This window comes from Bufo bufo, chromosome 2, assembly GCF_905171765.1.
Source record: "Bufo bufo chromosome 2, aBufBuf1.1, whole genome shotgun sequence".
Taxonomy (NCBI): Eukaryota; Metazoa; Chordata; class Amphibia; order Anura; family Bufonidae; genus Bufo; species Bufo bufo.
The window spans coordinates 219,165,639-219,742,354 of record NC_053390.1 but is presented as its reverse complement, the minus strand read 5'-3'; the positions used below and the strand labels follow the sequence as shown (position 1 = coordinate 219,742,354).

The window sequence follows — 576,716 nt, the reverse complement described above, 5'->3', positions numbered from 1 at the left end:
GAGTGACCCTCGTTTTTGTCTTTGGCAGAGTTTGCCATAAATAATCGTAGACAGGAGTCCATTGGTAAGGCGCGTTACTATGGGCTTATGGGTTTCACCCGCAGTTTGGCACTTTTTCTGGTTCAGATACTTCTGGTATTCCTGAGGAGGAACGTTTTTCGTCATCATTATCATCTATATGGCGGAAAATTCAAAATAACTTGATGAATATGGGCAACAAGTATAAACGTGTGGCTGACAGGAAACGTATGAAGAGTCCGGACCTAAGAGTAGGTGATTTGCTGTGGCTGTCCACAATAAACAATAAGTTGAAGGTACCTTCTTGGAAGTTGGGTCCAAGGTTTATTGGTCCATATAAGATCACGGCCATTATTAATCCTGTAGCTTTTCGTCTTGAACTTCCTGAGGTTCTGAAAATACATAATGTGTTTCATAAATATTTGTTGAAGAGATATCTTGAACCTTTAGAGCCGTATTCCTTGCCACCCGCTCCTGTCATGGTGGACAGTAGTTCGGAATTCTGGATCGCCAAAATAATTGACTCTCGAGCTCTCTGTAGATCTCTTCAGTATCTGGAAGGGTTATGGACCTGAGGAGAGGAGGTTGGTACCAGCATCTGACATGAATGCCAGTCGTTTGGTGAAAGCTTTTCACAGGTCTCACCCGGATAAGGTCGGACCTGGGTGCCCGGAGGTCACTTGTAGAAGGGGGGGTACTGTCACGGACGTACCGAGACATACAGACGTCCCCTCGACAGTGAGTGGCAGGAGATCTTTAAAACTGGCAACACATGGTTTGGTGTGACATGTTTACCTTGTGGATCAATAGGCGTCTGTGTTGTTTCTGGTACTGGCCACACCCTTAACAAGATGTATTGTAATGCATTGTAGAGGGGATCAGTTTCTCAAAAGTTGAAGTCCTACAGTGGGACAAAAAAAAAAAGAAAAAAGAGTTTAAAAGTGTTTTTCATGATACAAAAAATTAAGTTTCAAGTAAAAAAAACTAAACAAAGCGCTCATTTACCCTAATAAACACATATAAAGTTGTAAAAAATAGATACATAAGAGAAAAACAGACATATTAGGTATTGCCACGTCCATAACGGCCTGCTCTATAAAAATATCACATAATCCACCCCATCAAGTAAACGCTGTAAAAAAGCAAAACTGTGCTACAAAAGCCATTGTTTGTCACCGTAGATCACAAAAAGTAATACCAAGCGATCAAAAAGTCTTATGTACCCCAAAATAGTACCACTGAGGAAGAGGTCAGCAAGACCTCGAAACGCGTCTGGTGCTGTATACCGATGCTCTGAAAGATTCTACAATTAATCGAAGCATGGCCATGCGATTTTAAACTCTACGACCGAATCTAGTGAGACGATCCTTCAGCAATACGAGAAGTTAAGGCAAGAAGTGATCTGAACCTCGCATTCAAATTCCCGCGAGAACTGTGCACAGAGCGGGACACAGAGGCAGTCCAGGCAACTGCATGAAAGTCTGACCTCGATACAGGTATCGATCCGCCCGGAATGCATATACCTGAGCACACACCAGCCAGTGTGAAGATCGCATACTTATCAATAAGGACATTTATTGGTATATTTCTTTCGACAGGAACTTACCTTGCACCTTATTCCTTATTTTATTGTTTTATTCATTGTCTGAGTGCTTGCCTATTGAGTCCATTGTACCCAAAATAGTACCAATCAGTCACCTCATCCTGCAAAAAATGAGCTTCTACATAAGACAATCACCCAAAAAACATAGACATATTTTATATTGTCGCTTCCTTAACAACTTGCTCTACAAAAATAGCACATGATATAACCTGTCTGGTGAACATTGTAAAAAGCAAAAAATAAAAACGGTGCCAGAACAGCCATTTTTTGGTTACCTTGCCTCACAAAACACGTAATATAAAGCGATCAAAAATCATATGTACCCCAAAATAGTACCAACAAAACTGTCACCTTATCCTGTAGTTTCCAGAATGGGGTCACCTTTTGGGAGTTTCTCCTGTAGTGCTGCATCAGGGAGTCTTCAAATGTGACATGGTGTCTAAAAACCAGTCTACCAAAACCTGCCCTCCAAAAACCATATGGCGCTCCTTTCCTTCTGCGCCCTGCCGTGTGCCCGTACAGAAGTTTACGACCACATATGGCTGTTAACTCTTGCTGTGTTACAGAAAAAATGGATTAAAATGGAATATCTGCCCAAAAAAGTGAATTTTTGAAATTTCATCTCCATTTTACTTTAATTCTTGTGGAGTACCTAAAGGGTTAACAAAGTTTGTAAAATCAGTTCAGAGGTGTCGTTTCTAAAATGGGGTCATTTATGGGTGATTTCTACTATTTAAGCCCCACAAAGTGACTTTATAACTGAACTGGTCCTTAAAAAGTGGGTTTTGGAAATATTCTTTAAAAATCTAAGACTTGCTTCTAAAATTGTAAGCCTTCTAATGTCCTAAAAAAATAAAATGACATTTATAAAATGATGCAAACATAAAGTAGACATATGGGAAATGTAAAGTAAGAACTATTTTATGAGGTATCATTATCTATTTTAAAAGCAGAGAAATTGAAATTTTGAAAATTGCGAATTTTTCAAAATTTTGGGTAAATTTTGGATTTTTTAATAAAGGTGAAATATATCGACTCAAATTTACCACTGTCATTAAGTATAATGTGTCACAAGAAAGTACAAACATTCCAAAGGTATTACCACATAAAGTGACACGTCAGATTTGCAAAAAATGGCCTGGGCATGAAGGTGGAAAATGGCTCTGTCTTGAAAGGGTTAAAGTATAATGAAAAATGATAGACTTTTCTAATATACATTGTTTAGGAGTAGCTCTGGCATTGGAAATAGGTGCCAGAACTAAACAGCTGGGGGGTTGCCGTTGATGTGGAGCAAGACGCAGCAGCAGAAGAGGACTCAGCCGAGGAGGTTATGGAAGAGGATGGAGTAGGAGGAGTAGAGGAGGTGGCAGCAGGCCTGCCTGCAAGTCGTGGCGGTGTCACCAACTCCTCTGCAGAGCCACGCATTCCATGCTTGGCAGCCGTCAGCAGGTTTACCCAATGCACAGTGTAGGTGATATACCTGCCCTGACCGTGCTTTGCAGACCAGGTATCAGTGGTCAGATGGACCCTTGCCCCAACACTGTGTGCCAGACATGCCATTACTTCCTTCTGCACAATCGAGTACAGGTTGGGGATTGCCTTTTGTGCAAAGAAATTTCGGCCAGGTACCTTCCACTGCGGTGTCCCAATAGCTACAAATTTTTTGAAGGCCTCAGACTCCACCAGCTTGTATGGTAAAAGCTGGTGGGCTAAGAGTTCAGACAAGCCAACTGTCAGACACCGGGCAAGGGGGTGACTTTGTGACATTGGCTTCTTACGCTCAAACATGTCCTTGACATAGAAACATAGAAACATAGAATGTGTCGGCAGATAAGAACCATTTGGCCCATCTAGTCTGCCCAATATACTAAATACTATGGATAGCCCCTGGCTTTATCTTATATGAAGGATGGCCTTATGCCTATCCCATGCATGCTTAAACTCCTCCACTGTATTTGCAGCTGCCACTTCTGCAGGAAGGCTATTCCATGCATCCACTACTCTCTCAGTAAAGTAATACTTCCTGATATTACTTTTAAACCTTTGCCCCTCTAATTTAAAACTATGTCCTCTTGTAGCAGTTTTTCTTCTTTTAAATATTCTTTCCTCTTTTACCTTGTTGATTCCCTTTATGTATTTAAAAGTTTCTATCATATCCCCTCTGTCTCGTCTTTCTTCCAAGCTATACATGTTAAGGTCCTTTAATCTTTCCTGGTAAGTTTTATCCTGCAATCCATGTACCAGTTTAGTAGCTCTTCTCTGGACTATCTCCAAAGTATCATTATCCTTCTGGAGATATGGTCTCCAGTACTGAGCACAATACTCCAAATGAGGTCTCACTAGTGCTCTGTAGAGCGGCATGAGCACCTCCCTCTTTCTACTGGTAATTCCTCTTGCTATACACCCAAGCATTCTGCTAGCATTTCCTGCTGCTCTGTGACATTGTCTGCCTACCTTTAAGTCTTCTGAAATAATGATCCCTAAATCCCTTTCCTCAGATACTGAGGTTAGGACTGTATCACTGATTTTATATTCTGCTCTTGGGTTTTTACGTCCCAGGTGCATTATCTTGCACTTATCAACATTAAATTTTAGTTGCCAGATTTTTGACCATTCCTCTAGTTTTCCTAAGTCCTTTTCCATTTGGTGTATTCCTCCAGGAACATCAACCCTGTTACAAATCTTGTGTCATCAGCAAAAAGACACACCTTACCATTGAGGCCTTCTGCAATTTCGCTGACAAAGATATTAAACAATATGGGTCCCAGAACAGATCCCTGAGGTACCCCACTGGTAACAAGACCTTGGTCTGAATATACTCCATTGACTACAACCCTCTGTTGCCTGTCCCTCAGCCACTGCCTAATCCATTCAACAATATGGGAGTCCAAGCCCAATGACTGCACTTTATTGATAAGCCTTCTATGTGGGACAGTATCAAAAGCCTTACTAAAGTCTAGATAAGCGATGTCTACTGCACCTCCTCCATCTATTATTTTAGTCACCCAATCAAAAAAATCAATAAGATTAGTTTGACATGATCTCCCTGAAGTAAACCCATGCTGTTTTTCATCTTTCAATCCATGGGACAGACACCTGACTGTGGGCAGATGAGCAGGAACTGCTCAAGGCGAGAGACGGAGTGGCGGATGGTTGAGAGGGGGCAAGGAGGACAGCAGTGGTTGACGTGGCTGAAGATGCTGGACCAGGAGGAGGATGGCGGCTTTGAGTTTGCGTGCTGCTTGCACTCATGTGTTGATCCCATAGGCGTTTGTGATGTGCGATCATGTGCCTTCGCAAAGCAGTTGTACCTAGGTGGGTGTTGGACTTCCCACGACTCAGTTTCTTTTGGCACAGGTTGCAAATGGCATCGTTGTTGTCAGAGGCAGACACACAAAAGAAATGCCACACCGCTGAGCTCTGCAATGACGGCATTCAGGTGGTGGCAACAGCATGCGTTGATTGGCGTGCTGTCTGGCTGACCCCGGGTGCCGATGCATGCTGTCTGACTATGCTGTGCCACTAGCTCCTTGCGACGATCTCCCCCTGCTTCCAACTCGTCTCCTCCTCCTCCTCTCTGTCTCCCCATCTGAACTTTCCCCCTGTTCTTCTTCTCTTCGAGCGGGCACCAACGTGACATCCACGGACACATCGTCATCATCAACCGCTTCACTTGTATCTGACAACTCGGCAAAGGAAGCAGCAGCGGGTACAACATCATCATCATACCGTACGTCCATGTGTGTAATGCTGCCTGACTGAGACATATCCCTGTTATCTACATCCTCTGGCAATAATGGTTGCGCATCACTCATTTCTTCCAACTGATGTGTAAATAACTCCTCTGACAGATCAAGTGAAGCGGCTGTGGTGCTAGTGTTGGTGGTGGCGGCAGGCGGGAGAGTGGTAACTTGAGAGGTGCCCGAAGCTGAGCTGGAGGAGGATGGTGCGTCAAGGTTCCGAGCGGAAGCTGTAGAAGATTGGGTGTCCTGTGTTAGCCAGTCAACTATGTCCTCAGAACTTTTCGAGTTCAGGGTACGTGGCCTCTGAACACTGGGCATTATTCTAGGGCCAAAGGGTATCACAGCACCACGACCACGACGGCCCCTGCGGGGTGGCCTGCCTCTGCCTGTCATTTATTTTAGATTAGTTTAGTTGTACTATGCGTGCAAGCTACTATGACAACAGATATGAGTTGCGCTGGTGACACTATGCACTTGTAGCAGGGCCTTAAACACACAAACACGTGCAGGCAACTGACTGCTATTTATTTACAGTCAAAATTGTTGTTTATCTTTAAATGTAATCTACTGTTACACCAGATATGAGTTGCACTGGTGACACTGACACTATGCACTTGCAGCAGTGCCTTAAACACACAAACACGTGCAGGCAACTGACTGCTATTTATTCACAGTCAAAATTGTTGTTTATCTTCAAATGTAATCTACTGTGACACCAGATATGAGTTGCGCTGGTGACACTATGCACTTGCAGCAGGGCCTTAAACACACAAACACGTGCAGGCAACTGACTGCTATTTATTCACAGTCAAAATTGTTGTTTATCTTCAAATGTAATCTACTGTGACACCAGATATGAGTTGCGCTGGTGACACTATGCACTTGCAGCAGGGCCTTAAACACAAACACGTGCAGGCAACTGACTGCTATTTATTCACAGTCAAAATTGTTGTTTTTCTTTAAATGTAATCTACTGTGACACCAGATATGAGTTGCACTGGTGACACTGTGCACTTGCAGGGCATGAAACACACGCGCGTGCAGGCAACTGACTGCTATTATATTACAGTCAAAAACGTCTTTGTTTTTTTTAAATGCAAGCTACTGTGACACCAGATATGAGTGGTGGCACTGGGCAAGTGGGCACAGTATACGCTGTGAGCCTGACACACACGCTGGCAGGAAACTGCAATTAGATTACACAGGAAAAAAAAAAGCAGACTGATGTTCTAGCCCTAAAAAGGGCTTTTTGGAGTGCTGTCCTTACAGCAGAGATCAGATGAGTCTTTCAGGACTGTAGTGGACACTGAATACACTAGCCTAGCTATCGATTTCCCTATTAAATCAGCAGCAGCTATACTGTCCCTCCTCTCACTAAGAATGCAGCTTCCGAATAAATCTAAAATGGATGCTGTCCAGGAGGTGGGAGGGTCTGGGAAGGAGGGTATGATGCTGATTGGCTGGAATGTGTCTGCTGACTGTTAGGTACAGGGTCAAAGTTTACACAATGATGACTAATATGGGGCGGACCAAACATCGCATATGTTCTCCCGCCGCGGCGAACGCGAACAAGTTCGGGACATCTCTAAACAGCATGTTGTCACGGCTGTATGTGAGCAACAATAGTAATTCACAGTACAGAGCAACTGACTGGACCCAGAACTAGGGAGGATAAAGGGTGACCCCTGTCCGACCCTCAACGCTTTCCCTATTCTGCTAAAGCACATGCCCGGATCCAAATGGCGGAACGAGGCATGCCCACGTGCCTAAGACTAATGACCACTGTAACCCCTACAATAGTGGAAGGGGCACGGCCACCAGTGCCCTACTCAGTATATGGAGGGAACCGTGGCCACCTCAGATCCAGTCAGAAAACAAACAGGAAAACAACAATGTCTGCAGACTTAGCTGAAGGTGTTATAGCCGCAGAGAAGATGGATCCAAGGACAGGCTGGCAATATCCGGAGTGCTAGCTGCAGCAGAACACATGTCCAGTGAACTGATTAGCTACAAGTGAAGAAACTAAAGCAAGAGCTACAACTGAAGTGAGAACTATAATCCACATCCTATCATAGGAGGAGGGGTGATATAAGGAGAGGGAAATCAAACACATGAAGAACAGCTGTGGTGAAAGAAACCAAAAGTAAACAGAGTAGTGAGAACTCCTCCCAGCTCTAGTAGTGACATCATCACAGGGGTGGAGAAACAGAGCTGTGAGAACGTCCCAAAGCTCTGGTAGTGACAGTACCCCCCCCTCTACGGGTGGACTCCGGACACCCAGGACCCACCTTCTCAGGATGAGCCCTATGAAATGCCCTGATGAGGCGAGTGGCTTTAATGTCCGACACCGGAACCCACATCCTCTCCTCAGGACCATAACCCTTCCAATGAACGAGGTACTGAAGAGAACCGCGGACAATGCGAGAGTCCACAATTCTGGAAACCTCAAACTCCAGATTGCCATCAACCAAAATCGGAGGAGGAGGCAAAGAGGAGGGTACCGTGGGCTGGACATATGGTTTTAAGAGAGATCTGTGAAATACATTATGTATCTTCCAAACCCGTGGAAGATCAAGACGGAAGGCAACAGGATTGATGACTGACAAGATTTTATAAGGCCCAATAAACTTGGGACCCAATTTCCAGGAGGGAACCTTCAGTTTAATATTTCTTGTAGACAACCACACCAGATCACCCACATTCAGGTCCGGACCAGGCACACGTCTCTTATCAGCCACACGCTTATACTTCTCACTCATTTTTTTAAGATTACTCTGAATCTTTTGCCAAATGGTAGACAAAGACGAGGAAAATCTCTCCTCCTCAGGTAAACCAGAAAGAGCCCCTCCCGAGAATGTCCCAAACTGCGGATGGAACCCATATGCACCAAAGAATGGTGACTTATCAGAAGATTCCTGACGACGGTTGTTCAGAGCAAACTCAGCAAGAGGGAGAAATGAACACCAATCCTCCTGGTTCTCTGCCACAAAACAGCGTAAATATGTCTCCAGATTCTGATTGAGGCGCTCAGTCTGACCATTCGACTGCGGATGAAAAGCAGAAGAGAAGGACAGCCGAACCCCCAGGCGAGAACAGAAAGCCTTCCAGAACCTGGACACAAACTGCGTGCCTCTATCGGAAACAATATCAGAGGGAATGCCGTGCAATTTAACAATATGGTCGACAAAAGCTTGCGCCAACGTTTTAGCATTGGGTAAACCAGGGAAAGGTACGAAATGAGCCATCTTGCTAAAACGGTCCACCACCACCAGGATCACCGACTTCCCCGAGGAACGAGGAAGATCCGTGATAAAGTCCATGGACAGGTGTGTCCAAGGACGGGAAGGAATGGGTAACGGGAGAAGGGAACCTGAAGGCCGTGAACGAGGGACCTTAGCTCGAGCGCACGTCTCACAAGCAGCCACAAAACCCTCCACCGACTTACGAAGAGCCGGCCACCAAAATCTCCGAGCAATGAGATCTACCGTGGCTCTACTCCCGGGGTGACCAGCAAGAACCGTATCATGATGCTCCTTAAAGAGTTTGTGACGTAGCTCAGGAGGCACGAACAACTTCCCAGAAGGACAACGGGCAGGTGTCTCAGTCTGGGCAGCCTGGACCTCGGCCTCCAAATCGGAATATAGAGCAGAAACAACTACCCCCTCCGCCAAAATGGGACCCGGGTCCTCGGAGTTTCCTCCTCCCGGAAAACAGCGAGAGAGAGCATCAGCCTTCACATTTTTTATCCCAGGTCGGAATGTAACAACAAAATTGAATCTGGAGAAGAACAGAGACCATCTGGCCTGTCTCGGATTCATACGCTTGGCCGACTCCAAGTATGCCAGATTCTTATGGTCGGTAAAAACGGTGATAGGGTGCCTGGCCCCCTCCAACCAATGGCGCCATTCCTCGAAAGCCAACTTGATGGCCAACAACTCCCTATCTCCCACATCATAGTTTCTCTCTGCCGGGGAGAGTTTTTTAGAGAAAAAGGCACAGGGTCGCCACTTGGCAGGGGAAGGGCCCTGGGACAAAACCGCACCCACACCCACCTCGGAAGCATCCACCTCAACAATAAAAGGTAAGGAAACATCGGGATGCACCAAGACGGGAGCAGACGCAAAATTCTCTTTAATCTTAGAAAAGGCTGTAAGCGCCTCCTCCGACCAAGAGGAAAAATCCGCCCCCTTTTTTGTCATGTCAGTGAGGGGTTTGACAACAGAGGAATAATTCAAAATGAACTTTCTGTAATAGTTCGCAAAACCCAGAAAGCGCATCAATGCCTTCTGATTCTCAGGAAGCTCCCACTCAAGTACAGCACGGACTTTCTCGGGATCCATGCGAAAACCAGAAGCAGAGAGGAGAAAACCCAGAAATTGAATCTCCGATACCATAAAAAGACATTTCTCCAGCTTGGCGTACAATTTATTTTCCCGCAGAATCTGCAGAACCTGAAAAAGATGATCCTGATGGGTCTGAACATCAGGGGAAAAAATCAAAATATCATCAAGATACACCAATACAAATTTCCCCATTAAATGATAGAAAATACTATTAACAAAATGCTGAAAGACGGCCGGAGCATTCATCAGGCCAAAAGGCATAACGAGATTCTCGAAATGCCCGTCAGGGGTATTAAAGGCCGTTTTCCATTCATCCCCCTCTCTGACCCTGACCAGGTTGTACGCGCCTCTCAAATCCAATTTGGAAAACACCTTGGCCCCAACAATTTGATTGAAGAGGTCCGGGATCAGAGGAAGGGGATAGGGATCGCGAATCGTGATACGGTTCAGCTCCCTAAAATCTAGGCAAGGTCTCAGAGAGCCATCTTTCTTTTTAACAAAAAAAAAACCCGCGGCCACAGGTGACTTTGAGGGACGAATATGCCCCTTTTCGAGACTCTCGGAGATGTAAGTTCGCATAGCGATTCTTTCCGGTTGTGAGAGATTGTAGAGGCGTGCTTTTGGCAGCTTGGCGCCGGGAATGAGGTTAATGGGACAGTCAAACTCCCGGTGAGGAGGTAGCTCCTGAACACCGCTCTCGGAAAACACGTCCGAGAAATCAGAGAGAAATGATGGCACCGTTTTAGTAGACACCTCTGCAAAAGTCGCTGTGAGACAATTCTCTCTACAAAAATCACTCCACTCATTTATTTGCCTTCCTTGCCAATCAATAGTGGGGTTATGTCTAGTGAGCCAGGGTAACCCCAAAACTAGAGGAGACGGCAATCCGTTAAGGACAAAACAAGATATATCCTCCACATGAGTGTCACCTACAGCTAGCCGGATATTGTGAACAATGCCCTTCAGAGATCTCTGTGAGAGTGGAGCAGAGTCAATAGCAAAAACAGGTATATCTTTATCTAATGTGCAAACCTGAAAACCATGCATGGCTACAAATTGAGTGTCAATAAGATTGACGGCCGCTCCACTATCGACAAAAATCTCACAAGAAATGACTTTGCTCTCTAGCGCCACCCTGGCAGACAGGAGAAAACGGGAACTGCAGGTCAGAGGAAAAGCATCAAATCCTACATCAACTTTGCCCAAAGTAGCAGATGAAGCAGAACCTGATGATTTACCTTTTGAGATTTTTCTCTTATTATCGCTCTTAGTACGGTTCAAGAATCTCCTAGACGGACAAACATTTGCCAAATGACCTATTCCCCCACAACAAAAACACACCATACTCTGAGGACTAAATCCTCTTTTATCAGGGGCAAGTCGAGCTAGCTGCATGGGCTCCTCCTCAGAGGGGAGCGAGACAGGATGAGGCCCCTGCACACTGAATGAGTCCGCACCACTGCCCCTAGACTGACAATGGTTGGTCAGAGAGGTCTCGTTTCTTTCTCTTAGACGCCTGTCAAGGCGTACCGCCAATGACATGGCAGACTCTAAGGACGTTGGTCTCTCATGGAAAGCAAACGCATCTTTTAATCTCTCCGAGAGACCATGACAGAACTGACTCCGGAGTGCAGCATCATTCCAACCCGAATCAGCTGCCCATCTCCGAAATTCAGAACAATAAAGCTCCGCAGACCGTTTGTTCTGGCATAAAACACGTAGGTTAGATTCGGCCAGAGCAACACGATCCGGGTCATCATAAATCTGCCTCAGGACCACAAAAAATCCCTCCACGGATCGAAGGGAGGGATCCCCTGATGGCAGCGAAAAAGCCCAAGTCTGAGCATTACCCCTGAGCAGGGAAATGACAATCCTCACCCTCTGCTCCTGATTACCAGAAGAGTGAGAACACAAGCAAAAATGGAGTTTGCATGCCTCTCTGAAACGAACAAAATTCTCACTGCCCCCGGAGAACGTCTCCGGAAGTGAGACCTTTGGCTCGCAACAGACTCCATGAGCCGGAGCAGGGCCCAATGCTTGAAGCTGGGTCATAGATTGACGGAGATCCGCTACTTCCAAAGAAAGACCCTGCATGCGGTCAACCAGGTCAGAAAGCGGATCCATGTCAAAAAAGGACGGTTTTGGTGGATTACAATGTCACGACTGTATGTGAGCAACAATAGTAATTCACAGTACAGAGCAACTGACTGGACCCAGAACTAGGGAGGATAAAGGGTGACCCCTGTCCGACCCTCAACGCTTTCCCTATTCTGCTAAAGCACATGCCCGGATCCAAATGGCGGAACGAGGCATGCCCACGTGCCTAAGACTAATGACCACTGTAACCCCTACAATAGTGGAAGGGGCACGGCCACCAGTGCCCTACTCAGTATATGGAGGGAACCGTGGCCACCTCAGATCCAGTCAGAAAACAAACAGGAAAACAACAATGTCTGCAGACTTAGCTGAAGGTGTTATAGCCGCAGAGAAGATGGATCCAAGGACAGGCTGGCAATATCCGGAGTGCTAGCTGCAGCAGAACACAGGTCCAGTGAACTGATTAGCTACAAGTGAAGAAACTAAAGCAAGAGCTACAACTGAAGTGAGAACTATAATCCACATCCTATCATAGGAGGAGGGGTGATATAAGGAGAGGGAAATCAAACACATGAAGAACAGCTGTGGTGAAAGAAACCAAAAGTAAACAGAGTAGTGAGAACTCCTCCCAGCTCTAGTAGTGACATCATCACAGGGGTGGAGAAACAGAGCTGTGAGAACGTCCCAAAGCTCTGGTAGTGACACATGTGCAATGGGCCGCCTCCGCCCAGGGACCTCTATATCGCGTCCCAGGTTTAGTAGGATTGCTGAGTGGTATAGTGCGGCCTAAAATGTCTCTTTATGTGTGTCACGGTGCTCCTACCTGGATATCGCTGGACCCCAGACTTTGGCTCCGAAGCAATAAATAGGGGGAATAATTGAGGGATACATGAATAACTTGAGATGAAGTTCAATGGCAGCTTTACTTTGCATAAACGTTCTCCAAAACGGTTTACAGGCTTTGTCTTGATCTAGCAGGCTTTAGCATGAAACTGGCAGGCAAACTCCACTCTGCTATATCTGTTTTGGACATTGTGGTAAAAATGGATCTATCAGAGTGATGAGGCTACCACAAGGAATAAACAGTTCACGTGATCGCCGCTCTGAGGAGCCGTTCGGGCCTTGAGGAGCGCAGCCTCAAATGCCAAGATTACAACTGACCATGGCATCTGTTGGGTTAAATGAAGGGGATCCCAGTGACCCCGAAACGCGTTGAGCCCACTCCTACCCCTACCCTGTGCTAAAACAATAAAAAGAAAATAACCAGAAGTTCCAAGTGTGACTGCCGTTATTTCCGGACGATCTTACAGGCGATCCAGGCGCAGGAGGAAGCAGAGTGGGTGTTATGTGCTTTATCCCACCCTGCCCCTCCTGGGTGAAGTGAGTCTTTACTACAAAATGCCTTTTTTATTCTCATTGTGATTTTAACCAACTACCATTACTGTTTTAATTAAGGTTATTTTGCACGTTTTACAAACGTTGTGTTTTTAAACAACTATATCAAAGTTACCACTCAATTGACCATTTTTATCGCAAGTAGGCTATTACCTTTGAGGCTATTGGCGCCCGATACAGGTCTATTTTTCTTACGTTTTTTTCCCTATCCTCACAATATGTCCATTTCAGGCTTACCCCTGTCTGGATACTAGACCTGTGGCTGCCTACCACCTCTCCAGTAATCAAACACACCCGTATTACACCCGAATTTTAAACCATCCACTAACGGTCCTTCCCTTTGGCGCCCTGCCTGGATATCCCAGACTCTTTTTACCGTAAGGAGTCTGTGACTAATCCCCTCTTTTTTTCCCCTCGTATCTCTGGCATAAATCCAGCAGCTATGATTCCCTCTACACTCAGGACCAGACACCATCTTTAAAGACCCGACAGTCAGCAGTTGGGAAGGAGGTAAGTGTCACGGTCATTTTGTTGTTTGACTGTGACGTGGTTGCCGTGCAAACTGGTTGCCGGGGAAAACGTGTAGTTTTCGGTTTGCATGTGCACTTCCCTTTTAAGGTGTGTCTCTCTGCTGTTTGGTGAGCGAGGGGTTAAGCCTCTAGCTAGTGGGGATTTAGGTGTGTCCTGGGTGTGGTCACTAGCTTGACTTTTTCTGTGGCTTCCTGGCTGGGGGGCAGTGGTACTCCAGCCTTGTTTGGTGTTGGAGCTTTGCTCCTTTCCTAGGTGATTCTGCCCAGTCCTTGAGGGCCACCTTGTTGGACATAAATTGTCTTCCTTTTGTATGCTCCTTATACCCTACCTCACTTGTTGTATGTTAGGTGTGGGTTTATGTTCAGGGTGTGTTGTACATCTTGATTGTTGTTACATGTCTGGGCTATTGTTGGTGTTTGTCCCTGCATGTATGTAAGATGTTTTCCCTGTGTATTGTGTCCTCCAGAAGGTGGTTGGTTTCCCGGAGGGGTGAACCACAAGCCTGCATGCAGCGCTGCCTGGGACTGCCATGCACCTGGCGGCATGGGGGTCCTGGTGGAGTCTGATGTGCTGGATACCTGTGTTAGTTGCTGGTACGACATCCTGTTTGGTAATATGGCTCCTGTACGTATGGACTGGTTCCAGTTGCGGAGACTTCAGCAGTTAAGTGTGTTGTCTTGTGTTCTTACCTGCCGATCCTCTTGCTGTGTATGGTCTCTCCTTTTCCCTGCTACTAGGTCTTTTGAGACTCCTGTTCTTCCTTGTCCTGGAAGAACAGGGCGCCTCCCCTCAGCTGCTTTGTGAGGGATTCTCAGGGCAACTCAGGGCCTCCGGTATCCAGGGTATGAGCCGTCCTACCATCCAGGTCCGCTCATACGGTGAGGATTTAGGGAGATGATTAGGGACGCTTATAGGAGGTGACCTGCTTCCCTTTTCCTGGCTTCTTGGCCTAGAAGTTATCCTTTATCCCTTTACATTGTATAGTGGGGTTTCCCCCACTACCCACCGTGACAGTAAGGCACCTTGAGAGAAGTGCCTGCGCAATAGGTCTTTCTAGATCCTGCAACTGTACTATAAACCATTTGCCTGCCTGTTTACCGACTTCTGCCTGATTCCTGGATTCTAACCCTGTGCCACCTGCCCTGACCTTTGTAGTATTTCACGAATTTGCACAAACATTGTCCGTCCTGACTTTGTCCTGGTATTAACTACAAGTGTAGCCTGTCTCCTCTGTGCTCCGCACCGGTATCTCTGTCCCTCGTGGTTCAGCAGCCAATCACAGAGAGACTAGTCCAAGAAGTAGTAGCCTGTTGTGTTCCCTGCAGCAAAGACCAGATCCCTGAATAGGGTTTAAAGGGTGACTAGCAGGGAGCAGACAGGATAATGTCCTTAGGTGTAGCCCATAGCCAAATTCTTTAGTTGGCACAGTGGTTCTACAACTACTGTCTGTAACAGTATCAACAGACACAAATAACATAAAATACATGTATAAAGAATGTAAAAAAGATAAAAATAAAAAAAACTGAAAACTTAAATCTGTGAAGATGTTATTCTGTTTGCATTGGTCATATCTTTGGTCACAGTACTCAAATAGCATGTAGTAAATATCATCTGAAAAATGGCCACTATGATTGAGATGTTTGCGATATCACATTTCATAATTTATTCCACAGCAGTAGAACTATTAGTATCCCCTTCAGTTATTTTAAGATGTAATGTCTGTTTACAGGATACTTAATTTATAGATATCCTGGTGCTTTTGTCAAATAGCGTTATTATTATAATGGTAAGTAGTTCACAGTAGTTCATTTTTTTTAATGTGTATTAAATTTTGTAGTGTACTATTTATGAAATCCTCATTATTTAACAACTTTTAAATACTATCTGAATTGTTTTTGATAATATTGAGGACTGCCACACTATAGCTGAATAAAAACTTTTATGCTACAAGCTACAATTTTGTTACAATGATAATAATTGGCAGACATACAATTTAGTCCACAAAAGTTACTTCCCTCTCAGGGTAGGTCCACACATTCAGGTCTCTGCATACAGTTTTGGAAACCAAAATCAGCAGCGGATCATAAAAGAAACGTATAAAGGACAGATACCACTTATCTTCTATTTTAATTCACTCCTGGTTTGGGCTTGACTGCGTGGCTGTACCTTAGACTTTTTTGGGGTCACTTATTAAGATCTGCGTTTTAGACGCCAGTCTTAATAACCTTGTTCTGGCACTTGATACGCCTTAGTTATGTAGAGGCACTGGCCTCTACATAAGTTGGGCGCTGGCTGTGCGACTTGCTGAAATCTCCAGCTCCCTTGCTGGCGTGGGTTTAAATGGACTCTGTCACCACTTTCTAACCCCCCCTTTTAAAAGTATTGTTCTCTCCATGGCGCCCTTGTGATTACAAAGGTGTTGTTATAACATAAATTCGCCGTCTCGTTTTGATAAAAATACCTTTTATCTAACCTGTCAATCTTGTGGATAAGGTGCCCAGGGCGTTTCTGAAGCTGCCGCCCGCCGCCGTTGGTGCCCAGCTCCTCCCCTGATCCTTTCAGCGCCGCCTGAATGTAAAGAAATCCGCCTCCGGCTCTCGCTCAGTGCCCCCTCCTCCTTTTCAAAGATCCCGCGCGTGCGCACAGGCCTGTGCCTGATGCGCCCGTGCGGACATTTAGAATCAGCCTCATTGAGCGAAGTGCGCATGCGCGCACTTCGCTCAACCTCCTCATAAGACGAGCACTGCAGCCAGCCACTCAGGCCTGTGCGCACGCGCGGGATCTTTGAAAAGGAGGAGGGGACACTGAGCCAGAGCCGGAGGCGGATTTCTTTACATTCAGGCGCCGCTGAAAGGATCAGGGGAGGAGCTGGGCACCAACGGCGGCGGCGGGCGGCAGCTTCAGACCTTCAGAAACGCCCTGGGCACCTTATCCACAAGATTGACAGGTTAGATAAAAGGTATTTTTATCAAAACGAGACAGCGAATTTATGTTATAACAACACCCTTGTAATCACAAGGGCGCCATGGAGAGAACAATACTTTTAAAAGGGGGGGTTAGAAAGTGGTGACAGAGTCCCTTTAAGTCATTTTCTATGCCAAAAACAGGTGTATAAAATGATAAATGAGAAGGGCCATCTGGCCTGCCCCATTCCCCGCCCATGCAATGCAATCCACCTTAGAAAAGTGGCGTGAGTGGGGAAAAGTTGCAGATTCGCCTGCAAATCTCCTTTGAGACCGAATCTGCTACAAAAGTACGCCAAAAACTGGCATACTTCACCCCCTTTGTTTTTAACTACAGCTGCCCTGTAAAGCCTGAGTCACATGTTCGTGTCTGTGCTCAGATCTGTAAGCAGGTGGTCAGTGATGCATCCGTGAAGGATCCGTGTTGGGTCGGTCCGTGTGTCCGTTTTTTGCTGTCTGTGTTGCATCTGTGTTTTACTGACACTGAAAAACAGCTGAAAAATAATTTTCAAAGAATCTTTTCTTAATGACCCATGAAACACGGAAGCAACACGGATGGCATCCGTGGTTTTCACGGACCCATAGACTATAATGGGCGTAATGGATCCGTGAACACGGACAAAATAGAGCATGCATCCGTGCTAAAAAAAAATTGACCCACAGACCATGCTAAAACACTAATATGTGAATACACACATTAAAATGAATAGGGACGTGTGCTGTCTATGGAGAACACAATTGGTCTTTATTACAAATATTGTGTCATTCTGTCACTGTTTTTCTGGCTGTGTGAATCCTACTTTCACTTTAACTTTGTGCCGGTCATCTAATAACCCTTATCTATAAACTACTAAGAGGTCATAAACACTTATTTAAGCCACATTCATATCAGTAAGATAAGGATTGAGCTTTAATGAGTTTTTATAAGGTCTGAGAGCAGAGATAAGGATCCCGTCAGCTCCCTGCCTGATGGAAGAGAGAGAAAATTAAGATACTGTTAATAGAGCATCTTAGATCTGTACAGAGATAAGGACTCCATTTTTTTTTTAAATAAAGACCAACTGAAAAAAAGATTTTCACCTTATAATGAGTACAATGCAATAATAAATATGAAAATGCCCCCAAAGGTGTACATAGCCTTTAAACTACTCAATTGGCTACAAAAGGTTTCTACATAGCAAAGCTCCAACGTGATGTTCACACAGCGGATTTTCTGTGTAATTTTTTTTTCCAGCACCAAAATCCACACATCTAACAATCTGTACCCCATGGTTTTCAATGAGAAATCAACACTTTTGTTCATACGGAGCTATTCCCTGCATGTTAATTGATATTTTGAGTTGTAGAAAAATGTTCATTTTTGGTGCAGATTCCACGTAGAAATTCCCACTGAAATGGAAAATGGCTTAAATTGTGATGTGGATTCCGTGGTAAAGTGAATATACCCTTATGGTATGAAAATTTGACTGCAGTATCTGCAGCAAAATTTTACTCATTTTCCTTGCATTTTCATATGGTTTTCAGTTTGAAATGGTTTTCGGTGCATTTTTTTGTTTTTAGGGCTCCCATTGATTTCAATGAGAATTTCCAAGCAGAATTCATACCAACAATGCACATGCTGCTTTTTCCCCATGAAATAGATTTTCAAACCACATGCAGAAAAAGAAGGCTCTGATGATTATTTTTTTCTGTTTCCTATGGAATAGGGTTTTCAGCACTGGTTCAGGGCAAGACATATTTTCATCTTGTTGAAATCAATGGAAGGAAGTTTTGAGTTTTTGAAGTAGAAAAAGATCCAAAATTTGTGTAAAAAACACGGTGTGTGTACAAGCCCTAAGAGTAGCTAATTTGTCCATAGGGGAAAATTTATGGACATGTATATGCGAAAATGCTGCAGAGGTGCAATGTTCAGAGCTTATTAGGTATATGTTGTTACTTATGTATATTGACTTGCAGCACATCACAGAAGTGGATCAGTTCACCCGAGGGATAACATTTGAGTTGTAATCTGCAATAAATATAGGGTTGCCTTCAGAAGTGTGTTAGAATATGAAATTGCTTTCCAGAATGTGTGGAAGATTTCTCCTTATCGACAGCAATAAAAAGGTGTGTGTAGCTAGGTTGGACTTTGAAGTTTGTGAACTGTCACTTTTGAATGTTTAATAGATGCATAGATAAATCTGTAGGTTTCGGAACTGAATAACTTCAGTAATATCGTTAACAATCCCATTAAGCTTTACAGCACCTTTGGCCATTACAAGTGTTACACGACCAAAGAATACTGTGTAGCACTGCCTGCACTGCAAGTAATGTAGGTGAACGGGGTGGTGTTGTAACCTGCAGGTTGCTGTGACTGCAATCCAGGTTGAGGTTACATACAGTGATGTGCCCGGGGTGGGTCCTTTCTCTGCCCCCCCCCCCCCCCAATACTTTAAAAAAAATGGTACCCCCTCACAGTAGTATTGCCCTTATTGTACAACCTTTACAGTAGTTTTGTCCAGATATGTGCCCCCTCACGGTAGCTATGCCCATATTGTGCGCCCTCACGGTAGTTATGCCCACACTATGCTACCTGTCAGGCAGTGACTGGCCTCATGGCTGCTAGGAGAGATTCATGGCAGGAGTTTCCATGTCTTCCCCTTCAGTCATCAGTTCTGAGGAAGCACCAGGTGCCACAATCAGTCTGGGATAAGAGCCCAGCCCAGACTGTCAGTTAAGGAGAGAGAGTCTTGGTGAAACAGAGGCCTGCTGGAGGCTCTGGAAGGGTGGTCTCAGCCGGGCTGGCTGAGGGGCCACATGGCTAGGTGTTAGCCTGAGCTTTGGGGGACTCCGTGAGGTCTGGGAATCGACGGTTGCTAGGCAAGGTCAGGCAGACTTCTGGGCCACAATCCCCCAAAGGTACTGGACTTTGTTACAGCCTGGAAGTGCTGGAGTATTGGCTAAGAAAGCCGCATGTTGGTACTGTGTATGAACTGCGCTTTACGTGAGGAAGGAATATTTCCTGTTTAGTTAGAGCCCAGACGGGCAAGGTGTTATTTTATGTTTTGTTGTTATGAAAATAAACCCCACGTTTGGACCTGCAATCCGGCTGTTGTGCGATAATTGTGAGAATGACCCCCGAAAAAAAGCTAATCCCTCACACCCCTCACAGTATAACTGTCATAGTAGTTATACCCATATTGCTCCCCCTCACAGTAGTAATGCCTTATCGGTGCCCCCTTAACAGTTGTAATGCCCTCTTTGTGCCTCCCTCACAGTAGTCAGGCCCTCTATGTGCCCCTTTCACAGTAGTAATGCCCTATCTGTGCCCCCTTAACAATTGTAATGCCCTCTCTGTGCCCCATCAGAGTAGTTATGCCCTCACTGTGCCCCCATAACAGTAATAATGCCCTCTGTGCCCCTTCACAGTAGTAATGCCCATTGTGCCCCCTTCACAGTAATAATGCCCACTCAGTTCCCCATAACAGTTATGCCCACCCCTTCACAGTAGTAATGCTCTCTGTTCCCCCTTTATAGTAGCAATGCCCATTGTGCCCCCTTCATAGTAGTAATGCCCTCTGTGCCCCCTTCATAGTAATAATGCCTATTGTATCCCATTTATAGTATTAATGTCCATTGTGCCCCCTCCATAGTAGTAATGCTCATTGTGCCCCTTCATAGTAATAATGATCATTGTGCCACCTTAATAGTAGTAATGCCCTCTGTGCCCCTTTGTAGTAGTATTGCCCTCTGTGCCCCCTTTGTAGTAGTATTGCTCTCTGTGCCACTTTTGTAGTAGTATTGCTCTCTGTGCCACCTTTGTAGTTGTATTGCCCTCTGTGCCCTCTTTGTAGAAGTATTGCCCTCTGTGGCCCCTTTGTAGTAGAAATGCCCATTGTGCCCAGTTCACAGTAGTAAAGCCCTCTGTGCCCCCTTTGTAGTAGTATTGCTCTATGTGCCCCCTCTGTAGTAATATTGCCCTCTGTACCCCCTTTGTAGTAGTATTGCCCACTGTGCCCCCTTTGTAGTAATATTGCCCACTGTGCCCCATCAATGGTAAAAATGCCCCTTGTGCCCCCTCCATAGTAGAAATGCCCCTTGTGCCCCCTCCATAGTAGAAATGCCCTTTGTGCCCCCTCCATAGTAGAAATGCCCTCTGTGCCCCCTCCATGGTAGAAATGCCATCTGTGCCCCCTCTGTTAAAAAAACTAACAGTATAAGGGTCCATTAACACGTCCGCAATTTCGTTCCGCATTTTGCGGTACGGAATTGCGAACCCATTAATTTCTATAGGGCAGCATGATGTGCTGCCTGGATACGGAATTGCGGACCCGCACTTCCGGGTCCGCAATTCTGTTCCCGAAAAAAATAGAACATGCCCTTTTCTTGTCCGCAATTGCCGTCAATTGCCGCTGTCAGTGTTTTGTGGATCCGTGGACACAGATCACTCTGCAGCAATGTGTGGGCGAAGCTTATGCAGATTCCTGGGCTGCAGGCTCCTCCCACACAGGCCAGCAGCACGATCTGTGCCTGCAGATTGAATGGTGGAGCAGGGAGAAGTCTTCTTGCTTCATCATTCAGTACGGGAGAGACGGAGCGTGGGGAGCTGAATAACAGGACCGCAGCTCCCGGTGCTCCAACAATGAGCGTTTCTATCTGTATTGATGGAAGCACTCATTGCTTCTAGGCTCTGGCACCCCCCTGACAGCAGGCACCCGGTGCAGACTTCCCCCTTGCCCCCCCCTTCCCACTTAGCATGCCACTGGTTACATGTAGTGGATATGTCCACATCCGTCTGTCCATTCTGTTTCACCCGCAAAAATATAGAACATGTCCTATTCTTGGCCGTATTATGGACAAAGATAGGATAGTTTTATTATAGACTGAAGGGTCCGTTCCGCAAAATCTGGAATTCACACGGCAGGTTGTGTGCATGAGCCCTTAAAGGGTTTGTGTCATCTCAGACAATGGGGCATATCCCTATGCTCAGCTCACAGGATAATGGCGAAGACCGCGCAGGATGAAGGTTTTATAGGGCTGTGACATCACAGGGGATGGCTATCTGCGGATTGGCTGGCTGCACAGTATTATTGGTAATATTACGTTCCCGGGTTTGTCTCCTCTACACTTAGTTTCGCTTTGTAACTAGTGCAGCCGCCATTTTAGGAAAACCTGATTTGTTACTACGAAGTACAAGAAAATTTGTTGTGAATAAAAGTTTTCCTAAACTTCAGACCAAATTCCACTTTGAATGCTTCGCTCAACACTAGTGGTTACCTTGACTTAAATAAATTGCACAGAGTTTCAGTCTGCCATCGTCATTGCTTCGCTATTTTTCATACCCCATGAAAATTTGTTTTGCCGCCTGCTCCTAGTTTCAGACTTTTCTCATTTTCTTGCTGAATGTGAGATCTTTGTGTTCAGGATGCTGCTGCCTTCACAAATACTAATATTCAAGAACAGCTTCATTCCTGGGCTGATTTTTTCCTTCTACAGACAATGAGTGATCATTTCTTCCTTGTGCTGACAGATACTGATGCATAGTAGTATGTGATCTCCCTACCCCCAAACAGCCTTTTGTGAGTGCTTTCCCTTCCCCATACACTGATACAGAGCCTGTATCACTAAGGCCCCTTTCACACGGGCGAGTATTCCACGCGGATGCGATGAGGGAGGTGAACGCATTGCACCCGCACCGAATACCGACCCATTCATTTTTATGGGGCTGTTCACGTGAGCGGTGATTTTCACGCATCACTTGTGCGTTGCGTGAAAATCGCAGCATGCTCTATATTCTGCGTTTTTCACGCAACGCAGGCACCATAGAAGTGAATGGGGTTGCGTGAAAATCGCAAGCATCCGCAAGCAAGTGCAGATGCGGTGCGATTTTCACGCACGGTTGCTAGGAGACGATCGGGATGGAGACCCGATCATTATTATTTTCCCCTATAACCATGTTATAATAGCATTCTGAATACAGAATGCATAGTAAAACAGCGCTGGAGGGGTTAAAAAAAAATAAAAAATTATTTAACTCACCTTAGTCCACTTGATCGCGGCCCGGCATCTCCTTCTGTCTCCTTTGTTGAATAGGACCGGTGGTGAGCATTAATTACAGGACCTTTGATGACATCACTCCGGTCATCATATGGTACGTCACTTGATCTTTTACCATGGTGACGTACCATGTGATGACCGGAGTGACGTCATCAAAGGTCCTTTACCCAGGTCCTGAAGAAAGAATACAGAAGGAGATGCCGGGCTGTGCTATCAAGTGGACTAAGGTGAGTTAAATTATTATTTATTTATTTTTTAACCCCTCCAGCGCTATTTTACTTGAACTGTATTTTACTGAACTGTATTCAGAATGCTATTATTTTCCCTTATAACTATGTTATAAGGGGAAATAATACAATCTACAGAACACCGATCCCAAGCCCGAACATTACAATGTTTTGCACTCGCGCGGAAAAATCGCGGGTGTTCCTGTAACGCACCTGCACATTTTCCCGCAACGCCCGTGTGAAAGAGGCCTAAGGCTGAGTTCACACTTCAGTTATTTGGTTTAGTTATTTCCATCAGTTATTGTGAGCCAAAACTAGATGTGCGTCAAAAACACAGAACAGTTGCAGATCTTTCCATTATACCTTTAATTGCTGTTATTGTGGAAACCAGCTAAAACATTTTCATGGTACAGAGATCGTCAGGCATTTTGCATTGGTAGATAGGGAGAGTCGTTTTTATAATAATATCCCAAAAGCAATTGCCAGTAAGTGTTTGTTGAGTATCAGTACCATTCGATCATTATGACTTCTAATTAGAACCAATGAAAATAATTAATAATTCTACACTTTCATGTATGTAAACTATTCAAAGTTTTATGTTTATTAAAATGCATCATTTATTATTGATTCATTGCAACTAATGCTTACAAGGTACAGTACAGACCAAAAGTTTGGACACACCTTCTCATTCAAAGAGTTTTCTTTATTTTCATGACTATGAAGGCATCAAAACTATGAATTAACACATGTGGAATTATATACATAACAAACAAGTGTGAAACAACTGAAAATATGTCATTCTAGGTTCTTCAAAATAGCCACCTTTTGCTTTGATTACTGCTTTGCACACTCTTGGCATTCTCTTGATGAGCTGCAAGAGGTAGTCCCCTGAAATGGTCTTCCAACAGTCTTGAAGGAGTTCCCAGAGATGCTTAGCACTTGTTGGCCCTTTTGCCTTCACTCTGCGGTCCAGCTCACCCCAAACCATCTCGATTGGGTTTCAGGTCCGGTGAATGTGGAGGCCAGGTCATCTGGCGCAGCACCCCATCACTCTCCTTCATGGTCAAATAGCCCTTACTTTCAAAGTTTTCCCAATTTTTCGGCTGACTGACTGACCTTCATTTCTTAAAGTAACGATGGCCACTCGTTTTTCTTTACTTAGCTGCTTTTTTCTTGCCATAATACAAATTCTAACAGTCTATTCAGTAGGACTATCAGCTGTGTATCCACCTGACTTCTCCTCAACGCCACTGATGGTCCCAACCCCATTTATAAGGCAAGAAATCCCACTTATTAAACCTGACAGGGCACACCTGTGAAGTGAAAACCATTTCAGGGGACTACCTCTTGAAGCTCATCAAGAGAATGCCAAGAGTGTGCAAAGCAGTAATCAGAGCAAAAGGTGGCTACTTTGAAGAACCTAGAATATGACATATTTTCAGTTGTTTCACACTTGTTTGTTATGTATATAATTCCACATGTGTTAATTCATAGTTTTGATGCCTTCATAGTCATGAAAATAAAGAAAACTCTTTGAATGAGAAGGTGTGTCCAAACTTTTGGTCTGTACTGTATATGGGTGAGCTTTTGTTAGCGGGAAAGTGGAATTTATCAGTTCTCTGTCCAGGATATACCTGTATATTGATTCAATGAATTTTGAAGAAAGAAGAATTTGCACCTTTTCTTTAAATTCACACCAACTGAGCTAAAATGTACTGTATATCTAATGATGTCATTAGGGTACAGAAATTCAGTAAGAGATTAAATTATGTGCTAACATTATGAGACATCTCTTGTTAAATTACTAAAAAGAAAAGTGAATTTATTACCAAGCAATTATATGATGAGTAAGTAACAACTCGGAATGTGTAAGCAACAACCACTGATTAGTAAGACTTGACTTTGACCCTCTAAGTACGATCTCTGAGTGAAATACATTGCAGCTCTGTCTATTTAAAAAATATGTGAGAAGTCTCATGACTCATCAGAGGTGACTAAAGTGAAGTAGAACCAGCTAGGTAATAGGTTATCAGTTGTGCTGGTAAGATAACATAACTGTTTCCACATCTGCTTCCTTCTCTTTGGCTTATCAACCTTGCAGGCACATGGAGACTAATCTATAACCTGGGGCTTTGAACTGCTGGTAGGGTTCAGCAAAGTTGCAAACTGAGAGAGAGGAACAGCAAAAATCAGCTGTCTGGAAGTCTTACTTAAAATTTGTTTTCACAGTGGGAGTTTACAGGCTGCAGTGGTGAGGTAACTGTATGCTAAAAGTAACTGCTGCAGGAAATCGCTGGCTTCAGAGGTATACGGCATGAGACCACTTAGGCCAGTGAGCAGATGCGTTTTATGGGTACTTTACCGCTGCAACCTGTAAACAGAGACTATAAGTGAGGACTAGAGTTGAAGCGCTGTACACATTTAGGTACACTTAGGAGTTTTTCAAATAAGTAGGACAACCCCTTTAATCTCCACTGTTTATCATCATGTCATGTTAGGTCTAAAGTTCTTTGCCAAGTAATTTCAAAATATAATTATAGTCAGGGGCGGATTAAGTGCATGATAGGCCCGGGGCTGTCTACCCAACTTGGGCCCCTCCCTCCATTCTAGTTTAGTTTTTTTTTTTATAAAGAGGCTGCGGTGCTTCATGAGCGCCACAGTCTCTTCCTAGGCCATATGGCATTTTCAGACAAAAAAAAATACCCCAAATTGGGTCCTAAACTGAAAAATGTGGTCACCAAATTTAAAATACATATAATTATAATAAAAAAGACATAAAGGAGAATACAGCACCACATACCTCTTACATCCAGTGACATCTCCTGTCATGTAGACCTTCTCTTTCCTCTTCTCCTCCATTTGACCCAGACCACCATGGCAAATTCTTTCAGCCACATCTCGTCTCTACAGTTTGTAACACAGACACGTTAGATTTCTAAATTTTTCCATCAACCTCCCCATCCTTGTGTCGCCACAGTGTCATCCTGCTGCCACTCCCAATACTGTGCCCGTTGTGCCCCCCAATGCCCCAGGTATTATACTGCTGAAAAAATAGTGACCCTAATAGACATAATTGGAGTAATTTATCAAACTGGTGTAAAGTAGAACTGGATTTCCAAAAGAGCTGTCAAAAATGAATGGTGGAACCTGATTGGCTGCTATGGGCAACTAAGCCAGTTCTGCTTTACACCAGTTTGATAAATTACCCCAAATGTCCCTATAGTGTCCACAGCAGCTATAATGTCCCCTAGAGACCCCAGTAATAATAACGCCCTCTATTGCGCTCTAGGCAATAATCCCTGTATAGTGTCCCCAAAAATAATAGAATTGCCTCTACAGTGCCTCCCCAATAGCAACACCCCATATAGTAATTTCCACCACACTGCCCCCACATAGTAATCCCCCCATAATAATTTGCCCCCACACCAAACTGTATTTCCACATATAGTAATTTCCACCAAACTGCCCCCATATAGTAGTTTTCTCCACACAGTAATTTCCCCTACATAGTAATTTGCCCCACACTGCCCCATATAGTCATTTCCACCACACTGCCCCCACATAGTAATTTCCCCCACACTGCCCAATATAGTAATTTGCCCCCACATAGCAATTTCCCCACACTGTCCCCACATAGCAATTTCCCCACACTGTCCCCACATAGCAATTTCTCCACACTGTCCCCACATAGCAATTTTTCCCACACTGCCCCCACACAATAGTTTCCCCCACATAGTAATTTGCCCCCACATAGTAATTTGCCCCCACACTGCCCCCACATAGCAATTTCCCCACACTGTGCCAACATAGCAATTTCTCCAAACTGTCCCCACATAGCAATTTCCCCACACTGTCCCCACATAGCAATTTCTCCACACTGTCCCCACATAGCAATTTCTCCACACTGTCCCCACATAGCAATTTCCCCACACTGTCCCTACATAGCAATTTCCCCACACTGTCCCTACATAGCAATTTCCCCACACTGCCCCCACACAATAGTTTTCCCCACACTGCCCCCACACAATAGTTTTCCCCCCACTGCCCCACATAGCAATTGCCCCCACACTGCCCCCACATAGTAAATTGCCCCCACACTGCCCCCACATAGTAAATTGCCCCCACACTGCCCCATATAGTAATTTGCCCCCACACTGCCCCATATAGTAATTTGCCCCAACATAGTAGTCCCTCCCATAGTAATTTGCCCCCACACTGTCCCATATAGTCATTTGCCCCCACATAGTAGTCCCTCCCATAATAATTTGCCCCCACATAGTAATCCCTCCCATAATAATTTGGCCCCACACAGCCCCCACATTTCCCCCCCCGATGTACTCGATGTCTCTTCACTAATATGTCCTCCTGTGAGTCCCCCCCCCCCACATGTCCCCCAAAGAAGGCACATGAAATAGAAAAAAAATAAAAAATTAAAAGCTAAAAGCTAAATACTCACCTATGTCCAGGGCCAGGCGCTTGCTCGCAGAGGAAGGCGGGATGAGGCAGGCGTGCACACGTCACAGTGCTGTGTCCCGGCACAGGCGCGCGATGATGTCATCACGCCCGCCTGCGCCGGGATTTCACTACCGCATAGGCCTCAGGCCTACTAGGCCTGAAGTCTATGGCGGCGATCGGCGACGGGACAGGGAGCTATGCGCTCCCGTGCCCCGCCACAGTATGTGGGCGTTCGGGCCGATGTTGGGCCCCCAGTGGTGCTGGGCCCAGGGCTGCCGACCCGAATGTCCCTATTGTAATCCGCCACTGATTATAGTGGGCTGAGATTTATTTTTCTAATGCAGAGTTCCAAATTCCTTGCATGAATTGAAACGGGATGCAGCACACTGCTTTATTATTGTTTTAAAAGGTATAATTATATGCAGGTAACTATTGAGCTCCGTTTACTGCTGACTACAGGGAGACAGTATGTTTTAAATGTATATCTATGCAGGGGATTTGGAGCTCAGTATTAGAGAGACAAGCTCAAAACTCTGGAAAGATATTTTAAGAAACAGCCAGTGGCGTACCACCAATATAGGCAGACCACGCCGTTGCTATGGGGCCCGCAGCGCAGGGGGGCCCGGAGCGCACGGAAGGCCCCGCCCCCTCCATTTATTTTAGCCAGTACTAGTACAAACAAACACTGTGGGCGGCGCAGGCGCAGCACGGGCCCGCGGCACTTGCCTTTGATCACCCCCCCCCCCCCCTCGTATTAACCTGCTGCCTCACTGAAGTAGGCTGCGCAACGTGCACACTGCATAGATCCCAGCCCCAGACTGAAGGATTGCCTGCCCGCTCCTGACCGGAAACGGTTGGTGCTGGTTGTTTGTTATATTGGGAATGGGAAGGGTCCAGGGATAGATAGATAGATAGATAGATAGATAGATAGATAGATTAATACAGGCTGCAGCATTGCCAGGCAGCAAGAGAACTCATAGGGAGGGAGGAAGGGGGGGCCATAGAGGACAGTCTGCTTTCCTCCTACTCTGTCCTGTATGAGCCTCCCCCCCTGAATCCTCTATGAGCCCCCCTAATGCCCCCATTACTCCAAAATGCCCAGGGGGGAGTAGGAGGAAAGCACACTGTCCTCTATGAGCCCCCCCCCCCCCCCCCCCCCCCCTGAGTCCTCTATGAGCCTCCCAACCCCTGATGCCCCCATTACTCCAAAATGTCCAGGGGGGGAGGAGTAGGAGGAAAGCACACTGTCCTCTATGAGCTTCCCTTCCCCCCCCCCGGGTCCTCTATGAGCCCCCCAACCCCTAATGCCCCCCAAAATGCCAGGAGGGAGAGGAGTAGAAGGAAAGCACACTGACCTGAGCATTTTGGGGGGCATTAAGGGTTTGGGGGGGCTCATAGTGGACAGTGTGCTCTCCTACTGCTCCCCCCCGGGCATTTTGGGGGGGAATTAGGGGGTCGCTACCAGCGCCATTTTGTCATCACTTCTCTTACCCCACTAAATGGTTGCAGTACGCCACTGCCCAAACCGCTTTAACTCCTTGCTGCTGATGTTGACAGTGCACATAGCCACCAATCATATTCTCCCCACCCCCCAACACATCAGTCACCTGTGGGGGGGGGGGGATATGATTGGTGGCTATGTGCACACTCAGCATCAGCAGCAAGGAGTTAAAGCGGTTTGGGCAGTGGCGTACTGCAACCATTTGGTGGGGTAAGAGAAGTGATGACAAAATGGTGGCAGTAATGTGTGATGTGATCATATTTATTGTATGTATGTATGTGTGTCCTTGTGTGTCTCTCCCTGTGTCTGTCACCATTACCATACCCACAATGTCCCTATGTCTTGACGCAGCTGCATCAGGACATTCTGTGCGGGGCAAGAGAAAGAAGAAGGAAGAGGAGGCAGATACGCCAGCATGGAGTCCGTGGGAGAGGCACAGGGAGGGACACTAAGGACACAGGTAACACTACTACATGATCTACACTAGTGTTATCTGTGGTTTTACATAGGACTGCAAGTAACACTACCACATTATCAGCACTAGTGCTATCTGTGGTTTTTACATAGGACTGCAGGTAACACTACCACATTATCAGCACTAGTGTTATCTGTGGTTTTACATAGGACTGCAGGTAACACTACTACATTTTCGGTAATCAGAGAGCAATCACTGTGTTATCTGTATTCAGAGAGCTATCACTGTGTTATTTGTGGTGTTACATAGGACTACAAGTGACCTCTACTACCTTATCTGTACTCAGAGAGTTAACACTGTGTTATTTGCAATGTTACATAGGACTGCAGATAAAACTTTTATGGAATATCCACATTAGTCCCATAGATTCAGATACCACAGGGTTTTGTTCCTACGGCATTCCCTTTGCCGCAAAACTGACCTGTGCCCTTCATTCTCTGGGTCAGTATGAATACGTACGAACGTATGTATACATTTCTTTATTGGCAAATGGGGGTGTGGCAGGGGAGGAGCCAGGACAGGAGGTGGGATGTGCCAGGGGTGGGTAGTGGGCGGGGTTAAGGGCCCAATTCAGATTCTTGCTATGGGGCCCAGTAATTTCTATGTACGCCCCTGGAAACAGCACATAATTTGTATAACATTTAAATTTAAAAAACAAACCGCAAGGAGTGCTAATGAAAAACTTTCACCAAGAGATATTTTTAATATTGTATATCCTCAGTATATCAACATGTTGCTCTTACTCTTGGTCAGTTAACCATGGGCCCTGTTGTTTCACCAAACTTAGCATAAGTCAGTATTGCAAGCGGAGAAACTTTGTAATATATCTTGTTAGAGAAAAATGCCTCTTTCTCTACTTATCAGCCACTTCCCCTTTCCCCCTCCCATGCCCCTTGCACTGATCACTCACTCACTGAGGGATCAGATTATAGCTGCTGCACATAGATGTCTATGGTGTTATGGATAGAGTTAAGCGAACACCTGGATGTTCGGGTTCGAGAAGTTCGGCCGAACTTCCCAGAAATGTTCGGGTTCGGGATCCGAACCCGACCCGAACTTCGTCCCGAACCCGAACCCCATTGAAGTCAATGGGGACCTGAGCTTTTCGGCACTAAAAAGGCTGTAAAACAGCCCAGGAAAGAGTTAGAGGGCTGCAAAAGGCAGCAACATGTAGGTAAATCCCCTGCAAACAAATGTGGATAGGGAAATGAATTAAAAAAATAAAATAAAAAAATTAACCAATATCAATTGGACAGAGGTCCCATAGCAGAGAATCGGGCTTCACGTCAGCAGAGAATCAGTCTCTTCATGCCATAGCAGAGAATCTGGCTTCATGTCAGCAGAGAATCAGTCTCTTCATGCCATAGCAGAGAATCTGGCTTCATGTCAGCAAAGAATCAGTCTTCATGTCATAGCAGAGAATCAGGCTTCACGTCACCCACCACTGGAACAGGCCACTGTCACATATTTATGCCCCCGGCACCCAGACAGAGGAGAGAGGTCCCGTAACAGAGAATCTGGCTTCATGTCAGCACAGAATCAGTCTTCATGTCATAGCAGAGAATCAGCCTTCACGTCACCCACCACTGGAAGAGGCCACTGTCACACATTTAGGCCCTGGCACCCAGACAGAGGAGAGAGGTCCCGTAACAGAGAATCTGGCTTCATGTCAGCACAGAATCAGTCTTCATGTCATAGCAGAGAATCAGGCTTCACGTCACCCACCACTGGAAGAGGCCACTGTCACACATTTAGGCCCTGGCACCCAGACAAAGGAGAGAGGTCCCGTAACAGAGAATCTGGCTTCATGTCAGCACAGAATCAGTCTTCATGTCATAGCAGAGAATTAGGCTTTACGTCACCCACCACTGGAACAGGCCACTGTCACACATTTAGGCCCTGGCACCCAGACAGAGGAGAGAGGTCCCGTATCAGAGAATCTGGCTTCATGTCAGAACAGAATCAGTCTTCATGTCATAGTAGAGAATCAGGCTTCACGTCACCCACCACTGGAACAGGCCACTGTCACATATTTAGGCCCCGGCACCCAGACAGAGGAGAGAGGTCCCGTAACAGAGAATCTGGCTTCATGTCAGCACAGAATCAGTCTTCATGTCATAGTAGAGAATCAGGCTTCACGTCACCCACCACTGGAACAGGCCACTGTCACATATTTAGGCCCCGGCACCCAGACAGAGGAGAGAGGTCCCGTAACAGAGAATCTGGCTTCATGTCAGCACAGAATCAGTCTTCATGTTATAGCAGAGAATCAGGCTTCACGTCACCCACCACTGGAACAGGCCACTGTCACATATTTAGGCCCCGGCACCCAGACAGAGGAGAGAGGTCCCGTAACAGAGAATCTGGCTTCATGTCAGCACAGAATCAGTCTTCATGTTATAGCAGAGAATCAGGCTTCACGTCACCCACCACTGGAACAGGCCACTGTCACATATTTAGGCCCCGGCACCCAGACAGAGGAGAGGTTCATTCAACTTTGGGTTGCCCCGCAATATAATGGTAAAATGAAAATAAAAATAGGATTGAATGAGGAAGTGCCCTGGAGTAGAATAATATATGGTTAAGGGGAGGTAGTTAATGTCTAATCTGCACAAGGGATGGACAGGTCCTGTGGGATCCATGCCTGGTTAATTTTTATGAACGTCAGCTTGTCCACATTGGCTGTAGACAGGCGGCTGCGTTTGTCTGTAATGACGCCCCCTGCCGTGCTGAATACACGTTCAGACAAAACGCTGGCCGCCGGGCAGGCCAGCACCTCCAAGACATAAAAGGCTAGCTCTGGCCACGTGGACAATTTGGAGACCCAGAAGTTGAATGGGGCCGGACCATCAGTCAGTACGTGGAGGGGTGTGCACAGGTACTGTTCCACCATGTTAGTGAAATGTTGCCTCCTGCTAACACGTTCCGTATCAGGTGGTGGTGCAGTTAGCTGTGGCGTGGTGACAAAACTTTTCCACATCTCTGCCATGCTAACCCTGCCCTCAGAGGAGCTGGCAGTGACACAGCTGCATTGGCGACCTCTTGCTCCTCCTCTGCCTTCGCCTTGGGCTTCCACTGGTTCCCCTGTGACATTTGGGAATGCTCTCAGTAGCGCGTCTACCAACGTGCGCTTGTACTCACGCATCTTCCTATCACGCTCCAGTGTAGGAAGTAAGGTGGGCACATTGTCTTTGTACCGGGGATCCAGCAGGGTGGCAACCCAGTAGTCCGCACACGTTAAAATGTGGGCAACTCTGCTGTCGTTGCGCAGGCACTGCAGCATGTAGTCGCTCATGTGTGCCAGGCTGCCCAGAGGTAAGGACAAGCTGTCCTCTGTGGGAGGCGTATCGTCATTGTCCTGTGTTTCCCCCCAGTCACGCACCAGTGATGGGCCCGAGCTGCTTTGGGTGCCACCCCGCTGTGAACATGCTTCATCATCATCCTCCTCCACCTCCTCCTCATCCTCGTCCTCCTCGTCCTCCAGTAGTGGGCCCTGTCTGGCCACATTTGTACCTGGCCTCTGCTGTTGCAAAAAAACTCCCTCTGAGTCACTTCGAAGAGACTGGCCTGAAAGTGCTAAAAATGACCCCTCTTCCTCCTCTTCCTCCTGGGCCACCTCCTCTTCCATCATCGCCCTAAGTGTTTTCTCAAGGAGACATAGAAGTGGTATTGTAACGCTGATAACGGCGTCATCGCCACTGGCCATGTTGGTGGAGTACTCGAAACAGCGCAACAGGGCACACAGGTCTCGCATGGAGGCCCAGTCATTGGTGGTGAAGTGGTGCTGTTCCGCAGTGCGACTGACCCGTGCGTGCTGCAGATGAAACTCCACTATGGCCTGCTGCTGCTCGCACAGTCTGTCCAGCATGTGCAAGGTGGAGTTCCACCTGGTGGGCACGTCGCATATGAGGCGGTGACCGGGAAGGCCGAAGTTACGCTGTAGCGCAGACAGGCGAGCAGCGGCAGGGTGTGAACGCCGGAAGCGCGAACAGACGGCCCGCACTTTATGCAGCAGCTCTGACATGTCGGGGTAGTTGCGAATGAACTTCTGCACCACCAAATTCAGCACATGCGCCAGGCAAGGGATGTGCGTCAAACCGGCTAGTCCCAGAGCTGCAACGAGATTTCGCCCATTATCGCACACCACCAGGCCGGGCTTGAGGCTCACCGGCAGCAACCACTCGTCGGTCTGTTGTTCTATACCCCGCCACAACTCCTGTGCAGTGTGGGGCCTGTCCACCAAACATATGAGTTTCAGAACGGCCTGCTGACGTTTACCCCGGGCTGTGCTGAAGTTGGTGGTGAAGGTGTGTGGCTGACTGGATGAGCAGGTGGAAGAAGAGGAGGAGGAAGCTGAGTAGGAGGAGGAGGAGACAGGAGGCAAAGAATGTTGCCCTGCGATCCTTGGCGGCGGAAGGACGTGCGCCAAACAGCTCTCCGCCTGGGGCCCAGCCGCCACTACATTTACCCAGTGTGCAGTTAGGGAGATATAGCGTCCCTGGCCGTGCTTACTGGTCCACGTATCTGTGGTTAGGTGGACCTTGCCACAGATGGCGTTGCGCAGTGCACACTTGATTTTATCGGACACTTGGTTGTGCAGGGAAGGCACGGCTCTCTTGGAGAAGTAGTGGCGGCTGGGAACAACATACTGTGGGACAGCAAGCGACATGAGCTGTTTGAAGCTGTCTGTGTCCACCAGCCTAAATGACAGCATTTCATAGGCCAGTAGTTTAGAAATGCTGGCATTCAGGGCCAGGGATCGAGGGTGGCTAGGTGGGAATTTACGCTTTCTCTCAAATGTTTGTGAGATGGAGAGCTGAACGCTGCCGTGTGACATGGTGGAGATGCTTGGTGACGCAGGTGGTGGTGTTGGTGGTACATCCCATATTTGCTGGGCGGCAGGTGCCAACGTTCCTCCAGAGGCGGAGGAAGAGGCCGAGGCGGCAGCAGCAGAAGAGGTAGCAGGGGGAGCCTGAGTGACTTCCTTGTTTTTAAGGTGTTTACTCCACTGCAGTTCATGCTTTGCATGCAGGTGCCTGGTCATGCAGGTTGTGCTAAGGTTCAGAACGTTAATGCCTCGCTTCAGGCTCTGATGGCACAGCGTGCAAACCACTCGGGTCTTGTCGTCAGCACATTGTTTGAAGAAGTGCCATGCCAGGGAACTCCTTGAAGCTGCCTTTTGGGTGCTCGGTCCCAGATGGCGGCGGTCAGTAGCAGCTCAGCCCCATTAAAGTGTATGGGGCTGAGCTGAGATACAATGTACAGTGAGCTGTGAGAAGGCTGTGGCGCTACTGCGAGCTGATCGTATAATGTGAGTTCCCAGATACTGTACCCGCTCCGATCAGTTACTCAGAAAACCCTTTAAGAAAAAGAAAAAAAAAGCAGCACTTAATTACTGGCCATAGCCATGACCCGCTTCAGCCAGTGATTGGCATTTCTGCTGTGTTGAGACAGGACAGGGGGTGAACAGCAGAGGGGCCCAGAGCAGCATCAGAATGGCAGTGATGAGGATCGGTGAGTAATGCTGCGCTTTTATTTTAAACATTTTAAGGCTTGTTTAAAAGAAAAACAAAATTATGTTGCCTGAAAAACCTCTTTAAGACTTGACTTTTATTTATTAATTTTTATTAATTATTTCTATGGCCAGAGAATATATGCAATGCTACTAACAAAGTACTGTAATCATCTAAACTGTACAGGGTTAATGCTATCCTGCCAAGTATAACCTGCATATTTGAAATTCTTCGTAGGATGAGTTCCTGTCTAGCATTTTTTATCTGGCACAGCTTTCCCTGTAACTGTGATATTACGCCCACATACAGTGCTAGAAAAGATAAATATTCTGCAGTATGTGTTAAAATAATCTTTAGTTATGTATCACTTAGTATAAGTTCAGGTTTAGGCTTCTGAGCATTATATAGTCACCTTTGAGAAACGTATGGCATTCCTGGGTTTCGCCCATGACCTCACTACGAGGGAAAAAGTTGCAACCTGCGGCAATTGATGACCATGGAATTCTGACCATGTCTGACCATTTTTGCAACCCACATATGCCAGATTGATTCCTTTACATTAAAAGAAATGTTTATTTTAGTTATTCAAGTGAGTATGCAAAATCATTTACAGCTTCTATAAAAATTATATACAAAAGGTTACATGAGATATATGTATTTACTACTATGCCCACGGTACAATAACCCACCACAAGTGAAGTGGACTTCAGGCTTACGGGCTTACTGTATGAAATGCTGCATTTACATTCAGTAATGAGCACACAATTGTTGGGAAGGAAGTGATTCTTCCCAACAATTTCCTGTTCATTAGTGGAGGTGAAGTGATGCATTTACATCACCTCCACAGTGTGAGGACAAGGTATGGCTACTACTATCGCTGGTCCTAATACAGCTGCATTGTTTCTTGGCAGAAGATTGCTGTTTAGACGGCACGATCTGCTGCCCAGAAATCCTAATTTAGGTGTCTGCATGAACGACAATTTCATGCGATCAATGAGCGTTTTGTTTGTTCATCAGGTGACTTGTGGCACATTCAGATGGGCAGATTATCAGGAATGAGCGTTTGTAGGGACGTTTGTCCCTGATAATCTGCCAACAATCGGGCAGTGTAAACCTACCTCAATTCACTACCTAATCATAGACTCTCAGTGAATCAGCATTGCTTTAAGCCTTTCTCTGTGGTGCTGATTCCTAGAGAGCCTGCAGATAGAAAGTGACAGCTTCATAGTGGAGTCACTTGTTAATATACTGTTTCCACTGCCAGTGATGGGCTTTATTAAGACCGGCGTCTAAAACACCAGTCTTAATAAATGTGCCCCTATATTTTTACTATCTGCTTTCCTTATAATCAGACCAGAGGTGTGATGAAGCGCAGAAGCGTGAGAGTGGGTGAAGTTCCAGTCCTGATTTATGAGATTCCACATGATCAGGACATTCTCCTTAACTTGGCCAGTTTAGGCTACTTTCACACTTGCGGCAGAGTGATCCGGCAAGCAGTTCCGTCACTGGAATTGCCTGCCGGATCCGGCAAAATGTATGCCAACTGATGGCATTAGTAAGACTGATCAGGATCCTGATCAGTCTTAAAAATGCCTGATCAGTCAGAAAAATGCATTGAAATGCCGGATCCGTCTTTCCGGTGTCATCCGGCAAAACGGATACGCCATTTATTTTTTTCACCTTTTTTTCGGTTTGCGCACGCATTTTGAATGCCGGATCCGGCACTAATACATTCCTATGGAATAAAATGCCGGATCCGGCATTCAGGCAAGTCTTCAGTTTAAAACCGTAGCATGCTGCGGTTTTATCTTTTGCCCGATCAGTCAAAATGACTGAACTGTAGACATCCTGATGCATCCTGAACGGATTACTCTCCATTCAGAATGCATGGGGATATGCCTGATCAATTCTTTTCCGGTATAGAACCACTAGGACGGAACTCTATGCCAGAAAAGAAAAACGCTAGTGTGAAAGTACCCTTAGGCCTCTTTCACACTTGCGTTGTCCGGATCCGGCGTGTACTCCACTTGCCGGAATTACACTCCGGATCCGGAAAAACGCAAGTGTACTGAAAGCATTTGAAGACGGAACCGTCTTCCAAATGCTTTCAGTGTTACTATGGCACCCAGGACGCTATTAAAGTCCTGGTTGCCATAGTAGGAGCGGGGAGCGGGGGAGCGGTATACTTACAGTCCGTGCGGCTCCCGGGGCGCTCCAGAATGACGTCAGAGCGCCCCATGCGCATGGATGACGTGATCCATGCGATCACGTGATCCATGCGCTTGGGGCGCCCTGACGTCACTCTGGAGCGCCCGGGGAGCCGCACGGACGGTAAGTACACTGCTCCCCCGCTACCCGCTACACTTACCATGGCTGTCAGGACTTTAGCGTCCCGGCAGCCATGGTAACCACTCTGAAAAAGCTAAATGTCGGCTCCGGCAATGCGCCGAAACGACGTTTAGCTTAAGGCCGGATCCGGATCAATGCCTTCCAATGGGCATTAATTCCGGATCCGGCCTTGCGGCAAGTGTTCCGGATTTTTGGCCGGAGCAAAAAGCGCAGCATGCTGCGGTATTTTCTCCGGCCAACAAACGTTCCGTACCGGAACTGAAGACATCCTGATGCATCCTGAACGGATTACTCTCCATTCAGAATGCATTAGGATAATCCTGATCAGGATTCTTCCGGCATAGAGCCCCGACGACGGAACTCTATGCCGGAAGACAATAACGCAGGTGTGAAAGAGCCCTTAGTCCTATTAACCACTGCACTTTAGCCTAGGGATTGCAAAGTTACTTTGTATTCCTACAGATTGTATGCACACAATTCTAAGATAGATAGGGTGAACATCAAAAGAGGGCTGACATAAAATAATGTGGAGTTCAGCATAATGGCCATTGCATGGCCACATGGTCTGCTAATAAGTGGCTTCTTGAGAACCTCATAAAACACACATCAGCTGCTGCAGAACATCCTAACACATACCTATAATACAGAGACCTCAATCGCTGCAAAACATCAAACCACATGCCTCAGCTGCTATGGAACCGTATAACACCTCAGCTGTGCCGCTGCAAAGCATCATGATGCATAGCTTCTGTAGAACATCATAAACCACACTTTAACTGCTGTAGAATATCATAGTATACATCTCAGCTCTGGTAGTACCTCCTTATACACGCCTCAGCTGCTGCAAAACCTCATAACATACAACCCAGCTGCTTTAGAACATCAAATTATACTGCTTGCACTTCTTTTATTTTACACCAATCCACCATGAAAGCAGGGCTTATACATTTACATTACATGGTGATTTGCTGTGGAAATAAAATAAATCTGAGCAATTTAATCTTAATCCTTACATTGCTCTCATCACTTTTATTCCCACAGATGACTGATTAAAGAGATCTGCTGTTTAGACACGACCATTGCACCTTCCTCCAAAGGGTTATTGGCATCAATGTGTAACAGTATGTGGTTATATCAGTAGTGAAGTAAGTAGGGATATCCTAGATTTTATATCTCACGCACCATTGGGGTCATATTATTAATAACCCCTGAGTTGGGGGTGGATGCGGCAAAGTTATGTAGAGGCGCCGGCCTCTACATAACTTAGCTGCATCCACAGCCTGTCTAAATCTACGCTAGCTCCCTTGCTGGTATAGTTTTAGATCATTTTCCTAAAGGCTCATTCACACGAACGTTTTTTGCGTTCCGTATACGGGCCGTTTATTGAATTCCGTATACGGTCCTTATACGGAACCATTCATTTCAATGGTTGCGCAAAAAAAAAACGGAATGTACTCCGTATGCATTCCGTTTTAGTATTTCCGTTTTTCCGTTCAAAGATAGAACATGTCCTATTATTGCCTGCAAATCATGTTCCGTGGCTCCATTCAAGTCAATGGGTCCGCAAAAATGTACTCCGTATGTCTTCAGTATCCGTTTTTGCGGAACCATCTATAGAAAATGTTATGTCCAGCCCAATTTTTTCTATGTAATTAGTGTATACTGTATATGCCATACAGAAAAACGGAATGGAACCGGAAACACTACTGAAACAAAAAACGGAAAAACTGATCCGTTAAAAACGGCCTGAAAAACACTGAAAAAGCCATACAGTCGTGTGAACAAGCCCTAAAACAGACGTAAAAAATTATAAATTAGATGGACCGGCCTACCCGTCCCCTTCCCCCTTTTTGTAGACCTGGAGTGAGTGGGGAAAAATCGCAGATTTGTCCGCAAATCCCCTTTGCAACAGAATCTGCGACAGATATAAACCAAAAAATTGCATGTCTGGTAATAAATGACTCCTCAGGTTTTTGTTGCCACTGAGATGTACACAAGGTAATACATTTTATTCTTTCTTATATACGGTACCATGTGAAAGTATTAAACATCACTTTCAACATTACTAATTTTAATTTAGATTTTGGAGCCCTTCAAATAAAAGTGGTTTAGTTATAAAATGTAGCGGGCAATGTAAACAATGGGTATTTTTTATATTATATAAACTGCTTTTTTCATTAACCCCTTAAGGACCGGGCTCATTTTCACCTTCAGGACCAGGCCAGTAAATCTTTAAATTTCTCTGAAATTTTCAAAAACCAACTTTTTAAGGACCAGTTCAGGTCTGAAGTCACTTTGTGAAGCTTACATAATAGAAACCACCCAAAAATGACCCCATTCTAGAAACTACACCCCTCAAGGTATTCAAAACTGATTTTACAAATGTCGTTAACCCTTTAGGTGTTCCACAAGAATTAATGGAAAATAGAGATGCAATTTAAAAATTTCACTTTTTTGGCAGATTTTCCATTTTAATATTTTTTTTCCAGTTACAAAGCAAGGGTTAACAGGCAAACAAAAACTCAATATTTATGGCCCTGATTCTGTAGTTTACAGAAACACCCCATATGTGGTCGAAAACTGCTGTCCGGGCACACGGCAGGGCGCAGAAGGAAAGGAATGCCATACGGTTTTTAGAAGGCAGATTTTGCTGGACTGTTTTTTTTTGACACCATGTCCCATTTGAAGCCCCCCTGATGCACCCCTAGAGTAGAAACTCCAAAAAAGTTACCCCATTTTAGAAACTACGGGATAGGGTGGAAGTTTTGTTGGTACTAGTTTAGGGTACATATAATTGTTTATTTAGCACAGTTTTTATTTTTTATTTTTTACGGTGTTCATCTGAGGGGTTAGGTCATGTGATATGTTTATAGAGCTGGTCGATACGGACGCGACGATACCCAATATGTCTATATGTCTTTTCCCAATTTTTCCCAATTTTTTTTACTTTATTTTTGGAAAAGGACGCTTTTTTTTTTTTTTTTTACTTGAAACTTTAATTTTTATTTTTTTTAAACTTTAATTTTATTAACTTTTTTTAAACTTTATTATTTTTCCCACTCTGGGACTTCAACATTACAGGGTCTGATGCCTGTTTCAATGCAGCACGATACATCTGTATTGTGCTGTATTGAACTGTTAGTGTCTTACACTGTAAGAAGCTAACAGTTGCCTAGGAGACCCAGCCTGGGGGCTGGGCCTCTTAAGCCTCTGTACATGCCAGGCCCCAAGCCTTGGAATGGCTTGGGGCTGCAATGGCAACCATCGATTTCCCGCCACAGTAGCGCGGGGACCGATGGATGAGGTGAGGGAGCGCAAAAACCTCCCATATGCCGCGATCAGCACTGACCGCGGCATATGGGGGGTTAATCCACCGACATCGGCATCATCACCGATGCTGGTGGATGCAGCAGGGATCCGGCTGTCAGTAACAGCCGGATCTCTGCCGCTGATCGCTGCACCGCACGTGGGGGGGAGGAAGGACAGCAGGACGAGAATGCTCGTCCTCTAGCGCTAAGTGCCGGTGATTTAGGACGAGCATTCTCGTCCTGGGTCGTTAAGCTGTTAAAGGGGATTCGTCAAAACAATTTTCACTGTATATTTTCATCAATTACTCTAGCATCCATTCCTCCTTGGATTGTTTTCTTTTTTTCCAGATTTAATTTTATATTTGCAGTTATCTTTTATCCTCCTACTTCCTGGTTTAATAATAATCTTTATTTATATAGCACCAACATATTCCGCAGCGCTTTACAATTCAGGGGTTCATGTACAGTCATAAATTACATAGCAACAGACAAGTCAATAATTAGAAGACATGTCTGCTGTCCCATCATGACTCAAGGCAGATTGATGTGTCAGCAGATCATTTGACATTAACCACTCCTCTTGTTGTTACCAATGATGCTTGTGCGTTCTACTGTACATTACAAGTAGTGTTGAGCGAATCGGGCTTCGGATCATCGATCCATAGTCGATTTGGTCAAACATTTTGATTTTATTGCTGTCTCCATGCAGCATTAAAATGTATTGGCTCAGTCTTCGGTGAATTAATTTGGTATTTATTTCTGCATCTTTAAAAACTTTTAAAATTAGGAATTCGAAGTCTGGTTTGCTACCAGATGGTACCTTGGTACCAAACCCAACTTTGGATTCCTAATTTTAAATGTTTTTAAAGATGCAGAAATGAATACCGAATTAATTCATCGAAGTCGCGAGCAACTTCGGGTGAATCAAAGTTTGCCTACACGTAGGCAATACATTTTAATGCTGTACAGAGACAGGTCTCGCACAGCATTAAAATTTAAGTATTTGAATGAATCGACTTCGGATCTCTAATCGGAAGCTCAATTCGCTCAAGCCTAATTACAAGGTTCCAATGTAGGACATAACCTGCAGTAACTGAATATCAAAACTGATTTTCCAGAGGGTACAATGGCAGGCTAAAAACTTTAGGATAAGACAGTTCAGATATATGGTGCTTTTTGCGGAAAGTGATATAACAGTGATATCTGTTGGGCAGGACACATTGATATTAGTGGCACAATCCCTTTAAAGGTTTAGTCACGCTTCATATGTTTCACAGTATTGGCAATAATCCTCAATGCCAAGAAAACATGTTCTGAAATTAAAAGAACATCCCGTGGGCATCCATGGAAAATACATGTGAAAATTTATAGCTACCTAACAAGGTCAGGTTATCTTTTATTTTTATTTGCAGTGTTCCATTTACAGAACTTACTGTATCTGACTAATGTGTAAAAAAGGTTAAGATAACCATATGCTGTGTTTGCAAAGCTTATTTTAAGCATAAGTATAAATGCATATCTATTAATGTACATATAAATGTATCAATATGACTGAGACATATCATATCATTGCAGATTTATTACACAATTATGATCCAGTTTATTGTTTATATTTTTTATTGAAATTTTGTATGAGAACAAACAACACAACATGTGAAGAACGTTTCTGGACAACATAGTTGAACCCATAAATCCGTATTACCAGAATTGGCGACAGAGTCCTTGAGTCTCAGGTGTTCCTGATATGATAGTCCATTCTTGTCACCCCAGGAATGGCAATTTGTTGCATATTATTATTCAGTCAGCATGATGCAGTTTATTGTAAATGTACTCAAAATGTCCATATACAGAACTTCTGTAGTTTAAGGAATGGCTATCCTTATGGAAACATTAGTCATCCTGCTAATGGTATAATTCCTATAGCAATAAATTATGTTCTATTGATTCAAGGAAATTATTCGACTGTGGGTTCAGGAAGAATTTATATTCTCCGCAGTTCTCCAGGTAGGTTACTTTGTTTTGCCCTTCTCTGGTTAAAAGATCTAGGCCCAAGGAGTAAGTTTGACTTAGATATCATTATTCCTGGGTTCTTTGCCATTTTTGTTTTGTCTTATATCTGTATGGAACAAAATTTCGAACATCCGTCTGGTGTTGGTCTTAATGCAAGAAGATTGTCAGTATTTACCATGTATGTATTATGGAAGGTCAAATGTGAGATTTACAAAACTAGTGGTATTTTACCTTACTCACAATTCATCACGGCACATTATGTCTATGCAGACATTTCTTTTTTCTCAAGGATATCATTGAAGAATGTTGATGCCAGCATGAGGAGGAAGTATTCAGAGCCAGCCATAAGCCATCTCATGTCCATTGAAGGGCCCCCTGACATGGCTGCCATAAAGGTGGGCAAAATAAACACAAGTGAGGCAGTTCAACGTTGTCACAGTGCTTCTGTGTCTAGCACAGTAATGGACTTGGTGGACAGGCATGAAATATTCTGCAGATTGTGGTCCTATGTTGCACTGCCACTTTCATTGGGGTAAGGTATAAGTACTGTACACTTATGGCAAATAACTTTAAGCAAGCACTAAATTTGACAGGAAAATTCATAGGGTTTCTGAATGTGACTGGTTTTTGTCACCAGAAAATCAAGGCAAAATGTTTCATGTTTCATTTTACCAATGACATTGCAAAACCATGTCTTAAACCTGTAAGAATACAGTGCCTTAAGAAAGTATTTAGCCACTTGGTGTTTTCCTGTTTTTTTCTATTACAACCTGGAATTAAAATAGATTTTTTGCTTTTTGTTTTTGAGGGGGGTTGTACAATTTGATTTATACAAGATGCCTACCACTTTAAAGGTGCAAATAATTTTTACTATGACACAATTTATTAATTTAATAATAACAAAAAGAAGAGAAATTTGAGGTATATAAGTATTTACCCCTGAAAGTCAGAACTTTGTGGAGGTATATTCTGCTGCGGTTACAGACAGGGGCGGACAGGAAACTTAAAGTGGCCCTGGACAAAAATACTAAAAGTGTAGTTGGGTCCAAATTGATGGAAGGCAGAGCCAGCAATACTATATTATACCATACCAACAGAGCCAAATACCACAGTCCATCACAAAATACCGTCAGCAGCACAAAATACATTCCCAAAAACTTCAAGTGGCCGGCCGTGAGGAGGGCCCAGGCGGCCCCCTGGGCATTAGCCTACCAGAAAATGTCCCTGTACGGTCTATGACCAATACGCCCCTGGTTACAGATGCAGTTCTCTTGGGAGTACGTCTCTATTAGCATAGCACATCTGGACACTGGGATTTTTGCCCATTCTTCCAAGTAAAATTGCTCCAACAGTCCAACTCCTTCAAGTAAAATGGATTGAGTTGGTGTACAGCAGTGTTCAAGTCATACCACAGATTCTCCTATGTGCTCTGGTGCTCCCAGCAGTGTGGACCCACAGGCATCTCTCTCCCACTCTTCCAGCGGGCCCGGCCACCAGAGTAGCTCTGTCTCTCCATGTGGGCTGCAGCCTTCTTCTTGCCAGATAGGCCTCTCTCTGACCTGTAATCAACAGATTAAAAAAAAAAAAAAAAATATCAGTTGGACAGATTCTAGTAAACTGTAATTGTGACTCAGAACAATACGTCAGGCACACTAGTCTGTGATCAGTTGAATATCTTAAATACAAAAGGAAATCCCAGCAGTCGTCAATTGTAAATAAGGATATTCTTTTTATTCAGTCATAATAGTATGTCTTATGTCTTATGACATCCTTTTGAATTAGACGTGGAATTTTGCTCCTTCCCGCTGCAGCGCATACACAAGGTCGAGTGCCGGCTGATTCATAAAAATATTGATTTTGGAGTTCGAGCACCGGCCCGTACAGATGACGACTACACCATCGATTTTGAGTTTCGATGACGAAGAGGCAACAAGGATTTTATCGCAGGTAACGACCCTAACGGGTTTCCTAGATATTCCCTCCAGCGAATATAAGAAGAGGAGCTGGAAAAGGGAACTACGGAGGTTAACAAGTTACGAATTGCATGTCAGTACGCTGGCAGAATATTGCATATTGAATAGGATTCCCAGGGGCTTAGTGTGCATCTACGCCCAAGAACATTGTTTGCAGAGGATACCGATTACCGCAAGGATTTTGAAAGGATCATTAATAAATGTTCAAGAGACCTTATGCTGTTAACCATTGAAAGAATACAGAGATCGATAACGGAAATTAAAGAATAACTTAATACGACTGAAATACAATTAAAAGATTCGCTGACAACTGAAGATTTCGATAAATTAAAGGAATCGGTTGACGCCCATATTGCTACTTACAAAAAAGAGACTGAAGAAAAGAAAAGGAAGAAGTTTTTACGGGAAGATACTTCATCACAAGATACTGCATCACAAGTCCGTTATGGATTCAGGAGTTCCTACAGACCGGGTTTCTATTCCTCCAGTTCTGGGAGCGAATCTGCCGATTTACAAGAATCGCGTGTGCCTTTTTTTCGGAGAGGCGGACGACGCCCAAGAGGAGGAGGAGGCGCAGGGCGGGCCGCAAGTATAGACGCAACATCGACAACGAGGGTTACTCAGCCGATACAGACACGCTCCCAGGTAGGACAAGTTCCCTTATTATAAATTTGTCATCGAAAAACTTAAACCCCGAACAGATGAAAACACTACAGAAAGGCCTGACATTTAGTGCGACCTCTGTTTTCGATACTTTTCAACTTGATATAGATTTGCAACAGTTTTTTCAAAGGATCAGACTGAAAGCCCATTTCGCAGAACCTGAAGTGAGGGATACGACATCCAAAAGATTACATGTTGCGATTGAAGGGCGTCTGAACCTTGCCGATTTAGGCCTCCATTTAAAGAGCACATTCATGTCACCGAAGTTATATCATCCAATAGAGACATATGTACAAATTGTTTCAAGAGAGGCTGACACGTTGTTGCATTCTACTAAACGGGGAGAGTTGCGGATGACACATAACATAATTGTTCAGGAGAGATCAGCAATTAAATCACTTATGGAGGATAAAACCCTGATCCTAAAACCTGCCAATAAAGGGGGCTCCATAGTCATTATGGATAGAAAGGATTACATCGATGAAGTGATGTGACAATTGTCTGATACAAATACCTATGAGGTATTACAAAGAGATCCTGTCTTCTCCATTAAGGAGAAGATTATTGCTTTGGTGGATCGATATAGAGACATTGGCATATTAGTTTGCAAAGCTTTCTTATCAATCAATCACCTGTGACTCCGGTCCTATATATATTACCGAAAGTACACAAAACTTTGATTAACCCACCTGGACGCCCCATAGTCTCTTCGATGGATTCAATTTTATCCCCATTATCGATTTTTGTTGGAGAAAATCCTAACCCCATTGATTAGGAACACACCATCGTTCCTTTTAGACACGTCCGATTTTTTTTTTTAGGACAATCGCAGATTTGGGCCCCATCCCTTCAGATAGCTGGTTAGTTACTATTGATGTTGTAAGTCTGTACACATCAATAGACCATGAACTAGGGATAACAGCAGTGACTGATTTATTGCGAACCAGCGATTATTCTGATGTTCAGCAAGATTTTTTCATTCAGTTGTTACGTTTGGTATTATTTGAAAATTATTTTATGTTTGAAGATACTTATTATTTGCAGCGCCGTGGGACCGCGATGGGGTCGAATGTGGCCCCGCCTTACGCTAACGCATTTATGTCGTCCTTTGAAGAAGCACATATTTACAAAACAGAATACTATTTGAAAAATGTTTTAACATGGAAAAGATTCATTGACGACATTTTTTGCATGTGGGCGGGGCCACGTGAGACCCTATTCGCGTACTTTGAATATCTCAATGAGGCTTGTGAAGGCTTAAAATTCACTATTACGGTTGATGAGTCTAAAGTAAGCTTTTTGGATACAACTGTTATGAGAAACACAAATGGCCACCTCACCACAGATCTGTATAAGGAAAGATACAGACAGGAACAGCATATTGCACTACACTAGTGCTCATCCTCCCTCATTAAAAAAGGCGATACCTAAGTCTCCGTTTCAGCGTATTAAGCGTATTGTCACTAATTCTGAGAAACTGACTGCAAGGATGGATGAAATGACTGATAGATTCATTGAGAGGGGATACCCCAGATCAGTTCTTGACAAAGTAAAATCAGATCTACAGTCCCCTGCCATAGCAGGGGTTAAACAACAAAAAAGAATTCCATTTGTGCGGAAATTTCATCCATTCAATTCAGGTTTTGACAGAATAGTGAGGAAGCACTGGCATATATTGTCTGAAGCATACCCGGGATTGGAGGAATTTAGAAATCCTCCCCTGATTTGCAACAAAAAAAAAACAGTTTTCGCGACAAATTGGTACGTGCAGACTTGGGTAGCCCTAGAACTATCATCAGACAGAGCAGATTGGGAACAATGAAGAGGGGTACATTTCCCTGTCTCCACTGTTTCCAATGTTCCAATATTATCAAGGGCACTGAGTTTTTTCATCCACACACGGGACAAGCATTTAAAGCCAGGGGCTTTTTTACATGTGAATCAACCAATGTTATCTACATGATAAAATGCTCTTGTGGTTTAGCCTATATAGGTGAAACCATACAGGCGGTTAGGGATAGGATAGGGAAACATAAGTCCACAATTAGAACGAAGAATCTATTGTTACCATTACCTTATCATTTTCATAAATGTGGACACACAATATCACAATTGAGGTTTCAGGTTCTAGAACAGATTAAAAGACCTAGAAGAGGTGGTGACATTAAAAAACTCCTTTTACGGAGAGAAGCTTACTGGATTCACACTTTAGACACCTTACAACCTAACATAGTAACATAGTACATAAGGCCGAAAAAATACATCTGTCCATCCAGTTCGGCCTGTTATCCTGCAAGTTGATCCAGAGGGGAAAAAAAACTGTGAGGTAGAAGCCAATTTTCCCCACTTTAGGGGAATAAAAAATTCCTTCCCGACTCCAATCAGGCAATCAGAATAACTCCCTGGATCAACAACCCCTCTCTAGTAGCTATAGCCTGTAATATTATTACGCTCCAGAAATACATCCAGGCCCCTCTTGAATTCCTTTATTGTACTCACCATCACCACCTCCTCAGGCAGAGAGTTCCATAGTCTCACTACTCTTACCGTAAAGAATCCTCTTCTATGTTTGTGTACAAACCTTCTTACCTCCAGACGCAGAGGATGTCCCCTCGTCACAGTCACAGTCCTGGGGATAAATAGATGATGGGAAAGATCTCTGTACTGACCCCTGATATATTTATACATATTAATTAGATCTCCCCTCATTCGTCTTTTTTCTAAAGTAAATAACCCTAATTTTGATAATCTTTCAGGGTACTGTAGTTGCCCCATTCCAGTTATTACTTTAGTTGCCCTCCTCTGAACCCTCTCCAACTCTGCTATGTCTGCCTTGTTTACAGGAGCCCAGAACTGTACACAGTACTCCATGTGTGGTCTGACTAGCGATTTGTAAAGTGGTAGGACTATGTTCTTATCACTGGCATCTATGCCCCTTCTGATGCAACCCAGTGTCAGCTGCCTGACACTGGTTTCTACAGCTTAGTTTGCTGTTTATTAAAATTCCTAGAACCTTTTCCATGTCAGTGTTACCGAGTGTTTTATCATTTAGTATGTGCGGGTGACTTGCATTATTCCTTCCCATGTGCATAACTTTACATTTGTCAGTGTTAAACCTCATCTGCCACTTATTTGCCCAAGTCTCCAATCTATCCAGATCCCTCTGTAGTAGTATACTGTCCTCTTCAGTGTAAATTACTTTACACAGTTTAGTGTCATCTGCGAAAATTGATACTTTACTATGCAAGCCTTCTACAAGATCATTAATAAATATATTGGAGAATAGGGCCCAATACTGACCCCTGAGGTACCCCACTAGTGACAGTGACCCAATCTGAGTGTGTACCGTTAATAACCACCCTCTGTTTTCTATCACTCAGCCAGTTACTTACCCACATACAGATGTTTTCTCCCAGTCCGAGCATTCTCATTTTATATACTAACCTTTTATGTGGTACAGTGTCAAATGCTTTGGAGAAGTCCAGATATACGACATCCATTGATTCGCCGCTGTCAAGTCTAGAACTTACCTCCTCATAGAAACTGATTAAATTAGTTTGGCATGACCGATCCCTCACGAAGCCATGCTGATATGGCGTTATTTGCTTATTTCCGTTGAGGACACTTTTTTTTTTTTTTTTTTTCAAATATAGATTTTTATTGATCAATTATATTCAGCAGTACATAGGCATACAATGGATTTCGGTACATACATAATGCATCTATTGATGTTACTCAGTTTCAAAGATTCACATATATAATAAATAGCATGACATGCAAATATATGAGATTTGCACATAATATCTTTACCGTCCATTATCAATAAAATCTGTCATATGAAAAGAGTCGACCTACTGTTACCTCACATAAGTCATCTTAATTTTTCAACTTTTACCCCCTCCCCCCCCCTAAACAGTGCAGTGTCCCTCCTTCAACACAAGTAAAATAATCGTCCTAATCGACCAGTAACCTCCCCAATGATCCTGCTATCTTACTCTTTAGATACCATTCTGAGCACAAGAAGGGTTTCATAAGGGTTTTCAATTCTGCATCCGAGTATACTGTTAGGACACTTTTAATGGGGAATTTATTTTTACATTCTGCATGTCATCTGACAGTTTATTTTCCTCAGTGAATACATTGGAGAAAAAAATATTTATTTTCTACATGTTCTATTTTTTTCCTTATAGTTTTTCAGTGCTTCTGTGCTACCCTCTTGTTTTAGTGATGTTCATGTCCCTCACTTATATCTTCACGGAGTGTGGGCTTTAGACAAGACTTTACATAAAGGAAAATCCCTCCCCCTCTCCGGTTTTGATGATCCTTTCTAAACAGACTGTAACCTTGTACATTAACTGCCCAGTCATAGCTATCATCCAGCCATGTCTCAGTTATTCCCACTATGTCAATATCCTCCTCACACATCACTAATTCCAGGTCCCCTAGTTTTATTAGTCAGGCTTCTAGCATTAGTATACATACATTTGAGAGGTTTATGTATATTTTTTACCCTACACCTTTCCTTCTGAACTGTTCTAGTCCCTCCTTCCATTCCTCCCCCAGTCCCACTACCTTGCCCCCGGTCTCTATCTGCACTATCTTCCCCTCCCCCCCAGTCCCTAGTTTAAACACTCCTCCAACCTTCTAGCCATCTTCTCCCCCACCACAGCTCCCCCTTCCCCATTGAGGTGCAGCCCGTCCCTACGATAGAGCCTGTAGCCGACAGAGAAGTCGGCCCAGTTCTCCAGGAACCCAAACCCCTCCATCCTACACCAGTTCTTGAGCCACTTGTTAACCTCCCGCTGCCTTTCTCGTGTGGCTCGTGGTACAGGCAGTATTTTGGAAAATACTATCTTTGAGGTCCTTGCCCTAAGCTTTTGACCTAAATCCCTGAAATCATTTTTAAGGACTCTCCACCTACCTCTAACTTTGTCATTGGTTCCGATATGGACCATGACCGCTGGATCTTCTCCAGCCCCTCCCAGTAATCTGTCAACCCGATCCGCGATGTGTCGAACTCTAGCGCCAGGAAGACAGCACACTGTTCGGCGATCACGGTCTTTGTGACAGATTTCCCTATCTGTTCCCCTAATAATGGAGTCTCCCACTACCAGCACCTGTCTGGCCTGCCCTGCTCTCCTGGTCCCTTGCTTACTGGAGCTGACATTCCCCTGACTGACTGGCAGAGGAAGTGTCCGGCTGCAGCAGTGCCATCCCTGGACTGACATCCCCCTCATCTGCCAAACGTACAAACTTGTTGGGGTGTATCAGATCAGGGCTAGCCTCCCTGGCACCCTCTACCCCGCTTTCTAACTGTTACCCAGCTAGCTACCTCACTTTCCTCAGCTTCCTCTCTGTCACCCTCCCCCTCATCTACCCCAAAGAGTGCTTGCTCGGTGAGAAGCAAACTGTTTTGCAAATTGTCAATGCCTCTCAGTGTTGCAACTTGCCCGTTTAGAGACTCGATTTGCGATTCCAAACGGGTAATTTGCTCACATCTTGAACAAAGATATACACCGTTGAACGGCTGTTCCAGGACTGCATACATCATGCAAGATGTGCACTGGACACTAGAGGTTTGAATCGTGATTATGAAGTCATGCGCTTATGATTTTTTGTTCCGATCACTGATTCTTATCACTGTATTATATTATATTATTTTATAGAGATCTTCTCGTTGATGCTGCGGATGGATACTGTATCCTCATCTATTTGAAAAAGTTTCTGTTCACCTGTTTGAATTATTCATTGAATTGTCAGGGTTTGTGTTTCTTGATTTGCATATTGTGAAACTAAGCTGATTGGTGCAATCTCAGCTGCTTTTGATTTGGGCGTTTGACGTCACCAGTGAATCACCTGTATACTTGCTATATAAGATGGTATTGAACACTTGAATGTATCCTTTGTTGATGAATGCTGCAATAGCCGAAACGCGTCATAAGACATACTATTATGACTGAATAAAAAGAATATCCTTATTTACAATTGACGACTGCTGGGATTTCCTTTTGAATTAGACGTGGAGTTTCGCTCCTTCCCGCTGCAGCGCATACACAAGGTCGAGTGCCGGCTGATTCATAAGAATATCTTAAATAAACCTTAAAATACTGTATTTTTGTTACTGAGACACAAACCAATACGGTGACACGTTAATCTGGATCAAGTGAATTTTTAAATAAACTTTGATTTCTTTTTTTAAAGGTGGGTTACTGTGTATGGTCGGTAAGTGTGACACACCAATATGTGAGCACCAGAGTTAATATTCTAAAAGATTTGTTGTGATTGTGAATTATGTGATGACGATTGGGGTGACTCACATTAATAATAAATTAAGTTGTATAGCTTTATGCAACACTGACTAACATCATGGTTGCAACGGAATCCCTAAGGCAGTCTGACTGTCTGTAGTTGTGAATTATGTGATGAAGATTGGAGTGTTGGGGTGATTCACACTAATAATAAATTGAGTAATGTCTCTTTAAATACTGCAGCTCTCAATAAAATGGCTCCCAGGTTGTCCGAAACAGCCTAAGGTAACTTTCACACTCACGTTTTGTGCGGATCAGTCATGGACGTATCTGATCAGATAATACAACTGACTGCATCTGTTCAGAACGGATCTGTTTGTATTATCTTTAACATAGCCAAGAAGGATCACTTGAATACCATTGAAAGTCAATGGGAGACGGATCTGTTTTCTATTGTGCCAGATTGTATCAGAGAAAACGGATCCATCCCCATTGACTTACATTGTGTGTCAGGACGGATCCGTTTGGCTCCGTTTCATCAGACGAACACCAAAAGGCTGCAAGCAGCGTTTTGGTGTCCGTCTCCAAAGCGAAATGGAGATGGAAAGGAGGCAAACTGATGCATTCTGAGCGGATCCTTTTCCATTCAGAATGCATTAGGGCAATACTGATCCGTTTTGGACCGCTTGTGAGAGCCCTGAACGGATCTCAGAAACGGAAAGCCAAAACGCGAGTATGAAAGTAGACTTAGCTACACAAACACACATTGACTCCTTTCCAGTTTCTAAAACTTCTCTCTGTCAATTAATTATAAAATCTGACTAGCTATTGTATTCTCCTCACTGTGAAAGAACCTCTCTGACCCAATCTGTATTCTGTGTTTTAAGAGTTCTTTCCCCTAAGAGATGTGCTATTCCTCCAATGTGTAAGCCCAGAAAAACATGCAAGACCCTGGCTGGGATCTTATATAGTGCCTATAAAGTAGCGGGTCCAGCACTAGGGCCTTGGATAACACCATAGATATTTTATTTCAAATATCTTTAAAAAAAAAAGTCCAAAATGGCAAATAGCAGGACATCTCCACACACCAGTCAACTCGTTTCGGACAGTACTCAGTCCTTATTCATGACTTGTGATGTCCTGCTGTTTACCATTTTAGACTTTTTTTTTAAAGATATTTGAAATAAAAAATCTATGGTTTTATCCAAGACCCGAGTGCTGGAGCCACTACTTTTTTCAGCGTGGATTGCTTCTCCTAAGGATCCATGCACTGAGGACTGGCAAAGGCAGTGAGCTAATTGCATTTATTTTTTGTGTGTTATATAGTGCCGGATATCACTGCTATAGTCCCTCATAATTGGCTGAGGCTGACTGCAAGGCATTAAAATGGAAACCCTCATTTGATCCTCCTTCTTCATCTTATTATTCTCCCTGTATTCTGATATGTAGACTCTCAGGCACCATTTTGATCGATTTGTGCAGGACAATTCCCAAAAACTTGGGTTCAAAGGAAACCTAAATTTTGGCAAAATTCATAATGAATTTAGTTGGTTTAAAATCAATTTACTCATCTCTAATACCTAACTATCTAAATTCAACACTAATAATAAATCTCCCCCATTTACTTAAAGGGAACCTGTCACCGGGTATTTGTGTATGGAGCTGAGGACATGGGTTGCTAGATCACCGCTAGCACATCCGCAATACCCAGTCCCCATAGCTCTGTGTGCTTTTATTGTGTAAAAAAAAAAGATTTGATACATATGCAAATTACCCTGAGATGAGTCCTGTCCCTGACTCATCTCACGTACAGGACTCATCTCAGGTTAATTTGCATATGTATCAAATAGTTGTTTTTTTTACACAATAAAAGCACACAGAGCTATAGGGACTGGGTATTGCGGATGTGCTAGCGGCCATCTAGCAACCCATGTCCTAAGCTCTATACACAAAATCCCGGTGACAGGTTCCCTTTAAAAAATGTGTGCATTGTCATTCATTGTGGAACTATTGTACATTTTAGTTATTTTGTTACATATAGAAAGCCATACTAAAACCAGCAGTATAACCTAACCAGAAGAAAACAAGATTACAGTGGGCTGAAGAGAAGCAATCATGGAATGAGAATAATTAAATTAAAGTGATATTCAGTGATGAATCTGCATTGGCCAAGGTGATGATGCTGGAACCTTTGTCTTGTGCCAAAGAATCAGAAGCACAGTAATATTTGGCATTGTTTTTTAATAACTTTTTAAAAAAAATTTGAAAGGGAAGGATGGGAAAAAGCAATCTAGTTGCTCTCTTTCACATTTTTTTAAATGTTGTTCACCATGCGATTTAATCTACGGGGTGGGCCATTTATATGGATACACCTTAATAAAATGGGAATGGTTGGTGATATTAACTTCCTGTTTGTGGCACATTAGTATATGTGAGGGGGGAAACTTTTCAAGATGGGTGGTGACCATGGCGGCCATTTTGAAGTCGGCCATTTTGAATCCAACTTTAGTTTTTTCAATAGGAAGAGGGTCATGGGACACATCAAACTTATTGGGAATTTCACACGAAAAACAATGGTGTGCTTGGTTTTAACGTAACTTTATTCTTTCATGAGTTATTTACAAGTTTCTCTTTGTTTACAGCCATTGACATGTCGCCGAGGTTAACACGTGAGGAGCGGATAGAAATTGTGTTGATGTCTGGTGAACGCAGTAACCGGGTCATTGCAGCAGATTTCAATGCAAGACACCCTACGAGACCACCCATCTCCCATGCTACAGTTAGCAAACTGCTTGCTAAGTTTCGTGAAACTGGTTCAGTGTTGGATTTGCCAAAATGTGGACGCATGAAATCTGTCTCTAATGAAGAAACATCAGTGGCTGTCCTAGCTTCATTCAGCAAGACCCCACAGCGTAGCACTCGCCGCATGTCACTGGAGAGTGGCATTAGTCGAACATCCCTTCGGCGGATATTAGCTACTCACAAATGGCACCCTTACAAACTCCAGCTACTGCAGCATCTCAACGAGGATGACCCAGATCGGCGCACTGAATTTGCAGAATGGGCAAAACAAAAATTGGAACAGGACCCTCAGTTTACGCAGAAGATTTTGTTCAGTGATGAGGCAAACTTTTATGTGAATGGTGAAGTTAACAAACAAAACCACCGCTATTGGTCTGACATTAACCCACATTGGATAGATCCCTCCAAGACTGTTGGAACAAAAAAATTGATGGTATGGTGTGGTATATGGGGTACAAAGATAGTGGGGCCATTCTTCATCAATGGAAACCTCAAGGCCACTGGATATGCGAAATTGCTACATGATGATGTGTTTCCCTCTTTATGCACTGAAGCTGGCACGTTCCCTGAGTTTTTTCAGCAAGATGGTGCACCACCACATTATGGGTGTCAGGTCTGAGCATTCCTAGATGAACAGTTTCCTGGAAAGTTGAATGGCCCCCAAGGTCTCCCGATCTGACACCCCTTAGACTTTTATCTTTGGGGTCATCTGAAGGCAATTGTCTATGCTGTGAAGATACGAGATGTGCAGCACCTGAAACTACGGATACTGGAAGCCTGTGCTAGCATTTCTCCTGCGGTGTTGCTATCAGTGTGTGAAGAGTGGGAGAAGAGGGTTGCATTGACAATCCAACACAATGTGCAGCACATTGAACACATTTTATAAGTGGTCAGAAACTTGTAAATAACTCATGAAAGAATAAAGTTATGTTATGTTAACACCATTGTTTTTCTTGTGAAATTCCCTATAAGTTTGATGTGTCACATGACCCTCTACCTATTGAAAAAACAAAAGTTGGATTCAAAATGGCCGACTTCAAAATGTCCGCCATGGTCACCACCCATCTTGAAAAGTTTCCCCCCTCACATATACTAATGTGCCACAAACAGGAAGTTAATATCACCAACCATTCCCATTTTATTAAGGTGTATCCATATAAATGGCCCACCCTGTATTATACAGGTCATTACTATTGTGTAAATACTACTGCCATTTTATATTATTGCCTAATATACACACTGTCCTGACAAGTCCCTGAGTATGATCATGGGGCTTGCAGGGAAATAGGAAACAGAGGAGGTTCAAAGCAGTACAAATGGTGTGATAATTATGACTTGTCAGCCCTAGTGTAATATATTAAGAGATATTGCCTACTGTTACTAGTTAGACTACATTTTAAAAGTCATGTATATATATGTTATGTATATGTAATGAGTCTGAATAGCTTGGACTTATCACATTTTCCTCTGTGTAATGCCTGTGTGCTTTATGGAGATGGAATCATAAATGGAGAGAATAAAAAGCACTGAAGCTTCATACACATAAAAATAGACAACACAGGAATGTACATTATAGAAGGGAAAAGAAATTTTTTTTTGAACGTGCTACATTTTTAATTTGAAGGCCCTTTACACTGTCCGATATTGAGGCAGATTATCGCTAACAAGCATTCGTGTCAATGCTCATTAGCATAACTGGACGCCAATTACCCGTTAAACAAGCAAAACGTTCATTCATTGGGCAATAGCTAGTTGGTGCGGTCACCTAAATCATCATTTGCTGGCAGCAGATCGTACTGTCTAAACAACACATGGTCAGGAATTTAAAGGGGTTTTATGAGTTTTTAATACTGATGACCTTTCCTCTGGACAGGTCACACATATGGGACCCCCGTCGATCAGCTGTTTGAGAAGGCAACAGCATTCCTGTGAGCACCACGACTTTCTCTCTGCTTTTCCTAGGCCAGTGACGACACATTCATTGATCACGTGGCCTAGGAGCAGCTCAGCCCCATTCAAGTGACCTCTACCAATCAGATACTGATGACCTATCCAGAGGATACGTCATCAGAATTAAAATCCTGAAAAACCATATTAAAGATAATGTCCGCTCAAGAGCGCAGGAGGTGCAATATCCGCCAAGTGCCTACTGTTTTAAACAGCAGGCCCTCGGACTAATGTATGTGATCGATGATAACGTCAATTGCACACATTTAACCCTAAAGGGGTTATGCCATGACTAATGTAAAATATGAAAATCAGACATCATATAGTATATGAACATCTAGAACCAGCCCTGTACCTCATATGGATCCAGAGATCTCCCCATGTATTGCTCTGCTAGATTTATATCAAGCTGACAGCTCAAGGGGAGTGTCTTTTCTGCTGCAGCTAAGGGGGCATGTCCATGCTCTCTTCCTATCACAGCTCAGGAGGCAGTTGAAGAATGAAACTGAGCATGTGCGGCCATCTCAGTGAGCTGGACAATGAAATTAGAAAAAAACAAACAGCAGGTGGCGCTATACAGATACATTTTATTGAATAACTTAGTGGCTATGCTAAATTTTTTATTACATGCAATTAGAAAAGTATTCAGATCCAGGTGCTGGTTTGAAAACTGTAGAATATTTTTTGTGAGACAACCCCTTTAAGATGCCTCTGGGAGCTCAAAAACCAGGAATCTTGGTCCGGAAAGCAGTAAAATTCTCATAGACTCAAATGCTAATGATTGCTTCATGTTCAAGCTCCCCAGGGGAACTATTAAAACATGTAAAAAAAAAAAAAAAATATATATATATATATATATATATATATATATATATATATATATATATATAATTCTTATCACCCCCCTTTCCCCAAAATTTCAATAAAAATACATAAACAATTAAAAAAATATCATGGGCATGTGAAAATGGTGAAACGGAAAACAGTAAAAATGGCTGATTCGTCGTTTTTGGTCACTTCAACTCCCACAAAAACTAAGTGATCAAAAAGTTGAACATAGTCCAAAATTGTATAAAAACTACAGATTGTCCCGCAAAAAATGAGCCCTCACACAGCTCCGAACACATAAAAATAAAAAGTTGTGGGGGTCTAAATATGGCGATGAAAAGAGGTTTTTTTCAAAGGTATTTTTCAGCCTTAAAAGGCAAGAAAAACTATACATATGTGGTATTGTTGTAATTGTACTGACCCAGAGAATGAAAGTAACATGTCAGTTTTTCTGCATTGGAAACGCTGTAAAAACAAAACCCATAAAACTGTGGAGGATTTTTTTATTTTTTATTATGCAACTGTAAATGGTGCCAATAGAAAGTACTACTTGTCCCACAAAAAACAACCCCTCATACGGCTATGTGAATAGAAAAATAAAATAAATTACGGCTCTGGGAAGGCAGAGAGGAAAAAACGGAAAATGCTCATGCTCCTCATGCTGCCATTCACCCAGCACTTGCACCCGTCGCCCCATCATATTTCATCTGATGCGTACAGCATCATGAAAGGACCAAGTGGGCACCAGCAACAGGATCAGAGGCAGAGGAGAGAGAGCTCAGTAGTGTTACTCCGCTCCTCAATAGAGCAGTGCGCAATGACTGACACAGCAAGCACATATCAGTACTGTGCCACCTCAGGTCGCCTCATTAAAGGTGTGCCCCTGGTGTTAGCCACCTGTGGTCTCTGGTAGGCATAAGTTTTTACGTAATCTAAATTCCATCTTGAAAGAACATAATTTGGCCCTTCCAGTCAGTGTGGACATTTAAGTGAGGCCTCATGCATACTACCATATCTGTATTTTGGTCTGCAAACCAGAAATCTGCAAAATACAGATACCTTCCATGTGCATTCTGCATTTTCCTCACTTCTACCAATAGACATGACTATTTTCGTCCTCAATACGGATCAGAAAAGAACATGTTCTATAATTTAAACACAAACCTCCATATAGAGATAATAAAATGTCTTTATTCAATATGACAAAAATACATAGAACGATGGTCAGTAAAATTAGCAGCAAATAGAACCCCCCCAAAAGAGAGGACAAAGAGGAATGAGCATATCAAGGTAAAAAAGACCTTTGAAAGTTAATCACTGGAAAGGCAGGAGCAAAAGATAAGAAACAGAAAATTCGCTGTACTACCATGTATGGCACTTCGACCCTGCAGCTGTCATGGGTAGAGTCACGGGAATCAAGATAGAGCGGAGGTGCACCCCCTGAGCTGCCACCCGGTCCCCTGTCCCTGCCTACTTGCACCACCCCCCCCCCCCTAGGTGACGGAGCGCAACTGGGCGACAGTCCCTAACCTACTAAGTGCAAGCAGAGAGAAAGAGACAGCAGGAAAGAGGACAGCCACTGAGAAGTTACAATAAGCGGACAAGAGGTAGAACAAAAGCGGAAGGCGAAGCGGGTCAACTAGCCGAGGTCAGTCCGGGAGGTCACGTCAGAACAAGGGAAGAGGCAAAGAAAAATCCGTAAACAAGCCGAGGTCAAAATCCGAGAGGTAGCGTCAAGGTACAGGGAGCAGGCAGAAGAGGTGTCAAGAGGCGGATCGAGGTTCAATTACAGAGATAGCTTAATAACAATAAAGTAGACAGCCTATAGAACGAAAATCACAGGCAACCTGTAGCCAGCAAGCCGCCTGTATTTATAGTGGGGAGTGAGGGTCATGTGACATGGCCAGCATCACATGACCGACAGACAGACAAGTTGAACACTGAGTGATCAGCTCGGCCCTCAAGGCAGACCTAGGAGCAGGGAGCCTCCCAGCTAGCAAAGCCGCCTGGGAATGAGGCCAAACACAGATCCTCGCTCCCGAAGCTAAGCAGCAGGTCTGCGGCTGATGGGAGACCGAGTGCGCCTTCGGCGGCCCGTTAAAGCAGCCTCCTCCACCGAACGCTGTTTCGCCTAACAGGCTTCTTCCAGGGATGCATGATGTCAGTAGTACCTCCTCTTTTATTGCCACACTAATGAGGACAATTAAAAACATGGCCCTGTGTTAGTAATCAATCCAATCGGGATAGGCCGGACTGAACACATGATGTTGATGACACATCGTCATGTGATTTGTACTGGGGACATGTAAGCAACAGCAACGCGGATAGCAAACAGGTGGGAAAAAAAATGATTGTGTGCATGGAGCTTGAATGGAAGAAGAAGCTGCAAATTCTACAATCTAGACGGCATGCAGGTAAACTTTGAAGAGGATGTAGCACTCACACGAGCACTGTGCCGCCTCTTTAAAAGAAACCTGTCACCATGAAAATGCAGTGTAAAATTGCAAAACAGATGTGGACCCATTTTGCGCACGTGTGAATGGACCCTTACATGGTGTAAGGGTCCATTCACACGTGCGCAAAATGGGTCCACATCTGTTTTTGCAATTTTGCAGAACGGGTGCGGACCCATTCATTTTCAATGCGGCCGCAAAAGATGCGGACAGCACACAGTGTGTTGTCCGCATCCACACTGCCGTTCCGCGGCCCCGCAAAAAAATAGAACATGTCCTATTCTTGTCCGCAGACACGGACAAGAAAAGGCATTTCTATTATAGTGCTGGCCATGTGCGGTCCGCAAAATGCTGAACGCACATGACCAGTGTCCGTGTTTTGCGGATCCGCAATTTGCGGACCGCAAAACAGTTGCGGACGTGTAAATGGACCCTTATAGAGCAGGATGAGCTGAGCAGATTGATAGTTTTGGGAAAATATTCAGTATAGGTTGTATTGTCAATCACTGATAGGACCGCCTCCTTGACTTCAAAGCCCAGAATGAGCAGAGATTTAAATAAATGAAATACAAGTTATACTGAATCTTTCCCCATAAAATTATATATCAATCAGCTCCGATCCTCCTGTTCTATAACATGCTGCCTTCAGCTCAGACACTATTTTCAGTATTTTCATTATTACTATGTGACAGGTTCCCTTTAAACAGCTGATTGGTGAGGATGCTTTGTGTCAGAGGATAGGTCAAATATCATTATATTGCACAGCCCCTTTAAAGGGAACCTGTCGTGATCTAGCAAAACTTGTAATTTATTGATTTAAATATCTGCCCTTTCTGAGCTCAGTAGCCATGTGGACTGCTTTATCAGTGATTAACAGCATTCTCTATAAAAGGGTATATACATAGATAGCTGTCAATCACTGATAAGAATGCCTACATTGCTAGTGAGCTCAGAAAGAGCAGAGATTTTAATTAATAAATTAAGTTTATAAATTATAAGTTAATAAATTAAAGGGATTTTCCAAGACTTTATAACTGATTACTTATCCTCTGGATAGATCCTCAGTATCTAATCGTGGGGGTCCAACACCCGGGACCCCCGCCGGTCAGCTGTTTGGTGCTTCCAGTAGCTTTCCCTAGGCCAGTGATGACACGTTCCTCAGTCATGTGGCCTAGGAACAGCTCAGCCTCATAGAAGATAGCTAGCATAGCCGCTATACAATGTTGGCGGCAGTCCCAGGTGTTGGGATCCAGAGAATAGGTCATCAGTAATAAAATCTTGGAAAACCCTTTTAAGTTTTACTGAATCTTTCCCCACAAAACTATATGTCAATCTGCTCAGTTCCTCCTGCTCTATAGCACGCTGCCCTCAGATTGCACTGCATTTTCTGGTGACAGGTTCCCTTTAAAACATATATTTTAATGTCAGCACCTTTAAGTGCCTACCAAACTAGGTCTGATGTAACAGTGGTGTATAAAACTGCAGAGTAATTGGAGCAATGGTATAACCGTTCCACGGCGTTCATTAGCATTATAATGAATGTTCTCACTTGAAGCTTATAATTATGTTTTCCCCTTCTCTCTCCCTTGAAGTCTAATTAATTATGAATAGAACTGGATGGAGTAGCACAGACATTGTATTTCTATTTATGGCTGAGAAACGCTAGATAAACTCTAATGGACCTACATAGAAATTGTGTTGTGAACTCTTACAAAGTGACAGCGTCTCGTTCTTCCTATGGTGCCCCCCTGGGGGATCACATGTTTGGCAGGGTGAAATGACTTTTTATTGAATTGATTAGAAAGATAGATGACATAAATGACTTGATTTGGCTGTAATACCATTGCAAATTGCATATTCATTAGTATTTTACTAACACAGTTTTTACTCATTTCATGTATAATGTTTGACAAACATAAGAAATGAGTCTTACTACTAATTAACTACATAAAGAAGTACTTTAGGGAGTTTGAGATTTATTAACAATTAGAGTTAATGATGTAGCATTAAGTTACATTTCATTGCAGAGGCAAATTGGTAAACTTTGAATAAAAAGTACCACGTATTTAACTGTAGTATAAGATCCACAAATAGCCACAGAAATATTTGATCTAGCCAGTACTCTTTAAATATGATGGGCAGCATCATGGCTCAGTGGTTAGCACTGGTGCCTTGCAGCTCTGGACTCCTATGTTCAAATCAGACAAAGAACAACATCTGCATGGAGTTTGTATGTTCTCCCTGTTTTTTGTGTGGATTACCTTCTGTTTCCTCCCATACTCCAAAGACATACTGATAGGAAATTTGGGGACAGCAAGTGATGATATCTGTAAATCACTATGCAATATGCTAGTGCTATAATAGGGGAATAAAATAATGATAATAATAATATAGTACATACATCCTACTGTCAGTGGCGTACATACAGGGGTCGCACTTGCGACCGGGCCCGGCACTCCAGGGGGCCCGGCCGCCTGTGGACCCGCCCTGCAGTAGTGCTGTGCCTGTATATACCGGGCGGCCGGCCCGGGGCCCGCCCCCCAGTGTTGAGTTTCCTTGCTGCCAGCCCTACCCTCCCTTGAGTCTCCTCCCCTGAGTCTCCTCCCCCTGAGTCTCCCTTCCCCGGCCAGCGGTGCGGCGTGCTGGACATGACGTTGAGATGCAGGGACAGGGAGAAGGCGCCGGAAAAGAAAGGGAGTGGGAGAGCGCTGCGCAAAGAAGCCGGTCCGGCTTTCAGAGTGAGTGAGGTCTGATGGAGGCTGAGAGTTGGGCAATGTATGTAAAGTTATGACTGGTGACTTGTGCTATGAAGTAATGTTTTTTTTTCTGTTGTCTTGGGGTGCAGCTCTTTTGTGTAGGCACTTCTATTGAGCTTCTAGTATATGCTTGGATGTAGTAGAGGTGGTTTTGTCATGCATTTCTTTTGCCTTCATATGGTAAAATACTTCATTGGCCTATCAATGGCTTTATAACTAACTCTGCTATATTTTTGTAGCCTACAACCTCTGACTGCCCAGTTGGGCTGAAACTACTACACCCAACATGTTCTGGCAGTAATAGTAAATGGATATTGGTGCAATTCTGAGCTACTAGTCTATATAATACATATGTAGGCTATAATACATATGTAGGCTACGTGGGTTATACCGAATATCATCCTCTTATATACAGTATAATATATATATATATATATATATATATATATATATCACATACGCACACACACACACACACGCGCGGCGGCGGGTTGGGGGGGGCGTCGACGGGGAGGGGGCCCCATGGATCAGTTTCGCACCGGGGCCCCATGGATTGTGTGTACGCCACTGCCTACTGTACTTAAAATTAGGCAAAACCACATAAAAGCAGAATAGAACTATGTTTAATACAAAACAATTGTAAGAAAAAATATGGCGAACCAGTTTGGAAAAGATGTATAAGATACCAAAGAATCAAACATCATAAGAGAACCATAAATTATGAAAGAAGAAAACAGTGCAAGCATAAAAGTAAGAACTTCATCTAATAGATACCACTTGAGGTCTGAGCATTCATGTAGAAATGAAATGTTGCATTAGCTACCTCTTGTAATGCAATGAGTTTAGGACCCATTTACATTGGGCCAATTATCTGGAATAATCATTTCTACTCACTTTCCTGATAATTCGCCAAAAATCATCATTTATAAACAGAGGATGTGGTGTAGAAAATACGCAAACAGAATGGTATGATAATAATGATCGTTCATTTCATAATTAACATTTTGCATCAAGCCATGAGAAAGGACCTTTAACTTTCTTCTGCAGGGCCAGGACGACAGGTAGGCGAGGGTACACATCCACCTAGGGCGCCCCCCTCACTACGCCTAAAGGGGGGTGCACATTTACCTTAAGAAAATATAATAACTATCTAATTTAACTAATGTGGAGGAGATCGCAGCATGCTCCCCTCCCGACAATCGCCTAGCTGATTAACTAATGTAATACAGGCTTACAGGTCACTTGAAGTTATTCGGGGGGGGGGTCACAATTTTCTTAAGGCACCAAAATACCTTGTCCTGGCCCTGCTTGCTTGCATATCATCAGTTGGGACTGTATACGAACAGGACCCTAACACAGTAGGCAAGCATTAAAGACCAGCATTGGGGTACACTACATTAGATAGTGGGGACACAGAATACATAGGTAAGTAAGCCAACAAACAAGCAAATGATTATTTATCATTGATCACATCTTTTTCATATGTCTACATTTTTCTGTGTTATCAGGATGCATTGACAATAAACAATACTACCCTTCTAGAGGAGGTTTTTGAATGAATGATCGCAAAGAATGATCATTCATTGAAGTCCTTCTCATAACTGCAAAAAGTAGACAATTGATTGACCTTCCTTTATCATCACCTACTGCTTGTATGGGCAATTCTGCACATATAAAAAGATCTTTAGACCATCACCAGTGCCATGTTTTTCAGTAGCACCATAGACTCAGTAGTGACATAACGGGAAATCAATCACAATCATGGATTCAAGTGGAATATTCAAGCCATGGTAGCTTTCCCACTAAGATAGCTTATGATCTATGAGTAGTCTGGTGGATAATATGCAGTTTATAGACCCATGCTTTGCAGTTTATAGACCTATTTCTTGAGAAGTAGGGTGGAATTATCGGCCTGAAACCTGTCTTTTACAGAAAGTGACTTGGTAGCCATTGTGTATCTAGCTGCCTATTGGGCTCTCAGAATAACAAGCAACAGTCCTAAACACTCCTAAGTAAAATTGAATAAAAAAGTGCACAAGCAACTGCAAAGTGATAGGTGGTAAATATGGAAAACTAACTGTTTTATATGAATATACTAAGACACACGGTATATTCTGGTATCGAGAGAAGTGCCCAAGTGTTGCAAAATTCACAAAGGAATACACTACGGACTCTACGGGAAATTCATACAACAGATGCATAGCAGATGCTCATTTGAAATATTATACAAAACCATAGTATTATGCTGAATGTAGAAACACAGATGAGAACAGGATTGCCATGCTGCATAGTGTCCATGAACTGATTTATTCATTTCCTGTGGGCAATAACCATACCCCCAAAAAAGGGCAGAAGTTCTCTGCAAAGCCTCATTTACATCATGCACTTCTAGCATACCGTCTAGTAAAAGAAAAAAAAAAAGCCATGTGTAATACCTCTGCAGATGAATTGAAAAGGTCACCAGCAAAATGTGTCATCTTGAAGCAAAAGGCCACAAACAGCGCATTGATTTATTCCAGCAGCCAGCTTTGAAATAAAGAAGTGATGCTAGGCAGTTACTGCGTCTGAAGTAACCTCATCATTGCTAAAAGACCTGTAATTATTAGTATTGAACCACTGAAGAGCAAGCTAAAATTTGTGTGGGCGGTGAAAGCATACAAAGTGTCATAGATATATTTTTCATAATTTTTTTTATATTGTTCAATCTGTACGGGGAAAAAAATCTCCTCGTATCATATAATGTCTCCTCATATCATATAATGAATTTTAACATTTTAACCACCTCAGCCCCCAGTGCTTAAACACCCTGAAAGACCAGGCTACTTTTTACACTTCTGACCTACACTACTTCCACCGTTTATTGCTCGGTCATGCAACTTACCACCCAAATGAATTTTACCTCCTTTTCTTCTCACTAATAGAGCTTTCATTTGGTGGTATTTCATTGCTGCTGACATTTTTTGTTATTAATCGAAATTTAACGATTTTTTTGCAAAAAAAAAGACATTTTTCACTTTCAGTTGTAAAATTTTGCAAAAAAAACGAGATCCATATATAAATTTTGCTCTAAATTTATTGTTCTACATGTCTTTGATAAAAAAAAAATGTTTGGGTAAAAAAAAAATGCTTTGGGTAAAAGTTATAGCGTTTACAAACTATGGTACAAAAATGTGAATTTCCGCTTTTTGAAGCAGCTCTGACTTTCTGAGCACCTGTCATGTTTCCTGAGGTTCTACAATGCCCAGACAGTACAAACACCCCACAAATGACCCCATTTCGGAAAGTAGGCACCCTAAGGTATTCGCTGATGGGCATAGTGAGTTCATAGAACTTTTTATTTTTTGTCACAAGTTAGCGGAAAATGATAATTTTTTTTTTTCTTACAAAGTCTCATATTCCACTAACTTGTGACAAAAAATAAAAACTTCCATGAACTCACTATGCCCATCAGCGAATACCTTGGGGTGTCTTCTTTCCAAAATGGGGTCACTTGTGGGGTAGTTATACTGCCCTGGCATTCTAGGGGCCCAAATGTGTGGTAAGGAGTTTGAAATCAAATTCTGTAAAAAATGACCAGTGAAATCCGAAAGGTGCTCTTTGGAATATGGGCCCCTTTGCCCACCTAGGCTGCAAAAAAGTGTCACACATGTGGTATCTCCGTATTCAGGAGAAGTTGGGGAATGTGTTTTGGGGTGTCATTTTACATATACCCATGCTGGGTGAGAGAAATATCTTGGCAAAAGACAACTTTTCCCATTTTTTTTATACAAAGTTGGCATTTGACCAAGATATTTATCTCACCCAGCATGGGTATATGTAAAATGACACCCCAAAACACATTCCCCAACTTCTCCTGAATACGGAGATACCACATGTGTGACACTTTTTTGCAGCCTAGGTGGGCAAAGGGGCCCAAATTCCTTTTAGGAGGGCATTTTTAGACATTTGGATACCAGACTTCTTCTCACGCTTTGGGGCCCCTAAAATGCCAGGGCAGTATAAATACCCCACAAGTGACCCCATTTTGGAAAGAAGACACCCCAAGGTATTCAATGAGGGGCATGGCGAGTTCATAGAAAAAAAAAAATTTTGGCGCAAGTTAGCGGAAATTGATTTTTTATTTTTTTTTCTCACAAAGTCTCCCTTTCCGCTAACTTGGGACAAAAATTTCAATCTTTCATGGACTCAATAAGCCCCTCAGCAAATACCTTGGGGTGTCTTCTTTCTAAATTGGGGTCATTTGTGGGGTGTTTGTACTGCCCTGGCATTTGAGGGTCTCCGCAATCATTACATGTATGCCCAGCATTAGGAGTTTCTGCTATTCTCCTTATATTGAGCATACGGGTAATGAGATTTTTTTTTCCGTTCAGCCTCTGGGCTGAAAGAAAAAAATGAACGGCACAGATTTCTTCATTCGCATCGATCAATGTGGATGAAAAAATCTCTGCCAAAAAAAGAAAAAGGAGGGGAAAGGCGTCTGCCAGGACATAGGAGCTCCGCCCAACATCCATACCCACTTAGCTCGTATGCCCTGGCAAACCAGATTTCTCCATTCACATCAATCGATGTGGATGAATAAATCCTTGCCGGGATTTTTTTTTTTTATATATATACAAAGTGTTTGCCAAAGTATATGAACACCGCCACCTCCTCAGCTCATATGCCTCGGCAAACGTATCTTTTACTGCAGAGGAGAAATCTCGTCTTGCAGCGCCGCATACACCGACTGCGCAATGCTTCTGTCAGAATGCACATCAGTGCTGCAGCTAGTCGATCGGTTGGTCCACCTGGAAGGTAAAAAAAACTAAACAAAAAAGAAAAAACCAGGCCGCAACGCAATAAATTTATTAACTTCAGAACAGAACATATTAACTTTTTTAAACTTTTTTAACTTTTTTACTTACCGGTAATTTATTTTTTGTTTAGTTTTTTTTACCTTTATAGAACAAACCTCTCCTTCCCCATGGGACAATGTGCAAAGCGCAAATCGCCCAAAGATGTGGCGAAGTACGTTATGCACTTTATCCCAGGTGAAAGGAGAGGTTTGCAGCAGCTGTGAGTAAAAGGGCCCTAATAGCCCTGTGTGCCTGTCCTGTGAGATGCAATCCCTATGCTAGGTGTACCTGTGTGTGGTACTTCCGGAAACACTCTCCTAAGCATAGGGCAGGGTGGTCAGGACAGTCAGGACAGAAATAGCGGGTGTCACGCCTTATTCCACTCCTGCTACAGACACAACATTTTTTTCGGGGTGGCGGTTGGGTAGAGGTACCAGCAACGACACTGGGGAAATGTCGCTCGTGTAGACGGCTAACTACACTGGTGGATGGGGCCACGGAACCTTCTGGATACAGGAGGTTCTCGATGATCTCTTCCTGGAATTTGAGGAAGGATCGTGTTCTCCCAGCCTTACTGTAGAGAACAAAACTATTATACAGAGCCAATTGAATTAAATATACAGACACCTTCTTATACCAGCGTCTGGTTCTGCGGGAAACTAAATAGGGAGCCAACATCTGGTCATTGAAGTCCACCCCTCCCATGAGCGCATTATAGTCGTGGACTGAGAGGGGCTTTTCAATGACACGGGTTGCCCTTTCAATTTGGATTGTCGTGTCTGCGTGAATGGAGGAGAGCATGTAAACGTCACGCTTGTCTCTCCATTTCACCGCGAGCAGTTCTTCATTACACAAGGCAGCCCTCTCCCCCCTTGCAAGACGGGTGGTAACGAGCCGTTGGGGGAAGCCCACGCGACTAGTTCGCGCGGTGCCACAGGCGCAAATCCGTTCTAGAAACAAATGCCTAAAGAGGGCCACACTTGTGTAAAAATTGTCCACATAAAGATGGTACCCCTTGCCGAATAAGGGTGACACCAAGTCCCAGACTGTCTTCCCACTGCTCCCCAGGTAGTCAGGGCAACCGACCGGCTCCAGGGTCTGATCTTTTCCCTCATAGATCCGAAATTTGTGGGTATAGCCTGTGGCCCTTTCACAGAGCTTATACAATTTGACCCCATACCGGGCACGCTTGCTTGGGATGTATTGTTTGAAGCCAAGGCGCCCGGTAAAATGTATTAGGGACTCGTCTACGCAGATGTTTTGCTCAGGGGTATACAAATCTGCAAATTTCTGGTTGAAATGGTCTATGAGGGGCCGAATTTTGTGGAGCCGGTCAAAAGCTGGGTGGCCTCTGGGACAGGAGGTGGTGTTGTCGCTAAAATGCAGAAAACGCAGGATGGTCTCAAATCGTGTCCTGGACATAGCAGCAGAGAACATAGGCATGTGATGAATTGGGTTCGTGGACCAATATGACTGCAATTCATGCTTTTTAGTTAGACCCATGTTGAGGAGAAGGCCCAGAAAAATTTTAAGTTCGGAAACTTGGACTGGTTTCCACCGGAAAGGCTGGGCATAATAGCTTCCCGGGTTTGCGGTTATAAATTGTGTGGCATACCGGTTTGTCTCTGCCACGACTAAGTCCAAGAGCTCCGCAGTCAAGAACAGCTCAAAAAATACCAGGGCCGAACCGATTTGAGTCGTCTCAACCCGAACTCCAGACTGGGCGGTGAAAGGGGGAACTAATGGTGCGGCTGAAGTTGGTGACTGCCAATCAGGGTTTGCCAGCACCTCAGGGATTCTAGGGGCTCTACGGGCCTGTCTTTGCGGTGGCTGCGACGGGGTAACTACTGCACGTGCCACCGTACCAGCTTCAACTGCCCTTCTGGTGCTCGCTACTTCACCAGGTTGTACGGCAGTTCTGGTACTAGGTCCAGGAAGGGCTGCGCTGCTGGTGTATGCCTCACCACGTGATCCGGCAGCGACAGCCCCACTCTGCTGCTCTTGAAGCGGATCCTGCGTAACCTGTGGTCTAGCGACACGGGGCCGGGTACGCCTGGTTCTATCAGGGACCTCCACCTCCTCGTCCGAACTTTGGGTCAGAGAGCCACTGCTTTCCACAGGTTCATATTCTGACCCGCTAGATTCGTCAGATGAGGGTTCCCATTCCTCATCCAACTGGGTCAGAATCCTGTAGGCCTCTTCAGAAGAATACCCCCTGTTTGACATTTTGGACTACTAAATTTAGGGGTATTCCCTGAGACTACCCAAGAAAAAAAGCAAACCTGTCTTACAAAGGGGAGGCTAGCGAAGTACCGGAGGCCGCTGCGGTTGATAAAAAATATCAAAACTGATTTTTTTATCGCCGCAGTGCGTGTAAAGTGAATGTGCAGTGATCAAAAAAAAAAAATTTTTTGTCACTGCGGTGGGGCGGGCGTGGGTGAACGCACGTGTGGGCGACCGATCAGGCCTGATCGGGCAAACACTGCGTTTTGGGTGGAGGGCGAGCTAAGGTGACACTAATACAATTATAGATCTGACCGTGATCAGTTTTGATCACTTACAGATACTATAAAAGTACAAATGCTGATTAGCGATACGCTAATCAGCGAATGAAAAGGGACTGCGGTGCGGTGGGCTGGGCGCTAACTGACGCTAACTACCTAACCAAGGGGCCTGAACTATCCCTAAAACCTAACAGCCAATACTAGTGGGAAAAAAAAGTGACAGTTTACACTGATCACTTTTTGTCTTTCACTAGTGATTGACAGGGGCGATCAAAGGGGTGATCAAAGGGTTAATTGGGGTGCAGGGGGGTGATCTGGGGCTAAGGTGTAGTGTTGGTGCTACTCACTGTGAAGTCTGCTCCTCTGCTGGATCCAACCGACGAAAAGGACCAGCAGAGGAGCAGAGAAGCCATATAACAGATCATATTTACTAATATGATCTGTTATATGGCTTGTGATTCGTTTTTTTAAAAATCAGCAACCTGCCAGCGACGATCATTGGCTGGCAGGTTGCTGATGCAATTGTCCTCGAACTTTTGCCGGCCCGCGAAGCGCATGCGCGGGCCGGCTGTGACCGAAATCTCGCGTCTCGCGAGAGGACGCGCCGGCGCGTCCAAGCGGAATGAAACAACCACCTCCAGGACGCGTCGCTGCGTTCGGCGGTCCGGAGGTGGTTAAAGAGTTTTCCAAGACTTAAAAATTTATGACCTATCCTTAGTACTAGTATCCTTGTACTGAATATTTGCTCTGAGTTTCCAATGGAAGGAATTCTATATACCTATCAGCTATGAACATGATTTGCTGCTTTTGTGAGATACCATATGGCCATTACTATTTTTATATTTTTGTATCTTAAGAAGATGGTAATTTTACAGAAGATACTTTTAATCCTAAATGGAATCCTTTCATATACATCCTCCATCTGCAGGTGAAACAAATGAACTATTCATTCAATATATTTCTGCAATTTTATGCCTGGTGATAGACAAGGTAATTAAGCTGTTCCTGTTGGAACTATGCCGACACAGAAGTAAATTAATATATGACATACTTATACATAAAGGGTTGTTCTGTGCTTAGTGGAACTGTGCATTCATATTCAAAAGGAATATAAAGAAATCTAATGAAATATAATGGATCTAAAAACGTATTCTATCCCTAACCAATTAAAAAGGCATTTTGTACAGAACCAGTTGTTATTTTATAAATCACTTCAGTGTCTATATAAAGCTTTCTTACAATATAGAACTGTAAAAGGAAGTGAAAGATTTATTATGTTAGCATCTGAATATAATTCTCTCCCACTCCATATTCATTTGTATTGACTGCAGATGAACCAAAGGTAGATGTCAAAGGGGTTTTCCTATCAGAGAAAGTAATGGTATATTGCTAGGATCCATGATGCCCCAGGAACGGGGTAGAGCTCCCCTAAATTTTAAGGGGTACAGGGCACAGGGTACTGACATGCTGTGCCAGAATTAAAGGGGTTCTACAGTTTGTTTAAACTGATGATCTATCCTCTGGATATATCATAAGCATCTGATCGACAGGGGTCCAACACCCGGGACCCCCACCGATCAGCTATTTGAGTAGGCAGCGGCGCTCCAGGTGTGCCACGGCCTTCTAACTGTTTACCGTAGGCCCAGTGACATCACGACTAGTATCAACTGGCCTGGGCGCAGCTAAGCTCTGTTCATTTCAATGGAGCTTAGCCGCGCCCAGGCCAGTTGATACTAGTCGTGCCGTCAATGGTCCTGCGGTAAACAATGAGAAGGCCACGGCGCTGCTGATTTATATCAATGTACTTTTTCTGTCCATTTGTATTTTAGTTATTGACATATTTTATTAATATAACCTCAGAGATACTAATGGATGAATGACAGCAGAAATTGACTATTCAGTCTGGAGTTGCAGTCAGGGGTGCACCTAGCCTTTCTGCTGCCTGAGGCGAAAACTGATACAGCCTCCCCAATGCCAATTTCTTAGCCTAAACCCTTCCTTTCAGCCCATGGCCCTTCAGCTGCCCCCGTCTTGCCCCTACCTGGTGCTGCCTGAAGCTATCGCCTCACCTGGCCTCATTGGTGGTGCACCCCTAGTTGCAATACTCAGAGGGAAACCATATGGTGACTCAATGGTTAGCAATTGGGTTAGGCAATGGATCAGATTTGTTAAAGGGGTTGTCCAATCTTTGTCTAATCAGGATAGGCCATCACTAGCTGACTGAATGGGTCTGGAATTCCGCACCCCCGCTGATCAGCTGTTCTGTGTCTCTCAGTCGGGAGAAGTCGGCACCAGAACTACACTGCACTGTCAACATTGTGGACAATGCTAGTCAGTGTAATATGCAAATAAGACATTAGTGCAGAGAGGGCATAGTGGACAATGCTCGTCACTGCAGCGCTGCTCTCAATGAAGTCAAGACTCCCGTTAACCTGTATTTGTGTCATCAATAAGAATGGATTTAAAGGATCTATGGAATATTGCATAGTGTCCCCCAATATTTGCTATATTTGCTGTTATGCCAAAATTTCCCCACTGAAGGACAATAAAGGGATTTTCTTCTTCTTCTTCTTCTTAATATTCACACCACACAGCATAAGATAGAGTAAAATGAGTGAAACAAGAAGGAAACGCTTACTGTAAGACATGACTTGAAGAGATTCATGCAATCAATGTGATAAATGGACAGGGGTAGACTGAGACTGAGAGTGCATATTTACACAAATTTCCAAAGTAAAAGAAAAGTTTATCTGAGCCGCATGGATCAAAGTAGGCTCCCTCATTCCTTCAACTGTTGCATTAATTAGTTCACTGATCCAGAGTACCAGCTATAATATATAAGTGAATTAATACAATGCAGTGTCTACATCCCATTGTTGTTAACTACCATTATATGATGGAGAATGTGGTATTCCTTGACTACCCAAGCCTTGATCATATTGATTTATATTTTAGGAGCCTATCCTAACGCACTGTGGTTCCCAGCAATATCAACCCTCTATGTAAATGCTATACTGACATACTGATAGTCAACTTCTTATAAAAAAACTATTCACATTATTTATTACTTGAGAAAAAAAACCCATCTATGAACATCTTTGCAGAGTGTTAAAGGAGATTTAGAGTATGGACACACGGTCAGGTTTCCAGATTCAGTTTTGGAAGGCAAAACCTGGAGTGAATTCAAAAAACATAGAAGTGATATCGGTCCTTTATACAAGGTGACCCACGAAAAAGTAGCCTTCCTCCAGCGATAAAATGAAAAGATGAACGAGCAAGTGGATTGTTTTATTTAATTACCCACAAGTCACAAAAGATGCTGAAAGTGGTCCCCGTTCATGTCTATGCATCTTTGGGCACGTTGGATTATGTTGGTCGATACTGCTTGTGATGCTGCGGATAGTGTTTGTGATGTTTTCCTTGAGTTCATCCAGGGGATGTGGATTGTTAGTGGACACTTTCTGTTTTAAATTTCCCCACAGATAAAAATTGTACGTGGAAGAGTCTGGGGAACGTGGTGGCCATAACCCCTTTGCTCACAGTTCGCTCCTCTGTAAACAGTTCATGAACCCGTGCCAGTGAGTTCCGTGAGAAGTGTCATGTTGCCCCATATTGTTGGAAAAAGCAGGACATTTTTTCTTCTGGTGTTAGTTGGTTGTAAAACTGTTCAAAGTTTGATTTGAAGAAAATTGGGCCGACTATTCATGTTCTTGACACTCCGCATAAAATGCCAATTTTCTGGTTGTGAAGTGCTGTTTCGTGAGTCAAATGCGGATTTTCAGCAGACCAGTACATCATATTCTGGGAATTTACGTGACCTGATAAATTAAACCAAGCTTCATCTGTCATGAATTACAGCAATGGGCACAAATGTCTGTCAGCAATCATAGTCAGCAACCAAGTCCAGTAATTTACGCGTTTAGCTTTGTCAGACTCTTTTGGTTCCTGCACACACGTTATTCGGTACGGTTTCAGCGATTTCAGCACTCGCTGACACATCATTCACCAACTTGCTGAGACAGTCTTCGAGTTGATTTTTGGGGGCTACTTGCAATCCGCTGCTGAATTTCATGCACAACTTCAGCCGTCCTGATCAATGGAGGCCTCGGTTTCTTCATGTCTGCAACAGAGCCAGTTTGATGCCATTTCCGAACCAGACTCTGAATACAACGTTTAGCTGGTGGTCTTGTTCCTGGGTACTTCTTGGTAAAGGTCTCTTGTATTTCCTTAAAGGGGTTATCCAAGTTCTATAATGACCCCCTCCCCCCCCCCCCCATATGCCCTGGCCCCTCACAGAGGTTGTACTTACCTCGCTCCCTGGCACCTGCGTCGCTTCTCACATCGGCAGAGACGGGTGACAGTAGGGAGGCTCGTTCCTGTTGCAGCCTTCTATTGGCTGCCGCCTTCCCCGACGTAGCCATATCCTAGGGTGCTGCCACCCAGTGCAGTTATGATCCAGTTAGTGCATCAACAAAAATGCATTCACAACGCTGTTTCTGAATGTAGCCAGCTACAATTAAGGGTCCATTCACACATCTGTTTTTTCTTTCCTGATCTGTTCCGTTTTTTGCGGAACAGATCTAGACCAGATCTGGACCCATTCATTTTCAAAGGGTCCTAGAAAAAATCGGACAGCACAATGTGTGCTGTCCGTTTCCGTTGTTCCGTTCCGCATGTCCGTTTAAATATAAAACATGTCCTATTCTTTTCCGCAAAATTCGGATCCTGTTACAATACAAAGTCAATGGATCCGCAAAAAACGGAAGACATTCGGATGTCATTACGTATGTCATCCGTTTTATGCGGATTCCAAAGAAATCCAAACAACTTTATTTGCTTATTGAAATTTATACATGTTTCCGTTTTTTGCGGATCCGCAAAAAAAGGATGACATACGGATGACATACGGAAACATTTTCAGGAACAACGGATCTGCAAAAAACGGACCGAAATTCGGATTATAGAAAAATACTGACGTGTGAATGTAGCCTAAAGGGGTTCTGCAGTTTGTTTAAACTGATGATCTATCCTCTGAATATATCATCAGCATCTGATCGGTGAGGGTCCAACACCCGGGAACCCCCGCCAATCAGCTGTTTGAGAAGGCAGCGGCGTTGACAGTAGCGCCGCGGCCTTCTCGCTGTTTACTGCAGGCCCAGTGACGTCACAACTAGTATCAATGGCCTGGGCGGGGCTAAGCTCCATTCAAGTGAACAGAGCTTAGCCGCTCCCAGGCCAGTTGATACTAGTCATGAAGTCACTGGGCCTGCGGTAAACAGCGAGAAGGCCGTGCGTGGCACTACTGCCAGCGCTGCTGCCTTCTCAAAAAACAGCTGATCGGCGGGAGTCCCGGGTGTCGGACCCCCGCCAATCATCAGTTTAAACAAACTGCAGAAACCCTTTAATTAAATCATTTAGATAATTTCTGCTATGCAGAACACCAGTGTTTGTAATTGTGCTGCTAAACTGGCAAAATTGTAGAACTGCTCATGCAGTAACAACAGGCAGTCTACTGCATAAAATATACACTGCTCAAAAAAATAAAGGGAACACTTAAACAACACAATGTAACTCCAAGTCAATCACACTTCTGTGAAATCAAACTGTCCACTTAGGAAGCAACACTGAGTGACAATCAATTTCACATGCTGTTGTGCAAATGGGATAGACAACAGGTGGAAATTATAGGCAATTAGCAAGACACCCCCAATAAAGGAGTGGTTCTGCAGGTGGTAACCACAGACCACTTCTCAGTTCCTATGCTTCCTGGCTGATGTTTTGGTCACTTTTGAATGCTGGCGGTGATTTCACTCTAGTGGTAGCATGAGACGGAGTCTACAACCCACACAAGTGGCTCAGGTAGTGCAGCTTATCCAGGATGGCACATCAATGCGAGCTGTGGCAAGAAGGTTTGCTGTGTCTGTCAGCGTAGTGTCCAGAGCATGGAGGCGCTACCAGGAGACAGGCCAGTACATCAGGAGACGTGGAGGAGGCCGTAGGAGGGCAACAACCCAGCAGCAGGACCGCTACCTCCGCCTTTGTGCAAGGAGGAACAGAAGGAGCACTGCCAGAGCCCTGCAAAATGACCTCCAGCAAACCACAAATGTGCATGTGTCTGCTCAAACGGTCAAAAACAGACTCCATGAGGGTGATATGAGGGCCCGACGTCCACAGGTGGGGGTTGTGCTTACAGCCCAACACCATGAAGGACGTTTGGCATTTGCCAGAGAACACCAAGATTGGCAAATTCGCCACTGGCGCCCTGTGCTCTTCACAGATGAAAGCAGGTTCACACTGAGCACATGTGACAGACGTGACAGAGTCTGGAGATGCCATGGAGAACGTTCTGCTGCCTGCAACATCCTCCAGCATGACCGGTTTGGCATTGGGTCAGTAATGGTGTGGAGTGGCATTTCTTTGGAGGGCCGCACAGCCCTCCATGTGCTTGCCAGAGGTAGCCTGACTGCCATTAGGTACCGAGATGAGATCCTCAGACCCTTTGTGAGACCATATGCTGGTGCGGTTGGCCCTGGGTTCCTCCTAATGCAAGACAATGCTAGACCTCATGTGGCTGGAGTGTGTCAGCAGTTCCTGCAAGACGAAGGCATTGATGCTATGGACTGGCCCGCCCGTTCCCCAGACCTGAATCCAATTGAGCACATCTGGGACATCATGTCTCGCTCTATCCACCAACGTCACGTTGCACCACAGACTGTCCAGGAGTTGGCAGATGCTTTAGTCCAGGTCTGGGAGGAGATCCCTCAGGAGACCGTCCGCCACCTCATCAGGAGCATGCACAGGCGTTGTAGGGAGGTCATACAGGCATGTGGAGGCCACACACACACTACTGAGCCTCATTTTGACTTGTTTTAAGGACATTACAACAAAGTTGGATCAGCCTGTAGTGTGTTTTTCCACTTTAATTTTGAGTGTGACTGCAAATCCAGACCTCCATGGGTTGAAAAATTTGATTTCCATTTTTTAATTTTTGTGTGATTTTGTTGTCAGCACATTCAACTATGTAAAGAACAAAGTATTTCAGAAGAATATTTAATTAATTCAGATCTAGGATGTGTTATTTTTGTGTTCCCTTTATTTTTTTGAGCAGTGTATATTAAGAAATTAATGTGCATAGACTTTTGTTTAAAATGTTGTTCATGGATGGACTTAGACATTAAAGGGGTTCTGTAGCTTTTTGTCACTCATGATCTGTCCTCTGGATAGACCATCAGCATCTGATTGGCGGGGGTCCCGATCAGATGCCAATCAGAAGCCCCGTTCACTTCAATGGGGCTTAGCCGTGCCCAGGCCAGTGATACTAGTCGTGATATCACTGGGAACAGTGAGAAGGCCGAGGCACTACTGCTAGCGCCGCTGCCTTCTCAAAGAGCTGATTGGTGGAGGTCCTGAATGTCTAACTCCCGCTGATCAGATGCTGATGATCTATGCAGAGGCAACGGCGTGCCAAGGGGGGGCAGGGGCTCCCTATCATTCACTGACCGCTCAGCTCCCTATACTCCTTCTCTCGCACACTGAAAGGTGAAGTAGGGAGCCTTCTGCTCTCTGCTTCACCATTCAGCCCTGCAGACACAGATTGCGCCTCTGGCCTGTGTGGGAGGAGCCTGTAGCCCAGGAATATGCCTGTGCTCCTCCCACACACTGCTGCAGCACGATATGTGTCTGGCTGCCTGCATTGGAGAGCTGGATCTGAGCAACAGGAACAGGACAGGGTGAGTAATTACATTTATTTTTTATTTTTTTATTAACATTGATGGGGCACGGAGAGCTTTACTACTATGAAGGGGGCACTGAGGGCTTTACTACTGTGAAGGGGGCACAGAGGGCATTACTACTGTGAAGGGGCACAGAGGACATTACTACTATGAAGGGGACACAATGGGCATTATTACTGTCAAGGGGCACAGAGTGCATTACTACTGTGAAGGGGCATAACTGTTGTGGAGACACAGAGAGGACATTACTACTGTAAGGGGCAGAGAGGGCATTACTACTGTGAAGGGGTCACAGAGGACATTACTCCTGTGAAGGGGCATAACTGTTATAGGGGCACCGAGAGGACATTACTACTGTAAGGGGGCTCAAAGGGCATTACTACTGTGAAGGGGCATAACTGTTATCGGTGCACAGTGAGGGCATAACTACTGTGAAGGGGCACAGAGAGGGCATAACTACTGTGAAGGGGGGGGGCAGAGGGCTTTACTACTGTGAAGGGGCATAACTGTTATCAGGGCATATTGAGGGCATAACTACTGTGAAGGGGCACAGAGAGGGCATAACTAGTCTGAAGGGGCACAGAGAGGGCATAACTACTGTGAAGGGGACACAAAGAGGGCATTACTATTGTGAAGGGGGCACACATAAATCATTATTACTGCGAAAAGGGCACAGAGAGGGCATAACTACTGTAAAGGGGCACAATGGAAGGATACGTACTTTGAGGGGGGCACAATGTAGGTGTGGGGAATATGAATTAATATTTACTGTCAGCCATGTTCCCACACCAACCATCTGCTGAAAGGTAGCAGAGGTAGTGAGCTCCACAGGGGGGCCCTACTTCAAAGCCAGCCAGATGGCAGAGATCCTCTAGCAGTCCACCTTTGTTTACAATTTCTCACCTCCATTCAGCCAGCCAGGAATCCAGCTAATGGAACAGGAAAAACCTTTCTGCAGGGGTCTAGTCCATTCCCCAGTTCAATCAAATTTATCAGACATCACGGAACCGGCAATTTATAAGGAATTATGCATTGCCCGTCCATCACAGACATAAACCAGATACACGTTTGTGTCCCTGTGGCCACGATGAACGGGCCTGTGGTCATAGATTGGTGGTGTGTCACGAGGGTGTCAAGAACCACGCCTGACTCCGTTATACCCGGGGTCAGGAAGTCGCAGCGGTTGGCTGAGCGCTCTATGTAAGATAGGGCTGTTTCCTTATGGTAGCTTTCTGGGTTTGCTTTGCAAACCTTTTTGGCTCACTCAGGGATCCGTAGCTCCTTCTCCTCAGCTGTTCCTTGTCCAGCACTCCCAACCTCCTTATATTCCCCTCTCACACTTCTCTGGTTGCCAGATATAGAGCTTCCTGCCTGGACATCTATTCTGACCCTCTGGAGCTGTGTTGCTGCGTTCTCTGGTTGTTGGTCCAGAACGCTACCCTCCGGATCCCTGTTGGACCTTTGTGGTCTGCTGTGGTCGCCCACCTGGGTGTATGTGTTTGTCTGTATTGTCTGTCCTCTCCCTGGTGTTTCCCTCTTAGTGTCAGTGGTGCGGACTAGCGATCCCACCAGCCCGTTCACTATCTAGGGCTCATTTTAGGGAAAGCCAGGGTTTAGGCATGTGATCACCGCACGGGTGAGGAACCCGTCTAGGGACGTCAGGGCAGTCAGGTGCCAGCCGCAAGGTGAATCAGGGGTCACCACCTTTCCCTCTCCCTTGGGCAGGGCTTTCCCTTTTCCCTCCCTGTGCGTGACGCCGGTCATTACATTATATCTGGGCCTTATTTTGTGTAGGTAAAAAAAAATTTTTTTTTACCTACTTAGAATCCAGTATGGATCAAATTGCTGCTCTGTCCAAACAATTTCATGGCCTGTCTTTGGAGGTGGCAGGATTGAAGGCGTCGGTCCTCCAGCAACAGCAGCAATTACAACTGACCGCAAGCCCAGCGGTTGCTACTGGTAACCAGGTTGTTGCGGAACCCAAGGTCCCTCTCCCTGACAGATTTTCTGGGGGAAGGGACAAGTTTTTGACATTCCGTGAGGCCTGTAAATCATATTTTAAACTGCGCCCTTACTCCTCTGGTAATGAAGAACAGCGGGTGGGGGTTGTTATTTCCCTGCTGCAGGGGGACCCGCAGTCCTGGGCGTTCTCTTTACCTACTGATTCCCAGGCTCTTCGGTCAGTGGATGAGTTTTTCGGGGCCTTGGGTCTCATATATGACGACCCTGACCGAGTCGCACTGGCTGAATCAAGATTACGGAGACTCCTACAAGGAGAGCGGCCGGTAGAGGAGTATTGCTCTGACTTCCGTAGGTGGGCTACGGATACCCAATGGAACGACCCGGCTCTCAGGAGTCAGTTCTGCTCTGGGTTATCCGAAAGGGTTAAGGATGCGCTTGCATTATATGAGACCCCCTTTTCCCTTGATGCGGTTATGTCCCTTTCTATCCGAATACATAGACGCCTTAGGGACAGGTTGAAAAAACCGGAGCCATTGGTAACCCCTCCCAAGCAGCAGTTAGTCTGTACGGACTTAGACGAGCCTATGCAGCTAGGAGGAACTACTCGTCAGGTCCGTCCTCCTGAGGCTCGCCGTAGGCGTGGGTTTTTTTTTTTTTCTGTGGAGAGAGGGGTCATTTCATTAATGTCTGTCCTTCTTTCCTCAGAAACAAAAGACCGTCGGAAAACTACTAACCCCAGGCTGTGTGGAGGATGTCAGCCGGGGGGTATACGTTTCCTCCATACGTACATCGCAATTTGTGTTGCCAGCGGTTGTTGTTTTTGGTGATAAGACTGAGACTATTTCTTTCTTTCTAGACAGAGCAGCAGGGGTAAATTTGATAGATGCCCATTTTGCCCGCACTATGGGTTTGTCTCTCTGTACGCTACAGAGACCTATTCCCATATTCGCTATTGATTCTGCTCCTCTGTCTCAGAGAAACCTCACCCACATTGTTCATAATTTACACCTTCGGGTAGGGGACCACCATAACGAGATGCTTTCATGTTATGTTCTGGAGGGGCTTCCCACTCCGGTAGTGCTGGGTCTTTCCTGGTTGGTAGCGCACAATCCAGTGGTGGATTGGCAGGCCAGGGAGATATTGGAGTGGAGTGAGCAGTGCAGAGAAAATTGCTTAAATAGCAATTGCTTAGTCGCCTCCATAACTACCCTACCTACATTTATTTTGGATTTTGAGGACGTTTTTTCTGAAAAGGGTTGTCAGAAGTTACCACTTCATCGTCCTTATGATTGCCCGGTTAACCTTATTCCCGGCGCAAAATTACCCAAGACCAGGTTATATAATCTTTCAGGTCCAGAGAGAGAAGCCATAAAAGATTATATCTCCGAGAGCTTGGCTAAGGGACACATCAGACCCTCTTCTTCACCCGTGGCTGCAGGGTTTTTCTTCGTTAAAAAGAAAGATGGGGGCCTGCGTCCTTGCCTAGATTTTTGCGAATTAAATTGGATAACCATCCGAGACCCATACCCTCTTCCTCTCATTCCTGACCTGTTTAACCAGATTGCGGGTGCTAGGTGGTTCTCCAAACTTGATCTTAGGGGGGCCTACAATCTGATTCGTATTAAGGAGGGGGATGAGTGGAAGACAGCTTTTAACACCCCTGAGGGGCATTATGAAAATCTAGTTATGCCTTTCGGTCTGACCAATGCTCCTGCCGTCTTTCAACATTTCGTTAATGACATTTTTAGTCATCTAATCGGCAGGTTTGTGGTAATATACCTAGATGATATTTTAATTTATTCGTCTGATCTGAGAACACATGAGGTGCATGTCAGACAAGTACTGCAGGTCCTACGGACGAATAAATTATATGCTAAAATTGAAAAATGTGTCTTCGCCGTTCAGGAGATACAATTCCTAGGTTATTTTTTATCTGCTTCAGGTTTCCGTATGGATCCTAGGAAGGTCCAGGCAATTTTAGATTGGGATCTTCCTGATAACCTCAAAGCACTGCAACGGTTCTTGGGCTTCGCGAATTTCTATAGGAAATTCATTAAAAATTATTCACTTATTGTAAAACCCCTTACTGACATGACTAGGAAGGGGACTGATTTTTCTAAATGGTCTGATGCCGCTAAAGTTGCTTTTTCCTCTCTAAAAGAGAGGTTTACCTCAGCACCTGTACTAGTCCAACCTGATGTCTCTCAGCCTTTTATTGTTGAAGTCGATGCGTCAGAGGTGGGAGTGGGGGCGGTGCTGTATCAGGGTCCGTCTCCTGGCAAATGGCGTCCTTGTGCCTTCTTTTCTAAAAAACTGTCTGCAACAGAAAAGAACTACGATATTGGCAATAGGGAACTATTAGCTATTAAACTAGCGTTTGAAGAATGGAGTCACTTTTTAGAGGGGGTAGTCCACCCCGTCACTGTGATTACGGACCACAAAAATCTTCTGTACCTCGAATCAGCTAAGCGTCTCACCCCTAGACAAGCTAGGTGGTCGCTATTTTTTACCAGGTTTAACTTTGTGATTACCTATCGTCCTGGGGCAAAGAATACCAAGGCTGATGCACTATCTCGTTGTTTCCCTGGAGGGGGTAATGTGAGTGATCCGGTGCCCATTCTTCAAAGAGGAGTGGTTGTTTCTGCGGTACACTCTGTTCTGGAGGGGAAGGTGTTAGAGGCCCAGGGGGACGCCCAGGGGGACGCCCCGGTCTCTTGCCCCTCAGAGAAATTGTTTGTACCGTTAAACCTGCGTTTAGAATTATTAAAGGAACATCATAATTCGGCACTTGCTGGGCACCCGGGTAGTAAAGCAACCTTGGAGCTATTGTCTCGTCGTTTTTGGTGGCCAAGGTTGCGTCAGGATGTATTGGATTTTGTGTCTTCTTGTTCTACCTGTGCGCGCGCAAAAGTTTCACATACACGTCCTGCAGGGTCTCTATTACCACTCGTCATTCCCAATAGACCATGGACACATCTGTCAATGGATTTTATCACTGACTTACCTTTGTCTGCGGGTAAAACAGTTATTTTGGTAGTAGTGGACAGGTTTAGCAAAATGGTACACTTCATTGCGTTACCCGCACTACCTAATGCTAAGACTCTTGCTCAGGTATTCGTCAGTGAAATCGTGAAGCTTCACGGGGTCCCCTCCGATGTTGTTTCGGATCGGGGTACCCAGTTTATTTCTAAATTTTGGAAAGCTTTTTGTTCCCGTTTGGGGGTACAATTGTCCTTTTCCTCAGCTTTCCATCCTCAGTCGAATGGACAGACTGAGCGTACCAACCAAAACCTGGAGACATATCTAAGATGTTTTGTGTCTGAAAACCAAGAGTTGTGGTCATTATATTTACCGTTAGCTGAGTTTGCCATAAATAATCGTCGTCAGGAATCCACTGGCAAGTCACCATTTCTTGGTGCATATGGTTTTCATCCCCAATTCTGTACTTTCAAAGAGGGGGGGGTCTTCTGGGGTTCCCGAAGAGGAACGATTTTCGTCATCTCTTTCATCGGTATGGTAAAAGGTGCAAGCTAACTTGAAAAATATGGGAGGTAAATACAAATGCATGGCTGATAAGAGACGGTCGCCAGGTCCGGACCTAGGAGTGAATGACTATGTGTGGTTGTCTACTAGGAATATTAAATTGAAGGTTCCCTCTTGGAAACTGGGTCCTAGGTTTATTGGTCCTTACAAAATTGTAGCCATCATCAACCCCGTGGCTTTTCGCCTGGAATTACCTCAGACTTTTAAAATCCATAATGTCTTTCATAAGTCGTTACTCAAAAAATATGTTCCACCTCTAGAACAGTCACCGCTGCCACCCCCTCCTGTTGTTGTGGATGGTAATCTAGAATTTCAGATATCCAAAATTGTTAATTCTCGTCGGGTCCGCTGCTCTCTTCAATATCTGGTGCATTGGAGAGGTTACGGTCCCGAGGAAAGAATGTGGGTTCCTGCGTCTGAGGTAAACGCAACAGGCTAGTTCGGGTTTTTCATGCCTCTCATCCTGAGAGACCTGGTCCTGAGTGTCCGGAGGCCCCTCGTAGAGAGGGGGGTACTGTCACGAGGGTGTCAAGAACCACGCCTGACTCCGTTATACCCGGGGTCAGGAAGTCGCAGCGGTTGGCTGAGCGCTCTATGTAAGATAGGGCTGTTTCCTTATGGTAGCTTTCTGGGTTTGCTTTGCAAACCCTTTTGGCTCACTCAGGGATCCGTAGCTCCTTCTCCTCAGCTGTTCCTTGTCCAGCACTCCCAACCTCCTTATATTCCCCTCTCACACTTCTCTGGTTGCCAGATATAGAGCTTCCTGCCTGGACATCTATTCTGACCCTCTGGAGCTGTGTTGCTGCGTTCTCTGGTTGTTGGTCCAGAACGCTACCCTCCGGATCCCTGTTGGACCTTTGTGGTCTGCTGTGGTCGCCCACCTGGGTGTATGTGTTTGTCTGTATTGTCTGTCCTCTCCCTGGTGTTTCCCTCTTAGTGTCAGTGGTGCGGACTAGCGATCCCACCGCCCCGTTCACTATCTAGGGCTCATTTTAGGGAAAGCCAGGGTTTAGGCACGTGATCGCCGCACGGGTGAGGAACCCGTCTAGGGACGTCAGGGGTCACCACCTTTCCCTCTCCCTTGGGCAGGGCTTTCCCTTTTCCCTCCCTGTGCGTGACGCCGGTCATTACATGGTGGGATGCCACAGAAACCAAATAACAGTACCATGCTTGGACTCTACAGGTAGCCGGGACCCAGGAGGATCCATTGGTCCCAGAACCACCTCCCTGCAACATTCTGGTCTGGAGCCATGAGCCCTAATCGGTTTTGTGGCTCATATGCTGCCAGCCCAGCAGAGGGGGGATGGACCCCTCCCAGAGGCCGGGAGAGGAGGGGTCGGCTGCAGGTTAAAAGGCGTGTGCCAGCAAGTGGGCGTGTCTTTTCTCTGAAAGAGGGTCACATCGTGCCATGTGTTTAGAGGGACCTGCAACCTGCTGACATGACTGCCCTCCATGTGACTACAGAAAAGGACTCATCACAACCCAAAAGGACTCATCCATCCGGTAAACTGACTTTTGCTCTGTTTAATCCTGTTTGTACCATACTACCTGTATTTGTAACCTCAGACCACTGTATATATCCTTGTGTGTATAGTGTATTGTCTAGTGAGCCCTTAAGGCGATTAAATATATAATATAATTTAATCTTGTGCTGTCTTGTATCTCGATCACAAATCCCCCCGTTAGTGGACCGGGCTTATATCAAGCAAGGAACTGGTGGCAGTCTTTCCAGGCTGAGAACACGCTGTTTCACTGGGGCAGTGAAAAGGCTCTCTCAGCTTGTTGCCTCTCTGTGCCCATGTGGACAGGAGGAATCTCTGAAAACTGTACCAAGACTGACCTTACCCGCTCCTCCAGGAGGGTGTAACGTCATGACTTGGTAACCAGTGAACATACCGTATCTCGTGAGCTCGACGTAGTTGACTTGACGTCAAGCGGGCATGAGGGGTGGTATGCGTCACAGTGGGCATAACTACTGTGAAGATTGTACAATGAAGGCATAAATACTGTGTGTGGGCACAGTGTGGGCATAACTACCGAGGGGGCACAATGTGGATATTATTATGTGTATTCGGAAAAAAATCTGATAATAAAGAAAGTAAAAAATTTACAGAAAGTTCTAAAGTGCTTAGATCATAAAGTGTAGTTTCATCTTTATAATTTTAAACCGAACTTGGCTTCGGTTCTGACTAGTACCTCGGAACTGAAGCTGAGTTCAGTTTCAAGTTTTAAAGTGGTTTTCCACTTTAAAAATCAATTACGAAGTTATTCAAAGAAGTCACACACGACTTTGCGGATAACTTACTTCGGCTCATCGGAGCCCATACATTCTAATACTGTACGGAGATGAGTCTCCGTACGGTATTATTCAGAGGTTTTGAACGAAGAAAATTTGGATGAAACATCCGAAGCTCGCTTTGCTCAACACTACTTGTAACATTGCGGCCTTAACGGAAGCATTTCACTCAATGATTTGACACATTTTGTTTTTCTGTATATTCTGTGTGTATGAAACTCATATAATCTCTCATTAAAGAGTATTGGAGCTGTACATTTTGAGGATGCATTTCAAACAAGCAAGTCTTTCAGAAAGCAGGTAAAGCAGGAAATATATAATCTATCATCAGTATGGGCTACACATCCCTGGCTATTTCCGCAGCACACCCAGCTGCGGGTTTTGAGTAACCGCAATAGGCACCCTGCTGTTCCAAGAGTTTGTTCCTTGGTATGTTTGTGGCTCAGTGGATATGATCTTCAGTTATTTATGGACAGTATTCTCTAACAAAATAGTTGTTGCTTGCAGTCCAAAGTACAGGCCAAGTGAAGATACAGCCCCACAGAGGTGGCTAAGTGAAAAACAAGGTAATTTGTGAGGAGGTAAATATGATCACAAGAGATGAGCGAAGTTTTGATAAATTCGATTTGGCCGATTCGCAGAACTTCGACAAGAAATTTGATTCATTATGAATTAATTTGTCACGAACCGTTATAAATCAGGTATACCTTGGCCACTCTACATAACCATATTCATTCCACTTGGTGGCCCAATCTCAGTGTAAAGTCTTAGAACTTAAACTGCATGAAAAGTGTAGGGAGAGTGTATCGCCGTGTGCATTACGTTCTAGTGCACCCACATTCATCGTTAATCCGTTCTGTAGGTACTGTGCCATCAGTATTACAGGCAGGTGTCATTTATCGCCAACTACATCACTGTGCAATGCACCATGATTCATAGCTAATCCCTCCTGGTAAACAAAAAGAAAAGAATACAGCACCCTTCAGTAAAGCAAAAAATGGTGAGCGACCCTGCAGGAGCTGTGTCCAAAAGGCTCCTTAGTGGAACAAAATAAAGAAATGGAGGCAGCGTCAATAAAGTAGCGGAGAAAAACATTATCTTTTAATTCATGTTGTGGCATTTCAAAAACATGATTTTTAATCCCTTCTGTTAGCTGTAGATTTAGTGTGCGTCAGTATTACAGGTCAATATTAGCGTCTAATTTATCACTGTGGACTTAACCGTACCCAAGATTCAAATAGTAGCCCCATGGCAGAGTGGGAAGGGTGGCAGCAATGGCAGTAACGGTGAGAGTAGTGGCCCCATGACAGAGTGGGGAGGGTAGCAGCAGTACCAGTGACAGTAGTGGCCTCATGACAGAGTGGGAAGGGTGGCAGCAGTGGCAGTACCAGTGACAGTAGTGGCCCCATGACAGAGTGGGGAGGGTGGCAGCAGCAGCAGTAACAGAGACATTTGTGGCCCCACGATAAAGTGGGGAAGAGAGGCAGCAGCAGTAATAGTGACAATAGAGGGCAGGGCACAGTGGCGGATCCAGAGCCTGGTTTAAGGAGGGGCACTTCCAGATTATTTTCTGTCCGCCGCCACAAAACAATGGTCCTTATAGAACAGACTCCACAGTGTAGCGGTATACTGTATATTGTGTGGCACAGTGTATCCTATATGTGTATAACAAACATATTTCACATGAAAACTTACAATTACTTGGCTTGGACCTTAGGGATCTCGGACGCCACTTCAACACTTTGGCTGGGGGGCTCGGCAGAGCTGATGTGTTTTATCCTAATGAGAAAGATTTCATAATAAGGATTTGGAGAAGGGGCAGAGGGATATCAGAGCCCCTTCTCTGAGAGGCTGGTGCTGCTACTAGGGGGTCATACCATGGGGGAGTAATAAACCCACCATAATGCCCCCCCAGTAGAAATAATTCTCCTTATAATGTGACAGTGCAAAAAATACCCCCTTGTAATGCCCCCAGGTGATCTAATGTCCCCATAGTGCCCCATAATGTGCCAGTATAAAATACCTCTATATAGTGCCCCCAGTAAATGCCCCCATAGTGCTCCACTCTCCCCTTCCTCCTAGTGCCCCCATAATGTACCAGTATAAAATGCTCCAGTAGATGCCCTCAGTGTCCCCCATAATTTGCAAGTATAAAATACCCCTTCTTAGTGCCCCCCATAGATGACCCCATAGTACTCCTCTCCCCCCTTCCCCATAGTACCCAACATAATGTGTCCCAGTATAAAATTCTACTGTACAGAGCCCCCCATATAAAATACCCCTTCTTTGTGGCCTAAGTAGATGCCCCTATAGTGCCCCCAATAATGTGTCAGTAATAACGCCCCCCCATGTTCTAGTAATAACAGCCCCCCCATGTTCTAGTAATAACAGCCCCCCCCCCCATGTGCCAGTAATAACAGCCCCCCATGTGCCAGTAAAAGTATTGTATAGATTAAAAAAAAAAAAAAACACTTATACTTACCTCCATGTCAGCGATGCGATCAGGGCCGGCGCCACCTGTAAGGCGACCTAGGCGGCCGCCTAGGGCGCAATTTAGCAGGGGGCGCCGGCCCCGTGCGGTTTAAAAAAAAAAGCATTGCCGCAAGTTTTTTTTTTTAAGTACGGCGGCAGGCCCTCCCCCGCACCGGGCGGCTGCCGCACTGCCCGGGCTGGTGCGGCTATGATTGTGCACCGCTCGGGCGCAGCCTGAAGAGAGGGACTTACAGGAGGGAAGCGCCTCTAATGTAGCGTGGCCGAGCTCTGTTCCGTACGCGGTACAGGAGCTTTTGTTTCCTGTACCCGGCCGGACTTACAGGAAGTGCTCACTTAGTGTGCACTTCCTGTCAGTCCGGCAGGGGACAGGAAACAAATGCTCCTGTACCGCGGACCAAACAGAGCTCGGCCACGCTACATAGTTCTGCCAACTGACAAATAAGGTGGCCTCCTCATAGGACCTGAGGAAACAGCATGTGTCACACATGAGCTGCCACTGGCTAGCGTGGAAGTTACACTGGGGAGTAGACCTGTCCGTCTGCTGCATTAAGAAATCGTTGGCTGCCTTCCTCTGCTCATACAGGCGGTCTAACATATGAAGCATGGAGTTCAAACGGGCAGAAAGGTCGCATATCAGGCGATGTTGGGTAAGAGCATTTTGCCTTTGCAGCTCAAGCAGCAGGGTGTGTTTTACATGGTAAGTGTGGCTGAAGTGCATGCACAGTTTCCTGAACATTTTTAACAGCTCTTGCAATTCAGTGGAAGACTTGGGGAACCGGGTGACAACAAGATTGAAGACGTGCACTTCAGTGATCGATTGCTGTCGAAATAAGTGATGAGAAAAGTGGAACAGAGCTGGTGTCATACATTACTTGGCTAGCAGAAGGAGCAGCAAAAGAAAGAGGCAAGTTATCGGCCAAGCGTCTGAACCCGAGACAGGCTTCCACTGATCTACTGTCACGGCCTCGGTGTTGTGCGCCATGACACTTTAGCCGTGTATGCTGGTTTCCAGGGGCAACGCTTTGTTGTCGCAGAATGTATGTGCTTTTCTCTCCTTCTCTTGGTTCTTCTCCTGTTTGGTGTCTTTGGGGTTAACTATCTGGCTGGGTGTGGCCACTGGGTTCATATTGCCTGTGGCTTCCAGGCTGGAGTTAGTTGTCCTCCAGCCTTGGTGTGTGCTGGAGTTGCTCCTGTCCTGGATATGTCATCTTTCCAGTTTGAGGGCCACCTAGTTGAACATACACTGTGGGGAAAAACCCCCATCGTACAAATAGGTAGGAAAGCAACTAGGCCTGGATGCCGGGATCAGGTCACCTCCTATAGCGTTGTGCAGCTCTGCCGGGGCCGCCATGCATCCTGTCCGCATGGGGGTCCGGTTGCCGTTGTTGTCGCGGCAGGTAAGTGCGTGTTGTCTGTTGGCTCTTGCCTGCCGCTTTAGTAGCGGCGCACTGTCTGTCCCTTCTCTGGCAGCTAGGCCAGTGAGACTCCTGTTCATCCGTGTCTGGGATGAACAGGTTGTCTCAGCCCCTTTCTCTATTTGAGGGATTATCGGGGCGACTCAGGGTCCTAGGTTTCCTGGGTATGAGCCATCCTACCATCCAGGTCCGCTCATACAGTGAGGAGTTAGGGAGAGGATTAGGGACGCTATAGGCAGGGGCGGACATATCGCAAAAAATACCCCCTATGAACCAGCTGCATAGGGGCCTAGCAAGGGTGGGGGCCCATCCCAGTGCCAGCAGAGGCGTTTATTTTTTTTTTATCTTATCACATTTTTCATTCCCTACATCGGCCAACAGGGTAACCTGGGCACCTTGGAGTGGGGTGGGGGGCCTGATTAGCACTTACTGCGAATCTGCTGCTCGTTTGTGTCTACAGTCCTTAGCTGAAGGACCTTCGATGACATCATAGTCATGTGATCATTTCAGCAGTGGAAGTAGAGGTAGGACCTGTGATGAGGTCACTGTCATGTGACCAGTGCAGTAAGAGGTAGTGCTCAGCAGTGGAGACCTGTGATGCCATGGAATGAATGTAAGTGCCAGAGAAATGCTGGCAGATGTGGTTCTCCCCATTATACCTCCTCCCTGCTTAGTGGGAGGGAAATATGTTATTTAACTGGGACTGTATGTTAGAGGGCTGAAGGGAGGGGGGGGGGGGGGGTCAGTTACATAGGACTGTATGTTATAGAAGACTATAAGAAAGATGTTTTTTTACATGGGACTGTATGCTATAGAAGATTGGAGGGAGAGGACTGTTGTTATTTACATGGGACTGGATATTTTAGAAGACTGGAGGGTAATGAGTGGGGTGTTACCATCTCAGGGACAGGACTCATCTCAGGTTAATTTGCATATGTATCAAATTGTTTTTTTTACACAATAAAAGCACACAGAGCTATGGGGACTGGGTATTGCGGATGTGCTAGCGGCCATCTAGCAACCCATGTCCTCAGCTCTATACACAAAATCCCGGTGACAGGTTCCCTTTAAAGTGCAGAGGGTGTGGCAGTTACAGAGAGAGCGGAGCCTCTAGGTGTAATGGTAACGTCCCCGTTTGTATATAATAAAACATCATTTTTCGCAGCAATGCAGGCACATAAGAATATGGTACCAACACAGATGCCTTCAGCTGCCAATTGCACACGTAACAGGTCAGTCCTTTAATTGTCCAAGTGTATGAGGGAGTCCTGAGGGATAGTTGAAGGCCTAGGGAGCATTTTACCATCAGCTATGGACTTCATTGGGGGGAGAAAGCTGGCACTAAAGTGCCTAGGGCAGCATCAAATCTAAATATGGACCTGGCTCCACAGCAGTAGCAGGATGTAGTGTCACACATTGCTCTGCTGGTCTGTGTATGAGGAGGAGCGGTGCGGCCGGGAATCTGCTGTGCTCCTCCTCCTACACAGACCAGCAGAGCAATGTGTGACACTACATCCTGTTACTGCTGTGGAGCGCCAGTGGCTGAACTGTGATCATGAGGAACTAGGTGAGTATATTTATTTTTTACTTCCTGTGAAGGGGGCACATATCTGACCATTACTACTGTGAGGGGGCACATATCTGACCATTACTACTGTGAGGGGGCACATATCTGGACATAAGTACTATGTACTGGCACAAAGGGGAAATAATTACTATGTGGGGGCATTAAGGGGACCGGAAGCCACAGGCAATATGAACCCAGAGGCCTCCCCTAGCCAGATAGTTAACCCCAAAGACACCAAACAGGGGAGGTATTCAGTATATTGGGCAGACTAGATGGGCTAAATGGTTGTTATCTGCCGACACATTCTATGTTTGTATTCCTTATGTCCTCACATTCGAGCCATTCACTATCTAACCCAGTCCACTATCGGACCCCTCACCACTCCTTTGCACCTCGCATTCACCCATTCTGTATGACCCTATTGAATCCCAAAGACAGGATTCCAGATCAACAACCAGACCTTTCTCCAAGCCCATGGAAACTATAATAATGTTGTAATACTGTGGGACACACTCAAAGCTTACCTCAGGGGCTGCCTACAATCCTCTATCACATTTATCAAAAAACAATCCTGCAGAAAAGAAACAGAGTCTATATTTCTGAGTCTAATTGGTGCATATTTGGTGTTCCTCACCACTTTTAGAAGAGGAGTTAGGCCTCCTGCACATGACCGTATGGTTTTGCGGTCCGTTTTAAACTGATCCGTTTTTTTGTTTCAGCAGTGTTTCTGTTCTTCCATTTGTGATTCGTTTTTTGCGGATCGGAAACGGAAGTATACAATGTTTAAACAGTAAGTACATAAAAAAATTGGCTGGGCATATCATTTTCAATAGATGGTTCCGCAAAAAAGGAATGGATACGGAAGACATACGGATGTATTCCGTATGCATTCTGTTTTTTGTGCGGACCCATTGATTTGAATGGAGCCACGGAACGTGATTTGTGGGCAATAATAGGCCATGTTCTATGTTTGAACGGAACGGAAATACAGAAATACGGAAACAGAAGGCATACGGAGTACCTTCCGTTTTTTTTCCGGATCCATTGAAATGAATGGTTCCGTATACGGTCCGTATACAGAACGTAAACTGAAAAAAAAAAAAACGTTTGTGTGCAGGAGGCCTTAAAAGTAGGTCAGGATTTCAGTTTAGAACACCTTTAAAGGCATTGTCTCACTTTAGCAAATGACATTTATCAACACAAGGCACTTACTAATGTATTGTGATTGTCCATGTTGCTTCCTTTGCTGGCTGGATTCATTTTTCCATCCCATTATACACTGCTTGTTTCCAGGGGTCATGGCCACAGCTGCAGCGCAGATACATTGGATTAGGTGCAGTACTATCACCTCTGTACTCACTGCCCAGATGTTTCTGGACATGCAAACTGTGACTACCCCCTACCTTCACACTGATAAACAGTGATCATCCAGGATCTCCTAACACAGGGATGCCCAACCTGCGGCTCTCCAGCTGTTGCAAAACTACAACTCCCAACATGCTCGGACAACCTACAGCTATCAGCTTACAACAGGGCACGGTGGGAGTTGTAGTTTTACAACAGCTGGAGGGCCACAGATTGGGCATCACTGTCCTAACACATTAATAATGATCTACAAGTGTGACAAATACGCAAAAAATAGAAGAATCTGCAAAGGGGACATATACTTTTTTCACAGCAATGTATTTGTACAATACATATTAGGCTACTTTCACACTAGCGTTCGGGGTTCCGCTTGTGAGTCCCGTTTGAAGGGGCTCACAAGCGGCCCCGAACGGATCCGTACGGCCCCAATGCATTCTGAGTGGATGCGGATCCGCTCAGAATGCATCAGTCTGGCACCGTTTGACCTCCGTTCCGCTCAGCAGGCGGACACCCAAACGCAGCTTGCAGCGTTCGGGTGTCCGCCTGGCCGTGCGGAGGCAAACGGATCCGTCCAGACTTACAATGTAAGCCAATGGGGACGGATCCGTTTGAAGTTGACACAATATGGTGTAATTTCAAACGGATCCGTCCCCCATTGACTTTCAATGCAAAGTCTGGACGGATCCGTCTGACTAACTTTCAGACTTAGAATGTTTTCTGAAAGATAATGCAGACGGATCCGTTCTGAACGGATCCCATCGTTTGCATTATAGGAGCGGATCCGTCTGTGCAGACACCAGACGGATCCGCTCCGAACGCAAGTGTGATAGTAGCCTTAATTGAGTTGTTTAATTGGTCAAATACTATTTGTATGTATTAGTCTGTATCTGTATATAGGTATGCTTCATAGGCGTTGCACACGTCCCTTCATGCATGCGCAATTTCTTCTTATGGGGCTTTTCCACCTATGCTTACCTCAGGCAAACAAGCGGCATGTGAGCGATAGCTATACGACCGCCTATAGAGGAGGACAGCACTGCTCAAATGTGGGAGATTAGCATTGTACCGGCTGACACCCCAGGCAGTTTGGGAGATATGCATTATGCTGGCTCTGTAAACATTTTGATTGCACTGTATGTGGGGCCTGTGGGGCTGACACTGCACTGGGGCATCAGCAGCTAACATTTTATGAGACCAGTTGCTGGCACTGTAGGGAGCATCTATAGCTGGTACTGTATAAGAGGCATTGTGGTTGGCATTGTATTACTGGAATTGGAATTGTGACTGTTGCTGTATGGGGACATATCTAGCTGACACTGTACGAGGGCATCTCTATCTGGGATTGGAACGGGGCATTTATCTGTTTAACCTACTACGTTTTTGATTGTCAGCTGATCATTTTGCTTTCTTGCCAAGTTGTTTTTCTACCATGTAAATCTTTTATTTTTTTTGCTGTTACATCATCCTTACTCCATTTTTCCATCTGTACATAATACTGACCTAGTTATCCATCCATATTTACCTACAGTGCATTCTATTTCATCAGCTTTCACTACCCGTCCTACATTTCTCCAGACCTCACCTTGCAGCTGTTTCTCCTAATGCTTTAACCCACATAAAGCAATCTATTCTTGCAAAGCTCCATGCGGATGTAGGGCTGTCATGTAACTGAGCATGTATTACTGGAACCCTTGGAGTCCCTGAGCTTATTGCCTTACATGCACAGCCTATGATGCATCAGAACTGAATATGCAAACAGATAAGCAAGAATGGTGTGGGAGGAGGATCATATGTTTACATATGCAATCTCCTATCTGTGGCACTAAGTGTGGATACATGGATAGAAATTGCATCCATACAACATATAAACAAATTTACCCCTCCCCATATTTATATTCAGATAACTGGCAATTAGACCAACAAAAGGAATACAATGTATTCAATGTATAGTGTTTTATTAAAAAAAAGTGCAAAATTATTGAAATTATATATTTTCTAAAAGTACAGAAGAAATCTAGTCTTGAATCGACCTTTGCCTTTTACCTGAAATACAGTGGTGCTTGAAAGGTTGCAAACTCTTCATCATTTCCTAAATGCCTACATCAAAGAACAATGATCTATTAAAGTCTGATCTTAAAGGGATTCTGTCATCTGAGGTAGGCGGATCGAATGAAAGGCAGGGCAGCGATTTCAGCTCAGAAGGCGGCGCTGGGCACCTAAACGAGATGGCTGCAGCCGGGCACCTTTCACCATGAGACGTCCCCTTGGACACATTTTGAAGTGATTGATAGGTGATATAAATCTCTTTTTTTATGAATACAGAGCCACAGGGGCATTTGATAAACTCACTTTAGGATTCAGTGTTTTACAAGGGACATCGCCATATGTTTAGCTTACAGGGCTCATTTCTGATGACAGAATCCCTTTAACAACACATGTTTGTGGAAGTGGTGTATTATAGCACGCATAAAAGAGATTTCTGACAACCTCAGAAGAAGAGTCGTTGATGCTCATTGGGCTGGGAAGAGTACAAAACCACTCTAAAGAGTTTGGACTCCACCAATCCAGTCAGACAGACTGTGTACCAAATGGAAGAAATTCAAGACCATTATTACCCTCCACAAGAGTGGTCCACTAACAAAGATCACGCCAAGGGCAAGGCATGTAATAGTCCACAAGGTCACAAAGGCGTTTCTCACATTAGTTAATGTTTTTTTTTAAATATATTAAATATTTTATTTTCATTTTCAACATGTAAAAATACAAAAAGAAAACAGAAAGGATAGACAATAAGAATGCAAAAATATGCACAAACATATGTTACATAGTTATAATTAATAACATCGAAATTCTAGCCTTATCTTGTTTCCTTTCACATAAAAAAAATAATATATATAAAAAAGATATATAACCCCCCCCCCCCTTGTCTTGGGGGTTTCCATAAAAAAAATTGATTTCATGATCTCATGTCGGGGATTACAGTCGTCCTTCGTTCGTTTATTTATTAGTTCTGCATTTTAAACTCTTCCTTCCTTACTCCTTTTTCCCCCCTCTTTCCTCCTGTCCATTTACATTCCCTGTTTCATTTTCTCTTGCAGGCATATTCATATCTCTGCACCCTCTCACATAGGTTCTTCCACTCTTCAATATTTGGTGGTCTATCCGCTCCCCACCCTCTAGCCACTACAACCCGCGCCATCATTAAGCCTTTTTCCCATTTGATTTCACTTTTTCTGTCCATGCCAATTTCTCTAATATATCCAAGCACCGCTATCAAGATCTCCAGTGGTGCAGTGCACCCAGTTGCTCTAGTGAGCTCCTGAAATACCTGGGTCCAGTAGACCTGCATAGGAGGACAATACCAGATCAAATGGATAAAATCAGCGTTGTCCGTTCTGCACTTCCAGCATCTGGAGTCCTTTGTTTTGTACATCCTACTCAACATCCAAGGAGTTATATAGGTTCGATGGAGAATACAAAACTGTATCAACCGGAAATTACTCGATATAGTGCTCCTTTTTATACTTTTATAAATACATCCCCAATCTAGATTATTCGACTCCACTTCTAGTGCCCATTTACTTTCGCTTTTAAATTTGGTCACACCCCCTAGCCCCCTCTTAATTTTTTTATATTTCTGTGAAATTGATATTTTAGTCCGGCTACTATAATAACAAAATTCAGCAAATTCTGAGTGTTTAGTGGTTAAATATTCTTTATTCTCAGTTGAATCAAAAGCGTGCTTTAATCGATAATATCTAAACCGTGTAAGGGTGTCTAGCTCTATACTAAGCCCCATTTCCTCTAGTGTCTTGAGCTTTCCTTTCACCTCAATCTGTGAAATAAACTTAATACCATTTTTTCCCCAAAATACATAATCGTCTAACCTCTGAAACTCACCTAGATTTATATTTCCCCAAATAGGGGTAAATCCTTAGTGAATAATTTATGCCCAGTAATTTTTTTACATTAACCCATATTAAGTGTATCATATTACTAATTGGGCACTTCCTGCCCTTTATTTTTATAATCCCAGTTTCTAGGACACTAACAATGTTATATTGGAGACCTTCAAACTCGCCCACCAGAAAGCGACGCAATCTGTCGTCCTCCATCATTAGCCACTGAAGCTGGGATGCATGATAGTAGCCTCGAAAGCAGGGAACGGACAAACCACCATCTTCTTCATCTAGCCACAAATATTTTTGTTTCAACCTTACCCTTTTTCTCCCCCATATGAGATCATTTATCAATCCTTCCAATGCATTAAAGGGATTCTGTCATGAGATTTGAGCCCTATAAGCTAAACATATGGCCAGGTCCGTACTAATAACATGAATCCTAAACTGCCCTTCTTAAACCTGCTTGTGGCTCTATTAGCCCAAAAAAACTGTTTTTTTTATAAGCTGTCACTCACCTACCTAAGGTGCCCAAGGGGTTTTACGTTAACCCAGGGTGCCCACCCGCACGCCTCGCCGTCTGGTGCCCAGCGCCGCCTTCCTCACCTCAGCCCCGCCTCCGCAATCCTCCCGTCCCTCTGCTGGATCCGGCGCCTGCGCACTATGCTCAGCCTGGCAGCGGCTTCGTTGAGCAAAGTGCGCATGCGCATCAGGCCGGGGCATGCGCACTTCGCTCAACGAAGCCGCTGCCAGGAGTCCGCGGCGCATCAGGCTGAGCCTAGTGCGCAGGAGCCGGATCTAGCAGAGGGACGGGAGGCGGGGCTGAGGTGAGGAAGGCGGCGCTGGGCACCAGACGGCGAGGGGTGCGGGCGGGCACCCTGGGTTAACGTAAAACCCCTTGGGCACCTTAGGTAGGTGAGTGACAGCTTATAAAAACCAGTTTTTTGGGCTAATAGAGCCACAAGCAGGTTTAATAAGGGCAGTTTAGGATTCATGTTATTAGTACTGACCTGGCCATATGTTTAGCTTATAGGGCTCAAATCTCATGACAGAATCCCTTTAAAAAAAATGGTCCCCTATCCACACAGGGCAAGAAGAGATAACATATAAAATCTGTGGTAACAGGACCATCTTAATAATGGCAATTCGATCAGCCTGTCGAATCGGTAATTTTTGCCAGGTGCCTATTTTATTTTGGACCCTTTTAAGCAGAGGGGAAATATTAAGTTCTTTATACTCCTGGATCCTGGAGCTAATTTTTATTCCGAAATATTCAAATGATTCTGTGGATTTCAATATTTTGACATTTATGTCCTTTCGCGTTATTTCATGTCCGATTGGGAGCAACACTGATTTTGTCCAATTCACCCTGAAGCCTGAGATTTTTCCAAACTGGTTTACTATCCCCATCAGATATAACACCATTGACACCCCCCCTTCTAAAAAAAACAGGATGTCATCCGCGTATAGACATATTTTATCTGATGCACCCCTTCCCCCAAACCCCCTGATTTTATCATCTGCTCGCACCTTGCAAGCCAACGGTTCGACAAATATGGCAAACAATAATGGGGAGAGTGGGCACCCCTGCCTGGTTCCCCTTTGCAATGTTACCGACTCTGATATCTCGCCATTAATTTTTATCCTCACTTTCGAGTAACGGTAAAGCAATTGTACCCATCTGATGAATTTTTCCCCCAAATTCAATTCATCCATTATTTTCCAGAGGTATGCCCACTCCACCCTGTCAAACGCTTTTTCGGCGTCCAACGACAGGATGGAGTGGACACCCTCTCCGCTCATCTGGATATTCAACAGGGTCCGTCGAATATTTGTTTGAACCTGACATTTTGGCACAAACCCTAATTGGTCTGGGTGTATTATTTTTCCTATAACTCTTTTAAGGCGATTTGCCAATAGTTTGGCGCATATTTTAAAATCGGTGTTGAGAAGAGAGATGGGGTGATACGAATCCACCTTACTCTCATCCTTCCCCTTCTTCCCTATCAGAGTTATTACAGCCTCCGATAGAGAGGCTGGGAGTTCACCCCTATCCATTGATTCGTTGAGGACCTGCAAGAAGACTGGCAGAATAACCTCTCCGTATCTTCTATAAATCTCGAAGGGGAAACCATCCAACCCGGGACTAGAGTTGCCCTGTATAGATTTCAAAGTGTCTCGTATTTCCTCCAGTTTAATAGGGCCATTCAGCAATTCCCTATCCTCCTCGGAAAGTCTAGGGAGCGGTACACCCTCCAGCAGAACACTCTTAATTCTGCTGCCCCCCTTTTGATTCTGTATAAGTGTGGACAACAGTCTCCCTGGTTTCCCAGACACCCTGAAATACCGTGCCCACTCAAAAAACACTTTTTGTTGTGCCTTATCCGCCAGGTAATCTTTTAATGCGATTTTTGCATCTTCTAACTGACCCGTCGTTTCAGGGAGGTTATTTACCAGGAGTTCCTCTTCTATTTCCTTTATTTTGTCTCCCAGTTCTTGCTCCTTTTTGGCAAATTCACGCTTTAGCCCCTTAATTTTGCTAACAAGGATACCACGTAGGTATGCTTTAAATGCATCCCATACGTACCCTATTTGCGTGGATCCTAAATTAATTTGCCAATACTCCTCTATATCAGCACTAATGCCTTCCTCCTTCTTAATTAAAGGGTTTCTATCACTTCATATGACATAATTAGCTGGCAGACACTAGCGATCTGCTAGTGTCTGCTCTGGCCAACCATCCTACTATAATCACTTGTGGGGCAGCGGTTTTGCTAAAAAACTAACTTTTATAAATATGCTAATGAGCCTCTAGGTGCTATGTGGGCGTCATTAGCACCTAGAGGCTCCGTCTACCTTCATACACAGCGGCCGCCCAGCACGTCCCTCCAGCCCGCCCATGTCCTCCTCCGTGTGACGCAGCGGCCGAATTCTCGCGCATGCGCCGTCCGCGGCTGTATTCGGCGCATTAGAGATGTCTGAGCTCGGAGCGGTCAGACATTCAATGCGCATGCGCCGAATACAGCCGCGCATGCGCATTGAATGTCTGACCGCTCCGAGCTCAGACATCTCTAATGCGCCGAATACAGCCGCGCACGGCGCATGCGCGAGAATTCGGCCGCTGCGTCACACGGAGGAGGACATGGGCGGGCTGGAGGGACGTGCTGGGCGGCCGCTGTGTATGAAGGTAGACGGAGCCTCTAGGTGCTAATGACGCCCACATAGCACCTAGAGGCTCATTAGCATATTTATAAAAGTTAGTTTTTTAGCAAAACCGCTGCCCCACAAGTGATTATAGTAGGATGGTTGGCCAGAGCAGACACTAGCAGATCGCTAGTGTCTGCCAGCTAATTATGTCATATGAAGTGATAGAAACCCTTTAAGTTCAGCCAGTGCGGGTTCAGGCGAAACTCCCGGCTTTTTAGTTAATGTTAATGAATCCACTATCAGGAGGACACTGAACAACGATGTGTATGGCAGGATTGCAAGAGAGTTGCTGATCTCAACAAAAACTTTGCTGCCCATCTGCAGTTTGCTAAAGATCACCTGGAAAAGCCAGGAGGCTGTTGGAACAAAGTTTTGTGGACAGATGAGACCAAATTAGTACTTTTTGGTTTAAATTTGAAGCCTTATGTTTGGAGAAAGGAAAACACTGCATGTCAGTATAAAATCCTTATTCCTTCTGTGAAACATGGTGGTATTGGTAACATGGTTTGGGTCCGTTTTGCTGCATCTGGGCCAGGACAGCTTTCTATCACTGATGGAACAATGAATTCTGAACTATCCCAGCAAATTCTAAAGAAAAATGCCATGACATTTGTCTGTGAGCTGACTATCAAGAGAATGTGAGTCAAAAGGCAATACAACAACCCTAAACACACAAGTCGTTCTACCAAAGAATGGTTACGGAAGAATAAAGCTAAAGGGGTTGTGCAGCAATTTATATTAATGACCTATCCTCAGGACACGCAGAACCCTCGCCGATCAGCTGTTTGAAGAGGAGGCGAGGCTCCATGCGAGCGCCGCTTCCTGTTCATTACCCTGCACTTCATCTTGGAAGTGCAGTGTAATGACGAGGATTGAATTGAATGGAGCGAGTGCTTTACACTACAAGTCGGCGTAGTGTAGTGACAGGACCAGGAAGCGGCGCCGATCAGATATTGATGACCTATCCTGAGGATAGGTCATAAATATAAAACGCTGCACCCATGGAAAGTACGGCATGTGTTCGCATGTGGATGAGCCCCACTGAAGGGTCACAGATTCCACAGCAAATACATAGTAACATAGTTTATAAGGCTGAAAAAATACATTTGTCCGTTCAGTTTGGCCTGTTATCCTGCAAGTTGATCCAGAGAAAGGCAAAAATAAAAACTGTGAGGTAGAAGCCAATCTTCCCCACTTAAGGGGGGAAAAATTCCTTACCAACTCCAATCAGAATAACTCCCTGGATCAACGACCCCTCTCTAGTAGCTATAGCCTGTAATATTATTACGCTCCAGAAATACATCCAGGCCCCTCTTGAATTCCTTTATTGTACTCACCATCACCACCTCCTCAGGCAGAGAGTTCCATAGTCTCACTGCTCTTACCGTAAAGAATCCTCTTCTATGTTTGTGTACAAACCTTCTTTCCTCCAGACGCAGAGGATGTCCCCTCGTCATAGTCACAGTCCTGGTGATAAATAGATGATGGGATAGATCTCTGTACTGACCCCTGATATATTTATACATAGTAACTGTTCTGTCCCCACATGAAGGCGAATGAAGGTGTAACTGATAATGACTTTGTGACTGCCCTACCTTTGTATCCAAGCAGTGGAGCAGACCGGACCGGCAGATGCTCAGGTTAGATGGATCCAGACGTAGACATGAGGATGCAATCAAACGTGGGTTTATTTGATCCAGAGCAGTGACATACGGTGATACAATACAGGAATGCAGTAGATGCTGTGATGTGGATGTCTTTTCTGAGGCAACTGCTGGTCAAAAACTGATGCCTTCACAAGCCGAGGTGTGTGTCTCCAGTCACAAAGAATGCAGCACTGAAAAAGGCTACAGGAAGTGACAAGGCCCAAGGCTGCTAAAACCACGCCCAGAGAAAAAACTTTATAGACAACGAACAAGGCATGCAGCATACGAATTCCGGCCAGCAGATAACAATATATTGAAACAACATAGTAAAGAGAGATAATAATGCAGTGCAGGAATTCAATTTGAACGGAACAGCACAGTAATTAGATCTCCCCTCAGTTGTCTTTTTTCTAAAGTGAATAACCCTAATTTTGATAATCTTTCAGGGTACTGTAGTTGCCCCATTCCAGTTATTACTTTAGTTGCCGTCCTCTGAAACCTCTCCAGCTCTGCTATGTCCGCCTTGTTCACAGGAGCCCAGAACTGTACACAGTACTCCATGTAGAAACATAGAATGTGTCGGCAGATAAGAACCATTTGGCCCATCTAGTCTGCCCAATATACTGAGTACTATGGATAGCCCCTGGCCCTATCTTATATGAAGGATGGCCTTATGCCTATCCCATGCATGCTTAAACTCCTTCACTGTATTTGCAGCTACCACTTCTGCAGGAAGGCTATTCCATGCATCCACTACTCTCTCAGTAAAGTAATACTTCCTGATATTACTTTTAAACCTTTGCCCCTCTAATTTAAAACTATGTCCTCTTGTAGCAGTTTTTCTTCTTTTAAATATTCTCTCCTCTTTTACCTTGTTGATTCCCTTTATGTATTTAAAAGTTTCTATCATATCCCCTCTGTCTCGTCTTTCTTCCAAGCTATACATGTTAAGGTCCTTTAATCTTTCCTGGTAAGTTTTATCCTGCAATCCATGTACCAGTTTAGTAGCTCTTCTCTGAATGTGTGGTCTAACTAGTGATTTGTAAAGTGGTAGGACTATGTTCTCATCACGATGCAACCCATTATCTTATTGGCCTTGGCAGCAGCTGCCTGACACTGGTTTCTACAGCTTAGTTTGCTGTTCACTAAAATTCCTAGGTCCTTTTCCATGTCGGTGTCACCCAGTGTTTTACCATTTAGTATGTACGGGTGACTTGCATTATTCCTTCCCATGTGCATAACCTTACATTTGTCAGTGTTAAACCTCATCTGCCACTTATCTGCCCAAGCCTGCAATCTATCCAGAGCCCTCTTTAGCTGTATACTGTCCTCTTCCGTGTTCATTACTTTACACAGTTTAGTGTCATCTGCAAAAAATTTTATTTTACTGTGCAAGCCTTCTACAAGATCATTAATAAATATATTGAAGAGAATAGGGCCCAATACTGACCCCTGAGGTACCCCACTAGTGACGGTGACCCAATCTGAGTATGTACCGTTAATAAACACCCTCTGTTTTCTATCCCTCAGCCAGTTACTTACCCACTTACAGACGTTTTCTCCCAGTCGGAGCATTCTCATTTTATATACTAACCTTTTATGTGGTACAGTGTCAAATGCTTTGGAGAAGTCCAGATACACGACATCCATTGATTCGCCGCTGTCAAGTCTAGAACTTACCTCCTCATAGAAACCGATTAAATTAGTTTGAATTCATGAAGCCATGCTGATATGGCGTTATTTGCTTATTTTCATTGAGGTACTCCAAGATAGCATCTCTTAGAAAACCTTCAAACATTTATCCACGACAGATGTTAAACTTACCGGCCTAAACTGATATATACTGTGGAGTTTTAGAGGATGTGAAACATAAAATTAGGAACTTTCTTTGATTCACAAAGAAGAAAATTTTGTTCTGGGCTGACCTCCTGGAGGGCTTCTACCCTTACGAGTGCTTTCAATTAGCAATAATCCAGAATATTTGGTAATTCTGCATTTATTAACCCCACATACACAGGAATAAAGGAATGTTCTATCTACACAATACATCTTTAGATTCTGTGATATACAACTCAAAGGTGAACCTGTGCTTTCATGGATTCCTTTCAGTATACAGATATTGGAGTTAAACGTAAGGTAGTTCTGAGAAGCAAGACTACCATAAAGAATGTGTCATGGTGAATGGATCGCCTGCTGTGCTGTGTCTACTAGTGAGACTCTGACAAAGGTAAATTATCAGTAATAATATTGACTTTGCTTTGTGGTTATCAGCAGCCTGTGTGACATGAATTTAGGGTTGGACTTCCGAGAAGTCACATGGGGAACTACAGACGTATAATTTGGATTGTCACCAAAATCTCTCCCCTTCACTACCATTGGAACCTAGCTTGCTTAGAACTTCTATTAACCCTTAGTGGGTCCATTTCTTCAGAGGTGTTCAATTCTATAATTTTAATAGGTGTAATCTCCTATTTATACTGAAGTCAATATGACTAGGAGTATGAAGAAGTGAAAAGAGGCAAGAAAGCGATGAGAAATTGTAAACATATATTTACATTGTATTGTGTTTCTCAGTATCTACTTTTATTTATTATACTCTCTTATATAGCGCTACTATATTCCGCAGCGCTTTACAGACATTAGCATCACGCTGTCCCCAATGGCGTCACAATCTAATGTCCCTATCAGTATGTCTTTGGAGTGTGGGAGAAAACCGGAGTACCGAGAGGAAACCCACGCAAACACGAGGAGAACATACAAACTCCTAGGTCGGATTCAAACCCAGGACCCCACTGCTGAGCCACCGGGCTGCCCTATATTTTATCCAAGTATACAGGGTATGGCTACATGGTGAAATTTCATATAATGTATTTCAATGGTGTCGCAATGTGACATGCTGTGACTGTGATGCGAAAAATAACACAATTTGGATGGATTTTTTGGGACTGTCGTGTTGCAGTGGAAGCATGTCGCATTGCAACACCATTGAAATACATTATATGAAATGTCGCATGACAAAAAATTCCCTGTGTACCTGTACCCTAAGGCCCTTTTCACACGAGTGAGTTTTCAGCGCGGGTGCAATGCGTGACGTGAATTCAATGCACCCGCACTGAATCCTGACCCATTCATTTCAATTGGTCTGTGTACATGAGCGTTTTTTTTCACGCGTTTTGTGAAAATCGCAGCATGTTCTATATTCTGCGTTCACCTCACGCATTGCACCCGCGCGGAAATCTCGCCGGTGTGAAAGGGGCCTAACAGCTGCAGGTAAATCATAGCTGAGCTGGTTCGTAAAAAAAGGCGTTGGGAAAGAAGTGAGATTGTGGGTGCTGACCATACACAGTAATAAAGATGGATGAAGGCATACAAATGTCAGCCAACAGATCTTTGCAGATGTCCTATGTAGACAAATGTCTGCATAATTTGTCGGTGAACCTGCCCAGAAATATCTGACACGCTGCTTTAGGCCTCATGCACACAGTAAAGCATTTGTGGCATCGCCTCCCCTCATTCCACTCAATGCAGTATGGTGCCTCCACATGGCACTGTATTCTCCCCTAGAAGAGGGCGAGTACATGGGTAACACGGCATGGAACAGGCCGTAATTATTCTCAAACGTTTGTGTACCTTCATATAACATCGGAGGTATAAGCCATACGTCTGCTCCACCTGAATGTAAATTTAGGGGAATAGTTCCACCTACAGTATCAAATCCAAATACTGTATATAACAATCTAGATATGAAAAGCTCCAATTGGCAAGGAAGTGCTGGGAATTTCTAATTTCAGGCTATCACCCTACAGGACTCTCAGCGGGCACACTGGTTTTCAGGAGGTCTTCCAGGTAGGTGTATGAAATCTGATAGTCTCCTTTTTATTTTAGGATTGATCTTTCAGAGTGTTTTCTATAGTAACATTAGATTCAGAAGCTACATTAAAGCAATGGCCCGATTATTTCAGGGATGGCCGACCTGCGGCTCTCCAGCTGTTGTAAAACTACAACTCCCACCATGTCCTGCTGTAGGCTGATAGCTGTAGGCAGTCTGGGCACGTTGGGAGTGGCAGTTTTGCAACAGCTGGAGGGCCGCAGGTTGGCCATCCTTGGATTATTTAACGAAGCTCAACACCATTTTACTACACAGACAGATTTCCCTCAGGACATTATGACTAGATGCACATCTGACAACATTGCTGGGACTCATCTGCTCAAGTCAAAGGCCAACATCCCTAGAAAAACCAACCTACATACCTATTATATTCTAGGAGGTGAACTCAAACATCTTTCTGGTTCCTTTATGCCCCAGGGCAAACTATAATTCATAGGACCCCATAGCAAAATAAGATAGGGCCCCCACCAAATGGTGTAAGAAAATTAAAACAGCGGCATAAGTAGAAATAATTAAAGGCACGGATGATAGCACCATGTATCAGAAAACCTACATTATAGCAAAAAGCACATTCATCAAGCGCGCCTGTTTTTAGATGTAAAAATCAGACTGGCGTATTTGCTTCGCCTGTCTCTCTTTTGCCTACTATTTATAAAAAGTCTACCAGCACTTCACGAAGGTGCATTGCTATTAGTCTGACCTCTGGTGGTTGTTTGTCAGTATGACAGGTTCATATTCACGAAGACTGGTCTAATTAGTATGCGCAAGAAAATGTTGCACAAGTGAGCTGGAAGTAGGCGCTCGTCTCCAAGAAAGGGCCACCTTTTAGGCAAAATGTGGCGCAACTCACTACTCAAAACAGACGTAGAAAAGTATGTCAGGCCTGGAGTGGAGTAGAAATTAGACTGTTCTGCGACTAGCGTTTTTTGTGGATCCATCATGGATCTGCAAAAACACTTCCGTTAGAATAATACAACCACATGCATCTGTCATGAACGGATCCGGTTGTATTTTGTATTATATAGCCAAGACAGATCCGTCTATTGTCAGTGAAAACTGATCCATCCCCATTGACTTACATTGTGTGTCAGGACGGATCCGTCTTGTTCCGCACCACATCGCAGACAGAAAAACGCTGCTTGCAGCGTTATGCTGTCCGTGATGGGGACTCAACCACATGGAACGGAATGCACTCTGGTGCACTCCGTTTCGTTCAGTTTTGTCCCCATTGACAATGAACGGGGACAAAACGGAAGCGTTTTCTTCCTCTATTGAGATTCTATGATGGATCTCAATAGCGGAATTAAAAACGCTAGTATGAAAGTAGCCTAAATCAGGTGCAAAATAAGGCTACTTTCACACTTGCATTAGCTTTGCAGAACAGCCTTCCGGATCCGTGCTACCGCTAGACCACCGTGCCGCCAGAAGTCCGCTCTAGCCCCATTCACTATAATGGGGGAGGGCCGGACGTCCAGCCCCAGCACGGCAAACATGCCGAGAGGCGGCCAGACAAAAACTACAACATGCTGCGGTTGCCGGAAAAGGCTACTGGAAGTGTGAAAGTAGCCTTAGGCGCACCTACATAAATAAGTCAGAAAATAGGCGCAAGAGTTAGAAAACTTCTGAATTAGTCTGAAGGGTGAATGAGGGGCAAAAGCCTCTAAAATTGGCGCATTTTCAGTAGTAACTGACACAAAAAACAAGACAGCATTTTTACGCCTAGGCGCAGACACTATAGTGAATGTGTCCCACAATGTTTTGCACCTGATAGGGCCCCCCCCCCAACCTCTAGGCCCCATAGCAAGTGCCATGGCTATCGTTCCGCCCATGGCCTAGTGCCCTTTCATAAATCGACCGTACATTAATGAATTCCAGGGTCACGCAAATGTCAAGTGCATTAGTGTCATGGTTGAAAGGTCACGGTGATAATGTGACACCATCTTCTCGGAATCCCAGGCAGATGTCGAGGGAATGTCAGATGCCTTCATCCTCTGAATCACTGTGTAGAGTGTAAGCTCTGTGGGGGCAGGGCTTTTATGAGAATATATACTGCATTGCAGAGCTACCCGACAGCAAGTCTTATTAGTGTCTTCCTGCAGAACAGGAGATAAGCCGTCAGAGGGCTACAATAACCGTAAAAAAAAATCTAGATAAATGGAGAATTTTATTATCTATGACACGTTCTTTCTATAGCGCCATCCTATTCTGCAGCTCTGTACAAATCTTCCCCCATCCCCGCTAGGCTTAGGGCTGAACTCAGGCACACAAACGGTTAAAGGAAGCAGATAGGGAAAGTTCTTGGTCCAATACACACACAACAACATGTATCTTCAGAAAAATGAATTGGATTCAGTGTGTAAAGAAGTCAGCTGGGGGAATGATGAAATAGAAAGAGGGAGAGGAGAAAAGGAGGCTGTCCCTTTAAGAAGAGCCCAGGGAGAAATGTGAAAGCTATTTGTTTGGTGTAAGCCTGGCTTGGATCCGTGCCATCAATCTCTTGCAGAATCACAGACACAGAAGGAGCCAAGCAAAGCATGATCACAAACTTGCTGCTCTACAGACGACGAGCGCAGGGAGGCAGCTCCAGCCAGACATCAGCGCCGGGGAATCGGTGGATTTAATAACCCGGCGAGAGGAGCGAGGGGCCGGCCACCATCCGCCTGGAGCACCGCGCTCGGCCGGGCTGCTGCAGCTGCAGGGCGTGTGGACGAGTCTGCGGGGACCAGAGCCATTATGGATGCGGAGGTAAGGGGGGAAATGAGAGATTTCCTGCAGGAAGGACGAGGCTTCTGATTACTGCCGTATGTGTAGACGGTGCGGTACCGTATGGTGTCAGTGTGTGGACAGGCTTGGACTAGTTGCTGAGGGACGGCAGGTCAGTGACAGGCATTCTTCTCCTGCTGCACGGAGTTTGTGCTCCGCTCGGATCCTGCTTCTCCCGGGAAAGTGTTGGCCGCCGCGCACCTCACAACTTTACCGCGGAGTGGCCTTCAGGCAGGGCTGAGGAGGGAGGACATGGCGGGGCTGAGGAGGGAGGACATGGCGGGGCTCGGGGCTGAGAAGGGAGGACATGGCGGGGCTGAGGCGGTCGGTGTGCGCGGGGCTGAGGAGGGAGGACATGGCGGGGCTGAGGCGGTCGGTGTGCGCGGCGCCAGGCACTGGAGTTTGGCTGAAGTGTGTGTTGCAGTGAGGCCTAGTGCTCCTCTACACTGCCACAGAGCAAGTTCGTGAGGCGGCTGCTCCCCTCAGCCATATGCACAGCCCTTCCTCATACTGAGAAGATGGGGCTTGTGTGCGCCGTAGGAAGGAGCCGCTGACCGAAACGTTATAGGGCTCTGTTCACATGCCGCGTTTCTGTCAAGGTCTCCATCGCTATTGGTTGAGGTATAGTGCAGCATATAGAGCTATTCATGAAGCCTTGTGAGAGCCTGACAGACCCCATGTTACCCCATTAATGGGACCTGAGCTGGGCATCATACTGGCATGCAGTGGTCTCCATGTCAGAGGGGCTGTGTGGCACACCAGGATTGATAAACTAGGCATCCTCAAACTGCGGCCCTCCAGCTGTTGTAAAACGACAACTCCCACAATGCCCTGCTGTAGGCTGATACCTGTAGACTGTTCGGGCATGCTGGGAGTTGTAGTTTGGCAACAGCTGGAGAGCTGCAGTTTGAGGATGCCTGGACTAGAGCATAAGTTCCCAACCTGCGGCCCTCCAGCTGTTGTAAAACTACAACTCCTAGCATGCCCCAATAGCAGTAGGATGTCAGGGCATCATGGAAGTTGTAGTTTTACACCAGCTGGGGAGCGGCAGGTTGGGCATCCCTGGTGTAGAGATATTACGCCAGTGTTTGAACTTCGCCCCCTATTGGAGTTAGGATCACCTCACAGTGATAAATCTGGTGTGCGCCTATTTAACATACCAAACCGTGGCCATTTGTGCACCCGCTTTTCAAAAGTGGTGTAATATCACAAAAGTCACGGGGGGAGATTTATTAAAACTGGTGTAAAGTAGAACTGGCTTAGTTGCCCATAGCAACCAATCAGATTCCACCTCTCATTTTTCACAGCTCCTTTGGGAAATGTACAGAAGAATCTGATTGGTTGCTATGGGCAACTAAGCCAGTTCTACTTTCCACCAGTTTTGACAACTCTCCCCCTGTGTTTTTCTTGTGGTGTAACGATGGATGGCATGTGCCAAAATGTATGACCTTTTTATGGCAGAATTCAGAGGTGAGGGAATGGTAAATTCCCCCGCTGGTATTTTATTACCAGTTGCGTATATAGCGGCAGCATATTCCATAGCGCTACTCATTGTTATTCAGGTTAAGACTACGCTTTTTCCAGTGCTTTGTATCTCCCTGTGGGTCACCGTCTACCAGTCAATGCGGAGAGGTTGTTTAAGCCTCATGCACATGACTGTTATGGGTCCGCAATACACGGGGCACCAGCCGTGTGCACCAAGCATCACGGATGCGGAGCCATTCACTTGAATGGGTCCGCAAAACCAGAGAGGCGGTGCGGAAGCACGGATCGGAACCCCACGGAAGCACTACGGTGTGCTTCCGTGGTGGTTCTGGCCGTGCCTCCGCACTGCAAAAAACTACTGCATGCACTACTTCTTTGCGATGCAGACCGTCGGATGTGGATCGCGGCCCCCATTCAAGAGAATGGGTCCGTGATCCGCATGCAGCTGCCCCGCGGTCGGTGCATTGCAGACCGCAGCATGGGCACGGAGCCCTTACGTTCGTGGGCATGAGTAAAGAGTGGCTATCTTTACATTGATGGCTTCATGCGATCGTAGATGAGCTGTTCTTCACCTGAGGGGCTTGTTGGTGCCTCCCCTGGGCACACGTCCCGCCAGTTCCCTCACCCCACCAGCAATGCTCTTGACCAAATAGCATGGCTGATAGCAGGAGTCTTCCTGGCAGACCCCTATTGATCAGCTTATCAGATATAGCGATCCTCCCAATAAAAATGGGTGGCCTGGCGGCTGCCATACTGTGATGTATGTTCTCCACAAGAGAAGTGTACACGTGGACAAGCGGATGCTGCAAAGAGGCAAGCATAGACATGTAGTGGTCATTGTGTGACACACAGATGTCAATAGGGGCTGTCTCTCAGACATTGGTGGCATATCACTAGGGCATGCCACTAATGTCAGATAGGTGCCGGTCCCACCTCTGGGACCCACTGCTATCTCCAGAATGGGTCCCCCAAAGTGAAGGAGAGCACGCAACTAAAGGGCAGCACTGCTATGGGAAATCCAAAATTAGCTGAGCGCTTGTCTAATTTTGGAACTCCAATTGAAGTGAATGGAGTGCACACTGCGCTTGCGCTCTCTTCTTCGCTGTGGGGCTCTTTCCTGGACCCACACCGATCTGACATTGGTGGCCTATCCTAGTGATATGTCACCAGCATCTGAGATGGGTATAACCCTTTAAGAGCAGTTTTTTTTTTTTATTGGCTTGTTTTTTTCCCCAGATGTATTTGACGTTCGATTGACTTTATATATAGATATTTTTATATTTAACTGTAGATTCCCATCAAACGCCTGAAGACTACATTTCAGTACAAAAAAGCCAAAAGGAAACTGAAGAACTCCCACAAAAATTCAACTAGACACTATGGGGGGAATTAATCAATTCCTGTTGTGCAAGACGTTTTGACTTTTTGTGATTTTACACCCCCTCACCCTCAAGTGGGTGAGAAAGCGGACATGTTTATCTGCTGTAAGTAGGTGTATTCCAGATTAAACGACATTGCAATCTCGCTCTTGTAGGAAAGTACAGTAGCTGGAGTGAGGGCCCTTGGACACGTAAATTTGATTTTTTTTCTTTTCTTACACTGTTTGACGTGGTAAATTAGGCGCCTCTTCCGCCAGTCCATGGGAGTTCAAAAAGTCTCAACTTTTTTTTCTGCCAGACCCCAGTGTCTCTTACCACTAGTGTTTTCTTCATGGTGAACAGAAGGTGTTGTCAAAATGCCTGAAAACTGCCAAAAGCTCGAACATGCTGGGTTTTTGAAAAGAAGCCAGAACGATTAAAAAAAAAAACACCAAATTAACACTAGGAAAGGAAAAGGATCCGCTCAGGATGCATCAGTTTGCCTCCGTTCTGCCTCCATTCCGCTTTGGAGACGGACAACAAAAAGCTGCTTGACGAAACTGAGCCAAACGGATCCGTCCTGACACACAATGTAAGTCAATGGGGACGGATCTGTCTTCACTGCCACAATCTGGCACAATAGAAAACGGACCCGTCCTCCATTGACTTTCAATGGTGTTCAAGACGGATCCGTCTTGGCTATGTTACAGATAATACAAACTGATCCGTTCTGAACGGATGCAGACGGCTGTATTATCTGAACGGATGCGTTTGTGCAGATCCATGACGGATCCGCACCAAACGTGAGTGTGAAAGTAGCCTCAGGCTACTTTCACACTAGCGTTCGGAGCGGATCCGTCTGATGTTTCATCAGACGGATCCACTCCTATAATGCAGACGTTTGTATCCGTTCAGAACGGATCCGTCTGCATTAAAACTTAGAAAATTTTCTAAGTGTGAAAGTAGCCTGAGCGGATCCGTTCAGACTTTACATTGAAAGTCAATGGGGAACGGATCCGCTTGAAGATTGAGCCACATTGTGTCATCTTCAAGCGGATCCGTCCCCATTGACTTACATTGTAAGTGTGGACGGATCCGCTCGCCTCCGCACGGCCAGGCGGACACCCGAACGCTGCAAGCAGCGTTCAGCTGTCCGCCTGGCCGTGCGGAGGCGAGCGGAGCGGAGGCTGAACGCCGCCAGACTGATGCAGTCTGAGCGGATCCGCATCCATTCAGACTGCATCAGGGCTGGACGGAAGCGTTCTGCTCCGCTCGTGAGCCCCTTCAAACGGAGCTCACGAGCGGACAGCAGAACGCTAGTGTGAAAGTAGCCTTAGGCTACTTTGACACTATCGTCGGGGCTCCGCTTGTGAGCTCCGTTTGAAGGGGCTCACAAGCGGCCCCGAACGCATCTGTACTGCCCTAATGCATTCTGAGTGGATGCGGATCCGCTCAGACTGCATCAGTCTGGCGGCGTTCAGCCTCCGCTCAGCAGGCGGACACCTGAACACTGCTTGCAGCGTTCGGGTGTCCGCCTGGCCGTGCGGAGGCAAACGGATCCGTCCAGACTTACAATGTAAGTCAATGGGGACGGATCCGTTTGAAGTTGACACAATATGGTGCAATTTTCAAACGGATCCGTCCCCCATTGACTTTCAATGTAAAGTCTGGATGGATCCGTCTGAAGCTACTTTCACACTTAGAATTTTTTCTTAAATATAATGCAAACGGATCCGTTCTGAACGGATCCCAAGTCTGCATTATATGAGCGGATTCGTTTGGGCAGACCCTAGACGGATCCGCTCTGAACGCAAGTGTGAAAGTAGCCTTAGCCCTACGGCTAATATCTGGAGCTGGAATTTTTACTGCAAAAAAAAAACAAAACACGAGTGCCGAAAACCCCCTGGAAAACCTAATAAGAGAAGTCCTATACAGCTTATTGTGGCTTTTTTTTGGGTTGGAATGAGAAACCTAAAGGAAGGACTTGTTACTTCTCCTTTCTGCTGGATCCACTCTCAGATTTAGCTAAAAATACAGCATGAAAAACGGTCACAAAAAGTTGTGTGTGACCTCACCCTAGCATTGCTAGACGTGTCTAAAGTTGTAACAGATTTAGCCGTAGGGCTCTATCACACTGTCAGTATTTGTAAGCCAAAAACAGGAGTTGGTCCAAAACAGAGTTAGGCCTCATGCACACGGCCGTTGTACGGCCATTCCGTGCGTTGTCCCCAATGCACAGGCAACATCCGTGCGGCTGCTGGGACGGATCGAGACTCGTTCAACTTGAACATGTTTTTTGCGGTGCGTAGGTGAATTTGTGACACCCAAGTGTCATGTAAGACCATTCTAAACCATTTAAATCAGCGTGGTCTGCGTTCTAGACGACCTGCAAGGGTACTTGACCACAGGCGTCACCGTCTTGCATGGGCCAGGGAGCATCTACACTGTACTAGGGACCAGTGGGCCACAGTGCTGTTCACTGATGAAAGTCTGTTCATGGGGAGCAGAAATGATGGCCACTAACGATGTTAGAGCTCTCCTTGATGTCTCCATCAGCCACTGTTGTCCCCAGACGAGCTGGTGGTGGTGTTAGTGTGGGCAGGTGTGTCTAGTCAATACAGAACTGCCCTACACTTTGTGAATGGTACAATGACAAGTCCATACTACTTGAATAACATCATTAATCCAGTCATTGTGCCCCTGCATGAACACCACAGGCCTAATTTCATCTTCATGGACGACAATGCGCCAGTTCATCGAGATCGCATCATTAGGGAAAGGCTGCTGGAGACTGGGGTACCTGCACTTTCTCCAGACCTGAATCACATTGAAACCTTATAGGATCAGCTGAGTCGCCTCATAGAAGCTCTTAACTCTGTACCCCAGAACCTCAGTAACCTGTGGGCTGCCCTTTAAGAAGAGTGGGATTGCCATGCCTCGGCAGACAATAAGTCGACTTGTGAACAGAATGAGATGTCGTTGTCAAGCTGTAACTGATGCTCAAGGACACATGACAAGTTACTGAGACATTGACATTTTTGTGCCGACATACCCACCACTGGTGTTGGCTTTTGTTTCAATAAATAGTTTGAAATGTGGAAATCGCCATTGCATTCTTCTACTTCAATGCCCTTCTTTCATGATATAATATCACTGTAGCGTGAACTTTTTATGTTTTCTATAAATTTCACCCGAAAACCAAATATCCCTAACTTTTTTTGTGAGTAGTGTATGTAGTTCTGTGTAAGGCCCCATGCACCTGTCCGCATTTTGCAGACAAGCATAGGACTTGTACTATCTGTTGCAGAACAGACAGTCCTATACTCCTCTGTAAAATGTGGACCACGGACCCATTGAAGTCGATGGCTCCATAACCAAATGCACGTGGACTGCATCCGTATTTTGCAGACCCGCGGCTTGCAGTGCACAAAATGGACATGTCAGTGTGCATTAGGCCTAATAATGTTTTTCTGCCTTTGACTTCATCACGTGGCCATAGGACAAGATTGAAAACACAAACACCTTTACTATCTACAATAGTTTTTCTGGCTCTTATGGGATGCAGCCCAGATTTTCATAGGGCATTAGGGGCAACAGCTGTACAAGTCTCAGCAGTATCATATTTCGTGTTTCCCCAAAAATAAGCCCTAGCACTATTTTGCAGGGTTTTGGAGTAGGCTTAAAATATAAGCCCTACTCCAAAATAAGCCCTAGATGCAGCCGTATTTATTTATTTTTTTATATAAAGGGAAGGTGGGGGCAATGTGCGGGCTGCAGCAGCTCAGGAGCGCTCACTAATGGCTCCTGAGCTGCCATGAAACTGTGGGCGGGCGGGCAGCGCAGGCTTCAGTGAATTAGCCTTCAGTGAAGCTGCCAGCCCGCGCATACATCGCGGCACTAAGCTTCACTAAAGGCTAAGTTATGCCGGCAGCCCACGCTTCCCACGTCTTATTTTCGGAGAAACCTAGTAATTAGAACCGGATAGTTTATTCAGGGTTTGGCGTTAATGGCCTTGCGGTTTTGCAGGTTTACTGTGCATCCGTTTAAGGGCTCATGCACACGACCGTATGGCTTTTTCAGTGTTTTGCGGTCCAGTTTTTACAGATCCGTTGTTCCGTTTTTTGTTTCCTTTCCGTTTTTCCGTATGCCATATACATTATACAGTAATTACATAGAAAAAATTGGGCTGGGCATAACATTTTCAATAGATGGTTCAGCAAAAAACGGAACAGATACGGAAGACATACGGATGCCTTTCCGTATGTGTTCCGTTTTTTTTTGCGGATCCATTGACTTGAATGAAGCCAAGCACCGTGATTTGCGGACAAGAATAGGACATGTTCTATCTTTTCACGGTACGGAAATACTGAAACGGAATGCACACGGAGACACTTCAGTATTTTTTGCTGAACCATTGAAATGAATAGTTCAGTATATGTTCCGCATACTGAACTACAAAAACGGCCAGTATACTGAACGCAAAATACTGTCGTGTGCATGAGCCCTAACAATGAACAAATTGCGGATGTAATTGGTTAATATGATGCTGCTGTGGCCTGATTGGGCACAAGGCGGCCGTACCCTTAGGGTATCGCAGTAACCATGTGTACAGTGACATGAATGATGGATTTTCTCAGGCCTTTTCACACAAGAAGCGATACGGAGTGTGGCAGTCTCTGTGAAATGGATGATTATGCATCTAAGTTAAATCAACTTTGTCTGTGATTGCGTTCAGAGTTTCTATTTTTCCATCAGAATTGCATCTGTTTGTCATTTTTTTCACGTGTGTTCATGCACACGACTGTTTTGCATCTGCAAAACACAGATACCATCCGTGTGCAGGTCCCTAATAGAACAGTCCTATTTTTGTCCGTAATGCAGACAATAATAGGACATCCTTTTTTTTTCCCGGGACAGCCATGCGGATATACGGACATGGAATGCACAGGGGGTCATTTTACTTTTTTTTATGGCCCTATTGAAGTGAATGGTTCAAGCATATGGGCCACAAAAAAAACCAGAACGGACACCTAAACAAAAATATGTTCGTGTACATGAGCCCTAACTCACGGTGTCTCCTAGCAACCATCAGTGAAAAATGGACCGCACACATGTGCATATGCTGTCAGTTTTTTTTTTCACTGACCCATTGACTTAGGCCTCATGCACACGACCGTTTAGTGTTTTGCGGTCCGCAAAACACAGATGGCGTCCGTGTGCGTTCCGCAAATTGCGGAATGGCACAGACAGCCATTGATATAACTGCCTATTCTTGTCTGCAAAATGGACAAGAATAGGACAGATTATATATATTTTTTTTTCGGAGCAACCGATGCGGACAGCACACACAGTACTGTCCGCATCTTTTGCGGCCCCATTGAAGTGAATGGGTCCGCATCCAAGCCGCAAAAACTACGGCTCGGATGCGGATCAAAACAACGGTCGTGTGCATGAGGCCTTAAATAAGATCTAAGTGAAACGAGGATGACGCTGCAATATTTCTGGTCGGAGGAAAACGGCGCTCGTACGCACAGGGCCTCTGATATGAGTGAGTGAATGGAAGCATCACACACTTTGGCTACAAGTCTGTTGTAAGAAAAATGGTAGCAGATCATGTCTTATTTAGTCTGTTTTCACGGACTGACAGCCCCCATACAATTGAAGGTGACCGTTGTGTGAATGTAGTCTTATGAAGACAACCTACGTATGGCTGGCTGCAGCTTCCACTGCCAGTAACGCTAGGGCTACACGGCGACATCGCAAGAAATCCATCCAATGTCTCAGTGCGACACCATTGACTGTCATTATAAAAGTGTCACGTGACATTGGTGTAGCCCTAGCCTAACAGCTCGTGGTCAGCCGATTTCAGAAGCCGAACTCCTGGCAATCAGCTGATGGGAACTAAACCGTTTGCACGTGTCTGGGCGTTCTCTTGTCTATGTGGGTTATGGTAACCGCCACGTAATCTGCGGTTGCTGCAGTTTTCTAACTTGTTCCTTAGGGTCTTTTTACGCTGGCAGATTTTTTTGCCCGTAATGAGCTTCGATCAACGATATGCGCTGATTGGTTCTCGCTATCGCCTTCATTTTCATAACTGAGTGATTATGAGGGGTGAAGCCACCGCTTGTACTCCCCCCTTCTGTGGTCAGCAGTTCTTCCCTCCATGTAACCGGGGAAATGCTGCTGACCTCACAGAAGTGCCACATCAAATGTACGATCAGCTGAGATTTCTCGTCCGTTGGCTGATCGGTGGCAATGATTAAAAAGGAACGTGTTGCCCAATCATATGACCATTAGAGAGACTACAGGTTGCCACATTGTCATGATGGTTCTGGTTGTGTTATATGCTGCTTATATACATTTTATGCACTATATTATTATAGATCATTGTGGTTTTTTTTGTCCTCCTGTTGGGTTGTTGCACATTCCTCTGTGACTCTAGGTCCACAGAGGCATCGATTCGTGACTGACATCCATTTTAGCTCTGCTACACTATTCTCTCTGTCCATAAAAGCAACTTATAAACCTGATGAAAAGGAAGTAAAGTGTGAACAAAGCCTTAGCTATACTTGGAAGACAACTAATAAGACTGCTCCAGGGAATACCCTGTCTTCCCGTCCTCTGAGTAGGCTGATCCTCCTAATTATAATAGAGTTGGGCATAAAATTATGTAATGGTGGTTGTGTAATTGTACAGCAGCGACTCGGTCTGACACGCTGGAAGGAACTTGTGACGCTCAAACATTCCTCCGGGGTGAACACATGAAGACGTTTATGAAAAATGCATTTTAGAAACTGGAGCAAGAAGCGGAGATATTTTACAGTTCTCTTATTGTGGTTATGTAATTGTTAAATAACTCCTGCTCCTCCATTTAGCGTTTACACTGCAGTAACGCATCCTCTGGCAGCGTAGAAGGACGGTCTTTGATATGTTACTTAGCGCAGTGTATTCTACCTAAAACTGGTCTTTAGACTTGTTCTAAATCACTGAGGGGAACTTATCATTCCCCCATAACAGTTTTCTGGTGTAAAATGTCGCAAACTTCGTGTTTGTGACTTTTTAAATACCATTGTGCCTAAAACTAGGTGTAAGTGGAGGTCTACGCAGTCCTCATCTCATTCCCAAAAAGAGGGTGTGATGAGAGAGGGGGCAGGACATTTATCTACAGCAACTCAGGGGTTTTGGTCTGGTTGCACCTACTGCCAGAGGATCATCATAAGGCTTATTGCACACGAACGTGTGTGCCCGTGGCCGTATTGCGGATCCGCAATACACGGGCACCGTTCCGAGTGCATTCCACATCACGGATGCAGACCCATTCACTTCAATGGGTCCACAAATCCAGAGATGCGGAATGGTACAGAACGGAACCCTACGGAAGCACTACAGAGTGCTTCCGTGGTGTTTCGTCCCGTACTTCCGTTCCGCAAAAAGATAGGACATGTTCTATCTTTTTGCGGCACGGCTGGATTGCGGACCCATTAAAGTGAATGGGTCCGCGATCTGCTGCGGCTGCCCCACGGACTGTGTTCGTGCATTGCGGCCCACATTTTGCGTTCGTGTGCAGGAGGCCTAAATGAGGTGCATCCTCTGGCAGCGCAGGGGAAATCTTAGACTAGCATAAATTCCCCCTACTATCTACATGTCAAATTTCTAATGGAACAGAAACCACAAAACAATTAGGCCCCTTTCACACAAGTGAGTTTTCCGCGCGGGTGCAATGCGGGAAGTGAACGCATAGCACCCGCACTGAATCCTGACCCATTCATTTCAATGGGTCTGTGTATATGAGCGTTGTTTTTCATGCATCAGTTCTGCGTTGCATGAAAATCGCAGCATGTTCTATATTCTGCGTAGAAGTGAATGGGGCTGCGTGAAAAACGCATTGCATCCGCAAGCAAGTGCGGGGGCGATGCGTTTTTCACTGATGGTTGCTAAGGCCTCTTTCACACGGGCGATTATTCCGCGCGGATGCGATGCGTGAGGTGAACGCATTGCACCCGCACTGAATACAGACCCATTCATTTCTATGGGGCTGTTCACATGAGTGGTGATTTTCACGCATCACTTGTGCGTTGCATGAAAATCACAGCATGCTCTATATTCTGCGTTTTTCACGCAACGCAGGCCCCATAGAAGTGAATAGAGTTGCGTGAAAATCGCAAGCATCCGCAAGCAAGTGCGGATGCGGTGCGATTTTCACGCATGGTTGCTAGGTGACAGTCTATTCACTGTATTATTTTCCCTTATAACAGGGTTATAAGGGAAAATAATAGCATTCTGAATACAGAATGCATAGTACAATAGCGCTGGAGGGTTAAAAAAATAAAAATTAACTCGCCTTCTCCTCTTGTTCGCGTAGTTCCCGGTCTCTTCTTTACTACTTTAATGATTTAACTACAGGCTAGGACCTGTGGTGACGTCGGATCACATGCTCCAATCACATGGTCCATCACCACGGTGATGGACCATGTGATTGGAGCATGTGATCCGACGTCGCCACAGGTCCTAGCCTGTAGTTCATCATTAAAGTAGTAAAGAAGAGACCGGGAACTACGCGAACAAGAGGAGAAGGTGAGTTAATTAGTTTTTTTTTAACCCTCAATTGATCACCTACTAAGCATTCTGTATTCAGAATGCTATTATTTTCCCTTATAACCATGTTATAAGGGAAAATAATAACATCTACACAACACCTAACCCAAACCCGAACTTCTGTGAAGAAGTTCGGGTTTGGGTACCAAACATGCGTTTTGCACTCGCGTAAGAAAAATCACGCATTACAATGTTTTGCACTCGCGCGGAAAAAACGCTGGTGTTCCCGCAACGCACCCGCACATTTTTTCCGCAACGCTCGTGTGAAAGAGGCCTAAGGCCTCTTTCACACGGGCATTGCGGAAAAATGTCCGGGTGCGTTGCGGGAACACCCGCGATTTTTCCGCGCGAGTGCAAAACATTGTAATGCGTTTTGCACTCGCGTGAGAAAAATCGCGCGTGTTTGGTACCCAAACCCGAACTTCTTCACAGAAGTTCGGGCTTGGGATCGGTGTTCTGTAAATAGTATTATTTTCCCTTTATAACATGGTTATAAGGGAAAATAATAGCATTCTGAATACAGAATGCTAAGTAAAACAGGGCTGGAGGGGGTTAAAAAAAATAAAAAATCATTTAACTCACCTTAATCCACTTGCTCGCGATGCCGGGCATCTCGGTCTGACTCTTTTACTGTATAGGACCTGTGGAGAGCATTAACTATAGTTTAAGGACCTGGGATGACGTCACTCTGGTGAATCACCATGGTAAAAGATCATGTGACGTACCATGTGATGACCGGAGTGACGTCATCCCAGGTCCTTAAACTATAGTTAATGCTCTCCACAGGTCCTAGACAGTAAAAGAGTCAGACGGAGATGCCGGGCATCGCGAGCAAGTGGATTAAGGTGAGTTAAATGATTTTTATTTTTTTTAACCCCTCCAGCCCTGTTTTACTTAGCATTCTGTATTCAGAATGCTATTATTTTCCCTTATAACCATGTTATAAGGGAAAATAATAAGGTTCGGGTCTCCATCCCGATCGTCTCCTAGCAACCGTGCGTGAAAATCGCACCGCATCCGCACTTGCTTGCGGATGCTTGCGATTTTCACGCAACCCCATTCATTTCTATGGGGCCTGCGTTACGTGAAAAACGCACAAAGAGGAGCATGCTGCGATTTTCACGCAACGCAAAAGTGATGCGTGAAAATCACCGCTCGTGTGCACAACCCCATAGAAATGAATGGGTCAGTATTCAGTGCGGGTGCAATGCGTTCACCTCCCGCATCGCATCCGCGCGGAATACTCGCTCGTGTGAAAGGGGCCTAAGAGATGTCTTTTGTAAACTTTCAGTTTTTTTTTATCACGCGCGTGAAAAACGCATCAAAATGCATTGCACCCGCTCGGAAAAAACTGAACAACTAAACACAACTGCAGACAACACTGACTGAACTTGCTTGCAAAATAGTGCGAGGTTTCACTGAACGCATCCGGACCTAATCTGTCACGCTCGTGTAAAAGAGGCCTTATAGGTTTCCGCATAGTTCTGCAAAAGTGTAAGGCCTCTTTCACACGGGCGTTGCGGGAAAATGTGCGGATGCGTTACGGGAACACCCGCAATTTTTCCGCGCGAGTGCAAAACATTGTAATGCGTTTTGCACTCGCGTGAGAAAAATTGCGCAAGTTTGGTACCCGAACTTCTTCACAGAAGTTTGGGCTTGGGATCGGTGTTCTGTAGATTGTATTATTTTCCCTTATAACATGGTTATAAGGGAAAATAATAGCATTCTGAATACAGAATGCATAGTACAATAGCGCTGGAGGAGTTAAAATTTATTTATTTTTTAATAATTGAACACCTTAATCCACTTGCTGGCGCTGCCGGCATCTCATCTGTCTCCTTCTTTGCTGAACAGGACCTGTGGTGACGTCACTCCGGGCATCACATGACCCATCACATGACCCATCACATGACCCATCACATGACCCATCACATGACCCATCACATGACCCATCACATGACCCATCACATGACCCATCACATGACCCATCACATGACCCATCACATGACCCATCACATGACCCATCACATGACCCATCACATGACCCATCACATGACCCATCACCATGGTAAAAGATAATGTGATGACCGGCATGATGTCGCCACAGGTCCTGGAATGAATGCTCACCACAGGTCCTGTTCAGCAAAGAACGAGACAGAATGCTATTATTTTCCCTTATAACCATGTTATAAGGGAAAATAATAATGATCGGGTCTCCATCCCGATCGTCTCCTAGCAACCGTGCGTGAAAATCGCACCGCATCCGCACTTGCTTGCGGATGCTTGCGATTTTCACGCAACCCCATTCACTTCTATGGGGCATGCGTTGCGTGAAAAACGCAGAATATAAAGCATGCTGCGATTTTCACGCAACGCACAAGTGATGCGTGAAAATCACCGCTCATGTGAACAGCTCCATAGAAATGAATGGGTCGGTATTCAGTGCGGGTGCAATGCGTTCAACTCACGCATCGCATCCACGCGGAATACTCGCCCGTGTGAAAGGGGCCTAAGGTTGAGTTCACACTTCAGTTATTCGGTCAGTTATTTCCATCAGTTATTGTGAACAAAAACTCATAGAGAAGCCTACTCAGAGATGAGGTATAAAGGAAAGATCTGCACCTGTTCTGTGTTTGTGACCCGCACCTGGTTTTGGCTCACAATAAGGCCCCATTCACACGTCCGCAATTTCGTTCCGCATTTTGTGGAACGGAATTGTGGACCCATTCATTTCTATTGGGCCGCACGATATGCGGACCCGCATTTCCGTTCCCGAAAAAAATAGAAGATGTCCATGACGGATCCTCACCAAACGCGAGTGTGAAAGTAGCCTAAGATGTATGTAAAGCATATATTTCGAACTGTAATTTCTGCTTGGCAGTTAGTAGCCAAGGAGGACTGGTTTCAACTTCTTTCTGTTAGGGTCCATTCACACGTCCGCAATTTTTTTTCCGGATTTTGCAGACCCATTTACTTTCAATGGGGCTGGAACGGATGCTATGTGCTGTCTGTATCCGCATTTATGGTTCCGCACTTGCGGATCCCCAATTCCGTTCCCGAAAAGAAAAAAAAAATAGAACATGTCCTATTCTTGTCCGCAACTCCGGACCAGAAAAGGCATTTTTCTATTATAGTGCTGGCGATGTGCGGTCTGTGAAATGGGGAATACACATTGCCAGTGTCCGTGTTTTGCGGATCCGCAAAACGCCTACGGACGTGTGAATGGACCCTTAATGGGGTTTTCCAGGAGTAGAATTGGTCTCCTATTGGTGCCCTGGTGATCAATATCTGATCGGCCGATTAGGTGTTTAATGAAGCTACGTCCATCAGTCACATGACCTAGACCTGGGCTGCAATACCAAGCACATCCACTATACAGTGGATGGCGCTGTGCTTGGTAAGCTGTGAGGAGGCTGCACCGCTCATCAGATATTGATGACGAATCCCAAACATAGGTCATCAATATTCTACTCTCAGAAAACCCCTTTTATCTTTAGGGCTGTATTCACTCTGCTGTCAGAGGATTCATCAACATTCCTGACAAAGTTGTCAGAAAAAATTGGGTTACATGCAGTGATATTCCTTTTATGAAATCATGACTGAACCTGACGTTTAATTAGAAATTAAATTCACAAAGCTAATGTGAGCATAGCCTAAAGACTGAGAAGAGGCATCTGACGGGCTGAGGGGCAGGAGCAAACACCCCCGTGGACGAGCATGCAAGGAAAAGTAATGGCTGTGCTATCTTGTCTGCTATTTTTGATGGGAACTGCAATGGATCCTAACGAAGCCTCCAGCACCAGTGTGAACACCGGCTTTGGCTGATGGTAGACGCTACGGCTTGTGTATATTACAGTTCCATTGAAGTAACTGCTTTGTAGCTTGGACATCTTCAGTAGACATTGCTGATGTATTCTGTCTTCTGATGCATCAAAGCAAGGGAGAAGATACATGGCAGAGAAGGATCCCTTTAAAAGTGATGGCTGCTTTGTCTTTTCCATACTTTACCTGTTTTTGTCTCTCGCTGCCTCTTGCATGTTTGGAAAGGGTTTTCACGCTCTTCCATGTCCTATTCGGTGTATCGTCGCATGCTCACAGTAGGCAGCCATTAGGTGTTGCTTCATTTAGAGCCAGTGCCATGGCTCCTTCATAAAGCAATGTGAATTATTCCTTCCGAGTTTCGAGGTCTCGGCGCGGTGAAATGTCTGCACTTTACAGATGTGTCCATACTGTATTGCTGACAGCTACACCCGGCTACTTTCACACTGAAGTTTTGGCTTTCCGTTTGTGAGATCCGTTCAGGGCTCTCACAAGCGGTCCAAAACGGATCCGTTTTGCTCTAAGGCATTCAGAATGGATAAGGATCCGCTCAGAATGCATCAGTTTGCCTCCAATCAGTCTCCATTCTGCTTGCAGCGTTTTGCTGTCTGCCTGACAAAGCGGAGCCCAACGGATCCGTCCTGGCACACAATGTAAGTCAATGGGGACGGATCCGTTTTCTCTGACACAATCTGGCACAAAAGAAAACTGATCCGTCCTTCATTGACTTTCAATGGTGTTTAAGACTGATCCGTTTTGGCAATGTTACAGATAATACAAACGGATCTGTTCTGAACGGATGCAAAAGGTTGTATTATCTGAACGGATCCGTCTGTGCGGATCCATGACGGATCCGCACCAAACGCGAGTGTGAAAGTAGCCTAACTGAAACTCTACACTATTACAGCAGTTTTGAAATGTGAATATCTACTATTTCAAAGTACTACCGCTATAAAAAGCCTCATGCACACAACTGTATTTTTCTTCACTGCGCTATGTTTTTAAAACCACTTTAACCTATACAATTCAATGGGGCCGTGCACACATCCGTTTTTTTCACAGATGCATGGATCTGAGGCGCACAGCAACCCGATGGGTACTTGAGGCTGCCTCGATGTCTCACCAGACAGAGTCCGGTAGGAGGGTATCAAGGGAAATGAAGAAAAAGGAGACTTCTCGTGCTTGCTGAAGAAACTTTCAACTGCGTAGTCTTGGTATATCCGTTTATTTGTGTAAAATAGGAAAGCATTTCGCGCTGACCAGCTCTTTCCTTACGCATCACATAATTTATTGGTCAAGTTTATTTTACACAAGTAAACGGATAAAGCAAGACTACACAGTTGAAAGTTTCTTCAGCAAGCAGCGCCTATGAGAAGTAAACTTTTTTTATTCATTTCCCTTGAAGCCTTTATGATTTGACAGGTCATTGAAAGTGGTCTATAAGCTGGGACCTCCACAATTGCTGGAATGAAGAGACTGTGGTATTGTAGAGCACCCTGTTCCTATAGGATGGTTATAGTACACGTCCCATTCATTTTAATGCGATCACCCTGATTGCCATTTGGAGTGCGTCTCCAGTCAGTGCTGACCACTTCAGAGTATGTAGGCACGCACACCTTTGGTAATGCCCAGTTGTCAGGAATAACAGAGGAATGCCACAAAGGAAAGAAGCTAAGAAAAGTATTTACTTAAATAGGATAGCTCGTCAATATTAGGTTGGTGTAGGTCGAGCTCAAAGGGCCATGATGCTTGGGCAGGCATGGATTGTTTATACTGGTCTGCACTACTCCTAACGCTGAGACCCCCCACCCGTTATGAGAAGGGGGAACCCGTACCCCCTCAGGGTGCCAAGGAATAAAATGGAATAGCAAGTCGGCATGTGCACTGCAGCTCCATTCATCTGTATGGAAGTTCTGGAAATAGCCAGGGGCTGTATTCTGTGGTCTCTGGAACTCCCATAGAGATGAATGAGAGGCAGTGCGCACGCTCGACCTGCTGCTCCATTCGTTTTGGGGGCCCTGAGGGATAGAGTCCCTGTTCGCCTGATAGCCAGTGGTAGGACTCTCCCTGATCAAATAGTTATCCCCCTATCAATAGGAATACATTTAACAGCGGGAATACCCCCCTTTAATGAAAAGGCCACAATGCTCACCTAAGCGCCATGATTAGTGCTAGCATTGCTAAATATTGCTATGAAGCACAAATATGTTTGGTGTGAACGAGACTATGATGAGATTGCAATCTGTGTGAATGCAGATGGGTCCATTTTCGTACCTGCTTTAACCTGCTGCATAATATGGGCTGCTGTCCCCTCTGCAGGAACACAAGGGCTTTGTTAATGAAGAGGTCAGATGTTTGATTAGTCTGGAGACATTCTGTACCACTTTCTGTCTAATAGAATAAAGGACTACCTTGCTGGGCATTCATCCAATGCAGAGACAAATTCTGACTCTAAAACCAGCAGGGATAACAGCAAGACGTTCTGGATTTCATAGATGTGTGGTCAGCAGGAGTCATGCTTTTACTTGTATTACGTTTAGAAAGTCCTGGTATGACCACCTTTTGCTGTTGCAGTCTGACAGCGGAGAAAACGTTCAGTTTTACTCCTAGGGTCTTGTGGGCAGCATCCAGATTCAGCGGGACATCGGTTTTCTGTAGACTCTACTTTGAAGTAGGAGACAAGCCTCCAGTGTTGACCCACACAAAGCCCTGTTGTGTGGTGGTCCAGCTGTCATTCTGGAACTCCTGTCACCATTGCTCGCTCTTTGTAGTGGACAAGTGCCCAGTACCCAGCTTCACAGTAAACTGTTAACTCGCTGTAGCGGTAGGATATGAATCTAAGACTGGTAAGACACTGTGCAGCAGCATGGTTCCAGAAGAACGTAGGGAGAAAAGTGCTAGAGAAGCTTTCTTCTGAACTAGTACTCTTCTCTCTTGACCTCATATCAGTCGCCCTGCTCTGAGATTACCTCTTGTGACTTCTGAAAAATACATCTTCCTATATTGCAGTCTTAAAGAGGACCTTTCACCAGGATACATGTATTGAAATAGTTATATTACCTTACAGTGCAGCCCCCAGTGATGTCTTTCTGCTTTTAATTTGTGTATTTTTTTTCAAAGGACCCATCCTTTGTCCGCTGTGGTCCCCGTTTGTTTTGGCGCCTCATATGCTAATGAGGCGATTCAGTTCAACTAGGTGGGGACTTGAACTTGTCCTGGGTGCGGTTATCTTCTCCCTGGCTGAAAGCGCATCCAATCAGAGCGCCCCGCTCTTAGCCAGGGAAAAGGAGCTCAAGTTCTCGCGAGATTCGCGAGAACTTGAGCTTTTACACATCCCGAGCTGTGCGCCATCTTGGAGTCCCTGGCGGATGCTGCTGCTGCCGCCGCGATGGTCTCCGTCGGGGACTCCAAGATGGCGCACAGCTCGGGATGTGTAAAAGCTCAAGTTCTCGTGAGAACTTGAGCTCCTCTTCTCGCAGGGCGCTCTGATTGGATGCGCTCACAGCCAGGGAGAAGATAACCGCACCCAGGACAAATTCAAGTCCCTGCCTAGTTGAACCGAATCACCTCATTAGCATATGAGGCACCAAAACAAACTGGGAACACAGCGTACGAAAGGGGGGGTCCTTTGAAGAAGAAAAAAAGCGGTAAGACATCACTGGGGGCCGCACTGTAAGGTAATATAACTTTTTCAATACATGTATCCTGGTGAAAGGTCCTCTTTAAAGAATAATGGAATTTTAATTCTTCAATTTAGACTAAAGGCTCATGCACAGGACTGGGATCAGCCAGGGAAACGCAATGGGGAAGATTCATCAGACCTGGTGTAAAGGAAAATTGGGTTAGTTGTCCATAGCAACCAATCAGATTCCACCTTTTTATTTTTCGGAGGTGCTTTTTGGAAAATGAAAAGTGGAATCTGGTTGTTATGGACAGCTAAGCCAGTTGTCTCTTTACACCAGTTTTGTGTAATGTCCCCACAACTTCTCCACTGTCTAGAGATATAAAGCTATATATTTCTAATAATTTAGAAGTAGGGATGAATGAGTGAAAGGTGTCTGGGTCGTGTCACTATGAGATCACTACACCAGCACTGAGAGCAGGGAAGCTACTGAGCATGTTAGTCCACCATTGAATGCAGAAGAAGGTGGACCAGAAGGAAAGACAGCAGGGGCCGCTACCAGAGAGGAAAATTTATATAAAAAACAATATATATTTTTTTATAAAGTGTGTATTGTAATAATGCTTAATGCCCTATTCATTGGATAGTAACATTTCTCGTAGGATAAGCATTTTAATCGATCCATCTTGCTAGAGGAAGTTCACAAAAAAATTGAAACTGTAGAAGGTAAAGCACCTGGTGGGCCTACAGTTTTGTGTTCTAGACAGTTTGCCAACACTCCAGCCATTATCCAATCTTTATGTTCTTGATGGAGATAAACTTCCTGATTTAATTTCTACAAGCTGAAAAAACAGTAGTGCCTAAACCACATAAATACCTACAGAACTACAGGCTGATCTCTCTTCTTAACATGGACTATAAATGACTCACTTCTTTCTTCCCCTGGTTGGTCCATAAAACCAGCTTGGATCCATTTCTTCCCATTTGGCATCTTTCAATATGATTGCATAATGGTATTCACTAAGCAAACTGACATGGTGTGCCCTGGACAGTCTTGGCTTGTTATAGGGAAATTGTGTAAAACCAGTATACCGTAATTAACACTGAGTCCCCTCTTGCCATGGAAACCACACAGAAACAGTAGTGGGTGTCTGCACGTGGCTTGACCATTGAATGACCCTAATTAGTGATCAGATCCACGACATTCAAATTACAAAACCGCTGCTGAAAGTTGAGGGTTGAATTTTGCATCAATACATGTTGGATTTTTTGTACATCTATTTTCTGCCATGTGAATATAACCTAAAATCTCTCGCATCATCCACCAGTGATTATTTGAAGGGGGGGGGGGGGCTATACAGGGATGACCCCTCTACACAGCACTTTTTACTCTAGCCATGAAGCCTCTGGCCCAATTAGATCTAACCTATATCTGACATCAGTTATAGGAGAGATTGAATAGAAGTTGAGTCTTGTTTGCTGGTGGTTTCCTTACCAAACTAACCAACCTCTGCCCTCCCTAATTTACCTTCAGTACTATGTGAATTTTCCATAGTCTCGAGGTGTAAATTACATTTAGATAAAACTGAGGCTTCAGATGAGGGAGAAGGCACTCCTTTGATTCCTGCCATAGGGAACTTCATTTTAATGGTATCCAAGAGATACCTCCTCCAAAACTGGCTTCGTCCAACAGTTCTGGGAGTGAGTCAAGTGGTGACTCAGATGACCATGGTACTTTTCTTGGAAAGATTGGAGGTTCTTAAAGGAAACCAGATAGTAGCACATCTCCTTTTTTCTTGTATGTTTTAATTTCCAGATTTGCAGATTTATTTATTTTTAATCTGTTTCCTGAACATTATTATGGGGGCCGCCATCTTGCCTGAGCTGTTCTTAACAGCATTTAGAGAGCATTAAAAAAATTGCTTTATGGCAGTCCCGTGGTCTATAGATACAGTGGTGAGGAGGGGACCTTATTGACTTTTGTGGATGAGTTTTCTAGGCCTTCTCTGTGACCTATGCTGAGTTTAGGAGGGAGCTGATAAGTTGTGATATCACCTTTTGTGAATGGTAGACACTATGGTGTCTGTACACAGAGCTGATATAATGACACTGTAATGTTAACCAGATAACTGTAGTAAAGTGATCTGTACAGACTGTGAAGTGGCGCCAATTATTAGGCTTAGTGGCCAGTGCTAAAACTGCAGGCTTTTATGGTTTTTGTTTAAATATAGATTGTGACATGGACAATTAAGGGTACTTTCACACTAGCGTTATTCTTTTCCGGGATTGAGTTCTGTCCTAGGGGCTCAATACTGGAAAAAAACTGATCAGTTTTATCCTAATGCATTCTGAATGGAGAGCAATCCGTTCAGGATGTCTTCAGTTCAGTCCTACTTGCCTGAACACTTGCCGGAATGCCGGATGCGGCATTAATTTCTTTTGAAATGTATTAGTGCTGCATTAGGGCATTAAAATTGCCGTTCTTCCGGTCCGCGCATGTGCACACCTTTAAATTTGTGGAAAAAAAAAAAACTCATTAGTTTTTCCGGATGACACCGGAGAGACGGATCTGATATTTCAATGCACTTGTCTGACGGATCCGCATCCATTTGCGTCTGGAGTTCCGGATCGTCGCCGGAACTGCCTGCTGGAATCCTCTGACGCAAGTGTGAAAGTACCCTAAACATAACATCACCAGCAATTCTTTAAAAATGTGTTTAAAATAAAAATGTGATTTTTAATAGGTCATTTTCTGATGACACTTTTCCCGTAAGTTTTGGGATGTTCGGGAAAATTTAGCAAAGAGTTTTTTTTCCAAAAATAGAGATGGTTTATTTGTACATTTCAATTTTTCATGGGAAATAATTTTGAATGCTATACTGTATTTGTGAAGAGGATCGAGGGGGAAGTGAAATCACCGGTTTTCAAAATATTCTGAAATATTAAGAAACAATGGCAACAATATATTCTGGTTATATAAAGTTATCCCCTAGCCACAGGATAGGGGATAACTCTTAGACTGATGGTAGTCCTAACGAGAATGGGGGCCCCGTACACCGTGGAGCCCCACAAAATGAATAGAGTGGACGGTCAGTGAATCTTAATTATTTCTGTGGGAGTTCTGGAGAACAGTGCTCCACCATATCCAGAACTCCCATAGAGTGTATATGTTTGTGACACTTGGTTAGCCTTGCCATTTTTAGAAGTGGAGTGAAAAGTAGATCAGAATTTCAGATTAGAAAACCTTTAAAGGCCATGTACACCTTTTGGGGCATTTATTCATTGCATTGTACTTATTTTGAGCAAAAAAATACTGTTTTCAATTACTCTTTATTAAAAAATATGGAATCTTTTTTTTCTGTACATAGTTGAGATGCTGTAGTAGTAGCCTGTGGGGGAGCTGACGGACTCCTTATCGCTGCTCTCTGACATTATATACACTCATTATAGCTCAGTTCATATCTTGCTGATAAGAATGTGGCTTCAATAAGTGTTTATCACCTGGTTTAGAGAGAAGGTTTATTAGATGACTGGCAGAAAGTAAAAGTACCAGTCACACAGCTAGAAAAACAGTTAACCCTTTATTAAAAATATTGTGCCATTCTGTCATAAAGGCCAATAGAAAATCTGAGTAAAATGCAATCCTAAAAAAAAAAATTGCCTCCGGAGGTGGCAGGCAACCCTCTTACGTACTTGTACAGGTACAGGCGTACGCCACATTGCACTTGCGACAAATATATTATTACTGTGCAACATTACATAAGTTTGGCACAAACTCTCATAGCAAAGATAGGCCTAAAGCTAACACGAAAACCACCTCAAATGATACATTCACCCCATAGTCTTGAACAGCGTTTGTAAAATACACGGATTGCACTGTTCAATAGAAGCAGAAATGGTTGGCAATGTCAAGCTCATGCAGATAATAATGGTAGGAAAAGGGCTGTTCACCTGTTACACCTGCTATTCAGGGAACAGGACATGAGTGGGACACGAGCCAGAAAAACACACAAGTGCTCCTTCATAAAAGCCACCACGTGCCTTTTGCACAGATTTCGTAAATGGTGTTCATAAAATGATGTCATTATTTGTTCGCTGTGCTGAGCTCCCGATTCCTCTTTGTTAGCATTTAATGTATGTTGCAGTCGCTGTCAGCATTGTTCGGCTCGGCAGGGTACTTCACTGTCTCAAATTATATACTATTTGATCTCAACAGTTGCTTTGTTGTGTTTGCCTGGGTTCCTGTGAAATGTGGCAATGTGATACCATGAGATGCTGGGTCCTATTAATGTAGGTGTTTTGCAAACTGAATTTTAATTAGGTTATCATTCGGTATTTCTAGCACCTATGTATTCCGTCTGCGCTGTCAAAAAGCCACACATCAACTCTTTGCAGAATGTACATTTCGTGTGTGTGTGGTTTTTATTTTTATTATCCCCCCCTCTTGTAAGGATCTTCTTACTGGAAGATCATGACTGTGGTGCACCTTGATGAATGAAATCCACACATGACATGCGGTGTGGACTTTAAAGGGGTTATCCAAGAGTATAGAGTGTCGCCGCCATGTGCCGGACCCCCACATGGAATATACTTACCCTGCTCCTTGCGCCACTCCAGGTCCCCACACCGCCCCTGCTGCTTCTCCCCGTGTATGGGGGGGGAGGGGGAAGCCTCCCTAGTGTCACCCACGATGCTAGGGAGGCTTGTCCCTGCCTGCCATTGGCTTCTCCCCCCCGACATCGGATGTTTTCATCCGTGTATGGCGAGAAGCAGCAGTGGCAGTGCTAGGACCAGGAGCGCCGGGGGGAGTGGGGTAAGTATATTCCATGTGGGGGGACACTTTATACTCTTGGAAAACCCCTTTTAAGGCCGAGACGAGCGTGTCTGGATGCGTTGCGGGAAAAATGCGATTTTTATTTTTTTTTCCGCGCAAGTGCAAAACATTGTAATGCGTTTTGCACGTGCGTGAGAAAAATCAGCATGTTTAATACCCAAACCCGAACTTCTTCACAGAAGTTCGGGTTTGGGTTCGGTGTTGTGTAGACTGTATTATTTTCCCTTATAACATGGTTATAAGGGAAAATAATAGCATTCTTAATACCGAATGCATAGTACAATAGGGCTGAAGGGGTTAAAAAAATTTAACTCTCCTTAATCCGGATTAAGGTGAGTTAAATTATTTGTAATTTTTTTTAACCCCTCCAGCCCTATTGTACTATACATTCTGTATTAAGAATGCTATTATTTTCCCTTATAACCATGTTATAAGGGAAAATAATAATGATCGGGTCTCCATCCCGATCGTCTCCTAGCAACCGTGCCTGAAAATCGCACCGCTTCCGCACTTGCTTGCGGATGCTTGCGATTTTCACGCAGCCCCATTCACTTCTATGGGGCCTGCGTTGTGTGAAAAACGCTGAATATAGAACATGCTGCGATTTTCACGCAACGCACAAGTGATGTGTGAAAATCACCGCTCATGTGCACAGCCCCATAGAATTGAATGGGTGCGGGTGCAATGCATTCCCCTCACGCGTTGCACCCGTGCGGAAATCTCGCCCGTGTGAAAGGGGCCTAAATCCGCAATATTATAATTTGTTATGGATTTCTGACAGAGTTCACTATTTGCAATGTATTTCCACAACAAAATCTGCAGCAAAATCCACACCGGGGGTTTTTGGTTTGGTTGCTTCCCAGATTTTGTCCAGATACATTGTGGAACATCTACATGTGGCTGTACCCTAAAAACACATGAGACACCAACCGATTTAGAGGTCTGTGTCAAAGTGGAATTAACATACATGAAACATGTGGAAGATTACCTGTTGCTATCCGTTTTATCATAAGAAGGGGGATACTGGGAAATAACATTGGCCTATTCTGTGACTATCAAAGTCTGAGTGTCATTAGAAAATGATTTGTTTAAATTGCCTTTTTATGTGAAGCATATTTTAAATAATTTTTTGGTGGTTATTTTTTTGATTTTCCACACCTCCTATCTATATTAACCCAACAAAATCCTATAATTTTCGCAGTTTTGCACTGACTGCAGCAGAGGCTGATGATAGACTGACACTTCCTGTTCTGTACAGCTCACTTTTCAGTAGTCATCTCATTATCACAGGCAGGATTACAATGACAAGTATGATCCACCATTTACAATCTTAAAGGGACACTGACAGGCCCTATAAACATATTTAGTTATTCCTATGCAGTCATAGGTCTATTAAAGTGTATTCCAACGATATAAGAGTACCCCCTGTCCGCATTGTAAACCATGTAAAAAACAACTTTATATTGATCTGTCAATCACATTTCTTTATGCCCAAGAGGCGTTTTTTCTCCTACCTTCGTGCCCAGCCACGCCTCAACTGTCTATTCCTAGCGCCGCCCAGCTCATTATTATTCACTGCGCTGGGCGGCTCTTACATTCCCCGATCCTGTCAGTTGCCGCGCATGCCCGATAGATACTTATGGGCATCGGCCTCAATCGGACCATCTGCGCATGCGCCGGCACCCTCCCAAGCCTGTAATTGAATCCAGCGCTCTTCTCTCGGGCGCTGGATTCAATTACAGGCTTGGGAGGGTGCATAAAGAAATGTGAAAAAACACCACTTGGGCATAAAGAAATGTGATTGACAGATCAATATAAAGTTGTTTTTTACATGGTTTACAATGCGGACAGGGGGTACTCTTATATCGTTGGAATACACTTTAATAGATCTATGACTGCATAGGAATAACTAAATATGTTTATAGGGCCTGTCAGTGTCCCTATAAGGACTTGGCTCATCCAACCCTCCCCCTCTCCTGCACAATGACCCCTAAACAGGTCACAGAACATGTATTGAATGCACATTCCTATAGAACTAAATGAGGGAGATTTACTGAGCTAAATGTGGCTGAATTTATGCCCAAAAACCAGTGTAGATGCATTACATCAAATGTATTATGTCTTTTGGACACACAATTTACAGTGCTGATGTCACGTTGACAATATGTAATTGGCTGCAGTGGTCCTTTGTGGTCTCACTGGTTTTGTGATACGTGGGGGTGAGTCAGGGATAGCATGCAATATGTAATCCCCATGTAAATGGATTTTTGCACGTTGTGGTTATATACACTCACCTAAAGAATTATTAGGAACACCATACTAATACGGTGTTGGACCCCCTTTTGCCTTCAGAACTGCCTTAATTCTACGTGGCATTGATTCCACAAGGTGCTTATAGCATTCTTTAGAAATGTTGGCCCATATTGATAGGATAGCATCTTGAAGTTGATGGAGATTTGAGGGATGCACATCCAGGGCACGAAGCTCCCGTTCCACCACATCCCAAAGATGCTCTATTGGGTTGAGATCTGGTGACTGTGGCGGCCATTTTAGTACAGTGAACTCATTGTCATGTTCAAGAAACCAATTTGAAATGATTCGAGCTTTGTGACATGGTGCATTATCCTGCTGGAAGTAGCCATCAGAGGATGGGTACATGGTGGTCATGAAGGGATGGACATGGTCAGAAACAATGCTCAGGTAGCCCGTGGCATTTAAACGATGCCCAATTGGCACTTAGGGGCCTAAAGTGTGCCCAGAAAACGTCCCCCACACCATTACACCACCACCACCAGCCTGCACAGTGGTAACAAGGCATGATGGATACATGTTCTCATTCTGTTTACGCCAAATTCGGACTCTACCATTTGAATGTCTCAACAGAAAGCGAGACTCATCAGACCAGGCAACATTTTTCCAGTCTTCAACTGTCCAATTTTGGTGAGCTCGTGCAAATTGTAGCCTCTTTTTCCTATTTCTAGTGGAGATGAGTGGTGCCCGGTGGGGTCTTCTGCTGTTGTAGCCCATCCGCCTCAAGGTTGTGCATGTTGTGGCTTCACAAATGCTTTGCTGCATACCTCGGTTGTAACAAGTGGTTATTTCAGTCAACGTTGCTCTTCTATCAGCTTGTATCAGTCGGCCCATTCTCCTCTGACCTCTAGCATCCACAAGGCATTTTTGCCCACAGGACTGCCGCATACTGGATGTTTTTCCCTTTTCACACCATTCTTTGTAAACCCTAGAAATGGTTGTGCGTGAAAATCCCAGTAACTGAGCAGATTGTGAAATACTCAGACCGGCCCGTCTGGCACCAACAACCATGCAACGCTCAAAATTGCTTAAATCACCTTTCTTTCCCATTCTGACATTCAGTTTGGAGTTCAGGAGATTGTCTTGACCAGGACCACCCCCTAAATGCATTTAAGCAACTGCCATGTGATTGGTTGACTAGATAATTGCATTAATGAGAAATAGAACAGGTGTTCCTAATAATTCTTTAGGTGAGTGTATATAAGTCTGTACTGTCAATAAAGGTATTTTTGAAGTATTGCCATTATACATGCTAGGTTTGTTTGGGATCTGTAAAGTTTTGGGGGTGTGTGGCCTACTGTAACACCATACTGTTAGCTGTGCAGTGTTATCGACATGTCGGCACTGCAGCCCAGGAAACAGGCTGGTGGGGAAGGCTGGAATGGTGGCACAGGAGCGGCGGGTGATTCAGCAGGTAAGTAATGCTTATTTAGATATTTTTCACTAACCCCCGCCGTGGCCTCACTCTTTCTCTCACCAGCTGTTTAACAGAATATACGTATTTCCGGTTACTAACTTTACATGGCTGCACTATAGAATTTTTGTATAGCATAATTTTAACATAATTTCCATTTCCTTACCAATGCAAAGGATAAGTTTGCACATAATTTGGTGATCAAAAGTGCAAAATTTATTTGTGTATAGGATTAGATCATGTGCTATCAGCCTGGAAATATGAAGCGCGGTCCAGCACAACACACGGCTACGTTATTTCAGTAGATATGCCTGAACAGCTGTGTGGGCTTTATTGCTCAATGGTTACTTGTATAAGTGATGTGAAACCTTTGCCCCATTTATCGCCTGAGGGTCTTGCATTTAGTTTCTCGCCTCTTGCACAATTCACATAACTTTACCTTCCCTCCTGCAAAGTTTCACTTTACCGCAGCTGAGCGCAGTCAGAGGAAGATGTTAAGGGAAGGCACAGTGTTGCGTTCTTTCACAGATTGGTGGATTTATTTTGCTGAATATTCATTATCATTTGCTCTGGTAGGCTTAATCTAACTTTGAAGACACATTGAACTAAGCAGCCATTCTATCAGTGGGTTCTAAATAATTTATCAGTGCACATCAATGCCTGCCATGGATTTCCAGAAAACTAGCAGTGAGGCAGCACAGGCAGTGTCCTTGCTATCACTACTTGCTCCCCAATGCTCAGTTCCAACTCAGTGGGTCCTCTGCTGTCTTCACTGTGCTTCAGTCTCTGCATGGACGGGTAAAGAGGCACTAGGGGATGGGGCGTATAGGGCAAGACGCTAGTTAATTTGTTCCAGAGCTAAGTGTGCTTCTCTTAACAGGACCCATTGGGTAGAGGGGTAGTTGTAAAAAGATAAATAAAAAAAAAATAAAAAAAAAAATATATATATATATATATATATATATATATATATATATATATATATATATTTTAGGCGTTTTTCAGGATTAGGCAAACAGCGGGTCCACAATATGCAGGCACCGACCGTGTGCACAATCCGGAACGTTCGGTGTGGAACAAAGGCACGGAAGCACTACCGAGTGCTTCTGTGGGGTTTCTCTGTGTCACCGCACCAAAAAAAAAAATTAGAACATGTTCTATATTTTTGCAGTGCGAACGGATCACTGTCCCATTCAAGTTGAATGGGTCTGCATCCATCTGCGGAATCCTCACTGATGTTGCCCGTGCATTTGAGGACCACAAATTGATCGGTCTGAGAAACTGTCTGTGTCGAATGCGTCTCCTGGACTGACCGTGGCTCCCCTGACCTGAATTGACTGCATCATAGGGATTTATGGTGAAGTCATTTCCTATGTACAGTACTCGCATCATCAGTCAGTTGGAGTCAGGGGAGATGCGGCAGACACATGGACAGTGTTTCCCAGACCAATCATGGTTGCATGAATCGGCTTTAAATTCAAGTCACAAACTTCAGGGATATCAATTTTTCCAGTTGGGAAGCATAAGAGATTGTGACTCAATTTCTCTTGGTTTGGTGCAATGAAATAAACAGCAAGAACATCCCCAAAAAGGCAGTGGTTTTGCAGAGGGTGGCCACAGGCAATTACTCTCTACTTATATTCCTGATGGATTCTTTTCTAGTGTTTGGGGTTTTGCTAGTGTCCTTGACACTACTGGTAGCATGAGAGGCACTTAGAGCCCAATCAGGTTGCATAAGTACCGTATTTTTCTCCCTATAAGACGCACCGGCCAATAAGACGCACCTAGGTTTTTGAGGAGGAAAAATAAGAAAAATTTATATTTTGAACCAAAAGGTGTGCTTTTGGTGGGTTTTAAACTAATGGTGATCTGTGGATGGCACTGTTATGGGGGGCATCTTATGCTATGTGTCATCCACCGATTTCCCCCCCCCCCCCCCCCTCCCCCCCATAACAGTGTCCCTGTGTAGTGTGAATGATCCCACCAATACAGAGGATGGGGGCCGGCATCTAGTTTTGTAATGGCAGCGGGGCCCGGTGCAGTCACTGTATTCTATTGCATCGGGCCCCGCTCACTGTAGTAATCCTGTCTATAACTGTAGGCATTGTTTAACAATAATCTTCAATACATGCAATAATCTTCACTTACTAACGTCCGTATCGGGCAGGAGGCCGGGCGCCGCCTGCTTCATTCATAAAGTGGGTGGAGCAGGTGCGTGCCCGGCCTCCTGCCTGATACGGACATTAGTAAGTGAAGATTATTGCATGTATTGAAGATTATTGTTAAACAATGCCTACAGTGAGAGGGGCCCGGTGCAATAGAATACAGTGACTGCACTGGGCCCCGCTGCCATTCAAAACTAAATGCCGCCCCCATCCCCTCCTCCCTCCCCACTGATACACCCGCCGACCGCGCTGTGCAGCATGCGGTCTGCGGTGTATCATTGTAAGCTGCAGCATTCGCCCCATAAGACGCACTGCAATTTCCCCCCCACGTTTGGTGGTGGGGGGGGGAGAAGTGCGTCTTATAGGGCAAAAAATACGGTAGTTCACTCCGATCACATATAACAGACTTGAAAGAGTGTTGAGACACCTTGATGAACGTTATACTCCTGTTGCATCGTCTAGCATACCGGTTTGGCAGTGGGTCAGTGATGGCCTGGGGTTGCATATCCTGGTAGGGATCACCCAATTCTCCTCATGGTGGCCAACTGTACCCTGACTGCTGTTGGTCAATGCGATGAAATCCTCATAGCCATTGTCGGACCATACGCTGGTGCTATGGGACCTAGGTTCCTTCTGTTGCAGGACAATGCCTGGCCTCATGTGGCTAGAATGTGTAGCCAGTTCCTGGATGGCATTGGCATTGATGCTGTTGAGTGACCCTCATGTTCCTCAGACCTGAATCCAATTGAGAACCTCTGGGATATTCTGTAGCAGTGGATACAACACTGCCAAGTAGCAGCACAGACTGTCCAGGTATGGAGGTAGGTCCCCCAGGACATCATGTGTCGCCTCATCGCCCAAACATTGTTAGGAGTGCATATAGACACATTGGGACCATACACACAATCGAGCCGCATTATTAGTTGCCCTGATAAAATCCACAAAGTTTGGATCTGCCCATGTTTTTGATTATTTTACTTTGTTTTTGGGGTGATTTAAAATCCAGCCCAGATTATTCATCTTCCTTTGACTGTTGATGATTCATTTTGTTCTGAACAAATTGCATAATTTATATCATTAAAGGTTTTCAACTTGAATCTTTTTGTTCATTGAGATCTGATGTGTGATTAATTTTTTTTATTTTTGAGCAGTGTATTTTTGGTTGCTGTGGTTTCAAATAAGTCTTGCAGGCAATGCTAAATATGTGCTGACAGCGCAGTAGATGGCTTACCTTTTCCCTCAGCAATTTGAGTAATCTAGTTTTGCACAGTGAAAAGGTAACCATAAAAAAAGGAACACCTCGGAAGTGAATAATAAATCAGGAGATACGTTTGCAAAATCTGTGTAAGCCTGTAAAATTTTCTCTCGAAATCTTAGAACATAGGAGTTACTTTTCTAATTGCTTCCATTTTGGGCTGGGTAAAAATGTGCAGACTGCATAGTTACATAGTTTGTTTAGGGTACTTTCACACTAGCATTATTCTTTTCCGCTATTGAAATCCGTAAAGGGTCTCAATACCGGAAAAAAAAACATCAGTTTTGTCCCAATGCATCCTGAATGGAAAGAAATCCATTCAGTATGCATCAGGATGTCTTCCGTTCCGTCCCTTGTACGGTATTTGACCGGAGAAAATACCGCAGCATGCTGCAGTATTTTTTCCGTCCAAAATCCCGGAACACTACTGCACTTGACGGATCTCGCATTAATTTCCATTGAAATGTATTAATGCCGGATCCGGTAACAAGTGTTCTTGAAATTGACGCATTGCTGGATCTGGTTTTCTAGTCTGCGCATGCGCAGTTCTTTCTAGATGTGGAAAAATTAAATACCTGATCCGTTATTCCGGATGATACCGGAAAGACGGATCCGGTATTTCAATGCAAATGTCTAATAGATCCGGAAAAAAAGATATCAGTTTGCATACGGATTTCCGGATCCGGCAGGCAGTTTTGGCAATGGAACTGCCTGCTGGGTTCTTCTAACTCTCTAGTTGAAAGTACACTCAGGCCCCTTTCACACGGGCGAGATTTCCGCACGGGTGCAATGTGTGAGGTGAACACATTGCACCCGCACTGAATCCGGACCCATTCATTTCTATGGGGCTGTGCACATGAGCGATGATTTTCACGCATCACTTGTGTGTTGCATGAAAATCGCAGCATGCTCCTCTTTGTGCGTTGTTCACGTAACGCAGGCCCTATAGAAATGAATGGGGCTGCGTTTAAAATCGCAAGCATCCGCAAGCAAGTGCGGATGCAGTGCGATTTTCACGCACTGTTGCTAGGTGACGATCAGGATGGGGACCCGATCATTATTATTTTCCCTTATAACATGGTTATAAGGGAAAATAATACATTCTGAATACAGAATGCATAGTACAATAGGGCTGGAGGGGTTAATTTTTTTTTATTTTTTTAACTCTCCTTTAATCCACTTGTTCGCGCAGCCGGCATCTCTTCTGTCTTCTTTTGTGAAGAATAGGACATGTGATGAGCGCAGTGACGTCATCAAAGGTCCTATTCCTCACAGAACAAGACAGAAGAGATGCCGGCTGCGCGAACAAGTGGATTAAAGTGAGTTAAATTTATTTTTTTTATTTCTATTTTTATTTATTGTTTTCCCCCCTCCAGCCCTATTGTACTATGCATTCTGTATTCAGAATGTATTATTTCCCCTTATAACATGGTTATAAGGGAAAATAATAGCGATCTACACTAAAACTAACCCACACAAAAACACATTGCACCCGCGCGATAAAAACTGAACATCGGAACGCAATCGCAGTCAAAACTGACTGCAATTGCGTTCCTACTTGTGCGGGTTTGCTGCAATGCACCGGGACGCATCCGGACACGCTCGTCTGCAAGGGGCCTTAGTTGAAAAAAGACATATGTGCATCAAGTTCAGTCAGGGCTTGGAATATCATGTGGATGGAGAGAAGGGGTGGGGGTAAAGGTAAGGGATAGTCTGCCCTATAAAATAAACATTTCCCTCCTTAGCCCAAGTGGGGATCCGAATTGGGGGCCATTTACATGGGCTGATGCACAAAGCAATGATTGGTAACCAACTGTTTGTTCCTGATCATTGTCTGCTCAACAGATGAGGTGAGAGCTGAATTTACATGCAGCAATCATCTCTGTATGTGGATGAACGATCGCTACTGTGATCATTCTTCCCAATACAGACTCATTGGAGCACATTTATTAAGGGCCTTACGACTATTTTTGGTGTAACACAGTTGCAAGTCCCCTTTTTAAACTGGCTGTGTGACAATATTTAGTTGCACAGGCGGTTTTACTCCGTGTCCACCAGTTGGGTGTGACAGGGCGGGAACTCTAGCTCCTGCAAATTTACGTAAATGTTAGCGAAAAACTACGTCAGCCAAGGGCTCATGTAGTTTTATGCCAGATGCGAGGTCTGCCACAGAAGCACCTAATTTATGACGAGGCGCACGCCTTGTCATAACTTAGATTTGTCTAAGGGCAGTGCAAGGGGCAAACTAAGACGAGCGTAAAAAGGCAGTCTTAGTAAATGTGCTCCATTGTTCGCCAGCAGCGCATCGTTATTTACACAGGGCAATCTGCTGCCGAAAAGAGACCTTTAGGTCCGCATGAAAGATGTGATCACCTGACGAATGAGTGTGTGCTTACCTGTCTGGTCATCTGACTCCTTTACATTGGGCAATTATCAGCAACAAGTGTTCGTACGACAGTTGATCATCACTTTCTATGAGATTGGTTATTCCTTAGTCTTTGGACACGCCATTGATAAGATATCTATAGAATATCCTGTCTTAAAATTTATGTTCAGTTTACATTGTTCATTGACAATGAGTGTTTGTTTATTTATTTTTATTTGCAACCTTTTAATATCAGAAGAGTGGTCCCTAAAATAGTTGATTAGCACAAACCTATGTAGAGATGTTTATCTGAATTCTCATGTTGTAGCAATTTAGCAGTGCAAATGAGTACTGTATGTATATAGCTATAATCTAGCCGAATTTCAAATGAGTCCTCGGAACATGCTGAGAGAGTTACAGATCAGATGCTTGGCATTAAGGAAAAAAAAAAATGAAGGAGCAGAGGTCGTCTCCCCAAAGGAGGGGGGGGAGGGAGGGGGTGTTAGGACTTTTGAAAGGCAGATGTTGGGGCTGTCACTTCTGGTACCCATTCTACAGATTACTGAAGCAGAAATTGACACTGACCATAGAGGAGACTATAAAAATGATCTGGCTAAAAGCAAGGATTTCCCTAGTGACTGAGCAAGGACATTTCATTCTGAAGATGTTTCATTTTAACCTTTTCATTGCCTGGAGTATGTCCTTACTAGTCTAAAGTTAGATTTTCTTATTCTTCAGCCTCTTCCGTTGTATTATGAATTTGTTTCCAGCCTATTTAACTGGTGTGCAGAATACATCAAGCTATTGCTATCGCTGGACCCCCAGACGAAGGCTCGCTGAAACGCGCGTTGGGGTAGCACCATCCTGGGTAACTTAGCATACAGTCTTTTTTAGGTGAGTCTGCTCTTCCCTCACCTGCGCGGCATTTTGACTTTGGTGTTTCACCACACCTGGTCTCCATTGTGGTTTGTTGTGCGTTTTCCTATTGCACTTGCTACTGCCGTGCGGGTCTGTCTGTGGACCATTGACTCGCCTGTATACTCAGGTTTTTACTATGTTGCCGGGTCATAGGTTGGTCACTGTACCCAGCATTTTCCTGTGATCCATACATTCATGTTTCAGAACTGACCTATGTGCTATCCCAGGGTGGCGCTTTTTTCTCTGCTCCTACTTACTTTTTTAATGGCATTCTATTTACTTATTTCTTTATTCATGTATATCTTCTAATCATGTTTCAATAAAACATATTTTTACTTTTGGTACTATGAGCTCATTTTCTTGTCCTTTCTCTATCGTTTAGTTATGTGGTTGCAGTGCTGCTTAAGGATCCTCCTAGTATATTTAGTTATCTCTTAGAGGGACCTTTTAAGATCTGTTATTCTGTCCTTTCGGACAGTAGCATCAAGTAGTGACAGATGCGCTGACTTCAGGGGTCTGCCACGTATGTGTTAAATGCAGCTGGAAATGCATTTCCAGAACTTGAATGTTAATTTTTGCAGCTCAAATTCTGCTGTCAGAGAGGAGTCCTATATTATTCATGTTATGCAGGTTCTGTCCTCCAGCTGCTGACAGTTCTTTCCTATTACTGACCGACAAATTTTGTATAGTGACTGGAGGAAGGAGTGAGATGGGGTGAGAGGGACCATTGCTCACATATTAGGCTACTTTCACACTCGCGTTTGGTGCGGATCCGTTTGTCTTATCTTTAACATGGCCAAAACAGATCCGTCTTGAACACCATTAAAAGTCAATGGGGGACGGATCCCTTTTTTATTGTGTCAATGAAAACGGATCCGTCCCCATTGACTTGCATTGTGTGTCAGGACGGATCCGTTTGGCTCAGTTTCGTCAGACGGACACCAAAACGCTGCAAGCTGAATGGAGACTGATCGGAGGCAAACTGATGCATTCTGAGCGGATCCTTATCCATTCAGAATGCATTAGAGCAAAACTGATCCGTTTTGGACCGCTTGTGAGAGCCCTGAACGGAGCTCACAAACGGAAAGCCAAAACTCCACTGTGAAAGTAGCCTTATGAATATCCTCAGACTCTTTGCTGGTTGTACACTGCAAGTTCTGAAAATCTTCTGTATTTTAAATAGCATCTGTCAGCAGATTTGTACCTATGACACTGGCTGACCTGTTACATGTGCACTTGGCAGCTGAAGGCCTCTGTGTTGGTCCCATGTTCATATGTGCCCACATTGCTGAGAAACATAATGTTTTAATATATGCAAATGAGCCTCTAGGAGCAATAAGGGCGTTGCTATTACACCTAGAGGCTCAGCTCTCTCTGCAACTGCATGTCATTGGTTGCTATGACGCCGTGCACCCGCTGCTATACAGTAATACACTAGTATAGATAATATGGTGATGGACCATGTGATGAGCGCATTGACGTCACCAAAGGTCCTTTTCCTCAAAGAAGAAAAGAGAAGCCGGGCTGCGCAAACAAGTGGATGAGGTAAGTTAAATTATTATTATTTTTTTTTTAACCCCTCCAGCGCTATTTTACTATGCATTTTGTATTCAGAATGCTATTATTTTCCCTTATAACCATGTTATAAGGGAAAATAATTAAAATCTACACAACACCGATCCCAAACCCGAATTTCTGTGAAGAAGTTCGGGTCTGGGTACCAAACACGCAGATTTTTCTCACGCTCGTGCAAAACACATTAAAATGCTTTGCACTCGCGTGAAAAAATCACGCATTTTCCCGCGACGTACCCGCATCCTATCCAGCCCAAATCCGTGACGCCCGTGTGAAAGAGGCCTTAGTCTCCACATACACACAGTTTTACTCCAGGTTTCCATAACAACCCAGCCATTTTTCTTCACTGCTGTAGGTCAGCTTTTGGCTAGGGCTACACGACAATAAGTCGCACGACACATAGGGCACAACTACACTGCTACATGCATCCATCTTGGATTGATTTTTTGCGATTGTCGTGTCGCATGTCGGAGTGCGACACCCTAGCCTATCATTACAACTTAGAATTGCCAAATGGCGACAAGACTTTGTAGTCTTGTCGCCATTTGCGCCTAGACCTTCCGCTGCCCTTTCATCAAACATTGCGCTTCACACATCGAATCTCCATCGCCAGCCCGGCCAGAATAGCAACAAACCTGATCCTCCAATCAGGTGTCCGGTCACATGCAGGTGAAAGACTTTGGATTCAGCTCACTGATTGGCTAATCTGGCACTCCTGCATTGTGATAGGCTGTCGCCGATGGGTGGGCGGGGCTTAGGATGGCGGGCGTTTTGATGGACAGCGCAAATAGGCTGCAGTATCCAGTCACTATCAGGGCGCCTGTGTGAAGGTGAGGGAGCTGGGGCGATCACAGTTCCTGGGCTCTGTGCCTGGAGTGGGCGGGTTTGGACAGAGCACAGTGCTTGATCGCATGCTGAATGGCAGCCAGTGGCTGGTGCAGGTACAGGTAGTGTTCTCCTGGGCAATGCCCTGTGCAGGGGGTGGGCAGCAGGCCTGTAGTGGCAGCACATGTCTGCCCAGTCACCATGGCAGGGGTCACCAAGGCATTCACCTGGCACTTTCATGGCATGCTGGGGGAAGGATCTTTAATTCTATTATATCTGTGTGACCAGGCTCTGAGGCTGCTGCAGTGGGCAGTCCTCTGCCTCAGTGTGACTTGTGGAGGAAGAGTACTGGACAAGCAGGCGGGAAGGAAAGCTCAGTGACATCATCTGCAATATCTCAGGGAGCAAGTCACATTGCCCTGGCCTTGTGTGGAGAGCCTCCACTCCGAAGTATGTCATTGCCCTTCTTGTCCATCACACGCCCAGCTCCATGTCTGTACAGATGTGCTTTTACTAACTATACCTTATTATAGAGAAGCCATGGGGTTAATGTGCCTAGTAGAGGTGCTCCTGCCAGACCGCCTGGCACTGTCCCCCCCCCCCCCCCCCCCCCCCCCCACTTGTGCCGTTCCTTTCACCATAGTTATGCCCCAGGTCATTAAAGGAGTGGTGAAGATAGCTTCATGTATAGACTGCTAGGTGTCTGGGAACCCCTCCAATAATGAAAAAGTGGCCCCATACCCTATGGCAAGGAAGCCCAGCCTGCGGCCCTCCAGCTATAGTAAAACTACAATTCCCACCATGCCCTGCTGTAGGCTGATAGCTGTAGACTGTCTGGGCATGCTGGGAGTTGTAGTTTTGCAACAGCTGGAGAGCCTCAGGTTGGCCATCCCTGCCCTATGGAGCTCCCTGAAATAAATGCAGCAGCAGGTAGTGTATGCACCTGCCACCCCATTTATTCTCTATTGGACTGCTGGGGATAGCTGAGGACAGTGCTTGGCTATTTCTGGCGGTCGCATAGAGAATAAATGTAGCGCCAAGGCGCACGCTTCACCAGCCTCTCCATTCATTTCGTGGTATGGGGCAGTCCTTGTGGTCAGAAATATAAAACTATCATGTGGATTATCAGATTAACAGAATACCCTTTTAAAAGGGTTGGCCCATCTCGCACTTTGGTGGCATAGGATAGGTACGGCCCCCAAAGTGAACGAGGGCGCACCATGTATTGACTTTTATGGGAGTGCCGAAACTTCCATAGAGGTGATCATGCTTGCGTAGTTCACTGTCCATTCACTTCTATGGGAGTTCTGGAAATAGCCGAGGGCGCCTGCCGCACATTCAGGGGGGTGTCTTCTTAATTTTGGGGGCCCTGTTCTACTTGGTAAACTGAGTGGGCTGTAGCAGCCTTAGAAAACCCCATGCTCCTTAGCATCCCAGCTATATTATATGTATTTTAAATTTGGCGACTAAAAATTTCATTTGGCTCCTAAATTTTTCAGGTTAGGAGCCAAAGGCTCCTTGAGATTTTTTTTTAGTCTGGAGCCCTGCATTATATAAATTGTTGAGACAAAATGTTGCGTGACACATGTCATTGTGTAGCCCTAGCATTAAAGGGGCGCAAGCCGCTATGGAGGTCACTCTTAAGGGGGCAGGGGCCACTATTAATGGGGCCACTGCTGTGGAGGTCACTGTTAAGGCAGTGGGTTACTTTGGAGGTCACTGTTATGGAGGCGGGACCCTGAGGAGGTCACTGTCAAGGGAGTAGGGTGCTGTGAAACTCACTGTTAAAGGGGCGGGCTGCTGTAAAGTCAAAGTTAAGGGGATAGGCTGCTGTGGAGGTCCCATTTTAAAGTGGCGCGGCACTGTGGGGGGCTCAGTGTTAAGGGGCAGGGTACTGTAAAGGTCACTGTTATGGGGGATACTGTTGATATCTTTTAAAGAAACACACAAACATTAAATGAAATAGATGAAATATACCCGTGCGAAGCCGGGTCCTTCTGCTAGTACTAGATAAACGAGTTTCACCTGTGTGTGTGTGTATGTGTGTATATATATATATATATATATAATATATAATATATATATATAATTTCTCCTCTTTCACACTTGCGTTGTCCGGATCCGTCGTGTACTCCATTTGCCGGAAGTGCCCGCCGGAGCTATTAAAGTCCTGGTTGCCATAGTAGTAGTGGGGAGCAGTATACTTACCGTCCGTGCGGCTCCCCACTACACTTTACCATGGCAAACAGGACTTTAGTGTCCTGGCAGCCATGGTAACCATTCAGAAAAAGCTAAACGTCGGATCCGGTAATGCGCCGAAACAACGTTTAGCTTAAGGCCGGATCCGGATTAATGCCTTTCAATGGGCATTAATTCCGGATCCGGCCTTGCGGCAAGTGTTCAGGATTTTTGACCGGAGCAAAAAGCGCAGCATGTTGCGGTATTTTCTCCGGCCAAAAAACGTTCCGTTCTGGGACTGAAGACATCCTGATGCATCCTGAACGGATTTCTCTCCATTCAGAATGCATGGGGATAATCCTGATAAGGATTCTTCCGGCATAGAGCCCCGACGACGGAACTCTATGCTGGAACAGAACAACGCAAGTGTGAAAGAGCCCTAATACATATATTATACAGTGCTGCCCATAATTATTTCTACCCCTGGCAAATTTTGACTTCAAGTTACTTTTATTCAACCAACAACTAATTTTTTGACGGGAAATGACATGGGTGTCTCCCAAAAGATAATAAAACAATGTACAAGAGGCATTATTGTGGAAAAAATACAAGATGTTCCGCACTGTGGAAAATCTCAGAGGACGTGGTCGGAAGCCAAAAGTGACACCTGTGCTGGCCAGGAGGATAGTTAGAGAGGTGAAAAAGAATCCAAGGATCACCACCAAGGCCATCCTGGTGAATCGGGGCTCTGCTTGTGGCAATGTCTCAAGGCAGACAATCCAACGGACACTGCTGGGTTCCACGGATGCCACTTCTCCAGATGAGGCACACAAAAGCTCGCTTGGCCTTTGCAAAAGCTCATCTCTACAAAGAAGAAGACTTCTGGTCTTCTGTGTTATGGTCAGATGAAACAAAAATTGAATTGTTTGGTCACAATGATGTTTCCTTTATTTGGCGTAAAAAAGGAGAAGCCTTCAACCCAAACACCACCATCCCCACTGTCAAACATGGTGGTGGGAACCTAATTCTTTGGGGGTGTTTTTCAGCCATTGGACCAGGGAACCTAATCACAGTAAACGGCACCATGAAAAAAGAGCAATACATAAGGATTCTCAACGACAACATCAGGCAGTCTGCAGAGAAACTTGGCCTTGGGCACCAGTGGACATTTCAGCATTAAAATGACCCAAAACACACAGCAAAAGTGGTGAAGGAATGGTTAGCAGACAACAACATTAACGTTTTGGAGTGGCCCAGCCAGAGTCCAGACTTGAATCCAATTGAGAATCTGTGGAGGGAGCTAAAGATCAGGGTGATGGCAAGAAGACCCTCCAACCTGAAAGATTTGGAGCTCATTGCTAAAGATGAATGGGCAAAAATACCTGTGGAGACATGCAAAAAGCTGGTCTGCAATTATAGGAAGCGTTTGATTGCTGTAATAGCCAATAAAGGCTTTTCTATTGATTATTGAGAAGGGTATGAATCATTTTGGACTGGACACTTTTTTTGCTCAAATGTAAATAAAAGCTGAGAAATGTTTTTTTTCCCCACAATAATGCCTCTTGTACATCGTCTTATTATCTTTTGGGAGACACCTATGTCATTTCCAGTCAAAAAATTACTTGCTGGTTGAATAAAAGTAACTTTAGGTCAAAATTTGCCAGGGGTATGAATAATTATGGGCAGCACTGTGTGTGTGCATGTATATATGTGTGTGTATGTATGTGTGTGTGTATGTGTGTGTGTATATATATATATATATATATATATATATATATATATATATATATATATATATATATATACCTATATACCTATATACCTATATACCAGAGCTGGGCGTGTGTTTTAATGGCCAGGAATTAGGAAATTGTTAAATGCAGAATATTAATGTTTATCACATAATTTCCTACCAAAAATCACTGTTCACTGCTGCCAAAAGTGAACCGTCCTAAATCTGCTCAGTGTCATGAACGGTCGTGGGTAAAACATCATATTTTATTTAATCTTTCCCTTTCCTGTGGAAACCCAGTCCTGTATTATGTATTTATGTTGTATGCGTCTTATCTTCTGTGCCTGGTATGCTAATGACATTTTCAGAGCTGCATGACTTCCATATTGGAGGTAAAAGACCAAAAATCAGATGGGTGCCAGCGTTTTCCAGCTCTTATCTCTAATGTCCTTCCATGTACAGATGGGAAGTGGCATTGTGATCGTGAATTCATAGAGCCACATATAATTCCACCTACTTGGCCAATTATCTCTGTGTGCTTATTGGCACCACTGCCATTCTAACAGGGGCTCAACCTGTTGTATGACAGAGCGTGAACCTGAGAGAAGAATTGCTGAGAGCACTGTACTATTCATTGACAGCTGATCTGCACTGGATGAGTCACAGCGCAGCCCACGGCTTGGCTAACACATGGAAAGTCTATTGCCAGGATCATCCAACGCATATTTGTACAACTTGTTCAAAACATCTTATTTGCATTTCCAGAATCATTTTATATTTACCGTACCTGATTGTAGATTTTCCATCCTGCCAGAGTCACTGGAACTTCAATGACCCCTCAGGTGTGGCACCTGAGGGGTTAATTGCTGCGGATCGCAGCACCTTGTCATAGAGGTCAGGTGCCGGGTATGAGATACCGCCGGTACTCGCAGCTTACATTTGTATTAAAAGGTTAGTTATCTTCATTGGTGGCGCAGTGACCACATCCCGTCCCCTCCTTTTCCCCTCATTATTATCATTGGTGGCACAGTGGGGAGGGAGGTCACTGTGCTGCTGGGAGCAGTGCGCCCCATGTTCTCGGATACTAGGCTGTGCAGTAGCGCATCCTAGTATCGGTAAGGACTCTTTCACACTTGCGTTCTTTTCTTCCGGCATAGAGTTCCGTCGTCGGGGCTCTATGCCGGAAGAATCCTGATCAGTTTTATCCTAATGCATTCTGAATAGAGAGAAATCCGTTCAGGATGTCTTCAGTTCCGGACCGGAACGTTTTTTGGCCGGAGAAAATACCGCAGCATGCTGCGCTTTTTGCTCCGGCCGGATCCGGAATTAATGCCCATTGAAAGGCATTAATCCGGATCCGGCCTTAAGTTAAACGTCGTTTCGGCGCATTGCCGGATCCGACGTTTAGCTTTATCTGAATGGTTACCATGGCTGCCAAGACGCTAAAGTCCTGGCAGCCATGGTAAAGTGTAGTGGGGAGCGGGGGAGCAGTATACTTACCGTCCGTGCGGCTCCCCGGGCGCTCCAGAGTGATGTCAGGGCGCCCCACGCGCATGGATGACGTGATCGCATGGACACTTCATCCATGCGCATGGGGCGCTCTGACGTCATTCTGGAGCGCCCGGGGAGCCGCACGGACTGTAAGTATACTGCTCCCCCGCTCCCCACTACTACTATGGCAACCAGGACTTTAATAGCGTCCTGGCTGCCATAGTAACACTGAACGCATTTTGAAGACGGATCCATCTTCAAATGCTTTCAGTTCACTTGCGTTTTTCCGGATCCCGCGTGTAATTCCGGCAAATGGAGTACACGCCGGATCCAGACAACGCAAGTGTGAAAGGGCCCTAAATGGCAAATCCCGGTATCGTATCAATACCGGTACAAAAAGTATCAATTGGTTATTCGATACCCGGTGCAACCCTAGGTTGGAAACAAAATATTTTCTATGGAGCGTTTTAATTAAAGATTCTGCTAGGGCAGTGATGGGCAAACTGCGGCTCTCCAGCTGTTGCAGAACTACAACTCCCAGCATGCAAAGACTGCCTACAGCTTTCAGCCTACAGCAGGGCATGGTGGGATTTGTAGTTTTGCAACAGCTGGAGAGCCGCAGTTTGCCTATCACTGTGCTAGGGCACCCTGTGGCTACATTTTACAATCATAGTACAGCAATGTTGCTGTTGTGGTAAAGAGAGCTGAATCCTGAGAACTTGTTTCCATTTAATTACAAAACGGGAGCTTAGTATTTTTGGAAGCTGATTCGTTCTACAATAAAAGATATGTAACGTGAGCCTGAAGGAGAAGATTGGCACAAATGTAGTCGGGAAGTTTATAGTGTTAAGTACCTAGTTCCCCTCTGCAGACTCCATCTCTAATTGGCAGTTTTCCTTGAATTCTACTCCAGACTAGATGAAGACTGGTGCGGAGGCTAGTTGCTCTGATGGCTCACACATACTGCACACATAGAGAAGAGATTCTTCCGTCTGTCTTTCATATACGCAGGAGCAGCAGCAGGTTGGAGGACATTATGAAGCAGTAATGACAAGTGTTGCTGGGAATTCAGCACAGGGGTGAGGTAGCAGAACACTTACTACTAGCAGCTGTGGGCCACTCCTTCTGTCTTGCCTCCAGTTATTTCTCACTTGCTGCTCCATTCTTCCCCTTTTGTCCATAGACTTCTATGAGCAACTGCAGTAACCTGATATATCAGTGACGCTGATAATCCATCTTCATTCCTGCCTCTCTGAAGACAGATTTTACCAGTGAATTCATTGGTGCAGGATCTAGGAGATGTCTGATAAGTGGAGAAAATACATTTTGTAATATTCCTATCTTTGCTTGCACTATTGATTTATAGATTTAAAAAAGCTAGTTATCTGGCAGGGTTACTAACCCTTTCCCTGACCCCGTTTTATGTTGTTTGGTGGTACACCATGATTTTATGTTCATAGTACCGAATTGCAGGTGCTGTGTGGCAATTAACAATGCAGACTAACTAACGTGCTGCCCTCATTAGCGTGCCACGTGGTCATACCTTTGCAGTACTTAGTCCTTCTAAAATATAAACTTGGAAACAATGCAGGAAAGGTGGTTTTGGTGGCCTTTTGTGGTCACCTTTATAGATGCTTCTATTTGATTTTCCTGTCTTATTTTGGCATGAGTTGTATGTGCAACGTATTCCTTGAGTACCCATCTTCTCCACTGCTGACATAAAGTGTTTTATTGGTGGATTAAATGGGGTTTTTTTTTCTTTGAGATTTTGATATTGATGATCCATCCTCATGAAAGATTATTAATATCTGATTGGCGGGGGTCCGACACCACGGCCCCCTGCCGACCAGCTATTTACAGAGGCCATGGCACTCCCATGAGTTCTGCAGCCTCCTCAAAGCTTATCAAGGACACGCCATCTATTTGATAGAGGTTGTGCTTGGTATTCGAGTTCATGGCCCTGTGCCTAGGGCAAGTGACCAATGAACCTCACATCATTGGCCTAGGATGAGGCCATGGCTTCTTCAGACATCTGACGGGCAGGGGTGCTGGGAGTCCGACCACCACTGATTATGATATTGATGGCCTACTTTTAGGATAGGTCATCAATCTCCAACTCTTGGAAAAACCTTATAAATTGGTCATAAATCTGTAATGGGGCTTCCGGATAAAATATATAGAACACTTTGCCTACTGTATTAGCTGGTCAGTTGGCTTTTTGGAATGATTTTGCTTTCAGTTCAGTTTGTAATTTTTTTTCTGCTGGCACAGATAGAAGATGCAACATCACCACATCATGAGTATAGTTTATTGATTGTTTAGCAGTACAGCTTCTGCAGATCACAGGCATTATACGGAGATAATTCATCCCTTTATTTATGTGTTGCTTTCTTCATGAATATTTAGCACTACTTCACTTGGGACTATATTGTCTGTTCTTTCACATCTATGAGAAGGTGGCCTGGAAACTGGATTCTAGTCAAGTAGAACAGAGTTGATTGTATTGGTCTTGACTTGTAAGTTCACATTGCTTGGAGGTGGCAAGGCATTGATTATATGAAATCCCTCGAGCAGCTTGCATCTCACAGCTGCCGCGGTTTCCTCCTCTCAGTCTCTGTGATTTGGTGGAATTCATGCACTTGAATATTAGTACGTAGCTATATTGAAATAATTGCTTTGTTAGATAGTGTACCTTATTTATGTGTGATATCATTTTGTGAGACTAACCACTGGTAAAATTGTGTGCTAAAAATGTTGCTTTCATGTTGGTAAAATCAACCAAAACCTTCTCGGAATGAGTTGGCTACTCTGGAACAATTGATCGGTGGGGGTACAAGGTGTCAGACACCCACTGATCTGATTTTGATGGCCTATCCTGAGGAGAATAATATTACCGGAAAACCCTTGATGTGATCTGGACCTAATACAGTCACCAATGGAATTTCATATAGTCCTGTTCTCAGAGATTGCATATTTGTTGTGACAATGTAATATAGGCCTAGAAGGCCCAGTGTCCATTCTCGTGTCTCATAACTATGCAGCTTCACACTGTGCTGTATTTATACCAGTGTAGTAGTAGGACCTGCCTGGAAGCCTTGGTTTTGCCACTTTTATGGGACACTTATTTTATTTTTTTCTTCTTCTTTGAAAGAACCAAGTACTGCAAATTGGCTTACTGGACAAAGTGCAGTGATTGCACTATTAACAATATGTCACCACATGTCTGTCCTTATTGAGATATAAATGGGGTGAAAAGTGAGACATCTGTGTACGTGAGATGTAGGAGTAGAGAGCCCAGCACAAGTTCTGAGTCTGGAGCCCTGCCAGGAGGGTAAGTGAGTTCATCCAGTGCCTTTGTTTCCTTTCTATTCTCTGTTTGCTTAGGATTTAGCATAGATATGAAGGATGATACAAGGTCCTCCTGCTCAATGCAACCCTCTTTTTCCTTGTTCTCCCTTGTCAGCAGCAAGCTAAAGGTGAAGTGATATGTAGCTGAGCTCACAGAGAATCCCTTTCTTCTCATTTCCTGCAACTCAACCCTTGATCTGAATGACTTTGAAATTGAAATACTGATACACATTTATATGGTCCTGGAACAAGCCTCTGCTGTAGTATGACACTGGAAAAGGCAGTGGACCATGTGAAGGTTTCATTCTGTACGTTCTAGACTGTCTCCACCTACATTGAAGAAGGAATGACAATAATAAAACATACCTCTAAACGGTTCTAATAGTTCTAACTAGCAAATATAGTGATCCCTCAAGATACAATGGCCTCAGGATACAATATTTTCAACATGCAATGATCTTTTCTGATCCATCGTAAGTTGAAACTAGACTCAACATACAATGTCTCAGACTCGGAACCATCCAATAAAGGTCTCATCTCAACTCATTGGTGGGGTAACTACAAATGACTGGCCCCCACAGCAAATTTTTAAATGGAGCCCATCTTGCAATTTCTTCGCAACCCCCACTTCTGTGGCTAGTCAAGATCGCTCTCTCAGACAATGCCTGGCAGACTCTCAGTCCCTTTCCTATAGTGTCTCTGTATATAATGTCATTTTTTAATTTTTTATTTTTTTTAATACTGTTGATAGGGCCCTGACAGTAAAATCTTCTCAGTCCTCCTTCTGGGTGAGCACTTTTTAAGTTTGGGCCCCAAAGCAGCCGCTTCCCATATAGCTATGCCCCTTGAATTCATAGATGCTTGAATTATATAAAAATAATTTCATGGGTGATATAAAGATAAAATAACACAAGCAGAAATGTGCTGTTGTGATTGCATCTTGCTATATGTGGGGTGTCCTGACTTTCCTGTGACAGGTAAGAGTCAGTGGCGGCGGCGGATGTTGTAACCGTTCTGAGCCCATCTGGTAGTGACCGGTGGAAGGTGGCTGAACATGGGCATACTAGGGGGAAAACATCAGCTCCATGGCTCGTCATGTCCCGGGGAAGATGAAACGCAGGTCACCGCCACCGACTCTTCTACAGGCTGCAGCAGACATGATCCTGAAGAATGAACCAGACTTCCCTCCTAACCCGGCGGACTGCAGAGCTTGATGGGCATCAAGCAGGAGAAGGTGAGGGAGCACAAGCACTTCCACCAGTACTATAGGGAGAGACTGGCTGAGATCCTGGAGGAAGGTGACAGTGGGAAACCCGAGGCTCATTACAGACCTGGGCCTCAGTAGAGGGGTGAGCTCTATTAGCGGTGTGATAAACATGTGTAACAGCATTGTAGAGCCCACCTTGGCATAGCACATTGGTACAGGGTACCGATGTGCTGTGCCAGAATTAGCTTGAGGGGAGTACAGGCAGGAGCCGCGATCTGTGCTTCATCCTCTTTAGCGTTCTCCACGGCAGCCAGAAATCCGTACAACCAGTACCAAGCCAGCGCTTTACCAGAATGATTATTTTAAGAAGCAGTACAATCCAGGGCTTTGGGTCCTTTTTATGATGGAAAGCGACATAATTAATAAAGTATATTACAAAAAATTATTTGGGGGGGTATTTAGAACAGTTTAAGAGAAACTTATTAAAAAAGTTTAGTTACTCTTGAAGCTTCTCTGCACTGGATGCTTCTCAGCCCGTCCCTTCTGCTCTAGCGTTTTCCTGATGAGGCTCTGGAGCAGTCACCCAGCAAAGGGCATGGGTCTTAACGTGTTCAGTGCAGACAGCCCAGGTCCGGGCACTGAACATGAACGGATGGCCTCCTTGGCACTTGTGATCATAAAGGTGGGGTGGTTGCATGTGTGAAAAAATTTATCAATCGGTCATGAAGCCTGCATTACTGTTACTCTACGTATGACTGCACCACTCTACCCATTACTTAAACGGTGCTGTCAGCAGTTTTCCAGGCCTATAACTGGTAATGATGTATTTTTATGGTTAGATTGTGAAAAAAAATAAAACTCTGGTATATTCGCTGTATTTTCTCCGTCCAAAATTCCGGAACACTTGAAATGCATTAATCCCCAAATGTTCCGGAAAAACTAATCTGGTTTTGCAGTCTGCCCATTCGCAGACCTTTTAAAAATGTGAAAAAGATAAATACCGGATCAGTTTTTCCAGATGACAACAGTATAGCAATGCATTTGAGAGACGGATCCGCATCCGGATCAGTCTACAAATGGTATCCGTTTGCATACAGATTGCCGGATGCGGCAGGCTGTTCCGGCGAAGGAACTGCCTGCCGGAATCCAACAACACAAGTGTGAAAGTAGCCTTATTTTTGCTCCCATTCGCATTTTGCAGCTTCTCATGAGCAGTGTGCAGTAGAAAAGATGGGTTTGGTATTACCTAGGCTGACCTTGTTAAGTAGGTTTTTACCAGCTCATGTTATTATAGAGGAGGGTTATGCTGTTAATCTACAGATACAGCGAGAGATGAAATAATGCGGCTTATCTGCCGAGGTATAAACAGCTGAGTGTTTGCACGGTGTGACTATCCATTGTCTATTGTTCTAAGTCTTCAGACAATTTGTTATTCTGTCAGTCACGCTCTTCCGTTTCGTAATCTGTTCTTGTCTGCTTCAGAAATGATCTGCAGTAGAGACTTTAAAGAGTAACTAAACTTTTATTCGACTGGTTTTAAAAATGTCCCAAATGCCCTAAAAATCTTTTTCTAAAATACTTTAACAGATTTTGCCTTTTTACTAAAGAAATTTGCACATAAAGTCCTGATTTCAACCACACTTTAAATCTACTATATTTGCCAGGATTAGCTGAGTAGCGCAGGCTCCTGCCTCTACCCACTTCGCTCAGCTAAAAGTTCACATCCATTCTGCTCAGCTAAACCTGGCATAGCACATTGGCTGTACCTGCTCAGCTAAACCTGGCATAGCACATTGGCTGTACCTGCTCAGCTAAACCTGGCATAGCACATTGGCTGTACCTGCTCAGCTAAACCTGGCATAGCACATTGGCTGTACCTGCTCAGCTAAACCTGGCATAGCACATTGGCTGTACCTGCTCAGCTAAACCTGGCATAGCACATTGGCTGTACCTGCTCAGCTAAACCTGGCATAGCACATTGGCTGTACCTGCTCAGCTAAACCTGGCATAGCACATTGGCTGTACCTGCTCAGCTAAACCTGGCATAGCACATTGGCTGTACCTGCTCAGCTAAACCTGGCATAGCACATTGGCTGTGCCTGCTCAGCTAAACCTGGCATAGCACATTGGCTGTACCTGCTCAGCTAAACCTGGCATAGCATATTGGCTGTACCTGCTCAGCTAAACCTGGCATAGCACATTGGCTGTACCTGCTTAGCTAAACCTGGCATAGCACATTGGCTGTACCTGCTCAGCTAAACCTGGCATAGCACATTGGCTGTACCTGCTCAGCTAAACCTGGCATAGCACATTGGCTGTGCCTGCTCAGCTAAACCTGGCATAGCACATTGGCTGTACCTGCTCAGCTAAACCTGGCATAGCACATTGGCTGTACCTGCTCAGCTAAACCTGGCATAGCACATTGGCTGTACCTGCTCAGCTAAACCTGGCATAGCACATTGGCTGTACCTGCTCAGCTAAACCTGGCATAGCACATTGGCTGTACCTGCTCTGCTCAGCTAAACCTGGCATAGCACATTGGCTGTACCTGCTCTGCTCAGCTAAACCTGGCATAGCGCATTGGCTATACCCGCTCTGCTCAGCTAAACCTGGCATAGCGCATTGGCTATACCCACTCCACTAAACCTTGGATAGAAAGGTGTAGCACAGTGTAACAAAGGGTACATATCCATTGCTCCAATGAAGCTGAGAACAGTACACCTTGTCCTTGCCACTTGACATGAGTCCAGAGCTCGTCTCCCAGCAAGTTAGATCTTTATATACTGTATTTTGCATGCATGGTCAGGTTTGATACGGCTCCCTAGCTGAATAATGGATTGCTGGTGGTTTAGTGCTTCTGAACCACGTGACTGGTTCCCTTTAAGCAGCCCTTATCGGGTTGGGGGGAGGCTGACTATAGTATTCATCTATGGGATTACTGACAGTAAGTCCAAAACATGGCTGCCCATATGATCACTACTTTATCCCCCCCCGCCCCTGCTGCTTGATTGACCGGGCTGGAGATCTTGGCCCGCCTTGCCAATCTCTGCCATTACTCCGAGTGGTGGCATAGGCACAGACACTTTTCTTCCGCTACTGAGGCAGCAACTACTCATGCACCACTACACTTCCTGAGATGTCCAGCCCTGTTGATCAAGAAGCAAGGGGAGCGTCCTCATCTTCAGGGACACCGCGTACCAGGTACAGAACTCTGCTTGAGACGAAACGGCTCACTCCTCTCTACTTATGGCCCCATTCACATGACCGTATTATTGGTCTGCATCCGTACCACATTTCTTGCAAATTGAATGTGGACCCATTCAGTTCAATGGGTCCTTTAAAAAAAAAAATCCTGACCGCACTCTGTGTGCTGTTTGCATCCGTATGTCTGTTCCGCAGATTGCAAAATACATACGGTCGTGTGAGTGCACCCTATGGGTGTAAATTACATTATCAGCTCTTGTTAGAAGTTGCCAGTTTTACATATAAATCTAAATGGAGGCGTACTGATCCCTGTTTTTCCTATTTACTAACTATTTGCCCACTGATAATCCTTATCCATTATTCAACAGTAATGTGCTTCTCGTTAAAATTGACAGGACATTGTAACTAAGGGGTCATTTACATGGGCAGATGTGTGGCCTTAACAAGTCAGCCAGCGCTTATTTAAAGTTTTTTTTGCAATGCCAAATGCAAACTGTATGGGGATGAATAAGATGACCTATCCCCTTATAGTCTGGAGCTGTGCTGCTATCAATGGTTAGTTTTTGGCCTGTATAGCGCCAGCGAGTTTACAGGGAGACTTTTCAGTGGGATGGGGTGGCAGAGTGCTGTCATACTGTCAGCTCTGCTGTTTGTCCACTCACTTGCTGATAGATTTCCTAATCTACTAATATTGGAATTAAAGTTAATCTGTCAGCAGTTTTGACTGTTAGGCTAGGTGCACACTAGCGCCTTTAGTTTCAGGATCTCTCTGCATTCCGGCATCGCAGGAAGCTACCACATTGCCGCGCAGCAGTTTTCATCTGGCCAATTCTCTGCATATTTGGGGATTTTACAGCCAGATCTCCACTGGTCCCCAGTTATACAGGTAGTTATTGGGGCTGGCGGGTATTGGGCAGCTTGCCGGAGATGTCTAGCGCTAGTGTGTGAAACTAGCCTTAAAAGGACCTTTCATGGGTTTGTAGTAAGTGAGATAAATATCTGTACCTGCGGGGTACCCCCCTGCTGATGCTGCCACCGTGCCTGTTTTTTTTTTTAAAATGGTGCTCCTGCGCCATGTTATTGCCCCCAAAATTTTGCGCTCAGTATGCCAATATTGAGCATCGGAGCAAAGGGGAGGAGACGCAGTCTTTCTCTGTGTGCGTCTCCATCTCCCCTGGCTGTACCGCTGTCCAGTCGCAGCGCAGAGCGTCACAGCCAGGGAGAAAAAACCTGCGTCTCCTCCCCTTTGCTCCGATGCTCAGTATTAGCATACTGAGCGCAAAATTTGTGGGGGGCCATAATAGGGGTCAGGAGCGCTATTTTAAAAAACCAGGCAGGGTGGCAGCATCAGCGGGGGGTTCCCCGCAGGTACAGCTATTTATCTCACTTAACCCATGAAAGGTCCTCTCTACTTAGCATCAGGGCTAGGGAGAGCAGTAGAAACATACCTTTTGTGGAGTTTTTATCATCAGGATTAGTAAGAATGTTTTTTTTTTTTGCCAGCCACTGCCCCTGCAAGTGCCCAGGGTTGAGCTTCACTGTGAATTGTCCTCTTCATTGAGCTGATCCACACACACACACCAGCTGTATTGGTCTCCTGGTTGGATGGTGTAACTGTCATGCAGAGAAGGGGACTGAAGCAGCTCGATGTACTTCACGGTGAAGCTTTGGCTCCAGCATTGAGCTTCCTTCTCCACTGGATTGGAAGTGTGATCGTCCATCCACAAGCACATAAAATCCACAATAGGTATGTCTGTCCTGTTCTCCCCATCCCCTACCTGCAAACAGTTTAGCATGGCCAAAACTGCTGAGACATTCCCTTCAACCCTCTGCTTTCACATTAACGTTATGTTCACTCCGGCTGGACATATCGGTTTTTCTCTGGCCGAATCCTGGCATATTTACTACATAGCGGCCGGATCCCATTATAGTTTTGGTAACATCCAGCAGTGCTGGGTCTGGATTGCTCCTTTTTTTCAGAAGTAATTTAAAAATAAAAGCAAAGAACCTACATCAAATCCGGCAGGCTATTTCGGTAGATTAACAGATTCTGGCATAGCTGGATATTACCGGGAACCACCGGATCCCCATTGATTACAGGGGGATCTGACAGGCATCTGGACACTTTCTGGCACAACTTTTTTTTCCGGTGGAAGCCGGCATTCATGCCGGAAAGCAGCTGGATCACATTGTAGTCAGTTGGGGTTCTGGCTTTTCCTGGCGTTATCTGGCTATGACGGATATAGTGAACTCCGGCAGGCTGTTCCTTTGCCAGATTTTGAAATGCTGATGTGAACATAGCCTTACGTATCTCAACCTGTAAAGCTTCATTCATTTCCAAGCAGGCTCAGAAACAATTGGCCTGTGTAAAAGCACAAAACTATAGTGGAACACATAAAAGTAGGCTTTATGGTTTTCTACGGTTCTCGTAGTCTTCCTCTGTCCAGTAAAATACTCTGCCACTGCAGCTGGTCTTGTGCTCGTGAGTGGTGGAGTACATACGATAATTTTTATGCCGTGACAATTTTGGGAACATTTTGAAGGCTGAGTCCATGGGCTCACACTGGAATTATCCACTGTCTGCTGGCTGGGTTTCTTGAAATTGCCCTGTTTATCCTCCTGATGGGGGTTACACTGAGAGCTTGATACTGTCCCTGCAGGAGAGCGATTTCTAAACATTACAGTGCACTCATCCATGAGAAATCTCCATTACAGAAAGATTTAGGTCGGCGCGTGCCTATCATCAAAGGAGCACAGAGGTTTCTTGAATTTTTATAAAAAAATTTTTATATTGACATGGAAAGCGGACTTTTTTTTTTCTGCAGAAATTGTGCTTACAGTTTGTAATTGCAATTTTTTTTTTTAGAGGTTATCCCATGGCTAATGCAAAAAATGAAAATCAGTTCATGACCATTTGTTTCTAAAAACTAGAACCAACCCACATGGATCCAGAGCCTCCCAGCATTCAATGCTCCAACTGTTCTGCTAGACTTATTCGGGAGGGCTTGTTGTGCTGGCTTCAGCTCGGGAGCCATGTCCTGTCGGCAGCTCAGGGGTGATGCTAGGGAGGCTCAACCCCCCCCTCCCCTCCCTTTCGCTGTCTGCTGTTGGCTGATTTTCTCCACGCGACAGGGAGATGCAGAGGCGGGCATCAGAAGCGGCTGCCTGGGCATTTTGAGGGGCATTATATGGGTTGGATGACCCCTTTAATTTGATCTGACAGAAATGCTCAACAGCTCTTTATTACAGTGAACCTAGGGCAACAATTAGCTGATCAGTGTGCAGCCAAATTCTGACATCCCAACCTCAAGCAGTTATTTCCAGGGGAAGGTGTAGTACTATATGCTGGACATTCAGATGAAGAATAATAAGTGGCCAGGCAGAGTCTCTCCTCTCTGGCTAATATCCCCAAGCAAGGGACCTCTCTTTATGACATCTTGTACCATAATAGGACATATGGAAAGCTGTCTTCTCGCTGAGTCCATTTCCTGTGACAATTTTGTGTTTCTGCCCTTCTTGTTCAGTGATTGTCAGTGTTTAGAAGTCAGTCTTGTTGATGGACACATAATGTCGCTAGATCATTGCAAGTGGGACTGAATACCGTTCTTTGTAAGACACGCTATAATATCCGTTTTGCGATCTGCAATTCGCAAATCTGAAAAATACAGATGCGGTCCGTGTGCCGTATGCAATTTATTTTCGGACCCATGGATGGTATGTTTTGGACATTGTCTTCTGGCGGATGATCCGTGGCCTTTCCGCATCCATATGTCTGTTCCACAAAACGATAGAACTTGTCCGCAAGATGTGAACCACTAAATCATTGTAGTCAATGCGTATGGAAAAATGCGGATGCAAAACTGATTGAGCACCACAACAAAATGGATACCATTGTGTGCATGAGATCTCTGACAATATTCCATCATATTTGATGGGTATGCATGCATCGCTGTCTGTCCCAATAAAATATGGACCTCATGCTCAGCGGTGGACTGGTCATAGACCTTACAGGGAAATTTCCCAGGGGGGCCTTCTAAGCCCTCCTCATGACAGCTAGCCAGGTACATAATGATCTGCCTTAATTAATAGTACCAGCATCAGGTACTTTTGCACCTGGCAGGCTCCACAGGTACCCTTCTGAATTTAACTGTATTGCCATCGACAGGACAATGATACAGTTGAATACCGTGATGCAGGTGGAAGTATTTTGTGCTACATTGTGGTATTTGGTTCTGGTGGGGCAGTATTTGGTTCTACTTCATTTGTCCCTTCCTACATGTGTCGTCCCGTCTTCTGTCAATTTGGACAAATCTACAACATGGGGCCACTTTTAGATTTTTTTTCCCGGGCCACTTGGGTTTAACGCACAGCACATTAAGTTCTCAATCTGCTCCTGCTGAAACCCAAGAGGTTTTCATAGAGAGCCCAACGTCCGGTCCGCACAGAAGACGCTGTATGGGAGCGACCACTGGCTTTACATGTGGAAAATTTGCAGTGTATGTAATGGCAAAAAAGTGCAGAATCTCATCCACATGTTGGAATATTCTGCTGCAGTAGCTGCACTTGAGGTGCGGATCTTCACTCTGCAGTATGTCAGTTTGTGTGGCAGAGATCTGCCAAGGATCTCGCACTTTGCAGGGAGAAATCTGCAGCCAATCCACAGCACAATTTGCATGATTTGGTGCAGATTTTGCCACTCTGGATTTCAGCCAGATACAGTGTGAAAATCCGCAGCTGATCTCCTACATGTGGCTGAAGCCTTTGATTCGGAGAGTCGGCGTCTGAGTCATGTGGTGTAACCAGAGGAACATTGCTGATAATTTAAGAAGGAAGTCGCTGGTAAGAAAATTATTAGCAAATCTGTTTACAGGGCGTCCATCACAAACGGCAGCTTTATTGAAGTTTCTGTATGCGAAGTATGGCTTTGTGCTATTTTTAGAGAACAGGGGTGCGCTTTTATGGATATACTGTTGGATTCATTAACTCATTATCACCTTAGAACCCCCTGCAGTCTGGCACATTAACACATGAATACTCAGGGCATCCATAAATACCCGCTACAGCCTGGCTCATTAAATCAGGAATACCCATAGTATACTAGAGACCCATTATAAACAGTAGTTATGGGCCCTTTACACTGGCCGGGCATCGTGCAGATGGTCACTAACAAGCGTTAGTAAAGGTGCCGCTAATTGCCCAATTCACGAGTAAAATGCACGCTCATCGGGTGATAATCATTGTATGCTGGCAGAAGATCATGGCATCTAAACCGCCTCTGCTGCTGACAAACAATGATTCTGTATGGGGATGAGCGATGGCATTAGTGATCCTTCCTCCCCATACTGTGGAGGAGATCGCTGCATGTAAATGCAGCGGTCTCCTTCACTGACGAGCAGGCGATTACCGGAAAAGGAGTGCTTCTTTCCTGACCATCATCTGCTCAATTGAGCAGTGTAGAGGGGCCTTTATTCTGCTTGCTGATGGACTTTTTCCAGTCAGAAAATGATTTCCCATTTTTTTGCAAATCAACTGGCAATTAGTTAAAAATTGCAATAAGGGTATATTGCAAAGATACTAGAAATTGTATAGGGATTGTCTGACAAATTATCCACAGGATAGGGGATGAGTATCTGGTCAGCGGGGGCTCCTGCTTCCCCATTTGAATGGAGCTGTGGACACGCATGTGCGCAGCCACTCCATTGAACTCTATGGGGCTGCTGGAGGTAATTGTGAGCTTGTACTCTCATCTCTGGCAGTTCTATAGACCTGAATGGAGCAGTGGATGTGTATGCCCGTTTGCCATACCATTCAAACAGAAAGCACAGGCCTTGTTCTCTATATTGGCGGGTGCCCCAGCGGTCAGACACTTATCCCGTATCCTGTGCAACATTTTCAGCAGGCCCTTCTGGCAGAGAACAGGCTTCCAGCGTTCACCGGATCCGGCATTGCTAGCTTCATCAGATCAGCACCGATCCCTATTGACTATAATTGGATCTGGCTGCTTTCCGGCATGCAGCCATTTGGCACGTAAGTTTTACAGTCCCCTGTCTAGACAGACTACATTAAAATACATAACTTGCTGATAAAGCAGTGAACCAGTTGGCAGAGACTGCGCCAAGGACATAGGTGATATGTGATAACCATACACTATTAAGTGACCCACTTCCTTTTTAGTAATCTGCTGAGTATACCAGTTTTACTGCAAGCTTTGCCGCAAGACATTGTGATGTGCAGCCTCTTCAGTATGTGTTGCACATGGTTTCTTGTGTGCTAGAGCTTTTGTCCTTGAAAGCTACAAAGTTTACTCAGGTTTTCCTGCCCTACCTCTCGCACACTGGTTGTCCAGCTTTTGTGGCTTTACCCGTTTGGCTACTTTCGCACTCGTGGCAGAGTGATCCGGCAAGCAGTTCCGTCGCCACAACTGCCTGCTGGATCCGGCACATGGGTGTGCTGTCCGCATCTTTTGTAGCCCCATTGAAGTGAATGTGTCCTCATCCAACACGCAAAAAAATGCAGACCAAAAATACTTTCATGTGCATGAGCCCTAAATCAGATCTGTCAGCTGAATATACTGCCATATGTAAGGTATATTATAGGGGACAGTCTATACACATGTTAGCTAAAGTAATAAACCGTAATATATTTTTCAGCTAGGAGTCCGCTGTATTTATGGGGGAACACTGCCGACATCCCTTTCGGCAATGATTAACAGACTGCTATTTATGCCATGTATACAGTATATTGTACATCCTACCACACGGGTGCTTCCTTTATCAGTACAACAGCTTCATAACTCTGCATAATTTCATCACTTCTGCAACCAAATGGCATCATTCATATTTACCATATCACCATGCAAAGACCACAACTGAGCACTGCTACATTTATGACTCTGCACTTGTAAATATGCACTCAGCCTACAGTGTGTCAGTACAGACGGACGATGGGAGTTTGCTCAAATTGTAATTACTGTTGTCAGTACTGTAGCTGTTATTTTACCCCACATTCTGTACACAATGATTATATCTAGAGTTGAGCGGACACCTGGATGTTCGGGTTCGGCCGAACTTGGAAAAAAAAAGTTCGGGTTCGAGACCCGAACTTTACCCCGAACCCCATTGAAGTCAATGGGGACCCGATCTTTTGGCCACTAAAATGGCTCAAAAATAGTCCTGGAAAGAGCTAGAGGGCTGCAAAAGGCATCAAAATGTGCTTAAGAGCATGGCAATTGTTCTGCAAACAAATGTGGATAGGGAAATGACTTAAAATAACATAAAATACTGAAAATTTTTAAATAAAAATCTGGATCTAGGAGTAGGAGGTTAAGGAGGCGGTGGATGTGGCGGTGTAGGTTGATGTGGCGGTGTAGGTGGAATCGGCGGTGAAGGAGGAATAGGTAGCCAACACTGATTTGTTATTTTTTTTATTTTTAAATTGGGGTATCCCCCAAAATATTGGGACACATAACAAAATAAAACAAAGAATAAGTGCACTTGAGTACAAGAATGGATGGTTGAGGCTGGTATAAATGTCTATTCTGCACAAGGTACGGACAAGTCCTGTGGGATCCATGCCTGGTTCATTTTAATAAATGTAAGCTTGTCCACATTGGCTGTGGCCTGTGATAATGCTCTCTGCCATACTAAACACACGTTCACACTATACACTGGCTGCAGGGCAGGTCAGCACCTACAAGGCTGACAAAGCTTTTCCACATTTTGGCCATGCTAACCCTGCCTTCTCAGGTGCTGGCGGTGCCCCAGCTGCGTTGGCGACCTCTTCCTTCTCCTCTGCCTTCGCCTTGTGCTTCCACTGTGCCCCCGCTGTCAGGTGGGAATGCCATCATCAGCGTGCGCTTGTAGTCGCGCATCTTCCGATCCGTAACAGATGTTTTCACTAAATTTAGTTCCCTGTCAGCAATGCAGAGCAGGGGTTCATTCACGGCAAAAGGGGGTTCATGTCACCCAGCAATAGAACAGACGATTTTGAGAGATTTAGGCCCCTGTCACCCAGGCACAGCAGGGGTTTGTATACGCCAAAAATTTTAAAATGTCACCCGACAATTGAAAAAAAATATTTTTTTCAATTTAGGGCACTATAATGTGCTTAAGAGCATGGCAACTGGTCTGCAAACAAATGTGGATAGGGAAATAACTTAAAATAAAATAACTAAAAATTACAAATTATTAACCTGCAACTCAGAGAAGGAGGTGGATATGGAGTCGGAGGTTGAGGAGGCGGTGAATGTGGGGTTGTAGGTGGAGGCAGCAATAAAGGAGGAGGAGGTAGCCAACTTTTTTTATTTATTTTTTATTGGGGTAGGTAGCCCCCAAAATATTGGGACAAATAAAAAAAAATTAAAAAAGAAAACAAAGAATCATTGCACTTGACTTGAGTACAAGAATGTATGTTTGATGGTGGTATAAATGTCTATTCTGCACAAGGTACAGACAAGTCTTGTGGGATCCAAGCCTGGTTCATTTTAGCGTCTGTCTGTAATGACGCAGGGCAGGCCAGCACCTCCAAAGCATACAGGACAAGCTCTGGCAATGTGGACAATTTGGAGACCCAGAAGTTGAATGGGGCAGAACCATCAGTCAGTACGTGTAGTTGTGTGCACAGGTACTGTTCCACCATGTTGTTCAAATGCTGCCTCCTGCTAACACGCTCCATATCAGCTTTTCCACATGTCGGCCATGCTAACCCTGCCTTCTGAGGTGCTGGCGCTGACACAGCTGTGTTGGCGACCTCTTCCTCCTCCCCTGCCTTCGCCTTGTGCTTCCACTTGTCCCCCGGCGTCAGTTGGGAATGCTCTCAGAACCGCGTCTACCAGCGTGCGCCTGTAGTCGCGCATCTTCCGATCACGCTCCAGTGAGGGAATTAAGGACGGCACATTGTCTTTGTAACGGGGATCCAGCAGGGTGGCCACCCAGTAGTCAGCACACGTTAAAATGTGGGCAACTCTGCTGTCGTTGCGCAGGCACTGCAGCATGTAGTCACTCGTGTGCCAGGCTGCCCAGAGGTAAGGACAAGCTGTCCTCTGTGGGAGGCGTATCGTCTACGTCCTCCGTATCCCCCCAGCCATGCACCAGTGATGCGCCTGAGCTGCGTTGGATGCCACCCCGCTGTGAACATGCTTCATCCCCATCCTCCTCGTCCTCCAGTAGTGGGCCCTGGCTGGCCAAATTTGTACCTGGCCTCTGCTGTTGCAAAAATCCTCTTTCTGAGCCACTTCTAAAAGACTGGCCTGAAAGTGTTGGAGATGACCCCTCTTCCTCCTCCTCGTCCTGGGCCACATCCTCTTCCATCATCGCCCTAAGTGTTTTCTCAAGGAGACATAGAAGTGGTATTGTAACGCTGATAACGGCGTCATCGCCACTGGCCATGTTGGTGGAGTACTCGAAACAGCGCAACAGGGCACACAGGTCTCGCATGGAGGCCCAGTCATTGGTGAAGTGGTGCTGTTCCGCAGTGCGACTCACCCGTGCGTGCTGCAGCTGAAACTCCACTATGGCCTGCTGCTGCTCGCACAGTCTCTCCAGCATGTGCAAGGTGGAGTTCCACCTGGTGGGCACGTCGCATATGAGGCGGCGAGCGGGAAGGCCGAAGTTACGCTGTAGAGCAGACAGCCAAGCGGCGGCAGGATGAGAACGCCGGAAGCGCGCACAGACGGCCCGCACTTTACGCAGCAGCTCTGACATGTCGGGGTAGTTGTGAATGAATTTCTGCACCACCAAATTCAGCACATCTTCATCAAACCGGCTAGTCCCAGAGCTGCAACGAGATTTCGCCCATTATCGCACACCACCAGGCCAGGCTTGAGGCTCACTGGCAGCAACCACTCGTCGGTCTGTTGTTCTATACCCCGCCACAACTCCTGCGCGGTGTGGGGCCTGTCCCCCAAACACATTAGTTTCAGAACGGACTGCTGACGTTTACCCCTGGCTGTGCTGAAGTTGGTGGTGAAGGTCTGTCGCTGACCGGATGAAGAGGTGGTAGAAGAGAAGGAGGAAGCAGAGTAGGAAGAGGAGGCAACAGGAGGCAAAGAATGATGCCCTGCGATCCTTGGCGGCAGAAGGACGTGCGCCAACCAGCTCTCCGCCTGGGGCCCAGCCGCCACTACTTCCCTAAGTGTGCAGTTAGGGAGATATAGCGTCCCTGGCCGTGCTTACTGGTCCACGTATCTGTGGTTAGGTGGACCTTGCCACAGATGGCGTTCCGCAGTGCACACTTGATTTTATCGGATACTTGGTTGTGCAGGGAAGGCACGGCTCTCCTGGAGAAGTAGTGGCGGCTGGGAACAACGTACTGTGGGACAGCAAGCGACAGGAGCTGTTTGAAGCTGTGTGTGTCCACCAGCCTGAATGACAGCATTTCAAAGGCCAGTAGTTTAGAAATGCTGGCATTCAGGGCCAGGGATGGAGGGTGGCTAGGTGGGAATTTACGCTTTCTCTCAAAGGTTTGAGAGATGGAGAGCTGAACGCTTCCGTGTGACATGGTGGAGATGCTTGGTGACGGAGGTGGTGTTGTTGGTGGCACATCCTCTGTTTGCTGGGCGGCAGGTGCCAACGTTCCTCCAGAGGCGGAGGAAGAGGCCGAGGCAGCAGCAGAAGAGGTAGCAGGGGGAGCCTGAGTGAGTTCCTTGTTTTTAAGGTGTTTACTCCACTGCAGCCCATGTCTCGCATGTAGATGCCTGGTTATGCAGGTTGTGCTAAGGTTCAGATGTCTCTCTTCAGGCTCTGATGGCACAGCGTGCAAACCACTCGGGTCTTGTCGTCAGCACATTGTGTGAAGAAGTGCCATGCCAGGGAACTCCTTGAAGCTGCCTTTGGTGTGCTCGGTCCCTGGTGACGGTGGCCAGTAGCAGGTGAACTGTTTTGGCGACGGCTGCTCTGCTTTTGCACCCTGCTCCCACTTTTGCTATGCAGTTGGCTCGGTCTCACCACTGCCTCTTCCTCCGAACTCTGAAAGTCAGTGGCACGACCTTCATTCCATGTGCGGTCTAGGACCTCATCGTCCCCTGCATCGTCTTCCTCCCTGACCTCCTTTTCGGTCTGCACACTGCAGAAAGACGCAGCAGTTGGCACCTGTGTTTCGTCATCATCAGAGACGTGCTGAAGTGGTATTCCCATGTCCTCATCAGGAAACATAAGTGGTGGTGCGTCAGTGCATTCTAGGTCTTCCACTCCTGGGGAAGGGCTAGGTGGATGCCCTTGGGAAACCCTGCCAGCAGAGTCTTCAAACAGCATAAGAGACTGCTGCATGACTTGAGGCTCAGACAGGTTCCCCGGGGGTGATGTGACAGACTGATGGGCATGGGTTTCAGGCGCCACCTGTGCACTTTCTGCAGAAGACTGGGTGGGAGATTATGTGAACGTGCTGGATCCACTGTCGGCCACCCTATTGACTAGCGCCTGTACTTGCTCAGGCCTTACCATCCTTAGAACGGCATTAGGCCCGACCAAATATCGCTGTAGATTCTGGCGGCTACTGGGACCTGAGGTAGTAGGTTCAGTAGGACGTGTAGCTGTGGCAGAACGGCCACGTTCTCTCCCTGCACCAGAGGCTCCACCAACACCACGACCATGACCGCGTCCCTTATTAGATGTTTGCCTCATAGTTAGCGTTCGCAAAGCAAAGTAAAAAGTGGTTAAGTATGTTAAAAATAATTAACCGCCAATATAAACCCTGATGTAGGGTATTGCGCTCTATTATTATTATTATTATTATTATTTTTTTTTTTTACTCTATATGACAGCGGTTCTTGTGGCCTAAATGTGACAGTCACCTATGCACGTGTAATCACAGATGTGCACTATATCAGAGGGTTTTTCCACCACAGTGTCCTAAAAGCCGTATTTGTGGCCTAAATGTGACAGTCACCTATGCAAGTGTAATCACAGATGTGCAATATATGAAAGTTTTTTTAAGCACAGTAAGCAAAACGCTGTATTTCTGGACATGCAGATAGCCTGTGCTGGTGCACTATCGTTGCATAAAATGGCTGCCGATCATGTATTGATATTGACAAACTGAAGTAAAAAAAAGTTTATTTTCATCGGTAGTTGGCTCAGTGCAGGCTTAAAAAAAATTGTGCACTGCACCCACAAAACACTTTTGCTGTAGATCGCTGAGTAAAAAAAGCAGTTCTTGATAAGATTTCTCCCTGATCTCTCCCTGACAGCAGCTGCAGCCTCTCCCTACACTAATCCGAGCAGAGTGACGTGCGGCGCTACGTGACTCCAGCTTAAATAGAGGCTGGGTCACATTCTGCAGTTGGCCAATCACAGCCATGCCAATAGTAGGCATGGCTGTGATGGCCTTTTGGGGCAAGTAGTATGACGCTTGTTGATTGGCTGCTGTGCAGCCTTTCAAAAAGCGCCAAGAAAGCGCCGAACACCGAACCTGAACCCAAAGTTTTTACGGAAATGTCCGGGTGCCGAAAAACCTAAAGTTCGGTACGAACCCAAACTTTACAGTTCGGGTTCGCTCAACTGTAATTATATCATGTTGTAAAATTAAAGGGGTATCTCACTTCAGCGCCAGGCACCTACTATTATATTGTGATTGTCCATATTGCCTTCTTTGCTGGCTTGATTAAATTTTTCATCACATTATACTCTGCTCGTTTCCATGGTTATGACCACCATGCAATCCATCAATGGTGGTCGTGCTTGCACTCTATAGGAAAAAGTGCTGGTCTATGCACTTTCCCACGGTCCTGGCCACTAGAGGAGTCTGCGCTTTTTCCAACCCTGTGACAGCATATGTACACACAGAGTATCTTGATGCGGATTCCACGCCAAAAACCCGGGCAGAATCCACATGTTAAACCATTCCGTGCTTTTTTTCTTACGCTTGTTTTAATAAAAAAAAAAAATAGAACACATGCAAAAAACAAAAAAAATGATGCGGATTCTGCATCAATTTATTTTAATTTTGTTTTCGGCACAGAAAAACCTCTGTGAACGTACCCTTACAGGGAAAGAGCTACAGCAGGAAGGACATTCCCCCGCTAACAAAGGATATTCCGCCAGAGCTGCAGCAGAAGTAACACTGGCCCCGAGAAAGGATATGCTCCCAGAGCTGCAGCAGAAGTAACACTGGCCCCGAGAAAGGATATGCTCCCAGAGCTGCAGCAGAAGTAACACTGGCCCCGAGAAAGGATATGCTCCCAGAGCTGCTGCTTGAAATGACTTTAGCAGAGCAATGAAAGCCTCTGACATATCTCTATGACATCCGCATTTTAATAAAACCAGAGGTACAAACTAAAGTCCTCTATCCAAAGCCCTGAAGTCCAGGGGTCAGCCTTGTGCGAGACTTGTGCCTGTCAGTATTCTTTATGATACAGACACATAAATGGGTACAATGTGTGGAAAAGCTTCTTTATATGCAGACACTGTCGCAGATTGTGAATCACACCAGGGGACACGGAGAAGCTTTGCCAGGTGAGAGCTGGAAATAATTCATTGGATTTCAGCAGTGGAATAGAAGGCTTTGCCGCTCACGACAGAGCACCCAGGGGACATTTCAAAGCGACTGCCGGTGCAAACACTCTGTACTCGTTTACAGACACAAAATACTCAGCTTTTTTTATGATATAAAATCTTAGGTAGAGACAGTTGCTGCAGGTCTACACACTTAGATATTGTATCCAAAGAATTGCCTGCTGTGCACTGACTGACAGCCGTGATGGTTCAGTGAACGTGCTGACTAAGCAGGTTCCTCACATGTCTCTCAAAAGGAGTTGTCTGCTAGGTGGTGGCCTTGGCTGCGAGTGAAATGACGTCTTGTGTGTGCTTCAGCATCTGCGTGATTGTGGTACATTGTGGCGTTAAGATGTTAAAGGGGTTTTCCAGGAGTAAAATATTGATGACGTGTTCTCAGGATGGGCAATCAATTTTAGAACGGTGGGGTTCCGACTCCTGGCACCATGGGCAATCCGCTGTTTTGAGTGCTGCGGTCTCTTCCTAAGGACAGTGACGTCACCTTCATCGGCCACGTGACTTGGGCGCTGCGCAGTTACTTATCTGGTGCTGAGTCTGGGCGATTAATCAAACTAATTTGAATAGTTCACCCTTTTAGTGTCTCATTTTTTAATTTTTTTAAATGGTCATAGTGAATTTTTTCTTCAGGAGCACTGTATCGGCACAGGCTCTGTAGTCTCTTCAGTCCCTGCACCATTAAGGCCTCTTGCACACGACCGTATGTATTTTGTGGTCCGTTTTTCACAGATCCGTTATTCGGTTTTTGTTTCCGTCCCATATTTACACAAAAACATTTCCATATGCGATCCGTTTTTTCGCGGATATATACAGGATACCCGCTCTGTATACAGGACATCCACTCTATACAGCACACCCCGCTGTACACAGAACACCCATTCTATACAGTGCACCCCTATATACAGGATACTCCCTGAACATACAGGACATCCACTCTATACAGCACACCCCTCTGTACACAGGACACCCATTCTATACAGTGCACCCCCTATATACAGGATACCCCCTCTATATACAGGACATCCACTCTATGCATTACACCCCTCTGTACACAGGACACCCATTCTATACAGTGAACCCTCCTATATACAGGATACTCTCTGAATATGCAGTGCACCCTCCTATCGACAGAAAAATAAAGTAATTACTATAAAAAAGAATGAGAAAAATCTATTATACCAGCAGCATGCTTTCCATGAATTTCTATGGCAGTCTATGAAATAGCTGAGCGAATGCACTCATTCGTTTTAGGGGCTCCATTCTAGATATGAGTGTGGGCCCCAGTTCTGGCCACCAACGTCTCAGATGAGACATGCCCTTTGCTTATGCCCTGAGTCTCAGTGATGTAAAAGATATACAGTACAGACCAAAAGTTTGGACACACCTTCTCATTCAAAGAGTTTTCTTTATTTTCATGACTATGAAAATTGTAGATTCACACTGAAGGCATCAAAACTATGAATTAACACATGTGGAATTATATACATAACAAACAAGTGTGAAACAACTGAAAATATGTCATATTCTAGGTTCTTCAAAGTAGCCACCTTTTGCTTTGATTTACTGCTTTGCACACTCTTGGCATTCTCTTGATGAGCTTCAAGAGGTAGTCCCCTGAAATGGTTTTCACTTCACAGGTGTGCCCTGTCAGGTTTAATAAGTGGGATTTCTTGCCTTATAAATGGGGTTGGGACCATCAGTTGCGTTGAGGAGAAGTCAGGTGGATACACAGCTGATAGTCCTACTGAATAGACTGTTAGCTGATTTTTTCTTGCCATAATACAAATTCTAACAGTCTATTCAGTAGGACTATCAGCTGTGTATCCACCTGACTTCTCCATATACTAATTGGCCGTAGGATTGGCTTTTTTGGCTGAACGTTTTTAGGCTGTTAAGGAAAATATGACTTAAAGTTTAGAAACCAAACCTGCAAAGAAAAAGGAAATGAAACGATTAGAGGGTAAAAACCTAGTTTTTGAAGGAAAAGACCTGAGCCATTTAGTTACTAATAAATTAAAGACGTTCTTTGAATTGTTTGAGATCCACAACGTGACCGAATACTGCAGTGATTCTCTAAGAAGCCATGTGAACGCTCTTAAGGTGGTCAATGATACCGCAGAAAGAGGAATTGCTCTGATAAAGTTTAACGAATCGGACAGGAATGAATAACAAAAACAATTCTTGTTGAGGGCAGTCGAGCATCACAGAAAAGTTGTCAACAAGCTAACAAAAGAATGGATTGCATCGTTCAAAGTTGATTAATATAACACGTTTTGCCCATCATACTACGTATTAATCTTAGGCTACTTTCACACTAGTGGCACGGACTTCCGGCAGGCTGTTCCGTCGTGTGAACAGCCTGTCGGATCCGTCTGCCGCTAGTGACAGTGTGCCTCCGGACTGCTGCTCCGTCCCCACTGACTATAATGGGGGCGGGGGTGGAGTTCCCGCGAGGCACGTCAGCGCACGGCAAAAGGCTGCCGGAATAAAACTACGACATGTCTCGACATTTATTCCGGCAGCCTTTTGCCGTGCCTCGCCGGAACTCCGCCCCCAGCCCTATTATAGTCAATGGGGACGGAGCGGCAGTCCGGAGGCACACAGTCACGAGCTGCAGGACGGATCCGACAGGCTGTTCACCCGACGGAACAGCCTGCCGGAGGTCTGTGCCGCTAGTGTGAAAGTAGCCTTAGTGTCTAGTTTTAGTATTATTTTAAGTTTGTGATTTCTAGTTTTCCCAATAAAAGTAATTAACATTGAAAAATCTTATTTTTTGCTTACTTTGACAAAACTGATCAAAGTGTGCAACCTCTAAATATTATCCTATCTTTTTGAAATTTGGCATGTATATCCTTTACATCACGGCGTAAGACTCGCGGCATAAGCAAAGTCTGCAAAAATCTTACATTTTATTTTTTTCCCATTACAAAATGAAACTCCCTAGCAGCGCTGCAGTAAAAAGTAAAAGCAGTGGTCACTGCACAGACGCTCTGCTAAGCACAAATTCTCTCCCTGATGAGCCATTAATCATGGCGAAACGCGTTTGATGGTGCTTTTAGACAGTAGGGAAGATAGGGATTTCAAGACCAGGCCCGAGGTTCCAGCAGCTGGGGGTCGCTCTTTTCAGGGAGCGTGCTCCGACTACAGCCTGTTGGTCTTTCCCCATTATAGACCAGTTGGTAGGGGTCAGTAAGCTGATTGACTTAAGCTGAGTCCTGAAAAGCATTCTAGCAAAGAGAATCCTGCTAGGCGATCTCCCCACAATCCAATGAGAGGAAAATGGGGCCAACTGCAAATAAGTTTCCTCCCCCCCCCCCCCCCTCCTTCTAACAAAGGAAGTGTATACAAAAGATTTTAACTCCTACTGTCTCACTTATTTTAATAGGAAAAAAATAAGTTACATATTATTTTTCATTAAGGTACACGCAGTTTAGTATAGTTCATTATTTAGACCACTGAGCAATTAGAGGGGTGGTCAGGAACGACCATCTACCTCACATCGTGTTCTCCTGTTTTAGGCCCCGTGCACACGACTGTATTCTTGGTCTGCAGCAGATCAGATACCGACCCATTAATTTCAATGGATGCTGTTTAATGTGTCCCCGGTATGCTGTCCCACAAAAAATAGAACCTGCCCTATTCTTGTCCAGAATAGGCATCTTTAACACAGGATAAATTGTGTGGAACGCTCTCGGTCGGTATCTGAGTTTTGCGTATCCGTGTGAATGAGGCGTAAGGCACATAATATGCTTGGAATAGTTGACAGCTCCTCTCTGCTACATAGAAAAATTTACAATGGACTTCTCAAAACCTGGAAAATAGACCTCCAGGTCTTGTCTCTCATGATGTGGGTGTCTTAGCATGAAATAATTCTGGAGCCTTTGTTAGAGCTCTGTGTTGTGCTGTTCCTCTTTTACTGCTCCTACAAAGTTATGAATAAATTGATAATGGTGTGTCCCTGGAATATTCTGTTGTCCAGGTTCAGAGCTGAACCCGGATATATCCCCTTCTTCCTCCACTCCGCCCCTCTGACATTTCATGCTATGATGCTCTCCTTTGCACTGCACCGAATTATGCAGGAAAGGGCTTTTTCTGGAGATCCGGTGATGTACCAGGCTTTGCCAGGCAGAGGCTTCTGCCCAGCAGTGAGCCCGGTGAGGTCACCGACACTAATGGGTAGGATTTAGCGCTGCCCTAGCCTGTAAAACTGCTAGGGCAGCGCTAAAGCTCGCCCATCAGTGCTGGTGACGTCACCGGGAACACTGCTAGACAGAAGCCTCTGCCTAGTAGTGTTAAAAATATAAACTGCTATACAGAGCAGGGCAAGGGAGAGTATGAAATGTCATGTCATAGGGGCTAAGTGGAGAAAAAAAGGGCATATGTCTGGGTTCAGCTCTGAACCCGGACAATTCTTTTTGTGCTGGCAGTGCCAGACGCATCCTTTTAACAAGGGGAATGGTAACACCCCAATTGGGAATGTATTCATAAATTCTCAGGAGGAGTAAAAGAGGAACAGCACTACACAGAATTCTGAGAAAAGTTGCTCCAGAATTTGTCATATCATAGGCAATACAGGGGTTTACTACACTGGGTATGTCTGGCGTGGTGACAGGTCCTAAACCATAAAACCGTCAGTTCAGAGCAGCAGAACTATATGAAATAAGTAGCTGAGCTGTATAAAGATCTCCTGTTAAAAGGAAGTTACAATGATGATTCTTTGGTACATAAGTGGGAAGTGGAACTTGTTGTAACGTGGGTTTACTTCCTTATTTAATAGCTATTGAGCAGAGAAAATGTCTGAGCCGGTGACAGAATGAGGCCTGCCTCGTGAGCACACAGATGTCGGGAGTCTGTGCCTCTGAGGGTGGCTGCACACACTGCAGACTTGGGGCTCATGCACATGACCTGGTTTGTTTGTTTTCCCCTACATCTGATCCGCATTTTTTTTCAGATCTGATGGCGGGCCAATTCACTTCAAAAGATGCGGACAACACACCGGGTGCTGTCCTCATCTTTGTCCATTTTGCGGCCCCGCAACAAAATAGAACATGTCCTATTCTTGTCCATTTTACTAATAACCTAGAGACCTGCTAGACCCACAGTAAGGGTAGGTTCACATCACGTTTAAGGGCTCTTTCACACTTGCGTTATTGTCTTCCGGCATAGAGTTCCGTCGTCGGGACTCTATGCCGGAAGAATACTGATCAGGATTATCCTAATGCATTCTGAATGGAGAGTAATCCGTTCAGGATGCATCAGGATGTCTTCAGTTCCGGTACGGAACGTTTTTTGGCCGGAGAAAATACCGCAGCATGCTGCGCTTTTTGCTCCGGCCAAAAATCCTGAAGACTTGCCGCAAGGCCGGATCCGGGATCAATGCCCATTGAAAGGCATTGATCCGGATCCGGCCTTAAGCTAAACGTCGTTTCGGCGCATTGCCGGACCCGACGTTTAGCTTTTTCTGAATAGTTTCCATGGCTACCGGGACGCTAAAGTCCTGACAGCCATGGTAAGTGTAGCGGGGAGCGGGGGAGCAGTATACTTACCGTCCGTGCGGCTCCCCGGGCGCTCCAGAGTGACGTCAGGGCGCCCCAAGCGCATGGATCACGTGATCACATGGATCACGTCATCCATGCGCATGGGGCGCTCTGACGTCATTCTGGAGCGCCCGGGGAGCCGCACGGACTGTAAGTATACCGCTCCCCCGCTCCCCACTACTACTATGGCAACCAGGACTTTAATAGCGTCCTGGGTGCCATAGTAACACTGAAAGCATTTGGAAGACGGTTCCGTCTTCAAATGCTTTCAGTACACTTGCGTTGTTACGGATCCGGCAGGCACCTCCGGCAACGGAAGTGCATGCCGGATCCCAACAACGCAAGTGTGAAAGAGGCCTTATCGTATACTTTGGGGAAAAAAATAAAAATACAGAAGTGCAGCACACAAAAAAACGAATGCATTAATGTATACTTTTTTTTTTTTTATTACAATGGAACTTTATAGTGAATGGATACCACTGTACGGCATCTGTCTGAGGCATCCGTTTTGTGGAGTCTCTGTGGATTTACTGCTAAGCCTTTTGGATCATGAACAAATTTAGAAACTGATGCTAGTGTGAATGGGGCCAAAGCCTTTAACTGCCTTTTTCATGCATTCTGGTACTATATAAAGGGGTTGTCAGAGTTATGGAAAAAAAAAACATATAGCACTGAAAGTCTGATGGGCAGCAATATATAACTAAGCTAAGCAAGTTTTATGCAAAAAAATATATATATATTTCCTAATTTCCCTGGCTCTTTTCTGGCCCTTGTTTACATGCAATAAAAACCATCTCTGCCCCTCCCCCTGCTCTGCTAAGGGAGTGGCTACAAGAGCTGCGCTGAGTGACATGTCTGCCTGCTGGGAGACTCTGCAGCATGTTGTATGTGTAGGACTACAAGTCCCAGCTGTATAATGACACTGCTAAGGGAGTGGCTACAAGAGCTGCCCTGAGTGACATATCTGCCTGCTGGGAGACTCTGCAGCATGTTGTATGTGTAGGACTACAAGTCCCAGCTGTATAATGACACTGCTAATACACACAGGATCTTCCCCCTATCACCTTGTGCAATGCTCTCTCTAGTCTGTCAGCTCCAGTGCCCAGCATTGTCTCCTCACTGCCTGCAGCTTCCCAGTCTGTGCAGCTGAAGGGGTTAAGAATCCTAGGAGAGAGCAGACAGAAGGCAGTGGAGGGGGGCGTGGCCAGCACAGTGAAGTCTTGTTTACAGGCTTGTAAACGACCTTTATCAGAGCAGGGAGAGAAGCTGACATCACAGGTCGTGTGACCCTCAGTGAAATCTGAGAAACCAGCCACTGGAGATAAAGTGAGTTAATTGGAAAGTTGTTACATTTGCCTAGTTAGGAACATAGAAAGAACAAAAAAAAACTCGGACAACCCCTTTAATGAATACACTGAGGGAGATTTATCAAAACTGGTGTAAAGGAAAATGGCCTAGTTGTCCATATCAACCAATCAGATTCCAGCTTTCATTTTTCAAAGGAGCTCTGAAAAATGCAAGGTGGAATCTGATTGGTTGCTATGGGCAAGTCAGTCTTCCTTTTATACCACTTTTGATAAATCTCGCCCATATGTTAATCACAAGATTTACTTTGCAAAAAGAATATCATGGTGAGCATGGCGCTCATGTCTCGGTCCTCCAGTAAGTTGGGGTTTCTTTCCCCGCAGCTGCTTCTGATGTGAAGCCTACCACTACTGCACCTGTATCTTCTTCATAACGCCGAAGATGTTTTGGGATAATTTCCCTTTCAGAATGAGTGCTCTTGTAATCTGAGTGAGAATTGAAATTTAGTGGGTGGAGTGGAGACAGACATGAGCTTACTGCTGACTCATCTGGGGTGAGAGCAGCTGAGAAGCAGAAAGAAGCTCTTTCATCAGGGCAGAGATGTGTGGGAGCAGGTTTATTGGGCTGAGGCCGACATTTCATCTGCTCCCCTGCTCATCTCTACCCTTTTAACGTGATCCTGCCTGCGATAACATTCTTACCAGTAACTAGGATGACGTCAGAGCCTCCAAGATCGCATTTGTTAAGATACAGAACATTCATATTATAATTTTATGATTTTCAGCCCCCTCACCTATCTATATTCAGTATATGGAAATTATTGCATGGCCAGAATACACCGACTTTTATTTACTCTCTGTAACCATGGAGACACATAGGTCGGCATATGTCTTGGAGACCCAAATGGAAGGATAGTTTAAAGGGGCTTTATCACCTATCCAGAAAAAAATGTACTTTCGCTGAAGGTCCAACTGCTGGGACCCCCACTGATCACAAGAATGGGTGACCTACAGTCCCTAACGAAGTGGTGATTTGCATGTGTTACCAGTGCTCCATTCTCCTCCATGAGCCTGCCTGCTACAGTGCACTGGAGCTTCAGCATCCCATGAGCACCATTTTCACAGGACTTGTTGACCCCTTTTCTCATCATTAATGGGGTCCTAGGAGTAGGACCCCCAGCTTTCATGCAATTATCACCAATCCTGTGAATGTTTATTGTAAAACCCTTTAAAGGGTTTGTCCAAGTTCTGAAAAAATAAAATATATATAGCACTATAAATCTGACAAGCAAAAATATATAACTGAGCTAAGCAATTTTTAGGTCCCTTTCACACGAGCGAGTATTCTGTGCTGGTGCAATGTGTTATGCGAACGCATTGTGCCCGCACAGAATCCAGACCCATGAATTTCAATGGGGATGTGTGTTGCGTGAAAATCGCATCATGTTCTATATTCTGAAATTTTCACGCAACGCTGGCCCCGTTGTTTGTGAATGCAATGCGTTTTTCACGGATGGTTGCTAAGAGATGTTTGTATACATTCAGCTTTTTACCACGCACGTGCAAAACGCATCAAAACGTATTGCACACGCTCGATAAAAACTGAACGTGATCACAGGCAAAACTGAATGACTTTGCCTGCGAAATTGAGCATTTTTCACTGAACGCATTCGCAATGCACCCGGTCCTAATCCGGACATGCTTGTCTGCAAGGGGCCTTAGGCAGAAAAAAAAAACCCCCCTTATATTTCCTCATTTAGCTGGTTCTTTTCTGGCCCTTTGTTTTCCTGCAATAACAACAATTTTTCCTCATGAATATTTGCTATGCAAAGGGAGTGAATACAAGTGCTGCCCTGTGACATGTCTGCCTGCTAGGATACTCAGCAGCATGTTGTATGTGTAGGACTACAAGACCCAGCTGTACAATGACGCCGTTGATGCACACAGGATCTTCCCCCTACCTATCCTTGTGCAATGCTCTGCAGAACTGCTCCAGTCTGTCAGCTCCTGTGCCCAGCATTTGTCTCTTCACTGCCTACAGCTACTCAGTAAAGCCTTCAGCCCTGAGTCTGTGCTGCTGAGGGGGTTAAAGTTTTTTCCTGAAAAATCCAGGGCAGTGCAAGGGGGCGTGGCCAGCACAGTGACAGACACAGATCAGCTCTCTCAGGCTTCTGCACCAAACATCATCAGAGCAGGGAGAGAAGCTGACATCACAGGTCATGTGACACTTAGTGAAATCTGAGAAAGAAACCACTGTAGATGCAGTAAGTGCATGGTAAAGCCTTTTATATTTGATTAGTTAGAAACATACAAAGAACAAAAAAAATAACTCTGACAACCGCTTTAACCACTTACCGTCACACTAACGCTGAAAGGCGTCATCTCTGCGGCGCTCCCAGGTCACACTAACGCCGATTGGCGTCATCTCGCGTGAGCCGAGATTTCCTGTGAACGCGCGCACACAGGCGCGCGCGTTCACAGGAACGGAAGGTAAGCGAGTGGATCTCCAGCCTGCCAGCGGTGATCGTTCGCTGGCAGGCTGGAGATGCGATTTTTTTTTTTTAACCCCTAACAGGTATATTAGACGCTGTTTTGATAACAGCGTCTAATATACCTGCTACCTGGTCCTCTGGTGGTCCCTTTTGTTTGGATCGACCACCAGAGGACACAGGTAGCTCAGTAATGTGTAGCACCAAACACCAACTACACTACACCCCCCCCTGTCACTTATTAACCCCTTATTCACCCCTGATCACCCCATATATACTCCCTGATCACCCCCCTGTCATTGATCACCCCCTTGTAAGGCTCCATTCAGACGTCCGTATGATTTTTACGGATCCACTGATACATGGATCGGATCTGTAAAACACATACGGACGTCTGAATGGAGCCTTACAGGGGGGTGATCAATTACGGGGGTGATCACCCCATATAGACTCCCTGATCACCCGCCTGTCATTGATCACCCCCCCTGTAAGGCTGCATTCAGATGTCCGTATGTTTTTTACGGATCCACGGATACATGGATCGGATCCGCAAAACACATACGGACATCTGAATGGAGCCTTATAGGGGGGTGATCAATGACAGGGGGGTGATCACCCCATATAGACTCTCTGATCACCCCCCCCCTGTCATTGATCACCCCCCTGTCAGGCTCCATTCACACATTTTTTTGGCCCAAGTTAGCGGAAATTTTTTTTGTTTTTCCTTACAAAGTCTCATATTCCACTAACTTGTGTCAAAAAATAAAATCTCACATGAACTCACCATACCCCTCACGGAATCCAAATGCGTAAAATTTTTTAGACATTTATATTCCAGACTTCTTCTCACGCTTTAGGGCCCCTAGAATGCCAGGGCAGTATAAATACCCCACATGTGACCCCATTTTGGAAAGAAGACACCCCAAGGTATTCCGTGAGGGGCATATTGAGTCCATGAAAGATTGAAATTTTTGTCCCAAGTTAGCGGAAAGGGAGACTTTGTGAGAAAAAATAAATAAATATCAATTTCCGCTAACTTGTGCCAAAAAAAAAAAAATTCTATGAACTCGCCATGCCCCTCATTGAATACCTTGGGGTGTCTTCTTTCCAAAATGGGGTCACATGTGGGGTATTTATACTGCCCTGGCATTTTAGGGGCCCTAAAGCGTGAGAAGAAGTCTGGGATCCAAATGTCTAAAAATGCCCTTATAAAAGGAATGTGGGCCCCTTTGCGCATCTAGGCTGCAAAAAAGTGTCACACATCTGGTATCGCCGTACTCGGGAGAAGTTGGGCAATGTGTTTTGGGGTGTCATTTTACATATACCCATGCTGGGTGAGATAAATATCTTGGTCAAATGCCAACTTTGTATAAAAAATGGGAAAAGTTGTCTTTTGCCGAGATATTTCTCTCACCCAGCATGAGTATATGTAAAAAGACACCCCAAAACACATTGCCCAACTTCTCCTGAATACGGCGATACCACATGTGTGACACTTTTTTGCAGCCTAGGTGGGCAAAGGGGCCCACATTCCAAAGAGCACCTTTAGGATTTCACAGGTCATTTACCTACTTACCACCCATTTGGGCCCCTAGAATGCCAGGGCAGTATAACTACCCCACAAGTGACCCCATTTTGGAAAGAAGACACCCCAAGGTATTCCGTGAGGGGCATGGCGAGTTCCTAGAATTTTTTTATTTTTTGTCACAAGTTAGCGGAAAATCCGTTTTTTTTTTTTTTTTCTTACAAAGTCTCATATTCCACTAATTTTGTGACAAAAAATAAAAACTTCCATGAACTCACTATGCCCATCACGAAATACCTTGGGGTGTCTTCTTTCCAAAATGGGGTCACTTGTGGGGTAGTTATACTGCCCTGGCATTTTAGGGGCCCGAATGCGTGAGAAGTGGTTTGAAATCAAAATCTGTAAAAAATGGCCGGTGAAATCCGAAAGGTGCTCTTTGGAATGTAGGCCCCTTTGCCCACCTAGGCTGCAAAAAAGTGTCACACATCTGTTATCACCGTACTCAGGAGAAGTTGGGCAATGTGTTTTGGGGTGTCATTTTACATATACCCATGCTGGGTGAGATAAATATCTTGGTCAAATGCCAACTTTGTATAAAAAAAAATGGGAAAAGTTGTCTTTTGCCAAGATATTTCTCTCACCCAGCATGGGTATATGTAAAATGACACCCCAAAACACATTGCCCAACTTCTCCTGAGTACGGCAATACCACATGTGTGACACTTTTTTGCAGCCTAGGTGGGCAAAGGGGCCCACATTCCAAAGAGCACCTTTCGGATTTCACCGGCCATTTTTTACAGATTTTGATTTCAAACTACTTTGCACGCATTTGGGCCCCTAAAATGCCAGGGCAGTATAACTATCCCATAAGTGACCCCATTTTGGAAAGAAGACACCCCAAGGTATTTTGTGATGGGCATAGTGAGTTCATGGAAGTTTTTTTTTTTTTTCACAAGTTAGTGGAATATGAGAGTTTGTAAGAAAAAAAAAATCAAAAAAAAAAAATCATAATTTTCCGCTAACTTGTGACAAAAAATAAAAAGTTCTATGAACTCACTTTGCCCATCAGCGAATACCTTAGGGTGTCTACTTTCCGAAATGGGGTCATTTGTGTGGTGTTTGTACTGTCTGGCCATTGTAGAACCTCAGGAAACATGACAGGTGCTCAGATAGTCAGAGCTGCTTCAAAAAGCGGAAATTCACATTTTTGTACCATAGTTTGTAAACGCTATAACTTTTACCCAAACCATTTTTTTTTTTTTCCCCAAATTTTTTTTTTTATCAAAGACATGTAGAACAATAAATTTAGAGAAAAATTTATATATGGATCTCGTTCTTTTTGAAAAATTTTACAACTGAAATTGAAAAACGTCATTTTTTTGCAAAAAAATAGTTAAATTTCGATTAATAACAAAAAAAGTAAAAATGTCAGCAGCAATGAAATACCACCAAATGAAAGCTCTATTAGTGAGAAGAAAAGGAGGTAAAATTCATTTGGGTGGTAAGTTGCATGACCGAGCAATAAACCGCTAAAATTGTGGAGTGCCGATTTGGAAAAAAGGGCCTGGTCACTAGGGGGGTATAAACCTGTGGTCCTTAAGTGGTTAATCAAGACTTTAGTTTAGATGCATTGGGGCACTAATATATTTGCAAACGTATGTCACTCAGTGTGGACTATGGCAAGCATTTAGCTTATCAGCAGTACTGTGTGTGCCGTATTTTCATCTTACACTTGGCATAGAGGTCAGGGTTGTACTGCAACTCATGCTGACGTAGGCCAATTTACCCTAGTGAATGGTTATGATTGTATTGTTTCTGAACAATCATAATGATATTTAACCAATATTGGTGAGAGGCGGTCAGTGATAAAAGTATTGGTGGTGAATACAAGCCACACTGGGCTGTGTACTAGAATCTGGAATCTATATTTGTAGACCAGTCCTTCCCCCATATAATGCTAAAAACAATACCACTGTATAGCGCGTGAATAATAACCTTATACTGTAATAAAAAAATGCCATCATACTGGCACTAAATGATAAAATAAAATAATTGAATAATACCGCCATACAGTGTCTGAAATAATATTAGGGTCTATTCAGACGTCCGTAGAATGGGTCCGCATATTTGCGTAACTGGTGCGAACCCATTCATTTTCAATGGGGATGGAAAAGATGAGGACAGCACACAGTGTGCTATCCGCATTTCTGGTCCGCGGCTCTGGAAAAAAATAGAGCATGTCCTATTCTTGTCTGCAGCTGCGGACAAGAATAGGAATCCTCTATTAAGTGCCGGCGATGTGCGGCGTCAGTGTTTTGCAGACCACCAAACACTACGGACGTCTGAATGGACCCTTAAACTGTAACTAAGTAATGCCAATATACCATCACTGAATAATACCATCATACTGTTACTAAATAATTGAACCAATTTCGTTTGTGTATAATACCACCATATTGTCATTAAAGGGGTTGTCTCACTTCAGTAAGTGGCATGCATCATGTAGAGATAATACAAGTTAATACAAGGCACTTACTAATGTATAGTGATTGTCCATATTGCTTCCTTCACTGGCTGGATTCATTTTTCCATCACATTTTGCACTGCTTGTTTCCATGGTTACAACCACCCTGCAATGCATCAGTATTAGCTGTACTTGCACATTATAGAAAAAAGGCGCTGGCCTCTCTGGTGGCCTGGACCGTAGGAGCTTGGATAGGCCGGTGCTTTTTTCTAAAATGTGCAAGCACGGCCACCACTGATGGATTGCAGGGTGATCGTAACCATAGAAACAAGCAGTGTATAATGTGATGGCAAAATAAATCTCGCCAGCAAAGTCGGCAATATGGATAATAACAATATATTAGTAAGTGCCTTGTATTACATTTCTGTACACAATAAATGGTATTTGTTGAAGTGAGACAACCCCTGTAAATACCTCCATGAGACACAAAAGCAGAATAAACAAATATAATATACTCAGTGATATCTCTGGAGTAATTCACTTTCCCAGTCCTCTCCATCTGGCCCAGACCACCATGGCAAATTCTTCTAGCTATGACTCTCCTCTGCAGATTCTGCAGTGCAGACCTCCTTTGGCTCCATGCTTTCCCAGCAAAGGACTTCCCTTTATATAATCCACCAATACTACTGTCCCTTCAATAGTGCCACCCTGTTGCTCATTGCTCCCATTAAGACAATTTCTCACAGTAAGGGCTCATGCACACAACCGTATGCCCTCCGAGACATACGGTCCGTGAGCGTGCCATATGTACCGGCGCAGCATACATCGTGCGCACGGGAGTGCACAGCATCATAGGTTACTAGGATGCTGTGCGCATCGGGCTGCCCGCGGGGCTATTATCCCGCACTCATAATATCATATTAATATCATAGTAATCTATAATGCTGTGCGCACGATGTATGCCACTCCGGGACATATGGCTCGCTCACGGACCGTATGTCTCGGAAGGCATATGGTTGTATGCATGAGCACTAAATGGCGCCATACAGAGAGTGCTCCACAATAAAGCATCATACACATCATGCTCCATAACTGTTATGCACATCATGCTTCATAATTGTGTTCTATCCATAGACCCTCCATAATTAAAAGGGCTTTCAAGGATTTTTATACTGAGTGAAGACCTAGGTCATCAGGATCTGATCGGTGTGGGTCCAACACCCAGGGCCCCCCACTGATTAGTTGTTCTGAGAGGGCATCAGCGCTGTTGTGAGTGCCGATGCCGTCTCACAGTTTGCCAAGCACAGCGCTGTGCATTGTATAGCGGGTGTGCTTGGTATCGCTCTCAGTCCCGCATTCACTTCTTTGGAGCTGGGCTGCTCCTAGGCCACATGACATATGAATGTGTTGTCACTGGCCTCGGGAAAGCTGAGGGAAGGCCATGGCAGGAGCGCTGCTGCCCTCTCAAACAGCTGATGGACAGGGGTTCCGGGTGCCGGACAGATATTGGTGACCTATCCAGAGGAAAGGTCATCAGTATAAAAATCTTGGCGAATACCTTTTAAAGGGGTTGGGCCTCTATTAAATATTATTTTATGTAGCTACTTTCATGATTTACTTTGTCACTAAAATGCTCCACTTCTGAGAGATTCCCCTCATTCCATGCCATAATGGCACCCCCTGGTGTTTAATCTGTATAACATGCATGTCTACCTACTGTGGTGGTCGCACTTCCATCCATCAACTGCCACCAGCTCTATCTATTGTTTTTAGTTGCACGGAGAAAGCTGCAGCAGAAAGAACACAGCCCCGAGCCGCCAGCCTGAAAGTAATCTAGCAGAGCGAGAGTTCTGGATCTATGGGAGTAATAGGGCTGCCCCACAGTTGATAGTCTTTTTGGGCACTGCCTCACACTAAATTTCTACATACAGATAGTGCCCCATAGTAAACGTCGTGCCACTAAAGTAAGGTTACTTTCACACTAGCGTTTTTTGCAGATCCGTCATGGATCTGCAAAAAACGCTTCTGTTACAATAATACAACCGCGTGAATCCGTCATGAATGGATCCGGTTGTATTATGTCTTATATAGCCAAGACGGATCCATTTTGAACACCATTGAAAGTCAATGGGTGACGGATCAGTTTTCTTTTGTGCCAGCTTGTGTCCGAGAAAACAGATCCGTGCCCATTGACTTACATTGTGTTCCAGGACGGATCCGTTGGGCTCCGCTTTGTCAAGTGGACAGCAAAACGCTGCAAGCAGACTGGAGACTGATTGGAGGCAAACTGAGGCATTCTGAGGGATCCTTTTCCATTCAGAATGTATTAGGGCAAAACTGATCCGTTTTGGACCGCTTGTGAGAGCCCTGAACGGATCTCACAAACGGAAAGCCAAAACGCCAGTGTGAAAGTAGCCTAAATTAAACCATATAGTGCCCCATGTACAGGTGAAACTCGAAAAATTCGACTATCGTGCAAAAGTCCATTTATTTTAGTAATGCAACTTAAAAGGAATTGCATTAATGCAACTTAAAATTAGAATATTGTGAAAAGGTTCAATATTCTAGGCTCAAAGTGTCACGCTCTAGTCAGCTAATTAATTTATACCCCCTGAGCAAAGGGGACCTCAAAATAGTGACTTTGGGGTTTCATAAGCTGTAATCATCCAAATTATACCAAATAAAGGCTTAAAATATCTCGCTTTGCATGTAATGAGTCTATCTCATGTGTTAGTTTCACCTTTTAAGTTGCATTACTGAAATAAATGAACTTTGCACGATATTCTAATTTTTCGAGTTTCACCTGTATATCTGTGGAATAGAGATATTGCCCTCCAAAGATTTCCCATATTCTTTTTGCTCATTCACACAAGGATTCCAGCACCTCTTCTGCATGTTCTGGGCATTCTGCAGCCTCACACTGGCTGGCATGATGGTATCACATAGACTGAGGACCTGAAGAAGCCAGCATGTAGTGAATGGAGTTCTTTGTACCTCTTATTATTGGGCTCCAGCCCTTGCCAAAGACGTAAGCCAGCGTGAAGGACAACTTTGGGTGGGGGAGGACTTTTTATATATTTTTTTACTTGTGCCTCCCCAGGACTAGAGCCCCAGTGCCTAGGGCAAAAGGCAACCCTGACTGAGATTTTAGGGTCATGAAACCTGCTTTCCTTTTGTAATTCATGGCTGTCACTTGAAGTAAAAAAAAAAAAAAGTTCTTTGCCAGGGTTTGTTTTGTAACAGTACTTCCCTGAAGTAGTTCCTTCGAGTGCAGAAGCGCTGAGTTGTATAGATGCTCACCCGTCTATTGTCATGCAAGGTGCTCAGAGTCTAACTGTCTCACCCAGTCTATTTTGTTAATAGACTGGCACACTGTATCTGGTAGCAAGTAGAGGACAGACAAGTAATATAAGTCAGTAATGATTCATTCTCCATATTATAGTTAAAAATAGATATAAAATATAAACTACTAAATAAATATGAATATCCGTGAGTAAGGAGTCAGGTTAGACCCTAAAACGTGTCTGGTGAACTTACGATACCCCCATGTCCAGATAGTAAAAGGACATTATGTAATTATTTTAGCTCTCAGATCCACTGATCCCGGTATACACAATCGGCGAACGCTAACCACGTGGAACGCCGAGTCTGCCTCACGCACTGGGAGAAGACAGCAGGCAGCGATCTCCAACCAGATGGCTCAGTGGAAAGGAGTGAGTGAACCTACAAGAAGACGTCAGAAAGGTAATGGCAGGCAGTGTAGTATCTCCGTGTGGGACGCCACAGGAGTAACACAAACAATACCTGACTACTATAAGACTTGGATGATTGGTTATGACAGCCGCAATATCTAATACAACAGGAGTTATAAAAAAATCGGACATTCTGGTACTACTCCTCTTTTGCGGTTATTACTGTTATTGGGATTGGCTCCCAATTGTATTGAAAAACTATTGTTGCCTTATGTATTCTACATTCACCAATAAGGATCTTGTATTCACTCTGTAACCTTGTCAATACTTTTTCTGGAAAACAATAAACGTTTTGAATGAGAAAAAAATCGGACATTCATTGGTTGGACTAGCTGGAAACAGCAACTTCTTAATGCCACAAAGCTGGTATACAACGTCTATATCACCATAACTATCGACCACCAGGGACATCTGATCACTATATTATTGACACACCGTGGATATACGACCTTTGTGGTGACAGCTTAGGCTTTGTTCACATCACCGTTCAGCCTTTCCGTTCTCCTGCTCAGTTTAGGGGCAGGAGAACGGAAAGGACGGAGAAGGCACATAACGGAGCCAAACGGAGCCCTTAGGACCCTATAGACTATAATGGGGTCCGCTATCTTTCCGCTCAGAAGAGGATTTTGGAGCGGAGACCAAAGTTGTGCATGCAGGACTTTTGTCTCCGCTTCAAAATCATCATCTGAGCGGAAACATAACGGACCCCATTATAGTCTATGGGGTCCTAAGGGCTCCGTTTGGCTCAGTTATGTGCCTTCTCCGTGCTTTCCGTTCTCCTGCTCCTAAACGGAGCAGGAGAACGGAAAGGCTGAACGGTGATGTGAACGAAGCCTTACTTTTTATATTCCATTTCATTTTTATACTAGATTCATATTTTTTTGGTATTTTTATATTTTTTGATCTATTTTTTAACTATAATAGGGAGAATAAATGATTACTGACTTGTATTACTTGTATGTCCTCTACTTGCTACCAGATATAGTGTGCCAGTCTATTAACAAAACCTATACATAGTTCCTTAGAGTACTGTTCTTGAGAATTGTAAGTAATACAGGGATGGGTAATTAGGGAGGGAGGAGGATGTTTTAAGCGAGAAGTTGTATCTTCTATTTTCCGGGATGCTTGGTAACAATCTCTTGTTCCGATTCAGACACTGTTATAATGTCCACGGCTGTTTCTCTATAACTGCATTTCTCAGCTCCAGTAATTGCTGTCTTTGCACCTTTCTTGGGAGCCTCGGAATTTAGGTAGCCAGACATAGAGATAATTTGACAAGAGAAGTCATTAGGGATAGGTCCTGGCTAACTTGGGATGGTATGAGTTGCGTTTATACTCTGTATGATACTGTCTAGAATCAAGCATGGATGACTTTTTTTTCCGCCTTCTATATGTCTTCTCAATCCATTTTGCAGACAGTGACGTTTAAGAACATTTTATTTACCGCTCGCTATGGTTTAGAGCAGGGATGCTCAACCTGCAGCCCTCCAGTTTTTGTAAAACTACAACTCCCTTCATGCCCTGCTTTAGGCTGATAGCTGTAGGCTGTCTTGGCATGCGGGGAGTTGTAGTTTTTCAACAGCTGGAGGGCCGTAGGTTGGGCATCCCTGGTTTAGAGGCCTAGAACATATAATGTTCAAGACAGATTCCCATGTTGCAGGTAGATGCGTGTTGGGCTGATGACTTCTTGCCTCTGTCTCCTAGTCTTTTGTGTTGTAAGGTCCCAGGCAGGATGCAGTGCCATGCAGGTGATTACTACCTTCACTGTGGCATTAGGTTTTTAGCTTGTATTTTTGGGCAGATTATTCTTTTGCTGCAATTTTAATTTTATTATCAATACCATAAAAAAGTATTGCGATACTCAATATCATTTAATACCACACGAAAAAGATAAAACACAAAAAAAAGCCACATGCAATTGAACAGTCCTATCCTATTTTTTTGGTGGGACAAGGTGGCAAAAAAAAAGGCAAATCGCACAGTTTTTTTTTGTTTTTTTTTCTGTCACTGTGTTCACTGCATAGGAGATTTTTTTAATATTTTAATAGTTTGGACTTTTTGAACGTGGCGTTATGAGATTTATTTATTTATTGTTTATATATTTTATGTAAAATTGGGAAAGGGGGTGATTTATACTTAATATCTAGGTGTTTAAAAATTTATTTATTTTTACTTTTTATTTTAGAACTATTTCCCCCCCGTATCTGTATTAATGGGGAAGTTATCTTCATTGGTGGCACAGTAGCCCCCCACAGTAGCCCCTCCTCCTCTCATTGGTAGCAGCGGCACAGGGGGGGAGGGACTGCTTTCTACTCCCCGTGCTGCTGAGGGAACATGGTGCATTCTGGGAGCAGCGCACTCCATGTTCTCTGATACTAGGCTGTGCAGTAGCGCTGCCTTGTATAGGTAAAAGGCAAATCCCGGTATCGTATCATTACCGGTACAAAATTATTGATAATTCAATACCTGGTGCAACCCTATTTCTGACTAAGTAATTAGTCACAAAGTGAGTTTCTTTGTGAAATTCGCCTAAGCAGCCAAATGAAATTTTTGAGTACTTCGCTCATCTCTAATCATAACCTCATTCTGACAAAGCTAGAACCAGCCCTGTACCTCACATGGAACCAGAGATCTCGCCATTCATTGCTGCAAATGCTCTTCTAGATTTATTTCAAGTTTGCAGCTTTAGGGGCCATGTCCTTTCTGGTAGGGAGGTGGGGGGGTGGGGGGCTTGTCCACTGCAGCTGGTGGCAGTTGGATGGAACGGAGCATGTGCATCCACGTCTTTCAGATGGACAGAGACATAAGAAAAGGAACAAACAGCAGGTGGTGCTATACAGATCATTTTCAATTTTATTACATGCAATTACAAACGTATTCAGATCCAGGTGCTGGTTTGAAAACTGTAGAATATTTTTTGTTGGACAAGCCCTTTAAATGCTTTGCTTGAGTGCACGCTCACTGTGAACACACTCTGTTCTATATTTCTTTTAGATCACACTTGTCTTCATCAAAATAATCCAGCAAAGTCGTGTGTAGTGTGGCAGGGCTCAAAGGTAGGTACCAATATATAACAACAAGCTTGGGGTACTTTTACACTAGCGTTATTCTTTTGCGGTATTGAAAAGGCTACTTTCCCACTTGCGTTCAGAGCGGATCCGTCTGGTGTCTGCACAGACGGATCCGCTCCTATAATGCAAACGATGGTATCCGTTCAGAACGGATCAGTCTGCATTAGATTTTTTTCTAAAATAGAAGTCTAAAAGTTAGTCAGACAGATCCGTCCTGACGTTGCATTGAAATTGCACCATATTGTGTCAACGTCAAACGGATCCGTCCCCATTGACTTACATTGTAAGTCTGGACGGATCCGTTTGGCTCCACACGGCCAGGTGGACACCCGAACACTGCAAGCTGCGTTCGGGTGTCCGCCTGCTGAGCGGAACGGAGGCGAAACTGAGCCATACTGATGCATTCTGAGCGGATCCTTATCCACTCAGAATGCATTGGGGCTGTACGGATCCGTTCGGGGCCGTTTGTGAGAGCCTTCAAACTGAACTCACAAGCGGAACCCCGAACGCAAGTGTGAAAGTAGCCTAACATGGGTATAAGGGAAAATAATAGCATTCTTAATACAAAATGCTAAGTAAATTAGAAATGGAGGGGTTAAAAATAAATAAATAATTAAACTCACCTCATCCACTTGTTCGCGAAGCCCGGCTTGTCTTCATTCTTCTTCTTTGAGGACCTGGGAGAAAGGACCTTTTGTTGACGTCACTGTGCTCAGCGACCATGTGATAAGCGTGGAGCCATCACATGGCCCATCACCATGGTAATGGACCATGTGATGAGCGCAGTGACATCGCCAAAGGTCCTTTTCTCCCAGGTCCTCAAAGACTAAGAATGAATACGAGCCGGGCTTCGCGAACAAGTGGATGAGGTGAGTTTTATTATTAGTTTTTTAACCCCTCCATCCCTAATTTACTTAGCATTCTGTATTAAGAATGCTATTATTGTCCCTTATAACAATGTTGTAAGGGAAAATAATAACATTTACACAACACCGATCCCAAACCCAAACTTATGTGAAGAAGTCTGGGTTCGGGTCTGGGTACGAAACATGCCGATTTTTCTCACGCGTGCGCAAAATGCATTAAAACGCTCTGCACTCGCGTGGAAAAATCGTGCATTTTCCCACAACGCACCCGCATCCTATCCGGCCCTCATACGCTACGCCTGTGTGAAAGAGGCCTTATACTTGATATTTTGCAAGGAAGCCTACAGCTCATTGAGCAGGCTCCCTCTTCACTGCACAGTATGAGAGCTGCAACTCCTAGAACAGGTACAATGCTCAGATCGGGGTGTGGCACAGAAGGCATCATAAAGGTGGTGACAAATCTTGGGGTAAAGGCGGAGTTCTCATGTCATTTTACTGTACGTCAGGTGGATACGTTTAGACATGCCTATCCTTTATCTATTACCCCCCCCCCCCCCCCCCCCCTAACATAAACATTTGATGGATGTGCATACATTTCAATGTGTTTGTTTTTGGGGGGTTTTGTAACAAAAAAAGTATATGTATTTGTGAAACCTTTCTTTTTTTTAAATGCAAAGATTTGAAGGCATTATCTGAAAAAAATGGATGTTTACCAGATGGAAACGTTTCCATCCGTCTTTCATTCACTGAAAAAAAATATATATATTTTTTTATCCACCAGAAAAGCGTGGTATTTTGTCCTGCAAAAAAAATATACATGAACGTAAATGGTGACAAAAGTATGCACTTCTGAGTTATATTTGCCCAATCATAGCATGTGGGTACGTCAAGCAATACGTTTCTATATGTTTTTTCTGTTTACAAACGTATCCGCTTGACGTACAACAAAAGCAAGATGTGAACAGCCCCTTAGACTTGTCCTTGCTACTAATCAGTTAGTGTCTGTATGAATCCTCCCAGCTACAAACGCTGGTTTTGAGCACTGCAGGCTTGTGTTCCTCCTTGTGTGGCAGCGTACATGCATACTTTGGTGATGACATGATGGAGAAATGGTGGCAGATAATACCGGACAGATGTGGTGATCTGTCTGAGCAGGCGGGTTGCTGTAGACACCACGGCCTCTTCTCAGGGTTGCACGCTGCTTCTTCACCTCCTCTCAATGCTGTTATTTATAAATCTAATAGCAAGTCCATGCAGCGCACGTCGAGAAAGTAGGTTACACATAGGAGGACTGATAATTAGAGGTGATTGAAGAGACAGAGCTATTAAAAGTCCTAAGTAGTTTTTCAACTCCTGGAGGCATCTGGAAAGCTGCCACTGTTACCATGGTAACGGAGGAATAATTAGTTGCTGCCAAAGCAGGGAAAAAACACTCATACTTCTGGCTATAGTGCAAGACGAGAAGTCTTATGTAATGCATAGAGTGTGTGCCTGAGACAGTCCGGAAGCTCTCATATAAAATTACAAAGCTTTGGACTGAATTCCTGGGTAACAGCTTATAAAGCACTTTTGAGAATATGGTCTCAATCTGTGCCCATTCACAATATTGGAACGTAACTGTGTATATAAGCAGAGGGAACAAATACTTACAGGGTTTTCGAAGACTCTCTGGATTGGTCATCAGTATCAGTGGGGGGCCGACACCGGGGGGCCGACACCTTGGACCCCTGCGGCTCAGCTGTTTGAGAAGGCAGTGGCGCTCCCAGTAGCACCACGGCCTTATTCAGCTTCACCTAGGCCATGTGATGTCACCTTCATCAGCCTCATTGCCTAGGAGCAACTCAGCCCCATGGAAGTGAATGGGACAGTGGAGTTGGAATAACACCGCTGGCCGCTGCTATGTGGATGGTGAGCAGGTAAACGGAGAAGAGCACTGTATTCTCCTGAAACAGCTGGACGGTGGGGCGTGTTGGCAGATGGCCGCTTTTTTATATTGCTGGTCCAACCCCTTTTACAACCCTCCTAGACAGTGAAGCTGTGTGGTGTACTTTGTTTCATTTACGAAAACATGCTGCTTCGTTAGCTTGAATGTCATTCGAAAGTCTTGTTTACTGTCCCGTACCTACCAGTCTGCGCTCCCGTGGAGAGTCTGCCCACATTATGGTGGCGTTGCTGTGGCAACCAGCCCCGCTAACAGTGGGGCTGGTCAGCCTATGGGGGAGCTATCTCTGGCTAATCTGGCTCGGCGTGGGGTGACATGTTTCCTGAGGCCGGGCAATTTAAACAGGTGAGTGCTGGCCACAGTAGCCTGTGATTGGTATTCCTGCTTCACTAGCTAGTTAGTTTTGTGTTTGTTACTCTAGATCGCTAACGTTTTGCTTGTTTAACTTTGCTTCTGTAGTCTGATTTTGTGTCTGATGTGACCTCTTGGTATTGGACTCTGCTTGTTGTTTGACCTTACTTGATATTGGACACTGTTTGGTATTAGACTCTGCTAACTGTTGGTTTCACTCTGCTGTGTATTTGTCTAAGTTTTTAGATTCTGATCTTGTCCTGGTTTGGTTTTGACCTCTTTCTGTCTGACTTCTCTTTTAACCCATTAGGTTTAAAGGGGTTGTCTCATCATGGACAATGGGGGCATATCTCTATGGTATGCCCCCATTGTCTTATAGGTGTGGGTCCTACCTCTGGGACCCGCACCTATATCGAGAACAGAGCCTCACAAGTGAAGGAGGGCGCACTGGCCCTCGATTCATTTTCTATGGGGCCCACGAAAATAGCCGAGCGCTGGCTTGGCTATTTCCTTCTGCCCAATAGAAATGAATAGGAGCAGGGGCCATGCATGCGGGGTATGCTCCCATTCACTTCTATGGGGAGCCGGCTTGCTGATGGCTGGATCGGAGTCCTCCAGCCACCACCTTGCGGGGCTCCGTTCTCGATATAGGTGCGGGTCCTAGCGATGGAACCCGTACCTATAAGACAATGGTGGCATATCCTAGCGATATGCCCCCATTGTCTATGATGAGAGAAACCCTTTAAGCCTCTGTACTTAGTCTTGGACCGTCACCAACTTGTGGGCCGTCATTAATGGCAGACTGTGCAAGTATATGGGGACATTGGTGTGGGTGGAGTTCAGGCTGTATTGTTCCCGATTTGTCATTGCATATAGTAGTCAGCCTGACATATATCGTAGGAGCCTCATATGTGCCTCCAGAAGGTCTGCACATCACATTTAGCCAGGGCTGGATTAGGGGGTAGACAGACTAGTTTCGAACTACGCAGATGAAAGATCCTACGCACAGATACTTATACATGGACACAATGTCAACACAGCTTTGAGAAAGATACCACAATTCAGCCCCTACTTTGGAGCCCCTGAGGGCTGCCGTGCCCGGCATCTTTCTCCCTGACCAGGCTCTCTTGGTCCCACTGCTGCTTATATATGCATGCAAACTTTTCATCAAAAAGGGCCAGTGCTGCCAATACATCTCCACCCTGCTGTCAGAGGCCTTCCCCCCCATTCTCCTGTGACTAAGCAATAAGGTCATTTTGGTGTAGCAACTAAGGTGTTGTTCTGTCCTAATCTCATGTGGTTGACCTGGCCTTGATTCTGACATTGTCTTTTACCTGCCCAGCCTGTGTATCGTATCTAGCCGGCCCTGACCTCTGCTCAATGGACTACAATTTCAGTTACACTTCTGGGGCCAAATGACCTGCAGTGTAGGCTCCACTCCCTAGTTTATCCTTCAGCTAAATCTTTTGAAACCCATTGGGTCCATATATGCTTAACCCTTATTACACTTTATGATTGGGCAGAGCAGCCTGTGTACAGGAGCAATCATGCCTGATGATTCTCCTGGAAAAGCTAACTATGACGAATATGATCTTCAGAGTTTTGAGGACTAAGTGTGATCCTCAGCCTTTAGTTTGGCCTCACTGGTTTTAGGCTTATAATTTACACTGCTTGCTCATCATAGATGTTCCAAGACTGTTGTTTACACAGTACTTGAGAAGGCCATTTAGGGTCCATTCACACGTCCGTAAGTGTTCTGCGGATCTGCAAAACACGGACACTGGCAATGTGCGTTCTGCATTTTGCGGACCGCACATCGCCGGCACTTAATAGAATTTTATATAAGAAATAGAAGGGGTGGAAAATAAATCCAAGCACTGGCCTCTGTCACTGTTCTTTGTAACTAATCTGATTACTTATGACCTACTGTAACTTCATTTTCTACATTTCCAGAACTTTGTGTAGTTCTCCTACAAGCCTGTGACACATTGCTATAAATATACATTTGTTTCCATGTGTTTTTTTTTTTTTGTCCTTTCCTTTGGGGAGACTTGTAATTGGATAGCCATTTGGAAGAGATGCTTCTAATGGAAAGCATACTTGACCCAGGGAATGTACAATGTGTCTGCTCAGAACAAAAATAAAAAGCGATCAATAACTGTAAAATAAAGAGGAAAGAAAGCACTTCTCATACATCCCATCCTGCAAGGTTTTACGTTGTGCTGCTTCCATTATTGCAACAAAAACACTTACTTATACAGTAAGTAGGCAGTCATTTTAATGGATAGGAACATTCAGGCTGGTGGTACTGGGAACATGACCAGAGTCGCCATAGTTACCAAATACTTTATCTCTATTTTATTAAAATTGCAGCGGAACTTACGTCTGTACTATTTTGCCCATTATTAACCATTTGTTGGGGTAGGGGTGTATAAGGATGTCTTGTGTGTAGTCTAATGTGCCATCATATGTCAGGGTTCTGTTCTGCAGGCAGATTTCTGCAGTTGTATCTGACAGCTTGATTGTAGATGGAACGATCTGCCTGTACCCAAACATTTTGCAGCCATAACCACAACATCATCACAGACATGAATGTCTTGATAGTAAAAGAGAATTGCAAATCTAAAGAGGACTGGAAAGTCTAGGAGTACGAGCTCATGACAACCTTTGACACTCAGATCAGGAATTGGATTTATGTCCTCCCTCTTAAAGGGGCATCTGTCAGCAGACTTGTACCTATGAAACTGGGTGACCTGTTGCAGGTGTGCTTGGCAGCTGAAGGCATCAGTTTTGGTCCCAACAACCTGCTAAAGGACAAAACCAAAAAACATTACTCTGTCCTCCTTGACCTGTCCTCGGCCTTTGACCAGTCCCTTCTCTTACTCTCATCTTTTGGCATCACGGATCTGGCCGTCTCCTGGATCACATCATACCTCACAGACTGGACATTTAGTGTCTTCCACTCACACCACCTCCTCATCTTATTCCCTCTCTGTTGGTGTCCTGCAATGCTCTGTCCTAGGACCCCTGCTCTTCTTAATCTACACCTTCAGCCTGGGACAGCTCATGGAGTCCCATGGCTTTCAGTATCACTTTTATGCTGACGACACACAAATTTGCCTCTTCGGTCCAGACATCACCACCTTACTATACATAATCCCACAATACTTATCTTCTATTTCCTCCTTCTCATCTCGTTTCCTAAAACTTAACATGGATAAAACAGAATTTATCATCTTTCCTCCATCTTACTAACCCCCCAACTGACCTATCTATCGCAATCAATGGCTGCACACTCTTCCTGGTCAACCAAGTCCGCTGCCTTGGAGTAAACTTGGATTGTGCCCTGTCCTTCAAACCACACATCCAAGCCCTTTCCACCGCCTCCCAACTCAAAAATATCTCCTGTATCCACTCAGTCCTCAACCAGGAGTCTGCAAAAATGATTATACATGCCCTCATCATCTCTTGCCTAGACTACTGCAACATTCTCCTCTGTGGCCTTCCATCTAGCACTCTCGCACCCCTCCAATCTATCCTTGACTTTGCTGCACGACTAATTCACCTCTCACCCTGTTACTCCTCTGTCAATCCCTTCACTGGCTCCCCATTGCCCAGCGAATTCAGTTAAAAATACTAACAAATACATATAAGGCCATCCACAACCTATGCCCTCCGTACATCTCCGAAATACTGTACTTTCCGGATACATCCCAACACGTAATCTCTGATCCTCACAAGACTCTCATCTTATCTCCTCTTCCCATTTCACCCGTGCATCCCCCATACTCTGGAATTCTCTACTCCAACATATCAGACTCTCACCTAACAACAGTGGAAACCTGCAAAAGAAATCTGAAAACCCACCTCTTCAGACAAGCCTACAATCAGTGACCCTGCTTCTGCTATACCACCATGACCAGCTTTACCCTCACCTACTGTGTCCTTCTCCCATACCTTGTAGATTGTAATGCTTAGTAAAATGGAGCTGGAGAGGTTACATTTTTTTTTTTTTTAATTTAACTCTCCTTAATCCACTTGTTCGCACAGCCCGGCTTCTCTTCTGTCTCCATCTGTGAGGAAAAAGACCTGTGGTGACGTCACTGCGCTCATCACATGGTCCATCACCATGGTGATGGATCATGTAATGAGCGCAGTGACGTCACCACAGGTCCTTTTCCTCACAGATGAAGACAGAAGAGAAGCCGGGCTGCGCGAACAAGTGGATTAAGATGAGAGAAATTATTTTTTTTTTATACCCTCCAGCCCTATTTTACTAAGCATTCTGTATTAAGAATGTATTATTTTCCCTTATAACATGGTTATAAGGGAAAATAATAGCAATCTACACAACACCTTAACCCAAACCTGAACTTCAGTAAAGATGTTCAGGTCTGGGTACCACATTCAGTTTTTTTTTTATCACGCGTGTGCAAAACTCATTGCACCCGCGCGATAAAAACAACAACGGAACACAATCGCAGTCAAAACTGACTGAAATTGCCTACCTACTCGCGCAGGTTTTCCGCAATGTACCCTGAACGCACCCTAAGCCAAAACGTGACGCCCGTGTGAAAGAGGCCTTACTCCTAGAGGCTCTGCTTTCTCTACAACTGCCCTCTCCACTTTGCCAGGCAGGCGTGATAACATTTACACTGCCTGGCCCTGTCAATCAAAGTGGAGAGGGCGCAGCAGTTGCAGAGAGCTTTCTAGGAGTAACAGCAGCAACCCCGTTTCTCCTGGAGGCTCATATGCATATCTTAAAAGTTTATTTCTCAGCAATGTGGGCACATATGAACATGGGACAAACGCAGATGCCCTCAGCTGCCAAGTGCACATGTAACAGGTCACCCAGTGTCATAGGTACCAATCTGCTGACAGATGTCCTTTAAGGAATTCACCCCTCAGACCACTTGTGTTCATCACATTTGAAAATGTGTTTTAACCTTTGATTGCAATGGATACAGAAGTCAAGAACCGCACTGGGCACAGTCCTTGGCCCTAACTTATTCTACATACACATGACCATATTTTGGATCTATGTCCGATTCTCATTTTTTGGGGATCATGCACAGACCTGTTCATTTTATTGGATCTGCAAAAAAATAAAATAAAAAAACTGACAGCATATAGGTGTCATCCATGTGGCTGTTCCACAAAATATAGAACATGTTCTATTGTCCATTTTTCCAACAGGAATAGCCAGTTCTAGTGAAGGGAGTGAGAAAATGGCGGCGTGCACACAGACAGTATCTGTATTTTGCAGAACCATGTTTTGCAGCCTGCAAAACTGATACGGTTGTGTGCATCTAGCCTAATACAGGAAAGTCCTAGCATCAGGACATTTCTCAAAGTTCAGAAAAAACCTATAGAAAGTGTTTGCAAAAATATATATTTTTAATTCCTTTTTTTTTTTTTTTTTCTGCTTGAAAAACTGCTGATTGACGACTGAAGACTACCAGCAGTAGGAACCCCTCCATGATCATTTAGACTGTGGGAGACCCACACATTGAGATTTGTGATGAAAAATGTTGGGTTTGTGAGACTAGCGCACCTGTTCTAGTTGAGTTTTTCAACATATTTTCCCAATGGAATATATGTGTTCTGCTTTCTGGCAACCTTTTATTCTTTTCTACCTTTTACTTTGATAACTTACTCCAGTCTTAATTTTCTTCAGATTTAGATGAGTGATTCTTATTGCCCTTCTTCTAAAGATTTTACATTATTTACAATCCCCCAGCCTTTCACAGAATCAATAGCAGCCAAGTGAGCTTCCCAGAAAAATGCTCTGCATGTCCCCATCTGGGCTGACGTCACTGACCTTGTTACAAGCAGACAGCATGTAATTAGATGCAAGGGGTAAAAGTACTCCGATGACAGACCTGTACCACACATTGATTTATTATTTTGTTTAGATGCCACATTCTATCTCTTTGCTTTCATACAAGTGTTTGGACTGGGCCTGAGCCATGCACAACCGTCTGCAAAGCTATTCATCATGGCGATTAAATAAAGTGAAACAATATTGACAGACTCTCCGAATACTCACTCAAGTGCGCTGTGATATAGGTTATTTCCCCTCGGGGCTATTGCATCATTTTAAACAATATTGGTATAAATACTGGGTTCAGTCTGATGGGATAGCTAGTAAATTCACAATGTAGGAAGCCATAGTAAGTAAGAACAATATTAGGCTGGATTCAGATAGCCCTGGTGAGCTGTGACAGTGCCCCAGACAAAAAAAAACATCAAGAAGCTATCGGCTCCTAATCTGAAAAATTTAGGAGCCAAATGAAATTTTTTAGTCGCCAAATTTTTGTTGTAACATAAGGGTCTGAAACAGGGTTTTCTTTAGCCTCTTGGCTATTAGTTTTTCCATTCATAAACCTCCACAATGAGCTCCCAGCAGCAGATAGAAGCCTGCAGGGCACGCTGGCACTTCTGGTGTGACATCACCTGGGCACATGGTCTTTACTCAGTAGAGGCTCCGTTCCCGCCATGCTATCCCTGTCACTTCATGAGCAGTCGGCAGTGGCGCGTGCTCCCTCTGTTCCATGAATGGCAGTTAAATTATCGTGCGTATTCATACGCATTAGACAGTTTTTCTCCCTAAAAGATGTCTGTACAGGTGTCCGTGACGCTTGCACAGTCGTTATTGCAACTAGGGATGAGCGTATAGACTTTGGATGAAACATCCGAAGTCTATTCGCATAAAACTTCGTTCCCTAATTGCGACCTCTCCTGTTCACCATGTCTGTGATACTGCATGTCCTAACCCTGCTGTTCTGTTGAGACTCCACATGAAGCCTGGCAGGTAACGGCCATATTTTAATGAGGAGTGCCGTTGGACCTCTCCTGCACATCAGCCGTACTGTGCATACAAAAAGGATGGACTAAGTGGGAAAAAAAAAAGAGGGGTGTAAAGTGGTTGTCCCAAATGGCCATTTATTACATAACCACAGGTTAGATAAGCCTTGGACTACATGGTGACTTTGGCCCCTTGCAGACTAGCTTTACTCCCACAGCGAGTCCGCAACACAGCACCCGGCCTGACCTCCCAGCACTGACTGGAATCACATAGCATTATATTGATTTTATGATGCTATGTAACACTTACAGTTCTGGAATGTATTTGATAACACGGACAGCATTATGTCAGTGTTATCCAATACATTCCAAAACTGTAAGGCCTTTTTCACACGGGCGTCACGTTTTGGCTCAGGGTGCGTCCCGGGTGCATTGCGGCAAACCCGCGTGCAAACCCATGGTGATGGATTATGTGATGAGCGCAGTGACGTCGCCACAGGTCCTTTTACTCAGATGAAGGCAGAAGAGAAGCCGGGCTGCGCGAACAAGTGGATTAAGGTGAGTTAAATTATATTTATTTTATTTTTTTAACCCCTCCAGCCTGATTTTACTAAGCATTCTGTTTTAAGAATGCTATTATTTTCCCTTATAACCTTGTTATAAGGGAAAATAATAATTATCGGGTCCCCATCCCGATTGTCTCCTAGCAACCGTGCGTTAAAATCGCACCGCGTCCGCGGATGCTTGCGATTTTCACGCAGCCCCATTCACTTCTATGGGGCCTGCGTTGCGTGAAAAACACACAAAATAGAGCAACGCACAAGTGATGCGTGAAAATCACCGCTCATGTGCACAGCCCCATAGAAATGAATGGGTCCGGATTTAGTGCGGGTGCAATGCGTTCAACTCGCGCATTGCACCCGCGCGGAAAACTCGCCCGTGTGAAAGGGGCCTTAAGGTTTGTTTTGCTGTTAACCCTTGCTGTGTTACAGGAAAAATGAATTAAAATGGAATATCTGCACCAAAAAATTGAAAATGTTACATTTCACCTCCAATTTTCTTTAATTTCTGTGTTTGCAAAATCTGTTTTAAATAAATTGAGGGGTGTAGTTTATAAAAGGGGGTCATTTTGGGTGGTTTCTATTATGTAAGTTCCTTTAAAGTCACTTCAGAACTGAATTGGTCCTTTAAAAAAGGTTTTGAAAATTCTCTTCTAGACATATGGGAATGTTAATTAATAACGATTTTGCGAGGAATCACTATTTGTCTTAAAAGCAGAGAAATTAAAATTTAAAAAATTGCAAATGTTTCCAAATTTTATGTCAATTTTGAAGTGTTTTTTTTTTATATACATAATGGTAAAACATATCAACTCAAATTCACCACCAACATGAAGTACATCATGTCATGAAAAAAACATCTTAGAATGCCTTGGATAAGTAAAAAGTTATTGCCAGATAAAGCGACACATGTCCGATTTGAAAAATGGGGCTTCAGCATTTAGTCTAAATTGGCTTTTATTGGAATAGGTTAAAAAAAAAATTTTTATTGGTCTATAATCATCAACATTAAAGGGGTTGTGTTACTTCAGCAAGTGGCATTTATCATGTAGAACTGGGGTGCACAACCTGCAGCTCGGGGGCCACTTGCGACCATTGATGCTATTCTGTGCGGCCCGGAACCATCTGGTAACAGACATGTAGATCTATATCTTGTGGCTGCTCACATGTATCTTTCAGGTATTCGTCCATTAGATGGGAGTACTGGAAGTGTGGTATATACTGTATGTTCAATATGTCATAAATAAAGGTATTACCAACTGAAATGCTATAAGTTTTATTTTCGGCCCTTGGAATTGGTTCAGGCTGACGATGTGGCCCCCGACCAGAAAAGTTTGTGCACCCCTGATGTAGACAAAGTTATTACAATATGCTTGCTAATGTAGTGTTGTTATTATTATGGCTTCCTCTGCTGGCTTAAATCATTTTTCAATCCCATTATACACTGCTTGTTTCCATGGTTACGACCACCATGCACTCCATCAGTGGTGGTCATGCTTGCACACTATAGGAAAAAGTGCCGATCTCTCTGGGGACCAGAACCTATGGAACTCGCATAAGCTGGTGCTTTTTTTTTTCTATAGTGTGCAAGTATGACCATTGCTGATGGATTGCAGGGTGGTCATAACCATGGAAACAAGCAGAGGATAATGTGATGGAAAAATGAATCCAGCCAGCAAAGGAGGCAACATGGACAATCACACTACATTAGTAAGTGCCTTGTAATAACTTTCTCTACATGATAAATGTTAAATGCCATTTGCTGAAGTGAGACAACCCCTTTTAAAAGAGATAAACACATGTGTGTAATGAATCTATATGATATCTATTTCACTTTTTAATTGAATTACTGAAATAAATGAACTTTTTGATGATATTTTATTAAGAGACACCTGTAGGTACGGTACATGTATTGCCCACTCTCTTGTTTTGTGCAGCTGTCCATACTTTGCCAAGTACAGAGATGTTCTAGTGGAGCACTTTCATTCTTTGCAGAGTTTTTGGAAGCAAGGAGTTAAATCTGTTGGAATGTATTGTAATCTAGTGCTTCCAGATGCCTATCTGAGGGTGAAGAAGCATATGGTAGCCTGGTGTCATGAACAGAACAAGTGGCACATTTATTCAGATAGGATGCCAAAGATAGGAGACAGTTATTGGAGGGACCTGGAAATGGTTCCTTTCCAGGTGGATCATTTTGCCCTAAAACACCTCCATGACCTGATGAAAAGAATGAAAAACACTATTGTATTGTCTGTGGGAAAATGCAAAAAATAAAAGCCCATGAGCTCATGTTCTTATCTAGCGGAGTCCATTCACCTAGGGGTTGGTTATGGTTTCTGGTGTTAAAGATCTTAATTGCATATAAAGTGTCAGAGCTCCCAATAGTTGTGCAGAGTTAATTAATATTGATGACTAAGAATGAGTGTTATAATTTTCAGGGCAATTACACAGCACAGCAGTGCCCCAGGGTGTCAAACCAACCATATAAATGTGACCCTTTAATATAACGCAAAACTCTAAGACCAGTTTCTGCAAACTCTAAGACCAGTTGTTATAAAATTATCCTGCAAATGTCAAATTTATTTCAGTGATTTTTGTTTGTATTTCAACTGTAAAAATCTATAGGGATGTATCCCTGAAGTGCATGGGGCATGCATATGCCATAGTGCCTGTTTTGCTCATGTGTTCTTGACCAGTATAGCAGAGATTTTTCTTTTTAACAGGGTGAATAATTCTTGGTTGCATGCTATTCTTTATGCTAAAACTATACACAATACACAAGGGCAGTTTGTCTATATTAGGGATGCCCAACCTGCGGGCCTCTAGCTTGTTGCAAAACTACAACTCTCAGCATGCCTGGACTCCCTACAGCTATTAGGGCATGCTGGGAGTTGTAGTTTTGCAACAGCTGGAGGGCCGCAGGTTGAGCATCCGTAGTCTATGTGAAGAGCCAGTGTATACAGTTCTGTATAACAAAAGTCAATGGGGTTACATATCAAACATGGTTTCCCATTTGATGTGCTCTGTTGTGATAATTGGCTCATAGATGAGGCACATATATGGGAAGCAGTTTTCCAGCCCTTTTATTTAAAGGGGTTGTCCGCTTTCTTATATTGATGACCTATCAGATCGGAGGGGGGCCGACTCCCGACATCCCTGCTGATCAGCTGTATGTAAAATGTGCAGAAAATATAAGTTATTGCTCATTCATGTGCAGACAAAGGGTTTTAAAGGTGTGGTCGTACTCTGAGATGACTTAAAAGGAATATCTCTGCTCCAAAACACCCCCCCCCCCTCCCCCAAACTAGTGTAAGGGGTGTGTAGTGTAAGTGACACTGTCTGATTATGTAATCGTCATACTCATTTGCATTCTAATGCTGTGCTCCCTCGCCCTCCTTTCCCCTAAATCAAAATAAAAATACATAAACAATAAAAAAAATACACATCATGCGTGAGAAAACACCCATACTATTAAAATATAACAATATTTATCCCATACGGTGAATGGCATGACTGAAAAAAGATTCTAAAATGGCCCAAAAAATTTAATTAAAAATGATCAAAAAGTCACACACACTTCATAATGGTCTTGCTGAAAAGTACAGATCAACTCCCCAAAAATGAGCCCTCGCACAGCTCCGTACACTTAAAGGGATTCTGTCATGAGATTTGAGCCCTATAAGCTAAACATATGGCCAGGTCCGTAGTAATAACATGTATCCTAAACTGCCCTTATTAAACCTGCTTGTGGCTCTATTAGCCCAAAAAACTGGTTTTTAATAGGCTGTCACTCACCTACCTAAGGTGCCCAAGGGGTTTTACGTTAACCCAGGGTGCCCGCCCGCACCACTCGCCGTCTGGTGCCCAGCGCCGCCTTCCTCACCTCAGCCCCGCCTCCGCAATCCTCCCGTCCCTCTGCTAGATCCGGCGCCTGCGCACTAGGCTCAGCCTGATGCGCCGCGGACTCCTGGCAGCGGCTTCGTTGAGCGAAGGGGTAGAGCCACAAGGAGGTTTAATAAGGGCAGTTTAGGATTCATGTTATTAGTACGGACCTGGCCATATGTTTAGCTTATAGGGCTCAAATCTCATGACCGAATCCCTTTAACTACAAAAAAAATGTTATAGGGGTCAGAATATAACGATGAGAGGTAGCGCTGTATATACAGCTGAAGAAGCGATATACCGCTTCCTGTTCCGGCCCCAGCGAACACGTGACCACCAGGGCGGGTGACTGCAGGAGCTTCCTAGTTGTATAGCGCAGTACAGCCTCTCTGGGGGCTGCATTCCCCTATAACTAGGGCTACTATTTGAGCTTCAATTACAGGAGAAATCAGCAGTAAAAAAAAAATGTTATGTTAAATGGCCTCCAGAGGTCTTGGATGACCTTTTGGGGGATACAAAGTATAAAATATAAAAAAAGACTCCCTAATCAAGTAATTTAACAATTGTAAAAAAAATGGTGAAAAACCCCCAAAAATAGACATATTTGGTATTGCCTCCTCCCTTCTTTATAAGAATATCACAAGATCTACCCCATTGTGAATGCTGTAAAATAAATAAATAAAAATTATGACAAAACAACTATTTTTTGTCCTCTCCTCTCCCAAAAAAACATATCAAATGATCAAAAAGTCGTTATATACCCCAAAATGGTACCAATCAAAACGTTATCGCATGCAAACAACGAGCCCTCTTATTGTGTAAACTGAAAAGACATTTGTTATTGCCGCATCTGTAATGTCGAGCGCTATACAAAATATCACCTAACGAAGGTGAACCTCGTAAAAAAATAAATAACTATAAAAACTATGCCACACCTCTCCTCCCAAAAACATATCAGCTGATCAAAAAGTCTTGTATACCCCAGAATTGGTCCAGATAAAAAGTAGTCTGTCTTTCATAAGGCAACCCTCACATCTATGCTGGTAGAAAAATAAAAATATGGATGTTAATATATGGCGATGCCAAATATAACAGATTTTTGATTTAAAAAAAGTTTTTTTATTATGTAAAAGTAGTAAAACGTGAAAAAAAAGGGATATAAATTTGGTATAGCTATAATTGTCTCAGGTAATATTCTCCTTTTATCCCATGTGAAAAAGAAAGTTTGGGCCTAAAGCGCCATTTTCTTGTAATAAATAAATAATGTGTGCAGTGGTATTTCTCTTGACACATTTGCTGGGTTGCAGACTGATCTCTGCCGTTCCCCACTTGTAGTTAAAGGGAATCTGTCGCCAGTGGTATGGTGTCCTAAGGGCAACATGAACTTGTGACGGGTCTCCTCAGCAAATTGCTGGGTCACTTTCTTTAATTGACCGAGCCATTTTGCCAAACTCTTGTATTGAACAGCTCCCAAATTCACAAGCTCCTGGCTTTCCCCGCCCACCTGCTGCTGATTCATATGGAAATAAACTGTCAATCAGAGGCAGGAGGGCAGGGAGAGCCGGGAGCTCATGAATATGAGGACTCATCGGCATACTCTGGAGCTGGTAGGGTTTAAAAGTGAGGGCAGCAGAAAACTGCTGACAGATTCCCATTCATGGAGCCGGACGGCATTCATATAGCTTCCAGCAATGCCCGATCCAGAGAGATGAGGCAGGCTGTTCCCTGCCCGTTCTCCCAAATGCTAGTGTGAAACTAGCCTAGCTTCATAAACCTAACTAAAAGGTGGACAGAAGCTGCTCATGTCCACCTTCTAGTTTAAAGCCAGTAAATGTCTAGGATGTTTCCTTTTTCATGCATCTGAAAAATAAATGTGTGTGAAATAGAGTGCATCAGAATTTTGATGAAAACACTGCCAAGAAAGTGGAGCGATTGCTGTAGTATACGTGGGCCCTAATGTCAAACTTGGCCCATGAGATATAAAAAAAAAAGTCTGTGAACCTCCCAATCCAAACCAACTCTGCAAAGTTGTTATGAACAGGAATAATAGAAGTGTGCTGAAGATATTTATTTGATGAGAAGACCAAGGGTTCATCCAAGTTTGTTCTCTGAAGGGCAGCCAATTACATAAACTCCCAACTATTTTTTTGTTCGTTATCTGGCTTGCTTAGCTAGATGCATCAGTAGAGATGGTCTCTAGGGTATTTTCATGTCTGGTTAGCTACAGCCTGCCATTAGAGTGGAGATAGATTACAGAAATAATCCTAATTTCCAAATGATAAATGTCCATATGTTTTAGTCTGGTTCCTTTTTCTGCATTTTCTTCCAGTTATATTATTATTATTATTATTATTATTATTATTATTATTATATTTTTTTTTGGTTTTTTTATATTTTTTTATAGCTCTGAGCAGAAAAACATTAATTCAGGTAAACAGTTGTACATGTTACAATTATGCAAACGTGTTGTTTATGCAGATTACGGAAAGAGAATAATTTAAAGTTAGGCTACTTTCACACTTGCGTTTGGTGTGGATCCGTAATGGATCCGCACCGATAATACAACCGCATGCATCCGTTCAGAACGGATCCGTTTGTATTATCTTTAACATAGCCAAAACAGATCTGTCTTGAACACAATGGTGGCCGGATCCGTTTTCTATTGTGTCAGGGAAAACGGATCCTTCCCCATTGACTTACATTGTGTGTCAGGATCCGTTTGCCTCCGTATCGTCAGGCGGCGTTTTGGTGTCCGCCTCCAGAGCGGAATGGAGGCGGAACAGAGGCAAACTGATGCATTCTGAGGGGGATTCTTTTCCATTCAGAATGCATTACCCCAAAACAGATTTTTTATTTTTGACCGCTTGTGAGAACCCTGAAACGGATCTCACAAACGGAAACCAAACAGCAGTTTGAAAGTAGCCTTACTGTTACATAAGACTTGCCGTAATGGCCTCACATATAATATCAAAGTTAGTAAATGTACAATAGAGTTTACAGTTTTGCAGATGGGAATGTCATTCCCCTCCTGTACTTTGGGTCTCTGTAGGGTACCTATACTGAGTTTGGGCTAGAATTTTCCCAGGTAAGGCTTCGTTCAAATCACCGTTCAGCCTTTCTAAACGGAGCATGAGAACGGAAAGGACGGAGAAGGTATGTAACTGAGCCAAACTGAGCCCTTAGGACCCCATAGGCTATCATGGGGTCCGTTTTGTCTCCGCTTCAAAACCATCTTCTGAGCGGAAACATAAGTCCTGCATGCACAACTTTGGTCTCCGCTCCAAAATCATCTTCTGAGCGGAAACCTAACGGACCCCATTATAGTCTATGGGGTCCTTGGGCTCCGTTTGGCTCTGTTATGTGCCTTCTCTGTCCTTTCCGTTCTTCTGCTCCTAAACTGAGCAGGAGAACAGAAAGGCTGAACGGTGATGTGAACAAAGCCTAAGTTAGGTTTGTGCTTAGTGAAGATTAATGAAGAGTGATTTATGAATCAGCCCCTTAAGCAGAAGAATCCTTTTGTTGAAGCGGTTGTCCAGTTTCTAGAGGAAAGCGGACATCTAAAGGGCATTAAAACTGTAATAAAGAATAGATTAATACTTTCCTGACAGGTCCCATGCAGCCACTTCTGTACTACCAGCAGGGCTCGGAAAGTGGGGAAACCACTGCAGAAGTGATGTCACACTGACAGCACATAATTGCTGCAGCCAATCACGGTCTTCAGCAGTGCACTCAGGAGGCCAGTGATTGGTTGCAATGGTCACCTGTTGATGTGACGTCAAAGCTGCAACCGGGAATATAGAGCCCTGCCGGGAGAGCCAGTGTGAAAGAGCAGGATCTGTCAGGTGGTCATGTAAGTAAGGCTACTTTCACACTTGTGTTTTTGCTTGATCCGGCAGGGATCAGCAAAAAATGTGTCCTTTACTGATGATACAACCACATGCATTTGTTGCGAACGAATCCGGTTGTATTATCTTTAGCATAGCAATGACGGATCCGTTATGAACTCCATTGAAAGTAAATGGGGAACTGATCCGTTTTCTATTATGTCTAAGAAAACTGATCCGGATGCCTGATCTCAATACTGGAAAATGTAAATGCTAGTGTGAAAGTAGCCTTAGTAATCAGGTACTGACAATAGCAGTGTACTCCAGATTAGATGCAGTGTTTTCCAAGAAAGGTTCAAAGTGATTTTGTTGGGGTCTTTCAATAATATAGAATTCTTGTTTTCTTTCAGTCACAATAAGACCCTACTAATCTAACATCTGTTGCCTATCCTTTGGCTAGGTGATAAATATTTTAAGTTGCAATACCCCTTTAAAAGCAGATATTTCACGTGGGATTTAGGTTTCACTTTATTTTGATATGTTTATGTTTCAAATTGGTTTTAGTGTTGCCAAGACTCAGAGAAAGATCTGCCCCCTATACTCTTCTGAGTGGCATCTATCCCTTCATGCAAACATAGTATTTTGTAATGGATCCAGCGCTACTGTTTAAGTTTTTCTGCTCCTATATTGGACAGAAAATGAAATAATGGTACAGAACCTTGACTTATTGGCGCAGATTTGCGAATACTGTCTAACGGTTAGTCTGAAAATGTGCCAGTGATATAACAGTGGCTGATTCTCTATGATAAATCCTGGCATATCTTTGAACTGTCTAATAGTTTATACTACCTATTAGTTGGTTTACTTTACACCTGGGTTTTTTGTTAAAATTTTGGCACATATTTTTGGGACCTATTTGGCACCTACACCCTCGCCAATCGGCTGTATGAGGAGATGGCGCGTGCAGTGCCCACATGCCATCTCCCATCTCTCTTCCTGATTCTTGTTGCGGTTTATGGTCCTTGTCTTCCTGTTCACCGCTGCAGTCTATGGCAGACGGGAGATGGCACGTGCGCACTGTGCGCCATCTTCTCATACAGTTGATTCGGGGGAGGGGGGGTGCTGGTCATCAATAGTAAATGCCCAGACAACCCCTTTTAATTTTTATATTTATGCAAATAAATTTGATTTGTTGGAGCACCAAGGGGCTGACTGTATAGCTAGGGGCACCATTAATACAACGCCCCTATGCTCTGGTCACTCCCTTATCCCCTTTTATTGACCAGGCTAGACATCTCCTCTAGTCCTGTATTCCATTGCCTGTGCTGTGGCTTTTGTTGGTGACCTAGTAGTATGAGTATTATAATGTAATAGTCATTGATGTCATTCCCAGTGGAATGCCTGATTTTGCTAATGTTCTGATATAATTATGTGGGTTCTGGCACTCATTGGTACAAAGGATAGAGGGCTGTAGGGGGAGAGACCATATACACCTCACAATCCCAAATGGGGATGGGAGGAGGCCTTGGTAAAAGAGTTGACCAAAAACCAAATGGCCACGCTGGCTGAGCGTCAAAGATCCTGTGTGCAGATAGGAGAGACTTTCAGAAGTTCAACCATTAATGCAACATTCTTCCATTCTGGGTTCTATGGCAGAGTGGCCAGAAAGAATCCTCTCCTCAGTAAAAGACACATGAAAGTTTGCAAAAAAGCTTGTAAAGGTCTCTCAGACTGTGAGATCCTCCAGTCTGATGAAACCAGGATAATTGAGACCAAAACACCGATAAGTGTTTTGTGTGGAGGTAGCAAGGCACTGCTCATCACCTGACCAGTACCATCCCTGCAGTGATGCATGGTGGCACCATCATGCTTTTGGGTGTTTTTCAGCAGCTGGGACAGGGAGACTGGTCAGAGTTGAGGAAAAGCTAAAAGGTGCAAAATACAGAGATATTGTTAACGGAAACTTGAACCAAGAGTGCTCTGGAACTCAGAATGGGTTGAAGGTTCACCTTCCAACAAGACTAAGACCCCAAGTATACAGCCAAGACAACACAGGAGTGACCTAAGGACAACCCTGGGAATGTCCTTGAGTGGCAAAGCCAGAGCTTTGACTTGAATCAAACATCTCTGGAGAGACAATAAAAAAATGACCGTCCACTGGTGGTCACCATCCAACCTGACAGAGCTTAAGTGGATCCACAGAGAAGAATGGCAGAAAATCTTAAATCCAGGTGTGCAAACATAGAAACATAGAATGTGTCGGCAGATAAGAACCATTTGGCCCATCTAGTCTGCCCAATATACTGAATACTATGGATAGCCCCCGGCCCTATCTTATATGAAGGATGGCCTTATGCCTATCCCATGCATGCTTAAACCCCTTCACTGTATTTGCAGCTACCACTTCTGCAGGAAGGCTATTCCATGCATCCACTACTCTCTCAGTAAAGTAATACTTCCTTATATTACTTTTAAACCTTTGCCCCTCTAATTTAAAACTGTGTCCTCTTGTGGTAGTTTTTCTTCTTTTAAATATTGTCTCTTCCTTTACCGAGTTGATTCCCTTTATGTATTTAAAAGTTTCTATCATATCCCCTCTGTCTCTTCTTTCTTCCAAGCTATACATATTAAGGTCCTTTAACCTTTCCTGGTAAGTTTTATCCTGCAATCCATGTACTAGTTTAGTAGCTCTTCTCTGAACTCTCTCTAGAGTATCTATATCCTTGTGGCATCACACCCAAGAAGACTGGGGGCTGTATTCGCTGTCAAAGTTCCTTCAACGGAGTACTGAATTTGGTCTGAATACTTATATCAATGTAAGATTTTAGTTTTTTCTTTTCAACAAATTAACAAAGATGTTGAACATTCTGTTTTCACTTTGTAATTATGGGGTATTCCGTGTGGAATGATGGGGAAAGATGTGAACTTTTTATTTTATTTTATTTTATTTTATTTTATTTTAGCACACGGCCGCAACATAAAATGTGAAAAAGTGATTATATATTTAGAAGTATAGATGTGTAAATATACAGTATTTGCCTTGCAAGGCACTTTGGGCAGACAGATTATTGAGAACGCAGTGGGAATGAAGTGGTTGGCAGAGTATCTTACACAGGGGCGTGCAGCCTTGTTATGCCAGCTGTTCCAGAACAGCATCTTTAATGAGGCTCAGGAAGTCATTACACCTCATGGGCATTTAGTTCATCTAGACATGGACTGCTTACATGTATGGTAAGTGAGTCAGTGTTTACATGGGTATTTTTAAAGTGGTGATTTCTCTTTATTGCCTGTTTCCACCTGGGATTAAGGTTTTTTCCTCTCCAATAGTTTTCATTTTGCTAACATATGATCTAAAGTCTCAGCTGAATTTATCCCTGGGGAGACAATGTCTCTTCTGTTATTGGATTGCAAGTATGTGCTGTGTTTGCCTTGTGGCATATGGACTTATCTGAACAAACTCTTTTTGAAACGTTTGCCTTAAAGACCCTGTATTACTATGTGGGTATTTGTGGGGCAATTCTGTACATTTCACAGTTCTGAGTACAGTGGTGGTCATCCCTGACCAGGTTTGCATATTTTTTTTCTGAGCCATTTGGTATAAAATACAAGCAGACCTTAATAGAAGCTGAACCTTCACTAAACAGTTGCTTTAAGTTTAACCCCTTACAGCAAATGGCCGTAACTGCAGATCTATTTTTGCGGTGATTTTCAACAAATGGGTGTACAGTTACGTCCATTGGATGGCATGGGCACGGGTGCTGGGCCTGCGACATTCACAGCAAGAGTTGACTGTAATACACAGCTTGATTACCGGTACACAGGCTAAGATCGGAGATATCTGATTATAGCTGTTTAACCTCTTAGAGGCCATGTTTCATAGTGAGGGTGACATCTAAGGGTTTTGGCAGGGTAACGGAGGCCCTAATCACCCCCTACCCCTGGGTGCCGATGGGTTGCAGTAGTAGCTGGAGGCTTAACAGCCCTTTGGCTGCTGTCTTACTACTTCTATTAGGCCCTGCCTATGGCCCAGTCCTTAAGAGGTTAAATACACCATTTCTAGAAAGCATATTTTCAAGTGCACTGTGTTCTGAAAAGCTTGCTTAGGGCCACAGGGTGACATTCAGAAGATGCCTACTTAGAGTGAAATATGACCGTGCTGTGTAATGTTCCTTTGTCATACTGCTTTAGGCTCAGTGCAGGAGTCTTAGATTTGTTGTCAAGGCTGGAATTGGATTCCATCTATTGAGTAAGGCTTTGGAAAGCCTTCACTGATGTCAGGATCCAGTCTCATCCTTGATAACCTATAGTCAGCTCCTGCATTGTGCTATAAAACAGCCTGGAAACTTGTGCTGTATAATCCTGAAACTTGTCACGCTTTATTATCTAATATCTTATGACAAAACGATATTTACTTGTATAACAGATGACCTGTCACCAAGATTTCCTCTACAATGCTAGGTTCACATCTGTGCTTGTGGTTCTGATTTAATGTTCCATTGACTATAATGGGGTTGGTCTGGTTTCTATCGTGGTGTCCCTCGTTTTACAGGAAAATATATATTTTCAGAAGTGAGCCTAGTTAAAACCACCTTGGTTGATCTGAAAACCTCCTTAAAATTGTAAAATTTGACCAATTGCAGCACCTAAGACCTTCTAAAATGTAACGAAAGTCGCACTGTAAGCAGATGACCACTCGTGTCCTATAGAATATTTGCTGAGCACCCCCCCTGGTCTTTTGACTGACATGGATGACATCGGTGGATTAGGATCCCACTCAGTACATGGACCGTACAGTATTACAGTGGCCCGGCAGATGTTTGAAGGTGGTGGAACACAATCTCTTTCACTACTGACTGTGGTGGTCTATGCAGGGCTTTCCCTCCACACGCATCACACAATGATGGCAATCAAAGGAGGGGAACTAGATTGAAGTCTTTTTTGGGTCTCCTGTATGAGATGACAAAGCATATAATCTAAACTCCACAAATTATGTAATATTAGACGTGGAATTGACTATAGCAGAAGATTAATCTACAAAATATATGTGGACAGATACTTTTTCACTAAAGGGGGACCATAGGCATAAGATAAATGTCGACCCTCTATAAACATGCATGCTCAGATTGGTTAGATGCCTATGTTTATTTCACCAGCACCAATTTTCTCTACCATCTTAATTGTTGGATGCTAGGTTTGCTTCTAAATAAGCTTCAGTTAATGTGTCTTCCTCTTGAGATTTGCAAGCATGTAGTAATCTAAAAAGAGGAAGGAGGGGAGGATGGTAAAGAATAAGAATAGCCTGGCCTCCTGGCACCATGCCACTAAACTCGGGTAAGAAAACAAATGTCAGATATAAGCTGAGGACAAAGCCACCAGAAATATGTTAACTTCACAAAATCTAGACAAGAGGGGAAGTCTGAGAGAATGAAGAGCTCTTGATGATAACTGCACGTTTGAAGGCACCTTCTTGATGCAGAATGAGATTTTACAGAAAAATGTGTCATTTGCAGTATGTGCAGTACAATGCATTATTTATTTAGTCCCAACAGACCACTGTGGCTTCATATATCCGATAGACTATCAACTAAAAAAAGTTCGTACCAAGGTTCAGCTATACCGATCTTTGGTGGTGCTCAATGCAAAAACAAGCCAATAGTGTCCATCCGCACTCGCCATACAGTAAAGAGATTTTATTGCATATGCAGGTACATCGGGTGTGGATGACAAGGCGATGACTGTTTTGTGCGTTCCCGCACTCCATCTTGGCTACACAGTCACACCTAATCTGCCCCTTTATATCGATGTCGGTGAAAAGATTTACATATAATTACAAACGGCACATAAATACATATAAGAGGCTGACATTGTGCATTGTCGCATGAAATCCAACATTCATTCATCACTACTCAGCGATCCTGGCCGCGACAGGTGTCGTGTGCCCAGTGTCTCCATGTAGCCCTTGCCTGACTCAAGAATTAAGATACGACTACATTATTACTTATTAATTCATTCCGAACAAACCCTTAAATCATTTCTATCATTTAAGCCGAGCATACCTAGAATCAGAGTTTTCATTATTATCTTGGCCTTATTACGTCTATCTACTCATGCTTTTGGCTGGTGAACCCTTACTAAGCCAATAGACTGCATATATCCCCATTATGAACCAACTTTTGTTTGTAGTGAGCGCACATGCTCCCCAAATCTATCACCGAAGTAACCATGTACACATCAATAATTACCTCCTGGCAGAATGCCCTGAAGCCAGTTCTTCCTATTATTATGGTCTTTTACATGGCTAAAGGATATTACTGGTTGATGACTTGGCTTCAAGGGAACCCGAAATCAATTTTATGCTGAACTCACCGAGGACAGCATAAAGTAGTGTCTGACGAGCCGATTTCAGCGATGTGTCACTCATGAGTTAAAAGTCAGTGGTTGCTGAGAATCAGCATTATAATCATTGCAGCAGAGGCTGTGAAAAGAGTCCAATCTACCTGAGAAGAGTCAGTTATTCATAATCTCCTGCTCTCCCCACCGATCTGCTGATTGACCGTCTTTTCCTTAGGGAGCCTTCACACGTGGCAGATTTTGTGGCAGAAAATTCAGCGACTGAAAATCGGTTTCATTCATTTGAATGGGGCAGCAAGCACATGGATTTCTGCAAGCCCCATTAAGGTGAATGGAACTGATTTTCTGCCACATGTGAAGGCACCCTAAGGAGAAGACTGCCAATCATCAGCAGATGGGCAGGAGATTATCAATAGCTTTGACTCTTCTCAGGTAGATTGGACTCTTTTCCAGGCCTAGGCTGCAATGATTATAATGCTGGTTCTCGGCAACCACTTACTTTTAACTCATGAGTGACACAACGCTGAAATCAGCGGATCTGACACTACTTTATGCTGTCCCCTGAGTTCAGCATAAAATTGATGACCGTTTCCCTTTCAGGGCATTCTGCCAGGAGGTAATTATCAATATGGACAATGTCACATCTGTGATAGTGTGACATTGCTGATATGTGAAGTTGGGAGATTTTGAATTTGGAGTGACGGAGGTAATTATCTGTAAGACACTGTATGTGATATACACAATAATATGCACATATGGCCTATATTATATAGGCAAACCCATAAGACCTATGCAGGTGAGATTTGGGGAGCATGTGCGCTCACTACAAATGAAAGTTGTTTTCCGGAGATTATTTTACTGTGGATGTTTCATAATGGGGATGCCGGCTAAATGCAGCTCACCAGTGAAAGCATGAGGAGATAGACATGGAGAACTGCTACGTAAGGAGATACTTGGTTTAAATGATAGAAATGATTTGACCGTAGTTTTTGAATTAATTAAAAAGTTATACTGTACACGTATCTTCATTCTTTTGTTAATTAATGCACAATTTTAGCCTTTTAAATATATGTATTTATGTGCTGTTTGTAATTATATGTAAGTGTTTTCACTGCTGCGGCTACAAGGGGCTGTGAACCAGATGGAGTGCATCTTATCCACATCTGATGTATCTTCACATGCAATAAAGAGAAGTTTTTACCGTATGGTGAGTGCCATGCATTTCATTTTGTCTTTTTGGGCATTATTTATTCAGTTAGTGTGATACTGAGCAGGGTTTTAGATCATCCAAGTATGTAGAGGGTATAGAAAGGACAAGTGCATTCCTTCCTGGCCGATAGGGCTGTAGAGTGGAAAAGACCAGACAAACCAGTATGCTTCAATGTTTCCTTTTGTACTCCGTGCCAAGCTCACTGGCCTATGGAGTCCTGTTATAAATAGGGATGGAAAGGCACAGCCGGGGTGACTCTTATTTCACGGGTCAATACAGCATACTCTGCAAATGGTTGCACAAGAGCATTTGATCATATGAGGCCTACTGTTTAAAAGCTGGGCTTACACATGCCTATTTCTGACCAGTTTCAGTATGTGTTAGTCTACTTTTACACTCACGTTTTGGCTTTCCGGATCAGTTTGCATTCTGAATGGAAAAGGATCCCCCTCAGAATGCATCAGTTCAGTCTCCATTCCGCTTTAGTCCTGGCGCACAATGTAAGTCAATGGGGACGGATCCGTTTTCACTGACACAATCTGGAACAATAGAAAACAGATCCGTCCTCCATTGACTTTCAATGGTGTTCAAGACGAATCCGCACAAAACGCGAGTGTTAAAGTAGCCTTAGACTGTTACACACTGAGATCTTTTGCTAGAATTACCATAATTCTTGTCGCCTCATCTGCTTGGATCTTGGTAAAATGAAACTTTTTCTATTCCCTGTAATAGTTATCTTGAGATGCTGTTTATGCTCTAGGAGTCTAGGGCATGAAGGATATCCTCCGCCACTCCAGCTGTGCTGAGACTACAACTCCTAGCATGCTCCAGTCATGTTTATGGAGTTCTGAGAACAGACAAGCAAGTGTTCATCTTGGGAGTTGTAGTTTTACCATAGCTGGAGAGCCAGAGGTTAGCCATCACAGCTCTAGAGTCATAGTGATCTTAGGGGCTTTTTTTTTTTATTGTCAGACCATTTTTCTAGTAGATGAGAGATTTAAATCTGATCAACTGGTCGTATACAGACCATAGAGTAACGTTAGTCTGGGAAAACATGTAAAGAAAATGGAGCATGTTCTACATTTAACAACGGTGGCTCGTGGTTATCCCTGGGGTCCTAGGTTAAATCCAACCAGGGACATCTGCATGGAGTTTGTATGTTCTCCCCTAGCCATGCATCAAGTTTATAAACGTGGTGCAGGTCTAGACGGCCTACGTTTATGCCATCTACAGGATTCGTAACTGCTCCATTTTCAATAATGGTAACAGACATTTGGACCATTCTGCCTGTTTGTGGCTTCTTCAAGAACTTTTATAAATTGCGAAATGAGGCTCTCAACACATTTTATGATCTTGCAAAAGAGGGGCCACAGCATTCCAATAACCATCCTAGTGTCTGCCACAGAGACTTAATGGGGTTGTCCGGTATTTTTTTTATTTATTGATGGCCTATCCCTAGAATCTGCCTTCAATATCTGATCGGCGGGGGTCCGACATCCGCGTCTTTCATCTGTTTGTGAGTAGCTCTGGTACTGGAAGTACACAGCTCCGTCCATTGTGTAGTGGATGGAGCTGATTACCCCATCACAGCTCCTATTCACTTCAATAGGAGAGTTGTAACCATCTCTGCCCTCTATACAATGGACAGAGCAGTGTAGCTCCAGTTAATGTGAACATGGTCAATTTAAATAGATATTAAATTGCAAAAAAATATGTAACTAGCTAAATCTACCTTTTTTTTTAAACTTTTTTTACCCCTTCTATAATCAGTTTTTTACAAGATAATTCCTAAGTGAGAAATAAATATTTGACTTGGTTATGGAGGCACAGGTCCCTGGCTGGGAGGCAGTTGGCGGTAAGCTACTTTCACACTCGCGTTTGGTGCGGATCCATCATGGATCTGGACTACCGCATCCATTCAGATAATACAACCGCATGCATCCGTTCAGAACGGATCCGTTTGTATTATCTGTAACATTGCCGAAACGGATGTGTCTTGAACACCATTGAAAGTCAATGGGGGACGGATCCGTTTTCTGTTGTGCCATATTGTGTCAGAGAAAACGGATCCGTTTGGCTCAGTTTCATCAGATGGACACCAAAACGCTGCAAGGAGAGTTTTGGTGTCCGTCTCCAAAGTGGAATGGAGACAGAACGGAGCCAAACTGATGCATTCTGAGGGCAAAACTGATGCGTTTTGGACCGCTTGTGAGAGCCCTGAACGGATCTCTCAAACAGAAACTAAAACGCCAGTGTGACAGCAGCCTTAGTACCAGCTGCAGTGAATAGTTGTTGTTTGGAGAGGTGCAGACTTCTGATTTCTGAAGAAAATTGCTGAAAGTTTTTGCTTGGCTGATAAATAGATGAGGTTTAGTTTTGCATTCATTATTCGGTCTAGTGTCTCTTAAAATCTGCCTGAATCAGAGGGGGATACGATGCGAGGCTAGGGGGAAACACAGTGATTAAGAGCTCCAGCTATTGCTTGTTCAAGTTGTATCTGTTAGCAGTAGGTAAAAGAGCGGTATATCAGCATCTTCTGATCTGCGGTTCAAGGAAAGAACTTTCCCCTCCCCCATTTTGGTTTCACACCCCAGCTACCGATTCTGACACCAGCATTCAGGGCACATGTAAACTGCAGAAAGGAAGCTGTGACAAGTGCACATTGCTGCAGTTTGACCAGAGACACACGAGTGTGCGGAGCACTGAGGTGCAGGTTCCTTGACATAGGAGGAAGTCTACCGGCTGCACCTGAATGGTTAACTCTGGGGGAATGGCTTAACACCTAGAGACGACATGGGTATGTGTGATGGGCGGTATGTATGTTTCCAGTGCTTGAGCGTGGCCGGTGCTGAACTCTACATTGAGTGTGTGTTTCCTGTTCCCTGTCTTTACAGGTCTACAAATATTCTATATGATCGAACCAGGAAAATACCTTTCTCAGCAAATGGCATTTTCAAAATGGAGGTTGGAATCTGTAGTTCTCCAGCTGTCATGTGTTCAGAAGCAATAGGGCTATTTACTAAGTAATGGAACTTGTGACCTCATGTGTCTTGTTGGTTGGATGCTGTTGGTAGATACTTCTTTAACCATTTCACCTGTTTTCTTTTTTTTTTTTTCAGAGATGCGGTGATACAATCAAAATCATCCCATGATCCTCTCTGGCCTCTCATCCCTTTATTAAGAACATAGAGTTCAAGTCTGTTGGCTCACCATGTCTGGCTCTACCCAGCCAGCTACACAAAGCAGGAGGGCTGCGGAAGCCCGATACACTCCACATGCTATGTCGTACCCAATACAGTTATCGCGTGCACATACGGTAAGACATTTGTGTTATACGTTTACTTAAAGAGGATTGAACCAATTGGGGAATTCTGCATAGAGGTGATACTCGTTCAGAGTGGAGATCAGCCCCCCAAAATTCCCTCTCTTTGGCTCTGAGGTACCTGGCACATCCTTGTTTTATATGAATGGCCCATTGATATCTGTGTGTGCCATGTACTGCTCCATTGCCCCAGTGGTGGCCCTGCAGGAGAATTGAACACACACTGCCAGGTTCCTAAACAGGCTGTCCCAGCCATAGGACACCCAGAGACCAGCTTGTCATCAAGGGACCCTCCTAATAAAGCAAGGAATGTCCACCATGAATAACCTCAAATAACATTGTCCGCTTAGGCTACTTTCACACTCTCGTCCACAAGCGGTCCAAAACGGATCAGTTTTGCCCTAATGCATTCTGAATGGAAAAGGATCCGCTCAGAATGCATCAGTTTGTCTCCGTTCCGCTCTGGAGGCGGACACCAAAACGCTGCCTGCTGCATCTTGTTGTCCGTCTGTTGAAACCGAGCCAAACGGATCCATCCTGACACACAATGTAAATGGGGACGGATCCGTTTTCTCTGGCGCAATAGAAAACAGATCCGTCCTCCATTGACTCTTAATGGTGTTCATGACGGATCCGTCTTGGCTATGTTAAAGATAATACAAACGGATCCGTTCTGAACGGATGCATGCGGTTGTAGTATCCAAACGGATCCGTCCATGGCGGATCCACACAAAACGCGAGTGTGAAAGTAGCCTAAGTGGGACACCTCTGAAGATTACCTGATGTTGCTCCTGGTTTCTAGATAGATTTTAGGCATCTTTATAACGTCATATTGTTATCTGTAATACTGATTTATCATAGGGACTTGAGACAACACATTTTTTGTCTTTTGGTTGAATTTGTCCTAATGTTTATTTTAAACATTGATCAATATAAAGACTTTTATGAAAAAAGCGACCACTTTGAAGTTGTTATTGCTCAATACCTCCTGCCTGTTGGACACAATGCACCTGGGTCTTATCTCATCCAGCCCATTTTACGTTTACTTGTTTACTTGAGGTCTAGTCAGTTTCTTTTGTATGTTTCAGAAAACGTCTGTTTGATGTTGTTTGTTCAAGATAAAGCGTGTTTCCTATGGAAGGAGATAAGGACACTGCTTTCAGAAGTGTCTGTATTTCCTTGGTCACAACTGATCTTCTTGTAAAGAGACGACACATTCAGCTATTCAGCTGCTCGCTCAGTTTTTTTGATGACAGCTTTTGGTACCTATGTCAATCGGGTCTTATTGGACGTATTCTTTTCTTATATATTACTTTAGGTGTAATGGGTCATTCATTGGGCTGGCTCCTTTTTTATCTTCAAGGGGTTTTCCATAATAATGCTCCTTCTAATTATGCCCCATAGCCTGCATCACCTGTTGAAAGATTCAATCTTACCTGCTCCCTGACGCTGTTGTCCTGCCACTACAGTGCTGTGTCCTGGCTTCCACTCGCCCATCTTCTGCGCACCCTCTTGTATTCTTCCAGCCGGGGATGGACATGGTCACATATGCGGCTGCAGCCAATGTCTTGCTTCAGCGGTGACATGTCCCCAAGTGCCACGTGACTGCAAAAGTGAGTTATTGGCTGTAATGGTGCCCATGACCATGTCCATACCCGGCTGGAAGAAAACAAGCAGTAGTCCAGCAATGGATGAGTGGAAGCCAGCACCCAGCAGCTAATCCAGAGACAACAGGTCATCTTCACCCATGTTCAGAGCAGGAGCGCACGGCGTCATAGCAACCAATGACGCCGTGCGCTCCTGCTCTGAACAGGAATCCAGCCCGGCATACCACGGACCGCTCTCAGCCGCGGAACATGGCCGTGTGCATTCGGCCTAAGAGCAGTGAATCTGTGGAATAGTCCTCAGGAGGTGGTCACAAAAGGGAAAAAAAAAGGCTTAATGATGAAATATTGGAACAGAACTTGTTTTAAATGTTGATCCGGTGTGGTCACCACTTGCTTTTTATGGCAGTTTGCTTCATGCATTTCCTATGTTCTTTTGGGTTAGTAGGGATGCAACAATACTCTAATGTTTAGCCATACCCCTTCCCTGCATCCACATCATCTCCTATGCCTTAGGCTACTTTCACACTAGCGTTTTTGCTGGATCCGGCAGGGCTCAGCAAAAACGCTTCCGTTACTGATAATACAACCATCTGCATCCGTTATGAACGGATCCTGTTGTATTATCTGTAACATAGCCAAGACGGACCCGTTATATGAACTCCATTAAAAGTCAATGGGGGACTGATCCATTTTCTATTGTGTCAGAGATAAATGGATCCGTCCCGTCTTGCTCTGCATCCCAGGACTGAAAGAAAGCCGCACCTTGCTGCAGTTTGCCCTCCGCAATGCATTTTGGAGCATTCCATTCTATTCAGTTACGTTTTGTTCCCATTGACAATGAATGGGGACAAAACGGAAGCGTTTTTCTCCGGTATTGAGATCCTATGATGGATAATAGAAACTCTAGTGTAAAAGTAGCCTTACTTGAATTTGATGGACCTGTTGTTGTTGTTGTTGTTGTTTCAGCTTTATAATGTAACAGCGCAGCTTTCATATTTCAAGAGCACTATGAGAAATGGAAGTCGTGCTCTGATTAATTGATAGGGACAACAAAGGCAGTTTTGCTTTTAGGTACTTTCATAAATGTACCCCATAAATCCTCTGTCAGGTCCTCATGTGTGATTTACATATTGATGACCTATCCTCATGATAGGTCATCAGTATGAAAATGGCGGGGAGGTCGCGGCCTCCTTACAGTTTACCAAGCTGTGCCTAAGCCATGTGACCGATGAACGTGATGTCAGATGGCCTAGAAAGTGGCCCAATTGCCCATTGAGCTCCATAGCCTCTTCGTATAACTGATTGGCAGGGGCCTGTATGTGCAAGTAGAGTCCAACATGCCTTTTTGTACTGATCATATATCGAAAGTTAACGGCCCATAAATATTAAATGTATGTTGGTCGAATCCATCAATTTCAGTGGGAACAGCCTACTATCTACTGAGTATGAAGCCATTTCAACCCGCGTTCCACTACAGATATCGGGATGGGGGGAAGAAGGATTGAATATGTTGGCATGTGTCGGGGTATCATTCTGATTTTGCTTAAAATGAAGAACATATAAGGAAGGGAAAATGGGTATAATGAAAAGGATTGCTGGTTTCAGGGTGGATATATAGCATTGTGTAGGTGAGTTGCTGTATTCTTTTAGTATAGACCTGTTCTCAGATATGAGCTTACAAAAAATACATAGAACCAACATGAGTCGGCACCATCCGATTGGAGACATAGATAAATGTGATATGAGTTGAATGCATTCCACAAGGCGGTGTTCAATGCATAGTAAAGGTCCAATGTATAAGTGCTACCCAAAAAAATCTCATGCCACTCACCATAGAGTGCAACTTATTTCATAAAGTGCACTTACAGGACAAGAGGTTAAATACACGGAAGAGCAGGGGCCTATTGTCATTTCGCATACTCCCAATGCTTTCTCTTCAGAGAAGAGCATCTGGAGGAGACGAAATGGCTGTAGACCGCTTGCTCTTCTGTGTTTTTACCCTCCCGTCCTGTAAGTGCACTTTATGAAATAAATTAAGTTCCACTTTCTGGTGAGTGCCATGCGATTCTTTTTTGGTCAGATGTGAGCTTACTCTGCGGGCTGACACCTAATGACACCCTTTTAGCAAGTGCACGTGGTGTGGGTAGACAAGCAGGTCTACCTCTCACAAATGAATACACGCCAATGATCTGTTGCTTAGATATAGCCTCAGGGAGGGGAAGTGTTGCTTTTTCTCATTTGCACTTTGTGTTTTTTTTTTTTTAGATTTGGGTTTCCTGTTCTTGGCAACCCGCAGTAGACAGTTTAGAAAAGACCACATCTATGAACTGGGTGATGGGATTTAAGAAAAAAATAGCCTTTGTTGTAACGGAAAGCCTTCTGAGATGATTGTTTCATAGTGTACAGTGTGCATGTACCGTAGCTGCTCACTACAATTCCCTGCCAAGATCTCCCAAGGTTAGGTCTTGTGACCTTTATTTAAAATATCAAAGGAATTGAAGATTTAGGGGCATTAGTATAGAAACCATGGGGGAAATTTACTGGAATTTCATAGACCAGTCTTAGTATTAAGTTTACTGGCTTGAGAGTTGCCTGCCTCTTAATAATTTTGGCATATCACAGGTGGTCTGTGCATCAGAAGCGGACATTTAGGCTGGGTTCACACTTGAGCGTTTTACAGCGCGTTCAAACGCGCTGTAAAACGCTCAACACATGAAAACCAATGCTTCCCTATGGCCCTGGTTCTCACTTGAGCGTTTTACAGCGCGTTTGAACGCGCTGAAAAACGCCCTACGCTCAAACAAGTTCTTGAGCTTCTTTGGGGCGTTTTGACGCGCGTTTGTGGCTATAGGACACTGCAGTCAATCACACAAACGCGCGTCAAACGCGCGTTTACTATTGCAAAAAACGCGCGACAAAAACGCGCGTTAAACGCGCATATCAAATACGCTCAGGTCTGAACCCAGCCTTAGATCTGCTAGGAGCTGGCATAGACTTCATCTTTAAAGGGATTGTGTCACTTCAGCAAATAGCATTTATCATGTCGAGAAAGTTAATACAAGCCACTTACTAATGTATTGTGATTGTCCATATTGCTTCCTTTGCTGGCTGGATTCATTTTTCCATCACATTATGCACTGCTCGTTTCCATGGTTATGTCCACCCTGTAATCCATCAGCGGTGGCCGTGCTAGCACACTATAGGAAAAAGCACTATCCTATGTGCGGTCCTGCAGTCCCGGCCACCAGAGAGGCCAGCGCTTTTTCCTATAGTGTGCAAGCACGGCCACCGCAGATGGATTACAGGATGGTCGTAACCATGGAAACTAGCAGTACATAATGTGATGGAAAAATGAATCCAGCCAGCAATATGGACAGTCGCCATACATTAGTAAGTGAATTGTATTACCTTCCTCTACATAACTGCTATTTGCTGAAGTTAGACAACCCCTTTAAGCTTGCGTCAGTTTTGTGTAAACTGTCTGAAATCTGTCGGCCCTGTCTGCTCACTTCACACTCCCTTTTTAAAAAAAAGTAGAGGGCATGGCCTGATGTAGAATCATTCAAGGGATTCTCTGAGACAGGAAACCCCTTTTCAGATGGCAAGGCAGGGTGCAAATGTAAAAAAAAAAAAATCCAGCTCTGCTCCCTTCACCTCCGCTTCTGGTCTCCCCTGGGCCCTGCCTGCACACGTCACTGCTGAGGCCTCTTGTTGAACCTTTTATATGAATGTCTTGAGTGCTGTGCTACAATGCCCCTTCCCCTGCCTCTTGGTTCCGGTGGTTGCGTAACTAGTCACATGATCGTTGGGAGGGTGTCACACGCTAACTGGACACAGTGGCTGGAATGGAATTTAAAAGGTTTGGTCCAGTTTAAAAAACCCAGTTTCATATACACTATTGGGGTTGAATCCTGAGTTAATAGAGAGGTCCTCCTCTTGGATCTTTGTTTCTTTCCAAGAATAAAGAACAGTTACAAGGAGCATTTCTCACTCTGGAGGATCTGTCCTCCATTGAGCTGGCCATACATATTACATGTATATTGACCGAACCTGCTGATTTTGGTGGGACACGTAGGGCCATCTCATGTGCATGGGGGCCTCCCAACTGTCCCCAATGGCAGAGGTTGTTGAAAATAAGGATTGGGCTCAGATAAGATAAGCTGTTGCCAACCATCTACTGTGCATGGGACTATCATGCATTCCCACCAACTAAAGATGCTTAAATCCAATATGCCTGAACATTTGCTCTTGACCCTTTCATGACCAGGCCCCAAAAAAGCCTGAATGTCCAGGCGACTTTTGGGGATTTTGTGCATGTGGTGGTTTAGTGACTGTAGCTTTTATTTATTTATTTTTTACTTGACACGTAGGACTTTTTATTTGAATTTTTTTTTGTAAATTTTTAGGTTTAATTTGGAGGAAAACCGCTAATTATTAAAAAGTAAAAAAAAAATGTATTATAGCTTTCTATTTTTTAAATATTAAACTGACAAAATTAATTATTCCAATGGGTTTCCTATTTTGTGACGATCGTTTTTATATATAACATGTATAGGTTTGAGAGAACGGGGTGACTATGGTGACGGTTTCTGTTAGCATTTTTTATTTTATATATAATAGGAGCCCCAGTTACAGGGGAAAACAGCCCCCTGTCGGGGCATGACACACAGGCAGAGCTGATCAGGGTCTCCTTATTCCCTGCAGGTCTGCTCCTGCCCCTACCCCAGACACCCCCGGTGGGACTAACAGAGGAAGCGGCTCTGACGCTTCCTGCTCTCTCCACCACGCGCTTGTACACCGCTCTCCTGCCGGCACAGGAGAAGGCAGTAGCGGTGATAAATCGCTCCTGTCTTCTCCTCAGGGTCCCTGCTGTGTCTGTCAGCCAGGACCTCACCTGACCTGCTCCTGCTGATCAGCGCTGCCTGCATGTGTATATACGTGCTATCTGCACGGGGCATGTGCAGATAGGACGTGTATATACACAGTGGGTAGTCGGGAAGGGGTAATGGACACAAACCGCCAGAGGTGTCTGGCAGGGATGTACTCCTATCTCTACTAAGAGCATATGCGTTTTCTGCCAGCTCGACTGTTCATGTGTAAGGGAGTTCAAGGAGAATACATGTCTGCTGAACAAACATTCAGCCGACAGCCATCTAAAGTGTATGGCCAGCTCAAAGGGGTTTTCCTTTTTTTAAAAAATATTGATGACCTTTCCCCCAGAAAGGTCACCAATATCAGATTGGTGGGGGTGTGATACCCAGCATACTGCAGCTTGCCTCATATTCTCAGTATGCCAGTACAGCCACTAAACAGTGTTAAACCCCTTTAAATTGATAGGGGTGTCGGCCCCTAAGGCCCCCTACTGATCGCCCACACAGTTGAGTGCTCTACTCGCCTATCTCTGTATGAGTTTTAAAATGGTATAAAAATGTATGGACAAAATGTATGTTGTTTAATGTATAGTGTGTGTACATTTAGTATACTCTTGAAGGTTCTGAACATGAGCTTTTCCTGCATATCCAAGTCTACGTCCACGTCTCCGGCACCTGACTCTGGTAGTCTGTTCTGTTACCGTATGCAGCATGGCTACACACCATTGGATTCACATTAAGTGTAATAGGATTTAGAGTTGGGCGATATACTGGTGTCTAGAATTATACCGTAGTATTATGGTGATATCACGGTTTCTTAATTACCATGGTATTTTAGTAACGTCATAGGGGCTGTCGCACTTGACAGTGCTGATTACTTCTAACCGCATAGGTTCATATTGACATGTTATGTGCATTGACGCACAACATGTCCCGCCGCAGCGTCTGGTGCACATTACACGTCGGTACACTGAGCAAGTAAGTCAGTACATGTCGCAGCACATGTTGCACAACAGGACCTGGGAGTTCAGACTAAGAGCGTTCACTCCCCAGGCCTTATTACATAGTGTGGGACAGTGGGGCCCCAAAAAGACGTTACAGTATAACTGCTATAATGTATCTTTATTGTACTGTATGGGAGCTACAAGCTGTAGTATCTCCTTGTAGCCCCCGTACTAAATGGGTATTTATCGCTATATATATTATGGCAATACATTTCTTAATATTGTTATCTTGGGAATATTTTTGATATCGCCCAACCCTAGAGATCTGACTGGGATCTAGCAGCTTTTCAGCATAAATGCCGGCTTTCAGCCAGACCGGTATCGCTGCGTCATGTGCGCCATAGCTAAATTTCTAACCCAGGCTAAACTGTAAAAGCAACGTTTCACAACCTGCCTCATCTCCCTAGATCTGGCATTGCTGGATGCTACATGAATGCCGGTCAGCTCCCTTACCTATAATAGGGACCTGCAGAGATCCGGCCACAACCCGGCAAATATGCTGAGAATCAGCCGGACAAATACCACTAAATGCCCTGGCTTGGTTTGATGATCTTTCAGTCCTTGGCTTCTTTACTTCTCGCTGTGATTCGGACAGGATTCGCGTGCGGACCTGCAACCAATAACTCTCATCAGTGGTGATGTGTCCCGAAGATACAAGTCACCTGTGGGTCATGTGCCACTTGGCTGACACGTCGCAGAGTAGAATTCCTTTATTAGGTGCCGCACGCTACTGAGGGTAATTAAAAAAGGACATAATCTTGGAAAAGCCCTTTAAGCAGCTCACTATCCTTAAAGTGACTCGCACTGCATTTGCAGTGCATGTTTTATGTATACACTGGGAAATTGTCCTTTTGATCCTCCTCTGCCAAGTCCTGCAGTACAAGACTACATTTGTCAGAAAAGTTTGGTTCCATCTTTATCATATGCATATACAGCCACTGGGCTATCTAGGGTGCCTGAAAAATGGCCTCCATGTCAAAAACACCTTGTATATGCGTATGGAAACGAAGGCATTTGCTCATCCACTGCTGCTTACAACATATAGATACAAAAAGTGGTAGTGACATGTTCCATCTGTATCGAGCGCTTCGTTGGACTAATTTTTTTTGTATACTTATGATTGGTGTTGAGCGAATCGGTTCGGACTGCTCTATCTGGACCCGATTAGTTTTAAGTTATGATGTATACGTTTGATCTATTGTGTAGCATTGACACAAAAATATGGAGAAATCCAGATTCCATAAAAATCCGTATGACATGAGTTAGGGTCTGTATGCAATGACCCGAAACGCGTAGATGCTGTTGTCTGTGTGTATGGCTTTTTATCTTTTTGTATCAATAAACTACGGATTTTTATGGAAGCTGGATTTCTCCATATTTTTGTGCCGAAATTGGTACACCTGATCCAGGTGTTATCTGTGTTTTTAGTATTTACCCACAGGTGAGCTCGACTTGTGTTTTATAATTGTGAAGCATTGTTATGATTTTATACTGTACTATTAAACATTTTGGACAGTGATAGTTTGGGTTACAAATGGTTAACAGGACGTAATAGCTGTCTTTTTAAAAAGGACCTGTCACCTCTCCAGTTTGATAGCTTGTGTCACGCGCTCCTGGCAGGTAAGACCCATCTGGACCTTTTTATTGTAGCCTGCTGGCAATTCATTCATAAACTTTTGGCAGGAATAATAGAAGAATGACGTAGCATAGAGTCATAAGAATAGATGCTTTAGAGTTGTTGATGCATGGGAAATGCATGTAGTTACTGAGGTGGAGGTTACCGATCCTCTTTAACGAGACGTAGACATATTATGTTTGGAGTTTTCCCTCAATTCTCTTTGGAGTAACTCTTTGATTATTCATCTCTTATAAAAGCTATAATGAAGTATTGATCAGTCTGGCTCCTAGGAGTCCTGTGGACATTTATAGTAATTAGGAGGTGTATGCTTTATATAGCAGGGGGTACGCAGGATTCTCTTGAGGGGCAGTTAAGGAGGACCTGTCACCTCTCCTGACATGCCTGTTTAATAGCTTCATGCATTCCCCATGTAATAATTCTGGAGCATCTATTCTTATGTCTGTATGTTGTGTCATTCCTTTATTATTTCTACTAGAAGTTATGAATGAATGTAACAGTCTGTAGTAAGGGTACAGAGGGGAGGTAACCAGTTGGGGGGGGGGGGGGGGGGTGTACCTGCACAGTCTAACAATGGCAGCACTGATTGGATAGAGAGTCTGTGCAGGGACACCCCCCCAACTGGTTACCACCCTCTGTACCCTTACTGCAGACTGCTAGCAATTCATTCATAACTCCTAGAAGAAATAATAAAGGAATGGCACAACATAGAGCCATAAGGCCTCTTGCACACGATCGTATGTATTTTGCGGTCCGCAAAAAATACGTATGGCCCTTTATAGAACAGTACTATCCTTGTCCGTAATGCGGACAATAATAGGACAAGTTCTATCATCTAGCGGAACGGATATACGGAAACTGAATGCACACGGAGTACATTCCGTTTTTTTGCGGAACCATTGAAATGAATGGTTACGCAAACGGACCACAAAAAAACCCCGGAATGGACATGGAAAGAAAATATGTTCGTGTGAAAGAGGCCTGAGAATAGATGCTCCAGAATTATTACATGGGGAATGCATGAAGCTATTAAACAGGCATGTCAGGAGCAGTGACAGGTCCTCTTTAAATGAAATTCATTATGAAATGACGAAGTCAGTGCACTGTGTCACTCGTAGTCTGCCTTCCAGAATGGGGTTCAAGCTGCCCTCCGTACAGGTGGCAATGTGCAGAGTGACTGACGGCTTGCCCCCATCCACTCTGTGTTGGGAGCGTGAAGCCGTGTCTCCCAGTCCTGGTACATCCACACTAACAAGACAGCAAGGGAGGCAAGCTAATTCAGCCTGTACACCTACCCCAATGCCCGGCAATGCCCAGAGGCTCAGACCACTGAAAGGTTTTTCTCTAAGTGTGGGTTCCCATCGTGTTTTATGCCTCTGTGTGGCATATACGTTAGAAAAAAGGATACAAAAACACAGCACACCACATTCTTGTATCCTGCCAATGGAACTCTATGGTGAACAGATGCCACTGTATGTCATCACTCTGAGGCATAGATTTAACATATACAGTTTTTGTATACGTTAAACGGATGGGAAAAACGCCATGTGAAGCCAGCCTCAGTCTTCCTAGCTAGTAAGCAGGGCAGTTAGGGACCTCTGCAGTACTGCATCCCAAAAATATTAATATACAGAACCCTATTAACTTGCTGTAAAGTAGCCAGATATACCGGATTATTGTATACCATCCAGGCAAGTAATATTAAAGGGGTCCTGTCGCTCGGCAAGACTTCAGGACTAGCCGTGAGTACACCTTCACTGCCTGGCCCTGTCAGTAAATGGTGGGGGCACAGTGAGTGTAGCTTCTGGGAGGCAGCTTCGGCAGGGTACTGGTTCTCCTTTAGCGTCCAGCCCTGTAGGGACACTTATTGGCAATGCTCCAAGGTATGGAGACTTAGTGGCACTGCACTGTGGGAAAATAATATGCAAAGAGGTATGTGCCAGAGAAAGAGAACCATCGTGCTAGCACCACCTTTTGGAAGTGGCTCCCTAGGAGTCAAAGTCCAACTTCATTCTGGTGGCGCTAGCAAGATGGTTCTGATCTTCTTTTCCCATGGAGCATTGCCACTAAGTCTTCATACACAGCTGGTCTGTTTGAGGAGAGCCAACATCCTGCCTAAACATCCAAGGCATCACACTGAGCCAGCCAGAATCCTACCCTGTCTATGCGTGGACATTTGGCTATTTTCCCTGGTAATGTCCCAAGGCTTGATAAAAAGTTGGACTTTTGGAGCCACTTCCAAAAGGTGGCGCTACTGAGATTTTTTTCTTTTCAAAGGAGATACTTCTTTGCATGTTAATTTTCATGGAGCATTACCACTCTCTTTAACCTCTTAAGGACATAGGGCGTACAGGTACGCCCTTGTGCCCTGGTACTTAAGGACACAGGGCGTACAGGTACGTCCTATGTATTTCCGATCACTGCCGTGCGGCTGGCAGTGATCGGAACCCGGTGCCTGCTCAAATCATTGAGCAGGCACCTAGGCTAAATGCGCGGGGGGGTCCCGTGACCCCCCCATGTCGGCGATCGCGGCAAACCGCAGGTCAATTCAGACCTGCGGTTTGCTGCGATTTCTGCAGTTTCTGGACCGCGGGGATCAGAAACTTTATATGCCTAAAATAACGTTTTATTAACCCCCCCCTGCACCCCCGAATGATTTTATGGTGGCGGGAGGTGCAGGGGGAGGGTTGTGGGCGGTGCGGCAGGCGGGATCGCGATCCCCCGCCCGCCTCCCCTTGTATAATCGTTGGTTTCTAGTGGGTATACCAGGGTGCCAGCACATTGCTGGCACCCTGGTATAAACGGCTGACATCTGCGATGCGATGTCAGCCGTTTAACCCTTTCCATACAGCGGTCAGTACGGACCGCTGTATGGAAAAGGTTAACAGCGCAGGGAGCTCCCTCCCTCTCCCATCGGGGGGCTGCTGTGCCTTTGCAGCCCCCCGATGGGAGAGGGAGAGAGCTCCCAGACAGCCCCCCGACAGATCCCCTCCTTAGCCTTCCCCGTCTGCGAAGTTCTGACCAGTACTGAGCAGACGGGGAAGGTTCCCATGGCAACAGGACGCCTATCAGGCATCCTGCTGTCCATGGTGCTGAACAGATCTGTGCTAAAAGGCATAGATCTGTTCAGACAAGTGTAAAATACAGTGCAGTACAATATATATTGTACTGTACTGTATTATACAGACATCAGACCCACTGGATCTTCAAGAACCAAGTTGGTCTGGGTCAAAATAAAAGTGAATAAAAGTGAAAAAAAAAGTAAAAATCAAAAAACACATTTATCACTGATTAAAAATGAAAGAAATAAAATTCTCTACACATGTTTGGTATCGCCGCGTCCGTAACTACCTGATCTATAAAGCGGTTATGTTACTTTACCCAAACGGTGAATGCCATAAAAATGAAAAATAAAAAACTATGATGAAATTGAAATTTTGCCCACCTTACTTCTCAAAAAAGGTAATAAAAGTGATCAAAAAAGTCGCATGTACGCCAAAATTGTAACAATCAAACCGTCATCTCATCCCGCAAAAATCATACCCTACCCAAGATAATCGCCCAAAAACTGAAAAAACTATGGCTCTTAGACTATGGAAACACTAAAACATGATTTTTTTTGTTTCAAAAATGAAATCATTGTGTCAAACTTACATAAATAAAAAAAAAGTATACATATTAGGTATCGCCGCGTCCGTATCGACCGGCTCTATAAAAATATCACATGATCTAACCCCTCAGATGACCACCGTAAAAAAATAAAAATAAAAACGGTGTAAAAAAAGCCATGTTTTGTCATCTTACGTCACAAAAAGTGTAATAGCAAGCAATCAAAAAGTCATATGCACCCCAAAATAGATGCCAATCAAACCGTCATCCCGCAAAAAAATGAGACCCTACTTAAGATAATCGCCCAAAAACTGAAAAAACTATGGCTCTTAGACTATGGAGACACTAAAACATTTTTTTTGTTTTAAAAATGAAATCATTGTGTAAAACTTACATAAATAAAAAAAATTGTATACATATTAGGTATCGCCGCGTCCGTGACAACCTGCTCTATAAAATTACCACATGATCTAACCTGTCAGATGAATGTTGTAAATAACAAAAAAAAAAACGGTGCCAAAAAAGCTATTTCTTGTTACCTTGCCGCAAAAAAAGTGTAATATAGAGCAACCAAAAATCATATGTACCCTAAACTAGTACCAACAAAACTGCCAACCTATCCCGTAGTTTCTAAAATGGGGTCACTTTTTTGGAGTTTCCACTCTAGGGGTGCATCAGGGGGGCTTCAAATGGGACATGGTGTAAAAAAAAAAACAGTCCAGCAAAACCTGCCTTCCAAAAACCGTATGGCATTCCTTTCCTTCTGCGCCCTGCCGTGTGCCCGTACAGCTGTTTACGACCACATATGGGGTGTTTCTGTAGACTACAGAATTAGGGCCATAAATAATGAGTTTTGTTTGGCTGTTAACCCTTGCTTTGTAACTGGAAAAAAAATATTAAAATGGAAAATCTGCCAAAAAAGTGAAATTTTGAGATTGTATCTCTATTTTCCATTAAATCTTGTGCAACACCTAAAGGGTTAACAAAGTTTGTAAAATCAGTTTTGAATACCTTGAGGGGTGTAGTTTCTTAGATGGGGTCACTTTTATGCAGTTTATAATCTAGGGGTGCATCAGGGGGGCTTCAAATGGGACATGGTGCCAAAAAAACAGTCCAGCAAAATCAGCCTTCCAAAAACCAAACGGCGCACCTTTCACTCTACGCCCCGCTGTGTGGCCGTACAGTAGTTTACGGCCACATATTGGGTGTTTCTGTAAACAGCAGAGTCAGGGCAATAAAGATACAGTCTTGTTTGGCTGTTAACCCTTGCTTTGTTAGTGGGAAAAAATGGGTTAAAATGAAAAATTAGACAAAAAAATGAAATTCTCAAATTTCCTCCCCATTTGCCAATAACACTTGTGCAACACCTAAAGGGTTAACAACGTATGCAAAATCAGTTTTGAATACCTTGAGGGGTGTAGTTTCTTAGATGGGGTCACTTTTAGGGAGTTTCTCCTCTAGGGGTGCATCAGGGGGGCTTCAAATGGGACATGGTGTAAATAAACCAGTCCATAAAAATCAGCCTTCCAAAAACCAAACGGCGCACCTTTCACTCTACGCCCCGCTGTGTGGCCGTACAGTAGTTTACGGCCACATATTGGGTGTTTCTGTAAACGGCAGAGTCAGGTCAATAAAGATACGGTCTTGTTTGGCTGTTAACCCTTGGTTTGTTAGTGGAAAAAATGGGTTAAAATGAAAAATTAGACAAAAAAATGAAATTCTCAAATTTCATCCCCATTTGCCAATAACTCTTGTGCAACACCTAAAGGGTTAACAACGTATGCAAAATCAGTTTTGAATACCTTGAGGGGTGTAGTTTCTTAGATGGGGTCATTTTTGGGTGGTTTCTATTATGTAAGCCTCGCAAAGTGACTTGAGACCTGAACTGGTCCCTAAAAATTGAGTTTTTGTAAATTTCTGAAAAATTTCAAGATTTGCTTCTAAACTTCTAAGCCTTGTAACATCCCCATAAAATATCATTCCCAAAACAATTCAAACATGAAGTAGACATATGGGGAATGTAAAGTCATCACAATTTTTGGGGGTATTACTATGTATTACAGAAGTAGAGAAACTGAAACTTTGAAATTTGCAAATTTTTCCAAATTTTTGTTAAATTAGGTATTTTTTGGTGCAAAAAAAATAATTTTTTTGACTTCATTTTACCAGTGTCATGAAGTACAATATGTGACGAAAAAACTATCTCAGAACGGCCTGGATAAGTCAAAGCGTTTTAAAGTTATCAGCACTTAAAGGGACTCTGGTCAGATTTGCAAAAAATGGCCTGGTCCTAAGGTGTAAAAAGGCTGTGTCCTTAAGGGGTTAAGGAGCGCAGTACCCTGCCTAAGGTATCTCCAGCATCTAGTAAAGCGACTCAGAGGGCAGCTCAGGGAGTCTGCACAGGTTACAACTGTCCCTCGATCATGCTGTACTGTTATTTGACAATTTTTTAGAATGTGTGTTAAATCCCCAGTGACATAACTGCTTATCTGAGGACATGGGAATCCTTTTTGATGTACGGTATTCCAGCCCCAGAATGCATTAAAACCACAAATCATCCTCTCACTACAGGTGCAAGGCCCTGGTAGCAGAGCCAATCCATTTGTAGTGATTAATGGTGGTGACTGCCGATCCCGGGCTCCCGGACACAGCTGTAATGCATCACTGATGTATCTCCGACTACTGCTGTGTGAACATTACCCGAGTATGGTTTAAAGCTACTTATACCATTTCTAGAGGGTTTGTCTTTTTTCAGGAGTGGGGGTTAGAAAAGGAATAGATCTTGTGTAGGCGATGCAGCCTCTGGTTAAATACCTCTCAGTAGATGAGAATGGAGTTCTTTCAATTACCTAAGGCACTTAGACGGTGACTGCATCAGTAGGGTAGAAGGTAATCTCATCAAGGACGGGTCCACAGGAGACTTTGTGCGACATTGAAAATTATATTTGAGTGGGATGAGACCTCATGATCTGGATGATGAGAATGGTGTACGTGATTGTTTAATGTCTTCTGCCGGGCGATGAAGAGTCTAGTGAAATGAAAAACGTATAACGATGGCCTGTGGCTTTTAATGCCTGAGCAGGAGCTGGTGTGTGATCCCGCCAGTGTGTCAACCAGCGTGATTATGCTATCTAGATGGGGCTGACGCGCTCGGGTTATTCTGGGTCACTAAATTCAGGAAGGGAAGAAAGAAGAATGGTCTTACTTAACTCGTTTCTCACAATAGGCTGAATCGGCGAATGTCACATGCTTGTCATTAGCACCTGAGCAATTATTGTGCAAAGGTTACATGCTAATCACTGTCATGCCGAGCTGGCGGTAATGCATGGCTCTCTATTGTTCATGTATTACATCAGGCCGGGTTGCTAATAGCAATAACTTGATTATACAGTCTGCTGTGCTTTATTACAGTGATACCGTATATATAATAGTGCAAAGCTATATCATTATAGCTTTCTGCTGCTGAGAAAACAAAAGACTGTATTAGTGAAAAGCATAATAAGGGATTTTAGAGCTAGCCTGTAATAGGCCCATCAGGCGACCACAGGAATGCCGTCTAAGGGTACTTTCACACTAGCGTTTTTCTTTTCCGGCGCTGAGTTCAGTCCTAGGGGCTCAAATCCGGAAAAGAACTGATCAGTTTTATCCCCATGCATTATGAATGGAGAGTAAGGGCTCTTTCACACTTGCGTTGTTCTGTTCCGGCATAGAGTTTCGTCGTCGGGGCTCTATGCCGGAAGAATCCTGATCAGGATTATCCCCATGCATTCTGAATGGAGAGAAATCCATTAAGGATGCATCAGGATCTCTTCAGTTCCGGACCGGAACGTTTTTTGGCCGGAGAAAATACTGCAGCATGCTGCGCTTTTTGCTCCGGTCAAAAATCCTGAACACTTGCCGCAAGGCCGGATCCGGAATTAATGCCCATTGAAAGGCATTAATCCGGATACGGCCTTAAGCTAAACGTTGTTTCGGTGCATTACCGGATCCGACTTTTTCTGAATGGTTACCATGGCTGCCAGGACGCTAAAGTCCTGGTTGCCATGGTAAAGTGTAGTGGGGAGCGGGGGAGCAGTAAACTTACCGTCCGTGCGGCTCCCGGGGCGCTTCAGAGTGACGTCAGGGCGCCCTACGCGCATGGATGACATGTCGCATGGATCACGTCATCCATGCGCATGGGGCGCTCTGACGTCATTCTGGAGCGCCCCGGGAGCCGCACGGACTGTAAGTATACTGCTCCCCACTACTACTATGGCAACCAGGACTTTAATAGCGTCCTGCCTGCCATAGTAACACTGAACGCATTTTGAAGACGGATCAGTCTTCAAATGCTTTCAGTTCACTTGCGGTGTTACGGATCCGGCGGGCACCTCCGGCAAATGGAGTACACGACTGATCCGGACAACGCAAGTGTGAAAGAGGCCTAATCCGTTCAGGATGTTTTCAGTTCAGTGTTTTTGACTGATCAGGCTTTTCAGAAAACCGTAGCATGTTGTATTTTTACCTCCGGCCAAAAATCCTGAACTCTTTGACTGAACCCCGGATCCGGTCTTTTTCCCATTGACTTGCATTAACGCCGGATCCGGCGCCGTGTGTTCAGTCACACCGGATCCGGCTTTTGCATGTTAAACCCGATAAATGTGAAAAAAAAAAGTTAAAGTCCATAAATGGCGGATCCGTTTTCTCCAATGCATTTTTTTCATTGTGATCAAAATCCTGATCAGGATTCAAATGTAATCCGTTTTCACACGTTTTTCCGGATCCGGCTGGCAGTTCCGGTGTCTGAATTGAACGCCGGATTTAAACAACGCTAGTGTGAAAGTAGCCTAAACAAGGCAGCCATATGGATTGAGGCAATGTTTGAAAAGTAAAGTGAAAATTCCTGCATAGCTGCATGTCAACTCAGGACGATAGGAAGCAAAGGTTTGTCCGGTTCAACCTGTTGGTAACTATTGGTGTGAAGGGTGAGCTGCTGCTACCTGCACATGCTGTAGACTGTAATGAATTAGTATAGAGAGAGGCCAGACAGCACCCAGGTTGTTAACCTTCACTGCACTATGAAGCTTGCACATAAATAAAAGGATGAGCCAGAGCACTAAATTACATGTGAACGTCTTGGTTTACACATCATTAATCCATGTCGTATAGAACACAGTTATAGTGCATAAATGGTAGCTCCACTCTGTGCCCAGTTAAAGATCAGAGCTCCGATACAGCAATAAAAATGGCACGGGCTCCTATTTACAGTAATAACAAGCAAATGCAGTGTGGTGGCTCAGTGGGTAGCACTGGGGTCCTGAGTTTGAATCTGACCAAGAAAGAAATGTGCTTGAAGTTTGTATGTTTTTTCCATGTTTGAGTGGGTTTCCATCGGGTATGCCCGAATTAAAAAAATATATAGGTTAAAGGGACACTAAACCCTGAAAAAACATAAATAACACAAATACAGTTAATGCACACATAGCTATGTCTACAAGATGCTCTCCAAACTTCTGCCATAAAAGTTTTAGACCTCTTGCACACGAACGTATTTTCTTTCCGTGTCCATTTCTTTTTTTTTTTGCGGACTGTATACGGAACCATTCACTTCAATGGGTCCGCAAAAAAACTGAAGTTACTCTGTGCGCATTCCATTTCCGTATATGTCCGTATGTCGGTATTTCCGTTCCGCAAAAAAATAGAACATGTCCTATTATTGTCCGCATCACGGAGAAGGATAGTACTGTTCTATTAGGGGCTAGCTGTTCCGTTACGCAAAATACGGAATGCGGATCAGTTTTTTTTACGGACTGCAAAATACATACGGTCGTGTGCAAGAGGCCTTACGAGAGATCATGCAAATAAAGGGATTTCTCCTTCTCTGTCCTCTCCATCTTCGTCTACAGAAGAGCCAGTTGCATGAGATCATACACGCTAAACAGGAGGTTTAGGATAGAAATAGGGAATTTTTAAAAATTATTGCATTGTACTCATTTTGAGGCCAAAATTTTTTTTGGTCTTTATTAAAAATTCGGAGCCCTTTTCTCTGTACAGGCCTGAGATTCTTTACTAGCAGGATCTGGATTTTCTCTTTTGTCAGACAGCTTATGGGCTTCTTATTAGGGATCGACAGATATTAATTTTTTAGGGCCGATACCGATAATTTGTGAACTTTCAGGCCGATAGCCGATAATTTATACCGATACTATGAAATCTGCTGAAAATGAATATTTTTATTGTTAATGTGTAGTTTTTTTTTTGTAAATCTTTTTTTCATTTATACTTAATATTTTGGAGTTTTTTTTTTTTTTTTACTAACTTTTAGCCCCCTTAGGGACTAGAACCCTTGTCCTATTCACCCTGATAGAGCTCTATCAGGGTGAATAGGATCTCACACTGTCCCTGCTGCTCTGTGCTTTGTGCACACAGCAGCATGGAGCTTACCATGGCAGCCAGGGCTTCAATAGCGTCTTGGCTGCCATGGTAACCGATTGGAGCCCCAGGCTTACACTGCTGGGGCTCTGATTGGAGGAGGAGGGGACCCTGTGGCCACTGCCACCAATGATTAAAACTGGGGGGGCTTGGGCGGGGGGGGCTCAGTGCGCCACCAATGTTTTTAATACTGGGGTGGGGGTGGGGGGCGCACTGCGCCACCAATGATTAATACTGGGGGGCTTGGGGGGGGCACACTGCGCCACCAATGAACATAAATCTCATTTATTCATATACAGGAGGCGGGAGCTTGCTGCAGAATCACATACCCGGCTCCCGAGCTCTATGAGCGGTACCTGCGATCTGCGGCACCTGAGGGGTTAACTACCGCGGATCGCAGCTACTGCTCATAGAGGTCGGGAGCCGGCTATGTGATTCTGCAGCCAGCTCCCGCCTCCTGTTCAATTTGAATGAATGAGTGAGTTAACATCATTGGTGGCGCAGTGGCCACAGCCTCTCCCCTCCTCTTGTCTTCTCTCCTCTCATTGGCGGCAGCAGCATCACAGGGGGAGGGAGACACTATTTCCTTCTCCCAGTGCTGCTGAGGGAGCGCTGAGAGCAGCGCGATCTGTGTTCCCCATACTTTATCGGAATATCGGCAAAATAGATGCCGATACCGATAATGGTCAAAATCCTGAATATCGATCCCTACTTCTTATCTCTGACCTTATATACACTCCTTATAGCTCAGTTCTTATCTTATTGATAAGAATGTGGCCTAAATAATTTTATGACCTCTTAAGGTGGATTTAGACTGCCCGATTTTCGTGGAGATTGTCGGGAGCGACTGTTCCTGCGAATGTTCATTCCCAACAATCTAAATGTGCCGCCGATGAAATCATTTATCGGGTGATCCTGTCATTCGTGCAGGCACAGCAATAATCGTTCCTTAGCAGCAGATCCTTCTGTCTAAACAGCAATCTGCTGCCCAGAAACCATGAATCTATATGGGGGACGAGGGATCGCAATAGCAATCCCTCATACTGTGAACTAGATTGCTGCATGTAAATACAGCGGTCACCTTCACTGAACGAGCAGCCGACTGTCGGGAAGGAAGCGGCTGTAACATTGTCCAGTGTAAACCCGTCTTTAGTAATTTAGAGAGAAGGTTTATTAGATGCCACAAAGTGAAAGTATCATTCACACAGCTAGAAAAACGGTTAACCATTTGATAGAATGGCTCAATATTTTTAACCACTTCAGCCCCCATAGCTTAAACACCCTTAATGACAGGCCACTTTTTACACTTCTGACCTACACTACTTTCACCGTTTATTGTTCGGTCATGCAACTTACCACCCAAATGAATTTTACCTCCTTTTCTTCTCACTAATAGAGCTTTCATTTGGTGGTATTTCATTGCTGCTGACCTTTTTTACTTTTTTTTGTTAATTGAAATTTTAAAGATTTTTTTGCAAAAAAATGACATTTTTCACTTTCAGTTGTAAAATTTTGCAAAAAAAACGACATCCATATATAAATGTTCTACATGTTTTTGTTCTACATGTCTTTGATACAGGGATACCACATGTGTGACACTTTTTTGCAGCCTAGGTGGGCAAAGGGGCCCACATTCCAAAGAGCACCTTTCAGATTTCACCGGCCATTTTTTACAGATTTTGATTTCAAACCACTTCTCACGCATTCGGCCCCTAAAATGCCAGGGCAGTATAACTACCCCACAAGTGACCCCATTTTGGAAAGAAGACACCCCCAGGTATTTTGTGATGGGCATAGTGAGTTCTTGGAAGTTTTTTTTTTTTTGTCACAAGTTAGTGGAATATGAGACTTTGTAAGAAAAAAATAAATAAATAAATCATCATTTTCCGCTAACTTGTGACAAAAAAAATAAAAATTCTAGGAACTCGCCATGCCCCTCACGGAATACCTTGGGGTGTCTTCTTTCCAAAATGGGGTCACTTGTGGGGTAGTTATACTGCCCTGGCATTCTAGGGGCCCTAATGTGTGGTAAGTAGGTAAATGACCTGTGAAATCCGAAAGGTGCTCTTTGGAATGTGGGCCCCTTTGCCCACCTAGGCTGCAAAAAAGTGTCACACGTGGTATCGCCGTATTCAGGAAAAGTTGGGCAATGTGTTTTGGGGTGTCTTTTTACATATAACCATGCTGGGTGAGAAATATCTCGGCAAAAGACAACTTTTCCCATTTTTTATACAAAGTTGGCATTTGACCAAGATATTTATCTCACCCAGCATGGGTATATGTAAAATGACACCCCAAAACACATTGCCCAACTTCTCCTGAGTACGGTGATACCAGATGTGTGACACTTTTTTGCAGCCTAGATGCGCAAAGGGGCCCACATTCCTTTTAGGAGGGCATTTTTAGACATTTGGATCCCAGACTTCTTCTCACGCTTTAGGGCCCCTAAAATGCCAGGGCAGTATAAATACCCCACATGTGACCCCATTTTGGAAAGAAGACACCCCAAGGTATACAATGAGGGGCATGGCGAGTTCATATAAAAAAAATTTTTTTGGGCACAAGTTAGCGGAAATTGATATTTTTTTTTTTCTCACAAAGTCTCCCTTTCCGCTAACTTGGGACAAAAATTTCAATCTTTCATGGACTCAATATGCCCCTCAGCGAATACCTTGGGGTGTCTTCTTTCTGAAATGGGGTCACATGTGGGGTATTTATACTGCCCTGGCATGCTAGGGGCCCTAAAGCGTGAGAAGAAGTCTGGAATATAAATGTCTAAAAATGTTTACGCATTTGGATTCCGTGGTGAGTTCATGTGAGATTTTTTTTTTTTTTACACAAGTTAGTGGAATATGAGACTTTGTAAGAAAAAAAAAAAAAATTTCCACTAACTTGGGCCAAAAAAATGTCTGAATGGAGCCTTACAGGGGGGTTATCAATGACAGGGGGGGTGATCAATGACAGGGGGGTGATCACGGAGTCTATATGGGGTGATCACCCCCCTGTCATTAATCACCCCCCTGTCAGGCTCCATTCAGATGTCCGTATGTGTTTTGCGGATCCGATCCATGGATCCGTAAAAATCATGCGGATCCGATCCATGTATCCGTGGATCTGTAAAAAACATACGGACATCTGAATGCAGCCTTACAGGGGGGTGATCAATGACAGAGGGGTGATAAATGACAGGGGGGTGATCAGGGAGTCTATATGGGGTGATGATTGATCACCCCCCTGTAAGGCTCCATTCAGACGTCCGTATGTGTTTTGCGGATCCGATCCATGTATCAGTGGATCCGTAAAAATCATACGGACGTCTGAATGTAGCCTTACAAGGGGGTGATAAATGACAGGGGGGTGATCAGGGAGTCTATATGGGGTGATCACCCCCCTGTCATTGATCACCCTCCTGCAAGGCTCCATTCAGATGTCCGTATGTGTTTTGCGGATCCGATCCATGTATCCGTGGATCCGTAAAAAACATACAGACATCTGAATGCAGCCTGACAGAGGGGTGATCAATGACAGGGGGGTGAGCAGGGAGTCTATATGGGGTCATCACCCCCTGTCATTGATCACCCCCCTGTAAGGCTCCATTCAGACGTCCGTATGTGTTTTGCGGATCCGATCCATGTATCAGTGGATCCGTAAAAATCATACGGACATCTGAATGGACCCTTACAGGGGGGTGATCAATGACAGGGGGGTGATCAGGGAGTTTATATGGGGTGATCAGGGGTGAATAAGGGGTTAATAAGTGACTGGGGGGGGGGGGGGGGGTAGTGTAGTGTGGTGCTTGGTGCTACATATTACAGAGCTACCTGTGTCCTCTGGTGGTCGATCCAAGCAAAGGGGACCACCAGAGGACCAGGTAGCAGGTATATTAGACGCTGTTATCAAAACAGCGTCTAATATACCTGTTAGGGGTTAAAAAAAAAAAATCACATCTCCAGCCTGCCAGCAAACGATCGCCGCTGGCAGGCTGGAGATCCACTCGCTTACCTTCCGTTCCTGTGAGCGCGCGCGCCTGTGTGCGCGCGTTCACAGGAAATCTCGCGTCCCGCGAGATGACGCGTAGATGCGTGACTCTGCGCAGCGCTGCCACCTCCGGAACGCGAATCTGCGTTAGGCGGTCCGGAGGTGGTTAATAAAGACCAATTGAAAAAATATTTAGCCCAAAATGAGTAAAATACAATCATGCAAATTACCCCCGAAGGTATGCATAGCCTTTAAAGGGGATGTCCGGGTTCAGAGCTGAACCCGGACATACCCTTATTTTCACCCAGGCAACCCCCCTGATGTCGGCATCGGAGCATCTCATGCTCCCTTGCCCTGCGCTAGATCGCTCAGGGCATGGGCTCTTTTGCTTATTATAACACACTGCCGGGTGGAAACTTCCGCCCGGCAGTGTGTTCGGTGACGTCACCGGCTCTGATGGTCGGGCTTTAGCGCTACCCTCGCCGTTTTACTGGCAGCCCCATGGAGAGCCCCGGGACGTCACCGGATCTCCAAAAAATGCCTTTTTCCTGCGCGATTTAGCGCAGGGCAAAGGAGAGCATCGGAGCATGAACTGCTCTGATGCTCAAGTCAGGGGGGCTGCCTGGGTGAAAATGGTGGAATGTCCTGGTTCAGCTCTGAACCCAGACAACCCCTTTAAGCCTCCAACACGCTGTTTCTACTTTTTAAATTGTCTGTCACAATTGAAACCAGAACCTTCTGTATTATAGATAAATGCTCTAACCCAGGGATCCGCAACCTTCTGCACTCCAGGTGTGGTGAAACTACAACTTCCAGCATGCACACTTGCTTGCCTGTTTTCAGAACTTCCATAGAAGTAAATAGAGCATACTGGGAGTTTCACAACAGCTGGAGTGCCGGAGGTGGCTGACCCCTGCTCTAACCAGTCGGCTGCAGAGGTTTTGTTGATGGGAAGATTTTATCTAACTAAAAACCTCAAATGCTCATCTGGATGAAAAATTCCCAGACACGCTCTAAAATCTTGGAAGGCCCCTTTCACACGAGCGAGTATTCTGTGCGGGTGCAATGCGTGATGCGAACGCATTGCGCCCGCACGGAATCCGGACCCATTCATTTTAACGGGGCTGTGTGCATGAGCGTTGGTTTTCATGCATCACTTGTGCGTTGCGTGAAAATCGCAGCATGTTCTATATTCTGTAATTTTCACGCAACGCTGGCCGCATAAAAGTGAATGGGGCTGCGTGAAAACTTGCTTGTGGATGCGATGTGGTGTTTGTATACCTTCAGTTTTTCATCACGCGCGTGCAAAACGCATTAAATCGCATTGCACCCGCGTGTTGAAAACTGATCGCGATCGCATACAAAACTGAATGACTTTGCAAAATCACGCATTTTTCACTGAACGCATCCGTAACTCATCCGAACCTAATCCGCACACGCTAGTCTGCAAGGGGCCTAAAAGTCTTTCCAGAAGGTTAGAAACTCCATATTAATGCCTATGTCATAAAAGCTCCTGTAGGTGTAATATGTACATGTCCCAATGCTTTTGTCCGTATACATTCCTCAGCATTGCAATTGCAACACCAAGAAGAAAACATCATGGAATTGTGGAAATCACAGGATTGATAGACTTGTTAATGATATGCAGATGATAAAAAATGCATATTCAGAACATCTTGATTTATTCAGAATGGAGTATAAGCGCCACCTGCAGAGATACTTACACGCCTTGGCTTGCTATAAATGAGGTTATTAAAAGGCTGAACCTGGACATACCCACATTTTCACCCCTAATATGAGCATCGGAGCAATTCATTTTACAGATTAGGACCGTGCTAATGCCCGCCCATTAGTGCCAGTGATGTCATCGGACTCACTGCTGAGCGGAAGCCTCCACCTAGCAGTCCTTATGGAGAGCCCGGTACATCACCGGATCTCCTAAAAAATGCGACTTGGCGCAAGGCAAAGGAGAGCATCGGAGCCTGAAATGCTGCCTGGGTTAAAATGTGGGTAGGTCTGGGTTCAGCTCTTAACCCGGACAACCCCTTTAATAGTTGTGTATGTAATGGTCTGCCACTTTGAATGCACTTAGGCACACAAATCATCAAGATCCACTGCTGGCAGCTCCCTTTGCAATTGCTGACCAATGATGTCCTAGATGTGCTCGATGGCAGATGGATAGATCATCAGCATCTGATCGGCGGGGGTCTGACACCCGGGCCTTCTCACTGTTTACCACAGGCCCAGTGACGTCACGACTAGGATCAACTTGCCTGGGCGGGGCTAAGCTCTGTTCACTTGAATGGAGCTTAGCCCCGCCCAGGCCAGTTGATACTAGTCGTGACGTCACTGGGCCTGCGGTAAACAGTGAGAAGGCCGCGGCGCTGCTGCCTTCTCAAACAGCTGATCATCAGTTTAAACAAAGTGCAGAACCCCTTTAACATGTCTCTCGATCCTGTGATTTTCCATGATTCCACGACTTTTCCTTGTTGATGTTGCAATTTGACTGTTGGGGGTATTTTAGGCCTGCATCTTACATTGTTATTTTATATGAAGCGAGTGGTAACTTTCATAAACATTTTTAAATGTTACTGAAACTGACAATGTTATTTTGAAAGACTTGGCTGGAAGCCGTTTTCCTACGCGTAGCGGCCTTCCTGTATGATATCGCTACTGAAGGATGCTGCAGTCAGTCTTTCCACTGTTTGCAGAGTGACCTTAAAATGCAGGGTCATGTAAAATATGCGGGTAAACAGCAGCAGTGCCCACAGAAGTGTGGATTACAGCGTACAAGAGAGGGATGTAGATTCTGCAGTCACAGCTCTAGTTATCATTTTATCTCAAACCATTTCAAAGTATACTTGAAGGTTGTAATGTTATTATATAATGCATAGTAACAAAATTTTTTTCTAGATATTGAAGGGAAAACCTGTCACATTGAACATGGTGTCTAGGCTGCAGGCAGCATGTTGGAGGAGCTGAGCAGAATAATGTATAGTTTTGTAGGAAAAGATTCAGTTTTTCATTCATTAAATCTCTGCTCATTCTGGCTTCTAAAGTGAAACCTTTGATTGACAGCATACAGAAAGAGACGTCAGTCACTTCCTTGACGTCAAAGCCCAGAATTAGCAGGAATCTCACTGAATGAAATACATACTGAATCCTTTCCCTTAAAGTCTATGCACACCTTCAGGGGCAATTTTTTTTCGTGATTTGCATTTTTCTCTTTTTGGGCTAAAAATCTTTTTTTCAATTTGACTTCATAAAAAATATTCAGACGTTCTGTCACAAAGAGTTAGGGTACTTTCAAACTTGCGTTTTTCTTTTCTGGCACTGAGTTCCGTCAAAAGGGCTCAATGCCGGAAAAGAACTGATCAGTTTTATCCCCATGCATTCTGAATGGAAAGTAATCCGTTCAGGAAGCATCAGGATGTCTTCAGTTCAGTCTTTTTGACTGATTAGGCAAAAGAGAAAACCGTAGCATGCTGCGGTATTATCTCCGGCCAAAAAAACTTGCCTGAATTTTTTTCCATAGGAATGTATTGGTGCCGGATCCGGCATTCAAAATACTGGAAAAAAAATAATTGCCGGATCCGTTTCGCCGGATGACACCAGAAAGATGGATACGACATTTCAATGCATTTTTCTGACTGATCAGGCATTTTTCAGACTAATCAGGATCCTGATCAGTCTTACAAATGCCATCAGTTGGCCGGAACGGAACTGCTTGCCGGATCACTCTGTCGCAAGTGTGAAAGTAGCCTTAACGGTTTAGCTGTGTGAATGGTACTTTCACTTTGTGTTAGTCATATAATAACCCAGGGGTCGAGTCGAGGGGGAACGCGTGGGAACGGCGTTCCTGCACTTTTTTCATGGCAGGAACGCCGTTCCCTTTCAGGGCAAAAGGACCAGGAGGGGAAGCGGTGAAATCAGATTCACAGGGGGCGGAGCGGAGGCGAGGCCCTGCGTGACTCGCACTGTGCAGGGCAGGCTAAGTGAGGAGGGAAGGGGAGCGGCTTCAGTTGAGGACGGAAGACTCGCTGACTGACTCCCCCCCCCCCCCCCCTTCCTCCTGGCTGAGAGCTCCCCTCCTCCTATCCTGAGCCTGCGACTGCCTGAAGCAGTGGCGTACCTACCATATAGGCAATCCACGCAGCTGCTATGGGCCCGTGAGGAAGGGGGGGCCCTGCAGTGGAGGAGAGTCCCCGCCCCTGTCTATCTTCCGAACTGTCTCCCGTCTGCTAGCCCCGCCTCCTAGCTCCGCCTCCTGCCTGTTAGCTCCGCCCCCGCCTGATTCCTCTGGATTGCCACAACCAGTAATGAAGTAAGTGAGGACTTGTAGGTGAGGACAGTGCAGAGGTGTGTGTGTGTGTGTGTGTGTGTGTGTGTGGGGAAGGGGGGGGGGGGGGGCACTCAGCTTTCCCAGGCTATTCCTCTGCACATATGCCATTCAGAACAGGAGGGAAGCTGGGTGCTATTATGTAATGTGACTCAGCTTTCCTGATGTCCTGCATGGCACAACTGCAGAGGCATGAGAAGATATGAGGGTTGTGTTACTCAGCTTTCTCATGTCTCTCCATTACATCATGTAATGTCACTCAGATTTCCTGCTATCCTGCAAGGCATAAAAGCTATGGGGCCCAATGATTTCTGTGTACGCCCCTGCCTGACTGTCTGCTGAGGTGAGCGTGGCTGGACCATCCGACCGGACCGGGGTCCTGGTGGTCCGGTCCAGACCAGTCTAAGTGTCTGTGACTGTCCCTGAGTGAGTCCTGGGGGCCCTAACCCGCCTGGTGGGAGCGCCGGTGGCCAGCAGCCCCAGACCAGACCAGACCAGTCAATACCCCCTCTTTTATCTCAGTCAGTACTCTCATCAGATGTGACTGCAGGCAGCACAGCAGCAGGCCAGAAGAGATCGATCAGCCAGGATTAATGTGCACAGCCTGAGTGGGAGGCCCCCCTTACCCTGGCCTTAGGCAAGTGACAAACTGTCCCCCCCTCCTCAATCTTAGGCAAGTGACAAACCCAGCTCTGCTACATCTACAATGAGCAACTACAACAAATGTAATGCCAAACTGCAGTTCCTCTATGTGATTGTGATGCCTCAGATAGCTTCCACTGGACCCACAGCCTGTGGGTCCAGTGGAAGCTATCCAAGGCATCACATAGAGGAACTGCAGTTTGGCATTACATTTGTTGTAGTTGCTCATTGTAGATGTAGCAGAGCTGAGTTTGTCACTTGCCTAAGAATGAGGGGGGCAGTTTGTCACTTGCCTAAGCGAGGCCTCCCACTGTGCACATTAATCCTGGCTGATCGATCGCTGCTGCTCTCACATCTGATGAGAGATTTCCTAAGGGGGTATTGACTGGCATTAGGGACGGGCTGGTGGATGAGGGCAGCCACCCGGTCCTGCCTATGGATCACCCAATTTGCACTTAGCTATGCCCAGGCCCCATGCCAGGGGGTCCCTGATGTATTAACTGACCAATAACATGGAGATCCCAGTGCCAGCTGCCTTGCTGGTGGACGATTGGCATATACTTATGCTGTGGGCCACAGCAGAAGTATATGCCAATCGTCCACCAGCAAGGCAGCTGGCACTGGGATCTCCATGTTTATTTCTTGTTAATTTTGCAGTTGTTTGTGTAAACTGGCACTTTACAATAAATTTTGCACTGAATTTTCAGCGATTTTTTTTTTTTTTTTTTTTTTTTTTTTTTTTTTTTTTTTTTTTTTTTTTTTTGGGGGGGGGGGGGGGGTTGCAGTGGATCTTGGGTAAGTTCCCACACTTTTTTCCCCAGGACTTGACCCCTGTAATAACCTTTATCTCTAAATTACTAAAAGGTCATAAACACTTATTTAGACCAGAGCTTGACAAATTTCCTTGGAATCTAGATGCCAGCTAAAAAAGTTAGGAGCCAGGCGGAGTCGCGTCATAAAGCCCCCAGTAGATGCCCCCATAGTGCTCCCCCCCCCACTTCTCCATAGAGCCCCCCAATAATGTATGCCAGTACATAGGGTCCCCATAAATTGCCAGTATATAGGGCCACCATAGTGCTTCCCCTCTTCTCCATAGTGCCCCCCATATTGTGCCAGTATATAGGGCCCCCATAGTGCTTCCCCTCTTCTCCATAGTGCCCCCCATATTGTGCCCGTATATAGGGCCCCCATAGTGCTTCCCCTCTTCTCCATAGTGCCCCCCATATTGTGCCCGTATATAGGGCCACCATAGTGCTTCCCCTCTTCTCCATAGTGCCCCCCATATTGTGCCAGTATATAGGGCCCCATAGTGCTTCCCCTCTTCTCCATAGTGCCCGCCCCATATTGTGCCAGTATATAGGGCCCCCACCCCCCTTCTTGCCACAGTATACTATAAATAATAAAAACAATAAACTCATATACTTACCTTATGCTATTGGCAGCGATGCGATGCAGGTCTCTTCCGGCCTGTTTCCTGCACTGTACGGCTCAGGCGGCACGATGACGTCATCGCGTCGCCTGCAACGGCCTCTGATTGATGAATATGGAGATGAGCGCTTCCAAAATGGAGGCGCACATCTCCACTCCTGCTGCCTCCGGACAGAACGGGCCCCCCTCCGGCGCACCCGTCGCCTGTGCACCTTTGAAAGCGGGCTGACAAATACCCGAGCGCCAGGACCAAATTCCTGATCGCCATGGCGACCTGGCACCTGGGATTTGTCGAGCCCTGATTTAGACTACTTTCACACCAGCATTTTTACTGGTTCCGGCAGGGTTCAGCGAAAACGCTTCTGTTACTGATAATACGTTCATAACGTCTTCATCCGTTATGAACGGATCCGGTTGTATTATCTTTAACATAGCCAAGACGGATCCGTCATGAACTCCATTGAAAGTCAATGGGGGATGGATCCATTTTCGATTGTGGCAGATTGGGCCAGAGAAAACTGATCCGTCCCCATTGACTTGCATTGGGGGTCATGCCGGATCCGTCTTGCTCCGCATCCCAAGACGGAAAGCAAACCGCAGCATGTTGCGGTTTGCTCTCCGGTATGGGAACGCAACTAAACGAAACGGAATGCATTTTGGAGCATTCCGTTCTGTTCAGTTCAGTTTTGTCCCCATTGACCATGAATGGGGACAAACCTGAAGTGTTTTTTTTTCTGGTATTGAGCCCCTATGATGGATCTCAATACCAGAAAGCTAAAACGCTAGTGTGAAAATAGCCTTAAAGGGGTTGTCCAAGTTATTATTTTTTATTTTTTTGGAATGTTTTTAACTAACCAAAATGTAAGGGATTTTCAATTCATTTCATGTACAGTGGCCCTGTTCTCTTATTTAGCTGAGTATCACATGACCTGTGATGTCAGCTTCTTTCCCTGCTCTGATGACTATCGGTGCACAAGCCCGAGGGAGAAGGAGGAGCAGGTATGCCTCTATGCACTGAACGTCAATGTGAAGGCTGTGCTGTTTGGGGCAACAAGCCTCTCCCCCTGCACTGCTGGTTGCGCTGTTTGCCCTGTGTCTCCCCTCCCACTGGATTCTTCAGCAAAGTTTAACTCCTTCTACCATCAGAAGCACAGACTGGGTTGGAGGCTCTGCCTCGGGTATTGAGCAGCTGCAGGGTTTCCTCTTCTCCAGGCAATGAGGAGATAAATGCTGTGCACAGGATCCTCCCTCCCTGTTCAAACAGCAAACACAGAGCTGATAAAGACTGTAAGAGTTCTCTGCTCTGTACTCTTCTGCTGGCTATGAGGAAGTGTCTGCAGAGCATTGTACAAGAACAGGTAGGGGGAAGATCCTGTGTATCAGCATTGTCATGTATTGTGCAGCCTGAAATTGTTGTCCCACACATGCAGCATGAGCAACCCAGCCAGTCAGACTGCTGGCAGGGCAGCAATTTTATTCACTCCCTTTGCAGAGGAGGAGAAAGGCTGTCTTTGACACCCACAAATTTTCATGAGGAAAACTTCAGAGCTTGTTGTTGCACGCCCCCCAGCTCTGCAACTGCATGTCGGCAAAGGGCCAGAAGGGAAATTAGTAAATATAATTTTTTGCACTAAAACTTGCTTAGCTTATGTATATATTGCTGACCATCAGATTTACAGTGCTTTATTTTTATTTTTTATATTTTTTTAAATAATGGAAAACCCCTTTATGCCACATTTATTATCCGTAAGATAAGAATTCAGCTATAATGAGTGTTTAGGAGGTCAGAGATCAGAGGTAAGGAGCCCTCAACTGAGCTTCCTGACAGAACACAGTAAAAACACAGATCCTACTGCTAGAGAATCTTAAGGTTCTACAGAGAAAAGGGCTCAACATTTTTAATAAAGACTAATTGAAAATTAGATTTTTAGCTGAAAATAAGTACAAAGCAATAATAATAAAACAAATAGCTCCAAAGATGTACATAGCCTTTAAGGCCTAATGCACACAACCGTATCAGTTTTGCGATCTGCAAAATATACATAGAGTCTGTGTGGATGCTGCAATTTCAAACATGTTCGGAGTGACATCTTTATCATACCATATGGAAGGAAAATTAATTTTGATTTACTGGAATATCTGAAGATAGCAGGCTGTTTTCTTTCAAGAACAGTGCCACATCTGTCCACAGGTTGTGTGTGGCATTGCAGCGAGCCCCATTGACTGCATCGAGCTGCAGTACTGGATACAGAGCGTGAACAGAAATGATGCTGTTTCTGAAAGAAAACAACCGTATTGTAGTGAACTTGTACAACCCTTTAATTCAGGCACATAACGGGAAAAGTGCTGATATTTAACAAGCAGAATAATAAAGCCACAGTGTTTTGGGACTAAGGCTACTTTCACACTAGCGTTCGGGGCTCCGCTTGTGAGCTCCGTTTGAAGGCTCTCACAAGCGGCCCCGAACGGATCCGTCCAGTCCTAATGCATTCTGAGTGGAGGCGGATCCGCTCAGAATGCATCAGTCTGGCACCGTTTGTCCTCCGCTCCGCTCAGCAGGCGGACACCTGAACGCGGAGGCAAACGGATCCGTCCAGACTTACAATGTAAGTCAATGGGGACGTTCCCGCTGAAGTCTATGGGTGGGAACAATACGCCCCAAAGAAGCTCCTGTACTTCTTGAGGCGTAGGGCGTTTTACAGCGCGTTCGTACGCGCTGTAAAACGCTCAGGTGAGAACCATGCCCATAGGTAAACATTGGTTTTTGCCTGTTGAGCGTTTTACAGCGCGTAGGAACGCGCTGTAAAACGCTCAGGTCTGAACCCAGCCTAAAGCTCTTCAGGGTTGGAACACATTTACTGGGTCCGGGAGGGATGTATAAACCCAGATAGAGGATCCGTGCCGTTGCTTGTACCTGGTCACTACATAGACGATAAAGCATAGCAAGGAACCTTGGAGAACTGTGAACAGACACCTAGGTTTTCAGTGCATTAGTAATAGTATTTTATTCGAGCTTCATGTTGCGAGTGGCAACATGTTGATAACCTGGAATTTTGGCAAGTGATGTTTTTGTTGTGTTTTTATTTTTATTTTTTTTATTTTATTTTGTATTTTTTTGTATTTTTTATTTATCTTATTGCCATTGTATAATTATTACATAGTTTACACTTTGCACTTTTTTCTTTGCATTTTTGTGCTTTTTTCAGCTCTGAACCCGGACATATCTCTATTTTCAACCAGGCAGCCCCAACTGAAATGAGAATCGGAGCATCTCGTGCTCCGATGCTGTCCCTTGCCCTGCATCGAGGCAAGGGTTGTTTGTTTATTTTTATTACACTGCTAGTCGGAGGCTTCTGCCTATTAATGTTGCTAGTGACACGTCACCAGATCTCAAAAAAAAAAAAAAAGCCTTTGACCTGTGTGATTCTGTGCAGGGCAAAGGAGAGCATCGAAATGCTCCGATGCTCATATCAGGGGGGCTGCCGGTTTGAAAATGAGGTTCAGCTCTGAACCCAGACAACCCCTTTAAGAGTATCATTGTTCTATATGCATTAGATTTTTTTTTTTTACTGACGTGTGCATAAATGTTAAAAAAAAAAAAAAAAAAAAAAAAAAGGTTTATATACAAAAATAATTCCACTGTGATGTTTGTGTGTTGCAGGATGCCAGTCTTCTAGAGTATCAGCACCATCCACGAGATTATGGTTCACCTCTAGCCCACAGTTCAGTTCTTCTACCACAGAGGAGACGGCCATCACTGCTAACAAAATTTCAGCCTGGAAATGAAAGGTAGGATCATTGATGACATTTGTCAGTCTGACTTATCACTGATTCTGAGAATCCAGGGGCAACAGCAGTGATGTAGCATTTTCTCTGGGTAGTGGTGCTCCCAGCCACTTGCTAAATCAGCGCTGCTTGCCTTTTATTCTCAGCAATATGGTATCACTTTATCAAATTTGAATCCCCCTTTAAGGCCCCTGGCAGACGAGAGTGTGTCACGCTGCGAGTCTGCAGTGCAGCTCCCGGCCTGAACTCCCAGCACTGGCGGGTCACATAGCATTATATTGATTTATGGTGCTATGTAACACTTAGGCCCCTTTTACACGGGCAAGAATTCCGTGCAGGTGCAATGCGTGAGGTGAACACATTGCACCCGCACTGAATCCGGACCCATTCACTTTAATGAGGCTGTGTACCTGAGCGGTGATTTTCGCGCATCACTGGTGTGTTGCGTGAAAATCGCAGCATGCTCTATATTGTGCGTTTTTTCGCGCAACGCTGGCCCCATAGAAGTGAATGGGGCTGTTTGAAAATCGCAAGCATCCGCAAACAAGTGCGGATGCGGTGCGATTGTCACGCATGGTTGCTAGGAGTCTATCGGGATGGGGACCGGATCTTTATTATTTTCCCTTTCCCTTATAACATGGTTATAAAGGAAAATAATAGCATTCCTAATACAGAATGCTTAGTAAAATGTCCATTGAGGGGTTAAAAATAATAAACAAATTTAACTCGCCCCATCCACTTGATCGTGTAGTGGATCTCCTCTTCTTTCTACTTTCTTCAGGACCTGGCTAAAGGTGATGGACCATGTAATGGACCATGTGATGAGTGCAGTGATGTCATCGATGGTCCTTTAGCCAGGTCCTGAAGAAAGTAGAAAGAAGAGGAGATCCGCTACGCGACCAAGTGGATGGGGTAAGTTAAATTTGTTTATTATTTTTAACCCCTCAATGGACATTTTACTAAGCATTCTGTATTAAGAATGCTATTATTTTCCCTTATAACCATGTTATAAGAGAAAATAATCAAATTTACACAACACCAATCCCAAACCCGAACTTCTGTGAAGAAGTCCGGGTTCGGGTCTGGGTACCAAACATGCAGATTTTTCTCACGCGCGTGCAAAATGCATTAAAACGCTTTGCACTCGTGCGGAAAAATCACGCATTTTCCCGCAACGCACCCGCATCTTGTCCGGCCCTCACACACGACGCCCGTGTGAAAGAGGCCTTACAGTTCTGGAATGTATTGGATAACATTGACAGCATTATGTCAGTGTCATCTAATGCATTCCAGAACTGTAAGGGTTACATGGCATCATAAATCAATATAATGCTATGTGACCCGCCAGTGCTGGGAGTTCAGGCCGGGAGCTGCGCTGCGGACTCGCATTGTGACACTTGCTCGTCTGCAAGGGGCCTAAAAGAGATCTGAAGAATGCAGAAAAAGGGGAGAGGGCGTAATTGTGAAAAACATGGGGTGAAAAAAGTGGGTGAAAAAGGCGAAGGATGAAAAGGTGTTGAACCTTAAATTGTAGGGCAAGTATAATTCATGGGTGATTCTGTTCTAAGGAGAGGGATCCCCGAGAGGAACGGTATGGACATAATTCACAGTCTGGGTAGATTTGTTTCCCTAGTAGGAGTTTACAGGAATTTAGGTATATATGGTAGATTTTATGGCCTGTGATTTTGGGATGCTCTTTAGATGGGACCACAATACTTTATGTGCGTAATGATCCCAGGAACAGGGAACCTGTTACCATGAAAATACAATGTAAGTTACAGGCAGCATGTTATGGAGCTGAGCAGACTGAGCAGTTTTGTGGGAAAAGATTCAGTAGAATTTATACATTTAGGGTCCATTCACACGTCCGTGGAATGGGTCTGCATCCATTCAGCAAATTGTGGAACGGGTGCGGAACCATTCATTCTCTATCGGGATGGAATGGATGCGGAGAGCACACTGTGCTCTCCGCATCTGCATTTCCGGAGCACCCCCCCCCCCGATCCTCCGGTCCACGGCTCCAGAAAAGAATAGAACATGTCCTATTCTTGTCCGCAATTGACAAGAATAGGCAGTTCTTTGGGGGTGTCGGCCGGGTTTATTGCTGATCTGCAATGTACTTCGGACGTCTGAATGGAGCCTTAAAGGGGTTTTCCAGGCTTTTACTATCGATGACCTATCCTCAGGAGATTAAATGAGTTTACCGGTATTTTGCTCTCCCATTCACAATTTCTCTCTCAGGTATTAGGCTACTTTCACACTGGCGTTTTGGCTTTCCATTTCTGAGATCCGTTCAGGGCTCTCACAATTGGTCCAAAACGGATCAGTTTTGCCCTGATGCATTCTGAATGGAAAAGGATCCGCTCAGAATGCATCAGTTTGGCTCCGTTCCGTCTCCATTCCGCTCTGGAGGCGGACACCAAAACGCTGCTTGCAGCATTTTGGTGTCTGTCTGACGAAACTGAGCCAAACTGATCCGTCCTGACACACAATGTAAGTCAATGGGGACGGATCTGTTTCCTCTGGCACAATAGAAAACTGATCTGTCCTCTATTGACTTTCAATTGTGTTCAAGACGGATCCGTTTTGGCTATGTTAAAGATGATACAAACGGATCCGTTCTGAACGGATGCAGACGGCTGTATTATCTGAACGGATGTGTTTGTGCAGATCCATGACAGATCCGCACCAAACGCGAGTGTGAAAGTAGCCTAACTGCTACTGATGGGCAATATTTTAGAGAACATTTATCTAATCAGATATGTCAGTTTTGTGGTCTAAAAAATTTGCAAGTCATGGCAACTGTGACATTTGGTTAAATTTGCGACATTTTTGTTCCTTGCCACTGTTCACAGTGGAGATTAAATTGAGATTAGACCTGGATTATTGCTCATTTACCATGTGCGACTTTTGCAAAAGGTGCAGAGAAGTCGCAACCAATGCCCGGCAACCCCCTGGTGTACTTTTACACCTAACGATATAAACCCAATGACACTCACGCCAGATATATTATTAAAGGGCTTCCGTCACCCCCAAAACACATTATTTTTTTTTGGGCTTGTTATAATCCTTATTTAACGACTATTCCCTATATAGGGCTCTTACCTTTGGCTGTGGCTTCTTTTCCTTAAAAATCGATCTTTTAAAATATGCAAATCACTTCACTACCAGCAAGTAGGGCGTCTACTTGCTAGTAGCCGCTGCAAAAAACCGCCCCCTCCTCCTGTTGATTGACAGGGCCAGCGAGCGCTCTCCTCCTCCGGCTGGCCCTGTCAGCATTTCAAATCCCGCGCCTGTCTTCATTCTGCGCAGGCGCTCTGAGAGAAGGAGAAGTAGACGCCCTACTTGCAGGTAGTGAAGTGATTTGCATATTTTAAAAGATCTATTTTTAAGGAAAAGAAGCCACAGCAAAAGGTAAGAGCCCTATATAGGGAATAGTCGTTAAATAAGGATTTTAACAAGCCCAAAAAAAAATGTGTTTTGGGGGTGACAGAAGCCCTTTAAGGCGCACCTGTTCATAAATTTAGTCACAGTTAAAACTGACACAAAAACAACCTCAAATGATAAATGACTCTCTTTGGGGCACATTTATTAAAGAGGACCTGTCACCGCTCCTGACATGCCTGTTTAATAGCTTCATGCATTTCCTCATGTAATAACAATTCTGGAGCATCTATTCTTATGGCTCTATGTTGTGTCATTCCTTTATTATTCCTGCTAGAAGTTATGAATAAATTGCTAGCAGTCTGTAGTAAGGGTACAGAGGGTGGTAGCCGGTAGGGGGTGTGTACCTACACTTTCCAAAAAAGAATATGTTGATTATGATCGCTTTTTGTTCCCCTATTGAGTGGCAGATAAGCCACAACCTGCATCTTTTGCAATGTTTTTTTAATTTTATTTTTTACTGTGTTCCCTGTGTTGTATAGTTAGCATGATAACCTTATTCTCTGGGTCAGTAAGATTATGGCGATGACAAATATGTCTAGTTTTTTTGTTTAAACTTGCAGGACCAAAAATTAACTTGTATGGCAGGCGCTGTTAAAAAAGGAGTATAAAAAATGTTTTCTCTTTATTATAAATAGAATATCAAATAAAGGCAACAGGTTTCAATGTGGAGATCACACCATCAGGCCAGGCACATGGCAGGGGTGAAGATATGATGTCTACATCAAAACGCGTTGCCTTTATCTGATGTTTTCTCTTTATTATAAATTAAATATTTTTTATAATCCTTCCATGGCAGCCATTTTTTTTTTTTTTTTTTTTTTGTACCTGCATTTTAACATGAAATGTCCTTCGTCACCTGCATTGTGCTGTGCTGTAGTTAAGGACTATTACTATGCCCGAACAGTGTTGTGCCTGATTTGCACAACAGCAAAAGGTGAACAGGGTGCCACATGGCCTCTCTACCTTCTGGTGCTTTATCTGGTGATGTGCTATGTAGGCACTTTGTTTTTTTATTTATAGATTCATAGCTTTTTATTTTATTTTTTGAGTTTTGTTAGGCCCCTTGCAGACGAGCGTTCCTCACGCAGCTCCCAGCCGGACCTCCCAGCGCTGTCGGGGGTCACATAGCATTATATTGATTTATGATGCTATGTAACCCTTAGGCCTCTTTCCCACGGGCATCCTGGATTTGCTCCGGATGCGTTGCGTGTTCATTGCGGGAAACCCGCGCGAGTAGGCACGCAATTGCAGTCAGTTTTGACTGCGATTGCGTTCCGATGTTCAGTTTTTTCCGCGCGAGTGCAATGCGTTTTGCACGTGAGAAAAAACTAAATGTGGTACCCAGACCCGAACCCGGACTTCTTCACCTAACCCAAACCCGAACTTTAGTGTTCTATTAATTTTATTATTTTCTCTTATAACATGGTTATAAGGGAAAATAGCATTCTTAATACAGAATGCTTACTAAAATGTGGCTTGAGGGGGTTAAAAAATAAATAAAAAATTAACTCCCTTCATCCTCTTGTTCGCACAGGTGGCATAGTCTTCTTTCTTCTTCTTTCAGGACCTGCAAAAGGACCTTTTGACTTAATCACGCTCACCACGTGGTGAGCGCGATGACATCAGCGCAGGTCCTGCTGAATGAAGATAGAAGGTGGTGAGCGGCCAGTGTTATCCAATACATTGCAGAACTGTAAGGGTTACTTAGTATTATATTGATTTATTATGCTATGTGATTCCGGTCAGGCCGGGGGCTGCAATGCGGACTCGCTGCGGGAGGAACGCTCGTCTGCAAGGGGCCTTACTTTTGCACAATAAAAACTTTTTAAACATTTTCCATCAACGCATCCCAAGATTAATAACTTTTAAAATATTTTTTTCTTTCAACTAAACTATGTATTTTTTTTTTTTGCAGGATAACTTGTATTTTTTTGGGTTGCATAAGTATATATTTGTATATTGATAGCTTTTTTTTTTTCAGTTCTTTTGGCATATAAGCAAAACCAGCAATTCTGTTTTTCCATTTGAAAACTTTTTCAGGGGAAAAAAGTGGATATTTCATTTTTTCACTTGGGGATTTTTGCAGTCCCCAATGTATGGGCAACATCTGTGCGTCTGCCGTGACGGATCCGGACCCATTTAACTTGAATGGGTCCGTGATCCGTCCACACCGCAAAAAAATAGAACAAGTTCCGGATTGCGGACCCATTCGCGTGATGTGGGGAGCACACGGCCGCAGCCCACATATTGCGGACTCGCTGTTTGCGGGCTGCAATATGGACCACGGCCGGAAACTGCCGTGTACATGAGCCCTAAAAGGGTTTTGCCAGAAAGGATGAAGAGCCCCTCAGTTGAAGGCTATGTAATTTCAGCAGCTGCTGCCGCATGGGCCGTTCATGCATGGATGTAGCATTCACTGGCAATAATGGCTGATCCCTGGGGTCGCCTGCTCCTCTCATCTCAGGCTCCATTTTATACTTTTGTTGCAAGAAACTGCAATTATCTGAATTCACATGTTGCATGAAAACTTGTGAGTGTATTTTAAGAACAGAAAGGCCATGCTGGCCTTGGATTAGCTGTAGTAACATGATGACTTTATTTTTTCTTTCTTTCCAATAAACTTTGTAAATGGCTTGCAATTTTTGTAAATTTAATATTTTTGGTTTAAGCCTTGGTTACATCTCAAAAGGTGCATCCATAGGAATGCATTGAGTTTTACTCTCAGTAACATGGGAAGATATGACCGCTCTATTCTTCTAGAATAACGGAGGCATTGTTGTGCTCCACTAGAAATGAATGAAGTCCAGGTCCGTCTCATGACTGCTACATTACTTCCATTAGAGTGCTGCTTGAATTGCCCAACACCATGCACGTCATAGTCTAGCCCTGACCTCTTCATCTATGTATTCCAGTCCAGGTTATTAAACTGGAAATACACTCATACTTCTGTTGTTGAACAGATTCATTGCTCACAGTTACATGACTTGCAAGTGGCTTCCTGCCAAATGTCTTTCTTATTGACATACAATTGCTGTTGGCTCAGTTCCTTTGGACTGCAACAGTTGCAATCCTGATGTGAATTAAAGGGAATATATAATCATAAAATAATATAATCACATTTAAATCCGTTTATATAATATGTAATAATGATATTATCCATAAGAGCAACCGTCTGTTAGGGTTGATCCTGCTAACTAAAGTGATACCTGAAAATAGGTTGTAGTGTTCAAGAGAAAAAAATACTTTTATTCTTTATTCGCATAAGGATTCAGTACACCAAGGGACGTGGTCAGCGCTGGAAAGCTGAGGAGCGGAGAGGCACAGAGGAGCTAGAAAATTTATTGCCATAAAAATCCTTTTTTGTCTCACAACCAATTTTTACAAGACCGGTGTTGTTTTAATCAGCAGAATCTAACCCATTATGTAGTATGCCAGATTAGTTAGAGTTGATCCTGCTGGCAGGTGCTCTTTAATTTATATATATATATATTTTTTATGTGACTTTGCATATAAAGAAATTTAATGAGAGATTGCAGTTGGCACACTGGCCACTTGTGCACACACAATAGACAGACCCTTTGTTTTCTACAGTTTACTTGTCCCACTCTACACAACAGAGGGCAAAAACTTTAACCCTCCCCCTTCGAAGGACATATCCCATATGTTTTTGCAGGGTGACAGTTCAGTAGCCAAGAACATACTTGTCCTTGCTGCTGATGGGGGATCTCAGGCTATGTAACAGCTACAGATTCAAACCAGGTCTTATTTTAAAGCGGAGATAGTTTTAAAACAAACTCAAAGTTAGAGCCCTTAGAACGGGATCTCCGTAAAAGCTGCCTGTACAGAACCTGCAGCTTTCATTCCTGACCCAATTTTTGAAGTGCTTTAACCTGTGATTTATCATGGTTAGCACCATGATTTTGGTCTTATATTAAAGCTGAGATTGGCTTGAAACTGTAGTTGTATCCTTTTCCCTATCCTGTCCATACCTGATCTATAGAGTAAAATATACAGACCTAGTGATACCCATTACACGCTTCAGTCATGCAGTAACTATTTTCACTAGAAGGAAATATCTAAGATATTTCTGACAGATGGAAGAAATTTTTATCAGTTAGAAAATAAATTTTTGCTTACTGATTGTTATTTTAATTTTTTTATAATATTGGGGCACTTTTTAGACTGGTGTAATACAGTTTTTTTTTTTATGCTCATATTGTAGATGCAGCACCCAAACCTCCCGTAGTTGATCAGAACCAGTCCTACTCCTATCTGCCAATCCAACTAAAATCCAGCCCAGACTACGCCAACAAGAACCTTGTCTCAGCAACCTACATGCTGCTGAAACTATTACCGTACCTCCAGTATTTTAGCTATCCCACCGAGCGGAGGTATCCGAGTGGAATATACACCTCTTCCTGCACTGTCCACCTTATCACACTTATCACAGTACCCATATTATTTTGCCTGGCCTTATATTACATTTAGGAATTTATATTTGTTAATTAGGATTATAGTTTTTGTCGGATGGTGTACTCCCTTTGTACTTCTTGAGCATGTTGATGTGAAATGTGCTCTTCACATCCTCGTTCTCACAGCTGGCAACAGTGTACGTAGTGTCACATATCTTCCCAATAATCTGGTATGGTCCCTGCCAGGCAGCCTGTAGTTTGTCTTTCCGGACCGGTTTGAGTACCTTAACCTTTTGTCCCATTTGAAAACTACGGTGTCGGGCCTTCCGGTCATACCATACCCGCTGGCGCCGCTGGGCCACCTGAAGGTTCTGTGTCAATACCTCCATTCGGTCCCTCAATTCCAGCACATACAGTACCACCGGTGTCCCTGTCGATTCTGGGCCCCCCTCCCAACGCTCCTTAATTAGATCTAGGGGTCCCTTACTTGCCTCCCGTATACCAGCTCGAAGGGCGAGAATCCTGTCGATTTCTGCGGCACCTCCCTATAAGCAGTCTCTGTGTGGCCGTGAACATCTTCAGCATTTGATTCAGAGTTCCATTAAATCGCTCACAGAGACCGTTAGTCTGTGGGTGATACGGGGAGCTCATCAGGGGTTTTATCCCACAGATCTTCCATAGCTGATGTGTTACAGATGCTGTGAATTGGGTACCCTGGTCAGCTCTTGAGAATTCCTTGACCAGGGCATCTGCTACTGTTTCAGCCTCAATATTGGGCACCGCTATTGCTTTGGGGTACCTAGTGGCGTAATCCACTATGGTCAGGATGTAACGTTTACCGGAGTGGCTAGGTTGAGCCAGGGGCCCTATTAAATCCACCGCTACCCGACTAAAGGGTTCTTAAATTATGGGCATGGGGATCATTTTGGCCCCAGGGTGGTCACCTCTCTTGCCCACCCGTTGGCATACTTCACAAGTTTGACAATACTGTCGGACATCATTGGAGATTCCTGGCCAGAAAAAATGTTGGGTCACCCGGTATGATGTCCGCCGGATGCCCAAATGCCCAGCTAAGGGGATGTCATGCCCAATTTGTCCTAGAATCGGTTAGCCTATATAATCTGCTACCTTTCCATAAATACTGCTCCCCATCGAGTCCTCCTTGATCAGTTACAGCTTTTTCCCGGTACTTTAGTAAGGTGGGGTCTCCCGCTACCTCTTTCCCAAAATCCTCAGGGGTGTCCCAGGATAGGGGCTCCACTGTCGCTGTTGGGAAAGTGGATTTTACTTGTGTCCCCGGAGTTTGTGAGGGGCCTTCTGCAACACGACTCTGGGCTCTGGTAATTACAGTGGGCACCTCCTGGTTGGGTGTAGGTATAATGGCAGACGTAAGAGGACCCAAATAATTGCAGAGTATCACATCGGCAGGCAAATCCTTCATGACCCCCACTTTTACTGTTTCAGACTCCACACCCCAATCCAAATGAACCTGGGCAGTGGGGAATCTATAGACTGCTCCCCCTGCCACTCGAACAGCAATAGATTTGCCTGTCAGCTCCTTGTTGTTGTTTGCATCTGGCGGGAGCAACGTGAAGAATTGTTCCAGTAGTACCAGTTGTAACAATTCCTCCAGGGTGGTGGCCTGACAGCCATTCACCCAGTGGGTGGCTGCCCTATGCAACTGGCATTCTGTGTATGAGTCCAACTCTGCTTTCCTGGAGTCTCTAAATTTCCTCTGGTACTCCTCTGGGGTCACTGCGTACCTGGCTAGGAGCTCCTCTTTTACTCACTCATAGCTGCTCAGGTCCTGATCAGGGATGGCTCTGAAAGCATCAGCTGCCTTGCCAGATAGCTTTCCAGCTAAAATTGGAACCCATTCCCCCTCTGCTACCTTGTGCAGGGCACATTGTCTCTCGAAATCAGCCAAATATCCATCAATTTCATTGGTGCGCTCCTCAAATGCTTTGAATGCGCTGAAAGGAATTTCCCGCGGTTCGGGGTTAGCGCGGGAACAGTTCAGTATAGCCGCTGTAGTTCTCTGGGCCTCCACTAGACGGATCTGTAATTCCCTCCGTTTGTTCGCACTATCAATGACGTGAAAAATAATCTCCGGCGAAGGATTTGGCCCAGACGGGGCTAGCCGTTCCCTTATTTCTCTGTCCACTTCACTTTCCTCTGTAAGCACAGCCGGGTTAGCCGCGGCCATGTGCTCCTTATCCAGCTCCATTAGCTCGCTGATAATAGGATGCTTGGCTTTATTGCTGCCACTACCTGCACGTACTTCCAGTAGTTCTTTCAACGTGTTGCGCTTGAGCTGTTTGTAGCAGCCTTCCATGCAAGCTGCTCCGGTTCCCGCCTCAGATTATGAAGCCATGGAAAAGGGACGAGCCCACCGCTGCGAGCCAAATGTGACTCTCTGGTCAACTCCCACCGTCACGGGTCCCCCTTTTCCTGCCTGGATCGTAAATAATCCTGTCAGGTGTACTCCCTCAGGCATGAAATCATCCCACACATCAGCTGAGGCCTATTGCTGGGTAAACCATGAACTGAACTTTATTGACACACACACACACACACACATCAAGTTTATACAGTGGACATAACTCCTCCCCCAGTATCCTGGGAGATAATTGAGTGACAACATAAGCCAACCCCCCTCCCCAGGTGTCACATCCTTAGTTGGCTGTGGTAAAACTGTGAACAAGAGTCAAACAGCGTTCATGATGGAGGGCATAATAAAGGGCTTCACAGATGGAAATTAGTACATAATTCCCAATACTTGTATACATTCCTGCAGTTTTTGGATTTCATTAACATACTGCATTGAATGTGCATATCTTTTACTGTAATTGCTGACTGTATTTTTTTTCTATAAGAACTGCGCATTCTAGTTACACATTTGCATTATTAGGCCTTGTTCACATCAGAGTTCAGCCTTTCCGTTCTCCTGCTCCGTTATAGGAGCAGGAAAACGGAAAAGACGGATTTGGCTCATAACTTAGGACTTTTGTCTCCGCTCCAAAATCATCTTCTGAGCGGAAACCTAACGGACCCCATTATAGTCTATGGGGGTCTATGAGGTCCGTAGGCTCCGTTCGGCTCAGTTATGAGCCGAATCCGTCCTTTCCGTTTTCCTGCTCCTATAACGGAGCAGGAGAACGGAAAGGCTGAACGTTGATGTGAACATAGCCTTATCCAACTTTTGCTAATCCATTGTTTGCTGCAAAGTTGCATGAAGGTGGTTTTGTGTATTAGGTTGTATGTTTATACATGGTATGTTTTCAGCTATTAGAAAACGTAGATTTTGGTAATCTAGAAGCAGTTTGCCGTGCACAGTATTCATACCATATATATTGTATAACCACCGTTCCAGTGTTTTTATAAAGAAGAATAAGCTTTTGTTAATGTGTGTGGTTTTGGTATATATGAGATTTACACACCTTAATATATTAAATTTACATTGTGTTTGTGTAAATCTTTGCTTGGATGTGCATTTTATGTGCAAATGCCTGTTTTGATGCATTTTTTTTTTTAATTCCTCTGTCATAAACTTACCTGAAAGTGGACATGGTTGTCATGCCCATAGGGCAACTGCAGTCTTTAGGTTGTGTGCTTTCAGGAAATATATGGGTTTTGGGGTGCACTTACTTTTTAAGTTCCTTTATTTTATAGGTTCTTACTTTTTAAAATTTGTAGCTTAAAACTTCATTTTTGGTCTTTGCAGTTCTGGTGATTTTATGACGATGTGTTCATGTAAATTTAGGCCTAAGTGGTATTATGAATTCTGCATATGTTGGCCGTTTATTTTTAAGACAGGTAGGCCATTTAACTTTCTGCTATGGTTACACTTTTATCCACGTTTATGCATTTTTTTAATGAAAATGTGTGGGTATGTGGAGTTAGTATGTTTAGGTTTTGAGTCAAGATTGCAAAACTACGAAAATTGTCCTAACTACCAGAGGTGCAACATATCCAAACAACCCTGGTGATGAGAAGGTTGATAGCATTTCTGTTGGAGACGGAAATAAGGCAATGTAGCAGCATTGTATACCATACAATCAAATACGGCTCTGTATGTATCTCCTTTGACATGATCTCTAACTTCTTCGACCCTGGTCCTATGGCGTATCTGTGGGATGTGCTGGAAAGACTAGTCTGATCCATGGAGGTCCCCACCCAGCAACTTACAGGACGGCTGGTGTATACAGGCAATACAGGAAGATGTCTCCAATATGGCTACCCCAGGAAAGATTTCTTAATCTAAAAGAAACACGTGCTGTACTTACATCTGTGTTCTGCTTTTATTCATTCCCTCCAGCTCCAGACACTGTTTATGGTATTTCTTATCTGTCTAGAGCACTTGTGGACACATTGTAGAATACATGCATGCATTATGGTAGACAGAGTGCTATGGTCCGAGGTATTTCACTCAGTACAAAGGTAAATAAGACAGGGGCCACACAAGGATAAGTTTGTTTTTGCAGAAATTCTTCCTATCAAATTGAATTTGAAGTGTACGTCTCGTACCAAGAATCAGTTGGATTAAATTGCATTCCAGGCCTTGCTTGGTCTTCTTTGGCAAGACTGAGCTTGAAATGGGTGTGAATTCCTGAGCGCAGAGCTGCCTCCAGCTATGCATATGTGGTACTTAGAAACTCTAATTACTGGGCCTAAACTTGTATTTCTTCTATTTTTATTGTTTGTTCTTTCTGGGAATCTACATTACGTACCCCACTGTGCTACAGGGCTTTACAGCAGAAATGAGTTGCATCCATAACTTCTGACCCAGTTCCATGTCACCAGAGTAAGTGAATATGGTATTACATTAGCATGGGTTTATAAGAAGATCTGTGAGCCATCATTCCTCCTGGTAACAGAGGTAACCCGATTCCAGTGAAGATGCTGTATAACGTTAGTGATCTTTACCTTTGGTCAGATTTCTGCCATGGATAGTTGAGAGCAATTATCCATATACTTTCTGCACTGGTAGTCAGAGAGATCTGAACACCGTCCGTGCATATCTGCATGCTTCAAAATCATGAGTTTTATGTCACAGGTTCAGCCCTAAAGCCTTAAATATATGTTCCCAAATGCATTTAATTCATTATAATGGCTCGTTTATATCCATTAGGAGCAATAAAATGGTTGCCGTCCTATTAGTACACACAAAACCTGTCCTAATCACAAGGATGACCGTTTACTTCACAGCACTTATTCTCCTCTCTGCTCTACATATCACAGATTATGATCCTGAATACAGATAATAAGAACGTTAGCTGAATCTCTGTAGGAATGACGTTCATGAAAAGTCATCCTCTCTGTACTTTGTCTCTTCATGAACTCCATTCCTACAGAGATTTAGCTGAAGATCAGGTTAAACTGTATTCAGGATCATAATACGTGACCAAGCAGAGAGGAGGATGAGGCAGCTCAGTGTTGTGAAGTAACTTGTCCTCGTGTGTTCAGTATGTACTAATAGGACGGCAGCCATTTTATTTCTCCTAATGATTGCTCTCCAGACAAAACAAGCCATTTTAACTAATGAAAGGTATTTTGGGAATATGTTTATAATAAAAGTATTTTCGTTTTCTTAATTCCCAGAGAACCCCTTTAAAGTATAACTGTCATTTTTGTTTTATTTGTGTAATATGTAGGAGCAGTGATATCGAGCATTTTTGTAATAGACTTTAATTTATGAAATCATAAATTTCTATTAGAAAAATAGCTCTAAAGTGGCCCATTTTGAGCCTTAGCAATGCTCCTCTGTCTTCTGTTAACACTGACTGGTATGTAGAGAAAGTCTCCACAGTTATGTAAATTGAAGACAGAGGAGCGTTGCTAAGGCTCAAAACGGCCCACTTTAGTGCTATTTTTCTAATAGAAATATGCGATTTCAGTAATTAAAGTATATTACAAAAATGGCCAGTATCGCTGTCCCTATACATTACATTTAAAAAAAATGACAGTTACACTTTAACTACTTTGCTTTACTGTTTATTACTGGTTTAAAATAATTTCATATACTTCCTAATCGTATAGTTTGGGGAAAGGGGTGGTTCTCATTGAAGAGATCCAGTCTATGAATGTTTACTTAGTAACTCACTTGTCATTGCTCCATGCTCAAAAAATGCAAATTGTCTCTCTTCCAAAAGGAAGAAAATTACTTCATACCTACCAAACCAGAGACTCTTTTAAGGTTTTTGTTCCTAGTCAGTAAAGATCTGGGTATTAGTTGGTTGGATATGCCTTTGACAAAGCTTTGGGGATATTGGTTCTCATTGAAGTGATCAAGTGATGTATGGGAGAAAGTATGTAGGTTAGCTCTCTTCCTAAAACAAGAAGATACCTCACGTCTGGTAATGTAAAAAAAAAATATTTAAAAATTGCTATTTGCCCTTGGACACAGCAGTCAGTTTGGTTCCACTGCTAGTCATGTTTCCTGAAAGCATAAGGTGCCGATGGACCTTTTTAATAGTTTGGTCCGTCAACAGCTAGCACTCTTTTCAATGCAGTTACAGGAGAAAGATGATGCCAGACAGATCTGAAAGCAGCTTATGCCCCCAGGGGGAAGAAAGAATGGGGCCTGGAAATACAATGTGCTCAATCCTTCTCTCCTCGACAGATGATGACAGAGTGGGGAGCTCCCCATACATTACGAGTGTTGGCCAGCAAGTTTAATGTGCATGGGGGCCTTTAGTTCTAGCAGTCTAGTACATTATGGAAGCCCACATAAAATGGGGTAACAGGAAATTTGTCGAATTCCAAATATATGGATAAATGATAGAAAAACTGTAATGTTGAGGTAATGCTGGTATTTACTGCAACCCAGATTATGTTGTGTCTAACCTTATGTAATTGTAGATTTTGTAGTGTATATTTGGATTATAGATATCCGTTTTTTGGTTGTATGTAGATCTACAGATCAAAAAGATCATATAGACTCTACAGAAGATTGTAGAACAAAGCCTTGTATCTGAGGGAGGACTGAATATCTACAAACCTTTTTATGTAGGTTTTAGCTGTGAAATGTTAAGAAGTGTGTTTCCCTTTAATATATTGTGCTTTAAAGGTTTTTTTTTTTACCCTTCAATCATAAACATTAAAGGGACTCTGTCACCAGTGACCTCCCCATCCAACTGTTTGAATAGACTCATAGCAGTGAAAACACTGCTCTTGTTCCCGAGTTATGATACTTCTATGCAAATTTAGTGCAATAAGGGCGTCACCTTTGCTCTTGTTGCACCTAAGCGCCACTTCTCTCTGTGACCTGCCCCTTCCTGGCCCTGTCAATCAAAGCAGCCAGAAAGGAGTGGAGTGTGGATGCAACAAGAGCAATGGTGATGCCCCAATTGCATCAAAGGCCTCATTAGCATATTAAGAACAAGTATCATAACTCAGGAACAAAGCCTTGGGTTAAAAGAAAGCAAAACCACTTTTTTTTTTATTTTTTATAAATCTTAGTCAACGGTTATAAGCTGAATGTAACTGCACTCGCAAAACTGCATTTCAATCAGGTGAACTACAGCTATGTGTCAAACAGTTGGATAGGGAGGTCACTGTTGATGGATTCCCTTTAAATGCAGACGTATAGGAAAAATGTAGTCATTTGTGAGCCAGCATGCCTTTTATATGCCTGGTAAATGATAGCTTTACGTTAGTCAGTATATGCAGTACATGAATGGCTTTAATGCATTTTCCTAAAGGTTCAGATCTCTCATTTCCCTCTTCATACTCCCTGCAGAATTTCTGGCTATGAATAAATCATGCACCCACCTCCTTTAGCTCTCTTAAAATATTTAGGCCTGTACATGAGCACATGCTTTTTGCTTAAATGGGATCTGACTTAGCAGGAAGACTCAGAGGTTTGCTGTGGGATATCAGGCATGTGTCCTCCTTGAGAACTTCCCTGTGGTAACATTATGGAGAGGTCACTGGTCAGATGAGATCTGCCTGGAACAAATAACACTTACTGTTAAATGGTTTTGTTGTTGCCATTGTTACATCATCTTAACATACTGTGTATTTCCTCTCTTCTAATATATCTAGCTTGTCTACAACTTGGAAAAAGGCAGCTTAGTGGTTTTAAAATTAAATGTATATGAGCATACATTGTTCGTACCATGAGTAAGAGTTACATTAAGAGGGTTTTCCAGTACTGATCGGTGGGTGTCCGACACCCAGTACCCCCGCCGATCAGCTGTTTGAGAAGCCACCAGCGCTCCTAGGAGTGCCGCGGCCTTCTCGCCACTCACCAAACACAGCACCGTACATAGTATAGTGGCTGTGCTTTGTATCGCAGCTCAGCCCCGTTCACTTCAATGGGGCTAAGCTGCTCCTAGACCACGTGACCGATGAACGTGTTGTCACTGGCCTAGGAAAAGCTGAGAGAAGGCCGTGGCGCCACTGCGAGCTCCACTGCCTTGTCAAATAGCTGATCAGCAGTGGTCTCCGGTGTAGGACCCCCACCAATCAGATGCTGATGACCTATCCTGAGGATAGGTCAACAATATTAAAGTCTCAGTCAACCCCTTTATCATCTAAGGCGATAAGCTTTTAAAAGCGCTAGAGTTTTACTTGGGGTGTAGCCTCATTACTGTGGAGCTTCTTCCATGTCATCCATCGCCGTGCTTAGGATGGATGAAATAGCTAAAGATAAATCTAAACAGGGAGGTGTCACCTACACATCTGAGGAGGCACTGATACTGTGTTGACGCAATGTTAACAAAGCATGCTGCATTTACTCAAAGTTGCCTTTCTTTCCACAGGTCACCAGAACTGCTTGGAAGAGGAGACCCACATAGTTATGTGTCTGATCTGAGCAAGCAAGCAGATCTAGACATTGCAGAATCAAAGCGGCCCAGGCTGGAACTGCTACAAGAGCCACTTCTCAGACACTCCCCACATATCAACCAGAGCCAACATGGAGCTGGGGACGAGCTGGGCAAGGTAAGACAGCCATAGTAATTCTCTTAGGCTACTTTCACACTAGCGTTAATATTTTCCGGTATTGAATTCCGTCATAGGGTCTCAATACCGGAAAAAAAAGCTTCAGTTTTGTCCCCATTCTTTGTCAATAGGAACAAAACGTAACTGAACAGAACAGAATGCTCCAAAATGTATTCCGTTACGTTCTACTGGAGAGAAAACTGCTGCACGCTGTGGTTTGCTTTCTGTCCTGGGATGCAAGACAATGGGAACGGATCTGTTTTCTGGCACAATCTGACTCTATAGAAAACTCATCCGTCCCCCATTGACTTTCAATTGTGTTCATGACTGACCCGTCTTGGCTATGTTAAAGATAATACAACCGTATACGTTCATAACGGATGCAGACGGTTGTATTATCAGTAACAGAAGCGTTTTTACAGAACCCTGCAGGATCCAGCAAAAACGCTAGAGTAAAAGTAGCCTTATAGGTGCCAAGTGTGTTAACCACTTTGATCAGGTTTCAACACTTTCTTTTGTAATTTATGTGTGTGACTCATTTACTGTATGTTTAACACTTAAGGAGCTGGTGTGAATTGTAACTTTTGAGGCAGGTTGATTTAAGGGGTTGTGCAGCCAGTACATATTGATGACCTATCCTCAGGATAGCTCATCAATATCTGATCAGTGGGGCTCCGACTCCCACCACCCCCACCGATCAGCTGTTCGAAGAGGAAGCGGTGCTCGTACAAGCGCTACTTCATCTTCAAGATTGCGCTGCGTGTTGTCTCTGAACTCTTGGCGGCGCAGTGTAATTACAAGTGCTTTTTCCATGCACTTAAATGGGACAAGCACTTGTAGTTACACTGCATCTGTGCTGCAAGCGAGACAACGTGCAGTGTAATCTTGAATAGGAAGCAGTGTTTGTACGAGCACTGCCTCCTCTTCAAACAGCTGATCTTGGGGGTGCCATGAGTCGGGCCCTCATCGATCTGATATTGATGACCTATCCTGAGGCTAGGTCATTTATGTTACTGGCTGCACAACCCCTTTAAGGACATAGGGCTCTAGTTTTGTTCCGTTAATCGATGCTTTATGATGTTGGGGTATGAGATTGGTGGTTTGGCAGTGGGTTAACTGAATTTCACTGTGATGAGATTCAGAATTCTGATAATATTGTATTCTGGGAAACAAATCTGTTTCCATTTAAATCCTGTTTTTCTTCCCTTCATAGAGGATGGTACTGAGATGGTTGGAGTGCTGCGCATTTTTTGTGTGTGGGATAAAGATTGAGTTAGACCAGCAGGCTTGTTTTCTGTGTTTCGCTTGGATACAAGCCATGAAGGAGGGTACTTGGTTCTGTTACATATCAGTAGGGGCTCATTCAGACGGCCGTATGCTGTGCACAACCTTTTTTTTGCGGATTAGATGCTGACCTATTCAGTTCTATGGGGCCCTTTTCTTCCATTGCACGGCTCAGCAAAAAAATGAAACATCCTATACTTGTCAGTGAAAATCAGGACATGGCCATTTTTATAGTCTATGGATAAGCACAAAAAACGGAATGCAATCATTTTTTTTTTTTTGCAGACATGCTGAATTGTCCGTAAAAAAAACGGATCCGCATTTTTACTGACAGCATACGGCCGTCTGAATGAGCCCTAACTCTAAAGCTGCCATAGATGTTTTCAGCTGTGCACTCCTGGCTTTTTTTAAAATTTATTTGACGATCAAAAGGATGTACAGTGCATTCGGAAAGTCTTAAGACCCACATTTAATGTTGCAGCCTTGTGCTAAAATAAAAAAAAATCAAGTTTTCCACCATCCATCTGCACTCAATAACCTAAAACAGAGTTTTTGAAATTTTTGCTAATTTATTAAAAAGGAAAAGCTAAAATAAGTATTCAGACCCTTTTCTATCAGACTTGAAATTTAATTCTCTTGATCATCTTTGAGATGTTTCTACACCTTGATAGGAGTCCATCTGTGGTAAATCCAGCTGATTGGACATGATTTGGAAAGACACTTCCCTGTCTATATAAGCTCTGACAGTTGACCGTGCATCAGAGCAAATACCAAGCCATAAGGAGAAAAGAAAGGCTTGTAGAGCTCAGAGACAGGATTATGGGGAGGAGGGTAAACAAACTTTTGCTGCACGGAAAGTTCCCAAGAGCAGAGTGGCCTCCATAATTCTTAAGTGGAAGAAGTCTGCAACAACCAGATTGTAGTCAATGGGTTGGCAAAAAAATGTGGATGGCATCTAGATGATATCCGTATTTAGTAAAATACATACGGCCGTGGGGCCTTAAACTTCTTCTCAGCAATACTTAGTGAAATCTCTGTAAGAGTCATTGTTGTGGTGGCACAGCTAGTAACTAGATTGGTGTCCTGTGATCTACTTGGAGTTTATCCAGCATTGTCCCTGAGCACTGCATCTCCGCAAAGCTCTGTTATGGGAACACTAATCTGTTACTAGGATTAACATCTCACAGTTTCCAGTGGGCTGGGCCTCCCCTTTATTCATGAATCTGGCTGTGACTTGTATTGACCTTGGCAGAGATCCCAGTTGGCCAGGAGGTAAACTTGCTGTTGCATACCGTGCGAGGGAAAGGCTGAGCAGGCACAGTTTCATGAAGCTAGATGTGTAGTAGTTGACTTCACTTTAAACCAGTCGATCAACAAAACCTGGAAGTAACGCCTAGCAGGCGGAAATGGAGTCTGGTGTATGTTAGGTCACGTTCTGGATAATATGAAGAAGTTTCTTTCAGCAGCCAGTTTAGGTTTATTACCATGTCTTAGTGGTAGATGACTGGACTAACAGGAACCAGAACTTTAATCTGTATCATTGTTTTCATTCAGGGCCACGTTTAATGTTGCAGTGAAATAATACTTATTGTGGGCACTGCAAACTATGCAGATGGTACAGAGTGGATGGGAATCCATAGTTCCTGTGCATGGCAGAATATCCTGGCATTTACGGTAGTTTGAGAACAGATGCAGAACCATAGCCGTCCTGTTTTAGTGGTATCTCCTGTAGTTCACAGTGACTCATGGCTGGTAAATGTGGTCTGCTAGTATGTTCTGTACTTAGTCTGCAGATTCAAAGGCCTCCACTTTCATGGTTATTTCTTTATATCACTCATAAAAGGAACATAAAGGTTTTTTTCCCCCAGCCATTTTATTCTGACTCTCTTGATTGTTGTGTGCTTTATGCCATATTTCTATTTTTATGTAGTATCGTTTACATAGCTGGCACCATGCCACCTGGTCTAATGAGGAGATGAGGTATGGCATAGCACTATCAGAACCAGTTTTAATGGATGTTGTTGACTTTGACATTTAGGTAAATTTTTCAGTTCATCATGGTCTCTTGCTTAACCCCTCAATGAGCAGCTATTTTTTTCAACTTTTGCCACTTCCTGTTTAAGTGGCCATTACTTTGTATTCTTCATTGACATGGCTGTTTAAGGCCTAGTTTTATGCAAGAGAATTTTTTAATTTTATTTATGCTGTTTGAGGGTACATATAAATTACTTTGTAATTTATATACATTTTTCTGCTTACAGAAAGAGATGTTTTTGACACTAAATAGCCTATTAAATGAGTAGTTCATGTTATTTTGGTCATGTGGATAACCATTCCATTAAGGATTCACGGGTTTACAAAATACATTTATACTTAAATGTATTAACATACTCCTGTATGCTAATACATTATACATGGTGTTTCTATGATACAGATCATGGTTAGGGTAACACTAGAGTGCCCTAACACCAGGTTTACTGAATTTAGGCCTCTTTCACGCGAGCGTGACGGATTAGGTCCGGATGGGTTCAGGGTGCGTTCAGTGAAACTCGCTCCATTTTGCAAGCAAGTTTAGTCAGATTTGTCTGCGATTGCGTTCAGTTTTTTCCGCGCGAGTGCAATGTGTTTTGATGCGTTTTTCACGTGCGTGATAAAAAACTGAAGGTTTACAAACAACATCTCCTAGCAACCATCAGTAAAAAACGCAATGCATCCGCACTTGCTTCCGTTTTTCACTGAAGCCCCATTCACTTCTATGGGACAAGGGCTGCGTGAAAAAACGCAAAATATAGAACATGCTGTGTTTTTCACGCATACAAACAATGGGGTTGTCATAGAAAATATAACCTAAAATATACAGACATATACATAAAGTACAAAATAACAGTTTGGAAAATAAAAGGGATAAACACGGAACTTAATACGTTACGTGGCGTTTATGTCCGGTTGCCTGGGGAAGCAGAAATATCGATCAGTCCATCAAGCTAGTGATCCCCAAAGAAATGACAGTTTGCTTTTCTCCATGCATGTGTTTAAAAGGGCCGGTATCATCCACCCAACCCCCCCACTTGTGATGTCAGAGAAAACAAGGCAGTATGGTAATGAACTTTTTACGACCACTTGCTGGAAACCAAGTCTACCTCAAACTCTTTGCATTGAAATATATTTTCGGGTATTCACCTTAGCAATTTCATATTACCCCCATCCACTCGGCCCTAATGTCCCACACTCTTGCGTACCACACATGGCTGAGGTAATGGCAGGATGGCTGGGGTCATCTAATTGCTCTCTGTTACTGAGCTGGGATCTATTTAATTTTGATACCACGGAAGCATATACAAGGCCTGAGTTGACAGGAGGAAGCACGTGGCTCAAATATGGATTTGTCCACGTATTTCTTTGATTGTAAGATAGGGGTTTCATGTGTGACCTCGGTGAAAAGGACACTAGCCTTTTCCTGACCCCTCTAACGGTTCTGGTCTGTATAATGTTGGTACATGACATCTTCACATTTTATGATGGGGGTCTCTGGTTTCTGTGAAGCTGTTCCATCTTACTAGTTTTTATTGCTGCAATCTCCTGACCTTTCTCTGGAAAGGAAATGGAAGAGGTGATGACCCCCTAATTTTAATATCTGGATCCCTCTATCACCACAATTGAGGATTGGACTTAGCCCATGACTGGCTGTAGACCAAAAGGCTGCTCTAAGAACCAGAGTGTTAGGCCCCTTTCAGATGAGCGAGTGTCACGCTCCGGACTCGCAGCGCAGCGCAGCGCAGCACAGCACCCGGCCTGAACTTCCAGCACTGCTGGAGTCACATAGCATTATATTGATTTATGATGCTATGTAACCCTTACAGTTCTGGAATGTATTGGATAACACTGAAAGCATTGTGTCAGTGTTATTCAATACATTCCAGACCTCTAAGGTTTACATAGCATCATAAAACAATATAATGCTATGTGACCCCGGCAGTGCTGATTCAGGCTGGGTGCTGCGCTGCGAGTTCGCAGCGTGACGCTTGCTCGTCTGAAAGGGGCCTTAGTTACAGTTTGTTCATAGAACTGGAGTGCTCACAGGAGCGCTCAGCTCCCTCAAAAACAGCGATGACAAGACAGTGGGTGGTCCTTAAGGGGTTAAAATTTATTAAGTGCAACAAGTACTGACTGTTATATATTCATAGGTGGAATGCCCCACACCCATGTCAACTGCCCTGCATAGTTTTCTTCTGAGTCTTATGTATTGAATTACCTTAATGTTTCCAAGAACACATTAGTCTTACAGGTCCTCAGCAAATGACCTCACTTATTTTCTTTAATAAACAGACAACGCCGCATACACCAAACAGTATGGCACTTGGTATACCGTAGTACTGCATAGGCTACTATGTTAAAAAATATATACAGTGTGTGTATATGTATATGAGTGTATTCTCAGGGGTTGCAATCACAGACTTCTCTTCTGACAACGGGGTTTAAGTCCAAAAGGTGCTTTATTTTGGCACTTCAGCACCATCACACACATAAACATCGAAAATAAACACCTGCCCGTTTTTTTTTCCTTTCTTTCAATGACGTGGTGTGGCATAATGGAAAGGAGTGTGACTACTGGAAAGGAGCACGGAATGTGACGTCAAAATCTTGACACATTTTTAGAAGTAAGCAAATAAGTAGGCAGTCGAAGGCCCCATTCACACGACATGTCCATTTTGCAGACTGCAAACTGTGAAGTAGCCAAACACTGGCGCTGGCCCGCGTGCACTCGCATCGCTGTGCAGACCCATTGCCTTCAATGGGTACGTTATTTGCAAGATGTGGCCAAAGATGAGATACAGTTGCAAGAAAAAGTATGTGAACCCTTTGGAATGATATGAATTTCTGTACAAATTGGTCATAAAATGTGATCTGATCTTCATCTAAGTCACAATACCAGACCATCACAGTCTGCTTAAACTAATAACGCACAAATAATTAAATGTTACCATGTTTTTATTGAACACACCATGTAAACATTCACAGTGCAGGTGGAAAAAGTATGTGAACCCCTAGACTAATGACATCTCCAAGAGCTAATGGGAGTGAGGTGTCAGCCAACTGGAGTCCAATCAATGAGATGAGATTGGAGGTGTTGGTTACAGCTGCCCTGCCCTATAAAAAAAACACACACCAGTTCTGGGTTTGCTTTTCACAAGAAGCATTGCCTGATGTGAATGATGCCTCGCACAAAAGAGCTCTCAGAAGACCTACGATTAGGAATTTTTGACTTTCATAAAGCTGGAAAATGTTATAAAAGTATCTCCAAAAGCCTTGCTGTTCATCATTTCACAGTAAGACAAATTGTCTATAAATGGAGAAAGTTCAGCACTGCTGCTACTCTCCCTAGGAGTGGCGGTTCGGTAAAGATGACTGCAAGAGCACAGCGCAGACTGCTCAATGAGGTGAAGAAGAATCCTAGAGTGTCAGCTAAAGACTTACAAAAGTCTCTGGCATATGCTAACATCCCTGTTAGCGAATCTACGATACGTAAAACACTAAACAAGAATGGATTTCATGGAAGGATACCACAGATACCACAATGCTGTCCAAAAAAAACATTGCTGCACGTTTACAGTTTGCACAGGAGCACCTGGATGTTCCACAGCAGTACTGGCAAAATATTCTGTGGACAGATGAAACCAAAGTTGAGTTGTTTGGAAGAAACATACAACACTATGTGTGGAGAAAAAGAGGCACAGCACACTAACATCAAAACCTCATCCCAACTGTGAAGTATGGTGGTGGGGGCATCATGGTTTGGGGCTGCTTTGCTGCGTCAGGGCCTGGACAGATTGCTATCATCGAAGGAAAAATTAATTCCCAAGTTTATCAAGACATTTTGCAGGAGAACTTAAGGCCATCTGTCCACCAGCTGAAGCTCAACAGAAGATGGGTGTTGCAACAGGACAATGACCCAAAGCATAGAAGTAAATCAATAACAGAATGGCTTAAACAGAAGAAAATACGCCTTCTGCAGTGGCCCAGTCAGAGTCCTGACCTCAACCCGATTGAGATGCTGTGGCATGACCTCAAGAAAGCGATTCACACCAGACATCCCAAGAATATTGCTGAACTGAAACAGTTCTGTAAAGCGGAATGGTCAAGAATTACTCCTGACCGTTGTGCACGTCTGATCTGCAACTACAGGAAACGTTTGGATGAAGTTATTGCTGCCAAAGGAGGTTCAACCAGTTATTAAATCCAATGGTTCACATTTACATGGTGTGTTCAATAAAAACATGGTAACATTTAATTCTTTGTGTGTTATTAGTTTAAGCAGACTGTGATTGCCTATTGTTGTGACATAGATGAAGATCAGATCACGTTTTATGACCAATTTGTGCAGAAATCCATATCATTCCAAAGGGTTCGCATACTTTTTCTTGCAACTGTATGTCCTATCTTTTACTGCCCGGCCTCACTCACCCGGAAGCATCAGCTACATTGGTATAATTCAAATAGTACACCAGTGATGGCCATGTCTGGAAATATGTAAATCCAAAATGTATCCCCAGGGAAGACAGAGTCTGAAGTATGCCATTCATTTGGCATGGTCTATATCTGGAAAGTGTAGTGGACTCTGCCTTTGAATACAAGGGATCCCACAGTGTGTCAGTAAATGTGGCACTTACTCCAGCGGAACTTTGTCAAAGACTGGAGTGTGGAATGTAAATCGGCCCCATAGCCGTACAAACAATACATAACTGATTTTTCATACTTTCATTTCTACTATATTGTATATGTACATGTCCATATTGCAGTCTAAAATCTCTGGATACCTTTTGTGTTTAACCCGCATTGTTCTCACTCGCATGAAAAGCAATGACTGTTCACATCCGCAATACAGACAATAGGTGATGTTCTATAACTTTTGGAATGATCATACGGATGCGGAGAGCAAACAGATGATATCTGTGTGCTGTAAGTTTTTCCTTTTTTTGGACCCAAAAAATGTTCTATCCGCAAAAAATAAAATATTTATTGGATCCGACACGGGTGCAAAATACGGTTGTATACATGAACCGTGAAGGTCATTCCCTTTGTATGGTTGACAGTGATAAATGCCAAAAATGGGAGATTTTTTTTTAAAACTGGTGCAAAGTAAAACTGGCTTATTTGTCCATAGCAACCAGTCAGATTGCGTCTTTTATTTTTCAGAGCTGGTTTGGAAAATGAGAGGCTCAATCTGATTGGTTGCTATGGGCAGCTAAGCCAGTTTTGCACCAGTTTTGATAAATCTTCCGTATTGTATACAGTCTGCTAACGGTCCTATATATAGTGCATGGTATGTCTGAAAGTTGCTATGGTGTGTACAGGACACTCCTAAGTGGAATCCAAGCAGTTTTTTTCCAAGATATTGAAATATCTTTTGAAGAAAAGGCTTGTGTTCACTCTTCAGAGAGAACACGGTGCATAATGCAGGCTTCAGTAATGGAATGCTGGCAGCGGATGGTAGAGGGAGGTCATCCGGGGACGCTTAGCACCCTCCGCCGTACATCACTATCTGTCACTCTCAAGTCTTTTAATTTGCCTTTGCTCAGTTGGCATGAAATAATAAAACAATTTTGGCTGGATCTCTGCAGTACAGAAGATATAACTGGGAACTCTTCACTGTCACACGGACATAAAAATCCGGGTGCACTGTCTGTTTCTTTGGTGATCTTAATTACTGTGCAGGAAAAAAACTTCTTCTGCATCACATACAATGAGAAGAGGACGGGTTGTTTTAAGAGGTGTCCCCTAGAGTGCTCATGTATTATACTGTATGCTTGCCAGAAAAAGCTGCATTAGAGAAGACGTAAGCATCCTGGACCATTCATATGTTTAAATTCCAGTGATTTATACACAGAGGATTTCCACACAAAAACGGACCTGACGGTAGAAGCAGCAGTCTGTAAGGCAATTCATGCCATCAAAAATACCACAACCCCAATGGCCATTAAATTCAGGCAATCCCAGCAATGGACATTCCTCAGACACATTTGCCGCCATAGGTAAGAAAGTTGCCACTATAAGTGTTATGTTAGAAGGTGTCTGAAACGGTACAGAAATGGCGCTAAGTCGGCATTCTAAAATAGCGCTAAGATTTGTTACTTCCAGCAGCAATCATGTCTGAGGAAGGTCCACTGTATGGGACTGAGACCTTGGGATTGCCTGTACATGTTTCCAAATAAATACACTTGAAGCAAGAATCCTTTTCGTGTGCGCAGTTCTCTGTGACTATATTATGGGGTAGAAGCGCTGCTCCTGCACTGAGAAGATGATATAATACAGTGATGCCGATCTGCATATATCACATTTTTTATAGTCTGCTTGTGACTGGATTTATGGAAAAATGGATCCGTCACTACGTTAACTCCTCTGTTAGAAACGCTGTTGTGACACTAATGTGAACAGAAGCTTACCAATATATGGCCATCTTTTGGGAATCATCTTTAAAGGGCTTCTGTCAGCAGATTTGTACCTATGAAACTGGCTTACCTGTTACATGTGCACTTGGCAGCTGAAGGCATCTGTGTTGGTCCAATATGCTCACATTGCTGAAAAAAATGAAGTTTTAATATATGCAAATGAGCCTCTAGGGGCAATAGGGTGCTGCCGTTACACCTAGAGGCTCTGCTCTCTCTGCAATTGCCATGCCCTCTGCACTTTGACAGGGCCAGACAGTGTAGATGTGATCATGCCTGGCCCTGTTAGTCTACTTTCACAATGGCGTTTTGGCTTTCCGTTTGTGAGATCCGTTCAGGGCTCTCACATTCGGTCCAAAACGGATTAGTTTTGCCCTAATGCATTCTGAATGGATAAGGATCCGCTCAGAATGCATCAGTTTGCATCAGTTCAGTCTTCATTCCGCTTTGGAGACGGACACCAAAACGCTGCTTGCAGCCAAACGCATCCGTCCTGGCACACAATGTAAGTCAATGGGGACGGATCCGTTTTCACTGACGCAATTTGACACAATAGAAAACTGATCCGTCCTCCATTGACTTTCAATGGTGTTCTTGGCTATGTTAAAGATAATACAAACTGATCCGTTCTGAACGGATGCAGATGGCTGCATTATCTGAACGGATCCGTCCATAATGGATCCGCACAAAACACGAGTGGGAAAGTAGCCTAAATCTAAGTGACGAGGGTGCGGCACCTGCCACAAAGTGGAGCCACAAGGTGTAACAACAACGCCCCCGTTGCTCCTTAGAGGCTCATTTGCATATACTAAAACATAATTTTGTCTCAGCAATGCGGGTACATATGAAGATGGGACCAACACAGATGCTTTCAGCAGCCAAGTGCACATGTAACATGTCAGCCTGTGTCATAGGTACAAATCTCCTGACAGATGTCCTTTTTAAAGATGATTCCCAAAAGATGACCATATAGTAGTAAGCTTCTGTTCACAGTTCACACTAGTGCCACAACAGCGTTTTAATGAGATTACCCATTTAAGATTAAAGGGGTTGTGCAGGATAGTTCACCAATATCTGATCGGCGGGGGTCTGCCAATCGGGTGTCCAAAGAGGAGATGGCACTCCATGTGAGCACTGCTCCCTCTTCATTACACTGTCTGTCATCATGGAAGTTTCGGCGGTGCAGTGTAATGATAAGTACTTGTTCCATTCACTTTGCGAGTACTTGTAATTACACTAGGCCACTGCTCAACAGGATGCGAAGCATAGTGTAATGAACAGGAAGCAGCGCGATCATGGAGCCCTTGCTTCTCTTCAAACAGCTGATTGGATCAGATATTGATGACCAATCCTGATGATAGGTCATCAATATATATATAGCCTGCCCAACCCCTTTAAGTTTACATATGGTTAAATAAGTCTTCCTACATACAAGTGGCATGATTGACATGATTTTTATTTTTTTTAGATTTTAAAATATCATTTTTATTATAGGGCATATGTCAACAGTTTTGACAATGCTAAACTGCTGTCGGCACTTGGTAGGGGCTTGGGAGAGCCATAGTGAAATGCTATCTGCGTTGAGTTGCTTCACAGCACCTTCTCCTCTGCTCTGTGACCACTGTAGTGGTCTTCTGGTTGGATGCTGTCCTTTAGACCAGCGGGGAGGGACTGTGAAGCAGATCAATGCATGGAGCAAAGCAATTCACAGTGAAACCCTGCCCTGGACACATACATGAGCAGAATATAGCTGAATGAAAGTTCTTATTCACATTACTCCTGATAAAAAAAAAAAAAAAAAAAAAGATAAAGGGACATCATAAGATCAGACACTGGGGAAAAGGAAGACCAGTGCTGGGATACAGTTTCAGAAATCCAGGCCGTGACCCTCCACAGAAGGGAATAGCAGTCTACTATTCAAGTTAACATACAATGTAGGAGAAAAGGTCAGAGTGAAGTGCACCCAGTCCCACAAGATGTGTATATGTATACTAGCTATTTCCTTCAGGGTTGTGCTCACATGGGTGTTTTTTTCTGTTTTGTTTTACATAACTTTCATATGACTTCATTCTCTGTGTCCTGAAGACCACAAAGAGACTGTCTGCAGGATGAGAAGCATAGACACAAGTAGTGACTGGGTTACGCAGGTGCTGGAGTCCACTTTGCACATCTTGGCTTCTGATGGCAGCCTGTCATACAGTGGCCTAGGCTTGTAGCCTGTATTCTGCCTTACACACATGGTCACTTGACTTCTTAGTAATGTAATATGTTAGGAAAAATGTTATTTTGAGCTCCACTTTAAATGTAGAATCTGTTCTCTGTTTTCCCAATTCAGCTTGACTGCAGAATTAGATCTGGAGCTTATTAAGAAGCGTTCATTATATTCCCAGGTACTGGCTGTTCAGCTGAACACTTATTTTTTTCAGGTCTGAAATAGAATATTAATCCTTCTGAAGCAGCTTGCACAAGAATGAAATCAGAATCCTGTAGCTGGTATAGATCTAGGTCAGATTTATCTAGTGATTCAACAGCCTGAAGCAATTTAATTGCTAAACAAGTAACAAATGCTGAATTCCCTCCCTGCAGATTTACAGCTGCTGTGCTACTGTATTAGCAGCAAATGTATGGGTTTTCCTAGAAATAACTGCCCGTCTAGGATAAAATGCAGTGCCGGAAGACCAGAAGATAAACAGATGTGGATATGGGTCAGAAAATGTGTGCATAATGAGATTTTATTCTGAACCCTCACCCACTGCAGTCATATAGTAGGAGGTTAGCTTTATATGTCAAAATGTAAAAGGACTAAAATCTTCCTAACCCTAAACATAGATATCCATCCTGCATTATCCCCATCCACTGTATTAATGTTTAATGGCGTAACGCAAAAAAATATTTTCTTAGGGCCATTTTACATGGGCCAGTGGTTGGCAATGATTGGGAATGATCCATTCCTGATTGTTGCCTGCTCGTTTCCATGCAGCAGTGATTGCTATTACTACATTCATTCATCCCCAAATAGATTCACTCTTTGTCTGGAGCAAATCCCTGTTTACACATGGCGATATTCTGCTGATATACAAGTATTTTTGGTACAGCATTAAAAATTCAATAACTCGAGAAACAAGCATTTGCTCGTTTGTTGACTTATCGGAAGCATATTTAAACAGGCCATTTATCAGGAACAACCATTTACAGTACAGAACAAAAGTTTGGACACACCTCATTCAAAGAGTTTTCTTTATTTTCATGACTATGAAAATTGGAGATTCACACTGAAGGCATCGAAACTATGAATTAACACATGTGGAATTATATACATAACAAACAAGTGTGAAACAACTGAAAATATGTCATATTGTAGGTTCTTCAAAGTAGCCACCTTTTGCTTTGATTACTGCTTTGCACACTCTTGGCATTCTCTTGATGAGCTTCAAGAGGTAGTCCCCTGAAATGGTTTTCACTTCACAGGTGTGCCCTGTCAGGTTTAATAAGTGGGATTTCTTGCCTTATAAATGGGGTTGGGACCATCAGTTGCGTTAAGGAGAAGTCAGGTGGATACACAGCTGATAGTCCTACTGAATAGACACTTAGAATTTGTATTATGGCAAGAAAAAAGCAGCTAAGTAAAGAAAAACGAGTGGCCATCATTACTTTAAGAAATGAAGGTCAGTCAGTCAGCCGAAAAATTGGGAAAACTTTGAAAGTAAGGGCTATTTGACCATGAAGGAGAGTGATGGGGTGCTGCGCCAGATGACCTGGCCTCCTCAGTCACCGGACCTGAACCCAATCGAGATGGTTTGGGGTGAGCTGGACTGCAAAGTGAAGGCAAAAGGGCCAACAAGTGCTAAGCATCTCTGGGAACTCCTTCAAGACTGTTGGAAGACCATTTCAGGGTACTACCTCTTGAAGCTCATCAAGAGAATGCCAAGAGTGTGCAAAGCAGTAATCAAAGCAAAAGGTGGCTACTTTGAAGAACCTAGAATATGACATATTTTCAGTTGTTTCACACTTGTTTGTTATGTATATAATTCCACATATGTTAATTCATAGTTTTGATGCCTTCATAGTCATGAAAATAAAGAAAACTCTTTGAATGAGAAGGTGTGTCCAAACTTTTGGTCTGTACTGTATATGAATTTTTGTTCCCGAGAATTGGCCAAATCCTCGGCCCATGTGCAAGGACAAGTTAAAGGGGTTATCCAGGAAAAGATATTTAGGAGTTCTCCTCAGGATAGATCACATGGCCTAGTTACAACTCAACTCTATTCAAGTCAATGAGGTTGCGCTGCAATACCAAGCACTGCCACTATACTATGTCAAGCGCAGTCTTTTGAAAGCTGCCAAGACTTTGTACCGCTCAACAGAGCTCTGGTAAGCAGAGCGGCTCCCTGAAACAGCCTATCGTCGGGGATGCCGGGACTTGGACTTGATTATATTGATGACCTTTCTTGGGGATAAGTCATCATCTTTTCCAGGATAACCTCTTTAATGCATGAGTGAATAATATCTTCTCACAAAATATTTCTACCTCATAATGATAAAATATTATAATGCTGTGACTGATTAATACCTCCAAATAATGAACATATGTTAAATAATAAATAATACCTCCATACTATGAGTGATTAATCTCCCAATACAAGGTTGGAATAATCCCGCCACACTGGATGAGTATGTATTTCATCATCACTCTGCAGATCTACAAAGTAACATAGAAACATAGAATGTGTCGGCAGATAAGAACCATTTGGCCCATCTAGTCTGCCCAATATACTGAGTACTATGGATAGCCCCTGGCCATATCTTATATGAAGGATGGCCTTATGCCTATCCCATGCATGCCTAAACTCCTTCACTGTATTTGCAGCTACCACTTCTGCAGGAAGGCTATTCCATGCATCCACTACTCTCTCAGTAAAGTAATACTTCCTGATATTACTTTTAAACCTTTGCCCCTCTAATTTAAAACTGTCCTCTTGTAGCAGTTTTTCTTCTTTTAAATATTCTTTCCTTTTTTACCTTGTTGATTCCCTTTATGTATTTAAAAGTTTCATATCTCCTCTGTCTCGTTTTTCTTCCAAGCTATACATGTTAAGGTCCTTTAATCTTTCCTGGTAAGTTTTATCCTGCAATCCATGTACTAGTTTAGTACCTCTTCTCTGAACTCTCTCCAAAGTATCAATATCCTTCCGGAGATATGGTCTCCAGTACTAACACAATACTCCAATTGTCTCCAGTACTGCGCACTATACTCCAAATGAGGTCTCACTAGTGTTCTGTAGAGCGGCATGAGCACCTCCCTCTTTCTACTAGTTATGCCTCTCCCTATACACCCAAGCATTCTGCTAGCATTTCCTGCTGCTCTGACATTGTCTGCCTACCTTTAAGTCTTCTGAAATAATAACCCCTAAATCCCTTTCCTCAGATACTGAGTGACGGTATTAATACTATTTATTTGAAAGTGACATTAATGCCGTGGCATTGTACATCTAAGAGGAGGTATACATAATATAAAAATACAAGTACATGGGTAATAACTTATTAACAGACTGGTACAGAGAGGGAGAGCTTGTAATCTGCAAGGGAGCCGGGGAAAGACACACTAGGCGATGATAAAACAGGGGTGGACTGGCCTACAGGGAAATTTCCCAGTTGGCCGATATCCAGGAAGTCGCCCAAGCCCTTTTCTCTGCCACTGGCTGAGTACATAATGAGCACTCAGCAGTAATTAATGCTGTGAGAATCAGGTACTCATGTATCCGGCCAGCAACCGCACATACCCTCCTGAATCCAACTGCTATGGTCTGCATTAGAGACAACTGGAGGAGAACAGAAAATGGCTATTGATGGTCACCACAAGGAGGAGCAGATGAGAGGAGAACAAAGGAGAAGGTCTTGTGAGGATCGGAGATTCATGTCGAGATGTATTGGGAAAGCAGGTCAGAAATATAACTGGTTGTGGATGGCCTTATATCTAGTTAGTATTTTTAACTGAATTTGCTGGGCAGTGCGGAGCCAGTGAAGGGACTGGTAAAGGGAACAGGCAGAGGAGAAACAAGGGGTGGATTAACTGGGCAGCAGAGTTGAGGATAGATTGGAGGACTTGCAAGAGTGTTAGGGCTCTTTCACACTTGCGTTCTTTTCTTCCGGCATAGAGTTCCGTCGTCGGGGCTCTATGCCGGAAGAATCCTGATCAGTTTTATCCTAATGCATTCTGAATGGAGAGAAATCTGTTCAGGATGTCTTCAGTTCCGGACCGGAACGTTTTTTGGCCGGAGAAAATACCGCAGCATGCTGCGCTTTTTGCTCCGGCCAAAAATCCTGAACACTTGCCGCAAGGCCGGATCCGGAATTAATGCCCATTGAAAGGCATTAATCCGGATCCGGCCTTAAGCTAAACGTCGTTTCGGCGCATTGCCGGATCCGACGTTTAGCTTTTTCTGAATGGTTACCATGGCTGCCAAGACGCTAAAGTCCTGGCAGCCATGGTAAAGTGTAGTGGGGAGCGGGGGAGCAGTATACTTACCGTCCGTGCGGCTCCCCGGGCGCTCCAGAGTGACGTCAGGGCGCCCCACGCGCATGGATGACGTGATCACATGGACACGTCATCCATGCGCATGGGGCGCTCTGACATCATTCTGGAGCGCCCCGGGAGCCGCACGGACTGTAAGTATACTGCTCCCCCGCTCCCCACTACTACTATGGCAACCAGGACTTTAATAGCGTCCTGGCTGCCATAGTAACACTGAACGCATTTTGAAGACGGATCAGTCTTCAAATGCTTTCAGTTCACTTGCGTTTTTCCGGATCCGGCGTGTAATTCCGGCAAATGGAGTACACGCCGGATCCGGACAACGCAAGTGTGAAAGAGCCCTTAGATGGAAGGCCACAGAGAAGGATGTTGCAGTAGTGTAGGCGGGAGATTACAAGGGAATGCATTATCATTTTAGTTGACTTGGGTGAGTTAGGAGCCAATAGGGTAGATGGTCCTGAGTTGAAAATAGCAGGCAGGGGTAAGAGTTTGCATGTGTGGCTTGAAGGACAGGGCAGAATAAAATTTTATCCCCAGGCAGCGGACCTGTGAGACAGGAGAAAGCATTCTGCTTTTAAAAGTAATGGATAGGTCTGATAGGGGGGGCTGAGTTAAGTAGGGGAAAGATGATGAATTCTGTTTGCTGTGTCCGACAGACACACTGGGATTCCTGATGACATCTGGGCCAGAGAGGCAGATTTGAGTATCCTCAGCATAGAGGTGGTATTGGATCATAGATCCAAAAGGCGATTTGTCCATGGAGGCAAAATTGGTTTCAGCTCGAGTCACGCAAGACTCTGGTAAATTAATTCGAAAATCACTTATGCATCTTTAAAAACATTTTAAAATGGCAATCTGAAGTCTAATTTGGTACCAAGGTAACAGCAGTACCAAACCCAACTTCAGATTCAGAATTTTAAATGTTTTTAAAGATTCGGAAATAAATACCAAATTCATTCACCCAAGTCTCGCGCAACTTCGAGTCAAACAAATTGTGCCTCCATGGAGACAATACACTTTAATGCTATACGAAGACAGGTCTCCGGACAGCATTAAAACAAAGAATTTGAATAAATCTCGATTCACTCAAGCCTAATAGCCATGGAACTGTATGACCTGTTCCAGGCCAAATGTATGCAGAGACAGAGCCTTGAGGGACGATGAGCATGATGATGAGGAGGTGGTGTATGAATGGGAAACCCTGAAGGTTGTACTTGTGAAGTACTACGGTAGGAGCGGAAAAGTTAGGGATGAGGTGGGATGGGATTGGGTCAAGAGCACAGGTTGTGATATGATCTGGGTTTATGTGGGAAGAGCGCTGAGTAGTTGTGTAGAGGGATTGTTGGTTGAAGCTTTCTCGGATTTTGTCAATCTTATGTTTGCCTCATATTTCAAAGTCTTCGGCTGAGATGAGGGTTGTGGGGGAGGGGGTACTGTGGAATGGAGTAGAAAGTTAAAGGTTGTAAGAGAGAGACAATATGAGAGTATTGAAGTAGTCCTGCTTTGAAGAGTTGGTTTGCATAGTCAGGAACACCATATTTATATCTAGTGATTCACATTTGACGTCATTTTCTTTTCTTTTCTGGTCTTGTCATTCTTTCTATGAATGAATTCAGTTGTAATCCATTATCCATGTATACAAAAATTAAAAGAAACTGAAAATGAATGTCGCCATAAATGTTAATTTTAGGCCAGGTTTACACTGCTATTTTTGATGTGTTATTTACTTTTTTAATTTTATTACACCAAAAGCTGTTTTCTTCCATATATTTTTGGAGATAGGGTATTTTAATGTACCGGTATTCCTTTTGTGGGATGTTCTTCTACTTGTAAAAGATCTGAGCATTTTTTGTTTATTAGAAATTCATAAAGTTCCTGCATTGCTTAAAAATGAAGGTCTATATGTGATTTCTGTTTTTAGACCGTATATAATGTCTAAACTCATCGCTCACCATAATGAAGAAAATCTATCCTTGCGTCTCTGGTGGCTGTAGTAATTTAGTCTGTTTTGAATCCTGCACAGATCCTTACTTCCAAGAGATTTCTTGAGACATTTCACATCTCTTCACCACTAGTTAGCATAATGTGAATTGAAGCGCAGTAGTTAAGCTATCTATGACTATGTGTAACTGTGGGGAAAAAAAATTCCACTAATGTTATTTCCAGATCGTCACATAATGCTCAGCTACCTATCTTTTCCAAGGGATAATTAATTGCATTTTCCATCCAAATCTAACTGCTGTTCCATATGGAGGCTGTATAACCAAGCCTTGTTGTGTGCTGCACACATGTAAATTGGGTAGAAATGAACATAATTAGAGTTTGTTGGTGTAGAAAAATTTGGTCTGTAATAGTCACGGTAACATTTGTCAAAAAGGATAAGAATTTGCTTCACATGAGAAGTTATGTTGTTTCTGATGTAGATGTAGACTCATTGATTGAAGCCACAGATTTAGCATTGCTTTGGGATGATGGATACATTAGGGGAAATTTGTGAAGACAGGCAGTCTTAATTGCCAGTCTTGTTTACCCCCGCGCAGCCGGAGGATGTTCCAAATTTATGCAGAGGTGCAAGGCTGTCATAGATTTGGCATATCCTCTTGCTTGTTGTGTGACAGACTCAAAGCTACGGCAGGCTCCTAGGTGCCGTAGACTTCTTAATTAACTCCAGAAAACTCATGTGAATGCAGATGTGTGCTTAGCCTTTGGGCCACACCCCCTTTTCTTGACCCTTCTTAAAATTGACGAGAACGAGGGGGATTCACAAATTTTGCAGCATATACAGTGCTTGCAAAAGTATCCCCCCCCCCCCGACCTTTTTCGCGTTTTGTTACATTACAGCCTTAAAGAGGACCTTTCACCTGTATAAACTATGGTAACTGAGTATGCTGACATGTAGAGCGGCGCCCGGGGGTCTCACTGCACTTACTATTATCCCCGGGCGCCGCTCCGTTCTCCCGTTATAGGCTCCGGTACCTTTGCTTCTTAAGTTATAGTAGGCGGTGTCTTCCCTTGTCCTGTGGGCGTCTCCTTCTCCTAGGCTGCAGCGCTGGCCAATCGCAGAGCACAGCTCACAGCCTGGGAGGTTTTTTTCTCCCAGGCTATGAGCTGTGCGCTGCGATTGGCCAGCGCTGCAGCCTAGGAGAAGGAGACGCCCACAGGACAAGGGAAGACACCGCCTACTATAACTTAAGCAAAGGTACCGGAGCCTATAACGGGAGAGCGGAGCGGCGCCCGGGGATAATAGTAAGTGCAGTGAGACCCCCGGGCGCCGCTCTACATGTCAGCATACTCAGTTACCATAGTTTATACAGGTGAAAGGTCCTCTTTAAGTTCAATGTTTTGTTAATCTGAATTTTATGTGATGGATCAGAACACAATGGTGTGTCACATCATTAGTGAAATGATGTCCACCTGTGTGCAATCTAAGTGTGACATGATCTGTCATTACATATACACACCTTTTTTGAAAGGCCCCAACACCTAAGCAAGAGGCATCACTAACTAAACACTGCCATGAAGACAAGGAACTCTCCAAACAAGTAAGGGACAATGTTGTTAAGTACAAGTCAGGGTTAGGTTATAAAAAACTATCCATGATCCATGATCCCCAGGAGCACCATCAAATCGATCATAACTAAAGGGAAAGAACATGGCACAACAGCAAACCTGCCAAGAGACGGCCGCCCACCAAAACTCGCGCATCGGGCAAGGAGGGCATTAATCAGAGAGGCAGCACAGAGACCTGCGATAACCCTGGAGGAGCTGCAGAGTTCCACTGCAGAGACTGGAGTATCTGTACATAGGACGACAATAAGCTGTACTCTCCTTAAAGTTGGGCTTTATGGCAGAGTGGCCAGAAGAAAGCCATTACTTACAACGTGCCTTTTTGTTTTTAGTTAAGAGTTTGCAAAAAGGTAGGTGGGAGACTCCCAAAATTTATAAAGGAAGGTGCTCTGGCCTGATGAGACTAAAATTGAACTTTTCGGCCATCAAAGAAAATGGCGCAAACCCAACACATCACATCACCCAAAGAACACCACCCCACAGTGAAACATGGTTGTGGCAGCATCATGCTGTTGGGATGTTTTTCAGCAGCTGGGACTGGGAAACTGGTCAGAGTTGAGGGAAAGATGGATGGCGCTAAATACAGGAATATTTTTGAGCAAAACCTGTACCACTCTGTGCGTGATTTGAGGCTAGGACTGAGGTTCACCTTCCAGCAGGATAATGACCCCAAACACACTGTTAAAGCAACACTTGACTGGTTTAAGGTGAAACATGTAAATGTGTTGGAATCCAACTTAAAGGAGCTGGAGTTGTTTTGCAAGGAGGAACGGGCAAAAATCCCAGTGTTACTATGTGGCAAGCTCATAGAGACTTATTCAAAGCAACTTGGAGCTGTGATTGCCACAAAAGGTGGCTCTACAAAGTATTGACTTTAGGGGGGTGAATAGTTATGCACATTAACTTTTTCAGTTATTTTGTCCTATTTGTTATTTGCTTCACAATAAAAAAAAAAAATTATCTTCAAAGTTATGGGCATGTTCTGTAAATTAAATGATGCAAATCCTCAAACAATCCTTGTCAATTCCAGGTTGTCAGGCACCAAAACACTAAAAAAGTCAGGGGGGGGTAAATACTTTTGCAAGGCACTGTATAGTGTTCCCCATAATATGCAAAAAATGTTTTCATTTTTTACGCCGTGGCATAAATACAATACTTATTGTCCCCCATTATTTTTATTTCCATAAATCTCTTTTTATTGGAAATAACATCAAAAATACAACCGGCATTAACCTTAACCCTTGCTGAGGGAGAGGATATCCTTCAATCGCATATCTCTCTCTACCAGAGTCTCCTCTGTGTTTAGATTATATAGTTGGCCATAAAATTTGGCAAATTTGAAAGGCAATCTCCTCTGTTTGGTGCAATAGGGCATTTGAAGAGGAGCGAATAGAGGAAATATGGGTGCGAGCAAGAAGAGCAGACATCATCTTCCCTCCTCGATCACCCTGAGCGTATATACGTTGTTTGGAGTACATCAAACTTTTTGCAAATCTGGTACCCAATAGGTCCTTAAGTTGGCCCCCTTAGGCCTCTTTCACACTTGCGTTGTCCGGATCCGGCGTGTACTCCACTTGCCGGAATTACACTCCGGATCCGGAAAAACGCAAGTGTACTGAAAGCATTTGAAGACGGAACCGTCTTCCAAATGCTTTCAGTGTTACTATGGCACCCAGGACGCTATTAAAGTCCTGGTTGCCATAGTAGTAGTGGGGAGCGGGGGAGCGGTATACTTACAGTCCGTGCGGCTCCCCGGGCGCTCCAGAATGACGTCAGAGCGCCCCATGCGCATGGATGACGTGATCCATGTGATCACATGATCCATGCGCTTGGGGCGCCCTGACGTCACTCTGGAGCGCCCGGGGAGCCGCACGGACGGTAAGTACACTGCTCCCTGCTCCCCACTACACTTTACCATGGCTGCCAGGACTTTAGCGTCCCGGCAGCCATGGTAACCACTCTGAAAAAGCTAAATGTCGGATGCGGCAATGCGCCGAAACGACGTTTAGCTTAAGGCCGGATCCGGATCAATGCCTTTCAATGGGCATTAATTCCGGATCCGGCCTTGCGGCAAGTGTTCCGGATTTTTGGCCGGAGCAAAAAGCGCAGCATGCTGCGGTATTTTCTCCGGCCAAAAAACGTTCCGTTCCGGAACTGAAGACATCCTGATGCATCCTGAACGGATTTCTCTCCATTCAGAATGCATTAGGATAATCCTGATCAGGATTCTTCCGGCATAGAGCCCCGACGACGGAACTCTATGCCGGAAGACAACAACGCAGGTGTGAAAGAGCCCTTAGACTAGTTAATTCAGCAAGCTGCGAGACTGCAAGTGAGCATTGGTGTGTTTTCTCTATGGTCGAGATCTTAAGTAGCAATCTCCTGTGACCGTTTCTTTTTTACTGCCGTGCCTAAGGCTATCAGTTCTCCTCTAAGGTAGGCTTTGTGAGCCGTAGGGAATGGAATATCCAGAGTAATATTGGAGGTGAAGTAATCATAGTTTTCTCACCCAATGCTGAGATTGTTGAATTATCCCTCAAGAGGGTTTAATTAAGTCTCTGTCCAAGCTTTACGGCAAGGCGTTGGCAGTTGTAAAACTATATTGATAGGTGCATGGTCTGAAACCGAGATTGACTCTATGCCAGTGCACTTCACCCCAGATGGCGATGCCTGAGAAATGAAAAAATAATCAATACGTTGATTGGAATGATGTACATGCGAGAAAAAGGAAAAATTGGCATCAGGATGGAGTGTTCTCCAAGTATCCTCCAGGTGAAGACTTTCCAATGAAGTCTTCAGCTTACTCAGACTTGCGAAGGAGATAGCAGAGCTCGAGGTAGAGGAATTCAATAAAGGATTGAGTCACATTAAAATCCCCACCAAGTATTTCCATGCCCTCTGCAAACAGGCACAGCTGCTGAATGGTATCAGTTAACCATTTTACCTGACCTGTATTAGGGGCATACACATTCGCCAGGGTGATAGGTATGTCATCCAATTTCCCCTTTACAAAAATAAATCTGCCACCTGGGTCAGATTTAACGTAGAGTGTAGGCAGGTAAAGGCTACTCCTTTTTTAAAGGCAATGCTGGCGCTCCTGGAAGCCTGGGGCCCATTACAGCTGTGAAACAGCGGTCAAAGGGAGCGTACTGAAGTTTGGGGATTCTATGGGCCTTAAAATGTATCTTCTGTAAGAGGAGTATTGAAGGTGGGCTTTCCTGCAGCACAGTAAATACCTTAGACCTTTTTTGTGGTACGTTAAACCCCTTCACATTAAGAGTAGATTACATGTTTCGTCATGTCACAAATTGAGAAGAAAAGAAACACGTGAAGGTAGTGTGTCCCCTCACATCGCCCGACGATTCCCGCAAACAGATACAAAACGTAACAATGCAAAAAAGATGCAAAGAAAAAGAAAGGAAGAGTACTAATATGACGAGCTCAGGCTGAGCCGTGACCGGAGCCCCAACAAAAAGCACCAGAACACACACTCGCCTGACCGGACAGAGCTCGACTAATGCTTTTGTGCAAACTGGGAGGGAGTTGGTGTGTTAGAAATACCATAACTTAGGCCTGCCCTCACATAGGCTGCAAAACCTGACCAGTGCAGCAAACGGGGGAAAGACAAAGACAAAGAAAAGTAGGATAGAAAAGGATGAAAATGGAAAAAGGCAAAGGATAGCAAGGTAAAGAGAGAGAACGATGCTGGAAAGAACCAGGCTGTCATAATAGGCCTCTGAGTCATAAGTGTGGCTATTAAAGTGGGTGGTATAGTCACATCCTCAGCAACAATGAGAGGAAGTGCCACACCATTAAGACCCAAATCATATGACCTTCGTTACATCTATGTGGGTCAAGTAGTATACCATTATAATGAGCCACCACATTCCTATAGAGGTATCAACCCTGGAGTATAGAATATACTTGCAAGAGTCCTATGTCATCAGGTAGCAGAGTCCTTTAGCAGGGATCTCTTTGTCTTCTGTAGCTGTTTCCTTTCACCAGTAATGGACCATGGATCCGGTGGAGAAGGTAGGTTCGGCAAATCATCATCCATCGGAACTTGCATCCAGGAGGGGGAATTTCCAGCTTAGGCCATGCGGCTTGAAGGTCTTCTGGAGTGAGGATGATTATCTGCTTATTATTTTTGAGAATCACTGTCCCGAAAGGGTAAATCGGATTAAGCTCTCTCAAATGCTCTCCTGGTTCTCCTCTTAGCCAAGGTAGTTAGTGATCGGACCTGATATATATGCACAGGGGCCGATATAAAAAAAACTTGCCCTCTCTGCCGGCCTTGACGCAGGATTGCCGAAGTGTCTGGAAAATTAAGCAGTTTGCAAATTACGTCCCTCGGGTGTCCTGTGGGTTTCGGTTTGGGGCGGAGGGTCCCATGGATGCGTTCAATCGTTATGGTCGAGGCCCGTTCCTGGCCCAATATTGTGGAAAAAATGGTGGTAGCTACCTGGGGAAGTGCTTCCGGAGCATGCCCTTCAGGAATGCCTATTAAATGCAGGTTATTCCTGCGGTTGCGATTTTCAAAATCTTCGATCTGGTTAAAGGCGCTGTTGAGCTAGCGTTGTTCCAAATATGGCGGAGGTCTGTGTGACAAACTCCCCTCTTTTGAGGTGGCCACGAGTGCTTGGAGAGGACTACTTGCCAGCCTCTTACAGTGTGATTATGGTCCCATATTGAATGCATCGGTTTTGTGCAGAAAAGCCATGAGTACAGCCAGGCCAAAGAGACTTGTACTAACTTTTGAATTCCTGGTCTAATTCGTGCCATTTTGGGATGTGTTAAATGTCTATGTGTATTGTAAAGGGTGGGACATTGTATGTTTGAGTAAGTGATGTCTGTTTCATTGTCTCTGTGTGTATTGGCGATTGTCCTCTGTCCTGGAGACAACCGAGTTGTAATTCAACAGAGGGCAATGTGTATTCCCCTGCCTGTGTTCATTATGTTAACCATGGTGTACCATGATTATATCACCGGCCGAGGGGATGAGTCTATGTGGGTTGTAACCTTTGTGTTATGGGTTAATGTATGTTTGTTGTGGGTGTCTCCCTTGCATGGGAGCAGGGGATAAAAGCAATTGCATTTTTTCAAAGTGAGGCCTTCCAGTAAAGTATTTCTAGCATTCAGCTTGGGCTAATGTATAGACTTATTTGGCGATACCAGCAATACTAGCGATAATAGTGATTTATTGCTCTGTGGATTATTTGGCTGTGCTATTTCAAGGGGAGAAGGGAATACTAGACTGTGACACGGATGATACAGTCACAGTCCGCCTTGATATCTTTTGAGTTCCTTCATAATGGGCAGCATGGCCTGTGCAATTGTTTACTTAAGAAAAGCACGGGTAATTGGCTCTGAGTCTTTCAGCCCTGTAGATTCGGGCCCTCCGGCCACGCTGTCTGTATCTTCCACTGCTTCCGAATGCAGCGCTTCAGCAGGCGGCGCCATCTTGGATGCCGTGTCGTATATAGGGAGACCTTTCCTCTTTAGATATTTCTCCATCTCCGCTTGCTGTTTCGGTGGTTTAGGAGTTCCAAGGGTCTCTTTGCTTCTATCCCTGCCGATTTCTTTTTTTCATTTTTAATTTATTTAATTTATTTATTTTTTCTCCCTGTGATAAGCCAATAATAGCTAAAGATAAGCTGAGCAAAGCGGCAAGTGGAAGAGGAGCTCCGGACTATGCTGCTATCTCAGAGTGTATGCAGGCTCCGCCCCCCCCCTTATTATCTTTATTTGTCCTCCCATGAGTCCATGCTCCACTCTTTTGTATGACTAGGTTTATGTTGAGCTCAGTTCATGTTCACCTCATTAATAGAATGTCATAACTGCACTGAAGACTGACTGTAGACAGAGATGGGGAAGGGAATTTACTCTGGCAGTATTGAATAAGTTAAAGCTTGGAAAGCTTAGTGGTAACCACAGTGAGCATAATAATGTTGGTTAGCAGTTCTTACAAGGAAGAGAATGCATACCATAGAGCAGGCATGCTTAACCTGCGGCCCTCCAGCTGTTGTAAAACTGCAACTCCCAGCATGCCCGAACAGCCTACAGCTATCAGCCTACACTCAAGGCATTATGGGAGTTGTAGTTTTACAACAGCTGAAGGGCCGCAGGTTGAGCATGCCTGCCATAGAGGCTACACTATAGACCTTAGAAAGAAGGGCCTGGGTATTCCCACAGGACTCTTCAGAAAACTACACTGTTAACAAACATCTGAGGAGCTGTTCCAAGAGTTGTGTGGAGGGGAAGCACACCAGGCCCTTATCTTTTTGGTGGCAAAACCCAGTACAGTACCATGATGGGTGAACCATTTTGATTAGTGCTAGGAGACCCCCCCCCCCCCCCCCCCCCCTCTCCTAAGTACATGGTTGCTTACTAGGGCCATATTGACTGATCAGACCTCAGTTTAATATTGTGTAGGTACATCTCGTTTTCTAAAACTGTTTATACCCTTTTGAGGATGGACTCTAAAGTTGTCCTGTGATATCTGCCGCTAAGAAATTAGGAGCAGATCCTTTAAAGGGACTCTGAGCAGTTTTGACCATTCTAAACTGTTGGCATCAATAGATAGTCTGGGGAGAGCAAACATACCATTTCTGGAGCTTTTCTCATCAGGAGTAGTGTGATTATCAACTTAAATTCTGTCAGATTCTACTTCTGTAAGTGCACTGGAGGTGGAACTTCACTGTGAAGTGCTCTATTCATTGAGTTGCTTCACAGGACCTCCCCTCTGATGGCTGTAGCATTCAACGAGGAGACCACAACAGCTGTCACTCATTACAGCGGGGAGGTATTCAAGTTAGCAAATCCTCTCTCTATCTCTGTCTCTTTCCCTTCACTCACTGTGATGTACCAATACTTCACCGAGTTATGAGTAAGTTAATGCTCGTTGCCGTATTAGTACAGCGATGGCGTGGACTCGGGAACTGGTCCTGCGCCACAGTTTGCAAGTGCCAGCTGTATTATACAGTTAGCACCCAGCTCTCACTTCCAGGATTGGAGATAACTCTATTCCTGGCAGTTTAACCTTTCAGATGTTGCTGTCAATTGCAACCGTAGCATCTGATCGGTTAGACATTGTGAGGGATCTCCCTTTGTCCTCCAATTGGCATCCTGCAAAAGCAAACACGTAGGGACGAGCCGTTGTCAATGCAGCTTTTGGCAGGATATAATAGATTGCTTGTGAAAATACCTATACACTGTAATACAGAAGTATTATAGTGTATAGTACAAGCAATCAAATGATCACAGTTTCAAGTACCTGAAGGGGACTGAAAAAAAGGTGAAAATAGTTAAATATTTTTTTTTTACAAATATTAAAAGCCCCAATTTTCCTAATTTCCGAGATCACCTCGTAAAAAAAAAAAAAACTCACACAGCTCAGTTGTCAGAAAAATAAAAAGATATGAATGTCAGAATGTGGCGACACAAATCAATTTTATTTTTTATTTTTTAAGTAGTAAAACAAATACCATATAAACTTGTCATCCGCAAAACCATACTAACCCAAAGAATAACATTAACATGCAATTTTTACTGCACAGTGAAACCATAAAAACAATGTTGTAATTGTATTGTTTTATTACATTAGATACCCCAAAAATGGTGGCATTAAAAATTAAACTTGCCTGACTTCTCTATAGACGGAAAAACCCCAAGAAAAAAAATGAGTAAAAAATTTACACCACTAAAAACGCTTGTAAAAATAGCATTGTTGGTTGATAGAAACCTCGAACTGGGATGATGCCACATAATGTCCTGTTAGAGTACTTTCACACTTGCGTTAAAGTTTTCCGGTATTAAGTTCTGTCACAGGGGCTCAATACCGGGGAAAAAACGCTTGTTTTATCCTAATGCATTCTGAATGGAAAGCATTCCGTTCAATATGCATCAGGATGTCTTCAGTTCAGTCCCTCTTACGGTATTTGGCCGGAGAAAATACTGCAGCATGCTGCAGTATTTTCTCCGGCTAAAATTCCGGAACACTTGCCGGAATGCCGGATCCGGCATTAATTTCCATTGAAATGTATTAATGCCGGATCCGGATACGAAGTGTTCCGGAAAACTGGATCCGGTTTCCCGATCTGCGCATGCGCAGACCTATAAAAATTTGAAAAAAATAAATACCAGATCCGTTTTTCCAGATGACACCGGAGAGACTGATCTGGTGTTTCAATGCATTTGTCAGCCGGATCCAGAAACAAATGCTATCCGTTTTCCGGCAGGCAGTTTCGGCAACAGAACTGCCTAAAAAAAATAATAATGAATTTTTATAAAGAGATGCCATCTTTATGGTGGTCAGAGTGGGTATCTCATCTTTGTGTTCTCCATATTCTAGACGTCTGGATGGATGCCCAGTAAAGAGTTCCTCTTGGGGACGTGTAGGTGCTTCCCATATATGATCTGATAACAGTACTAAATAAAATGGGCGTGCAATTGTTAGCAGTAACGTGTAATTCCTGATGTATGCTGAAACTAGCCTCATTATTCCATTATGCCAAACTGTGCTTGTCCTCCTAGCTTGCAGCTACAGGTTAATAAGGGAAATTAACCCTTTTGTGGCCAGCAGCCTGTCTGCTCTTCGTAGGATAATCCTTCAGTGACAATGAACTGGCTTTCTATTCTACTACAGGAAAATTGCTTAGAAGAGGCTTATTTCAGCAGGGTGATTTGGCAATCTAATCTGAACACGTGTTTAAGCTTTCTGTCCTACATATTGTAATGAATCTTCATGTAGCCTGGTAAGACATTTGACTATAATGGCTCTGCTTTTGAGAGCTCATAAGAGGTTAATCACCATCATGTTACTGCTTCCCGTTTTCGGTCTGCTACGGTGGGGCTTTGGCAGGCGAAAGCTGATGATGTCATGGTCATTCTGATGGACAGTCACACCAGTACCATTGTAGCTGCGCAGCTGGTGTGCAGAGACAAATTGTGTGTGTGTCTGGGGGGGGGAGGGTTAGCTGGGCACTGCTGGCAGAGTTTGATTGCAAGGGTGTGGGTGGTTGAGTGCTATACGTTGGTCTCCTGCCACTCTGGGTTATGCTGTCTTCGGATGGGATGCTTGTTTTGACAAGAAGAAGGATCTTAAAACTGTACCCCCTTTTTTTTCTTCTTCTTCTTCTTCCTTGTAAGAGAGTCTGCCAGCAACAGCACCTATAATAAACTAAATCCAAGGTCACATATGTATTGCAAAGAAATTTTTGATTTATAAGTTCATTTTTGCAGGTTTTTCATTATATATTTTTTTTCTATATATATATTTTTATATATATGCATTGACGCTGCCCTTGGTGGCAGATCCCCTCCCTTGCAGTTTTGATGGACACACAAGCGAGTGCCGTGCGATGAGATGTCGAAGCTCGCACAGTAGAGCTGGGAACTATTCTGCCTTGCATGTACCGATGACTGGTCCTGTCCATCAAACTGCAAGAGAGTGTCTGAAAGTTCGAAGGAGAAGATCTTTCTTGCACCAAGGGCAGTGGCTATGCCCTCTAGGCAGGGAACGGATCATTTCCGTATTTAAATAACTCCGTCTGCAAAAAGGAGGAATGAAGTTTTGAAACAGACACTTGTGTTGCAGCTGGCAGACTCCTTTTTAAATTCAAGTTTTAGTTCCGATGATGTAAGCCATTGGCTTAGCTATGCAGAACATTTTGCTTGGAACTTTATTTGCACATGATCCAGTACCCCTCCTGCACATTGGTGTATGTTGCCAGGTTTTATTTTCTGATCATAGTTTATGGCCTGATTCCAACATTTTCTGTAGTTGTCATTTGTTGAATTTTGAATAGAATCCAAAAATGAGGAGCAAAACAGCTCTGCTCTTGGCTTCCTATAGATAACCATGTACAACAGGGCAGTCAATTGTTTGCTTTAGGTCCGTAATATCCTCACTCCGCTTAGAGTTAGGGAACGTATCAGAAAGCGACCTATTTCTAAATCGGAGTTTTATGTCACTATTGCTATAAAAAGAAAACGAAGATCTTTCAGCTTATTCCGTGGCCAGTAAGCCTTATAATATGTGGAGATCACTACTCAGTAGTCATCACGTTATCACAGGCAGGACTACAATTACCAAAATCACTGATAGACAGATAGCAGATGATCTACCATTCACAATAGATGATGGACATAGCTCAGCACCTCCTCCTCCCTGCACAATGACTTTAGCACAGGTCTCAGTGTGTGTTTAGAGAACTCTCCAATAGAAATCAATGTCATGCCTCCAGATTACAGGCTCTTATGGTCCATTGGGGCTACTTAGAAGCATACCTCTGAATGCTTGTAGTGACAGCTACAAAATGGTAAGCCATGGCATACCTGTCAGTATTTTCCATTTTATTTGTTTTGTATGTAGTAATGAATTCTTCTATTTACTCAGTTAGATGTTAGCACCACTTATGTGTAAATTACTTAATTTATTTAACTTTTCATAAAATGTTATATGCTCCTACACAGTCACTGATCAGAAAGTGATGGAATGTCTTTGCGATATGTCACACCCTTTAATTAGGCATTGACTTAAAGAGGACAATCTGAGAGCACCATGTTATAGAGCAGGTGAAGCTGAGCATATTGCTATAACTATGTGGGAAAAGATTCAGTTTTCCACCTCCTGTGAACAGCTATAGGTACAGGAGGGAAGTATTTGATGGCATTGTGTGTGTAGGAGAGAGCGGTCAGTCACTGATAACACCTCCCTCCTATACCGATAGCTCTTCACAGAAGATTAAAAAAGCAAAGATTTACTGAATCATTTCCCACAAAAATATATATATCAATCTGCTCCTCCTGCTCTATAACCTGCTGCCTTCAGATTGCACTGCATTTTGTGGTGACATGTCCTCTTTAAAAGTAAATTTTGGCCGATATTTGTTTTATACTGATTGCTAGGAATTTGCTTACAAAAAGTTTGATGTTACGTATTACATTTTACTATTCTCAGGATCGCTGCCTAGCTGGAAAACTAGAGCCTGTGTCCCCTTCAAGTCCTCCTCACGCTGATGGAGACCTGGATCTGCTGCCTACAAGACTTTCCAAGGAGGAGCTGATTCAGAACATGGATAGGGTGGACCGTGAGATTACCATGGTAGAACAGCAAATCTCCAAGCTAAAGAAGAAACAGGTTTGTTTACCCTTTATTCACAAGTTTTACCATTCTTTAACCCTTGCCTCATTCCAAGAGCCATAACTTTTTTTCTTCTTCCATTAGATATGTTGTATGATGCAGGACAAGTTTTTATGGGCACCATTTTAAGGTCCATTTAATTTATGAAACTTAAGCTTTACCCAAAAAATTTGGGTGTAGAGGACTGCAATTTCACAACTTTTTTGCAATTTTTTTTATTTAAAGGGATTCTGTCATGACATTTGAGGCCTATAACTTAAACATATGGCCAGGTCCCTACTAATAACCTGAATCCGAAACTGTCCTTATTAAATGTGCCTGTGGCTCTATTAGCACATAAAACAGGTTTTTATAACCTGTCATTCACCTACCTAAGGTACCCAAGGGGACGTCGCTTCACCCAACTGCCCGGCTGCAGCCATCTCCGTCTGTTGCCCAGCACCGCCATCCCTTTGTATAGAGCCGCCTTCCTCACCTCAGCACCGCCTCCCTCACCTCAGCACCGCCTCCGAAATCACCAGATCCCGTGAGGCTGTGAGAGGATGGCTGCAATAGGGCGGTCAAGGCAGGTTTGAGCGAAGTGCGCCGGACGACGCATGCGCACTTCGCTCAACGAGGCCGCTGCCAGGAGTCCGCACGGGTGCATCAGGTTATACCTAGTGCGCACACGCGGGATCTGGCTGAGGGAGCGGATGATTTCGGAGGTGGCGCTGAGGTGAGGGAGGCGGCGCTGAGGTGAGGAAGGCGGCTCTATAGAATGGGAGGGCGGAGATTTCTAGTGGGAAGGCGGCGCTGGGCACCAGACGGAGATGGCTGCAGCCGGGCAGGGTGAAGCGACGTCCCCTTGGGCACCTTAGGTAGGTGAATGACAGGTTATAAAAACCTGTTTTATGTGCTAATAGAGCCACAGGCACATTTAATAAGGACAGTTTCGGATTCAGGTTATTAGTAGGGACCTGGCCATATGTTTAGGTTATAGGCCTCAAATGTCATGACAGAATCCCTTTAATGTGCCATGTGATACAACATTTTGATTCGATTTCGATACCATAAAAAAGTATTGCAATACGTCTCTATACCATTCGATACCACACCAAAAAAAAAAAAAAAAAAAAAGCTGCATTTATTCTGCATTTTATGGAATGTCTGGGCCATAATAGAACAGTCGGTTTTGTGGTTGCGCATTTTTTTTATTTTATGTTACAGCGTTCACCGCATAGGAGATATTTTTTTTTAAATTTTTAATAGTTCACACTTTTTTGGGCATGGCGATATGTAATATGTTTTTTTATTTATTGTTCATATATTTTATATGGGGGTGATTTCAACTTAATATTTTTGGTGTTTTTTTTTTTTTGTTTTTTTTACTTTTTATTCAATAACTATTAGCCCCCTTAGGGGCTGCAACTCTTGTCCTATTCACCCTAATAGAGCTTTATTAGGGTGAATAGGATCTTACACTCTCCCTGCTGCCCTGTGCATAGTACACACAGCAAAAGGGAGCTTACCATGGCAGCCAGGGCTTCAGTAGCGTCTTGGCTGCCATGGTAACCAATCGGAGCCCAGTGATTACACTGCTGGGGCTCCGATCGGAACTGCAACTGCACCACCAATGAAAAGGAGGGGAGGGGACCCTGTGGCCACTGCCACCAGTGACTTTAATACTGGGGAGCGTACTGAGCCACCAATGAAGATAACTAACCTTTTAATACAAATATAGGTAGTGGGTGCCGGCGGCAGAATCATTTACCTGGCACCCGACCTCTATGACAAGGTGCTGAGATCCGTGGCAATTAACCCCTCAGGTGCAGCACCACTGAACCTACCATTACTTTGTATTGCATTTGGAACACTTCAATTAGGACATACTATGTACTAAGAATGGAGCATCAGTTTCATCAGTTGTACATCAGTTTCTGTAGTAAATGATGGTAAATCTGTCAGGTTAGGGGATACCCACCCACTTTTATTGTCACTGAAATGGTCTGTCTGGAAGGCTGTAGCAGTTTTTCAACCCCTGACTATCCCCTGGATTACTGGATTGCAGATAACCCCTGGTTGTCTGCAATCCAGTAACGCAGTGCTTTCCATTACATTGTATTGTGGAAAAGTTTGTTTTCTTCTACATCCAGTAGTATGGTGCATGGGCGGACTGAGAACCCTCAGGGCCCCCGGGCAAAATAAATCAAGGGCCAGCTTACAGGCCCCACCCATGTTCTGCTGCAAGCCGCACCCTTGTCCCGCCTCCATGCCCCGCCTCCAGCCACACCCTACACAATCTTTAATAAGATTTCAAAGTTAAAGTGACACAAAAGGCACCCAGACCACTTTAGCTCAATGAAGTAATCTGGGTACAGTGTCCCTTTTGGAAATCGAGCTGCAATGTTCTAGAGAAGCTGCATTGTTTACGTTCCAGCAATAAGCCACCTGAGGGCTTCCTGGACTAAAACAGACCTTTGGTCCGGTATCTGACGCTGGACGTCCTCACACTCTGCATGAAGACCTCCAGGGTCAAATTTTTCCCCATAGGAAAGCATTGATTCAATGCTTTCCTATGGGGTGATCTAATCTCAGCGTCCATTAGTGAGCCTCTGTTAGAAGCAGTGTGGGCATAACTACTGTGAAGGGGGCACATATCTGGGCATAACTACTGTGAAGGGGGCACATATCTGGGCATAACTACTGTGAAGGGGGCACATATCTGGGCATAACTACTGTGAAAGGGGGGGGCAGGCACTTCACAGTAGTTATTAATCCCTTTCAGCAGTCTCCCCTTCAGTGAATGGGGGACTGCTGAAAGGGGTTAATAACTACTGTGAAGGGCCTAGCCGTCTGGGCAACCCCACAGATCATCCCCCCACCCACCTTGTACTTGTTCCACTGATCCGCTACTTGCGGGCTACCAGGGCATGAGTTCAGTCACTTCGGTGCGCAATCCCATCCAGAGGCGCGTGATCCCGAGAGACCCGTGACCTACAGCGGCGGGTCTTGCGGGATCACGCGCTACAGGACGGGATTGGCCACCGAAGTGACTCAACTCATTCCCGCGCAGCCCACAAGTAGCGGAACAATTACAAGAGGGGTGGGGAATAGCCAAATAAAAAAATATTTTGAACCAAAAGGTGTTATGGGGGCTCTGTGGATGACACACTGTTATGGGGGCTCTGTGGATGACACACTGTTATGGGGGCTCTGTGGATGACACACTGTTATGGGGGCTCTGTGGATGACACACTGTTGTGGGGGGGGCTCTGTGGATGACACACTGTTGTGGGGGGGGCTCTGTGGATGACACACTGTTGTGGGGGGGGGCTCTGTGGATGACACACTGTTGTGGGGGGGGGGGCTCTGTGGATGACACACTGTTGTGGGGGGGGCTCTGTGGATATGACACTGTTGTGGGGGGGGGGGGGCTCTGTGGATGACACACTGTTGTCGGGGGGGCTCTGTGGATGACACATATATAGCAGCATATACAGGGTCATCCACAGATCCCCCATAACAGTGTCCCTGTGAGTGAATGATCCCCAATACACTGTGCATGCGCGAAAAAGACGACTTGGCGCAGGCGCAGTAGAGGTTAACAAAATGCAAACAAAAATAAAGGTTAACAAAATGCAAATATCTAGACCTCTTCAGCACCTCTGTGACGTTTAATTGACAGTATTATGTCTATATCGTGGAAAATAGTTTTAAGGAAATGAAATAAAGATTTAAAATTTTATATTAGTCAGCAGTTCAAGCTAGACGTAATGCAAAACTATCTCCCACGATATAGACATAATACTGTGAAGTAAACGGAACACCGGCATCTGGTGTTGTAATGGCAGCGGGGCCCGGTGCAGTCACTGTATTCTATTACACCGGGCCCCGCTCACTGTAATACTAATATTCCGATGTGAACAACTTGAAATCCCCTGCGATCCTCTCCCTCTCTGTACTCACAACCTCAGTAGCAGGCCGGGCGGCAGCGCAACTCACTGACGTCACGCGCCTGCTCCTCCCACTTTATGAATGAAGTAGGAGGAGCATGAAGAGGGCATTGGCTATTTGTTCAGTCCCATTAGCCTACCCATCCCTTACCCCCCACCCCTCACCCTAACCCATAGAAATAAACACAACACACCACTGCTTGGATTTAATTGGCCACAGCAGCCGTTTATTAAATAAATACAACATAAATATAACATAAGTTAACCAATGACGAGGGAGGTCCTAGAAGCCCCAATAACTTTATAAACACTGGAACACCTGCGTCTCCATCTTGCCCCCAGCCGTTGAACCCAGCTCGGAGGCAGCAACTGATGGACGCGTAATTAGTTCCTACCAGCTCCTCAATGAGAGTCCAGCCCCTCCCGCGGGGCCCTCCCATCCTCAGGTACCACCATATTCCTCCACTTCAAGAACCTCCCCCGCCTCCAAGAACGCGCAGCTTGACCACCTCAACCCTGCGCGTCCCTCCACATCAGCAAAGCTATTTCCACACCACTCTGGAGCCCCAGAGCCCACAAATCCGTACCTACCGCATTCAGGTGCACCCCATCTGCTCTCCAAAATGCACCCTCACCCTTCTCCAATACCTCGTGCCGCACAACCACACCGCCATTCCTCGCCATAAACCGGCCCACTGCTCTATTTACCTTTATCCGAGCCTTATTAAGGCTCTCCACTGACCTCGCACCCCTCCACGCCTTCCGCGGAACAATGTCAGACCAGACTATGATCACCCCCGGAAACAACGCCCAGATCCTGAGCAAGTCAAACTTGACGTCCCGAACCAATTCCCTAAAAGGACGCTTGCCTAAATCATTCCCCCCCACATGCAAAACCAACACATCAGGAGAACGATCCAACCGAACGAAATGATGCACCTCACGCAACACTCCGCCCCACAACATACCTCTGACGCCTAACCACCTGACCGTAGCCAACTCCGGACTAACCCCCAACTGTCGCCCGCTCGGCCTCACATCCGCTCTGATCGCACCCCAGAACACATAGGAGTGCCCCAAAATCCACACCAACGCCGCCGTCATTCGACCTGTGAACACAAAAGAACAAAATCAACACCACTTACCTACCGCCGTACTCTACAACAATGCAGGCCGCACATACGATTTAAAACGTACCGACTCCCAACGCCCAATCCTCCTAATCACCTCCTCACTAGCGCCCAACCTGGCTGCCTCAGTTGCTGCACCAATTCTGAATGAATGACCAGAATAATCCTTGACCGGCACCCCCAAAACCTTTAAACATTTTTTAAAGACCGCCAGAAACTGAAACCTAGACAAAAAGGAACCATTCTCATGCCTCAGAAACGGAACCTCGTTACTCTGCAGACCCGCACCATACGACCCTGCACACCTCACTGGGCACATACTACACCCCGGCACTGAAAACAACGTAAAACGCTGCCCCCTACCCTCCTGATCCGTCTTTGACCTGCGAATCCGGACATGCAGCCTATCCCCCACCAACTCGATATCCTCACTCCTAAGCCCCCCCGCTCTCCGAACACTGTCACACACCAACTCCCCCAAGCGGAAAGCACCGAAAAACGCCAAAGTAAACGCAGCCTTAAACAGCCCCAGCTCCCACCCTGAACTACAAACACCACTCAACTTATCACCCATTTGCACCAACAACTCAAAAGACACAGGCCTCCGACAGTCCGGCACCCTGCCTGCACCCCTACGCCAACCCTTCAAAACCTGCCGCACCAAAAAACTCTTAGTCAAATCCGGTAACCCCCGCAACTTAAAACCAAACGCTAAACCTGAAATAAGATGATTCACCTTTGACACCGACCACCCCTCGCTCTTCAACTGCCCCAACAACATCAACAACCTCACATCACCATCACCTCCACCAGCACCCCAGGTCCCATTCCACGTTTCCCAGGTCCTCCACGCCTTACCATACTCCCTCCAAGTACCCGGACTCAACGAATCCCTCAACAACCCCATCACTTCTCCTCCAGGATCGCCCACAGCCACGGCGGACACTCCAGACCCTCCACCTCCGCTTCTGGCGCCAGAAGCCGGAACCGCTCCCACTGTGAACGAGAAAGAGAATCCGCCACTGAATTAGCCACTCCAGCCACATGTTCTGCCACCAACCACACGTTAATCGACAAACATCGCAATACCAAAAACTGTAACAGCCTAACCACCAGCGGGGAAGATGCGGACAAACTGTTGATAGCCTGAACCACCCCCAAATTGTCACAATGAAAGCGCACCTTCCTGTCTTTCAATTTCTCGCCCCACAACACCACCGCCATTACAATGGGAAAAAGTTCTAACAAGGCCATGTTCTTCACCCACCCACGACTTACCCACGAATCTGGCCACACGCCTGCACACCATTGTCCCTGGCAATAGGCCCCAAACCCCCCCCCCCCCCGACGCGTCCGTATATAACTCAAAATCCACGCTATCACACAACTCCGCCATCACCAAAGACCTGCCATTGTACTGACCCAAAAACTCCGCCCACACCCTCAAATCCCCTTTTAACTCCTTTCGTAACCTGATAAAATGATACGGCGCCGATACCCCCGCCGTAGCCGCGGCCAACCTTCTACAAAAAATTCTACCCATAGGCATAATTTGACACGCAAAATTCAATTTACCTAACAATGACTGCAACTCCCGCAACCTAATCTTCTCCCTCCCAATGGCCCTATCAATCTCCTGACGCAAATCCACCAACTTATCCTGGGGAAGCCTACACTCCATCAGTTCCGTATCTATAACAATCCCCAAAAAACACAATTCCGTCACCGGACCCAACGTCTAATCCCGCGCCAACAGTACCCCAAAGCGCGCAAAAACCGACTGCACCGAATGCAGCAACAAAGAACAAACCCGTGAATTCTCCGCCCCCAAACATAAAAAATCGTCTAAATAATGGATAACGGATGAACAACCTGAAACTTCCACCACTACCCATTCTAGAAACGAGCTAAAGGTCTCAAAATACGCACACGAAAGAGAGCACCCCATCGGCAAGCACCTATCCACAAAATATTCCCCATCCCGAAAACAGCCCAACAATCCCATGCTCTCCACGTGCACTTGAAGCAAGCGAAAAGCCGCCTCCACATCAACCTTAGCCATCAACGCCCCCTGCCCCAACCGCCTCACCCATTTTACAGCCGCATCAAATGAAGTGTAGACCACCGAACAAAGTTCAGGATCTATACCATCATTGACCGACGCACCTTTCGGATAAGACAGGTGATGAATGAGCCGAAACTTGTTCGGCTCTTTCTTCGGCACCACCCTTAGCGGAGACACCCTCAACCCCCTAATCGGAGGCTCCTTGAATGGACCCGCCATCCGCCCCAACTCCACTTCCTTCCTCAGCTTCTCCGCCACTACTTCCGCGTGAACAAGCGCAGACCTAAGATTCTTAGGAACCACAGGCCCCGCCGTAACAACCGATGGAATACGAAAACCAAACCTAAAACCATCCCCCAACAAACCAGCCGCAACCCGATCCGGATATCTATCTAGGAACACCTGCATCTCTTCCACCCGCACCGGCGTCCGTCCCTTTTCCAGTACCCTTACCCCCCCTATTCCTTCCCCCTTTGAAGCAATGGTTAGCTCCATGGGCTCCCCCACACCCCGAGCACTCGTGCTTAAATTTGCACTTGGCCCCAAATCTGCAATTTCCTTCATTGAAAAGGAAACACAACCCTTTTGCCGATGCCGCTGCCAACACACCCGGGGATGACCCCCCGGACTCCCCCCGAAAGGACTGCCCAGCTCTAGGAGGCGCCGTCACCCTCAACCACAACCCAATATCCTTATGATCCCACCGGATATCGGGCCTCACCGCCTTACGCTGCCGGAACTGCTCATCGTACCGGAGCCAACCCACACCACCATAAACCCTATAAGCTTCCCCAATAGCGTCCTGGTAGCAAAAAAGCGCCGAACAACATTCCGGAGACCTTTCCCCTATAACACTTGCTAATATGGCAAACGCCTGAAGCCAATTAGCAAAGGTACGTGGGATCAATCGGTGCCGCCGCTTATCCTCCTCCTCTTTCTTTCCCTCGTCCTTCTTACCCCTATCCAGATTAAACCTTTCTAATGGGAGCAGCGAGAATATCTCCACATACTCACCCTTCCAGATCTTTTCCCTCACTTCTTGCTTCAAATGAGCCCCCAGCGGCCCCTCAAAGCACACATACACCTCACCACGAGCCCTATCATCCAACCTCTGCACCTCCTCATCTCCCCCAGCCTGCGTCTCCACTGACACCGACCCCAACCCCGCCGCAACCACCTGCATACCAGCCCCTGACCCCGGCACCACTCCCCACCCCGGCAACGGAGACCCCGCGCCAGCCCCCATACCTGACAACCATCCCGCCAATCCCCCCAAAAACTGCCCCAAACCCTTACTAAAATCACCCATGGTCCCCCCCCACCAACCGGGAAACCCTGCACTAACATGGAGCCCCAAGCAATCTCACCAGGCACCACGGGCGCTGTGACTCCCGCTGCCATAGATCCTGACTCCTGCCGCACAGACACTTCACTGTCATAGCTCCTGGACGTCGACGGCTGCTCCTCCTGGACCACTTGCACGACCCTCTGCACCACACTGGACGGACACCGGGACGAGACCGCGGCCTCCACCACTGCAAGGGGACCTTCTTCCACACTGCTCAAATCTTCTCTGGACCTGCGCTGGTATCCGTCCACCACCAGTGCAGCCCGAGGAAACCGGATGTCGTCTAAGAGCCGAGTGGACCGCCCGCTAATGGAGGGACTGGGCCGGTCCACCGTTCCTGGTCCCGAATCCAGTTGCGCAGCCGCAGGGAGTGAGGGAAGGGGCGTCCCACTCCTCACAGGGCCCCGCCGTGTATCGGAATCCTCCCACGGCGAGAGCGGCTCGCAGAAGGCTGAGCGGCCGCTCTCCGCCGCCGAGGGTCCACAGGGGGGCTCCCTACTCGGCGCCGGGCCCGGGGGGTGACTTCAGGGCTTAGGCGCGCCGGTGGAATTCTCCGCCGCGGCCGGGCAGCCCGAACATTGGGGGTAGCCACAGGAGCAGGTGAAACTATGCACGCACCAACCTGCTCCTGCAGCCAGCCAGGCCCCCGCACCTCCGCTTCTCTCCGCAACCTCTCCAGCATCTCCTCCACCATTATCACAGGCGCCGACATGATACCGTCCGTCCAATTCAGTCTCCTGGCCACACTGCTCTTACTTCCGCCTTCTTCCTCAGTCTCACCTCTGGCCGCGCCCCCCGCCGCCCTAGCAACTCGCGCCTCTCTGTCGATCCCGCCCCCACTCACAATTGACCCTTTCCTCACCTGTCCTTCACCGCCAAGCCCCTTCATGCACGTCCCCCCCCACCGCTGCGCTCCTGTCCGGCCTGACTGGCGCGTGACGTCAGTGAGTTGCGCTGCCGCCCGGCCTGCTACTGAGTTTTAGAGATGGGAAGTTCGGATCTTTTTCATGAATCGGATCTTCGGTTCACTTCCTGAGCCGGCAGAAGCAAATGAACTGAAGATCAATGCGCATGCTCAGCTCATCGAATCTTCGGTTCACTTGCTGAGTCGGCTCTCAAGTGAACCGAAGGTCTGGAGGGACTCGCTCCAGGCAAACACAGCTCTGCTGCAGTGGAGCAGACTGATGTAATTACACTGTATAGTTATTGCAGGGATTTAGATAGGTCTAAGAGTTTATTAGTTAAAAGAATCAAATGAGTCAGAGACGTGTCACCGAGTCCCTGCCAGGCTTCCTGCTCTGCTACATTGCTGCAAGCACCCTGTACACACACAGCTCTTCTACATTGCTGCAAGCACCCTGTACACACACAGCTCTGCTACATTGCTGCAAGCACCCTGTACACACACAGCTCTGCTACATTGCTGCAAGCACCCTGTACACACACAGCTCTGCTACATTGCTGCAAGCACCCTGTACACACACAGCTCTGCTACATTGCTGCAAGCACCCTGTACACACACAGCTCTGCTACATTGCTGCAAGCACCCTGTACACACACAGCTCTGCTACATTGCTGCAAGCACCCTGTACACACACAGCTCTGCTACATTGCTGCATGCACCCTGTACACACACAGCTCTGCTACATTGCTGCATGCACCCTGTACACACACAGCTCTGCTACATTGCTGCAAGCACACTGTACACACACAGCTCTGCTACATGCAATACTATACCACCCCCCCGGACGGACTTGTCAGGAGACAGGGAGCCGCAGAGCAGGAAGTCTGGCGGAGACTCGGTGACACGGTCACTGACTCATTCGATTCTTTTAACTAATAAACTCTCAGACGATTCTCTGAGTCCCTGCGACTCCCCCTGTGCTGTGAGTCAGTGCTGGACTGCTGTTTGCCTCTGATTGGTTGGAGGGCGGTGAGGGGCGGGGCTAGCTTCCACTGTCGGCTCCTATTACACTGCCTGCTGCTGCCTCTGCTACTGAGGTTGTGAGTACAGAGAGGGAGAGGATCGCAGGGGGTTTCAAGTTGTTCACATAGGAATATTACTATTACAGTGAGCGGGGCCTGGTGTTAAGTTATTCTGGGGCGGGCCCCCATCCCGGCCAGGCCCTCGGACCATGTCCAAAGTGCCCGACCGGTCAGTCCACCCCTGGTTTGGTGCTTGGTGTAAAGACCAACCAAGACCAAAATCTCATGACCTTAGCTCAGTCTTTAAACCAGCAGGGAAAGCAGCATTTTGAGGGTATGTTCACACACAAAATCCGCAGCGGATTCAATTGTGGAAAACAACCATTTTCCACAGCGAAATCTGCCTTCATAACGCCAATAGCTTTCTATGGACTTCCATGGAAAAAACGCCACTAAATTGATATCCTCTTCTGAAGAGGCATATTATTTCTTAGAAGCGGATTGTTAGTGGATTTTGTATTGAAGGCAAAGGGGAAGTAGAAAAAAAACCAGTAGTGGTTTTAGCAGCGGTTCTACCGCCAAAAGCAAGGGCTGAATAAGAAAAAGGCTTCTAAAACCTCTTCTGAAAACTCTTCCTTCTTACCAAAAACTCTTTTAAAACGCTTGTAAATCTTGTAAATCTGCCACCAAATTACAAATCTGCCAGCAAAAGGAACATATTCTCAGCTACATTTCTTCTACTGACTTTTTTTTGCCACAGATTTTCCCGTGTGAACTTAGCATTACGCTTTGGAGCCTGAAAAAATTTTATGCAAAAAATAATCTGCTATAACTTAAAGGGGTATTTCCATCTCAGACATCGCTAGGATATGTCCCCAATGACTAATTGGTGCGGGTCCCACCTCTGGCATCTGCACTGTGCATGCATGGCTACTCTCCATTCCCTTCTGTGGGAGTACCGAAAGTTGCCGAGCAGCGTGGTCAGCTATTTTCGGAAGTCCCATTGAAATGAAGGGGAAGCGCATCGCACAAGCATGGCCACCGCTTCATTCACTTCTATGAGTCTGACGGAAATAGCTGAGCCGCTCGGCTATCTTCAGGGCTCCCATAGGATTGAATAGAGGGCGGTCACGCATGCCAGAGGTGGGACCCGCACCTATCAAACACTGGGGGCATATCCTAGTGATATACCCCTTTAAGACAGAACAAGTAAAAAAAAAAATAAAACATGCAATATTTGAAAAGTTCTACAACTTCTATGTAGGATGCTGCAATATGTCCACTGTAAAATTATGTTCAAACGAAATCCTTTTACGAAGGAATCCCTTAGATGTCCCTTTAGGCATCTAAAATTGCTAGTTTATAGCAACAATAAAAAGGAACACATTTCTGAGAAAATAGATGTCATTTTGCACAAGTTCATTTGCTTGTAGTTTTCTCTGAAAAATAGCTACCCTCAGCATCGTCCAGATTCTAGTGGAACGGGCCAAGATCTGAATCAGATGGCCTTTGTGTAGCTGCCTTTTTAGAAGCCAGCTATGGGTAATACAATCCATTAATTCCCATGAGGCTTTATTTCCAGCTCTGCGACAGTCAGTGCAGAACTAGATTGTATTCCTAATGAAAAATGTTTCCTGGATGCCCTTTTCCTTTACTGTACAGCATACAGCCTGCAGAGATGTCTTACCGTGTGTGAGAAACTGCTATTTGTGGTTGTACCTTCCCTTCGTTCTTGTGTTTTTAAAAATGCCACAAAAGCTGTGACCTAAATGTCTTAAATCTTTGTTGGAACTGTGACAATGTAAGAGAAGATCAAAAGCTTCTTTAACTCTTACAGAGCAATTGTGTGTTCCATTTTGTGACTGATGTGAATTTTCTTATCGCAAGTTTCTTAACCTGCTCCTCATTGTCTTCTTATTTGAACTTGGCTGGTAGTGGAGTTTTAGGTTTAAAGAGTAATCCAATCCAGGAGTTGTGTGGTTTGGCTGGGATGCCTGCCAAGCTGTGCAGAGCTGCCCGTCGCCCGCCTTTACTCCGTCCTGCCTGAATAGTTTGCTTCTGAAACAAACATGGCAGGGCACCTACTCATGCTCAAAGTTGAGACCACAAATACCACATCTAATATTTAGATACATAGGAACATGGCTTCATACACACTTTTGTTGCCAAGCACATCTAGTAATCTTATCAGCCATGTTATCTTTGTGGCATACAACATAACGACTGGTCTTACATTGATACTGTGTTTCCCCGAAATTAAGCCCTACCCAGAAAATAAGACCTATCCCTATTTTGCAGGGTTTTGGGAGTAGGGCTTAAATATAAGCCCTACTCCAAAAATAAGCCCTAGATAAATTTTATATTTATGGAAGTTTGGGTGATTCAGGAGCATTCACTAATGGCTCCTGAGCTGCCAGGGCGGGCAGGACCTTGGCGCCGGAAATCTTCGCTCTCCCAGCTGATCGGAGGCGCGCAGGAGTTACCGCAGCGCAGGCTGCCAGCAATTAGCCTTCAGTGAAGCCGGCAGCCGCGCTTCCATCTACTGTATTTGTACTTCGCTGGGCGGGCTGGGTGGCTTCTCTACCCTGTACTGCCGCCAGCCCGCATGTTTTAACAATGAGGCAGCAGGAGGATGTCCTTCTCCTCTCTGCTGCCCGAAGCTGGAGGTGCTGATTGGTGGTGAGCGTGTCCTGCTCCCTCCCCCGCCTCCACCAATCAGCACCCTGTCATCTCTTGCGCCGGATCTCCCTAGTTTTTTGTTCAAGCATAAATGTGTGATTGTTGTTCATAGAGCCAAAATAAGCCCTACCCCGATAATAAGCCCTAAGCCTTTTTTCGGAGAAAAAAATAATATAAGACCTTGTCTTCTTTTCGGAGAAACACAGTAAACGTCCCCCTATTGCCCTGATGATTTTGTTAAATAAGGTTCTGTTCAAACTTGGGTCATGGTTTCCGTTTTACAACAAATAATACTGATGTCTAGCTGACCCCACTCACTTTCTGTAAGTCAATGGGGTCAGTCTGGTTCCGTCATGATTTCTGTCAGGAAGGAAAGCACTGCATGTTCTTCTATTCCTGATGTAAAATCTGACTGAGCCTAGGTTCATATTCTGGGAAAAAAAACTACATGACAGAATGCTGCTGCATATAATGGTATTTTGTCCAGAAAAATTCTGGAAACCCGACGGACCCAACTATTGTGAATGGGGTCCATATGGGGCCACTGGTGGATCTGATGGAAATGTAAACACAGCCTTAAAGGTGTTTCCTGGGGCTCCTATATTGATGACGTATACCCACTTACCCAGGATTGGTCATCAGTATCTGCTCGGTGGAAGTTTGACTCTAAGAACCCCAGCCGATCAGCTATTTGAAGAAGCTGCAGTGCTCTGGGACTGAGGTGTAAATAGGCTATGTCATCAATGAAAGTGATGTCACTGGCCTAGGAAGAGGCTGGAGCGCCTTGCCTCTTCAAACAGTTAATCGTGGGGGTGCTGGGTGTCACACCCCATCCATCAGTTACTGATAACCTATCCTGAGAACAGGTCATCAATATGAGTCCCGGAAAACCCCTTTAAGCTGGAAACCAGTAATTATCTGCCACCACTGACTTTTAAAGGGGTTCTCCGGGAATTAAGAAAATGAAAATTACTTTTATTATTACCAAATCTCTTTCATTAGTTATAATTGCTCCCTAGACAAAACGAGCTATCATTAGGGAAAACTACTTGCCGATTATGTGTCCAGTGCGCTATCACAGAACATGCTGCTGTCAGCGCGCCATGTTCTCTCAGCAGCACATGGGAGAAGGAGTCAGTCTCTCTCTCTCCCCCCTGTGCCCCACTGCCAATGCAAAGAGACAGGAGGAGGAGGGGCGGTGCACTTGCGCCACCAATAAAAGTGAACGTCTAATACAAATACAGGAGGTGGTGCCCAGCTTATATGACAGGAAGCTGTTATCAGCGTCAGTTAACCCCTCAGGTGCTGCACCTGAGGGGTTAACTGCTGCCGGTGATCGCAGCTCCCTGTCAGAGGCAGGGTGCCGGCTATGTGATTCTGCGCCGACACACCCGCCTCCTGTATTAAACGTTAATTATCATTGGTGGCGTAGTGCGCCCTCCCCAGTATTAAAAACATTGGTGACGCAGTGCGCCCCCCCCCCCCCCCCCCCCCCCCAGTATTAAAATCATTGGTGGCAGTGGCCACAGGGTCTCCTCCCCTCCTCCTCATTGGTGGTGCAGTGACCGCTTCTTATCTGAGCCCCAGCAGTGTAATCCCTGGGCTCCGATCGGTTACCATGGCAGCCAGGACGCTACTGAAGAGCTCTATTAGGGTGAATAGGACAAGAGATTAAAAGATCCCAGGCTCTAGCCCCTAAGGGGGGAAATAGTTTCTTAAATAAAATATTAAAAATATAAAAAGTTTAAAAAACACACCAAAATATTAAGTATAAATCACCCACTTTCCCAATTTTACATATAAAATATATAAACAATAAATAAATAAACATATCCCATATTGCCACGTCCGAAAAGTCCAAACTATTAAAAAAAAAAAAAAAATATATATATATATATATATATATATATATATATATATATATATATATATATATATATATAAAAAATATCCTATGTGATGAACGCCGTAAAAGAAAAATGTATTTCTTTATTTTTTTTATTTTTATGAAAAGGCACAGAATATCGGTATAAGCTATCGGCCTTGGCTTTAAAAAAATCAATATCACTCGATCCCTACATCCTACTAGTCCACACAAAACCTGTCCTAATTACACAGGAGGACAAGTTAAAGAGCTGCACCATCTTCCTCTTACTTGTCAGGGATTATGATCCTGAATACAGTTTAATATGATCTTCAGATAAATCTTTGTAGGAATGGAGTTTTTTTTTTTGTTTTGTTTTGTATTTTATTAAGTAATTTTTATTTAGAAAACAAAAAAAATTATAACAATACATAATTAACCAACGACATCCTCCATTGTGTTTTTTTTTTTTTTTTTTTATATATATAATCCTTCCCCAACCCATCCAGACCAACCCCCTACCCTCCTTCCCTCCCTAGCGATGCGCCTTTATAATAAGAATATTAATAATAATAGTAATAGTACTAATAAAGATGTACAATGGGGGGAGAGGGAGCCAAGAGGAAAACTTCCACTTCCTCAACCCCCATATCCCAGACCATTTTTCCTCAGTATGTCTCTGGTTGAATAAGACCCTCTCATATCTCTTAACCTTATTCACGAGGTATAGCCACTCCTTGCAGTTTGGAGTATATTTTGACATCCAGACTTGAGTAATCAAGAGTGTAGCTAAGAACATAATTCTAATCAAAAGGATCTTATTATACTTGTGACAGTTTACCTTGGATAAATCGCCCAATATCCAGCACTCAACTGTAAACGAAAGTACTATCCTCAATTTTTGAGTGATGAACTTATTATATCCCAATAGGTTTTCAAACCTGGACACAACCAAAACATGTGCAAAAAATCTATCATCTGCGAATCATACCATGGACAATTCGCAGACTCTCGTAAACCACATTTATTAAGCCATGTCGAAGTGAATATTAAACTGTACTAATATATGATTCAAATGATATGATACTAATCTTATCGCCCAGTATATTTCCCCAATCCTCTACCGAGACCATTGGGCAATCAGTTCCCCAAGCCCTTTGGCCTGGAGAAACCACCTCATTAAATAGTGCCTTTACTAATAATTTATATAGTTGTGAAATCTTCCAGTTAAAACCTAGGTTCCCTATCAACTCATTCAAAAGTGAAAAATTGTCTATCGCCGACAATGGGGATTTCTTTTAGGTTAACCGTTGCTGAACGCAACTGAAAATACCTAAACCAACTTAAATTATTCCAAATTTGTTCTAAAGTAGAAATGGGGGAAGTATCTCTCCATTTCTCACCACCTGTGAAACGTACACAATATTACTTTTTTGCCAAAACTTATCTCCCGCTAATTTTTCAAGACCCTGTAAATAAAAATTATTCCAAAGAGGAGTGCACAAAAGAGAACCCTTAATCCCCAACCATGTTCTAATGGTGGTCCAAGATCTAAAGAAAAACTTTCCAGTCCCTTTATATTCTTGTTCAACATTAATCGCCCAGATTCCAACAAAGTAAATATATTATCATATGGAGATCATTTCACCAGCATCTTACACAAAGCACTTTTCTTCCATTGAGAGAATAACCATAGCTGTCCAGCTATAAAATAGCCCTTGAAGTAGGGGAGATTAACCCCCCCCCCCCTCCCCTGCTCAAATGGCTTATAAAAATAGCTCAGCTTTAGCCTCACTCACTTTCTTCCCCAAAGTAATTCATTAATCATCCTCACAATGAGTTTGAAAAACTTATCATCGATCCAAATTGGGGAGTTTGAGGATATAAAGAAGTTCCAGTAAGATCACCATCTTAACCAAAGATATATTGTATCAGCTCTAGATAAGGGTAAGCGTAACCATATCGTAATTTTTTATCTCAATTCAAATACTTCTCAGCGGAGTCAGGTTAAGATAAATAGTCATCAATCCTGGGAGATATCATCATGCCCAGAGTCAACAATCTTTAAAGGGGTTGTCCGGGTTCAGAACTGAACCCGGACATACCTCCATTTTCACCCCGGAAGCCCCCCTGACATGAGCATCGGAGAAGTTCATGCTCCGATGCTCTCCTTTGCCCTGCGCTAGATCGCGCAGGGCAAAGGCATCTTTTGGAGATCCGGTGACGTACCGGGTCTCCATGGAGCTGCCAGGAACCCCGTTGACGTCACCGGCACTGATGGGCGGGCTCTAGCGCTGCCCTAGCCAGTAAAACTGCTACGGCAGCGCTAAAGCTCGCCCATCAGAGCCGGTGAAGTCACCGAACACACTGCCGGGCGGAAGTTTCTGCCCGGCTGTGTGTTATTTAAAACAAAAGAGCCCTTGCCCTGCATGATTTAGCGCAGGGCAAGGCAGCGCATCGGAGCATGAGATGCTCCGATGCTAGCTTCAGGGGGGCTGCCTGGGTGAAAATAAGGGTATGTCCGGGTTCATCTTTGAACCCGGACAACCCCTTTAACATCCCCAAAATCCCTTGGCTAACATATTCAAATCTATCTAATAACAGAAGAGTAGTTTTTGACCAATTAATATCTAGTCCAGAGACTTCCCCAAAGGAGTTAACTTTACGAATAATTCTTGGGAGAGTTATATTGGTGTGGTTTATAAAAAATAACACATCTGCATACAAAGAGATCCGATCCTCTAAACCCAATACTCCAAACCCCTCATTCGGTTTATCTTGCTTAACCATAAGAGCCAGGTGTTCCATATTGATGTCGAACAATAATGGAGAAAGCGGACAACCTTGCCGAGTACCTCTAGTCAAAATAAAGCTGGAAGTCAAACTACCGTTGAGATTAAGTCTTGCAGTAGGGGAGTTGTACAAAAGCCTAACCATACTTATGAATTTCGTAAATCCCATCCATTTCAACACCTTCCAAAGGAAACCCCACTTTACCCTGTCAAACGCCTTAAAAGGCATCTAATGACAGGATGGAGCAGGAGTCCCCCCGGAAATCTGTAGACTTGAAAACAGTCGATGAAGGTTAAGGTGTGTACTCTTATTAGGGATAAACCCTGCCTCTATGCAATCTAATTGACACCCAGCTCAGTCGCCGGGACCGCGCTTGTACAGGCGGCGCATGCGCCGTCGGACTCAAGCGCGATCCTGTAACTGAATCGCGCATGCGCCAACCCCGATGCCTGCCTTCTCTTCCTCACGCGCGATTCAGTTACAGGATCGCGCTTGAGTCCGACGGCGCATGCGCCACCTGTACAAGCGCGGTCCCGGCGACTGAGCCGGGTGTCAATTAGACTGCATAGAGGCGGGGTTAGGGCAGGGGAGTTACAGCCTGGAGTGAGGGAAGGGCTACCCCCTTGACTTCTACCGTGACTTGTGGAGCTGGAGAAGAGTACTTTATAAAGCGATTTTTCCATGCATATACATGACAGAAAAGCAGGACAAGACCGTGTGCTAACACAATGAGGATGATCTATAAGGTACTTTTGATAGTTTATTAAGTGAAATCCAGGTGAAAGGTTCGACTTTAACATCTGTATTAAGAAGCGATATCGGTCTATATGATCCCATATCGAAGGGGTGGGGTCCTTTCCTTTTTTTGGAATATAATTACTGCTTCTGCCATTGACTCAGATAGGGTACCATCCTCCAAGGACTCAACCATTACCCTCAAAAGGCTTGGAATGGAATGGAGTTTATTAGAAGACATGAAGTACAGGGAGGATAGTGGGGTGTAGATAATGAGCAGCAGCTCTTGTATGCAGTCTCCATTACCACAGTCTGTCCTGTCCGTCCTCTCTGTACTTTATGTCTCCTAATGAACTCCGTTCCTTCAGAGATTCAGCTGAAGATCTTAGCATCTGTATTCAGGATCATAATCCCTGACCAGTAGAGCAGAGAGGAGGATGAGAGAGCTCTTCACCTCAGTGTTGTAAAGTAACTTGTCCTGCTGTGTGATTTATTTCAGGTTTTGTGTGAACTAATAGGACGGCGGCCATTTTATTTCTCCTAATGATTGCTCCCTAGACAAAATAAACCATTATAGCTAATGAAATGTATTTGGGAAAATATTTATACAAAAGTAATATTTAAGTATTTTCATTTTCTTAATTCCCGGAGAACCTCTTTAAGTTTATGCATCCTATTCCTTTTTCTCAAGATGTTACTGACATTGTACAACTTCTTAAATTTCCTCAGCAACAGTTAGAAGAAGAAGCAGCTAAACCATTAGAACCTGAGAAACCCCTCTCACCTCCACCAACTGAATCCAAGCACCGTAGCCTTGTCCAAATTATATATGATGAGAACAGGGTGAGTATCAATAACTTTGTGTATAGTGCTTCTCTGTGTCATTAACCAGAAATGCATCTTATAAAGACTTGGATGTGGGAACACACATTAACATATGTTAAACTAAAGGATATAGGGGGCCATTTATCAAACTGGTGTAACGTAGAACTGGCTTAGTTGCCCATAGCAGTCACATTCCAACTTTAATTTTCCAAAGGAACTGTCCAAAATGAAAGGTGGAATCTGTTTAGTTGCTATGGGTAACTAAGCCAGTTCTACTTTACACCAGTTTGATAAATTTCCCCCATAGTAGCTAGTGTTAATGAAAAATTCCTTCTTCAGACATTTCTTATCTGCAGGCATCTACAGTCAGGTCCATAAATATTGGGACATCAACACAATTCTAACATTTCTGGCTCATTACACCACCACAATGGAAATGAAACAAACAAGATGTGCTTTAACTGCAGACTGTCAGCTTTAATTTGAGGGTATTTACATCCAAATCAGGTGAACGGTGTAGGAATTACAACAGTTTGCATATGTGCCTCCCACTTGTTAAGGAACCAAAAGTAATGGGACAGAATAATAATCATAAATCAAACTTTCACTTTTTAATACTTGGTTGCAAATCCTTTGCAGTCAATTACAGCCTGAAGTCTGGAACGCATAGACATCACCAGATGCTGGGTTTCATCCCTGGTGGTGCTCTGCCAGGCCTCTACTGCAACTGTCTTCAGTTCCTGCTTGTTCTTGGGGCATTTTCCCTTCAGTTTTGTCTTCAGCAAGTGAAATGCATGCTCAATCGGCTTCAGGTCAGGTGATTGACTTGGCCATTGTATAACATTCCACTTCTTTCCCTTAAAAAACTCTTTGGTTGCTTTGGGTCATTATCCATCTGCACTGTGAAGCGCCGTCCAATGAGTTCTGAAGCATTTGGCTGAATATGAGCAGATAATATTGCCCGAAACACTTCAGAATTTATCCTGCTGCTTTTGTCAGCAGTCACATCATCAATAAATACAAGAGAACCAGTTCCATTGGCAGCCATACATGCCCACGCCATGACACTACCACCACCATGCTTCACTAATGAGGTGGTATGCTTAGGATCATGAGCAGTTCCTTTCCTTCTCCATGCTCTTCTCTTCCCATCATTCTGGTACAAGTTGATCTTGGTCTCATCTGTCCATAAGATTTTGCTCCAGAACTGTGAAGGCTTTTTTATATGTCGTTTGGCAAACTCTAATCCGGCCTTCCTGTTTTTGAGGCTCACCAATGGTTTACATCTTGTGGTGAACCCTCTGTATTCACTCTGGTGAAGTCTTCTCTTGATTGTTGACTTTGACACACATACACCTACCTCCTGGAGAGTGTTTTTGATCTGGCCAACTGTTGTGAAGGGTGTTTTCTTCACCAGGGAAAGAATTCTTCGGTCATCCACCACAGTTGTTCTCCGTAGTCTTCAGGGTCTTTTGGTGTTGCTGAGCTCACCGGTGCATTCCTTCTTTTTAAGAATGTTCCAAACAGTTGTTTTGGCCACGCCTAATGTTTTTGCTATCTCTCTGATGGGCTTGTTTTGTTTTTTCAGCCTAATGATGGCTTCTTCACTGATAGTGACAGCTCTTTGGATCTCATCTTGAGAGTTGACAGCAACAGATTCCAAATGCAAATAGCACACTTGAAATGAACTCTGGACCTTTTATCTGCTCATTCTAATTGGGATAATGAGGGAATAACACACACCTGGCAATGGAACAGCTGAGAAGCCAATTGTCCCATTACTTTTGGTCCCTTAACAAGTGGGAGGCACAGGTGCAAACTGTTGTAATTCCTACACCGTTCACCTGATTTGGATGTAAATACCCTCAAATTAAAGCTGACAGTCTGCAGTTAAAGCACATCTTGTTCGTTTCATTTCAAATCCATTGTGGTGGTGTATAGAGCCAAAAAGCTTACAATTGTGTCGATGTCCCAATATTTATGGACCTGACTGTATATACTTGAGTCTACACAAATGTCATAAGAGTATCCATTTTTAGAGAAATTAGCATCAAGCTGTCCCCAGTGGGGCTCGCAATCTAAGGTCCCTATCAGTATGTCTTTGGAGTGTGGAAGGAAACCGGAGTACCTGGAGGAAACCCATGCAGACACGGGGAGAACATAGAAACTCCATGCAGATGGTGACCTTGGTTAGATTCGAACCTAGGACCCCAGAGCTGCAAGGCACCAGTGCTATCCACTGAGCTGCCTGTTAATTAACTACCTGTAATTATCTATACTCATTTATGTAGGAGAATGTCTTTGCCCCAGTTCCTTCATACAGTTTGGTCCCCTACAAAATCTCTGACTTGATCAGTGTTTTGGAGTGTTTTTGCATTGCCTGTAATTTTTAATACCATCTTTTTCATGGCCAGCATTTTTTTTTTTGAGGAAAGTATGTGCCCCCTGTGATATCACACATTGTTCATGAGTTTTTTGAAGCAGCAAAAATCAGCAATGAAAGTCAATAGAAGAAAAATGCAAGATAACGAGGGAAAAAACACCAGACTGAATGCATGCTAGGGTTTGAAAGACTACCATTGACCCTAAAAGTGCACCTCAATGGTGAAAAAAATATCTCTTCCAAAAAACGATTGTCCTGTTCACATTTTCCATAGTCTTCCATCTAACAGCTGGAGCTAGTTATTTTTCCCTAAAAAAAAGTAGCAGAAAAAAAAGCCTCAAGAACCTCAAAACACCACAAAAACGTGCCCCCCCCCCATAAACTGTTTGACATAAGCCTATTATGATAATGCGTGGGGGATAAGTGTGTGATCTTGTCAAACCCTGCTCCCTGTTTGAATAGAGCAGCAGACACACCTGCGTATCATCCTCTCCATTAAACTGTATGGGACTGCAAGAGATAGCGGAGTATAAGAGCTCAACTTTTTCTGGCAGCCCTATACAGCTGAATGGAGTTCTACTCCATTCAAACTAGGGAGTACAGGCCCTAGTTGTTATCGGCAGTGGCCCCAGCGGTCAGACCCCTGCCAAAAAGACACATCTATGCTGTGGACACGGTATACGTTACTGTAATGGGACAGCCCCTTTAATATTTCAAAAGCATTGGTTGAATGGAACTTATAAACATGATGATTAAGGCCTCATGCACACAACCGTTTTTCAGGTCCGCATCCGAGCCGCAGTTTTTGCGGCTCGGGTGTGGACCCATTCACTTCAATGGGGCCGCCCAAAAAATATAGCATGTCCTATTATTGTCCGTTTTGCGGACAAGAATAGGCATGTCTACAATGGGCCGCCCGTTCCGTTACGCAAATTGCGGAAGGTTACACGGGCGGCTTCTGCGGACCACAAAAAACAGCACGGTCGTGTGCATGTAGCCTAAGGCTGAGTTCACACCTCAGTTATTTGATCAGTTATTTCCATCAGTTATTGTGAGCCAAAACCAGTAGTGAAGCCTACGCTGTGTTTTTTACCCACAACTGGTTTTAGCTCACAATAACTGATGGAAATCACTGATCATATAACTGAAGTGTGAACCTAGCTTGATTGAAGAACATAAAACTGACCCGATCAGGAGTTTTTTCTTCTGTTATCATGAGACTAATGATTAGATTGTATAGTCATAAGCTGGCCATTCATTTGACATAATGATGGGCTGTATTGCTGCCAATCAGTCATCCATCGTATGAACAATCCCTCCAACGAAACTGCCCGACCAGGGAGTCAGTTTTTAATAAAAACAGACTCCCTGGTGCTTGAGCACAATGGCAGGTAATCTGCTGAATTCAGCCAATTATGCCATCAACATGCAGTTTCGACCAAAGATTTCCAGCACAGCGGATTACATTTTCAGTAGACAGTCGGCCAGAGTGCCTGAAATCTGCCATTCTGGCCAACTTTAATCTTATGTGTATGCTCACCTTAACAATTCTGCATATCCCGCATCCCCAATGGTGGGTTTAAAATTTTACTTTATATGTTTTATATAACTTTAAAGGATTCACATTTAAATCAGTGGTCACCGTGGACAGCACTACGCCTTTTGAATTAGTACTTTCTGAAATTACCTTTAATGGGGTTGTGCACCTTTGGGATGGAGAGGGTTGGCATACCCCTCCTCTTGAGTATACTTTCCTGCTTCCTGCACTGACTCCTCACTCCTTCTCTCTCTGGCCTTGGCTGCTTTGCTGCACTTCCAGGATGTAAACTTCTGTTTTGAAGTGGCTGTAGCCAATCGCTGGCTGCAGCCATTTCAAAATGGAAGTTCACATCCCGGGATCGCAGTGGTGCAGCTGAAGACGGGGGGAGGGGCGGATAGCCACCATCGGGAAGCACGTAAGTATGCTTCCCTTCACAGGTCTGCCCAAGAGGTGGGGTTTGCTAAAACCACCCCCAAAGGCGCACAGCCCTTTTAAGCTATAAGATGATGGCCATTACAGGGTTAAATCTGATACTGTATTGTAAGAACTGCATAGGGAACAGATGTCTTACTACTTAGAATTATGCAAACTTGCAAATTAGGATGCAAATTCTAGTTGTAAATATGTTGCAGATTCATTGTACATGTAATGATTTAAGAGTCTCTTCAAAAGACAGTTATTTAGTTCCTAGAGTTTCTTTTAATGAGAAATTCATTGGACTGATAATCATTATCCCCATCACGCCAGCGCGTGGGTCTTCTGTTGAGTATCTCCTGCTGGGATAGGGAAAGAGGGTCTCAGCGTCTGCTACACGCAAAGCTGCAGGATCTTATTGCACGATGCCGTCTTTTATTGTGCTCAAAGGGTCATTTCAGGACGCTGCTTTGTCTCTGCAGCATCTGACTCATTGGCTTCTTAAATTTCAGCTATTGTGAGGCTGATGGGGAAATACAATTCAGAAAGTTGCTACTTCTGCATTAAGGGTATAGAGCACATCATATTTTTCTCCACATTTTTATTCATTTGAAGGAAAGTGGACACAGTAAGAAGCCATGCAAACAACGTTGGTGGCGACCCCACAAGTAAATCACTACTTAGTCACTGGTTTGGATGGAATCAAATCAGCGGTACCAGCTAGCAATGTGTAAGGCTAAGAGATTCTGAAGAAAAGTTCCTACTGGCCAGAGGCGGGTTGGGAACCTAAAGTGGCCCTGTAAAAAAAAAAAAAAAAACTAAATGTGGCCCCATCTTGTAGGCAGAATTGACAGAAGGTGGGGCCAGCAATACCATAGTGCAGCACAAAATACTGCTGCCCTAGAGCATTCAACTCTGACGGAAATACAGTTCAATCCAGGAGGATGCTTTCTTCGGCCATCCGGGTGCATAAGTACTATATGATCCTGCATTTATTAATGCTGAGAGCATCGGATCATTACGGACACGATCGCCAGGTGTAAGGAGGGCTCAGGCAGTCCCCTGGGTATCGGCCCAACTTGAAATTTCCCTGTAGGGTCTACGGCCAGTCCAGCCTTGCTACTGGCTCTGGTACAGTTCTTCTGGGTTTTTAGATGACCACTCACATCACACATATGCATTCACAACTACCAAGCCTTGTAGGATGTAGGTATAGTTGTATCTCCATAACTCCACTGTACATAATCGAAACCAGAATGGGACATATCACTAAAATCTTCAGATGGAAGAAGGTTTAGGCAGCTCACGTGGCCAATGAAAACTATTATGGTTGCTTGGGCTAACAATTTTATATTGTTAGCCCATGAATTAGCAAAATTCCCCAGAGCTGTCCAGTCTAAGTCTGGACAGCGCAGGGCAGCATGCATGTTTCCCCGCCAGTTCATTCACTCCATTTGTTTCTTTAAGCCAATATACAGCAGCTAGAAACACATTTGAAAACGCACCCTTGTGCGACATTTAGACATAGCTGATTTTTTATGTAGTAAGTCTGCTGTGTCTCATCCACGACTTGTAGGGCTTGTTGCAGATTTGAAAGTCTGTTGCAAAAACATGCATGCATTTTTTGCAGAACCCTTCTACCTACTGTAGAGATGAGATGAGCACATGCTGTTCTTCCTTATGTTCTTCGAAAATTGTCTGCTGTAAATCAAAACCTTGTTGGTAAAGCGGTTACTTTCTCCAGTGTTTCCTTCTTCCGTTCACTTTTCTTTGCAGGTTTTTTTTATTTATTTTTTTGCTGTGGGTAATAAAAGCTGCAGTAATTGTCTTCTCGGCTCGGACACGGCTATTATAATCCACCTTCCTTGCTGTTATTTTATGAGCATCCTCCTGGATTAGACACAAGGACTTCCTCCTCAATGTTTGTCTTGTAGTCTGACCTTCTCCATGGGGCCTTGAAAGATGACCTTTAAATGTAGCTATATCCGGCAGAATGTCATACTTTTAAAGGGTTGTTATATTGCATTTACTTGGGCCTGGAGTTACAGGAAAGTGTTAAGAGCACCTTGGGATTTCTTTGTGTGCCGTCTCTTGCTGAGATCTTGCATCTGCATGTTTGTATTAATCTTTAGACTAATAACTGGTATCCTGCAGGGCCCACTGTGAAGAATATTTGCAGACTGCATTGAATCGTAGGACACAGCCAGGGCATTAGATCTATTTGCCAATACCATAGCCAAGGTTATGTCTGCCAGTGGAGTTGCTCACTGAAGTAATGGACCATCTGTAGTCATGAAGGCCTACAATAAACTGCTTTTAACCCTTTCAAGACCAAGCCATTTTTGACCTTCGTGACCACGTCTAATTTAGCAAATCTGATATGTGCCACTTTATGTGCTATTAACTTTGGAATGCTTTTACTTATCCAAACTATTCTGAAAAAATCCCAAATTTACAATTTTTTTCTTAAAAATTAACAATTTTAAAAATTTCAATTTCTCTGCTTCTAAAACAGAAAGTGATACCTCATAAAATATTTATTACTTAACATTCCCCATATGTCTACTTTATGTTGGCATCATTTTGTAAATGTCAGTCAAATTTTTTAGGACGTTAGAAGGTTTAGAATTTTAGAAGCAATTCTTAAAATTTCTAAAACCCACTTTTTAAGGACCTTTTCAGGTCTGAAGTCACATTGTGGGGCTTACATAGTGGACCCCCCCCCCCCCAATTACCCAATTGCAGAAACTACACCCCTCAAGTTACTCGAAACCAATTTTACAAACTTTGTTAACCCTTTAGGTGTTCCACAAGAATTAAAGGAAAATGGAAATCAAATTTCAAAATTTTACTTTTTTGGCAGATTTTCCATTTTAATCCATTTTTATTCTTTAACACATCGAGGGTTAACAGCCAAGCAAAACTCAATATTGATTACCCTGATTCTGCTGTTTACAGAAACACTATTAGTGTCTCAGCCTGAAAGAACGTTTAAATAGAAAAATAATAAATTATTTTAATAGAACAAAAGTAAGGGGTTAAGATAAAATCGGGCATACAGGGAATCAGAAGTGCGGAGAGGGATCTGTATAAAAAAAAACATCCGTCTGAAAGCCTGACTAGTAACCTGTGGGTACGGCTATCGCTCAGTATTGGAACACACTGATCAGCTTCTAGCCTTAGTCCACTAGGTATCATTGGCAGCACACTCTTTACAGGAACTGACTGAACAAAGCTAAACCACTTTATATTGTGATTAGCCCGTATGTTTGAGCCTAATAGTGGATGGCCAGTGCAGTCAAAGCTACTAAACTCAGTACAGATGCACCGAGATAGCGCTGATCCTGATAGTGTGATATGTTTCAATACGCTCAGGATGAGGAAGCCGGTGCAAAGATATTTGTTGCAGCTGCCCCACTCATTCAGCAATACAAGACACTAGGACTCGCTCTATACGCAGTTCTGCATGACTTGTATTTGTCATGCGTCATCAGGAGCGAACAAGTGTGTGTCAGTTTGGATGAAACGAAAGCACTGTAGCGTTCAGACTCGGGCGCTTGTGATGGCCGTGTGCGGCCAGATACAAGCCGGATATAAATAACCTAACGCCCGCCCCCAGAGGGTGTGTGCCGGCGTTGGCCACCAATCAGGGAAGGAGGCGCGTCCCTCTGACGCGCTCCCTGACGTGACAATCGCACACTGCAGCATATTACACTCTGGGGAGGAGCACCGATCTGCTCAATGGTATGGGGGACAATCATAAAGCGGCGAATAAGTGCAAGTGACATGAGTATCAGAGGCTGGAGGGGATATATGAAAGCGGCAGACATAAGAGAACTGACACGCATCAATAAATAAAGGTGTCAGAGAGAATTGCAGACAGCCATGCTTAAAAGGAGGAAAGCAACTAGACTAGAAGATGAATGTCATGTGATGTGAATAACAAGATGCTACAATGTTCAAGGGCAGTCACACCAATTAGTCATGCCCATAGCATCTTAACATAGCATAATAGTGGACCTATAATATGCTACCCCATAATGATCTAAATGAAGCAGGAGAATGATACTGCCTCATTTAATCCTTTAGGCCTTTATGGTATGCTGTGTCCAACTTGAATATCCATTCAGTTTCTTTGCGAAGCAACGGGACATCAGTGTCCCCTCCGCGAATGGATATCACAATGTGTTCGATCCCTTGGACCTTCAGTACCTCTGGGTTATCGCCATGATGGTCACACACATGGCGTGTTTACAGAAACACCCCACATGTGGTCGTAAACTGATATAAGGGCACACGGCAGGGCGCAGAAGAAAAAGAACGCCATATGGTTTTTGGAAGGCAGATTTAGCTGGACTGGTTTTTAGATGCCATGTCCCATTTGAAGCCCCCCTGATGTACCCTTACAGTAGAAACGCCCAAAAAGTGACCCCATTTTGGAAACTAGGTGATAAGGTGCCAGTTTTATTGGTACCATTTTGGGGTACATATGATTTTTAATTGCTCTAATATTGTGTTTTTTGTGAGGCAGGGTAACCAAAAAATGGCTGTTTTTGGCACCATTTTTATTTTTTATTCTTTATTATTTTATTTAACATTCGTCTGACAGGGTAGATCATGTGCCATTTTTATAGAGCAGGTTGTTACGGACGCAATGATAACAATTATGTCTACTTTCTTTGTTTCAGTTTTACATAATAAAGCATTTTTGAAAAACAAATGTTTTTGTGTCTCTATTTTCTGAACGTTTTTTTTCCTTCTGCCGATCGTCTTGTGCAGGGGCTCGTTTTTTGCAGAAAGAGTTGAGGTTTTTATTGGTACCATTTTTGGGTACATAGGATTTTTTGATCATTCATTATTACACTTTATGGGGCAAGGTGACCAAAAAATTGGTTGTTTTGGAACAGTTTTTTTTAATTTATTTTTACAGCGTTCACCTGAGGGGTTTGGTCATGTGACTTTTTTTTAGAGCAAATACGGACGTGGCAATACCTAATATGTATACTTTTTCTTATTTATTTTACACAATAATAGCATTTTTGAAACAAAAAAAAAATGTTTGTGTCTCCATAGTCTGAGAGCCATAGCTTTTTTTTTTTTTTTTTTTTTTTTCGGATTGTCTTAGGTAGGGTCTTAGGTATGAGGTGACTGTTAGATTGGTACTATTTTGGGGTGCATATTCCTTTTTGTTCGCTTCGTGTTGCAATTTTTGTGACGTAAGGTGACAAAAATGGCTTTGACAGTTTTTTATTTTTATTTTTTTATGGTGTTTATCGGACGTGGGTGGATCATGTGATATATTTATAGAGCCGGTCGTTACAGACGAGGTTATACCTAATATGTGTAGTTTATTTTTTTTTATCTCTTATAAATGAGTGGATATAGAAAAAGGCAATTCATTTTATTTTTAAGTTACATTTTAATATTTTTTTTTAACTTGACTGCGGCATCTAAGGGGTTGCAGCATAGTGTCAGCATACAGCTGACACTCGCTGCTGATGGCGGCGGCTCAGGAACGGAGCCATTGCCATCAAATACAGCAGGGGGACCGTATCAGGGGCAGGGCTGGAAAGGAGGGGGCAGGGACGGTCCAGAAGGGGCAAGGCCGGACACATCAGGATGCACAGATTGGGGTACAAATCAGCTGATGCCTGATTTCAGGCTCTGATCTGCAGAGTGCAGATCAGAGCCTGAAACTGGCATTTTTACACTGCTGCAATCCGATTGGTTAGTCTGCATAGACTAACCAATTGAAGCGATCGCTGACAAGGGACCACTCTGATTGGTCCATTGCTGGGATTACTGGACTGTACGCTGTCTGTGACAGCAGCAGTGCAGGGGCAGAAGCTTTAATCCAGCACTTTGCAGCGCTTGGATTAAAGAGCTGCCATGATGTTTATATACGTGCTATCTGCACAGAGTATGTGCAAATAGCACGTATATAGCCATATGGCCATCATGAAGGGGTTAATAGGGCATGTGCCATGGAATAATTGAGTGCCATCTACTGTAATCTGAAACTGGATATAATACAGAATTAGTGATTACGGAAAATATAAGTCAGGAATGGGGACTCAATTGTTAGGGAAACTTTGCGGGGCTGATTTACTAATGCTGTCTAATATTTGGGGCGTGGCCTAACCTGCATGGCGTGAGGAAGCAAAGTTTCAGTGCTCCTCCAAAATCCTGAGAAAACCCTACAAACACCTGGCAAATTAGGGGTTATTCAAGCTCCCACAGGCAACATCAAGACCCTCAAGCTTTGGGGACACACCATACTGACCGGCAAGCTGCGGCTTAAGTGCCATCCTGAGATCGCTGACGGCGCAGGGGTGAGAGCAGGAAGGTGCCGGGTGAGGAGATCGTGGAGCGGCGCTGTGTCAAGACCTGACTAAGCAGAGGAAACACTCTGCAGGGACGGCACCGTGACCGAAGTTGTCGGCTTGCGGTAAGCTGCTGCCAGTGCCGGGAGGAAGCACGCGACTTGCGGCGGGAGTGGAGAAGGAGCCGCATGGTGAGCGCCATCTTGAAAGTAGAGGCGGTGTGCCGGAGTTCTCCTATCGAATCCGACAGACTGAGTGGAGCAGTGGGGCAGAGTGGGCGAGTGTCTCTCCCCTGATAGCGCTGCCAGTGCAAGATCTACTGTGATCCTCTCACTAGAGGATCGTTTGCATGGTCACTATAGTGGCTGCTGGAGGATTCTCTGGGCATATATAGTGCCTCCATAAGGTGGGACTGACAAACTTACCTCCCTGCATAGTGAGGAGAAAATCACAGCAGTCTGACTGATTCTCAAGTCTCACTTGACTCAGTAAAGTAATTTCCTGATATTCTACAGGAGTGCCTTACCTAAGTTGGTCATTCAAATATCTGGGGACTGTTTCTATGGGCCGCAAAACCTCTTCTGTGGCTCCGTCAACTGTTAAACAATACATGGATGCCATGAGTCAGACAGAGCAAGAAAGTGAGGGGTCTCATGTCCCTGTGCCCTCTGCTGAAGCATCTCAAATTATGAAAGCTATTGCGGCTTGTCAAGCTGCTCTTACATCAAAAATGGATAATCTTCAGTCTGATCTTTAGCTGTTTGCAGCACGACTTTGACAAAATACGGGAGAGAAATTCTGCAGTGGAGCAAAGAGTAAGCGATGTGGAAGATGCGTCCAGAATGGTTGGTAATGACACCAGGCAGTTATTACATCAGGTTCAGATGCTACAAGCCAGAGTGGAAGATGCTGAAAATCGTAGAAGACGCAATAATATCCGTATTCTGGGTCTACCAAAGCGTGTAGAGGGGTCTACCCCCAGAAACATTTGCGAAACAACTCATCAAAGATGTATTACATCCTACCACTTTCTCCAGTTGTTTTTTTGTAGAGAAGGCACATCGGGTCCCGACTAGGCCTCTACCACTGGGATCTCCTGCAAGGCCCTTCATTATGAGAATCCTGAACTACAGAGATAGAGACGCTATTTTGTTGGCCGCCAGACAAAAGGGTAACATCACCTATGAAAATGTCCGCTTGTCATTCTCCCCGGACTTTACTGCGGAGGTCCAGAAGAAAAGGAAGCGGTTCACTGAGGTCCAAGCACGACTGAGAGATAAGAATGTGAAATACGCAATGATCTACCCTTCCCGATTACGGGTGCAAGATGGGGAAACTGTCCGTTTCTTTAATACTCCTGAAGAAGCAACAGATTGGATCGACAGGAATTTAAATGCAAGGCCTCACCGCTGACTGACTGAGCCCTGGCGGTGACAATTTGAAAAGCTTATAATTGATTACATGTCAGATTGCATTACTGGCAGAAATGTTAAGGGGGAGGTGGGAGTGTTAGATTTCACCGCACTACTATTGTTCCTGTTATAATTCCTAACCTTGGGTGTTGTCTATTGATAGGATTTTAACCCTATATATGTGTGCTGGGTGGCAATACCCTGAACAGGCAAGCACTGTAATAGGAGGAAGTGTTTACTTTTTCATCACTAAAATACCTATAGGGTATATATGTTCATCTAAAGAGTTAGGGTAGGGCATTCATACCCGAAAGTTTTGCTAGTTAGGGGATATAGGCTCAACCATGTTAGGGAGGATTAGGCAGGTTGGGTTGGGAAGGTTTGGGTGAGGTGGGTTGGTGAGGGGGTCTGTATTGAAATTATTTTTGAGAGGGTGTGTATGTGTGCGTGATTGTTCCTTCATCGTTCTGAGACATTGGATATTTTTTTTCTGGTGGGGAAAATGGCGTTAATTAAACTACTTTCCTGGAACATTAGGGGTCTTAACAATAAGATCAAGAGATCTTTGGTGTTTAACTATGTAAAGAAGTATAATCCAGATATTGTGCTACTACAGGAAACGCACCTTCAAGGGAGGAAAGTACTTGCTTTGCGACGTCCTTGGGTAGGCCCCACGTATCATGCAGTGTACTCAAATCACGCTAGAGGGGTCTCAGTTTTAATTGCTAAGAGTCTCCCGTTTCAAATAACCTCTGTACAACTAGATCCTCAGGGCAGATATGTGATTTTTACATGCTAGTATTAGAGGGTTACAATATTCAATTGTGGGACTTTATATCCCGCCGCCATTCCGCAGAGATGTCCTGGACCTGATTATAGCTAAGATAGCAATGTTTCCAGTGATGCCCTGCATTATTATGGGTGACTACAATGCCACTTTGGATCCAATACGAGACAGATTGAATCCCCAGGCCTCTCACAAATATGCGCTTTCATGTTGGGCTGATACTTATAGTCTGATAGAGACGTGGCGTTATTTACATCCCACAGATACACAATTCTCGTGCTACTCCGCTTCCACTGGTTCATTATCCCGTATAGACTTGGCCTTTGTCAGTAAAGATCTGTCTCCCTATATCAGGTCTAGTGATTATCTGCCGAGAGGCGTTTCGGATCATGCCCCCCTCCTGATTTTGTCCCAACCGTTGGCTTCAGCCGATAAACAATGGCGGTTGAATCCCATGTGGCTGGAAGTCTTACCGGTGGTGAGTGAGTGTCTAGATGTTATGGGAAACTACTGGATAGAGAATGAAGGGTCTATAAATCCCCTAGTGGAATGGGATGCTTTTAAATCAGTGATAAGGGGAGCATTGATTTCTGCAATAGCAACTCATAGAAAGGAACTGAATATCAAACGAACAAAATTGTAGAGGGAACTGGTAGATAGTGAGAGGTTGTTCATATTAGATCCATGTAGTGAGAACCAGAATATGTGGCTAGATGCACAGCGTAGGTTTAATTTACATTTAACTGAGTATACTCAAAAGAAACTCTTGAATCAGAGACAAACCATTTTTTCAGATGGCGATAAGTGTGGTAGAGCTTTGACATATCTGGCTAGATTTGAGACCCAGCAAACGATGGTGGCGGGAATCCTGAACGACCAGGAAGTGTTGTTGAGGGAGCCTAAAGATGTTTGCTGTCAATTTGCCTCCTACTATACTAACTTGTATGCCCCCAAAACCACGAGCTCTCTTGGGAGAGATTGCCAAATTTCTGGCAGGTATTAACATCCCCTCACTTGATAGGGAGGACAGGGAGGCATTAGCGGTGGACATATCAGATTCAGAGATTGAATTTGCCATTAACTCTTTAACAACCAAAAAGACCCTGGGTCCTGATGGATTCCCAGCTGAATGGTATAAGCGGTTTTCAAAAGACTTTGTTACTAGAATGGGGAAGCTACTGAGATATGCGCTGGAACAAGATTCACTGCCTCCATCCTTTTCGGAGGCAACAATAGGAGTAATACATAAACAGGGGAAGCCATCTGATCAATGTAGCTCTTATCTGCCTATCTCGCTTCTGAATCTTGACGTCAAAATCTTTGCAAAGATACTGGCATTGAGATTGAGGGAGGTAATTCTTTCCTTAGTAGGGGTAGACCAATCGGGTTTCATACCTGGGAAGACTACCGATATTAATCTTAGACGTTTGTTCACTAATCTTCAGGTTAAACATGATAATCGAGGTATGAGGGTCCTTGCCTCCTTGGATAATGAAAAAGCTTTCGATTCTGTAGAGTGGGACTTTATGTGGGCAGTGTTAGATCGTATGGGGTTCCCTGTGAAATTTCTGCGCTGGCTACAGATGCTTTATAGATCCCCTTCAGCAAGAGTCAGAGTAAATGGGTATACATCGGAACCCTTCTCCTTAGGTAGAGGCACAAGACAAGGTTGCCCTCTCTCCCCCTTGTTATTCACATTAATAATGGAGCCTCTGTCGATACTCATTTCCTCTGACTCAATATAGAAGGCTGGGAAATAGCAGGAATAACAGAAAAACTTTCGTTATATGCTGATGACATATTGGTATACCTAGCTGGTCCAGGGAAGTCCTTAGATATCCTTTTAAAGGTTGTGGACCATTTTGGTAGCTTCTTGGGTCTTCGCGTGAACTGGGCCAAGTCAAGTCTCTGCCCTGCCCAATTGATGGATTTAATCCTACTCGCATCTCATTGAATACTAGGCTTTAGATTGTAGAGAAATTTACATATTTGGGGATTGTTATTCACAAAGAGGTGGCGAATTTTTAGGACCTAAATGTTGTTCCTACAGTACATTGTATTACAAAAAAATTAGAAGCTTGGGAGAACCTACCTCTGAACCTCATTGGGCGTATCAACATTATAAATAATTATTCTCCCAAAATTGCTATACTTATATAGGGCTCCCCCGATACTTCTCCCCTGGAAACATTTTACTACAGTTGATAAAGCGATCACTCCCTTTCTATGGAACAAATCCTCTCCCAGAATAGCGAGACGCACCCTTCAGGCAACTTACCTACAGGGAGGACTTGCTTTACCCAATATGTACATGTACAGTCGTGGCCAAAAGTTTTGAGAATTACATAAATATTGGAAATTGGAAAAGTTGCTGCTTAAGTTTTTATAATAGCAATTTGCATATACTCCAGAATGTTATGAAGAGTGATCAGATGAATTGCATAGTCCTTCTTTGCCATGAAAATTAACTTAATCCCAAAAAAACCTTTCCACTGCATTTCATTGCTGTCATTAAAGGACCTGCTGAGATCATTTCAGTAATAGTCTTGTTAACTCAGGTAAGAATGTTGATGAGCACAAGGCTGGAGATCATTATGTCAGGCTGATTGGGTTAAAATGGCAGACTTGACATGTTAAAAGGAGGGTGATGCTTAAAATCCTTGTTCTTCCATTGTTAACCATGGTGACCTGCAAAGAAACGCGTGCAGCCATCCATTGCGTTGCATAAAAATGGCTTCACAGGCAAGGATATTGTGGCGACTAAGATTGCACCTCAATCAACAATTTATAGGATCATCAAGAACTTCAAGGAAAGAGGTTCAATTCTTGTTAAGAAGGCTTCAGGGCGTCCAAGAAAGTCCAGCAAGCGCCAGGATCGTCTCCTAAAGAGGATTCAGCTGCGGGATCGGAGTGCCACCAGTGCAGAGCTTGCTCAGGAATGGCAGCAGGCAGGTGTGAGCGCATCTGAACGCACAGTGAGGCGAAGACTTTTGGAAGATGGCCTGGTGTCAAGAAGGGCAGCAAAGAAGCCACTTCTTTCCAAAAAAAACATCAGGGACAGATTGATCTTCTGCAGAAAGTATGGTGAATGGACTGCTGAGGACTGGGGCAAAGTCATATTCTCTGATGAATCCTCTTTCCGATTGTTTGGGGCATCTGCAAAAAGGCTTGTCCGGAGAAGAAAAGGTGAGCGCTACCATCAGTCCTGTGTCATGCCAACAGCAGGACAAATTATGCTAAATCTTATGCTAAAATAACCAAAACTGCATTCTATTACTGAAATTGTATTCTATTACCTATTTGTTATGATCTCTATAGAACAATATGTGCATGTAAGAGGAGACGCCGCTTCCGGTGCGTTCCATGCTGGAACGCAAACCGGAAGTGACGTTATCCAGCGTTTTCTGGCGCTTTTTCTACAAACAGTTTGTGTATTTATACCCCCCAAAAGATGTATGATGTCATATGCTCCTGATGAAGGGGTCCTTTATACCCCGAAACGCGTAGAGCAAGATACCTTCACCCCACCCTGTGGTTTGAATAAAAGTCGATTGACAAGAAGCTCGACTGGACTGCTGTCATTCCGTGGGATCTTATAGGCGACCCAGGCGCAGGAGGTGATCCGGTGGGTGTTTTGAGTTTATCCCATCCGGTACCTCCTGGGTGAAGTGAGTGAAAATTGTTTTTAATATATACAGTATATCTGATATATTTTTTATAATATGACATCATAGCCACTACCTGAACCGGTGAGAATATATATGCTAGTAATTTGAATTTTAAATGCAAAAAATTTTTTAGATAAAAAAGCAAATCACTTTTATTTTCTTTATATATTGCTGATCTAAGGGATGGTGGCGCCGTGTAAAGGGGTGAAAAACGTTTGTTTGCTCTACTTTCTGTGCCTATATCTCCTCCATTAGGGGACCCCCCCCCCCCCCCCTGATGGTTTGTTTACCCCTGGCAGCCTAATATCCCTCCAATACCAAAAATACCGAAATATATAACACCTCTTTGCCTTGGCAAATACAAATACATTTTTCAAATCCTTCCTCTGGCGCCCTGCTGGAAACTCTCAAAAACTTCCTTTGGGAAGAATAGAGATTAACCCCCCCCTCCCTTTTTTTTTCTCCTCTTCTCCATGCCAACAGTAAAGCATCCTGAGACCATTCATGTGTGGGGTTGCTTCTCATCCAAGGGAGTGGGCTCACTCACAATTTTGCTCAAAAACACAGCCATGAATAAAGAATGGTACCAAAACACCCTCCAACAGCAACTTCTTCCAACAATCCAACAACAGTTTGGTGAAGAACAATGCATTTTCCAGCACGATGGAGCACCGTGCCATAAGGCAAAAGTGATAACTAAGTGGCTCGGGGACCAAAACGTTGACATTTTGGGTCCATGGCCCCCATTCTCAAAACTTTTGGCCACGACTGTACAATGTAGCTGTGCAGCTGAGTTATGTGGCGTGGTGGGTGCGGGCTGACTCGGGCAATCCGGCGGTAGTGCTGGAGGCAGCATTGATGGGATCTTATGAAGCGCTGACGAATTTGGCATACAGGAGAGGGGCTGGCTCTGCAGAACACTATACCCAATCTATGGCTATGGCAGTGAAGATCTGGGTTAAATGGAGTCAGATGAGCAACTCTGGAGAGAACATTGCTACTTGCTCACCATATTTGCCTTTGTGGAAAAAAAGAGGCTTACCGGAATTTTTCTCATTTAATAGAATTCTAATTTTGGCCCCAAAAAGAGGTGCGCCATCTTACCCAATTATATGATAGGGGTTTGTTCAGGTCTTTTAGCAGTCTGAAGCAAGAATTTAACCTGCCCCAACATAGTCTGTACAGATACTTTCAGCTTAGACATGCCTGTCATGCGCAGTTTGGTAGAGAACCAAGCTGGAGTGTGGCCCGGTGGAAGCAGTGGTTAGGAGGGTTCCTTTGGTCAAACCAGTGTCGGCTCTCTATACATCGCTAATGACGCTACAGGATTCTCCTCTAGATATCTCATTTGTCAAGTGGAGAAAGGATGTATAAAATCTAGAAGATACACATATTAAGGAAATTGGCCATACATGGAGATCTCTATACCCCTGAGAGACTATTCTAAATAAATTACCAGACCCGCAATGTACGCGGTGTGTATATGGAAAGGGCTGCCTAATTCATATGATTTGGCAGTGTCCAGTCATCTATAGCTTCTGGGAAGAGATCCATGCCTACATTAATGATAAACTGGGTTTTCCTGGTGTCTGTACTGCACTGACGAGTCTGCTGGGGATAGCTAATGAGGTTGTTCCCACCAGATTCGGCAGAATCCTGCTGTTTTACGCTAGGAAAACCATCCTCCTTAATTGGAAACCCCCATAAGAGTCCTACTGTGCAACAATGGATACAAATAGTCAATACTGACCTTGAGTTATATAAGTTTATATATGAGCGACGAGGGACCCCAGATCGATTTATGAAGATTTGGGATCCCTGGATTTGTGCCCAAACGCTGATGCCTTAAGAGGTAGTGATATTTTGTCTCTGGCTGATGGAGTGTATGAATGTGTGTGTGTGTGTGTGTGTGTGTGTGTGTATATGCGGTACTCTTTATTATTCCAAAACATATTCTATTGGGTGTTACTCATGCTATCAAGTTACTTTCCGCTTCTGACCTGGTTAAGGGCTAAAAGAAGCTGTTATGTTTAATCCCATGTTGATCAATGTACTGGGCTTATGTGTGATTTGCCTGTCAATGGAGTGTTTGTAATGCTTTTTGTTAACCTTTTAATAAAGATACTATTAAAAAATAAATACTGTCTAATATTTAGACAGTGTAGTCTTGGGGTCCAAGTGTTTTGTGGCCGGCAAATTGCGGATACGCAAAACACGGCCATGTGCGTTCTGCATTTTGCGGACTGCACATGGCAGGCACTATGATAGAAATGCCTATTCTTGTCCGTAGCTGCGAACAAAAATAGGACATGCTCTATCTTTTTTGCAGGGCCGCGGAACGGAAGCGCGGATGCGAACATCACACTATCTTTTATGGCCCTATTGAAATTAATGAGTCTGCACCCGTCTGCATTGCGGAACAGATGCAGACCCATTCATGCGGATGTGTGAATGGACCCTTAGACCAGATAAACACTAAACATGTGCCAAATCTATCTCAGTACCTGATGCTGGATGATACAGCTAGATTTTTGCCACCAATTCTTTGGCTTCCTTTGTTCCAAGACTCTGGCGCAGTTTTGGTGCAGTGTCTTAAATTAGGTCAGATGCGTTTTCATAAGTAAATTTGCCCCAGTGTAAACTCCCCTTGTTGCACCACCACTCCCTGCCACTACTTATATAAGATGATGCAAATGGTTGCCACAAAAAGAAAAAGGCGCTCATAGGGTTAGTATGTCAAGCACTAGTAGCCTCATAGTATAGGAAGTGTGGTTATGCTCACCCTTGTAGGTTGCACCTAAAATTGGGTGCAACCGCAATGGAGTGGTAGATTATAACTGGTTGGTGCTGCCGAATGCGTCTGTACTCTCCTTTGGCGGTGGCCAGGCCGCCGTCTGGGTCAAATAATATAGTAAGCTTCCACTGGACTGGAGAAGTTGAGTGGAGGGGTGGACCATAGGCGCAAAATCGCAACCAGAGATTTTCAATACAGTAAGTTTAATGGAGACAACACGTTTCAGGGTTCTGTGGACCCCTTTTTCAAGTCTGCGGTGATGCTGCTGCGATAGGGACGCACTGCTCCACTTCTTGAATGCCGCACGTGTTAGACTCCTGGAGCAGCGCGTCCATATCGCAGCAGCATCACCGCAGACTTGAAAAAGGGGTCCAGAGAACCCCGAAACGCGTTGTCTCAATTAAACCTACTGTATTGAAAATCTCTGGTTGCGATTTTGTGCCTATGGTCCACCCCTCCACTTGACTTCTCCAGTCCAGTAGAAGCTTACTATTTTATATAAGATGATGACAGACCTCCATGGCATGGGGAAAAACCGCACAGTCTTGCTGCATCGTTTTATGGTACTTTCAGGTTTGCTGTGATTAATCAGAAGGGAAATCTGCACCAAATCATGCAGATTTTGGTGCTGATGTGATGATGCAGATTTTCCTGCAGGTTAGGCTACATGCACAGCACACGACCGTGTGTTTTGCGGTCCGCCAAAAAGAAAAAACGGATGACATCCGTATGCGTTTTTTTGCGGATCCATTGTAACAATGCCTAAAACGGACAAGAATAGGACATGTTCTATTTTTTTGCGGGGCTACGGAACGGACATACGGATGCAGACAGCACACGGTGTGCTGTCCACATTTTTTGCGGACCCATTGAAATGAATGGGTCTGCATCCTATCTGCAAAAAAAAAACGGAACCGACACAGAAACAATCAACGTTCGTGTGCATGTAGCCTTATGCAAAGAGATAAATCAATGGCTTTGATATTTACAGTTGCACATATTGCAGCTTATTGACAGGTGATCCACAGCAATAGGGTTACTTATGGATTTTATTGGGGATTTTAATTTCCCCATTAAAGTCTATCTACAACATAAATCGACATGCTTCTATCTGCACTGTAATTAATGCAGATTGGCCTGCAGAAATTTGCACAAGAATCGCATAGCATTTCCGCCATTGGTAAATTTACCGTTATGGTGCTATGGTCACGTGGCAAGGCATTATCCAGCACCATTACAGTACATGCATGTAGTCAGTAATCTGGAGTGTTAGATTCACATTTGTATGAAGTCAAAATGCTAAAAGAATTTAAAGTAGTCATAAAATCCCCTAACTTTGCATTGCATTGGTTTATTTCCGCCTATTCTTTTGTTTAATGCTGTAATTCCTGTCTCTGGAATGAATCAAATACATATACAGTGTCTCCTCTAGGATGACCACCTAACATTGCTATAAAATGTGTCCTTCTAGGGATCAGCAACCTTTGGCACTCCAGCTGTTGTGAAGCTACAATTCCCAGCACGCTCCATTTATTTCTATAGGAGTTCGGAGAACAGTTATGCATGTTGGGAGTTGTACTGTAGTTTCACAATAGTTGGAGTGCCAGAGGTTGCTGACCACTGTTCTGTTCTAGGGGATGGTCTTCTGAAGAAGATGGCCAGTATACATAATATATAGCGGAGCTGGAAATCTTTAGCAGAAGAGCCAGGGGTTTGTTGGCTGGGATTCTGTAGGTAACTGTAGGCATTTGATTACTGATCATTATCCCCATCTCCTTTAAGTACATTTGCATTTAGATTGGCTAAATGTACATGTTAGGCCTGTTTCACACTTTCGTTGTGGGTTTCAGGTATTGAGATCCGGCAGAGGATCTTAAAACCGGAAAATAACATTTTCGTTTAGTCCTCATACACTCTGAATGGAAAGAAATCCGTTCAGGATTAGAGATGAGTGAACCCGTGGAAGTTTGAGTTCACAAGGTTCGGCCGAACTTCAAATTTATTATTTTCCGTTATAACATGCAAGTCAATGACTTAGGAGCCTAAAAAAAAAAAAAGATCTGTCACCCAATGACTTTCAATGTATTTACCGACTTATCTAGTTTGTTCTGTTTTTATTTCACACCACCGCATCCTAACGGAACAGATGCACCCGGATGTGCAAAATCAAAATGGATCCGTTTGGGTTTTTGGATCCTCTGCCAGATCTCAATATCAAAATCAACAATGCAAGTGTGAAACAGGCCTTATTTTAGTAGATGGTGCCACTTATCTCCTTCGGAAACAAAGGGTCAGAGAAACTGCAGACCCGTGGGATTCTGGTTTCTGGTTTTGGTGAACTGTGTGCCATAGATATTAAATTATCAAAGCCTAAATTATTGTTCTCTCTGAGATCAGGCTCCTTTAATGAAGTTGAAGTTTTTTTTTTTGTAGTTTTCCGAAAAACCACTAGGTGGCATCCTTACACTGCATTAAAATGAAATCTATGAGCCTGTGTTTGTATATTGATTAGCCTGAGTGAAGAATAGAAATGATCTGTGTTTAGAGAACTTCAGATAGTTTTATTATACAGATGTGTACATTGCAGGTTAGCGTATGTCACTATAGAGGCCTGCATCACCCATTGACCCCATATATATATAGTTAGAATGTGTGATAGGATATTTAGCTTATATAGTATCCATGAATATCAGAACACACTATGATAAATATGAATAATCTAATGTTTGTATTGCAGAAAAAGGCGGAGGCAGCTCATCGGATTCTGGAGGGGCTGGGACCTCATGTGGAACTGGTACGTCACATTCATGATACATCAGGACTAAAATGTTTCACGTGTCACTTATCACAGGTGGGCAGCATCCCTGGCATCTGTCTGTGTTTTAATAGGGATTTAGAACTGTGTTTTCTAGTCTCCATGATAAATGAAGGTTATGGTAGTTTGTGTAGTTAGTAATTGTATACTGATTTTCATTGCAGCCACTGTACAATCAGCCATCAGACACCAAGCAATACCATGAAAATATTAAAATGTAAGTGCATCATGCAGTCAATATTTCCAGTTGTATTTTTAACTTTAGAAGACGCTTGGAAAATAAATGCTGTCATATTTTCCACTTTTCCTGCTTTAGAAACCAGACTATGCGTAAGAAGCTCATTCTGTATTTTAAAAGGAGGAATCACGCCCGCAAGCAGTGGGTAAGCACTGGCCATTACCACATGCATTATACTTCCTCATACATTTGTTAAAGGGGTTGTCCAGTAAAAAAAAAAAAAGTACATTTGCCAAATCATAGAACTTATTAGTTGTTGATATTTGAATTATCCAAGTTGCCCCGATCTAAAGGTACAATCTCAGTTTTCATCACCTTCACTACTGGTTACTCCATGTGGGACAGCGTTTCCTTTGTTGACCCGTGATCAATGCTGTGTGTGAAGGCGACTGGGTTACCAGCTTATTTCGGTAGCTTAGCCAACACCCTTCTGTCTATCCATAGGTCTATGACATTGAAGGGCAGGCATCACTATCCCCTTCACATAAAGCACTGATGCCGTGCCAACACAGGGAAAAAGTTGTCCTGTATCAGGCACAGAAGTAAAGAACATGTTTAGATGGGGGCAACTTGGACAATTAAAATATATTGGTTCTAAATCTTGCTATTTTAGCACATTTAAAGGGGTTGTGTAAAGTTTATAAGTTGCCCCTATAGACAGGATAGGGTATAACTAGCTGATTGCTGGGGGAACGACTGCTGAGACCTCCACTGATCCCGAGCAAGGGGGTCCTGTTCCTCTGTTCTGATGGAGCGGCCGGTCGTGCATGCACCTTGCTGCTGCTCCATTCATTCTGTATGCAAGCATCAGATAACATTCCATAGAGGATAGCTAAACCTAGCACAACCCCTTTAAGGGCATTTTAAAACTGGACAACTCCCTTAAATCTGAAGAACTCTGGTCAAAATATACAAAGCAGAACCTTCTGCGATGTTCTAGTCAAGCTCCATTTTGGAGAAGATGTTTTTCTTGCTGGCTGTGAAATTCATGGCTGACCATGGAAGGGTCCGTCATGGTGGGAACCGCTTTTACATTCTGGCTCGAGAAGGACCCCTAGTGAATTGACCGACTCAGTTATATCTAGAAGTGATGAGACAACTCCTTTAAGTGTGGTAGAGGTGAAATAAGAGATTTATTATAATTACTAAGCAATTAAGGCGCTGCTACTCTAGTTCCATGTCACTTGTTGACGCATTTTCATTATTGTCGGCTGTTTTAATTATAGAGTACCCATGCCAAAAGTAGAGCTGTCATTGAGGGTTGAACTATACAATTATTTATTCAACGTTATGACAGAATATAAAACTGATGACATGTCATGTGCCTTTATTGTAGGCGCATTGCTATGTATCACTCCTGTAAGAAATATTGTATATCACAGACTTCTTCTGGTATGTGTAGGAAGGCGCAAGGGTCTGCCGTTGACGGAAGGTATGTGTCACCGAGGTTCCTGGTCTCTGTGAAGTAAGAGCCGGTATTTTCAAGTGTCAGCGGCAGATAGTGCTGGTTGACACGTTGCTATGTTTGTATGGCTGTAAGCTGATTCGGGCTGGCTCTTACTGGAAGTAGCCAAAGTGCTGGGTGGGTGGCTTCTCCCCACGCTCCAGGCCGGGTCTTTACTGGCCTATATCAAACCCAGCCAGCAGTCTCAGCTGTGTGTGAATTACTCCTCTCTGACAGTGGAGCGCTGTCAGTCCCTGTGTGTTTTGGGATCTGAAAACTTGTGCCGTGCAAAAGGGCTGGGAGTCGCATGCTGAGAAACAGGCCCCTAAAGCCTGCTGTGGACCACAGGTGGAGAAACTGCTAACCAGGTGAAGGTTTTTGTTCTGTGGACTTTTCATGGTGTGAACAAACACCTAGACTGCAAAATGTGACTTTTTGTTTTTCCTTATGTGTGTGAATAAAACACTGAAGTGTTTAAGTTAAAGACTTTGTGGTTGCCTCTATACTGCGTCCGCTAGCCTGTCTACCAGAGCAAATCCCCACAATTGGTGGAGGATGCGCGCAAACGCAGTGAGGCAGGCCTGAAGGCCGAAAGTTTGTTTTTCCCGGGCACAATTGTATGTCCTATATTAAGCAGACAAGGTTACGACCCGTGTCCTCTGACAAAATGGAGGCGGTCATGAAAGCCCTTGTGGAGGCTAACTTGCAGCAGCAGGAGGCTAACAAGCAGCAGCAGGAAACTAACCAGCTGCTATTACAACATGTGATGGTGTTGCAAGTGGCAGGAGCGTCCCAGAACGTCCACGATGCCCGGAAAGTTGTCCATGCGCGATCCCTAAAATGACACCCTTGGATGACGTCGAGACCTATCTGGCGGTGTTCGAAGAGGTGGCCGTGAGGGAGAGGTTACCCCGAGACCAGTGGGCTGAGGTCGTCGCTCTGTTCCTAGCATCTGGACACCAGCAAGTGTTTTTCGATCTACCCGATGATCAAGCGGCCGACTACCCGACCGTAAAAGGTGAGGTCCTGACAAGACTGGGGGTGAATGTATTGGTCCGGGCCCAGAAGGTGCATCAGTGGGAATTTATCCCGGCTGAACCTGCCAGACCTCAATATTATGACCTGCTACTCCGGTTGCAAAAATGGATGCAGCCTGACGTATTGACTCCCACTGCTATGCTGGACCATCTGTTGGCGGATGTGTTCTGGAGGGCTTTGCTGTACCCTCTCCAGCATTGGATCGGCCACGTGTCTCCTGGTAAGGCCTTTGAGATGGTCGACCTGGTGGAGCACTAAGAGGCCACCAGAAAACTACAGGGTGGTTCTTTTGGGAGGGGTCCCGTCAAACCCCAGAAATCTCCAACCCAGACCTGGCGGCTGTGCCAGCAAAACCCGCCCGGGATGTACCCCCCTGCAGACCCAGCCCGGATGGTCTGCTGGCTGTGTCAGGAGCCTGAACACATAAGTGCCGACTGTCCCCATCGGGGTAAACCCATGGATACAAACTATGGCTACTGCCACTCATTGTATGCCAGGAAGCTTTGTGCCACAGTTACCTCCGACACTATAGACAATAGCCACCTGTGCCAGGTGGAAGTGGGGGGACACTCTGGCGGTGGCACTGCTGGATTCAGGGAGCCTGGTGTCCCTGGTAAGAGCTGCCCTGGTGCGGTCCGTCGAGTATATTGGCCGAAAAGTCGGCGTTGTGTGCATTCATAAAAGAAAAGGCCAAGTGATAAAAGAAGCAATCTGTACCTTTCCTCCCACACCTCTCTCTCCTCAGTTAAGTCCGTGGAAAAGGTGACCTTTAACAATCCTAATAAGTGATTTCCATGGTGTTAAAAAAAACATTTTGTCAAGGTCTCCTGCAATGTAACGTTTAGCTGTTCCATGCAAAAGAGGTATTCGACCTTTGAGAAAACAAGAGTTTAGGCGAATCTGGTATCTGCCTAATCTATCATTATCCGCAGCCGAAAGTATGTGCTACTGATCTATTAGTGCAGTGCACCGATGGTTAAATGAAAAAGCTTATTATTATCAGCTTGAGGTGCCGGCTGTGCAGAGCTTTGGTGCCAGAGGACAGCTTAATGTTTCAAAGCACAAGAGACCAGACGCTGATCCAGCAAAATACAAGGTAAAATTAATTAAAAGTGTAACTCTCCTTTCTGACTGATCACCGTGGCCTACTGAGAACATAAAGGCTTTTAATCTGGAGAGACATGTCATTTCTCTGTAGAACTAAAGAAGCCTGTGTCAGTACCTGGAGGGGAGTTTATTTTTATACCCAAAGGCCTCATGCACACAACCGTTGTTTTATTCCGTGTCCGTTGTTCCGTTTTTCGTGATTTCAATGGGTCCGTTGAAAACTCTGCTAATGCACCGTTTGTCATCCGCGTCCGTGATCCGTGGTTCCAGTCCGTCAAAAAAATATAACCTGTCCTATTTTTTTCTCGGAAAACGGTTCGCGGACCCATTCAAGTCAATGGGACCGTGAAAAAACGCGGAGGCACACGATTGTTATCCGCGTCCGTTTTTCCCCTATTATTTGCATGGCAAACTTGACTTAGACTTTTTTTTACTTTCCTTCATGTCTGGTGATACTCCAAAAATAAAGGAAGACACACGGAAACGGATCACGCAACAACGGAACCCCATTTTGCGGAACGGAACACAACAACGGTCGTGTGCATGAGGCCTAAGGCTGTGATGGCTAACCACTCCAGCTGTGGTAAAACTACAACTACCAAGATGCACACATGCTTTGCTGTTCTCAGAACTCCACAGAAATGAAAGGAGCATGCTGGGAGTAGCTGTGTCACCACAGCTAGAGTACCGGAGGTTAGCCATCATTGCCATAAGGGGTACCGCCACACAGTCGGGTTTCCGCTTGCAGTTTTGGAAGCCAAAAACGGGGGGGGGGGGGGGGGGGGGGATTATAAAAGTTAAAGAACAGAGGACAAAGGACAGATACAATTTCTTCATTTTTTATTTTTTAATATTTTTTTTTTTTTTTTTAAGTACACTCCTGGTTTTGGCTTCCAAAACTGCATGCAGAAACCTGACCGTGTGGTTGTAGCCTAAAGCAGGTCTAGTGTTTGGGTAAGGCCAGGCATTGCAGTTATTGGAAACGTGGCCACAATGCAACAAAAAATCATGCATCTCTGCAAACATTAAAATTGATTGACATTTGCTTGTTCATGGTTATTAGTTGTACACTTTTGAAGGTCTTCCCCCAAAGCCATTAGCCATAAACAAGTCATTTTCCGTCAGTATTTAATAAGTAATAGAAATCAGCTGCAGCCTGCTCGGCCAACCTGCGGATGTGTCTCCAATGCCTAGCAGCCACCATGTTTGTCTTATATATAGCGCCTATAAAAAAAATTCTTTTCCGGTATTGAGTTTCGTCACAGGAGCCCAATATCTGAAAAAAAACTCATCAGTTTTATCCTAATGCATTCTGAATGGAGAGCATTCCGGTCAGGATGCATCAGTTCAGCCCCTCTTTTGGACTAAGAAAATACCGCAGCATGTTGCAGTTTTCTCTCCGGCCCAAAATACTGATCACTGAATGCCAGATCTGGCATTAATTTACATTGAAATGTATTCGTGCTGGATCCGGCATTAAGTGTTCCGGCAAAACTGATCCGGATGTGCAGACCTTTAAAAATGCAAAAAAATATAAATAAATACCGGATCCTTTTTTCTGGATGACACCGGAGAGACTGATCCGCATTCGGATCCGGCTGATAAATGCCATCCGTTTGCATCTGCCTGCTGGAATCCTCTGCCGCAAGTGTGAAAGTACCCTTACTTCAAGAAATGCATTTTATGGAAGTTGTGTCATCTGAGACATTGGTGGCATACTGCTAGGATTCAAATTCAGCTTTTATTGTCAAAACTGTACTGAAAAATTAAATGGCATTTGCAGCCTGCATACTTACAATTCAGAACGTCCTCTTCTACTTGTTCCACCCTAGAACCAAAGCTGAGCATAGAGGAGAAATGTTAAAATTGATCACAAGCATCTTCACATGAACTTTATAAAACAAAGCTTTAAAATTGGTTGCAAACAGGAAACAAAATCTGTTAGGTTCACATTGTAGAAATCCTTCTGTAATGGAAGGAAAACTCATCCCCTATGTGTCTGCTGAGGTTTAGTTTTGGAAGCCCGTCATATTCTAATAGATCTCATAAAATACTCTGTTAGGGCTCATTCACACGGCTGTTGTTCGGCCGTTCCGTGCATTGGGGACCACAATTTGCGGTCCGCAATGCACGGGCAATGTCCGTTCGGCTGCCACGACATATCCAGACTCATTCAACTTGAATGGGTCCGTCTCCCGTCCGCACCGCTACAAAATAGAACATGTTCTATTTTTTTTTTTGTGGTGCGGAGCCATGGACAGAAACACCACGGAAGAACTCCATAATGCTTCCGTGCCTTCGTTCCGCACCGACCTTCCAGATTGCAGCCATATGAATGACCCTCAGATAGATGACTGAGGATAATGATCTTTGGAAACTTCTAAACGATTCTCACTAAGCAAATGATAGGCCTGTTGTCAGCAATCACGGAGGATGGAAAGGACTGGTGGCGTTCTCCATGCACAGCTTGAGCTTTATTGCTTTAACGCTCAAATAGTAACATATATTTTACTACAATTCTGACTACATAGAAAAGAGACTTGTAATAGCAAGGGATTTCCCAGCAGTTGTGAAGAAAGGTAGTAGAAGGCTGGTGCATGAGAATGAAGTCGACCATGCTTAACTGGTGCCCAGGAAATTGAGCCAAGAAGAAAGAAAAAAACCTTTACCCATGTCACCACAATGATGATTTCCGCAGAATTTACTTTGAGGACATTACTAATCCTCTTCTTTCAAATGTGAACAGGGCTTTATACTGATTTCTGGAGGGCTAAGGGGCTCCCCAGATTAGCTGGATACGTTCTATGTGCAATCCACATTTTTGTCACTCATCACTAGAAATTACTATTCTTGTCCACAATACAGGCAAGAATAAGACATTTTCTATCATTTATGAAACGGAACGGACTGATGACATCCATATGCTGTCTTTTTTTTTTTTTTGTGAAATCCATTTGCCAACTGCTATGATATTTTTGTTAGAACCTAGGAGACACATATCTCATCCAAACAGTGATTACTCTACATTTCTATACACACAAGACATGCAATGAGACTTCCAGAAGCAGATACCAGCATTATGACATTCTTCCAGGGCCACCACTAGTGGGGTGGGGTCATTATCGACACCAGTGAACATATCTGAAGTGGCCCTATACTCATAGGGGAGAATTTATAATGAGGGTAATATTACTACTTTAAACCTAACACTTTTGTCTAGAACTGCTACTTCAGTTTTTTGCCACTTCCTAGTGGAGTGGGTTTGCAACTTTCTTTTTGCAATTTCTTTACCTCTTCAGGACACAGGGCGTACAGATACGCCCTGATGTCCTGGTACACCGCGGCAGGCGGTGATCGGAAGCCGGTGCCTGCTCAAATCATTGAGCAGGCACCTTGGCTAAATGCGCGATCTTCTGTATTGGAATGCATTGGCTGTATGAGTAATACAGTGAGTATTACTCATACAGCTTCCGGTCTGTGAGATCCAGGGGGCTGGATCTCACAGGCACGTCACAGGAAGGCAGCGGCGATGCCTCAGGAAGGAATCGCACTGCCCTCCATGCCATCGGGTCCCCCCTACAGCCCCACGGGGACCCGATGGCACCGCCGCCCGCACCATAAAAAGCCGCAAACCGCAGGTCTGAATTGACCTGCGGTTTGCGGCTTTTTATGGTGTGGGCAGCGGCGGTGGTGCCATCGGGTCCCCATGGGGCTGTAGGGGGGACCCGATGGCATGGAGGGCAGTGCGATTCCTTCCTGAGGCATCGCCGCTGCCTTCCTGTGACGTGCCTGTGAGATCCAGCCCCCTGGATCTCACAGGCCGGAAGCTGTATGAGTAATACTCACTGTATTACTCATACAGCCAATGCATTCCAATACAGAAGTATTGGAATGCATTGTAAAGGATTAGACCCCCAAAGTGGGACAAAAAATAAAGTGAAAAAAAAGTTAAAAAAATAAAGTTCCCCCCCAAAAAAAATTAAGCTTCAAGTAAAAATAAACAAAATCGTCATTTTCCCCAAATAAAGTAAAAAAAAAATTGGTAAAAATAGACATATTAGGTATTGCCGCGTGCGTATCGACCGGCTCTATAAACATATCACATGACCTAACCCCTCATGAACTGTGCTATATATAAAAAAAATTGTCACCTTACATCACAAAAGGTACAACAGCAAGCGATCCAAAAGGCGTACGCCCACCAAAATAGTACCAATCTAATCGTCATCTCATCCCGCAAAAAATGAGCCCCTACCTGAGACAATCCCCCAAAAAATAAAAAAAACTATGGCTCAGAATATGGAGACACTAAAACATTTTTTTGGGTTTTAAAAAAGCTGTTATTGTGTAAAACTTACATAAATAAAATAAAAAGTATACATATTAGGTATCGCCGCGTCCATATCGACCGGTTCTATAAAAATATCACATAACTTAACCCCTCAGATGAACACCGTAAAAAATAAATAAAAACTGCTAAAATAAAAAAAAATTGTCAACTTACATCACAAAAAGTGTGTAATAGCAAGCGATCAAAAAGGCATATGCACCCCAAAATAGTGCCAATCAAACCATCATCTCATCCCGCAAAAAATTAGACACTACCTAAGATAATCTCCCAAAAACTGAAAAAAAAACTATGGCTCTCAGACTATGGAGACACTAAAACATGATTTTTTTTTTTGTTGTGTAAAACTTGCATAAATAAAAAAAATTGTATACATATTAGGTATCGCTGCGTCTGTGACAACCTGGTCTATAAAAAAAAAATATAAAAAAATCATATGTACCCTAAACTAGTACCAACAAAACTTACACCCTATCCCGTAGTTTATAAAATGGGGTCACTTTTTTGCAGTTTCTACTTTAGGGGTGCATCAGGGGGGCTTCAAATGGGACATGGTGTCAAAAAAAAACAGTCCAGCAAAATCTGCCTTCCAAAAACCGTATGGCATTCCTTTCCTTCTGCGCACTGCCGTGTGCCCGTACAGCAGTTTACGACCAAATATGGTGTGTTTCTGGAAACTACAGAATCGGGGCCATAAATATTGAGTTTTGTTTGGCTGTTAACCCTTACTTTGTAACTGGAAAAAAAAATATTAAAATGGAAAATCTGCCAAAAAAGTGAAATTTTGAAATTGTATCTCTATTTTCCATTAATTCTTGTGGAACACCTAAAGGGTTAACAACGTTTGTAAAATCAGTTTTCAAATACCTTGAGGGGTGTAGTTTCTAGAATGGGGTCATTTATGGGTAGTTTCTATTATGTAAGCCTCACAAAGTGACTTCAGACCTGAACTGGTCCTTTTAAAAAGTTGGTTTTTGAAAATTCCTTAGAAATTTCAAGATTTACTTCTAAACTTCTAAGCTTTGTAACGTCCCCCAAAAATAAAAGGTCATTCCCAAAATTATCCTAACATGAAGTAGACATATGGGGAATGTAAAGTAATAACTATTTTTGTAGGTATTACTATGTATTATAGTAGAGAAATTGAAACTTGGAAATTTGCAAATTTTTCAAAATTTTTGGCAAATTTGGTATTTTTTTTTTATAAATAAAAAAATAATATTTTTTTACTTCCTTTTACCAGTGTCATGAAGTACAATATGTGACGAAAAAACAATCTCAGAATTGCCTGGATAAGTCAAAGCATTTAAAGTTAACACCACTTAAAGTGACACTGGTCAGATTTGCAAAAAATGGCCTGGTCCTTAAGGTGAAATAAGGCTGTGTCCTTAAGGAGTTAAAGGGAACCTGTCATCAACTGTATGCTGACCTTACTGAGGGCAGCATAAAATAGTGACAGAAATGCTGATTTCAGCGGTGTGTCACTGATCAGCTAAAAGTAAGTGGTTGCTGAGAACCAGCATCATAATCATTGCAGCCCAGGCCTTGAAAAGAGTCAAATCGACCTGAGAAGAGTCATGGATATTCAGAATCTCCTGCTCTCCTGCCTATCTGCTGATGATTGGCTGTTCTCTACTAGAGAGAAAGGGAGAAAACTTGGTAGAAGACTGTCAGTCATCAGCAGGGAAAGCAGGAATTCCTGAATAACCATGACTCTTCTCAGGTGGCCGTGACTCTTTTCCAGGCTGCAATGATTGTGATGTTGGTTTTCGGCAACCACTTACTTTTAACTTTTAAAAGACAGACCGCTGAAATCAACTCGCCTCTCTCTACTTTATGCTGCCGTTAGTATGGGCAGCATAAAGTTGATGACTGGTTCCCTTTTAAAAACAAAAAAATGCAGTAATAAATCTGAAGTGAAAATATTTAACATAGTAAACCATGTCCACTTTCCCACCCACAGTTCTGACCTACAGTAGCACAGATGGTGGTCTCCAGAAATCATGTAATCGTAGAGTTGTCGGTATAGGTATATCTTACAGACAACAATAAATTAATTGTCAAATTACCACCAGTAGATTGAAAGAAAATAAAATCAAAAACATCTGTCCTGTCAAAAAGTCTCCTGGTATTGAACAGACAAGACAGACTTTATTGATAGAACCTCAGAAATTCTAATCTGGGGTTTGATAGAATTCATTGATGTCCATTTGAAACTGGGTTTAGCATAGATGTCATGACAGTAGTGGGAACGGAGCAGAATACTTTCTGGTGTAAATACTACCTTTCTGAATTTATAATAATTTGCTAATGTGCAAAATACATAGGGACATATTTACTATTGCAAATGTGGCAGAATTCTGGCTTTGATGCCTTACATCATATTAAGGATTTTGGACACCTTTTCCATCACATCTGATAAGAGGGTGCAGTTTACTGGAAAGCAGGTGTGGCTTACTGGAAATTGGGTTTAGCACAACTAATGGGTAGAATAATTTAGGTGTAAAGGTGTCCCAGATTTACCATCTTGCATCATCCACTAGGGTAAATCTTCCACATGTGTAGATTGTCTACACTATCTGAATATTAGACTGTATTAGACAATCTGCCCCATTTCTTTTGTTTTTGTTTATTATAAGTGGTTGCATAATGGATGTCATCTGTGAATGTTATGTTTGGAGTCATAGTTGAAGATGTTCCAATAGATCTCCTTCTGGTGCAGGAACAGAAACTTTGTCAGCGTTATGACCAGTTGATGGAAGCCTGGGAGAAAAAAGTGGAGCGTATTGAAAATAATCCACGCCGAAGAGCAAAGGAGAGCAAGATAAGGGATTACTATGAGAAGCAGTTTCCTGAGATCCGCAAGCAGAGGGAGCTTCAAGAACGCATGCAGAGGTTGGTGTTAAATACACAGCCAGTTTTTCATGGCTGCCTTGCATTAATGTATGCACATTTCCATGAAATAAACAAATAAAAAGACTTAATTGAGAAAAGACATTAATAAGCTCGAACTCCTTAAAATATCCCTCCGTGACATTTGCTGCAAAGTCTCACACATTTAATGTATGACCATAGGACGCAGTTCTGATCTATTCGGTTCGCAGCCAGCTGCGGTCAAGAACCGCGCGGCCAATTGGGCTATAGCTGCCCGATATTTAACTAATGAAGAATGCACTGTATAGGTGGTATGAATGCTTAATGGCTGCGCGGTATAGAAGGTGCCACACGACCATTAAGAATTCAGACCGCCTGTACAGTGCAGTCTTCATTAGTTAATTGGCCACGCGGTTCTTGATCACAGCTGGCCGCGACCTGAACGGATACCAATTGCGCCATGTGGTTTTACCCTTAGGGTCCTTTTTATATGTGGAGATAAATTTAGTTAAAATGAGCACCCATCTGCAATATAACGAGTTATAACATTGAAAGACATGCATTTATATGGAACTGAGTTTAAAGGGGTTGTCACACCTACGGCTTTCATCCTTCTCCCTCCAGTCTCAAGGCGTCTATTCAGAGCGTTTGGGGGCTGTGCCTCTTCCTTTGATTGACACAGGCAAGCGGCACTGGCATAATGTAATTCCGCCCCTTGCCTCTGCGTGCGCTCTCCAGAGGCGGCAAGTGTATCTGATCATTAGCAGCTTTGGCGCAGCAAGCGGTTTCCATATTGTGACAACCAATGGTAAGTGGTTGCCACAATATGTTTGCTTCTTTTTCATCCTTTGCTAAATTTTGCTTATGCTGTCTAGCCTCATTTATACATAGACTGCGGGTCTGTGCCAATTTCACCACAGTTGTCATGCTAAATATATACAAATATACGCTGCATCACAATGTATATACAGACTGCAGGTATATACTCCATCATAAATAGATATGTACCCTGCAGTACAGTATATATTGTATACATTGCAGTGTATACAACATATATACTGTAGTCTATATATAGATAATAATAGTAATGCCATCGCTCTGCCGGGTACAAAGATGACAGCAGCTCTGAACCTGTAATAATTTATTCTCTGCTGCCATATTCATATCTGTATATAACAGCTTCAAGGCACATGCCCTAGAGCTCATTCTATACTAATCCATAGTGCATAGGTGGCCGGCGAGGTGAGCCTCAGATTACAGGCATTACAAGGTGGCCGGCGACAGAAGCTAATGTGACAGGAGCTAATGCGCATGCACAAGAGACTATGCGTTCGCTCCCACTATCCCAGCCACCAGAAAGGCTGCCTTTTCTTACTTGCAGAGCACAAGCGCTTCCACCGCTGAAGCAACAGTGGCCATATCCTCTAAAGACGAGCATTTTATAAAAACATGGAAAATTAGAACAGCAGACTTTATGGTAACATAGACTATATTGGTTACTTGTATTGGGTTATTAAACAACATACTGTAAGTATCACGTTATGAGATGAGACAACCCCGTTAAATGTAGCCAAAGACTAAGATCAGGGGAAAAAAAGTTATCATCCCCTGTACTGTTGGTATTGACTTAAATACATTATTTTTAAGCCCTTGTCTGGAACGTCGCTTTATACTCTTTTGAGATATAATAATCAAAATGTGCCAGAATTCTGGTGCAATTTGCATCTGAAAGCTGGTTTACATTCGTTGCACACATTTATTGACAAGATTTTAAAAGAAAGTATATTACTTGTTGAGCTGACACTCTGTAATATACATCTCCATTATTATGGAGCAGTATGATGTAGGAATATAATAAAATTGAAATGCTCTGTTTTTATATGGAAATATGTAACAAAAGTGCTAACTTCGTGGTTGATGATAATTTTCACCTTTTAGCATTTGCATGTTTCCATGTTCTGTTTTCTTGCTCAGCACCTCAGATTGTCTGGAATAAAGTGACATAGGGAACATTAGCTTATAAGTATTATTACATCCAATGAGAGCCTGGGGTATCAAGTGTACTATGAATGTCTGCAGTGGCTATGTTAAGTTGCTCATCCATACAACCTGCTTGTGCATCACTACACATGGTTGAACATTTCAATTCCATCTCTCAGCAGGGTAGGACAAAGGGGAAGCGGTCTGTCCTTATCTGCTGCACGCAGTGAGCATGAAGTGTCAGAAATCATTGACGGCCTCTCTGAGCAGGAGGTAAGGATTCCTTCTGCTTTATTTCCTCTGCTGCAATGTACTAGACTAGAATACAGTCTAGTTGTCATCCTAAAATCCTAAATATCGCTGTGCAAACAGATCTGTAAATCTGGTGACATAAAGTAGAAAAATAATCAAAATCTAAGTAATTAAGTTGGATATTATCTTTATCTCTCTATCAGAAACAAAATATGTAGGGATAACCCCATCTTATAAAGTACTCACTTTGTGATGAGTGGGGGTGTGACATCTGGGACATCAATCCTGAGAATGAAGATTTAGTGCTGCATCCCATTCATAGTTTTACCTGCACACCAGCACTCCTGGCTGAGAACTGCAGCATGCCCCATCATTTAAACTGAGAGTTTCTGCAGTTCCCTGCACAACAGGTGGCCCGGAGCACCATTGTACAGAGGAAGACAGTGAAGGGCCCTATCGTACTGGGGATCAGTGGGTTCAAAGAGGTCAAATCCCCACCAATCACAAGTTAATGGTGTATCCTAGGGAATTACCTTTTAATTTTGTGGTTTCCTTGGTATTCAACTTTTTTTTAGTTGGTGTGAGGAATATGGATTATTATTTTGTCAGCCATGTTCCCACACGAGCAATCAGCTGTCAGATAGCAGAGGTAGTGAACTCCACAGGAGGGCCCTGCTTCAAAGCCCAGCCATATGGCGGAGAACTTCTTGCAGGCCACCTTTGTTTACAATTTCTCACCTCCATTCAGCCAGCCAGGAACCCAGCTAATGGAACAGGATAAACCTCTCTGCAGGGGGTCTAAGCCGTTCCCCATTTCAATCAAAACTTATCAGACATATTGGAGCCGGCGGTTCATAAGGAATTATGAATCCCCTGGCCATCACAGGCCCAAACCGGATACATATTGGTCTCCCTGTGGCCACGATGAACAGGCCCGTGGTCATAGTCTGGCGGTAGAGATGCAGGGGGGGGGGGGGGGGGGAGAGATATACATATCTCCCCACAGAAACCACATAACGGTACCATGCTTGGACTCCATTGGTCCCAGAACCACCTCCCTGCAACATTCTGGTCTGGAGCCATGAGCCCTAATCGGTTTTGTGGCTCATGTGCTGCCAGCCGAGCAGAGGGGGATGTGGACCCCTCCCAGAGGCTTGGAGGGGAGGGGCCGGCTACAGGTTAAAAGGCTTGTGCCAGCAAGTGGGCGTGTCTTTTTCTGAAGGGAAGTCACATCGTGCCATGTGTTTAGAGGGATCCGCAAACCAGCTGACATCACTGCTTCCCATGTGACCACAGCTAAGAACTCCTCACAACCCAAAGGACTCCTATACCTGGTAAACTGACTTTCGCTCTGCTTAACCCGGTTTGTACCACACCATCTGTATTTGTAACCTCAGACCACTGTGTATATCACTTGTGTTTGTATAGTGTATTGTCTAGTGAGCCCTTAAGGTGATTAAATATATAATTTAATCTTGTGCTGTCTAGTATCTCGATCACTAATCCCCTTGTCCGTGTTTCGGCCTTGTAATACGCTACCGCAGGTTGGTTTCTTACCCTATATAATCCCGTTAGCGGACTGGGCTTATATCAAACAAGGAACTGGTGGCAGTCTTTCCGGGCTGAGAACGTGCTGTTTCACTGGGGCAGTGAAAAGGCTCTCTCAGCTTGTTGCCTCTCTGTGCCCGTGTGGACAGGAGGAATCTGTGAAAACTGTACCAAGGGTGTAACGTCATGCCTTGGTAACCAGTGACCATACCGTATCTCATGAGCTCGACGTAGTTGACGTCTGACGTCAGTGGGTGTACGGTATTCGTCACAGTTGGTCTTGCCTGTGATTAACAGTCTTTATATCAGCCAATTAATGTTTGAGCTAAATCTAAATATTGTTAATTGGAAGTTATAACAGCAGTGAGCATACCCGCTTACTGTTCTAATTCTTGTAGCGTAAACCCTCAAGGTTAAGGTTGCACAACAAGCAATGTGTTTTGCATTTAACGGAAAGGCCAGCCCTATGATAGGAATGCCTATTCTTGTCCACAATTGCAGACAAGATTAGGACATGTTCTACCTTTTTTGTAGGGCCATGGAATGGAAGTGCGGATTCAAACAGCGCACAGTGTGCTGTTGCGTCTTTTGTGGCCCCATTGAAATGAATGGATCTGCATCCATTCCGCAAAATTGCAGAACAGATGCAGACTCAACTATACGGTTATGTGTAATGGCCCTAACAGTTGACCCGGAAGCAGCCAATCAGATCTTTACGTTCATAACCCCCCCTCCCCAAACCTACATTGTACTTTTCTGTTGATTCAAACAAATGGAGTTAGCTTGACAGCTGTATTATACCTTTGGCACCTTGCTCTTATTGTCCTCTAATGGGACCCAGTAAAAAAAAAAAGTGAAAGAAGAAGTAAAAACATAAAAAATTCACCCTTTTTTTGTTTGCAAGCATGTTTGTTTACGTAAAAAATTATCACATTTTTAACATCTTATATTTTAGGCTCCATTCACACGTCCGCAATTCTGTTCTGCATTTTGCGGAACGGAATTCCGGACCTATTCATTTCTATGGGGCATTATGTGCTGTCCGGATCCGGAATTGCGGATCCGCACTTCCGGGTCCGCAATTCCGTTCTCGGAAAAAAAAAAAAAATAGAACATGTCCTATTTGATATAAGATTAGGCATTTTCTAGTGCCGGCGATGTGCGGTCCGCAAAATGCAGAACGAACATTGCCGGTGTCCGTGTTTTGTGGATCCGCAAAACACATACGGATGTGTGAATGGACCCTAACACTGTAATAGATGAAAAATCTCAAATTGCTGTATTTCGACCAGTAATGCAATGTAACAAAAAAGGATATAAAAAAAAAATTGTAAAGGCATGTACCCCAAAACTGTTCTAAAACAAGCCCTTATACAGCTGTGTTGACAGAAAAATTAAAAGTTTGCTTTTAGAATGGAGATGAAAAAAAGCAACAACAAAAAAGTCCTTAAAGAGGACCTGTCACCGCTCCTGACATTCCGGTTTAATAGCATCATGCATTCCCCATGTAATAACAATTCTGGAACATCTGTTTTTATGGCTCTATGTTGTGTCATTCCTTTATTATTCCTGCTAGAAGTTATGAATGAATTGCTAGCAGTCTGCAGTAAGGGTACAGGGGGGAGGTAACCAGTTGGGGGGCGTGTACCTGCACAGACTGACTCTATGCAATCAGTGCTGCCAGACTGTGCAGGTACACCCCCCAACTGGTTACCACCCCTCTGTACCCTTACTGAATGTTAATAGCAATTCATTCATAACTTAGAGTGCAAATAAAGGAATGGTACAAGATAGAGCTTTAATAATAGATGCTCCCGAATTCTATTACATGGGGAATGCATGTAGCTATTAAAACAGACATGTCAGGAGCGGTGAAAGGTCCTCTTTAAAAAGTTTCTCCAGGATTATTATAATGATGACCTTTCATCAGGATAGGCCATCCTTATCAGACCTGTAAGGGCCCAACGGTCTGCAAGCCCTCTAGCTGATTGCGATTAACTCCAGTACTGCACAGCTCCACACACCACGTAATGGGCAGAGTGGGTTAATCCTCATTCACACGTCAGTGTTTTGGTCAGTGCTTCCCATCAGTGATTGTGAGCCAAAACCAGGAGTGTAGGCTTCAGAGATCAGGTATAGTGAAAAGATCTGCACCTGTTCTGTTCTGCATAAGACTGTTTTGACGGATGGGGTCCATGGCGTTTCATGGCACTGATTGGAGAACCTTTCCATAAACAATGTTGAAGAAATAATGGGATATAATTTTACAGAATAATTTATCTTTATAACAGGTCTTTGATACTGGAACATTTCAGATGTGAAAGGAAGGTGTGACATTGCTCTTACAATGATAATGAGAAGTATTGGCATAAAAATGGTACATTTTGTGAAAGAACAATTTAGTATTTATGGTAAATGTCATTCAGACCTGGGTAGCTGCCAAAATCTATCCAAAAGTAAAGTCTTCCGTTATAACAGCAATGATATCTGCTGCAAAGACGTCAGCTTATAGGCAAGCTATGTTTAACAAATGAGGCAGATCTCTTGTGTATCTTCTAGGACTGCAGTAAACAATTATTTTAGTAATCGAGTATTCTACCGATTAATTTTACGATAAATCAAGTACTCTAATAAGAAAAAATTAATTAATACTGTTTTCCTTTATAAAAACTCATCAATCCTCAACACCCTTCGTTCCCCCCAGTGCCATCAGCTCTCCCCCACCCCAGTGCCATCAGCTCTCCCCCACCCCAGTGCCATCAGCTCTCCCCCACCCCAGTGCCATCAGCTCTCCCCCACCCCAGTGCCATCAGCTCTCCCCCACCCCAGTGCCATCAGCTCTCCCCGACCCCAGTGCCTTCAGCTCTCCCCCACCCCAGTGCCTTCAGCTCTCCCCCACCCCCAGTGCCTTCAGCTCTCCCCCACCCCAGTGCCTTCAGCTCTCCCCCACCCCAGTGCCATCAGCTCTCCCCCACCCCAGTGCCATCAGCTCTCCCCCACCCCAGTGCCATCAGCTCTCCCCCCCCATTGCACCATCAGCTCTCCCCCACCCCAGTGCCATCAGCTCTCCCCCACCCCAGTGCCATCAGCTCTCCCCCACCCCAGTGCCATCAGCTCTCCCCCACCCCAGTGCCATCTTCCCCTGCATGCAATCCATTGCCATGTCCTCCCCTGTAGTTACCGTGCAAAGGTTACTACCCCGCTGCTCCCCAGTAGTCACCCCACTGCCCCTCAGTAGTCACTGCACAGGGGTCACCCCACTGCCCCCCAGTAGTCACTGCACAGGGGTCACCCCACTGCTCCCCTGTAGTCACAGCAGTAATACCATAGTGTTGGAATTCAGGAGCCTTGGAGAGCCTAGTGCTGCTGCCACCCAGCTTTCCCAGGCACAGATCTCTATGGGCAGCAGGCTTCCTACCTGCGTCTATGGCAAAGCGGATCCTGGCCAATGCCTCCTGGTGCTCCCTGGCCTCTAGCAGCTCGGCGATATCCCAGTGCTGCCAGCTCTTCCTGGGCACACACTGCCAGCTGCCTGAGCTGCACACAGGTCCGGCGGGGCTGGTGCCCCATGCCCCCGGCACAGCCGGCAGCACTTCCTGGGCTCTCCCCACAGACAGGGCCAGCAGTAAGTGTGCCCGCACAGCACAGTGACCGGGTCCGGCAGGAAGCCGCCACAACCCGGGCACCGCAGCACACACTTCACTCACTCTCCGTGGTCGCATGATTTAAACGAATCCTCGTTGCAGTGAAATTACATTGAGGATTTTCTTGACTCGATTACATTGAGTAATCGTTACAGCCCTATCTTCACTTCTTCCTTCTGTCCATTGCTGTCACACATACAGGAGATTTAGGTGAAGGACTATCTTTTTTATTTTGTGTAGGCCAGTGTAGGGTTGGGCGATATACCGGTATCACGATATACCGCGGTATTAAAAAAAAGGCGATATGGCGATATCGCTGTTTCCTAATTACCGCTGTATTTTGTGACGTCATAGAAGCGGTCATGTGCGCTGACCGCTTCTAAATCTGCGGCCGCCCGCCCCAGCATGATTCCATACCAATTGCTGCCCGCAGCGCCAACCCAGGCTCCCATAATGCTACTGACGTCTGACGTCGGAATCAGATGACAGGCGAGGCTTGCGGCGGCTCTCTTAGCAGTTCGGCGTGGGGGAAGGAATTCTGTGACTCTCATTACCGGCACCCGACCTCTGAGAGGACGCTGTGATACGCACAATTAACCCCTCAGGTATGGCACCTGAGGGGTTAATTGCGCGGATCACAGCGTCCTCTCAGAGGTCGGGTGCCGGTAATGTTCTTCAGTCTCTGCATTGGTGGCAGTGGGCAGTGCGCCTCCCCAGTATCAATCATTGGTGGCAGTGGTCACAGGGTCCCCCCCCCCCCCCCCCATCATTGGTGGCAGTGGGCAGTTCCGATCGGAGTCCCAGCAGTGTAATGCTGGGGCTCCGATCGGTTGCCATGGCAGCCAGGACGCTACTGAAGTCCTGGCTGCCATGGTATGTTAGTGAGCAGCATTATACTCACGAGGCCGCCGGGCACTCCTCCTTCTCATAGGTCTGTGCGGCGCATTGCTAATGCTATAAGCATTAGCAATGCGCCACACAGACAGAATGAGCGCCCGGCGGCCACAGTGCACGTGAATATAATGCTGCTCACTAACATACCATGGCAGCCAGGACTTCAGTAGCGTCCTGGCTGCCATGGTAACCCATCAGAGCCCCAGCATTACACTGCTGGGACTCCGATCGGACTGCCCACTGCCACCAATGATGGGGGGGGGGGGGGGACCCTGTGGCCACTGCCACCAATGATTAATACTAGGGGGGCGGTTGAGTTACAAGAGGGAGAGGCTGGGGGCACATGGGGGGCTGAACAGAGGCTGGGGGGCTGATCAGAGGCTGGGGGCTGTTTTTTGGACTTTTGGTTGGTCAGTGGTCACAAAATAAATGTGTTATTTTTTTAATTGTTATAATTGGTATCGGTGAGTACTTAAATAAAAGTATCGGTACTCGGTCAAAGAAAAAAATGGTATCGGAACATCCCTACTATAAAGTTTAAACCACTCGTTCTGGTACAGAATTAACCCTGTAATGTTTTTGTTACTAGAAGTCAATTGACTAGTTACAGATGCCCGAAATGGTGAAAAATGACATATAAAAGTATAACAATTAACGTCTCCTTGTGGCTGCCTGGCTGTCCCCATACAGTATAACGTCTCCTTGTGGCTGTCCCCATACAGTATAATGTCTCCTTGTGGCTGCCTGGCTGTCCCCATACAGTATGTCTCCTTGTGGCTGCCTGGCTGTCCCCATACAGTATAATGTCTCCTTGTGGCTGCCTGGCTGTCCCCATACAGTATAACGTCTCCTTGTGGCCCACATACAGTATAGTGTCTCCTTGTGGCTGTCCCCATACAGTATAATGTCTCCTTGTGGCTGCCTGGCTGTCCCCATACAGTATGTCTCCTTGTGGCTGCCTGGCTGCCCCCATACAGTATAAGGTCTCCTTGTGGCTGCCCCATACAGTGTAACGTCTCCTTGTGGCTGCCCCATACAGGGTAACGTCTCCATGTGGCTGTTCCCATACAGTGTAACGTCTCCTTGTGGCTGCCCCCATACAGTATAATGTCTCCTTGTGGCTGCCCCATACAGTGTAACGTCTCCTTGTGGCTGCCCCATACAGGGTAACGTCTCCATGTGGCTGTTCCCATACAGTGTAACGTCTCCTTGTGGCTGCCCCCATACAGTATAATGTCTCCTTGTGGCTGCCCCATACAGTGTAACGTCTCCTTGTGGCCGCCCCATACAGTGTAACGTCTCCTTGTGGCTGCCCCATACAGTGTAACGTCTCCTTGTGGCTGCCCCATACAGTGTAACGTCTCCTTGTGGCTGCCCCATACAGTGTAACGTCTCCTTGTGGCTGCCCCATACAGTGTAACGTCTCCTTGTGGCTGCCCCATACAGTGTAACGTCTCCTTGTGGCTGCCCCATACAGTGTAACGTCTCCTTGTGGCTGCCCCATACAGTGTAACGTCTCCTTGTGGCTGCCCCATACAGTGTAACGTCTCCTTGTGGCTGCCCCATACAGTGTAACGTCTCCTTGTGGCTGCCCCATACAGTGTAACGTCTCCTTGTGGCTGCCCCATACAGTGTAACGTCTCCTTGTGGCTGCCCCATACGGTGTAACGTCTCCTTGTGGCTGCCCCATACGGTGTAACGTCTCCTTGTGGCTGCCCCATACGGTGTAACGTCTCCTTGTGGCTGCCCCATACGTGTAACGTCTCCTTGTGGCTGCCCCATACGGTGTAACGTCTCCTTGTGGCTGCCCCATACGGTGTAACGTCTCCTTGTGGCTGCCCCCATACGGTGTAACGTCTCCTTGTGGCTGCCCCATACAGTGTAACGTCTCCTTGTGGCTGCCCCATACGGTGTAACGTCTCCTTGTGGCTGCCCCATACGGTGTAACGTCTCCTTGTGGCTGCCCCATACGGTGTAACGTCTCCTTGTGGCTGCCCCATACGGTGTAACGTCTCCTTGTGGCTGCCCCATACGGTGTAACGTCTCCTTGTGGCTGCCCCATACGGTGTAACGTCTCCTTGTGGCTGCCCATACGGTGTAACGTCTCCTTGTGGCTGCCCCATACGGTGTAACGTCTCCTTGTGGCTGCCCCATACGGTGTAACGTCTCCTTGTGGCTGCCCCATACGGTGTAACGTCTCCTTGTGGCTGCCCCATACGGTGTAACGTCTCCTTGTGGCTGCCCCATACGGTGTAACGTCTCCTTGTGGCTGCCCCATACGGTGTAACGTCTCCTTGTGGCTGCCCCATACGGTGTAATGTCTCCTTGTGGCCCCAAGTTGTTTTTTTCTTCTAAATGGGCATTAATCGCGATAAATTTCTTAATATAGTTATCGTGGGAATATTTTTGATATCGTCCAACCCTAGGCCAGTGGTGGCAAAACTATGGCATGGACAGAGCCCTCTCTGTGGGCACCCAGGCTCCGGAAAAAAGTCTAAGTTGTACCAATATGCCTTAGACTTTTCCTACCATTCATCAGCGCAGGGCGCACTATGAACGGCACAGGCAGTGCACTGAATGTAGGCAGGCTATTACATGGAAGATATACTTGATTAGACTGTAGTATTCAGGTTAAATTGCCGTGTTGGACAACAAAACCTATAATAGAACCGACCAATAACCCCACAATAATACGCACGAGATAATATATAAAATATGACACAAAAATTTATTGAGCATAATTAGACATATACATTGGTGAAAATAAATGATGGGGGGAACCCCGAGGGTACCTCCACCCAAACCCCTGTTATACAAAGACCGGCTAGTAGCACCAACTGGACAGAAGTCCACCAGATCCATGGGAAATAGTATTAATGACAAAAAAACACCATTATCCTAAATTGCCGTGTTGGCACTTTGCAATAAATAAGTGGGTTTTAGGTTACAGTTTGGGCACTCAGTCTGTAAAAGGTTCGCCATCACTGGTGTAGACTATGAATTGTGCGCCAGTCTCTACCTTTTTATTTAGCGTAGGCCATCAATTGTGAGTCAGTCTCTACCTTTTTATTTAGCATAGGCCATGAATTGTGTGCCAGTCTCTACCTTTTTATTTAGTGTAGGCCATGAATTGTGTGCCAGTCTCTACCTTTTTATTTAGTGTAGGCCATGAATTGTGCGCCAGTCTCTACCTTTTTATTTAGTGTAGGCTATGAATTGTGCGCCAGTCTCTACCTTTTTATTTAGTGTCGGCTGAGTTGTGCGTCATTCTCTACCTTTTTATTTAGGTTACTAATTATTTGTTTAGAAAATTTTTATGTCGGAGCTATAGAGAAAGTCTTGTGACTGACGTGGCATGAGCCTGTATGGTGTGACATCGATTACTGCCAGATGTTTCATTGACGCCAACTGTTTGTATCTGCCCATCTGCAGACCCCCACTAAAATCTTTCAACTACTTGTAAATGCTTGACAACTGCCTCCTACACAGGCTCATCGGTGGTCGTGGATAACATTACCCCTACCAAGGATATTCCTATTCATGGTTATCAGTGTTTTAGTTTGCGGATTGCTCTGTGAATTTTACCTTGACACGGACATACTATTGTCAAAGAACAATGTGCAGAGCTGTGCAATGTCCATTTTCTTCTCTACATGTGTATATTTTTTCTTGTAGAACCTGGAGAGGCAGATGCGTCAGCTGGCAGTTATTCCTCCCATGCTGTTTGATGCAGAGCAGCAGCGTATTAAGTTCATTAATATGAATGCCTGATCTGGATGACCCCATGAAGGTGTACAAGGAGCGACAGGTCATGAATGTGGAGTCGAAACAAGAGAAGGATACCTTCCGGGAGAGTAAGTTCTTCCATTCAGTGTGTGCAGCCAGCATTCACATTCACGCCAAGGTGCCTACTTAATTTCTACGGATTCTTTGTTCTGTTTGCATTAAAGAGGTTGTGTACCTTTAATAAACCCATTTTTATATACCCTATTAAGAATTCTTACTCTTATATACAGAGGGGGGTTGCTTCTATTCAGTATCTTATCTCTTAACCAATATGGCGGAGCAGTCCCAAAGAACAACCGAACGCTGGAGACCTGTCCCGTCCTGCAGTACCAGTTGATTTTTGATTGGACACTGCACAATGCATGATTATCGCTGTGGTGGCACTGCAGGACATTTTAATACTCGCTTCTAGGTCTTCTGAATAGATTAAAAGCTGATCACTGAGGGCTCTAGAGGGGACAGGTATGTGTCAAACTTCTAACAAGTAGGGATTGTCCAAAGGCAGACAGCCCCTCTAGTTGTAGTTTCAGATATGCAATTTCCGATTTATGAATCCACGATCCAACTAGAATTTCCATTCTACTATTAGGTTCAGTTAGGTTCATTAATTAATATGCAGGCTGCATAAACCTTCCCGGCAACACACCTTATATTCTCCAGGCCGTTCTACATGAGGCAGGATCAGGACAATTGTTCGTACCAATAAGTGCCCTATGTGGATGTGTTACAACAGTGTAGGTGTCTTTTATGCTGCAGCTAAAATCATTGCCAGCCGCAGATCGTCCAGGGTTGTGCTGCCGGCAAACAGGAATCTATAGGGGAGTGGGCGATTGCTTGTCCCCATAAAGAGGAGATGACTTCTGATGTTAAAAAGCACACTTTGCTCACGATCAGGCGGTTATCAGGAACAAGTGGGTTGCCTTCTTCATTAACCCATATAGGAAGGCCTTTAGTTCATAAGTACCAGCAGGGGGCACACACAAGGACACATCTATGTATATAAAAGACGTCTCTACTTGTATTGTGCTCATATGATTATATGCAGTCAGTGTCTAATACATAAATGTTATCATTTGTATATCCATTAACACAGAGAGTTGTGCTCTGAATTTTCCAAGCTGTAATGTGATCAGAGTAAATTTTCCATTATCAAAAAGGTGAACTGCACCAAAAATGAAATTATATTATTAGATGTTAGAAATGCACGGGTTTAACTCTGGCATCGCTGAAACATACTGGTGGTTTTGGATGCATGATAGAAAGAAGCAGCCATATTTGGTTATTAACATACCTGATGCTCTGTGTGACACCCCCTTCTGGGGGTGCAGGGAATTGCAGACATGGGGAATCTAGTGGCCATGATCTAATGGGTTTTTATTGTCAGTTTATACAGGGTACACAAGCTGAAAGTAGAGTATTGAAGAGTGTTGTGTAAAATCATCCTTTTTTTCCGAACATCATAAGTTCAGTATTCCTTGTAACCTATGATAGGCCTTCAAGTAATGCACTGTATTTCTTTTCTCTATATATTGGCGGCTTTTATTTACTTTTATGCATCTGGGATGCATATTTTTTTTTTATATAAGGTAGGCCCTGAATGTTAGGCTACTTTCACACTCAAGTTTAGGGCTGATCCGTCATGGATCTACAAAAACGGATCCAGTAAAATAATACAACAGCATGCATCCATCATGAACGGATCAATTAGTATTATCTGTAACATAGCCAAGACGGATCCGTCATGAACTCCATTGAAAGTCAATGAGAGACTAATAAGTTTTTCTAATGTGTTGAAGAAAAAAAAACTGTGTGGCACACTGGTTGTAGGTACGCTACGTGGAAGTCGGGTTCCCACCCCCCTGTATCAAGAAGAATATAAACTTCCAGTTTATGCGATGTGACAAATTTCATTTAATCGGAAATGCGGTAAATCATATACGTGACGTTTGGGGCCACAATCCGGCCTTCATCAGACTGTTACCACTAAAGGGACTGCTCGGGTGGCGGGCGATTGCTTCAGAATTGCAGAGTAAGTTCTGCCAAAGGTAATGGTGACGCCGGCGTCAGGACGAATCAGTTTGGCTCAGTTTCGTCAAGCAGACAGCAAAACGCAGCAGGCAGCGTTTTGGTGTCTGCCTCCAGAGCGGAATGGAGACAGACCGGAGGCAAACTGATGCATTCTGAGCAGATCCTTTTCCATTCAGAATGCATTAGGGCAAAACTGATCCATTTTGGACCGCTTGTGAGAGCCCTGAAAGGATCTCAGAAACGGAAAGCCAAAACACCAGTGTGAAAGTAGCATTATGTTGTTTTGTGGAGCTATGTACAGACCCACGGTGTTTTATATGGCCATATTTCTGCACTATGTGTATTGTGCTTTCTGTATAGTACTCGTGCTTCATAGGATTCGATTCAATGGTGTTATTCTCCCGATAGAAGTCAATGAAGGCTGAAGAGGATCCCGCAGTGGTCTATGAATACAATCTGAAATGTGCTTGCATTATTAAGTGTGACCTGTTTCTCCGCTTCAGCCTCCCTGTCCCCTTTGTGTGTCCTGTGTTTTCTTTACATTGGAATAATGTAATGCTATAGGATTATCCCAGGCCTAGGTGATAAAATATAGATAGAGAAAACAAAAAAATTACCAGGGTGTCCCAGGGTAGTAGCGAGAGGACAGTGTCACCCAATACAAACCCAAAGGGACACACCGAAAGTATGACTTGTAAACAGCTCCCGAGTTAGACAGCAGAAACAGAAGAGAAGGAGCTCATGATACCAAAAAAGTAATACATTTTATTAAAGCATGATTAAAATGACATAAATAGAAACAATTAATGAATGTGATGCCATAAACATGATGAAATAGGAGCGGAGGACAGAAAAAGAAAAACGCCACCCTGGGAAGAAAGCACACTGATCAGAAAAACATGGTACAATGTATTTATAAAACATGGGAATGGATGCTGAATAGATAGTCTAACCCATGTGCAAATACTAAAACAATGAGGTACCAGGTGAGACACCCGTCAACATATATCACTCCTGTGAGTAGTAAATGGTATGCAGAAAAAGGGTAAAAGATGGAAATATACTGCAGACCAATGGAATTGGAGACTAAGTACAAATAAATGACAGGGTCAAAAAAATGATCAGAGGGGGGCAGCAGGAGACAGGGTCTCACCAAAATGAACCGTGTGCAAGAGAAACCCAGGGTGGCGCTACCCCAACGCGCGTTTCGGCGTACCTTCGTCAGGGGGTAGCGCCATCACTGTGAATCAAGTATAAAAAGACTCCCACAGCCAATAGGGGGATCGGTACTCACTTGTCCCCAGGTGTGTATGTGTAGAGGCGCACGAAAATCCAGGAAGAAACTGAGTCCAGCCGCCCCACGGCCGGCGTCCCGTCGACACGCCCCCACCATGTGATAAGATCACATGATCGGGTGGCTCCGACGCAAGGACGCACGGACGTGAGGCGCCGGAGGCGGCACTGGATGACGCGCGCACGCATGACACAGGGGGAGGAGAGTCGGGAAGCCACCATGAAGGCATGATCAAAACAAGACAAATGCTGGAGTAAAAACTATCTCATATATATACATTGATGCAGCATATCTTATATTGAGACAATATGTACATATAGAAAGCAAATAAAATAAAATAAGTACATCTATGTATACACACATTTATATTATGCATCCATAGACATGATATAAAACCAGAAGACCATGATTGAAAGACATAATAATAATTGAAAACAGTGATTGAAAACATGATAGTGATTAGGGACATGATTGGAGGATAATATAAATAGGTATATATAAAACAACAATATAAATAGATATATATATGAGTGTTTAGATACATGATCATGGAAACAAAAGATGATAATAATGAAAGAAACAGTGTGCATATCATTTCCATAAATAGTGAAATAGGACAATAAATAGTGTAGATGTAGCGCTGAGAATAAAAGTTGATAAGTGATGGAGGGTGAATGAGAGGTGAATAAAGAATAATACCTCATGGGTGCAAAAGGGGAAAAGTAATCCAAGGGAGGAATAAAAATATCCCTCCAAAAATATAAATGACAACATAGGAAAACATGACTGAAAACAATTCATAGTGTGGATGTGAAAGGTGAAAATGTAAGAAATGAAGTTCATGAATGAATATGTTAATCAATTATGCATAAAATAATGCATAATTTGCATAGAGCACGGTGCAGGGAAACGAGTGAGGTGAAAAATGGAATATGTGATCACTGATGGAAGAAAGGAGGAGAAAGGGGGAAAGAAAAAGGAAGGAAAGGGGAAGGGAGAGGGGGGGGGAAGGGGAATGGAGAAAGAAAAAAAGAAAGAAGGGAAGAGAGAAAGGAGAAGAGGAGAAAGAGAGAAAGATAAAACCCAATCACGGGAAATGGTACAAAATAAGTGTAAACACATATATGTACTAAAAAGTACTGTAGCAATGTCCATAAACTAATGCCGCATCAGATGGATCATAACATGCCAGAAGAAGTCCGTTCATGATGAATAAAAAAAACGGTGGCTTGGTATCCCACAAATAAAGGCTAGGGATAAATAAAATTTGAAAATGTAAGAATAGTTACTATACAGACAAACTATTAAAAGAAAAAAGGTGGGATCCACAGTTGTGGGCCCAGCGGCTACAAGAAGGAAGAGAAGCCCAAATTCTCATTGAGACCCCTGGGGTGTAAAGTCCCGAGGGTCCAAATCCAGCGGCTCTCCTTTTGGGCCAGCCGCTTGGATGTATTGCCTGCACGTAGATCGACCTGAATACAGTCAATACCTCTGACTCTAAGACATCTCGGATTACAAGAGTGGAATTCCCTAAAATGTCTTGGGATTGGTTTGAGGGTCTCAACCTCCTTTATCTCCTGTGCAACAGATGAAAGTTTTTGCACGCCAGTAGGCCTTTTTTTTTTAAAGAGTTCAGTGGTTATCCTGCATAGTACATAAGACCGAGAAAAGATATTTGTCCATCCAGTTCGGCCTGTTATCCTGCAAGTTGATCCAGAGGAAGGCAAAGAAAAAAACCCTGTGAGGTAGAAGCCAATTTTCCCCACTTTAGGGGAATAAAAAATTCCTTCCCGACTCCAATCAGGCAATCAGAATAACTCCCTGGATCAACGACCTCTCTAGTAGCTATAGACTGTAATATTATTACACTCCAGAAATACATCCAGGCCCCTCTTGAATTCCTTTATTGTACTCACCATCACCACCTCCTCAGGCAGAGAGTTCCATAGTCTCCCTGCCCTTACCGTAAAGAATCCTTTTCTATGTTTGTGTACAAACCTTCTTTCCTCCAAACGCAGAGGATGTCCCCTTGTCACAGTCCTGGGGATAAATAGCTGATGGGAAAGATCTCTGTACTGACCCCTCATATATTTATACATATTAATTAGATCTCCCCTCAGTCGTCTTTTTTCTAAAGTGAATAACCCTAATTTTGATAGTCTTTCAGTGTACTGTAATTGCCCCATTCCAGTTATTACTTTAATTGCCCTCCTCTGGACCTTCTCCAGCTCTGCTATGTCTGCCTTGTTTACAGGAGCCCAGAACTGTACACAGTACTCCATGTGTGGTCTGACTAGCGATTTGTAAAGTGGTTGGACTATGTTCTTATCACTGGCATCTATGCCCCTTCTGATGCAACCCGTTATCTTATTGGCCTTGGCAGCAGCTGCCTGACACTGGTTTTTGCAGCTTAGTTTGCTGTTTATTAAAATTCCTAGATCCTTTTCCATGTCAGTGTTACCGAGTGTTTTATCATTTAGTATTTACGGGTGACTTACATTATTCCTTCCCATGTGCATAACTTTACATTTGTCAGTGTTAAACCTCATCTGCCACTTATCTGCCCAAGCCTCCAATCTATCCAGATCCCTCTGTCAAGAAGCTTGTTGATTTAAACATTTAAAAGGGTCGTGTCGTACGGGCCCTGAAAATTGGGTATGTGTCACACTTCGGCGTGAGAGGGAAACCCACACCGAACATAGGAGGGAAAGGGGTAAGTGGAAAAGGCCTGGTAACTAGGGAAAGGAGCAGGTCACCTCCTAGAGAAATCCTAATCAAAGTCCTGACTGACTGCAAGTATGAACTGACCCCAGAGGTAGGCGAGTTAATACACAGAAACCTAAAGTCCTAACTCACCCTGTAGGACCCTAATACTAATGTCAGGACAAGAGACAACCTGTTCCTCCAAAAGGTAGGACGAACAGGAGTCTCCCTCAGGCCTAAACACAAATGGCAGGGAAAAGAACAACACAAGAAAACCCCAACGATAAACAACAGGGGAAGAAGACACTTAACTTCAATGGACTATGGAAGCACAGGACCTCCGCCGAGATCCAAACACCAGCAATCCACAACAAGACTGAAGCTATAAACCGCACAGCATGGTGGGAGAAACCATAATAAATAGGGAAGGTTAATTGACCACATAAGCAATACCTGAGGGAAGGGGTGTGGCCATTGCCAGAAACAACACAGACAGGAATTGATCCACAAGGAACCTGTCAGATCAAACCACGTGTTGGCAGTCTCACCGATCTCCTAGCACCTGTCACGGGAATGTCCGTGACAGTATGGCCGGCATGGCGTGTGACTAGAAAATAGAAAAAACCTCACTAAGGGAGAGTTGACATCACCATTTTTTTTAATTTTTTTTTTAGATGGGACAATATTTCATGCAGGACTTTTTTCTGTCTAATAAAACGGATCTCCGGCAGAAATGGCAAAAATAGATTGCCTCATCCCTGCTATTTAAAGTCCTGCCTGTGATATTGCCTTAGCGTTCACTTGCCGTGTCTGCACACTTCACACCTGAAGCCGCTGACTGGCCAGCAGCGTGATGTGCGGAGAGTTAACATGTCACAGTTTCAGTTAGGAGGGGATGGAGATGCGAGACGACCAGAGCAGGTTATTTTTATTTTTTTCTGATTATACACAGTGACCAGCCATCCCCAATTTATTTTCAGGGCCTGAACAACCCCTTTAAGGACACTGCCTAGTTTCGTACTTAATGCCACAGCAGTTGTTTTCTTCTCCACGTTTTGAAAACTATAACTTTCTTTTTCTGTCAGTGTAGGCATGTGAGGGCTTTTTTATTTTTTTATTTATTTTTGCGCCTTTTTCTTTCCGGGTTTTGTTTTATTGTGTTCACCCTGTGATATAAATGTCATGTTAACTTTATTATTTATGATTATGGAGATACCAAACCAATATTGTTTTATGCTTTGCTTCATTTGCACAATAAAACTGCTATTTAAAAAAACATTTTTTTTTGTGTTGCAGTATTTTAAAAGGAACCTGTCACCGGGATTTTGTGTATAGAGCTAAGGACATGGGCTGCTAGATCGCCGCTAGCACATCCGCAATACCCAATCCCTATAGCTCTGTGTGCTTTTATTGTGTAAAAAAAATAAAATAACGATTTGATACATATGCAAATTAACCGTGATGAGTCCTGTCCCTGAGATGAGTCAATAAAAGCACACAGAGCTATGGGGACTGGGTATTGCGGACGTGCTAGCGGCGATATAGCAACCCATGTGCTCAGCTCTATACCCAAAATCCAGGTGACAGGTCCCCTTTACGTGCCAGCATAGCTTTATGAGGGCTTGTTTTTTGCAGCACACGTTGTAGTTTTCATTCAGATCATTTTGAGGTACATGTCACTTTTCAGTCCTATTTTGAGAGGTGGGATTAATAAAATGCTGCAGTTCCGTCGTGCCCCCCCCTCTTCCTACACCACTTACTATGTGCATTTAATAAAGTATTACATTTATCGTAGGAGATGTCATGGACATGACAATAGCATTTATGTACAGTTTTTTACTTTTCACCATAATACAAGACTGCAAGCAAAGCTTTCTGGGGATTTTTTTTTGCTTCCACACATGGCAGACACAGGGGCCTTCTTTAAGCATCTGGCTGCCAAAGTAACACCCCCTGTGTCCGCACAATCACTGTGCCCTACTGTTACATTCTTTTCATTAATTTTCATCCAGCGTCTGACATTGCAGTTCCTTCCTGTTAGAGCATGTTCACATTGTCAGGATTTATGGCCAGGATCTATTATGGCTTGACAATCTAATCCAAGCTAGAAATTTGCAGATGAAACTTGGATTTGGCACGAGGATCTGCTTGTGGATTAACTCCTCTGAAACTTTGCATCAATAATGAACATGCCGTTGCTTATAAAATCACAGTTTTTTGAGAGCAGGCAGATGGAGTATAAAACACCCTTTCCTGAAAGAAACCCATAATATGTGAACACGGCCTTACTTCACAGATGAAGATTCCTTCCTATTCCCAACTGTTGTCTGCTCCAGGGACACGAGCAGAGATCAAAGTACTGCCAATAAAGTGTAGGCTACCTTCTTTCCATCAGCTTCTTCTGCTTCTTTGATCCTGTTCTAAATTAAACACAAGAGATAGCAATCTATGATACAAGTCCGCAGGGTCTTCTTTAGAGACATTGGTCTGCCAGCATAAGGCTCCATTCACACGTCCACAATTCGGTTCCGCATTTTGCTGAACCATTCATTTCTATGGGGCCACACTATGTGCTGTCCGGGTCCGCAATTCCGTTCCCGAAAAAAATAGAACATGTCCTATTCTTGTCCGCAATTGCGGACAAAATTAGGCATTTTCTATTATAGTGCCAGCGATGTGCGATCCGCAAAATGCGGAACGCACATTGCCAGTGTCTGTGTTTTGCAGATCCGTGGATCCTCAAAACACATACGGATGTGTGAATGGACCCTAATAGTATTGGACCTCCTCGCAGTACTTAATGGTATTTCATTCACAGGAGTGTGGTGACAATATAGCGGGTATGAGACGTCATCATACACTGCCATGCTTGTTGCTGTATATTATTTAACTATTTGTGTGTTTTTTGTTGAATGCATTTCTTTGGATTCCCTGTGGGTTTTGGCAGTAGTAATTATGGAGCTCGAATGGATTGCAGTTGATCTCGTATGCCCTAGGTCTGGCCACATGCAGTGAATCTCCTCTTGTTCTAGTAAATCATTTTTCCTCAAGAGGATTGGCATCACTTCAACATTCTCCACAAATGACTCTGCTTAGTCAGACACATCAGCATTGAATTGCTGTGAAATGTCAATGAATCACCAACATGTTAAAGTGTAAGGAGGGTATGAGTAGACACACATTCCCCCAAAGCTCCAGCAGTTTATGCTCACAGGAAGAATAGGCACGATAATTACCTACTGTAGTGCTGGGGTCATCAACCTCCGCTGCGCCAGACTTTGGGAAACTACAACTCCTAGTATGCACACTTGTTCAGCTTTCCTGAAAACACCTATAGAGGTGAAAGGAGCATGGTGAGGGTTATAGTTTCACAATAGCTGGAGTGCCAGAGATTGCAGACTCCTTTGTGATAGCAAAATATTTTGCAGTAGTAACCAAGAGAATAGGTTTACACTTTGCAGTAAAAAAAAAGACAAAAACTGGATTTTAAGACATTTTGTCATGTGGTATTTGCCCACATGATTTTTAGAGGTGAAACACATTTATCAAAGCTTTGATATCCCCTGCACTCTGAGGGGGCACCTAATTGGGAGCATACTCTAGCAGTCCGTGTGCCTAGATTGAAAACTACTCCAGGCCTTGATTGGAGTAGTTTTCAGTTTTCATTTTTGTCTGGAAATACAGTAGGTATAAATGTTAATGAATTTGCCAGGGCTTATGACCTGGCTCATGCCACTCCCTAATGTCACACGGGCATTTAAAAAGTCACAAAATGGCTTAAAGGGGGTTATCCAACACTATATCAGACTTCCCAGGGTGGTGATCATACTTACCTAGTCCTCGCCGCTGGGTTCGCTCTCAATCGCACCACGACTGGCTCTTCATCTCCCTACTTCTCTGAAACCAACATCCACTTTCAGAGGGGGAAGGGGGGGGGGTTTGTGATGAAGAGCCGTCTGTGGAGCGATGAAGACCAGAGGCGGACTTGCAACTTAAAAAAAAAGCCTAAAAATGGCCCAACCAAGCTGACAGAAGTTGGGGCAACACAAGTAGGTGGGATCAGGCATACCATCTGCAGCACGGGCCTTTTTCCAGCCTGCAGCAGTTGCAGAGATAGAAGAGCCTCTAGGTGTAACTGCAACGCCCCCGTTGCCCCTAGAGGCTCATTTGCATATATTAAAACATAATTTTTTTTCAGCAATGAGGGCACATATGATCATAGGACCAACACAAACACCTTCAGCTGCCATGTGCACATGTAACAGGTCAGCCAGTGTCATAGGTACAAATCTGCTGACAGATGTCCTTTTAATACAGTAGAAGCATCAGACAGAATAATGAAAAAAAATGATTAGCGCCTCCATGTATCATTTACATATATTAATCTTACCAAAACTGGGTACATCCATCCAAGCAGAACATATATTGGTGCAGATAAAACCCTGCTTATCCGTCACATATGACTGTACCCGAAAACTCCCAACTAGGATGAACACCTGAGGCCCCCTAGTTCTAATGGTGAAGGATCAGGCACTACACTGTTTGGTTATGTGATGAGATTATGGGTGCCATGTAATCATTTGGTGTCTTCTCTTACAGATTTATCCAGCAACCAAAGAACTTTGTGTTCATTGCTTCATTCTTGGAAAGAAAGGTATGAGTGATCTCTATTAATAACTTAGTGACGTGAAGAGCTTTAGGTTTTGTGGTGTCTTGCGTTCAATGCTCAGTAATATTGATTTTGCAATGGCTTACAGTAAATGCTAACGTCTTCCAGACTGCAGAAGTGCTGTGGAAGAACTACATGTCAAATAGGAATCCTACGTAAAAATTGACTTGGCATATGAAAATACTAAAACCTCACCAATTAGCTGTCATTAGAGCTGTATAGCTTGGCTATATTGATGAAACCTGCATGTCTTTGTAAGGCTACTTTCACACTAGCTTTTTTACTGGATCCAGCAGGCTTCTGCAAAAACGCTTCCGTTACTGATAATCCAACCATCTGCATCCGTTATGTAAGGATCCGGTTGTATTATGTCTTATATAGCCATGACGGATTATTATGTCAGATAAAACGGATCCGTCCCCATTGACTTGCATTGGGGGTCATGCTCTGCACCCCAGGACTCATGCTGCGGTTTGCTCTCCGGTATGAAAACGGAACGGAATGCATTTTGGAGCATTCCGTTCTGTTCAGTTCCGTTTTTGTCCCCATTGACAATGAATGGGGACAAAACGGAAGAGTTTTTTCCGGTATTAAGACCCTATGACGGAACTCAATACCAGAAAACATTAACACTAGTGTGAAAGTAGCCTTACAGAGAATTATTTAATTTTTGTGATTAGTATATTGTTAATGATTTGAAACTGTAAAGATAAAAAAGAATGACGTTCAGGTGTAAAAGGCCTCAACTCTGCATTCCTAGAGCACAGGGAAGGCACATATGTCAAAGTCTAAAGTTATGTAAAGCGGACATGTTACTGTGTGCCTGTAATCACTAGAAAGGCTGAGGCTTTATGATCTGTAAACTGTGTGGATGCTTGCCTCTGTAGGGTGAACGTGCGGCAGTTGTGATCTGACAATGTGAGCTTATGCTTTGTACGTCTGTCTTTGCAGACCGTGTCCGATTGTGTTCTTTTCTATTACCTGACCAAAAAGAATGAGAATTACAAAAGCCTGGTAAGAAGAAATTATCGACGAAAGGGAAAAGGCCAGGTGAGAGATCTGTGCTTTTTGTCTTTATTCAGTTTTTCTGATCTTCTTCTCTGTGTAGAGAATCTAATACAGGGGATCAGCAACCTCCTGAAGTCCAGCTGTGGTGAAACTATGACTCCCAGCATGCACAATTGGTTGTCTGTTCTCAGATCTTCCATAGAAGTGAATGGAGCATGCTGGGAGTTGTAGTTTCACAACAGCCCGAGTGCCTGGTTCCAAGGGTGCATTCACACGGCTGGGTCCATTTTGTTGACTGCAAACCTGCCGATCCGTGTACACCGGCTGTGTGCACCCCCGATCGCTGTGCAGACCCTTTGACTTCAAGGCGCCCATGATCTGCATGTTTTGGCCAAAGATAGGACATGTCCTATCTTTTGTGGCACAGCCACACGGACCCGGAAGCACTTTTTTTTTGCCCGCAACATGTGGATTGCGGGCCTATTGAAGTCAATGGGTCCGCACCACGATATGGGGTGCACATGGCTCTGTATGTAAAATGATGTTCCTGTGCATCATTGGTGGGATATGTAATGAGCCTCTAACCTGGGCTGGCTGGGAAGTAATGTCTGTACACTGTTGTACATTTCCATGCACAGGCGTTAAAAGGGTTTTCAAGTGATTAAAAAAAAAAACTTGTATAACAAATGCTGAAAGGGTGAAAATAAAAAAATAAAAAATGTTTACTCATCTCACCGAGCGGCTGTTCCGATGCTGCTTCGATCTCCATTGCTCTCCCCTTGTTGATACAGAGCTCCACACACAGAAAATTTGGTTTGGCCTTCCCTTTCAGCCAATGAGTAGCTGCACCAGTGACTGGTTGAGTATCCAATCCGTTCCTTTTTATGTGTGAGGAGTCCAGCACCAACGGCAGAGGTGGAGAATTGTAGTCATTTTTTATTTTTAACCCCTTCAGCATCTTTATCTATAAATCTTTACCTATGTATGAAAGTAAAATTTGTGTAATGAAGAAAATGAAAAAAAGTTCAACGTGTCTCCGCATTCATAATTCATAAAAAATTGTTTATTCTATGCATTCCACCATTATAAAATAAAGTGTATATATGTCTTTATGTGGAGCCTTTTGTATGATCTGTCTTTACTGGGGTCAAAGTTACTGGAGTAACATCCCTGGTTACCCAGAGCAGTAAAAAATGTCAAATGGGATTTCAAACGTTAACAAACGAACCTGTGTAAAAAAATAATCATATACCCACCTTTTAATATTTTAATATCCTTCTCCGTGCCGAAGCCCATGATCTGATGGGTTTTGTTTACTTGAACACAGTGTTGATGATACCAGACAAGAGACTGCAGCAGCCAATCACTGGTTGCATACCATTTATGTTAGTACGTTGTACGGAATGACACCCGTGTGACCAAAAGTGTATGTGATCAAATTAAAACTCCATGTATTATCATATTCACCATGGCTTACTGACTCACCACCATGCCATCAGAGCTCAGCTGTTACAAGGAGCCAGCACCTAATGTTCCTAGGGCATCAGAAACACTTAAAGGGGTTTTCTCATCTCAGACAATGGGGGCATATCGCTAAGATATGCCACCATTGTCTTATAGGTTCGGGTCCCGCACCTATATTGAGAACGGAGCCACGAAAGTGAAGGAGGGCGCACTGCGCATGCGCAGCTGCCCTCTATTCATTTCTATGGTGAGACCGAAAACGACCGCTTGCTCGTCTACTGCCGTCTGGCCCATAGAAATGAATGGGAGCATGGGCAGCGCATGCGTAGCATGCTCCCATTCACTTCTATGAGAGAGGCGGGAATTAGCGCTTGGTGGTGGACGGACCCTGGGAAATCTGGGGTTCTCCAGCCACAGCACTCCCCGCTCCGTTCTCAATATAGGTGTGGGTTCCAGCGGTGGGACCCGCACCTATCAGACAATGGGGGCATATCCTAGTGATATGCCCCCATTGTCAAAGATGGGAATACCCCTTTAAGGGGGTTGTTCACCCCCAGGGGCCTCTGAGAGAGACCCCAAGCATGGCCAGAATTGCATAGGGAATCACACTTGCGTACCTGCTCCCTGCTGCTGATTTCGGCCTTCTTCACTCTCCTGCCACTGCTGAAGATCTCTGTTCTCCCCGCGTCAACATCCCACTTAATGCGGGTCACGTAGCCAATGACTGGCCGCAGCAGTGACTTGTCCCCCATGCATCATGTCACTAGGTCACGTGACGCATGGGGTACACGTCGCTGCAATGGTCACATGACATATGGTTAAACTTGATGTTGACATGGGGAGACCTGAGATCTCCAATGGCAACGGGGGAGCAAAGTAGCTGAAAGCCAGCGGCGGGGAGGTGGTAAGTATGTCAAGCCATGGTGGGGCTCTGCCCAAAAGGCCGCCGGGGTGAGCAACCCCTTTAATATGGCCCTATACAGACTAGTTCTTTCCATGGATTGATACAGCATATAACGTTGATCACAGCTGAAGGTGTGCAGCGCTCATCTGAGCTCTTCTGTCCCTTTTGTATTAGACTACTTTCACACTTGCGGCAGAGTGATCCGGCAAGCAGTTCCGTCGCCGGAACGGCCTGCCGGAGTTGGCAAAACGTATGCCAACTGATGGCATTTGTGATCAGTCTGAAAAATGCCTGATCAGTCAGAAAAATGTATTGAAATGCCGGATCCGTATTTCTGGTGTCATCCGGCAAGGAATTTTTTTCATGCGCAGACCCGAAGGGCGGATCCGGTATTCCGGTATTTTGAATGCACTAATACATTCCTATGGGAAAAAATGCCAGATTCGTCATTCAACCAAGTCTTCAGTTTTTTTGGCCGGAGATAAAACCGTAGCATGCTGCGCTATTATCTCCGTCCTGATCAGTCAAAAAGACTGAACAGAAGACATCCTGATGCATCCTGAACGGATTGCTCTCCAGTCAGAATGCATGGGGATAAAACTGATCAGTTCTTTTCCGGCATTGAGCCCCTAGGACGGAACTCTATGCCAGAAAAGAAAAACGCAAGTGTGAAAGTACTCTTGGCAATTACAGCAGGTCTCGTCACCCCTGCAAACCAAAGCTTCTAAGATTTCACTTTGGCATGTCAAAAGTTGACGGTTACACTTTAATACTTCTCCTTTATTCAAAAATTGAGTGCAGCAAATGAGTTCATTCTTACCATGGGTTCTTCTTGCATCACAGCCCCCATTTCCTTCCTCAATCAGCAGCTTCCCTAATGATCTTTTCTCAGGGGTTACAAATTAATAACCGCACAGGATCAAAATGATCTACTGCATCTAGAAAAAACTTGAAGTATTGTAGTTTTTCCAAATTTTTTATTTTTTTTTAAGTGATCAAATACCTGAACTGAACTTCTTTTCAGAACTGGTTATTCAGCACTTGTGTCTTATATAAAAAGGATCTACAGGTGAATTTTAGGAAATGTGATGCTTAAGTACATTGCAGCCATTGAATTATACAAGTCGGCTCACTTCCATTTGACATAAACCATCATACATTGCCTGATCCACTGCAATTAATTACAGCGGCACCCAGTGGGACCACATTGACTTATAATTAAGCCTTTCAATGCTTACCCGTATATATACACTGCTCAAAAAAATAAAGGGAACACAAAAATAACACATCTAGATCTGAATTAGTTAAAATATTCTTCTGAATTACTTGTTCTTTACATAGGTTGAATGTGCTGACAACAAAATCACACAAAAATAAAAATATGGAATTCAAATTTTTCAACCCATGGAGGTCTGGATTTGGAGTCACACTCAAAATTAAAGTGGAAAAACACACTACAGGCTGATCCAACTTTGATGTAATGTCCTTAAAACAAGTCAAAATGAGGCTCGTAGTGTGTGTGGCCTCCACGTGCCTGTATGACCTCCCTACAATGCCTGTGCATGCTCCTGATGAGGAGGTGGCGGACAGGGATCCTGAGGGATCTCCTCCCAGACCTGGACTAAAGCATCTGCCAACTCCAGTCTGTGACAGACAGTCCTGTGGTGGCAACGTGACATTGGGGGATAGAGTGAGACATGATGTCCCAAGATGTGCTCAATTGGATTCAGGTCTGGGGAACGGGCGGGCCAGTCCATAGCATCAATGCTTCATCTTGCAGAACTGCTGACACACTCCAGCCACATGAGGACTAGCATTGTCTTGCATTAGGAGGAACCCAGGGCCAACCTCACCAGCATATGGTCTCAAAAGGGGTCTGAGGATCTCATCTCGGTACCTAATGGCAGTCAGGCTACCTCTGGCGAGCACATGGAGGGCTGTGCGGCCCTCCAAAGAAATGCCACCCCACACCATTACTGACCCAATGCCAAACCGGTCATGCTGGAGGATGTTGCAGGCAGCAGAACGTTCTCCACGGAATCTCAAGACTCTGTCACATCTGTCACATGTGCTCAGTGTGAACCTGCTTTCATCTGTGAAGAGCACAGGGCGCCAGTGGCGAATTTGCCAATCTTGGTGTTCTCTGGCAAATGCCAAACGTCCTGCACGGTGTTGGGCTGTAAGCACAACCCCCACCTGTGGACGTCGGGCCCTCATATCACCCTCATGGAGTCTGTTTCTGACCGTTTGAGCAGACACATGCACATTTGTGGCCTGCTGGAGGTAATTTTGCAAGGCTCTGGCAGTGCACCTCCTGTTCCTCCTTGCACAAAGGCGGAGGTAGCGGTCCTGCTGCTGGGTTGTTGCCCTCCTACGGCCTCCTCCACGTCTCCTGATGTTACCAGGCCTGTCTCCTGGTAGCACTCCAAGCTCTGGACACTACGCTGTCAGACACAGCAAACCTTCTTGCCACAGCTCGCATTGATGTGCCATCCTGAATAAGCTGCACTACCTGAGCCACTTGTGTGGGTTGTAGACACCGTCTCATGCTACCACTAGAGTGAAAGCACCGCCAGCATTCAAAAGTTACCAAAACATCAGCCAGGAAGCATAGGAACTGAGAAGTGGTCTGTGGTCACCACCTGCAGAACCACTCCTTTATTGGGGGTGTCTTGCTAATTGCCTATAATTTATACCTGTTGTCTATCCCATTTGCAAAACAGCATGTGAAATTGATTGTCACTCAGTGTTGCTTCCTAAGTTGTCAGTTTGATTTCACAGAAGTGTGATTGACTTGGAGTTACATTGTGTTGTTTAAGTGTTCCCTTTATTTTTTTGAGCAGTGTACTTATAAGTCACATCTGCAGCTGCTCCTTGGGCAGGAAGCTGAATGCTGGGAGGAATTCTTTATCTTGAACTTTAAAAACTCCTTACGGTACAGTATATATACCAGTGTTTGGTCGTACTTTACCGTGTGGATTGCTTTGCAATGTATGTCCATAAAGACATAAGAAGTGTAGATATTTCTTTGATGACTAGTACGGTGTCCTTGGCACACACACCATGTTTGTCTGGTCACTTCCATTCATACACATATACTTAGAAGGATGAATCATGAGGCGAGCCTGGCCTGGCCTATTCCAGTATATTGCAAAATCACAGCTGGAATGTTGTGGTTAGTTGAAGGCTTAACTATGCAAATGGCCAGGAAGTGTGGAGGCTCCGAGCAGTACTGGGCACATCCCACAGCCGGCAGGAGTGCAGTGTGTGTCAGGGTGGAGGGGGGTAGTGGAGCTGGAGCTGTGGAGGAGGGGGCTGCTATGGGAGCCCGGACATCACACAAGCGGGGAGGAAACTGGATTTAATTGCAAGTAAGTGGTTTGGAGAGAAGGGCATTGCTATGTCATTCATGTGTAGGGGATCACGTCTGTCACTAGGTCTGCTTCTGTGTGTCTGAACTTAAGTTGTGCTGTTTGCTACATTCTCCATTGTTTACAGTATACAATGTCCGAAACTTCCATCTAATGAATATCGGAGTTCATATGTGTAAGCCTGTGTCTTACTGTTCTGTCTTCATTTCTTCCAACCTTGTGTGTGTACAGATGGATGGATAGAGACTCAGAGAGAGAGATACAGAGACTCAGAGAGAGAGATACAGAGACTCAGAGAGAGAGAGATACAGAGACTCAGAGAGAGAGATACAGAGACTCAGAGAGAGAGATACAGAGACTCAGAGAGAGAGATATACATACAGAGACTCAGAGAGAGAGAGAGATACATACAGAGACTCAGAGAGAGAGAGAGAGATACATACAGAGACTCAGAGAGAGAGAGAGAGATACATACAGAGACTCAGAGAGAGAGAGATACATACAGAGACTCAGAGAGAGAGACAGAGACTCAGCGAGACAGCGACAAAAAACGGCAAAAAAATCATATTTAGCATGGCTGGATCTTAACAAGGTTCCAAGTAGAGCTTCAACATGCAACAAGAAGAAATGGGAGTGAGACAAAACATTTTTTGATCATTCAATTTAATGAAAACAACGACTAAACTGAAACAGGCTGTTTTTCAGCTAATCAAAAGTTTAGGACCACACCTAAAAAAAAAAACTAAACCCCCCCCCAAAACAGAAATCCAACTTCCAAACATGAACTCCGTAATGAGTAGCTCCGCCGTTATTGTTTATCACTTCAAAAATTTGTTTTGGCATGCTTGATGCAAGCGTTTCCATGAGGTGAGTGGGAACATTTCTCCAAGTGGTGAAGACCACCGCACGAAGGCCATCTACTGTCTGGAACTGTTGTCCATTTTTGTAAACTTCCCTTGCCATCCATCCCCAAAGGTTCTCAATTGGATTTAGATCAGGGGAACACGCAGGATGGGCCAAAAGAGTGATGTTATTCTCCTGGAAGAAGTCCCTTGTCCTGCGGGCATTGTGTACTGTTGAAAAACCCAGTCGTTACCACACAGACGAGGGCCCTCAGTCATGAGGAATGCTCTCTGCAACATCTGGACATAGCCAGTGGCCGTTTGACGCCCCTGCACTTCCTGAAGCTCCATTGTTCCACTGAAGGAAAAAGCACCCCAGACCATTATGGCGCCCCCTCCACTGTGGCGCGTAGAAAACATCTCAGTGGGATCTGCTTGGTCATGCCAGTAACGTTGGAAACCATCAGGACCATCAAGGTTACATTTTTTCTCATCAGAGAATAAAACTTTCTCCACCTTTAAATGTCCCATGTTTGGTGCTTTCTTGCAAAGTCCAAACGAGCAGTTCTGTGGAGTTCAAGGAGACGAGGTCTTTGAAGACGTTTTTTGTTTTTGAAGCCCTTCAGTCTCAGATGCTGTCTGATGGTTATGGGGCTGCAGTCAGCACCAGTAAGGGCCTTAATTTGGGTCAAGGATCGTCCAGTGTCTTGAATGGACAGCCAATTGGATCCTCCGGCTCAGTGCTGATGAAATTTTTGTTGGGTCTTCCACTTGACTTTTTGTTCCATAACCCTCAGGATCATTTAAGAAATTCCAAATGACTGTCTTACTGCGTCCCCACCTTAGCAGCGATGGCGCGCTGTGAGAGACCCTGCTTATGCAGTTCAACAACCTGACCACGTTCAAAAGGGAGAGTTTTTTTGCCTTTGCCATCACAACGTGTGACTACCTGACTGAAAATGACAATGAATCCACATCTTTGCACAGATTTGGCCTTTTTAAAAGGCATGTGGTCCTAAACTTTTGATCAGCTGAAAAACAGCCTGTTTCAGTTTATTCGTTGTTTTCATTAAATTGAATGCTCAGAAAATGTTTTGTCTCACTCCCATTTCTTCTTGTTGCATGTTGAAGCTCTACTTGGAACCTTGTTAAGATCCAGCCATGCTAAATATGATTTTTTGCCATTTTTCAAGTGGTCTTAAACCTTTGATCAGGACTGTAGATGTACAGGACCTGTGTGCTGAAGATGATGTCATGACAGGTCCTGGCAGATGCTCCTATCTAACCTGGGAACTACAGCATTCTTTATGCAGTTCCTTTACTAGATGTACTGGACCAGTGATGAGATCATCACAGGTCCTTTAGTGTTCCCTATTTATGATAGGGATACTATACTGGAGATGGTCAGTAATGTGTAATTAGGGTGCGAGGCCTTTTCCCCACTGCGGGCCCCTTTGGCCCTATAGCAGCTGCGTGGTCTGCCTCTGCCCACTGGGGGGGAACTGATATAAGAGACAGGAACATGAAATCGGTAGGTGACAATACAGTAAATGCTTTACTTGAGGTATTTTCCTAGCATGAGTGAAAGAAACAGGACATCCCCTGCTGTGTGCCAGTGTGAGGAGAGATCTCTGTGGTATTACATGCAGCATTGTGTGCATGTGTCACATGAAGGAAGTCATGACTTGGTGACTCTGATGAAGGTCATCTTGCCTTGATGCTATTGTTTTTGGCTGATTTAATACAGTCCATGTGATGAATGTAGAACAGCACCAAATCTCAGCACACCCCAACAATTTGCCTTCCATGCTCTTGAGGAACAGGCATTTACAATTATTATGTACCCTAGATTTCTGAATCCTGAAAAGTATATTTGTATAGTTAAAGGGAACTTGTCACCATGAAAAGGCAGTGCAATCCGCAGGTTATAGAGCAGGAGGAGCTGAGCACATTCATATATAGTTTTTTGGAAAAAGATTTAGTAAAAATTGTATACATTTAATCCCCACTCTTTCTATCCTTTAGGAGTCATGTGGGCAGTCCTCCTCAGTGACTGACGGCTAACTCCGTGTGACTAAGCATATAGAGATAGCTGTCAGTAAGGTAGGACTACTCACAAACTCTTAGGGCCTCATTCAGACAACCGTATCTGTTTTGTGGTCCGCAAATTGCAGATCCTCAAAATACCGGATACCAGCCCATGTCTATTCTTGTATGCATGTTCTATCTTTTTTGCAGGGCCCATAAAACTATATATCCCACTGCTCAGCTCCTCTAGTTCTAGAACATACCTTGGTGACAGGGATAGTAACCTTATTGAATGTCACCTAGCTTTCCTAAAATAGAAACCTCTAAATTAGTGTGCTCTCACCTGTAGTTTTTTAGTGCTATTTTTCTGTAGTGGTGTTTGTGGGGGAGGGCATTGCGGCACTTATTGCACTTTTTTGTGGTAAAAACACCAGCTCCAGATGTTTGCTGAAGATCTATAGGAAATATGAAATGCAGGGAACACAAGTGTTGTTTTTTTTTTGTTCCTGTCTTTTTTCTTAATAAGGTGGCATCTATTATCTTTCTGGCTACTTTTAAGAAACACAGCATGTTGTGGCTTCTGCTGTTTTTCCTACGTTCTGCCAACACCTATATACGGTAAAAATGCCATGATCACGCTAGTGGTAAGGCACACTGGGGGTCATTTATCAAAAACCTTTAAAGGCTATGTACACCTTCAGGGCCGTTTTTATGACTGCATTTTACTCTTTTTGGGTAAAAAAAATAAATTAATTCAATTACTTCTTTTTATTAAAAATGTTCATCTGTTTCTTAGATACAGGATTTAAAAATCAGTCCGTTTGCAAGTAGTGTTGAGCGAACTTGTTTTTTAAGTTCGGCGTCTAAAGTTCGGCTTATCGAAGAATCCCGTTATGGATTCTTAATTCCGTTATGGTCCGTGGTAGCAGAATCTATAACTGGATTTTTGAAACCGAACTTGGCTTCGGTTCCGAGGTACCAGACAGAGCCCATACATTCTAATACTGTACAGAGACGGATCTCCGTACAGTATTACGGTAATCTTAAGTTTTGAACGCAGCGACTTCGGATGTAACATCCGAAGCTTGCTTCTCTCATCTCTTTGAGGTCAGATCAGAGATAAGAGCTACACATGTGCTGTCAGATTACATGATTAAAAAAAAACTAAGTGACAGCTTGCAAACAAGACTGATTTTTAACCCCTGTAACTCAGAAATGGCTGAACATTTTTTAGACAGACCAGTCAAAAAAATTATTTTTCATCCCAAAATGAGTAAAATACAATCATAAAAAATTGTCCCAACGATGTCCATAGCTTTTCAAGTCCTCCTTAGGCAGTTAATGGCCTTAAATGGAAATGTACGCCATCTGGTATGTGACAAACATATGACGTTTTTGTGTTCCTTATATTCCTTCTCAGCGTTTCAAAGAGTTAATGGCTGAATTGTATTAGACTCCATCTTATCTTTGTTTTAAGAGACTAAGAAATGCGCTCCGAACCATCTAAGTTCTAGTCGCCAAATGGATTGGCTGGAGGGCAATGCACGTGATAACATTATCAGTTACCCATCTGATTGGGCAAAGGGTGTATTTGCCTGGGGAAAGTTTTAAAAACCCACCTGGGTGTGTTAGTGGGGGTGGCAAGTTTGTGTGTGGAGCCATGCTATAACATTAGAAGTTGAATCACCGCTCCATTGATATAGGACTATAAGAACCGAAAGCCACAGTCCACTAGCAGGAATACCCAAACCACATCTTTTAGGGGTGTGAGTTTTTAGTTTTTATGTAATCCCATTTGTATTGTTTCTTTAACTGTAACTTGTATTCACTTTTGTTAAATCATAAGTTTAGTAGCTCAGTGGTTGGGAATATTCCTAGCTTAGGTAGGATTCCCAGCAGGGAAAATTGGGGTCCCATAGAACAGATTACTGGATCTGGCTTTCTGTAGCCTGGGGTAGTCTGGGGATAGGCCTCTCAGAAGTGAGCAGAGGCCTATCCAAAGACTGAGTGAAAGATGGTGTTTGATGTAGTGTGCCATGACTACCTCTTTCCTTTCTGGTGGCAGCACTTAAGGACCTTATTGTTATGGAATATAGATAAAAGAACGCCACAGCCAAACTGTTGCATGTAAGGACCTGTTTTAACATTTATTATCAACTTGATAAACGCCTCTACCACTTTCAATCCCAATAGAGAGGAAGGGGAATACCACTACAATTTAGAAGCTGGAGAGTGTTCTTCTGCCATATTTATTTTATACAGTGTTCACATGTGAATGGATTGGTTCCCATGTGCCATCTGTGTGTATTCATATGACTTGCATGTCAGTAATTCATTTTATTGCAATGCCCATTTATAATGTATATGGTTCATGTATTACTAAATGAATGTATACTCCGGTGGCTGAGTGTACAGCCACATGGGCAGACCTTCTGCAGCAGGAAAATCTGCATTGTTACAGGCAGATTTTTCTGCAGATTTCACCCTATGCATTGCAAAAATTGACATGCTGTGTATTTATAAGCCGCATTGCAGGCCAATTTCCTTTTTTCCTCCATGTGGATAAGCCTTTGTTGGCACAGCTCATCTGCTATGTGTGAATATACCCTGAAGGATTTAAAAAAAATAATTATCCTCTGCACTAATGTAAAACCTTTATTATTTATGTAAACAATAGCTGAAAATGGCACAAACTCCAGCTTGTAAGTGGCATGGCTAATCCCCCATTTCCAGGTGTCCGTGTACAGTAAATGTTCAGCACATACACCGGTGGCTCTTGACATTATTATTGATTTCTAGGATAGTGGGAGGCAATCCGTCCTGTGCACAGCAATCTATTTTTGAAAGCTGTTGGAGTCTAATCTTATGAACAAATGTTGCAAGAAACCTTTCTCGTATGGTCTTTTAAAGAGTGTCTGTAATGGAAACATACATCTTTATATTTGGTTTAATCGAACCCAGTGCCAATGCTGCTAATGGTTGGTAATGCATCCAGTGAACTGGCCACTGAACCCCCTTTTGGAGCATACAAATTTGCCTATCTTTCTTGTATTATTGACCCCCACCAATCTGATAGCTATTCCCTGTCAAGTGGATAGGTGATAACTTGCACCTACCTAAATTCCCCTTAAATAAAATAAAATTACTGTACTGAAAATACTTAAATATTATAAATATATTCCCAAATATCTTTCATTAGTTATAATGGCTTGTTTTGTCTGGGGAGCAATCATCAGGGGAAATATAATTGCCACCATCCTCCTAGTACACACAAAACCTGTCCTAATCACACAGAAGGACAAGTTACTTCAGAACACTGAGCTAAAGAACTGCCTCATCCTCCTCTCTGCTCTGCTTGTCAGGGATTATGATCCTGAATATAGTTTAATATGATCTTTAGCTGAATCTCTGTAGGAATGGAGATCATGAGGAGACATAAAGTACGGAGAGGAGGTGGGGATGTTTCTAATGAGCAGCAGTACTTGTATGCAGTCTCCATTACCACAGTCTGTCCTGTCCATGTTCTCTGTACTTCATGTCTCCTCATGATCTCCATTCCTACAGAGATTCAGCTGAAGATTATATTAAACCGTATTCAGTATCCTAATCCCTGACAAATAGAGCAGAGAAGAGGATGAGGCAGCTCTTTAGCTCAGTGTTATGAAGTAACTTGCTTGTCCTGCTGTGAGATTAGGACTGGTTTTGTGTGTACTGATAGGACAGCGGCCGTTTTATTTCTCCTAATGATTGCTCCCCAGACAAAACAAGCCATTTCACTATGAAAGGCATTTGGGAATATGTTTATAATAAAGTAATATTAAAGTTTTTTCACTTTCTTAGTTTCCAGGGAACCCCTTTAAGTCATGTGGAGACTGTTTGGCATCCATTATATTTAAAGTACCATGCAGCACTGTTTTGTCATGTGTTTTTTTTTTTTTTTTTTGCATTTATTGCTTCTATCTTCTGTACTGTGCTATGGTCACATGACCATGTAGCGCTTTCTTATTTCCTGTAATATTACGTCCATACAGAGGCACTGCGAGGATTGTCTACATAACTAGATGTATGGGAGGAGATACCCACTAGCTAGGTATTGTTAGGGGCGGTGCTGGAGCTGTGGCAGGGAAAGGACAAGTGCATCATGGGTTTGGTTGGATATATGAACAGAAAGTGCTACATATAGGATGGAAACCAACCATAATGATTTGTGTTTATGGTGAAAACAGTTCAGGAGAATCCAAAAGAACATGAGGAAGATGTACATGAAGTAAGCAAAAACATGAGCATATCTGTTATAAACCATAGTAATCCCCGAAAATCCCCTTTAGGTCCTCATGTGTCAAAACTGTCACAAGCGGGGAAAAAGTGGCTTATTGTCCAAAGAAAGTAAACATGTGTTGCCATTCATCTTCTAAACTGCCCTGGAAAACGAAAAGTTGACCGGTTGCAGCTGGCAAGAAATGAGGCTGAAGTGGTTTCAGAGTATTGGTTGGTTTAGTTTTTCTCTTCACACTGTCTTGTATTCTGGACATTTTGGCTGTGAGCTGTGTATGTGAACCCCACAACTCTGAAAATATATATACTTTTGCACACCACATACTCTTGAGCAGCTTCCACATCTGTCTGCACCAGTACAGTCTTTTGCACCAAACATGATTGCAATATCAGAGCAGTTTTTATCACTTTGTACCACTGCCCTTCCATCCACTATGATTTAAAAGGGTAACTAACCCTTTAGAAAAGTGTATTTAAAAACGTTCTAAGTGCCCTGAAATTATTTTTTCTAATATACTTTATTTATGGATTTTGCTGTTTTACAAAAAAAAATAGGCACCTGGATGTCCATCTCGCTTTGAAAGCAGTACACTCGTACACCGCTGACATGGTACACAGACGTACAGATTCCACTGTACTGCTGGAGTAGGGGCCTCAGCAACTCTGTACTGGCAGGAGCATGCATTCTGGCATAGAAAATCTGTAGACTTTCAGGATTTAGTAGAGCAGAGTAGGTTCGTGCCTGTGCCTGCTTTGCTCAGCTATGATCACTGCATAACACATCGGTACACATAGGCCCTGCACCAATATGCTATGCCATGATTTAGCTCATTGGGTACAGGCAAGAGCAGCGATGTGTGCTCCTGTCAGTACGGATAGTGAGTGAAGCGCTGCCGGTATTCGCTTCTCCGGGCGCTGCACTGCACTGTCCTGACTGCATACAGTGTCAGGACCTCATGTGACGCTGCACACAGTCAGGTCACATTGCAGCTAGGGCCTGGAGAATATCGGGGAGCAAGACCGCCTGACCTGGAGAGTAGAGGTGGAGCAGGAGAGGTAGGTGAAATTATTTTATTTCTGATGGGCATCTGATCTGAGGTCTGACATTAGGCAGTCTGATCTGATATATGGGTCTGATCCTTTCTGAGGTCTGACATGGAGGGTCTGATATGAGGATTGATATAGGGGTGCGATTTGAGGTTTGATAGGGGGATCTGATCTGAAGTCTGATATAAAATATTTTTTTATTTTTTTTTATTTTTTTTATTTTCCTCCTCTAAAACCTGGGTGCGTCTTTTCATCAGGTGTGTCTTACAAAGTGAGAAATACGGTATATTAGAAAAGTAGGGTATTTGAACATTTTAAAATAAACTTGTCTAAAGAGTTAGTTACCCTTTAGAATTCTCTTCAATATACATTTAATAATACAAGAGCCAGAAAAACATATTTTATTACCAGCCAGATTCATTTCATTGTACCTGAATAGTAATATTTCCTGCTGCACATGAAGCTGAATCTTGTCATTCCTCTTATTCTTTTTTTCTGCTTTGTTCTATTGCAAAATTAATGAACGTGCTATAATGTTTTATGTTGGAAGAACATAAAGAGTTTATGATTGTATATTACTGTTTACCAGACTTTGACTCTTAGGGAGACACTGACAGAAGCTGGCGCTAGCAAAACAGTTCTTGTTCCTTGGGAGATATCTCTTTGCATAAAATATGATTGTTGATATTGTCTAAATCCTTGCAGTTTGCAATTCCTGCTGTAGAGAGCGCCATTGAGCTGCAGAAATGTACACAGACACAAGGGCCTTGTTTCTTGTACACTTGATAGTTGAGTTGTGTATTCAATCAAACTTTTATTGTTATTTCTTTAGCAGCAGATGCTCCGTAGTACCCAGGAAGAAAAAGATGAAAAAGAGAGAGAGCCTGAAAAAGAAGAGTTTAAACAAGATGTGGAAAATGACAAAGAGGAGCTTGGGAAGTATGTGTCGCCTTTTATACTATTCATCATTTTACCGTATTTCCTTATTTGTTGTGTATTGCTTGGAAAGAATGTATTTGTTTCTGAGCCTGAGGACCTATGCAGTTACCGGTGATTCTCCTTGTGGTGTGCAGGCTCAGGACACAAAGTACTATGAATTGTGAAATACAGTTGGGGGATTGGTATTAAAGGGGTTCTGCACTTTGTTTAAACTAATGATCTAGCCTCTGGATAGATCATCAGTATCTGATCGGCGGGCGTCAGACAACCGGGACCCCCGCCGATCAGCTGTTTGAGAAGGCAGCTGCGCTCCAGCAGCGCCACGGCCTTCTCACTGTTTACCGGTGGCCCAGTGATGTCACGACTAGTATCATCTGGCCTGGGCGCGGCTAAGCTCCATACAAGTGAACAGAGCTTAGCCGCGCCCAGGCCAGTTGATATTAGTCATGGCGTTACTGGGCCAGCGGTAAACAGTGAGAAGGCCGCGGCGCTGCTATAGCGCCGCTGCCTTCTCAAATAGCTGATGGACGGTCGGATCCAGAGGATAGATCATCAGTTTAAACAAAGTGTATGTATGTGTGTGTGTATATATATATATATATATATATATATATATATATATTCATCAAAAGTAGGGCAGCACTCCTTTGCCAACTGTAAAGTGGGTGCCAGCGGTAACCCCTCGATTCTGGGGTGTAGACAAGTTGCAAAAATCCATGGCACTCCTTAAAAGTGAAAAATTTGCTATTTATTCACACATGTCATACAGCAACGTTTCGGTTCTCTCTCAGAACCTTTTTCAAGCCAAGTGAATTATAAAGGGCAACAGTGCCTACATTTATACATCATGAAATCAATCAGTACTAATTGATCAAACTGTGAACGCCCCTTTTAACAATGTTACAATTCATTCAGTCTAAAACACTCTTCAATGTGAACCACAGCTTAAGTGCAATGTGCGTAGTCAGTAGCAACCATATAGGTTACCATATCTGCAGTACTAATCTTAGTGTCGATATATTATGTTCACAGTTTGATCAATTAGTACTGATTGATTTCATGATGTATAAATGTAGGCACTGTTGCACTTTATAATTCACATGGCTTGAAAAAGGTTCTGAGAGAGAACCGAAACGTTGCTGTATGACATGTGTGAATAAATAGCAAATTTTTCACTTTTAAGGTGTGCCGTGGAGATATATATAATATATATATATATATATATAGATAGATATAGATATAGATATAGATATATATATAGATATAGATATATAGAGAGAGAGAGATACACATATATATATTTATATACACACACACACATTCACACTTGAGGGCATTTTTTTTATTGATGAATTTTACTCATTTTGGGCTAAAAAATAAAATAATCAATTGGTCTTTATTTAAAAAAAAAAATATATAAATATTGAGCTGTTCTGTCCCAAAGGCTTAACTGTTTTTTTTCTAGCTGTGTGAATGATACCTTCACTTTGTGCCGGTCATCTAATAACCCTTATGTCTAAAATACTAAAATGTCACCTTTAAGCCATATTCTTATCAGTAAGATAAGAATTGAGCTATAGTGAGTGTGTGTTTAAAGGTCAGAGATACGGAGCCGTTGAGTGACGGAAGAGACAGAAAATTCAGATCCTGCTATTATAGAAACTCAGCCCTGTACAGAGAAAAGGGCTCAGAATTTTTAATAATAAAAAAAATCACCCCAAAGGTGTATATAGCCTTTAAACTTATTGAACTGGAGAGAGCTGAGCCGTCTCTTGGGCTCTCTTGTTTTGTACTGGAGCCTTGCTTGTATAATTTAAGTTTATTATAATAGAAGCTTTTTGTCACAGCACCCGCAGGGTAGTGGGTGCCTGCAGCCGAACAGCACCCTAGCTACCACGCTAAGCCCCTTTTGACTGTAGGCCACAGCAACAATAGCCACTGTGCGGCACCACAGGTTACTAAAGCTCACTTTTCCATATGGTCTCAGACAAGAGACTTAGAACAAGTAGGTATTTAATCCTTATACAGTCTCTTGCTAATTAAAGGGGTTTTCCAAGAATTTTTTACTGATGGATAACAAACAAAATATGGAAACCCACATACATGCAAACAATGGAACTAGGGATTAGAGATTATTTTGGTTTATAGTGGTACTATACCTACTATACATTAAAAAATTGAAGCTCTTTATGCACATTTTTGAGTTTGAGATGGACGGGGGAGTTCTTACTCTAAAAGAAGGCAGTTGCACTCCAATGTTGGCCTTCTCCAGCTTTTCCTAGACCATGTGACGTCATTTTCTTCGGTCACATGGCCTAGGCGCAATTCAGCCCCATTGAAATGAATCGGGCTGACCTGCGATACCAAGGACAGCCGCCATGTACAGCGCTTTGCTTGGTGAGCTGAGAGAATACTGCGGCACTACTGTGAGCCTTCTCAAACAGCTGATTGCGGAGTCCCGGGTGTCACGCAAACAGTCCAGATACTGATGACCTATGCATAAGTGATCAGTAAAAAAAGACCCTTGGGAAAACCCCTTTAAAAACAACAAGGTCAAATAGGTGGCATGTTGGTGCAAATGAAAAAGAATGCAAATATGCCACAAATGTAACAATAAAAAATACATGGTCCGCACCTCCACATGCTATACATTGATCAAACTGTGAGCCACCTTCATACTCTTTTGGTTTTACATTTGTGGCAGTTTATAGCAGCTCCATTTTCGGCTTACCTCTCTTGAATTGTGTAGCTGGATTACACAAGCTTTTATCTGTCTGTTTACCATAAAGGGTTAATTGTGATTATTGTAGTTGTGTCAAAGTGAAAGTTTCATAGTTTGTATAGTTTGTCTGATGCAGAACAAAAGTGCCCAGTTTCGGCATGCCTAGAGATTTCTGTATACTTTACATATAGTTTCACAGTGATGCCATTAATTTGACTCATCTCAGTGGTGAGAGTCCCCTTGTTTAATTGAACAGGAAGATTGTGGTGGTTGTTTTTTCCCTAAAGATGAATGTACCGTCCTTTCTGATCAGTACATTATGCACTTACTGTATGCAAGCATGTTATTTTTCATGGCTTTACACAGTATGGTTATAGCAGTTTTCTTACATTTGATGTCTTCTTACAATCAGCTTGACTTTGAGTGTCTTTTAGCCTTCGCTTCTCTGCCTGGTGCAGCATGGTGACATGTGTCTTTTGTGCTCCTATATTATTTCATGTAATGATTGATACGATATTATTGCTAGTTCAAGGGATAAGGAAATTGAGTAATTGATAACATCTTTATCTTAGGGAGAAAAATGAAGACACTTCTGGGGAAGAGAATGATGACAAAGAAGCAGTGACATCAAAAGGGAGAAAAACTTTTAACAGCCAAGGGCGCCGCAAGGGACGGATTACACGCTCCATGGCAAATGAGGCCAACGAGGAGGCCTCCACACCTCAGCAGAACTCTGATTCAGGTAGGTGTAACTTCTGAGATATCATGTCGCATACTGTTGACTTCTGCTTCCTCCATATTGCCAAAATGGTAATGCTATGACTGGTCGGGTTGTGGTGGTGGATTTTAGCCTACTGAGGCAGGGTGTCAGTGCTGAATATAGCTAAAACAGCCTTTACATCAAATGCAAAAAAGAAACGCGTTTTAACACATTCCTTATTCTTTGCACACTGGGTATAATATCGGCCTTGCTTGAATCATGTCGCCCTTTACTGATTTCTATTACTGTCTTATGTGGAGTCCACAGAGGTCACAGAGTTTAAATTTCTCCATAGGAGCCACAGATGGAACAGAGGCAGTGACAACGCTGACAGAGAAGTCTGGAAGTAAATATAAATGCATTTGTTACATATAATAATCAATGTTCCCTCTTAGCCTTTCTAGCTATTATGTGAGGGCAGGTTATGACCCTGGACACTGTGGGGGAGATTTATCAAACTGGTTAAAGTAGATCTGGCTTAGTTGCCCATAGCAACCAATCAGATTCCACCTTTCATTTATCACAGCTCCTTTGGAATATGAAAGGTGGAATCTGATTGGTTGCTATGGGCACCTAAGCCAGTTGTACTTTTACACCAGTTTGATAAATCTCCCCCTGTGTTCTTCTAAACTAGGCAATCCAAATCAGCAGCTAATCATCATTAGCTAGGGTAGTTAATTAGTTTATCGTAACACCCCTGGGCGTTTAGGGCACTGAAGGGGTTATATCATTGGTTGGATAGTTATGGACTTCTTGCTCTTTCTGCTATATTTGTATGTAAGGGCCGTTTAATCTACGAACTATTCTGCTATTAGCCAAAATATTGGGTGGAGTACTTCCACCACCTTTTAGAGATAGTTGATGGATGACTGCTATGTTTCTGCATACACTGAGGGGCGGGGGGAGATGGGAGCGCTACTCTCATGTATATACCAGACTCACCCCTCTAGGATGCCCCTAGGCACGCTCCCCACTGTATATGTGTATCAATCAGCTCATAATAGTCTTCTCACTGGTGGATTAGTAAGGCTACTTTCACACTTGCGTTCGGGGTTCCGCTTGTGAGTTCCGTTTGAACGCTCTCACAAGCGGCCCCAAACGGATCCGTTCATCCCCAATGCATTCTGAATGGATAAGGATCCGTTCAGAATGCATCAGTTTGGCTCTGTTCCGCCTCCATTCCGCTCAGGAGGCGGACACCAAAACGCAGCTTGCAGCGTTTTGGTGTCCGCCTGGCCATGCGGAGCCAAACGGATCCGTCCTGACTTACAATACAAGTCAATGGGGATGGATCCGTTTGACGTTGACACAATATGGTGCAATTGCAAACAGATCCGTCCCCCATTGACTTTCAATGTAAAGTCAGGAGTCCCTATTAATATACCATCGGATCAGAGTTTTCTCCAAGCCGATGGTATATTTTACCTTGAAGCGTCCCCATCACCATGGGAACGCCTCTGTTAGAATATACCATGAAACTCAGATCCGACGGTATATTCTAACACAGATGATGGGGACGCTTCAAGTTAGAATATACTAAGAACTGTGGACATAACGGCCCCCTGCTGCCTGGCAGCACCTGATCTCTTACAGGGGGCTGTGATCCGCACAATTAACCCCTTAGGTGCCAGACCCTCCTCCCTCCCTCCCCAGTTTTAAATTCATTGGTGGCCAGTGCGGCCCCCCTCCCTTCCTGTATTATATTCATTGGTGGCCAGTGCGGCTCCCCTCCCTCCCCAGTATTATATTCATTGGTGGCCAGTGCGGCCTCCCTCCCTCCCCAGTATTATATTCATTGGTGGCCAGTGCGCCCCCCCCCCTCTTTCCCCAGTATTATATTCATTGGCGGCCTCCCCCCCCCCCCCCCTAATTAAAATCCCCCCCTATCATTGGTGGCAGCGGAGAGTTCTTATCGGAGTCCCAGTTTAATCGCTGGGGCTCCGATCGGTTACCATGGCAGCCAAGACGCTACTGCAGTCCTGGCTGCCATGGTTACTTAGTAATTTTAGAAGCATTATACTTACCTGCGATGTCTTTGACCGGCCGGGCGCTCCTCCTACTGGTAAGTGAAAGGTCTGTGCTATAAGCAATGCGCCGCACGGACCTTTCACTTACCAGTAGGAGGAGCGCCCGGCCGGACACAGACAGCGCAGGTAAGTATAAGGGCTGTTTCACACGAGCGAGTCCATTGCGGGAATCACGCTCTGTGTGTGAGTGTGATCCTCCGCTCTGGACTTGCCGGAGCGCACGGCATTATCATGATTTATAATGCTATGTGTCTCTGCATGGCCTTTTTTCCACAGAATCATAGTGACATAAAGCTGTCAGTATGATTCTGTAGAAATAAGGTCAAGCAGAGGCACATAGCATTATAAATCATGATAATGCCGTGCGCTGCTGCAAGTCCAGAGCGGAGGATCAAACTCACACACGGAGTGTGATTCCCGCAATGGACTCGCTCGTGTGAAACAGCCCTAATGCTTCTAAAATTGCAGTAGCGTCTTGGCTGCCATGGTAACCGATCGGAGCCCCAGCGATTTAAACTAGGACTCCGATCTGAACTCTCCGCTGCCACCAATGATGGGGGGGTGATGATTTTTATTAGGGGGGGGGGGGGGGGAGGGGGGGCCGCACTGGCCACCAATGAATATAATACTGGGGAGGGAGGGGGGCTGCACTGGCCACCAATGAATATAATACTGGGGAGGGAGGGGGGCCGCACTGGCCACCAATGAATTTAAAACTGGGGAAGGAGGAGGGTCTAGCCCCTGCTGCCTGGCAGCACCTGATCTCTTACAGGGGGCTATGATACGCCCAATTAACCCCTCAGGTGCGGCACCTTAGGGGTTAATTGTGCGGATCACAGCCCCCTGTAAGAGATCGGGTGCTGCCAGGCAGCAGGGGGCAGTTATGTACACAGTTCTTTCAGTATATTCTAACTTGAAGCGTCCCCATCACCATGGGAACGCCTCTGTGTTAGAATATACTGTCGGATCTGAGTTTTCACGATGTGAAAACTCAGATCTGAAAAAACTGTTATGCAGACGGATCCGTTCTGAACGGATGCAAGCGTTTTGCATTATAGGAGCGGATCAGTCTGTGCATATACCAGACGGATCCGCACCGAACGCAAGTGTGAAAGTAGCCTAATATGTATTGCCAGTACGGTAAGGTAGAGTGATGACAATCAGCCCTCCATGCACTGAACTGCTAGTGAGCCCAAGGTAGATTGGTATACGCAGCGGACAATCTAAAGACCTTTAACCACCCGTTCATCGTTCAATCCAATCCATTATATACTGGTGTACAGTTGACAACCCTTTAGATGTGCAGGGTATTGTGTAGAAATTTATGCAAATTTTAAACAATTATCTACTTTTGTAAAGGGGCCTTAAAGGGGTTGTCCGGGTTCAGAGCTGAACCCGGACATCCCTCCATTTTCGCCCCGGCAGCCCCCCTGACATGAGCATCGGAGCAGTTCATGCTCCGATGCTCTCCTTTGCCCTGCGCTAAATTGCGCAGGGCAAAGGCATTTTTAGGCGTTCCGGTGACGTAGTGGGGCTCTCCATGGGGCTGACAGGAACCCCGGTGACGTCACCGGCACTGATGGGCGGGATTTAGCTCTGCTCTAGCCAGTAAAACGGCTAGGGCAGAGCTAAAGCCCGCCCCTCAGAGCCGGTGACGTCACCGAACACACTGCCGGGCGGAAGTTACCGCCCGGCAGTGTGTTATTGTAAACAAAAGAGCCCGTGCCCTGCGCGATTTAGCGCAGGGCACGGGAGCGCATCGGAGCATAAGATGCTCCGATACTAGGCTCAGGGATGCTGCCGGGGTGAAAATAAGGGTATGTCCGGGTTCAGCTCTGAACCCGGACAACCCCTTTAAGGAGAAAGGGCTGCAGGGGACAGAAGCCTGAACCAGTGACAAGACGAGGGGTGTGAGGCTACCTCAGACTCCCTTAGGCAGATAATTATCCCCTGTAGGTAGTGGTTTACACATCACTTTTGAGCTCAGTAGCTTTACAATGTACCAATATCATAACATGGCTTCCTGATGGTTAACATGATCTCATGACCTCGATAACTGTATATGCATGATTATACACTGCTCAAAAAAATAAAGGGAACACAAAAATAACACATCCTAGATCTGAATTAATTAAATATTCTTCTGAAATACTTTGTTCTTTACATAGTTGAATGTGCTGACAACAAAATCACACAAAAATAAAAAAATGGAAATCAAATTTTTCAACCCATGGAGGTCTGGATTTGGAGTCACACTCAAAATTAAAGTGGAAAAACACACTACAGGCTGATCCAACTTTGATGTAATGTCCTTAAAACAAGTCAAAATGAGGCTCAGTAGTGTGTGTGGCCTCCACGTGCCTGTATGACCTCCCTACAATGCCTGTGCATGCTCCTGATGAGGAGGTGGCGGACGGTCTCCTGAGGGATCTCCTCCCAGACCTGGACTAAAGCATCTGCCAACTCCTGGACAGTCTGTGGTGCAACGTGACGTTGGTGGATAGAGCGAGACATGATGTCCCAGATGTGCTCAATTGGATTCAGGTCTGGGGAACGGGCGGGCCAGTCCATAGCATCAATGCCTTCGTCTTGCAGGAACTGCTGACACACTCCAGCCACATGAGGTCTAGCATTGTCTTGCATTAGGAGGAACCCAGGGCCAACCGCACCAGCATATGGTCTCACAAGGGGTCTGAGGATCTCATCTCGGTACCTAATGGCAGTCAGGCTACCTCTGGCGAGCACATGGAGGGCTGTGCGGCCCTCCAAAGAAATGCCACCCCACACCTTACTGACCCAATGCCAAACCGGTCATGCTGGAGGATGTTGCAGGCAGCAGAACTTTCTCCACGGCGTCTCCAGACTCTGTCACGTCTGTCACATGTGCTCAGTGTGAACCTGCTTTCATCTGTGAAGAGCACAGGGCGCCAGTGGCGAATTTGCCAATCTTGGTGTTCTCTTGGCAAATGCCAAACGTCCTGCACGGTGTTGTGCTGTAAGCACAACCCCCACCTGTGGACGTCGGGCCCTCATATCACCCTCATGGAGTCTGTTTCTGACCGTTTGAGCAGACACATGCACATTTGTGGCCTGCTGGAGGTCATTTTGCAGGGCTCTGGCAGTGCTCCTCCTGTTCCTCCTTGCACAAAGGCGGAGGTAGCGGTCCTGCTGCTGGGTTGTTGCCCTCCTACGGCCTCCTGCACGTCTCCTGATGTACTGGCCTGTCTCCTGGTAGCGCCTCCATGCTCTGAACACTACGCTGACAGACACAGCAAACCTTCTTGCCACAGCTCGCATTGATGTGCCATCCTGGATAAGCTGCACTACCTGAGCCACTTGTGTGGGTTGTAGACTCCGTCTCATGCTACCACTAGAGTGAAAGCACCTCCAGCATTCAAAAGTGACCAAAACATCAGCCAGGAAGCATAGGAACTGAGAAGTGGTCTGTGGTCACCACCTGCAGAACCACTCCTTTATTGGGGGTGTCTTGCTAATTGCCTATAATTTCCACCTGTTGTCTATCCCATTTGCACAACAGCATGTGAAATTGATTGTCACTCAGTGTTGCTTCCTAAGTGGACAGTTTGATTTCACAGAAGTGTGATTGACTTGGAGTTACATTGTGTTGTTTAAGTGTTCCCTTTATTTTTCTGAGCAGTGTATTTAAGTTCTCCATCATTTTGTAAATGATAAGTGGACAATCTGTCGGGGCTTCTGAAGGTGGCTCTGTATGGTTTAAATGACCAGAATTGAAAGCCTACATTGTGTTAAAAGGTTGTGCAGTGGCTTAATATTGATGACCTATAACTCCGCATTTGTCATCCATATTAGATCAGCGGGGGTCCGGCTCCCGCCATTCAGCTGTTTGAAGGGGTAGCAGAGCTCATGCGAACACTGCTTCCTTTTTTTAAAATTACCTGCGTGTCATCTGCTATGTTGCATCGGTGCAGTGTGATTTCAACTGCTCCATCCCATTCAAGTGAATGGGACGGAGCAGTTATAATGACACTGCATGCCTTTGCAAATGAGACATTGTGCAGGTAATTTTGGAGAGGAAGTAGTGCTGGCACAAGCATCGTAACCCCTTCAAACAGCTGATCGGTGAGGGGTGCCAGGAGACGGGGTCCTGCTGACCTAATATTGCTGATCTATATCCACTGTGTATACGCTGAATAGAGCTAAACCGCGACTGGACCCCGTCCACAACTTCAATTGTTGATTGTCCTCACACCATGCCAAGAAGGTACATGAAAACAATGGGAAGCAGGCACCATGTAGCCACTGCCAGAATTTTGGTGCCAAAATTCCTACACCTAATTCAAATGTGTGAATGGGCCCTTAAGTTAGTAAAATAAAACCTGTGAATAAAATGCTTCATTAGATGCACAGGATTTTTTTTAAAGAGGACCTTTCACTGATTCTTACCGTATGAACTAAGTATACAGACATGTAGAGCGGCGCCCGGGGATCTCACTGCACTTACTATTATCCCCGGGCGCCGCTCTGTTCTCCTGCTATGCCCTCCGGTATCTCCGCTCACTAAGTTATAGTAGGCGGAGATACCAGTCCCTAAGTTATGGTAGGCGGAGTCTGCCCTAGCGCTGGCCAATCGCAGCGCAGAGCTCACAGCCTGGGAGGTTATTTTCTCCCAGGCTGTGAGCTCTGCAATGCGATTGGCCAGCGCTAGGGCAGACTCCGCCTACCATAACTTAGGGAACGGAGATACCGGAGGGCATAGCGGGAGAACGGAGCGGCGCCCGGGGATAATAGTAAGTGCAGAGAGATCCCCGGGCACCGCTCCACATGTCTGTATACTTAGTTCATAGGGTAAGAATCGGTGAAAGGTCCTCTTTAAATCCTATTTAATACAGTTCAACACCTAATGTGATATTTTAGCACAGCATCTAAACACATACCAGATATTCACCCACAAATGCGTTTCATTCTCACATCTACGCAATGTAGGTGATTTGTAGAAACCTGGACTTAAAGCGAGCCAGTCACTAGTTTTATGGTGTCCTAAGGGCAACATAAACTAGTGACAGGTCCCCTTGGCAAAATGCCCATGTCTAGGTGAACAGAATGGGACTATATATCAAGAAGATTACTCTCTGGACTGCTGTTCTGTACCTGCACGTTCTTGGGGAAGTCTGGCTGTGGAAGATCACACTACATAAAGAGTGCTTTGCATTAATGATTTTCTAGGCAAATATGGACATAGGGTATGGCAGCTAATACAATATGACATTGTAGAGGGTGGTGCCCACCGTTCATCAAAGTGAAGCTCTCCTATTGTGAGAAGCAGCTAGACAAGATTTACTATTCTTCTGAGCCCATTCACAGATGAGTTTAAATTGACTTTCATGGCCCTGAGTTGATGCTGAGTGCTATACTTCCCAACATTAAATGTTTCATTAAATTAGAATTTAGTGGTGCTTCCACAGGCTGCAGGGAGCAGGAGATCGGAGGGGGTTTCGGACCCTCACTGATCGGATATTGCTGACCTATTCTGGTGATAGTTCATCAACATCAGGACCCTAGAAAGCCCCATTAATTGCTAATAAGTTTCAAACTAGTCCCTTGTATGTTCTCCTTCAGTTTTCTTTTCTTTAAATATATTCAGAAAAGGCATTTGACCTTTCTTGATTCCCACCTAGAATCTAATAGCGATGAGGACTGGACATCTTATCATTTGACTTTTTAAAGGCCGCACCAGAGTTGTCTGGCAGCCACTTGTTTGCCTCTGTATTGATATATACACTTTTGGCAATCCAAACATGTATGTTTATGGGGGATTTGTCTCCATCCAGCATTACTCTGATAGCTCAACATCATCATATCCTGCCTGACTAGATTATGAAATCGTACTAGTTGGATAATCTGCATTTCTGCAGCCAGTATTATTTAGATGTGCTTTATTATAGTACATTCTCAGTGCAGCCTTAGATTTTTTATACTTGTGTATTTCCCACCAGCAACCATGAGGGACTATCACTGTACATTCGCTATGTATGTCTGTTGTGTATCAATATTGCAGTGCAGACACATTACCACATAGCTTTAATGTATGCACCCTAAGGTCCATCCTATAATATCTCTTCTAAATGTGGAGAGACATTTCCTGCAGACTGAGTTCCACAGGTCCACTATGTCCACTATGACCATCAGAGGATTCGGGGGGTTGTAAGTGGGAGAGCTGCATAAGACAACATATGGGCCATTTTTTCAGGAAGGGTAAGGCCGATACATTTCTTTTTGCCAAGCTTTAGGCCTTTCACTACACCATTTTAAATACCCCCTCATGCCATATGATAACCTTCATTAGTACTTTTATGTCCCTGATATTTCTAATATGTCTGAATTGTGAGCATATAAGAGTGTTGCATAACAGTTTGAAAAGAATTAAAGGGGTACCCCACTTTGAACATTAAAAGTCTAATAGATACAGGTCCCACATCTGGGATCTGTACCAATATGGAGAAAGGAGGGTGTCCCAACTTATCTGGTGAGGTGGCTACCTCATCAAATTGGAGAATTACAGGAGAAGTGGCAACGCATCTGCTTGATTTCCACTTAGCTGCAGGTCCAGAGGTGGGAACTGCATTTATCATACATTTATGGACTATCCTGTGGATATGGCATACCCGGCCAAGCTGGCAATACCTCTGTAATTCTTGCTTGCAGTTTATGTACTTAAAAAAAAATACAAAAGTTGAAGGTGCTTTCCAGGTTATTGATGACCTATCCCTAGGGTATATATAACCCGGAAAACCCCTTTAAGCGTCACCATGTAATGAATTTTGTAGTTTGCCATTATTTACTGTACGTCTCATATGTTGCTTTTATAGATTAATGGACCAGTCCTCCATCTATCTCAGCCATCAGGAGGGCCATCAGGGTCTTGCCTTCTTTCTTTCTCTTCCAGCTTGCACAAAGCCACCAGCTTTGTAACTTCTGCTTTTGGCTTGCACAATCTCACAAGATTGATAAGATAATGCTCATTTACTGTAAAATCTTAAGGCAGAGATGGCCCGCTTCCAGCGAGGCGATACATAATCAAACACTTGGTACAATGTAAGAGAGGCTATCTCTCTAATAGCCGTCACTGAAGCTTAATCCATCATCATTAATTGTGATGAAAGCACTTAGACAAAATGTTCAGATGCAACCACAATCTGAATATTAAAAGTGTGCAATCTGTGTAATTGGTGAGCTCAGTTGAGTCCTATGCCCTTTGCAGAAGTTTGGGTGGAAAAGCTCTCGGTAGATGAATGGGTTAAGCACAAACCTTCCTGTAGACTGGCACAGAATGTTCTCTTAATTGCAGATGGTTTGCTGTGTATCCGTGTGACCTCTGTGCCTGGGCGCTTCATGTGCGTGCAGCAGGAGTGGAGAGATGCACATTGTGAACAGACCATTTGGTTTTGATTGTTGATCCCTGTGTAATCATTTTCTGTCTTTCACACCTTGAAAGAAAGCTGTCCACATAGTGATGATGGCTTTGTTGTCACATGTTTGGAAAGGCGAAGATTGCATTTATTGTCATGGAGTAAATCGTGGCATTGAATGCTGTTACGTGAATGTAGAGAATAGATGGGCAGGTTATTCATACCTTCATACCAGTCCTTTGTGACCACCCTGGTGGTAGCAAGTGTGTTGGCTATATCAGTGCTGCCCATCATTAAACCCCGTCAGTAAGGCTGTATTCACATCTAGGGCATATGCCAAACTTGTGCCCCAGACCTGTGCTGCTTAATCCTGTAATGCCTATACTGTTGCTGCTGTTGACATAAAAAAAAGTAAAAAATATATATCATATGGAACAAGTTTTATTTGTAGGATCCTCTTGTACTGTAAGTTTTCAGTGTAGTATTAAAATATACTCTTTTGCTATAAGTTTGGCTGTTAGTCTGTGAACAAATAAAGTAGCAGGGGTTATCCCACAAAAAATAATCTACAGTTTTCAAACCAGCACCTGGATCTGAATACGTTTGTAATTGCATGTAATAAAAAATATAGCATAGCCACTAAGTTATTTAATAAAATGTATTTGTATAGAGCCACCTGCTGTTTCTTTTTCTTATGTCTTTGACCTGCTCACGGAGAAGGCCGCACATGCTCAGTTTAATCCTTCAGCTGCCTCCTGAGCTGTGATAGGGAGGGCATGGACACGCCCCCTTAGCTGCGGCAGAAAAGACACTCCCCTGAGTTACAGCTTGATATAAATCTAGCAGAGCAATGAATCGGGAGATCTCTGGATCCATGTGAGGTACAGGGCTGGTTCTAGCTTTGTTAGACAGACTGTCATGCACTATATGATCTCTGATTTTCATTTTTCAAATTGGCCATGGGATAACCCCCTTTAATTACCGTACCACCCAGTCACATTTTATTTGTTAGTTGCTAACAAAATCACCTGGGGACTCTTTCTTCAGAGCCTTGTTCACACTAGGCAGTTTTTAGTGCATGTTGATACGTAATTTTATCATATCACTGTGTTAACCATGCTCTTTCATTAGGGACCACAATAAGTGAAAATAGTGAAAAAAAAGACCCTTTGTTATATTTGACAGGATTACAAATAAAGATGCAGATGTTTATTATTTAGTTTTAATGCACTCGAATCTGTGGGCAGCGTGTTGTAGAGCAGGAGGAGGTGAGCAAAGTCGTATTCATATTTCTGGGAAATGATTCCCTAGGACTAATTCACTTTAACTGCTGCTCATTTTGGGCTTAAAGGGTTTATCCGAGACAAAAAAATGTACCGCATATGCCCAGGCCCCTCGCACTGATTCTACTTGCCTGGTTCCCCACTTCCTGAGCCGCTCCTGGTCCCCGCACCGCAGCTGTGCTTCTCTCTGTGTGTGGATGAAAACATCTGGTGTCGGGGGGAGCAGCCAATGGCAGGCGGGGACGTGGTTGATCCTCCCTAGCATCACGGGTGCCTCTAGGGAGGCTCGTCCCCGTCACCACCTGCCATTGGCTGCTCCCCCCGACACCAAATGTTTTCATCTGTGCATAGGGAGAAGCAGCAGCGGCTCGGGGAGCCAGGTAAGTATATTCAGTGTGAGTGGCCTGGGCATATGCGGTACATTTTTTTTGTCTCGGATAACCCCTTTAAGAGTCCATTGGGCTCTCCTACTTAACTAATTTACTGTAGTGAATGTGCTTGCAGAGATAAGTTGGTCACTGAGTAGGACCTGCTAACTGGACTCCTAAGCCCAAAATGAGAAGTGGTTTAAAAGCTGAGTAAATTGATTCATACACATTTTGCTCTGAGTCATGATTTTTAGTGTGACTGGTTCCCTTTAATACTTTGGATAGTTTTAAATCTAAACCTACCCCCTTGACTGTGTATCACATGTAGATCGAATGGAAAGATTATTGCATTCTCCCATTATATGTTTTATTCTTATATACATTCACTTACACTTTATGACCACTTCAGCAGATTGCTTGCATACCTGCATGCATATAAGATATAAGGCAGCTCTCGGCCATCCTCTAGGTTGGTCTCTGAAATAACAGCAGATTGTGTAAGGCCCCTTTCACACGAGCGGGTTTTCTGTGTGGGTGCTATGCATGAAGTGAACGCATAGCACTCGCACTGAATCCTGACCCATTCATCTCAATGGGTCTGTGTACATGAGCGTTTTTTTTCACGCAACATTTCTGATCACTGAGAATCTCAGCATGTTCTATATTCTGCGTTTTTCACGCAGCCCTGGCCCCATAGAAGTGAATGGGGCTTCAGTGAAAAACGCTTTATAATCCGGATGCATTTTTCACTGCTAGATGTTTGTAAACCTTCACACACGTTAAAAACGCATCAAAACTGGATTCACTGGCGCTGAAAAAACCTGAAACACTGAATGCTATTGCAGACAAAACTGACTGAACTTGCTTGCAAAATGGTGCGAGTGTCGAGGAACACATCCTGACACAATCCGTAACGTTCGTGTAAAAGAGGCCTAAAGGGTTGTCCAACATCACCACTGTTTCTCCAGAATAAAGTAACCCATTCTAGGAAATCCTCATTGAACTATTTTTTACTATTGAAACTCATTAGTTTCTCCCATTTGAATTTAGGTGTGTAAAAGACCATGTCAAATCTAGAAATTGCATCTAAAATTAAAAATGAAGCTACTTTGCACATCTGCCTGTAAGGGTGCCTTGAGTTCCATTCTCCTGAATGGCATTCAGAAATCCATGTGCTTGCCACCCCATTCAAATGAATGGTACTGATTTTAAGGCATGGAGAATTCTCCAACAAAATCTGCCGCGTGTGAAGGCACCTTAAGTTAGCAAGAAGAGGAAGTAGGGGGAGCAAAGTATACCTCCACTCCACCTACACACAGGACTTGTTTGTAGTCTGTAACCATAGAAACACGAGTCTACTGACCACAACATTTTTGTGAATTACATCAAACAGTTGGGGAGAATTGTATTGTGTGGTATTTTTTAAAGGAGTTTTCCAGGACTCCTGTGTATTGATGACCTGTCCTCACGATAGGTCATCAATAGCGGTTTGGTAGAGGTCTGACACCTGGCACCCCCACCTATCAGCTGTTTGAAGATGCTGCGGCGCATCGGTGAGCGCAGTGACCTCACAGGCATCCAGGTACAGCATCATGCACTATATAGCGGTTGTGCTTGCTATTGCAGCTCAGGCCCATTTACTTGAATGGGAATGAGCTGTATATAGGCCATGTGACCGGTGAACGTGACGTCGCCGACCTAGGATAACAGCGAATCAGTGGAGGTGCTGGAATTCGAACCCACTCCAATCAGATATTGATGACCTATCCTGAGAATAGGTCTTCAATATGTGATTTCTGGAAAACCCTCTCAAGTCTGTTTGGCCAGAGGCAACATTGCTGAAAATATTGTGTGATAATGATAACTGTATCTCATATTTAAATATTCCTGGATGTTTCCTCAATTTTGACACCACTCACTTGAGTGGGTGAAGTGAGATTATGCAGTAAGTAATCTTGCAACATCTTTAAGTCACAATTCATATGTCGAAATCCTGGCCAGGCCCACTTTTCACTCCACAAATTGATTTCTGACGCAAATGGTTAAGGACTATGTCCCACAGCAGATAACACCACAAAAAGGGCCAAATACTCTATATTGATAAATGTGGGCCTTGGTTTCATAAGTGCACATAACTTATACCTATACCAAATGTGCTTTTACCGCAGTCCGTATTATCTCTGGCTGTGACTGTAAAACATTACAGCAGAAAAACCATACAAATCTGCTCCATTTTCACATCACCTAACCTACATATAAGCAAAAAAGGAGCTTTATGGTCGTCACACTTGCATCAAGCTGTAAAGTGGAATGCTACCTTTACAAGGTTTGTGTCATTGCATTTAATCCAGCTTACTGTGAATTGCATATCCGCCTGATCAGTGACCACTTTTTAATAGAATGTTCTATTCATGACTAATTAATGAATACACAAGAAAGCCATCTGTTGCTGTCTCAGGCTTTACTACCTCTGCTGCAGTGGCGTTCAGCCGCTGAGCGACTCCTCCATTGCACTGTATGGCAGACATACCCTGCTGGTGCCCTATCCCTTACCATCTTGTGGCTGTGGGGAATCTCATGAAAGAAAATTACTTGTGATGTGCCTAAGAGAGGTGCCAACTGAAATCTAGTGCAGTGAACTGTAAACGATGCGCCTTCATATCCCCCAAAGGGCCAGGCCTAATAGTTGTCAGAGGTTTGCAGACTCTCTGCATGAAGAGCACTGCTATTTTTAATTGTCTCTGCAACTTTCCCCCCTTCCTGTCCCAAGTTTGTCCTTTATGTGAACTGTTCATGTTTTATCGTAGTCCAATCAGTGCAGTACTCTCTAAGTGCCCGCAGCCCATTGCTCTCTCTTTCATGGGCCATTAGAAGTGGAATAGTAGCAAATATTTTCAGCCTGAGAAAGGAAATTTCTACAATGCAAACTGGCAAGAGCATCTCTTTCTTGAAGCCCTCGGATCTCATTGTGTAGTCAGTACTTGACCTGGGACTATTGCCCTGTATCTTACATGGAGTCATGCTCCACCTCCCTCAGGAGCAAGTCTTCAAATGTAAAATACCTATTACGGCAAACTCTGGCATTCAATGGGTACGGTCTAATTCAATCCTGTAGCCTGTGAAGTTATAAGACAGTGACATGCCTGTGTGCGCTCCTTGGTTGTCGGTTTTGGTTAACTCAGATATTCCTGGATTTTGTTTTCGCAGCAGCTATGGAAATGAATGAAAGCTCGCGGTGGACTGAAGAGGAAATGGAAACTGCTAAGAAAGGTAAGAGTACTTATCTTGTCGCAGATGCAGGGACGCTACCTGCTGTAACTCTTTCATGTCAAGGCTTCTTTCTAAACATTGTGCCCGTTTGGACTGTATTTCTGCATTGGGAGTATGAGGCTTTGCTAATCTCATTAAGTCCAATATTGGTTTGGCTAATTTGCGTATCAGTCAAGTATATAATTAAGGTCCTGTTCCCACCTGCATTGTCGGGGCCTCCATCCATGTAAGACTTTATTCTCTGGGACAGAAACCAAACCGATTCTATTCTAGTATCTGTTTAGTTCCATTTGTGGCAGTTATGTGGCGAATCCGACACTTCCGTTATTTTTGTCTTTCTCCTTCTGTAGCGGAGCAGAACAATGGAAATCCATAACCTTGGTAAAACAGCGCTAACCTGTATACATAAAGCATATTCTTTACTAACAGTCACATAGCCATGCATGAGACTTGGCTTATCAAGAGTCTTCGGGTATATTTCACCACCTCGCGCCTCAAAGAAATGTGTCATTGGCCGATGAATCATTGGCGGTTATCATTATGCGGCGAGCTTGTTTTTTTACCCGTGTTTTACGCTTTGTGATTGCACCAGAGCGTCTTTGTTCCGATGATACTCAGAAGCTGAATGCTTATGCTACCTTTTCAATACCGATTGCTTTCTTTTTATATGAAGAGTGTATTAACAGATCAAGGTTGGATTGTGAGTTTTCTTCCGCTCACAATATATCAGGACAAAGCCTTTCACTGGCAGTTTCAAGGTTCCTTCATGGCAGAAATGTGTTTGGGAAACAGGTTTTGCAGAGACGCTGCTCATCGTCTATGATGTGCAGATCTGTGGATCTCTAGATAAATAATGGATGACTCTACCAAATTTGTCTTGTCTGCATTGGTTTCAGGAAATCCATGTATGCCTAGAAACTGAATATTTAATGAGAATTTCAAATGGCAGAGCTGAGTGCTGTAACTGATCTCCCTCCCACGCTTTGAAAGTATGGAGCGACTTTATTCTTTACCATATGTTGCAAACATTGGGTCACCTAGCAAGGGTTAATGCTGGCTGGCCTTGTCAGGTGTCATCACTGACAGGTTCTGGATGAAGATGTTAAGGGCAGAGCTGGAAAGCATTGATTCAGGCGTGGGTGTAGGAATTTGTGGGTGGCATGCTTGCCAGTAGTGAGTTGTCCAGAAGTGCAATGGCAGTACCTGTTACCTGCATTTTCTCCTTTTTTGTGTTAATGAGTTGAACCGTTTTTTAATTGAATTTGTCAATTTAGACCAAAAAATGTAATGATAGGGCTTTTATATCCTCCATTAATCCATTGACTTGTACATGCTTCATGCGTTCTTCCCACTGTGATGCTTAGCCATGGGCTAATATCTGATGACATTGTTGGTTTTCATGGGAAGTGACATAGATCTGCTGTATGCTGTCTGCATATGATGCGATTATATCAAGAGAGAATCGTCCTGTCATAGCCTTGGGCAGCAAGTATAGACTGTGATGATATCATTAGGAAACAGAAGAGTGATCACAAATTTACAATTGCTATGTTCAGAAGCATACCCTGCTTACCTACCCACTTACAAACGAGTGCGTCTTTTGTATTGGAGACCCTCTGGTAGCATTAGAGACACTATAGTAGGCACTGAACCTACAAGTAAGGAGTTTTCGTCTGATTGACCCTATCGTGACAGCAGAGATGGACAAAAGCTTTCTTTTGCCAGGCTATGATATTAATTGGATTGGGTGGAGAATATATATAATTTTTTTATAATAAATCTGCCACCCGTTTAATACTGTTCTATTCGATCTGACAGAGACCCTAATTTCAACACAGAGTCACATACTATTAATTGGCCACTCCTTTCCTTAAATTCAGTGTGAGAAGCTCCAGTGGAGCCTGAACTCTGTCCTTATAGTCTTGAACTGCAGCTTCCCCCACATCCCGTATTGTGTATAAGTAGAAGGCACCAATTAACACTGCTGTTCTACAAGCACCAATAGGAAATGTATGTATAAGGCCTCATGCGCATGACAGATCCGCAAAACATGGATACCAGCCATATTCATGCTGCTATTTCTTTCTTAACTCCTGTAGAAATATCCTATCCTTGTTCGTTTTGCGAACAAGGATAGAATAGGACATGTTGAGTTGTTTTTGCGGGGCTGCGGAATGGAAATATGTATGCATACAGCACATGATGTGCTGTCTGTATCTTTTGCAGCCCCTTTGAAATGAATGGGTCCACATCCGATTTGCAAGAAATGCGTATCGGATGCGGACCAAACATATGGTCGTATGTAGGGATGAGCGAATCGACTTCGGATGAAACATCTAAAGTCGATTTGCATAAAACTTGGTTCTAATACTGTACGGAGCAGGTGCTCCGTACAGTATTAGAATGTATTGGCTCAATGAGCCGAAGTTATTGCTTTGCGAAGTCTCCCGAACTTGGTACCTTGGAACCGAACCCAAGTTCTGGAAATGTTTTTTTACAGTACAAATTAATTTATGAAGTTATTACCTGAAGTCTCGCAAGACTTCGCGAAGCAATAACTTCGGCTCATTGGAGCCAATACATTCTAATACTGTACGGAGCTCCTGCTCCGTACAATATTAGAACGAAGTTTTATGCGAATCGACTTTGGATGTTTCATCCGAAGTCGATTCGCTCATCACTAGTCGTATGCATGAGGCCTAAAGAAGTTTAAAGGGTTCCTGAGCTTTCAAAAAACATATGCTTTGTTAGGGTCCATTCACACGTCCGTGAATGTGTCCGCACCCGTTCCGCAATTCCGCAAAATGGGTGCGGACCCATTCATTCTCTATGGGGCAGGAATGGATGTGGTCCGCATTTCTGGAACGCTCCCCCGGCTTCGGAAAAAAATAGAACATGTCCTATTCTTGTCCGCAATTGCGGACAAGAATAGGCAGTTCTATGGGGGTGCCGGCCTGGTGTATTGCGGATCCGCAGTACACTACGGACGTGTAAATGGACCCTTATAGCGACACATCAAAGGTTTTGATCAGTTGGGGTCAGAGTGCTGAGACCCCCACCGATTGTCGAGGAGAGAGAAGTGCTTGCACAATGTGTTATCTCTTAATAGAAGCCTATGAGCTCGTCTCCAGTCCATCTCCTGCAGCAAGGACACAGAGCGTGCTATGGGAGCAATTCTCTCTCTCCTTGTTCGAGCATCGGTGGGGGTCTCCGCATTAAGAACCCTGCTGATCAAAACCTTTGATGTGTCACTATGGCATATCAAAAGTTTTTGGAAAGCTCATTAACCCTTGAAAAACTGCATTACTTATCTATTTCACCTTATGCTAAATGTAGCCCACATCTGTGTGTTGCTTCTTGGCAGTAAAATTAAGGAGGTTCTCTAATATTACATAAAGAAATTATATTTTTTATGGGTGATGCCATGTTGGTCTTCCAATAGATAGGACATCTCTATAGAGTGTGAGCGGCTGCATTGTGAATATTCCCATAGTGGAATGGAAGCATGTCATCTGTTATGTGATGTTCTGGAGAGCAGATGACTTGTGATGAGTAACACAACACCTCCGAGAGAATGCCGCAGCCTGCTGAAAGGATCATGGTCTTGGCAAGCCATCTCCTAGACAAACACCCCGATGTGTAGAATAAACAGTGACAGCTCAGAGAAAGCTGCTGTCGGCCTCTATAGTGGCCCAAGCAAAACTAACCTGCCCCGCTTGTGTATGAGGCTTGTATCCTATCCCTGAATTTATACTGTGGAAGGATGGATTGTGCAAGACCTAATAGTCACTGGGAATCACGTTTATAAAATGTACACATGTACATTCAACTTTCTAGTAAGATATCCGTAGCTGGTACTCGTCTTTCTAGGGTTGCAGTCTGCTGTAGCGTCCTGCAACCTTTTCACGTCTTTGAACCAGCTCCAAAAGTTTAGAGCCCCAGGTAAAATGCTATAGAGCCCAGTCCGCACTTTAACTGGAAATGCGTGAGCCGGACTTTAAACTTGACTTAAGGTTTTTGTCATCCAGAAATTAGAATGGAGCTCTCGTAAAAAAATTGAGAATAGTCTATTTCATATACTCCCCACCACCCCTCCAAGCTGATAGATGGCAGCAAATCATTAGGACTGGAGATAGGTCTCTGCTGCTTATGTCTGCTCACAGGGGATGGTCTAGAATGGTTGCGATTGTTTCAGACCTTCATCTTTGAGGACAAGTCAGCCTGGGTTTCTAGCCTTCGAATGTAAATCAGAATGTGTTGAGAATTGTGAAGAATTGACATACAAAGTTTATTCTGTAAAACTTTACACAAAGAATACTGTGCTATTTTTCCTGTCAAAATAATAGAGAACACGACAGACCCTTATGGTACTCTTAATAAGGCTACATGCACACGACCGTATGTGTTTTGCGGTCCGCAAAAAAAAAAAGATGACGTTCGATATGGCATAAATTTTTTTCGCTGATCCATTGTAATAATGCCTATCCTTATCCGCAAACTAGAAAAAAATTGGACATGCACTATTTCTTTAGCGGGGCAACGGAACGGACATACTGATGCGGACAGCACAGAACCATTGAAATGAATGGGTCCGCATCCTTTCCGCAAAAAGAAAACTGAACGGACACTGAAACAAACAACGTTCATGTGCATGTAGCCTAAGTCAGTGGATCCATTGTGGGCTTGCTAAGGCTTCTTTGGCACCTGCGGCCGGTAGACAATGCAGTGGTTTTTGTCTGGACAATTCTCGCCATATTTGCTGGGTAGCAGCCAATTCACAGCCAGACTTCATTATAGTCGAAGGAGTCGGCGGGAAAGTGTGACTTTTAGTCTATGTTTATATCTGTGTCAGAGGCTCAAGTCTCAGATTCTGTCATATTTGCAGCGCTGTTTTTGTTTTGTTTTTCATTCAAAATGATAGGCACCAAGGTAGAACCTGGCAGACCCCATTGTGTATAAGCCTGGCACCGCTGTGTGTATGGACCACTGTAATGGTCTACATTATAAGTACACAGTGCCTATGCTTATAGGTGGAATACCTATATTGTTTGACGCTTTTAGGGGGAATACCTCTGTAGTTCAAGGATGCTATGTTTTCCTGTCTCATGTAATATATAGAAAAAGGTTATAGCCATCCATATAAAATTTGTGTGAAGGTACAGTATGGACCCACATTCGATGGCCTTCGTATTAAGGATCATTATAGAGGTCTAATATGTCTCATTCATCATGCCAAGCCATGTACTGTATGTAGTTAAGGTGATTGATGGCAGAAGATTGATAACGTTCATAGTGGATTACTTACAAAGTTGTCATATTTTTAAAAGGACTGTGCTGGCATATTTGTCCGTTCATCTCTCAGAGATGCATTTGAACAAACTTAAAGGAGCTGGCCACTTTCTGGCTACCGTTTTATGTAAAAATGTGTATGTAGGATGACTATATGGCACTTACTAATATAGGCTTTGTTGATATTCTGTGCCATTTGCTATATTTCATAAACCATGCCCTTCTGTGCTGGCCACATAGAGGTCCTGTCCATAAGATGGCCGCTGATGGAGGGTCATGTGACCAGACACATCACTCAGCCTCCTCCATTCAAACACACTGCACCTGCACTATACTCCCAGCAGTGCAAGTGAATACGGCAGTGTATTGGAATGGAGGAAAATGATTGATTGATTTTTCTGGTCACATGACCCTCCATCAGCAGCCATTTTATGGACAGGACCTCTGTGTAGACAGCACAAAAGACTCGACAAACAAGGTGGCATACCTTATGAAATGTAAAAAATGGCACAGAATTTAAATAAAGGTTATATTCGTTAGTGCCATATAATCATATTAGGGTACTTTCACACTAGCGTTTTTCTTTTCCGGCGCTGAGTTCCGTCCTAGGGGCTCAAATCCGGAAAAGAATTGATCAGTTTTATCCTAATGCATTCTGAATGGAGAGTAATCCGTTCAGGATGTCTTCAGTTCAGTCTTTTTGACTGATCAGGCTTTTCAGAAAACCATAGCATGTTGTATTTTTACCTCCGGCCAAAAATCCTGAACACTTTGACTGAACGCCGGATCCGGTCTTTTTCCCATTGACTTGCATTAACGCCGGATCCGGCGCCGTGTGTTCAGTCACACCTGATCCGGCTTTTGCATGTTAAACCCGAAAAATGTGGAAAAAAAAAAGTTAAAGTCCATAAATGGCGGATCCGTTTTTTTCCAATGCATTTTTTCATTGTGATCAAAATCCTGATCAGGATTCAAATGTAATCCGTTTTCACACGTTTTTCCGGATCCGGCGGGCAGTTCCGGTGTCGGAATTGAACGCCGGATTTAAACAACGCTAGTGTGAAAGTAGCCTTAGAAACACATTGGTTAGAAGTAGCCAGAAAGTGGCCAACCCCTTTAAAGAAATTCAATGACTGTTACTCGCGTGAATCCTGTCAGGTTCAGGGTGTGTTCATATGCGGCAGATTTGTGGTCATGGATTTTCAGATGGAAATCCGCAGCTTTGTACAGTACCAGGAAAGTGGAGATTTTAATCTCATACACACCCCGGTGGAGATCTTTAAAAACGAGTGTAAAACTGGCCCATAACTACCAATCAGAGTGATCCTTTCAAAGGAGCTTTATCTGCAGCATAAATTGACCTGGCTTTGAGTTATACAGCATGTCAGTTTATGCTCCGGGTCTCCACCACTGATTTCACCCTTTTGCAATGAAAATTGTGAAATTTAGAGCCATTTCTGTGGCAAAAATCCAAATCTGCAGTAGACCTTTTCCCTGTGTTTGCAGTCAGGTGTGGATGGTGGCCTCCTGGGTGGAGGATATCCGTCTGCTGATGAAGTCTTTGGCCCACAAAGGTATTTGATTAAACAAATGAAGCCTTTTACTGGCTCAGCGGCCTGTTCCAGATTGAATTTATCTTGTTCATGCTTTAAGAATCTCCGGATGACTCAGGTTTTGTTTCTTTGGCATGGCACATTTCTGCCCCCTTCTTGCCCTGACCTGTCCAGTATTCTGCCATAATAAATCTATGGCAAACAGGAGTGTTACATGGGGATGAACAGAGCATGTTACAGCTGGCAGGTGAAGAATCAGCAGCTCGCTTAACTCTTTCAGTGCCAGCAATTGCTTTTAGACACCGTGTTAGGGCTCATTCAGATGGCCGTATGCTGTCCGCAAAAATGCGGATCCGTTTTTTTGCAGACAGTTAAGCATGTCTGCAAAAAAAACGCATTGCATTCAGTTTTTTTGCTGATCCATAGACTTCAATAGGGCCATGTCTTGATTTTCACTGACAAGTATAGGACATGTTTCATTTTTTTGCTGAGCTGTGCAATGGAAGAAAATGGCCCCATAGAAGTGAATAGGACAGCATCTAATCCGCAAAAAAACGGATCTGCATTTTTGCGGCCGTCTGCATACGGCCGACTGAATGAGCCCCTAGTCTTTGAGAAAGCTTCTTCGAAGTACCAATCCTTTCATATAGTCCTACTTTCCGATTTCTGTGGTATATACTTGCTTAGTTATTAAAGGCTCCCCTTGTATTGAAAATCAATTCCCCACATAGCAAGGAGGACTTGGACGTGAAGTGACCAGTGGAGCTCTGCAAATGACCTGCCCCTGGATTTTACTGGAAGGATTTTATGTCTGGTCCACCCTTTGGCTGGATATATTGAAGTTGTGCAAGAAGGGTCTCTCAAGTGATCAAGATGGTTCATTTTGGATTTCCATGACATTCCCACATTCAACACTGCAGGCGTAGCTTGATAAGTTAGCCCAGTGCAGATCTCGTATCTATACATATCCAATGTTCACGTTTTTACTTGGGTAAAAAAATGTGTTTGCGACTTGTACGTTGATTCCTATGGACATGACTGATACATAGTTAGTGCATTGTGCATCTGTTGTGGTGTGTTTACGTTTTTGTCCTGTGTGTGTATGTATGTGTGATATATTTATTCTTATTTTATTCTTATCTTATTTATTTTTTTTACTAAATGCACAACTTATGGATAGCATACTCCATCTAAAAATCAACCAAATCGTATGACACTACAGTGCCTCCCGCTGCCATGCCCATCAGTATTTATCAATGTGCTTGTGCAAAAAAAACATATGTGGCGTCAAACACTTCCAGACGTATAAGACACATAAACCAAATAACCTAAGCATATGTGAAGAATGCATGTTTTTTATACATGTCAGGGTATACTCCCACTGTAGGTCAGTAACAATATGTGACCGGAGTCCTTCTCTGTACGATTGCTATGAAGCATGCTTGTAACTTGTAATACAGAGAACGTATTAGAGAGGGAGTTAACAAGAATAAGAGACCATCTCAGAAACTTTAGAAATGGGCAGTCTGTCATCCAATTTTGTGGCAAGTATACTTAATTGTGGATCTCTTTTTGGTAGACCAAAGTCTATACTGCCTGTTTTATCTTGGAATTTGCAACTGTGAATGAAATAGAGTGTGTTTAGATGCCTAGACTTGAGGGTCGTTCAGGATTGCTTCTCGTAACTTGAGTGACAAAGTACTGTATATTAGGCCTCATGCACACAACCATATTTTTGGTCCTCGTCATTTTTGAGGATCACATGTGAACCCATACATTTGTATGGGGCCGCAAAAAATGTGGACTGCACACTGATGTCATCTGAGTGCTGTCTGCATCCACGTGGAAGTTCTGCAAATTATAGAACATGACCTATTCTTCTCCGTTTTGCGGTCACAAATAGGCAGTTCTATTTGGAAAATGCGGCATGCCTTTGTCCGGCATACTTATTCTGTAGATTGCGGACATACAGTCGTGTGCATGAGGTCTTATTGCACTTTCTTGCCACATCCACCATGTGTGAAACATGGTGCCCTCCCATGGATAACACAGAAGTGTGTTGGGCAGGCCAGTGGGAAACATTTAGCATGCACTACTTTTTTGCGGTGCGGACCGTCAGATGCGGATCGCGGGCCCCATTCAAGTGAATGGGTCCGCGGTCTGCAGCACGGGCACGGAGCCTAACGTTCGTGTGCATGTACCCGAAATCAGAAATAAACCTGGTGAGGGGAATTATGGTTGAAGTGAGCTATTTAAACACCTTCTGTTCTCAGAAAGAAATGCTGATTGATTGCTCTGCAATAGCAAATTACTGCTAATTAGAGATGAGCAAATCAGTTCTAAACTAATCAAATTGGACCCGTAATCTATAAAAATTTTAGCTGCATGGACGTAGATAGGAAAGAAAAAATGAGAGATGAGAGCGAAAAAAAAGGCCAATGAGGGTCATACAAATTTTCAGACCCATTGGAGCACTTTTGATTTAGGTAAAATCAGTTTGGACCCAAATCAAATCCGAATTAAACTTTGAGCAATTCGTTCATCTCTGACGCTAATAAATATACTGCTAAAAATGTTGAAAAGCAGTAATGTACTGTATTGGTGGAAATCTAGTAAGGGTATTTTCACACTAGCGGCAGGACGATAATGGGGACAGGGGCGGAGCTCCGGCGCAGCACGGCAGTGCACAGTGAGTGGCCACCGGACTAAAAAGTCGGACATGCAGTACTTTTAGTCCGGCGGCCTCTCGCCGTATACTGCCGTGCTGCGCCGGAGCTCCGCGCCGTCCCCATTATAGTCAATGGGGACGGAGCGACAGTCCGGCGGCACGGCGAAATAGCGGCAGGACGGATCCGACAGGGTAAACAGCCTTTCGGATCCGTCCTGCCGCTAGTGTGAAAGTAGCCTAAAACTGATGAAAATGTTTTAGGGTACTTTCACACTAGCGTTTTTTTTTTTCGGCACGGAGTTCCGTCAAAAGCGCTCTATACTGGAAAAGAACTGATCAGTTTTATCCCCATGCATTCTGAATGGAGAGTAAGGGTACTTTCACACTTGCGGCAGAGATATCCGGCAAGCAGTTCCGTCGCCGGAACTGCCTGCCGGATCAGGCAAAACGTATGCCAACTGATGGCATTAGTAAGACTGATCAGGATCCTTATCCGTCTTAAAAATGCCTGATCAGTCGGAAAAATGCATTGAAATGCCGGATCCGTCTTTCTGGTGTCGTCCGGCAAAACGGATCCGGCATTTATTTTTCAAATTTTTTTCAGTCTGCGCATGCGCAGACCGGAAGGACAGATCCGGCATTCCGGTATTCTGAATGTCTTCAGTTCAGTCATTTTGACCAGGCAAAAGATAGAACCGTAGCATGCTACGGTTTTACCTCCGGCGAAAAAAAAAACGGAAGACTTGCCTGAACACCGGCATTTTTTTCCATAGGAATGTATTGGTGCCGGTATTTAAAATACCGGAATGCCGGATCCGAAATAAATAAATGCCGGATCCGTTTTGCCGGATGACACCGGAAAGACTGATTCAACATTTAATTTCCTTTTTTTGACTGATCAGAATCCTGATCAGTCTTACAAATGCCATTATTTGGCATATGTTTTGCCGGATCCGGCAGGCAGTTCCGGTGACAGAACTGCTTGCCGGCTCACTCTGCCGCAAGTGTGAAAGTAGCCTTATACGTTTAGGAAAATTGGTTTCAATTGTCTTTATATAGTATAGTTTAATATAAATTATAGACGCATATTCGTGAGCAGTTTTTCCTCGGCTGTTTTGGCGCTTTGTCTCGCCGGGTAGTAGTTAGGATATCCATGTCATCTCTGCAGGGAAGGAAAGAGCGACAGAAAAATAGAGCTTTAATACACTTGAATAACCCCTTCACTGCGAATGAGACAGAAAGCTTTGTTATGCTGGATCCTGTTCAGATCTGAAAGAGCAGAGGACGTAGACTGTGTGTGTGTGCGGTTGGGGGGGGGGGGGGGACAAAAAGTGAGAGAGAGGGAAGGCTTGTGCCAAGTTAGCCGCACCCTTTGACAACCTGGGTCCATGCCACACATTCTGCTATTAGCATTCTGTCTAGAGGTCACATTCAGAGGAGATGAGCCTGCAGGTCAGGCAGGAGGGCGATTAGCACTCGTTTTGTGACTCCTACACATAGCAACAGTATCAGTCCCTCAGCTGGCAGAAGCTGTGCATCTGCAGTGCCGTTATCTCCTCGTTTGGTGGCCCCTTTCCTCCACAATACCCAGGATTTTCTTTGGCAGCAACATTACAGAGACTTACAGCTGCATTATCCCCATCCTGGCAAGCTGCAGCAAGAGGCAGGTAAGTGAGAGGAAGCTCTTGGAATAAAGTGCAGAGAAATTGGGGTCCTGCAACTTGCCCTAGTCCAGGAGTGAATGCATTTGACAGGTGGAAATCATGCCGTGTGAATTGGCGTTAAAAGGGTTGACTTTCAAAAGTAGAGTCCACGTAAGAGCGAGCCTGGCTAGAAGAATGATTGCTGTTGCAATGTGTAATGAGTAATATGAAAGGAAGCAACGCGTTTAAAGCCTTTAAGGAGGTGGATAGGGGGGAGATGCGGGGACTGAGAATGCTGTGGATGGTTGTCGTAGAGATGTAAAAAATGATGGAAGAGACTTTTATACCAAGAAAGCTGAAGAGGAGGAGGGAGCGAGGAGAATCGGCGGAGAGAAAAGCAGATTAAAAGCCCTTGAGGACAGAACATCTGTTCCTGACAACTTCTGGGCGTCCATCAGTAGGATTCAATGACAGTGACCTGGTTTAACATCCCACTTGCTGGTGGATGCTTGCTTCTGTTTGCCTCAGTGGGAAGTCTACATTACAGTGAAGGAAAAAGTAGGCAGTCCTTTAAATTTCTCATGTCAACAAAGTCTGGGAAGGCCACCGTCCGTAAGATAGGGGAACTTTCACCTGCATCTGGGATACTACACGGCTTAGCTGTGAACTTCTGAGCATTGATCAGACTGAAAACTCAAGTTATTGCACCATATAAGGCGATGGAAGCGTGCACAGAAAAGAGAAGTGACTGATAAACGACAGTGTTGTCCTGCATGCAAGTGTTCCCTCGAAACACTAAGAAAATGCAAACAGTGGCCAAAGAAGGGGCGTCTTGGGGGCTTGACATAGAGAGGGTAGTGAGGCTTTTGGCTGTAAATGTTATAGATTGCTATATTAGTCTAACTGGTTTGGATGGATTCATTGCATGGATTAATCGCCATTCCTCGCTATAATCATAGAAGACACAGGAAGTCCATCTCATTTTTGGAATAACATTTGTTTCTTTATACAATATTATTTACCGCTGTATTACTAAGCAGTGGAAATTAATATCCAGTTGACAGCAAAGAATATTCTTTATTCTTGTTTTGGAAGGTAAGATTTGAGGCGGTTTTCTAAAAATGTCTATATTGATAGTGTTTCTTTGGCAACTAGAGGCTACTATATAACATATTCTAGCAAAGCTTCTGGTGAAATCAGGAGGTTTTTTTTTTTGTTTTGTTTTTTTTATATTCCCAACCATTACAGAATATTGCAATATATATATATATATATATATATATATATATATATATATATATATATATATATATATATATAATATTATTATTATAAATTTTTTCTAGGTTTGCACTTATTTCTGTTTTAGGCAGTTTTGTGTAATAAGAAGATATTAAATCCTTTAACTTATTAGATATTTCAAAATTTGATGATTTGTGTAATAAAATTGCCTTTGTTTAGTTGCTTGCAGTCTGGCTGTTTGTGTTAAATTTCCTCAGAAATAATGGCATTGGTTCTTCACTAATAATTAAAGGGGACCCGTCACCACGATTGCAGTGCAATCTGCAGGCAGATTGATATAGAACTTCTCCTGCTCTATAACATGTTGCTTCCAGATTGCACTGAATTCTTCTTTAAGCAGCTTCCAGACCTTTAGTTACACAAGCATATTAATTATACAGATGTGAACAGGGCCAGAAATACAGAAAAATGCAAACAAGGCCAAAGAACTTGATTTCTTGCAATCTACTAAAATAGTTGAAGTTGGTGGAGATGTGATGATGGTTTCACCAAAGGGATGGACTCATTATAGGTACATTTAAAGGGGTTATCCTGTGAAAACCTATTTATATACAATGGATTGGCTGTTTCAAATGAAGTGCTACTGTAATATACATGCAGTATAATATTGGGGTGCTTTTTTCTATGAAGTAAAGGAAGGGGTTAAAAAGAATTGACTGCAGTGCACTCCTGGGAGATGCAGATACGTGATGAGCTGCTGCCCACCCACAGAAAATCAAGAGACTAAAGCTGCAAAGGAGTGGGTAAAAAAGATTAAAGGAGAAAAAATAGAAAATTTAACTGGAGAGCAGTATCCATCGTCCCCCAATATAGTTATAATGGTGTGCATTACTCCCGATTTTTTGACTCATTGGATAGCCTCTTTTAAGCTCTTATTTTTATAATGTAGCTGTAGGTTCTGGAGATAATGAAAAGCTGCTACGTCGACATATAATTTTGTAATTATTCATGCTATTTATTTAGTTTATGCATTTATATAGTGCAGACATATTCCGCAGCACTTTACAGTCATTAGCATTACGCTGTCCCCAATGGGGCTCACAATTTAAGTTCCCTATAGTATGTCTTTGAAGTGTGGGAGGAAACCCCCACAAACACATGAAGAACATACAAACTCCATGCAGATGGTGTCCTTGGTCGAATTCAAACCTAGGTGCACTGCAAGACACCAGTGCTAACCACTGAGCCACCATGCTGCCCAATGAATAGAATTATTCAGGCACTAACTGTTTGCAAACTTTTTTTTATTTATTTATTTTATTTAAAGAAAATGACAAACTGCTATTTCATTGTGAAAATTGCAGCGAATACAGCTCCGCAGTAGAAAATATGCCTGTCAGCAAAATGCTGGTTGATGATATAGAATTGTAATTTTACTACCCTGTACTCAAAGGGTAAAATCCCCAACATTAACATCCCCCCTAAGTTATCCTATGGGGCTGAACATTCTGTCCCTGTCTTCCTCTGCGGAATTTACATTCTGCAGCGTAAATGATGTTGTGTTGTAGATTTCCTGTGTGAGAATCTCCATTCAAAGTAATGGGAAATTGATTCTGCAATGAAAAACGCTGTGGAATAATCCGCATGAAACCTGTACGGGTTTTGTTGCGCATTTTTCCGCGGCGTTGTCCACTGCAGAATCAATTTCCCATTGAATTGGATAGAGAGATCCTCATACAGGAAATCTGCACCTGCAGATTTTCTGGAGGACTTTTCTGCCAACTGTAAAGGTACTCTAATACTCAAGCCTGGTTATGAGGTGGTGACCAAACTGACTAATTGCATTGTGTACTACTACTTGGTGCCTTATATATACTGGATTACCTTTTTACTACAACATATACTGCAATATTCAGTAGTGTTGATTTAGAGTATGGACAACATAGCAGAGGTATCGAAGTAAATACCAATTAGGCTACTTTCTCACACTCGTTCAGAACGGACCCGTTTGTATGATCTTTAACATGGTCTTGAACACCATTGAAAGTCAATGGAAGACGGATCCATTTTCTATTGTGTCAGTGAAAACGGATCCGTCCCCATTGACTTACATTATGTGCCAGGACAGATCCGTTTGGCTCACTTTCATCAGACTGGAGACTGAACGGAGACAAACTGATGCATTCTGAGCGGATCCTTTTCCATTCAGAATGCATTAGGGCAAAACTGATCCGTTTTGGACCGCTTGTGAGAGCCCTGAACGGATCTCACAAACGGAAAGCCAAAACGCCAGTGTGACAGTAGACTTAAACTGAATAGGAAAATATTGAGCCTACATATAGTATATGTATGAAGGTGTGCAATATTCTAATGCAGGTCATGTGTTCATGGACTATGTTTGGGGCAGGGGTTGTGACCACAGTGCAGGAGTACTAATTTATTGTACTAAGGTATTTCTGTCTGAGGCTCCATTCACACGTCCGCAATGTGTTTTGCGGATACACGGAGACACGGATCCGCAAAACACGGAAAGCGGCAATGTGTGTTCCGCATTTTGCGGACCGCACATTGCCGACATAATAGAATATGCCTGTTCTTGTCCGCAATTGCGGACAAGAATAGGACATGTTCTATTTTTTTGCGGAAACGGAAGCACGGATGCGGAAGTGCGGATCCGCAAATGTGGATGCGGACAGCACATTCCGTCCCCATAGAGAATGAATGGGTCCGCATCCTTTCCGCAAAATTGCGGAAAGGATGCGGACACATTTTGCGGACGTGTGAATGGAGCCTTATAATAGTACAGTGTGAAAACATGACATGACCAGGGTTCCTTTATTTTTTCTTGCAAGACCCTTGTGCACTTTAAAATTTTCCCAGTGTTACTGAAGACCTGTTGTGTGATTTCTAGGTTCACATTGCTTAGTGGTATAAATATGAGCAAGGTTAGTAGCAGTAGACTTGATATTGACCTTTTATACAGCAGATATGTTATGCGCAACACTTAAAGGGATTGCCCCATGAAAAATATCCTACAGTTTTCAAAATCAGAAAACTTTTGTAATTTCATGTAACTAAAAGAATTATATAACTACTGAGTTATTCAATGAAATCGATCTGTATAGCGCCACCTGCTGTATGCTCTTTTTCTAATTTTTTCTGTCCTGCTCACTGAGACGGAAGGACATGTTCTGTTCCATCCTTCAACTGCCACCAGCTGCAGCAGAAAGGACATGCCCCCTAAGCTGACAGCTTGAAATAAATCTAGCAGATCGATTGCCGCAATGAATGGGGAGATCTCTGGATCCATGTGAGGTACAGGGCTGGTCCAAGCCTTGTTAGAAAGAAGTTATGTATTAGATTATGGGTCCATTCACACGTCCCCAATTCTGTTCTGCATTTTGCGGAACGGAATTGCGGACCCATTCATTTCAATGGGGGCCGCACGATGTGCTGCCCGGATCTGAAAATGCGGACCCGCACTTCCAAGTCCACAATTCCGTTCCAGAAAAAAAGTAGAACATGTCTTAGTCTTGTCCGCAATTGCGAACAAGATTAGGCATATTCTATTATATTGCCGGCGAGGTGCGGTCCGCAAAATGCGTAACGCACATTGCCGGTATCCGTGTTTTGCGGATCCGTAGATCCGCAAAACACACACAGATGTGTGAATGGACCCTATGTCTGATTACTACCCCCTTTAATCTGCAGTCCTGTTATCTACAGTATGTAATAATTTGCACATTTGTCAAACCTTCACCGCTTGTTTTATCTTTTGAGCCCTTGCGCGGTTAATTGAGCTTTCAGCTTTGCTTCCTTACAGTCCACATAGATGTACTCTCCATAGGCTCCTTCACACAAAGGTTTTCTTATAGTGCCGTCTAACTGAATTACAATGGAAAATTAGTGCCTAGCTGTAGCAATGTAGCAGTTTCTTTCATGGATATAATTGAAATCCAGGATATCGTTGGGGGTTAGACGATGTCCTCATGGTAACCTCCAAAGCTAGTGAAGGAAATGATTTCCTTCAAAGTGACAGCCTCTTGTGCATATTTATATAGTATTCTATCACCACTGCTGTGTGCAACCTACTAGTCTCAAAGGTCAGACGAGGACAATAGGGCTGGACGGTTGGACAGTTATGCTGGGTCTACAGATAATCAGCCTAAAATACAATGGTAATCAGTAATTGTGTTGAGATTGTGTCCAGAAATCGAAAGGAAGATCTACAACCTGGGGTTTCAGATTTCTTCTTTTTATTTTGAACCTTTCTGGATGATCCCCCCTTTGTGTGTTGTGTAAAGCATGGTGCTGAGAGATGGCGGAGGGTTCCCACAAGTCGTGTGTGCTAAGTGCGCAGCATGGAGTTAAGGCAATACCTACCAGACAACTCTGTATGTGACAAATCTGTGACTATGTTACTGGAGTGTTTTTTAGAACAAAGTTTTTCGTGAACCTACTTTTTCATTTTTCCCCCAATAGCATAATTAAACAGGTTAACCTTTTTTAGGCAATTAATGAGCATATGAAGAACCACAAAAACAAAATAGCACTTGTATATTTTAGGTTTTCTGTTGTGTTACTTCTGTATAGTACTATTTCTTAAAGGGCATCTGTCGGCAGATTTGTACCTACTGTATGAAACTGGCTGACCTGTTACATGTGCACTGAGAAAAATGAAGTTTGAATATATGCAAATGAGCCTCTAGGACCAACAGGGGCTTAGCCATTAGACCTAAAGGCTCTGCTCTCTCTGCAACCGCCACACCCTCTGAACTTTGACAGGGCTGTACAGGTGTGATAACTTTTAGACTTTCTGGTCCTGTCAATCAAAGTGCAGAGGGTTCGGCAGTTGCAGAGAGAGCTGTGCCTCTAGGTGTAACGGCAACACCCCCGTTGCTCCTAGAGGCTCATTTGCATATATTAAAACATCATATTTCTCAGCAATGCGGGCACATATGAACATGGGACCAACACAGAGGCCTTCAGCTGCCAAGTGCACATGTAACAGGTCAGCTAGTTTCATAGGTACAAATTTTAAATGATAGGATATAGACCTTTTATGCACTTTATATATACAAAGCTGTTATATAGCACTCATAGACCTGTAGGAGGTCCTACTGTATCTCTGTGAGCCCCATCTATTTCTTCTCAGTTTGCCATTTACATGCATGATGACTTCGTAAAATGTGCAGTGTATTTGGAGGAAATTATGGCACCAAACACCTCTGGTGTCTCAGGATAGACACCTGAAAATCCATCCTGACTAAGCTTTTCTTGGGCCAAGCATGGATGACTAGTGGGGGAAAAATGTAGACATTTCCAAGAATATACAGCTGACTTGCCTCAAACTCTGTTTTAGGCCTCATGCACACGACTGTGTCCATTTTGTGGTCCGCAAACCTCAGATCCACATGGATACCAGACGTGTGCCGCTGGCACTTTCCCATTTCTGCACATCCCGCACTATAGTAGAAATGCCTATTATTCATAATACGGACAAGAATAGGACATATTCTAGCTTTTTTGCAGAGCCTTGGAATGGACATACGGATGGGGACATTAGACAGTGTTCTGTCCGAATCTTTTGCGACCCCATAGAAATAAATGGGTTTGATGTGGACAAAAAATCCTGTCATGTAAATGAGGCCTTATACTGGAGAACTGTGGAAATCCATTTTCTTTTATTTATTAAAAAAAAGAGCAATAATAAGAGAATTACCTTTTTTTTTTAATCCCTTTGTGAAGGTGTATTGTGTTTAGAAGTCCAGTAATGCTATTCATCCTGTTTATTCTTGGCCACTTTAGTAGTTTTATCGATTACTCAAGGGCTACACAGCATCATTCGATTGGCAAGTCATGGCTAAAACATGGGGTGACCGCTGTGAGAAATCCAGTCATGGACTTTGTGATGTCACTGGCTAACTTTTAGAAGCTTTGTGGTTGTGATAGTTCTTTCATTTTGCTGCCACTTGCATGTGTCTAGGGCCTCATGCACACGACCGTTGTTTGGGTCCGCAACGGTGGCTCGGATGCGGACCCGTTCACTTCAATGGGGCCGCAAAAGATGCGGACGCGCTTTGCGGACAAGAATAGGCATTTATATTGCCGGCGCCCGTTCCGTTCCGCAAATTGCGGAAGGCAACACGGGCGGCTTCCGTTTTTTGCCGATCCGCGGATTGCGGACCGCAAAAAACTGAACGGTCGTGTGCATGAGGCCTTAATCTCATCCTGCGGGCTTTGTTTTGTTCTTATATTGTTTTAGTATGTGTGGACTGTATTGTGCTTTCATACAGAATCTGAATTAGTAGGTTGTGATCCTCCTCTGAAATAAAGATCTGGTGGGACTAAGAATCCATTTAAGGGCCCTTTACAGTGGCAGAGAATCCTCCAGATAAGTGCTAACAGGCATTCATAGGAAGGCTCATTAGCAATTATCTGGCAGTGTAAAGGTGCCAATTACCTGATGAACGAGCAAAATGCAGTTTGTTCATTTGATCGTTTGTGTAGACATACGGCAGATCGTGCTTGCGGCAAACAATGATTCTGTGTGGGGGGACGAGCAATGGCATTAGCGATCACTCCTCCCCATACTGTAGAAAAGATTGCTGTATGTAAATGCAGAGCTCTCCTCCACTGTTGAGCAGGCGATGGTCGGGAAGGAACGCTTCCTTCCTGACAATTGTCTTCTGTATCATCCCGTCTATAGGACAGAACAGTATGCAAATAGCTCATTCTTGAAAGTTCAGCTCAGCTTTGCTCTTTCATACAATGTAGTTAAATGTGTTTCTTTGTATTTTTCAATTTACACATAGATAATTAGAATGATTGTTTTCTGTCCCTTTAACCCAAAATGTGTTCTAATGGTCCCTTACAAACCTCAAATCTTAATAAAACTAGTAAAAAATTGAAATAATAAAAAGGCATAAACTTATGAATGCTGTTCTGTCAGCAAATGTTGAGTCACTTAGTGTCAGTATAATTTCCAAGCATTGCAGAGTGCAGGAGAAGACAGACACTCATTAATGGTGCAGTTGTCAGATGAGACTAAACAATCGGGCTGTATGTTCTTCAGCTTGATATCGCCATTAGTGTTTGGTAGATTTTCATTGCGTAGTTCATGATGCAACAACCCTAGATTTGGCAGCACACCTAAACAGTAAGCCCTGGTAAAAGGAGCTGCATGTGACCTTGGGCATTGACCCTACTGGATCAGCACATACGTTAGGGCACAGTGTATGCATTTGTGTCATAGTAGTCTCCTCACAGCCTAACTCTTGTTAGGCTTCCTCTGTCCTTGCACTAATCCTGGTGGCTGATCCAAACCATTTGATCAAGATCTGGGTGTTAATAATTCAGGTTCACTACTTACACCAAGATTTAAGCTACTTACCCTAATAGACTTGTTTGCCTGATCTCTTAAGCTGCCATTTCACTTGCTACATAGAGTGGAGTAGTTCTGACAGCCATGTGTACAAAAAAACTGCTAGAATTCTCAATACATAAGTACAGCATATTCCCCTATATTGTTAAAGCTCTGAACCCTGACATATCCACTTTTTCATCCTGCCAGCTCTTCTGAGATGAGCATTGGAGCCTTTCATGGTCCGGTGTTCTCTCTTGCCCTCCACTGTATAGCACAGGGCAAGGGCTTTTTTGTTTACAAACTTGGACTGCTAGGTGGAGGCTTCTGCCTAGCAGTGTTCCCGGTGACGTCACCGGCACTAATGGGTGGGCTTTAGTGCTGTCCTAGAGTGTAAGGACACTAATGGGTGCGCTTTAGCACTGCCCTAGCCTGTTTTACAGACTAGGGCAGCACTAAAGCCCACCCATTAGTGCTGGTGACGTCACCGGGAACACTGCTAGGCAGAAGCCTCCACTTGGCAGAGACCCGATACGTCACCGGATCTGCAGAAAAAACCCTTGTCCTGCGTAATTCAGAGGGGCAACCTGGGTGAAGAAGGGGATATGTCCGGGTTCACCTCTGAACCCGGACAACCCCTTTAAGACATCTGAAGTGCATTGTGTCTCCAGTTCTACTGGAGCCTGGGATTTGTGGAGTGCATGCGGATTTCCTGGAATTATTAGGAATTGTATGCACGATTATCAGCAATGCCTCCCGTTATATTCATCAAGTATAACACTAATCTATTAAGAAATGGTATTAAAATGTTTGGTCTCGAGCACAACCACAGACGCTGACATTTCTGCAATGGAAAATCTGCTACAGGATTGCAAAAGTAAAAGGTCATGACATCTGGCCCTGTCAGGGTGCAGAAGGTGAAAAGTTACAGAGAGAGCAGAGCTCCTAGAGGCTCTTTCGCATATATTAAAACATTTTTCTCATAAATACGGCCACATGGGACCAACACAGATGTCTTCAGCTGCCAAGCGCACATGCAACAGGTCAGCCTGTGTCATAGGTACAAATCTGCTGTCTGGTGCCCTTTAAATACACTGTATAGTGATCAAAAATCTATTGGTTCCAATATCCACTATTACAGTAAATTACCAAATCTTTCTTGGCATAATTGGCGAGTACGGTTTTTTTTTTGTAGCCAGCTTGATACGAACTAGCTGATTCTCATTGGTGTTGACTGAGCTATGACCTGCAGTCTGAATGAAGAGAGAATTGCATAGTCAGATGTTTGGCACACAGTGGTCCTCTCAGCTAATGACAGTACATAGCAAAGAAGATGATAATGTAAATAAGATCAAAAGAACAGGTGAAAAGCTTTTATTAGGCTACTTTTACACTAGCATTAATATTTTCCGGTATTGAGATCAGTCAATGGGGACAAAACGTAACTGAACAGAATGGAATGCACCAAAATGCATTCTGTTCCATTCTCATATGGGATAGCATGCTGCGGTTTGCTTTCCGTCCTGGGATGCAGAGCAAGACGTATCTCTGACACAATAGAAAACAGATCCGCCCCCATTGACTTTCAGTGGAGTTCATGACGAATCCGTCTTGGCTATGTTAAAGATAATACAACCGGATCCGTTCATAACGGATGCAGATGGTGGTATTATCAGTAACGGAAGCGTTTTTGCTGAACCCTGCCGGATCCAGCAAAAACTGTAGTGTGAAACCCTAAGATATTACAAAAGTGATTACATTCACAGTTGGTAAGCTGTGTTTTTGGGGAACTGGAATACTTCTCTAAGGCCTCTTTCACACTTGCGTTGTCCAGATCCGGCGTGTACTCCACTTGCTGGAATTACACGCCGGATCCGGAAAAACACAAGTGTACTGAAAGCATTTGAAGACGGAGCCGTCTTTAAAATGCTTTCAGTGTTGCTGAAAGTCCTGGTTGCCATAGTAGGAGCGGGGGAGCGGTATACTTACAGTCCGTGCGGCACCCGGGGCGCTCCAGAATGACGTCAGAGCGCCCCATGCGCATGGATGACGTGATCCATGCGATCACGTGATCCATGCGCTTTGGGCGCCCTGACGTCACTCTGGAGCGCCCCGGGAGCCGCACGGACGGTAAGTATGCTGCTCCCCCGCTACACTTTACCATGGCTGCCAGGACTTTAGCGTCCCGGCAGCCATGGTAACTGATAGGAATCTCTGAGTCCCACTTGGTACCCCTGGCACCAAACTTCTAGTATCGGCTTGGAACCATTCAGAAAAAGCTAAACGTCGGGTCCGGCAATGCGCCGAAACGACGTTTAGCTTAAGGCCGGATCCGGATCAATGCCTTTCAATGGGCATTAATTCTGGATCCGGCCTTGCGGCAAGTCTTCAGGATTTTTGGCCGGAGCAAAAAGCGCAGCATGCTGCGGTATTTTCTACGGCCAAAAAACGTTCCGTTCCGGAACTGAAGACATCCTGATGCATCCTGAACGGATTTCTCTCCATTCAGAATGCATTAGGATAAAACTGATCAGGATTCTTCCGGCATAGAGCCCGGGGTGCTGTAGTAATTTTTCCCATATTTGGATAATTCTTTAATGGGACGTGGGACAATAATAGTCATTTTGATACTAATTTTAATATTGTCCCTACGCTTAATTCCTGCACTTTCAATTATCAGACATATTGCATTGCGCTGTTGCTGGTCTTATCTGATATATATAATATATGGTCAAATCTGGTTATCCAGGAATTGATAATGATGACTTATCCTCAGGATAGGTCATTATTATCACATCAGTGGGGGTTAGAGTCCCGGCAACCCGACCGATCAGCTGTTTCCCAGCACAGTGCCATACATTGTGTAGCAGCTGTGATTCGTACTGCAGCTCAACCTCATTGAATGGGGCTGAGCCGCACCTAGGCCAAGTGACTGATGCACTGTGACCTCACAAGGCCTAGGAAGGGGCCGCAGCGCTCACAAAGTGCCAGCCTCTTCTAACAGCTGGTCATGAGTTCCCAGTTAACCCCATTAAGCTTGTATGTTCTGGATGATGTTGCTTCTCTGCCCTAATAAACTTAAGGTCCACAATATAGCGGAAAAGAATCTAATCGGCAGGAGTCTAAGGATCATGATAATGAGGGCCCTGTGTATACCCATTTAAAATGGAGCAGAGGTCACATTTTGCTCTGCTATCTCTGGCAGTCCCTTAGAGCTGAATGGAGCAGTAGCACATGTGTGACTGCAGATCCATTCAAAAGGAGAAACACGGATCCCCAATTTTCGTGATTGGCAGGGGTCCAAGAGATCAAACACTTATACTGTGGATATGGGATTTCTTTCCCATGTGACAACCACTTTTATTCCTTAACCCCTTCCCGCAGTACAGCAGTAACTGTATGCCTGGGTAGCGTACCTAGATATATACTTGCGTCCAAACTTCTGTCACTGTGACACGAAAAAGTTCACCCTTTTCGGAGTCTCCACTGTCATCAACAAAGGAGACTCTGGAGCAAGGTCCAATTGGAGTGGCCTTTTGTCAGCAATCACTCTGATTGGTTAATCTGTACAGACCACTATAGAACTTAATTCAGTGAAAACCCAGCAAAAAGCCGGTTATAGGCTCTGATCTTCTCAGTTCTTGTCAGATCAGAGCCTGCATCAGTGTGCTGCCTCCTCAGTGTTAAAGATGATGACATCCCCCAGCTCTCCCACTGTATAAAGGCTCATGCACACAGCCGTTGCTCGGCCGTTCCATGCATTGGGAACAGCAATTTGCATTTCTTAATGCACATGCAAAATCTGCAAAGATTCCGCAGACTGATCCAGACCTATTGAACTTGAATGGGTCCGTAATCCGTCTGCACCGCAAAAAAGTAGTGCATGCACTACTTTTTTGCGATGCAGAGGCACAGAGAGAGAGCCCACGGAAGCTGTTCCGAGCCTCCGTTCCGCACCGGACCTTCTGGATATCAGACCCATTCAAGTGAATGAGTCCGCATCCATAACGCGGTGCAAAACAAAAACTGCTGGGGCCCGTGTATTGCAGACCTGCTCTTTGCGGGCCGCAATATGGGCCCGGACGGCAAACTGTTGTGTGCGTGAGCCCTAAGGGAGCTTTTTAAGCCAGCTTCCTAGACCTCTTCCAAGCATACAGTCATGGCCGTAAATGTTGGTACCCCTGAAATTTTTTAAAGAAAATGAAGTATTTCTCACAGAAAAGTATTGCAGTAACACATGTTTTGCTATACATATGTTTATTCCCTTTGTGTGTATTGGAACAAAACCAAAAAAGGGGGGAAAAAAGCTAATTGGACATAATGTCACACCAAACTCCAAAAATGGGCCGGACAAAATTATTGGCGCCCTTAACTTAATATTTGGTTGCACACCCTTTGGGGGGAAAAAATGAAATCAGTCGCTTTTTATAACCATTAATAAGCTTCTGACACCTCTCAACCAGAATTTTGGACTACTCTTCCTTAGCAAACTGCTCCAGGTCTCTCTTATTGGAAGGGCGCCTTTTCCCAACAGCAATTGTAAGATCTCTCCACAGGTGTTCAATGGGATTTAGATCTGGACTCATTGCTGGCCACTTCAGAACTCTCCAGCGCTTTGTTGCCATCCATTTCTGAGTGCTTTTTGACATATGTTCATATGTTTGGGGTCATTGTCCTGCTGGAAGACCCAAGATCTCGGACACAAACCCAGCTTTTTGACACTGGGCGCAACAGTGCGACCCAAAATCTGTTGGTAATCCTCAGATTTCATGATGCCTCATTCAAGGCACCCAGTGCCAGAGGCAGCAAAACAACCCCAAAAAAAAATTAACCTCCACCATATTTCACTGTAGGTACTGTGTTCTTTTCTTTGTAGGCCTCAGTCAGTTTTCGGTAAACAGTTAGAATGATGTGCTTTACCAAAAAGCTTTTTCTTGGTCTCATCTGTCCACAAGACGTTTTCCCAGAAGGATTTTGTCTTACTCAAGTTGCTTTTTTATGTCTCTATGTCAGCAGTGGGGTCCTCCTGGGTCTCCTGCTATAGCGTTTCATTTCATTTAAATGTCGACTGATAGTTTGCGCTGACCCTGATGCTCCCTGAGCCTGCAGGACAGCTTGAATATCTTTGGAACTTGTTTGGGGCTGCTTATCCACCATCCAGACTATCCTGCGTTGACACCTTTCATACATTTTTCTCTTGTGTCCATGCCCAGGGAGATTAGCTGCAGTGCCATAGGTTGCAAACATCTTGATAATGTTGCGCACTGTGGACAAAGGCAAATCTAGATCTCTGGAGATTGTTGATATTTTTCCTCAATTTTGGTTCTCAAGTCCTCAGACAGTTCTTTTCTCCTCTTTCTGTTGTCCATGCTTAGTGTGGCGCACACAGACACACAATGCAAAGACTTAGTGAACTTCTCTCCTTTTTATCTACTTTCATGTGTGATTTTTATATTGCTCACACCTGTTACTTGCTCCAGGTGAGTTTAAAGGAGCATCACATGTTTGAAACAATCTTATTCATCCACAATTTTGAAAGGGTGCCAATAATTTTGTCCAGCCCATTTTTGGAGTTTGGTGTGACATTATGTCCAATTTGCTTTTTTTTCCCCTCCCTTTTTTGGTTTTGTTCCAATACACACAAAGGGAATAAACATGTGTATAGCAAAACATGTGTTACTGCAATACTTTTCTGTGAGAAATACTTCATTTTCTTGAAAAATTTCAGGGGTGCCAACATTTACGGCCATGACTATAATTCTCTCTGACTGACAGTCGGGGAAATAAAAGCACATCATAAACAATCCCAGCTGGCTACACCTGGGGATCCCTCAGGCTAGGGGAAAATCTGCCCTGGAATAGGGGTGGACTGGCCCACTACCAAACCTACCTTCCCGGTCCAAATAAAATCCAGCCTTTGAACTTTTAACAAAACTGTCTCAGCAACCTACACCTTGCTGAAACCACTTTAGCTTTTCTGGATTTTACTTACCTCACCCAGTTGAGGAACCTGGGTGACCTATACATCCCTTCCAAGACTTTTCCATACACTTTACCACATATCTTCCCCCCCCCCCCACCCCTCTTCTCCAGTCTGGAGGTCTGGAAACTTTCAGCAACCATACAGTGTATTTCCCTGCAATTTCCCAGGCTTATGCTCAACCTTAAAATGAACATTTTGCAGGGAGAGAAACCACCTAGTCACTATTGCATTTTTCTCCTCGTTTTGTTTCATTCAGATTAAAGGAGCATGATCTGTCACAAACAGAAATTTTCTACCCAGCTGGTAATATTTAAAGGGGTTCTGCACTTTCATTTAACTGATGATCTATCCTCTGGATAGATCATCAGCTTCTGATAGGCCAGGGTCCGACACCCAGGATCCCCGCCGATCAGCTGTTTGAGAAGGCAGCGGCGCTCCAGCAGCGCCGCGGCCTTCTCACTGTTTACCGCCGGGCCACCGGCCCACTGACGTCACGACTTGTATCAACTAGCGTGGGCGGGGCTAAGCTCTGTTCACTTAAATGGAGCTTAGCCGCGCCCACGCTAGTTGATACTAGTCGTGACGTCAGTGGGCTGGCGGTAAACAGTGAGAAGGCCGCGGCGCTGCTGGAGCGTCGCTGCCTTCTTAAACAACTGATCCCCTTACTGTGGGGCTTAGTTCTCACGTAATGTTTTATCAGGTGAGTACGGTCTGGTAGGTCAGAAAGCCCCCTATATTTCTGCAGAAACTCGTTTACTTCTTGTTTCTGTTGCCCTGACAATGCCTCACTAATTTTTACCGGGGGAAATGGTTGCGACACCTCCTTAGTCATGATCTGTGTAGCCACCAAGGATTCCCGATCTTTCCACGGCTTGATCAGATTTACATGGTAAATCTGGAAGGGTTTTGCCTTCCTGGTTGGTGCACCTTTATAGTTCACCTCGCCCACTTTTTCCACAATCTCGTAGGGACCCTGCCACTTTGCCAGTAACTTGCTCTCTATGGTGGGAATTAAGATCAGGACTCTGTCCCTGGTATTAAAGCCCCTTACCCTGGCAGATCTGTTGTAGATTCTGCTTTGAGCCTTCTGAGCTTTTTGCAGATGTTCTTTAACTATGGGCATCACAGTCGCTATCCTGTCTTGCATTTGAGCCACATGTTCGATTTATGCTTTTATAGGGTGTAGCCTCGGTCTCTTAGGATTCTTTGGCCACATCTAGTAAACCCCATGGGTGACGGCCATATACTAACGTAGGCCTCTTTCACACTAGCGTGTGCGGCCCGTTGCCGTATTGCGGACCCGCAATACACGGGTGCCGTTCCATGGGCATTCCGCATCACGAATGGGTCTGCAAATCCGGAGATACGGAACCACGAAACCTACGGAAGCACTACGGAGTGTATTTGGGTGATTTTCAACAATTTACATAATTCTTTCATGACCTTTGATCTGTGAGAATTTCCTTAGGGATCCCCGTGCGGGAGAACATGAAAAACAACTCCCGTGCAATATTTTTGGCCGCCATGTTTCGTATGGGCACTGGTTCCGGGTGCCGAGTGGCATATTCCAATACAACCAAGATATACTGGTGTCCCCTAGCTGACTTAACAATGGTACCCACCAAATCCATCGCAATTCTTTCAAAAGGGACCTCAGTGATGGGAAGAGGTACTAAAGGACTACGAAAATGTGGGGTTGGTGCACTTATCTAGCAGGTGGGGCACGACTTACAAAATTCTTCCACCTCTCTGAACACAGTGGGCCAGTAAAACCGCTGCAGTACCCTTGTGTTTTGCTAGCGTCCAAATGACCCCCAAGTGAGTGGTTATGTGTGAGGTCTAGTACCATGTGGCTATAGGGTTTTGGTAACAGAAGCTGCTCCACAATTTCGTTGTTGCATTTAGTTATTCGATACAGTAGGTTTCCATTCATGGCAAAATGCTGAAATCTCTGGTCAGCTTCTGGTTCCTGTGGTACACCATCTATCACGGTAACATTTCCTCGAGCACTCACGAGAGTGGGGTCTCTCAATTGTTCCGTACCAAAGACACTTCTAAGTCCAACACATTTTTGCCCAGATAGGGAAGCTTCCTATTCCCCTACTAACACCTGCAACGAAAAAGTGTCATCAACGTGCTTTTCACTTGAACCATTTAAAGGGGAAGGCACAGATTTTGCAGGAGTTTCTTCACTGGCTGCAGAAGTCTTTCTTCTTCCACAGTTTCAAAACAATGAGAAGTCCCGGCCCAATATCACATTATGCATACGTCTTTTGACATCCCCCGACTTCATAGGTTACAGTCCCAGCCGGAGTCATCAGCTTAACCCGAGCCACTGGGTAACACTTGCCATCACCGTGGATGCACAGCACATTTATGCTTTTGTCCGGCACATAATTCCCAGCCACGAAGCTGGCACGCACGGTGACCAGACTACCAGAGTCCAAAAGAGTCCTGACGGAGCAGTCATTTACCACCAGAGTACTTATCTGCGGCTCAGTCTCTAGTCCCGGTGGGGCCGCGCAAACTGGCACCGCATACGACGGTCTCCGACTAGCTCCACGTTCCATGGGCCCTGAGGTAAGAGGGCAATGGGCAGCAATGTGTTCCTACTCACTGCACCTCCAGCACTGCAGCATCCCAGGTCTCCTCAGTGGGAAGACCTCTCCAGAACCAGACTACCTGTGGGACTCAGTCTTGCTGAACCTCTAGAGCCTTGCTCCCTCTTACACCCTTCCATACACCCCCAACAGCCGGAACTCTCTTACCCACTGATGCCACGGGTCTGATACTCCGGTGAGTTGTTGGTGTGGCAAGGACATCCTCAGTTGCCAGGAATCTTTCCACCAGGTTAACGAGCTAGTCAGCAGTTTTGGGGTCTCCATGTCTGACTGACCGCTGTAGCTCTGCAGGGAGGACTCTGAACTAGTAATCCACCACTACTTTCTTCACGATCTGGGCTGGTGTAGAAGACTCAGGTTTCAGCCACTATGAGATGGATGAGGTCATACATCTAAGATCGGGCAGGCTTGTCCATGGTGTAGCTCCTCGTTTGGACCCTCCGGGCACGAACAGCCGGCGTAATTCCCAAGCGAGTCAGGACCTCTATTTTTAACTTGGCCTAGTCCCGGACATCCTGCTCCCTGAGGTCATAGTAGGCCTTTTGTGGTTCACCGGACAGAAAGGGTGTAAGGACCCCTGCCCACTATGCTATTGGCAGTCTCTCTCCGCCACTCTCTCAAACACGGTCAGGTAGAGCCTCAATGTCGTCATCTGGCGTCAGTTTTTGCAAGGCCCGCTGCTTAGCCCTCCTCATATTAAAAGTTTTTGGGGGGGCTTACCGCCACGCGTTAGGCTGGAGCTACAACAGTCTCTCTCAATACAGCAATCTGCTCCACCAGAAAACGATTGGTTTCCTGCTGCTGGGCCTGGGCCTATTGTTGCTGCGCATTGGCCAGCACCAGCTGCTTTAGTATTTCCTCCATTGCAGTCAATGAACTTTGCAAAGCTGCAGCAGCAGCTTTCACCCAGGACATTAAAGCATCAACTGCCACGCCATTGCCCCTGGCAACTCGCTTTTGCCTGCATCCTGCACCAATTGTAAGGGGTTGCTCTCTCAAGAAGGGCGGCAGTGACAGATTCGTTTATAGACAACCGGATCATAAAACAGTAAAAACTGTAAAAAGTAGACTCGTCTTAGTTATTTACCTAGTGTGTAATTTAGTGTCAATCTGTGACAGACCATCAGTGTCAGTCAGCGTTAATCAATCAGCGCCAGCCTGTCAGTGTCTCAGGTTTTATTGTTTTATGTAAAATATTTTTAAAAGTTGTTTTACACTTATTACAGTTCGTTCTTTACTAGTTACATATATACAGTTTATTTTTTATATATATATATATATATATATATATATATATATACATATACTGTAAGGGGTTGCTCTCTCAAGCAGGGCGGCGTTGACAGATTTGTTTGCAGACAACAGGATTAAAGTCCAAATTTATGCTTTATTTTATGACACTCCGGCAATTTACAAGCAAACCCAGTTATAATTCACTAGGTAAGGTGAAGTTCCAGCACCACAAAACTAAAGCCAAAACCAAATAAACTCCTGCCCGTCTGGGCTCTAACTAATACAGATTAGTTTCTAGCTCACCCATTAGTCATCGTTCACACACTGGATTAGATCCGGCTTCCTCAGTCAGCTTCCTAGACTTCTTCCAGGCATAACTCTCTCAGACTAATAGCTTTCATTTTCCCCTAACGATCCCAGCTGGCTACACCTGGGGATCCCTCAGGCTAGGGGAAAACCTGCCCTGGAATAGGGGTGGACTGGGGAGGTCCCACTACCAAACCTACCTTCCCAGTCCAAATAAAATCCAACCTTTGAACTTTTAACAAAATTGTCTCCGCAACCTACACTTTGCTGAAACTAGGGTTGGGCGATATCAAAAATATTTCCACGATAATGATATTAAGAAATGTATCACAATAACGATACATATCGCGATAAATACCCATTTAGAAGAAAAAACACTTTGGGCTACAAGGAGACGTTATACTGTATGGGGGCAGCCACAAGGAGACTTTATACTGTATGGGGGCAGCCACAAGGAGACTTTATACTGTATGGGGGCAGCCACAAGGAGACTTTATACTGTATGGGGGCAGCCACAAGGAGACATTATATACTGTATGGGCAGGCAGCCACAAGTAGACATTATATACTGTATGGGCAGGCAGCGGGGCACAAGTAGACATTATATACTGTATTAGCAGGCAGCGGGTCACAAGTAGACATTACATACTATATGGGCAGACAGCGGGGCACAAGGAGACATATACTGTATGGGCAGGCAGCGGGATACAAGGAGACATTATATACTGTATGGGCAGGCAGCGGGCCACAAGGAGACATTATATACTATATGGGCTGGCTGCTTAGCAGGCAGTGGGCTACAAGAGTCACTATACTGCATGGGACCACCAGGAGACATTATACTGTCTGGACTTAGGAACTATACTGTAAGGGGCCACAAGGTGAGATTATACTGTATGGGACAACAATTTGTAACCCCTCCGCCATCAGTATAATAATGTCTTGTGGCCCCAATACAGTAATGTCGTCTTGTTGCTCCTATGTGGGGGCAACAGGGAGACATAATAGTTTATAAAGTGCCATCACCATGTGCAGTGCAGCTTGCAGGCAGGGCCAGGGTTCAGAAGATAGTACAACCTTTATTTCTAACACCTGGGCCGTTAGGGTCTCTTACTCCTCTTCCCCCACCTTGGCTTGGACACAGACTGCTGACTGACTTTGCGCGCCTCGCTCCTGTGCTCGGCCAGTGGGCGGAGACTTAAATATGGGAGCGAGGAGGAGCCGGGGGGCCGCCGCAGGAAGTAATATGTACGGTACGAATATGCACAATGCAGGGGAGGGCTGACACAGATTTAGTAACGGTTAGCACGCATATGACCGCTCCTATGACGTCACTAAATACAGCGGTTATTTGGAAACGGTGATATCGCCATATCGTCGACACCGGTTTACCGCTCAACCCTAGCTGAAACCACTTAAGCTTTTCTGGATTTTACTTGCTTCACCCAGTTAAGACTTTTCCATACACTTTACCACAGTACATACATATACACACAAACACACACACACACACACACACACACATACATATACACACATTTACACACATTTAATAAAGATTGCATGCAAAACATACACTGCCAAAGAGGCATACATGATGATCTCGACACGATGATCAGAATTCATTCTGTCCTCCTCAAGTAATAATCAGTGTTCACTTGGTGCCTGCACCTGAAGCGAATTGGTTGCCCTAACCACCTACACCCCCCAAATACTGGAGTTTACTACTGCTGCTGGAGGGGTCCATGTACAGAAAGCATGGTGGTCAGAAATATAATTTTTCAAATTGTTCTTTTCTGATGACTTGGTCCAACTTATCGTGGAGCAAACAAACATATATGCCCAACAATTTATTTCTGCAAATTCAAATTTGTTTTTTGCAAGACCATACAGGTGGCATCTGATCAATAGTGCAGAAATACTGGAATGGGACTGGGTCTAACAAAAAATTCTGTAAGGGCCTTTTGGTCAACTGACATCTTGCACCACTGCCCCTTGTATAATTCCCAGGGCTCGCTGTAAGTCCATTCATAAATGTATTCATTATAATGCTAATTATATGTGGAGTTGGTAGAAATGTACTGATTCCGAATCCAGCTTAAATAAAAACGGTCATTAGTATTGTGCAATTCATTTATTAACTTTCATATAAAATTAGAAAGGTTTAGAAATGTTTATCATAAATATATTTTATGTTCTATCTGTCTAAGGCCCTTATTTATCAAAATCAGGGATAAGCAGGGTTTCTAGTGGTGATAGATAATCAGTTCTCACCTCTGTGTTCTCTCCTGTCCCTGTGCTGCATATGCTCAGTCTTAAGTTCCTCATAAGTCCAGAGGAGGAGTTCACTACTAGGCATGTCTGCAGTCATTTCAGAACTGCTAGGCCAAACAGGAAGACAGCATTAAAGGTGTTTTCTGGGAAACAATCACACTTACCTACTCCCCGCCGCTCTGGTCCTGCTTTCCAGCTTTCGTGTGTCCATCTTAGAGTCTGCTGCTTGTTTAATTCCTCCCTGGAATGGGAACGTTTATCTGCTCCGCTGCAGCCAATAACTACAGCTGTGATTTTTCTCTTGTGGACACATCACAACTAAAGCCAGTCCTTGGCTACAGCGGAGCAGATGATCATGCCCATGCTGGAGAGGAAATAAACAAGCCGAGGACCGGAAGATAGACACACAGTAGCCAGTGCACAGTAGTGGAGCTTAGGATAGCAGGGGAGTATGAAGTGTTACAAAGCAGTGCTCAAAAGATTCAGCCCCGCCTCCTGGTGCTTGAACTTCACATTTGCATATGAATAAAAACACCAATATCTCAGCACTCGTTAGCATACAGACAAAAGAAAGGTATCATTTAATCAGCGTGATGAGCCCTACCAGCCAGTATGTCTGGTTTAATAGGTGTGATCCTGGTGACAAAGCCTCTTTAATTTTCACTTCTGCTTTCCACTAAATCTTACTTACATAAAATCTGTGGGATTAAAAAATAAATTCCTTGGAGTGTAGTTTCCAAAATGGGATCACTTTTCAGTGGTTTCCACTGTAGGGGAACCTGGCAACATGGCGCCCAAAACCGTTCCAGCCAAATCTGCCCTCCAAAAGCCACATGGCGCTTCTTCCCTTCTGAACCCTGTTGTGTACCTATGCAGCAGTTTACAACCACATATAGAGAGTTTCTGTAAACTGCAGAAAAGGGATAATACATATTGAGGTTGTTTGGCTGTTAACCCTTGCAGAGTAATTAATGGATTAAAATGGAAAATCTGCACACAATTTTTTTATTTTTTTTTCATTTCTCCTCCATTTAGCTTGAATTCCTGTAGGACACCTAAAGGGTTAGCAAAGCTTCTAAAATCAGTTTTGAATTATTTGAGGGGTGTAGTTTCTACAGTCAGCTCATTTATGGTGGTTTATATTATGTAAGCCCCTCAAAGTCACCTCAGAACTAAATCTGTCTATAAAGTGAGTTTTGGAAATTTTCTTGAAAATGTAAAAATAAATGTAAAAATTTGGTTCTAAAATTATAAGCCTTCGAAACTGCTAAAAAATTTACAGAATTATGCCAATGTAAGGCTACTTTCACACTAGCAGCACGGACCTCCGGCAGGCTGTTCCGTCGGGTGAACAGCCTGTCGGATCCGTCCTGCCGCTTGTGAACGTGTGCCCCCGGACTGCCGCTCCGTCCCTATTGACTATAATGAGGGTGAGGTGAAGGCACGGCGAGAGGCTGCCGGATTAAATGTCGGACATGTCGTAGTTTTATTCCAGCAGCCTCTCGCCGTAACTCCGCCCCCAATATAGTCAATGGGGATGGATCGGCAGTCCGGGGGCACACGTTCACTAGTGGCAGGACTGATCCGTCTGTGGATGACGCTGTTATGTGGGGGATCTGTGGAGGACGCTGTTATGTGGGGGATCTGTGGAGGACGCTGTTATGTGGGGGATCTGTGGAGGACGCTGTTATGTGGGGGAACTCTCCTATTCATAAAATGGCCAGCCTCTGTACTTTCACTATGAATGCACTCACACTGCAGAGAGCGGCAGCGAGCGAGCCGGCCGGCGCGTGACTGACGTCACTGTTACGCTCCTCCCACTTAGTCACGCTCCTGCTTCCTGAATTAAGTGACGTCAGTCACGTGCCGGCCGGCTGGCCGCCTCGCTCGCTCCCGCTCTCTGCAGTGCATTCATCGTGAAAGTGAGTACAGAGGCTGGCCATTTTATCAATAGGAGAGAGGACATTTTATCAATAGGGGCCCCTTCATATATAATCGCAGCATTTTCGGGTCGGCCGAATCGCCATATCGCATTTGCCGATTATCGCGATTCGATTATTTTTGCGATATATCGTGCAGCCCTAGTTACCACGAATGTGAATAACAATGTGTCATGCGAAAACAATCTTAGAATTCAGAATTGCGTTACTTTTTGTCTTTTATTCCCAATCAGTTAGTCTTTAACATTAGAATGTGATGTTGCTTTATAGCCACCTCACATGGTATCTGGGGTACAAACTTTAATGCTTATCTCGGTTTTAGTATAGTAACAGAAAAAAAAAAGATAACTGAATGGGGTCTGTCCAACAAAATATTGCAGGGTACTGCAGTATTTTTTCATGTGTTTCTGCTAGAATCTGCTGTAGAGGAGCAAAAGGCAGCTATGAAATAAAAGTAAATACAAAGCTCTATTCAACGAAAGGAAAATAGTAAGATGTGCGTGCGAGGGGTTAATGACGCCTGATCTGTGTCCTACAGTTACCCTGAACTTGGCCTGCTGGTGACTAATTGAGCTGGTACTCCAGTGACACAGGGTTAGCATTCATGCCCCATATCAGCAGGCTTCCTTCTAAGGTCTAGGATCTAGCGATGACGTAGCAATACTTCATTTCTCACTGCTTTGTCCTCTTCAGTTATTAACTGTACATTCCTCGGTTTCCTTCTTTTCTCAGGTTTGTTTGAATATGGCCGCAATTGGTCTGCCATTGCGAGAATGGTGGGCTCCAAAACAGTGTCCCAGTGCAAGAACTTTTACTTCAACTACAAGAAGAGGCAGAACTTAGACAGCATCCTACAGCAGCACAAACTGAAGATGGTAAGGACCTGTGGCTTGGTGCTATACTGTTTTTTATTTTTTTTGCTTTTTCTTAAATATATCTAAATCTCAAGAGCTGGTTACACTCCTTTGTATGGGTAATGTTCAGATCTAAACTTTCTGGTTTTATTTTGGCCACATTACCAAACATGTAAAATGTATTGCTTCTCCTATTGGTAGTTATTTCTATGTAATTTTGTGATGGCACAAAGTATCAATATACAGTAAGAGTCCAGTGCAGGCTCACTAACAACAGTATTAACTAGCCAGTCAACTGTACTGCCGCTGGACCCACGGATATAGCTCTTGTAACTCTCACTCATTTATAGGAGTCACATTTGAACAGAAGGTAAAGGGGACCCATGCAGTCATGACACCTTTGTTAGACAGAGCTGGTCATGTCCTATATGGTGTGTGATTTTAATTATTTACATTGGTCATGGGACAACCCCATTTAAGAATGTTTTTTCGTGATACACTGTAATTCACTTTAGTGGTAACTAGGTAAATTGTCATATTGCCAGTTTCTGATTAGTGTTGAGCGAACTTGTGGTTTTAAGTTCAGTGTACAAGGTTCGGGTTATCTAAGAATTCCATTATGGATTCCACTACCACGGACCATACGTTATGGTCCCTGGTAGCGAAATCCATAACGGAATTCTTAAGATGACCCAAACCCTGTACACCGAACTTTAAAACACAAGTTTGCTCAACACTGTTTCTGATGCCTCGGGTGGAAATGGGAACAGACTCTTATAAAAGCACTCTTGGTCTACTTTCACGCTGGCATTTTAGTTTCCGTTTGTGAGATCCGTTCAGGGCTCTCACAGGCGGTCCAAAACGGATCAGTTTTGCCCTAATGCATTCTCGAACACCTGTGATAATTAGATTGGCAGTTGAGACCAATTTAAGGAAAAACTACTAAAGGAGGGTGTTCCACATTATTAAGGCTACTTTCACACTTGCGTTTGGGGTTCCGCTTGTGAGATCTGTTTGAGGGCTCTCACAAGCGGCCCCAAACTGATCCGTTCATCCCCGAAGCATTCTGAATGGAAAAGGATCCGCTCAGAATGCATCAGTTTGGCTCCGTTCCGCCTCTATTCCGCTTTGGAGGCGGACGCCAAAACGCTGCTTGCAGCGTTTTGGTGTCCGTCTGACGAAACGAAGCCAAACGGATCCGTCCTGACACACAATGTAAGTCAATGGGGACGGATCCATTTTCACTGACACAATATGGCACACTAGAAAACGGATCCGTCCCCCATTGACTTTCAATGGTGTTCAAGATGGGTCCGTCTTGGCTATGTTAAAGATAATACAAACGGATCCAATCTGAACGGATGCAGATGGCTGTATTATCTTAACGGATGCGTTTGTGCAGATCCATGACGGATCCGCACCAAACGCGAGTGTGAAAGTAGCCTTATGTGTGTAGAGTTTAGGTTTTGTTTGTTTGTTTTTTGTTGTTTTTTTTTTTTTTGCTTTTTGGAAGGGTGAAGCAGAGGTTAGGCTACTTTCACACTTGCGTTCGGGGTTCCGCTTGTGAGTTCCGTTTGAAGGCTCTCACAAGTGGCCCCGTACGGATCCGTACAGCCCCAATGCTTTCAGTGCGGCCCCCCCTCCCTGCCCTGTATTTAACTCATTGGTGGCCAGTGCAGCCCCCCCTCCCTCCCTCCCCTGTATTTAACTCATTAGTGGCCAGTGCGGCCCCCCCTCCCTCCCCTGTATTTAACTCATTGGTGGCCAGTGCTGCCTCCCCTCTTCCCCCCCCCCCCAATTAAAATGACCGACCCCCCATCATTGGTGGCAGCGGAGAGTTCCGATCGGTTACCATGGCAGCCAAGACGCTACTGCAGTCCTGGCTGCCATGGTTACTTAGCAATTTTAGAAGCATTATACTTACCTGCGATGTCTGTGACCTGCCAGGCGCTCCTCCTACTGGTAAGTGAAAGGTCTGTGCTATAAGCAATGCGCCACCAATGAGTTAAATACAGGGGAGGGAGGGGGGGCCGCACTGGCCACCAATGAGTTAAATTCAGGGGAGGGAGAGGCGGCCGCACTGGCCACCAATGAGTTAAATTCAGGGGAGGGAGGGGGGGCCGCACTGGCCACCAATGAGTTAAATTCAGGGGAGGGAGGGGGGGCTGCACTGGCCACTAATGAGTTAAATACAGGGGAGGGAGGGAGGGGGGGGGTCTTCCCCCTGCTGCCTGGCAGCACCCGATCTCTTACAGGGGGCCATGATACGCACAATTAACCCCTCAGGTGCGGCACCCGAGGGGTTAATTGCCGGATCACAGCCCCCTGTAGGAGATCGGGTGCTGCCAGGCAGCAGGGGGCAGTCATGTACACAGTTCTTTTAGTATATTCTAACTTGAAGCGTCCCCATCACCATGGGAATGCCTCTGTGTTAGAATATACTGTCGGATCTGAGTTTTCATGAAGTGAAAAATCTGATCTGAAAAAAACAGTTATGCAGACGGATCCGTTCTGAACGGATGCAAGCGTTTGCATTATAGGAGCGGATCCGTCTGTGCAGACACCAGACGGATCCGCTCCGAACGCAAGTGTGAAAGTAGCCTTACATTGTAAGTCAGGACGGATCCGTTCAGCTCTGCATCGTCAGGCGGAGGTGTCTGCCTCCAAAGCGGAATGGAGGCTGAACGGAGGCAAACTTATGCATTCTGAGCGGATCCTTATCCATTCAGAATGCATTGGGGCTAAATTGATCCATTTTGAGCCGCTTGTGAGAGCCCTGAACGGATCTCACAAGCTGACCCAGAAACGCCAGTGTGAAAGTAGCCTAAGTCAATGGGGACGGATCCGTTTTCACTGACACAATATGGTGCAATTGAAAACGGATCCGCCTCCCATTGACTTTAAATGTAAGTCAAAACGGATCAGTTTGCATTATCATGGTAATGCAAACGGATCCGTTCTGAACGGATACAATCGTTTGCATTATAGGTGCGGATCCGTCTGAGCAGATACTAGACAGATCCGCACCTAACGCAGGTGTGAAAGTAGCCTTACAAACATGCAAAATGCACATCATTCCATACTAATACAGAGAACTAGATAAAACAGTCATATTATTTGGAGGGAAACTGATAAGAGTTAGGATCCCTGGGTGAACTCAGCAGATCCCCATGGTTCTTTAAAAAAAACGTTTCCTTCTCTTTTTAATATCAGTTAACATACTTGAAAATTTCCTTACATATCAAATTTTTTCTCTTGTTGAACTTTTCCTTCTCCTGAAAAATAAGCACAGACGGTCTATGATTGTGCCAGCAAGATTAATAAACCAACCACACGGTGTGCAGGGCGTCTTAAAGCGCTGTCTGCTTATTGCCGGTGTTCTGTCTGTTCTTGGGGGAGGGGATGCATGTAGACTTGCTCATAAAGCACAGCTACTATGTTCAATTGGCATGACAACCAGAGGGATCTAACGTACAATATATAAGGCAAATTTTGTATCCTAAATGTTCAATACATCGTTAAATGGATGTGATCATCTGCTTATTTGAATGCATTTATGTCCAGTAGAGAGGAGATTCTTTATGCACATCCATGCAGTCTAGATACATACATAGCAACATGGGGGCCAATAACATGCATATAAACTTATTTAAGAAAAAATTACTTTTACTAAATGTTCGCATGAATGTGTTCATATTTACAAGTATTCTAACTTGTCATAGGATGTCTTTGTCATTTAGAATGAGAGGTTCAGCTCCAACCTTAGCACTAAAGTGGGAATTCTCACATGTGAAGTTTATATGCAATGGGAATGTATCCTGAACTGGTAAATTATTGTTCACAACATAATTGGGGTGCCCTAAGCATTTATCAGAAAAATGAGGGACAACTTGCTGGCAGCACAAGCAGCGGTTATAAGGTCCAACAAGTAAAATATGAGGCGCAGTTAGTGACCATGGATGATGGAAGAAGGTCTGGAAAATGGATTGCTGCCCCATCCTAAGTTTTACTATAGAGCCCTATGGTGACCTCTGCAGCATTACATTGTTGCATTATCCTTGTACTAGGCTAAAGCCTGCGTGTGCATTCACATTCTGTCAGCAGCCTTTGTGTGCATTATTTGGGTGCTATGATTATCATAGTGTGAATTATCCATCTACAGTCACATCACTATGGGCACTATCCCTCTAGTGTGACACCACTGTGCACATTATACAGGTGCCACAATGTCACTATGTGTTTTCTATCCCCCTACTGTGATATCAATATGCACATTTCTCTTGTATTGTGACATCACTGTATGCACTGTGACATCACTATGTGAAATATCTCTCCTGTTACATTACTGTGCACATTATGCCTGTACTGTAACTTCACTGTGCACATTATCTCACTACTGTGACATCAGTCTGTGTATTAGTTCTGTACCAGGGCCTCACTGTATAATTCTTGTACTATAATTTCACTAAGCAGATTATTTCTGTACTATGACTGCATTCCTCCTGTATCGAGACATTACTTATTCTTTTATGTAAAGAAGATCAAAACGATCACAATCTTTTTGTATTCTGAATTTTCTAGATATAGTGAAGTGGTTCCCCATTATAAGTTTTGCTATGGGACCCCATGGTTACTCTCCTGGTCAGATTATATCCCCATACCACATAGGACTCAATATTGAAGTTGTAAACTATTTTGGCAGCAAACTGGTTAAACCTGTGCTTCTAATGTAGACCATGCTTTTTTTTTCCCAGTAAGGGTTGCTCATCATTCAGAGATGCTGGAGGAGAGAAGGTGAAGGAGACCTTTACCATAGTAACCATTGTGCTCGTCTCTCCATGGCTGTTTTCCCGGTCTGTTTGTCTTCAGGTTTCTCTTTAGGCAACAAGAAAGCAATTAAAATGCCAGCAGAGTACACATTTCTAACTCTGGTTACTTGAATTTGGTTTTTCTGATGAGTAGCCATGTCGGGGCATTCATTACCCTGTGACTGTCCAGAATTACACTCTGCATCTTGATGTATTTTTCCAATCCCTGAATGGAAGTATTTCAGATGCTTTTAGAGCCCGTCTGCAACATGTATATAAATAGCACATATCCGGAGCAGCCATTATCTCCAGCAAGTGATCCCAGTACACGTTTAGCCAGCTGCCAGTTTACTGAAGCCCTGGGTGTACAGGTGAACAGCCACTGAAAAGATGGCGTCATGATCTATATACAGTATCTGAACATTAACCCCTTAGTGACCAGCCTGTTTTTTTCATCGCCGCCTTCCAAGAGCTATAACTTTTTTTTTTTTTTCATCTGTGGAACTGTATGAGGGCTTGTTTTCATTTTTGCGGGACAAGTTGTAGTTTTTATGGGTGCTTTTTTGGGGTACACATAACGTTTTGATTAACTTTTATTAACTCTTTCTGGGAGGGAGATAGGAAAAAACAGCAATACTGCCACTGAGCTTTTACATTATAAGAAGAAAATTGCCAAATCCAAGGACCCATAACTTTTATTTTTTACTTTTCTTTCTATGGAGTTGTGTGAGGTCTTGATTTTTGTGGGATAACTTTTAATTATTATTGGTTTCATTTTGGGGTAAAGAACACTTTTTGATCGCTTGTTATTAAGTTTTTTTCAGTGGCGACTAAGGGTACTTTCACACTAGCGTTTTTCTTTTCCGGCATAGAGTTCCGTCACAGGGTCTCTATACCGGAAAAGAACTGATCAGGCATATCCCCATGCATTCTGAATGGAGAGTAATCCGTTCAGGATGCATCAGGATGTCTTCAGTTCAGTCGTTTTGACTGATCAGGCAAAAGAGAAAACCGTAGCATGAGGATCCGTCTGTTCGCATGACAAGCGGATCCGTCTGTTCGCATGACAAGCGGATCCGTCCGCACAAATGCTTTCAGTCAGCGGCGGATCCGGCGGGCAGTTCCGACGACGGAACTGCCCGCCGGATCACACTGCTGCAAGTGCGAAAGTAGCCTAAAAATAAATGAGCAATTCTGGCTTTTTTGGGGGGGGGTTTTCACTGCGTTCTTTGTAGATGATCATTTAGGCTAGTTTAACACTAGCGTTGTTGGATTCCAGCAGGCAGTTCCGTTGCAGGAACTGCCTGCCGGATCCGGAAATCCATATGCAAACGGATATCAGTTGTTTCCGGATCCATCTGACAAATGCATTAAAATACCGGATCCGTCTCTCTGGTGTCATCTGGAAAAACGGATCCGGTATTTATTTATTTTTACATTTTTAAAGGTCTGTACATGCGCAGACCGGAAAACCATATCTGTCAATGCGCCAATTTCCTGAACACTTGGTACCGGATCCGGCAATTCGGCAAATGTTCCGGAGAACATACCGCAGCATGCCAAATACCGTAAAGGGGACAGAACGGAAGACATCCTGATGCATACTGAACGGATTGCTTTCCATTCAGAATGCATTAGGACAAAACTGATGGTTTTTTTCCGGTATTGAGCCCCTATGACGGAACTCCATACCGTAAAACTTTAACGCTAGTCTGAAAGTACCCTAAGGCTGGGTTCACACGGGCGTTGCGGGAAAAGGTGCGGGTGCGTTGCGGGAACATGCACAACATTGTAATGAGTTTTGCACGTGCGTGAGAAAAAAAATCAACATGTTTGGTACCCAAACCCGAACTTCTTCACAGAAGTTCGGGTTTGGGATCGGGATTGTGTAGATTGTATTATTTTCCCTTATAACATGGTTATAAGGGAAAATAATAGCATTCTTAGTACAGAATGCATAGTACAATAGCGCTGGAGGGGTTAAAAAAATAAAATTAATAATTTAACTCGCCTTAATCCACTTGCTCGCGCAGCCGACATCTCTTCTGTCTTCTTCTTTGCTGTGTACAGGAAAAGGACCTGTGGTGACGTCAGTCCGGTCATCACATGGTCCGTCACCACAGGTCCTTTTTCTGTACACAGCAAAGAAGAAGACAGAAGAGATGCCGGCTGTGCGAGCAAGTGGATTAAGGTGAGTTAAATTTTTTATTTCTTTTTTTAACCCCCTCCAGCGCTATTGTACTATGCATTCTGTATTAAGAATGCTATTATTTTCCCTTATAACCATGTTATAAGGGAAAATAATAATGATCGGGTCTCCATCCCGATCGTCTCCTAGCAACCGTGTGTGAAAATCGCACGCATCCGCACTTGCTTGCAGATGCTTGCGATTTTCACTCAGCCCCATTCACTTCTATGGGGCCTGCGTTGCGTGATAAACGCACAATATAGAGCATGCTGCATAAGTGGTGCGTGAAAATCACAGCTCATGTCCACAGCCCCATAGAAATGAATGGGTCCAGATTCAGTGCGGGTGCAATGCGTTCACCTCCCGCATTGCACCCGCGTGGAAATCTCGCCCGTGTGAACTCAGCCTAACTTTATGATATTTGTGTAGTGCAGGTCGTTATGGATGCAGTGATACCAAACATGTGGGGGAGATTTTATTTTTGCAATTTTTTTCATTGAAAAGCGTATTTTCAATGAAAAAAAGCATATTTTTTTATTTACCATACATTTTTTTTTATTTAATGTTTTGTTTTTTGTTTTTACCTTTATTTAGTCACTTAATAGTCCCACAAGGGGACTATAACAGGCAGTCTTTTGATTTCTTCTAAAATACAATGCACTATCCCTATAGCTCATTGCATTTTAATTTCAGTGCTACACTGACATTGACCAGCAGGCTGCTGGGGAACACTCAAGGTAGGCTTGGGGCCCATGCCAGTTCCTAGCCTGCCTATCTTTACGAGGAGCAGTAATTTGTCCACCAAGGTGTATCTCCTCTCACCTGTTCGTAACATTTGCCTCTACAATCAACAGAAGAGTTAAAGGATAACTGTTATATTTTCATCAAAAAATCTATTTTAGCATATGTTACTGCTGCAGCAGCATTATGCATAAAGCTATCTTTAGTTTCTTCACATACCACTGTTTTCCTTGAGTTTTCCCCTTAGTTACGGCTGTTTTGAATTCTACATTGAGGATCTTCTCAAGATGGCTCCTCCGCCAGTTCTCTGAGGCCAAAACTGCATTCCGCCAGGTCACATACAAACTTGCTGTAGCCAGCAGCTTCCTGCCAGCCAATCAGATTGGATTACTGAGAGACACGCCTGCTCACTCTGAAGCCTAATGCAGGCATGCAGTGTGAAGGACTGCCTCTCCGTCTTCCTAGCCGGAGACAGATGAGCCCTAGCAATGGTCTTTTAAGGGAGCAGTGGAAAGGGACAGGAGACATTAATGAAAGCTGTTATTATAAGGTAATTACAGATCTTTTGGCAATCATTGACAGACTAAAGGTACTTTCACACTAGCGGTTTTCTTTTCTGGTATTGAGTTCCATCCTAGGGGCTCAATACCGGAAAAAGTTTAATCTTAATATATTCTGAATGGAGAGCGTTCCAGTCAGGATGCATCAGTTCAGTCCCTCTTACGTTTTTTGGCTCGAGAAATTACCGCAGCATGCTGCATTTTTCTCTCCGGCCAAATATCCTGAACACTTGCCAGAATGCTGGATCCAGCATTAATTTCCATTGAAATGTATTAATGTCGTATCCAGTACTAAGTGTTCCGGAAAACCGAATCCGGTTTCCCGATCTGCGCATGCGCAGACCTTTAAAAATGAGAAGAAAAAAAAATACCGGATTTTCCGGATGACAACCGGAAAGACAGATCCTGTATTGCAATACATTTGTCAGACGGATCCGCATCCAGATCCGTCTCACAAATGCATCCGTTTGCGTCCGGAATCCTCTGCCGCAAGTGTGAAAGTAGCCTAACTCAGGTATACATGCCTAGCTCTAATAAACTAGCAAATAAAATAAAAATATGACAGTTATCCTTTAACAACATTGCTGGTGACCAGTGGCATTTTCTAAAATTCCATGAGTTGATTTCATGGAGTCACTGATGTCCATGGTGTATTTTTCCAAATGTACATTCTTATAACAGACTTGCTTTTAAGTAACTTATTTCTTCTAGGAGAAGGAGCGCAACAACAGGCGCAAAAAGAAAAAAGCAGTGCAGATGGAGGAAGAGGTCCAGTACACGCCTGCTGTAGAGGATGAAGAGATGGAGGCATCAGGGATTAGTGGTAATGAAGAAGAAATGGCAGAAGAAGGAGACAGTAAGTGTTTGTAATGTTGGTTGCTCATCTTCCCCTCCCACCCCCCTCCACCCCACCCGGCATTATTTGTATGGATTGAAGTTTTTAAATAAACTTGTGTATTGATCATCTAAAATTCCAAAAGGAAAAAAGAGAATATAGATTGCATATCCACATGCCATGCATTGCTCTATTGCTTCTTAGAACAATTTACATTGGTTGTTAGCATAATTCATTTTATATGACACCATAATTTATATACAAGACCATTTGTATACGGTTTGATCAAAATGCATAAGCCCGCTCACCATGTCAAGGTTTCCTCTTTTAACTGGATTCCTACGTCGCTTGACAACCAGTGCCCCCGCAACACAGGTGGCATGATTCCAGCAGTCCCACAGCACCCCTGCTGTCAGACTATGCCTCCTTGGCACCGGGCCCCACCAACCTGCAGGAACTATGCAGCTCTGCACCATGTGAACAGAAGCTCACCTTTCTATGTGGTCTCAGAAACTAAACTGAGAGCAAGTAGGTGCTTATTAACCCTTGTGCGGTCTCCTGCCAATTAAAAACATCTGGGCTGAATGGGTAGAGTGCTGATACCATGAAAAAAAGAGCAAGACACTAAGCCTAGGGCTACATGGCGACATGTGTCACGCGACAATAAGGGTAAAACAACATTGACGCATGACATTCTTGTCGCACCAATGTACAGCAGTAATTTTTATAATGATAGTCAATTGTATCACACTGTGCACAAAAATCTAACTTGGATGGATTTTTTGCGACTGTCATGTCGCAGTCGCAGCATGTCCCAGTGCGACACCATTGACTATCACTATAAAAAATGTACAACTTTTTCTGCAACAAGAGGTCGCGCAACACGTGTCATTGTGTAGCAGTAGCCTAAAAATAAAATTCCAGAAGCAAAAGGGAGAACGTAGATCGCACATCCACATGCTATGCATTGATCTATTGCGTCTCGGCACAATTTACATTGCTTCTCAGTACAATTACTTGTATACAGTTTAATGCTGTATATGTTTTTCCTTTATGTATATTGATTATCTGCAGCGCTTACTTTCAAGGCTTACATTGGTCTATACTGGTGTGTGATATATACCAAATATAGGTTTATCTTCATACATTCTCAGACATTGCTATAGATCCCCTTTATTTACCTAATTAAAGCCATATTCATACTAGCTCCACTCTTATCTTCCATCGTAGATAGTGCTGCATGCAAACTGACAGACCTCTCTGCAGATGCCAAAAAAAATACACCCCACTATATGTTAATGGGGACTGTTGGGCACCACTGGTGCCCTCTGTAAGTCCGATCCAGCATAGCCTTATGGCTTCCATTATAAACAGAAGTTGCAATGCAGATATTCATAGAGCCTTATATGCATATACATCCTATTATGTTATTTACTTTCAATTATATTTTATACAATGATCGTATTTTTCGCCCCATAAGATGCACCTGTCCATAAGATGCACCTAGGTTTTAGAGGAGAAAAATAAAAACATTTTTTTTATCACACCTCAGATCAGACCCCCACTGTTAATCAGACCTCAGCTTAGACTCCCAATGTTAATGAGACCTCAGATCAGACCCCAAATGATTTAGACCTCAGATCAGACCCCCCAATGTAGGACCTCAAATCAGACCCCCAATGTTAATCAGACCCCCAATATTAATCATACCTCAGCTTAGACTCCCAATGTTAATGAGACCTCAGATCAGACCCCAAATGATTTAGACCTCAGATCAGACCCCCCAATGTAGGACCTCAAATCAGACCCCCAATGTTAATCAGACCCCCAATATTAATCATACCTCAGCTCAGACTCCCAATGTTAATCAGACCTCAGATCAGACCCCAAATGTTTGTTAGACCTCAGATCAGACCCCAAATGTTTTAGACCTCAGATCAGACCCCAAATGTTTGTTAGACCTCAGATCAGACCCCCAATGTTAATCATACCTCAGCTCAGACTCCCAATGTTAATCAGACCTCAGATCAGACCCCAAATGTTTGTTAGACCTCAGATCAGACCCCCCAATGTAGGACCTCAAATCAGACCCCCAATGTTATTCAGACCTTAGAGCAGACCTCCAATCAGACCCCCATGGTTAATCAGACCCACAGTGTTAAAGGTGTTGTCTCACTACAGCCAGTGGCCTTTATCATTTAGACCAATTTAATATGAGGCACTTATTAATGTATTGTGATTGTCCATATTGCTAGTCTTCAGAGGTTACGGCCACCGCTTCAGCGCTGATACGAGGTGGCCAGGACAGGAGCTGCTGCACATGCGTGCCTTTTGAGCACGTTTACGGTCCCGCCCACCACACAGGCAGCCACCGCTGCTGGTTTACATGGTGGTCGTAACCCCAGGATATGAGCAGTGTATAATACAATGGAAAAATGAGTCGAGCCAGCAAAGGAGGCAATATGGCAATCACAATAAATTAGTAAGTGCCTTGTATTAACTTTGTCTTCATAATAAATTCCATATGCTGAAGTGAGACAACCCCTTTAATCAGTCCTCAGATCAGACAAAAAAAATAAAAAATAAATCAACTCGCCTCTCCTGCTCCGTACGCCAGCACCACTCAGGAGATCCAGCACTCTTCCTGTCACGCTGTGCTGTGACCTGACGTCGCAAGTGCATGATATCACAGAGCATGCCTACGTCTTCACGATGTGCACAGGTCACAGCACAGCATGCAACGTCGGCAGAAGACCAGGTAGCGGTGTGTACAACCAGCACAAGGAGCACTGTATTCACCACTCCCCGGTCTTACTGAACTAATGAACTCTTCCACAATTGAAGAACTCATTTGCATACGCTCTATAAGTCACACTGTCTTTTTTCCCATTTTGGGGGAAAAAACTCCATCTTATAGGGCGAAAAATACGGTATCTTGCAGTGCAAAGGTATGAACAGGCCTTCATGGCTCTTTTTTTCTGCCTATAATTGCAGCCAAAATAATATTTTTACTCTAGCTGCAATCAGTGCCCATACAGTGCAGCAAACCTTCTATGCTGATGAAAAAACATTCTTTCCCGTAGACATGGCATATATTCCTTGCAATGTTTACTTTACTTTTCGTTAACAAAATGATTAGACGGATCTCTGTCGTAACCATTTATATATTTAAATATAGTATATGGTGCCCTGTGTGTATTTTCTTCTGGACTAAGCAATCACTTAATTTCTATATTTTTTTTTTTCCTGGTTATTATATTTATACAACCATATCCGTTTTGCGGTTTGCAAAGCGCAGATGATACGCATCACTTGTATGGCATGTAAATGCAGCACTTCACCTCCACTTAATGACCAGCCGACTGTCGGGAAGGAACGCTTCCTTCCAGACAATCAGCTTCTCCACGGAGCATGTAAATGTGATTTTACTGTATTATCTGTTTAATTTTCTCAAGTCATTTTCCATATCAGTGTTGCCTAATGTTTTAATTCTATTGGTGACATTTTACACAAGCCAAGTGAATAAATCTGCCATTTATCTACATTACAGTGATCAAAAACAATTAAAATTTTTAGAAAAGCCTCCCCCCCATCAAAAAACCCTGTTAATCTCACCTAGTTCGCCAGCGCCATTCTCCACAGTGCTGGTCTGGTCCTCCTGCCACTACTTGTTTTCAAACTGCAGTGTTTATCCAGAATTCCATTGCTGCAGCCATCACTTTCCTCAGTCAAAGTCCCCATTAACAAGACTGTATTTTAGGTCCTCACGTGACCCACATTTATGCGGATCACACACAGACCCATTCATTTCTATGGGTCCACAGTCCCGCTAAAAAATTGAACATGTCCTATTCCTGTCCGTTTTGTGGAAACGTATAGGCATGGTTACAATGGGTCCACAAAAAAACAGATGCAATTTTAATTTTTGACTCGCAAAATACATAGTCGTGAGAATGCACCCTAAGGGCTCATGCACACAACAGTATTTTGTGTTCAGTATACTGGCCGTTTTTTTAGTTCAGTTTGCGGTACATATACTGAACCATTCATTTCAATGGTTCAGCAAAAAAAAACTGAAGTGTCTCCGTGTGCATTCCGTTTCAGTATTTCCGTACCGTGAAAAGATAGAACATGTCCTATTCTTGTCCGCAAATCACAGTGCTTTGCTCCATTCAAGTCAATGGGTCCGCAAAAAAAACGGTACACATACGGAAATGCATCCGTATGTCTTCCGTATCTGTTCCGTTTTTGCGGAAGCATCTATTGAAAATGTTATGCCCAGCCCAATTTTTTCTATGTAATTACTGTATACTGTATATGGCATACGGAAAAACGGAAAGGAAAGGGAAACAAAAAACGGACCGCAAAACACTGAAAAAGCCATACGGTTGTGTGCATGAGCCCTAACTCTGAGGACTGGGATTGGCTGCAGTGGTCATGTGCCGTGTACCAGCACATAACCACTGAACTTTTTAACAAGCAGCGTCAGGAGGACCAGACCTGCGCCAAAGAAAGGGGTGAGTCTAACATGATTTTTTAAATATTTTTTTTATTTTAGGCTATTGGAGAGCTTGTCTGAGATTTTTCATTATCTAGGACAACCTATTTATATGTCGTTTTAATACAGTGAGAGTAAAATGCTTCAGATATGTTGTGTGGATGCACCACAACTGTTTCCAGCTGAGCAGCCCAAGCATGTAGCCTTAGATGTATGTAATGTTTATTGATATGTTACAGGTATGTGTTAGGTGACTACCTTCCTAAAACATTTGTTTTGCACCTTCAGCTGCAGTAAACAACAGCTCAGATACAGAGAGTGTTCCATCACCAAGACAGGAAGCCAAAGAGAGCAAAGACAATGAAGCCAAGCCAATAGGAACCTCGGTAGCGGAAACAAACAGTGAGCCGCCAGCTGAGCCTGGTAACTCAACTGTGCAGCAATCTCAGGAAATTACAGAAAGGACTAGTAATGTGGAGGAACCCAAAGAAGATCCAGAAGCTAGTACAGTCAAAAAGGAAGCGGAAGATGAAGGAAGATCATGCAAAGAACCAACCAAAAGTGAAATAAAGCAGGAAGAAGCAGAGGACTTTAAAGAGAATGTTGCAGAAAAGATCGAAGAACCACCAAAAGAGGCATCAGAAGTGCCACAGAAAGTGGAAAAGAAGCATAGCAAACATGGGGGGAAGACAAATGCAGACAGTGACTCTAGTGCCACCTGCAGTGCAGATGAGGCAGAAGAGCTGGATTCCACGGACAAGAACAGGTATGAGGAAGTAGAAACGGCTGATTCAGATGAAGTAATCATCTAGACCCGGGGATCAGCAACCTCAGACACTCAAGCTATTCTGAAACTACTACTCCCATAATCCACCTTTCACTTCTATAGGAGTTACAAGAACAGCCAAGTAAGTGTGCGTTCTGGAAGTTGTAGTTTCACAGCAGCTGGAGTGCCCAAGGATGCTGATCTAGACCTTGCTAAATATAAAATGTCTAGTTTTTTTTGAAGACATAACTACCACAATAGAGAGAAAGTGTAGCACTTGATTTCCATCTCAAGAAGACTTCTAATGGTTGTTGTGGACAGTGTGAACCACTGTCATATTATGTTTTTTATATGAGTCACAATTGCGTGGGATGGTAACCTTGCAACGTGCTCGGTGGAAGAAGCACTTGTTGCTATACTTAGTGCCAGAAAACTGCTCTATGGTAGTAATGATAAAGGGCTCTAGTTGCTATAATGATTATGGTGAGACCTGCCTTCTGTAACCCAAATTCAGTCAATGTGCATATGTCTTCAGTAATAGTTACATCGATTGTGTGTATTCATGAAACATATAATCACCTTATTTTTTAATCTTCGTGAACTATTGAGTTTTAACCTCCAGCCTTCCTGGAAGTCACTGCAATGGTTCTCTCTCCTCTTTTAAGGAGTTTTTTGGTACTTAGATATTGAAGCCGCCGATCACTGGGGGTCTCATGTCCTGCATCCCTAATGATCAGCTGTTTCGGGCAGTTGCCGATGCCGGAAACTATACAGCTTGCGGAACACTCTATTGAATGTTAGTTGATGTCTCTGGCTTCTACAGCAGTTCAGCTCCCATTCATGGCCATGGCCACTATACAGTGGCTGCCCGAAACAGCTGATCGATGGGGGTACAGCGTGTTGGATGCCTATGGATCTGACATTGATGGCCCATCCTGCAGATGTAGGGGAAAGATGGAATGGAGTTTGACTGCAGGGTCAGACTGCATGGAGTTTGTTTGTAGTCTGTTACCATGGATACTCTAGCAGTTGTAGACTTGACGGCGGATGGTACCTTCTCAGAGGGTGGCGGATGTTTAATATCATTGTCATCTTAAACCCTTCACAATACCCACAATACTTAAGTGGCAGATGTGGGGTCTTTTAACCCATTAGTGACCACCCATGTGACCACGGCGATCACTAAGGGGCCTTAGGCTTGGCTACTGCTTTTCTACGGTGGCCCAGTCTAAGCGCTGCATGAGAGCTGCAGCCCTGCTCTAACAGCCCGTACCAGCAGGAGTGCTGATCCGGACTGTTTAACACTTTACATGCCGCGGACAATGACTCCTGTCACATGTAAAGTGCTGACAGAGGGAGCGGACTCCCTCGGTCTCCCATCGGCACCCCACAAATGCGATCGCGGGGTGCTGATGTGTGTGAAGGCTAGCTGGGGTCTCATGTAGGCCCTAGACCAGCCTTGAGTAAGTAGGCTGCTGGTCAAAGTCAGAATAGCATTGCCATTAAAATGCAATGCACTATAGGGATTAGTGCATTGCATTTTAAAAGCAATCAAAATACTGTCTGTTATAGTCCACTTGTGGTAAAAAAAGGGGGGGGGAAACATTTATTAAATTAAAAAAAATTCCATAAAAAGAAATACCTTTTTTCCATTGAAAATACGCTTTTCAGTGAAAAAAATTGTAAAAATAAAATCCGGACTACATAAATATCACGTAAATTATTCCCTACGGTAAATGCCGTAAAAGAAAATTTTTAAAAATGATAGAATTATTAATTTATTCCTAGTTGCCACCAAAAAAACTTACCGTAATAACAAGCGATCAAAAAGCGTCATTCACTCTAAAATTATACGAATAAAAATACAAGTCGGCCTGCAATAATCAAGCCCTCACACAATGGCATAGAAATAAAAAATAAAGTTATGGGTCTTGGGAAGCGGCGATGCAAAAACATTTTTTTCCTTTTTAAAAAAAGGGGTTTTATTGCAAAAAAGCCTTGTACAGCTATATAGACGGAAAAATAAAAAAGTTATATCTCTTGGAATGTGACGATGAAAAAAGGAAGAAAAACGCTTGGTCAGTAAGGCCAAAAACAGGCTGGTCACTCAGGGGTTAATATGGTGCCAGGTCAGGCTATGAGTGGGTGCCTGCTGTTTTACACAACAGTGTCCGTGACACTTTTGTCACCTCTTAGCTGAGATGCAGTACCCTGCCGCAACCACTACACAGTGGCCGCCTGAAACAGCTGATCAGTGGGGGTGCAGGATGTTGAACCCCCATCAATATCTACAGTAAGTACCGGAAAAGCCCTTTAATTTATCACTTTCTTATCTCTTACATTAAATATCCAAGGTGGTGTACAGATTTCTATTTTATCTTATTGTGATACATCCTACTAGTACTAATATCAGTATTTCATGATAAGCATTCTTAAAGCAAATGGGTCACAACCTGTGTATTACTATAACATACATGGCCAGTGTGGACGTTGTGGACTGCTGTGCATGCAGTGCCCTAGAAGACAATAGCTTTATAGATTATAGTGTATTAACCCTGTGGGCGTAGGATTATGTTCCCTGCCATCTCCATTCAATGTTTTAGAGCAATTTGTACCAGTGCCCTTTTTCCTATGAAACCCAATTATCTGACTTCGAGAAAATTGCTTTTCACCTCCAGTGCCTCTGTCACTTCTTCTAGAAGACTCTTCAGTCCCAGTAATGACCATTTTCTGATGTTTTGCACAATGCACCTTTGGTTGGAAGTATCTATAATATTAAGTGCACTCTGACTGCTTATAGGAAAAGGTCTTCTGGATAAATACAATTCAGCTCATTGGAGAGGTCACATTGCAGGCAGCACATGAAGTTTTGGCTTTGACTGCTTGTTGCAGGCCTCACTTTGATTCTCTGTTGCTGGAATGCAAGCAGTGCTGTCCTGTTTTATTGCTATACACCTCTAATTCTCAGTTGGTGATTTTATCTTGAGTTAGCAGTTTGGTTTGCTTGGAATTCCTTAGGGTGTCAGTCAGAGAACGACAGTACTTTGACATGTATTGGATATTTCCAGGATTCAGTTGCTGCTTTCGTTTAACCCAATGGCTATTTCTTTGAACAGAAGCCGAAAGCTTTAACAAGGTTTGTTGACTTTATACTGATAACCTAGGTCATCAGTATCTGATTGGTGGGGGGGGGGGGGGGGGGGTCTTAAACCTGAAACCCCCACCGATCAGCTGTTCGAGAAGGCCATGGAGGTAGCGTCACATTCATTGGCCACATGGCTTAGGTGCAGCTCAGTCCCATTCAAGTGAATGGAGCTGAGCTGCGATACCAAGCACAGCCACTATCCGATGTATGGCGCTGTGCTTGGTAAACTGTGAGGAGGCAGTCTCTACAAACTGCTGATCAGCAGTGGTCCCCTTTGTCAGATCCCCGACGATCAGATACTGATGACCTATCCTGAGTATAAGTCATCAGTATAAAAGTCTGAAAACCCTTCAAGTGGAGGGTCAGACTTCAGAACCATTTTGTTTTTATAATAAAATAATGAGGCACCTATGAATTTGTATGAACTAACAGTCCTATTGATGACACCTATTGGTCTCCATAGTAGCAGACTACAAGCAAACTGTGTAGTCTGATCCAGCAGTCATATTGCCATCAATCGGTCTTTTTCATCTCGATACCTCCCAATGTATATATGATGCAGATGTAGGGGAAAGATGGAATGGAGTTTGACTGCAGAGTCAGACTACATGGAGTTTGTAGTCTGTTACCATGGATACACGCAGGCTTGAATAGCAGTCGTAGGCTTTATACTAGTGTGAAAATTCACAGAGAATAGTACCTTCTCTGTGGGTGGCAGATGTTTAATATGAATGTAATTTTAAACCCTTCCCAACATCCACAGTACATTAATGGCAGATGATGGGGTCTTTTAATAAGGTGCTGGCTCAGGATCTGGGTGGATGCTGTAGCTGGCGGCTGCCTGCTGTTATACACAACAGACATCCGCTATCAGTGTCCATGACAGACGTCAGATACATTGGTGAACTGCAACTGAGCAGTCATTTAAAGGGATGAGGCCCCCTCATACAAACAAATGCCCCCTTATCCTGCAGCAAGATCACGTATGCTATTCTATTACTACATCAGTACATCAGCCGGGGGCCTTTTGAGTGCTCCCAGTTCTACCACTGTAAATTTCCTATGTGAAGTTCCTATTCCCTTCCCTTAAAACTGCAATACTATTCTATTGAGGTCTATGGTGTAAGCAAGCCAATGGTCGCATGTTCATCTCCCGTAGGGGCGAAAAATAAAGTTAAAAAAATGAAAAAAAAAACATATCACTGCATCTATAAATGGCTGAACTGTTGAAATATAAAGTATTTATCCTATATGGAAAATGCCATTCTAGAAGAAAAAATTAAAATGCCCAAATCAACATTTTTTGGTGACTTTCATGTTCCTAAAAATTTTTTATATGAATCTTTTTTAAAACCATATATATTTGGTATCATTTAAAAACTACAGCTCTGTAGACAAAAATTATAAAAAAAAACGGTGTCAGAATATAGCAATGCAAAGACATTTTTTTTCAGTGTTTTTTTTCCCCAGAATTCATGTATTGATGGAATATCCTCAGTATAGGCCGCCAACATCAGATTTACAGGTGTCCGAAGCCCCGCACCCACGCTGATCGGCTGTTCCTGAGTAGCCCCAGTGCTGGAATAACACAGCCACATTTCTGTCACTCCCATCACTAGAATGACTATTCTTCTCTGCAGTATTTGCAGGAAGAGGACGTGTTCTATAATTTGCAGAACGGACATTTGGATGCGGACAGCACACAGATAATGCCTTTTTATTTTATTTATCTGGACCCATACAAATGAATGGGTCCGTGTGCAATAAAAAAATATATATTGCGTATCGGATACAGCTGAAAAATACAGTTGTGTGCATGAGCACTTAACATGATGACAGATTTCATATATATTCCTTGTCGTATTTAACCTTGAGTTCACAGAAAACCTATGGTGCAACCATATGGTTCAGATAGTCATAAAATAGTGTGAGAATTGGTATTTTCAATGCTTTTATCCATGCTTATCACTGCTTTACAGATCTTGTTTGTTTTTTTATGTTTACGGTATTATAGACTACATTCACAATCAGAATTTATAACCAAAAGAAATGACTACTCTCTGAACAATGCATGCTTTCATGCTGGGCACCGGCAGTCACCTTTCTCTCCTGGCTGACAGTCTAGAAGTGTGCCACCAGCCCTTTCTACTATGATGAAAGACATCCCCTAGTCCATACTTGGGACACCTCAAAGGTATCATCTATGATACCTTAAAGGGCTTGCCCACTTTCTGCGACCAATGTATAGGTAAGATGACTATATGGAACTTACTAATATAGCCTTTGTTGAAATTCTGTAATGTTGTCTATATTTCATAAGTCATGTCCCTTTGTTGCCCGCATAGAGGTCCTGTCCATAAGATGGCCGCTGATGGAGGGTCGTGTGACACATTCTAATGCACTGCGCCCGGGCTAAAACCCCAACAGTGAAATGCAGAAGGCAGGTGCAGTGTAAATGAATGGAGGAGACTGAGACTCCCCATCAGTGGCCATCTTATGGACAAGATCTCTGTGTGGACAGCACAAAAAACTTGGCCAACCAGGAGGCATACCTTATGAAATATAGAAAATGGTGCCGAATATCAACAAAGTTTATATTGGTGTCATATAATCATCTTACAAACACATTGGTCAACGGTAACCGGAAAGTGGCCAATTTTTCCTGCCGTTCCTTTACATGTTGTTATTAGCAGTATATAAAGGCATCTGAGGTGCACACATGTATTGGAGGAAATGTATGAAGCCAAACTGATGCGTCAGCCATGACATGGTTTCAAGAGTGTGTCTTAACTTGCCATCCCTTGTGTTTTATTTGGGTGCTGTTTGTACCTTTTTACCATCTTGTCTATTGAAAAAACTCTCCCAAAGTGCATTCTTCTAATATCTCTAACCTCAGACAGGTTGTGTGTGGAACAGGACTGACCTTTGTGTTTTCTGTGTGCAGGCTGATGTCTCCCCGGCCTAGTCTGCTAAATACTGGCAGCGACACACGAGTCAACGCCTCGCCTCCAAAACCAATGGACCTGAAACAACTGAAGCAGAGAGCAGCTTCCATTCCACCCATTGTATGTACCTTCCTAAAAAGAATTAATAGAGGGCGTTCATTCTAGGTCTCGTATATGTCTCCTGTGCTTGGCTCCATGTATTGATTTGCGTGCCACCACTGTCAGATGATGTAACTAGATGCACAACGAGGTCTCTCGTGCAAAGACATTCTGCCCGTCAGATTCTAGTCATCACTCATGGTGTTCACTTGTACGAAGCGATCAAGCCACCTGTCTTGTCCTTTTACAGTTGACTCTGTTAAATTATACTAATGTGGGGACTTTTTTTCTGCTTTATTTTATTATTTCCTATTGTTTGCATTTTTCATTTTCATCAGTCTGACTAGCTTATTTGCCAAAATTTCTGATAAACACTTTCTGGAACATTAGCACCATGATTTAAAGTAAAATTATTTTCAGGAAAAAAAGGAGCAGATGTCTGAGCATAGATATCCAGTTAATAATAGCTGTTTGTATATTCTGCGATTTGGATACATGTGCATTTTAAAGCGTTTTTGAAATTGATGCCCTGTCCTTAAAATATCTGATCAGTGGGTATCCAACTCCGAGCACCCCTGCTGATTAGCTCTTTACCAGACACAGCTCCCTACTTTAAGTAGTGGTTACGCCTGGTACTTCAGCTCAATCCTGGGTGACCGTAATACCAGACACAGCCATTACTAGACCTGTGTCTGGTAAACAGTGAAGAGGTGGTGACCCCTAGTCAGCTGATGGATGTTGGGAGTCAGAACCCACAGATCTGATATTTATGGCCAAACCTTAGAGTAGGCTATTCATTATTATTATTATTTTTTTTAATCTTTATTATTATTTTTTACATCATACAAAAAGTTATAATCTTTTAATTTCATAACATTATATATGCCCCCCACCCAGGTCCCTTATTCGTTGTCTGCTAAAAAAAAAAAGAAAATACCCCGCCTTTTCTCTCGCCCCTGCGCCCCACGGCCCCAACCCACCACACCCATCGTCTCCCAAAAAAAAATCACTATATTAACCATTTCTGCCATGTTCTAATGAATCTATGTTTTTTCTTAATATTTGCCAGGTGAAATTCCTCTCTGGCAAGTGAGGTCCTAGTAAGCTTCTCCAATTCCCTGACAGTCGGTACAGCACTACCTCCCCAATGTCCAATAATACATTTACTAGCTTGAAAAAGGAGTTTGGATGCTATTTCTCGATGTTGGGGGGTGTCCATTTTATCCATCACCCCCAGTATGCATATCTCAAATTGCCTGGGGACTTTAAACCAATGGTATTGTTCTATTCTATCATTAACCTTTCCCCAGAACTCTTGAGTCTTTATACATGTCCAGAGTATGCGGACATCATCCACCCCTACTTCCCCACATTTTAAACAGCTAAAGACTTTAGGTTTATAGCACTTCATTAATATCTTAGGGGACGATATAGTATATTGAATTGGGTGATCCTATAGGAAAAGTTCTTTGAAACCCTATTTTTTTCCTGTATAGCCAAATCCCAAAACTCTTCTCGCTGGGGGTGTATAACATCTCGCCATTTGTGCATTAAGCTAATAGCTGCTCTCTTCTTAGTCTTTTGTTGTAACAGACATTCATATATTTTAGAAACTAATTTCCCCCCTGCTGTGAGTTTGGAAATATTAACTAGCGGCTGCGGAGGGGTAACAATTTGTATACATTTTCCTAGCGACGTTCATAATGCATGTTTTAATTGTAGATAAAAGAATCTCGATTCTATATTACCCAGTCCATACTCCTTTTTAAGATCTTCATACAGTATTACATCCCCATGTCTCCATACCTGGCCCAGTTTGTAAACTCCATGTTTCCACCAAATTTTCTGTTCGATTGACTTTAGTTCTGTGAGGTGGGTTTTTTCCACAATATGGTGCCATTCATTTTGAAGTCCTGGAAAACCCCTTTAAAATTCTCAGCACAAATCCTTCACTTGAGCACATCTCTTCTGCTAAAGCCTGAAAATCCCCAGGATACATTGAGTTTCCTCAATTTTGCAAGTACTAGGCAAAATGTTACCAATTGGATGATCAGTTTTAGAATTATATGTATATATAGTGCCAGCATTAGACCCTGAAATTATGTGTTTTATGCTTCACTCAGATTTATTTTTCGGTTTGTGTTTGATGTATCCAACAAAAACAGCTAAAACAAATACAGAGGGCTTCATTTACCCAAAGGGAGCTTATCAGTGACGTGTCCCACTGTATGCATGGTGTACATGGGGAAACTCTTCTCCCTCCAGTATAGGCTATAAAAGGGATGTGGATAGAGCTATAGCTATAAACTGATGGCGTTATTGTATAATTTCTAACTGATTAGGCAGTTTTAGTTTGTAATAGCCTCCCAGTGCCAAAACTATTTGCCTACACAGCTTTCAGAGACATTTCTTTCTTTTATCTTTAGCCAGTCATTATAGTCAAAAATCCTATTTAGCAGATACGGTAAGTCATATACAATGTAAATACACAGGGAAAATAGAATGATTTGTCACTTGGCTATCAATTCCCAACCTGTGTAAAGAAGCGAGGAAACCAAACCTGTATGATCTTTGTGGTTTTTGTAATCTGTGTTCATGCATCATAATCTGTCAGTCTTTGAATCAACCCACAGGATGGCAATTCCTAGACAGGGACCAAATGATACCCACTGTGCCATCGTCTCTTACCAGACCAGATAGCTCTGTGTTTTATAATAATAATATTTATTTATATAGCGCCAACATATTCTGCAGCGCTTTACATATAGAAACAGAGCAACAAATAACATAGCAACAAACAAGTCAGCAATTGCAAAAGAGGAATGAGGGCCCTATTCGCAGGAGCTTACAATCTGTTTTATGATACTTTTGAAATCATATGTTAAGATAAAGTTGTTAATTTTTGTTCATTCTTCCAGATCTCAGAAGGCTTCTCTGAGTCAGCTCCTCAAACTGCATCCTTAAAACCTCACCACGCTTTGGCTCTTTATCAAGAGCAGATTACCAAGGTTCATGAGTCAGCCCTGGATGGACAATTACCAACTAAGCCTCCTCATTTAACATCTGAGAAAGAGCCACAGACAATCAGTAGCCCGAAAGGGAAAGCTGCAGATAAAGATGGTATGTAATGTGTAGCAGTGCACTGATCATTAATGATTACACAAAAAGGAGCTTGACAACAATTTCATCAATTATCAGCAGGCTTAGGCCTCATGCACACAACCCTGTGTATATTTCGGTACTTAAACCGTGGATCCACAATATACGACTGGGTCCACCAAAAATACAGATCAGACATTGACCCAAAAAATGTTTATGTGCATAAGTCCTTAATCCTTAGACTTCCAGCAGCGTACATGCTCGGGCAGTGGGAGGGTCATACAGCAGATGTCCGCGGCTAATGTCTGCGACTGGTAATAATGCCGTTCGCAGGCATTTAACTCTTTAGATACCTTGGTCAAGCATAACAGTGGCATCTGAATGGAGAAAAACTCAGAAGCGTGTGCTTCCTGGGGAGGACCAGCTCCCCCAATGCGGCGATCGGAGAATGCATTCTAATGTGCTGTCTCTCTGAAGAGACCCAGAATATTAGAGCTGCAGTTCCTATGGATGTCTGCAGGTGGAAGGCCAACATAGGATAACTGCAAATTGAGCTTATACTGTAGTTCTATGGAACTACAGTATAAGCGAAAATAAATCTAACTAGTGAATATTGTCGCCTCCTAGAGGAGTTTAAAAAAAACAACATAAAAAATATTAACATTTAAATCACTCCCTTTCCCTAGAATAAAAAAATACATAAACAATAAATTAATAAACATCATGGGCATCGCCGCGTTCAAAAACAACTGTATTAATAAAATATAAAAAAAATTATCCCATACGGCGAATAGTGTAACGGAAAAAAAAAAAATCAGAATGGCCGATTCGCTTCACTTACCCACAAAAATTTGTGATCAAAAAGTCACACACACTCCAAAATGGTATAAATAAAAACTACAGATCATCCCACAAAAAAATTAGCCCCCACGCAGCTCGGTAGACAGATGTAAAAAAATATAAATTGTTCTTCAAAGGGGATCATTTATCAAACAGAAATCCGCCTAAATTAGGCATATTTCTGGTGCAGGTTGCTGTGCCTTCTCCCTGCTCATGCCAGGTATAAGAAAAGTGAGCAGGCCTGTCTCATTTACCGTTTTCTACGCCTGTTTAGGCACAGAAAATGGTCTAAATGTAAGACAACTCGGAAGCTGTCTTACATTTAGAACTGGCGCTGGATGCTCTGAAGTTATGGAGAGGCCGGCGCCTTTTCAAATTTCCGGCGGATCCACCACCAAATATAGGGTTTATTAAGACTGGCGTCTAAAACGGTATCCAAGGGATTAAAACACATTTACATAAATCATGCAAGCATGCACTTAACAGGAAGGAACTATTCCCAATAACTGGCTGCTTATCAGTGGAGGAAAGCAATTTATTTACATGCAGCGATCACCTCCACTGTATGGAGACACTTCATCACTCGTCTTCATACACATTTATTGTTTCTGGAAAGCAGATCACTGTTCACACAGCACGATCTGACCCCCAGAAACAATGATTAAGGATAGGGCTACATGGTGACACTGGTCGTGCAGCAGCTTTCACCCCAGGATCGCTGAGTAGCGGTGATCACCGGAACAGTCGCAAGAATTTCAGCCGTTTCTATGGGATCACTATGCAGCACAGTTACATGGGTCTATTACCAGGAATGAGTGGAAATCCGCATTATTCTACGGACAGACATCACACCTGACTCCCTCATAAGTAAGCCCACTGACAGTGCCACCTTGGGAACAGAGCATAAGGCTTGGTAAAATCCAACATATCTGATCCAATTCTGCTCCTTTAACAGGTTGCTGTTTTACACATAAGATTGGAATTTGATCTGATGAAATGTATAGTTTCAGCAAACTTCAATGTGTTATGGCTACCTTCACTCTATCTTTCCAAAATGACATTCCTTGGTGGGATATGCATATAGTCTGAACCTTTATGGCCAATTGGCAGTGTTTCTATGTTATTCCTGCTAGAAATGTATGATTAAATTGACCAATGGGTATTAAACTATTTATACATTTCCATTTGACCTCTCCCGCAGGCTGTACAGGCATAGAATGCCGGGAACTGGCCGGACAAAAACAATTGCATGCAGAGTTTTTTGTATGGCCGATTCCTAGCATATTTGGCAGGTAGCAGCCAGCGGCTGGGGTCCAGTGGGCAGGCGTCAATATCTGGAGAACCTCCGGTAGGCTGTTCTATACCAGAACAGCCCCCCAGAGAGGACAGACAGAGATGTGAAACTAGACTTACTTATTGGGGGGGTGTCCCTACACTGACATTGTCTAATCAGTGCTGGCGGTGCCAAACTGTGTAGGGTGTAGAAAGTATGGCAACACCGTTTTGTCAATTTATTAATACATTTCTTGGAGGAATAAAAGAGGAATGGTACAATGCAGCATTCTAAGAAAAGATATTCCAGAATTGTGGAATGCAATAATCTAATAAAAACACATGTCAGGACAGCTGGCCATTCTCTGTAAATACATTTTTTCCTAGTTGATCCTTTTAGATAAAATTACTTTGGTGGTATTACACACCTAAACTGCTAAGGGTCTTTTTACAAGAACAAATAAATTACCCATAAGTAGTGCCGATTGATGTTTTATCAAGTCAATTGCAATTATCAGTGGGGGTTTCATATAAATGACCCCTCATTTAAAGAGGACCTTTCACCGATTCTTACCCTATGAACTAACTATACAGATAGGTAGAGCGGCACCCGGGGATCTCTCTGCACTTACTATTATCCCCGGGCGCCGCTCTGTTCTCCTGCTATGCCCTCCGGTATCTCCGTTCCCTAAGTTATAGTAGGCGGAGTCTGCCCTAGCGCTGGCCAATCGCACTGCAGAGCTCACAGCCTGGGAGAAAATAACCTCCCAGGCTGTGAGCTCTGCGCTGCGATTGGCCAGCGCTAGGGCAGACTCCGCCTACCATAACTTAGGGACTGGTATCTCCGCCTACTATAACTTAGTGAGCGGAGATACCGGAGGGCATAGCGGCAGAACGGAGCGGCGCCCGGGGATAATAGTAAGTGCAGTGAGGTCCCCGGGTGCCGCTCTACCTATCTGTATAGTTAGTTCATAGGGTAAGAATCGGTGAAAGGTCCTCTTTAATACACATCATTGTGTCTGCAGCTCATCCCTTGTCACACATGTGCTGCTGACAAGCAGCGATTTTTATGTCATTCTAAAAGATTCAGTCTGTGACAAACAAGTAAATTACTGTTTGCTGTATGATCGCTGGACCAGTTTACATGGAACAGTGATTGAGAACGAACAATCATACACTCAATTGGTGACTGATCATTACTCCATGTAAAAGCCCTTTAATTTACATGTAGAAATGTATTGGGATTCATCAAAACCATTTGATCTCGCAACAGTTGAGAAAATCCAGCACTCCAAGCTTTGTGGCATCTCTGTCTTTCCATGCACCTCGAGATCTACATGTGGAGTAGGGGGTCAGCTGACAACTACATATATTCTGTGGACCATTTGATCTCCGTCATAAAATTTTATGATTTCCATCATTACCGAGCAGAAATGTTCGCCACTCGTCCAGCAAATCTCGCCTCAGTGAGCATTCCCCTTTTCAGTGTCTTTATTCATCATAACCGAGCACGTTGTTAGATACTTTTTATACTTGCATGCTGACTAAATATGATCCGGCATAAAACATAGCCTTCTCAGAGTTGCAGTGGATACAAAAAGTCTACACACCCCTGTTAAAATGTCAGGTTTCTGTGATGTAAAAAAAAATTAGACAAAGATGAATCATTTCAGAACTTTTTCCACCTTTTAAAGGGCTTCTGTCACCCCACAAAAGTCATATTTTTTTTTTTGGATAGTTACATTCCTTATAGCGCGATATAGGAGAATATAATCTTGTCACTTACTTTCATGCGGCCGTTTCTTTAGAAAACGAAGTTTTATAATATGTAAATCCGGTCTCTACCAGCAAGTAGGGCGTCTACTTTCTGGTAGCCGCAGCAGAAAACCGCCCCCTCGCCGTGTTGATTGACAGGGCCAGCCGTGATCTCCTCCGGCCGGCCCTGTCAGTATTTCAAAAATCGCGCACCTCTGTTCATTCGGCGCAGGCGCTCTGAGATGAGGAGGCTCGTCTCCTCAGAACTTCCTCAGTGCGCCTGCGCCGATGACGTCACCGAAAGAGAAGACGTCATCGGCGCAGGCGCACTGAGGGAGTTCTGAGGAGGGGAGCCTCCTCATCTCAGAGCGCCTGCGCCGAATGAACAGAGGCGCGCGATTTTTGAAATACTGACAGGGCCGGCCAGAGGAGGAGATCACGGCTGGCCCTGTCAATCAACACGGCGAGGGGGCGGTTTTCTGCTGCGGCTACCAGCAAGTAGACGCCCTACTTGCTGGTAGAGACCGGATTTTCATATTATAAAACTTCGTTTTCTAAAGAAACGGCCGCATGAAAGTAAGTGACAAGATTATATTCTCCTATATCGCGCTATAAGGAATGTAACTATCCAAAAAAAAAATAATGACTTTTGTGGGGTGACAGAAGCCCTTTAATGTGACCTATAAACTGTACCACTCAATTGAAAAACAAACTGAAATCTTTTAGGTGGAAGAAAACAAAAAATAATAATAATAATGTGGTTTCATAAGTGTGCACACCCTCTTATAACTGGGGATGTAGCTGTGTTCAGAATTAAGCAATTACATTCAAAATCATGTTGAATAGGAGTCAGCATACACCTGCCATCATTTAAAGTGCCTCTGATTAACATTAAAGATGGTCAAACAGGAGAGGCAATGGTGTCTCCCTGAATACTGCTCAAACTAACAACCAGAAAAAACTATGAGGGGCAGTATACTCAGTAAAACTTCACTTTTAATAACGTATAGGAGATAAAAAGACGGCCCCTACAGACATACAACGAGTAAGACCTGCACATACTCAACCTGGTGGGGTGAGTGGGCATAGACAGTTATGAAACAAACAAGGATGTAGATGGTAGACTGAACCAAGTATGTGGAGAGGCGGGCGAGACTGTGTTAAGAGTGTCTAACCAACTGGCCCTACTGCCTCCCTGCTTGTCCTAGTCCGACCTACAAAGTGTGTCCAAGGACGGGGTCCAAAAAGCCCCGCAAGGGGTGGCCTAGACTGGAACTCTCGTCCTGTAAAGGTGACCCTAATAAGGCCCCCACACAAGGAAAAAAATCCTGTCAAATGGAACCACATGCATAAAAATAAATAGAGATGTTACCCCACAAAAAAGCCACTAAAAGGGGATAGGGTGGGGATATACTCAAGTCTCCCGACGCGTTTCTTCAAGGGATGCCCAAGGATTCATCAGGGGACACGGGGGCAAAGGTGATGGTTATCCCTCCCGGCTGGTTCACCAGAGAATTAGGGAATAGCCTATGTAATAACTTCGGTCAGTGTGTGGCTGAATCTAGGGATAACATTAAGAAGCGAAAAACAAAGGTAAGTAAAGTAACATGGATGAACCTCCATCAGTCAACTCATATGGGACCATGGTGGCGAATCACTTAGTTGTTATTAGGCGGCGGTCGGCGTATGGCTATAAGTCCACCTCCAAGCAGGACCCAGGGTGGTGGTGTCTGCAGTGGTGGGGTGACCAGCAGTTAGTGGGGCAAAACTGCCCCCTTATAGGGGCTGAAGGGCCATGTGAAACGCCCCATAGTCTCAGGCGCCTATTCATGACGCCATAGGAGGCATTTCACTAGCATGGCCATGTGATCGGAAGAGCCGAGATCACATAGCCGCGCATGCGCACATAGACCCCATGCATTTCATGGGGCTGGAGGTGAAACGCACGGCTGTACTTCCGCATCACGTGACCGCCGCGATGCGCCTACGTCAGAGACTGTTGCGTCACGACGGCGGCCACATGATCGGAGTGGAACAACAGCCGCGCTTGTGCACAGATGTCCCAGATGACTGAAGGAGGCCAGGCTCAGTCAAGCTGTTTACCAGTTTAGTACAGCGTCATCTTGGGGCATAATTAGAGCCATGCAAAACCGCTCCCCCGGTCTGCTTGGCAAATGACTGGGCCATCCCCCTCTGAAGGGTATATTAATAGGGAGAGCTCGGCTCCAGTATAAATTTCAGGAATGGAGTAAGAAGAGAATACACAAAGGGGGAGTAAACAGCTCATTGGTCTGGTGGGACCATAACCTCCTTGTCCCTCTTACACATTCACAGGGAACATGACAGTGTGTGTCCATTGTCCCACATATTAGACCAAAAGTATATAGGGGTTAAATGACCGAGAATCTGATCCCCGGATTCAGACAGAGACCATAGTGATCAGAGGAAACAGCTAAAATTTAGTTGCTCATTCAGACCGTGGGGGGCGACCGTGTTTAAGGTGAACGTCCACCAACACACTCTTTGTAGAATGAATCTATTCCAATCGCCCCCCCCCCCCCCTGCCGGTTTGAGCACACGTTCAATGGCCATAAAGCTGATGGCCGAAGTGCGTCCATCATGGGATAGCTGCACATGACGCGCTATGGGGGTGTCTCTGTTATTTCCAATATCCCTGAAATGTTCCCCCATGCGCTTGCGCAATTCCCTAAAGGTTTTGCCAATGTAACGTAGTCCGCAGACACACGTTATCAGGTAAATCACGCCCGCCGTACGGCAGTTTATGAAACCCCTCACATGGTAAACGGTGTTGTTGCGTTCCCCAGTGAAAATCTTACCCTGTGACAAGCAACCACAGAAACTGCAATGTCCACATCTGTGGCATCCCGTCACGGGTGTATCCAGCCACGTCCGTGGCTTCGCTGGAGGGACAAAATGGCTGTACACCAGCCTATCCCTCAGGTTATTACCTCTCCTGAAGGTGGGGGAGATGGTGGGGCTGAGGACATCAGTCAGATCTGGGTCCATAAGAAGAGTATCCCAGTGCCGTGCCAGGATCCTCTTCACTTGAGAAGCCGCGGCATCGAATGTGCCTATTAACCGGACAGTACCTTGAGATTCACTCGCCCTACTGGCTGTGGGGTGGAGTAACTCAGTTCGTGTACGTACTTTAGTTTTTTCGTATGCCAGTCTGAGGGTCCTGTCCGGATACCCCCTCTCCTGAAATCTAGATCTCAGGTCTCTAGCCTGGTGCTTGAAATCACTGAGTTCTGAACAGTTACATTTTAATCTCAGGTACTGTCCGGTTGGGATTCCTCTTTTAAGGGGGACAGGATGGCAGCTGTCCCACCTAAGGAGGGAGTTAGTGGAAGTCGGCTTACGATAAATGGACGTGCTCAGACCGCCCTTGTCGTCCCTGCAAATAACCACATCCAGAAAGGGGAGGCGATCTTTGACAATCACTGAGGTAAACCTTAGGTTGAAACTGTTCACATTCAACTCAGAGATGAGCCTGTAAAAATCGCTCTCTGGTCCGCTCCACAACACGAAAATATCGTCGATGTAGCGTGACCAGAGAGCGATGTGCTCGATGAACCATGATGATGGCTCCCCAAACACTATAGACTCCTCCCACCAGCTCAGGAGCAAGTTGGCATACAAAGGGGCAGAAGAACTGCCCATTGCAGTGCCCCTGAGCTGGTGGTATATATGGCCGTCAAATAGGAAAAAATTACTCAACAGAATAAAGTTTAGCAACTCGAGAGTAAAGATATTGTGCAGCTTAAATTGTTGCCCTCTGGTCTTGAGATAGTGGCTGGTGGCCTCCAGACCTCGTTCGTGTGGAATGGAGGAATATAGGGCCTCCACATCAATGGAGGCCAAGAACCAGTGTGTCTCAATACAAATATCCTCTAACTTCCCCAGCAGATCCCCAGTGTCCCTCATGTAGGACGGTAAAGCCGACACAAAAGGACGCAACACCTTATCCACATAAATTCCACAGTTTTGGGACAGACTCCCGAGACGTCCCTTGATTGGGGTGGTCCCCTTGTGGACTTTAGGTAGACAATAGAAGGTGTCCATTACCGGGTGGTGTGGGTACAGGAACTCGTATTCCTCACCGCTAATTAAAGAGGCTTTTTTGGCTTTTTCAAGAATGTGTCTGAGTCCACTGTAGACTGCTGGTAGGGTTATTGGGAAGTATTTCATACCCAGTCTCGTCTTCCAGGACGGAGAGACACATTCCTCTATATGCCGGCATATCCATCACCACGACATTACCCCCCTTATCTGATGGTTTGATGATGATGTTTTTATCACTCTCAAGGCTCGCAATGGCCATCCTCTCCTCTTTGCTACAGTTGAACCTAGGTGGGACAGGGTGTATGGTGGCCAGGTCTGAAGTGGTGTGTTGTAGGAACACATCTACACAGGATACATCTCCCATAGGGGGCATTCTGATGCTTTTATTCTTCAGGGACGTAAAGGGACCTAACCCCTCGGCGTTAAGTGGTAACTGATCCAGGTTGAAGAGAAGGTGGACGTCCTTCAAAATATCGACAGGAACGCCCAATTCTCGACTATCCTTTCTGTCTTTGAGTGTATTGAATTTGTGCCACTTAAGTCTCCGGGCAAAAAGGTGAAGGTCCCTTGTCCACCGGAAACTATCGAACTTATTTGTTGGAACAAATGATAATCCACGTCCCAGCAATTTAAGTTCGATTTGTGATAGTACACGAGAGGAGAGGTTTATGACCCGTTTATCTAAGGGGAGGGGGGGGAGTCGCATGTGGTGCCTATGGCTGGGTGTTCCGGCTCCTGACGGGGTAATAGTGTGCCCCTTGGTCTAAAAAAGGGGAGCCTAGTGCGGATGCAGGGAGATTTTGAGGGGGATTTTGTGGATTCTGTCTGGGGCGATTGCCACGTCTCCTGGGTCTGTATGATCCCCGTCGACGCCCCCTATTCTTGGGGTATCTCTCTTTCTCCACGTCGGAGACTTCCGTGTCCGTGGAGGAAAGATCTGTGTTCTGGGTGACGGGCGGGTTAGTCAAAAATTGGTACACCTTATTATTACGGAAATCCTGAAAGTCTCTGTTGAATTGTTTGTTTGCGGTCTTTAAATTGATACTGATACCGTTCTACCGTATTTTGTAGTTGCACTTCTTTAGCTGAGAATTCAGGTTCAGACTGAAACCTCTTTGCAATTTCAATCTGTTCATTAAGACTACTTTCCGCCCGACCCAGAATCACTTTTTCTTCATCCAAGAGAAGCTGCATTAATTTTAGGGACCTAGATGTTGCCTCCCTCTCCCATTTTTTAAAAAATTCGGTATTCCTGATGCGATGTGCGGGAGTCAAAGTGATCCGAAGACCTCTAGGTACAATCCCTTGTCTAATGTAATGCTCTAGGCCCTGTTTAACCCCAAATAAAGTTCAGCTGCTCTAGTTGGTCTTTCCTGAAATTTTCTTAGTCACATCCCACAGCAAAAGCCATGGTCCACAGAGAGCTTCCAAAGCATCAGAGGGATCTCATTGTTAAAAGGTATCAGTCAAGAGAAGGGTACAAAAGAATTTCCAAGGTATTAGATATACAATGGAACTCAGTGAAGACAGTCATCATCAAGTGGAGAGAATATGACACAACAGTGACATTACGAAGAACTGGACGTCCCTCCAAAATTGATGAAAAGACGAGAAGAAAACTGGTCTGGGAGGCTACCAAGAGGCCTTCAGCAACATTAAAGGAGCTGCAGGAATATCTGGCAAGTACTGGCTGTGTGATACATGTGACAACAATCTCCCGTATTCTTCATATGTCTGGGCTATGGGGTAGAGTGGCAAGACGAAAGCCTTTTCTTACGAAGAAAAACATCCAAGCCAGGCTACATTTTGAAAAAACACATCTGAAGTCTCCCAAAAGCATGTGGGAAAAGGTGTTATGGTCTGATGAAACCAAGGTTGAACTTTTTGGCCATAATTCCAAAAGATATGTTTGGTGCAAAAACACTGCACATCACCAAAAGAACACCATACCCACAGTGAAGCATGGTGGTGGCAGCATCATGCTTTGGGGCTGTTTTTCTTCAGCTGGAACTGGGGCCTTAGTTAAGCTAGAGGGAATTATGAACAGTTCCAAATACCAGTCAATATTGGAACAAAACCTTCAGGCTTCTGCTAGAAAGCTGAACATGAAGAGGAACTTCATCTTTCAGCATGACAACGACCCAAAGCATACATCCAAATCAACAAAGGAATGGCTTCACCAGAAGAAGATTAAAGTTTTGGAATGGCCCAGCCGGAGCCCAGACCTGAATCCGATTGAAAATCTGTGGGGTGATCTGAAGAGGGCTGTGCAGAGGAGATGCCCTCGCAATCTGACAGATTTGGAGTGTTTTTGCAAAGAAGGGTGAAGAAGTCAAAATGTGCCATGCTGATAGACTCATACCCAAAAAGTGCTGTAATAAAATCAAAAGGTGCTTCAACAAAGTATTAGTTTAAGGGTGTGCACACTTATGCAATCATATTAATTTATTGTTATATTTTTTTTTCCCTCTACCTAAAAGATTTCAGTTTGAGTGGTACAGTTTATAGGTCACATTAAAGGTGGAAAAAGTTCTGAAATGATTTATCTTTGTCTCATTTTTTTTGCAGCACAGAAAACTGACATTTTAACAGGGGTGTGTAGACTTCGTATATCCACTGTAATTCCATCAGGTACACTACTGGGAAAAAAAGGACACCCTGCAATTGAGCTGAGATTGACAAAGTATAACCTGCTACTAGTGTTTGGTCAATGATCTCACAACCAAGGTGGGGCACTCTTTATTTTGGGTTCTGCAGCAGGGTGTATTTTGAGGCAGGGTCACCCACGATACTGGGTGGCATCTCCCCTCGCTGCCATACAGGCAGCCACCTTGCATTGTAATGGTCATTCAGATGCTGGATATCCTCCTATGATATGTCATTCCAAGCTATTTTAACTTGGACCCATAGTTCAACTAAGGTGGTTTTTGGCCGCTGTTTGCAGGAGATCCGTCTCTGCATCCATTCCCAGACATTTCTCCATTGGGGGGGGGGGGGGTGGAGATACCATTGTGTAGGCAAGCATTAGCTTTTTGGAACATCTCATCTCTTAAGAGTCCAAAAAAGCAGTAGGACTGGTTCCATAATGTCCTGCACATACCAAAGGATGGTCAGTGTTCCCTCCACGAATGACAGATGGGAATGGGCATGGTAGCTAATAGAACCCCACACCATGATACCTGGTGCTGGTCTTGCATTATGGCTCCTGCAAACTCGGATGCGGCCATCATTAGTACCATGGCAGAACTTAATTTCGTCATTGAACTTTATTGTTTGTAGGTGTATTTTCATTTACATAAACCTGACAGATAGCATATCTAGTATCGCTGTAGGTGGCACAGCTTAGGTGGTATTGGTCAGGAATCCTAACCATTGCTTTAGTAGCAGAGCTGGATTTTGTGCTGAGCCGTCTGTCAGTTTTGTGTGCACAGGCTCCCTGCAGGAGGTCTGATTATAGGGGTTATAATTGTAGAGGTAAACTGCCAGCCAAGTGCATTAAAGCAAGGCCAAATTCCACTTACAATTTTGCAGCGATCAGCAGTAATGAAGCTCTGAGTACATGGAAGACAATCCATTTGTGATGTAGCATTACCATTCAGTCAAATAGAAAGTCAAGGACTGAGTTCTGCTCTTGATGTGTAAGACTTGTATTGCTATCGTCTTGCTACAGAGCCATAAAGAATATGAAATATTAAGAAGTAGTTCCACCTGATATTTAGTGTAAGGATATGTCCAGGCAGTGTGTGGGAATACTGCTCTGCGGCTAAGCTGGAGGGCGCTGGTTCTGCTCATTAATATATTTTAAGGTAAACATGCTGACGGCTTGTATATCTTAACCTTCATTTTGAAGATTAACAGGAAAGACTAGGTGGGATGGTTATTCTTAGCTCTGTGTGGATACAAACAGTTATTTCTCTTGACAATATCGTGAATGCTTGGCATGGAGATTCGTGCAGTTTGCTTCTGTGATATTCTCATGTAATCCTTAAAAACCTGGTTTTCTTTATATTGGTAACTGTTATTGCAGCAACCCGTCGCATGAATGAAGTAGAGAGGCTTTAGTAGATTTTAGGGCCATCCTCTACAAGTAAACTTTTTTGGATGCTCTGGGCCCTAATTCTACTGATATCAATTGACCTTTCATGGTCTATTCAAGTGAATTGAGGTTGTGTTGCAGTTAGGTCAGGAGTGCCAAAGAGGCAGAGCTTCACTTTCATCAGAAAAGGATATTTTTTAACTTCTGTTTTTCTTATTCATTGTAGCAGTACTTTGCTATAGAAAATCTGCTCATTCTGTAGCAGTGAGCACAGAGAGAGAGTACTCCTACAGTATATAGTTAAGGCCTCTTTCACACTTGCGTTGTCCGGATCCGGCGTGTACTCCACCTGCCGGAATTACACTCCGGATCCGGAAAAACGCAAGTGTACTGAAAGCATTTGAAGACGGAACCGTCTTCCAAATGCGTTCAGTGTTACTATGGCACCCAGGACGCTATTAAAGTCCTGGTTGCCATAGTAGTAGTGGGGAGCGGGGGAGCAGTATACTTACAGTCCGTGCGGCTCCCGGGGCGCTCCAGAATGACGTCAGAGCGCCCCATGCGCATGGATGACGTGATCCATGTGATCACATGATCCATGCGCTTGGGGCGCCCTGACGTCACTCTGGAGCGCCCGGGGAGCCGCACGGACGGTAAGTACACTGCTCCCCCGCTCCCCGCTACACTTTACCATGGCTGCCAGGACTTTAGCGTCCCGGCAGCCATGGTAACCACTCTGAAAAAGCTAAATGTCGGCTCCGGCAATGCGCCGAAACAACGTTTAGCTTAAGGCCGGATCCGGATCAATGCCTTTCAATGGGCATTCATTCCGGATCCGGCCTTGCGGCAAGTGTTCCGGATTTTTGGCCGGAGCAAAAAGCGCAGCATGCTGCGGTATTTTCTCCGGCCAAAAAAACGTTCCGTTCCGGAACTGAAGACATCCTGATGCATCCTGAACGGATTTCTCTCCATTCAGAATGCATTAGGATAATCCTGATCAGGATTCTTCCGGCATAGAGCCCCGACGACGGAACTCTATGCCGGAAGACAAGAACGCAAGTGTGAAAGAGCCCTAAGTAACCCATTATTCAGTTTATTGCTGCTGTGAGGGAAAGATGTTATCGGATTGTATAAAAGTAGATTGGTAGAAGTGGGATAACAGTGTGACAGCTCTTTTGCTTTCTTGATAGGCCTAGATAAAGTTGTCCACAGAAGAGCATTGCACTTATCAGTGTAATGTCTGATTCACTGAAGTGAGTCACTCATCCCCTTCCCTCTCTAGTCAGAGTGGATGGTCTGACTGAGATAGTCAAGCGAGGCTGTTTGCTGTGCTAAAATGGTTTAAATGAAGGAGACAGTTAAAGAAAACCTGTCACCGTAAAATGCAGCAGTTTTAGGCTACTTTCACACTAGCGTTCGGAGCGGATCCGTCTGATGTTTCATCAGACGGATCCGCTCCTATAATGCAAACGCTTGCATCCGTTCAGAACGGATCCGTTTGCATAACAGTTTATTTCAGATCTGATTTTTCACTTCGGAAAACTCAGATCCGACAGTATATTCTAAACACAGAAGCGTTCCCATGGTGATGGGGACGCTTCAAGTTAGAATATACTGAGAACTGTGTACATGACTGCCCCCTGCTGCCTGGCAGGTGCTTCCAGGCAGCAGGGGGCAGACCCCTCCCCCCCCCCCCCCCTCCTGTATTTAACTTATTGGTGGCCAGTGCGGCCCCCCCTCCCTCCCCAGTATTAATTGTAAGCAGTGCGGCCCCCCTCCCTCTATATTCATCGGTGGCCAGTGCGGATATTAAATATGAGCAGTGCGGTCTCCCCCTCCCTCCCTCCCTCCCCAGTATTAAATATGAGCAGTGCGGTCTCCCCCTCCCTCCCTCCCCAGTATTAAATATGAGCAGTGCGGTCTCCCCCTCCCTCCCTCCCCAGTATTAAATATGAGCAGTGCGGTCTCCCCCTCCCTCCCTCCCCAGTATTAAATATGAGCAGTGCGGTCTCCCTCTCCCTCCCCAGTATTAAATATGAGCAGTGCGGCCTCCACCTCCCTCTATTCATTGGTGGCCAGTGCGGATTCAAAGTATTGTGATCAGTGCGGCCTCTCCTCTCGACCCCCCCCCCCCCCCCCCCCCATCATTGGTGGCAGCGGAGAGTACCGATCGGAGTCCCAGTTTAAATCGCTGGGGCTCCGATCGGTTACCATGGCAGCCAAGACGCTATTGCAGTCTTGGCTGCCATGGTTACTTAGCAACAAATAGCAGCATTATACTTACCTGAAGAGCTGCGATCTATGTGACCGGCCGGGAGCTCCTCCTACTGGTAAAGTGACAGGTCTGTGCGGCGCATTGCCTATAGACCTGTCACTTACCAGTAGGAGGAGCTCCCGGCCGGTCACATAGATCGCAGCTCTTCAGGTAAGTATAATGCTGCTATTTGTTGCTAAGTAACCATGGCAGCCAAGACTGCAATAGCGTCTTGGCTGCCATGGTAACCGATCGGAGCCCCAGCGATTTAAACTGGGACTCCGATCGGTACTCTCCGCTGCCACCAATGATGGGGGGGGAAGGGTCGAGAGGAGAGGCCGCACTGATCACAATACTTTGAATCCGCACTGGCCACCAATGAATAGAGGGAGGGGGAGACCGCACTGCTCATATTTAATACTGGGGAGGGAGGGAGGGAGGGAGGGGGAGACCACACTGCTCATATTTAATACTGGGGAGGGAGGGAGGGAGGGAGGGAGGGGGAGACCGCACTGCTCATATTTAATACTGGGGAGGGAGGGAGGGGGAGACCGCACTGCTCATATTTAATATCCGCACTGGCCACCGATGAATATAGAGGGAGGGGGGCCGCACTGCTTACAATTAATACTGGGGAGGGAGGGGGGGCCCCACTGGCCACCAATAAGTTAAATACAGGAGGGGGCAGTCATGTACACAGTTCTCATTATATTCTAACTTGAAGCGTCCCCATCACCATGGGAACGCCTCTGTGTTAGAATATACTGTCGGATTTGAGTTTCACGATGTAACTCAAATCCGATGGTATATTCTAACATAGAGGCGTTCCCATGGTGATGGGGACGCTTCAAGTTAAAATATACCATCGGATTGGAGAAAACTCCGATCTGATGGTATAATCCTGACTTTACATTGAAAGTCAATGGGGGACGGATCCGTTTGAAATTGCACCATATTGTGTCAATGTCAAACGGATCCGTCCCCATTGACTTGCATTGTAAGTCTGGACGGATCCGTTTGGCTCCGCACGGCCAGGCGGACACGAAAACGCTGCAAGCTGCGTTCGGGTGTCCGCCTGCTGAGCGGAGCGGAGGCCAAACGGTGCCAAACTGATGCATTCTGAGCGGATCCGCATCCACTCAGAATGCATTGGGGCAGTACGGATCCGTTCGGGGCCGCTTGTAAGAGCCTTCAAACGGAACTCACAAGCGGAGCCCCGAACGCTAGTGTGAAAGTAGCCTTATAGAGCAGAAGGAGCTGAGCAGACTAATATATGATTTATGGAAAAAGATTCAGTACAACTTGTAATTTTTACATTTAAATCTCTCCTCTTTCTGACTTCATTGTTAAAGGATAACTGTCATATTTTCACTCAAAATTCAATTTTCATATATTTTGTTGCTGCTGTTGGTGATAATCCATAATCGTTAATTATTGTGTTCACATACCACTTGTTTAATAAGATTCTGTCCATAGCAACCGCTCCTCACAAGACTTCTTTCTGACTAGCTTCTCAAGGTGGCCGCCGATGCCCTTACCCTGCAGCTAAGACCTCCCTCCCTAACTACCCAGAATTCATTCGGCTCATCTCGGGAACGCACAGCCTCACCCCAACCAATCGGCTTTCTCCAGACCTAAACACGCCCTCTTCCTCCTGAGTAGTTGATCGCGAATATTCTATTTGCAAATTTTTATCACGAATATCGGCACTATCCTGGTCCTACGGGAGCGCTCACGCAGCTTTCGCGACTGCCCACTACTACATCCTCAGTCTTCTTTATATAGAAAATAGGAGACGGAGGACACCTAGCCGCACTACTGAAATGTGTGGGGTAGGAAAGAACATGCTGCAATTACTAGGTAATACAAAAGTATTAACTAGGGAACTAAGGTAAACTTAAGCAGACCAATCCAATTACATAAAAATATATATATACAGTACAGACCAAAAGTTTGGACACACCTTCTCATTCAAAGAGTTTTTTGTTTTTTTTTCATGACTATGAAAATTGTAGATTCACACTGAAGGCATCAAAACTATGAATTAACACATGTGGAATTATATACATAACAAACAAGTGTGAAACAACTGAAAATATGTCATATTCTAGGTTCTTCAAAGTAGCCACCTTTGCTTTGATTACTGCTTTGCACACTCTTGGCATTCTCTTGATGAGCTTCAAGAGGTAGTCCCCTGAAATGGTTTTCTCTTCACAGGTGTGCCCTGTCAGGTTTAATAAGTGGGATTTCTTGCCTTATAAATGGGGTTAGGACCATCAGTTGCGTTGAGGTGAAGTCAGGTGGATACACAGCTGATAGTCCTACTGAATAGACTGTTAGAATTTGTATTATGGCAAGAAAAAAGCAGCTAAGTAAAGAAAAACGAGTGGCCATCATTACTTTAAGAAATGAAGGTCAGTCAGTCAGCCGAAAAATTGGGAAAACTTTTTGAAAGTAAGGGCTATTTGACCATGAAGGAGAGTGATGGGGTGCTCCACAGTCACCGGACCTGAACCCAATCGAGATGGTTTGGGGTGAGCTGGATCGCAGAGTGAAGGCAAAAGGGCCAACAAGTGCTAAGCATCTCTGGGAACTCCTTCAAGACTGTTGGAAGACCATTTCAGGGGACTACCTCTTGAAGCTCATCAAGAGAATGCCAAGTGTGCAAAGCAGTAATCAAAGCAAAAGGTGGCTACTTTGAAGAACCTAGAATATGACATATTTTTAGTTGTTTCACACTTGTTTGTTATGTATATAATTCCACATGTGTTAATTCATAGTTTTGATGCCTTCATAGTCATGAAAATAAAGAAAACTCTTTGAATGAGAAGGTGTGTCCAAACTTTTGGTCTGTACTGTATATATGACAGTTACTCTTTAACGGGGAAGGTGTTACCTGAGGCTGACAGCTGATCTGTATACACACTTCAACAGAGAATACTATCTCTGATAACACTTCGCCTGTATACAGCTATTAGTGAGACAGCTACGCATCTTTTGCGGCCCCATTGAAATGAATGGGTCCGCACCCGTTCCGCAAAATTGCGGAACGGATGCGGAGCCATAAATACGGTCGTGTGAATGTACCCATAGACTGTTAAAGAAGCACTCCCACAAAAATATTTATTCTCTGACCTGTTAGAAAGGTACATGATGTAAACTGTAGTGAAGGCAATCTTCTTACCAGTGACTGTGTTGGTGAGTTACACCTTCTGATCATTTCTCATGTGACCAGCACTCTGACTTTCCAAAAAAAAAAACATCTTATGTGTGGATGGGAATAGGGATGAGCAAACTTCATATTTTGAAGTTCGGGTTGGGGCATATGCTGAATTGCGTTATGGACCACGCCTTTAGAGGCATTCCGTCATAATAGAAGTCTATGGCCAGCATAACGGATCCGTCCGGTTTTCGTTATGCTGGAGTCCTCTCCTGCATAATGGAAACTGGACGGATCTGTTATGCTGGCCATAGACTTCTATTATGAATGAAGGAATAACGGAATGCCTCTAAAGGAATTCCATTATGCATTCAGTCATGGAATTGCGTTATGGTCCGTGGTAACGGAATCCATAATGCAATTCAGCATATACCCGAACTTCAAAATATGAAGTTCTCTCATCCCTAGACGGGAAGTCAATTTCTTTATGTATTACTATTGGAGGCTCAATGTCAGTCTCATAGGAATGAATAGAGAAGGAACTGACTTCCTGTCCTGTGTCAGTTGGGGATCAGAATTGTGGTCACATGACACAGCTCAGGATCAGAAGGGAAATACTCAAAAATACAGTGACCGGTGATCATGTTCCTTTATAATGGGCCAGAGAATAATAATATTTGTGGGAGTGCTTCTTTAATATGTAGGGGAACAAATTGATGGTTGTGTCCCTTTAAATGTTAGTTGGGGTCCCTGGAGTTGTACGTTCTTGCCATGTTCTAAGGTGAAGTATTATATAGAAGAAAATTTTATTTTACTGTGTGTTAAAGTTTTATATATTATTTATACTGGTGTGTGTAAACTAACCTGTTATACCCTGGTTGGTGGTGTAACAGAGAAATGACGGTCTGTCTGAGAAATGGGAATGTCACCATTTGTTATGCAGCCTAAGGCCCTTTTCAGCCAGCAGTATTTAGATCAGGCTTCTGCATCAGTGTTGTAACCAAAACCAGGAGTTGGTCCAAAACACAGAAGAGGCGCAAATCTTTCCGTTATAATTTTACACTGTTTATGTTCCACTTACTGACCGAACTATTGAGGTGTGCAGGAGGCCTAAGGCATCGTGTTAACTAGGGCATCCCTACTCCACTCTTAGGCCTCATGCACACGACCGTATTTTGTTTCCGTGTCCGATCCGTTTTTTTTGCGGATAGGATGCGGACCCATTCATTTCAATGGGTCCGCAAAAAACGCGGACAGCACACCGTGTGCTGTCCGCATCAGTATGTCTGTTCCGTTGCTCCGCAAAAAAAATAGTGCATGTCCTATTTTTTTCTAGTTTGCGGACAAGGATAGGCATTATTACAATGGATCCGCAAGAAAAAACAGATGCCATACAGGACGTCATCAGTTTTTTTTTTTGCGGACCTGCAATTTGCAGACCGCAAAACACATACGGTCGTGTGCATGTAGCCTAATAGGAAGCCTGTGCGCTGAGCAAACATCTGCAGCCATGGGTTTCGGAGAAGACTACCACCAATAAGTAAAGATCGGCATAGTCCTGCGGAGTAAATTTTAAATGTTGAGCTGCAGGTCTGTAAATTTATTGCATTTTGTTTTCAGACATGTCTGCATATATGATGTTACAAGTAGAAGGTCAGAGGTTAAGCGCAGAACAGGCTTGCCTTCCACCATGGCCCCCTACAGCACAGTATCAAGTGCCTGCCAGAGAAGTATTAAAGCCCCTTCCACAACATGAAGCAGCATCCCCGTATAACCCTCAAGGTGAGAAATGTATGGAATGATTGCAGATGCTATTTGTGATCTGCTGTGTTTGTGTTACCGTGCTATTAAATGTAGTTTAGAAGACAAGATATATTTATATATGTTTTGCAGTAACCTTATAGGGAAAGACAAGACGTGCTTGTATTATAGGGGAATGTCGTGTAATAACTTCAAAGGTGGAAAAAGGTCATTTTCCAAAGTCCATTCAGTTATTGGTGGTTTAATTGTGCAGTCCCTGTCCATTACAATTGGTGTGAGAGCTAGAAGCAACCGAGTGCTCACCTGCTTTGGGTTTACGCATCTGCCATATTGTAGGGTGACTGCTTATGTCCAACCGACTCAGTGCTTCAAATGATCGACATGGCAGTTGTGTTTTTATGGTTGGTATGGAACCTAGAATTTGGACACCCAGCAATAAATCATTCTATGTAAGACATAATTGGGTGTCTTTAAAAAATAAAACTCAGGGTACAGTTCAAACTTAAAGTTTATTTGGGAATTTGGTATTGATGGCCAGTTTTCTGGAGTGGTCATCAATATTAGATCGGCAGAAGTCCGACCCCTGGAACGCCCGCTGATCAGCTGCTCAAAGAGTGCTTAGGCCTCTTCCTAGGCCAGTGACGTCATCGTATGTCAGTAACATGGCCTAGGTGCAGCTTAGGCTACTTTCACACTGGCGTTTTGGCTTTCCGTTTGTGAGATCCGTTCAGGGCTCTCACAAGTGGTCCAAAATGGATCAGTTTTGCCCTAATGCATTCTGAATGGAAAAGGATCCGCCCAGAATGCATCAGTTTACCTTCAATCAGTCTCCATTCCGCTCTGGAGGCTGCTTGTAGCGTTTTGCTGTCCACCTGACGAAACTGAGCCAAACGGATCCGTCCTGACACACAATGTAAGTCAATGGGGACGGATCTGTTTTCTACGACACAATCTGGCATAATAGAAAACGCATCCGTCGTCCATTGACTTTCAATGGTGTTCAAGACAGATCCATCATTGCTATATTAAAGATAATACAAACTGATCCGTTCTGAACGGATGCAGACGGTTGTATTATCTGAGCGGATCAGTCTGTGCAGATCCATGACGGATCCGCACCAAACGCGAGTGTGTAGCCTTAGTCCCACTCAGGATAGGTCATTAATAACAGACCCCCACCGATCTGTTATTAATGACCTATCCTGAGGATATCAAATTCCTGGTCAACGCCTTTTAAAAATGTTTAAATGTTTTTCTGCACATATCGTGCAAAGCTCATTGCTTGCAAGCTCTGCTGTCTTGTATATGCACACTAGACTATGATACATGGCGACATAGTTCAGTATATGTATGCAAGACAGTATACAGGAAGAAAAGGAGAACACGGGTCCCACAGGATAAACCGAAACAGGTCTAGCTGCCAACCACTGCTTTCGATAACTCTGCAAATCGTACTCTTAAGTAATTTCTTCTTTTTACACAGGTCATTCAATGCCATTAAACCTGCATGATGGATCACGATCACTTGCTCCTCGTATTAACAACATATCAAACCCACCTCCCCTCATCTCCTCTAGCAAACATCCAGCTGCTGTCGAAAGACCCATGGGCTCCATATCTCAGGTAGCGAATTATAATTTAGGATTATAACTAAACCAGCACCTAATCTGCAGACAGCTGTTTTGGGTTAATTGCCCCTCATCAGTGCAGAGCAGAGAGAACTGGCTTAAAGGGAACCTGTAATGCTCAACATGGTGTATGAGCTGCAGGCAGCACTTTGAAGTCAATGATTCAGTTATTGACAGCTATCTCTGTATACACAGTGATAGAGGGAAGGCTGTAAAAAAAACTATATATCAATCTTTTCATCTCCTCCTGCTCTATTACTTGCTGCCCGTAGCTTACTTTGCATTTCCATGGTGACAGGTTCCCTTTAACTGGGCGAGAGGACTTTGTTAGGATGCAGCCAGGGACGTAGCTATAGTACAGAGGTGGCAGTCGTTACTGGGCCCAGGAGCCTGAAGGGGCCCAAAGACCCTTGTGCCGCATAAGAAGACACCGGTATTATAGAAAGTTCATGCTGGTCAAGTTACACCTCTGGCTGGAGGGAAGGGGTTAGTTTAAGAATTTGGCATGGGGGAAGGGGGGGTGCTGTTTCAGTTTTTGCCTCAGGCAGCACGAAGGCTATGTGCTTCCCTGCCCCTGGCCACAAAGCACTGAGGGAAGGGGGGCCCAATCTAAACTCTTGCACCAGGGCCCATGAGCATTTAACTGCGCCCCTGAGCAGTGATACTATTTCTCCTTGTAGAGAGTACTTAGTAGGTTTTATCTGAACTACATAAAGAGTGTTGTCACCAATTCTTCAGATAAAACATCTACATTCCTTGTTTGATTAAATATATAATATTTGACACCTTGACAAGTTAAGAATTTTATACAGCCATCAACAACCAATATGGCTGCCATTACAATTTCCGCTAGTGTTGTCAACTTGTCACCAATTTCCCAAGGGGAGAAGATATGCACCTGGAGCCTTTCTATTTCAGGATAAGTAGACGGATTTGCTATTCAAGTGTCGGATAAAGTGTGATGGCTAGCCGTGTGGGCAATGGCAGTCATTTTCTCTTGTCATTGAAGGATTAGCCATATGTGAAGTAATACAATATTATTAGTGAGTTTTTTAGATGTTCTCGTCATGCTATAGCAGTAAGATGTGAACTACATTATGCCATTTGTTACTATTAATATTTATTTTCTATTTTTAGGGTGTCCCCATCCCACTTCATACTCCATACAGCTCTGAACATGCAAAAGTCCCTGTTGGGTCTATCACAATGGGTTTACCAATGAGTATGGACCCTAAAAAACTGGGTAAGTTGAAATCTGTCCTGCCCTGTTGCTGTTTGTCTTCTAAACAAATTGTTTCCTTGTATTTTTAGTACTATTATTGTGCCACGCAGATTATAAACTTCACATGTTTGTACTGTCCACACAGATGTATCATTTCAGTAGACTGTTCTGTAATAGTCTATTTGTGCTATGTCCACAGAACGTCTGCTAGGTACAAGACTCCTATTCCAATATAAATACGCTGTTGCCAGACCGTGTCCTTGACCTATTTCTCTGCAGGGACCAATCCCTTGTGAACTCAAATTTCTTTCTAAAGTAAAGTTCACTGATGATGACAGTATGTCTGTGAAGTTCCTTCTCAAGAGACCTCTTGTTCCCTTTAGCATAGATTGATAGTGCTGTGTTGTGTTCAATTTAAGCTTTTGTTTACATCTTGAAAGCCACTGATTTCTGTAGAGAAGTGTATGGTGATTCAAGGAAATTGGGGAACAGATCATTCCAGGTCTTGGGCTACTTTTACACCTGCGTTTAGGTGCGGATCCGTCTGGTATCTGCACAGACGGATCTGCACCTATAATGCAAACGCTGGTATCCGTTCAGAACGGATCCGTCTGCATTACTCTGTAAAAAAAAAGTCTAAGTGTAAGTCAAACGGATCCGTCCTGACTTACATTGAAAGTCAATGGGGGACGGATCCGTTTACAATTGCACCATATTGTGTCAATGTAAACGGATCCGTCCCCATTGACTTACATTGTAAGTCAGGACGGATCCGTTCGGCTCTGCATCGCCAGGCGGACACCAAAACGCTGCAAGCAGCGTTTTGGTGTCCGCCTCCAGAGTGGAATGGAGGCAGAACGTAGCCAAACTGATGCATTCTGAACGGATCCTTATCCATTTAGAATGCATTGGGGCCAAACTGATCCGTTTGGGGCCGCTTGTGAGAGCCTTGAAACGGATATCACAGGCGGACCCAGAAACGGCAGTGTGAAAGTAGCCTTAGAGAGCCCATCATTGTGACTGGTCTCATTACACAAAAGCATCAGAGTGATGACCTAGTATATGAGTTAGATAGTATCTCATGATCCTTTACAGAGCTATTTACTGCCCTAGACAGATCATGTTGCTTCACCGAAGTGTTTGTTTTCAGCCCCCTGTTTGGCACTTGGGGGAGCGCCATTAGTTTGGTGGATATATTTGAACCCGTTCATAGAAGCATTCAGCATGCCTCTACTCTAACCTGAGAGCTAACTAATCTGCCTTGCAGCTTAATTTGAGAGTAGAGACTTAAAGGGGTTTTCTGGGATTTTAATATTGATGGCCTATCCTCAAGAGGGGTCATAAATATCAGATCGGCGGGGGTTCAACACCCGGAACCCCTGCCAATCAGCTAGTTGAAGAGAAGGCCACACTCTGTGCGAGTGCAGCCTTCCCTTCGTTGTTTACCTGCTCGCCGTCGACATCGCAGCAGTGAGCAGGTGTAATTACAAGATGCCATCCCATTCACTTCAATGTGACAGTTCGTCCTATTCAAGTGTATAAGAACGAGCCGTTTCATAGAAGTGAATGGGAAGGCTTGTAATTATACCCGCTCACCTCTGCGATGTCAACGGCGAGCAGGTAACCAATGAAGGGAAGGCTGTGCTTGCAGAGTGCGACCTTCTGTCCAACTAGCTGATTGGCGGGGTTGCCGGGTATCAGACCACTACTAAACTTATATTCATGACCTATCCTGAGGCTAGGTCACCAATATTAAAATCCTAGAAAACCCCTTTAAAGATCTATAGTTTCAAAGTACATCACAATTGTCACGAAACACCTCATAAGAGCTTTGATTCCTAATGCAAGATTGCTGTTCTGCACACAATGATTAGGCCCTGTTCAGATCTTGTTAAGTGAACATGTTTGGTGCACACCCTAGGAGTACTCACGGCTCATACACCAAACATGGCCGTAACCACCATTGACTCAATGGATGCCTTTTTTTGGCCTCTGTTGGGTTGGTATATGTTGGTGTACCCCTTTTTTTCTTTTTTTTTTTTTCTTTTTTAACGGAACATGAAATCACAGCAGACTATGCTTTGCTGTACAGTTGGTTATATTGTGATCAATGGGTGATGTATGGCTATACAATGGTATATGCTAGAATATAATCCCCAAATATACTACTGGGGATGGAGAGAATTGCTTAGTGTGTAATTTAAGCATGGAAATATTTACATGGATAAACAGGTGCATAGATTTCTTACATATGGATCAGCAGGGGCAGACTAGCTATAGTCCCTACAGGAAAATTTCCTGGTGGGCCAATGCCCAAGGGACCGCTCAAGCCCTCCTTACAGCTGCTGGCCAGGTACAGATGATCTGATGCTCTCAGCGTTTATTAATGCTAAGAGCATTAGGTATTTATGCATGCAGCCAGTGGCCTCCTGAATTCAACTGTATAGCCATCCTCAGGACAGTGATAGAACTAAATACTGCATCAGGGAACACATTATTTATGCTGCCCTGTGGTATTTGGTTCTGCTGGGGCAGTATGTTATGCTGCACTGTGGTATTTGGTTCTGCTGCGGCAGTATGTTATGCTGCACTGTGGTATTTGGTTCTGCTGGGGCAGTCTGTTATGCTGCAATGTGGTATTTGGTTCTGCTGGGGCAGTATGTTATGCTGCACTGGTATTTGGTTCTGCTGCGGCAGTATGTTATGCTGCAATGTGGTATTTGGTTCTGCTGCGGCAGTATGTTATGCTGCACTGGTATTTGGTTCTGCTGCGGCAGTATGTTATGCTGCACTGTGGTATTTGGTTCTGCTGCGGCAGTATGTTATGCTGCACTGTGGTATTTGGTTCTGCTGGGGCAGTCTGTTATGCTGCAATGTGGTATTTGGTTCTGCTGGGGCAGTATGTTATGCTGCACTGGTATTTGGTTCTGCTGCGGCAGTATGTTATGCTGCAATGTGGTATTTGGTTTTGCTGCGGCAGTATGTTATGCTGCACTGGTATTTGGTTCTGCTGCGGCAGTATGTTATGCTGCACTGTGGTATTTGGTTCTGCTGCGGCAGTATCTTATGCTGCACTGTGTTATTTGGTTCTGCTGCGGCAGTATGTTATGCTGCACTGTGGTATTTGGTTCTGCTGCGGCAGTATGTTATGCCGCACTGTGGTATTTGGTTCTGCTGGGGCAGTATGTTATGCTGCACTGTGGTATTTGGTTCTGCTGGGGCAGTATGTTATGCTGCACTGTGGTATTTGGTTCTGCTGGGGCAGTATGTTATGCTGCACTGGTATTTGGTTCTGCTGCGGCAGTATGTTATGCTGCACTGTGGTATTTGGTTCTGCTGGTGGAGTCTTATGCTGCACTGTGGTATTTGGTTCTGCTGGGGCAGTCTGTTATGCTGCACTGTGGTATTTGGTTCTGCTGGGGCAGTCTGTTATGCTGCAATGTGGTATTTGGTTCTGCTTGGGCAGTCTGTTATGCTGCACTGTGGTATTTGGTTCTGCTGCGGCAGTATGTTATGCCGCACTGTGGTATTTGGTTCTGCTGCGGCAGTATGTTATGCTGCACTGTGGTATTTGGTTCTGCTGCGGCAGTATGTTATGCTGCACTGTGGTATTTGGTTCTGCTGGGGCAGTCTGTTATGCTGCACTGTGGTATTTGGTTCTGCTGGGGCAGTATGTTATGCTGCACTGTGGTATTGTTGGCCCTGCCTACTTGTATTGTCCCTGCTTTCTGTCAGTTTAGACATGCCTACAAGGTGGGGCCACTTTTAGTTTTTTAGTTTTTTTCCCCCCAGTTTAGTTGAGTAAGAGCGATATCCCTCCTACACCGGGCATGAGGACATTACCACTGGCATTTAGCTAGTTAAAGTACAGTAGGCTCCTTCAGGTCATTATACTTGGGGACGGTGACCTCCTTTTATGACTCCTTTTCCTGTAATAAAATAAAAATATATAAGGTTGTTTTTCAGCATTGTGGACTTTGCACTGGACTCTTCGGGAGGTGGAGGATTGCTGTAGACTTTTATTAGTGCACTATTTGCATTCTGTGATGTACTAGTCCTGGAGTTACAATGCGTTCCTTAGTACTATGGCATAGATTTACTTGTCTGAGATGCCAGATCCATGAAATACTGCACCAAATTTTTTCATGAAATTGAATCTTCTTATACTCCATTCCTTTTGTATTATTCATGCATTTCAGTGATTTCACTATTTTAGCTATAATTCCTACATCTAGTCATAAAGGGCATTCAATTGTGTATCCCAATGTAACGCTGAGATTCTGAAATGTACTAGTAAATATTGTGTGACATCGTTCTCTGCTGAAATGAGCTCTATCTTGTAGTAAACAATACCGCCCTCTGTAGTGGCTGCTGCAAAACAGTCAATGACTTTGTATTTGGATAGTGACGAGACGGGAAAACTCAATAACAAGTGGCGATTTGTCTGTTGATGGAGGTTATGTCATTGTTCATTTATTGTTTTTCAGTGCCTTTCTTAGCTGTTAAACAAGAACAGCTCTCTCCCAAGAGCCAGCCGAGCCAGCCTGAGAACCTAGTGATGCAGACCACCCAAGAGAGCTCCATTTTTAGGGGTAGGATCTGATGTCACTTTCTTATAAACATTTGTGTAACTGTATAAATGTATCAGTTTGCATGATAAAATCATTGTTAAACCACCCCAATACTATGGCACAAAAAACCTGTTGTATATTCTGACGCTTTTCGAAAAATATAGATATAACCACTTATTTATTTAGAGGGAGTCTGTTAACGGTTTTGACATGGCAAAACTACTGACAGAACTAGGTAGTGGCCATGGACAGCTGTTTAAACGGACTGCCCCTCGTGCTCCTGGCATTGAGCTGCCTCATAACCCCTCCAGCTTGCTCTAAGTGACTGCTGTAGCATCCAACCAGGAGACTACTGTAGAGAGCGCTACAGATGTGAGAGATCGCCCATGGGGCACTTGCGAAAGAGTCATGCACCTGAATAATAGTTGGTTTTCACAGTGCTCCTGCTGTCCAGGAACGTACTTGGTGATGTTATCCGTTTTACCGGGTCAGCGGGGTGTGCTCTCCTTCACTTCTGGAAATAGGAGCATGTCCCAGAGATGGCACCCGCACCTATCTGACATTAATGGCATATCCTAGCGATATTCCATCAGTGTTTGAGATGGGAATACAGTACCTCTTTAAGCACATTTCAGCCCAGCACAAACTAGAACAAGACTATGAAAGGTCACTCTTGATAAATTCCCTGAGAGTCTAGCCTTATTGAACCACAATGTGGAAACTGTTATTATACAGGGTGTCCCTTTCCGAAAGAGCTCAGTTGGTTATCAGTGCAAACACCTAAAAACTGGAAAATATTACAGAGCACTGGATAAAAGGATGTTTTTATAGAATTTTTGGGTATGCAAACGGTACGTTTCTGAACTATTTCAGCTACTTCATAAAGAGATCTCCTAGACCTTTTTGGTAGTAGCGCTGTGTGTTATATTCCGCATGATCATTGTTTAATTCGATGACCAACTGAATTCAGGTTTTTTCTCTTAGTATCTCCGAGTGAGTAGGGCAGCTGTGACTTTCTTTATTGGTAGTCATGCCTAACTCCACAACAGAGAAGGCTTGTACATATGTCATTTTTGCAGTTTTTGATGCATTATTTTTGAAGGCATTAGAAAGCTGCCTTAAACGTGTCATAGGACCCTTGGCCAGGTGAATAAAATATCCCCCATCCAGCATTTCTTAATTGCCCATAGTTGGTGCCCTATGAAGTACTTTGAGTTTCATGAGTACCTGATATTAGTAATTTTCTGTAAATCGAACAAACTTCGAAGGATTTGTTCTTCCAAGTACCTTTGCCATGGCTATGTATTGCCACTAAGGATGTGGATTGGTCGCTCTCCTCCGGTCAGTAATACTACCCCTGAACATAGTCTTATAATGATGGCTGTAATGAGATGAACACTAATAATGGTATGTAGATGTCTTTGTTCATGTTTCATAATACACATTATAAAAGACTGTGTCCTTGGTCGGATTTGAACCAAGGACCCCAGCACTGCAAGGCAATAGTGCTAACCACTGTGTAGCCACCGTGCTGCCCATCATTCATCGACTTCTATTGACAAGTGTTGTGGCCATGCTCTGGGATCGTGGTGGTGGTCACTTTGCAGGAGGGTCGTCTGTGATCACCACTTACTGCGAATAGTGGATTCCCTATATAGTTTACCTTCCATTGTAATCTTGCCTGTGATAAGATGACTGCTGAAAAGTAATCTCTAGAGAACGGAAAGTGGCAGTCTATTATGAATATGAAAAAAAAAAAAAAAAGTAGTAGTTCATTTTCTGACTATAGATTCCCTTTAAGTTCCACCCCTATTTTACCTGAGAGTGCCCAAAACAGGAAAACCCCTTTAATAAAAACTAGCATAACCTCCCTTCCCCCCTTACCATTGTTTTGTCTGTTGGGCTCTCTAGAAAAAAAATCTGGACGGACTGCAAACATGGTGTAAAGCGAGCTCCGTACAGTATTAGAATGTATTGGCTCAGATGACTTTGCAAGACTTCGTGTGATAACTTCATAAATTGATTTGTACTGTAAAACTATTTCCCGAACTCTGGTTCGGTTCCAAGTGGTACCTTCGCTCATCCCTAGTCATTAGTATAAAAATCTTGGAAAACCTTAGATAAGTTTTTCATTTATTATTTATAGCCAGTTTTTGAGACCTAAGCTACATGATCTGATGTAGGAATACACCCACGACAATCAATGCATGTACCTCCCATTTGGCAGTATGCTGGAACACCTGTGGCCTCTAGGTTTGGGATCAAAACGAGGAGCAAGATTCATTACCTGCAGTAACCCTGTCCTGTGCTCAGTATAATTAAAATCAAAGTGCAGCTAGGGTTACAAGGATCAATGAATATAGTGGAGTTCTTCCCAAGACGCATCATTTCATAATGCATCTCTGTAGCTGATCCCTCCATCTTCTGATATAGCTACACTAATCTTCTCCCGTCCACAGCATATAATCAGCTTGCACACTATCTCTTCAATTTGTTGCTTTTTACTTGGAAAGTTTCAAAGCATACAGTATGTGGATACCTTACAATGACGAGATCAAAGTGGTTTACGCAGTTGATTCAGATTAGGAGCGCTTCCATTCAGTAGTCCATGTGGAGGCTCTGCAGGAAAGGAATGTGCACTGGTGTCTGCCAATGTGACATTTCAGGGGACCTCCCCATTCTTCAGGCATGCAACCTGTTGTCAGTGTCCACCTTAAAAAGCCCACCCATTCAGGGGTTTGCCACGTGATTGTTGAACATCTAAACATACAAATTCATCATTCAAGCAATGTACTACTTATGATGATTAATCCAAACTATCAATAAATAATACTCTGCGCATAAATTCATGTATGAGAGAACCAGCAGATAAAAACTAAACCAATCATCACATAAGGATCAGAACCAGCTCAATGAAACTGCAGTTTCACGAGGCCATTTTCATGTTATAGAGCTGAAAGAGCGGAGTATATATGTGTATGGATATATAGATATAGATATAAAAGATTCAGTATATTCTCTACTCATTTTCTATGCTCATCAGTCGACAATGTGGTCCTACTCAGTGGTTGACAGCTACTGTACAGTATCTCTATGCAAGCTCATATAGGAAAGGCCTCTGTCAGTCATTGATTGAGACAGCCTAATGTACCCCTAAGTAGGGATTTTAAAGGGAACCTGTCACCGGGATTTTGTGTATAGAGCTGAGGACATGGGTTGCTAGATCGCCGCTAGCACATCTGCAATACCCAGTCCCCACAGCTCTCTGCGCTTTTATAGTGTTAAAAAAAAACGTTTTGATCAATATGCAAATTAACCTGATGTGAGTCCTGTATCCGGAGATGAGCCCAGCACCGCCCCGCGTCCTCTGAATCTCCTCCTTGCTGGCTGATGTCACAGAGCTGGAGCGCCGAAATCTCGCGATGCGCGAGCTAGCGCATGCGCAGTGTCGGCATCATGTTCATTCCCTGTGCTGGCATCAGCACAGGGAACGAACTACGCATGCGCTAGCTCGCGCATCGCGAGATTTCGGCGCTCCAGCTCTGTGACATCAGCCAGCAAGGAGGAGATTCGGAGGACGCAGGGCGGTGCTGGGCTCCTTTCCGCTGGACTTATCTCCGGATACAGGACTCATATCAGGTTCATTTGCATATTGATCAAAACGTTTTTTTAACACAATAAAAGCACAGAGAGCTGTGGGGACTGGGTATTGCAGATGTGCTAGCGGCCATCTAGCAGCCCATGTCCCCAGCTCTACGCACAAAATCCTGGTGACAGGTTTCCTTTAAATAATAATTTACAACCTATACTGAATCTTTTCCCATAAATCTATATATCAATCTGCTCTGCTCCTCCTGCTTTATAACATGATGGTGATGGGTTGGATAGCATTTTCCTGGTGGCAGGTTCCCTTTTAAAGAGAGTAATGTGCAGGCAGCATGTTATAGAGGAGGAGGAGCTGAGCAGATTAATAGATGGTTTTGTGGGAAACTATTCAGCAAAAATTATAATTTTATACATTTAATTCTCTGCTTATTCTGAGTTCAGTAGTCCATCTTATGATAAGTGTGGACCATCTTATCAGTGACTGACGTTTATTTCTATATACACACTTAAGGCTGTATTACATTAAAAGATTTTGCATGCGATTTTTGGGAGGGAAACGTTCCTTCCCAGCAATCGCCTGCTCGTTAGTGGAGGAGGCCGCTGCTATTACCATATCGGGAGGAGCCATCGCTAATGCCATTGCTCGTCCTCATACTGACTAGTTGTTTGCCGGCAGCAGACTGTGATAAGACAGCACGATCTGCCACCAGCAAGAGATGATTTTTAAGCCTGCTTAAAAATCTGAATTGCTTGATGAATGAGCGTTTGCTTGCTCATTGGGTAATCGGCGGCAGTATTACACTGCCAGTTCATCACTAACAAGATATAAAGGACAAGATTTACTGAATCTTTTCCAACAAAACAATATATCAGTCTGCTCAGCTCATCCTGCTCTGTATCATGCTGCCTGCAGATTGCACTGCATTTTATGATGACAGGAGGTGGTTCCCTTTAATTATTCTGTACTGTATATCTAGTATATAGTCAGGTCTATAAGTATTGGGACATCGACACAATTGTAACATTTTTGGCTCTATACACGACCACAATGGATTTGAAATGAAATGAACAAGATGTGCTTTAACTGCAGACTGTCAGCTTTAATTTGAGGGTATTTACATCCAAGTCATAAGAACGGTGTAGGAATTACAACAGTTTGCATATGTGCCTCCCACTTGTTAAGGAACGAAAAGTAATAGGACAATTGGCTTCTCAGCTGTTCCATGGGTGGGTGTGTGTGTTATTCCCTCATTATCCCAATTACAATGAGCAAAAAAAAGGTCCAGAGTTAATTTCAAGTGTGCTATTTGCATTTGGAATCTGTTGCTGTCAACTCTCAAGATGAGATCCGAAGAGCTGTCACTATCAGTGAAGCAAGCCATCATTAGGCTGAAAAAACTAAACAAACCCATCAGAGAGATAGCAAAAACATTAGGCGTGGCCAAAACAACTGTTTGGAATATTCTTAAAAAGAAGGAACGCAACGGTGAGCTCAGCAACACCAAAAGACCCTGAAGACCACGAAGAACAACTGTGGTGGATGACCGAAGAATTCTTTCCCTGGTGAATAAAACACCATTCACAACAGTTGGCCAGATCAAGAACACTCTCCAGGAGGTAGGTGTATGTGTGTCAAAGTCGATAATCAAGAGAAGACTTCACCAGAGTGAATACAGAGGGTTCACCACAAGATGTAAACCATCCTCAAAAACAGGAAGGACAGATTAGAGTTTGCCAAACGACATCTAAAAAAGCCTTCACAGTTCTGTAACAACATCCTATGGACAGATGAGACCAAGATCAACTTGTACCAGAGTGATGGAAAGAGAAGAGTATGGAGAAGGAAAGGAACTGCTCATGATCCTAAGCATACCACCTCATCAGTGAAGCATGGTGGTGGTAGTGTCATGGCGTGGGCATGTATGGCTGCCAATGGAACTGGTTCTCTTGTATTTATTGATGATGTGACTGCTGACAAAAGCAGCAGGATGAATTCTAAAGTGTGTCGGGCAATATTATCTGCTCATATTCAGCCAAATGCTTCAGAACTCATTGGACGGCGCTTCACAATGCAGATGGACAATGACCCAAAGCATACTGCAAAAGCAACCAAAGAGTTTTTTAAGGGAAAGAAGCGGAATGTTATGCAATGGCCAAGTCAATCACCTGACCTGAGTCCGATTGAGCATGCATTTCACTTGCTGAAGACAAAACTGAAGGGAAAATTCCCCAAGAACAAGCAGGAACTGAAGACAGTTGCAGTAGAGGCCTGGCAGAGCATCACCAGGGATGAAACCCAGCGTCTGGTGATGTCTAAGCGTTCCAGACTTCAGGCTGTAATTGACTGCAAAGGATTTGCAACCAAGTATTAAAAAGTGAAAGTTTGATTTATGATTATTATTATGTCCCATTACTTTTGGTTCCTTAACAAGTGGGAGGCACATATGCAGACTGTTGTAATTCCTACACTGTTCACCTGATTTGGATGTAAGTACCCTCAAATTAAAGCTGACAGTCTGCAGTTAAAGCACATCTTGTTCGTTTCATTTCAAATCCATTGTGCTGGTGTATAGAGCCAAAAATGTTAGAATTGTGTCGATGTTCCAATATTTATTAAAGTAACTTAATCATATCTGTTCCTCTTTGGAACCCTCAAAGCATGCTTTATTCCTTTTTGTAATTTTTATAGCACATATTTTCTGCCAATGATTGAACTAGGAAATACATAGTGTAAGAAAAATAGTTTAAGATTTTTTCTTAATCCTTGTAAAATAATGTTGTAATAATGTTTTTTTTTACTTTGTCACTTATCGAGCACTCTCAGTGCCGAACAGCAGCAACTGATGCCTTGCAGTTGTGATGATCATAACCTTGTTTAGTTGTTGTTTTATGTATTTCTGTATTTATTTTGCAGGAACAGCTCATGGAGGAAGTCTCACTAAAGGTTTGCCAAACAGTCGACCTCCTCCAGATCCTCAAATAACATACAGAGGGTCCATAACACATGTGAGTTCAATCTATGTACTGCAAATATAAAATGTGATCTTAATTTACATTTTGCACTGACACAACATTTTGCACACTTAAGGGCACTCCAGCAGACGTACTGTACAAAGGAACCATTTCGAAGATCATGGGAGAACACAGTCCTGGCAGGGTAGACCGAATGCGGGAGGAACCGCTGTCCAAAGGTCAGGTCATTTATAAAGGCAAGAAAGGCCACATCCTGTCCCTCGATGGCAAGTCTGGTGATTTCCTTTCCTTGGACCTGTTGTTAAAGACTGTAAATCATGATAATATAATAGGTTCCCTCTAAATTGTAGACATTCACTATTGTGTTCTTCTGAAAGTAATGACTGAGCAAATGCTGGACTTTTAAAGGCTGTCATGACATGGAAGTGGCTCAGTTAATGCATAAATGCCAAGGTTTCATGCAGTATGTAGGACAACCTACAAAAGTAAAATGTAATAGGAGGGTGTTAGTTTTTTTTTTTTTTTTTTTTTATTTCCGCCAAAACATATTTTACAATGGTTGGCATGTCGCTTGACTTAACCCTATGGTGATCTATGTTTGGTTTAGTAGAACTGTGAGTGGTCTTGATGAGCGTTACATGATATGTAACTAGTACAGTAAAGCAGTTCCAAACTAGCCCTCGGCCTGAATTCAGTCAAACTTAAAAGACTTGTCTAAGTAAAAAAAAAAAATATTCTACCAGGAGCACTAAATGTCAATAAAATATTCACCACTTATGGTACTCCTTTTCTCCTCTGCTACTTCTTGCGTCACACTTCTTTCCTGCAGAACTGATGTCCTCTTTCTGGCAGCAGCAGTGACGTTCCATGCCCATAGGTAACTCTGCAGCCACTCGTATGCCTAAGGCCAGTGCAGCGGTGGTGTGGTGTGTATGGGACATTACTGATGCGGTCAGGAAAACAAACACCGATGGGGAGGACCTGAGTAGGAAGATGGTATCACTTTGTTTTTTATTTTTAAAGTTTACTTACTTTTTAAGTTTAATTTTATTTTTTTCTATCAGACTTACAGTATATGGAGTCTGAGAAAAAAATTCCCTGAAATCCCATTCATGCAATGTGCTGTAGAGCCCCATAGAAGTGTTGGTAGCATATTACAGTTCTGTGCATTTGCAGGTATGTGTGAGATAGTAGGTTGTCCTAGATATTGCTCATTAAGCATTTCAGCATTTATCTGTCACCACAACTGTTCCAGTGTCCGTAACATGTACGGTTCAGTCTTTTGCTTCTATCCAAACCGAGAAGAGCAAATTATTCCCTTGGTTTTCTACGCTTACAACAACCATAAACTGTGGGGGAAGGGTTGGGTGTACTTTTCTTTTTTTTTTTACTCTTTCTGATTGATGTCATTTATTGGGGCATCCTCTGGGTATGAAGCTCTTTTTTTCTGTTGCGCTAATTAAAATTTGGATTTCTCTTTAGGAGATTAATTATCTAATACTAATAGAAACTGTGATATTAATCACATTCAGCAAAGAAAAAAAAAAGCAGGATTATGCAGAAGTATCTTTCCTGTTCTGCTGAGTGTTGTTTCCATGGAAAGATTAATCTCTGTTCTTTACTGTGCTGCTGAGTAGGGAACATGCAGGCCTCGTTGCTGCGAAAAACAAAGTAGCACGTTTTCTTGTCCCATGGTACATATCACACATTGTCCTGAAGCATTGGGCATTGCTGCGGTTCACTTTGGGGGTCTATTGTTGAAAACATAAGGGTCATTTATCAATCTGAAATACTTCTAAATTAGGCGTATTTCAGGCGCAGATTTCGGAGCAGTCTTTGACTTCTCCCCAATTACGACAGGTCTAAAATTGTGGGAGTGGACAGGCCCATCTTATTTACCATTATTTACGGAAAAAAAGGTCTAAATTTTAGCCAGCTCGGAAGCTGTCTTACATTTAAAACTGGCGCTGGATGCGCCGAAGTTATGTAGAGGCCAGCGCCTCTTCATAACTTTGGCGGATCCACCGCCAGATTAGGGCTTTTTTAAGACCAGCGTTGAAACCGCCGGTCTTAATAAATGTGGCCCATGATTTTTACTTGGCTGCTTGCTGTTATTGGGCTTGGAAATGTTGAATGGATAACAGTTTGCCCTTTTGACATTGTGTTCCTTTTTAGGCAGTTCACCTGCTCCAAACTCCAAAGACGATATTCGGACTGTTGGGTCCTCTCAAGAGGCAACTGCTCCCAAACGCACTTATGACATGATGGAAGGGCAGATGTCAAGAAGTTTACAAGTTCGGGACATACAAACAGCCTCTATAGAAGGTAGGTTTGAAAGCCTCTATAGGTCAGTAAAAAGAGTAAGGGGCTGTTCACATCACTCTCCACACTGATTTTTACGCTGGGGGAATATGTACACTGCTCAAAAAAATAAAGGGAACACAAAAATAACACATCCTAGATCTGAGTTAATTAAATATTCTTCTGAAATACTTTGTTCTTTACATAGTTGAATGTGCTGACAACAAAATCACACAAAAATTAAAAAATGGAAATCTAATTTTTAACCCATGGAGGTCTGGATTTGGAGTCACACTCAAAATTAAAGTGGAAGAACACACTACAGGCTGATCCAACTTTGATGTAATGTCCTTAAAACAAGTCAAAATGAGGCTCAGTAGTGTGTGTGGCCTCCACGTGCCTGTATGACCTCCCTACAACACCTGTGCATGATCCTGATGAGGTGGCAGACGGTCTCCTGAGGGATCTCCTCCCAGACCTGGACTAAAGCATCTGCCAACTCCTGGACAGTCTGTGGTGCAACGTGACGTTGGTGGATAGAGCGAGACATGATGTCCCAGATGTGCTCAATTGGATTCAGGTCTGGGGAATGGGCGGGCCAGTCCATAGCATCAATGCCTTCGTCTTGCAGGAACTGCTGACACACTCTAGCCACATGAGGTCTAGCATTGTCTTGCATTAGGAGGAACCCAGGGCCAATCGCACCAGCATATGGTCTCACAAGGGGTCTGAGGATCTCATCTCGGTACCTAATGGCAGTCAGGCTACCTCTGGCGAGCACATGGAGGGCTGTGCGGCCCTCCAAAGAAATGCCACCCCACACCATTACTGACCCAATGCCAAACCGGTCATGCTGGAGGATGTTGCAGGCAGCAGAACGTTCTCCACGGCGTCTCCAGACTCTGTCACGTCTGTCACATGTGCTCAGTGTGAACCTGCTTTCATCTGTGAAGAGCACAGGGCGCCAGTGGCAAATTTGCCAATCTTGGTGTTTTCTGGCAAATGCCAAACGTCCTGCACGGTGTTGGGCTGTAAGCACAACCCCCACCTGTGGACGTCGGGCCCTCATATCACCCTCATGGAGTCTGTTTCTGACCGTTTGAGCACACACATGCACATTTGTGGCCTGCTGGAGGTCATTTTGCAGGGCTCTGGCAGTGCTCCTCCTGTTCCTCCTTGCACAAAGGCGGAGGTAGCGGTTCTGCTGCTGGGTTGTTGCCCTCCTACGGCCTCCTCCACGTCTCCTGATGTACTGGCCTGTCTCCTGGTAGCGCCTCCATGCTCTGGACACTACGCTGACAGACACAGCAAACCTTCTTGCCACAGCTCGCATTGATGTGCCATCCTGGATAAGCTTCACTACCTGAGCCACTTGTGTGGGTTGTAGACTCCGTCTCATGCTACCACTAGAGTGAAAGCACCGCCAGCATTCAAAAGTGACCAAAACATCAGCCAGGAAGCATAGGAACTGAGAAGTGGTCTGTGGTGACCACCTGCAGAACCACTCCTTTATTGGGGGTGTCTTGCTAATTGCCTATAATTTGCACCTGTTGTCTATCCCATTTTCACAATAGCATGTGAAATTGATTGTCACTCAGTGTTGCTTCCTAAGTGGACAGTTTGATTTCACAGAAGTGTGATTGACTTGGAGTTACATTGTGTTGTTTAAGTGTTCCCTTTATTTTTTTGAGCAGTGTATGAGTACCCCAAAACTGTATTCAAATGTATCACTCTACAAATTTATTCACTTTAATGAAGCAAAAGATTAAATCTACTTTCGTCTGTCATCTTCTTCTTTTTTTTGTTTTGGAGCACACAGTATTGTAGTCTACCCCCATATTGTGTCCTACAGTTTTTGGGTATTCCTACTTATCCCTCTGGTGGAAAGATCAGAGGAGAGCTAAAATATATGTGAAGAGCCCCTAATATGCGCATACATTTGTCATTAGGATTTCTATAGCCTTAACCTTTAAAACTGGAAATTCTTTAGTTCTTCTGGCCTTTCACAATCATGCTTGTTATTTGGTTCATTTTCTTCTATACCTCTTATGGACACCATAAAATTTGCCTTGTAACTTTAGTAGAAATTGGACAGATTTTGAAATGTGCAGATTTAGCCTGTGTTTCCATTTTTTTTTTTTTATATATCTGTGTATGAAATTACTGTATATCTATTTGCTATGACGAATCTCTTTATTTTGCAGCTCCTTTTTGCTTGTTTTGTTTATGCAGGATTATAATATAGAGAGAGATACAGCAGTATCGCTACATGAAAAATACATTATATGGACAAAAGTATGGGGGCACACCTCTTAATCATTGAAATCAGGTGTTTCATGCAGTCCCATTGCAACAGGTGTATAAAATCCAGCCCCTAACCATGCAGTCTGCCTTTACCAACCTTTGTGAAAGAATGGGTCATCGTACAGAGCACACTGAATTAGAGTGTGGTACTGTAAAAGGGTTCCACCATTGCAGCAAGTCAGTTCTTGAAATTTCTTCCCTCCTAAAGCAAGTAACTATAACCGGTATTATTAGAAAATGGAAGCCTAGAAACCACAACAAATTAGGCAAGAATTGACAGATTATGTAAAGTTACAGAGCAGGGTCACCGAATGCTGAGGAGCATAAGGAATAAAAGTTACCAACGCTCTGCTGACTGAATAACTGCAGAGCTTCAAACCTTTTCTACTATTTACATCCGTACAAAAACTGCTCCGGGAGCTTCATGGCATTGGTTTCCATGGCTGAGCAGCATGCAAGCAGCCTTATATCACCAAGCATAATGGCGGACTCTGGAGCAGTGGAAACGTGTTCTGTGGAGTGATGAATGACACTTCTCTATCTGGCAGTCTGATGGATGAGTCTGGGTTTGGTGAATGCCAAGAGAACGTTACCTGCCTGACTGCACTGTGCCAACTGTAAAGTTTGGTGGATGAGAGATAATGCTGTGGGATTGTTTTTCTGGGGTTGGCCTAGGCCTCTTAGTTCCACTGAAGGGATGTCTTAATCCTTCTGCAAATAAAGACATTTTGGACAATTGTGTGCTTCCAAATGTGTGAGAACAGTTTCTGGAATGCCCTATTCCATCTTGAATTTGTGCCATTGTACAAAGCAAAGCCCTGACCTCTACTGCATCATGTACCTTTGTGATGAACTAAAATGAATATTACAAGTCTGACCCTCTCATCCATTATCCGTTTCTAACCTCACAAATTGGATAAAGAGGCACAGATTCCCACAGACACACTCCAAAATCGTGTAGAAAGCTTTCCCAGAGGAGTGGAAGTTGTTTTAGCTGCAAAGGGGAGGGAACCATCTCCATATTAATGCCCCTGGATTTAAAATGGGATGTACTGAGTAGTGTCCTAATACTTTTTTCCATACAGTGTAGATTGGAAGCGTTTTAGGTTGTTTAATTACCGCAAACATGAATGTCATAATATGTATGTATATATATATATATCTCTGTTTGTGTGCAGGTTTAATGGGAAGAGCAATTCCTGGTGACAGACATAGTCCACATGGCATGAAGGAACCACCACAGCATATACGAGGCTCTATCACACAGGGTAATCTTTACCATATTGTCACCTTTACATCTCTTGCTTTCATGTTTTTGTATTTTCTGAATTTAATTATAAAAATGTAGCTTACCTGTTAACGGGTGGCCCATGATAGAAATGCCTATTCTTGTCTCCAAAACGGACATGAATAGGACATGTTCTATTTATTTTTTTGTGGGACCACGGAACGGAGCAACAGATGCAAGACAGCACACAGTGTGTTGTCCGCATCTTTCTCGGCCCCATTGAAGTGAATGGGTCCGCATCCGAGCTGCAAAACATGCGGCTCAGATGCTGCCCCAAACAATGGTTGTGTGCATGAGCCCTTAGGCTGGATTCACATATGTCAGACATATATTCCTTCCATATTACCTCCCAGTATTATGGCCTGACCATGGTTTTAACTGACCCAAACTCTCAGCCCTATGAATCTCAGAAAATACACCCATATTATGCATAATTCTAGTCCAAGGATATCACCACGCATAGCAAGTCCACTGCAAATTTTCAGCAGCAGCTCTGGCTGAGTTCTACAGTGCCAAAATCTTTGGGTTTCAGTGCTTAAACGCTGCAGATTTCACCCTTTGCAGATATCTATAAACATAAATTGACCTGCTACGGTTTTAAAATCCACACCACATGTCAAGTTATGTGCAGATATCACTACAGACACACTCTGCCGCATGTGGATGAGATTGCTTTTAAGTCTCTTCCGCTTTGCTTCTACCTTAACCCCTTAAGGACTTGCCGAGCGGCTCTGCGTGCGGTGATCGGAACAGGATGTCAGGATGACAGGATGACAGCGGGCATCCTGTCACAACGCCGGGGGGGGGGGGGAGGGGGAGGGGGGGGGTCCCGTGACACCCCCCCCTTCCCCCTTCGTGTCGGCGATCGCCGCAAACCGCAGGTCAATTTAGACCTGCAGTTTGCGGCTTTTACCTTATGCTGTGGCGGGGATCGGAGGTGCCATCGGGTCCCCATGCGGCTGTAGGGGGGACCCGATTGCATGGAAGTCAGCGCGATGCCTTCCTTAGGAATCTGCACTGCCTTCCGGTGACGAGCCTGTGAGATCCAGCCCCCTGTATCTCACAGGCCGGAAGCTGTATGAGTAATACTCACAGTATTACTCATACAGCCAATGCATTCCTATACAGAAGTATTGGAATGCATTGTAAATGGGATTAGACCCCCAAAAGTTGAAGTCCCAAAGTGGGACAAAAAGTAAATGTAAAAAAAAAAGTTGAAAAAATAGTTTTCCCCCCCAAAAAATTTAAAGTTTCAAGTAAGAATAAACAAAAACGTAATTTTCCCCAAATAAAGTTAAAAAAAATTGCTAAAAAAGTTTACGTATTAGGTATCGCCGCGTCCGTATCGACCGGCTCTATAAACATGTCACATGACCTAACCCCTCAGATGAACACCATAAATAAAAACTATGCTAAATAAACAATTTTTTTTGTCACCTTACATCACAAAAAGTACAACAGCAAGCGATCAAAAAGGCGTTTGCCCACCAAAATAGTACCAATCTAACCGTCGCCTCATCCCGCAAAAAATGAGCCCTTACCTGAGACAATCGCCCAAAAAATAAAAAAACTATTGCTCAGAATATGTAGACACTAAAACATAATTCTTTTTGTTTCAAAAACTTTATTATTGTGTAAAACTTGCATAAATAAAAAAAAAAGTATACATATTGGGTATCGCCACGTCCGTATTGACCGGCTCTATAAAAATATCACATGACCTAACCCCTCAGATAAATACCGTAAAAAAAAAATAAACTGTGCTAAATAAACAATTTTTTGTCACCTTACATCACAAAAAGTGTAATAGCAAGCGATCAAAAAGTCATATGCACCCCAAAATAGTGCCAATAAAACCGTCATCTCATCCTGCAAAAATCATACCCTACCGAAGGTAATCGCCCAAAAACAGAAAAAATTATGGCTCTCAGACTATGGAAACACTAAAACATGATTGTTTTTTGCCTCAAAAATGAAATCAATGTGTAAAACTTACATAAATAAAAAAATAAGTATACATATTAGGTATCGCCGCGTCCATATCGACTGGCTCTATAAAAATATCACATGACCTAACCCCTCAGGTGAATGCTTTCAGACTATGGAAACATTAAAACATAATTGTTTTTTGTTTCAAAAAAGAAATCATTGTGTAAAACTTACATAAATAAAAAAAAAAGTATACATATTAGATATCGCCGCATCCGTGACAACCTGGTCTATAAAAATATCACATGATCTAACCTGTCAGATGAATGTTGTAAATAACAAAAAATAAAAACCGTGCCAAAACAGCTATTTCTTGTTACCTTGCCTCACAAAAAGTGTAATATAGAGTAAGCAAAAATCATATGTACCCTAAACTAGTACCAACAATACTGCCACCCTATCCCGTAGTTTCTAAAATGGGGTCACTTTTTGGGGGTTTCTACTCTAGGGGTGCATCAGTGGGGCTTCAAATGGGACATGGTATCAAAAAAAACTGTCCAGCAAAATCTGCCTTCCAAAAACTGTATGTCATTCCTTTCCTTCTGCGCCCTGCCGTGTGCCCGTACAGCAGTTTACGACCACATATGGGGTGTTTCTGTAAACTACAGAATCAGGGCCATAAATATTGAGTTTGGTTTGGCTGTTAACCCTTGCTTTGTTACTGGGAAAAATGGATTAAAATGAAAAATTTGCCCAAAAATTTAAATTTTGAAATTTCATCTCCATTTGCCAATAACTCTTGTGGAACACCTAAAGGGTTAACGATGTTTGTAAAATCTGTTTTGAATACCTTGAGGGGTGTAGTTTCTTAGATGGGGTCACTTTTATGGCGTTTCTACTCTAGGGGTGCATCAGGGGGGCTTCAAATGGGACATGGTGTAAATAAAAAACAGTCCAGCAAAACCTGCCTTCCAAAAACCGTATGGCATTCCTTTCCTTCTGCGCCCTGCCGTGTGCCCGTACAGCGGTTTATGACCACATATGGGGTGTTTCTGTAAACTACAGAATCAGGGCCATAAATATTGAGTTTGGTTTGGCTGTTAACCCTTGCTTTGTAACTGGAAAAAAATTATTAAAATGGAAAATCTGCCAAAAAAGTGAAATTTTGAAATTGTATCTCTATATTCCATTAATTCTTGTAGAACACCTAAAGGGTTAACAAAGTTTGTAAAATCAGTTTTGAATACCTCGAGGGGTGTAGTTTATAGAATGGGGTCAATTTTGGGTGGTTTCTATTATGTAAGCCTCGCAAAGTGACTTCAGACCTGAACTGGTCCCTAAAAATTGGGTTTTTGAAAATTTCTGAAACATTTCAAGATTTGCTTCTAAACTTCTAAGCCTTGTAACATCCCCAAAAAATAAAATATAATTTCCAAACATGAAGTAGACATATGGGGAATGTAAAGTAATAACTATTTTTGGAGGTATTACTATGTATTATAGAAGTAGAGAAATTGAAACTTGGAAATGTGCGATTTTTTTTAAAATAAATTTGTAAATTTGGTATTTTTTTATAAATAAAAATGAATTTTTTTTTACTTCAACTTACCAGTGTCATGAAGTACAATATGTGACAAAAAAACAATCTCAGAATGGCCTGGATAAGGCAAAGCGTTTTAAAGTTATCAGCACTTAAAGTGACACTGGTCAGATTTGCAAAAAATGGCCAAGTCCTTAAGGTGAAATAGGGCCTTGAGGGGTTAAATACTGTGGATACTCTGCATACAGTTCTGCTGCAGAGAATCTGAGCATTTATGCTTCATCATACCTTAAATCTGGCCATACACACAATGCATTCCTAAAGACTTCAGACCCGTTAACATTTTTCACAGTTTAAGTTGTGGCCTTGTATTAAAATAAAAAATAATGTTCACATCTTTCCCCATCATTCTGCACTCAATACCCCATAATGACAAAGTGAAAACAGAATGTCCAACATCTTTGCTAATTGAAAAGGAAAAACTAAAATCTTGCATTGACATAAGTATTCAGACCCTTTACTCAGTACTTAGTTGATGCACTTTTGGTTGTTATTACAGCCTCTAGTCATCTTGGGTGTGATGCCACAAGGTTTGCTCACCTGGATTTGGAGGTTTTCTACCATTCTTCTTTGCAGATCCTTTCAGCTTTGTCAGGTTGGATGAGGACCATCGGTGGACAGCCATTTTCAGGTCTCTCCAGAGATGTTTGATTTGGTTCAAGTCAGGGCTCTGGCTGGGCCACTCAAGGACATTCACAGAGTTGTCCCTTAGCCATCCCTGTGTTGTCTTGGCTGTATGCTGTCATTGTCTTATTGGAAGGTAAACCTTCGGCCCAGTTTGAGGTCTTGAGAACTCTAGATCAGATTTTCCTTAAGAATATCTGTATTTTGCTCCATTCAACTTTCCCTAAAAATTTTAGTTTTTCCTATTTAATAAATTTGCGAAAAATTCTAAAATTCTGTTTTCACTTTCTCAATATGGGGTATTTTAGCAGTCCACAACAAAATGAAAGAGTCTGAAGACTTTTAGAATGCATTGTATGAGTAGCTGGTTAGGTTGTAAATATTGGGCACAAAACAGCAGTGTCCAATATAGAAGTATAAAAATGCTTAATATGAATAGCTATACTTCTACTGTTATAGTGTGCCAACATTTTTCATATATATTATACTCCTGGAAAATCCCTTTGATTCTGTTTGGTCGCATTTTATCCAACATTATATTGTATTGTATTTAGCATAGTTTTCACTTTGGGTTATTGTAAATCTTCTGTAAGTCATTAAAGTGTCCATCCCAGGTGTCATGTGATGTATTTGAAATGTAAAAATATTTTACTCAGCCAGGGACATTATTCGGGTACCTGATGTTTTTCTTGGGACGGTGGATTCCTACCGCTTAATACTTTGTTACATTTTAGCCCAGACGCATAGATTAGACCATGTGAAGTCAGTTTTGCATACAGAACTGACAAATGCTGCAAGTAAGGACACAGCCCTGAGTGTTGGGTGTCTGCTTATTTGATTTTAAAATGTGCAATTTGTATTTAGTCAAAGTAAAAAAAAAAAAAAAAAAAAAAAAAAAAGGTATTTTAACCAGCTTGTGGCAATTTATGGTAAGTAACTATTGGTAGCTGTGGATATTTGAAAAGAAATTGCTCTGACCATCACTATCACCTCCGCTTCTTCTTTAGCCTAGAGAGGATAATCATGAATAGGTCCCCTGGAGTGTTATTTCCACAGAGGCTGCATATTATGCCTTTTGCGTATTGTGTCCCCCGTTGATCGCAAGAGGGGAGGAATGTGTTGGGACTGGTATTTATGACATAGGTGTTTTACCTGTGTTGGTGCCAATCTAACCATTTAGGGACTTTAGCTTGTTTAACTATTTAGGATCCCTGTGGTTGTTTCTGTAGTTGCTACTGTTGATGCATGTTATTACATATGTGCTGCTATCATTGGTGATTATTACTTTTTCATCTTTTAGGGCAGTGCTTCTCAAATAGTGGGGCGCGCCCCCCAGGGGGGGCGCCAGGCTCCGTAATGGGGGGCTCCTTCAGGGCCGGCCTTTGGGGTGTGCGGCCGCACAGGGCGCCATAACAACAGGGGCGCCGGGCGGCCGACAGCTCGCAGTGTAATATGCGGCAGGGACATGAGCGCTTCCATTGTGGACGCGATGTAGGGGGCCGGGGGAGGGACTGGGAGGAGGAGCTGGGGGCCGGCAATAGCGGTGGGGCGGTGCGGTCACTGTACTATAGCCCCGCCCCACCGCTCCCTCCGGTATACAAATATAAAATGTATTATTGAATTAAAAGTTATTAAACATGCCCCCCTCACTCCTAATAGTACCGTATATCCGAATTTCTTCTGTATAATGCCGGCAGGCCGGGCGGCTGGCGCGTCCCTCAGTGATGTCACGTGCCTGCGCCGCCTGCTTTATGAATACAGCAGGCGGCGCAGACAAGTGACGTACAGAAGACATTTGGATATACGGTACTATTAGGAGTGAGGGGGGCATGTTTAATAACTTTAAACTGCGGCGGCGGGCACTCGGAATCTGTGGATGGCACAGTTAAGGGGTGGGGGTCTGTGGATGGCACTGTTATGGGCTGGGGGGGCACTGTGGATGGCACTGTTATGGGGTGGGGGGTCTGTGGATGGCACATATATAACAGTGCCAGCCACAGATCCCCCTGTAACAGTGCCAGCCACAGATCCCCCCCATAAGTGTCCGTCATCCACAGATCCCACCATAAGTGTCCGTCATCCACAGATCCCACCATAAGTGTCCGTCATCCACAGATCCCACCATAAGTGTCCGTCATCCACAGATCCCACCATAAGTGTCCATCATCCACAGATCCCCCCATAAGTGTGTGTCCGATCCACATTTCTTTCTTTTTTTATTCTCTTATACGTTAATAAGGATACAGTGTTATGCAGAGGTGTACTTATAACAATTTTATAGACAAATTATACTATTTACAGTCGCGTGCGGGGCGCGAAATGTTTTCTTCTTCCTAGGGGGGGGGGCATGACAGAAAATAATTGAGAAGCACTGTTTTAGGGCAACAATTTTCCTCATTGTAGGTAAATTGCAGGATCAGACAGAACAGATTCCTGTTCATAGTCATCCCACAGGGAACATTGACCATGCGTTTGTTTTTTTCCAGGGTCTAGTGAGATCACCGTAGGGTGAAGTAGGGATGTCTGAGATTAGCTTTCCCTACACCCTGAGCCAACCTGCTACTCCTCCTACCACTCTTCCCCCCTCACATGCATACATTTTTTAGTTCGGGGTTGTGGTGCTAAATCCTACCCTCGAACATGGTTTAGGTTTGTTGTTTTAATGTGGGATGTAAATTTTTTTTTTATATATATAATTTTTTCATTAGTATTTAACTTTAATCCCTACATTAAATAGGTGTTGTGCAGTGCCAACATATTGATGAACTCTTCTCATGAGAGATTATCGATATTAGACCCGTTGATCAGCTGTTTGATGGGTTAGTGGCACTTGTGCAAGTGCTGCTTCCGCATCAAAATTACCTGTGTGTCCTCTCGCTCTTCGAGGCGGCACAGTCTAGTGAATGGGACATGCATTTGCAGTTGCACTGTGCAGCTGCTGCAAATGAGCACAAATGCGGAAGCAGCGCTGGCACGAGCGCCACAACCCCTTCAAATAGTTGATCGTGGGCATGCAAGGAGACGGACCCCTGTCGATCTGATATTGATGAATTATGAGGAGGATTGCTCATCAATATTTTTGCAGCACACAACCGTCTTAAGTTGTATGGGTTTTGCATTTTCAGTGCGTACATTTATGCACTTGCAAACTAGCACTATCCAGTTTCAGTGACTTACAGCAAAGAAATGACAAAACCTCTTTTTCCCTTGAAATGCTTGTTTTCCATTGTGACTGTTCTTAGCTCATAAAATGTTATAGGATCCATTTGTATAACTGAATATGTTTGTGTATAATATAAAAATGAATATGAAATATCTTTTATTGCGCGGCTTTCTCGTGTAACATTTCATGCTGCGCATTCTGTCTAGGGATCCCACGTGCCTACATTGAGGCTCAAGAAGACTACCTCAGGAGAGAAGCCAAGCAGCTAAAGAGAGAAAGCACTCCACCACGAAGCCTATCTGACGCCTACAAGGTTCGGACACATGAGGGTCTTTCAGGCCCACTCAAGCTAAAGACACATGAGGAAGTGGTGGCAACAGTAAAAGAAGTTGGTAGATCTGTTCATGAGATTCCCAGGGAAGAAATGAGACACAGCGGGGAGCTTCAAGTTAATCCCCGACCACATAAGGAAGGATCAATCACACAGGTTTGTGGTGAAATATACAAAAATGTGGTCAGCAGGAACAGCTGTACTGTCCTAAAAAATCAATCACTATAAAGACAAAAAGTATCATCTCTACCTATAAGTATAAAATGAGCAATTGCTCTTCCATATTGCTGCTCTGGCAGAATTTGCTGCAGTGTGCAGTGATATTCTTGCCATTCGTATGAAGAAAACTTTGACAAAACCTTGACAGGTCCCTGTTTTGGTCAGACTAATCAGTCACAGCATTGTGGCTTCCACTATAAACAGAAGCTATGAAACGAGTGTGAACTTAGCCTGACATCTTTTTATCATTTGAGAGCCTTGGAAATAACTTTTTACTTACAAGTTCTGTTTATTGTTGCTATGTGTAACACATTAATGGAAATGTGAAAGTCTTGAATTTTGAGTCTTTTTTTTATATATTTTCTGCATAAAAAACAATAATGAATAAATTCCTCTATCACAAAATTAAATAACCTGGATAAGAACAAAAATATTGTTTGTAATTTTTTAATTTTTCAATAGTAGATTTTTTTATTATTATTCTACAGTGTCTTGGCACATTATTATGGCTGGCCAGCATGTCTGAGCTGCTCATTTGCTGTTTACAGCACTCTACAGCAGGTAGCTGCATGGATCATAGGAAGCTGTACTCAAGTGATGACTTGTTTGTTGACCTGTGCAGAGGTCATTGTGCAGGGAGGTGGTAGATAAGCTGTGATCATCTGCTATTGTGAATAGTGGATCTTGTGTTATCTATATATAGGTGTTATCTATCCTAGTAATCCTGCCTGTGATGATAATGTGATCACTGCATGGAAGTGATTTCTACAGAACAGTAGGCGTCAGCCTAATGTGAGGCCCAGAGGCCAGAATGAAAATGGCTTTTTTAAATTATAGAGACGTGGAAAACGCCATAAAATAAAACCCTACGAATACTGTGTATAAAGTGACAGCTTGTACAGTTCACCGGCTCTTTAGACAGATATTTATTGGTTTTCAATACCAGGGCTGTATCTTATCCTCAGTTAGACATGTATGAAAACAAATGGCTTGTGCAATCACATTGTTACTGATGGGATAAAGAAACACTGCATACTTTAGCCTACTTGGCCCTGGAGTGTGGAAGTCCCGAGGAAGATTTGTTGTCTTAAGTCACTGGGCAGATTGCCATAAAAGTGTGTACTCGGGGCCAGCCCATGGAATTACACAGCAGAGCCAGATTCTAAAGTAAAAGTCTTGGAGTCACTATACATCCCAATGTACAGCCCTGGGCGAAACCCTGCAAATGTTTACTGAGCATAGCCGTTGTATACATTTTTTATATAGTATGGAATTCCCCCGATAGCATTGCAGCTCCTACGGTGTAGATGTCCATGGACTGTGCTATTCGTTTACTATATCGTAGTAAATCTGCCAGCGCTAATGTTTTTACAGTGTTTATTTCCTTTGGTCTGAGGGGCCTCCTTGTTTTCATTTTTAGCTCTTTTTGACCAGGATATCCTTGTTTATGGAGATGTCTAGATGAGTAACATGAAATCTGAGATTATCAGAATGAATGAAAGTCCTGTTTAGACGAGCATAAAAATGGATGCCAGCCAGTAAAATGTTCTCAAACTGTTTTTTGGAATATTTTCCTTGTTCCTTCGGTGGGATTAATATTTGGTTTGGAACTGAAAAAGACCTGTGTTCATCTCAAGGACAGCAGAGACTTGTCCCCTTGCATGATTATATCCATCAGCATAGGGGGTTGTTGTGTGAAAATTGTGCCGCGTTTACGTACGGGAATTCTCTAAACACTCGCATAGCAGTCTTGATACATACAAGTTGTTCTTCGTGTTGAGGATAGAGCTTTGCTTCTAGTTGCAAACTGGAAAATAAAATTTTTCCTGAAGCTAGGCCCTCACGAAATAAAAGGTGGACAACCCATTCCAAACATAATGCCTACTCTGCCTGCATCTGCCACTAGGGGGAGCTTAGTAGATTAATGCATACTGTTTTCTCATGTACCATATGGCTGTATGCAGGAAGCAACCTTCTGATCCATTCATTAGACCATCTCCGTAATTCTTACCTCACCAAATCGTCAGCACTCTCCTATAAATGGTAGTGAACATCGAATGCAATCAGATAGTCATGTTCACCTTCCATATATCTTCAGTGACTATATAAGTAATATTTCTATTAGCATTATTATCATGTTTTACCAGAGTTTCTAATGTCATACAAATTTGTCACTTTTTGTGCAGGGTACGCCTTTGAAGTATGACAGTGGTTCTTCAGTGAGTGCCAAGAAGCATGATGTGCGATCCATAATTGGTAGCACAGGGAGACCTTACCACTCTTTGCACCCCATGGAGGTCTTGCAAGACCCAAGGACTATGGAACGAGTATATGATGAGATGATGCTGAAAAGTAGACCTAGCTCTGGTTCAATAACCAGAGGAGCTCCTGTAATTGTTCCCGACCCTGGAAAGCCCAGACATAGCCCACTCACTTATGAGGATCATCAGTTGCCCCACGGAACATCATACAGTAGTCATCTGAATAGAGGGTCTCCTGTCACTACCAGAGAGTCTGCACAGCGGAGCCATGAAGGTAGGGCTTCTATCTTATATTTCTTTGGACGTCATTTTAAGGCACATTTTATTTGCATTGACATATAACAGAATATACTTATTAATGATTTGTCATTATTTTACTTCTGCAGGTGGGCAGATTTGAGGGCAACTGAGTTTATACTAAAGCATAATATACTAGGGAATAATATTTCTGAGCATCCATCAGTTACACTGCATTATATTCAAATGGATTCTTTATTAATGTCTTTTTTCACCAACAGGCAGTATTAGTTCTGGAAAACCAATGACCCAGGAAAGGAAGAGCACCCCTAACCCTAGAGACATGTCAAACTCCAAGTCGCCTCATACAGCAGTCCCTGAACATCTCCACGCCATGTCACCCTATGAGCATTTATTCCGTGGAGTCAGCCCAGCTGAGCTGTACAGGAGTCATATTCCCTTAGCATTTGACCCTGCAGCTATTTCCAGAGGAATCCCACTTGAAGCAGGTAAAGAAACCACTTGTACATGATTTCTGTTTTTATTGCACTGAAAAACATTTCAATTTAATTTTCAATTAAATAACTTAAAAAGCGGTTAATCAGAATGTGCCATCAGAAAATGACCTGCTGTTTAAATCACTTTTTTATGTTTAACGTATTTTTAAATAATTTTTGATGGTGTTATTTTTAATTTTCCATGTCACTTTTTATATTTAAACTAAAACCAAAAATCCTGCTCTTCTTGCACTGGCCACTGTATCTAATAATTGGCACTTACTGCAGTTAGCTTAATCTGATCCTGCCTGTAATGATATCACCTCTGTGTATAGATAAGACAGGATCCTCCATTCACAGTAGGCGATTGTCAAAGCTTATCTATTCTTTCCTTGTACAATGACCCCTGCACAGGTCACAGAGCATGCCTAGAAAACTCTCCCATAGAAGTCAATGAGACCCCCTCCTGATCATTGTCTATGGCCCATGGGGCTGGTGTAAAGCAATTTTTTGTAATGCTGTGTAATTGCTGTTAAGAACAGCTCAGGCAAGATGGCAGCCCCATAATCATGTTCAGGAAATAAAATGAAAAAAAAAATCTACAATCGGAAAATAAAAACAGATTAGAAAAAAGGATGTGTGTTACTGTTTGGTTTTAACTGGCATATAAAAAATGTTGTGACACATTTCCTGACTAAAGCATCTACTGTATATTAAAGCATCTACTGTATATTAGATTAAATATCTGATTATTTATATATGAGTGGTATTTATGGTTCTCCCATTTGTACTGTTTTACAGCTGCTTACTACCTGCCTAGACATTTGGCCCCAAATCCAGCATACCCCCACCTCTATCCCCCATACCTCATCCGTGGATACCCAGACACTGCTGCCATGGAAAACCGCCAGACGATCATCAATGACTACATCACTTCGCAGCATATGCATCACAATCCGTCAACTGCCATGGCACAGAGAGCTGAAATGCTACGTGGGCTACAACCAAGGGACCCAGCCCTGGCTCTCAACTACACAGCAGGTCCTCGAAGTATGCACTGAATATCTGTCCCATAGTTTTATGTCCATAGTAATCCATTTTTAAGCAGTACCTTAAAACTGCACTCCATATTCCTCATAGTTCTTGTGAGGGGCTCACTGTCGGATTTACTGTCTATTATCCAGAGTGGAAATCTGATGCAGAGCAGCTTCCATTCTGGTGGATTCATCGCAGTCATAGTTATTGTAATATTACCGTGCACTGCTTCCTCCATTGAAAACAACTGATCAGTGGGGGTCCATATTTAACAACCCATTTAATTGCCAATATACATATTCTCTGCATAACATTCCTTTTAAAGAGCTGTTAAAGGGGTTGTCCGGGTTCAGAGCTGCACCCGGACATACCCATAATTTCATGCAGTCAGCCCCCCGACAAGAGCATCGGAGCATTTTATGCTTCGATGCTCTCCTTTTCCCCGTGCTGAATCGCGTAGGGCAAAGGCATTTTCAGGAGATCCGGTGATGTATCGGGCTCTCCTTAGGGCTGCCAGGCGGAGGCTTCCGGCCAGCAGTGAGCCCAGTGCCATCACGGCTAGGGCAGCGCTAAAGCCGGCCCATCAGAGCCGGTGACTTCACCGAACACACTGCTGGGCATAAACGTGATCCTGCGCAGGGCAAGGGAGAGCATCGGAGCATAAAATGCTGGGTGAAAATATGGGTATGTCCACGTTCAGCCCTGAACCTGGACAACCCCTTAAAGGAAAAGTTGTGGGCACTCAGGATGTCCACACTTCAATAACAGGACTCCTTCAGGGACTTCCAGATGTTTCTGTATTTTAACGTAAAGAACAATAGTCTGCATCAAAATTTTCAGAGCCTGACAAAATGGGCCAGATTAGGGTCTATCAGCAGCTTTTTGCATCCTTTAAAAAAACTGATCTGGCACATTATCAGCTATAAACAGAAGCCATGATACTCGTGTAAACAGGTTCCATCTAAATAAAATGTAATACTAGTTTGAACATAGGCAAATTACTAACTTTACAGGGTGTATAGGGTCTAGAGAAGTTCAGATGGATACAACATACAGTATAATGTTATGTTAGTGATTATCTGATCCATTGTCTTGTTTACCACTTACAGGAATCATAGACCTGTCTCAAGTGCCACATCTGCCTGTCCTCATACCTCAGTCTTCAGCATCATCCGCTGCCACAATGGACCGCATCACTTACATCTCTGGAGGGCCACAAACTTTCAGCAACAGACTTAGTAGCTCCCCACTCTCCCCAGGTACCAGCTTGCCTTTCTCTGGAAACTAACTCTCTTATAAGGTGCCAAGATGGTTTGCTTGCTTACTTGTTTTTCTAGGTCCTCATTTTGTACAGAAATGCGGTCATATGAGCAGTCGTGTGCTCCAGAGGGTCAGTCTGCTTAATAATAATGAGAAAATATCTGTAATCCAGTGGCTCTACTGCAACTACTAGACACAATGATGGTTCCCACTTCAGTAGATACACCCTCATTGTTTGGCAATTGATAATTTGTAGAAAAGAACTGATTGACACTCAAAATATATGGAATCACTTGTGTAGATACAAATATATGATTTATTACAATATAAAAACCTTAAGATTCCTAAAAAAGCAATACAGTGTATACTAAATACCTAAACGTAGTTAAAAATTGTTAAAAGTTCTTTAAAAATAGTCAAAGAAGCGAGGAAAGCAGCAAAAAGCAAAAAAAGGCCAAATGGTGTAGTGATGAATTATCACCACTAGTTGTCGCTATGGTACCATAGATGAATGTTCCTTGGTAAATAGGACTAAGAGTAAACGTCCTCAGTAGAAGTAGACAGTCTCTGAAACGCGTTTGGTCAATATCAATGTGCAGTACACTGGACTAATCAACAAGGACATTTCATAATTGATAAGGGGCCGCATCTTTTGCGGCCCCATTGAAATGAATGGGTCTGCACAGACTCGGACTCATTCATAGTCGTCCGAGCCCTAACTGTATAAATTCCAATGCACTAAGCTCCCCCTAGTGGTGGCTGCATGCAGTCAGCTTTGTAATAGATGGGAAGCAGGAGATTTATCAGTGTATTTATGCCAATTGTCTGGCGTGAGTTCATTGAGAAATACAGTGTTCAGAATGAGTGCCATAATCATGAAGTGCCTGTTCCACTTTTTCTGACAATGTAGTTGGATGAGGGGAGGAGAAGGGGAGCAGTTGCAGAGCTGACAGCCTGCAGGAGGAAAGGAAAAATAGTTAAAATATGTCGAAATGTCGTATTCTAATCATTGTGCTGCTAAATAAATTCCCCAAAATGTTAAAATTGCTGTTTTTTTTTCTAATTTTTCACAATAAAAATAAAATAATAAGTTATGTCCTACACTATATATACCCCAAAATGGTTCCTAAAAAAAATAAACTAATCCCACAAAATAAAAGAAGAATTTAGAAGAAAAGATTAAAAAGTTATGACTGCTGGAACACAAAGGGGGGGAAATATTATTGGGGTTATACCCCAATGACCCCCCTCCCCCCCCCCAATATATATGACAGTCCGGGCCCCTCATATAGATTATACTTACCCTGGCACTCACATCGCTCCTAATCCCCGCACGTCCGCTGCTGCAATTCCCCGTCATGCGGCTCAAAACATTCGGCGACGGGGGAGCAGCCAGTAGCAGGCTGCGACAGGGACGAGTCTCCCTAGCATCGCGGGTGACACTAGCGAGGCTCTTCCCTGTCGCGGCTATTGCATCAGCGGCCATTTGGGGATCAGGAGCGACACAGGTGCTGGGGATCGAGGTAAGTATAATCTATATAAGGGGCATGGGCATTTGGGGGGGGGAGCTCATGATAGGGGTTGGATAACCCTTTAATGATAAAATGGTCACTAAGGGGTTACAAATGCAATTGTGTCCACTGAGTTGTGCGCCAACAAGATTTACTGAAAACACACATTAAAAATCTACAATAAAAAAGGTGACATTTTTGGGAGGGTTTTTCCAATTTTAATGTGACTGTTAGGAGGTTAAAGAGGTTCTCCGAGTAATGTAAATAAAAAATAAAGCACTGTAAATCTAATGTTCTGAAAAATACACTGCTCAAAAAAATAAAGGGAACACTTAAACAACACAATGTAACTCCAAGTCAATCACATTTCTGTGAAATCAAACTATCCACTTAGGAAGCAACACTGAGTGACAATCAATTTCACATGCTGTTGTGCAAATGGGATAGACAACAGGTGGAAATTATAGGCAATTAGCAAGACACCCCCAATAAAGGAGTGGTTCTGCAGGTGGTTACCACAGACCACTTCTCAGTTCCTATGCTTCCTGGCTGATGTTTTGGTCACTTTTGAATGCTGGCGGTGCTTTCACTCTAGTGGTAGCATGAGACGGAGTCTACAACCCACACAAGTGGCTCAGGTAGTGCAGCTTATCCAGGATGGCACATCAATGCGAGCTGTGGCAAGAAGGTTTGCTGTGTCTGTCAGCGTAGTGTCCAGAGCATGGAGGCGCTACCAGGAGACAGGCCAGTACATCAGGAGACGTGGAGGAGGCCGTAGGAGGGCAACAACCCAGCAGCAGGACCGCTACCTCCGCCTTTGTGCAAGGATGAACAGGGGGAGCACTGCCGGAGCCCTGCAAACTGACCTCTAGCAGGCCACAAATGTGCATGTGTCTGCTCAAACGGTCAGAAACAGACTCCATGAGGGTGATATGAGGGCCCGATGTCCACAGGTGGGGGTTGTGCTTACAGCCCAACACCGTGCAGGACGTTTGGCATTTGCCAGAAAACACCAAGATTGGCAAATTCGCCACTGGCGCCCTGTGCTCTTCTTGAGACGCCGTGGAGAACGTTCTGCTGCCTGCAACATCCTCCAGCATGACCGGTTGGCATTGGGTCAGTAATGGTGTGGGGTGGCAATTCTTTGGAGGGCCGCACAGCCCTCCATGTGCTCGCCAGAGGTAGCCTGACTGCCATTAGGTACCGAGATGAGATCCTCAGACCCCTTGTGAGACCATATGCTGGTGCGGTTGGCCCTGGGTTCCTCCTAATGCAAGACAATGCTAGACCTCATGTAGCTGGAGTGTATCAGCAGTTCCTGCAAGACGAAGGCATTGATGCTATTGACTGGCCCGCCCATTCCCCAGACCTGAATCCAATTGAGCACATCTGGGACATCATGTCTCGCTCTATCCACCAACGTCACGTTGCACCACAGACTGTCCAGGAGTTGGCAGATGCTTTAGTCCAGGTCTGGGAGGAGATCCCTCAGGAGACCGTCCGCCACCTCATCAGGAGCATGCACAGGCGTTGTAGGGAGGTCATACAGGCACGTGGAGGCCACACACACTACTGAGCCTCATTTTGACTTGTTTTAAGGACATTACATCAAAGTTGGATCAGCCTGTAGTGTGTTTTTCCACTAATTTTGAGTGTGACTCCAAACCCAGACCTCCATGGGTTGAAAAATTTGATTTCCATTTTTTTATTTTTGTGTGATTTTGTTGTCAGCACATTCAACTATGTAAAGAACAAAGTATTTCAGAAGAATATTTAATTAATTCAGATCTAGGATGTGTTATTTTTGTGTTCCCTTTATTTTTTTGAGCAATTGTCATAGCTAAGCAGGTTTTAAAAAAATATATATTTACTCATTTCCCTAGTTCTGTTCTGGCCCTTTGTTGACATGCAGTTGCAGAGCTGTGGGGGCATGTAGCAACAATCTCTGAGGGTTATCCTCATCAATATTTGTAGTAGCATGAAAAAAAAGCCCCAGTTATGGGTCTTTAACACAGGTATCCATCCAGGGAAGGAAAACCAAGCAAAGGGTGTCCCCATTATAGAGCTCACCAGATCCACCATATTAAGTGGCCTCTATGTCAAGATCCAGCTTTTTTTTTTTACAAGCCTTAAGGATGTGACAGGGGAAGACCTAAGCCAGTTATCCATTCACAGACAGCTGTTCTGGGGTGTTGCCCCTCACCAGTGTGGAGTAGGATTCTGGCTAACTGGGAAGCAATGCTTTGGAGCAAACAAAACTGTTGACGTCCACAAATATTCATACTAATACTACCTTTCCCCTCTGCAAAGGGAGTGAATAAAATTCGTGCCCTGTCTGCAGTCTGACTGCTGGGATACTCATGTTGTATGTGTGGGACTACAAGACCCAGCTGTACAGTACAATGACATTGCTGATACACAGGATCTTCCCCCTACCTGTTCTTGTGCACTGCTCTGCAGACACTTCCTCGCAGCCAGCAGAAGAGTACAGAGCAGAGAACTCTTACAATCTTTATGAGCGCTGTGTTTGCAGAGTGAGGAGAGAGGGAGGATCCTGTACACAGCATTTATCTCCTCAGTGTCTGGAAAAGAGGAAACCCTGCAGCTGCTCAATACCTGAGGCAGAGCCTCCAACCCCTAGTCTGTGCTGCTGATGGGAGGGGCGACACAGGGCAGCCAGCTCAGCCAGCAGATGGGGCAGTGCAGGTGGACGTGGCTTGTTGCTCCACCCAACACATCCCACAGTGTTATTCCGTCCATAGAGGATAGGCCATCATTATCTGATAAGCAGGTGTCTGACATGCTGCACCCCTGCCAATCAGCTGTTCTGTCAACCCTAGAACTATGCAGTGTTGTGAACGGAGCTGTTAACTGCAAGGATGCAATAACCAGCTCTGTCCATTGTGGAACATATGGAGCTGTGTAGTTCCTGCATCGGACCCCTGATCGTCAGGGGTGTGGGGCGTCGTACCCCTGCCGATCCAGTGGTGATGGCCTATCCTCAGGAGTGAACAAGCCCTATAAGGGTCTTGTCCAGGATTTGAAAAACATAGCTGCTCTTCTCTAAAAACTGTGCCATACCTGTCTAGAGCCACTGTGTGGTATTGCAATTTAAAGGGGGTTACCCAACCCCTATAATGCCCCCCAAAATGCCTGGGCCACTCATACTGGTTATACTTACCTCCTCCCCGGCACTCGCGTCGCTTATGATGCCCACACTGCAGCCTGCGACAGGAACAAGCCTCCCTAGCATTGTGTGTGACTCCCCCCCCCCCCCCCCCCCCCCCCCCCTTCCCCTCCACCGGTCATCGAATGTTTTGATCCACACGACGGGGAGATGTAGTGGCGGCTATGCAGGCATCAGAAGGGGAGCGGGGTAAGTATAACCAGTATGAGGGGCCAGAGCATTTTGGGAGGCATTAAAGGGGTTGGATAACCCCTTTAAAGACGCACTGCGACAAAATGTTGCATTCTCTGACCTATTAGAAAGGCACATGATGTAAATTGATTTGTGAGTTATAACCTTCCTTTTGATCCTCAGCTGTGTCATGTGACCAACACTCTGAACGCTCCAAATAGCACACCATCTTATGTGTGGACAGGAAGCCAATTTCTCTATGTATTCCAATGAGAGCCTCACTTTCAGTCTCATAGGAATGAATAGAGAAGTAACTGACTTCCTGTCCTGTGTCAGCTGGAGAGTCAGAGTGTTGGTCTCATGACACAGCTGAGAAGCAGAAGGGACAGGATTTGTACACAAATACAGTCTCTGAGAAGATTACCTCCATTACAGTTTACATCATGTATAAAGAATTTTGGGAGTGCTTCTTTAATCCCATTCATTTTAGTGGAGCTGAGGTGCAATACCAAACGTAATCCGTGGACAGGGGCGGAGCCTGGCCGCTGGATGTGGTGGACGCGTGAGCCTGCAGCTCTGTCACAGTGCACCTCAGGGCCGCCGAATAAGCAAATTAAAAGCACCATAACATGGTCAAAAACACCAAGGAACGAGCCGGGGATCCTCCGGACACCCCCAAACCCATCCCCAGCCAGATGGACTTACAGAAATGTTGGAAGAAACAAAGTGCTCTGGTGCCGGGAGACTCATCCAAGATAGCGGCGGCAGCTGTAAGCGCTGGAGAATAGGTGGCCGACTCAGATAGAGAAAGTGTGATGGAGAGTGACTATGGTGAGTCGGCCTCTGCCTTTGCCCCTATCACTAAGGTATTCCTGAGGAAAACTATATTGCAGGCTATGAGACCGGTGATGGAAGAGCTGGCAGATATTAAAGCTGATTTAAAGCATATCGTCCACAGGGTAGAGGAACTGGAAACTGCACAATCCAGCATAGTGACACTCTCGGAAGCGATAGCCGCCCGCTCCTCTCAACACGCTGAATACATTTATAAGGCTCTGTCACTCATAGAGGACCAAGAGAACCCAAGCAGAAGAAAAAATATTAGGATCAAAGGGTTACCGGAGCACTTCGCGCCAGAATTCCTTGAGAAGGTGGCGAGGGAGATCTTTAATAGCCTACTGGGCCCACAACGGGCTGCAGGAATAGTGGTGGAACGTAGTCGTAGAGTCCCAAGCTAAAACAGGGGGAGCCACCACGAGACATAATCTGTGGTTTGCTGACTTATGTGGACACGTCTCAGTTACTCACAGAAGCTAGAGAAAAACACCCCATTGTGTATGCTGAGACTAGACTTCACTTTTACCAAGATCTTGCTCCAGCTACCCTAGCAAAGAGTTTTTTGAGACCACTGCACCGCCCGACCTGGAGAAATTATGGGCTGCGCTGGACATACCGCCGATGCAATTACAGTCCTGGGTGCCTTTTGCTTCTTGACCAAGATCTTCCTCCGCTCCCGAAAGTGGACGCATGGAAAACGGCTTCCAGAAAACAAGAACCAAAGGAGAAAAGGAAATATCTCAGGGCAGCAGCTTTAATTACCTGACTCATAATTGCCCGGGATTTATCACCGCGTTCTGAAAGAGGGACTCTCAGAATCTTCTGCTAATGTGCAGGTTTGGGGTCAACGGCCCTTCTAGTTGTATGCAATAGCTTTTCTTTCCAGTTCCACAAGCATGTTATTTGTGCTTGTATTCATTTGCATTATTGTGTTACAGTATTCGCAAACTTTGTGTTTTTTGGGCAGTTTTAGACATGATGGCCCTGGCCGGTCGCAGATAAGGGAGGTTCAAACCCTATGACTTCCCCCCCCCATTCCAGTTGCTCGCAGGCCATACCGCTACCTTTCAGGTTCTGAATCTTGAAAGTCCGGCTCATTCTACACCTGTAACTATAATGCCTGACTCCCTTCCCTCCCCCCTCTCCCTCCAACTTTCTTTTTTTATCGCCACTCATCTGCTTCTGACCGGTTGTAACTCTTCAGGTGGCGCTGGGGTGCATGACATGCCTGGGTATGAAACCCCCCCCCACACACACACACTTGTTCTGTCTCTGCTCAGCTGGAGGGGGCAGTGGGTGTAGACTCAATTGAGTTACTGTGTCTTAGCAGGCAGGACACATACACTGTTATTTTTGCATCTACAAAGTACAAGGTTGTAAAGTGGTTAACTTTTATCTGTTGTTCATTCTGTGTTAATTGTATCTGTCTCTTGTAGTTCGTCTTGACTAGCGTCTCCCCCACCTTGGTCAGGTTTTCCTATCCTTTCCCGTCTCTCCTTTTACGTCACTCTCGCGCCTATGGCAGATATCAAGGTCACAACCTTAAACATAAAAGGCTTAAATTCGCCTAATAAAAGACATCACACCATCTTTTTACTACGAAAGCTTAAAACTAGCATTGTGTTCCTACAAGAAACCCGCTTCAAAAAAGATAGAATACCAAAACTCCCCACTTACTACTTTAGCCAATGGTTCTATAGTTGCCAGGAGACTTCGCGCACAAAAGGAGTATCAATCGCTTTCCACAAATCTATTCCCTTCCAGGTCTCAACAGTTTACAGATGCTGAGGGTAGAGTACTCTTTCTTAAGGGATCTATAGCATCCAAGAAATACACCTTCGCTAATATTTATGTCCCTAATACGAAACAGATTCCATGATTGCTACAGGTCCTAGAAGACCTAAAAATGTTCACGGAGGGTCAGATCATTTTGGGAGGGGATTAGAATTTAGTATTAAACCCTGTGTTGGACTCATCGTCACAGCAATCTAGTATTACACAGAGAGCAATTGGCAAGCTTCATGCAAAATTGCAGGAAGTAGGCTTAATTGATCTGTGGAGGCAACTCCATCCTCAAACAAAGGATTATACCTTTAAGTCAACCATGCATAACTCTTTTCAGAGACTAGACCACATAATATCACTATCTCTGACCACGCCCCGTGTTCCATCACACTTTCCATGAAGCAGTTACCTAAAAAGGAATGGTCATGGAGATTAAATGAATCCCTTCTTAACGATGAAAAAGCCTATCAGGAAATCAATAAACATCTCAGAGTATTTTGATATAAACTCAGTAGAAGAGATGAAGGCACCGATAATTTGGGAGGCGCATAAAGGCTACATCAGAGGTATGCTTATCGCTATGGGCTCTAAACTAAAAAAAGATGAACAAAAAGAAGTTGATAGCATTCTACAACAAATCGACATCCGCAATACCCAGTCCCCATAGCTCTGTGTTCTTTTATTATGTAAAAAAAAACGATTTGATACATATGCAAATTAACCCGAGATGAGTCATGTCCCTGACTCATCTCAGGGACAGGACTCATCTCAGGTTAATTTGCATATATATCAAATCGTTTTTTTGACACAATAAAAGCACACAGAGCTATGGGGACTGGGTATTGCGGATGTGCTAGCGGCCATCTAGCAACCCATGACCTCAGCTCTATACACAAAATCACAGTGACTGGTTCCCTTTAAGCACCTTATCTATGCACATGGTGACAAGGGAGGCAGGTTGATGTCCTCCCTCCTTAAAAAGGCCAGATCCAAAGCTTTCATTCACAAAATTAAAGACTGGTAAAATGGTGACGACCACAGGAGAGATTGCGAAAGCTTTTCACCACTTTTATTCTCAGCTATTCAATTTAAATGACCCGGATACTACAGATGCAGGTTCGAAAGCTACGGAGGCAACACAAACGTTTCTGCACTCCTTGAAACTCTCCTCTCTCTCCACCGCAGTGGCTGCGGAATTAGTCTCCCCCTTTTCCGAAGTAGAAGTCAAAGAGGTCATATGGCGCTTTTCCTCTAAAAAACAGTCCAGGCCCTGATGGTTTTCCCTTACACTACTTCAAAACCTTTCATGAGGTGCTAGTACCTCACTTGACAAGGGTCTGTAATGATCTTCTCTCCGGTGGCGTTCTCCCAAGACAGGCCCAAGAAGCCTTTATCACACTAATACTCAAAGAAGGGAAAGATCTCACAGATTGTGGAAGTTATAGGCCAATTTCCTTACTAAACTAAGACCTGAAAATCTGGGCTAAACTGCTCGCCAATAGGATTAAATCCATCATCCCCTCTTTAGTAGGCCCTGAACAAGTGGGTTTTGTCCAAGGGAGTGAGAGGAAGACTTAACACAGCTAGACTTTTCCACACCATCCACTCTGCCCGCACCTCTAAATCCCCACTGGTCCTTCTCGGCATTGATGCAGAGAAGACTTTTGATAGAATCAAATGGGCATTTATGGAAGCTGCACTCCGTAAATTTGCCTTTCCTCAGCCATTTATACACGCAATCTTTACGCTATACCAAGCCTCTCATGCATGCCTCAACATAAATGGCACATTCTCGCCTGTATTTAAAAATCACAAACGGAACTAGACAGGGGTGCCCACTATCTCCTTGTAATGGAAACCTTGCTTCAGAGTGTCAGAGAAGCGGGATGGTATTAAAGGGGTTCCTCAGGGGGAAGGCAATTGAAATTCTTAACTTTTGCTGATGATTTATTGTTTTTAACAGCAGTGTCTTCCAGAGATTGCACAATTATTGAGGGAATATAGAATTATTTCTAACTCTACCAAGTCGGAGGTACTCAATATAATGGCCCCGCAAGCAGTGGTGAAGGGTTTGAAATCAAGCACAAACTTTGCTTGGGCCACGTCATCAATCACCGATTTAGGAGTACGTCTATCTTCTCAGGCCTTTATCATCTGAACTATTCGACATTACTAGTGGAGGTTACAAACTTACTAAAATCCTATGACAAATTGTGGATCTCTTGGCTTGGTAGAAAACCTACTAAAAACATATATAATGCCAAAAGTGTTGTATATATTACAGATGGTGCCTATCCACCTTCCTTCCGCCTTCTTTACATCCATCAGAAGCCTCTTCTCTAAGTTCCTTTGGAAACATAAGAGATCACGACTAGCTCACTCCTTGATGGTCAGGAGGAGAGAGGTGGGAGGCTTGGGTCTACCTCATGTACACTCATATTACAAAGCAGTTCAGTTAAATAGATGGTTGCAGATATTGTTCCCAATAGGGGATGAAGACCCTTTTGCAATATCCTCCTCGTGGAACAAATATACTAATCTGGGAAATTTGTGGGTCCCACGCTCTAGGCCTAGACCGGATGCAAAGAGTAATCCCATGTTAACGGGTCCGATGGAAGTGTGCAGGAACTTGGCACACTCCCTTGCCCCTCGGCCATCCCCATTTATACCAATGTCCCTCCTGCTTGTCTTGATTGCCTCCCCGGGGGGCAGCCAAGGATGACGTATGGCGTTTTTGGACACAATGGAAACTGAGGGAGGCACTCAAAGACAAGGCCATTCCCGAAATTGACACTTTCGGTACATTTCTTCCAACAGATATCCCGGGAGTAACTTCTATTATGCTCAATGTATATGTTCAAAATCCCTGGCAGCGGCAGCTCCGGAGAGGGCCCTTACAGCTTTTGAACAATTGATGTTGTCAGATCTTCCCAAATCCAGGAAAATTTCTTATTTATACCAACATTTTATTTTGCAGAATATCTAATCCAAACCGGTTTTTCTGAGTTCCTGGGAAAAGGAGCTGGGAATCAATCTCTCTGACTCAGAGACAAGATTTGTTTTGCAGCACTCGCAAGGCTTCTCACGATGTGTGCGCCTTCAGGAAAGCCATTATAAATTATTGTGTAGGTGGTATAAAACACCTGAATTTCTTTTTCAACGTAATGTCTCTGATTCGGACAGATGTTGGAGGTGTCAGGGGTCAAGTGGATCTTACTTGCACATCTGGTGGGACTGGGAAGCCATACATACATTTTGGAAACGAATTGAGTCAGCTATCCAGGTCATCTCCAAAACATCCTTCCGCATATTGCCAGAAATGATCTTTTTAGCTAAATCAAGCACTACCTACCGCCCATCCAAGACAAACCTAATTACACATCTAGCTGCATCGATAGCATTAATCCCACTGCATTGGCTAAATTCGAGCCCTCCAACATTTGATGAATGGTGTAGACCAAGGATCTTATTAGCAAGACAGAGATCCCATAGCAGGTTCCTGAAAATATGGAGCCCATGGAGAGGTATGCTTTGAGGACTAAACTCAGGTATCTGGAACCTGTCGCTTACTATATTTCCCTGTTCATTGCTAACACCACACCTCTTTAGACGAGGGAGGTTGTTGGCGCGGATCGTGGGTACATGAGTACCTCTCATAATAGTAATGGGTTATTGACCCCCCTCCCCCTCGCTATTCTCATGTTTCTGTTTCCCTTGTGAGTCTATAAATTTGTGGTATGTATGAATCGGTCGATCCCTGGGAGACTTTGGTCAAGTAGCAACTTTTAGCTAGTATTGTACAGGCTGTGTATACTCTCTCCTCATGTAACTCGTGATTCATTCTCATTTATGTGCAACAACTATATCCTCTCGAACATATTTTTTATTGGCAACTGTTACAGTCAGAAACCCTGTATGTATGTAACATGTTTTTGAAACCAATAAAGAGAATTTAAACAAACAAATGTAATCCGTGGACAGGCATGGTGCTGTTTCTGGAATAGTTTAATAAAGCCATGTTTCTGCATATATTCAATATTTAAAGGGTATTTGTCAGCAGATTTGTACCTATGAAACTGACCTGTTGTATGTGTGCTTGGCAGCTGAAGGCCTCTGTGTTGATCCCATGTTCATATGTGCCTGCATTGCTGAGAAAAATTATGCTTTAATATATGTAAATGAGCCTCTAGGAGCAACGGGGGCGTTGCTGTTACACCTAAAGGACTTGTTCTCTCTGCAGCTGCTGCACCCTCTCCACTTTGATAGGGCCAGGTGTAATAATGAGTTCACTACCTGGTCCTGTCAATCAAAATGCAGAGGGCAAGCAGTTGCAGAGAGAGCAGAACCTCTAGGTGTAATGGCAACCCCCCCCCCCCCCCCCTGTGGCTCCTAGAAGCTCATTTGCATATATTAAAGCATAATAGGAGATGTCCTTTAATGGATGTGTAGTAATATAATTCTTATTGCATATGTAAGTCTCACCTACTGTATATATATCTGTTACAGCAACAACCACACACATGACCAAGCAGACCTCATCAGCCTCAGAGCGAGAAAGAGATAGGGAGAAATCAGTGCTTACAACAACAGTGGAGCACGCTCCTATATGGAGACCAGGTAAGGAGTATTATATATAATCCTTTTATGGTTTCTAAGGGGGACTTGTTCACTGTGTGAACTGGCCTCCTGACCACAGAGTTTCTAGTGCTATGCAGTGCTACAGATTTTTCTGTTGCAGGAACAGAGCAAAGTAGTGGACGCTTGTCAGCTCAGAATCACGGCCACCAACATTCCCCAGTATCGCCACGAACACATGAGAATGTTCAGCAACGCCCCAGTGTTCTTCAAAACACTGGCATGAAAAACCACATGACGAGCTCTGAGAGTGGCACCCCTTCTGTATTGCGGTAAATATGTTTATCTATTTATATAAATTATCAAAATTTATGACTTTTTTTATTTTTTGTTTTAATGATTACTTTTTATTTTCATTTATTTTTTATTTTTTTTGCTGAATAGAACGTCCTCCAACTCTTCACCCATCCGGTCCTCGCAGTTGTCCACATCCTCTCACCGCTCAGCAAATGAACGAGAAAGCTTTCACTCTGCTGAAAATACCTTGGTACAGAAGGATATTGCAAGGTCACGAGAAGCCAAACTTGAACGTTCAAGGACTGAAAACATATACAACTCCAAGCTGCCGTCAGCAGCCCTTGAACAGATGTCACCCATTAAGAACATTGAGTCCAGGCCTCATCCTTCAGCTGTGGCCAATTCAGTTCATCAGTATAACAACGGACAGGGGAAAAGCCAACCTCACCAGCCCCTGGACCAGAGTGCAGTGCCAGCCAGTGAGCAGCACAATAGAGACAAGACCCCAAATAAACCCTTTTCCATGCAGGAACAGGAGCTCCGATCACTCGGTAAGACCACCATGACCGCGGCCAACTTCATAGACGCCATTATCATGCGTCAAATTTCTTGTGATAACGGGAAGCGAGAAAGAGCCTCGCTAAATATCAACGCCAGTAGTGATGGTAAGACTTACGGGAGCAGGTAGTTCAAAGCTTTGTAGCTCATTTATATATATAAATTATATATATAATTTTTTCCATTTTGTTTTAATGCACGTTTTGGTGATTGGCTTTTTCAGCTTCCCAGTTTTTTGTTTCTGTTTCACTTCACAAATCATTTGTCTCAATATTTTTCCATTAATTTAAAATTTTCTAATAAGATATATATTTTTGCTAGGAATATTTTTTTTATTTTATTGGTCCAGTTTGTGCTTGGCTTGCTTTGTTAAATTTTTTATTTGAGGGGCTTGAAGCATAAGCTAAAACAATCCTCCCTGCAATGAAATGCGGTCCAACTTGTCTTGGATTCATTTGTGTGTTAATTGTAGTTCTGAACTTTGGTGCATGATACAAAAATAATTTTGCACATCATTTAAAAAAAATTCTACCATGGTGTTACTTGGCATAGTAAGATCTGATAGAAGCATCATCTTTTAGGCTGCTTTCACATCACCGCTATTTCCGTTATTCTGCTTCGTTATAGGAACTGAAGAATAAAAATAAGTGCTGGACTAAAATGGGATCAGTTTTGGAGAACTGCATGCACTATTTTTTTAGCAAAGAAAAGTCCTGCATGCCCTATTTTTGACGATTTATTTAATGGAGGCCCCAAACGGAGCCCCCAATGCAGATGTGAAAGCTGCCTTAAGTCAGGAGCAAACATTTCATGACAGACTACATTGTATTAATCTGAAGCTGCATGTTTTTACTGAATTATAGAGAAATTTACATGGAGCAGTACTGCGTGGTTGCCATTGGTGCTGTGCTGGCAGGTTGGTAGGAACCAGTGCTAGGGTGGATTTATTTGGCAGCAGAGGTGCTGTTTGACTGCAAGGTCCCACCGTGTGCTGGTATAGTGCTGCAGCATCGGTGGTTGCTGCGTGGTGCTCCACCAAATTAGAGTAGGTCCTACTCGAGGAGGCAACCTTGATGTGATGAGTGGGCTTAAGCATTTTGATCAAAACGTATGCCAATGCCTCATGTAAAGTACATGTATCAGGGGCTGTATACTATTTATTATGCTGAGAAGTAGTTAACGATCAGTGCATAGCATGTGGATGTGCAATCCATGTTTTTCTCTTTCTTTGGATATTTAATCTATCTATACTATGCATATTCTTAATAATTCACACAGCCCACAACAGATAAAACTACCAGCAATATTTTTATATTGACAGTAACAAAATATAGAATTGCACATTTATTGTGCATTATCTGTCTAAAAGTGTCCATAAACATAAAGGCGAAGTCAGTCCATCCCGCCTACTGTAATGTGTATGGCGATCTACTGAGTACCGATGATGTCAGGGGCAAGAAGCATTAGGCATGCTGAAGGAATTTACCAGAGAGAACCCGCCGCTGGAGGTGCCTACCAGTGGCTTACTTGCCCCTCCAAATTTAGAGCATATGCACACTCCCCTAAACTGAGTGTGCTTCTGTATGGCGGAATAGCTGTCGGCTAAATGAGAAATCAGCCAGCTGCTATTGAAGGTGTATGGCCACCTATAGTCGGAGGCTAGAGAGCATTCTTCAGTAGCTGCTGCACTGGTACCACTCAGATAATACATGGAGTCAATAATAAAAATGTGACGTACGTACATTGTGGTTCCTTTTCTGTAATTCAGCAGCTAACTTGTTTTCCCATAGAACAATATGTGAACTGCATGTATGGTGCTATTTTACTTCTACCCAATAAGATGGACCAGCTGCTTGATTAACAAACCACAAAGTTCAACTAAAGTGCAGCATCTCCTGTGACCTGAAGATCCCAGGCGAAGCTGCAATATTTAGGGATTCTATCACCTTTGCAGGATTAGGTCCTCTCCTGTTTATGCAGAACATGGGTCGGACTGCCGGCAGATTGTGGTCATCCCGAGATGGCTTGGCTTGGTGGCGTGTCCTCACTGTGACATTTTCAGCTCTACTCAACAGCTTCTAGTTATGCCAAGCAGACCTCTACATTGCTTGCTATGTGGTTCTGATATTTTTTAGTCTGGGTTGTGGATTCAAACAACTGTGCAAAATGTACACTTTTTGTGTGTATTGCCGGAACCACCGAACACAAAGTCTTGTAAGTTAGAATAGTATTTTTTGGTTGTGTATATTTCCAAAAATTATATTCCAAGAGTAACCATTGATGGCCCATGTTCCTAGTGACTTTCAGTGGGACATATTGGCAGACCCTTTAAACAGTTTCTAATAAAATTGTAAATAGTTAATCCAACAGTTGACAGTTTGGGTGAAAAGTGACATTGTTGCTTGTAACAACTAGAGCTCAGCTTTCGATTTCCAAATTTTAAGGAAAACCTAAGCACGATAACTGTGAATGCTATGGAAAACAAGGCACTCTTAAAGGCAGTTTTGATACATTAGGCCCATAGTTTTGAATCTTAGGCCTCATTTGAGCAGCCAAAACTCAAGAGTCATGTAGCTGTAGAAAGACAGCTAATTGGGGAGCAGTACAAAATATATTCCTTTTTGTGATTTAGTGGGAAATATTGCATCTCTGTAAACATTCAGCATTGTCTAGACCAGAGAGTAAAACTATTCAGTAGCCAAGGCCAAGTATATTTCCAGGCAATGTATGGGAATGGTAGATGTTCTACTGTTACCTGGCTGGCTATTGAGTAATCCTGGACATGTGGTAATTCCTTCCCTAGTGATTTCTATCTGAGTGAATAGACGACTTTATTATCGGTCTCATCCCTACTTTATATTCCATCCCTGTGACATAAAATCTGAATAAGGGTCTGCCAAATGAGATGTTTTTTTTTTCCATGGTCTTTAACTGTACATTTTCTAATACTGCTGATTTCTTTAAAAAATCTCACCATCAAAGTGAGAACATTTTGCACAGTTGCATTGTTTTTCCTGATATTAAAGCGTTGGATTGAAAATGCTAATATCTGTACATCTGATTAGGATTTCCCACTGGGTACAGCCCTGACAGACGCGATGCAGTTAGCCCTCTGAGTTCATCACGCCTTTCTCATGAGAAGCAGGTTCGAGTTGCCATGCAAGACTCCGAAAATGCCCGTCTGGAGCATGACTCAAGACACAAACAAGGTGATTGCAAGCTTTTCCTCACCAGATGTTAAATAGTTCCATATAAGATCTCTTCAAAGGGCTTAGAATTAGAAACAAATGTAGCAAGGCCTATGGCAGTAATCGTTTTTTTGTTTTTTTTAAGAAACTGCAACACTCCTGTCTGTTGGCTGCATCTGATATTACAGCTGATCACCATTGACGGGGATGGGAATAAACTTGAATATCAGACACAGCTCTTAAAGGGTTTCTGTCATGAGAAATAACGTTATGTAGCTGAGTGAGATTAGCGATGTGCTAATGTCAGCAGTACATAACAGTATGCTTTATAAGTCTCTGCCTGCCGCCGTTCTCTTAAAATAAAGACTTTTAAAATATGCTAATGAGCCTCTAGGTGCTATTAGGGCGTTGCATCAGCACCTAGAGGCTCGGTCTATGCACCCTTTGGCACGCCCAGGTCCAGTTGATTGACTGGCGAGTTCTCCTCTTCGTCCAGTAAATCCTGCGCCTTCCCATTTAGTATTCGGCGCCGAATACTAAACGGGACAGCTGAGGATTTACTGGACAAAGAGGAGACCTCGCCAGTCAATCAACTGGACCTGGGCATGCCAAAGGGTGAGTAGACCGAGCCTCTAGGTGCTGCAGCAACGCCCTAGTAGCACCTAGAGGCTCATTAGCATATTTGAAAAGTCTTTATTTTAAGAGAATGGTGGCAGGCAGGGAGTTATAAAGCATACTGTTATGTACTGCCGACAAACCCTTTTATTAACCATTGGCAATTTCACTGTACTGTGTGTAGAGTCACTGTACTTTCACACTTTCATTTAATAGAGAATAGTATAACTAGCACATTTCTAAATCACTTCATTTAAAAAAATATGTCTGCATCCACCTGAAAAAAAGCTGTCAAGTCACGGCCACTAGGGGTCTTCTTCCACCTAATTTGCAGTCCACTGTCTGTTGTCAGGCAAGATCCATCCCTGGTAACAGAAAATAGGGGTATGTCAGAGCTCGCAGAGATCCTGAGCCTTATAGAAGAACTTTTTCTACAGAACTTTTGAAGTTTATAGGAATCTCCTGTAAGTGTGATTTGGCCCCTTCTTATCTGTTCTTTGAGCTCTGTAGCTGAAAACAAGCATAGTGAGAAGTAAGGGAAAGGATGTCACAGCAGTACAGTGCTGGCAGATTCCAAAGAAGGGATCTGCTCCCGGCTTCTGAGTGAAATGCATCTAGCTGTGCAGCTGGAACAGTGAATAATATGGCTGACACAGACATTAGGGAAGTCCAAAAAAGACCTGTTCCTACACAGTTATGATTGTACAAAGAAGCACAGTCATTATGCAAACTTTTTTGAAAACTCAGGTACTATTTAAGCTTTATTTTGCATATCACATACTGGATGAACAAATCCATCATTATAATTAATATATGGTCTGTATGTGTGTGTATATATATATAGAAGACAAAAATCGGACTGCACTCCAAGCGACTCTTCAGAAAATGTGTTTTATTCACCCATTTGGTGGCAAAAGCGACGTTTCGGCTCAAGCATGAGCTTTCTCAAGCATTGGTGAACAGTAAATAGCAGGTATATAAAGGTGTGTCAAATACATACAATCAAACAACATAATTGATGCATTAAAAGTAATTACTTTTAATGCATCAATTATGTTGTTTGATTGTATGTATTTGACACACCTTTATATACCTGCTATTTACTGTTCACCAATGCTTGAGAAAGGCTCATGCTTGAGCCGAAACGTCGCTTTTGCCACCAAATGGGTGAATAAAACACATTTTCTGAAGAGTCGCTTGGAGTGCAGTCCCATTTTTGTCTTCTATAAGTGGGTAAGCACCTTTTACCGTACTTGGACATTGCACCCGTCTATTTTTCCATACTTCTCAGGGTGGTGCTGCCAGTGGTTTTTTACTATATATATATATATATATATATATATATATATATATATATATATATACAGAACTGCCTTAATTCTACGTGGCATTGATTCAACAAGGTGCTGATAGCATTCTTTAGAAATGTTGGCCCATATTGAGATTTGAGGGATGCACATCCAGGGCACAAAGCTCCCGTTCCACCACATCCCAAAGATGCTCTATTGGGTTGAGATCTGGTGACTGTGGGGGCCATTTTAGTACAGTGAACTCATTGTCATGTTCAAGAAACCAATTTGAAATGATTCGAGCTTTGTGACATGGTGCATTATCCTGCTGGAAGTAGCCATCAGAGGATGGATACATGTTCTCATTCTGTTTACGCCAAATTCGGACTCTACCATTTGAATGTCTCAACAGAAATCGAGACTCGTCAGACCAGGCAACATTTTTCCAGTCTTCAACAGTCCAATTTTGGTGAGCTCGTGCAAATTGTAGCCTCTTTTCCTATTTGTAGTGGAGATGAGTGGTACCCGGTGGGGTCTTCTGCTGTTGTAGCCCATCCGCCTCAAGGTTGTGCGTGTTGTGGCTTCACAAATGCTTTGCTGCATACCTCGGTTGTAACGAGTGGTTCAGTCAACGTTGCTCTTCTATCAGCTTGAATCAGTCGGCCCATTCTCCTCTGACCTCTTGCATCCACAAGGCATTTTTGCCCACAGGACTGCCGCATACTGGATGTTTTTTCCCTTTTCACACCATTCTTTGTAAACCCTAGAAATGGTTGTGCGTGAAAATCCCAGTAACTGAGCAGATTGTGAAATACTCAGACCGGCCCGCCTGGCACCAACAACCATGCCACGCTCAAAATTGCTTAAATCACCTTTCTTTCCCATTCTGACATTCAGTTTGGAGTTCAGGAGATTGTCTTGACCAGGACCACAACCCTAAATGCATTGAAGCAACTGCCATGTGATTGGTTGACTAGATAATTGCATTAATGAGAAATAGAACAGGTGTTCCTAATAATTCTTTAGGTGAGTGTATATACACACACCACCATGTTTAAATGCAAACATGGCCTTGGTATACTCTTAGGGAAAGTCCGACCAACAACATTTGGATTGAACGGTTATAATTATTTACAGTCAGTTGGGGCTGTAAAATCTAGTTAAATCTAATTCAGACGTTCTTTAGGCATTTCTACTGAAAGTAAATATAAATGAATTCCAGGCTTGTTCCTGCACTCTGATGTCTCAACAATTTAAAAAATCAACTAAAACATCCTCCTTTTGTAAAAAAAAAATAATTGAAAATTGCTTTTTAAGCAAGACTAGTCAATATATTTTATATGCGAAACATGGAAGGTCTAAAACCTACATATGCAGAAGAGAGCATTTTGTCATACTTTAATATATAGGTATGTTTTTTTTATTTTATTTGGTGATATACATAATAATGTTCCTTGTTTTGCTCTATTTAGTATCTACAAAACATGTATCCGAAGGGCATCTACGACAGAAAACAGATGGTCAGCAATCCCCATGTCATACTTCACAGGCTTCGTCACACCAGAAAAGTCAACGTGTGGTCACTTTGGCTCAGCATATCAGTGTGCGTGTCTATTAGTTTTATTATTTGTTGTGCCATCTATGGATCTAAGTAGAAAAGCCATTGATTGAAAGTAAACTTACTGCTCAGCAATAGCATCATACCTGTGTTATATGTCACAGGATACTAGTATAGTATATGAGTTCTAGTATGTTATGTAAAGGCAATTGCTTTAATATTCCATTATACTGAACTGACCTGTACTGGATCCTATTCAAGAACTGAAAAAATTGGGCACTATGTTGGATGCCTTCATACTATTTGGATTGAATGTGTGATTGAAGATGTTGTGGACTAATTTCCAGACTGGCAGGACTCATGTTGGTGATAGCATACTTACACGATCCCTGGCTCTGGGTCTCGGCTCCTTCGCTCCCAGGCCTCTGGTACTTGGCTTGGGTGCCTCCATGTAAACTTCCTGTTTTGACATCACTGCAGGCCAATCACAGGCTGCAGCGGTGACCTGCCCCCTTGCTTCATGACATATGCTCTTGTGGTGCAAGGGGAGCAGGTCACTGCTGCGTCCAGCAATTGGCTGCAGAGGTGTCAAACAGGAAGGACCCCTGAGACCAGCAGTGAATCCCTGCAGCGTAGGAGCCGGGACCCAGTAAGTGTAATTACCAATGCGCGTCCTGCAAGTCTGAGAGGTCTAGAAATTAATGAACAACATTAGACAAACGAACCTATTACCATGGAGTGCAGTGCAATCTGCAGGCAACATGTTATGGAGAGGGAGGTATGCTGTCGGTCACAGATAAGAGGACCCCACCCATGCCTATCCACTGTAGAGACTGTAGTGCTCCTTGAGAGCTGTGGCCTCTTTGTAGGCTAATGAGTAACGACGTCACATTTATCGGTCACAAGGCCTAGGTGCAGCTTAGTCTTATTCAATCGATGGTGTTGTGCTTGGATAGTAGACAGAGCTGTGCAGCCTCTTCAAACAGCTTATCGGCCGTGGTGCTAGTAGTCACACCACCACCAATCAGAATTGATAACCTGTCCTGCGGATGGGTCATCAATACTGAATGCTCAGATAACCCTTTTAAAGGTATAATTGTCAAGTTTTCTGTATAACATACTGCTGGCAGATTGCACTGCATTTCATGGTGACAGGCGCTTTCTAATTTGTCACAAAAAGCCATTTTCAGCTGTGGCATGTTGATTCTCATTTCAGGAGGTTATTACACAGGACTATACACGGAACCATCCACAGCAGCTGCACTCTCAAATTCCACCACAGATTTATTATGCTGGATGTCCAGTATTAGATCTAAGGCAGAACCCCAGCGATACCGTCCATCAGCAGCAGGAACACAGTCAGGCAGCAAGGATATCTCCTGGGAACAATGCAGAGAAAAGGTTTGTGTCGTTTGATCTGCAGAGACCAGCAGATTAAACACTGTGAAATATTCTCCAGACTGAAAGGGTCTGTATCGTGGATCGAGTGATGATGACATATCCTTAGAAATGTCTACCAATGTTATTTAAATCAGTAATGCAGGTTGTCCATGACATCCATATTGACTTCTAAGACTGTTTTGACAGAACTGTAGTATTTCCCATGAAAACTCTAAACTAGATCCTACGAAGTTTAGTTCAAACTTCTAAACTCATATGTACAGTAGATGAACCTGAGCTTCATTGATCCATAGATCACCAGATCAAAACAAAGCATCTACGCTGAGTGGCTCAGAAGATGGTATCGACCCTATTTCTCCACCAGAGGGCATGGGACAACAAGAGTATTCTAGAAGTTCCACATATACCACTTTATATAGAGAGGGAGAACAAACAGAACCAAGGTAATACACCCTCAAAGCATGCCAGCCTACTTTTCCATCAGTATCCAGTCATACTTTCCCTTCAGATTGCTTTTCCAACTGCTTTTTGATGAGAACGTCCGCTGCTAGTAGGTTGTAGAGCAGGAGATGGACTGCTGATGTCCAACTAACTATAATAATGTCCACTTCAACAGCCTTATTTGCAATTATCGGGACTGCACTTCGCTAGTATATTAGCCGTTTTATTTTCACAATCCCATGGACAAATTCTGACCAAAAAAATGTTGGGTCTGGTATTTTTTTTCTACTAGAAACTTTTTGCCCCTTTATCAAATCCAAAAGTCACAAGTTTACTGAATTAGTGCACTGAAAGCCAGCCAGAGAAGTGCATCGTAGATGTATGTAATAATTACACAGACGAGTTCTTCCCAAGTCACTATGTATATAAACTAAGGAGGGGGGAAACTAGTGTGTGAAGATTTACTGAAGAAACCGTAGTATTGAGGAAAAAGGCTTACTCCACCATTTAAAAAATTATTTTAAAGTCATTCATTGTGGGCAAATGTAACAAATAAGCCCTGTGCTGTGCTGTGCTGCCAGAGTAACAGCTTATGAATAGTAAGAGTACAAGAAATAGACTATTAAGAACAATTCTTATCTCTTAACATATTTTAAGTTGAGCACAAAATCTTCCAACTGACGTCTCTCTTCCTGTCTTCATCTCCATCTTACCATTTCCTATGGTTTGGTTTCACTAGTGAGCAACCTGTTCTGTTTCTGCTACGGTCATAATGAGCTCTGTATATCCTTCTAACTCCTTCATATTCTGAAAAAAGTATGCATACTTTGTGTTTTATCACTTATCTCTTTATATGCTAAATGTTGTTGTAGCTGAAGGGTATGTGAACCTCATATCCTACCCATTTGTGTATACAGCTCCTATGCAGACTCACGTGCAGCAGCTTAAAGGGGTTGTCACACTTCAGCAAATGGTATTTATCATGTATTGTGATTGTCCATATTGCTTCCTTTGCTAGGTGGATTCATTTTTCCATCACATCATACACTGCTCACCTCCCAGTGGTTACGACTACCGATGCAGCACAGATATGAGGTGGTCGGCATGGGAGCTGCTGCGCGCATGCATGCCTATGCAAACTCTTATAGTCCTGGCCACCAGAAAGGCTGGTGCTGTTTCCTATAGTGTGCAAGCACGGCCACTGCTGCTGGATTGCAGAGTGTCATAACCACTGGATGTGAGCAGTGTATAATGTGATGGAAAAATGAATCAAGCCCGCAAAGGAGACAATATGGAGATGTAACTTTGTCTACATGATAAATGCCATTTGCTGAAAGAAATCTGAAGAGGCTAGTAGTTAGCGCTGTACCTGTAAGTGAATGCGGCAGGCAGGATCATGGACATGGAGTGGGTTTATCCCCTTAAATGTCCTGCAACTGTACGGGATAGGCGCGCTTACTGTGGGGGCGGAACGGATGCTCGGGCGATCGGCGTAACATGGTGAAGCTAGTGACGTCAACCACGTAATGGTCACGTTAGGGAAAGCACAATCTGTAATTACAGAGTATGTGCGCACCTGTGGATTGCTGGTAGGGACATCCGTGACATCAGCGTTGTCATCGTTAGGGATGAGCCAATAGACTTCGGATGAAACAGTATTAGAATATATTGGCTCCGATGAGCCGAAGTTATTGCTTCGCGAAGTCTCGTGAGACTTCGGGTAATAACTTTATAAATTAATTTGTACTGTAAAAAAACATTTCCCGAACTCTGGTTTGGTTCCAAGTGGTAATGGTTTTTTACAGTACAAAATAATTAATATGAAGTTATTACCCGAAGTCTCGTGAGACTTCAAGAAGCATTAACTTTGGCTCATCGGAGCCAATACATTTTAATACTGTACAGAGCTCCTGCTCCGTACAGTATTGGAACTAAGTTTTATGCAAATCGACTTCACATGTTTCATCCGAAGTTGATTTGCTCATCCCTAGTCATCGTCATGGCAACCAAAATGCCGAGGCGTACGCTCCAGCTGCACTGTATAGAAGGCATATGAAGTGAGGCTGAATGTTAGGGATAAAATTGTGATAAATTGTCAAGAGGAAAATCACGAGTATAATATATGAATGAATAGGAGGAAATAAAAATAACGAATGTTAAGTAATAGATAATAGCTGGAAAAAAGAAAATGTATGCATTAAATTCATGAGATACTGAAAAAAGGAAAAAAATGAATAAATAAATTCTATATATTTCCTATTACAATGTATTTTACATTTGCTATTTGGTGTAAGCCACTGGTTAACAACTCTTGTATACATGTTTCCAGTGTTCCACGTTCAGATCAACTAAATATTTCATGACCTAAGTGTGTGGAAGGCAATAACTCATGGATTACATTAATGATAGTATAATGGGGCAGAAATGCTCCATGAAAGTTGTTTTCTGGTATTTTGATCTTCATGGCCTATATTTAGGACCACGCACAGCCACTACAAAATGTATGGTACTGTGCCTAGTAAACAATGAATAAGATGTGGCATCACCCTCGGACTGGCCCACCGGGGAGGCGGGGCATTCTTCGGTGGGCCCACAGTCTCCTGCACCCGAGATAAGATGGAGATGTAATTATTTCTCCTTTCTCAGGAGAGATAATTATTGTAACCACTAGGTGGCAGTATCGCACAGTGATGCAGCCTCCTACTGGTGTACATTGTACAGGGGCCCCCGCAGTATCTTCTAGACTTCTGGGGCTGCTGGCAGTGAAGGAGGAGAGAAGGTGTCTGCCGCCTCCTGCACTCCCTGCTGTCAGGAAACTGTGGCTGCTGGAGAGAAGGACTCCTCTGCGGTGCTGGGCTGATTTTCAGGTGTGTTACAGTAGTGAGCTGTAGGAGACTGTAAGGGGGAAATAGGGGATTTGTTTATAGCAGACACCGATCTATGAATGTGTGCTGCTCTCTGCAGAGTTCAGAGTGGTATTGGAGGGACTCTGCCCCAGGTCCCCCCCCCCCTCCCCAATGCCTCTGCTTTAGGTGCACCCCCATAAGTGTCCCAGCTCCAGATGCCCCCACTCTAAAAGCACCCCTAATATTGAATCTTCTCTGGTTTCCCCCTAATACCCCTGCAGCTGCTCCAGGATCCCCACTATTACCCTGCCTCAGGTGACCCTAATGCCTCTGCTTTAGGTGCACCCCCATAAGTGCCCCAGCTCCAGATGCCCCACTCTGAATGCACTACTAATATTGCCACTTCTCCAGTTACCCCTGATCCAGGATCCCTACTTTTACCCTGCCTCAGGTGACCCTAATGTCTCTGCTTCAGTTATGACCCTCCGTTTGTGCCCTTTGCTCACTTTGCTCCTCTAGAACCTTTGCTTGGTCTTTGTTAAAGGTTATGACCTGCAAAGGGGGTTGGGCTCATGCCCAAAAAATTCTGCACAGTGCATCATATTCTCCAGTATTGACACGTATGGTTTACATGGCGGTAGTGATGATATTCTGTATTTACAGGCATCACTGCTGCCATGTAAAGAGATACTGGTGGTGGAGGATTTAAAGGGGACAGGCTATTGTTTTGCTCCTATAACAGAGCAGAACAATGGAAATAAATAGCAAAGATGTAAGAGGCCTTAGGCTTAGGACAATATATGTAGTATTTAAGATTTGACATTTTAGCAATGAAGATTTATAATTTAATTCTTTATACAGATTTCGTGTTGCAGATTGAAAGGTTCCTGAGTCGGTTTGTCCACAACATAAGTGATATATATTTTTCTTCTATAGGATGGGTTCGAAATCTCCAGGGAACAATGCACAACGCCCAGCGTTCTTCAGTAAGCTGACTGAGAGCACCTCTGCTATGGTTAAATCCAAGAAACAGGAGATCATTAAAAAAACTTAGTACAACCAACAGGAATGAGCCAGAGTATAGTAAGAGTTTCCATGTTTTTTTCACAGGGAGGAATTGGTATGGGAATTGTGGGAGGGTGGTCAACTGTTGTGGAGCTTACACCAATTCTTACCTGGCCTGGGTGGTTCTTTGGTCCAACATTTGATGGAGAGGATATGAGAGAAATTTATTTAGGAGATTTATTAGGTTTTTGGTTAACTAGTGGCATATAGCGAGTGCTGTTTAATAGGTGCTGCCAACTCTTTCACTGGAAATAGTTTTCTATAGCTTTATATACAGCTAAACAATATAGATTTAGCTCCATAATGTAGACCGATATTGTGAGCAGTCAGAAATTTCCCGGTTTGTGCCAAGTTACCTAGACATGGGTAAAAGGGTCTCCTCTAGCATAGGGTGAATGCTGTAGGTCCATGGTCTACTGAAATATATATACAGTAATAAATGTCAAGGTGTTCTGCACTAATAGAGAAGACTAGCTGGAGTAAAGAGTGACTGACTACAAAGAGCATCAGACATAGACATACATTACATGGATAGTCCATTGATTTCAAAGGACACTATGTATTGCTTCACTTCCCCTTTGTTGACATTGCAGGAGAATTGAACACTTGCTCCCAGGTCCCCTTATAGTTTACCGTTGATCTCAGGGAGTTTAAGGGACCCTTATAAAAATTAAAAAAAAGCGATTATCCTAGGTGGACAATAAGTTTGAGGGGAAAAAATAGAACTATAGAAATCTTAAATCCGATTCAGTGTGTTCTTCCCATAGTATGTGTATGAGCACTAGGTGGTGGGGTTATTTTGGCCATACAATTTTATGAAGCATATTGTCCAAAAATCACTCATCATGATTATCTCTGCAGAATATTTAAATGCCTAACTACTTAGGCTCAATTTACATGAGCATCATGGCTTCCCTTTCTTAGATACATGTTTAAAGGGAATCTGTCACCAGTTTTATGGCGCCCTTTAATGTATCAAACCAGAGTAACTGATGCCATTAACATTTAGTGGGGAAAGAAAGTATTTCAAGAGTTCATGTTTTTTTACCATTTATAATAGTGTAGCAGACAACACTGCTCTACGAGCCAAAGCTAACCGATGCCAGCTGATGGCATTTGGATCTGGAAACTCCCACTGAAATCAATAGGGAGATCAACAGAAAGCTGCCTAAAGTTTTCTGTAAAAATGGCAGATTACAAGAACACAGCTAAGTAAATACAAACATTGTTATCATTTTTATTATTTATTTCCTGTTTCTCAGATAGTGCCAACGTATTCCACAGCGATGTACATTATCTTTAAAGAGCATCTGTCACCATGATCAACTCTATTAAGCATTATGCCTGGTAAGGTTGATCATGGATGCAGCAACTCCTCTTATACTGCAATCTAAAGTTCCAGTGCAGAGAAATTCATAAGTTTAATATTATGTAGATGAGGTGCTAAGGGGACTGAGTGGCTGGCATAGCCCCTCGGAGCACCACTTCACCTCTCGTTTCCCCATTGCCACACCCTCTCCCCTACTGATTGACAGGGCCAAGCATCCTCACTGCTGCCATGCATGGTCCTGAAATCTCGCACATGCGCCACAATAGTACAATCGGCGCATGCGTGGGTGATCTCACTTGGCTGTCCCTGTTGTGAAATCTGAATTGCATAGGCACTAGTTGTACCCTTTATCGTTGCATGCCAGGCATCAGAGCAGTGAGGATGCCTTGCCCTGTCAACCAGAGGGGGAGAAAGAATGGCAGTGGTGAAGAGGAGGAGGTGAAGTAGTGCTTTAAGGTGCTAGGGCCGAGCACCTTATTAGCATAATAATAAAATTGTGACATTTTCGGCAACATCTGATTGCAGAAAGAGAGGGGTTGTTGCCTTCACCATGATCGAACCTACCTACTGGTATAATAGTCACGGTGAGAGATATTGACTCCTGTCTGCAATGTAGTTCACACTCTAAATTCTCTAAGATATAAACATACAATTTTGGGTGCATTTATACAGATAAATGCAGGAGCTGCTTGTATGGAGTACTATACAGTGTGACGTGCTGCAGTTACAGTCTATGGAAGTGGTTCATATCATTAACAGAGATATGAAAGTAGTTTTAGAATGATCTGTGCCTATAGTTGTCTCAGTAGTATAGTTCCTCATTGGTTCCAGGTTTATTCTTCTCTATTAAAATGTAAACTTGAGTTGTTGTTTTTTTTGTTGATTTATGTGTTTTATTTTTAATTAGATATTGGACAGCCAGGAACAGAAATTTTTAACATGCCAGCTATTACTGGATCAGGTAACACATTCACCATTATTTAGTTTGTGAAATGTTTCTGTAAAAATGTATGTCATCTGTTCAAGGCAAGGTTGGTAGAGTCCTCTATCAGATAAATGGTGACCAGCTGGAAAGTTTAATTAATATACCTCTAGGAAGCCCAGTGCTGTGAAAAAGTATTTTCCCCTCCTTGATTTCTTCTATTTTTGGTACTTTCTCAGATTTAAATGTTTTAGACCATCCAAATAATTTTTAAAGGGAGTCTTTCACCTAAAATCACCATTATAGAACACTAACATCAGGATCTCCATTACATTCCCCATATTAGAATACTACCTTGCATATTGCTGTCCATCGCCGATTTTCTCAGAAAAACACTTTTATTCAATATGTTAATTAGCTTCTGAAGGTGCCATGGGGCGGTGTTCATGCCCCTCGGCGCTTTTCATACAAAACCCCTCCCCTTTACCCTTCTGCCCCGCCCTAGGTTCTTCTGATTACGTCCTCCTCTTAGTGAGAAATCTAGCGCCAGCGCTGTTCATCAGATTTGCTGCACTTGCGCACTTCATTCCCCAAGAGGGACTGATGCATACTGAACATATTGCTCTCCATTCAGAATGCATTAGGATAAAACTCCTAGGACGGAACTCAATACCGGAAAACAAAAACGCTATTGTGAAAGTACCAAAAGCGGATGCAGTGACTACAATAAAGTGATCTGCACAAGCCAATTATTATTATTACTATTATTATTCTTAGTGCCCAATGTGAAAACTGCAGATGTTCATGGTTTTTGTTTAAATATAAATAGTGACCTGGAAAATTAAAAATAACCATCAAAAATTCTTTAAAAACATGTTAAAAAAAATTGATTTAAACAATAAGTCATTTTCTCATGACACATTTCCTTTAAGTGATGTTTAGATTCAACAGGTCTGGCAGTAATCATGTCTGAGTGTAGCTAATAAAATTGAAACCAATTTGGTTAACTAGTTTAGTAGCCAAGGGGGCATTTAGTTTTTCACATAGGGCCAAGTAGGGCTGAACAGTTTTCCTGCAGTAGATTAAACCATAATTTCAAAATGCAGCAATTGTTTTTTTTAATCTACCATTTTAAGGGGTGTGCAACTGAAACCTAAAAGCTGACATCTTTGAAGCCATTATTTTTATTGTTGATTTTACATGTATTTTGGGATATTGTTTTGTAATTTTTGATTCTGCAGCTTCAATATTTCACACTACATAGCTAGCTCCATCTCCAGCTCACTGTTATCTCTGCTGGATGATTTTCTAAGCTTATGCCCAAATCAAAGCTGAACTTTGACGTGGTCATAAATCAGTATAGAAGATTGTTTAGGTGGAGACTGAGCTGTCAGACAGCTAGCCTGATGGATTTGTCACAGAATGGCTTTCTGCATCTGCAATATAGTGTAAAATATAGAATCTGCAGAAGCAAACCAAAGCCAATTTTTTTTTATAAAAGCCTGCTGTCAAATTTTAGTCCATAATACATATAAATCATTAAGCAAAATCGGTCCAAAGTAGTTCATGGCAATAAGTACCACAGTTCTTTTGCCACATGAGGTTAAGTGTTGGAGGCTTATGTCATTGTAAACCAATCTTTGTAACTTTAATGTTTTTCCCCTCCCGCACTTTTCCAGGACCAATAGGCTGCAGAACACAGGCTGTGCAGGAGAGCTCCAGCAACAACATAGGGTTGGAGGCCATAATTAGGAAGGCCCTAATGGGTAAATATGATGAGCAGTGGGACGATCGCTCAGCACTCAATACCAATGCTTTTAACCCTCTGAATGCCAATGCAAGCCTGCCCTCTGCTATTCCCATAACTGCTGCTGATGGACGGAATGACGACATGCGGTCCTTGCCAGGTCTGCTGCTTTATTTTTCATTTCATACTTTTGCTCTGTCCTAACGTTTATTAATTTCTTTATGATTTCTGCTCCTTGAATTTTCCCTCAGTCTCTAATTGAATTCTCTATTTCCCTATTAACCATGTAAAGCTCTGCCTGTGTCCTCTTGTCTAGTCTATGATGCACATTTCCTTAAAATTAGCTGTAACCCAAAAGTTACTTTATATTCACGAGTATTTGGTTTTTGTGGTTATTCCTGTTTTTACAAATATGTACAGTTTAATAGAATACATTATTCATAACAATTCTGAAATCTTTAGTACAGTACCACCGAAAAGAATGAACACAGTGTACTACATGCCGGTCTTAATTTTTCCCCCGCTGGTGTCAAATGCCCCACAATTATTAGAAGGTGCTCACCTCATAATAACTGTGGCACATCAGTGCAGGGCTGTGCGCCAAAACGGAAATCTACATCAACAAAGGATCTGGTGTAGATTACCTGTTAAATCTTCACCAAATGGCGTAAATTATAATAAATGTGCCGGGCCGGCTATGGCAGTTTTTGGAAACCTGGCGAATGGGGCAGTAAACCCCCAAAAAGTCACAAAATGTTGTGTAAACATGACCTGCCAAACTTTGCCTCTTTTTGATGCCAGTTTTCTGGAGTACAGGGGATGATAAATGTCCTCCATTGTGGGAGAATTCATCAAACGTGGTTCTTCCTATTGACTTCCAATTCCCTCTCCTGATAGCCTGTTCTGTGCTGCAGAATCCCTAAAAACCATCCTGGATTTGCAGTTTTTTTTTAACCCTTTCAGGTGCTCACAAATCAGTGTGATTCTTGTTGCGTTTTTCTCATTACGAATGCAGGCTTAGCATATACATAATTTTTACTTTTTTCGAATTTTAAAGCCTAATTTGTAATGAGATAAATACTATATTTTTGCACCCTGGCTAGCTTCTGGTAATCATGTAGTGTTACCCTAAAATTGTGTTTGTCATTGTCTACCATATATTAATTTAGGGTAATTGGGTCAGGACTAGCATTATGACCAGGATTGATGTGGTGTGTTTGGGAGGAGATAGTTTGTGTATTTTTTTTTACTTTTTAGTATATCTCTCAAAGGTCAAAAGAACCACTAGGGGACTTTATTATATATATTTATCTACACAGCAGTATCCAGTATCCGACGCTTATGTGATCAGTCTCGTAACCAGTGGCACCAGTAGATGCAGTGGTGATGTAGCTGCCTCTGTTTCATACATAGCATTCATTCAGAGAATTTAGAAACGGTGAAAACTGCTTCTGTCTTCTCTATGGGGGGCCTGCCAATGACCAATCGTTAAACAGTTAAATGCTAAAAAAGCTGCATGAGGCCTTTAGGTTGCATTGGATATCTCATTCTTTAATAATGCTCACCCCAGCCTTGTGATACTCTGTCCAGGCAGCAGAATATACACCAATTGCCGTTAAAGGCACTACAATATTGGCAGTATATTTAAGATTATTTATTGAATTTTTTTTTAATAGTCGATTCAGATAAAGACTTATCTTGAGATGAAAGAGCTGCAGGACTACTCAAATTCAGCAACTTCCCTTCTATACATCAAGTCAAGTTTCTATTCAGTCTGTTGCTTCTTACTACTTAGTTCCTTAGAAACTGGAAAACGGAGATTGTAATAACAGTATTTACAGAAATATGTCATCAGAAAAACAGACCTATTGTTTTGAAGCACATGTTAATGTTAAACAAGTTTTTTATAATTTTTGATTATGCTATTTAAAATTTTCCATGTCAATATCTATATTTAAATGGGTTGTCCCGGGCTTTTTTATATTGAGGACCTATCCTCAGGGACCCCCGCCGATCAGCTGTACGGGGAGACGGCGCACTTGCCGTCGCCCTTCTCTTTTCCTGCTCTCCGCTGTATGTCTGTGGGACAGCAGCAGCGGGCAGGAGGAGACGAGGAAGACGGCACGTGCGCATTGTGATCGCCGTCTCCCCATACATCTGATCGGCAGGGGTTGTCTGGTATCGACCCTTATCTGATATTGATGACCTATTCTGAGGATAGGTCATCAATATTAAGAAGCCCGGACAACCTCTTTAAGCAAAAAACATAAAATCCTGCCGTTTTCGCACTGGCCACTAGCCTAATAGGCCGTCACTTCGTGGTCTGTACAGATCACTTTACTGCAGTTATCTCCTTGTCATTGCAGCCTTATTAGGATCACCTCTGTGTACAGACACACTCACAATAGGTGATATAGCTTATCAGCTCCCTCCTGACCTCTGCACAGGTCACAGAGAATACCTAGAAAAGTCTCCCATAGAAGTTAATGAGGTTCCCCTCCTGACGCTGTGGTCTATGGACCATGGGACTGCCGTAAAGCAATTTTTTTTTAATGCTTTCTAAATGCTGTTAAGAACAGCTCAGGCAAGATGGCCACCCGCATAATCATGGTCAGGAAATAGAATAAAGAAATCTGCAATCAGAAAATTAAAACAGATTCGTTAAAAAAAGAATATGTGTCACAATTAGATTTTAACTGGCAGAAAATAATTTTGGTGACGCATTTCCACACTGCTGTTCAAGCACTTTCCCATGTGCTCTGCAAAGCCTAGATGTCTATCATGTTATTAATAGTGGCCTAAGCCTCCATTTGTATTCAGAATGCATGACTGTTCCAGTAGATATAGTGACCATTGGAACAAGTAACTTGTTTTGCTAGGCCACTTCAGAAAGCGAGTAGGCTTATGAGCCTTTCTGAATGCTTTAGTGCTGTTTTGTTTGTTTCAGGCAGTGGAGGGAAGCCCAAGATTTCCAGACCGAGCTCCCGGAAGGTGAAGTCACCTGCGCCTGGACAGCCATTAGCAGAAAGGCCTCCTTCTGCTTCATCAGTTCACTCAGAGGGTGACTCGAACCGGAAAACCCCCTTAGCAAACAGACTATGGGAAGAAAGGCCGTCTTCAACAGGTGAGGGAGAAGGCAGTCTGTCTACTAACCACTTGATGATATTTTTAGACAGGTCAGTTTGTAAATATAGATGTTTTTTTAATTTTCCCAAAATTTTATTGAATTGCAATTTCACATCTGCGTTTTTGCTGGATCCACCAGGGGATCAGAAAAAACACATCTGGTCCATAATGCAACCATTTGCATCCGTTCAAAATGTATCTGGTTGTATTATCTCTAAAATGATCAAGACAGATCCGGTATTAAAACCATTGTAAGTCAATTGCTCCAGATTCAGGTTTTTTTTGTCTGAAAAAAATGGATCTGTCTTGATCAGTATCCCAGGACGCACACAACAACGATGCTTGCAGCGGCATGGGAACGCAGCAAAACGGAACATGCATTCTAGTGCACTCCGTTACGGTTTGTTCAGTTTTTCCCCCGTTGACAATAAATGGAGACAAAACTGAAGCATTTTCCTCCGGTTTTGAGATCCTCTGATGGATCTCAAAACCAAAAAGGAAAAACACAGATGTGAAAGTAACCGTAATAAGACTTTAGGACTGATTGTTATAAATGGTAGGGGCTGCCTGGCCATAGACCCTACAGGGATATTTCCCGGTGGGCCGGTGCCACCCAAGCCCCCTTCACGGCCACTGATCTGCTACATAATGATCTGATGCTTGCAGCATTAATTAATGCTAGGAGCATCTGGTACTTATGCACCTGGCTGGCAGAAGAAAGTGCTCTTCTCCACTGAACTGTATTGAGTTGAATGCTGCAGTAAGGGCGGCAGTATTTTGTGCCGCACTGTGCGTTTGGTTCTGCTGGAGCAGTACTTTGTGTTGCACTACAATATTGCTGGCCCTGCCTTCTGTCAATTTGGACCCGTCTACAAATTGGAGCCACTTTTATGTTTTTTTTTCCAGGGCTATTTTAATTTTCTAGTCCGCCCTAGGTCATCAATAGTAAAAAGGGGACAACCCCTTTAACACAACAAACAGCACTCCATCCCTGTTTTTCTGTCGATCCGTGGCTCCATTCCAGAGTTTTAATTTTTATAAATTTTTAAATGAGGCCTTTTGTGCAACGAGGGTGTCGCCATTACTCTTGTTGCACCCAGGCTCCACTTCGTTCTGTGTTCAGCCCCTCCCTCACTGCTTTGCCCCTGTCAATCAAAGCAGACAGGGAGGGGCTGGCCACAGAAAGGAGTGAAGTGTGGATGCAACAACAGCAATGGTGATGCCCTCATTGCACCAAGGGCCTAATTCACATATTAAGAAAGATCAACAAAAACAGCATTTCAATCAGGTGAAAGACGTGTCTATGCAAAGAGTTTGATAGGGAGGTTGCTGGTGACAGATTCCCTTTAAAACACAACGGGGATCACCTGCAAATCTCAATCCCAACACAGTTTATGAAGGCTATATCGCCGGCTGGAACATGACATGACCTAGCTTACATCTATAGCAGCAGAGGAGGGTGAAGGTGCTGACAGGGTACAGAGAGAGTAGTAGAGACCTCACATGGCCCCCAGAGGTAAAGGTTAGATGGACTTCTGTAAATGTTATCAAAAACCAACCCCCACCCCTCCAGCAATCCAAGCACATACTTGCTCATTAATTGTTATATACAATGGGGGAGATTTTTGTTTCCAGATAAGTGGTGAGAAGATGAGCGCTTCGCTTCTAATCACCCCTCTATGCTTAATTAGGTTGTTAATTGATGTCATGACCCAGACTTTTACCGACATCTAGATCACAGCAAACTCTTGCACCACAATAAAGTTTACATTTTACACTATTCGTATCCTGTCAATTCCCAGTCTTTAGCATAAAATGATTGCTCTCTGAATGAGGTGATGCAAAAACAATAGTTTTTTTTTTTAAAGGGATTGTCTCACTTCTTCAAATGGCATTGATCATGTAGAGAAAGTTTAATACAAGGCACTTACTAATGTACTGTGATTGTCCATATTGCCCCCTTTGCTGGCTGGACACATTATACACGGCTCATTTCCATGGTTACTACCACCCTGCGATCCATCAGTGGTGGTCGTGCTTGCACACTATAGGAAAAAGTGCCAGCCTCTCTGGTGGCTGCGACAATTGGAGTGCACATAGGCACACAAACCCAGCAGCTCCCATCCTGACCACCTCGTATCTTCTCTGCAGCAGTGGCAGTAACCCCTGGATACAAGCAGTGCATAATGTGATGGAAAAATTATTCCAACCAGTGAAGGAGGCAATGTGGACAATCACAATCCATTAGTAAATGCCTTGTTTTCACTTTGTCTTCATGATAAATGCTGTTTGCTGAAGTGAGACAACCCTTTAAGTGTGTTTTTACTGTGCAAAAGTAGTAGAAAATAGCAAATATACATATGTGGTAGTGCCATAATTGTACACTTCAAATAAAGGCAACATTTATACTGAACTAATGAAAAATATTTTTGACCTGGGTGTGTCCTATAGACGGGCCTGTCTCAATGTCTGAAAAATACAGTTAAGCACCAGGAAACTCCTTTAGGGCTCTTTCACACTTGCGTTCTTTTCTTCCGGCATAGAGTTCCGTCGTCGGGGCTCTATGCCGGAAGAATCCTGATCAGTTTTATCCTAATGCATTCTGAATGGAGAGAAATCCGTTCAGGATGTCTTCAGTTCCGGACCGGAACATTTTTTGGCCGGAGAAAATACCGCAGCATGCTGCGCTTTTTGCTCCGGCCAAAAATCCTGAACACTTGCCGCAAGGCCGGATCCGGAATTAATGCCCATTGAAAGGCATTAATCCGGCCTTAAGCTAAACGTCGTTTCGGCGCATTGCCGGATCCGACGTTTAGCTTTTTCTGAATGGTTACCATGGCTGCCAAGACGCTAAAGCCCTGGCAGCCATGGTAAAGTGTAGCGGGGAGCGGGGGAGCAGTATACTTACAGTCCGTGCGGCTCCCCGGGCGCTCCAGAGTGACGTCAGGGCGCCCCACGCTCATGGATGACGTGTCGCATGGATCACGTCATCCATGCGCATGGGGCGCCCTGACGTCATTCTGGAGCGCCCCGGGAGCCGCACGGACTGTAAGTATACTGCTCCCCCGCTCCCCACTACTACTATGGCAGCCAGGACTATAATAGCGTCCTGGGTGCCATAGTAACACTGAACGCATTTTGAAGACGGATCAGTCTTCAAATGCTTTCAGTTCACTTGCGTTTTTCCGGATCCGGCGTGTAATTCCGGCAAATGGAGTACACACCGGATCCGGACAACGCAAGTGTGAAACCAGCCTAAATGGGTTATCCAGCACAATATAACAATGTTTCATGGCTTACAAATGGCTAAAAAGAAATGGTCTTATACTGACCTCGCCGATCCTTCTGCCGCTGCAGTCATGACGGTGCCCACATCTTAGCTGTGCTCCACTTCCTGTTCTCTACACATCAGGAAATGGCTGGGAAGGCAATCACTGGCCGAGGTGGGTCATTGCTGAGAAGCATTCCCAGACATTTTCAAGAACAGGAACAGGAAGTAGAGCACAGCCGGGACCTGGGCACAGTCTTATTGGCATCCATGGGGGACCAGAGATGTGTGTATAATATAATGAATTTTTTTAACCATTTGCAGGCCAAGGAACATTTAAGCTATGCTATAATACCTCTTTAAAGGGGTTATCCCATCATAATGATCACTGTTAAATCTGTTAATGATTTGACAGTGATCATTTTTGTAAATATACTTTATTAACAAATTCCCACCGATTAGGATAAAATTCATCCCCACTTACCTTATTGTTTTGACTCGGTCTCCCCTGGTTACGACCACCACTCTTTTGCAAAATCCCGATGGTCGCGCTTGCCCAGAAGACTCCTTCTTTTCTCCCGGCCGGGCCACTTGCTGTCCTGAACGCGCACGCTGCCGCGCATGCGCGACGGTGACTTCTTCCCGGCCAGAATAGTACAGAGCTGCGAACGCGCACGCCGGCTCTGTACTATACTGGCCAGAAATAAGTCACCATGGCGCATGCGCAGCGGCGTGCGCGTTCAGTCCAGTGCGCGGCCCGGCCGGGAGAAGACTTCAATCAAGATGAAGCCCGCCCCCAGCCAGAATCCAGGAAGTGAACGCGCGGTGGCAGCAGGTAAGTATAAAAACGCAAAGTGGGATAACCCCTTTAAGGCTGAGCATTGAGTTGGAGCAAGTAGGCTTATCGGATAATGTCTTTCTTTGCCTCTCATTACCATAAAGTGAAAAACTGAGGAGTGTATGAAATCCATGTATAGTATCTAGAAGCATGAAATCATACAATACCTAAGATACAGTAACCTAATATTGATGTTCTCATTTACTTTAGGGTCAACACCATTTCCATACAATCCATTAACAATCAGGCTCCCTACCAATCTTGTCGCTGCTCCATCCACAACAGCCATTCCACAGAGTAACTCCACCACCCCGCAGAGGGCACGTGATGAAGAGCCTAAACCACTGCTGTGCTCCCAATATGAAACACTCTCCGACAGCGAGTGACAGCATCCTTTATGAATATTGAAACCGCCAGGGAAAGGATCCCCGCAGCCAATCCGAATGCCTGTTAGCAACCAATGTGATAAAAAGACTGGGGAAAAGGAAAAGTTTATGAAAAGCCTTAAAATGACTCCCTAATCTTCAATTGAGGGTCCATATGTTTCTTCAGTTTCTGGCACACAACTGCTCACAAAGGAGTAGAACGTCCCAGACCTCATAGAAGATTGGATTTTTTCAGCTCTATACTCAGGGGATATTTCCACCTGGTGCTTTGCTACATTGCATTGGTTTGTTAACAAAGCTGACTTGTAAGCGTGATGACGTATGTCTGTGTACATTGTATATGTATGTACATGTGTTCATATGCACTTAAGATATATACACATTCCAATTAATTGCACACAGACCTAGCAATGCAGAGCAGCTGCATGCATGGCCATTGCAGAACTGTTACCAGTTTGGTTAGGATCCTACCAAAGGTTCCCTTACCATGTGTTTCTTCTCCCTGATGCATCATTGACGGCACTTAGTATGTTGTTCCTGGCCCTCATCCTTACTGAGGGAATCGTCCGCTGGAGGATTAGGAGTGTAATAAAGAGACAAGCTTCTGTGAAAACACTGCATGTTCTCTCCATGGTTGCTGGTGCACCTTCACTGTACATAGTGTGGCCCTGACCTACACATACATGTACATGTTATTTAGTGTCACCCAGTCCTAGTGATGCTGTTGTTAACCCTCATGTCTTATTTTTTTATATATTTTTTGCATTCTATTGTCATTTACTGCCAATAGGCAATTAAGGCTTCGTTCACATTACCCTTCAGCCTTTCCGTTCTCCTGCTCCGTTTAGGGGCAGGAGAACGGAAAGGACGGAGAAGGCACATAACTGAGCCAAACGGAGCCCTTAGGACCCTATAGACTATAATGGGGTCTGTTAAGTTTCCGCTCAGAAGAGGATTTTGGAGCGGAGACAAAAGTTGTGCATGCAGGACTTTTGTCTCCGCTCCAAAATCATCATCTGAGCGGAAACATAACAGACCCCATTATAGTCTATGGGGTCCTAAGGGCTCAGTTTGGCTCAGTTATGTGCCTTCTCTGTCCTTTCCGTTCTCCTTCTCCTAAACGGAGCAGGAGAACGGAAAGACTGAACGGTGATGTGAACGAAGCCTAAGAGACAAGACCATAAAGGACACAGAGATTTTAAAGTGGAATTTTATTCCTGCGATTGTATTAATGATTGCCAGACGGCATTTTTAGGGAGAAGGGTAACCTCTTCCAATGTAACTGCTTAGCCTGGGAGAACACTCAGTATCTGTCAGTAAACAGGGTATGCTTTTAGTAGCACATTCTCAAAAAATTAGAGCAAGACTTGGTTAGACCATAAATGTTTTTGGTTTTGACAAGTGTAACAGTACTTCAATCATATGAATATCTGAAGCTCCAGAATGTTTGAAGATTGTGACCCTGAGGCTGAAATTGGCATGAATTATGAAGACTGGAGATCCTGAAGAAAAAGAACGGTAGCAGCATCCATTTGTCCTCTTCTGACCAGACCTGTGTTGTATTTGCCTAAATACTTTTTTCTTATATACATATATACACACATGGCTTAGAACAGAGGTATGAGCGATACATTAGACTGTACTACTTAAAAGGGCCGCAAAATGTCGACAGAATATAGAGTATATTTAGTGCTCAGTTAAATGAGCGTTATTCATATAAAACTTAAAGATTCTTCTAATTTTATTCTGGAGCTTGTAACCGAGACAGGCAAACACAGAGGACACAAGCACATTGTGAAATGCGTCCGTCCCACCTGCCTTGGGCCGCATAGAACAGTATCGTGGGCCACATGCAGCCCCCAGGGCGCATGTTGTGCATGTATGGCTTAGATGCTTACCCTAAAAACCTATTCTTACCACTTGCTACAGCCTTGTATTAATAGGAACTTGGTACATCTGTTGATGTGACTTGAAAATTGACTCTCCAAACCATAGTTTTGGGTGTTATTTTATTTTCTGTAAAGCAAACATGTCATGTATAATAAATTGTTTTTGTTTTTTTTGTTTTGTTTTGTTTTTTACAAGGAATGATATAGTAACTATATATTGTGAAAAGGAAAATAAATTAAAATATTACATTTGCAGACTTCCCCAATACATTTGCTGTAGGGGTTGATATTTTCTTGCTAGTTCTGATTGGTGTATTTTATTACCCATTACCTTGTGGATTAACGATGAACATTTTGGAACAGCTTGGAACCACACCACTATTGCGCAAAAAGAAAAAAAAAACACATCGCAGGTTTCAAGAATTGTTACTTTATAAAATTATATATAGAGATAATAGATGTTTTTTCCACGAGTTGTCTATCCATTATAGTACATCCAAAGACCACAGCTAAAGCTTTACTAGGTTAAAAGACACAACAAAAACAGCCAATCCTATTTATCCAGTTTTTTTTTATTGCTATGGGTGTGATTTGCTGACAGGCCACACTCCTTTAATTGTTGACTTTGTGTGTAAGTGCATTAAAGGCACCCCATTAAGAAAGCAAAAATGATATATTGCCCATTAGCAATCTGCAAAGAACATGGATAAAAGCAGATACATTTGCTCCAAAGTTTTTCTCGTCTCGTTGTAACAATTGTAGCTATTCAGACTATGAATTAATATCTAGAGTCTAGAGGTCTGATGTTTCTTTACAACTCGTACAAATGGATAGCTACAACGCGTAATGTTAAATGTCCCCCAAAATGTATCAAGACCTGTACCTCACATATGAAGTGGGCACCACCTACTCAGTAAGGTTACAGACACAAACATCTAAAATCACAAGAAAACTCCCAAGTGACAACTAATCCGTATTTGTCTCTAAGCATGGCGTCACCATGGATAAAGGTGTGAAATTAATATACCAAGTCAATATACAGGGTGGGCCATTTATATGGATACACCTTAATAAAATGGGAATGGTTGGTGATATTAACTTCCTGTTTGTGGCACATTAGTATATGCGAGGGGGGAAACTTTTCAAGATGGGTGGTGACCATGGCGGCCATTTTGAATCCAACTTTTGTTTTTTCAATAGGAAGAGGGTCATGTGACACATCAAACTTATTGGGAATTTCACAAGAAAAATGGTGTGCTTGGTTTTAACGTAACTTTATTCTTTCAGGAGTTATTTACAAGTTTCTGGCCACTTATAAAATGTGTTCAATGGGCTGCCCATTGTGTTGGATTGTCAATGCAACCCTCTTCTCCCACTCTTCACACACTGATCGCAACACCGCTGGAGAAATGCTAGCATAGGCTTCCAGTATCCGTAGTTTCAGGTGCTGCACATCTCGTATCTTCCGATGAACAGTTATATTCCTAGATGAACAGTTTCCTGGAAAGTGGATTGGTCGTCGTGGGCCAGTTGAATGGCCCCCAAGGTCTCCCCATCTGACCCCCTTAGACTTTTATCTTTGGGGTCATCTGAAGGCAATTGTCTATGCTGTGAAGATATGAGATGTGCAGCACCTGAAACTACGGATACTGGAAGCCTGTGCTAGCATTTTTCCTGCGGTGTTGCTATCAGTGTGTGAAGAGTGGGAGAAGAGGATTGCATTGACAATCCAACACAATGGGCAGCACATTGAACACATGGGCTTTATGGCAGAGTGGCCTGAAAAGAGCCTCTTCTCAGTAAAATACGCACAGTCAGTGGCTCATTGCACTGGTGCCTTGCATTGCTGGGGTCCTAGGTTTGAATCTGACCAAGGACAACATCTGCATGGAGTGTGTATAGTCTCCCTGTGTTTACTTTCTTTTCTTCCAGGTACTTTGGTTTCCTCCGACACTTCAAAGACATGCTGATAGGGAACTTAAATTGTGAGCTTGATTGGGTACAGCAAGCAATAATGATGTTTGTAAAGCACTGCAGAGTATGGCAGTGTTATATGAGTAAAATAAAGGAAAGTTAGTAAAAATGCACCTAAAGGACTGTGAGAAAAACAGCATCAGGTCTGGAAGAAACCAGGCACTGCTAATCACCTGGCCAACACCATCTATACAATGAAGCATGGTGGTGGCAGCATCATGCTGTGGGGATGCTTTTCAGCGGCTGTGATTAGTCAGGGATGAGGGAACGCTGAATGTACAGAGATATTCTTAATGAAAACCTGATCCAGAGTGCTTCGCCTTCCAACAGGACAATTACCCTAAGCACCTGATAAAGACAACACAGGAGTGACTCAGGCACAACTCTGTGAATGTCCTTGAGTGGGCCAGTATGAGCTTTGACTTGAACCCAATCAGATCTCTGGAAAGACCTGAAAATGGCTGTCCACCAACGGTCCCCATTGAGAGCTTGAGAGGATCTGCAGAGAAGTGTGACAGAAAATCACCAACTCTAGATGTAGGTCCTTCAACTAATTACTGAGTAATGGGTCATGTCAGTGCAATATTTTAGTTTTTCCAGTTTAATAAATTAGGAAAGATTTCATGCCTTCTGTTTTCGCTTTGCCATTATGGAGTATTGATTGCAGAATGATGAGGCAACACTTTTTGTTTTTATTTTATAACAAGGCTGCAACATAACAAAATGTTAAAAAGAAAAAAGGTGAAAAATGTTGAAGACTTTCTGAATTCATTGTATATGGACTAAAGTATTGAGGGGCCTACAGATTACACCTACAAGAGCTTTTATGACATCTCATCCTTAAGTCATAGGCATTAATATGGCGTTGGTGCCCCCCCCCCCCCAGCAGCGAAAATATCTTCCACTCTTTAGCGAAGCCTTTCTACAATATTTTGGAGTGTCTGTTGGAATTTTTGACCATTCGCATTTGTAAGGTTAGAAACTGATGTTGGGTCAGAGAGCCTGGCTCACTATTTCCATTCTAGTTCATCCCAAAAGTGTTCAATCGGGTGGAGGTCAGGGCTTTGGGCGGGCCTGTAAAGTTTTTCCTCACCAAACCATCTATGCACCTTGCTTTCTGCAGTTGGGCACAGTCATGCTGGAACAGAATAGGGCCTTCCAGAAACCGTTCCCAAGAAGATGGAAGCATACAAATGTCCAAAATGTCTTGGTATGCTGAAGGATTAAGATTTCCCTTCACTGGAACTAAAGGGCCTAGGTGGTGTGGTTCTTAAACACTTCCACTTTGTAATAACACGTCTCACAGTTGTCTGTGAAATATCAAGGAGGGAAGATATTTTATCAGTTGACTTATTACAATGGCAGCATCCCATTACAGCACAGTGCTCAAATTCAGTGAGCTCTATACGAACATTTGTGAAAGAATGGGCCGCACTAAAGGCAGACTTCCATGGCTAGGGGCTGGATTTTATACACGTGTGGCAATGGGACTTAATTAAACACCTGAATTCACAGATTAAAAGGTGTGTGTCCCCCAATAATATTGTCCATATAGTGTATAAGACATAGATTTCTTCACCCGATAGTAATAAATATTGCAATGAATTTTACCTTTCAAAGGGTTATTTAAAGATATGGGTTACATACAGGACTAGCATAAATGTAAAAGAGCAGAACTGTACTTTTAGAAGGAAAGTTTGGTTCCAACTGGTTAAATGTTCAGTTCATATGCTATGTAATGCTTATAGAGGTTTACAAATGGTATATGCATATGGAGTATATCATTGGCCAAATGGTGCAATGTACAGACCCTGCCACAGCATGGAGGAAACTGGGTAACAAATTGTCAGTGAAAATACGGTATGTTAATTATAGACCATGGCATCTTATATATGTGCAATTTATGTGACTGTGACATTGAGAGTCCAGGTCATAATTTCCCCTAGGAATCTGTCTACTACTGCTTTCTGTCCCATCATTGTTTATTGCATATGGTACTTTAGACAAACAAAGCTTTGCTATGCACTGGTAAGAACATATCTTAAAGGGTTTCCAGTACATTTTCATAACTTTAGTAAAATAGAACTACCAGAGCTGTAATTATTTCATTCAGGTCCCTCAAATATATGTTTCTAAGGTGCTAAGGTTTTTTTTTTTTTGTTTTTTTTTTTGGGGGGGGGTACTATCTCTCTTTGCAGAGATCACCTTAATCGGAGTGAGGAGACTTATAGACGATACATGCTCCTCTGGATTTCTGGGAAGAAAGGGATGCAAATGAGCTCTTGGCAAGCTCTGCCTCTAATGCCATCAGATGTAAGGCAGCTAACCTATAAGTCAATGTTTGACCTTTTAAATAGGCTTTGAGACGACTTGAATAATAAATAAGCCAGCACCTCATCTGCACACAGCTGTTTCAGGGTGATTGCCAACCATCAGTCCAGAACAGAGAGAATTGGAGAGAGGCCAGTTAGGATTTGTGGGGTAATATCTCTTCTTGCAGAGAGCACTTTAATCGGCGTGTTATGTATACTAAAGGTCTTTAAAGTGGTTGTCCAAGTTATTTTTTCTTATTGTTCTTTGTATGTTACTAACTAAGCAAATGTAAGGGATTTTCAGTTCACTTACTTCATCTACAGTGGCCCTGTTCTCCTAGTTAGTTGAGGGTCACATGACCTGTCGTGTAAGCGTCTTTCCCTGCACTGATGACTTTCCATGCACAAGCCTGAGAAGCAGGAGGGAACAGGTCTGTCTCTGTGCACTAAAGATCACTGTGAAGGCAGCAATCCATGCTCCCCTGCACTGCCCAGTCTGCTGGCTTAGCTGTCTGCCCTGTGTCTCCCCTCCCACTGGACTCAGAAAAGTTTAACCCCTTCTACTATCAGCAGCACAGACTCAGGGTTGGAGGATCTGCCTCAGGTACTGAGCAGCTGCACGGAGACAATTGCTGTGCACAGGATCCTCCCTCTCTCCTCACCCCTGCAAACACAGAGCTGAAAAAGACTGTAAGAGCTCTCTCCTCTGTACTCTTCTGCTGGCTGTGAGGAAGTGTCTGTAGAGCATTGTACAAGAACAGGTAGTGGGAAGATCCTTTGTGTTTCAGCAATGTCACTGTACTGTACAGGTTTGGTCCCGAGACATCGAAATACCTAAACTCGACAGGGTATTAATCATGCATCCTGTATTATTACTAGACCAGGTAAACAAAAGGAGACATTTGCCAATTGACCCCATGAGTTTTTACCAAATTTAAGTGCGTAATATTGGAGCATCCACCAACAATATAACATGCCATCTCTGTAAAGTAGAATCTACTCCTGCCTGGAACCATACCGGAATCTCAATATGTGGTCTAGATCTATTATATACGCAGCAAAGGGCTCCATTGCCAACGCAAATACATGTGGTAAAAATGGATATCCCTGCCTGGTCTTCTATATAACAATATCTTCTAATTGAAAACTTTTATGCTAAACCTTGCTTTAGCCCCCGCAATTCACCAACGAAAAGCAGAGGGGAAGCCTAGAATGTCGAAAACTACCTGTAAAATAAAAACCTCTTTGCAACATCTAGAGATAATTATCTGGTTAATTGCATCAGGTTTCCCCTGAATATCCGTATAGTCTGCGTATATTATCAGCATTGCTCTACCAACCATGAACCCAGTCTGGTCAGAATGTACCAGGCTTAGACACACTCCATAATTTATAATCAGAATTAAGTAATGTTTCATTATTAATATAAATGCCTCCTCCAGTCAAGTTGGAAGAGCACTTATCTAAATTAAAATATAAATAGTTTAAAACATTAACAAAGGGTGGCAGAAGTGTGTCTCCAGAGCTCAACAGTACCTCTAGGCTTCCCTCTTAGGTGTCTTATTTATCCTAAGCTGCAATCCTTATTTTGCGTTCAACGGTGATCAAAAGTTGTTTCAATAGGCTCATCCAGGTGTAGTAGATGTATTATAGCTGTCTGAATTTGGCCTAAGGCCACATGCACATGGCTGTAATATAGGAGTGCATGTCTCCAATTTCATATGGAGCTTTCTTCTGTTTGTGTCCGTATGAATCCAACAGAAAATAAAATTGTATCGCATTTCATTGCACTCCATATGTACATGTATTCTCTGCATATGGCATCCAACAGAGCCATGTACAATAGGAATAAGAAATAATGAAAATCTATATCTATCTATAATTTTAATATATATACTGCTCAAAAAAATAAAGGGAACACAAAAATAACACATCCTAGATCTGAATTAATTAAATATTCTACTCAAATACTTTGTTCTTTACATAGTTGAATGTGCTGACAACAAAATCACACAAAAATGGAAATCAAATTTTTCAACCCATGGAGGTCTGGATTTGCAGTCACACTCAAAATTAAAGTGGAAAAACACACTACAGGCTGATCCAACTTTGATGTAATGTCCTTAAAACAAGTCAAAATGAGGCTCAGTAGTGTGTGTGGCCTCCACGTGCCTGTATGACCTCCCTACAAATGCCTGTGCATGCTCCTGATGAGGTGGCAGACGGTCTCCTGAGGGATATCCTCCCAGACCTGGACTAAAGGCATCTGCCAACTCCTGGACAGTCTGTGGTGCAACGTGACGTTGGTGATAGAGCGAGACATGATTGTCCCAGATGTGCTCAATTGGATTCAGGTCTGCGGAACGCGCAGGGCCAGTCGATAGCATCAATGCCTTCGTCTTGCCAGGAACTGCTGACACACCAGCCCACATGAGGTCTGAGCATTGTCTTGCATTAGGAGGAACCCAGGGCCAACCGCACCACCATATGGTCTCACAAGGGGTCTGAGGATCTCATCTCGGTACCTAATGGCAGTCAGGCTACCTATGGCGAGCACATGGAGGGCTGTGCGGCCCTCCAAAGAAATGCCACCCCACACCATTAATGACCCAATGCCAAACCGGTCATGCTGGAGGATGTTGCAGGCAGCAGAACATTCTCCACGGCATCTCTAGACTCTGTCACGTCTGTCACATGTGCTCAGTGTGAACCTGCTTTCATCTGTGAAGAGCACAGGGCGCCAGTGGCGAATTTGCCAATCTTGGTGTTCTCTGGCAAATGCCAAACGTCCTGCACGGTGTTGGGCTGTAAGCACAACCCCCACCTGTGGACGTCGGGCCCTCCTATCACCCTCATGGAGTCTGTTTCTGACTGTTTGAGCAGACACATGCACATTTGTGGCCTGCTGGAGGTCATTTTGCAGGGCTCTGGCAGTGCTCCTCCTGTTCCTCCTTGCACAAAGGCGAAGGTAGCGGTCCTGCTGCTGAGTTGTTGCCCTCCTACGGCCTCCTCCACGTCTCCTGATGTACTGGCCTGTCTCCTGGTAGCGCCTCCATGCTCTGGACACTATGCTGACAGACACAGCAAACCTTCTTGCCACAGCTCGCATTGATGTGCCATCCTGGATAAGCTGCACTACCTGAGCCACTTGTGTGGGTTGTAGACTCCGTCTCATGCTACCACTAGAGTGAAAGCACCGCCAGCATACAAAAGTGACCAAAACATCAGCCAGGAAGCATAGGAACTGAGAAGTGGTCTGTGATCACCACCTGCAGAACCACTCCTTTATTGGGGGTGTCTTGCTAATTGCCTATAATTTCCACCTGTTGTCTATGCCAACTTAAAATTGGACATCGACAGCAGCCCATCCCCTTAACTTTGACCTTCACAGCAGCCCGCCCCTTGAAAAGTGAGTTTCACAACACCCTACTCCCTTGACAGTGACCTCCTCAGGGGCCTGCCCGCTTAAAAGTGACCTCCACAGTACCCCGCTGCCTTTACAGTGACCTCAGTACCCTGCTGCCTTAACAGTGACTTCCACAGCAGTTGCCCCTTTAATAGTGGCCCCTGCCCGCTTAACAGTGACCTCCAAAGTGTCCGCCCCTTTAACAGTGACCTCCACAGTTGCCTGCCCCCTTAACGGTAATATCCACAGTGAACGCCTCTTTAACAGTGACCTCCACAGCGCCCGCCCCTTTAATAGTGACCTCCACAGCGCCCGCCCCTTTAACAGTGACCTCCACAGCAACCGCCCCTTTAACAGTGACCTCCACAGAGCCCGCCCCTTTAACATTGACTTTCACAGCGCCCACCCCTTTAACAGTGACCTCCACAGTGTATGCCCCTTTAACAGTGACCTCCACAGCAGCCTGCCGCCTTAACAGTAACATCCACAGTGAACACCCCTTTAACAGTGACCTCCACAGCACCCTGCCTCTTTAAGGCTAGGTCTACATGACGACATATGTCGCACGACATTTAATGTGGCGCAACAATTTTTATGATCAGTTATGGTGTCGCACTGCACGACGGTCGCAAAAAATCCAGCCAAGATGGATGCATGTAGCAGTGTAGTTGTGCCCTATGTGTCGTGCGAATTATTGTCGTCGTGTAGCCCTAGCCTAAAGCTGACCTACAGCAGTGAAGAAAAATGGCTGGGTTGTTATGGAAACCTGGAGTAAAACTGTGTGTATGTGGAGACTAAGGGCCTGCAAGCTTCTATTGGCCGATAAGGGACATGTGACCGTGTGTATGGTAGTTGGGATTTGAAGAGAAAGACTTGCAGGCTTGTATTGGCTAATGCAGGTAATTTTTTGGGAATATCTCAGGAACGGTATGTCATAGAGAGCTGTGACCAGTCTAAAACCTTCCCGGACACCTGACGTTACTGTGTGCCAAATTTATAAAAGATTGGTCCAGTCTTTGGTCGCGCATAAATGAACAGACAGACGTCCAGACAAACAGAAACTCATTTTTATATACAGTGGATATAAAAAGTCTACACACCCCTGTTAAATGTCAGGTTTCTTTGATGTAAAAAAAATGAGACAGATAAATAATTTCAGAACTTTTTCCACCTTAATGTGACCTATAAACTGTAAAAACTCAAGATTTGCTACTCTTCTTTGCAAGAACACTCCAAATCTGTCAGATTGCGAGGGCATCTCCTGTGCACATCCCTCTTCAGATCACCTCACAGATTTTTAATCGGATTCAGGTCTGGGCTCCGGCTGGGCCATTCCAAAACTTTAATCATCTTCTGGTAAAGCCATTCTTTTGCTGATTTGGATGTATTCTTTGGGTCGTTGTCATGCTGAAAGATGAATTTCCTCTTCATGTTCAGCTTTCTAGCAGAAGCCTGAAGGTTTTGTTCCAATATTGACTGGTATTTGGAAATGTTTCATAATTCCCTCTAGCTTAACTAAGGCCCCAGTTCCAGCTGAAGAAAACAGCCAAAGCATGATTGCTGCCACCACCATGCTTCACTGTGGGTATGGTGTTCTTTTGGTGATGTGCAGTGTTGTTTTTGCGCCAAAATATCTTTTGAAAACCTTGGTTTCATCAGACCATAACACCTTTTCCCACATGCTTTTGGGAGACTTCAGATGTGGTTTTTGCAAAATGTAGCCTGGCTTGGATGTTTTTCTTTCGTAAAGAAAAGGCTTTCGTCTTGCCACTTTACCCCATAGCCCAGACATATGAATAATACGGGAGATTGTTGTCACATGTACCACACAGCCAGTACTTGCCATCTTGGTAGCCTCCCAGACCAGTTTTCTTCTCGTCTTTTCATTAAATTTTGGAGGGACGTCCAGTTCTTGGTAATGTCACTGTTGTGCCATATTTTCTCCACTTGATGATGGGCTGCCTTCACTGTGTTCCATGGTATATCTAATGCCTTGGAAATTCTTTTGTACCCTTCTCCTGACTGATACCTATTAACAATGAGATCTCTCTGATGCTTTGGAAGCTCTCTGTGGACCAGGGCTTTTGCTGTGGGATGCGACTAAGAAAATCTCAGGAAAGACCAACTAGAGCAGCTGAACTTTATTTGGGATAATCAGAGGCACTAAAAATGATAGCAGGTGTATGCTGACTCCTATTTAACATGATTTTGATTGTGATTGTTTAATTCTGAAGACCGCTACACCCCCAGTTATAAGAGGGTGTGCATACTTATGCAACCACATTACTTTAGTTTTTATTTTTTCTTCCCTCCACCTGAAAGATTTCAATTTGTTTTTCAATTGAGTGGTACAGTTTATAGGTCACATTAAATGTGGAAAAAGTTCGGAAAGGATTTATCTTTGTCAAATTTTTTTACATCACGGAAACCTGACATTTTAACAGGGGTGTCTAGACTTTTTATATCCACTGTATATAAGAGATATATATATATATATATATATATATATATATATATATATACACACTGCCTGTCCAAAAAAAAAGTCGCCACCTGGATTTAACTAAGCAAATAGTTATGAGCCTCCTATTGGATAATTACTGCATGGGCGATCATCTTTCAGCTGTCAACAAGTTATTCAACCCCAACTGGTGCAATGAGTTTCTTCTAATTTCTTAAACAACCATGTCGAAAGACGCATGTCGTGGAAAGATGTTAGTCTGTTTGAGAAGGGTCAAATCATTGGCATGCATTAAGCAGAGAAAAACATCTAAGGAGATTGCAGAAACTACTAAAATTGGGTTAAGAACTGTCCAAGCATTATTAAAAATGAACAATAGTGGGGACCCATCGTATTCGAGGAAGAAATGTGGCGTGAAAAAATCCTGAATGATCGTGAACAGTAGAACTCAGGGCTATGTTTACTAGTGAAAGTAAGAGCATTTCCACACGCACAATGCGAAGGGAACTCAAGGGATTGGGACTGAACAGCTGTGTAGCCGTAAGAAAACCACTAATCAGTGAGGCAAACCAGAAAAAAAGACTTCATTTTGCTAGGGAGCATAAAGATTGGACTCTGGAGCAATGGAAGAAGGTCATGTGGTCTGATGAGTCCAGATTTACCCTGTTCCAGAGTGATGGGCGCATCAGGGTAAGAAGAGAGGCAGATGAAGTGATGCCCCCTCATGCCTAGTGCCTACTGTACAAGCCTGTGGGGGCAGTGCTATGATCTGGGGTTGCTGCAGTTGGTCAGGTCTAGGTTCAGCAACAGTATGTGCTCCAAGAATGAGGTCAGGTGACTACCTGAACATACTGAATGACCAGGTTATTTCATCAATGAATTTTTTCTTCCCCGATGGAACGGGCATATTCCAAGATGACAATGCCAGGTTTCATCAGGCTCAAATTGTGAAAGAGTGGTTCAGGGAGCATGAAAAATCATTTTCACACATGGACTGGCCACCCCAGTGTCCAGACCTTAACCCCATTGAGAATCTTTGGGATGTGCAGGAGAAGGCTTTGCGCAGCAGTCAGACTCTAGCATCATCAATGCAAGATCTTGGTGAAAAATTAATGCAACACTGGATGGAAATAAATCTTGTGACATTGCAAAAGCTTATCGAAACAATGCCACAGCGAATGCATGCCGTAATCAAAGCTAAAGGCGGTCCAACTAAATATTAGTGTGTGACTTTTTTTTTTTTTGGTGGTGCTTTTTTTTGGGGACTGGCAGTGTGTATGTTTGTGTGTGTGTGTATATATATATATATATATATATATGTATAAAACAAATGATTAAATGGATATATAAATGTCGAGTGCACTTACAAAGTCTGGTGGTCGCAGACAAAGGGTATTTGCTTAACCCTTAGGCTATCAGCGCCGTACATGTACGGCGCTGGTCCGATGTGTAAACATGACGCCCGCTTGCACTTGCAGCGGGCGTCATGGCCAGCAGATCTCTGCTGTTTTTTTTACAGCAGAGACCTGCGGCTAATTACTGTGACTGGCAATAATGCCGATCACGGTAATTAAATGCTTTAGATGCCGTGATCAAGTGAGATCACACCACCTAAATGTGCAAAAACCCGGAAGCTTGCGCTTCCGGGCTTCCTACCTATGCCCCATTTGTCCAATCTGGGCATGGGTAGTTGCGCTGAATACTGTAAGTCTTAGGGCTCTTTCACACCTGCGTTGTTGTGTTCCGGCATAGAGTTCCGTCGTCGGGGCTCTATGCCGGAAGAATCCTGATCAGGATTATCCTAATGCATTCTGAATGGAGAGAAATCCGTTCAGGATGCATCAGGATGTCTTCAGTTCCGGAACGGAACGTTTTTTGGCCGGAGAAAATACCGCAGCATGCTGCGCTTTTTGCTCCGGCCAAAAATCCGGAACACTTGCCGCAAGGCCGGATCCGGAATTAATGCCCATTGAAAGGCATTGATCCGGATCCGGCCTTAAGCTAAACGTCGTTTCGGCGCATTGCCGCATCCGACATTTAGCTTTTTCAGAGTGGTTACCATGGCTGCCGGGACGCTAAAGTCCTGGCAGCCATGGTAAAGTGTAGTGGGGAGCGGGGGAGCAGTGTACTTACCGTCCGTGCGGCTCCCCGGGCGCTCCAGAGTGACGTCAGGGCGCCCCAAGCTCATGGATCATGTGATCACATGGATCACGTCATCCATGCGCATGGGGCGCTCTGACGTCATTCTGGAGCGCCCGGGGAGCCGCACGGACTGTAAGTATACCGCTCCCCCGCTCCCCACTACTACTATGGCAACCAGGACTTTAATAGCGTCCTGGGTGCCATAGTAACACTGAACGCATTTGGAAGACGGTTCCGTCTTCAAATGCTTTCAGTACACTTGCGTTTTTCCGGATCCGGAGTGTAATTCCGGCAAGTGGAGTACACGCCGGATCCGGACAACGCAAGTGTGAAAGAGGCCTTACTGAGTAGGCTAACAGTATTCAAACTGCAATTCTTATTTTGGCCACCAGATGGCAGGCCAGGATAAGAAATGAGCAAAATAAGCTAATAATAAAATCCCGATAAACCAAAAAAAAATTATAAAAATGTAATAAGCTCATATATGAGGCATATAATAATCACAAAGTTTTAAAAAAATGCTAAAAAAAATATATAAAACAATAAATCTAAACATCATGGGTATCACCGTGACCAAAAATGCCCATACTATTAGAATAGAAAAAAAATAATACCAAAAAGGGTCAAAATGGGCGATTTGCCATTTTTTCATTGCTTCTCTTACCCAATTTTTTTTTATAAAATGTGATCAAAAAGTCACGCATACTCCAAAAGAGTGTCAATTAAAAGTACAGATTGTTCTGCAAAAAATGAGCCCCTAAACAGCTCAGTAGACATAAGTATAAAAAAAGTTATGGGGGTCAGAATATCGTGACATAAAAAAATAATTCTCAATGTTTACATTTATTTTTACACTATTTAGAGTTAGACATAAAGAACCAATACATAACGCTGTAAACAAAACGCTGTGGGAGCAAAACCCGTAAAACTGTGGAGGGATTGCATTTTTTTTTTTTTCCAATTCCACCCCATTTGGAATTTTTTTACCGCTTCCCACAACATTTTATGCCATAATTAATAGTGGCATTAGAAAGTACAACTTTCAAAATATGCCCTCATACAGCTATGTGACTGGAAAAATAAAAAAGTTATGGCTCACGGAAAATAGGGAAGAAAAATAAAAACGCATAAATGAAAAACCTCTGGTACCCAAAAGGTTAAAGGAAAAGAAGTAAGGCTCTAAAGACAAAGGTTTTCAGAATAGAAAATGCAAATTGTGAATAATGTATACTTTGTTTTTACTACAAAATGGTAAAATCAATACACTATACACCATTAGAGATATCGCGAACATAAAATTTTCAGTTCACGAACGGCGAACGCGAATTTTCACAAATGTTCGCGAACGGGCGAACCGCCATAGACTCCAATAAGCAGGTGAATTTTAAAACCCACAGGGACTCTTTCTGGCCACAATAGTGATGGAAAAGTTGTTTCAAGGGGACTAACACCTGGACTGTGGCATGCCGGAGGGGGATCCATGGCAAAACTCCCATGGAAAATTACGTAGTTGATGCAGATTCGGGTTTTAATCCATAAAGGGCATAAATACCCAGCTCCGCAGAGGCTGTCCTCCTTTTTTTTTTATAAAAAAAAATCTGTTCTTACCAGCTTAATCTCTGTTTTGTCCCCTATCAGGGGCCGGTGTGGTGTATGGAATAGATTTTAGGAACCGGGAGATGGAAAAAGATGCTTGGTCGGTCCTCTTACTTCCAATTTAGGGCACTGCGCGTGCGCCGTGCAATTTACTGTGCTACCAGATTTGAGTGGTATGTTAAGTAGTACTATTCCTATCAGTTTAATTCAGTTTAATCCCTGTTACGTCCCCTATCAGGGGACGTGTATGGAATAGATTTTAGGAACCGGGAGATGGAAAAAGATGCTTGGTCGGTCCTCTTACTCCCAATTTGGGGCACTGCGCGTGTGCCGTGCAATTTACTGTGCTACCAGATATGAGTGGTATGTTAAGTAGTACTATTCCTATCAGTTTAATCCCTGTTACGTACCCTATCAGGGGACGTGTATAGAATAGATTTTAGACAACCGCAAAGAGTTGTCAATAGTTGACACACTCATGACATAAATTTTATTCCTCTATGCGTCAATCTTGGTGTAGTGATGACTGTGCTCGTGCGCACGTTTGGGAGATTGCAGGCGATGGGGGGTTTTCAAAGCCTATGGTCGTGCTGAGGTAGTTCAGTGACAGTTAAGTGACCCAGAAAACAATGATTCTGCAGTGTGGGCCCATTGTTGGCCTAGTAAGCTTTAATGATCACCTTAGATGATCACAAAGAAAATTAATGTTTTTTCTATGCAAAATTATCCAGCCGATCGCTTTTGGTCTGTTCACAATGAAGCAACGACCTTATCATCTGGGGTGTGCCAACATTGCCAACACACTCATAGAGGTGGTCGCTTTATTGTGATACGCAAGCCCCTTCACCACAACAAGGTAACGATCACGAAGGGGAATTGACACATGTATGTGCCTTTTTTATTGTTTTGTTTTTGCAGCCACAGTGCCGCACCAGAGGCCAGAGAAATTAGGTATTGTTGCAGCCGCTGCTTTAGCAGCAGCCAGAAAAATGTATGTTTTCCAGGCAGAAAGTGCACTAAAACATTGCGGCTTGAACCCTAGTTGGTGGCGGATAAGTCATGCAAGTCATCCGGCATGCAGAGCTAAAATACAGCAGCGTGTGGTCCATTTTTAGCCCAAGGCAGCTCATCTCATCACCAGGCCTTTTTTAGTCAAATGTATCGCCCACTGTCAGTCCCTTCGGGATCCATGCCTCATTCATCTTAATAAACGTGAGGTAATCTAGACTTTTTTTTGACCTAGGCGACGTCTCTTCTCAGTGACAATACCTCCTGCTGCATGAACAAGCGATCGCCGCGAACTGTTCGCCGGCGAATAGTTCGGGACATCTCTATACACCATAACGCCATGCATAAAATAATCACAGAAAATTCTATATTTGTATTTTCTACTTTGAAAACTTTTATAATGGGAATCAGTATGTCGCTATACTGCCTCCATGCCATGTGCATGAGGTTTTAGGATGGAATTGCTAGTTGCGAGTTCAAAAAAACTCTGATTGGCTTGTCCAGGTAAGGTCTCTTTCTGTATATTAATTGTCATGCACCATGTGCAATGAATCTATGCATACTAACAAGTCAGCTTACTAAATGTGAGGGCACGGCATATGTTAGTATAGTCATAATAAGAAAGGCCAACTGGGTTTATTATTAGGTGCTGGAGCTTGAGCATCAGTGTTTGTATTTTTTTACTGTATCCAAATGTATCCGTGGACAGAGACCTGGAGGAACAATGTCTGTGTTTCTTTATGTAGAATAGATTTGGAATCTGGTCATTGGTACAAAGAAGGACACATGAAATAGGAAAAGTGTTCATTGTAATTACATATAAAAGTATATAAAAAGCGGCAGTGTACATCCCTATTATATATAGCTTTTGTATGATAGTGTGGATTGTAGATAGAAACTGTCAGCAAGCTACATTCATTATATACACCTCTGTTCTCTTTGTTTTGTTATAGCAAGGAGAAAAACCATGGGTAGAACAACTTCTTGTCTACTGTGATGGTTCCACCCACGGTTTTTCTCTTTGCTGTTCTCGTCCTGAGGGTTGGGCCCTTAACACAGAGAGAATCTTGACAACATCAACGGCATCGACCACTCTTTGTCGAAGGTTCTCCATTAGAGTTATGCCTAATTTAGCACAACACAAGAAGGTGAGCACCATCACTTCCTTTTAAACATATTTGGCCCTAGCCTATGAGCGCCTCCCCTTGTCTACCTCGACATTTGCTATTGTTTTGTTATACTTACAGTGACCCGGACCACAGGGGCAATGTGTGAGTGTGGTGGTCAGATGGGTGTAGTAGTTGGTACTCCTGTTTCTGCAGCTCCCTGGGCCGGCATGCAGTGGCAAGAAGGAAGGCACCAGATTTCTTTGGGGCACGCTCTGGTGTTGAGGGATCTCCTGCCAGATGTTGGTTGAGGTGTCCTTGGTGGTATACAGTATTATGTGCAGGGAATGCAGGGTTCTTGAGGTTTGTGATGCCAGCACCCTTGGGTGGAAATGAGGTGTGGAAATAAAGAGGAGTCCATTTAAATAACTGGAACGTTTACTGGTAATCAGTTGCCTTGAGTTAGATCTACAGACTCATTGTATTGTAATCCATACAAAGCACATCACAGTTAGCTGTGGCTGCAATCCTAGTAACAGGCTCTTGTTGAGGTATTGACTTGGTTACACAAAGGCTATTGTAACTTCTGGCTGACTACCTTCCAGGTGTAGAGTATACATCAATAAACTGCTTCACATGGCCATTATACATATGTCTTGCCTTCCTGGCTTATTCACAATTTCCATAAGTATTGTTCACACTGTCCATAGAGGAATGCAGCTCCAAATATGGCTTGTACTTCACTGTATACTATGAACAGGCACCATAGGCTAACTCCTGTCTCACATTGGTTGCTAATGGAGTCTATAGGCTGAGGTAACACTCGTGTCTCCACTAGTCTCTCCTTATACTCTCTGAACACAATAGGTTTCTGTTATTCTTCTGTTCAAGCTTACCCTTGGTTTCCGCACAACTTAGAGGGTTAGCTAAATGTCAGCCCTTTCAGGTACAGCAGGTCCAGTTCTATCTTTGGTTGTCCACTTCTTTAGTCCAACCCTTCTGCAAATACCCTTAAACATACAGGGCTCCACTACAGATACGGAGTGGGACACTGCATACATAAGCTTACCACCAGCATCCTAATAACTCTGCCTGTTTTTTTTCCCCCTTTTGTCCATAATGTCTGAGGTTCCATTTCTG

The 576,716-nt window shown here is 44.0% G+C and overlaps 1 protein-coding gene and 1 long non-coding RNA gene across 2 annotated transcripts; one reads left to right on the top strand and one right to left on the bottom strand.

Annotated features, from left to right (window-relative positions):
- Positions 1 to 107,059: 107,059 nt before the first annotated feature.
- NCOR2 (nuclear receptor corepressor 2) lies at positions 107,060 to 557,786 on the top strand. Its single transcript, XM_040416221.1, is given in 50 exon segments — positions 107,060 to 107,336; positions 219,614 to 219,810; positions 253,003 to 253,130; positions 269,752 to 269,932; positions 300,720 to 300,899; positions 320,104 to 320,217; positions 342,258 to 342,314; positions 342,500 to 342,552; positions 342,652 to 342,718; positions 353,233 to 353,405; positions 355,547 to 355,637; positions 365,378 to 365,470; positions 365,472 to 365,560; positions 376,113 to 376,167; positions 377,134 to 377,232; positions 391,954 to 392,060; positions 395,355 to 395,524; positions 395,838 to 395,888; positions 409,816 to 409,878; positions 444,726 to 444,868; positions 453,856 to 454,000; positions 458,766 to 459,243; positions 465,333 to 465,453; positions 468,351 to 468,552; positions 487,552 to 487,713; positions 489,176 to 489,315; positions 490,458 to 490,563; positions 495,030 to 495,134; positions 501,634 to 501,725; positions 501,808 to 501,958; positions 503,868 to 504,017; positions 507,476 to 507,565; positions 515,108 to 515,388; positions 517,638 to 517,986; positions 518,231 to 518,458; positions 519,248 to 519,496; positions 520,591 to 520,740; positions 532,739 to 532,849; positions 532,971 to 533,139; positions 533,252 to 533,769; positions 536,728 to 536,871; positions 540,227 to 540,357; positions 541,529 to 541,713; positions 542,007 to 542,156; positions 545,937 to 546,042; positions 546,044 to 546,083; positions 548,303 to 548,356; positions 549,997 to 550,224; positions 553,012 to 553,188; positions 557,507 to 557,786. Coding segments are annotated over 49 exon segments (7,407 nt in total). The 5' UTR covers positions 107,060 to 107,336; positions 219,614 to 219,705; the 3' UTR covers positions 557,683 to 557,786.
- LOC120988635 lies at positions 366,220 to 392,875 on the bottom strand. Its single transcript, XR_005776158.1, has 5 exons — positions 392,762 to 392,875; positions 387,722 to 387,727; positions 382,177 to 382,187; positions 381,961 to 381,965; positions 366,220 to 366,230 (listed from the first exon to the last, which is right to left on the bottom strand). It is a non-coding gene; the product is annotated as an uncharacterized LOC120988635 (long non-coding RNA).
- Positions 557,787 to 576,716: the final 18,930 nt, after the last annotated feature.